We start from the raw sequence: 487,587 nt of genomic DNA, 5'->3' as shown, positions 1-487,587 counted from the left end.
AAAAATGTAAAACAATTCCACTCTTTTTACTAATTCTTTTTTTTGGAAAATATAGTTATTTCCCATAATCATATGTTATTTATGTTAGCACATCATAGATTTACTGTTCTTAATGTAAAATAAATTAATACATACATTTTAAATTCTCTATTTTAATTTTGAGTATGATAATTGTATTTTGTTAAGTCCCACACAAGTGAAGCTCTTTGTGGTCCTCAATAACTTTTAAGGGTGTAAAGACATCCCGAGACCAAAAGGTTTGAGAACCACTCTTGAAAGACTTTGGGTCTTAGGATATTGATGTGCCTGTTTTACACTTTATGGCTGTAACTCAAATATGTAGATTTGTACTTCATTTCATTTCTCTGTAATGGTGGTCTTCTGCTGTTGTGAGCTCTGAGATATGCAGTCTTTGGAGATAGCCTTTAAATTCCTAGCCAGGGTACTTGTCTTCTGGGTATCACTTAGGAGCTCTGGAAGTCTGGGGTTGAGTGAAGGACCGTCTCTCTGTCCTGACAGACAGTAGTCCTGTCTCACTGCTGTTTCCATGTTTCCATCACTGTCATGATGGCATGGAACATTCATTAGGAATTTACCTCCCTAAGATCTAGGCTGGAAGCCAGGCAGAAATGTGTTCTACCCTCAGATTCTCCAATCTATCTGGAGGATTCAGTTGTCCACTTTCCCCGCTCCCTCTTTCCCTACCAGCCCACCCCATAGTGGGTGATCAGGACATCTCAGGGATTCACATATCTTGCTTTCTTTCTGCCTTCTTTGATTCCACTTGAGGTTTTTCCCCAGTGCAGGAGGATATTTCTCTTTGCCTTGTATAGCAGGACATGCTCTTCCACCATATCCTATATGCTGTCTACTCTGTGGCTTATTGTAAAAACTCAAGCTTTCCAAGCTTGGCTCATTGATACTAAAAGGTCAGCTTTCATTGTCAGAGAAAACACTTTCTCTTTCTACTATAAGGCTCTTGCAATTACATGACAATTTTTGCCCTGTGGGCTTGAAAAAAAGTCTATTTTGAAAGTCAAGGTTGAACAAAGACTTCTTCCTCTGGTGTCTAACTACCTTTTCCCTGAGAGCAGAGTAGATGGAGGGTGACTGTTGTTTGGAGTAGTGAGGAAAAGAGTATGGCAAAAGGAAAGGGGGGTGGGTAGAAACCACCACAGTGTGAAATCGTTACATGTTGTAGGAGAATATCTTGATGCGATTCCACAGAATCTACTGTTAGCATTTCATATCCACTGTCCTGTCTGGAGCCCTGAGGTTGGAACTGAAGAACAGATGATCTGTTTATGGGATACTTTCTCAACACTTCATAGATGTCTTATCATAAAGAGGTTGTTCAGTGTACATGCTCTGAAACCACTGGCTTCATATATAATAAGTCGGCTGCAGAAATGTTTCACCTGCCTTAAAAAAGAACACTTTGATGGTTTTATCATGGTGATAGGGAAGGGGACCTTCCCAATCATAAATTCCCAATCTTTTGCTCTAAACTCAACATGGTGACTATGGTAGTCATTGGTGCTGCTCACTGGATATTTTCCATTATCCTGCAGTAAGGTAGAATCACACTTCTTGGATCCCCTTTGGTGGGGTAGGTCCGTGTGGCCAGATTCATACAAGAAGATGTGAGTAGAAGTGGTATGTGCCACTCTCTGCTGCCATTTAATTGTCCTTGTGGGGCCCCCTAGAGTTCTCTTTCTTCTCTGCCGTGGACGATGGTAACATTGCTGATAGAGGCTGCTTCCCTATTTCTGGGCTTTTGAGTAAGGATGGGGAAGTACCACAGAGGTCCTCGCTGATCTACAGCAGAGTGGGAGTGAAAAATAATCCTTTGGTGTCTTAAGGAGTTTGGGAGTTATTTATCACCATAGCAGAATCCACCTTATCCTGCCTGATTCAATGACTCCCTCTCATAGACTACCAAGAAGATTGGGACCCTCCAGGAAAACCACCCTGAGCAGCCCTTTCTCCTCATCTCTCATAGTGGCCGCCATTTTGCCTTCCCGAGAAGCTGCACTGGAGCAGCCCTGCCCACTCTGTCCTCCTGCTGTGCCTGAGGAAATGGATCTTGTTGTGTATTCCCATCCTTTCCTTGTTCTCCATTGACTTTAAATTTTGACACTCTGGTTTGGGGAATCCTTAGAGATTCATCTTTATGATGCTGTCCAATAGCCACATAATTTTTCTTCTATTAAACTTTTTTTTTTTTTTTTTTGAGATGGAGTCTCACTCTGTTGCCCAGGCTGGAGTGCATGCAGTGGCGAGATCTCAGCTCACTGCAACCTCTGCCTCCTGGGGTAAAGAGATTCTCCTGCCTCAGCCTCCCGAGTAGCTGGGACTACAGGCATGTGCCACCACACCCGGCTAATTTTTGTATTTTTATTAGAGATGGGGTTTCATCATGTTGGCCAGGATGGTCTCCATCTCATGACCTCATGATCCGCCCGCCTCGGCCTCCTAAAGTGCTGGGATTACAGGCGTGAGCCACCCGCGCCCGGCCTTCTATTAAACTTTTTGAGTTTATACACCCTACCTCAGCTTTCTCCTCATTTCCTAAATGCTTAATCCTCTGTACACCCATTTTTGTTCTAATCTTGTCACTGAAGCTGGTTGCCTAAAATCGTCAGGCTACATAGACCAAGGCTACTCTGATCCCCAGAGATCCAAGTCTTTATTTTTGTCATGGGGTTATAAAATTTCAAAACTGGAAAAAAAAAAAGGCAAAATGGTATGCTTCTCAAGCATTAATGTGCATAGAGTCACCTAAAGATCTTGTTAAAATGCAAATTCCAGGGCCCTACCCCCAGAGATTCTGATTAGGAAAGTCTGGGGTGGGCACTGGGAATCTGCATTGCAATGAGCTCCCAGGAAATGCTGATGTTTCTCCTCTAGCGACCGCACTTTGAGTAGCACTGGATTAGATGACAGTTTTTAGTTTTCTCTAAGTCTAAAATAAAGACAATGTACGGACCCCCTGCCTTATGTAGCAGAGGAGATCTTCTCCATGATTGCCGTGGTGAAACAGTAAGAGTAGCTCTTCTAAATGCTCCAGGAAAGAAGCATTAAGGTACACACACTTGGGAATAAGGGCAAAAGCCTTAGTATTCTACCTTTGCCACACATCTCCAGAACTTGGATAGAGGCTGGAGGCAAAAAAAAAAAAAAAATTCTCTCTTCTTTGTGGAGAGAGTGCTGGTCCTGCACACACATATGAGCTCTATTTCTAATGGCAAAACACTGTAAAATAATGAACTGCTGAGAACTTTCTGTGAAAATGTATTATTTGAAATTTCTTTGAAAGGCAGTTTGTAGATTTTGGGAAATCACAAAAAAGTCAAACAAAAGAGACAGTTTTCTGAGGACCTTGTTTTTCCTCTCATTCAATATTTTTGCTTCCTCTATAGCGATTTGTTGACACAAGGGTAGACCATGCTGACAACTGGGAAGATACTACCTCATACGTGATGGCTCCAGCTAAGGGTTTTCTCCTTCTCCACATCCACTCTACCCTTCTGCCATGATCCACACCAGCTAAGCTCCCCAATTCCTTGTCAAGTCTTGGCAAAGTCACCAAAGCCAAGACTAAAGAAGCTGAGACGCATTTTAAAGACTGCCTCGTCTGGACTACTCATTTTGTTTTAAATGATAATGTTGAGATTTGAAGAGGAGAAATAAGTTTTTCTAGATCACATAACAAAATTTTGGCAGAGCCAGTACAAGAAACAAGGTCTCCTCACTTCCAGTCCAGTACTCTTCAACGGCATCCTGTTTTGATAGGGATGGGAAAGTTAAGATGGACAGGGCTGAGGAAGACAGCAGGATGGGTGTTTCACAAGCCCTTTCAGCTACCTAGAAGCCCAGATACAATGTGAGTATTGTTTTGTGATAATTAAGTGATAAAATATCAGACACTGGAAGGATCTTGAGTCTATCAAATTCTCCGATGGTTACAGATGAGAAAACCAAGGCCCAGAGATGACATTGGTCAACACATCCAGCACATAAAAGTCATTGATTCCCTTATTCTGGTACTTTCAAGGCACCCCTTTTCCAGCCTCTGCTCCCAAACCCTTTCTCGGTTTTCCATTCCTAACATTTGTAGCCTAAATAGTGAGTGTCCGAGGTCTTCTTAGATCCTTGAAGGAAATCTTTCTTGCTACTCCCTAGAAGTTTTGAGCTTCATTCTCATGCTAAACCAGAGAGGAGAAAGAAGAAAATTAGTGTTCAAAGTGACACTGCAGGCGGAAAGCTGTCCAAAACTCCCAGAGTCTCAGCTTCCAACATGAGTTTTTTGTTGGCCTTGACTTGTTAATGATGGTGTATTAAAACCTCATTTATTCAGATCTCACGAATTTGGAATTAGTGACAGCTGTGGTCAGGGTCTGAATGGAGGTTTACCTTTGAGGACCAAAGAGAAAAAGTTGAACAAATTGTTAAAGTTAAGAATATTTAAAGGGAGATATTTAGCCTATTTAAGAAAATAGTCTTTTAAAGTATTTTAGAAGCACCATTAAGCATATTGAGAGCTCTCTGACCCATACCTCTTGACCGTTTTAATTTTAGTCACATATTATTCTTACATATTCAATAAGGAATATTTCCTGAGAGTTTCTATTAGGGAACATGTTTTAGTCTAATTTAGTCATTATATGTATGTTTAAGCATTATAATTAAATTACACTTCGCTAAAAAAAATTCCCCAATTCAGAATTTGGGTTTTTTTTGGGGGGAGGATGAGGGTTCTTTCCAATAATGGATATAGATTAATGAAGCTTTCCTGTACTTGTCATATATGTATGTGTGTGTGTGTGTGTGTGTACTAGCTATGAGTCATAATAGGTTAGAGACACTATAACTTAGATGTAATTGCACTGCTATAGTGATTGTTGTAATGAGTAAATACATTTCAGAGTATGTGTGGTTATGGGTTATAATGTACAATAATAAACAGGTTTGTAACTTTGTCCTAAGTAATGAATGCCAATGACAGGAGAAAATGAGAGGATTTTTGGAAATAAGTCCAATGCCTTCAATGAGAAGAGTTTTATTTACAAGGGAGTTGGGGAGTTGCTAAGAGAGTGTGACTGACTGTGGATTCTAGGAACTGTGGAGGTGCTGACGTTGGGTGTTTAGACAACTGTCCCATTTGGCAAAACTTTGTTTGCTGAACCTGAGCCCACTGGTATTGAGGTTCTGGTGAAAATTCAGAAACAGAAAACAGATGACTTTAACAGCAAAAGTGAACATGTGCCAAAGAAATAATATTAAAAACATGTCCAGAAAAAGAGAGTCTTGAACAAAACTCCAAATCTAAATCAATTTTCATGGTGCAATTTGATTCTCTGGGTTAAACGGCCTGGATACTTAACTGGCTGTCCTCCAATTATCCATGGTAACTACAAGAACTAACTCAAAGACCAGACTAAGACCTAATGTCCAAGAATATTAAATAGTTCTGGGCTAAATGAGGATGGATAAGGAGGCAGAACTTCTGTTAGGTCGGTGCAAAAGTAATTGAAGTTTCTGCCTTTACTTTTAATGGCAAAAACTTTTAATTATAAAATAAAGCCATTTCAACTTTTAATGGCAAAAACCTCAATTACTTTTGCACCAACCTAGTAATTCTACTTTGAATTAGTATACCTTGTCCATTGACACTTGTCCTAGGCTTGTCTTCCCACATTCCTCATAGTACCCATTGTAGAAAGCATTATTGTGGTTTAATTGGTATATCATAACAGTCACCCATTGCAAGTATAAACTTTTGTGATTTTTAGTAAATTTATGCAGTTGTACAACCATCAGCACAATCCAGTTTTAAAACACTCTTTTCACCCTCAAAGTTCTCTAGCTCCTATTTGCAGTTAATCTTTGTTTCTGCCCCCAACTCCAATGACCTTCTACATTCTTTCTTGCTTTTTAATTACTTTTGGTTTTGACTCTGTAAAAGTCAGCATGTGGCTACTTAAAGAGACACACGTTATGTTGAAACGGCTTTATTTTTTAATCCATAAATATCTGTTACTGACAAAAGTGGAAAAATCCTTAAGACTAAATCTTACTAAAGTGTATCTGTTTACAGTACATGTAGAATGTGCTTTGACAGGTAAGTAGAACGATGAGATTTGTACAGAGAAGCAGTTACTAGAGCACTGCTTACCATGAGGCTTACATATGAGTAACGAAGAAACTGCAAAGATACAGATAGAAAGGTACTTTTCATCAGTACTACCATATAATAAACATGGAATTCATAAATTGGGCTAATGCATAAAAATGTTCATTAATCCCCCCTTAGGAAATTGTGTCCCCAAACTAAAAATATTACAGTAAGAATTGCTTTTTATTAGAGAATTTCAAGAATTCTTTACTACAAAATGTCTAGTTGAGTTATAGAACTAGAGGAATATTTGCCACTACAAAGCCAATGAATGAGTCCTCCCATGGTGTGGCATTCAGGGGTCACTGCAGGGTGGGCAGCAAAGTTGAGCAGGGTCTTCTCCTCCCTCAGGAGGGAGAGCATTAAGGAAACACACAGCCACAACATTATTTCTCTGACTGATGGAAGGTTAATGTGTTTGCTGATTTACAAGATGGGTTTGAATATCACAAACTTGGACTCTCCATTCTTGCTTCACAAGCCTTCACCGGGAGGACGGTAGTGTCATGACGAAGGGCTACAAAGGTACTAGGATGGGATGAGTGCCCCTTCCTAGCAGCCCAGATGGAGATGCCTCCTCCTCCAGTTGGAATGGAGCCTCAGTGTCCAGACTTGGTCTTCAGGACACATATTCCAGAGTGGGTTATCATGACATTCATTGCCACACAACAGCCTGTGAACACGTTCCTCTGCAGCTTGAAATGAATTTCCCAGCTGCCCTCAAGTACAAACTTCATGCCCTTATGGGCCAACCTCCAGACCTTTCTCTCCAGCCAGCTCCCTCTCTGAAATTGGAACCGCCTCCCTCCAGCTATAAGGACCGTATCCAAATGGAAACTCCAAACTCAGAATTCCCCAGAATTCCACAGTCACTTAGGATGGTTTAGGTGTGTCTTTACAAGAGGGCTTCCATGGCACACAGTTGGTGACCTATTGAATGGTTAGGCCCTTAAACTTCAGGTACGAGGGCATCCCTGGGTGGCCGAGCCCATCAGGCCCACCCCAGGCTCTAGTGAGGAGTGCGGTGGCTGTCCAGGACATCTGAGGACATCGCTGTGGGGCAGGCATTGTGGGATGTGTGCAGCTCAGTGGAGGTGGGGAGGAACGGGGAGAGCAGGTGCTGGCAGGGAATGAAAGCCCTACAGTGTAAGAGCTGGATGAAACTTCAGAGCTCATCTAGTCAAAGCCCCTCATTTTACAGATGGGGAAACTGAGGCACTGAGTGGGGAACATGACTCCCCCTCGGAGACAAAGCCAGGGCTGGAAGCTGTGTCTTCAGAGCCTCAGCCCTATGCTTTTTTTCTCCTAGAGTATGCTGCCTTCCAAAATCAAATATAGAGCCCAGGAAGACATGTCCTTCATATTGAATCTGCCATTAAAATGCTGCATTTATAAAAAATAACATTGGAACCCTGAAAAATACTTCATTAAAACACAATGCGCTTTCTTGAAAATACTCCAGAGCAAAATTTCCCAGATTCGGACAGGATGACAGGAAATGTATGTGGGAGGTAACATGCCAGCTCTTCTCAGGGCAGGCACCTTCTGGAGTCCGAGTGATTGGCAGCCCTTTCATTTTACCTTGGGTCAAGTGCACAGTTGCCTGTGGAAGGAATATGAAGTTGGAGGCTGGTGACAGACAAGGTATCTCTGAAGAAAATGGATTGAGTTTGATGGCAGGGATGTTGGCATGGATATTCCTCCATGCTTGGAGACTCAGGAGGCCCTCAAGTCTTTGTGGACAAAGGAGGATAAGTGACATACACAAGCAGGAAGGGGGCAAGTGTGTTGGAGCAGTGGCTGAGAGCCCTCAAGGATAGGAGTCTTTGGCCAGAGCAGGAGCTTCTGGGCTAACATCAGGCTGGGTTGGGAGCTTCAGGGGACTTGCTAGTGGCAGGAACCAAACTGACTATCACAGGCCATGACATCTCAAACCCAGAGCTCCATTCCCTTCCCTCCCAGAGCTCAGAGGGGAAAAGCCCTTGGCTCCGTGCACTGGGGTATCAACTCACAGGGGCAGGAGATGAAGGATACACCAGTGAGGCAAACAGAAGACCGAAAGAATGTCTTATTCTTCCATTGTTTTCATTGAGAGCTCTGATTTTTAGAGCTGGAGATTATAGCAAGACCAGGGAAAAGAAATTAGGAATGGAGGAAGGTGAATGGAGGAAGGTAGATGGAGGAAGAGGGAGATGAGAGGAAGGAATGAGTGACCTGGCCTGGAAATCTGAGGTTTTCTGGAAATCAGGAGTTTCTGGGAGGGAGAGTGGAAAGAGGGGAGGAGAAATTTGAATTGGGGGCAAGGTTGGAACTTTCTAAGAGGCAGTCGTGTGGCCCAAGACACTCCCAAGACACTGGGGGAGCCCTGAGGGCAGAAGCCTGGTTAGGAGGTGAAGTAATTCTTGGCAAAGCCTTTTTGACACAGGAAGGCATGGAGCCAGGAGCCTGGAGCAAGACAGGGAAGGTGGAGATGCAGGAGGGATTGTGAAAGCTTCAATGCCATCAGAGGCCAAGGAAACCAGGCAGAACTTTCAGGGCAGGAGAGAACCTGTGCAGATTCCAGTTCATTTCTGTTAGAGCAACAGAGATGTGCAAAAATGAATAAAACAAGGAGAGGGAAATCTTGGGCTTTAGGCTTCCTTTGTGAGCAGGAGGGAGGCTTTTACTGTAAGGGTGGATGGTACTTCTATGTATGGTAGAGGCCACCAGCCTGGTTGGGCTAGAAATCATGGCATCTAGGTTCCAGCCCCAGAAGCCTCTTTTATCTGCTACGTGAACTTGCCTATTGATGTGGCTTTGCTTGTTCCATGAAGATGGATGGGACAGCTGAATAAATGGGATACCTCTCTGTCCCAGCTATGACATAGTTTTCTGGATTTTGAAATGTGGGACTGAATTGGAGCAAGTCTGTAGACCTATCTCTACTTCTTTTTTCTTCCCTCCTCCCCTCCCTCCCTCCCTCTCTCCCTCCCTTCATTCCTTGCTTCTAGACCCAAAGGTGAAGCAGAAGAAATCCTTGAAAAGAAGTAAGCATTGCAGTAGAATTTTCCAACCCAACTGACATCAGAGCCTTTCAGCCAGACAGTGGTAAGGCTGGGATGAGAAATGTCTTGGAATCAACTCATCAACAACCCCTGAGAGAGACAGAAACCCTGTCAGAGACAGGGCTTGGGGAGGACCCCTGGGGAAAAGTGTCACCCTGGGGGCTGGAGAACTTGGTGCTGAGAAGCTTTGACACTGGAGATGGGATCAGCTTTCTGGTTTGGTGTATACCTGCATGTAGACACCTGGGAAGGGCATTCTCAGCCACTCAGGTCCTTTCCCCTCACCACCAGCATCCTGCCTTCCAAGGGATGGCCACAGATTAGACGATTCAAAGGTGCTGGGCTCAGGGGCCCAGCTGGGAGCCACCTGCTCTATTCAGACTCACTTCTTCCTTTCCAACCCTCTTAGCCTCACCTTCTGGAACAAACTCTTATAAACCCCTGGGGACCAGCCCTTAAGAAGGTTTATGTGTCTGTTGGGAGGAAAGCAGAGAGGGTAGTCCCTGGCCTTCCAGCCGCACGACTCCAGGAATGCATCCCCAGTGTGGGGTCTGACAGTGGCTTTCACAACCCCCAGCCTCCATCCCCCTAAGATCCAGGGTGATGGTTTCCTGTTCCTGTTGGGAGGCACACCCTGCAGAGGGGAGAAGGAGATGAGAGCTTTGGAACTCTTGAAATCAGTGAAAGGACACAGTCCATTGCTTTCTCTGTGGTTTGTGGACTTGGTTAGATTAAAAATCTCCAGGGCTGACACCAATAAATTCTCCTTCTACACTCGCCTTTTTAAAGGGCCATGAGTGCAGAACTGAGGGCAGGTAAAACCCCATTTATAAGGGCACTGCTGTTGGATCTGACTGTTTTTAGGATCACACCTTCACCCAATAGCCTGGAGTTGATTCCCCCAGCCCCAACCCAGCGGGTGCCCTGGCCCTGAGAATGAGGGAACCCCTTCTTTCCCCCACCAGGCTCTCTGGTCTTGGGGGAGCGGATGCTGCTGAATTCACTGTCACCTCCCCAGGAGGCCGTCACACCATGCCAACCCCCAGGCTGGAGGCGGGGAAGAGGCTGAGGTGGGCGGGCAGTGGCGGTCCCCCAACAGAGCTGAGGACCATGGTCTACCAGGTACCCCAGTGCCTGCACAAAGGGATGATGCTGTGGGGACCTGCCCAGTTAGCCCCTAGGCCAGTCGCCTGGAGGACCTTTGTTTGCTTTTGCTAATAGGTCTTTGTCCCTTTGATCCAGAGGAGGCACGGATCTGAAGGATCAGCTAGGAGGAATAAAGTTGCAGGGAGGATGTGGGGGAAGGGGACACAGGCAGTAGGAGTGATCTCTGAACTGAGCAGGTAGACAGAGATGGGGAAGGAAGGATGAGCGGAGAGGATGCAGGACAACCACCTCTCATCCTCCTTGTCTGGGGGCTGAAAAGCTGCTCTCTAGAAACTTCTGTCTAGGTCCTGCCGGAGGTGCATGTGGGAACAGGTGGAGCCCTGCAGGATGCGAATGTTGAGCCCGAGACCCCGCACATCACAGTGGCCCTCCCCACCCTGGCTCTCTGGCCACCGCAGGTGCCTCCTGGGAGCAGAGCAGGGGTGGAGAAGGCAGCCTGAGTGGCAGTCATGGTCAGGTCTAGAGGCCTGGAGGGAGTGCGGAGATGATCGGGTGTCTGGGAGGGCCAGCACCCCATTGCTACTCCCCTCTGCGAAGGCTACAGCCAAAACCCCAGAAAACTCAAGGGTGAAATCCTCAGGGCCAGGGAAGGAGCACAGCCCGCTGAAAGGACAGGCCCAGGGTCCTTATGGGCGGGCAGTCAGCTGGAAGGGGGTGGAGTTCCCACCAATGGGGAGGCAGCTGAAGGAAGGGAACCCCTCCTGGTCCTGGAGTTGAGGGGAGGGGCACAGGGCCAGGGTTGGGCCCTCAGGGGTCAGCAAAGGAAGGGTCACTCAGTGGGGACCAGAGAGTTCCAGCAGGCAAGAAAAGAATCATTATTGTGCTTATGGACACAGCAGCTCCCTGGCTCTGAGAGAGCGAGCAGGCAGTTTTTAGGCACTAGGAGATTTCTGTGATGCGGTTCTAGATGAATGAATGAGACCGAGTAGCCTATCCGGTCAGCCCACTGATTGGACCCGCTGGCCCCTTCAAACCCAGGCAGCTTCAGACCACAGTCAAGCAAGGGTCTCTCTGCTGACAGAACCTGCAGCTGAGTCCCCCGGATGGGGAGAAGGAGGCGCGGGACGGAAAGGGAGTTGGTGAAGGTGGTCGGGGGTGAGAATGGGGCCTAGCCCCCTCCTCACTCCCCACTGATTCTTCTGGAGGAGCAAGAGCGATTGCTCTTGGTCCTGGGTCTAAGTGTATTGGACCAGGCCATCGGGGCTGTGTCCCCGGGGGTATGGCTTTTTGGGCAAAGGTGGCCCACCCCCACTTCCTACAGAGGGGACAAGGGAAGGGAGAGTGGCAAGGCTAGAAGCTCTGCTCCTGGCCCCTCCCGGCCCCCGCTCTGCTCTGCCACGCCCAGCAGCCCCGGCCCTGCCCCGCCGGTCACACGGTCACTTCGGTCTTGCTGGCTGTGTAGCAGGTGTGGTGGCCCGGGATGTAGTGCAGCTGCTCCACCGTGTTGTGTCTGCGTGAGGCAAAGGCATGACGCTTGGCTGCCGTCTGGCTCTGGCCCAGGGTGGCGTATGAGTTATTGGAGGCACTGGGATGAGAGTGCATCTTGCTCATGCGGTAGCGGTCCAGCACGGGTGTGGACACAAAGACGTCCGTGTGCGAGATGGCCCTGGACAGCGACTGCTCGGGAAAGGCCGTCCGCTCCGGGGACAGCAGCGGGTCCTGGGAGTGCAGGCGCTCCGTGGAGAGCAGCTGCTCGTCGGACAGGATGCGGTCGTAGGGCATGCTGAACTCATCTGGCAGGCCCCGATCCGGGGACAGGACCCTGTCCTGGGACATGGCCCGGATGGGCCGGCGGGGTCGTTCCCTTGGCAACGGCTTCTGTTGGGACATCTGGATGACATTGAGGGGGAGGGTGCCGCGGGCAGCCAGGTCGGGCAGGTGCCGCCGTCTCATGTAATACTCGTCAGCCTCCTTGTCGGCTGCAGGGGAGAGACAGAGTGAGAGAAGGCAACTGGGGTGACCCTGCAGCCAGGACTCAGATAGAACCCTGCCCCGCTCCTGCTCCATCACAGACCTGTCAACCTTAAGGGATAATACAGTCAAACTCCTTTAGTTATGGATTAGGACAGACGGGTGAAGGGTGTATTTTCCCATTGAATGTGCAAACCATTCTCTGGGGGCTTGTTAAATGCAGATTCTAATTCAGTGGGTCTGGGGTGGGCCCAAGAGTTTGCATCTCTAACAAGCTCCCAGGTAATGCTAAAAGCCTCTGGTACATAGACCACCTTGAGTAGGGATATGTTAAGGGACTTCCTCAGAATCCCCAGTGTGTTCAGGGCAGAGTTGATAGCAAGCCCAAGTCCCTGAACTCCGCCTGGTCCTGGGCCGTATCTACCACACCATGGTCCTGAAACAGAATGACTATCTGTCTTACTAAAACATCCAAATAGCAGCTCTTGAAGCTTCCTGATGAGGTCCAGAGCCAGCCTCCGGCTAGAATAAAGTAAGATGCTCAGACTAGGAAACACTTGTGAAAATGTTTAACTGGTAACTTAGGAACATCGTAACACCTTCTCTGTAGTAACAGGCAACGCATAGAAAGCCAATACATGGGCCTCCAGTCCCCACACAGCCACATAATCAGCCTACACACACTCCACCTGTGCCCATAACGCAAGCTGGTTGGAGTAATCTTACATGTGCGCCTCATTTAGATGCTCCACCTTTCTCTCTATCCAGCAGGCCCTCCTAAGCTCACACTGCTCTCTGTACCCTTGAATTTGCCTGGAACTTGCATGCTACAAGCCTACTTGGACTTGCATGCTACAAACCTACTTGAACTTGCAGGTTACACACAAACCTGCATTGCCCCAAATTTCAGAAATGAGGCCTCCTACACATGGCCTTCTAGATCTCTGCAAAAGTGTGGGAATTCTGTCTGCTCTTCAGTTGGTGCAGCGGGGTCGTTGATGGGTATCCTTCCTCCTGAGCCAAATTTCATCACCTCGGGATGATTCCTCAGGTTATGATAGTCCCGTCTCTAGCTAGAGACTCCACGTTTCACCATGGAGGTGGCTGATGTGGACTTGGGCTGCACTTCTGTCAGGGTAGGTTACCCTGAAGCTTTCAAGCAAATGCTCAGCCCTTGAGGCTCCAACTGCAGTTGGGTGGTCATCAAAAGAGACTCCTGGGAAAATGGGAGGAGAAGGTCCAAGGCCAGAAAGCCAGGGAGGAAGAGCTGTCCTTTAGGGAAATTTTTTGACATTTTTGTATCTTTAACCCATTGATGCCCAGAGTCTCCCCAGACTCAAGAGGCAGAGCTGGCATCACTGGATAAACTGGATTGAACTGGTGAAATGGGGTGTATGCATGGGAGGTGAAGGATCTCAGGTCCTCAAGACACTGTTGGCTGGGTTGGAGAAGGAGCTGGTTTGTGGGCCTCTGGGAGAGGTCTCAGAGAAAGTTCTGGCCATTGCTAGCCTCTATCCAGTATAGGGTATACAGCAAGGAAGGCCCATGGTTTGAAGAAGGCAGTTGCGTGCGGGACTGGGAGAAGGCTTTCTCCCGCAGTTAAACTGGTGCATGAATTGGAAGGCCGTCTCCTATAGGGATGTGAATCTGAGGATTCCATGGTCTTCTTTCTATGTATGGAAAGAATGGGCTCAGTCCATAAGGAACAAAAGCAAAGAGCTTGTCTATTCTCTTCTCTCATCCTGCAACTCCTTCTTTATTCTTGGGATTTGACAGCTGTCCTATGGGGTATGGAGCAAGAGAGTGTGACATAGGAAGATATCTTGGAGCCCCAGAGACAGACCCCAACTTGGGGGAAATTCAACTTACTTAGCCTCTTCAGAGATGAATACTTGCTGGGGTTGGTCTTTACTGCAGACTCGTAGGATGGGGGCAGGTGGGCCAAGTTCTGGAACGAGCGGGAGAAGGAGAGGTCATAGGGCTCGGTGGCTGATGTCAGGATGTTGTTCATCCGTGGCTTCTCTGCAAGAAAAGGGAGGGGTGTTTTGTATTAATGAGGACCATGTCTGTGGCAGGTGTGCTTTCTGCCTCACCCCTGATTCGAATCCCCATCCTCCTTTCCTGGACCTCTGTGCTTGGACATAGGTGATACTATTGACTCAGTTTCCCTCATGCTCAGTTCCAGTTGTCAATAAGCCTAGGGGCAGATGCTGTTTTAGCCACCACCAAGACAGTTCACCATTCTGTGAATGGGAGACTCGACTCTTGAGTCTGAGGAGCGAATTCTCTCTCTCAGTACATCTCTGGGTTATCTGCTGAAAACGTAAGCCTGATGGAGCTGAGGGGCATCATAAAAATCATCTACTTCTGTGTGAAAGTGCTGTCCTTTTCCTAATAGCTTTAGGCAAACCTAGCTCTCAGGCTCAGAAAAATCTTGAGTTGGAGGACATGGAGTGACTTATGTTATTTATGTACCCATAGAAGAACTGAGTCCAGGACCCAGCTCCACTGAGACCCAACCCATGCTCCGTCCATGGCATCCTTCCACAGCTCATGTAGCCCCTTTCTCCTCTCCAAGCTCTGCACCTGACAAGCCACAGTGAGCCACAGAGCTATTTTATCTTACTCTAATTCCTTTCTCTGAAGCCCCCTTAGCCATCTCTAAGCTGCTGGAGGAAAGAATCTAGACAAAAATGCATAGCACATCATCCCCACTTTCTCCTTCCTTCCCCTGAGATAGAGCATTGAGGTGCAAGAATCTGAAGAGATGGAAAGGAGTGTTGTTCATTGCCAGAGCTGGGGAAAAGAATGGAAGGAAAAGTGGGAGAAAAGGTGAAAGGGAGATGAGAGGATGGCTGATGGGAGCCCAGTGCAGTGTGCGCTGGGCTCAGGGCCAGATGAATGACATCTGGAGAGGGGGCATGCAGGGCCGGTGAGGGAGGCAGTGAGGATGAGGGGACAGAAAGAGCTGGAGATCCTGGGGAAGAAGACAAGCATGCCTCAGTGCTTCACAGACTTGAGGAGGAGAAGCCACAACAAGTCAATGAGTGGCTGCCATGGGAAATGGTGGTACCATTCCCAGAAGTGAGGCAGTTGGAAGGCTATAGTCTCGCTGTGTCATTCCTCCATCCTCTTTTTGTTTGGGACACCTCAAGGCCAAAGAATTTCTGAGAGGGGGCAGGCTCTAACTTCGGTCGAATGTGCAGGAGGACTGCCACACCTCTTGGCAAAAAGAGTGTGGAAACGTGGAAAGCAGGAATTCTGTGGACTGTGTGAGAGGTGGGAGACAGAGAAGCCCTCCTAGGCATTGTCCAAGGGCAGCCCCAAGCACCGGGGACTCCTGACTTTTCTACCCCTTCCTGCCTTCATTGTCACCCCCAACACTGGGGACTGAGCCAGGGAAGCTCAGCCAGTGAGCTGGTGTTCATGCCAGCTCAGGACATATGTGAGGGGGTGGAGGGTGCTCTACATCCCCATTAGAACATGCTGTACAGAAAGAGCCTCCTTGGCATGCATCAGGACAGATGCCAGGAAGTGGAGTGAGCAGGAACTTGGGAGTGCTGCTCCTCAGAGGGAGTAATAGCCACTCATCTCTCAGCACTTGTCTCTTCACTTTGGCTATGCTGGAGAAGAAGGAACCTCCTTCTGCCTGTTGGCATTATACTCTCAACAAGGCATCACTCAGCTCACCCACTTCCAAATGCAATCTTTCTGGATACTCTTGTTCCACCACTGTGTTACAGGACATACCCCTGAGCCAAGGCCAGCTCTCCCTTGCCTTCTGCCTTCATGGGATACTCTCCCTCCTATAGAAATGCCTCCTTTACTCTTCTGTATGAAATTCCCGCCTCACTCAAGACATTTTGCTGTGCCAATGTCCCATCTTTTTAGCCAACGACAATATCTGTTCTTTAAGCCTGTATTGCTCTTCTAGTCAGTTCCACCCACTTTAGTATCTAACATCTCTAATAATTTGACTTGAGTTGGGATTGTGGATCTCCAAATATTGCAATCTCCTTGACAGCAGGGCCTTGCTTTCCAATTTTTTTTGAATCCTTCATAGTGCTTGGCCCAGAATAAGGATCCAATTAATGCTCTTTGTGGAACACTAATTAAGTAGACTCAGGCCCCCTCCTCGCTTGATAGTCACTCTGCCAGCTCCTGGGAAAGAAGGGAACATCCAAGAAAGCAATGCAGAGAAAACTCTACTCTCACTACATTGTGAGCTGCTCAAGGGCAGGGACCAGGTCTCATCAACCCCCATCTCCTTGCACCAGTTGGAAAAAAGAAGACAGGAAGAGAAGGAGGGAAGAATGGCTCCTCCTGTTGTATTCAGGAGTCTGCTTGTGTTGGCTCCTTCTCAGGAAAATGAGCTGGGTAGTGTGACTGAGCAAGTGGGAGCTCTCCTTGCGTGCCTTTTCTGGCTCTTCCTGAGGCTGCTTCATCACTGTGGGCATCCCCCAGGCTCCCTGCCTCTGCCTTCTGCACTTCTCTTTCAGTGTAGAGTGCCCCCACTCCTGAGGCTTCTGTTACTGCCTCCAAAGCTTCACTCACATCTTCAGCTCTAACCTTCCTCCAGACTTCATGTCTGCATTCCTGCCTGTTGAATATTTTTTTCTTGCAAACTCCAGGTGTCCAGATCCAAACTCACTGACAACTCCATCCCCCATACATACTGACTGTTTTCCTGATTCCTTAGATTTTGTTAATAAAACCCTTCATTTTTCTAATCAGTGTCATCATTGGCTCTCATCAGCCACATTCAGTTAGTAAGGAACTTTCTCCAATTCTTTCTTCAAAAGGTTTCATATCTCAACCGTCCTTTCTTTTCCCACTGTCAACATCACCACTGGTATCAACCTCTTTTCACTGATCTCCCCAGTTTCTCCCAGTTCTAACTTTTTAGACCCCACAACCTGACAAATCTGATTATACTATTGCTTTCATCATTTATTTCCACCTGGAGCATAGCACATGAAAATATTCCAATCTCTTCCTCCTAATTATAATATCCCTCAACTTCAGTGCTGAGGCACACCATAATCTGACATAACAGTGGTAGGTCTCTCTACCAGGTAGCCTGTAGGATTTATCATTGTTTTGAGTTTCTCTCTCACTAAAATTTTAATGATGTTTTCACTCTTTCACAGCAAAGAGACAAAAATGACTGATAATTCGCAATTTATGTGGCTGTCTTATGTTCTATCAAGTCTTGAGCAGGTGCCAAAAATAGATTTTCTCTGTTCAGCTGTGATCTGGTGGGAGGATATTATAATCTAAGAGGGAAACATAGTTTTATAACCCTTGGGCACTATGCTAACACTCCTCCACTCAACAATTTTCAGCCTCTTTTTTCTGCCAAGAGGCTAAAGCCCAAATCAGTTTTGAGTTTTATCAAATCTTAATTAGCCTGGGGAGGATCATAAAGTTTAACCAAGTCTCATGTCTTTCGTAAATGATATCACAAATAGCTTTGAACAAAGGAGGGTGTTCCACTCCTTGCTGTGGACATATGGAATTTATGACTGTAAGAAGTGATACAGGTGGCAAGTAGAAATGGGTCTAGCCCCTTTCTGTTTATGTCAAGAGATCATTCTGATATCGGAGACAGAAACACCAAGGGGAAAATAGCCTACAAGTGAGATTAGAGCATTGTGGCCCTGGAGGAGGGCGAGCCTGTGGCTCCTTGGACCTCCTTAGCTTCAGTGAGTTTATGACCGTGTGTTTGATGCCCTGATAGGCATCCATCCTTAGAATGGTGCCACTCGAAATAAGGAGGAAATGCAGAGTGCTCTCAATCATCTCTCACCATGTGGCGGGATCTGGGTAACACTGCTCAAAATCGGATGGTTATATTGATGATCACCTGAAAATCATAGAAAAGAAATTTTTAAAGAAGAGTTCAGGCATTCCACTATCTCTCCAACATAACAGCATCTCTCTTTACCTCTAATGTGCTTCTCTGACTTAAAGGAAGCACTTCTAAGAAAGGCAGAGGTCATTGTATGAGGCTCCAAGAAACGTCCCCTGCTGTTTCTGTCTCTCTCCTTCTGCAACAGGGTTTCCTCTGTCACCATGGTGACCCACCCACATCTCGGGATGAGGCCAACTAGTTATAGAGGCTTCGTAGGGGTGGGTGGAAGAGGAGAAGGATGGAGAGTAGGGAGTGTTTGGCAGGTATGCATGCATGCGTGCATGGACAGGGTGGGGGAACTAAGCCGGGGAAGCAGATTTCATTGAGTGGTGGGTATTAGGGTGTGGTTAACCAAAATGAGGGTGCCCTGACTTAAGGCGCTTCCACTTTACAGGACTCTGATTTGTCCCTAAGCCTTTATACAGGAGGGTCTGGATGCATCCTGAGATGCAGCAAGATGACCTGAGCTGTCCACTGCCTGAGATCAGGAGTCCTGGATTCTAGGCTCTGTCCTGCCTTTAAATGACACAGTCTAATAGTTCAAAGGCATTTCCTTTATTAATAATATTCCACTTAGATGGAATAAGCCACACAATTAACACAGTTACAGTTGCCAAACCCTGAAGTTCAAGGCGTTCCAAAAGCTTTTAAAATTGTTTGAATGAAAATGTGGCTGACCACTACAGTGCACTCTGGCATTCTATGATTGCTTCAACTGAACATTATGTTCTTGTTTTTCATTGTTGCATGTATCTGATTTCAACTAAAGCAAAGGGAAGAGGAGGCATGAGGCCTTTGCTTTAGTTTACCTAAACCGCAGGTTACAGCCCTGTCCTTCTTGCAGTCTAGAATATCTGCTTTCATTTCTTTACATCTTGTGACTGAAGCCTTCTTTCCTGCCTTTGGCCTTATACTCTGGCTACTCATTCCATAGCTCCTTCACTATGTCCCATTTCCCCTTCTATTCTGTAAATACCAGGGCTTCATAATGCTCAGGCATCTTTGTGAAGACTTCAGCTCTACTCCAAGGTTTACATCCACTTGCCCAGATTAATAGTTCCCAAATCTACAACTCTAGCTCAAGGTCCATCTTGATCTGTAGGGTTAGATTTTATGCTTATGGACATGCCCTTGAAATTCCTACCCTCACCCCAAATCATTAAGTCCCAAAGTGAGCTCCTCATTTTATTCTGGTGTCCAGGCTTCTGTCCATGGTACTGTTGTTCCGTGGGCCTGGAATGTGAAACTTCAATCATCGTCACCATTTTCCTCCTGTCATTCTCCATATCCAGTGTATCCCAAAGTCCTCTTCCCTGTAGCCATCTCCTAAATCCAGGCCCATAATAGACCTTTTTGTCAAGATTTCTTTTAGCTCCACTCTCAATTTCCAAGACAAATCCTGTGAATTCCCACCAGACAAAATTTCCCAAACCAATGGAATCATCCAGCATTCCCTTGGTGAAGGCTGAACTCTAAATAGTCAAGCACAACAGGGCCGGGCGCAGTGGCTCACACCTGTAATCCCAGCACTTTGAGAGGCCAAGGCAGATGGATCACCATGTCAAGAGTTTGAGACCAGCCTGGCCAACATGGTGAAACCCCATCTCTACCAAGAATACAAAAATTATACAGACATGGGGTGGCATGTGCCTGTAATCCCAGCTACTTGGGAGGCTGAGGCAGGAGAATCACTTGAACCTGGGAGGCAGAGGTTGCAGTGAGCCGAGATCGCGCCACTGCACTCCAGCCTGGGGGATAGAGCAAAACTTCGTCTCGGAAAAAAAAAAAAATGTCAAGCACACTATCCAGTGGGGGTGGGTTTGGGAAGTAGGCCACAATTTCTCACATGAAGATACTGTCCCTTCGCAAGACAGATTAGGTTGAAGCCAGGGAAGAAACTGTTTGCCAAAGATTGAAACAGTTCTACACTGGACCTGAATTTAAGCAAGAAGAGAGAATCCAGAGAGATTAAAAAACATTTTTTCTTGCTTGTCCTCCAGAGGCAAGAAGAAAACTAGTTCCAATGAGGTTTTGTTGTTGTTGTTGTTTGGTTTATTTGTTCGTTTTTAAACAATATGGCAGGATCACAGAGAAATGGGAGAAACCCAGGTCATTCAGTCTGGAGTTTCTGGAGAGTGGCAGTCAGTAAGAAACACTTCTAGACTTCCATCTCAGAGTTGAGGTATCACCAGGAAAGGGTTATTTATGACTCAGATTCACTTAATAATTGCTGATAGCCAATTAGGCTTCTTGCTCTGTGCTGAACACTTTCATAGGCATTTTAAAAAAACTCGTCTTCACAATGATCTTCATTTAAATGAGGACTGAAGTAGAATGAATATATATTATTGGCCTACCATTTGCCAGACACTATGTAGAACTTTTTAAACACCTTAATTGAAATCTTTGTTGTATTTTTTTAACAGATGAAGTCACAAACAATATATGTCTTGATTTACAAGTACAGTGCTTTTCCTTTTGTTTGAATCTCACTTAAAATGTTTCATTAACAGCGGATTTTTTCCTACCTTGGCATTAAGGAGAACATTTTTAAGTTAAGTACAAGGATGAGAATAACCCTAAAATAACCGCTGTGACATTTTGTTGTATTTCCTTTTATTACCTTCCGCCTGTGGATGATTATATGAGTGCTTACATACACCCTCAACCCCAACTCCCCCACCTAAATAACATTGCAATGAATAATCTTGTATATGTGTCATTTTGTACAGACTGTAGTTTTTAAAATGAATTAAAATAGCATGATTTAATCTTTACATGTATGCAGAATGACAATTGTGTGAGACAATTGGCTGTGGCATTTTTATAGTAGTAAAAGCGATGAAACCACCTAAATGCTTATACATACATTTACTTATGCACACAGATAAAAATATCTAGTTTTTGCATAAGTAATCATGCTGCATATACTACTTTAATCTTCTTCATACCTAATGAATAAATGAAAGTGTCTTGAGTATATTTTTATGTTTTGAAATATTATTTGAAACACCTTATATGGTTTCACAATATTCTATCTATAGAATAGTCTATTCTGTATGTCTATATATCATTTAAGCATAATATATTTAAGCATATTTAAGCAGGTCCCCTATTTTTGGTATTTAAATTGTTCAAAAGTTTAATAATGTGACATCAAACAACCCTGAGCACACATCTTTAGCGATGTCTCATTTCCTTAGCCCAATAACTAAAATCAGCATTTCTAAGTCAACACACTGTCAGTTGCCTAGCAATGTGACAGGGTAGATTGATAGATTTCCTCATGTTGAACGATTCACTTGTCTATTACTGAGAAATATCTTATTTGATTCTGGTGTCTTATTATTTTATTACAACACTGGATTCTATTTTCTTGTGATATATGTATATATATATATATATATGAAATATGCATTCATAAATAACATTTGTATTTTTTGTGCTAACCCTGTCAAGCTTTTGTATTAAGATAATTTTGTAAAACCAAGTGAATAACTTTCCATCTTTTTGTATGCTTTGAAACAGTATAGCATGAAGCATCTGTTTTTTGGATGTTCGGAGGAATGCAACAATAAAAACGTGTAGTGTCTTTTCGGGGGGTCCTTCTATTGGCACAGGGCTAAAGGCTTGGCTTGTGTTATTTCATCAACTGCACAACACCAATTTTGGGAGGCAGATTGTGTTGTTATTGCCAGTTTAGAGATAAGGAAACTGAAGTTTGGAGAGTTTGAATATTTTGCCGAATGTTGCGTAGCTAACAGGTGAAGCTGGGATATGAACCCAGGCAGGCTGGCGCTAGGCCCACATTCTTAACTATGTAATGTTATGTATATTGCCTTCCCATACTTGGCAACACAATCCTTGCATAGTGATTCATTCAAGCTTTCCAATTTCTAAATTCAATTTGCAATTTCAATTTTTCTTTAAAAAAATCCATTGGACATTTTAAACTTCCTTAGCTTAAAACTAAAATATCACTCACAAAAATCTTCATATATGAACTTGGATCGCTTTTCTTCTTAATCTTCTGTGTCAGTGTTTTCTGGATTAGTAATTTATTCATATTAGTACTCTTTCACAGAATTACCTCTTATACATATCAGTTCTATAATTTTTTAACTCTTCCCATCATTATTTTACACTTTTGAATTTGCTAATTCCTGCCTCCTAATTTTCTTTGGTTTCATTTGTTATTGTTTTCTCATTTCCTGGCTTAAATCTTTGATGCATTTATTTTCACTCTTTTCTGTTAACAATATAAGGTCTTTAACTATGAATTTCTCTCTGGCACTATTCCATGAGCAACAATACACAGTGTTCTTATTGTTGTTATATCCTAAATGATCTGTAATTGCAGCCTTAGTTTTCTCTTTGACCCAAGAGTTATTTAGTAGAGTGTTAAAATTCAAAATGTTTGGGTTTGTTTGTTTGAACTTTTGCCATTAATTTTCTATTGTATTGTACTGTGGTCAGAGAGCAGAGCCTGTACAAGTTCTGCTTTTTGGAACTTACTGAGATTTCCTTTGTGGACTAATATACAATCAATTTTTGTAAATGTTTTATGAGTACTTAGAGAAAAGATATATTTTCTTTTGGTAGAGTACAAAATTGACATATATCTCTTAAAGCAGGTTCCTATTATATCTATGAAATCCATTATTCAATTCCTCTGCATCCTAATTCATCCTTTGCCTACTAAATCTCTCAAAGACTGAGGGTGATGTGTTAAGGTCTTCCACTACTCTTGTGTTCCCATCACTTCCTCTTTGTATTTGTTACAGAATTAGTTTTATATATTTCACAGCTACATTATTCAGCACAAAAAGCACATGACGCTATCTGTGTCTTGTTTATCGCATGTACCATTTATCGACATTAAATAACCCTTTCTGTCCTTTGTTTTTCTTTTTTTTTTTGAGATGGAGTCTTGCTCTATTGCCCAGGCTGGAGTACAGTGGCGCCGTGGCGCAATCTTGGCTCACTGCAACCTCTGCCTCCTGGGTTCAAATGATTCTCCTGCCTCAGCCTCCCGAGTAGCTGGGATTACAGGCTTCCACCACCACATCCAGCTAATTTTTTGTATTTTTAGCAGAGACATGGTTTCACCATGTTGGCCAGGCTGGTCTCAAACTCCTGACCTCAAGTGATCAACCCGCCCGGCCTCCCAAAGTGCTGGGATTCCAGGCATGAGCCACTGCGACTGGCCCCTTTCTGTCCTATTTAATGCCTTCTTTTTGCCTTTAAGTCCACTTGATCTGACATTTATATTGCCATCCCAGCTTCCTTTTTGTTTGCACTTGCCTGATAAACTTTGTCTAGCCTTTTATATCTAACCTTTCTGTGTCATTTTATTTTATGCTTATCTTTTGATGACACAGAAAGAGTATTCTATCTTATGTGGTACTTCATGGGTTGTCCAATTAGCTAAAAGGGATTCCTCATTCTCATAGAATGGTCCTTTCTTCATTGGAGTATCTTCTCCTCTCTGCTATAGTTGTGTAGTATGATCATGCCTTCTCCGCAAAGCCCAGACCCCAGGTGTCAGGGCTACTAGACCAAGTATGAGTGCTTGACTTAACCTAAGTCAATTCAAGTCCCTACTCCAGAAATTAGAAATCATTATAAGAGAGAGTTTTGGTGTCTCTGTATGACTGTACTCATGACACATAAACTAGGTTGCTATGGGCAGTCATGTGTGTTTGGAAGAGATAAAGTCAGTCTTTAGAGACCGGGGCATATTGTATTTTCCAAAAATGGCTACAGTTATATTTCTAGTCCCACAGGCTCTCCCATAACCTTGCCATCCACTCATTAGATAGGACTTATTTTCCTGCTGCTCCTTGTAACTGGAGGCCTGTGTGACTGTCTCAATGAATAGAATACAGCAGGAGTAACCTTGCACGACTTCCGAGGCTGGGTGCAAAAAGTGTTACGACTTTCACCTGGCTCTCTTTCTTTTGGCACACTCAACCTTAGATTCCAGCTGCCAAGTTGTAAGGAAATCCAGGCCACATGAGAAGGATACATGAAAGGGCTGATATTCCCAGCTGAGGTCTCAGTTGACAGCCAACATCCACTGCCAGCCCTGTGAGGGGACAAGACTTCAGATAGTTCTGACCCACAGCCTTCTAGCTGTCCTACCTGAAACAACTGGAATGGAGATGAGCCATCTCTATTGAACTTGGCCCAAGTCACAGACATATAAGCAAGCTAAATGTTGTCTTTATTGTACCATTTTTATTTTGGGAGAGTTATAGTCTCACATGCAACTATAATGAATAATACAGAAAGATCCTGTGTACTCATTGCTCAGTTTCTCCATTTTGTAAAAATATAGTACTATATCAAAATCAGAATATTGGCATTAACACAGTCAATGTACAGAACATTTCTGTCAACACAAGGATTCCTCTTGTTGCCCTTTTATAGCCGCACCCACTTCCTTCCTGCACCCACCCCTTCCTTAATGCCTGGCAACCAATAAATCGTTCATTCCTATAATTTTGCTATTTCGTGAATGTTATAGAAATGGAATCATACAGTATGTTAACTTTGGGATTGGGTTTTCTTTCAGCGAGTGTAATTCTCTGGAGATTGTTCCGGGTTGTTGCATATGTAAATGGTTCATTGCTTTTTATTGCTGAGTAGTGAATATTCCATGGTATGGATGTATCATACTTTTTTTTTTTTTAAACCATCGACCTGTTGAAAGGCATATGGGTTGTTTTCAGTTTGGGGATATTATGAATGGAGATGCTGTCAACATTCGTGTGCAGGTTGTCATGTCAACATACAGCTTCATATACCTGGAATAAATACCTAGGAATGCAATTACTGAGTTGTATGGTAGTTGCATATTTAATTTTTTTTTTTTTTTTTTTTTGGAGAGAGAGTCTTTCTCTGTTGCCCAGGCTGGAGTGCAGTGGCGTGATCTTGGCTCACTGCAAGCTCCGCCTCCTAGGTTCATGCCATTCTCCTGCCTCAGCCTCCCGAGTGGCTGGGACTACAGCTGTCTGCCACCACACTTGGCTAATTTTTTTGTATTTTTAGTAGAGACGGGGTTTCACCCTGTTAGCCAGGATGGTCGCAATCTCCTGACCTCGTGATCCACCCGCCTTGGCCTCCCAAAGTGCTGGGATTACAGGTGTGAGCCACCGCACCCGGCCTGCATATTTAATTTTTAAAAAATCTTCCAAACTGTTTTCCATAGTGACTGTACCATTTTACATTCCCACCAAAAATGAATGAGTGATCCAGTTTCTCTATGTCCTTGCCAGTATTTGGCGTTGTCACTATTCTTTTTTTTTAATTTTAGCTATTTATACCTTAGGTATGTAGCGATATCTCATTGTGGTTTTAATGTGCATTTCCCTTATGGCTAATGATGTTGGACATCTTTTCATTTGCTTGTTTTTCATCTATATATCTTCAGTATAATGTCTCGTCGTTACTTCTGCCCATTTTTAAATCAGATTGCATTTTCCTGTTTTGAGAATTATTTTTATATCCTAGATATTAGTCCATTATTAGATAGAAGGTTTGCAAATAGTTTTTCCAGTGCATACCCTGTCTTGTCATCCTTTTAATAGAGTCTTTTGCAGAGCAAATGTTTTAATTTTAAGTCTGATTTATCAATTTTTAAATTTTATACATTGTGCTTCTGGTATCAAGCTTAGGAACTCTCTTCTATCCCTGAAGCCTGAAAAAAATTCTCCTGTTTTTTTCTTCATGCTTTATAGTTTTATATTTTACATTTAAATACATGATCTATTTTGAGTTAATTTTTATATGAGGTAGGAGACTTAAATGTTGAAGTTCTTTTTTTTTTTGCTTATGAATATCCAATTGTAAATACCTGATCTATTTTGAGTTAATTTTTATATGAGGTAGGAGACTTACATTGAAGTTCTTTTTTTTGTTTTTTTTTTTTTTTTGCTTATAAATATCCAATTGCTCTAGAATCACTTCTTTAAAAAGATCACCTTTTTTCACTAAATTGCTTTTGCACCTTTTTCAAAAAATCAGTTGGGTATATTTGCATGGGCCTATTTCTGAGTTTTCTATTCTGTTCCATTTATCTATATGTATATCCCTCTGCCAATGCCACACAGTTTTGATTACTGTTGCTATATGATATTTCTTGAAATTGAGTAGACTTATCCTCCTACTTTATTTTTCTTTTTCAAAATTCTTTTAGCTATTCTACTTCCTTTGCCTTTTCTTATCAATTTTATAATAATATTGTCTATAGCCAGAAAAAAATTTTGCAGGGATGTTGGTAGGAATTACATTGAATCTGTACATTATTTTAAAGAGAACTGACATCTTTGCTGTCCAGTCTTCCAATCCCTAAACGTGGCATGTATCTCTATTTATATTGTACCATTTTAATTCCTTTGACATTTATACTTTAAAAATTGTTTTCTTAGTGGCTCTTCTAGGGATTGCATATGTGTCTCACCTCATCACAATCCTCAGAATTAACTAATTCCAGTAGAATGTAGAAACTTTGTTCCAACAGTGCATCAATGAATCCTCCTCCTTTGTCTTATCATTGTCATATATATTACATCTCTCTCTATATATATGTATACATACATTACACTCAACAATGCAGTATAAAAATTATTGCTTTATATACTTTTATGTCTTTTAAAAGTTAGGAGAAGACACAAGAAAAATATGTCTACGGAGCCTCTTGCATTAGCCACATATTTGTAATTTCTAATGTTTTAAATGTCTTCCTGTTTAAATTTCTTCTTTCTTGATAATGAAATTTTAAATTTATTACCAGTGGAACTGTTTCTTCTAATGAGATCTTAGGTAGAAGCCCAATTCAGAAGACAGATGGAAATCAAGCTGCTCTGGGAGAGGCAGGGGTTGATTGAGTAGGAAGAGTGCTCATACTCCATCCTAGACACTATTCTTTACACAGTGGCCCTTGAGGCACCTGCAAGCAACCCTCAGGTCTCTCTGAAGCCATTTTGGAAATGCTGTCCTAGAAGCACCCTTAAGTGACTGCTTTGATGTGAGAATAAGGTGGTCTTCACAGAGAATCATGTTGGCCCCCATCTGAAGGAGGTAGAGGAAGGCACTGAGCTTACACTTAGGCAAGAACTGCAAAAGGTTCCATGTGGAACCTTTCTTTTTTTAATTTCTGAAAATGTGTCAGTTTGAGGCAACAAATAACTCCCTTTATCTCGGGGTAAAAGAATTTTAGAACCTATTTCATCCTTCTATAAGATGTCTTGAATACTGAATGACTCATCCCCACCAATATTCTAACAATTAATATGTGTGAATTCAAATGCATGAACTCAAATGAGCTATGTCCTAATGTCTGTTTCCTTTCAGCCTGAACTTTCCTTAGTATTTCTTATAATTCAGATTTGCTAGCAAATAATTTTCTCAGTCTTTGTTTGTCTGAGAATGTTTTTATTTCACCTTCATTTTTGAAGATTATTTTTGCTGTATGTAGAATTCTTGGTTGACAGGCTTTTTTTTTTTTTTCTTGTAGCACTGTGAAAAGGTCTTCCCAACTGCCTCTGGCCATTGTTGTTTTGGTTGAGGAGTCAGCCATTTATTGTATTGCTGCTCCTCTATATGTGATGAGAAGGCAAGGGTATCTCACAGTGCCCCAAATCTGCTGAGTCTGTTTTGACCACAGTAGCAGTTGCCAGTACTCACAGGCTGTCCCACCCAGGTAGAACCTCTGTGCTGACCGATCAGCGGGGAGGGTGGAGCAGCTCTGGGCAAGAATGTCTAGAGCTAATAAACCCCTCACTGTTCTTACCTGAAGTTCAGCAGTTGTTCAACCATAAATGCTTCTCAGATTATTGTATACCTTTGGTCAATTTCCAGAGCACTGAAATGGCTGTTTTTATAAATTTTCTCTAGCTTCATAATTGCTTTATGAGGAAAGGATTTGCCAACCTTCTTACTGGGGCATGACCAGCTTCACTGGAGTTCTGGGCACAGTCTCCCCAATCATCCTCTAGCTTCCTAGTACCCTGGAGACCTCAGTGCTCAGCCAAAGAGATGTTAGAGGGAAGTGGAGATGAAGGGGAAGCTCTGGTTGTGTCCTCACTCCCTGGGTAGCTTAAAGGCATCTTAAGATCTTTTGGTATTAGTAAAATTCCAAATACATTTTAGGTTGAACATTTTGTATCCTGGGAGAATGATACCTGTGTCCAGATTTCAGACTCATTCATACATATTAATAGTTAGAATATTGTCTGGGATGAGTCATTTGGTATTAAAGACATCTCATAGAAGGGGAAAATAGGTTCTAAAGTTCCTTTGCCTCAAAATAAAGGGAGTTATTTGTTGTACCAGACTGACACATTTTCAGAAATGAAAAAAGAAAGATTCCACATGGGACTCTTTGCAGTTCTTGCTCTAAGTATAAGCTCAGTGGCTTCCTCTGCCTCCTTCAGGTGGGGGCCAACATGATTCCATATGAAGACCACCTTGTGCTCACATGAAACCAGTCACTGAAAGGTGCCTCTAGGATGCTGTTTCCCAAACTGGCTTCAGAGAGACCTGAGGGTTGTGTGGATGTGGCTCAAAAGCCACTGTTTAAAGCATAGTGTCTAAGGGATGGAGTGTCAGCATTCCTCCTACTCACCTGACCTCCGCCTCACCCAGAGCAGCTGGGTTTCCATCTGTCTTCTGTACTGGGCCTCTACCTAAGATTTCATTAGAAGAAACATTTCCTCTGGTAATAAACTTAAAATCTCTTGATCAAGTTCAGCTACTGCATTTTATAGGTGAGAAAAGAGGTTCAGAGAAGTGAAGTAACCTGTCCAAGATCAGAGAGTTGGTGGCAGAGACAGGACTTTCCCAAGCCTGTACTTTTATTCATTATGCGTCATTGTCTGAAAGCTTCCATGCTATTTACAAAGTCTCTCTGTGCTCCGCAGAAGACACTCCAAGAAGGTTTGTGTTTTCTGGTGGCTGTGCATCTCATTGCTTGTAGCCCTTGGGTGTTGGTATATATCTGGGTTCCATGAAATACTTTCTCTGAACTCTGTAAGAATGGGTGTGGTTTTGAGTTAAGTAAGTTTTGAATCCTGCATACTATATCCTTCCTCTCAGACATTTACCATGCATGTTAAAGGCACTGAGAAGTCCAACCATAAATAACCCATTTTATTAGTTATTTGACCATAGAGCAATTTTTTCACCTAACACAGAGTGTAGACAGGAAACATATACATCCATTGGGGTATTCTGGGGGGACTTTAACAAAAGGACTACATTCAAAAGTGTTAGCAGGATGTATGGAACCCCCAAGAGACACTGTAGTGCTCCAGGACTAGTAGAAGTGAGAGCTTTAGCCAAACTGGGCCTGAGTGATGAAGGAAAGGAGTGGCTTCTGGAACCCAAAGGCAGGGAGAACTGTGTACACAGGGTCCTCTGATCTTTAGTTGAGAGACATAGCCAGACTCCCATTAATGTACAGGAAGGTAGCCTGGGAATGAAGTGTCCCAACTTCACTCTCCTCCATCTCTCTGCTCTCTTTTGGGGATTCCCCATTTATCAAACCCAACCAGCAGCCACAGAATGAGAAACCTAGCAAAGTAATACCCACAGGTCAGCATCCAGGAGCACTGAGAAGGGTGGAGAGTCGATACAGAGGGTCAAATGGAAATTTCCAGCATAGGTTCATTAACCAGCTTTGACAAATGCTACGTTAGTGTACTCCAAAGATGTCCTGTGGGGGTTCGGGCAGATGGTTTTCTATGTAATGGGTGGAGGTCTGGAACGTGTGGGAAGATATGTGTTGATGTGGAAGGGAGGCCAGCAGAATTCATGACGTACACCGAATAGCAAAGCTAACAATTCTCTGATTTTGTCGAGGGCTCTTCTCTGCGGGGATATGCATGCAGTCTGTTAAGTTTGGCATCCTGTCTTTCTCTGGACTTATCAACTGATCATATCTCCTCTCCCTCAATTACCAGTCCCTCCTCCTTCTCTCTTCATGAGTCCTGGGCTTTGGCACAGTGCCCAGTCAGGGATATCAGCCTTCCTGATGGATTGAGCTGGATAACAACAATTAGCGCTCAGGACTCATTGATCGATATGCTGACAAGACCACAAAGTGACAAAACAATCTCCGTTTGAGCTCCAAGGCTGTTTGCAGGAAGCAGAGAAGCAAGCTGGGGCCCCTCTGCCCACTGAGAGCATGTGGACCACCAGCAGCAGTTAGCAGGTCTCCTAGAAGCAGCACATGCACCCTTGCCTCAGCAGCCAAGGCTGAAGAAGCTGACAGTGAGTTTCCTCACGTTTGGTAGCAGGTTTATCTGCTAAGGGAGGTGGGCAGTTGACTCTGTGGTACAAATACACTGTGTGGATATGTATGTGTTTGCATGTATTGATGTTTGCATGTGTTTGGTTATGTGTGTGTTTGGAGTGGGCAGTAGGTGAAACAGAGGAAGGGTGATTTGGTGTCTGCCATTCTTCATGATCATTCAATGGCAGATATAACAAAAGCAATTTCTGTTTAGTGAGTCAAAGGAAAGTTGGGGGGTACAAATAATGCCCAAAGGCATAAACAATGGCTGGATCAATGGGATCCTGAGAGTATAAAACAAAGAGGTGGGCCGGGTGTGGTGGCTCATGCCAGTAATCCCAGCACTTTGGGAGGCCAAGGCGGGTGGATCACCTGAGATTGGGAGTTCAAGACCAGCCTGGCCAACATGGTGAAACCCCGTCTCTATTAAAAGTAAAAAAATTAGCCGGGCATGGTGGCAGGCGCCTGTAGTCCCAGCTACTTGGTGAGGCTGAGACAGGAGAATTGTTTGAACCTAGGAGGTGGAGGTTGCAGTAAGTCAAGATCGTGCCACTGCATTCCAGCTTGGTTGACAGAGCGAGACTCCATCTCCAAACAAACAAACAAACAAAAACAACAACAACAAAAAAACAAAGAGGTGATATAGATATTGGCTATAACTCTCATGTCTGGGGCCTGATCACCACACTCCAGAATTGCTATGATAACCTGGTTTCTCCAATGCTGTGTCATCCTGGCCTTGAGCCTGCAAGTATTTTAACTACCACCAGGTTAAAGTTTAGATGCTTAAGGCCAACGAGTTTTAAACTCTAGTGTACTTAAGAATTACATGAGGAACTGATTAAAAAGATTCTGGGCCTTCGTTCCACCCCATAAATTATGATTTTGGAAGATTCGACACAGGCTCTAGGAATCAGCTTTTTAAAAGCATCTTAGGTGACTGCTGGAAACTGGCCCACACTTTGGGCAATGCTGCAGGTGGAACTTCATTTTCAAGGCTGCCCTATAGTCCAGGCCCATTTCATTTCACTCAACATGCCAGGGACTCACACGGACTGGTTTCCTTCTGCTGTCCCCAAAACCCCTATTCCTCGGTGCTTGCCTTGGGAAGAACATCTTCCACTTTGATTGTTCTTCTCCTTCTCACTTCTCCCAAACTCTTCCAATCCTTGAAGATAAAACTCAGGTAGGTCGGATGTGGTGGCTCACACCTGTAATCCCAGCCCTTTGGGAGGCCGAAGCGGGTGGATCACAAGGTCAGGAGTTGAGACCAGCCTGGCCAACATGGTGAAACCCCGCCTCTACTAAAAATACAAAAATTAGCTGGGCATGGTGGTGGGTGCCTGTAGTCCCAGCTACTTTGGAGGCTGAGGCAGGAGAATTGCTTGAACCCAAGAGGCAGAAGTTGCAGTGAGCCGAGATCATGCCACTGCACCACTCCAGCCTTGGTGACAGAGCCAGACTCCATCTCAAAAACAACAACAATAACAACAACAACAAACTCAGGTTCATCTCCATAAAGCCATACTCAGGTCCTCCAGTGCAAAATGGAGTTCTTTGCTCTTCTGATAATTGGAGAATTTGTCACCACTGTCATTCATTTTTGGTGCTTCATCATATATTGCTTCTTCTCTGTCTCATTCATTCACTCTTTCAAAGTTCATTAAATACTTCTGCATGTAAGGCTCTCTTCCTCAACTATTTATACATTGAATGTTTCTGGAGGTTGAGTTCAATGACAGTGCTTTTGTGTTTACCGTAGCACAATATTTCTTAGGCTCCTTGGAGGTACTTGTGCAGTTTTTTGAATGATTAATAAATAAGTAAATGAATCAACTCTTGAGGTAGCAGAAAATGAACAAGAGGCCATGGTGATAATACTGGATTGCTTATCTGAGCTTCCTTCTTCTTCTTCTCTTCTTCCTAAGGCCCAAAGTGGCAGATATTCTGGGCCTGTAGCCAGGTTTGTGGGTCATAGCATTTCACATATATCTGAGTATGAGCGTGTTGGGGGAAAGAAGGCACCCCTCCTTCCTAATCTCAAATCCAACCCACACTTGGCACTTCGGCTTGAAGATTAGTTATCATTCTAATTCATTCCAACACAGCTCTTTAGATCTTGGTGGCATGAAAAAGTCAATGCACAGAGGCAGGCCTTTGACTCTTGGTGTCAGAAAGTGGGATCCCCCCCGCCGCCACCCAGTAAGACAGGTTGGTTGCTGATGACATTATGAGGTCACTGATTCCTGTGCTTCTGTCCACTCTCTTGCTTTCCCTATTTCTCAGTCTTGTCCCTTTACCCCAGAAGCCCTGACTCAGGGTCCCCTTGGAGCTGAGTAGTGAGTGCTCTTTTTCTTGAGAGCCCAGGTCTGTGTGAACTCCTCTCCAGTGAGCCTGCTCTGCTTCCCTACTTCTGGCAAGGATGTTCATTTTCAATTCTGCTTGAAAAAAAAGTGGCATCACATTGGTTGTCATGCCCACACAGGGAAACAATGTGTCTTCTGCCAGATTCACTTAAAAAGACAAACTTTAGGTCTTCTTGGGAGAGCTGCCTGCCACCTGCTGTGATCCGCGTCTTCAGGACAGCTTTGGCTCGTGTGAGCCTGGAGATGCTGGAGCTGTGTTTGTTCTGCTTGAAGTTATTGTAATTACTACAAAAGACACATTTACCATACCCTGCTCAGCTCCAGGTGACTAATCCTCTTGCTGGTAATAGGGAAAACTCAGGAATATCCTGAGAGCTATTTAAATCATACCCATGGGAAGACAACCTTGAAATGCCCTGGAATTGCTTGGGAGTGGAATCAGGTGTGAGCACCAGATGTGTGATGAGGTGGATATGAGCAAGGGTGGGCTGGGCTTGGCTGCTGACACAGTGCCAAGCGGGCCTGCAGGTGGGCTCCCTATGGAGGCATAAGGCCTATGATATTCCCTCTGAAGTGGGATTGCTGTGAGATTCTTTTGCAAATTTCAGATTCTTTTCACCTCCACCCATGGGCAGGCACCCCATCTTACAATCTGTCAAGCTCCAATCTAGGCACCTGACATAGCTACTTAACATCACAAAACTCAACTCAAGTTGAAATATTGGAATGATAGAATGGTTGCTCTTTTGAGAATGTGCAACCTTTTGGGAAACCCCCAAATATCCCAAATACAAAGTAGATCACCACACCACCTGCATCTACCCAGTAATGCTATGCGTGTACCTGACATACTATCATAGCTCCCCCTGCATCTACCCAGTAATGCTATGAGTGTTCCTGGCATACTATCATAGCTATCCCTGCATCTACCCAGTAATGCTATGAGTGTACCTGACATACTATCATAGCTCCCTTAAGTAGTGAAATTTTCTGTGATCTAGGTCTGTGTTTAACTTTCACATTTGTTCTTCCCATTATAATACCAACTGGAAGAAATTCTGACTCTGGTGCCTGGCCCAAGAATCCACACATATTGCCATCCCTATCAGTGGAGCTTTATTTATCACGTTTGGGAAAAGACTCTGTCTCACTTTCTCTCTCTATATATATCTATCTATCTATCTGTATATATAGATATAAATATCTCTATATATCTATATATGTCTATATGTGTATATATATGTGTACATATGTATATAGATATATACACACACACCACACACACACACACACACACATTGTTTTCCCATCAGCTACTGTTGTTTTGTTGGACATTGTTTGAAGTAATTTGGAAATATCATGCCATTGAACCTCACAACAAGTCTGTGAGCTCATTTACATTTTATAGATGACATTGAGTTGCCCAAGGAGGTCACGCAAAAAATAAGTAGCTGAACCTGAATTCAAATTCACATCTAATAACTCCAAACACGATGCTCTTGATCTCTGCACTATAATGTGGTTTTGCCAGAACGTGCAAATACAGACTCATCTGTTGAGCTGGACAGGGTTTCTAGTGGGATCTAGGTTTGCACACTGGTAATAAATGGCTGATTCTTGGACAAAGGTTCACACTGCTTCTAATCTAGAAATCTGTTCTTACACTCACCCTAAAAACCCCCTAAGGAGTCTGCCTCTGACTCAGCCCGGAGCAATGTAGCTATTCTTTGTCCTTGCATCTCCCTGCTGACAGCATTCTTGTAGCTTCACATTGTAGCCCTTCTTTTCCTTCACCTAAAGGCCATCATCCTATTGGAACATGCAGCCTGGCAGAAACCAGCCACACTGCTGGGGAAGTTGGTTAGACACACAAGACCAGGAGTTGGGCAATGAGTGCTCTTTTTCTGGGAATCTCCATGCATAGCACTGCTTCCAGGTGATGACTCCTGGCCGTATGGACATGGATGAACATGCCAGGGGTCCTCTGCCATCTTATACCTGCTTTCCTGCACCATAGCCTTCTTTTATTTCTATTTTATTTTATTTTTTTTGAGATGGAGTCTCGCTTTGTTGCCAGGCTGGAGTGCAGTGGTGCGCTCTTGGCTCACCCTCACCGCAACCTCTGCCTCCTGGGTTCAAGCAATCCTCCTGCTTCAGCCTCCCGAGTAGCTGGGGTTACAGGTGCCTGCCACCACGCATGGCTAATTTTTGTATTTTTAGTAGAGATGGGGTTTCACCATGTTGGCCAGGATGGTCTCAATCTCTTGACCTCGTGATCCACCCTCCTTGGCCTCCCAAAGTGCTGGGATTACAGCCATGTGCCACCGCTCCTGGCCCGTAGCCTTCCTAGAATAGTCTCAGCACACAACCCCTTATTGATCTTTCCACTGAGTTCCTTTTTTATGCTGTCATCACTTTTCTGAATCTTGTTTCTGTCTCCCTGGAATGTCTTTTCCCACATTACCACTTGTTCAATTTTTATTCATCCTTCAAGGCCCTCTAAAACAACACCTTATCCATGGCAGCTTTCTCCAATTCCTTCAGCTGCAGGTAATCTTTCTTTACTGTGAACTCTCCTCTGCTCTGTCATTTCTTGGGGGTGCTTACCACTTTCTACATTGTGTTATAATTACATATGTACATGCCTTGTGTCTTCTAACACACTAATTTCTTGATGATGGCAGGTGATGAAAAATTCATCTTTTTGCTTCCCAAGGAGTCTAACATAGCCCTTCCACTCAACATGCATCCATTGAGTGGATAAATATGGCCATTATGCCGGGCACTTGGGGAGATATGAAGGCAGATCTGACACAGTGCAACTTGCTCATAGTAGGTGCTCAATTGCTCAATAAATATTTCAAAATGTTAGAATAGGCCGGGCGCAGTGACTCATGCCTGTATAATTCTAGCACTTTGGGAGGCCAAGGTGGGCGGATCACTTGAAGTCAGAAGTTCAAGACCAGCCTGGTCAACATGGTGAAAACCTGTCTCTACTAAAAATACAAAAAAAAAAAAAAAAAAAAGAAAAAAAAGATTAGCAAGGCATGGTGGCAGGCGCCTGTAATCCCAGCTATTTGGGAAGCTGAAGCAGGAGGAGAATCGCTTGAACCCGGGAGAGGAGGTTGTGGTGAGCTGAGATTGCACCATTGCACTCCAGCCAGGGCAACAAGAGTGAAACTCCATCTCAAAAAACAAAAACAAACAAAAAAAAGTTAGAATAAATACTAGTCTGTGTAATTGCAGAGAGTACATAAAATATTTTGAAGATTTTAATAGAGTAAGAATAATGAGGCTGGGCGCGGTGGCTCACGCCTGTAATCCCAGCACTTTGGGAGGCGAGGTAGGTGGATCACGAGGTCAGTAGATCGAGATCATCCTGGCTAACACAGTGAAACCCCGTCTCTACTAAAAATACAAAAAATTAGCCAGGCATGGTGGCAGGTGCCTGTAGTCCCAGCTACTTGGGAGGCTGAGGCAGGAGAATGGCGTGAACCCGGGAGGCAGAGCTGGCAGTCAGCCGAGATGGTGCCAGTGCACTCCAGGCTGGGAGACAGAGCGAGACTCCATCTCAAAAAAAAAAAAAAAAAAAAAAATAATGAAAGGGAAGCTTCAAAAAGAAAGTAAATCTTGAATGCAGCTATAAAGGAGACTTGATTTTGGACGGTGGGGAGAGAGGCCAGGGGAGGTGACTTCTTTCACAGAAAGAAAGGCCAAGAATAAAACGTGAGAGAATGGGGCCTGAGTCATAGAGGGTTGGTAGGAGTGCAGATGAGAGACGGTAGAATGAGGTTAGATTATGGCACTTTAACGCCAAATTGACTTTGACTTTATCCTGAAAGGCTGTTGACGGCATGGCAAGGGTCTTGTTTTCTAAGAATTAACCAGTAGGAAGAATTGGAGTGAAGAAGGGAAATGCGTTGACAAGCTACTATAGAAATGCAAGTGGGAGGTAACGGCAGCTGAATCAGCTCTGAGGTCTCCATAACTTATGGTGTTTGTGGCTAATGAGCAAAGGGCCAGGTAGAAGAAGCAAAGAGGGCTGATAATGAAGATTTGATTCCATTTCTTTTCATCAGAGGACTCATTCCTGCTGGTTGTTGGATACAGCATTTGTCTGAGGCATTTGGGCAGATTTCATAGCTAACAGGCACAGCTCAGCAGCAAAGGCAACACAACCCAAAGTGGCTGTTTACACTCACGCAGTCTGCCAGATCCCTGAGAAGTTCTCTGGGAGTGGAAAGGGAGGAAACTGGATGTGGTGTCTTGCACCAACACGCCTATTTCCAGGTAACCATATGCCCAGTGGAAAGGATGTGGAGCTCCCTTTGCTAATCCTCAGGGAGACCCTGGAGATCACTGTGTGCTGAGAGGTGGAATATGTGTCATGAGGAAGCCTGCAGGAGCTGGAATGAAATGAAAAAAAAAAAAAAAAAAAAAAAAAGCCCTGATAGAATGGGGAAAGGCATGGGCTCCTGCTTTGGGAGGCTTGGGCCTTAGACTGCATTCAATTCAGAACTCTAATTCCAAGACTATAGCAAAATCCCTGTCTGTAGCTAACTTGATCTGAGAATTGTGTATGCTTAAACTGAAACGCTCACTGGAGGGGAGGATGTGGGATCATAGGAAAATGTTCCAAAAAAGGAATCTGGGGGAAAGGCATTTACACACATACGCGCGTGCGCGCACACACACACACGCGCGCGCACAGCCTATTTTGCTTTCTCCCCTTTTGGTTGGACACTCTGAGAGAGATAAGGAAGGGAAAGAAACAAGGATCTATGCTCCCTGGGCACCAGGCACCAACGTCTCAGAGCTCACACATGCTCTTTCTGATACCCACTGTTAACACTTTGCTGCCTCATCAGACACTCCTTCTCCATGTCTTGGCTGGGAGTGGAATATGGTATACGTGGCTTGATCTGCCTGCTGTCCCCTAGGGAAGATCCCGGTGCCTATTTCTTCCCTAATTCTTGCACCACTTACACCGCAGTTCAGAGCCATCGGCTGGCGCTGGTCAAGTGACAACATGTGTCACTCCAAACTTCTCCTGCTTCAATTTTCTCTCCACCCTATGAAATTTTCTGTTCTACATCATTATCTTCTGTCATCTGACTTCTGACTGAATTTCTTCTCACATCTCCTAGTTTTTCATATTTCCTCTGCGTGGATTTCATGAGGCATTTTATTTTACAAATTTTATTTGTATTTGACAAATAATAAACTGGATATATTTATTTGGCACAAAGTGTTTTGATACATGTGTACATTGTGGAATGATTAAATCAAGCTAATTAACCTATCCATCACCTCATATATGCATCAATACTGTGTGTTGAGAACATTTAAAATCTAATCTTTAAGCAATTTTGAAATATACAATGCATGGCTGTTAATTATAGTCACGATTCTGTGCAGTGGATCACTAAAGCTTATTCCTCCCGTCTAAGGCATTGCTTCTGAATCCATGCATGGAGCCACTGATTACTGTCAATGTTATAAATGTGAAGGACTCGATAAACTTTAGGGGCCAACTAGGTTCTTTACATATATTGCTGTATTTAATCTTTATAGCAACTCTAAGAGGTAGAAACTAGTAGTAGCCCCATTTTATAGGTGAGAAAACTAAGGCATGGTGCAGTGGCCTGTCCAGGTCACACAGCTGTGGGTACTGGCTGTGCGTAATGATGAACCAGACAGACCAACAGAAGAGCTGCCATCCTAACCCTCACTAACCGTATCTGAGCTGTTTCTTTGTTTATCAGTACTAATTCCAAGACTGTGGAAAACCCCCATCTGTAGCTAACCTGCTCTGAGAATCGTGTGTTTAAACTGAAATGCTCATCAGGGGGAGGACAATGGCATCATAGAAAAATGTCCCAAAAAAGTAATTTGGGGGAAAGACATTTACACACTTACACACACACACACACACACACACACACACACACACACACACACACACACACACAGAGTAGTAACCTGTCCAGCTCACACAGCTATGGGTAATGGCACCAGCTGATGACCCAGACCGACTGGCCACAGAGCCACCATATTAACCCTCACTAACGGTATCTGAGCTGTTTCTTTGTTTATCAATACTGCACAGTTGACCTTGTCTTGGTGGCATTCTACTCAAATCAGTTTCAAAGACAACTGAAAAAACTTTATTGGTCCACTGGGAATCCTATCCCTACGAATACTGCAGTAACCTACCAAACATCAGCTGATACTGCCTATGGGGAAGAAAGAACAATTAAGAAGTTCACCATTTGCCGTGCAGTTCCATCCATGGTGAAGAAAGTTAGCTTGTTAGCGTGAGAAACGTCGGCCATCATTACAGAGGTCAGCTGCCTCGCTCTGAAACATATGCTAGCTTTGTTTGTGAAAAATTTACACACTGTGCCTTCTTTTCCTCATGAGTATGGAAAACCTTCCACAAAGAAGAACATCTTAAATAAACGACTAACCTTGACAACAGACATGTCAGGGATGCTGCTAGAACTTTATAACATGGTGTTCTGAGACATTCCTTCAACTGTGATCAAGCGGGGGATGTCTGAAGGAAGCATGCCATTTCTCTGCTCATGTGCTGGGCTTCTGGGAGCAGCTGAGTATCTCTGTGTCCTCGCTAAAAACAACTCTGGCTGTTGCTGGTTTTAATGTCTAAAAACTCTATAGTTAACATGTATAATTGTTGAAAAACCAGAAAGTAAAATTGAACAAAAAAGAAGTGTGTGTGTATTTTTTTCCACACAAAAAAGCAACAATGCCGAACAAACTGAGATGTGCTTTTTCAGTGACAAAATACTGTCACTGTTTTTCTAAGTCAATAATGCACACTTCCATGATGACTGTCAATGGTAGCTTAGCATTCAGCTACATCAATACATTGTAACTTGTGTGTGTGTGTGTGGTTTTTTAACCTATCCTTATTGTTAGATAACTAGGTTGTTTCCATTTCAATGGTGTTATCAATAAGGCTCGTAACAGGCAGAACTTAGTGTATGTCCTTAATTGTTTTCCCTAAGGAAGATTACTAGAATCAGAATGTAGAGGGGTTCTAATTTCAAGGTGTCAGAAATGTGCTGAATTAGAATTCTGATTCCGATTGACAGTACTGTGCCCATTTCCCCTCACCCTGAGCAGCACTAGGTGTTTTTTTTTGTTTGTTTTGGGGGAGGTCACTGCCAACTAGAAACGTATACACAAGTATACTTTGTGTTTCATCAGTAACTAGTGAAATTAATCATTTTTTCATTTCCTCTATGTTTGATAGGGGAACTAAGTTTGATATACGTTTGAATATTTGTTGAATATGTTTGATCATTTCTTTTGCCCATTTTTCCCCTATTAGGGTAATTAATTTTTCTTAGAGACTCCTATATATAAAGGATATTGATTTCCCATCTGTCACACATCATAACATTTTCCCCCAAAATCATTTGTCTTATCATTTAATTTTTTGACTCACAAATCTCTTACTTTCAAATATAGTCAACTTTATCAGTATTTTCCTCTATGGTTTGTCCTTTGGTAATTTATTAATTTATAATTCACAAAGCAATTTTTGAGCAGGGACTTTGGGCCTAGTGTAGGGATATGCTCAAAGAGATTATTCCCATCCCCAATTGGGACACATATTGTTTTTCTTATTCTTGTATGGTTTCGCTTTTGGCATCTTAGTATATGTGGAATTTGTTTTGTTTTACATCATGAGATAAGAATTTATTATAAAATAATACATATTGGTTCTAATGCAGCCTTTCCTCAGTTTTATGTCAATTTATCTTAATCCTATACCAAATATTGAGCCATTGAGGAAGACAGCATAGTTTGTTGGCTGAGCATCTAGGCTGCTTAGATTATAGCTGGTAAGACAGGGTTGCCCAAAGATAGGCCTATAGAGTTAACTACGAACTTATATCCAGAAACTATTCCATAGTTTTAAGGCTATTTTCTTTTTTTAATTTTTTTTAATTTTTTTTTTTGAGATGGAGTCTCACACTGTCACCCAGGCTGGAGTGCAATGGCGCAATCTTGGCTCACTGCAAACTCTGCCTCCTGGGTTCACGCGATTCTCCTGCCTCAGCCTCCTGAGTAGCTGGGACTACAGGCGCCCACCACCATGTCCGGCTAATTTTTTTGTATTTTTAGTAGAGATGGGGTTTCACTATGTTGGCCAGACTGGTCTCGAACTCCCGACCTCGTGATCTGCCTGCCTCGGCTTCCCAAAGTGCTGGGATTACAGGCATGAATCACCACGCCCGGCCATTTAAGACTATTTTCATAGTAGAGTAGCAGCTATGGGAATCAAGATTTTGACTGGAAAAGCATCTCAAAATAAGCAGCAGTTGACTATAAAAGGAGAATCGAGCTGGATCTGGTGATGTCTGTGTCATGCAGGCTTCTGTTATGGGAGTCTGTTGCCCAAAAGCATCTCCTTGGGTCTTGGACACCATCTGGGGTGCTTCTGAATGCCTGTGCTGCTGTCTCCTGGGTTGCCAAAATGTGCACATAAATATCAGCCAGTTCTTTGTTATTAAGTGAATATTTCCACCCAGTGTCTGTGTCTCAGTGCTTTCTCTGTGGACCATAATTCATTACACATACAATTCCATGCTGCCTATTCTATCTGTTTGGCACCACTGTTTTAATCATTACAATTGTATATTACCTTTCAATATCTAACTATCTAGCAGTGCAACTGTCCATCTGTATTTTTATACATGCGTGTATATACGTTTTAGCCTCATGCATTTATTCCTCTACATGTTTTTTACTATTATTTTGTCCAAAAGCAAATTAGAATTTCTGTTTGGAATTACATTTGCTGATGAATTTGGGGATAATTAAAATTTTCCCATTTCAGGGACACACAGTATATATCCCTCATTTAATTTAATCTTTTATTATGCACCTTAGAAAATATTAGCTGTCTTCTTTATATTGATCCTGCACATTTTTAATAATAAAATTTATTTGTAATTAGTTCATATTTTTTCTTTTACAATGGATACAACTGCTTAGTTTGGTAAATACTATTGAGTAGCCAAAAACAAATGAAGGCAGTTATAAAGTACCCCCAACCCCCCAAATTTGGAAGGAACTCTCTAGGATTTTATAACATTTAAAGTTTATTGTAAAGTTCTTTGCCTTAAAAACACAATTAATATACCAATGAGTACATAATTACCAGTAAACCTTGAGAGAACAGACTGGTTGATAGATATGGCAATTGGATCATACAAGGTGGTCTGATTCAGGGATATTAGGGAGATTTTGTGTAAGTGAATAAAAACTAGGGACTACCTACCAAAAACAATAACTTCAGATTTTTAGGTGTTCTGTATCAAGAGTTGACAATTTTTTTTGTGTGTAAAGAGGCAGTGAGTAAATATTTTAGGATTTGTAGGCTGTACGGTCTCTCTTGTAACTACTTAATTCTACCATTCTAGAATCGTAGATGATACATATACGAGTGAAGTGAAACTGTATTCCAATAAAACTTTATTTACAAAAACAGATAGCAGGCCAGATTTGACCCACTCTCATAGTGCCAACCCTTAAACTATGTCATTTTTTGTGGCAGTAATTACCCAGACAAACCAGTTTTTTCATGAGGTTATTTCTAATTTAATTATCTAATAAATAATACTAACTGAATATAAAAAGAATGATTATCCTTCTCATCCTTATATGGCTGGAAAGGCATACACATCATCCAGCAGTAGACTCAGTAAGAAAGCAACATTTTTACCAACTCTTATAGTAATACTAGACTCCAATTTCTATATTTCAATCCAAACAAAGAATCTATGTGGAATGATTATAGCTTAACCTTTGACTCCTGTCCATGAACCAAAGTTCAAGGAAACTCCCATCATATTTATGTGTGATCTACTATATTATTTAATGGTTCTCCTCACGGGGCAGGAGTACATATTACAGAGCTCTTTATGGAATAGCCAAGACTCATCCATCATTCTTCATATGAATGGTGAGGAATGTTCACCTGGGGAACCCAAACCCATGGTTAATCAAGCCAGAAGCTGGCCTATTCTTTGGGAAAAATGTCCAGGAAAGAAATAGGTCTGTATTCTTGGGTGGTAAAGGGTTTCCCTTTTGGAAGATGGGATTCACTTTCCACTTGGTCCAGGTAGGCAGGATCTCATCTGGAGTGCTTATTAAAGTCAAGAAGCTATCAAGGCGATGGATAGCCTAAATACCCTGATTTGATCATTATAATATATATATATATATATATATATATATATATATATATATATATATATATATATATGATGATAGATAGCTTGAGGCATCAAGATATCACATGTACCCCAGAAATATATACAAATATTGTATATGTATGAATACAAAATAATTATAAAAACAAAAAGCTAGTAAGGATCAGAGCCACCATGCAGAATGGTTCTTAAGCAACCCAAGAAGCAAAATGCTTCAGCAAAATGCTTAAATGCTCCATTCTGGTTTGTTTTTAAAACTCAGCTGTATAACGTGGAACTATCATTGGGTTCTAAGTAGAAAAGACCCCCAGATGAACCATCGGGGAAGTTAACAGGAGTTAGAGAGACAAGTCATACCTCCTGGTATCATTCAGAGTGTGGGCATGTGGCTGCATGTGCTCTACAAAGCTGTGCAGGGTAAAATGATTTTGTCTCTGCTACATAGAGTACAAGTGCGATGCTCTGGGGACCACCTGTACACGTGTGGAGCAGGTAGAAAATAGTAGTGTGTCTGTGGGGACAGTCTGCAGGCACAACTTTGACTCAGGTCTGCTGTCAAACTAGGCAAGGACTCTTGCCAGGCTTCTTAGTTTTCATAAGCAGATGAGACCTTCTTTCAGATTCATTGTTTATTACAAAACAGAGGATTTGCACTGCCCAGGAATGCAATCTCCAGCTCCCTCCCATGCAGTATTTACCAACAGTTTAGCTGAAAGAAATGATATCCAGAGAGAACTTTAGAAAAGGAATATAGGCCATTTACTCATCCTGATAATTGAAACCATATTTGGGCCACACCAAATCAGCAGAGAGCGGGGGGGGGTCCCCTTGGTAGGGTCATGCCACCATCATGTGTGCTTTTACTGACCTTCACTTCGGAGTGATACCCTTAGTTTATTGAAGACAGGTTTTTTTTTTTTCTTTTTAAGATAGGGTCTCGCTTGTTGCCCAGACTGGAGTGCAGTGACATGATCTCAGCTTACTGAAGCCTCAACCTCCTGGCCTCAAGCCATCCTCTCACCTTGGCCTCCCAAGTAACTGGGACTACAGGTGTGCACCACCATGCCCAGCCAATATTTTTTAATTAACTTTTTGTAGAGATGGGTTTTTGCCATGTTGCCCAGGCTAGTCTCAAACCCTTGAGCCCTCCTCAACCTCCCAAAGTGCTGGGATTACAGGTGCGAGCCACCAGACCCAGCCATAAAGACTGTTATATAAAACAACCCTTAAAATTTATCATTTGTGATAATCTTGTTTATTATAACACGTTTTTTTTTTTTTGTTTTTTTTTTTTTTTTTTTTGAGACGGAGTCTTGCTCTGTTGCCAGGCTGGAGTGCAGTGGCGCGATCTCGGCTCCCTGCAACTTCCACCTCCCGGGTTCAAGCGATTCTCCTGCCTCCGCCTCTGGAGTAGCTGGGACTACAGGCATGTGCCACCACGCCCAGCTAATTTTTGTATTTTTAGTAGAGATGGGGTTTCACCGTGTTTGCCAGGATGGTCTCAATCTCTTGACCTTGTCGTCTGCCCACCTTGGCCTCCCAAAGTGCTGGGATTACAGGCGTGAGCCACCAAGCCTGGCCTCACAATATCCTCTTTAAGAGGACTACTGGGAGAATGCCTCATCTTTGTACCAATAAGTGTACATCTCCCCTACGACTGGTTGTGTTCTTCTTGTGGGCATGATGAATCGTATAACTGAGAAGATTCCATTTCTCTGGCTGGCTGTTGGAATGGCCAGATCAAATATGCAGGTGAGTAGATGCCTGGGCCACATAATTCAGCTTAATTCTATCCCCTCCACGTGTTTCACTTACTCCACCTTTTAAATCCTCTTTTGCCTTTGAAAGGCTCTTTGAATTCCTTTCTGAAACAAGATAAAAGATATACAAACAAAAACAAAAATCAAACTTGTAACCACAAAACCCTGCTGGCCTTTCATTTGTTAGACATGAAAGGATCATCTACCCCCCCGTCATCTCAGGGTTTCAACTGTGTAGGAATTACTTTTCTAAAAAATACAGCGAGATAATCTCTAACTGCTTGATGTTTAAAATAGGACAGTTTTATTTATTTTCAAGTGTCAGATTATAGAAGTGACTGATGCTGCAAAACATTCAGAAATTATAGAGAAATAGACCGGGCGCAGTGGCTCACGCCTGTAATCCTAGCACTTTGGGAGGCCAAGGCGGGTGGATCACCTGAGGTCAGGAGTTTGAGACCAGCCTGGCCAACATGGCGAAACCCCGTCTTGACTAAAAATACAAAAAAATTAGCTGAGCATGATGGCAGGCACCTGTAATCCCAGCTCCTCGGGAGGCTGAGGCAGGAAAATCGCTTGAACCCGGGAGGCAGAGGTTGTGGTGAGCTGAGATCACACCATTTCACTCTAGCCTGGGCAAAAGAGCAAAACTCCATCTCAAAAAAAAAAAGAAAAAAGAAAAAAGAAAAAAAGAAAAGAAATTATGGAAAAATAAATAAAATTATCTATAAGCCCACTACCTAGATAAATACCTTGGTTTTTAAAAACATGCTGCTAATTTTTTATCTATGAGTTCAATCTACCTCTTCTGGGACACTTTCTTTCATAATTATGGACCATATTAACCTATAGAAGAAAAATAAAAGCAACTTGTCTTTCTAGAATACCTGTTTTCTGTCTCCCTTTGAAACAAGTTGCTCTCTTATGATTTTTGGTGTTATCTTTTCATAACTGAAGAAGTGGGGTGCAGTCCCTTTCTCAGTAGTTTCGGGGCCCTATTACCAGATGGCAGAAGTGTGACCTTGTCCTCTAATTCAAGCTGAAAAGTATGTGTATTATTTTCTTTCTTTCTCTTTCTTTCTTTCTTTCTTTTTCTTTCTTTCATCTTTCTTTCTTTCTTCTTTTTCTTTCTTTCTTTTCTTTTCTTTCTTTTTTCTTTTTTCTTTGAGACCGAGTTTCACTCTTGTTGCCTAGGCTGGAGTGCAATGGCGTGTTTCTCGGCTCACTGCAACCTCTGCCTCCTGGGTTCAAGCGATTCTCCTGCCTCAGCCTCCTGAGTAACTGGGATTACAGGCACGCGCCACCATGCCCGGCTAATTTTTGTATTTTTAGTAGAGACAGAGTTTCTCCATGTCGGTCAGGCTGGTCTCGAACTCCTGACCTCAGGTGATCTGCCCACCTCGGCCTCCCAAAGTGCTGGGATTACAGGCATGAGTCACTGCGCCCAGCCGTATTATTTTTAAAGAGTTCAAGATTATAGCTCTTTACTCCCCAGTAAATAGCTGTATGAAGTATCAGGGAGATAAACATGGATACATTTTAAATAAATATCAAAGCATGCCATTTTCACAGCCAGGCGCCCACACAGGCAGAGCCCTAGACTATCCTTGTTAGTCAGAATCAGCCCAACTCTTCAGTGGCCAAATCCCCCTCACATCTCAAGCTCCCACTTTGACTTCTGGCTCCAGCTTTGTACAAATGCTCTTTTCTCCTCTCTCAGGCATATCTATCTCCCTGGCTCACAGAGAGACATCTGCCTGCCTCTGCAGTGATATTTCAGCATTTTCATTCAGCTACACTTTTTGGTGTTTTGTCAGATTCCTTTTGCAGACTCTAATCCTCCCACAGACAAGGAGAGGAATAAATTGCTAGAAATGACTACAGTGAAACTACAGCAGCAAATCCGATCGGAGCCAACGGGGGGTTTTCTGCCTTTTATTTCTTTTGAGCAGGAGATCTCTCCAACTTCTCTGCTCAGCCCTAGAACGTGCCTTTACATAGTCCTTGCTTGTTAACCAAGAGGCTTAGTTGGTGGTTCCTAAAAACTTACCATGGGATTTTTTTAGAGGCTCAGAGAGAGCTCAGCATCCGTATCCTGGATGAAACAAGACTAAACATCTGCTAAGAAACCGGGCATAAACGTTGGCAAAAGAAGAAAAATCTTCAAAAACGTCTGCTTAAGCAATGGTACAAGTTGTTTTGGAAAAGCAGCTCTGGAGATAGTGACTCTAGAGGAAGCCTCAAGGCATGTCTGGAAACTTGGGAAGGCAAAGAAACTTCTGGAAGCCTACGTGTAAAGTATTATTGCATGCAAGTCAGTATAAAATATTTCTTGTTGAAAATGCTTCAGTGTGATAAGGAACAAATAATATGAAATACACTGTCTACTGAGATAGATCCTGGTCATGGGTTTGGGTTTCTTAAAACAATGTTGGACAAACACAGTGGCTCACACCAAGGCGGGAGGATCGCTTGAGGCCAGGACTTCAAGGCCAGCCTGGGCAACATAGAGAACCTTTAACTGATATTTACTTTACTTTCCAGTAAATAGCTACATGGAGAATAAAGGAGATGAACATAGGCACATTTTAAATAAATATCAAAGCACACCATTTTCATAGCAGGCATCCCCAACACACACCCTTAGACTATCCTAATTAGTCAGAAACAGCCTGACTCTTTGGTGTCCAAATCCCCCTGATATCCCAAACTACAACTTCTCTATACAAAATTAAAAAACCAAATACCCAGGCGTGCTGTTGCGTGTCTGTAGTCCCAGCTACTCAGGAGGCTGAGGCTGAACGATCACTGAAGCCCAGGAGGTTGAGGCTGTAGTGAGCCAAGATCATGCAACTGCACTCCAGTCTGGGCGACAAAGCGACCCTGTAACTAAATAATAATAATAATAGGGCCAGGCATGGTGACTCACGCCTGTAATCCCAGCACTTTGGGAGGCTGAGGCGGGTGGATCACTAGGTCAGGAGATTGAGACCATCGTGGCTAACACGGTGAAACCCCGTCTCTACTAAAAATACAAAAAATTAGCCGGGCGTGGTGGTGGGTGCCTGTAGTCCCAGCTACTCGGGAGGCTGAGGCAGGAGGATGGCATGAACCTGGGAGGCGGAGGTTGCAGTGAGCCAAGATCGTGCCACTGCACTCCAGCCTGGGTGACAGAGCGAGACTCTGTCTCAAAAAATAATAATAATAAATAAATAAAAATAATAATTTTAAAAATAGAAAAACACTCAATGTAAAAACTGTATATATCTCTAAGTAGAATTTTCCCTATTCACTACTCCTGTTTCTTCAAAGAGAGAAAAGATAAGCTGAGAGATAAGAGATATAGTCTAGCTAGTTTATCTTGTTTTTAAGAGACAGGGTCTTGCTCTGTCACCCAAGCTGGAATGCAGAGGCGTGATCCTAGCTCACTGCACTTTTGAACTCCTGGGTTCAAGAAATCCTCTCATCTCAGCCTCCTGGATAGCTGGGACTACAGGTGCGTGCCATTCTGCCTGGCTAATTTTTGTTTTTTGTAGAGATGGGGTCTCACTATGTTGCCCTGGGGTCTCACTATGTTGTCCAGGCTGGTCTCGAACTCCTGATCTCAAGCAGTCCTCCCAACTTGGCTTCCCAAAGTGCTGAGATTACAGGCGTGAACCACTGCGCCTGCCTTCAGTTTCTTCATCACTAGTATTTGATAGGTGGCCATCACAATGAAGAGTTTCTAAAACTTTATAGCCAGCAACCCTAAGATGAGCTGCAAGTATTTTTGAAGTCAGATTGACCTGAAGCCTCAAGTCCTAAGAGGATTTTGACCAAACTTAGAATAAGGATGAATTGATATTGGGAATTTATGAAAAAGATACCAAATACATACTACATTTTACTAAAATCTTGCTTTAATTGCAAAATATATATTTAATTATTGTCTTCAAAACCTTGCTTTAAAGAACAATATAATCCACTGGTTAATAGTGTTTAAGATCAGTTATCTTAATAAAGAAATTTTTGTTAGCAAATAAAAATGAGGGAACATTCAGAGTTATAAATTTCTAGAACATGACCAGAAAAGTCTATCTTAATTTGAACCCAAGCTTTAAATCCAAAGCACCATGTTCCATGATGACAATGTTCCCCATTCTGTCAAGCAAGTATTTATTGCGCGTCCATTGTCCCAGGTGAAAACTCTCTCAGGGGTTTCTACAAATACAGTGGTGAACCAAACAGACAGAGTTCTTGTACTCATGGTGTTAAGAATGTATTGGAAGAGATAGGCAATAATAAGTTAAATACACAGAAAGAATTGCTCATAGTGATAAGGCTGAAAAGATGACAATTAGACATAAGGAACAGATAAAAACAGGAGGTGGTGTCTATTAGGGTGATCGAGGTAGTTTTCTCTGAGGAAGTGATATTTATGCAGAGGTCTCATGGATGAGAAGGGGCCAGCCATGCAAATGGACATTGGGTTAGAGGAGCGAGAGAGGGAAATGTGTGCATGGGATGTGTGTGTGCACGTGTGCATACTGTATGTGCAAAGGCCCCTGACGTAGGAAAGAGATGAGCTAAGCTGAGCATAAGCATAGTTGCAACACTGAAATGATCAGTGTAGCTGGATGATCACAGCTTAGAGCAAGAAGGAGAGAGGCTTGAGATACCATTGAAGAAGAAGAATCATTCAAGACCCCGGGCCAGTAAGGAGGCTTCTCTAACAGTCTAAGGAAAGTTGGTGACTTAGACTAAATACAGAGTGGATGTGCAGAAAAGTGGATGGATCTAAGACATATTTTCAAGGTAGGACTGTCAGGATTTACTAATGCATTATATATGGGGTGTAAGGAAATTAGGGATGCTACTGAGATTCAAACAATTCATCCTTTGCTGAGATGGGGAAAAATTTGTTGGGCGCACAGTTGGTGGTGGTGAGACAGGTGGGGAATGTAAAGTCAGAAGTTCCATTTTGAACACATTAAGTGTGAGATGCTTGTGGAACATCTAAGTGTTGATGTCAAGTAGGCAGTAGAATTTATGATTCTGGAGTTCAGAGAAAAAGTCGAGGCTCGAGATGTAATTTTGAGAATCATCCACATGGAGACTGTATTTAAAACTGAGACTAGATGAATTACCCTAGATAAAAGAACAGTGTGTACACAGAGAGGAGAGAGAAAAGGTCTAGGAGAGAACAGAGGAAGCCCTTCAACCTAAAACCTAAAGCTTGGGGCCAATGACAGAGGAGAGCAGTTAGGAGTTAAAAATGAGAAAGCACGATGTCATGGAAACCAAGAGGGCACAGCATCTCAGGAGGACAGCTGAATGCTTCAGCTAGGTTAAATGAAGGAAAGAAAGAAGGTATTTACTGGATTTGCATACATGTGTGTCAAGGTGACCTCAGCTGGAGCAGGCTTGTTGGCGTGGGGGAGGTGGAAACCAGACTGGTTATGGGCTGAGAAACATATGGGAGTTTGGTGGGGGGCAGGTATTTACAGCTGTTATTATTGTTTTTAATCGTGAAAAAATATATATAACATAAAATTTACCACATTAACCATTTTTTATGTACAGGTCAGTGGCGTTAAGTACGTTCGTAGTTGTCCTACTATTACCACCCTCCGTCTCCAGAACTTTTTCACCTTCCCTAGCTGAAACTCTGTCCCCAATAAACAACAACTCTTCATTCCTCCCTCCTCACTGCAGCACTTGGTAACCTCTGTTTTATTTTCTCTCTCCACGAAGTTGCTTACTCTAGATACATCACATAAGTGAAACTGTTGAATTTTTGTTCTTTTGTGACTGGCTTATTTCATTCAGCATAATGTCCTCAGGGCCTGTCCATGTTGGATCATGGGTCAGTGTCCTTCCTTTTTCAGGCTGAATGATATCCCATTGTAGAGATGGACACACTTTATTTGTCCATTTGTCTGCTGACGGATGCTGGGGCCGCTTCTACCTCCTGGCTATTGTGAATAGTGTTTGTGTAGTCAAGGGAAAGGGTTTGCTTTTGTTACTGTTCTCCAAGCTAAGAGAAACTAGAGCACCTTTGGCAGCGGAGGAGAAGAGGCAAAGTCTGAGCAGAAAGAGGGACTGGTGAAGGAGGGAGAGGGGAAGAGGACAAGCTTTCCAATAACACGTGAGGAAGTGGGAGTTGGGGAAACACACTTCCTCTGTAGAGGAGAAGGGAGAGGCTATGGCTCCAGACAGAGATACTTCAATGGTTTTGACCATGGGTGGGTAGGGAAGTTTCCTTCAGACAGCTTCAATTTCCTCAGTGAAGCATGAGACAAGTTCATCAGCTGGGAGTTGAAAGGAGAAGGGAGAGTAGGAGGATTAGAGGAAACAGAAGGTACAAAATAATCCTCTTAAAGGAATGTTTCTCTGTCTTGGCTGCACGTCAGAATCACCTGAATGCAGAACTTTCAAAATATTCCAATGGGTGCCTCCTTTCCCCAGCATTCCTATAGTGATTCAATTGGTCTTGGATGGGGTCTGGGCATCTGTAGTTTTAAAAACTCTCTAGGTGATTCTACTGGCCACATGGGTTGAGGATGACTGTCTTACCACAGAAAAACAAACATGTTAGAGAAAAACAATAAGATACCTGGGAGTGTCAAACCCCAATCTGAGATTTGGAATCATAAATTTCAAGTGAAATAAGCCAGTACAGATCACAGGGTGTGGACATTTGTGTGTGTATGTGTGTATGTGTGTATGTGTTTGTGTGTGTGTGTGTGTTTCCTGGCCCAACATGTTAAAGTTCAGCAAATCTCTGTCCCCAGCCTTTTAAACAAAACAAAGCAAAAAAACTATCATTTGAGAGCCCATCTGTTTCTTATCACTGACCTCTATCAATTATAGTAAAAGCTAATGTCACTATGTGCCCAGCATAGTTCTAAGCATCTTACTTATCGATTCCTTCAGTCTGAACCATAGTCAACATGTTAATTTTACAAAGAAGAAAATAAGGCACAAAAATAAAACCAGGCAGCTGCCAACACTTACAGTTAATGCAAAATGGCAGTGGGACCTGAGACCAGGAAATCTAGACCTGTGCTCTCGACCACGGCACCACGCCACCTCTGCATGTGTGGCCTAAAATGTGTGTGTCCAGCCCTGCCCTTCCTAAGACACAAAGAACCATAGTTCTATTGGTGGTGGAGGATATTTGATGGGGTTGGAAGAAATACTTTGATAAACCCTCTGGCAAGCAGAAAACCCTACAGAGGTTCATAGAAACCAAGAGGGCACAGCATCTCAGGAGGACAGCTCTACCCTACAAATGAGTGGCCATTGATGGAGGTTGGGCCCAATTAATGCTGAGGGTGGGGTGGTGAGCAGTAAGCTGTGCAGGTGTGACAGGAAAATAAAAACTTGGGGCCAAGTGTGGTGGCTCAAGCCTGTAAATCCCAGTACTTTGGGAGGCTGAGGTGGGAGGACTGCTTGAGCCCAGGAGTTCAAGACCAGCCTGGGCAACACAGCAAGACCCCCGTCTCTACCAATAAAAAAAGAAACTAGCTGGGCATGGTGGCACATGCCTGTGGTCCAGCTACTAAGGAGGCTGAGGCAGGAGGATAGCTTGAGCCTGAGAGGTTGAGGCTGCACTGAGCTGTGACTGTACCACTGCACTCCAGCCTGGGTGACAGAGCAAGAACCCGATTCCATAACAAAGACTTGGGCCCTAATTTCATTATGCTAAAAGAAAAAAATTAATCTGAATTTGACTCATACAAGAAGCTGCCTTTGTTTTTGTTCCTAAGCAGATAGCTACAGATAAGAGGTTAAATATCTCCACAGGTAGCTACTCTATGTTCACCTTATCTTATGTAAAGTGCCAATTTACTGAGTGCAAGATGAATACATAATTCACTATTCCCCTACCTGCTCCTTTTCTCTTGCAACAAGTGGATTCAGTAATGTGAATATACCCCACCTCTTTCCCCTCCAGCCTGCTTTCCTCCTTTAAAGAATGAAACCCTCAAATCATCTTTAGAGAAAAGCATAGACCTGTCTCCCTGGTGTGCATCCTTAACCTTGGAAAACGAAACTTCTAAATTGACTGAGACCTGTCAGTTTAGAAGTTTAAAGTTTTGACAGTCTCCTGGATACTTACACCATTATGATCTATATGCTCATTAAACCCAGAATTATCTCCCTAATCCACTTTCTGATTTCTAGACTTCTACCAGGGGTACCAGGTCCCTCAGTCTCAAAGACTTGAATTCTCAGCATGATGTCTGCGCACAATACTTGTACCAGAAGGTGCTGAATTTGGGTTGGGCTTGGCTGCAGCAAGTGGTGTAGCTTTGGGGATTTTTTAATCCATGTGTGTGAAGATTTGGAATGAGTATTATACCAAGACTCTTTCAGAAGTCACTGCAGAGACTATCCATGGCCAGGAACAGTCCTAGTTGTCCCCTTTTCTAACCATTTATCTATCTGAGAAGGTACCAGTGACTACCACTTTGATGGATTTACTGGTAGTGTGCTGTAGCTGCCTTCTACTGGCTCCATTGAGCAGAGTTTCAAACATTCAGGGATTTCTTGAGCTGGTGTTAAACCATAGGTAGTTTGAAGTCTGCCACAGTGGGAATATTTACACCATGGGGATTGGAACATGCTATATATTGGGGTCCTCCTCCCTGAGATCCCCCTCCTTCAGCTTGTCTACCAGCACATCAGTGATTTAGTGTCTTTTCATAAGGTGCTGTTATGTTCATTTGGAATCTAATCTTTATTCTGCCCCTGTGAATGAGCTCACCAAGGTTGAAGGAAGTTAGGTGTGTTGTCAAGGGCCCCTACTCTGGTGAGCAGCAGGACTAGAATTGGACCTAGTGTTTTCAATGGAAGATCTGATGACTGTGGAATTAGACTCTGAGGTATTGCTGCAAGGAGTTGCCTTGGCATCTGCCCCCAACGGTTAGGCAGGGTGGATACCTCCTGAGCTTCCTGTCACCAATCCTTATGTAGCACTAGATGTTTCTCTTCTGAGGCAATGGAATGCTTGAGGAAATGCTCTGGTGTTCAGCTTATAAAAAAGATTCCTAATTATCAGCTTGCAACCCTGGAGGGAATGATGGAGATTTATGAGAATTTTCATGCTAATGACTAGGATGATGTCACAACATTAAAAAATCTGCCACATATCTTTATGTGGAGAGAATCCCTGGCACTCCCCTGAGCTCTCAGTTGGAATTTTGTTTTGGATGGAGAGAGAGATGCTTGTAAAGATTAAGCAGAGAACTGTGGGCGAGGGAAGCTTCAAAGCTCACAGCCAGAGCAGAAGTCTGCATTGTGACAACTTGAAGGAAAAGTGGTCTCTTTTGCTCCTTAGGAGCTCCTCACACAGGGAAACATAGGTGCTTGTGCCCTGCCCAGGTCTCCTTGGTTGAGTTGATGCATCTACCCTTGCGCTCCTGGGAAGAGTTCCCTGCTCAGAATCTGAGCCACCTTGCTAGGACAGTGTTGTGAGGAGGGAGGCAGGCTTTGGTCAGCGTCTGACCCACATGGAGGCACAAAGGGTACATTCTGCCTCAAAGTCTGATCAACATTGCTACACACTCTGTGCCCCAGAGCTCTTCGTAGGATCACGCAGGAGCCAGTCACCAGCTGAGACCACACCTTGCTTAGCTTTCTACCCTGCCCCACCCTTCTTTCTTTTCTCCCCATCTCCTGAGAAAACTCCCTCAATAACACAGTTGCCCAAGAATCTTGTCTCAGGCTCAACTTCTAAGAAACCCGACCCGAGACAGGAAATTCCTCTATTCAGGGGATCCAATAAGTAAAGTCTTAGTGGTTATTTGGAGCATTTTCTCTCCCTTCCTTCCTTCCTTCCTTCCTTCCTTCCTTCCTTCCTTCCTTCCTTCCTTTTTCTTTCTTCCTTCCTCTTTCTTCTTTTCTTTTCTTTCTCTATTTTCTTTTTTCTTTTTTTTTTTTTTTTGAGAAAGAGTCTTGCCCTGTCACCCAGACTGTAGTGCAGTTGTGCAATCCCAGCTATATGGAGCATTTTCTAAGGGTTCTTCTGGTATTGTCACCCTCCTTCCCAATGACACACTGATAGAAGGATTTAGGGGAATCCTGGGTCCTCCTGAAGAGACCACATGCTCCCTGACAGTGGCATCATCACCCACTGTGGTCTCTAAAGGAAGTCCACAGGGCTTCATGAGCTGCCTTTGCAGCCCCTTGTACCCCTGGGAAGACCACTGTTCCTGGCCTCCATGCCACCCCCTCAAAGGCACAGTTAGAGACAAGGATATGGGTGTGTATTATTTATTTGGGGCATGACCCCTGGAATGGAGATAAGAGAGGAAAAGAAGCCACTACAAGGATTTTTAGTTGAGGCTGCTGCTATACAATAGGACATGTGCCCTGTGCAAGAACCTCCTGAGAAATGAACAGGTGCCTCCTGGCATTGGTCACCCGAAGGAAGGGAGCCTAGAGCACCTCTGTGTTGGCTCCCATCCCACAAGGGCCAAGAGTTCCTCTGGGTGCATTAACTCTCTCGCCTTTCTGGGCTTCAGCCACATAAGACATTGCCCTTGAGCACAAAGCACAAAGATGTGCTTCACAGGGGGATGCTGCCCATGTGAGGAAGGCTGAGGTCATATGGAACCATCCACTGCAGATGAGGCTGAAAGCAGAGATGGATGCAATGCAGGCCACAGAGAGGTCTGCTGCAGTTACCTTCCCCATCATTTCAGAGCGGCTAAAATGGCAATTCTATGAAGAAGGATTGACTTAGAATTGCTTCCCCTGAAAAAACTTGATGACCAATACCATCATGCCTTACAAACATGCTATCTCGGGCACCAACAGAAGCCCAAGCCTTATGCCCAATACCAGCACAATACTTGAAACATAGGAAGTCCTCAGCATACATGCATTGAACATGGGAAGACAAAACAAAACAAAAATTTAAACATTAAGTCAGCATGTTAGGCAAGAGTCAAATCACCATTAAAAGACAGGACTGGCAGGACAGTCAAGCTAGATGGTGTTCTGCCTGGAACTGTGATCACAGCTAAGGTACAATAGGGCCGTCCACGAAGAGGAGAGGGTGCCAGTCGGCCACAAAGCAGAGTCAGAACTGCCTCTCCCTAGGCACTGTCTAGGGAAGAGCATGGGAAATGGAGCACCAGACTGTCAGAGCATGCTGCTAGCAAAGTTTCAAACCTATCACCTACTCCCCTCATCCTGCATCTCCCACTCATGAAGCACCCTTTTGAGATGTTGGGCTGCTTCTGTAGCTTGCCTGAGATAAATTGTACTGGAGAGTCCCGCAATTGTCTGGTCTGCCTGACAGTTATAATTCTCATCTCAAATAAATAAGTTGGCTCTCTGGTTTATATACTCGGTCTCCTGTGAGTTTGTTCACGGTGAGTTAGCCACTCAGGATCAGCTCCAGGGCACTAAAAGATTGAGTTTCTGGACATGGAAGACCAATGCTCGACTTGTGAAGGGAATGAGTTCAGATAGATTGCACAGCTAGCTGGCATCCTAGCTGGGATCTTGTCTGCAAGTTTCTATACTTATTTAGTGAAAAGGCAGGAGAAAAACAGGCTAGGAAGAGTCAATAACAAGTTCTCAAGCATATCATTCCGTGGAAGATGGGAAAGGATTTATGCAAGTCAGCTTCCAGAATCTGTTACCCAGAGATGTGACATAGGTTGAAAATGAAGAGACTTAAAAAGCAACTGCTCATTTAAAAGTTACATCTTTCTCCACAGAAATTCATAGAAGAAATATTCGAAGAGTTGACACTTAGGTGATAAATATTTATTGAATGAATGAAATATACTTGGCCAATGAACATATGAAAATAATCCAGCCTCAGTGATCAAAGAAATGCCTGTTAAAACAATGAGATACCACTTCACCCCTCTCAGACTGGAAAAGTATGTGTATATATATATGTATGTATCTTATGTGCATATATACGTATGTATATATACTATATATATATATAACACATACATATATACACACATATATATGTGTGTAATAAACATATATAAACTTACATGTGCTACTTTATATATGTAGATATCATAAATAAAGAAAATAGCACATGCTTCTTGGGAAACGGAAAGAAAAATAGGTACTCATACAATCACTATAAAATTTCTGAAAATAAATTAAGTAATATGTATTCAAAATCTTAAAAATACATAGACCATTTCACCCAGCCGTTTCATTAAAAGGCAATAGATCCTAAGGAAATAATTGAGAAAATTCACTGCAAAATTGTGGATAATACCAAAAAATTGAAAATAATCTGTGTTCAACAATAGTAGATGAGTTGAATAAAATATAGAATGCCAAGCAATAGACGATCCCTCAGCCTTTACAACTCATAATGTAGATCATTAACAAATTTATGCAAGTTAAGTGAAAAAAGGAAGCTGGAAACAGTATATTATACTATAACACTCTCTTAATTATATTAATTGTTTGGATGTACATAATCTAGAAGGATATATAATAAATGGTTATTTTTGAGTGATAGGATTATTGACATTTTTACTTGCTTTTTTGGCTAATTTACATTTTCTAATTTGTCTACAACCTACTTGTTTTGTTGCAATAATATAAAGTTACTTATAATTAAAAAATTAAAGTGACAACTTTTTTCAGTTTAAAAAAAATTCAATTTGAAATACAATTTCAAAAAAAAGAAGTTGACTTGTTTTGACTCAAGAGGTGTAAACATACAGTTACAAAGTGATATATGCAAGTTAACAAAGAACAGGATTCACCACAGAGAGTGGAAGAATGAGCTGTTTCTGGGTGTGTGAGTTGAACAGATTAATTAACAGTAACTAGGTGGTGTACTTGTCTATAAGTGTCCTGTACGGGGAGCTAAGGCAAAAAGGAACCACAGGAGGTGAGACTGTTTTCATTTTCCTGAAAGGAAAGGCAAACAGATTCACCTGCCCAGGCACATTCCTCCAGATATAAAGATGCTTTATGTGTAGATAATGCTGTTTAAAAAATTACATAGGTCATCAAAACCTCATTCAAGGAGGTGATTTTTGAATGGAACTTTCTTCAAAATCAAAGGGTGCCGACATGAAATTGTACTTAAGAAATCTCTTGAATGTTCAAATTGGAAGACAGGAACCTTGGGAATCCAATTCATTTACCAAAGGAGAAACTAAGGGTCACAGTGGTGAGGTAGTTTGCTCAGTGTGCTGAAAAAGTGGCACTAGAATCCGAGTCTCTTGAATCCTGGCCCAAGGCCCTTTGTACCACACGCCCAAGGTCTCCGTCCTGCATGCTTCTGGCTTGTGTACACATCCAGGGCTGGGCTGGCTGTTAGCAGCCATGTGTCAGATGTGTCTGACCCAGACTCCAGATTACTGTCTTCTCTAATGCAGGAACCTTGTTTATCTCCTTCACCAGCTGCATAGTGCTTTGCACACAGAAGGAACGTGGTGGAGTGGGTTTACTGATTTGCAATCAATAAGGGAGTGATGCAGAAGATGAAAGTGCTATGATAATTTTGCTTTTTTACAACTTCATTTTCTATAGCTTTGAAAATGTAGATAACATTAAAGATTGATAATAACAAGCATGATAGTACTAACTGAACCAGGCATTTTTTTGGGGGGTGGGGGCTATACCACATTTTCTCTATTCATCAATTGATGAACATTTTGATTTTTTTCTACTGTTTTTTTGTGGGGGGAAGCTTAAAGTTATTTATTCATTCAGTTTATTTATTTTTTAAAAATTTACTTTAAGTTCTGGGATACATGTGGAGAATGTGCAGGCTTGTTACACAGGTATACATGTGCCATGGTGGTTTGCTGCACCTTTAACCCATCATCTAGGTTTTAAGTCCCTCATGCGTTAGGTATTTGTCCTAATGCTCTCCCTCCCCTTGCCCCCTCACCCCTTGACAGGCCCCAGTGTGTGATGCTGCCCTCCCTGTGTCCATGTGTTCTCATCGTTCAACTCCCACTTATGAGTGAGAACATGGGGTGTTTGGTTTTCTGTTCCTGTGTTAGTTTGCTGAGAATGATGGCTTCCAGCTTCATCCATGTCCCTGTAAAGGACATGAATTCATTCTTTTTTATGGCTGCATAGCATTCCATGCGAACCAGGCATGTTTCTAAGCCCTGTTCATATGTCATCTCATTTCATAGTCACAAATTTATGAGGTGGGTGCTCTTCCTAGCTCCATTTAACAGAAGAGAACACTGAGCCACAGTGCAGGAAAATAACTTCATCTAATAGAAGATGGCAGAACTGGGGTCTGAACCCAGGCTGACCTCAGGGTTTTAGAGTCTGGATCCTTAGCTACAAACGATGCTGACTCTTCTGCACTAACAAGAACACTAATGCCTACCATTTAGTGAGACATTTTTATGGACCAGGCACTGAGCTCTGTTAATTGTAACATACTGCTCATTACATAGTACTGCTTGCATTTGATTTAGAGACTGATGTTATTTACCCAAATCCAAGACAGCTGGTAAGTGGTGAAACTTGGCTTGAAATTCATTCTCTCAAATGTCTGTGCTGTTTCTACCATGCCACAGACAGGAAAAAAGACTGCCACATTAGGGCATATTGTGAACCTTTGCATAGGAACCAGCTAGAACAAGGATTTTACTCACCTTTCAAACAGATCCCAGGGTTTGTGGCTTAAGCACTACCTAGACAGTCCTGGGGTGTGGATATTTTCTTTAATGTGGGACAACCCCATCACTTGGCAAGGTCCATTGGGTGGCTGTTCCTGCATTTTGCAACTGTGGAAATCCTTGTCCAACTTGGAAAGGCTTTAACTGAAGCAACGATACAGGCTAATGTTCTTCTCCCCCTACCCAGGACCCAGGACCACTCAGGCACTCAGTTTACTTGGCAGACAGGTAAGGACATGGTGGCTCTGCAGTGGAGCACTGTGGGAACACAGACCTTTTCGAGTGGTTAGGCATCAGAGGAGGCTCCCTGAAGAAAGTGACATATAATCTGTGACATCATGAAAATGAGAGGAGTGAGCTTCGGGAAGGGGTCAGTGAGTAATATAGCTGAGGGAAAGGACTCTCCAGCCTGGGACCACCAAGAGGAAGGGACAATACCAAGTTACTGGTATTGTCTCTCAAGAAGCCAGCTCTGTGCAAAGCTGCAGGCAGGAAAGTGTGTGCTTTCTTCTTCCTCGGTTTTCCCTTAGGTGCCTTTAGCTCCTTGCAGGTTTGCCTTCTTACCTCTCCCATCTCAGACCTTGAGTCTGCTTCTTTCTTTATGGACCTGTGTTTCCAAAGCCTCTCTTTCCCAAGATGCAAGTGGTCAATAAGACCATAGATGTTCCTCCTTGCAGGGCAGGGTGCACAAAGCACACTAGACAATAGAGTATTAAGAGGATGAGCATCTCTTTTCATCCTGCCCTCTGCCACCTTAGCTTGCTTTCTCTCTTCTATCCCAGAGTGGGACACTGCCGCCCAACTCACTCCATTTCCTCCGAGGAAAGTCTAGCCTTGTGTTTCTTGCTGTTGCAGAGGTTAATTCATTTGCTCTAGTCTGTCTTATAGGCAACTCAAAAGACCTTCAGTTAGGGCAGGAGTTTTGGAGAGACTGGGAGGCCAAGGTGGTTCGGAGGTCAAGGCTGCAGCTGCCAAAGTATATCTGTGAGTATCCAGTAAACAGCTCTCCACAGTTCATGGAAAGTGTTCGTGCTGGTTACACCACCAAGGAGGGAGGTGACCTCAGGCATTTCCTCCAGCTCTCTGAAGCTCAGTTTCCTTCCTGCATCATACAGTTGTGCTGAGCCTCAAATGAAATAATAGATGTTGAAAGTGCTTCATAAATGGTAAAGCCCTGCGTGCATAGAGGACCATGTGTGATGCTGTCGTTGACTATGCATAGGTACTTTTTGAGTGGATCTCCTCAGACTGTGTTCCCCAAGATTGTTCATGGACTTGCGAATACAATCTAAGGAGGGGGCTCCAATGGTAGCTAAGAAGCAACTTCTGCCCATGCCCAGGGTTGGCCTAAACCATGAGCTGGAGAGTTGGGCCTTCCGACACTTCTTTCACCTGGACTATCCAAGAGACTAAGGCTGTGCAGGCATGAAGTCTGAATTCCTTCTCCCTGATGATTCTGAGAGCCCATCCATGCTTTATGCAGTGAAACCTTCCAGGGAGGATTTTATAATCAGCTGGTGCTATTATGTCACTCAGATACAAGCTCTTGTCACAGGTTTTTCTTCCTCAGGAGGGTTTCTCTGACCCCCTGTCTCAAGTGTGTGCCATGTTCCTCTTTTGTATCCTATTGCTTTGTGGCCCCCATCACAACTTGCATCTGTCTTATTTGTGTGTTTGCTCATTGGTTGCCACTGGTAGATATCTTCTTGGACAGAGGGACCATACTTGTCTTGTTCACTGATTATAGCCCTAATACCTAAAGGAGTGCATGGTACAGAGTCACTAACTTCATAAATATTTGCTAGATGAATAAAAGGAAGCCACAAAATTGTATAGCCAAGGAAGAAGGCAGAGAAGGAGAAAGCCTTCTCACCTCTGTCTGCCATATTGCATGAAGCACCCACCTGTGGGCACCCCCAAGGAGAAATGACCTGGGAGCACTGGCAGGGGAGAGGTGGGAAAGGAAGGGGAGGGGAGGGGAGGGGAGAGGAGGGGAGGGGCTGATTCAACCATGAGTGAATTTGAGGATTTGGCCACTGGTTCCTGAGCTTTAGAGGTCCTCAGGATATGATGGTATGAAGTGGTAGGTCCTTTAAGAGGTGATTAGGCTATGAGGGCTCCTCTTTGGTGAATGGGGCTAGGTGCCTTTATAAAGGGGCTTGACATTGGAGTTGTCCCTTTTTACCCTTCTGTCTTCTGCCATGTGAGGTGTAGCCCTCACCAGACACCAGATGCTGGTGCTTTGATCTTGGACTTCCAAACTCCAGAACAGTGAGAAATAAATCTGTGTTCTGTGTCAGTTACCCAGACTGTGGTATTTTGTTACAGCAGCACGAATGACTAAGACAGTCACACAGCTAGTAGATTTCAAAGCAAGAGTTTGAATCAGACCTTGACTTCCAGTCCAGGGTTTTCTCACTGCATCAAGCTTGCTGCCTCCAAAACCTTGGAGTAGAGAAGAATAAAGCTGCTTTAGCAGAAGGCTTAGAGATGGTCCTTGGTGTGTCTGAAAGTAGTTTCCTCATCGTGGAAATGTAGGCAACTGGCTAGTGGTTAGCACTGGAGTCCTTGGGCTAGCTCACTCCCTTTGACCTCATGTCTCCTGTGTGTGGGAGGGGACATATGTCTTAAGCTCGCCAGTCTCACACTAAATGGAATTTGAACAGATGTTTCAATGAGAAATACACAAAGGATGAGGATGTTATGCAATCGGAGGGAGTGCTAAAGATTAGAAATGAAATAATCTTATTGTTTTAAAGGAGAGAGATACTTTCAAGTTAGTGGCAAGAGACACATTAAAACAATGATGTTGAAGTCAGGGTGTCAGTGAACAGCAGGCAGATTTGCACTACACTCACTTCCTCCAAATGCTCTTCTCAAGTAATAATGTTGGAGAGGTGGGAAGACCTCTTCTGGACTGTAGGAAAGCATCATTTCTCAGAGATCCAGGGAAAGAGGAAAGGGGGGAATACATCTGTTTAATGCAGGGTGGCAAAGTAAGAGAATGGGTTACTTTCCTCAGCGGGTGGGAAACATAAGACATCTCTTATTGCCCAAGGCAATGCAGACTGAGATCTGCCTGGGTGGTTCATGAAGGATGAGAAGGGATGCTCAGAGGCTGGGTGGAGAGGAAAGCTCTGAGCAGAAGGCAGGTAGGGCGGAGGGTGGGGAGGTGCTCTGCTCCATACATCATCGGGGCCAAGAAAGCCTGTGCTTGACGTAGGTGGCAGGTCTTATGTGCTCCTTGTAAGGAAAAGATAGACATTCTGTTCCCCAGCCTGCCTGTCCAATTCACCTTCCTTCAATAATACTGAAAATTTAAAAACCAATATTAATTGAGCAATTTATACTACAAGGCATTTTATACACATTAGTTTATTGGCTCTTTATGAGATACTAATGTGGTGGATGTCATTGTCTTCCTCATTTTGTAGATTAGGAAACTGAGGGTAGGACAGGCCGAGTAACTTTCTGAAGATGCAGTTAGTGGGTGGCAGGGTGAAGACTTAAACCTCCACACTGGACTGTTGAACTACATGGCCTCAACGTGCCTAGACTCTAAGATCATCTCTTCACTAGCAGACAGCCTTGACTATTACACTGTTTCTCCTCTCTACTCATGCCCAGCCTGATTCACACTGGTGTTCCTTCCTGTCAATCTCCCTACATAATAGCCTGGGAGTCAGTTGGGGCGACGGTGCTGTCCTAGGTCCTGAACTTTGTTTTGTAAAACTTGAAGTGTGAGTGGGCATAAAAGGAAGGGTCTGAGTCACGTTTTAAGCTCATTTATAAAAAGCTCACAGCAGTTACATGCTTTATGTGGCATGGAATCACTGCTTTTTCAGGTAGTAACCAGTCCAGAAGCTCCCAGATAAATGTTCCACCCCAACTTTGTACTCCTCTGGGCTAAAAATGGTCCCAGGGGACTAGTTGAGTGCAACTGCTAGACCTCATCATAATAGCGTGGGTCAACACACAGTTTAACTTCCTGGAGCTCAATCCTCTGTCAGTTCTCATATGATTGATTATAACTGATGGGTTTTGTGGGGTTAGGGCAAACAAGGAAAATATTTCTATTTTCCAGTGGAGAAAAAAGACCATGACAAAGGATTTGTCTGATGTTAAATTACTTGTGTGTGATACCCAGGGTCATTCAACCTGGATTGAAAACTCTTTTGCTCTTCTATGTCATCTCCCCAAAGTAATTGCAGACAGTAATTAAGGAAAGAGGAAGGGAGAGAGAAAAAGAGGAAGTAAAGAGAGACAGAAAGAGGCAAAAGAAGAAGAGATGCAGGGAGGCCAGAAAATAAAAGGAAGAAAGGTGCAGATATGTTGGGGTGAGGGAAGAGAATGCTCTGACCATCTCCTCAAGTGTCTGTCACTCAGAGAATGAATTTTCATCAGCTTCATGAATATCAACGTTTCACTTGAGAACATAATCCCGTGGATATGCATTGTTCCCTATCTCCTATTTCAGTGGAAATCTGCATTAGGAGTGGTCAGTTGCTGTATCTTAACTACAAATTAAGAACCAAACTCTCTTCCTAATTCCATCATCCCTCAAGGTCCATGAATACTCCCCCACCCTCTTCTTTCCTCATTCTACTGCTATTCCAATACGCATCGTGGACTGCCTTGTGGTATACAGTATATGCCTTTCTTCTCCATTTCCTCTTGCATTACCTTTGAATGGCAGGGTTTTATCCTATTGTTGTTGATTCTCTGGCTTCCCATAGCACAAAGCACATAGGTTCACAAAGAAGGTACTCAGTTTTGTTTAAATGAATAACCGTTTCTAGTTGAAAATATTTTTAGGATGCATCTGGGACTTAATTTTATAAAAGTGAGATAGCCATGAATGAACCCAGTTACCTTATCTGACTCCTGGTTCAGTCTTTGTTCATTCCACTGCTCTGCAATCCATGCCAAAGCTCTGGGAAGCCCCTTGAGCCTGGAAGTCACTGATCAGGGTCTTCATGAAGGAAAGGACGGGTTCCCAGAACAGTGTTTTCAGTGTATTCTAGACTATGTTTACAGTAGCCAGACTTAAGAGTAGGTAGGCTCTTAAGAAAGAACAGAGAGGCACTGTGGGATTTTCCTGCACTAAAGCATGATTCTGCAGTCCACACAGCTACATCCCACTCCATGTCTATCCCTACAAGGTTAACAGACAGGAAAATTCCCATTTCTGGAACCCATCCATGAACCCAAGAAAGTCCAAGAAGGATGCTGCTGGGAAGAACTTATCCAAATGACTATAGTGTGTGAACCCAGAATCCTGGGAGATAAGCCATACTTCCACCTCCTACTTAGAGGAGAGGTAATAATTATAAACTCCTTTTTGGAAAAGAAAGGAGAGAGACAGCGATCGCTGGACTTTCTAAAAGTACTGGAACTTTTCTCCCAACAAAATAAAAAGACAGTATCTGGACAATATCTGGTCCTGGCCAGGTAGTTCCAGCCTCTGAATAATGAGGCTTTGCTAAAACATTCAAGTCCCAGTTAAAGAAGAGATGTGGAAGTTCAGTCTCAGGAATTCCAGATGGGAACTGGCCAGTGAGGACAAGAACAGCTCCACAGCAGTGTCAGACACATAGTGACTGAACATCTTCATGAAACCCCAGTTGCCTCTTGGGACACAGGTGCTGTGCTTACCTCTTTTATCAGGGTTTTCTGGCCCATGGTAAGGGCTAATGGTATTACATACCTGAGACCTGAAGCTCCTTTTCAGTCCTAACATCTCCAGCTCCTTAGAATAAGTCCCCTTCCCATGAGGAATCTGAGGGAGTGTGTGTCCTTCCCCTTCTCCCATCAGTGTGTTATTCGTGGCATCCCTGCTGAGTTGACCCTGATGTTCCAGCTCACTGTAAGCTACAAGGTCCTTGGATTAAGTTGTAAATAAACTTTCCATTCCTTTTTCTTGCAATACCCCCCACTTCTTTTCTGCCTGGGCCGATGCATGTGATTTGATAGATACTTTCCTACTCTATGCCTTCTATTCTCTGGCCAAGGCTAGGAATGCTGGTTTCACTTCTTAACAATAGGATCATGTCAAAACCTTGAGACAAGTCTCTTCTAAATGAGTTCAGTTCCCTGGGCTCCTACGATCAGGACAGAGAGGGCAGCATGGGAGGGATGCTTCACCTCCTCCTCATGATGAAAGAGCATTTCTCAAGGTGAAATTTTGCAGAGTGCTTTAAAAGTTTAGCAAAGATTGGGGCCATGGAGCTTTCACGGATACTAACAAACAGTCCACTAAGAGCTGTTTGATTTCTGCTCTGCACTTTGAGATTTCACACAGGACACTCTGGATTGCAGTGATTCACCTGCAAAGCCCATGAAGCCAGCCTTCCCTCTTCCTCCTCATATACAAGCACTTTCTTACCTGCCTACCCTCAGCAGAGGGCCAAAGGACTCATGGACCCTTCCAAGGTCATCAAGAAGTCATTTTATATACAACCCACTGCTTTTTGGTAATAACTCATGCATCCATCCCAGATAAGTGAGCATCTCCCCTAGGTTTAAAAATCGCCAGAAGGCATTGTGTTATTTTAGTTCTGCTTTTATTACATTGTGAACATTGGTACAAGGTTAAATACACACAGAGACAGACAGCAGAAGGCTGCAGAGAGCATACACATTAACACACTTGTACATAGAGAAGGAGTACAGAGAGACTGACAGAGCATACAAATACACATACAATACAGACAACAGCCACAGTAGCGCCGGCTACATCTGGTATACATTCCTATATGAAACAGCATAGGATACAGACAGCAGATGTCAATTGATAAACATCATCCATGAAAATCCAGCCATTTGTGTTACATTTGACGACAACAATATACAAAGCCTTATTACATCTCCAAGGGGCAAAAGGTCTAGGGAACCTCCAAGAGCTTTTCAGAACGGTCTCTGAGGCTGGTCTCTGAGGGCAGGAAGAAGCCAGCAATGACCACAAAGATAAAGAGGGGAGGAAACCGACTGTCAGGCTGAGAAGTGGGAACAACCAGCAGGAGTCAGTATGGACAATGGGACAGCATTTTTCAAGAATCTTAGTGACATCAAGACAATCAAAAGTGCTTCTCTGTGGCTGGGCGGGGCTCTGTCCAGACCCTCAGCCCCACCCCCACCTCCACTCTCCAGCCTTGCTGGAAATATCCAGAGATTGCAAATGACCGAAGGGGAGCCTGTTTTTGCTTCGTTTAAGTTATATTTGGTGGCTAAGTTTTCGCAGGCAGATAATAGGCAAAGGACGTCACCTCTGCATGGTAAGAACTGCCTTCAAAGCCTCTGTGCTGTCAGCCATGGGTTCTATTCCTGGCTCTGCAATCAGCTAGCTCAGCGATCTCAGTCAAGTCACTTAACCTCTCTGGGCCTCAGTTTCTTCATCTGTTATATGAGGACTAGATGACCTCTAGATGACCTCTAGAACCCTTGCAGCTCTTACAGAGGGAAATTCAGGTGAGTTTTACTAGCATCTTTTTCTGAAGGAGAAATAAAAGAAAAAGTACATGGTTGATCAAAGGTAATCCAGTTTTCCAACCATCCTTCTACCCCTACCCCACAGTAATCTCCAAAGACCCGACCCTGAAATTAATCAAGGAATTAGACAGCTTGAGACCCAGCTCTGTGCCCAAACCCATCCAAAAAGGCTGCCTACTGTTCTGTTCATGGCAGACTTCTGAGAATCAAGAGTAAACTACTGCATACAAAGGTGAGCATGACATTGCATTTGCTTTGCCAACCCCGGAACCCCACCCAGTGCCTGCCAAACAGGATATTTTTTATTATTTATTTATTTTTTTGAGACGGAGTCTCGCTCTGTCATCCAGGCTGGAGTGCGATGGCACGATCTCAGCTCACTGCAACCTCTGCCTCCTGGGTTCAAGCGATTCTCCTGCCCCAGCCTCCCGAGTAGCTGGGATTACAGGCACACACCACCATGCGTGGCTAATTTTTTTACTTTTAGTAGAGAAGGGGTTTCACCTTGTTGGTCAGGCTGGTCTCAAACTCCTGATCTAAGTGATCCACCTGTCTCGGCCTCCCAAAGTGCTGGGATTACGGCTGTGAGCCACTGCACCTGGCCGATGTTTTTAGTCTTTTTTTTTTTTTTTTTTTTTTTTGAGACGGAGTCTCGCTCTGTCGCCCAGGCTGGAGTCCAGTGGCGCGATCTCAGCTCACTGCAAGCTCCGCCTCCCGGGTTCACGCCATTCTCCTGCCTCAGCCTCCCGAGTAGCTGGGACTACAGGCGCCCGCTACCACGCCCGGCTAATTTTTTGTATTTTTAGTAGAGACGGGGTTTCACCGTGTTAGCCAGGATGGTCTCGATCTCCTGACCTCGTGATCCGCCCGCCTCGGCCTCCCAAAGTGCTGGGATTACAGGCGTGAGCCACCGCGCCCGGCCTGTTTTTAGTCTTAACCCTCTGCAATGGTATATGGCAGTGTGGTTAGACTGAATTTCTGTGGGTATGAGTTTCAAACATTTCAGCCTTTCTCTTTGTTCCTAAAGCCCAGGTAGAGGAACCTCAAATAAACCCAAAGTTGAAAAAGGGAAAAACAAAGGAATTTGTTATCAAGGAATTGTCCCCTTCCTAGCAAAGCATTTGCCAGAGGATACAGTAATACCTCCACCATCTCTGTCCATCTCTCCTGCCCTTTTCTCTCCTTTTCCACTATATTAGGAGAGAGAACAAGAGCTCTCTTGTCCTTGTCTATCTGCAGGCAGGGTACCACTGGCACCCTGGGGAGTGTGTCACCGGAGGCTCTTTTTCTCTAAATATCTCTGGGTGGCAGCACTCATATCTCTCTTTCTCTCTCTGTCTCTCTCTCTCTCTGTCTTCTCTGTTGCCCATGCTCAAGAAGCACCACTTTGTGGCCATCTGAATTCTCATCGCTCCATGTCTTTTCTCATTGCTGGCCTCTAGCACCTATGGAGGCCCAACTGCCTGCCCAGCAGCCTCCCATTCCTAGAAATGGGATTAAGTCATGCCTTGGTCTTTTCTTCTAGTACTAAAAAAACCTCCTTAATTCCTGTAATTGGTTTTAGCCACTTCATAATCTTTGTTGTCTTGAAAATAGCATCTGTTTGCTTGGCTCTCCAGCAGCACTTTGGTCTATATACTTTTAAAAATTTGTTGGACACCTGTAATCCCAGCACTTTGGGAGGCTGAGGCGGGTGGATCACCTGAGGTCAGGAGTTCGTGACCAGCCTGACCAACATGGTGAAACCCCATCTCTACTAAAAATACAAAATTAGCTGGGCGTGGTGGCGGATACCTGTAATCCCAGCTACTCCGGAGGCTGAGGCAGGAGAATTGCTTGAACCTGGGAGGCGGAGGTTGCAGGGAGCTGAGATTGTGCCATTGCACTCCAGCCTCGGCAACAAGAGCAAAACTCCATCTCAAAAAAAAAAAAAATGTGTTGGAAGCATTAGAGATTAATAATTAAGCACCTGGCCTCTGAAGTCAAACAGATCTGAGTTCAAGTCCACTTACAGGCTATGTATTCATGGCAAGTTGCTTAGTTTTGCTGAGCTGCAGTTTCATGTGTAAGAAGGGACTCATGACACCACTTACAGCACTTGTAAAGACTGAATGGGGTCCTACATGCAAAGTGCTTACCACAGTACCTGGCACACTATGCTTTGGGAAAAAACAACCTTTCTGCCTTGCCTTCCAGTTTCCCTGTAGACCCAAGTATAATCCATAATCCATCTATGTCCAATAGCACTTTCTGAGATGATGGGAATTGCAACACACCAGCCACCAACCACAGGTAGCTACTGACTACTCAAAATGTGGCTGATGCAACTCAGAAAATGAATTTTTAATGGGATTTCATTTGAATTAATTTAAATTTAAACAGCCACATGTTCCTAGTGGCTACCGTATTTGTTAGCGGAGATTGCTTTCTCTATGGATGTATCTTGGCCTTTTGAACAAACCAGGAAAACTATGGTTTAAAACGTGGCCTGGACTGGAGGTCCCCACTTGACACTACCATGGAACCTTGAGCAAGTCAGTTCACTCCTGCGCCTCAGTTTCCTCACCTACAAAATTGAGAAGTTGACCAGTATTCCAAGACCTCTTCCATCCAGGGCAGCTTTATATGAGTACACAGGCCATGCACAGCACTTTTGCAGGCAGGTGGCACCATTTACAGAGACTGCAATGGGAAGGGCATCATTGGAGTTGTGCAACCTCATAATCTGGCTTCCATCTCTAAACATTCTGGGGCACCACGACGCTGCTTTTCCAAACTGCCTCTTCTGACACCTCCCGTAAGTGAGAAGGGGCTTCCAGGCCATATCAGAATGCAATCTGTGAGGAGACTGAGGATGGAGAGCAGCAGGGAAGGAGTGCATACATATGGCAGGAGGTCAGATTCCCTTGGCCAGGGTGTGCCCGTCTGAATTCTCTTCACTCCATGTCTTTTCTCATCTCTGGCCTCTGCCTGGGTCCCTGCCCAACTGTCTGCTTTGGTCTCAGGCTCCACAGGCTGATGCTCATAGCCATTATTTAAGAGGGACAAGGCCAGGCACGATGGCTCATACCTGTAATTCCAGCAGTTTGGGAGGCCAAGGCAGGTGGATCACTTGAGGCCAGGAATTTGAGATCAGCCTGGGTAATAAGGTGAAACCCCATCTTTACTAGGAATACAAAAATTAGCTGGGTGTGGTGGCACACACCTGTAATCTTAGCCACTCAGAAGGCTGAGGCAGGAGAATCACTTGAACCTGGAAGGCGGAGGTTGCAGTGAGCTGAGATTGCACCAGTGCATTCCAGCCTGGGCAACAGAGTGAGACTCTGTCTCAAACAACAACAACAACAACAAAAAAAAAAAAAAAAAGAAAGAAAAAGAATAGATTTCAAATTACTTAAAAGAAATAAAAAACAAAAAAGAGGGACTAATGTAAAGCATTGCTCCCCTATTAAAGTTCTGAATGAGTGAGTGTACATGAAGTCTTAGTATCCATTAACACTTTAGCATAAAGTAGCCTATTCTAAAGTGCTAACTAGCTGGGAGTTGTTTTGCTAAGGAAGAGAGATATTTGGAGCCTGTCACTGGCTTGAGATGGGAGACTTAGGTGGGACAGGTGGGGGAAGAAAGCAGAGGTTGTGTGTGTGTTTGTGAGGTTCCATGAAGAGGTGCTTCATAGAGGATAAAACGTCCTGAAAGGGGATAATGGTGCTTTATAGTCCACTCCCCAAGTGGCGTCATTCTGCTCAATGCTAGCCTTGCATGAGGAGGGAAGATGCTTCTTGGACAGCAATGCCACTGCCACCCCGTCATCTCAGTGTCAGATCTTGCCTCTCCCAATTCAGTGAGGCACTGAATTCTGGCCCTGGTGAACTTCCTGCCCCAGGGTAGTTCTAGGGCTTGCATCCTTGCCCTTCTTTTCAGAAGCTAAGCTTCAGTGGGCTGGGTGCTCATCATGCATCCTTAGAAGCCAGTCCACGTGCTGAGGGTGCAGCCCAGCCCAATCTCTGAAGGCTCATAAGGTGCCCTTGTCACAGCAAGGTGGTGTGACTGCAGCTTCCACCTCTGCCTCGCTCTTTCCCTTTTAATAATAATAATGACAATAAAGTAGCAAAAACAAACACTTACTGAGTGAGGACTCTATGCCAGGCACTGTGTGCTAAGCACTTTCTATCCATCACCTCACCAAATCATCAAGCAAATCCTTCGTTGTTATGGGGATACAGGCTCAGAGAAGGATAGTAGGTCCTACAAGTCCACAGCCTTTATTACACGTTTGAGCTGCTAGTCCAGCCCAGGTCTTTCTGGCTCCACAGTCCAAGCCCTTCCCTTCTCCTCCTATCCGCCCCCTTCTTCTCTTCTCTTTACTTCCCTTCTTTTTATTATTATTGTTTATTGATATATAACAGTTGCCCATATTTGAGGGTTACATGTGGTATTTGGATACATGGACATAATGTGTAATGATCAAACCAGGGCAATTGGGATGTCCATCCCCTTAAACATTCAGCCCCTTTTTATGTTGGGAACATTCCAATTCCTCTCCTCCAGTTATTTTGAACTGTACAACAAATTATTAACTATAGTCACCCCACTGTATTATTGAACACTAGTTCATATTCCTTCGATGTAACTCTTTACTTCCCTTCTCTCTTAAAGGACATCTTAGAAGACAGATTCAAGCTCTGTCCTCAGGAAGACAGATACTCATACCAATGATTCTGAGTGTGAGATCAGTAGGATATGGATGTGTCCAAGATGTTTGGGGATGGAGGAGGAGGAAGGACTAGCTCAGGGAAGGTGCAAGATACATCAGGAGTGAACACTCTACAAAGGACTTTCCCTTGAACTGAGTCTTAATCATGGAGACAACATCCCTGTTTATCCTGAGAGCCTCTGCTTCCCCAGTATCTCCCACCTGTGGATTCTATTGAGGTAGGAAGAAAACAGGAAGAGGAAGAGCAATGAGCTTCTAAGCTAGAACTAATTAACATTCCCCCAGTTCCCACTCCTTTCTTCTCTTTCTTCCAAAAACACTGTATTTATTAAGCACTTACTGGGAGCTGGGGGATGAATATATAAAGAAAGAGAACCCAATACCTGCTCTCAAGGTCTCACCTCCAAGCCAGGAGTAGGTATAGCCATGACTTGTACTGTCAATCAGCAAGAGAGGAATGGGCTTTAACAACTCAAATGGAGTGCTCTGCAAGCCTGGGGGGTGAGGAGGTGTCTGAGCCAGTATTGAGGAATGGATGTCGTAGGATGCGAGAGACAGAGAAGGCCAGGAGGAAGCCCTTAGAGGCAGAAGGAATGGAAATAAAGGTGGCTGCTGGAAAGATCTTATGAGGAGTGAGAAGCTTAACCCATGTATGGAGAGCCCAAGGTTGTGGGAAACAAGACTGGTGACAATTTATGGCCAGCTTTGGGGTCAAGGAAAAGATTTTGAACAAATGTTTGCTAGGGTATGATTGATCCCTGAAGTGGCATTTCTCATTGCTGTGTTCAAGAACATTCGTCTAAAGTGTCGAGGAGGGAGGCCTTTCTCATTCTCAACACGGTCTCAGACCCCATGACTGATGCCCTTTAACCACAGCCAGTGTCTTGTGCTTGGATGGTTGTAGTAGTCTATTCAGTGGTCCTCCCGTTTTCAACTGGATCCTGCCACAGCCCCTCTTTCTCCTCACAGCAGTCAGAGTGATTATTTTAACCCATAAATCAGATCACTTCCCTTCCCTCCCCCAGGTTTGATGAAAATCACGGCACTTGAAAATGATAGCGGAGACACCAGAATTTCTAGAAGCAATCTCAGAACACAAGCCAGGCTGGTCCCCCATGATTGCAGGTTCCTCATTCCTCATCCATTTATTTGGCCCATGACACTGTCTTGTCTTCTCCTTTCCCCAGGTCAAGGCTTCAGGGTGTCTCCTAGCAGAGCTGGTCCTCAGGAGAGAATCTACAGGGGCCCAGGACATGGTTCTGGGGGTCCCCCCACTACAGTGTGTAGCTCAGTGTCCAAACTTATGGGAGGCAGCATGCAAACTGAATCTGGTCTGCAAAGGGATTTCTTTGGCTGCCATTGTTTTAAAACTTGGGAAAATCTGTGTGAAATCTGGATTCCTATCTTCTCTTGAAAAATGAAAAAATGTAGTCACATAGGATCTGCATTCCCACATGGAAATGTTTGCAGGAATCTCAATAATTGGCTCCTTTAGCTGGGGCCGTGCTTTCCAGTTTGCCACAGTGCCCACCACTTCTCATTGTTTCCTACCTATCCCACTTCTATCCCATTCTTTTTTTTTTTTTTCTTTTTTTTTGAGATGGAGTCTCGCACTGTCACCTGGGCTAGATTGCAGTGGCGCGATCTTGGCTCACTGCAACCTCCGCCTCCCAGGTTCAAGTGATTCTCCTGCCTCAGCCTCCCGAGTAGCTGGGATTACAGGCGCCTGCCACCAGGCCCAGCTAATTTTTTGTATTTTTAGTAGAGATGGGGTTTCACCATGTTGGCCAGGCTGGTCTCGAACTCCTGACCTCGTGATTCACCCGCCTCAGCCTCCCAAAGTGTTGGGATTACAGGCGTGAGCCACCGTACCCGGCCCCCACTTCTATCCCGTTCTATGCCTAGCCCTTGTAGGCACTGTAAACCCTAAGCTTCACAGTTTCTAACATCTCTTTCAGCCCACCGTGTTATTTTTAGCCTACAGTAAATTTTAATCAAGATGGCAGCACTTGGAGAGTTTGCTTTGAAGTCTCACCTGTGGTGGATGGAAGGGTGTTAAAGAAGTTTTGGGAGGCAGAAAATTGGTTGGAGGAAAACCATGTGAGAGAATGAACACTCTCCTGTGGACCTGGAAATCTCACCAGGTTGGACACCCTTGTTTGACTAATGGGGAGGCCCCACTGGTTCCTAGGAGATTACACCTGGCAAATCTCAAGTGTAGTTGCAAGTAGACTCTGGGTACTAAGACAGCAGGCACCGTATTGTGTCTGGTACAGAGTAGGCCATCATTAATCTGTTGTGTGATGGATGGATGGATGGATGGATGGATGGATGGATGGATGAATGGATAAATAGAAGGATGGGCCAGACAAGAAAGAACTGCTCTGGGAGAGGTCATTTTGGGACTTCTCCAGATGCAGACAGCCTGGATAATTGACGCTTCTTTCCCTCAGCTTCTAACTGTGTGATTTAGAAGTCTGGCCTGCAGCCAAAACAGCACAACTGTTACACATTCCATAGATAAATCAACTCCCTGATGGTTTGAAACTAAGGGGACCTACAGAATGTTAGCCCATAATATATGAGCTAGCACGCCCACTTAGTTCTCAGAGGGATGGCAGGGTGGCCGGCCTGTTTCAGGAACAGCAGGAAGATGCCTTGCATCCTTGCAGTCTGACTGTTTTCATGTCACTGCCAGGCTGGGACATATCTAGGGGATGGACTGGTAGGCAGCCACCCTAAGAGGAACCTTGAAAGAAACCCTGGACACAGGGCTTGTCTTTGCAAAATTCTGCCAGCCAGCATTGCAACAAACAGAAGGAGCACATGTGTGCTCAGAGCACACCTGGGCCAGCCATGCCCCTCTGCATGGGCTGGCCTCCTCTTCCCTCCCTCTCCCCTGGTCACCTGTCCAGTGTCCCCAGTTCTTTTGGCTTCTGTGGACTTGTTTTCATCTGGCCCCCATGCTAGAGAACACAGCCCACAAATGCAGCTTAGTCTATGAACCCCAGGAAAGGTGAGAAGGAAGGAGAGAGGAAAAAACAGAGCAGTGCTAGGTGGAGCAGTCAGCTTGCCCAAAGTCACACAGCAGCTACGTAGTGGAGCCTGGGTCTCTCCAACTCTAGGGCTCAGGCTGTTTGATGAATAGACACCAAAGAGTTGGCAGTGGGCAAGATGCTTTCACCCCGAGGTTTGGGTCTATCCCAGATAGAGCTCTGAGAAATCTACTGGGGCAGGATGATCAGCTTATTCCACCTTGCTCAGGCCTTTCCTGGTTTTTGCCCTGGAAGTCCCATGTCTCAGGAAACCCCACATGACTGGGCGGATGTAGCCTGGTCGGCCATTGTCATCAGGAGGTAGGTCATCCTCAGGCTCGTGGTCCTGTTTGGCTGTACTGTGATGGGCAGTTTGAACAATATTAATGGCTGGCTCCCGACTCCAGACATTTTGATGTAATTGGTCCAGGATTCAACCTGGGAACTGAATTTTAAAAGCTTCCCAGGCGATTCTAATGCACAGCCAACATTGAGAACTGCTCCACCTGAGGAATCGAGCCTGGCACTGTCACCGGGTTAACCCATCACCTGGGTAGCTTTGTCCATGTCCCTCCAACAATTTCCTTCCAAAATAAGCAGAAACTCCTCAGCCTGGCAGCCAAGAGCTTTCCCCTGATGGCTCCAGCCTAATTTTAAAGCCCTATCTTTCCTCAGTTCTGTTATGTTTTCACTCTATTCCAGATAAACTCCCTGTTATTTTGGGGAATTAACCCTAGGAGTTCTAATGCAAGAGGTCCCTAGACTTGGTGCAACTGTTTTCACAATCCCTTTCTGAGGCTCCCTGTTCACTGGAAGTTCTGTGGGTGTGCAGAGGTGCACTGCGGAGGACATTCACTTTTAGCTAATATAATAGCACATTACACCTCTGAGCACCCTAGGTGATAAGTAACAAACAATTCAGAAAACAGAGACCAGGGAATGGAGGGCTAGGTTCGGGCAGCAAGCCACATGTGGGAAGAGGTCTGGGCCAAGGACATTAACAGCAGAGGAGAGCTGGGGCAGATGAGAGTCTTTAAGGCAGGGGATGCTAATGAAATAGGAAGAGAGTGGCAGGGATGAGGGGGCTATCAGGGAAGCTGGGGTGGGGAGGAAAACCCTCTGCTCCTATCCCTGTTTGGCTCTGCCTGAGATAAGTCCCTGAGTCCTGCTGAGCATATGGACTGGGAGCCTGCTGGGAAGACACAGAAGCCCCCTGCTAAGCCACAGTCTCAAATAACAATGTGAATGAGGACTGCCTTATGCTTGCAGAGCCTGACTTAATTGGTATTTCTCCTAATTATCAGATTTAATCACCACCTCTCCAGTGAAATAATTTTTGACTCAAATGAGAGATTAGTATAAAGAAAGAACAAGTCAAAAAAAAAATAGAAGGGAGAACAGAATTTAGTTAGAGTTTTCATTTTAAAATGACTTTGTGCGTGTACAAATTGTACACAAAACATTTCCTTTTCCATTCTATCCATCCGACAGGAGTCAAAATGCCAGGGTTTCCAAGGAGACCCCTACCCTTGTCAGCTCTGTAGAGTTGGAAGAGAAGCCCAGGGGCTCTGAGGTTGCTGAGGCTGGGAATCCCCAAATGGCTCTCGTTCTTTGATGCCTTGTATACGGTACCCCTTGGGCCTGGCAACTCTGCTGAAGGGTCCAGAGGAGACTCACAAAGGTTTTGGTAGATGGTGTGTGTATGTGTGTGTGTGTGTGCGCGCGCACGCGTGTATCCACATGGTACCAAAAAACAAGTAGGAGTTGCATTATTGGCCTGGCACAGTGGCTCATGCCTGTAATCCCAGAGCTTTGGGAGGTCGAGGTGGGCGGATTACTTGACATCAGGAGTTCGAGACCAGCCTGACCAACATAATGAAACCCTGTCTCTACTAAAAATACAAAAATTAGCTGAGCGTGGTGGCATGCACCTGTAATCCCAGCTACTCCAGAGACTGAGGCAGGAGAATTGCTTGAACTCCGTGGTGGATACTGCAGTGAGCTGAGATGGCACCACTGCACTCCAGCCTGGGTGACAGAGCGAGACTCTGTCTCAAACAGAAAAAAAGAAAAGAAAAAAAAAGGAGTTGCATTATTTCCTTTTAGGAGTCCTATTTGGCTAAGTGGTCACAGTTGTCAGGAGGTGGTCCTGCTATATAAATGAGGGAGGTCCTCTGGACTCACAGCAATCATTAGCCAAAACATTAGCCAGAACATTCCTTATCTCCATGGAAAAGTTGGATAAATGTTAGTGTTGAGGCGATCAGGGAATGGTTCCCCACCTGCAAGAAGACACCTAGTGACAAATGGCCAATCTCCAAGTTCCCTTGCTACTGACGCTGAGATTCTGTGATCCAGGCTGGCAGGACAGACAGACTGTGGGACAGGGGAGGGGAAGAGAGGAGCAGAAGCCTGTGAAGAAAGTGTACTGTGTGGGACAGTAAACAAGCAACATGATGAGAGGGAGGAGAAGTGGGGATTGGGGCTTGGGAACCCTAAGACTTCTTGAGCATGAAGAGAGCCTGTGCTAGGGTCTGAGTTCAGGAGTGGTGCATGCAGGGCACTGGGCTTCAGGGAGGAGGTTGCAGTTGCCTTAACCTACCATCAGGATGCCAACACTTGATGCACACAGTAGTGCGTGCAAGGAGGAAGGGGTAGAGAGGAGACATAAGTGTTCACTGAGCCCTCACCATGCACCATGATGTGTAAGACACTTTCATGCATTTACTCCCTACAACAACCTTGAGAAGAATCCATCATCATCCTAATTTTATGATTGACAACATTCATAAAATTGGGGGCTTAGAGAAATTAAATGATTTACACATAGTAAATATTGACTGCTGGTAAAAGGAGAGCTGAGACTTAAACTCAAGTCAGTATGATTTCTAAACCAGCCCATTCTCTACCGAATCACCAAGGCTTGGGTAGCTTGCTGGTCAATGCAATAGTGGTCTTTATGAGTCAGGGTTAGGGTTCATTCAGCTTAAAGCTGTTGTAACTACTGATGCTATTGAGCCTAGATTGAACACTAAGAGGCTGAATATTTTGGAGCCTGTACCCTCAACCCTCTGTGGCCTTTTAGCACTTCATCCTCCTCATCCTTCTTTGACTGGGTGTTCCTGGAAAGCTCAAGAGGAACATAAAGATCCAACAGGAGACTCCTCCCCCACCGCATTCCACCCAAGACTCTGCTCACATCACACTTCACTTTTCAAAAACCTTCACCAGCGGCTGGGCATGGTGGCTCACGCCTGTAATCCCAGCACTTTGGGAGGCCAAGGAGGGTGGATCATGAGGTCAAGAGATCGAGACCATCCTGACCAACATGGAGAAACCCTGTCTCTACTAAAAATACAAAACTTGCTGGGTGTGGTGGTGCATGCCTGTAATCCCAGCTACTCAGGAGGCTGAGGCAGGAGAATTGCTTGAACTCGGGAGGTGGAGGTTGTAGTTAGCAGAGATCGCACCATTGCACTCCAGCCTGGGCGACAGAGGGAGACTCTGTCTCAAAAAAAAAAAAAAAAAAACACTTCACCAGCTTCCCTTTCAGTACACAACACACTGGACCAAATTTTCTAATTTCTGAGTTGGTATTTAAGTCCCTATGCATATGGCCTCAATGGGCTCTTCCAGGCCTTTTGTCCATTACTCCTCCATAGTCCAACCTAAAGGGATACCTCTGGGGCTGCTTTCCTCCTAGTTCCATTTACTTGAAATTCTTTCCACAGATGCTTGGGTGGCTGAGGTGGGAGGATGGCTTGAGGCCAGGAGTTCGAGACCAGCCTGGGTAACAACATAGTGAGACCCCCGTCTCCACAAAAATTAAAAAAGTTAGCTGGCATGGTGACACTCGCTTGTAGTCCCAGCTACTTGGGAAGCTGAGGCAAGAGGATTGCTTGAACCTGTGAGTTGAAGGCTGCAGTGGGCCGTGATTGTCCCTCCCACCGCCCACTGCATTACAGCCTAGGTAACAGAGAGAAACCTTGTCTCTTAAAAAAAAATTCTTTCCCTCTCTAGACCCAACTCTTATTGGCAAAATCCCTGCTCGAGGCCATTATTTCCATGAATGCTTTCCTGGTCCGTTCTGTTGACAATATGACTCCCCTCCAGGTCATTCAGTGAGTTACAGAGCTGGGCCTGCCCTACAGAAACCCCACTTCCCTGGCCCCTAGTCCAGACTTCTTCTAGAGAATCTTGACGTTGGAGATGCCCCTAACCCGACACTGACACTGGGCTGAAGGGGCTCCAAAGGAACTCCGGCTATTGAAGGGTCTCATTTCCTCCTTCTGTGGTCAGGGAGGCTGAGATTGGGCAAGAGCCCTGAATTTGCCTCCTAGATCTGTGCTTGCCCTGTTGGCCCTGGGCATGGCCCAGATAGGGCTTGCTGCATTCCTCACAAAGCCCCTGGAAAGACCCTTTCTCTTCATTGAGTCATCAGTCAGATGGGCAAAAGGTCATTAAACTTCAACATCTCCTATAGATGAGCATTCCTCCCTGGGCCTCTTAGCCCCATACAGGGACTCCTTTCAACACACACCCCTCCCTTTACACACAATCTGGAGGAAACAAGACCAGAAACACCAAGGAAGGCCTCTGGCTCAGGTCTGACCACCACGGCTGGGAGCCAGCCTGCCCTTCCTCCTTCCTGCAGTGAATATGGATCCGAAGTCACCACCGGCTGCACTTCTCCAGAACGTAGTAGCGCATGTGGGCTCAGAGACCGCTGGAGCAGAGTGTGAATAATGGGAACTGCTTCTGACTTAATTAGACTCACATTAAAATCGCACTCCCTGAAGCTTGCAAAGGCATCAGGGAGGCCTCATTCCTCCCTGCTCGGTGACCTGGAATGCTCTTCTCATTCCAAACACCTCCTGTTTCATCGGCAGGAGAATTCTGTCCCCTTTGTCTCCATGTCCCTTCTTGCTCCCTGCTTCTCCTTCATTTTTCCTCTTCTCTTACTCCCTCTCAGTGTCTGCAATTGGACTTTATGTCACCGCCTCCACCGTTGTGATTATTCACCACTCTGCTCTGCTCCTCTCCCCAACTTTTGCCTCCACCTTCTCGGGTACTCTGCAGCCCCACGCTATGCATCTACAAGGTCTCTCTACCCAGGAACTATGAGCGCAGGCCAATGCCTTGGCATCCTCTGGTCATGGGAAGACCTGGAGAGGCTGGCAAGAAGGGATGTCCTTCTCCCCTGACTCTTGTATCCAGGCCTGTATATTTCTGACCTTTCTGACAAAGAGGAAATAATGGTAATGACTGATTTCATTTGCCTGTAGCTGAGGACAGAAAAAAAGGCCATTAGGAGCTATGGATGGAAACCCCTATTCTTTGAATGCTCCTAAGCCAGGATTTCTCAGCCTGGGCAGTACTGACATTTGGGGCTGCATAATTCTTTGCTGTGTGTGTGATGGTGGTTGGGGAAGGGGGGAATTGCTCTGTGCATTGTAGGATGTTTAGCAACATTCTTGACTTTTACCCACTAGTTGCCAGTAAACTGACATCATCCCCAAGTTGGGATGATCAAAAACATCTTCATACATTGCCAAAGGTTCTCTGGGGTGCAAAACTGGCCCCCGGTTGAAAACTGCTGTTTAAGTAAGCTTGGCTTCTCATTTGAGCATCTGTGTGGTTTCAACAGAAACATGCTGGCCTTGGTCTTCAGGTCCTGGATCTGCCACTTCCCTCTGCCTACCCTTCAGCTCTCCTACCCTTATGTTCTCTGAGTTGGGTTTTTTCATTCTGCAAATGGGGCAGTTGCCTACTTCACAGGATTAATGCAAAGGACATATGAGATACAAACTATAAAGCACCACATAATATTACATAAAATATATTTCAGCACTCTAATATAATTACTGGGTGCAAATAAGACTAAAGCTAGACACTCAAGGGAGAGTTAATGTTAAGTGTTGATGGAAAAGGTCATGTCAGATGCTCAGTGGACTAGATTGGGAGATTTGCAAAAAATAGATAAAAGGGAAGAAGGGACCCAGCAGTCAGGATGGCAAAAGGAGAACAACATGAAAGCAGAAGAGAAAGATTTTCATAAAATTGGGGCCCCGAGAAGCACTGTGGCTAAGATGCTGACCATTGGTCTGGGGTGGTCTTCTCCCTAAACAAAGGGAATAATTTGAGGAGTCAAATAAGGGCTCTGTAACCCAGAGTTAAAGAGGAAGGATGGCTAGACTGCGGTGAAGGGGATGACCAGAAAGATTTTGGAGACATCTTGCCTAGCCTAGAAGAGAGAATCTAGACAAGGAGGCTCCAAACTAGGAGTTGACATACCCCCAATTGAGAAAAGACAGCTTCAGAAACAGACTCATCAGGGAGCAGCGTGGACTCCCCAGCATTTCCCCAGCATCTCCCATTTTATCCCCTGGGCATAGTACCCTGATTTTTCTTTGAGGAACCATCCATTTGCCATTCTCTGGCCATGTGGCTTCAGAAGTGAATATGACTATCACATCCTCTAGGTTGCAGCAACAGATTCAGGGATGAGCATATAATTCAAGTGCGTCCATCAGAACCAATGAGCATTAGCCCTGGGGCTTCTGCCTGAATTACTGGAAAGGATGCACACTCTTTTTGTTAAGGTTGCTGATTTGGAAAGATGGATGTAGAGGAATCTGTCTGATAAGGACACCAACAGAGAACAAAGCAGAACAAGAGATGGACAGAAATAGATCAGTGATGACATCATCTGTGCACCTGGATCTAACCATGCCTGAAGCCCAGTACTCCAAGCATTTGTAGTAAAACGAGGCCATAAATTCCACGAAAAAATAATGTTTTTTCTGCTTAGTCCAGTTTGAGTTGATCTTGTGAAGCTGAAAGAGTCCTTAGTAATATAAGTAGGCAGAATAGTGAAACAGCAAAAAGCCTGGCCAAGAAACTAGTAATTCTAATCTTTACTGTGGGTAGCCATCTCACCTCTTTGGGTTTCAGCTTTTGCTCATCTATAATACAAGGATGTTGAACAATATGGTGTTAAAGGACCCTCCATACCAGTGAGTGTGATGATTCTGACCACTCTATGACCAATAATTCCTGCCTATAAATAGTGCACACCGAGATTTCTCAGGGCCAATTCGCAGACACTATTCAGCTATTCAGTGTGGCTTTTAGTTATCTATTTGTCCCGACAGCTGAGGGCTCACAGGGCTGGCCTTGGACAAAACTATCAAGTCAGGGAAGTTTGGCTCCGTTGGAAACGTAATGCTCCTTGGGTGTTATAACACTCTTGGTTCTTCATCCCACTGCTCCTGAACCCCATCCGACACAATAAAAACCCAGGATATCAGACTTTTGACCTTTAGTCTGAATGGGATTTAAATGGGTTTTTGCCTTTCAAGGCAACTTGGGCAAACATTTGGCCAGGCTCCTAATAATCTTCACTGAGAGGCACTTTACGGCCCTCACGGAAGCTGGCCTGAAGGTGAATTGTCACCAGTGACTTGCCTTCAAGAAGGGTCACATCCCTAAGACTTAGACTCCAGGTTCTCGGGAGGGGGCAATGCAAGCTAATTTCATTCCAAGCTGGAACTCAAAAGAGATTGACAGACTGGAGAGGATATTTACAAAAGGGTCCTGGCAGTAGCAAATTGCTAAATTGAAATGTTTCCAGTCTTCTAAAGAGTCAGGGGCATTAGTACACTTTAGCTGAGGCTAATCCTATTATTTGGAACTCTATCAGTACATTCCTCCGGCTTGAGCCTAATCTCAGGGGAGGATTACTGCAGGGGGCTGTTTTTCATGCTTTCAGGATGTTTCCTGGGTACATGGCTAGATAGGATAATACTGCAGCAGGTCTGACTCTTGTCCCCACTTTCCGCCCAACCAAACCCCACAACATTCTCTGGGAACAGTTTATGGCCAGTTATGACAAGCTAGTGTGAAAGTCTATTTTGCAAGTAATGAAAAATAACAATTGAGATATACTTTCCACCCTAACTTTCAGGCTTTAGGTGGCGCATTCAGTGGCCCATTCCCCTGGATGCCTGATGCAGGAGGAGAGAATCTTGCAACACCTAGGATACTTATTCAGTCTCTTTGGGGCTGTCAGGTGCCATGGCTCTTGATGCCCCTCGACGGTGGACATGGTGATGGTCTCCTGTGCTGAAGCAAGCCCATGCACGTGTGTGAACAGGGGTGCCTGTGTTTCCTCTAGATCAGGGGCTAGTAAATGTTTTTCTGTAAAGGGCCGGGGAGTAAATATCTTAGATTGTAAGTTCTCTGCTGCAACGATTCAACTTTGCCATGATAGCTTGAAAGTGACCATGGACAACACATACATGAATGACGTGGTTGTGTTCTAACAAAATGTTATTTATGAAAGCAGGTGGCACCGGATTTGGCCCCCAGGCCTCGCTGGCAGACCCCCGGGCTAGACACCAACTGTGCTGAGTGAGCTGGTTTACCAGTGTAAACTTAGTAGTGACAGTCTGCCTATTTCTTTCGCGCTCCTTCTGTAGTGGGTGTTGGATAGCTAGTCTCTTGGGAAAGTCTGAGGACAGCTGGTGACAACAAAGGGAGTGGATGAAATGGCTCCTTGAGATTATTCCTAGTGCCCAGATGCTGGGGTGCAGGAAAGATGAAGGATGACGGAAAACTCTTCCTCAGCATGTCTATTTATGGTCTCACCTTGGGTGGTGTCTCCACTGGTGAGGAAAGGCACTTAAGGATAACATGCACAGCCCAACGCAGGGCTGAAGTCTCTGACCGCCCATTTGTCAATTCTGCTGGTTGCGTCATTCTGTGGCCTATATTTCACTTATTCAACTCCTTGCTCTTCTCCTTAGCATAGTACTTTGCATATTTACGGTGGCTGTGTTTCATAACTATTTGTTGACTATCTGCCAACTATGTGCCAAGCCTTGTGCTAGCATTGTCATTCAGAGCAAAGAGACCCGGGTCCCTGGCCCCGGAGGGCTCACAGTGCAAAAAGAAAAACAAACCATTACAGTACAATGTGTTAAGTGTTGTGACAGTGGTGGGCAAATGGTGCTTTTGAATGACAAGCTCCAGGGCAGGCTGGGAAGGGGAGTAACCCCAAGGCCCCAACTCTTTCAGGGACAGAATTCCAGAGCACACAGCGCCACGTGGAAGAAATCACTCACCTCTTGGCAGCCACTTCAGCACAATTGAGGGCTGTTCACCTGCTTAGAATCACAGTGAGCTGCGGCAGAGGCCTCCAAAGCACATTTGTAGAAATGAAGAGCGGCCCATTCAAGGAAAAAACTCCCCCTGTTTGCTTCTTACAGCAGTTTTTGTTTATCTCATTATCTCCCAACCTGAAGAACAGGACCATCTGGCATGCGGGCATGTTAACAAGATCATAAATTAGGAGGAGAAATGAAGCCAGATTTCCATAATGGTCGCAAGACAGAAATCAACAGCGCTGGGATGGAATTTGCTTGGAAGGTGGGGTGGGAGGGAAATGGAGCAAAATAAAAATGCCTCAGCACATCCAGCCTGAATGAAAAACACAAATCCAGAGTCATTTAGAAGGAGTGATTTAAAAAAAAAAAAAAGTGCTGGCAAAGCATCTCTCCTCTCCATTTTTCTCCCCCTTTTCTCTCTCTTCCTGTTTGCTGGGTCTTCCCTTAGGAATGGGGCCAACTCCAATCCTCATGTTCTCGTAGGTCGTGATTGTAACAATTGTGTGAAAACTCGTTTTGCAGAGAAAGAGGCTCACTCAGTGCGCGTGGCCGTCTACGTTGGCCAGAGCTCTGGGGCAATGTTTAGCAACTTCTGCAGAGTGTTTCCTGGGATGTCCAGCATATCCTGGGATTCTGGGCTTTGGGTATGGCAAAGGCAGCAACTGTAGGTAGTTAATGTGAGACAGCATTGCCCACTAATCACCTGGAAGCTAGGCATCCCCGTTACATGAGCATGCAATCCCAGCTTTGCCCAGTGTTAGCCCTCATGAAATTGCTCTTGGCTTCTTGGCAGAGAGAACCGCCCCCCATTCCCCAGAGTGTTATTAAATGAGTATTAAATGCCCCATCTATGGTGGTTCTGGCCTCTTCCCCTCCTCTGCCGCAGCATCTCTCAGTCCTAACTCCTTCTCTGGCCTCCTTCTCTAGAGTCTCTTTCCCTTCTTTCCCATCTATCCCAATAATAAAAACACCTCATCTGTTTTAAAAATGAAGAGAGTAGGAGATAATTGTTTTCCAATGATTGTACTTTTAGAAGAACATCAAGGAAAAAGGTTGGTCCTTTTTAAAAATTAGGGGGATATTTGAAAAGAGCAAACTTGAAGAAACCAAATGCATGCCAGTTTTAAGCTACCTGATGGGCTGAGACTGTGAGGGTAAAATAACACGCTCTTTTATCAATTGGAAAAGCCACGTTATTATGGATTCACTTTGGTGATGTTTTGTAGCATGAGGCTCCAAATACTGCCTGAGAATTTACCTCTACTCAGACTCTTTTCAGAGGGCAATTCACTGACAATTTTTTCAATTTCTTCCAGGATTTTTCACCAATTTGGGCTTTTAAAGTTTTTATAATGTTGATTTTGATAATATACAATTTTGATGATAGTTTCCTAGAAATTTTCTCTTTTGTGGATATTAACAAGACCCTATTTTAGGCTGGGTGTGATGGCTCACACCTGTAATCCCAGCACTTTGGGAGGCCAAGGAGGGTGGATCACTTGAGGTCAGGAGTTCAAGACCAGCCTGGCCAACATGGTGAAATCGTCTTTACTAAAACTACAAAAATTAGCTGGGCGTGGTAGTGCATGCCTGTAATCCCAGCTACTTGAGAGGTTGAGGCAGGAGAATCATTTGAATCCAGGAGGCAGAGGTTGCAGTGAGCCAAGATCATGTCACTGCACTCCAGCCTGGGTGACAGAGCAAGACTCTGTCTCAAAACAACAACAACAAAAACCCTTTTTTATATCCACTGTGGTTTCTTACTTTATTTTGGTCTTATTTTGTGTGTGCAGATCTTTCTCTCTAGTTTGTTCTCATTGATGTGGATGCATGCTTTGCATATTTTATTTGTATTTATTTAAGCCACAATTTTTGAATGAACTAATCAATTCTGCTTTTATTTAATTAATTTTGGCTTTCATGATGATCAATTATGCTCTCCTACTTTTTCAGAATTTATTTAATTGTATCCTTTTACATTCTGAGATGAAGGGATAATTCATTGGATTTCATTCATTTTTGTCCCGTTAATTCATGTTGTTTTCTTTACAGCCTAATATATGGTTAATTTTTGTAAATATGTTTTTACTTCTCTGCATGTTAATGATGGAAATAATTATTGAATAGTCAATATTGACCGCTTTCTTTAGTCTTTCAATTCTGAATTGTTCAAGAAATATTCCCCTTTATCTTGCTGTCACCAATACTGGAGTGCTGTGGTGTGATCACGGTTCACTGCAGCCTCAACCTCTTGGACTCAAGCGATCCTCCTGCCTCAGCCTCCTGAATAGCTGGGATTACAGGCGCACACCACCACTCCTAGCAAATTTTTAATTTTTTTATAGAGACAGGGTCTCGCTATTGCTCAGGCTGGTCTTGAACTCCTGGCCTCAAGCAATCCTCCCACCTTGGCCTCCCAAAGTGCTGATATTACAGAAGTATTCTGATGTAACACTACTATGTGTGTAAATAGTTAGGACTGTTAGATTTTCATCATGGATTATAAACTTCATAAATAAAAAATGTGTACTCTAAGTGGTTTATCACTTGAATTCTGTGCAACACTGCTTTATATTATATTTGTGTCACCTGGTGTTTTTTTGTTCTTGTTGCTCAGCTCTAAACTTTTACATTTTTGGAGTAATTATGTTGTAAGTGTATATCTTGTAGATAACATAAAGCTATACTTTATTTCTTGAACCACTGTGAAAGTCTGTGTTTTAATGTAGGAGTTAGACCCACTTATCTTTGTCTATTACCTGACCTGTTTGTCCTTATGTCTGTATTATTATTATTATTCGTATTTTGGTTTGCTGCATTTTTTTTTTTTTTTAGACGGAGTTTCACTCTTGTTGCCCAGGCTGGAGTGCAATGGCACGATCTTGGCTTACTGCAACCTCCGCCTCCCAAGTTCAAGTGATTCTCCTGCCTCAGCCTTCCGAGTAGCTGGGATTACAGGCACGTGCCACCACACCCAGCTAATTTTGTATTATTAGTAGAGACGGGGTTTCTCCATGTTGTTCAGGCTGGTCTCGAACTCCTGACCTCAGATGATCTGTCTGCCTCGGCCTCCCAAAGTGCTAGAATTACAGGCATGAACCACCGTGCCTGGCCGGTTTTCTGCTTTTTATGTTTTTTTTGCTGTTTGCTTTATTTCATACCATTAGTTGTATGAGACCATGTTTTGTTTTGTTTTTTCCTCTATAGTGTTATATTTAACTCTATAAGTAGTTACTTTTGATTTTCAAAATATTATAAAACCTATATAGTTTTTATGATGATGACAGTCATTAATGAAGCAGTACCTAATGACTTATTTACATACAGGAGGAAAAACTTATTGCATCTTACTTCTTCTCCTCTCTTCCTCCCAGATTTACCTGCTGTCAAAGTTTTGGCCCCAATATTGATCAATTCTAATTATCTTTGTTTACATTGTGCTTTCTTTTGCTTCCAAGGACCATGATATTTGCATTCCATTTCATAACTACATTGACAATAATTATTTAGACCCGTAGTTTAAGTAGTTTCCATGTTCACTAGCAATGCGATAGTCTTGTGAGCTTTTTCATTCATCGTGGGGTCGTCAGATAAACATGTTAGTGTAATTTTTTTTCCTTGGCAGAAAAGCCGCAGGATACATTTTTAGATTTTTATGTATCTGAGAAAGTCTCTGTATTGCCTTGAAAAGTAAATGATACCTTGGTTGGCCGGTGTATTCTTAGATCAGAACCTTCCCCTCCACTGTGTAGCTGCCGTCTTCTGGAATTTACATAAACTTATGTTACGGAGAACATGGCAAATGTAACTTATGTTCCTTTGTAGATAACTTTATTTTCTTTTTAAATTTCTTGCCAGGACATTGTCAAATTCTTGATTTATTCTGAAATTAAAACAAACATCACCAATATATTTCTTTGTGTTGGTTACTTTTAATTAATTGTGCCTGGGGAGCTTATTCTATCTACCTATTCAAGTATCTCTAAATTCATCTAAGTTTTCTTCTACTGGATCCTATTTTATACTTTATATTGATTCAATTCCATTTTTCTGGTCTCCTATTCAAGAACTCCCATTATCTATGTTAGTTCTTACTCACTGAGCTCACACTTCAAAGTCTTTTCTCTGTCCATTCCCATCTTTTAGTCCTTTCGCTTCTGCATCTGGAGAGCATCTCCAGCTGTCCTTCACTTCCTTGTTGGTATTTTTTTATGGCATTTTTTATGGCATTTTTTTATGGCATCAATTTTGCTCTTTGCCACTCCCAGTGCCATTTCTCATGCTGTTATTTGCTTCCTTTCATTCCTTCCTTAACCTACCATGCTCTTAAATATATCTTCAGGGGCCAGGCGTGGTGGCTCACACCTGTAATCCCAGCACTTTGGGAGGCTGAGGTGGGTGGATCATGAGGTCAGGAGTTCGAGACCAGCCTGATCAACATGGTGAAACCCTGTGTCTACTAAAAATACAAAAATTAGCCAGGCGTTGTGGTGTGCGCCTGTAGTCCCAGCTACTCTGGAGGCTAAGGCAGAAGAATTACTTAAACCTGGGAAGCACAGGTTGTAGTCAGCCAAGATCGCGCCACTGCACTCCAGCCTGGGCGACGGAGCGAGACTCCATCTCCAAAAAAAAAAAACAAACTTCAGTTTGTCATTTTATTATTTCATTTTTCATATTATATTTTAATAAGCATATAGTCTCTTCTACTTCAAATAAATGCCATCTAATATTTACTTATGTTTCTAAATATATATATATATATATATACACACACACACACACACACACACACACACATATATATTTTTTGAGAGGGTGTCTCGCTCTGTTATATGTGTATATATATATATATTTTGAGAAGGTGTCTTGCTCTGTCGTCCAGGCTGGGGTGCAGTGGTGCGATCTTGGCTCACTGCAACCTCTGCCTCCCGGGTTCAAATAAGTCTCCTGCCTCAGTTTCCTGAGTAGCTGGGACTACAGGCACATGCCACCACACCTGGCTGATTTTCACATTTTTAGTAGAGATAGGGTTTTGCTGAGTTGGCCCGGCTGGTCTCGAACTCCTGGCCTCAAGTGATCCACCTGCCTTGGCCTCCCAAAGTGCTGGGATTATAGGCATAAGCCACCACACCTGGCCTCTAAATATCTTTAAGATTACTTGTATCTAGTTCTTGAATGCCATGTTCATGTTTTTATATACTCTATTTTTTTAATATACTCACTTCCCCCTGCCTTCAACTGATTTTTTAAATAAGACACCTGTCACAATTTAAAATAGCCCCAGAAGTAGTACCATTAGGTTCTCCTCGGGGACCTTCTATCTTCTATCCTGGATGGTGTCCCCTATTCAGATCATAAGTTGGTGTAAGTTTACACACAACTAGCTTAATCATCACAGAGCTCAGGAGCAGGTGGACAAGCACAGCATGGGACCATAATTGCTGTGTCATTTCTTTCCTGACAAGGCTTAGCTTTTTCTGTCTTGTAGGTATCAATGTGGGGGAGTCTAGTCTCTTCTTGGAACCCATGTGGGGAGCATAGTGATGGAAAACCCCATCACTGAAAACAGTACTCCATAGAGTCAGGGGAGAACCTACCAGAAAGGGGGGAACCTGTGATTTTGGGGTGAGCCTGGCCATACCTTCCTTCTCCTGGCAGCTGTCCGGTGTGGTGGCATATTAACTGGATAATACCTACTCATTCTTCAGATTTCCATTTTATTCATTCATTCACTCATTCACTCAATGAGTATTTATTGATTCACTCAACAAGTATTTAAGAATATATGATAGGTTCCCCAAATTAATAACAGGTATCAAACTACAGATCCAGAAAGCACAAATAATACAAAGTAGAATAAATGCAAAAAATACACCTAGGCACATCATTATCAAACAATAGAATGTCAAAGATAAAGAAAAAATTTTGAAAGAAGCTAGGACTGTGGGACTCTTACCTGTAGAGGAACAAAGGTAAGAATCACATCTGACTTCTCAGAAACCATGCAAGCAAGAAGAGCGTGAAGTGAAATACCTAAGGTATTAAAAGAATAAAACCACCAACCTAGAATCCTGTATCCTGTGAAATTATCCTTCAGAAGTGAAGGAGAAATAAAGACTTTCTTGGACAAACAAAAATTGAGGGAATTCGTTGCCAGTAGACCTGCCTTGTAAGAAATGTTAAAGGAAATTCTTTAGAGATAAGGAAAATGATATAGGTTAGAAACTCAGATCTACATAAAGAAAGGAAGAATAATGAAGAAAAAATAAGTGAAGATAAAATAAAAACTCTTATTTCTCATATTTTTACTTCAGCTAAAAGGTAATAGTTTGTTTAAAATAATAGCAACAATGTATTAAATTATATATGTGTATGTATATATATTATATATATATGCTTGTATATGCTTAGCCATAAGTGAAATGAATGATGCCAATGTTACAAGGGATGAAAGGGAGGAATTAAAATTATTTTATTATTATTTTTTCTTCTTTTTTTTCTTTTTTCTTTTACTTTAAGTTCTGGGGTACATGTGCAGAACATGCAGGTTTGTTACATAAGTATACATGTGCCATGGTGGTTTGCTGCACCTATCAACCCGTCATCTAGGTTTTAAGCCCTGCAGGCATTAGGTATTTGTCCTAATGCTCTCCCTCCTCTTGGCCCCCACCTCCTGACAGGCCCTGGTGTGTGATATTCCCCTCCCTGTGTCTATGTGTTCTCATTGTTCAACTCCCACTTATGAGTGAGAACATGTGGTGTTTGGTTTTCTGCTCCTGTGTTAGTTTGCTGAGAATGATGACTTCCAGCTTCATCCATGTCCTAACAAAGGACATGAACTCATTCTTTTTTATGGCTTCATAGTATTATAAGGTACTCAAATTATTATTTTTTTTAAGAAGGAGTCTCACTCTGTCACCCAGGCTGGAGTGCAATGGCGCTATTTCGGCTCACTGCATCAAACTATTTTTGAAGTGGTATAGTATTATTTAAAAGTGGACCTGGATTGGCTGTAGGTGTATATTGCAAACTCTAGGGCAACCATTAAAAAAAAGGTTTTTAAAAAAGTAGTTTAACTGGGGATGGCATTGAATCTGTAAATTACCTTGGGCAGTATGGCCATTTTCACGATATTGATTCTTCCTACCCATGAGCATGGAAGCTACCAATGACTTTCTTCACAGAATTGGGAAAAACTACTTTAAAGTTCATATGGAACCAAAAAAGAGCCCGCATCGCCAAGTCAATCCTAAGCCAAAAGAACAAAGCTGGAGGCATCACACTACCTGACTTCAAACTATACTACAAGGCTACAGTAACCAAAACAGCATGGTACTGGTACCAAAACAGAGATATAGATCAATGGAACAGAACAGAGCCCTCAGAAATAACGCCGCATATCTACAACTATCTGATCTTTGACAAACCTGAGAAAAACAAGCAATGGGGAAAGGATTCCCTATTTAATAAATGGTGCTGGGAAAACTGGCTAGCCATATGTAGAAAGCTGAAACTGGATCCCTTCCTTACACCTTATACAAAAATCAATTCAAGATGGATTAAAGACTTAAACGTTAGACCTAAAACCATAAAAACCCTAGAAGAAAACCTAGGCATTACCATTCAGGACATAGGCATGGGCAAGGACTTCATGTCTAAAACACCAAAAGCAATGGCAACAAAAGCCAAAATTGACAAATGGTATCTAATTAAACTAAAGAGCTTCTGCACAGCAAAAGAAACTACCATCAGAGTGAACAGGCAACCTACAAAATGGGAGAAAATTTTCACAACCTACTCATCTGACAAAGGGCTAATATCCAGAATCTACAATGAACTCAAACAAATTTACAAGAAAAAAACAAACAACCCCATCAAAAAGTGGGCGAAGGACATGAACAGACACTTCTCAAAAGAAGACATTTATGCAGCCAAAAAACACATGAAAAAATGCTCATCATCACTGGCCATCAGAGAAATGCAAATCAAAACCACAATGAGATACCATCTCACACCAGTTAGAATGGCAATCATTAAAAAGTCAGGAAACAACAGGTGCTGGAGAGGATGTGGAGAAATAGGAACACTTTTACACTGTTGGTGGGACTGTAAACTAGTTCAACCATTGTGGAAGTCAGTGTGGCGATTCCTCAGGGATCTAGAACTGGAAATACCATTTGACCCAGCCATCCCATTACTGGGTATATACCCAAAGGACTATGAATCATGCTGCTATAAAGACACACGCACACGTATGTTTATTGCAGCATTATTCACAATAGCAAAGACTTGGAACAAACCCAGATGTCCAACAATGATAGACTGGATTAAGAAAATGTGGCACATATACACCATGGAATACTATGCAGCCATAAAAAATGATGAGTTCATGTCCTTTGTAGGGACATGGATGAAACTGGAAATCATTATTCTCAGTAAACTATCGCAAGAACAAAAAACCAAACACCGCATATTCTCACTCATAGGTGGGAATTGAACAATGAGATCACATGGACACAGGAAGGGGAATATCACACTCTGGGGACTGCTGTGGGGTGGGGGGAGGGGGGAGGGATAGCATCGGGAGGTATACCTAATGCTAGATGACGAGTTAGTGGGTGCAGCACAGCAGCATGGCACATGTATACATATGTAACTAACCTGCACAATGTGCACATGTACCCTAAAACTTAAAATATAATAAAAAAAAGTAGTTTAACTGATAGGTTAAGAAATTAGAGAAAATAGAATCATGTAAAATGTTCAATTAAAACCACAAAAGACAGAAAGAAAATGGAAACAAAAACATAAAGAACAACACAGAAAACTGTAATAAATATGGTAGATACTAATCCAACTATATCAGTAATTGCTTTGTACATCAATGGTCTAAATGCACCAATCAACAGACAGAGATTTTCAGAGTGAATCAAAAGACAAACCTAATTATGCTGACTATAAGAAACCCACTTTAAATATAAAGACACATATAGATTGCAAGTAGAGGAATGGAGACAGATAAGCCATGTTAATACGAATGAAAAGAACATGAGAGTAGCTATATTAATTTTATGCAGAGCAGACTTCAGAGCAAGGAATGTTATCTGGAATAAAGAACAGGTATTACATAAAAATAAAAGGACCACTTCTCAAAGAAGACGTAACAGTTTTTAATGTTTATGTGCCTAACAAGAGAAGGCCAAACTTTGTGAGGCAAAAACTAACAGAACTACAAGAAGAAATAGATAAATCCACTGTTACAGTTGGAGACATTAGTACTTCTGTATCAGAAGTGGACAGATCCAACAGGCAGAAAATTATTAAGGACCTAGTTAAACTCAATAACACCATCAATTAAATGAATGTAATTGCATCTACAGATTACTTCATCTAACACTAGCAAAATACACATTTCTCTCAAGTTCACATGGAGCACTCACCAAGATAGACCATATTCTGGGCCAGGAAATATGCCTTAATGAATTTAACATAACATCTGTTCTCAGAACATAATGGAATTAAACTTGAAATCAATAACAGAAAGATGACAAAAAATTCCTCAAATACATAGACATTAAACAACACATTTCTAAATAACAGGAGTCAAACAAATCTCAAGAGAAATCAAAGATATTTTGAACTATGTGAAAATAAAAACACAACTTATCAAAATTTGTGGGATTCAGCAAAAGCAGTACTTAGAGGGAAGTGCATAGCATTGAATGCATATATTCAAAATATCTAAAATCAGTAATCTAGGTTTCCACCTTAAGGGACTATGTAAAGAAGAGCAAATTAACTCCAAAATGAACAGAAGTAAAGAAGCAATAAAAAATAGAGCAGAAATAATTGAAATTAAAAATAGGAAATAAATAGAAAATAATAAACTAAGATGAAAACTGGTTCTTTGAAAAGATACATGAAATTGATAAGCCTCTAGCTGAGCTAACTAAGAAAAAAAAGGGACAGCACAAATCACTAATACTAGAAAGTAAAGAGGGGACATCACTACAGATCCCACGAATGTTAACAGAATAATAAAGAAGTACTATGAAAAACTCTATGCCCACAAATTATATAACCTAGATGAAATGGACCAATTCTTAAAAAGATACAATCTGCCAAAACTCACACAAGAGGAAATACACAATCTGTATGGGCCTGTATATATTAAAGAAATTGAACCAATAATTAATAGCCTTCCAGAACTGAAGTCACCAGACCCAAATAGGTTTACTCATGAACTCTACCAAACATTTAAGGAAGAGATTATAGAAATTCCCTACAATCTGTCTCAGAGATGAATAAAGAATACTTCCTAACTCATTCTGTGAGGCCAGTATTACCCTACTACCCTAAAACACATAAACCAAAGACATTACAAAATAAGAAAATTAAAGACCAATATCTCTTATGAAGATAGATGCAAAAATCCTCAAAAAAAGAAACCTAAGCAAATCAAAACCCAAAATGTATAAAAAGGATTATACACCATGACCAAGTGGGATATACCCCAGGTATGCAAAGCTGGCTCAACTTTAAAAAACCAATTAACTAATCCATCACATCAACAGGCTAAAAAAGAAAAATCACATGGTCATATCAATAGATGCAGAAAAAGCATTTGACAAAATCAAAAACACATTCATGATAAAAAATTCTCACTAAACTAGGAATAGAAGGGAACTTCCTTAACTTGACAAATAATATTTCAAAAAACCTATAGCTAACATCACATTCAATGATAAGAAACTTAAAATTTCCCAGTAAGATCAGACACAAGGCAGCCATGCCCCCTCTCAACACTCCTTTTTAATATTAGACTGGAAATACAATTAATGGAATAAGACAAGAGAAGGAAACAAAGTATACAGATTGAGAAGGAAAAAATAAAATTGTCTTTGTTTGCAGATGACACAATCATCTACATAGAAAATTGAGAAGATTCAACAACAAAAAACTGGTACTAATATGTGATTATAACAAGGCTGCAGGATATGAGGTTAATATACAAATGTCAATGAACAAGTAAAATTTAAGTTAAAAACATGAAATACTTAGGTATAAATCTAACAAAATGTGTGTAAGATTTATCTGAGTGATACGAAACTCTGCTTAAAAAAATCACAGAAATAAATAAATGGAGGAATATTCCATGTTCATGGATAGATTCAATAATGTCAAAATACCAGTTCTTCCCAACTTGATCTATAGATTCAATGCAATCCTAATCAAAATCCCACCAAGTTATTTTGTGGATATTGTGGATATTAACAAACTGGTTCCAAAGTCAATATGGAGAAGCAAATGACCCAGAATTGCCAACACAGTACTGAAGTAGAACAAAGTTGGAGGGCTGACAGTACCCAACTTCAAGACTTTAACTATAAAGTTACAGTAATTAAGCCAGTGTGGTATTAATGAAAGGACAGACAAATTAAGCCTGTGTGGTATTAGTGAAAAAACAGACAAATAATTCAGTGGCACAAAATAGAGATCCTAGAAATATACCCATGTAAATATAGTTAACTGATCTTTGGCAAAGAAGCAAAGGTAATACAATGAAGCAAAGACAGTTCTCTCAACAAATGGTGCTGGAACAACTGGAAATCCACACACACAAAAATCAATCCAAACCTTACACTCTGCAATCTATCCATCTGACAAAAGTCTACTATCCAGAATCTACAAGGAACTTAAATAAATTTACAAGAAAAAAAAAAAAAAACCATCAAAAAGTGGGCAAAGGATATGAACAGACACTTCTCAAAAGAAGACATTTATGTGGCCAACAAACATGAAAAAAAAAGCTCATCATCACTGATCATTAGAGTAATGCAAATAAAAATCACAATGAGATACTATCTCATGCCAGTCAGAATGGCAATTATTAAGAAGTCAGGAAACAACAGATACTGCCAAGGCTGTGGAGAAATAGGAATGCTTCTACACTCTTGGTGGGAGTGTAAATTAATTCAACCATTGTGGAAGACAGTGTGGCCATATACATCATGGAATACTATGCAGCCATAAAAAGAAAGAATGAGATAATGTCCTTTGCAGGGACATGGATGAAGCTGGAAGCCATCATTCTCAACAAACTAACACAGGAACAGAAAACCAAACACTGCATGTTCTCACTCATAAGTGGGGGTTGAACAATGAGAACATATGGACAAAGGGAGGGGGACAACACACACTGGGGCCTGTTGGGGGATGACTGGCAAGGGGATGGAGAGCATTAGGACAAATACCTAATGTATGTGGGGCTTAAAACCTAGATGATGGGTTGATAGTTGCAGCAAACCACCATGGCACCTGTATACCTATGTAACAAACCTGCACAATCTGCACATGTATCCTGAAACTTAAAGTAAAATACAAAAAAAGGAGAAAATGGGGGAAGAAAAACAGAGGAGAGAGAGAAAGAGGTTATCCATTTGTCCATCTGTTTTTTCCATAACACCAAATGCTTCCATTCCTATGTGCTAAATTATATAAATATATGATATATATAAAAAATTAATTGCCATTGTAACAATATTAGGAGGTGGGATCTTGGAGAGGTAACTAGGCCATGAGGGCTCCACCCTCATGGATGAGATTGGTAGATTTTGGCCCCCTCTTGCCCTCTCTTACCCTCTCTTTGCCCTTCTACTCTTCTGCCATGTGAGGAACAGTGTTTCTCCCCTCTGAAGCATGCAGCATGCAAAGTGTCATCTTCGAGTCAGAATTGCCAAATCTGCTGGCACCTTGGACTTTCCAGCCTCCAGAACCATAACAAATAAATTTCTATTCTTTACTAATTAAAAAAAACCCAAAATGGATTTATAACCTAAATGTAAAGTCCAAACTATAAAACTCTTGGAAGATAATGTAGGAGAAAACCTAGATGACCTTGGGTATGGCAATGACTTTTTATATACAAAGGCATATTCATGAAAGAAATAATTGACAAGCTGGGCTCCATGGAAATGAAAAACTCTGCTCTGTCAAAGACAGTTTCAAGACAATGAGAAGATGAGTACAGCCTGGGAGGAAATATATGCCAAAGACACATTTTATTTTTTATTAAGAACTATTAACTAAAGTATACAAAGACCTCTTAAAACTCAACAACAAGAAAACAACCTGATTTTTAAAATGGGCTAAAGACCTTAACAGACACATCACCAAAGGAGATATATAGCTGGCAAATAACCACATAAAAAGATGGTCTAGATCATATGTCATCAAGAAAATGCAAATCAAGACAATGATAATGTAAAATTGGCTGAAATCTGGAACAGTGACAGCACCAAATGCTGGTGAAGATGTGGAGCACAGAAGCTCTCATTCATTGCTGGTGGGAATGCAAAATGGTATGACCACTTTGGGAGAGAGTTTGGTGGTTTTCTACAGAACTAAACATAGTCTTACCATATGATCCAAAAATTGCACTCCTTGTTATTTATTCAAAGGAGTTGAAAACTTATTTCCACACAAAGAAACCCTGCACATGATGTTTACAGCAGCCTTATTCTTAGTTACCAAAACTTAGAAGAAACTAAGATGTCCTTCAGTAGGTGAATGGATAAATAAACTGTGGTACATCCAGACAATGGAATATTATTTAGCACTAAAAAGAAATGACCTGATTGGGCACCATGGTTCATGCCTATAATCCCAGCACTTTGGGTGGCCAAGGTAGAAGGATCACTTGAGGCCAAGGGTTCCAGACCTACCTGGACACCATAGTGAGACCCTGTCTCTACAAAAAACTAAAGAAAATTAGCCAGGTGTGGTGGCATGAGCCTGTAGTCTCAGCTGCTCAGGAAGCTAAGCTGGAAAGACTGCTTGGACCCTGGAGATCGAGGCCGTGGTAAGCTATGATTGTGCTATGAAAAGACATGGAAGAAGCTTAAATGTATATTACCAAGTAAAAGAAGACAATCTGAAAAGACTGCATACTGATATGATTCCAACTATATGACATTCCAGAAAACAAAAAACCATGTAAATAGTAAAAAGATCAGTGGTTGCCAGGGGAAAACGGGGGATGAACAGGTGCGGCACAGAGGATTCTTAGGGCAGTAAGAATACTCAGATACTATAATAATGAATACACACCATTATACTTTTGTCAAAACCCACAGAATGTACAACACCAAAAGTGAACCCTCATGTAAATTATGGACTCTGGGTGATAATGGTCTATAAATGTAGGTGTATCAATTTTAATGAATGTACCACTACAGTGGGGGATGTTGGTAATGGGGGAAGCTATGCATGTGTGGGGGTAGAAGATATGTGGAACATCTTTGTGCCTTACTCTTAGTTTTGCTGTGAAACTAAAACTGCTCTAAAAAATATCTTTTAAGAAAGAATATGTGCCAGGCATGGTGCTCCCCTCACTACACTTTCATTCCAGTGGTTCAAGTAGACTCCACGGTCCCTAGTCTAAAGATGTACAGCAAAGGAGTACCACCCAATCAATAAGTTGATTACTGACTGTAGTAGATGACAGGAAGATGTCCTAAGAGTCAAGTGCATTCCTTCAAATTGAGAGGTCAGCAAAGGCTTCCTCTGAGCAGATGACATTTGATCTGACACATGAAAGATGAGAGGAAGCTGGGCATATCAGAGAACAGAAAGGAGACCAGCATGTTGGAGAGTAAGCGTGCTGATATCTTCCATCAGCACTGCAAATCCACCCTCACCTTCACTCTGTATCCCCCAAGTTTCCTGATGCTCTGGTTTCCAGTTGAGCTTGGTCAATAGGGAGGACCAGCAGGAGGCTGGAACAAGACTGACAAGGAAGTCAGTTGGGCTATGCATTTCTGCAGGTCCTGCCCATCTGAGTTGCTCCTGTACATGGCCTTTCTCTGCCTTCTCTGGGGTTCTAGCACCTTCCCCTCCTCTTTCCTTTTTTTTTTTTTTTTTTCTGAGATGGAGTCTCACTCTGTCGACCTGGCTGGAGTGCAGTGGCATGATCTTGGCTCACTGCAACCTCCGCCTCCCGGGTTCAAGCGATTCTCCTGCTTCAGCCTCCCGAGTAGCTGGGATAACAGGCATGCGCCACCACGCCCAGGTAATTTTGTATTTTTAGTAGAGACAGGGTTTTGCCATGTTGGCCAGACTGGTCTCGAACTCCTAACCTCAGGTGATCCACCTGCCTCAGCCTCCCAGAGTGCTGGGATTACAGATGTGAACCACCACACCCGGCCTCTTTCTTCTTTAGACCTAGGGATTGCAACAACTCTTCCATCACTGTCAGACCCTGGGGACTGCATTATCCCTTGTTAGTCCCCCTAACCTATGCTCACCCTTTCCTCAAGTACCTTCATTTCCTGCCAGGAGACAGTGATAGGAGATGATGCTGCACACATTTGTCAGGGCAAAATGAGAAGACTACTTACTCTCTGTCCCCACCCCCACCCCTCCTCAGAAGCTCAGTTATAACTTCAATGCCTACTGAATTGAATTACTGTCTCCCTCATGTCTGCCTTGTTGTCCCTTTTAATCTTGTTTCACCTGCTGTTGGTGGAGGCTGAGGACGGGAGGCCTGCTTGCCTGGAAGGCTTGGTCCTGGCTGTTCTCAAGGAGTATGTGTCATCATACTTGCAGACGAGAATCAAAACTGATGGAGTTTGGGGTGACCTTGGGGTCTTGTTGTGGGGGATGTTCTTCCTAAGCAAGGGAAGGCTAAAGAGCATCAGCAGCTTTCTGCATTTGTCTCTGGGGACTGATACCTGTTAGGAATTCTCCCTAGAGATGCTCCTGACCTCCTTCTACTGTGTGCATAATTGGCCATTTGAGTTGGGGAAGCTCAGAGGGGAAAACAGCAGAAATGCTCTGAGTTGGTCCAGCTGTGTGAACAGAGGGCAGTAGAGGCTTTGCTCTAAGTTGGAACCTTGACAGACCTGGGATGAGTGACTAGTCGGCTACAGTCTTCTAATAAACTACCACAGACTGGAGGCCTAAACAACAGATATTTATTCCCCCACGGTTCTAGATGCTGGAAGTTTCAGATCAACGTGCCACCAGGATTGGTTTCTGGTGAGGTCCCTCTCCTTGGGTTGCAGAAGGCAACTTCTTGCGGTGTCCTCACATGGCCTTTCCTCTGTGCATGCTCAGAGAAAGAGAGAGCCCTCTGGTGTCTCTTCTTCTCTTTGTATGGACACCAGTTCTATAGGATTAGGGCCTCATTCTTATGACCTCATTCAACCTTTACTACCTGCTTAAAGGCCCTGTTTCCAAATACAATTACATTGAAGGTAAGGGCTTCAACATGAATTTTCTGGGGACGCAAAGTAAGGATTTCTATCACAGTAAGAAAATCCAGATTTGGAAGGTCTGTTGCTGAGGCCAGCTGGGAAGCCAGAGAAGAGAAAACTGCTTCCTCATGATGCTCCAGTCTGGAGCTGGAGCTCTGTTGGGTATCAGGGAGAGGCAGGGAGAAGGGGGGAAAGCCCAGTGCTTCACAGAGGGATCCAAGGCAGAGGAGACTCTCAGGACACCTCCCACGAGGCTCATTTAGATCACGTGAACCTCACCCACAGGAACCCCCGCCAACCCCTGCTCTGCTTTCTTCCTTTAAGCAGAGTGCATTAATTTCCTATTGCTGTGGTCACAAGTTACCCCAAACTCAGTGGCATAAAACAACAGGAACTTATTACCTGACAGTTCTGGAGGTCAGAAGTCTGACATGGATCTCATGGGGCTAAAATCAAGGTGATACTGGGGCTGCATTCTTTCTGGAGGCTCTAGGGGAGACTATTCCTTTGCCCCTAGAAGCTCCCTGCCTTCTTGGCTCTTGGCCCCTTCCTCCATCTTCAGGCATCTTCCAATTTATTTCTCCGACTTGCATCTTGCTTCCTCCCTATTGTAAGGACCCTTGTGATGACATTGAGCCTGCCCAGATAATTCAGGACCATCTTCCAATATTATATCTCTTTTGCCAGGTGAGGCACCATATTCGCAGGTTCTGAGGATTAGGAAGTGGACATCTTTGGGGCCATTATTTTGCTACCACAGAGGGTTCATTTTGCTTGGGCCAGATGCTGTCTTCTGTCTTTGGAAAGTCACGGAGGCCCAAAGACTTATCTTTTTTTTTTTTTTTTTTTTTTTTTTTTTGAGACGGAGTCTCTTTCTGTTGCCCAGGCTGGAGTGCAGTGGCACGATCTTGGCGGCTCACTGCAACCTCTACCTCCTGGGTTCATTCTCCTGCCTCATCCTCCCGAGTAGCTGGGATTACAGGCTCGTGCCACCATGTCTGGCTAATTTTTGTATTTTTAGTAGAAATGGGGTTACACCATGTTGGCCAGGCTGGCCTCAAACTCCTGACCTCAAGTGATCCAGCCACCTTGGCCTCCCAAAGTGCTGGGATTACAGGTGTGAGCCACTGTGCCAGGCCCAAAAGACTTATCTTCTAAGGAAATGGTAGAAGCCGTTGCACCCAGGATCATCCAGATAGGAATGAAGTTATCCTTTTCTGTTTTGAAAGAAACAGTGGGCTTTGAGCTTCTCTCCAGTGAGAATCGGGCTTGGACTAGCCCTTGTGCTGACAAATCCAGGTCCTGTTCTGTGTTTTCTCCAGGAATAATCCCCAGGTACCAGAGCCCCCCTTCTCCTAAGATTAGTGTTCAGATGAAAACCAGCCTCCAGTCCTCCTGAGTTCTCACTGTACTAACAGAATCAGGCACAGTAGCCCACTTTTGTAGGAGCCCTAGAATGCAGGCTGCACCCCAGAGGATGTCCCTGGTTGATTCCGTCCCTGCTTGCTTACAAAATCTGGACCTTGGCTCTGTACAGCCATCTGTATCTCAGCTAAGATACCCAGAAAGCATCTTAGAGCATGGCTACAGTCATACTCTAACTTTAGGACGGGAGAGAGAATCAATAAAGCTCATATGGGCAGTGTTGCAAAAAAGCAAGGAAAATCAAAGAATGGTTTTCAAGGAGAAAGTTGGCCTGGGGGGTGGAATGGGCACCAGGAGGAAAGGGCAGCAATTGGGCAATGAATGGAAACAGGCCAGAGAACAGAGGGAAACAGAGCAAATAAACTCACCTCCCTGAAGTTGTTGAATTAGGAAAATTAAAAATATAAATTAAATAATATGGCTGTTCTCTGAGGTCCCTTCCAGCTTTGAAATTTTTTATGCTTCTGTAAGCTTTCAGGGAAAAGAATAAACCAACCACTAATATCAAGGACGTTATGAAAGCTTTAAGGGTTTTAGAAGCTGTACCTAACAAGAACAAGGATGTTTGCTGCACATACTGGAAGGCCTAGAGGGAGAAGTGGGTACTTGGTTCGCCATTATCTGAATGGAGGCTTATCCAAAGCAAACCCTGCTTTCAGGCACTTACCCTGGATCTGTTTGGCTGTGCTAAACTCTCAGAACAGGGATATTGTTTTCCTTTTACATCAACAGGAGCTACAAGAAGAGGCCCTTTAATCCCTTATGTATTCTCACTCCCCAAACAGGTGAGAACCAGTTAAGAGGAAGTGAAAGGCTTTCCTATTAGAGTGCCTGATGAGGGCTGGTCCTGCTGCAGGCTCAGAGGCTCTTAAGTGCATTAGATTTGGATATCACAATGAGGGAGATGGGTCCCTCTCTTGTCTCACTTTCCTCTAGCTTTTCTTCATTAATGAAGGAAGAAAATCTTCCTGACATGTCTTTTGTCATCTAAGAATTAACAGAAGAGAGAAAAATATGACATCATATGTCATACTGACACTGAAGGACCATTGTCATTCTATGATCAAGGTAACAGAAATTAGAGGTGATCTTTAAATCTACAACTTGAGGGTGGTGTTGGTGGTGGTGGTTTATCTTTGAATTAAACACGAACTATCTCTCAGATGGGGACCAGCGTGAGCTTGTTCATCATTATAACCCTGGAGCCAAGAGCAGTACGTGGACATGGTAGACGCTTACTAAATATTTGCCAAGTGAAGGCATGAATGAATACTTATGACGGAAATAGATCCTTGAACCCACAGGAACTAACTCTGGACAGCTTGTGAATAAATACATCTTGATAACGTTCCCCATAAGGTCATTGATGGTAGTGAGAGGGATAGTCCATGTTAAAGAAAAACCTGTCATTTTACAGCTTCTGATGTTTCCTTGTAGCTACTGAGAGGGGTGACAAAGAGCCACAGCACTCAGTTTAGGCACTTAATGACACTTGAGACATGCATGAAGGAGGCTGAGATGGGAGAGATGGGCCTGAGTAGAGAGCAGCCCTGATCTGCACAAAAGTGTCCTAAGCAGGCCGAATGGAGGAGGGCCAGGATGGGTTACAGGGGGTGGTCTCTGAAGAAAACACGGGCTGAGAACGGTCCCCGTGGGAGGCAATTGCCAATGAATTTCCAGGATCAATGATGTCTGACATCAATTTAAAAATTGTTTCCTGCTTTCTGCCTTTTAGAATAAAAGCCTCAAAGTTCAGAAAAAAGTGCCTACAAAATCTTATGTAAGTGGGTCTTTGAGGACGGATGGCATCTGGAATGGGGGTCTAGAGATGAGGGACATCAGATGAATTATGGACAGGCACATGGAGACGTAAACTGCAGTGTGACTTGGGAACAGAATGGGGCACACCCACTGGTGGCAGGCTGAACAGTAAGCCCTGAGGATGTCCCTGAAGTGTGTGAATAAGTTACCTTCCATGGCAAAAGGGACTTTGCAGATGTGATTAGGTTAAGGATTTCAAGGGCCCACTGGGGGACCTTGGGTGGGGGGCTGCTTGCCTCTTTCAGGACTATTCCCCTTCCTCAAGCTATCGCATCCTGCTTGACCCGTTTATCATCCTTGTATTCCTTCCTGACCACTCCACATGGATGGGCAGCTGTCAGTGGATCCTAAGCACAAGCAGCCTCAAGTTCAACCCAACATTCTTGACTTGACAACAGGTGTGTTCTCTTATTCTGTGGATATTTGCATTGATTTGTTTATGTGTCCAGCAGGCACTTTGAGCAGTGATTGTGTGCAGACACCCTTCCAGGACGGTGTGTGTGTCATTTTGAACCCTGGGCCCCACTCCTAGTTCAGGCCTGTAGACTGTGTGTGTAGATTGTGCTGCAGCAAGCTCTCAGCATCAATCTAGAAGAACAAGGTGCCACTGCATTCCTTCAGTTGTAGTCCCTTCCCCAGAACTCCGTTTTATAAGAACTTTCTTTGGGATGGTGGTAGAGGGAACGTTGCTGCTAGTAGTTGAATTGAGAGCAATACAGTCACTAAGTCTCTACTGAGTCTCTATTCTCAAAAAGGTGTGTCTTCCAGAGCCGGGGAGATAGGCCTGGAGACTGCGTTCGCCACGGCTCCCGGGACAGATGCAGTTGTGCAAACCATGTGTCCTTCTCAAGGGCACTGCAAAGTGACCATGTATGAAGCTCAGCCTTGAAGCAGCATCACCCCCACTGCTGCACCACAAAGCAGGGAGTGGATGGGAAGAGTGAGATCAGGCAGAGGAGGGCCAGGATGTGAGTGGAGGTGTGCGCCATGACTCCAACATTCTAGAGAAGCTGTCAGATCTCCTGGGGGCAGTAGCTAGGATATCCTACAAGGGAAGCTGCAGAAATAGCCTTCCAGGTCTAAGCAACCTGGTCCCAGCTACCTGGGAGGCTGAGGCAGGAGGATCTCTTGAGCCCAGAGGGTCAAGGCTACAGTCAGCTGTGTTCACACCACTGCACTCCAGACCAGCAGAGCCAGACACTATTTCAAACAAAAATGCTTCATGTGGCCTAATTCATGTCCTCCAAGATTTGATAATCTAGTATAGGACATAGGCTATATGGAAACAGTAGCAATGCAAGGCTGCATACGAGAGGCATGAGCATATTAAAATAATTTAAAAGACACAATTGCTATAGCCGATGCTTCCCCGAGTGGTGGCCTTGTAGGATTCAGTAGGCTGGAGGTGAGAACACAGAGGGGACAGAAAGCGCACCGAGGGGAGCAGGAAAGGACACTGCACGTTGAGAATGCAGCAAGTGGGTTGTTGGACCAGATCCTTTGGGACATAAAGCTGGGACAGTCAGTTGAGGCCAGGTGGCTGAAGACAGAGGTACTGGTACAAGGAGTTTAATCTTTTGGTAAGTAATGTGGAGCAACTGAAAATATATGAAAAAACTAGAAACATAATCAAGTGGCAGCTTTTTGAATAGCATGAACCTGGTGCTTATAAAAGGGTTTTTTTTTTTTTTTAATCAGTTTTGCTCTTGTCACCCAGGCTGGAGTGCAATGGCATGATCTTGGCTCACTGCAACCTCTGCCTCCTGGGTTCAAGCAATTCTTCTGCCTCAGCCTCCTGAGTAGCTGAGATTACAGGCACCCGCCACCACTCCCGGCTAATTTTTGTATTTTAGTAGAGACGGAGTTTCACCATGTTGGCCAGGCTGGTCTCGAACTCCTGGCCTCCGGTGATCCACCTGCCTTGGCCTCCCAAAGTGCTGGGATTACAGGCGTGAGCCACCGTGCCCGGCCAGGGATTTCTTTTGGCTTGATTATTTTCTTTGCCTGAGAACATGATAGGGTCTTCCTCTACCGTGGAACTCTGAGCTTGCTTGGCTCCCTTCTCCACAGAGTGTAATGCATTCATTTCATGGACGTGGGTGTGTATAGACAGGGGCCTGCATGGACAAGAAAGCTGTCACCAGGCAGAGGTGGCCAGTTTCACTTCGTGCAACTTCTTCCACAGGGTGACAAGACTGGAGGATCACTCAGGCAAGATGGAAAGTAGAGCCTCCTGCCTCCAGCCCCCAGAATCTATGTGAAAATCTCTGTTGGGTGATGGACTGGGACCCAGGTGGGCCTGGGAATTGAGCCAATTTTATGATGCAAACAATTATAGTTAATCCAAAAAGGAGGGAAAACCTGTTGATCATACAGCTAATGGTGTATTGTAAGTTTAGGCAAAATCTTTTCCATGGCTGTGTGCAGTGGCTCACGTCTGTAATCCCAGTACTTTGGGAGGCCGAGGCAGGAGGACAGTTTGAGCCCAGGAGTTCAAGACCAGCCTGGGCAACATAGCAAGACCCCATCTCTAAAAAAAATTTAAAAATTAGCCAGGCATAGTGGCACACACCTGTAGTCCCAGTTACTTGGGAGGCTGAGGTGAGTGGATCACTTGAGTCCAGGAGGCTGAGGCTGCAGTGAGTTGTGATTGGATCACTGCACTCCAGCCTGGGTGACAGAACAAGACCCTGTCTCAAAACAAACACACAAAAAAAACCTTCTGCACAATCTAAAATTCAACACTTCTTTTCCAAATACCTACAGGTGCTTTGCATGTATTTACAAAATGTATAAGCAAATGATTTTTCATATCAGATCACACTTAGGATCCGTGAGTATTATAACCTAAATATCCATCAACAGGAAAATGGATAAATAATTGACTGCGTACTTGTACCATAAAGTACGATGTAGCTGTTCAAATAAGAACCTAGTAGACATGAATGAACTGGTTAGGAACATTCTCCATGATGTATTGTCAAGTGAAATAAACAAGTTCCAGACCAATATGCATAGGGTAATCTCACTTTTATATAAAAAGAAATAGATACAGACCTACAGATATGTAATAAAGGACAGCAAAATGTTGGAAAAGATTCTGTTAAAAGCATTTAACTAACAGAGGGTGGGATTGGAGAAGAGGCTGTAATTTCCACTTCTTTCTTTAATCATTATAAATGTTAGAACTTGAGGCAACTTTTATTTTCTTGTTGTTCTTCAGTATTTTCTTTAAAAAAACCTTTTAAAAGATTCATAAAAGGTTTTTACTATTTACAGGAGTGGTGATCATTTAATAAAGTGAAGAATAGTAATAGCTATTATTTATTGAGCGCTGGCTATATGCCAAATCTGTGTCAAGAGCTCTACAAACATTATCTCCTTGATCCAATACCCTTTTGAAGTAGGTACCATTATTATCTCCACTTTATGGATAAGGAAACAAGCTTACGGAGCTTAGATGACCTGTTGAGGGTCCCGAGTTTTCCTTTGCAGCCTGTTGGCTCCACAGATTACTCTTGCCTGGTAAACTGTTCCTGGATAATCCTTTGAAAATGTGAATAACACTGTGCTCTGCATCTAGGTTTTTCATAAAGTAGATTTTTAAATCATGGGTATGTGATGCTGTGCTTCATGGTAGTGATCAGCTTCCCAAAGACAAAATTTGCATTTGTACGCTTCTTCGTTTTTTATCCTACCTCAATGGATAACACACTGGATAACACGCTATAATCCCAGCACTTTGGGAGGCCAAGGTGGGCAGATCACTTGAAGTCAGAAGTTCGAGACCAGCCTGGCCAAAATGGTGAAACCTCATCTCCACTAAAAATACAAAAATTAGCCAGGCATGGTGGCACATGCCTGTAATCCCAGCTACTCAGGAGGCTGAGGCAGGAAAATTGCTTGAACCTGGGAAGTGGAGGGTGCAGTGAGCCGAGATCGTGCCATTGCACTCTGGACTCCAGCCTGGGCAACAGAGTGAGACCCTGTCTCAAAAAAACAAAAACAAACAAACAAAAAAAACCCCACACTGTCAGCTGTGTTTATTATCTCTGGAAGGTAGGAAGTAGAGGAAGCTCTTATTGAGGGTTGCCCAACACTCCATATTGATGGTAGTAGTAGCCAGAGAGTAGACCCTGCTAATGACACCACTCATCAGCAAGAACACAGCCTGGCACTCTGTATTTGGTGTGAGGGAGGGGTCAGCTGTTGCCGGATCCATGACTAGTGGCTACATACACTTGGGAGACAGCTGGGATAAGATGAGAATCTGTGGTCTTTGAACACAGACAAGCATCTTTGCCCACCTTGGGGAGAAATGCTTGCTGATGGAGTCCTTAGCCTTAGAATGCATGGCATCCTGACTGGATAAAACATTCAGCCTTCAGGGCATACTTTACAGAACACAGTCTCACACTGACTTTGCCCTCTCTCCCAGAGAGGACAGAAGCAAGAGGGGGAGGGAAAGCAGGGGTGAGCTTTAATCTCTGCTACCTGTCACTTTGCCCTATTTTTCTAACTTGTTTTCTCTCATTATGATCCAGCTGATCTTTTCCCCTCTTATATGGCTTTGCCTGAAATTTCTTGCATTTCTCTAAGGCTTACTAAATCCAATTGTCCACCAATATCAACACAAAATGAACTGTGCCCATATTTGCCCTTGGAAAGGATTGTATTAACTATATTTTTAAATTTTCTGTATTCTTCATGCTCTGGTATCTGGGGTCTTGCTGACCTAGGAGGGAATACCCCTCCCAGAGTTAACTAATTCCTAGAGATAGTGAAGGACTTGCTGGAGAGCATGCTTTTCGTAAGCAAGCTGACCAATCCAGAGCCCACAGCTCCCCACCTCCTCTACTGGGCTCTCAAACTCTGAACTACTCTCTACCTGCCTTAGTAATCCCAGGGCCAGGAACCAGACAACTAGAGACAGCCCCTATGTCCCAGAGCCTGCTGAAATTATCCCAACTAGCCAATCCTAAGCCTGCTTACCCTGCTCTGCCTTACCTTCCTGTGGAAACCACAATAAAACTCTTACCCATGTTTTCCTGCTGCTCCCTCTGCCTCTTGTCCTATCCTGGTGCTTCCCCATGTAGCCCTATGTGCTGTGTCCCCTTGTTTATAGGCATCTGTGAGTAAAAACCTACTTCATGTCAGCCATTTCTATGTCTGTGTGTCTTACCATACCTGATTAAAACAAATCCCAGGTACCTTTTTTTTTTTTTTTTTTTTTTTGAGATGGAGTCTTGCTCTGTTGCCCAGGCTGGAGTGCAGTGGCACGATCTCAGCTCACTGCAAGCTTCGCCTCCCAGGTTCACACCATTCTTCTGCCTCAGCCTCCTGAGTAGCTGGGACTACAGGTGCCCGCCACCATGCCCAGCTAATTTTTTGCATTTTTAGTAGAGACAGCGTTTCACTGTGTTAGCCAGGATGATCTCAATCTCCTGACCTCGTGATCCGCCTGCCTCCGCCTCCTGAAGTGCTGGGATTACAGGCGTGAGCCTGCTATTCAACTGTATATCAAAGGATGATATTTATATTTATTATAAATACTTTTATTTTTAACAGATTCAACACACACTCTTTGTACATACTAGTAATTCCTCAGGAAGACAGAAACTAGTAGATAATCATTCATTAATTAATCAATAAAATCCTATGCTAAAAAAATCCCTCTATGTTGTAAGCACATTTGTGATCCCAGTTGCAATCCATTCATTATGGCATTCTGCTAGTGTTTTGCTGATTAAAACACATTCAGGGACTTGTCCATTCTCTGTAGGCTCAGCTAGGCCCTGGGGCCAGTGGCAGGACCCATGTTGAGGGATGTGGGCTTTGCTTAGTCAAAGTCTCAATGTCTCAGGCCCCAATGTCGCCTTGGCCTCACTTCCTTACCTACCCTATCCAGGAGTTCTGGATCTACTCAGAAGGGTGATGCATAAAAACTCATCACTGGCTCATGCCTGTAATCCCAGCACTTTGGGAGACTGAGGCAGGCAGATCACCTAAGGGCAGGAGTTCGAGACCAGCCTGACCAACATGGAGAAACCCTGTCTCTACTAAAAATACAAAATTAGCCAGGCATGGTGGTGGGTGCCTGTAATCCCAGCTACTCAGGAGGCTGAGGCAGGAGAATCGCTTGCACCCGGGAGGTGGAGGTTGTGGTGAGCTGAGATCATGCCATTGCACTCCAGCCTGGGCAATAAGAGTGAAACTGCATCTCAAAAAACAAACAAACAAACAAACTCATCACTTTTTCTTTTCCAACTCCTAGATATTTGTATCGTTGTTTTTTTTCTGCTGGACTCAGGTCTATCATTTTTACAAAGCTGCTTCTGGGAGACCATCCCGGCGCCTAGCCTAGCTGGTTGCCAGGCAGTAGGAAAGTTCTTCCTTCCTGCATCTGGACAAAATCCCTCATGTGGCAGTTCATGCCCTTCTTTCCTTGTTCCGGCCTCATTGAGCTGGACATTGCTATTCTTCTTGTAGAAAATTTCCACAGCCTTGCACACTGTTATTTGTTCTTCTTCACAATAAATCAAACAGATGGCTCCATCCTTTCCTCACAGGTCCTATTTTCTGGCCTTTAATCATGTTTGTTGCTTAACGTTGGCCAATCCACTCTGCAACCATTTGTCTGAGACCTCTGCAGCTGAGGCTGTCGACGGTCCCTCTTGAACGCATCAGGGTTCTGGGGTTTGATGAGCAATCGCTCCTATCAGTGGGCTGGATATTAAACAGCTGGGGCTCTCTGCAACCACTGCAGGGACTTGCCCAGAAGTCAGGGAAGCAATTTCAGAGACAAGAAGCAATTGCTTCAAAAACTCCAACTAGTTCCCGTGATGTGTTCTGTGACTGAATACAACCCAGTGATCGAGGGAAGGAACTGGGTTCTGTGTTTCATATACAGACTCCGTAAACTTCCCATTTTTTCCCACTTATATCACCAGCTTGCTCAACTGGGGACTGTCACGCAGGCTAGGGAGTGTGGACCTTCACAGAACCTTTCCTCTACCTGCAGATATTAAACAGCACATAAAACCTAACATGAAGGCTGGATCCAGGCAGAAAGAGGTCTTGATTATTTCATTAAACACTTACTGTACATGTGCCATGTGCCTGGCACTGTGCTGCCTGCAGAGGTGTACACAGAGATGCATAAGAGCCATACCCTGTACACCTGCCTCATACAGCTCATGGTCTAGCAGGCCAACAAATGCATGTGAATAACTCCTTATTATCCAGGGCAGACTCTGAGCAATGCTATAGCAGGGGCATATTATTAGTATTCAGGAGGCAGTCCAGAGCAATACAAGATTAATTCAGTGTAGGAGGGTAGGGGAGGGCTTCATGAAAGGATGAGATATTTGAAATTAGTCTTGTATTCATAATGTCTTTTTTTTTTTTTTTTTTGAGATGGAGTCTCGCTCTGTCGCCCGGGCTGGAGTGAAGTGGTGCGATTTTGGCTCACTGCAAGCTCCACCTCCCAGGTTCATGCCATTCTCCTGCCTCAGTCTCCCGAGTAGCTGGGACCACAGGTGCCTGCCACCACGCCCAGCTAATTTTTTTGCATTTTTTTTTTTTAGTAGAGACGGGGTTTCACCGTGTTAGCCAGGATGGTCTCGATCTCCTGATCCTGACCTCATGATCCGCCTGCCTCGGCCTCCCAAAGTGCTGGGATTACAGGCGTGAGCCACCATGCCCGGCCCATAATGTCTTTTACACCATAACTCCTTTTAATTCTCACAACTACCCAACGATGGGAACAGGCCGGGATTATGCCTGTTTGTCAAGTGAGACATCGGGACCCAGAGAGGTTAAGTGACCTTTCAAAGGCCACACAGGGAGTAAGCAGCAGATCCATGTGGAGCCTGTCTAAATCTGGGAGGAGCATTATGCTATCTTCTCAGGAGAGTAGCATGGGTCAGAAGATGCTGCACTGGAGGCTGGTTCTCCCAGAAGATAGAAAAGTGGGTTTGTGCACTGAATAAGGGGGCCTGGCTCAGCCTGAGAGTTTGCAGAGGGGCCCCTCATCCTGGCCATCAATTGTCTGCATCCATAGTTTGGTCTCCTCCAGGAGAGCAGATCCTTTCTACCAAACAGCCTCATCCATCCTCATTAGCACATGGTCTGCTACACTCAACAGCGTGGCGACAGAAATCATCACTCCTTCTTCGGCGTCTGCTTCTGTAGGGCTCAGAGCTCACTCCTTGGGATATTGAGCTTTCTTTATTCCCTGACAACACACCCAGGGGAGGGGAGAGTGAAGAACAAAGAGAGAGGAGGAACATTACTATCAGAGCCCACCAACTAGCTTTGCAAGGTTGACTTCTTTTCATCATTTCATTAAGGTAACATCACAATAGGCAGACATGTTCACCACCTACAGATGAGAAAACCGAAGCCTGAAGAAGTTGCATTATCACCCAGAAGATACTCACTGGTTGGACTTAAGATAAGTCTGGTGAAGTATTTAAGGCAATTCTTAACACATGGTAAGTGTAAGACCCTGTTTTTTCAGGCATTCTATTTTTTTTTTTTTTTTTTTAGACAGAGTCTCGCTATGTCATCCAGGCTGGAGTGCAGTGGCGTGATCTCGGCTCACTGCAACCTCTGCCTCCCAGGTTCACGCCATTCTCCTGCCTCAGCCTCCTAAGTAGCTGGGACTACAGGCACCCGCCACTAAGCCCGGCTAATTTTTTGTATTTTTAGTAGATACGGGGTTTTACCACGTTAGCCAGGATGGTCTCAATCTCCTGACCTCGTGATCCACCTGCCTCAGCTTCCCAAAGTGTTGGGATTACAGGCATAAGCCACCGTGCCCGGCCCAGGCATTCTCTATTTTTATGGAAGGCATCTATCTATCTCATCTGTCTTTTTTTTTTTTTTTTGAGACTGAGTCTCACTCTGTCACCCAGACTGGAGTGCAATGGCGTGGTCTCGGCTTACTGCAACCTCCACCACCCGGGTTCAAGCGATTCTCCTGCCTTAGCCTCCCAAGTAGCTGCGACTACAGGTACATGCCACCATACCCAACTAATTTTTTTTTTTTTTTTGCATTTTTAGTAGAGACAGGGTTTCACTATGTTGGGCAGGCTGGTCTCGAACTCCTGACTTCGTGATCTGCCTGCCTTGGCCTCCCAAAGTGCTGGGATTACAGGCATGAGCCACCGTGCCCGGCCTATCTCATCTACCTTTATGGAAGTTAATGAGAAACTGGCATTTCCCTGTGCAAGGAAAGCTTCTATTCCAAAAGACAGATTTTAACCTGTGTTGTAACTGTCGACTGCATGGGTGGTGGTGTAATTCAGAAAAGCTTCCTCGGGAAGACTGAGGATTGATGGATTAGGATCAACAGTAAAGGAGAAGGAGTGCAGGGTAGAGATGAGTGGCAGGGACACCACTGGGGAGCTACGGAATGGGTACCAGGGAGGGCTGCATGCATTCGAAACGCTGGGGCCCTTTGGAGACTTTGGGGCATCATAAATATTCAGTTGGTCACCATGCATATTCAATGAGGCAGAGATTTGCAGATAGGCTCTTGAGAGAGCTGGAACTGACAAGGGGGACTGACTTCTTTTAAGAATCTCCCAATATCAAGGGAGCATACGGCACAGCAGAGAACTGGATGAGATTGTAGGTAGTGGCAAAGAGCCAGAAGCTTCGATGAAGGGAAGTGGATGAGTGACAGCCTACAGGAGCTGAGGACCCTGCTAGAAAGACTTGAAAAGCATCCCCCAGTTGAATGGCCAGGGTACACAGTGGAATTGTGGGTCTTATTATTTCTATCTGTGTGTAACACTCTATAATCTCTGGGGAGTTTTTCTTGCTTGACAGGTTCTTATAAAATCCCAGAAATATAGCCCTAAAGAGAATATTTGAGACAGCCTCCAAGTCCTGCAGTTCTTCGTGTGCAGAGGGGGGCGGTCCAGCCCTGGTGAGGGCTAAGGGCTCAGGTCCCCTCCCACCTCCGACAGCGTGGCCTCAAGGTCATTTGCTTCACTTAGGAGGTTCAAAGAACTATTTCACTGGAGGACATGGCTCTGCAGCTACAAAACAAAATGTGTGAAAACCAACTATCTTGTCTGAATTCATCATCTTATGGATGTAGATGCCTGGAGCTAGAGGAGGGAAGAGTCTTAAGTTAGTGGCAGAATCCAGGCTAGAACTTAGCTGTGCTCATACCCAGGGTCCAGTTTCTGCTTATTTCTGTTTGTGAAGGAGACTGCTTATGGAACCAGGTGACTGTCGGCACACTGAGTGCCTCTGGAAGGCACTTAGGAAGAGGAGAACTCCCCTGGGAAGTCACAGCCCCAGTGAGCAAAATGGCTCCCTCCACCAGGTGCCTCGGTGCAGAGCACAACCGGTATGACCATCCATATCAAGTAACAGAGGTGGGTTTGGCAGGGCCCATGTGCTGTTGGTGTATCCTCCTCCCTCCCTCCGGTCCTCCGTCTCCCACCACTTTTTGAAAATGTGCATTTAGTAAATGCCTCCTGCATGCACAAGGATGCTTTCATGACTCATCTCATAAAGAATGCCCTTGGAAAGGTAAAGCGATGGGTTTACATTTACAAAGCGCCTTTCTAACCATGACAATTTTAAATTGTTGGGAGGACAGGTCTGGGTGCTGTTAAGACAATATGGACTTCCATATATTTGAACATCTACGGTCAAACCTCAATCCTTCACGCACCCTAGAAGAAAATGCACTCATTTTAGTATCAACAGGATTTGGAGAATATCTTAAAATGATGTGTATTGCTTTGAGTGCAAAGGTACTCCCAAGAGCTTTTCGATGACCAGAAGGGTTTTCGATGGCCAGTAGGTAGTGCACCCACTGCAGATACAAATAGTACCCAGCGTAGTGCCCTGCTGTGAGGATGTCGCCTTCTAAAATGGAATGTGACCCCTCTCCCATGGTTTCTGTGCAAATTGGGGGTGTCAGGGAAAAGGAAATGCTCAGCGGGGTGAGAACCTTTACTCCTGGGCTCTTCTGGGAGCAAAGTGTGAAGGGTCTGTGTTCTGTTCTTGTGAAGAGTGCCATTTGGGTGTGACGCTCTCCACGCTTGTACACACACTTCCACGCTTGTACACACACTTCCACGCTTGTACACACACTTCCATCTGTGCAGACTCAGTAAATATTTGTGAAAGGAATAAACAGTTTTGTTCTCCTAAGAAGGCTGGAACTCCTCTTCCATGAATTTGCTTCCATCATTATTATTTTTAGTCTCACATTTACATCACGTTTGCTGTGTGCCAGGCATTGTTGTAGGTGTTCAGCATATGTTGACTCATTTCAATTCTAACCTTATGAAGTAGGTGCTATTATCCCATATGAAATCTCCACAAACTCCCTCTCTTTTATTTTATTTTAAATAAGGAGTACAGGATGACATTGCATTGAGTCATTCATTCATTGAACTGTTTTTTTTGTTTGTTTGTTTGTTTTGTTTTTTTGAGACAGAGTCTTGCTCTGTCGCCCAGGCTGGAGTGCAGTGGCGTGATCTCGGCTCACTGCAAGCTCCACCTCCTGGGTTCACACCATTCTCCTGCCTCAGCCTCTGGAGTGGCTTGGACTACAGGTGCTCACCACCACGCCCAGCTATTTTTTTGTATTTTTAGTAGAGACAGGATTTCACCCTGTTAGCCAGAATGGTCTTGATCTCCTGACCTCGTGATCCACCCACCTTGGCCTCCCAAAGTGCTGAGATTATAGGCATGAGCTACCGTGCCCAGCCCATTGAACATTTTTAAAGCACACCTGCTATGTGTCAGGAACTGCTCCAAGTAGGAGTGACAACCAGGATGAGTTCTCTGCTCTGAAGGTTCTCCCATTTGAATCGGAAAGAAATAGATAACAAATGAGTGAACAAATGTCTATAAAAATAACCCATTTGGATAAGCGCCATGATGGACATGAAGGGCCTTTGAGAAAGTGGCATTTAGACTAGGGCATGAAGGAGCCACACGCCTGGAGCACAGAGAAAAGCATTTCACAGTGCGGGCAGGGTGTCCACAGGCCTGAGGTCTGGGATGGCTCAGCTTGGTCTGGGAACTCACAGGAGGCTAATTGACTGTGCAGGACAATGAAGAGGAAAGTGGAAAATTGGCTGAGTGTAGCCATGGGCCAGAATGCAGAGTCCTCTGAAGGCCAAGTACAATGGGATGTCAATGGGAGGCTTGAAGTAAGGAGTTATCTGATCAGATTAATGTCTGAAAAGGATCACTTTGCCCGCTCTGTGGAGAACAGGCTGTAGGAAGAGGGTGCAGAGAGGATGTCGGATGTGGGCAGAGAGGATGAACAGTAGCTCCTGAAGAAGCCCAGGCGAGAGATAACGGTGACTCACTTCAAGGAGGCTGCAGTGATGATGGAGGAGGAGGGAGCATTGGAAGCTATAGTTTGGAGGTAGAACCTTGAAGATGTGCAGAAATAGATTGAATATGGGGAGTAGGAAGAGACAGCGATAAAGAATGATTGCCAGGTTTTGACTTTAAAAATCGAATGAATGAGACGCACTCCAGAAAACAGTTTAGCTTATTGGTTTATATAAGCCAACACGGATTACTGATTTAACTTATAAAATTAAACATAAACATACCATAGGACCCAGCAATCCCTCTCCTAGATATTTACCCAAGAGAAGTGAAAATTTACATCCAAACAAAAGCTTGTACCCTAAATGTCCTTCAGTGGGTAAATCGATAAACAGAGTGTAGTACGTCCTAACCCTTAATCCCTGGCAACAACTGATCTGTTCTCTGTCCCTATAGTCTGACCTTTTCCAGAATGTCATATTAATGGAATCATAAGTTTGCAACCTTTTGAGACTGGCTTCTTGCATCTCGCATAATGCCTTTGGGATTCATCCATGCTATTGTATGCTTTGATAGTCTATTCCGTTTTTGTCGAGTAGTTTTCCAGCAACGTTCCCACCAAAAGCTAATTTTAATGTATGTAAGTTTAAAAATAAATTTCAAAAATATTTTTAAGTAGAAAAGAGAAAAGAAGTGAGAGGCAGAGATGAAAACTAATGGAGTGGATAATTTTGCTACTTTCTGTGATGGGTAAGATGGGAGAAGGCACAGATTGGTGAAATAGTGGGGGAAATGAAGAAGCTATATTTAAATTCCATTTATTCCAGTTTGGTAGGCTTGAATTATGCTTAAAAGCAGGTTGGGTTAGGCAGTAAGTAAGCACTGTCCCGCTGAGGGTCTCTGGAAGCAAGGACGATAAACTCCTTGAGTGAGGGGAATAGGGCAGGATGAGGGGTGGGAGACAGAAGAGCTCAGGTTTCCCGAAGCTGCTGTTGCTGCTGCCTGGACCTCAGGCTCTCTTCTACCAAGTGTCTGTTCTGTGGCCAATACTGTCTTGGAGTCAGCCTGGAAAAATGACCTTTTAGCATCCACAATGGATCATCTATGATAATCTCTTTGTAGGTCTCACCCTGTTTAGGGACTGCTTTCAACATCCCTGGGCCTCTTCCAAAATCATGAGCATTGATTAATGAGTCATTATAAGAGGGGAGGAAAGGCTGAAAGGAAATTAATGCCAATGCCTGTCTGTTCTCCAGTCCTGAGGAAAGCTGAGGAATGTTTCCAAAGACCTGGATCCGGATTGAGGGTGGGGAAAAGGGGAGAATATGGAGGAAGAAGAGGAGGAGAAGAGGATGAGAAGGAGAGGGAGGAAGAGGAGGGGGAGAAGGGGGAGGAGAAGAAGATAAAGTAGAGGAGGAGGAGAGGAGAAAGGGAACTCAGAGAAGTAGTCGTAGGAGAACAAGGAGTAGAGGAAGAGAGTAAGAGGAGAATAAGAGGAGGAAAAAAGAGAGGATGAAGGGAGAAGAGAAAGAGGAGGAGAAGGAAGAGTAAGAGAAGGAGGTAGAGTAGAGGAGGAGGAGGGGAAGAGAGGAAGAGGAGAAGGAGGGGAGGAGAAAGAGAGAGGAGAGGAAGAGGAGAAGGAGGGGAGGAGAAAGAGAGAGGAGAGGAAGAGGAGGAGAAAGAGGAAGATGAAAAGTGGACAAGAAGGAAGGAATGCTGTGAGATTCAGTGCCAACCTTTCAGGTTCTGGAGCAGAGATCTCATTTGCTCATGGGATTTTTGCCCCCACCTGTGTCTGCAGCATGAAACACAGAGGTGGTGATCCACTGAGTCACTCTAATTCCTTTTATCTGCTGATGAGGAAGCTGACCTTGAGTCACCTGCTGGACTCTATGTACAATCTACCATTGCCATTAAAGAGAGGAAACAGGACTGGGCTTACATGTATGGTGTTTGCATGGGATGTGAGCACATGGGGGACAAAGGTTTCCTGAAAATGCCAGAAACACAACCATGAGGATTGTGCATGTAGGGATACATACAGAACACATAAGCATCCCACAAAGAAATACTGAGAGGACATGCAACAGTGCTATGCACCGATATCCCCAGGAGACCTGGATTAATTGCTTTCTCTCTTGCAAGCTGGCCCTATCTCCACCTACCATGCCTGGCTCTACGTGAAGAGCCTCTGACCACTGCTGGAGATAAAGCTTATTCTCCATGTCCGTGGTCCTGTCTCCTACACAGAGCCAGGCATTGCTGCTCCCCACTGACCTTGTCAAGCAGTTGCACAGTGGATGAGCAGGACCTTGATGGTAAACCACAGACTTTCAGAGCTAAAGGACCTTTCTGTTGAGTTCAGCCTGCCACATCTAAGGATTTCTTCTGCAATCTTGAGTTCAACCTGCCACATCTAAGGATTTCTTCTGCAATCTTCCTCACCGATGGTCAACGTTCCTAAAGCTTGAACATCTCTGGAGATGGACAGCTCATGACAGCACAGGCAGCACACTGCAGAGATGGCAGCTTTGATGGTCTGGAAGTCTTTCTTATATTGTGCCTCACCCTGCCTCTGTGCAATTTCCACACACTGGGCCTGGCTCAGCTCCTGAGCCAACACGGAGCATACCCACCCTGGGATGTGGGAAATGTGCATTCGTGTTCATGTGGCAACTCCAATGTCGCCTCTGTGGACAGGAGAGGTCCTGTCCAACCACTCTATCAGTCCTTGTGTTCCTTCCCCTGACCGGTCATTCCTTATCACACTATCCTGTTTGATTTGCTCAGGCCACCTATCATATTTAACATTACCTAGTTACTTAATTACTTGACTATTTTCTGTCGCCCCCAACTAAATGTAACCCCCTTGAGAGTATCCACAGAACATATAAACGTTTCTGACACATAGTAGATGCTAAAAGCTTTTGTCGGATGAATGAATGAATGTACATTTCTTATCTCTAACCTCTTCCTCCTCCATAGGGCAAAGAGAATAAGAATTGAAAAGGCCAGTTGGATGTGGTGAAGTTTTAAGATAGCACTTTGTGTATTGTAGGGAAAAATATGGAGAGCCTATTGAAGGGGGCAGAGAATGGATGGAAAAGATGGGAGCAGGGGCTGTGGGTAAAACCACGCATTTGAGATGCCTGGAAGAGTGGGAGTGGGGAACTGGTAGCACAGTGACCAGCAGGGTCAGCTTCCTCATTTCCCAGCTTCTCCCGAAGCCCCACAGTCTGACCTCTTTCCTCTTGTCACACATAGTGAGCCTCATCATGGATAATCTGGCCAAATCTGTTTTTTTTTTTTTTTTTTAATTTTCTATTTTCCCTCCTGTCCTGGTCTACCTTGCTCCTTATCAGAGAATGAAAAAATAATGTTTTCAACATAAAATAATAAAGGCTGACAAGAAACCTGGACCCAGCGCTTGAGGGGCAAGGTTCATGGTGTCTCAAGAAGAAAGGCATGATGAACTGCAATAGGCTTCTGTAACCATCGACCAATTGGTTCTTCTTTCTCAAAATTCTTCCTTCCTTGGTGCGATTTCCTGGATTATTTATATTTTGGGTCTTGTCCTTCTCTCTTGGATTACTCTGATTTTTTTTTCTTTTCTTTTGGATGGAGTTTTGCTCTTGTTGCCCAGGCTGGAGTGCAATGGCGCAATCTTGGCTCACTGCAACCTCTGCCTCCTGGGCACAATATTGGCTCACTGCAACATCTGTCTCCTGGGTTCAAGTGATTCTCCTGCCTCAGTCTCCCGAGTACCCAGGATTACAGGTGCTTGCCACCACACCTGACTAATTTTTTGGTATATTTAGTAGTGATGGGGTTTCACCATGTTGGCCAGGCTGGTCTCAAACTCCTGACCTCAGGTGATCCGCCCACCTCGGCCTCCCAAAGTGCCCGGATTACAGGCGTGAGCCACTGCGCCCGACCTTGGATTACTCTTTGTTACGAATTGAATTCTGCCTCCAAGAAGATATGTTGAAGTCCTGACCCCCAGTAACTCAAAATGGGAACTTATTTGGAAAGAGGGTTCCTGCAGATGTAATTAAGATGAGGTCAAAGTGGAGTGGGGTGGGCCCCTAAATTCAATTTGATTCATGTCCTTATAGGAAGAGATCCGGCTGGGCATGGTGGCTCAACGCCTGTAATCCCAGCACTTCGGGAGGCCGAGGCGGGTGGATCACGAGGTCAGGAGATCGAGACCATCCTGGCTAACATGGTGAAACTCCGTCTCTACTAAAAATACAAAAAAATTAACCAGGCGTGGTGGCGGACGCCTGTAGTCCCAGCTACTTGGGAGGCTGACGCAGGAGAATGGCGTGAACCCAGGAGGCGGAGCTTGCAGTGAGCTGAGATCGCGCCACTGCACTCCAGCCTGGGCGACAGAGCGAGACTCCGTCTCAAAGAAAAGAAAAAGAAGAGATTCATAGGAGAAAACACCATGTGAAGACAGAGACACAGCCTTGTGTGAAACATCTATCGCCAAGGAAGAACGAGGGTTGCCAGCTGTCACCAGAAGCTGAGACAAAGACGCTAGGCAGATTTTCCCTTGGAGCCCTCAGAAGGAACCAGGTGTGGAGGTTTCTGGCCTCCAGAACCATGAGAAAATGAATGTATCTTTTTGTTAAGCCACCAAGTTTGTGGTGCTTTTGTACAGTAGGCTTAGCACACCAAGACACTATTTCTTTCCTTCCTTGGTTGATTTCTCTTCTTCCTCACATGTCCTGTCTTCATTCACCTGGGATTTTCCCACTCCATCCTTTCAAGAGACGCATCATTCATTCCTTCAGTGTCTCGCTCATCTCTCTAAGTCTTCCAAGCCTCAATTTTTTTCTTTTTTTTCTTTTTCTTTTTTTTTAATAGAGATGGAGTCTCGCTCTGTCACCTAGGCTGGAGTGCAGTAGCACGATCTCAGCTCAGTGCAACCTCCGCTTCTCAGAGTCAAGCAATTCTCCTGCCTTAGCCTCCTGAGTAGCTGGGACTACAGGCACATGCTACCACGCCCAGCTAATTTCTTTGTATTTTAGTAGAGACGAGGTTTCACCGTGTTGCCCAGGCTGGTCTCGAACTCCTGAGCTCGGGCAGTGTGCCTGCCTGGGCCTCTCAAAGTGCTAGGATTACAGGCATGAGCCACCACGCCCAGCCCCAAGCCTCAATTTCTATTGCTAACTTTGGCCCCGACTTCCTACATATCATTCATGTCAATGCTTCATGTACCTTTCAGACTCAATGTGTATCATACAAAAATCATCTTGTCCTTTCCCCACTTGTTATCACCTTAAGACTGCAGAACAAATATAAAAGTGGGGAAGTGACAAGCATAAAATATAAATATAAAACTTTTACTTAGGGAGTAGAACATAGAAGTCAAACATTTCAGATCTGGGAGAGGAAAAGAATGACAGTGGCCCATGGTAGAAAGTGGGACGTTTGGAAACAGAGCTGGGCTGAAGAGACAAGATGATTTTTTGCTCAGACAAGACGGAGTTTTGCTCTTGTCACCCAGGCTGGAGTGCTGTGGCATGATCTCAACTCACTGCAACCTCCACCTCTCGGGTTCAAGCGATTCTCCTGCCTCAGCCTCCTGAGTGGCTGGGATTACAGGCACTCACCACCACGCCCGGCTAATTTTTGTATTTTAGTAGAGATCAGGTTTCACTATGTTGGCCAGGCTGGTCTTCAACTCCTGACCTCATGATCCACCTGCCTCAGCCTCCCAAAGTGCTGGGATTATAGGTGTGAGACACCACGCCCAGCCTATTTTCTTTTTTCAGAGGCAGGGTGTTACTCTGTCACTCAGGCTAGAGTGCAGTGGTGTGATCACAGCTGACTGCAGCCTCGATCTCTTGGGCTCAAGCCATTCTCCCACTTCGGCCTCCTGATAGCTTGGACTACAGGCATGCATGCCACCACCACGCCCGGCTAATTTTTTATCTTTTTAGAGCCAGGGTCTCACTATGTTGCCCAGGCTGGTCTAGAACTCCTGGCACAGGAGATTCTCCTGCCTTGGCCTCGAAAAGTTCTGGGATTACAGACTTGAGCCACCACACCCAGCCTCTTTATCGTTTTAAAAGATTAAGCCCGCCCCAAAGAGCACTTGTGAGAACTAAATAAAATCATGTAGGGGAAGTTCCCAGAGCTTAGGAGATACTCCATAGATGTTAGCTCTTCCCTTTGCTTCCCCCTTTTCCCTTGTGCTCCCAGCTCCCAGGGAGATTATAACAAGGCAGTTATTATATTTTCATTGTGTGCCCTGACATGCCAGGTCCTGGGTGAGTCACGATCGACTGTCACATCAGAGAGTCCAGCTCGTCTCTACAAAGTGGAATGCACAGTTGGCGGCGAGGAACTCCACCACGGAGTGCCCGTACCCACTGCCCCTCCAGCCCTGCCCACTGCTGTCTGCAGGTTGGACAAGCTTCCACTGGCTTATAAGCCCCTGAGCTCTGTACCAAGCCCCCTCCCATACATGTGGGGTATTTCCTTCCATAGCAAAACATGCCAGCCACCAAACAGTTGGGTTTAGAATGGAAGGAAACGGGCAGAAACTTCATTGAGGAGATGATGACAAAGCTTATGAGAAGGCTTTAATGAGGCAGCTCTGCTGTCAATCCATCCGAGTGAACAAAGCAGGAATCTGTCAAATCAGCAAAGGTATTATACGTGGAGAAATAGAAAATGACTGCCTCCTCTCTGAAAACGTTTAGCTGGGTGTGGGGTAGAGGGTGGGACACAATAAAACCAAACCTGTGGAGGCTGAAGTAAGGCGAGCTGTTAATGAATCTGGCATTAAAAGATCTGTGTTAACTCAAGGAAGGTGGCTCCATTCCCAGGTTTGATTGAGCCAGTTCCGGGAAGCTGTGGGGGGTCTTCTCTGAGGTCAGCAGCAGTTAAGCTAAAATGTTCAACCACTCATTATTCCCATAGATTACACCATGTTCCCCATAGTATTTTGGGAACTCGACAATAGCCTCACATTGGGTGAATTAGTCCAGCCCTGAATTTCTGAGATCATCCTTAATTCAGAGACTACCTTCTTATTTCTTTCTTTCTTACCTTCCCTCCTCGGAAAACTGTGAAGACTGCAGGTTACTCTGGTTCTGAAAGTCATCCTGACACCATTTCTTGTGTTCTAATGTGTATCATTTGTTAAACACACCCATGGCTTTAATGACACCTGGAGATAGCTCATTGTTATTGAGGCAAAAGCAATGGTTCTGTCTTCTTTGGAAGAAACAAGAAGATGCCTGCTCTGAGAAAAGACAGGTTCAGGAGATACTCTTGAGAGTTTAGATAGGAGGAAAACCACAGAGAGAAGGTTCTTAGTGGGGCAAAAGTTGAGGAATAAAATTATACTTGTTTCTTGGGATGATTAGACTGAAAGAAATAGAATATTCCATAAGCCCTATCTTGCTGGCTTCTCCCATGTCTGTGGGAGATGAATAGGTACATATCACTCCTGTTTCCAGACAAAGAACCCACAGCTCAGAATTTAAGTGATGTGCACAAAACCACAAAGGCAAACACAAGATGAAAAATTTTCTGGGCTCCAACCTTGGAAGCTGGGCCAGGAAAAGCCAGATCAGGTGGCTGGTCAGAGATATCTGGGTAGAAAAAGAAGGATGAATGGTTTCCCAGGTTGGACATGGCAGGAGGAGACCATGTCTACCCACACACCTCTGCCCAAAGTCAGATTTCATCTTTTCATGTCTGCAGCAATTTCTTTTCACTCAATATTTGTCTAAGAGTATTTTGCTGACAGCTGCCTTTCTGGGGAGAAGTGTTGGGAAATTGGATTAGAAATGTTCTATTCTAAAGGTCAGAGCCACAGTAATTAGCACAAACAAGCTTGAAGAGGGGCAGCCAGAGGCGGCAGGGCCAGAGAGCTGCTGTGTCTTCGTAGTTCCTAAGGCTCTGAGTCTGTGTCTTTGAGGACGATTCCACCATAGATGAAGGTCTAGTGTGTGTGGTGTGTGTGTGCTTCGTTCTATGCATTTTGATCACATGTAGAGTCATGGGACTACCACCAAAGTCAAGAAACAACAGTTTCATCCAAGTATACTGCTTTGACCTACGCTCTTCCCTCTGCATGCAGAGTCCTCCTTCACTTGATCTTCCTTGGTTTGGATAACTTTTGTGCCTCTTTCAAGACTCAACCCACACATCATTGCCTTTAACAAGCATGCTGCGGTGGCTCAAGCCTGTAATCCCAGCGCTTTGGGAGGCCGAGGCGGGCGGATCACGAGGTCAGGAGTTCAAGACCAGCCTGACCAATATGGTGAAACCCCATCTCTACTAAAAATACAAAAATTAGCTGGGCGTGGTGGCACCTGCCTATAGTCCCAGCTACTCAGGACGCCGAGGCAGGAGAATCGCTTGAACCCAGGAGGCAGAGGTTGCAGTGAGCCAAGATTGCACCACTGCCCTCCAGCCTGGGCGACAGAAGGAGACTCTGTTTCAAAAAATAAAAGAAAGAAAGGAAAAGAAAAGCCTGCTCTGATCTCTTGCCCACTTGTGGAGGCCTTGCTCCCGGCCCCCGGGCTTCCAGTGATTACCTCCTTAGAGCTTTCCTTGTTTGTTTGTAGTTATTACCTCCCCTACCCTGTGACTGTCTTATGGTCAAGGACAGTGTCTTTCAGATCTCGGCATCACCAATACTTAGCATAGTGCTCGACACTTAGTAGGAGATCAACCATTGTTTACTGAATAAGATTGGATTTTATAGAGAATAATTGTCTCATGGCCTACAGCAAAACCATACACAAGAAAAGCTATCGTTTAATTAGGATTTAATATACTTGACTAATACTGATATAGTTGCATTGCTAAAATACATTAATATTTAATTAATCTGAGTTATTTTGCAAGGATATATGTGTGAGTGTGTACAGTGACGGTTTGCATGCAATTTCACCTCTTCTTTCAGAAGTACTAAGTATATGCTGCAGTGGACTAAAGGTTTGTGCTCTCTTGCCCCCAGTTCAGATGTCACCATTCTAAACCTCAAGGTGATGGTATTAGGCAGTGGGACCTTTGGAGGGTAATTAGGTCATGAGGGTAGATCCCTCATAAATGAATTACGGCCCTCATAAAAGAAGCCGAAAAGAGCTCTCTTGCTTTTTTCTGCCATGTAAGGATATGGAGATGTCAGTTGTCTACCACCGGGAAAAACGTCCCTGATCTTGAGATGCTTTCCTAAACATTTACACTAAATTTTGCTTTAGTGTCACATCCAGCTTCATCAAAGGCCATCTTTTAAAAGTCACATGAAAATCACCTCTCTACAGCTGCATTTTCTAGAAAACAGTCACTCAGTGCCTCTATATAACTTATCTGCATGGTACAATAACATTATTTTAGAATTTAGCATCAAGAAAATTGTGATCTCCTCTGTGGAACTTGTAAGCTTCTCTTTCTGATAGCCAGATGTATACAACTGACCATCTTTTTCTTTTTGAGATGGTTGCCAGGACGTTCAGAGTCCCATCTGAATCTTGTTTACCAATTGTCAATCATTCTGTTAACTGTTTGGTGACCTGTATATCTTGAGAGAATTATAAACCATTGTTAAGTAAATAAATCTCGGTTCCTTCTTTCCTTGGTGTAAGACTCAGGGAGTGGCCTATTTGAGAAGGAGCTCCATCCAGCTAGAAGCTTCTCCTTTAGTGATTTTAGATTTGGGGCTCAAATTATTATTATTGTTGTTGTTTTCATTTTTGTATTTTGTTTTTGTCCAAAGCATCTGGATTCACATAGCCCATCCCTCTGACCCCTGGTGAGTGACCTGTACTGGAGCTTACTTTGGACTGCTCTGGTGGACCCTGGTCTCATTGAAGGTTTCTCCATAATCCCTCAAAGGGAATTTCACATGTGCCATATAATGTGGGTGAAAATTCCTTATGGGTGTTTTCATAAAATATGGTAACAGCACAACAGACAAAAATTTAATTTTCTCCTTCCTTTCTTTCTTTTTTTTACTTTTATTTTTTATGGAGTCTCACTCTGTCACCTAGGCTAGAGTGCAGTGACACGATCTCAGCTCATTGCAACCTCTACCTCCCGGGCTCAAGTTATTCTTGTGCCTCAGCCTCCTGAGTAGTGGGGACTACAGGCGTGTGCCACCACGCCTAGCTAATTTTTGTATTTTTAGTAGCGATGGGGTTTCACCATGTTGGCCAGGCTGGTCTCCAACTCCTGACCTCAAGTGATCCACCTGCCTTGGCCTCCCAAAGTGTTGGGATTACAGGTGTGAGCCACCGCACCTGGCCTCTCCTTCCTTTCTTGATCTTGATCTTTCTATTCCTCTTTTATTTCTCTGACTTTATTTTATAAATATCACTTATGGTGAAATGCCTTAAATCCTTTACAGACAGAAAAAAAGATCTCTATGTCCAGCTCTGACCAGAGACATCAGATAGCATATTTTTACACATTCATTTTCTCAGTATTTATTCTGCAGATATTTATTGAGCCTTAAACTATGGACTAGACACTGCTAAGCACTAGGAATATCAGAAGTAATAGCACTACTTCTACTTCTATTTTTAATAATCTTAATACCACTACTATTACTACTACTACTAAGAGGTAATATAAGCAAATATTCATTGGGTGGTTACTCTGTGTGCCAGACTTTATATGACTTAATCTCTTTCAATCCTCACAATGATAGCACCATAAAGTAGATGCTATTATTATGTCTAGTTTTCAGATAAAGAAACTGACGCACAAAAAGTGTATCTAACTTGTCTACAACCATGCCTCTACTCAGCCCCAATGTCTCCAACCCTGTGAATCTTGCCTGATCTTAGCCTCCTTCCACTCCCTTCAATGGGCAAAATAGATAACTCCCTTCTCTTTGTTCTTGGAACCATTTTATCTTATTATTGTTTCTTTTGCAGCACAAATCATAATATATTGCAATTATGTGTTCAGATGGCTAAGAATTGCCTTGGCTTTCAGTCTTCTTGAAGACAGAGACACACTTCGTTATCTTCATGTTCCATGGGCCCACTCTTACAGAGGGATGGATGTGCAAATTCCTACTCATACACTTTATGTTGAGATGTGCAGCCTTTGACTGAAAGCTCAGGCAGCTGCGAGAAAAAAAGAAAGTCTTCAAATCCCAGGGGTGTCCTTCGAGACTCCTGAAGACAAGGCTTCTCAGGCCGGGTCAAGTACGTGTGTCACAACTGTCAAATGCAACCTCCACTCAAATACCTAAGACTGCCAGGGGGAGAGAGAGCAGCAGACAGCGTAATCGTTGGCCCTTCACCTTCAACTCAACTTTAATCTAGTTCTTGGCTTCCTTTTTCTGCTAAGAACTACCAGGATGGACAGGATTTAGCCCTATTTCATTTCCCTCCTTGCCTGAGCTCTGGAGGAAGTGCTAATGAGCAGTGGCTTGGCTAAAAGGAAGGCTGCAGAAGTCAGGTGAGACATCATTAAACTGGACGCCCAAGGCCAGCCCAGTCCCACATCACTGCACTGCCTATACTGTCCATCTACATGCCCAGGGCCCTGCAGCCTTATGGTCCACAGCCTTCCTCCCCCACTCCCACAGGTAGTGAGAGCTTTATCTATAGGAGCATCCTGTCCAAAGGCAAACTTAGATCACTGGAATCTATTAGCATAGATTCTACTAGCAAACAGTGCTGAGTCTTTACTGTGAGCCAGGCACTGAGCTAAACATTTCACATGCTATTTTGTTTAATCCCCACAACAGCCTTCTAAGGGAGGTACCATTATTAGTCCCATTTTCTGTTCAGGAAACTGAGGCTTAGAGGGGTTAAGTACTTTGTCTAAGCTTGTGAAGGCTGAGCTGGGACTGGAACCTGAGACCTGCTTTTCATAGCACAGTGCTTTCTCTGCCGGTCTCTCAGAAGCAGGGCTCTGATGGAGTGACAGGAAGGATAGATAGGTGTTTTGGAGGAAGTGAGGGATGTGAGGGAGAGGGAAAGGCCAGAAACCTAAGGGTCTCGATTGGCGGGTAGACCCAAAAGGATCAGGTGCTCACTGACTCCAGGCAGGGTGATTTGTTGCTGGCAGCCCAGCATTCACTTACATTCATGTGCCCATAAGTCTGAGACTCCACTTCTTTAGCTACAAAACAGGGACAACCATACTAAGACATGATAGTATTACAAGTGTCAAATGCCAAAATGTTGGTGAGCAACCTCAAAGCATGGCACCAGGTCTGTGAGGCTGATGACAGTGAAGAAGGCTCTATACACCCAGAAAAAGGATAATGGAAGACAGAAGGGCTCCACTAAAAGGAGAGGGGCAATGCTGCAGTTTTCCTGCTTCCTGGCTTTGCCCATGGCTACCTCTGAGGAGTTGCTCAGGACACTGTGCTTGTTAGGAACAAAGGGCCTCCAGCACTCTCTCATTTTGCAAAGGTGAAGTGTCTGCAGAGCTGCTCACTGCTCACAGAAGGCCCCCTTGGAAGTTTCAAATAAGTAGTTCGCAGCGCTGGGTCAGTGCCCTTCGTCATGGCACCAGACACAACTCAAGGTCCATCTGAATGAAGTTAGTGGGAAAAAGTGGCAGGATGCTGGATATTCCTCAACTTAATGCAGGCAAAAAGGTCTAACACTATGAGCCTCATAGTGGGTATAAATACATTTTGGGCTTCAATCTCAAATCTAGAACTATCTTTTCCTCCCCACTCACTACTAACAACATCTTGTAGTTCTCAGTAGAACTGCAAAATGGAGAGTAATTTTAGTCTTTCTTTTCCTGATTACAGATGTTTAAACTAAAAGTGACTCTTAAAATGTTTAATGCCATCTCTCACTGGGTTCTCACGAAGCATATGTTCTAGTGTGTCTACTGATGAGCATTTCATTCCTGATGGAGATGGCTCATTCCAACTGAGGACAGCTTAGATGGTTTCACACCTTCCTTATGCTAAGTCATCCAAGTAGATTCATGTTCCTGATGGTTCTAGAATGTCCAGTCTCACCTTAAAAATGAAGCAGATTCACACTTCTATCCCCAAAGCCTTATATTTTCAAACCTTCCCATTGCAGGTGGTTTGAAATCTGTTCTGTTTGCTCTCCTGATTTTGTTTACCATGTGTTGGCTGTTTCAGAGAAATCAGCCTTTGGACTGCCCCAGTCTACGCCTTTAGCCTGGCTTCCTGACAGCAGAAGAACTGAGAAGGGCTTGAGATGGGCCTGGAGTTGAAGTCATGGAGGGAAGAAGGTTTTTTTTGTTGTTGTTCCTCAGGAGAGGCTGATGCTCTGTGAGAAGGTGGCAGTGAGTGACTACCTTCTTTTTCTTCTTCCTTCCTTCCTCTCTCTTCTCATTTCCATGGATGTCCTCTCTACTTCACCAAGTCTTTACCTTCCTCCCTCCTTTCCTCTTGCTCAGCCATTTCTCTTGGTCCCAGGCTATCTTTATCCCACCTCCTCTCTCCCATCTCTCAATGGAACTGTAAGAAGAGCATGGCTGGGAGTGTCTGCAGTAGCAAGGGGCCATACCCACATCTCCTATTATTAACTCCATTTGAATGTTGGAAGCAGGCCAGTGATAGCAGCGGTCACAGAGGTTGTGGTGGTGGTTTTGGCAGTAAGACTAACAAGAGTCTCCATGCATTATGTAGCTATTACTTGTCCTAGATTATCCCCGATTTAATTTCTCTAAGCATCCGTTTGCTCATCTACATTGGATGATGGATCATCCAATGTAGATGAGCAAACGGATGCTTAGAGAAATGAGGGCTTGTCCAAACCTGTGGGACAGGCAAGTGATAGACTAAGAGTTAGCCCTAAGGCTATTTGGATCCAAACAGAGAATCCCCATTCTCTGTCCCATACTCCCCTGGTTCTTCATTCACTCCCGGGGCAAGGCCAGATGCAGCAAAAATGCATGGAGGAGCAAGGTCAAAGGTGAAAGCAGGAATTGAGGACTGGTATGTTCTCTGGTTACAAATTGGATTTTCCTCTATACTTCCTTTATATCCCCTCTACTCTCCAAGAAACTCTAAAAGTCACTGGATGGCTTTCATTGTTGGCTAAAGTTTGATGCAAATTATGAAGTAGCAAACATTTCCTTCTGATTCCTACCAATCTTCTATGTCTGCACTTTTTAACATTTCCCACAGCCTCTAACAGACAGGAAATACCTGTAGGGCAGCGTCCTCATCTTGGTCTTTCTTGTTTCTTGGGGACCTAGTACAGTGCTCAGCACTAAGCAGGTTCTAGATAAATATGGAATAAGTGAATGAATGAATGAATTGAATTAACTGTGTTAGCAGACCCAGGACCCTCAGGCTGCCTCCTGTTTATTTGGGGTGCACCCTACTATTCCCCACCTGGGTTGTCTTTCCCTTTCCTCCACCAAAGTGCAATTAGGGTCCATCCCCATAGTATGTTGCAAATTAAAATAGAGAGTGAATGTCCTCTCTTCTTAATAAAGGGACAAAAAACACGAAAAGAAAGCTGTCATCAAGACCGTAAAACTCTCTCCCCAAAGCGCTAAAAGCACTAGACCAAAAGAGAGACAGGAAGAGGCAGAGTTGCATTCAGAAGTTTTCAGGAGCAAGCATGTGATTACTTAGAAGAAAGGGAAGAAGAGGGTGGAAGGAAGGACTTATGTTTCTCAAGTTCTACTAAATGCAGGGTAATTTTTTTTACCTGCTTTATTTATTTGATGTCTCCGTCTTGTAGATGGCATTTAGAATTAGTTGGACTTAGTTACTTAACTTGAGTAACGGTGTCAGTTGCTTAAGGTCACACAATTAGTAAGTTGTAAATTCATGATTCAACTTGGAAATGCTGGACTCCACGCTACCCATTTTTCCCCCAGAAGTCTAAGAAGCCATTAGTTTTTGAAGTTTCCACGCTTGAAGTCTGTGACTCTTCACTGCTGCATGCTAAGGCTTTCCAATGTTACTATCTGAGCAGCATGGCTTGGGGGAAGGCTGAGTGCTACTCAGAAGGCTGGCCCCTGTGACAACTGCCCCCCACCCGTAGATGTACGTTATTCTAGCATTCTGAAGTGGACACTACTGATGACCCACCCAGAGTCCTCCGACCCCCTTGACCGCATCTATGCATTCCTCTTCGAGGTTACATGTGCTTTTTTCTCCAATGCACAAATGTGCCTTTCTTCTTTGAAGGATTTTCTTGGGTGTAAAAAACTGAAAATGCTTGGAAATTGATGTCCCTCAGGCATACCCTTAGCCAATGACTGAGGTACAGGAGTAGGAGAGCCCAGCCCCCAGGTCAGCACAACTCTGAGGTGTAATTAACTCCCCAGAACCCCCTGTAATATCAGTCCTTGGGGCCACTGCTTGAATCTTTATATTTACTTCCCGTCTCTTTCCCTGCCCTTCATCCTTGCTCTGCTTCCCCTATTCCCTTACCAGTCTCCCCTGAGACTTGCTATAAATCAGCTGCACATGAATCTTCGTCTTGGGGGAACCCAATCTTGCCATAACTCCTACCGCATCATCTGTGACTTAGATCCCTAAAGGTGAGTCATACTCTAGCCCATTGCTTTCCAACAGGATTAATTAACAATGTCTTTAAAATAGAGTGAGTTCACTCCATAAGGTTATTGTTATGGACTGAATTATGCCCCCTCAAAATTCACGTGTTGAAACCCTAACTCCCAGTGTAACTATATTTGGAGATAGGGCTTTTAAGGAGGTAATTAAGGTTAAATGATGTTATAAGGGTAGGAAAGTCTGATAGGACTGGTGTCCTTATAAGACACAGAGCTGGTGTGCTCTCTTTCTCTCTCTCTATCTGCCTCCCAGCACAAACAGAGGAAAGTCCAGGGGAGCACATAGCAAGAAGGTGGCTGTCTGCAGGTCAGGAAGAGAGACCTCCACAGACACCATCACTGCTGGCACAGTGATCTTGAACTTTCAGCCTCCAGAAGTGTGAGAAAATAAGTTTCTGTTGCTTAGCTCCCCCAGTCTGTGTTATTTTGTGCCCAGTCTGTGTTATTTTGTTATGGCAGCCCTGGCAAACCAATACAGTTACTAATGAAGCACTCTAGGTTTTTAAACATAATTTGATGTTTAATGTTTGGATAAAAGTGAGGATGCAAACATGGTCGAAATAGTTTAGTTTGTGAAAATAATGCTTGGGTCAAAACAAGTCATGAAATAATTAGGAATTAAACAAAATCCATGTACCAAGCATCTGTCCTGTACCAAGAAGGCAATGAGTAATATAGCAATGGGCAATGCAAAGTGCTGGCCCTCAGTTGGCAGGGTAGTATGAGACAATCTTGGAGAAGGAGTGGACAATAAGTCTGGCATAAATCCTTATCCACCCTGACTCAACCTGCCGAGGCTCAAAACATCACCATAAGCAGTGACATTATGGTTGGAGTCATCTGATCGCTATCTCCAACATCATCATCACCAGCCCCACCTTCATCAGCAGTGGCCCTAGCTGCAGCCCCAATGTCGAAGAGACTCTGGTGAATCTCCCCAGGGATGCCTAGGCTGTGTTGGTTGCTCTTCAAACCAAAACCACCACTACATCTGCTTACAAGAACCTTTTACGCATTGGGACACATGCAATGGAATAAGAAAATGAGTCAGAGAAACACATGGCATTAAAGAACCATGTAAGCACCAGAGTGCAATGTGCCTCAGGAGCTCTGTTTTGAGAACTTGGAAAAATAATGGATTGTTTTCTACTTATTTGGGGAATCTTCCTATCTGACTGCTAAAGAGCCCTACTTACTGTTCCATCCCTCCATGCCAAGCATGCTCATGGAACAGAGAACAAGTGTATCAACAACTTGAACCTGGGATAAAGAGCAAAGAAAATGTGTTACTGCAAAAACAAAAAATGCTGCACTGAAGTTCGTCACAGTAGCAGGCACTTGTGATATCCCACTTCTGATTTCAGACACTGTTATGAGGGGACAGTTCCCTGCAAGTGTAGGCTTATGCTGACCCGTGATCCACTTCGAGAATGTTCTGTGTTTATTTCCTGTTTATGCCTCACTCTCAAATCCCTGGGAGTCCTCTCAGTCCTCATCCAAAGGCAGCCTGGAAGTCTGAAAGTGAATGGTCCTGGGGCAATTCTCAGCAACAGGGAGGTGACCAGCCTCTCATCCTTCAGGGCATCAATTAGATTCTGCACACTTTCCAGAGGTCACGGCTCATTCAAGACCCTGTTGTCTACAGCAACAACCTTGGCAATGCAATCCTATATTATCTTTGTCTCTTTCCTTCTCACTCTTGCATCTCCCTGTCCCTCATTCCTTCCTTGGAATAAGCTTTCTGCACCCATGTCTCTCCCTCATCCTCTGCTTTCAAGGGAATGGGCTAAGACAGCCACTATTAAGCAACACGTGATATACACAGGAGCCTAATGATTTTTCTCCCAGGCCTTTTAGCTTTAGTTGGGTGGTAGCCATAATTTAGACAGCCATTGATGAGTTTTGCCTTTTGGTTGAAAAAGCCACATTTCCAATAAGGGTATCACTGAGTTAAAGATAGAATTTTACCACTCTATTAGGCTCTTCAAAAGTCTAAAATAGAATGCTTTACTAAAACAACGAAGTAAAGTAAGTTATGGATAAGTAATATTCACTAGCATTGGGATTCATCCATGTGTTTATACATTCAACAACTATTTCTCAGTGTCTACTGTGATCAGCCCTGAAGATATAGTGAAGTTCATGAGAGTGCCTCCCCTCATGGTGTTTAAAGTCGAGCAGAAAAAGCACATTAAACAAGTAGTTAAATCGATTAGTATGAGTACAATCAAGAAGAAATAAAGGGATGCTGTTAAAGTGAATAATAGAGATCTGATAAAGAATAGGGATGTGGTGGAGTCAGAAATCCATAAGTAGTTGTGAATTAATATTTCCAAGAGAATAATATAACTGTACAGCTGATAGAAAACCACAGGGATACATAAACAGAAAGGTACAAGCCAGTGTCTGTATTAGTTTGCTTGGGCAGTCATAATGAAGTACCAGACTGGGTAGCTGAAACAAAAGGAATTTATTTTCTCCTAGTTCTGGAAGCCTGGAAGTCCAAGATCAAGATACCAGCAAAGACAGGTTTCATTCTGAGGCATCTTCTCTTGGCCTGTATAGACTGCCATCTTGCTGCGTGCCCACATGACCTTCTCTTTGAAAGTGCAAGGGGAGAGGGAGAGACAGAGAAAGAAAGAGAGGGCCCAGACCCAAGAGGATTCTTTCCCCCTGGAAGAGCTCCCCAGGCATTCAGCCTATGGCCCTTGACATTCGGTTGCAGGTTACCCTCAGAATCAACATCTATCCTGAGAAGCTCTGGTGTTTCCCCAAGTCTGCCTATGTATTAGATACTCCAATCAATGCTAACACAGTTTGGTTTTTGAGGGAAATAGTTTTGTCATAATACTACATCCTTCTGTTGTTTTTAAATAAAAAGGAAAAACAAAAAGAAAGCCATCCATCAGGTAAAGCGATGGTGCATGTTGGCCTGATGCTTTATGAAGTTTTGGGAGGTAAGCATGGAGGCACCTTAACACCAGTTTTTGAGCAAAATTTCTAGAAGCTGGTTTAGAACTGCACAGCTATGGATACACTTGATGAAAACTGCAAAAGGCTATGACAGGCCCAGAAATATGACCAGCAACCCCATGAGCCTTTGGGGCATCCGAAGGAATTTGAAAATGATACCCCCTTCAGATGAACAGTAAAAACCAAGGTACTGGAATTCTCTTTGTTCTGTCTGGCATTTGGGGGTGTCCAAGGATCTGTGTTTTTTAACAAAGATGACTTTATGACTGTTCTAAGGATTGAACAGATTCCTGCACAGGGTGCCAGGTTTCAAGTTATGTCCTCTTAGTATAAGCTCTGTTTTCTGAATCTAAACCTATTTGCATTGTCATTTCTAAAAATCTAGTAGGCTTCTGGGTACTGTACAGATACTGAGGACAGATATAATTGTGTAAATTTCATAGTATTTTATTTTGAGGTGAGACTTTTGTTATAGTTTATAAAAGATATTTTCCTGTTCAGACCTCAGGGCTACTTAGGGACCTACAAGTAAATGTGATTCCTAGCAGCTTCAATTTTTGATATTCAAAAAGTTAATAATCTTTAAGTTAAATATAATGTGATATTATTCAGCAAAAAGAATGTTTTTCCCTTTTAACTTCTAACAAATTCTTATGGTTAAAAAAGAGAGAGAGAGAGAGGGAAACAGAGAGAGAGAGAAAGACAGAGACCACACTCATAAGCTCTCAAGCCTCTTTTTTTAAGACACTAATCCCATTATTAGGGCCCCACGCTTGTGACCTCATCTAACCCTAATTATCTCCCAAAGGTCTCATCTCTTAATACTATCACTTTTGGGGTTAGGACTTCAACATATGAATTTTGAGGGGATACATTTAGTCCATACCAGTGCTTCTTCCAACAACTTTTAACTGTTTGCCAATCTCTAAAACCCGTGAAATAGGCTAAGGTAGGAAGATTTAGAAATGTGGTCATACATTCTCCCTTCCCTGTCCTCCGCTTTGGATATTTCTTTGCATTTCAGATTCAAAGACCATTTAAATACACTAGATGATAGAGACTAGAACAGTGTGTTGGACAGAAACATCTTAAAACATAAAAGAAAATGGTAATAGGTACCAGTTAAATAACACATAAAACTTATATGTCTTATGTAAGTCTCTCTTGTACCTAGAGAAAAACTCTAAATGTGACACAAGGGACACCTGAAAAAACTAAAAAAGAATTTGTCTAAACTTAGTTGCACCTCTTGTTTTATGCTCAGAAACATGGGAATGCTATCTTTATAAATCTGTAAAAGTAATTGATTTTAGGGGCCGTCAAATGGCTGGGGAGATCATGCCAAGGACAGCGTGCACTGGTATTAGACACCACTCCAAATATGAAAATAACACAGATTTGTGAGAAAATTAGGGAGGAAAAATATTTAACCCAGGTGATTAGAAAAAGTGTTGCCAGCCAGGCGTGGTGGCTCACGCCTGTATTCTCAGCACTTTGGGAGACTGAGGTGGGCAGATCATGACATCAGGAGTTCAAGACCAGTCTCGGCCAACATAGTGAAAGCCCATCTCTACTAAAAATACAAAAACTAGCTGGGTGTGGTGGCACGCATCTGTAATCCCAGCTACTCAGGAGGCTGAGGTGGGAGAATCACTTGAATCCAAGAGGCAGAGGTTGCAATGAGCCAAAATTGTGCTACTGCACTCTGGCCTGGGTGACAGACCGAGACACAGTCTCAAAAAAAAAAAAAAAAAGAGAGAAAAAAGAAAAAATGTTTCCAAACAAGGAGTGTCCTGGGATATACCGCATGTGGTTCTGGGCATGCTGCGGGCAATGTGCACTGATTCTGACCTCTCACAACCATTTTTCCTTCTTTGAAAACAACCTCCTGATTTCATCTTGGGAAATTACCTATTTTTCCTTTGATGCAGTCTTGTTTGGATGGCAGATCCCCAGGTAAAGTCCCTAGGATGCTCTCCTGGGGCTTTGCATCTTGAGTGGAGTAAGCAAACAGCGGAACAAGGATGGGTGAATGTCATTCAATCCATCAGGTCTCTCTTACAAGTGGATTCTCTAGAGTATCCAGGGTCCTGAATGTTTCTAAGCCAGGATTTTAGATCATTTTTTGGAGGTTTTCTGAATGTAAACTTTTTAAAAAATATATAACAGCTGGGTATATACCCAGTAATGGGATTTCTGGGTCAAATGGCATTTCTAGTTCTAGATCCTTGAGGAAACGCCATGCTGTCTTCCACAATGGTTGAACACACACATGTATGTTTATTATGGCACTGTTCACAATAGCAAAGACTTGGAACCAAACCAAATGCCCATCAATGACAGCCTGGATAAAGAAAATGTGGCACAAATACACCATGGAATACTATGCAGCCATAAAAAAGGATGAGTTCATGTCCTTTGCAGGGACACGGATGGAGCTGGAAACCATCATTCTCAGCAAACTAACACAGGAACAAAAGACCAAACACTGCATGTCCTCACTCATAAGTGGGAGTTGAACAATGAGAACACATGGACACAGGGAGGGGAACATCACCCACCGGGGCCTGTCGGTGGGTGGGGGGCTAGGGGGAGGGATAGCATTAGAAGAACCATTTGATGTAGATGACGGGTTGATGGGTGCAGCAAACCACCATGGCACATGTATACCTATGTAACAAACCTGCACATTCTGCGCATGTACCCCAGAACTTTAAGTATACTAAAAAGATATATATAATAGCTGTATTGAGATACAATTCACATGCCATACAATTCACTCATTTGAAGTATATGATTCAATGGTTTTTTGTGTATTCACAGAGTTGTGCAACTGTTACCACAATCAAATTTAGAACATTTTCATCACCCACAAAGAAACTCTGTACCCATCAGCAGTCACTCTCCATTTCCTCCTGCTCTCCAGCCCCAGGCAACCAATAATCTACTTTCTGTTTCTATAGATTTGCCTATTCTGGATATTTCATATGAATGGAATCATACAATACGTGGGTTTTTTTTTTTAATACAACACTGGCTTCTTTCACTTTGCATAATGTGTTCAAGCTTTGTGTCTGTTGTAGCATGTGTTGGCACTTCATTCTTTTTATGGGTAGACATATGTTATTGTATGAATGTAGTATATTTTATTTGTCCATTAATCAGTAGATGGATTGACACAGATAAAGTGGTTTCTCCCCTTTGTTTTTATGAGTTATTCTATGTCCTCCCAATAAATTCCTTCTCTATTTAAGTTAGGCAGGGTCAGTTACCATTGCTTGAAGCTAAATAACTGTAACAGATCAAATTTTCTCTATAACTGCCCATATAGAACATATATTTCAGATGCAGTGGCCCTAGGGTTTAGGTGGCACGAAGCCCTGTGCCTCATTCAACTTCAGACTTTCTTTATAGGACTTTCAATGAAGTAGGCTGAGTGTAAACATCATGGCAGCAAAGCAGAACTTACAGATAATTGAGCGTTTTGACTGTTGATTCAACTGTCCCATTCTCACTGACTCAGAGGAGTCCACCCTACTGAGAGTTGCAAGAGAAAAGCTCATGGCCAACAGCAGAACCCATCCTATGCAGAAGCATGAAGTCACAGAAATCCATTTTTATTTTTAATCCTTGTGGCTTCCTCTCAATAAACCATTCTTCCACCACCATCTCAATGCTTTTATCCTTTCTTCTCTGATCTCTCAACTTCCATTTTCATGGAAGAACCCAATATTGGTTTTATAAACCTTCAGGGTGAGTTTGAATCTTTTTGTTCCCTCTTACAAGCAAATTTGCTTTTAGGATTCTAGTGTACCTGAAGAGCACTCTGCTAATGGCAAGGCATTTGGCCTCAGTTTGTTACATCTATATAATGGGAGTGTGGGGGTGGTTGGACAGGCCAGTGATGTTTCAACTTTTCTTAGCAACAGAACCAATTCTTCAAGTGCTATCATAGGTGGAAGCCAAAACACAGGTGAGCCCAAGGAAGAGCTACTCTGTTTTTGTTTTTGTTTTGTTTTTGTTGTGTTTTTAACTTAGAATACCTAAGTCTACCTTTCAAGGGTACCCCATGCCCGGGTGTGTTTGTAGACTGAATAACTTAGGTTTAAGGAAACCTGCTGTTGGAGAAACAGGGAACGGATAGCTCTTGGACAAGATCAATCGCTACAGTGGGGTTTTCTGAAACATGGGTACCAATTCACATGCTGGAAGTTTGAAGAAGGAATGGATCTGAAAAATATCTTGGACTTAAGAGATTAAAGAAACAAAATTAGCAGCTGGCAGTGTCCACAATATCATTTCCTCTAGAAGGATGCTTCCTCCTTGGACCATGGGAAAAGCTAGATTCGGTATGCAGTTGAAAATATTACATCTTTTACTCAGTTGGTATACCTTCATCTTTGAGCAAAGTCTAAGGCAGCCACACAAACCTGTGTGGTGGTGGGTGTGGGTAAGAGGGACAGAGCCATAAAGGGCAGCTCTTCCTGCTCCACACTCCCCTCTCTGCTGTTTCCTGTGTGGAGGGTGCAGCTGTCTACCAAGGGGACTGTATCCACCTAGGAATTCTGGACAGTCAGCAGCAGCGAGGAAGTACAATCCTCAGTGGCATGGAGGAGAGTGGGGAGACATGAACAACCAGAAGAACAAGCTGCTGGGCTGATGACTCAGGGGGGACATGAGAAGAGAATCCCGTCTTTCCGACGGAAGAAGATGTGGGAAACTCATGCCAGGTGGCATCATAATCTATGCTTCAGTCCCTCCCCAGATTATCCCAAACCTTGGCACCCCAGCCCTGTGTCAACCAGTCCCCAGCCCAGTGAGGGGAGACTAACTTAGCAAATGCCCATTCCAGCCACAAAGGCTCCTCCGTGACAAGCTGCTCTGATGTGAGGATGCTGCTTCCGTTAAGCCTCTTTCAAAAGCCTCGTGCTGTGCTATGTGTGTCAGAACAGGCTTGGGAAGGGATAACACTTCTCCTGCTCTCTTTGTGTTCTTTGCTGTTCCAAAGTAAGAAGCATTCAGAATGAATGAGGCAATGGGGTTCACACCCTACCTCTGAGTAATGCTGTAGGTGCCTCTGGTTCTTATTATGCCCAGGTGCATCCAGAAATAGAAGTCGGTTGGTAGGCAGACACCATGGAGCCCAGGTCAGCCAAGGTAAAGGTGAGCCCTCATGCTGCCATAAGACATAAATAGGGCTCTCTTGAGGCAGCCTCTACACTCCCTTACTCCCTTCTCCTTCGTCTTCAGTGATACATCAGTCAGGATAGGGTGGATTATGCTGGAGTAACAAACACCTCCAAACCCCCCATGACTCCAAACAACAAAAGTTGATTTCTTGTTCGTGCAACATGTTCATTGTGGATTTAGCAGAAGGCAGGATGGGAGCATCTGTTGATCATAGTCCCTCAGAGACTCAAACTTTGCTGGTGCCATGCCAGGGGCCTCTTAAGGGTCTTGCGGTAAAACACTTGATCCTGGAAGTAAGACTTCAATTCTACTCACAACACATGGGCCACAACCAGTCTCGTGGCCTCGTCCAATCACAAAAGGGCCAGAAACTGCAGTTCTCCTATGGACTCAAGAGTGGGGAGAACCAGAAACGTTCAACAAATGGCCCTAATGACTAAAATCGATGGAAAGAATGTAGTTTTAGGGTCAGAAAAACTCTGGCTTGTAATCTTAACTCTTCTTAGCTGTGTGACACTTAGCAAATTATTGAAGTCTGTGATCCTCAGTTTCCTCATCTCAAAAGTGAGGAGATAATACCTTCGTTGGGGCATCTACTAGTATTTACCACAGAAAATGGGTCATTGACAAATGTTAGTTCCCTTTCTTCCTTTTCCAATTCAAATACCTGATTGTAGGTAACTATCTTGATGGCCATGATGTAATAATCACTTTCAACCTGAAGGCTAAATGCAGATAAAGTTTAAAGTTTATTGTTTTTTTTTTTTTCAATTCCTATGAGGGATATTTGATTGACTGATTGATTGATTGATTGGATTTATTTATTTATTTATTTTTGAGACGGAGTTTCACTCTTGTCACCCAGGCTGGAGTGCAATGGCACAATCTCAGCTCACTGCAACCTCTGCCTCCCAGGTTCAAGCGATTCTCCTTCCTCAGCCTCCTGAGTAGGTGGGATTATAGGCATGCGCCACCATGCCTGGCTAATTTTTTTTTTTTTTTTTTTTTAAGTAGAGATGGGGTTTCTCCATTGTTGGTCAGGCTGGTCTTGAACTCCCAACCTCAGGAGATCCACCCGCCTTGGCCTCCCGAAGTGCTGGGACTACAGGTGAGAGCCAAGGCGCCTGGCCGGATATTTGAATTTTAATGGGTAAAAAGTTCAATTGGACAGATGGACTTTGAACACTATGGGATGAAACTTTCTGAACTGGCTCCTATGGTTCCCTCCCCCAACATTAACACCTGTGTGAAATGCCCTCCCACTGAATGTACCTTGTGACTTGCAAAAGTGATGGGATGGCACTTCTGAGATTAGGTAATAAAAGACCGTGACTTCCATCTTTTTTGTATTCTCTCTACCTGGCCCTCTCTCTTGACCACTCTGACGATGCAGCTGCCATGTTGGAGGGGCCCATGTGGCAAGGAACTGAGGGCAGTGTCCAGATAACAACTGGCAAGGAACTGAGATCCTCAGTCCAACAGCCCACAAGGAACTGGATCCTGCCAGCAAACACTGAGTGGATTTGAAAGTGGATCCCTTGGCCGGGCACGGTGGCTCACACCTGTAATCCTAGCACTTTGGGAGGCCGAGGCAGGCGGATCACGGGGTCAGGAGATCCAGATGAGACCATCCTGGCTAACATGGTGAAACACCGTTTCTACTAAAAATACAAAAAATTAACCGGGCGTGGTAGTGGGTGCCTGTAGTCCCAGCTACTTGGGAGGCTGAGGCAGGAGAATGGCATGAACCCGGCAGGCGGAGCTTGCAGTAAGCAGAGATCGTGCCACTGCACTCCAGCCTGGGCGACAGAGCAAAACTCTGTCTCAAAAAAAAAAAAAAAAAAAAAAAGAAAGTGGATCCTGCCCCAGCTGAGCCTTCAGAAGACTGTAGCCCCAGCAACTGTGTGATTGCAGCCCTGTGGGAAACCATGATCCAAAGGCACACAGCTAATCCATATCCAGATTCCTGACCCAGAGAAGCTGTGAAATCATAAATGTGTGTTGCTTTAAGCCACCAAGTTTTGAAATAATTTGTTATGCTGCAATAGATAACTAATACAAACACTACTGAATGCCAAGCATTCTGCTTAGCGCCGTAGCCACAGATGTGTAGAACATATCCCTGCCTTAAAGAGACAACCTTGCTATCACCACCCAGTCCTCATGCTCAGCCTCCCTCCTTCAAACAAGGACAGACCTTGCATTAAATCTGGTGTGGCCATGCTCAGAGTGGGCCTTTTCAGGACGTACGTGTTCCTCCTTTGACTGCAAATTTGCTCATGCCGAACTCTGCCTTCGCCGTTATAAAAGACTGAGCACATCCACATTTCTCATCTCCATTTCCAGTTCTTTGATCAGAGACAATTTGGTGTGGTGCTTAAAATCACAGATTCTGTCATCAAGCTTGGTCCCATCACTAATTAACTGCGTGTCTCTGGGAAAGTTAACTCACCTCTCTGTGTTCAGCGTTGCTGTGTGTAAAAGGGGATAAAATAGAACTTGAGATGTGAGAGGGTAAAATGGGCATAGTCTAGTGTAAAGAGTGTAGCCCAGTGGCTGGGAGATGGGTAAGTGCTTAATAGATGTCAGCTGTCACTAATCTCAGACTTCATGCTTCATTCTACATGCAGAGTGTTTGTCTGGTGAGTATCTATACTCTCTCGTTGCTATTCTAGTCCCAGCAATTACACTCCATCTAAATTAGTAGACTAGGGGCAGCTGGAGCCAAGAATGGTCACAATTCAGTTCAACTCTATTTATGAGCTGTCCCCTCGCCTCCACCCAAGAACAGGGTGCCATGAATCCATGCCAGGCATTGCATGTGAAATTTTTTTTTTTCTATTCATGTGGTGGATTTGGGTTTTCTGTCCTCTCCACCTCCTTTTGGCCCTTATACCACTCACCTTTTGCGGGAAGCAAGTCCTTTAGTACATTAATCCACCTAAGTAATGTCATAAACACAGCCCATGAGAGGCAAGTTGTGCAGAGGATATTTTAAGTTAATTAATTAACTAATTAGTTAATTAACTTGAGGATGTTTCACCCTGAGCAGTGAGGGTCTAAGGTGAGACAGGTCTGGCCAGTTCAGCACTGAGGGTGTCGGTATAATGGTTTGGGATGGAAACTGGCAGAATAAAGCTTAGGCTGGAAGGTGGAGGAGTGGACAAGGGAACAGGAAAAGATATGAAAGAGGAAGGGCCGGGCGCGGTGGCTCACGCCTGTAATCCCAGCACTTTGGGAGGCCAAGATGGGCGGATCACAAGGTCATGAGTTCAAGACCAGCCTGGACAACATGGTGAAACCCCGTCTCTACTAAAAATTCAAAAAATTAGACAGGTGGTGTGGTGGGTGCCTGTAGTTGCAGCTACTCTGGAGGCTAAGGCAGGAGAATCGCTTGAACCTGGGAGGCAGAGGTTGTAGTGAGCCGAGACTATGCCACTGCACTCCAGCCTGGGCAACAGAGCAAGACTCTGTCTCAAAACAACAACAACAACAACAACAAACATACGAAAGAGGGGTTGTTCTGGGTGTCTCTGACCGAAAGGCACCAGAGAGGAACTTTAGAAAAGTTTTGCATTACCCCCAGGGTTCTGGGGCACATTTCTAATTTATAAACATAACACTAAGTTATTTCTGGTTTTGTCTTTCCAGTACCTACAGGGGTGGAGACAGGATGGCAACGTGATGTTGTTATTGTTGTTTTCTGCAAAGAAGGGTTGTGGAAAAACAAGATGGAGAAGGTGAGAAAATGAAAGTGGAAGATCTGGAATATCTGGGTCAATGGATAAAGATGGAAGGATAGAGAAAGGCTTTCTAATCCTCCCCAACTTTCCATGTGGTACCCTCCCCGCAACTTCCAGAATTATTTAACACCGTGAGAGTCGCATCCAACAAATATTTGTTGCTCATTGATCATGTAAAAAATCTCTATTTACTCTAAATTTATTAAGATGTTTATCTAGACGTATTAAGTTTTGAGAGTGGTTCAAAAATAAATATAATATTTTCTTGCAGTGCTGTGACAATAAATGGTTTACACAATCTCATATTCTATTTCCAACAGAGGTGCTCTGGGCAAAGTTGTCTGCCTTACACAGCATCAATCTCTGTAGGTGTGTACTGCACCCATCATCTCTTGCTAAGACATCATGCTTTACCTTCTACAAATCTACTTAACTTCCTCTTAAAGCACTTACTTTTCATTTTTGCTATTGGGGAACATCACATGGTTCATACTTGCCATGATTATTCTCTGTCATTCCAATTAGAACTGCCTTTGACTGATTCTAAAACTACATCTTTCAAGCTACATAAGCTCCTGCCTAGCTCATGAATGCTAGAATTGTGGCTAATAGATATTTATTCTTACATGGCCCCTTTCTATGCTTAGAATGCTTGGCACTTTTAGGATTTCCCTTTCACCTTCTGTCACTATTTAAGAAAAAGACTGAAATTCTTAGACTGTCCTTCTTGGAGGGTCACTCATGTTTTTGCTGGTTGGTGAACATTTGTTTTTGCCATCTAATATCCATGCATCCTTTTTCTGGTAATCACTTCCTGGTTTCCTTGTGGGAGGTAACACTCACCCTTACTCTTAGCTTATATGGTTGAGGTGAATTTGTGCTCATTCCACAGTGGGAGCATGTTCAAGGCTCAAGTTGATCAGTGCATAGCTCTCCCCTGTCTACAATGAGTGGTTCAGTGTTGGGCTTAGGACTCTATAAAAGCTAAGGAGATACAATGGGTGTTGCACTGGGGCTGCAGGGGAAGAGATTTTTGCTTTTCTTGCAGTACAAAAAACTTAGGGGATTTAAGGTCTGGAGCTGCCATTGCCATCTGGCTACAACCACCATCTGGCTTATCACATGATGTCCGCGAAGAAAGCCAATGTAACTGAAGACACAGTACAAAATATTTTTAAAATTACCTGAGGTTCTTGATAGTATTTTTGAGGTCCAAATCTAGTGTTGCCTAAAACTGGATGTAGCCCTGAGGTTTTCATCTTATATAAACCAATAATTTTTCACTTTAATTAAGCCAATTTGGGCTGAATTCTCTGTCACTTGAAGCCAAAGGAATTCTTTATTAGTGAAAAGGCATTTTTAATGTCTGAAAATGTGGCTATCTGAAAAATTGGAGGCAGAGGAACAAAAGCTGGAAATGGAAATGATATGGTAGAATGACTACTGCCAACCCTATTAACTATAAGATGAGGAAGCTGAGGGCCAGGGAGGGGAAGTCTGTGCCTGTGCTCACATAGGCACTTAGTGGTAGAGGGGAGCATGATCTAGATTGGCCATCCAGTTCTCTTTGTCACCCCCTCCCACTAAAATTGAAATGGGCTCTCATTTTCTACAAGGGTTGGAAACAAACCTTTCTGGTTTGTTTCCAACCACCCTCAAGAGCTTACCATGTTGAGTTACCTCTTTTGTCCTTCTCTTGCTTCTCCTTGGTTTCTTCTCTCTCCTATTTGATGTAGATATATTTCTTTAAAAATTTTTATTTTGAAAGATTTCAGACACATAAAAAGAACAGAAAATCACAGATACCATGTGCCTACATCTAGATTTAACAAATGTTAATATTTTGTTATTTCCTCATTTTTTTTTTTTTTTTTTTTTTGAGACGGAGTATCACTCTGTCGCTCAGGCTGGAGTGCAGTGGCGCGATCTCTGCTGACTGCAAGCTCTGCCTCCTGGGTTCATGCCATTCTCCTGCCTCAGCCCCCAGTAGCTGCAACTACAGGCACCCGCCACCACGCCCATGCCCGGCTAATATTTTGTATTTTTAGTAGAGACGGGGTTTCACCATGTTAGCCAGGCTAGTTTCCATCTCCTGACCTCGTGATCCACCTGCCTCGGCCTCCCAAAGTGCTGGGATTACAGGCGTGAGCCACCCTGCCTGGCCTGTTTTTTTTTATTTTAAAAAAAGATAAGACATTTCAGTCACAGGTGAAGTCCCATTGCTTTTTCCTTCCCTTCTATCCTATCCAGCAATAACTACCATCTTAAGTGTGGTTGTATTTTTCTTAATTGTGCTTTGCACTTTAAATCACAAAGAGTTGATACTTCAGTATTGGGCTTTATAATTGCAGGCCAATAGTATTGTACATATCCTGTTGCAGCTTGCTTTTCTCGGTGTTACGTTTTGAGATTTATTTATGTTGATGGAGGTAGATGTCTCAGTCTTTATTTGTGTTATAATGTATCTATTTTGTCATCTCATGAATGATAGTTTAGCTGGTTATAAATTGATGGTTGATGATGATTTCATACACAAAATCCTATGTTGATGGTAATTTTGCCTCATCACAGCATCATCTGGCACTATCGTGTATGTTGAGAAGTCAGCTGCCAGTCTGAATTTATTTCTATGTAAGAAGCCTATCATTAATTTCTATCTGCTTTAAAATGTTACATGTGACATTGGATTTTGATTATTTCACTTCCTCCATGGTCATTCATCAATGTTGAAAACTACTCTACCATCATCTATTTAAAGACTGTTTCTTCCATATTCTTTTTGTGTCCTTTCATTCTGAAACTCTTATCAGATATATGTGGGATCTACACATTCTTCTAAACTATTTAGCCTAATCTTTTCTTTTATACTTGCTTGCTGCTTTGCAATCTAATTTCCTCACATATATTTTCTGACCTACTAATTCTTTCTCCAGGAGTGTTTAATCCATTCCTTAATCTATCCTTTGGGCTTTTAATTTTATTTACTACTTTTCCCATGTCTAGATGTTGTATTTGGTTCTTTTTCAGTTACCTGTTTTTTTTAATAGGATCTTCATTTTTTTATTAATAGCTTGAATCCCTTTCTTTACATTTTTATTGAATTACAATTCAACAATTTTAAATACACTTTTTATGTTCCTTTTCAGCTTCTTCTGTTCAAGTGCTAGAAGTCTTACTTATTTTGCAGTTTTGGCGGCTGTATGGTGAACTGATCTTTTGTGGAACGTTCTTTTTTCTTTCAGAGATTCTGTGGCTTGCCTTTCTAGTATATTTCTGCTTTTGCTTCTACTGAGCACCCTGGGAATATCACTGTCAGAGAATCAATTTTTTTATTATTTCTTTTATGATATATTTTCACTTTGACATTGATGGTTACCTGACAGTATAAAAATCAGACTTGAGACCTTTAAGAAATGCAGCCCTGGGTTTGATTTCCAGAAAAAAAAATTTTCCCCAAACAGTTGCAGTTAGCGAGAGCTCTTACTTGTCACTGCCTTGCACTGATAGGCATGCATATATCTATCTATCTATCTATCTATCTATCTATCTATCTATCTATATATATGTTACAGGCATATATAGATATATGTTACAGGCATATATATATGTTACTGCCATATATATATATATTATATATATATATATACACACACACACACACACACACACATACATATATGTTACACAGAAATGCAATCCTTTTAGGGTTCTTGTTTTATGCTTCCCACTTTGCTCAGGTCCAAAATTTTGTGTCTTTTCTCTATATGGGAGATAAATAAAATCTAATCCTGTAGGTTATTGGCATCAAAAGCACTCACTCCTTTTATAGCTACAAAACCCATGCAGACATTTACTGGTCTGGTTTTAATTCCCTCTGTTTTTTTTTTCCTGGAATCTAGGAATTTCCCCTTCTTTCTAGTGACTGTAGCCATGCGTTTTAATCTACCTAGCAATTTTTGGTGTGCATAGGTTAAGGGATTTCAAGCTATCTTGGTGTATCTAACCCAGCTCATGCTCCTTCCTGGATTCCCTTGGCCATGTTTTCCTGTTGAGGCTACTGACAAGTCTCTGTGAAGTCTGTGAAGATCTCCTGGCCTGGATGTACTTTTTTTTTTTTTTTTTGAGACAGAGTCTCACTCTGTTACCCCAGGCTGGAGTGCAGTGGCGGGATCTTGGATCACTGCAACTTTTGCCTCATGGGTTCCATCGATTCTCTGTGCCTTAGCCTCTTGCGTAGCTGGGACTACAGGCGTGCACCACCACGCCCTACTAATTTTTGTATTTTTTAGTAGAGATACACTACCATGAATTTCACTATGTTGGCCAGGCTGGTCTCAAACTCCTGACCTCAGGTGATCCGCCCGCCTTGGCCTCCCAAAGTGTTGGGATTACAGGCATAAGCCACTGCACCTGGCCTAGATGTACTCTTGTAGGTACAGGGGGAATGTCTCAATCTTGGTTGAGCTCTGAGCCCTCCTTCCTGGTATTCCACTGGCTTAGCTGACTGGGCTCGGTAGTGGCTTGTCCAGGTCCCTCAAGTCACTCACAGGTATGGTCTTGCACCTCCCTGTGCATCCCTCTTGCCTCTCATTTTTGTTGCTCCGGAGGCATGTGACAACTGTAAGGCTCTCTTGACTCATGCAGTTCATTGCCCCACCAGCCCAGTCAGGCTGCAGGTGGAGCGATGGGGAATGCCACTGCTTGCTTTCATCACATGCTCAGCCTGAGAGTGTGGCATATGTCACAGGTGCTAGCCTTACTATCCTGGGATCTGGCTTCCCAGGTGGCTGCCGGAGAGGCTAGCAGGTAAACCCAAAAGTGCAAGAGAGTTGACGTCACACAGAATAAATTTGGCCAAAGGGAGACAAGCGCTGACATAATAATTCTTCTCCCCTCCTCCCCTCAGATGGACTATTCAAAGATGCAGTGGTTTCAGACAGCCTCTTTGAAAACATCCTGAGAAACTGAGCAACCAACTGTGCTTATTACAAAAGCTGTGAGATAACCCTTTCAATTTGCTCCTCTGCCTTCCCTGACTCACTCCTATTTTTTCTACACTCTGGCTTTTCTGGAGTCATACTCTCCAATCTACTCTTAACACCTAAGAATCTGCCTCATGCTCCATTTGCAAAGAAACTCAGACTAGGATTTGCTATCTTACTGGAACCTGTAACTCCTCTTTGTTTCTAATCAGGCAGCAACTGAGGGAAGACAGAAGGCCTCTGAGGCAAAAGTATGTTTGTTCCATTTTTATTTTATATGGATGTCAGCCTTGAACAGACTCTCAAAGCTTGCACACTTCCCACCTCGTGGTGTATCATGTCTTCGTGCTGGATATGGGTAAAATGGAGACAGCGAATGGTAATGGCTAGGAGTACAAGACCTAGGCAGTGCTGCAGGGACCAGCCTCTAGATTCATGGTATGAGCTGTAAGCCCTTGAACTGTACAACCCCTTATTTGGTTTATATAATAAACTTTAACAGTAGACATTGATGGGGCCCAAGAAATCCCCCTGGTGCTGTTATTTCCTCTTTCTTTTTGTTGAACAAATTATCTTTTTCAGCCATGCCTCTGCTGAATCTGCAGGATTTGTCTGATAGTAATCTTTGTTTTAAATTTAAGGCTCTCTAAAATTTCATTGTGAAAACAATGTTCTTAACACAGTACTTTATCACCTGAAAATGTTATATGGAAATATTTAATCATAAAATCTCAGAATATGAGAGGTAGAGGAACGCTGCCATAGAACAGGGTATACAGGAGAGATTCAATATCCACTACAAGACTGAACAAATTGAAATGAAGGCACATAAAATGGTGAAAGGTCTAGGAGACTGGGATGAGGAGAAATGGGCTTCAGTCCCGCCAGCAATAATCTGTGTCTCCTGAATAGGCCATTTAGCCCATACAGTCCTGACATGGATATCTGAGTACCCTTTCTTTTCCTGTGAGGAGAAGTCCCAAGAAAGTTAAGAGACAGAATCCTACCTCCTGCTATGGAAGCTGGGAAGGGTCAAACATACCCTCTGTCAATATCCTGGTAACCAGAGTGTAGGCAGGTAATCTAATCTTAGCCAATTGACTGGTTCCCCCGGGGACTTTGAATCTAGAGCCAATGTCGCTATAAGGCAAGTGATCCTTTGGAGTTCATTTGGATGGTGGCAGTGTCATCTCCTCTTGGGGCCAGTGGCGGTGACAAAGGGGCCAGCTATTGGAACAGCGGTGCCCAACCTCACCCTTCCTGTGGCGTGTTACAGATTCAGTTCTGACCCCTTCCTTCTATTAATGCCTGCATCTTTTTTGAACCTGGAATTTCATTATTGCTGCGGAGGCTGTGACCTATGTGGTGTTATTCCAATATGTGCCTCTGCTGCTTAACTTAGTTTCTCTTGTAGGAACAAAAAACTCTACCACTGGAAGATCTAAAATTTCTCCTGTGTTCATAAAATCCTACAAACTGCTGTGTGACTCTTTGGAGATTGCAAAGTACTTTTATAGGCACGGTCTTATTTCATCCTCCACATAACCATGTGGGAATGCTTTATTCAATGTTTTACATGAATAGGGGCAAACGAAGATCACAGGGATTGATGGCCTCTTTAATGTTATACAACCAGTCCCGCGGGGGCAGGGCTTAAGCCCAGATGAATTCCTTGTACTTTTTGTTTGTTTGTTTGTTTTGAGATGGTGTCTCCCTCTATCGCCCAGGCTGGAGTGCAGTGGCGCAATCTTGGCTCACTGCAACCTCTGCCTTCTGGGTTCAAGTGATTCTCCTGCCTCAGCCTCCCAAGTAGCTGGAATCACAGGTGCCCACAACCACACCCGGCTAATTTTTGTATTTTTAGTAGAGACAGAGTTTCACCATGTTGGCCAGGCTGGTCTCGAACTCCTGACCTCAGCCCATCCACTTGCCTCAGCCTCCCAAAGTGCTGGGATTACAGGTGTGGGCCACCGCACCCAGCCCCTTGTACTTCTTCTATTTCACCTTTGGAACCATGGCTGGGTTCAGATGAGATCATGAACACAAAACTGCAAAATAATTTGAAGAGCACTATATGATTGTTATTACTGTTCAAGGTCATCCAGGGAAAAGGTGGTGGAAATGGAATGCAAAGGATGATCTTCCCAATCCTAGTTCATTGTCACTTCTATTATTCTGTACCCCCTCCCTACCAAGGAATGCTTTTATCTGATTACATGTACAGCTTACCTTTTTTGGGGTACTTATTTTTACAGTTGGTTTGGCATAGAAATAAGACATTCCTTGGCTATCTTTATTCAAGAAATCTTTGCATGCTGTTTTTAAGAGCCACACAAAAGCATTTCCACTGCCTGCCTAAACTCCTAACGGTTCACTCAACGTAATCTAACTACAGCAGAAATTTAACCACATCTCTTTAGTGAATTTATAACATTGAAGAATTTTTTCTAATTACCCCAACACCCTCCAAATTGTCCTAAAACTTTTCCCTTCTCAGTGCCTATCTCTCCTGTCCTTTCTTCTTGTTAAACCTAGTGACTTAATCACACATTTTTTTTTTAATTTTCTGTAATTTTATATTTATTAAAGGATATAATTTAAGAAAGGAACTATACATTGACAGTTGTTGGTATTTTTGTTTTGCTTTGTTTTCTTTTTTTCTTTTTTCTTTTTTAAATTTTATTATTATTATACTTTAAGTTTTAGGGTACATGTGCACAACATGCAGGTTTGTTACATATGTATACATGTGCCACGTTGGTGTGCTGCACCCATTAACTCTCGTCATTTTGCATTAGGTATATCTCCTAATGCTATCCCTCCCCGCTCCCCCCACCCCACAACAGTCCCCAGTGTGTGATGTTCCCCTTCCTGTGTCCATGTTAATCACATATTCTTGACCTTCCTGGAAGCCTCTCATCTTCCAGTGGAAAGAACAGACTAGATTAGTTTCTCAGTTAGCGCCAGGTAAGCAGAGGAATGGAAAGACAGGCAGCACCTCAATTAGTACAAACTGGTGAGCAGATGGAAATGGAATAGAAATAAAATGATCTCCACAGACCATACAAGACCCAAGTAACTAAGAAAGAAAAGAACAAATTCATTATAAATACAACAATGTGATGACAGCAGTAGGCAGGTGGGGTGGCAGGGAAAGGTGATTCCTTTCACATCAGCCTTTTCAACAAACCAAATGACGGACAGTCTTATCCAGGAATATGCTTACGCCAATGCAGGGAAGGTAGGGATAGGGCAATGATAGCCATGATACTAAACTTATATTTAGATAGCACTTTACAGTTTGCAAAGTGTGGTGGATAGAGTTACTGTTTCCCTTTTATGTATGAGAAAATAGTCTCCAAGGTGTTAGTTAAGAGGGTTGCCAAGCATCTCATCGCCATTAAGTGGTGAAGCTAGGAATCAAGCCAAGTGCTGTTGAGGGGCAGGGTGCAGAATGAAAACAGAAGGAAAAAAATAACAAAAAAGTAAGGAGAGATGATCAAGAAGGTAAGTGGGAAGAAATGTAACAAAGAAATCTCTCATGACAATGCAATGGAGTGAAAAAGAAGGATACTGATCAAATATCCACCATGATAACATGACTTACCCTGTATGGAGTGGAGACAGCACAGTTCCAGCCAAGTAGAGATGGGACAAATGATATACCATCAAAACTTGGACACCAAGATTTTTTTAAAAAAAATTCTCCATCATAACAATTAAAAATAAACCCACAGAGCATAAAGAACCATTACTTACTTTTCACATTTTTTGGTGCTACTTTTGACATATTCTGTTCTGATTCTAAAATTTGGAAGGCATTTGTTATGAAGTTTGAGGGTTAGGGAAGAACACATGTGAGGTGTATTCCACATGTACCTCTGCTCACAAGATACACTAATGTGTGTTTCTTCTTACTATCTTCTAACTGACCAAGTACCTTGAGTACTTCTTTTACCTTCTTTTAAAACTGACCAAGTACCTTCAGTACATCTCCTTATCAACTTCCCTTTAAAACGGACTAAGCATTTTCCTAGATCGACTAAGCATTTTCCTAGATCTCTTATCTGATAACAATGGGGACAGAATTTATTCAGTTGGACACATACATCCTGACCTCTGATATGTTAATCACTTTGCTTCAATAAGGCTCCAATGCTAGCTCCAATTCCAGAAGCTCTGTTCCTACCATGTCCGAACTACCAGCAATGGCTCTGCTGAGAAGATGGTCCAAAGCAGCCTTCTATGTTTGTTTTGTATGTTGTAAAGCAGAGCTGTTTTCAGGAGAAGAAGCCTGCATCAGAAGGCTGCATCTTAGCTAAATCTTAGTCCAAGTGAAGATTACATCTCTAAATTGTCCCCGATCTCCAAAAGGCCAGCGCTGTCCTGGAGAATGTCCACTGTGATTGTCAGAACCCCAGGGTGAGGCCACGTGCTCCCCATACAAAACACCATCTAGCTGGTTATCGGGTGGTAATAAAGGGTGCATTGCCAGTGAGGATGGTGTATTACATAATCTTGAATAAAAAATTCGAAACATAAATTACCCAGTAATGGATCCATTTACTTCTTCAACCTACTTGTGTTTTCGGAATCAACCATTTCTTGGTGGTAATTTGGTTAATAATTACTTGTTTTGTTCATTAATAATTTGATCTTTCTGAAAAAACCCAGTCAAACTTATATTCCCTCATTTTAGACTCTGGTGAACAGACTAGTTCCTCAGTCACCACTCATGGTTTAATATAAATGAACTGTTATCTCCTTTTAGCATTTTCTGTCTCATGGAAGTAATATAATTGTTGTTGTTGTTGTTGTCAGCTTGCCAGTCATATCTGTTTTCAAATGGCAGATTTCATATAATTTTATTTTAATTATTTCATTTGATTTTTAAAATAATAGAGTATGAGCTTTCGAGTCAGATGGTTTTGGGTTCAAATCCTGACTCTCACTTTACTATCTGTGTAAACTTAGTTTTGATTTCTCTGGGATGAAGATTTTGTGTTTGCATAGTGAATACTTACCTTAAAGGGTTGTGAAAGGGTTAAGTCAGACATAAAAATGACTTACATCAGGTAAACACTCCCAAAATGTTAGCTTTCTCCCCCAATTCAGTTTTACTATGTCTTTCCTGAATCTGACTTCAGACCAGAAGTCTGAAGTAATATTCAAGTGAGGATATGTTGTATTTTTTGACATAGTCAATATACATAAAGAATATAATGAATATTCTTTGGTGTTTAAAAGCCAACGCATAAATTATGTTTTATTTATTTTTCACTAAATACAGAAAGTCCTAAATCTTTAAAATCCAAGTAATTTTCATTCAAAATGACAATCATTTTTAGAAGGCTAAGAATAATTTTAAAATGCACTACACATTATTATATTCATAAGTGGATTTTGAGATCCATACAGTTCTGCAGACATTTGTGAATTTCGACCAACAACTATGAGATGAGATGGACCAGCCACTGAATAGTTCTGCAGTTCACATCATCCCAAGTAAGTATGGCCAACAATGAAAATAATACTGCCGTCTTGGAGATCCACCATGCAGATTATAATGTGTAAAAGGCTCTAATATGCCTTGCAGTAAACAAACAAATATACTTTAAATGTTAATGAATATTACATTATATATATTTACTTGACTCTGGGACCCTTTTTGTTCATGGGACATCTATGAGCAATGCTATGAACTCAATGCCTGGGTCCCCACCTCTCAAATTCCTATGTTGAAGCCTAAATGCCCAATGTGATGGCATCTGGAGGTGGGGCCTTTGAGACATAATTAAGTCATGAAGGTAGAGCCCACCCCCCAAATGGAATTAGTGGTCTTATAAGAAGAAACATGAGAGAAATAATATCTCCCTCTCTTTCTCTCTCTGCCACGTGAGGATATAAGGAGACGAAGCCTATCTGTAAACCAAGAAGCAATCCCTCGCCAGACAATGGATCTATCACCTCGATCCTGGGCTTTTAGCTTCCCAAACTGTGATAAATTAATGTCTTTTTTAAGCCATCAAGTCTACGGTATTTTGCTCTAGCAGCTCAAACTCACTAAGGCAAACATAACAGAGGTCATCTCCTAGGAAATACAGTTTGGAAAACACTAACCTGTTAGATAATACCAAAATCCTATAGCAAAAAAAAGAACAACAGCAACAACAAAACAATAAGGAAAAACAGCAAAATCCACAGCAAAGCCTCGACCTATCAATGTAGTTTAATAGACGTAAGTGTCATTGTGAATGAACAACCTCATTAATAAAGATCTTGTTTACACCTTTTAAAATTATCAATAATCGTCTGGCTTAAGTAATGTATTCTACTTCATTAAACAACACCATGGTCATTAGAGCTGGTGAGTAATTGTAAATTCATTTGGGTTTTAATTATTTTGGCTCTCACACAGGGACATAAGCCCAGTGAGTCAAGACTGTCAGCTGATACTTATGAACCATAAATTGTATTTTAGGTTCATTTATAATTACTTTCACACCATGGATTATAAATAAATAGAATGTGGTGTGTTCTAATGGTCAGAAGCAGGGGTTTGAAGTCAAATGGAGGTGAATTTGAGTACTGATTCTCCAAATGAAGATCCCTAACTTCAATTATCTGTGCCTCAGTTTTATCAGATATAAAATGGGGATATTTCTTACTTCATTGGACTGTTTGAGGATGAAATTAGATCACATACAAATACTTAGTACACCACCAGAACACATAATAATGCTGAATAAATGCTCCCTATTATCTTATGAACTTTGGATCATGAGTTTATTCATTGTTTTTTTCTTTCTTTCTTTTTTTTTTTTTAGATGGAGTTTTGCTCTTGTCGCCCCAGGCTGGAGTGCAATGGCACGATCTCAGCTCCTCCGCCTCCCAGGTTCAAGCGATTCTCCTGTCTCAGCCTCCCAAGTAGCTGGGACTACAGGCGTGTGCCACCACGCCCGGCTAATTTTTGTATTTTTAGTAGAGACGGGGTTTCACCATCTTGGCCAGGCTGGTCTCAAACTCCTGACCTCATGATTCACCCGCCTGGGCCTCCCAAAGTGCTGGGATTACAGGCGTGAGCCACCACACCCGGCCTGTTTTTTTCTTTTGAGAATAATAACCTTCTTTAGCCTCAGCATATATATAGTCACTGAAATACCAATGTGGCCAGCAAGTTTCTGCATCCAGACTGATATTTGCCTACATGTCATTTATAAATCGTTTCACTTTCAAGTAAAAATCCTAAGGGAGAGTATTATTATATGTGGGTTTTTGAAGGTCTCCTTTCATACCTTATCACAGAGTGTGTTTTTGAGGACAGCTACAAAAGCCACAGGGAAGCAAAGCAGCCACTTTGTACTCACGTGTACTTTGCAAGGTTTTGCCATGACTGACATTTCAATGGCAGGGAGGGGCAGGGAAAGAATAGAAGCATAGTTTCTGTATCATTTAAGCCCCTTTAATGCCTCAACAGGAACCCAGTGGCATTCTGAGGGCTGCCTGGGTCAAGATGAATGCCTCCCAGGATATGCCAATAAGAGTGAAGCAGGGTTGAGGTTTTTGAGAGTCTGGTAGGGATATCCATCCAATAACTTTCTTAGCAAAGTCAAGAATGAGATACTGCAAAGTGGTGTGTCCCAATACTGTTTTGCAGCATTTTCTTCCCTGGCCTGTCTTTATTTTAGGGTCTGGTAAAGATTTCAGAAGAAAAGAAGCAGGAGCAGGAGGAGAAGGAGGAGTACAGAAGAAAGATGAGGAAGGGATAAGGAGGAGGAGAAGGAGGAGAGGAGGGAAAGGAGGAGCAATGGGAGGGGAGAGGAGGAAGAAGAGGGGAGGAAGAGGAACTGGAGGAGAAGGAGAGAGGAGAAGAGGAAAAGGTAGAAGGGAAGGAAGGAAGAGAAAGGGAAAGAATAAAAGTCCCCAACCTCCCAGTTTTAGTTTTTGCTAATAAGTCCCTGGCAGATGGATGACCTCCATCTTCAGCCCTCCCTGGGTGCACATCTCTTTTCACTGTGACTGCGCAGCGCCTCCCATCAGGAGATGGGATCTATTTTTCCACCTCTTAAAAGCTGAGCTGGCTACGTGTCTTACTTTGGCCAACAGAAGGAGGCAACGCAATGTTCCAGTTCTGAGGCTGAGACTCAAGAAGCGGAACATGGCTCTGCCCTCCTTTGGAAACACGGCTGGAACACTTGGGCTTGGCCAGAACAAGCCCAAGTGAGCCTGTGGGGTGATGAGAGGCACGTGGTCCTGGTGCCCCATTCACAGAGGCTGATCCAGTCTGCCAACCTCCAAGAACCAAGCATAGCCACATGAGAGAAGAACCGGCCAGCTGAGCCAGCCAGATTGCCTCCTCAGGTAGATGGTGGTCGTTGCATGCCCCAGTTCTGGGGTGGTTTGGACACAGCAGTAAAGAAGGGACAGAGAAACAGAAGCCGGTGTCTGGTGGTATTGTCCTCCCTCTGTTCTGGCTTTTCCTTGAATGTCTGGGCAATGGCCTCTGAGCTTGAATGTCATAACTGGAGCTTCCCAGCCATCAAGCAACTATGAGGGTGAACACAGACATCTTGTTCTATAGGGCAGATAAACTCTGTTTGTTTATGCCTGGTTTTCTGTTACTTGCAGCTCAACACTACCCTGACACGAAATGACGTATCATCGAAAGTCTGACTGGAGTTAGGGTGATCTGTGATGGCAATCACAGAATGACATGCCGGAAGGAGATAGTGTCCTGGGATTTATGGAATCCAAGTACATGCTTTCACTCATTCCTGAGTGCCCATCCACAGATCTGTGTGTGGAGGAAGCCACGTGGGTAGGAATCACAGCCTATGGGCTCTTACAGTTGGGAAGTGTGTGAGGAGTAGCAAAGTCATGCCTTTCCCCCAGTAATCCCCTTGATGGCATCTCTGGCAGGATCCTCATTACAATGCAGCCTCTTCACTAATGTTAGAAAGTGACTTCCACTTAAGCCATAATCTACCTACTTATTGCATGCATGCCCTGGCCACAGCCCTACTTTCTAGTGCTTCCCAGATTGTTCCTTGGAAGCCTGCCAGCATGTAAAGGAAAGAAAGGCCACACCCGGGCCCAGGGGTGGTGGGGATGGTGGAATGCACGGAATACAAGCCTCTAACCAAGTTCATAGAAGTCTAAGTGTTCTTCCCCCGTCTCTACTAAAAATACAAAAAATTAGCCCGGCACGGTGGCCGGTGCCTGTAGTCCCAGCTACTTGGGAGGCTGAGGCAGGAGAATGGCGTGAACCTGGGAGGTGGAGCTTGCAGTGAGCCAAGATCGCGCCACTGCACTCCAGCCTGAGCGACAGAGTGAGACTCTGTCTCAGAAAAAAAAAAAAGAAGAAGTCTAAGTGTTCTTCACAACCATGCTTCATTTCAAGAATGCAAAAATGTAGGAGAGTAAACAGAATCTTGGTTGGTTTTAACATGAAAATCATATTTATGTTTCTTACCAAGAAATAAATGTGGTCCTTGAGGGACCTATGCCACATTTATTTGGTGGCTTCCATATCTTTACTCCAGAGTATGTAACACTGTGCCATTTTCCCCAATAATAATAGTTATTTGCTATTTACTTAACACTACAGTATGCCAGTGTGTGAGGTACTTCACTTTCACTATACTGCCATATAGTTCTCACAACAGCCCTAGTTGGTATTATTTTCTTCATATTAAAGATGAAAAAATTAAAGTTCAGAGATTTAAAATGATTTTTTCCAAGGACTCAAAGCCAGTAAAGTGGAAAGGATATTTAAACCCAGTTCACAAGATCTTCAAAGCTCATCTTTTACACTACAACTTGCCATTAATAAGCAACCACTTCACATTTTCAGAGACAACCTTATTTTTTTCAGAGACAACCTTTTTCTTATCTTCCCCAAATATCCTTGGGGGAAAAGGAAACTAAATGAAAACCACCTTGCCTTTTCTAAAAACAATCATACATTGGTAGGCATTTATGAATTAAGGAAAATAAAAGGAAGAGGCCCATTTGAACACACCTATTAGAATCCTGAATGCACGTGCGTGGTCAATAAAACTCCAGCTACCCAGACGAAAATCTTAATCACCTGCAAGGTCACATCAGCAAGTTAAGGAAACAGATGATGCTCCCTAACATGCAGAGGTTCTCCATGCCAGCCTTGGGCAATCTGTGATACCCTCAGTGAATTAGAAGTGATTTTGGAGGCCAGGCACGGTGGCTCATGCCTGTAATCCCAGCACTTTGGGAGGCCGAGGAGGGCGGATCATCTGAGATCAGGAGTTCAAGACCAGCCTGACCAACATGGTGAAATCCTGTCTCTACTAAAAATACAAAAATTAGCTGGATGTGGTGGCATGTGCCCATAGTCCCAGCTACTCAGGAGGCTGAGGCAGGAGAATCGCTTGAACCTGGGAGGCGGAGGTTGCAGTGAGCCGAGATCACGCCACTGCACTCCAGCCTGGGCTACAGAGTGAGACTCCATCTCAAACAAACAAACAAAAAAGTGATTTTGGAAAACAATAAAATAAATATGTGGGCCTTCAAAGCCAGCCTACATTTCTAAAATACCTGAGAAACAGAAAGTTAGTGAGAGAGAGATCAAGAGTGGGAGAGGCTGAATAGACAGAATTGAGGCCAGGCGCGGTGGCTCACACCTGTAATCCCAGCACTTTGGGAGGCCGAGGTGGGCAGATCACGAGGTCACGAGATCGAGACCAACCGGGCTAACAGGGTGAAACCCTGTCTCTACTAAGAATACAAAAAATTAGCCGGGCGTGGCGGCAGGCGCCTGTAGTCCCAGCTACTCAGGAGGCTGAGGCAGGAGAATGGCATGAACCTGGGAGGCGGAGTTTGCAGTGAGCCAAGATCGCGCCACTGCACTCCAGCATGGGCGATAGAGTGAGACTCTGTCTCAAAAAAATAAAAATAATAAAAAAATAAAAAAAATAGACAGAATTGAGTTTCTGTTTCACTGTTTCCATCTATACTAAGAAACAGGCTAGACCAGTGTTCTGAGCTCTTATGCAACAGAGCCGCCTGGATGAGCTGTTAAGACACATTTTCTGGGTCCCAACCCCAGATTTTCTGATTCAGTGGGCCTGGGGTGGTACTGGAAAATTTGCATTTCTAATTTGTTCATAGGTGACACTGGCACAGCAGGTCCAGGGACCACACTTTGACAACCTACTAAGTCTTGAACTATTCCTGGAGCCAGCCAGATTGGGGAGTGGATGCATGGGGCGTCCTGGACCTAAGGGATGAAGGGGGCGTCCAATATCCATAGTGACACTATCAGTCAGCGAGGTTATTGCAGGGCAGCTTATCAGTGTGATCCAATTTCATAACAAGGACCAAAGGAAGAAGTTAGATTTTAGGGTTCAACCTTACCCTAACCCTAACTCTAATTGGACCTGAATTCAAATACTAGTTCTGCCACTTAATAGCTGTGCATATTTGGGTAAGTCACTTCATCTCTCCAAGCTTCCTTTTCCTCATCTGCACCCAGAAGTTCATAGTACCTACTTTGTAGAATTATTATGAGAATTAAAGAAAACATAGGCGAAGGACCTGCTGGTACAAGATAGATGCTCAAGGATTGCTATTGCTTCAGTGAACTGGATAACTCATCCAACCTCCTCCGAGGGTTGTTGATTGAGGGCATTAATACTGGAAAGATGAGGTCGCAGCCAACTTGATTATTACTTCTAGCTTTAGTCTTACCCTAGCAACTGTAGCTTCAGTGAGTCAGGGCTGGCTCAAAGAGCAATCTGAGATTCAGGGATAATTATTAAGACTCCTGGAAGACTGGGAGGCATCTGGACTCACAACTTGTGGCTACTGCCAACAGAAAACGATGACAAGACCTGAACTCTTCCATTAACACAAATAATTCTGTGAGCCTATGACTCTTACCATTTTCTTTTCATCTCCATATAACCTTTCATCTTCATGCCACTGAACTCAGGCAATGGAAAATGACCAAAGATGCATGTATCAGAAGCAACATGTTAGGTCATACCAATGGTCTCACCAGGTAAATTTTGGTGGTGGCACTATTCCAGGTAAGTTCTTGCCCTGGAACACTGATCCTTTGTGATATTACCTGTATGTGGTTGAGATGATATCCCAAGAACTCCTAACTTTCTCCAACAGACATGACACTGTCATTTTCTTTTCCTTTTTTTTTTTTTTTTTTTGAGATGGAGTCTTGCTCTGTCCCCGAGGCTGGAGTGCGATGGCACGATCTCGGCTCACTGCAACCTCCATCTCCCTGGTTCAAGCAATTTTCCTGTCTCAGCCTCCTGAGTAGCTGGGACTACAGGCAAGCGCCACCACTCCTGGCTAATTTTTGTATTTTTAGTAGAGACAGGATTTCACCATATTGGCCAGGCTGGTCTGGAACTCCTGACTTCGTGATCCGCCCGCCTCAGCCTGGGATTACAGGCGTGAGCCACCACTCCTGGCCCGACACTGTCTTTTTCTAATACAGACAACACTGGACAAGAGCCCCATGAACTAGAATATTGCTTCCTTCTGAGTTTGATGACCTTCTATTTTATTGTTAATCTTGCATGTGAGTCCATACCCCAATTTTGGGGGGGAAAGTGGGGAAAAGATAATTATAACTAGTATTCTCTATAGAACAACATTGGAAAGTCAAGTTAGTTACTGTCTGACTTAATTAGGTATGTGTCTTTTAGAAATTGTACTGGCTTCTTCAAAAAGAAAAGCTAAGGTTATTTTAGACACTGCAGCTATAATGACACAACGATACATGGATCTAGTAAGTAATTTTATCAAATTAATTATTTCTGAGAGGATAAATTTTTATGCTTGAAAAAATCATTTCAGTTTTTTAACGTTTTGATCTTTGTAACTAATTTTAAAGATGACACTGTGCTGGTTCCATTTGCTCTGTGTGTCTTGCAACGTTCCCAGTCAAAAGCAATAACATTTGAATTTGACCAAAGCTCCAGTCTTTATAGTGTCTTGGTGTGTCCTATCACCCTGGTGATTAAAGTCAGTTGGTTGAATTAGCTTTCAGAAGTTTCACAGTTTTAATATCATCACGTCAATAAGGCAGCTGTGAGCAAGGGGAACAGCTGAGCTCTTCAAGTAAGAAACACCTGAATTAATCATCAACCTCCAACCACATCCCACCTGCCTTGATCAATGGGCAAAGGACAGTCAATACATTGTGGAGGCATTTTTCTGGAGTTGGCAATGAATAGATGGCTTCAATATCCCAGCAGTTTATGTCTAGCTTCTTACAATTTGGATGACACTTCATGCCCGCTACAGAACTACATTTCTAGGTAGCATTAGTTAAGATATCCCTTGAGGACAAGATACTTAAATGATGTATCCTCTGCATCAATTTTGGTACGGTCATATATTAGGAAGCATGTTTTGATTAAATGTCTTAATTCTTTATGACAGTGGTTCTCAAACTTTGGCACACATCAGAATCACCTGGAGGGCATATTAAAACACACACTGCTGATCCCACCCCCAGAGCTTCTGATTCAGTAAGTCTGGGATAGAGCCCAAGAATTTGCACTTCTAACAAGTTTCTAGGGAATGTTGATGCTGCTGGTGTGGGAGCCACACTTTGAGAACCACTGCTTTAGAGATACTGATACTACTTTTATTTTTTTTTAATTACATTCTAATAGTTTCCCATGTGGCATAAGGAGGAGTGAGAACATAGAAACTATTGTGAAGTTCTTTTCTTGCTAACTTTTTTTCGAAGAAGTACAGTCTGCTCTACTTCTCCTTAGCAATGTAGAGAACTTCATTAAAGACACAAGCTCCCAGCTTTTCCCTCTGGCTTCAGAGATGGGAAGAGGCAGTGTGTTTATCTGGTCCAGGCACATCAGATCATATTCATTTGATGGTGTCGGGGAAGAAATGACCATGCAGAAATATTGATTCTAACTCTTGGTTTTTCAAATGTGAGGTCACCAATGAAGCCACCTTATACAAAAGGTGAAAACTGCAGTGATGAGGACAGACGCATTTCACAGGCAGGTCCTCCAGTGTGACACAGGGAGCTCTCTAATTTTCCTCATAAAGCCAAGGGGTTGGACCACATCCCCAGAGAGCACAGGAGGGATCTTAGGTTTCTGGTAGATCCAAAAAAAGGAGCCGTCAAATAATGACTAACAGTGGTATCATTAATAGGAGTCTTAGACTCAGAAACCATCAACCGAACTCCTCATTCCAGCACCCCAGTCTTATCTCCAAAAGCAAGCAAAACTCGAGGAACACAACAGCATTGCTCTCATTCAGAATTACTTTGTTTTTATAAGTAAGTTAGCTATTGAAAGTCCCTGTGTCTATTTTCTAAGAGATGGGTATGGCTCTATGTGTGTATATTTAAGAGAGAGAAAAAGGAAAAAAAAAACAATATGCTAAACTTTGAGGACTGCTACTTCAATAAGATAGAGAACCCTGATGGTCCATTCTGCTTCCGGGGTCGAGTTAGGTCTGAGAAATTTGATTATGCTGGATCTTGAAAGAAGCCCATTCACTAGGGCAGCATAGACTAGAGCACAGTTCCCCACAGCGATGGGGAACACAGACCTGGAGCTCCTAATCTACCTGGTCCCAAAAGAGGCTCCACCACTTACCAGGTATATGTTGGCCAGGTTACCTAACCTCTTTGTACCTTAGTTTCCTCACCTATAAAATTCAGATACTAATAGTGGTTATCTTGTAAGACGGTTATGTTGTATAAATGAGTTAATATATGTAAAGTACTTAGAAGAGTGCCTGGCACATAGAAAACGCTCTATAAGTGCTAGCTATTATTATTTATGTCCAAATACTGTGCCATCCTTCTCCTTTTGTTCTATTTAAATTCCTCATGCTAATGCTATTTAGATTGGCTAACATCCAAAATTTAGACTTCTGCCATAATTATCTACATATGGCAGCAGGATCGTTCCAGAACCACCCTAATGACTTTGATTAGAACCAATCACCTGTGCCTATTTACACAGAAGAATGATTGACAGGGTTTTGGAAGGACTGGATATTCCAATTATACTCTCGTGGGGTGTGGACTAGTTTGAGCAAATATGCCAGTCAGAATCATGCTAAAACAGATCAGTTTCTGTACATTTTATACAATCTAATAGAGAAAGCAGGAAAAAAAGAGGAGAGGGACCATTGATTAATTCAATAAAATGTCATGTAACCTGCTGCTCTGTTCTGGGCATTGTGCTCAGAAAGTAGCATTGTGGTATAGATTGAGAGATTGGCAAGACACTCCCACCAGTAAGGAGCTCACAGTCTAGTGGGGAAAAGAGATTCAGAAATCAATAAATACTTCACAACGTGCTAAGGATTATAGTAGACATTTCCACGGAGCAAAGAGGAGTTGCCGAGAATTGTGGTGCCTGGGAAGGTGATGTCCAAAGGCAAGAAAGAAAGAGCTGAAAGACAAGTGGGAACCAGCCATTTCGCAGGGTGAGTTAGGATATTCTGGTGAGGACTGGCGAGTTAAGACAGTCTGAGCAATGCTGCACAGTGTGCAAGAGCTCAGAGGTACAGATGACTTGAAGAAGGTGGAAGAGGTGGAGAAGTATGATATTAATTCCCTAGTGTTCTTAGGGAAGGACCAGGGAGTATAAAATGACAAAAAGTGGAAGATAGAGGGGATGTGTGAGTGAGAGGTTAATCTCATGCATGTGGTGTGTCCACGTACCACTGCCTATGTGGTTGTGTAAATGTACCATGCAGGTTGCTCCAGGAGAGAGACAGAGAAGCCAAGAAGCCATTAACCAACAACTGAGAATTAATTTTCTGTGCAAAGGGAATAGGGTGGATGTATAGACTTTGCTAATACTGCTATTGGTTATCTCTAGAAAGGGATGTGTTTCAATGAGCTCTTCTATGATGAAAATATGTACTGTCTAGCTGTCTGGAAAAACATATGCAGTGCAGCTGCCTGGAAAACAGATTTTGGAGAGAAGGTAGCAGGCCTGTGGTTGGGTTTGGAGTTGAGCAGCTGAATCACAGACCGACTCTGGTGTAAAACAGCTCCCAAAACAATGGTTCTCAACTAGAGCTGCACAATTTTTTTTCTTTTCTTTTTTTTTTTGAGACAGAGCTTTGCTCTGTCACCCAGGCTAGAACGTGGTCTCGACTCACTGCAACCTCCGTCTCCTGAGTTAAAGCGATTCTCCTGCTCAGCCTCCCAAGTAGCTGGGATTACAGGCACCCGCCACCACGCCTGGCTAATTTTTGTATTTTTAGTGGAGACAGGGTTTCACCATGTTGGCCAGGCTGGTCTCGAACTGCTGACCTTGTGATCCACCCGCCTCGGCCTCCCAAAGTGCTGGGATCACAGGTGTGAGCCACTGCGCCTGGCCCAGAGCTGCATAATGTTATTACCTGGGAAGCTTTAGAAATTAGTGATGTCTGAGTCCCAGCCCCAGAAGTATGATTTAGTTAGCAGTGCAGCTGGAGCAAAGGGATTTTTTTTTAAGTTCCCCAGGTGATTCTAACATGTAGCTGGGATGGAGAACCATAGCTCTACACCTTGGCTACCTCAAATTTACTCCGGGACCAGAAGCAGCCCCAGGGGTTTGTTAGAAATGCTACATCTCAGGGGCACCCTAGACCTACTGGATCAAAATCTTCATGTTGACAACATCCCCTGGTGATTTAAATGCATGTGACATCTTCAGAAGCACTGATCACAGTTGTGTATCAGGATTATCTTGGAAGCTTATTGAAGTTACATAGCCTTACTTCTATAGATTATGATTCAGGAAGTCTTGGATAGGGCCTTCCTTTTGCATATTTTTTTTAAGTTTTGCTGAGTCAGATTTGCAACTGGGGTCAGAAACTACTGTCTCGCTCTGCAGATAAAGTTGAACAGAGGGCCCAAGATGAAGGGATTTTGGGTAAGATTGCTCTTGTGCAGAAATCAGGGAATGGAGGGAGGCAGACAGTACTTCTTTTCACATAAAGGGAGTTCCACACTGAGAAGGGGAATGCTATGTAATCGGCATCTGTTGGAGGGCTGCATTGCCTCTTGTAGTAGCAGAGTCAACAGATGAAGATAATATATGAGCCCAAAGGCGAGGTCATCCTTCTGTTGTAAAATGACTCACAACTTCAGTGTGGTCCTCCAGGAAGGAAAGTCAAGGCGCGGAGTTTAAATCTCCTTGCACTCGTCTGTACGTGGGGGTGTAGTGTACATTACTGTGTGTGCTTGGGCGTTCTTCCATTCTTACAGGAAAGTTTCACCTGTTCAGGAGTCCCTGTGAATCATGCCTCACACTGACTTCCTTCACCACCTGGCCTGCAGTCTATAATTGGTAGAGTGCCAGGCCCTTATAAACAGTGAGAGGGCAAATGGGGGTGGTCAGTCAAACAGAAGGAAATTGCCATGTGAGTCAGCCACAACCCACAGATATTTTCTTTCCTCTGTCTCCATTAAGAGGGAGCTGGGAACAATTTGGTGTCTAGACAAACAGTCTTGGGATATACAGGCATGAAGTCCCTAGACTGTCTCCCCCCTCACTCCAGTCTTCAGTGGGCCAGATAAGGACTTCCAGTTCACGTCTCCCGATGCCATTTTCTGCCCAGTCAGATTCTTGCCAATAGACTCTCTCAGTGCCTAGCACAGGATCAAGTCACAGATTGAACGAATGAATAAATAAAAATATGTTATTTTTCTTGCAATTATTCTTTTAATTCAAAAGAGCAAAGACAGGAGTTTCAGAATTGCCTGCATCACGAGCTTTTACTGAGTCTCTGGCTTTGATCTCCCTAAAAGCTGCCTGATATTTTTATTTTGACTGAACTTTAGTTGAAATGTGTAATTTCCTACCTAGTTCTTGAGCAGTACCTCAGCCCTCATGTGCAGGAATAAGACAGCAGGTGTGAGAGCTTCATGTGCTTGGGGTGTGGCCTCAGGGCCCTGGGCATGTCTGAGCCCTCTATTCCATGGGGCATCCAAGCAACTGTGTTCCTGAGTGGCCCCATGGGGACATGCCTGGGCTGACTGGCAGGAGGTCTCTGAGGAACACCACCCAGCCCTCTTTTCCCTCTGCCTCCAATTATCGAGGGAGGGAGGCGATTGAGAACATATTTGGAAAATGTGTTCATTGTTGCTTTTTTAAAAGTATCCTATGTAATTAGGTACTACAGGGGTAGTCAACCACGAAAAGCCACCACCAGTGCCGTCAAGTTCCATAAAACAAAAGAGAAACAAATTAATCAAAACAAAGAAGAGGCTGGCTAAGCGCCAGCACCTGTTTCCACCATGCCATGCTGACACCCACCCAGTGGCCAGTCTTGACTATTAGGCAAGCCCCACTTTGCCTGCATGTTTCCAGAGCCCGTGTTGATGTGGAGTCACTAAGTCTTCGACCTCCCTCCCAAGAACCCATCTCATCAATAATGGGGCCAGCAATTTTGTTGTGTTCCCCTAGAAAAACTTCCAGGGTGGGTCCCTGAATCTGACAATTGCAGAATAAAATACATCAACAAAGCAATCAGATTCCCAGCACTTTTTTGCAGTGTAGTGGCTCTGTGGTAGTATTTGCATCCATGCAAAGAGATGAAGGATACAAAGTCCTGCTCAGACTCCATCCTGTTCCCTGATGGCTTTTGAACCTCCCCCTATCAAATCTGAGTCTTGAGAGCAATTACTCCCTAAAAACTTGAGTGATTCTAATCATGTACATTTATTGGAAAGGATTCTCACTAAAGTAAGGGGAAATTAAAGTAGGCTACATTATGAAGTCTTAGGGATATCCCTTGGTACATTAGCATAATCTCCAAGAAATGTGGTCTTTCAAGGGGCTCTCTGGGATCCCAAGCCACATGGGGAAGAATTTTCCTTCAACCCTCCTCCATGACAAAGGTGCTTCAGGGTACCAAGGTCAAAGAATGAGAGGCTATGAGGCAGCCATTGCAGAAGGTTCCACGAAGAGCACCAGAATTATTTCCACAGTGTGCAATTACCATCGCTTCAGCTATTTGTCTGACCCTGGCCCAAAGGGAGAACCTACACCTTTTGGCATCTTCTGGTCCACACCATTGCTGGTTCCCTCGCTGAGGCCTGCCTCAGTGCCTCACAGTTTCCACAAGGAAGTGATGTATCTCATCATATCCACTAATTGTTTTGGCTTTCTTTCTATCCCAGTGCATGAAAGAATATGTTTCCTTGCTCTCTTGAAACTTGGCAGGTCCATGTGACTTGCTGTGGCCAATGACATACACATGGATGTCACATGCATCAAGTCAAAGTAAAAACATTTAAGAGCCATTTTCTATAATCCTCATCCTCTGCCACATTAGCTGAGAAGGTTAATAGTTAGATTGGACAAAGTGACTCAGAGCAAAGAGCCTAAGGGTGTATTCCCTTACAAAGGCTGATAGGCTGAGAATGCCTCTCATTAAGTGGAAAAGAGGTAAGGGACTGGAAAGCAAAGGAAACAGGAGTTTGGAGAACTATATTTCAAGAACTGTGTATGTTGATTAACATCTAGAATTATTATGGAATCAAATAAGAAACCTAATTTTTTACACAAACTGCCAAGGGAACAGAGACCCTGATATTCTCCAGGACTTTAAACAATCCCTGGGCCTCTGACTATGGCAGGTTGGTGGGCTGAGAAAGCCGTGTAGTTCCTAAGGAGGATATATTCCCCAACACCCATTTGAAGTATGGCCAGGAAGGATAATAAAAAATAAGGAACCTCCTAAATGGTGGAGCTAGGGGCCATGCTAAACAATGGACAAGGAAGCCCCTTCAGAGAGTAGAACTGCAGCCTAATCACAAACATTCTCCACCCCAAGTTAGGAGCCCCTTACAATGTCTGCCAAAAGAAATTTCAAAATTGCTAAGGACCAGTGCCTGCTGCGTGCCTCCCTTCTGTCCCTTTATGAAAGGGAGTGTTCATTGTGGTTTCCCTGTCCCTATTCTACTGCAATGCGTATGTGTGGAGGAAAGCATGACTTTTTACTTTATAGATTTGTAGTTTATAAATCTGGAGAAAGATTAAGAGCCCCTCTGTAGACCTGATGTAGAGACTACAGCATATCACTCCATGATTGTGTCAACAAGGGAGGTTGCATGTTCTGTGCAGCTACAGGATGGCAGAACCTCCGTTAGTATAAATTTCTGAGGTACCACATGGAGGATATTTGCTTTAAAGGATTGTCCATATCGGCTATAAACTTAGTGTGAGAAAAATAAATAAATCTTTGTTGGTATCCAGACACCAAATTTTTAAATTGCTCTCATTCCAGTGTAGCCTACTATTGTGATGACTATAGAACCCCATTACATGAAGTTGGGTCTAAGATGACTTCTTCCGAACTCTCTCATAAAAATTCCAAAAACTCCTTCTAAAATCAGAGTTAAATATATACATGTCTGAGGCTGGTGGCTCATGCCTATAATCTCAGCATTTTAGGAGGCCAAGGCAGGCAGACTGCTTGAGCTCAGGAGTTTGAGGCCAGCCTGGGCAACATGGTGAAACCCTGACTCTACCAAACAAAATACAAAAGTTAGCTGGGCATGATGGCATGTGTCTGTGGTCCCAGCTACTCAGGAGGCTGGTGTGGGAGGATCACTTGAGCCTGGGAGACAGAAGTTGCAGTGAGGGGAGATTGCACTGCTGCACTCCAACCTGGGTGACAGAGTGAGACCCCATTTCAAAAAACAAAAACACACAAACAAAACTTACATATCTGGAATAAGGCCAAGTGTCCAGGTATAGGAAGATGCCAATAATGTAAACAAGTATTAGGTATAGAGTTCCCAGGTAAGGCCTAGTCTCTGTGCTCCATAAAGCTAGTCTAGTCAGAGAGCCAACAATCCCACTAGAAACACATGACATATATGCAAAAATAACTAAACAACATTATAAAGCAACAAACAGTTTAAAGACTAGGAGACCACAGACAAGAACTGTTCCAGGATTCAGGTGTGGAGAAAACTCGTGGAGGGTGAAGTACACAGAAAAATGCAAGACTTGTATAGAACCATAAAGTATGAGTAGTATGTAAAGTAAGTGAGTGAAAAGTCAAGTCGGTGAAAAACATTTCAGTCCTTATGGATGCAGAAAAACTATTGTGCATTCTGTGAAAGATTAAGTACACCAGGCAGGCTACCCACATATGGACAATCAGAATGACTCTGAAGGTGGAACAACCTGAATGCCTAGAAAATGAAAGAAATATAGGAAATGGAAACCACTACAAGATTCTGATCAGAAGTATGATTTGATGAAAGTCATATTGAAGAAAGATTAATTTGACAATAGACAGTTGTCAAAGGGGTAGAGCAGAGAGGGTGGAGGCAGGGATTCCAGTGAGGCAGCTGCTATATTAAATTGGAAATGAGTTGACAGAAGCTCATACTGGGGGAATGGACAGATACAAAAAAGTCAAAGGATGTATTGAAGGAGAATCCATAGAACAAGGATGAGGGGCAAGGAGTGTGTATCAAAAGAATGAAGCAGAAGTTATGTTCAAGGTTTTAGCTTGAGCAACTAGAGAAAAACAATGTTAATGACTTTTCATCACAAAAAGAAGTTGGTTTTGGAGAGAAGATGCTGACTCACCTTAGGAGATGCTGGGTTTGAGAGATGGCAGAAAACGAACGTCAGTTTCTCCCTTTCCCACTCTCAGTGCCACTTCTCTGCTAAAAAGCTTTATTACTGGAGTTCAGCAAAAAGGTCAGGGCTGAGAGAGATGCCCAAGAGTCATGCAAGTAAGTACATTCTTTAAGGAAAAGTGTTAAGAAAGAGAATAGTAGAGGTTTAACAAGAGCTTGGAAAATGTGCATATTTGTGGAGTGATGGAAGGAAACTCTGTAGAAAAGAAGATACAGAAGGTACAGTAAAAAAGAAACTGTAATCTAGCAATATGAGAAATGACTTTCAAGCAAGAGTGGGAAGTGTATAGTATCACATTCTGAAGAAAAAATAGCAAGGAGAATGAAGACTAAAATAAAACCCTTAGTTATGGAGATTTAATTTTTCTCAGGGACCTTTGACAGTGGAGTTTAATTTATCTAGTTTTCTGCCTGGAGAGTTACATCATCATTTGCTAAAATCTCTTACCTTCTGCATGGCTCAACATTTCCATAAACGTTTTTCTGATTCCTGTCCTCCTGCATCTGCTACTCTAAAAAAATGGGGAATGGGCTGGGCGCAGTGCCTCATGCCTGTAATCCCAGCAGTTTGGGAGGCCGAGACAGGCAGATCACCTGAGGTGAGGAGCTCGAGACCAGCATGGGTAACATAGTGAAACCCTGTCTCTACTAAAAATACAAAAATTAGCTGGGTGTGGTGGCAGGCACCTCTAATCCCAGCTACTCAGGAGGCCGAGGCAGGAGAATCGTTTGAACCCAGGAGGCGGAGGTTGCAGTGAGCTGAGATTGTGCCACTGCACTCCAGCCTGGGTGACAGAGTGAGACTCCATCTCAAAAAAGAAACAAACAAACAAAAATTTTAAAAAATGGACAATGGATAGTCAAATAATTCCATACTTGTCAGTGACACAATATTGAGTCCTACACTCAATATTGATTAGTACAGTCAATTACTGGTTAGGGTTTCTCACACTTGGTGGCAATTCAGGGAGTAAATACAGCACTACACATAAGACCAGGCACTGTAGCCGGACAAGGCAGATTTCATTTCATATGAGCAGCTTCAACAGAGCTGCATTCCATTTCTCCTACTCTATCTTTCTGTTGTAAAATACAATCAAAACATTATAATCAGACAGCCCCAGCCTTAATTACCACTGTTATTCCTAGCTGTGTCTTTAGCATAACTGGAAAACAGAAAACTCCCAGATTTTAAATTACTTTTAATAAAATAAGAAAAAAATATACAGCAAGTGATCTTTCCACTCCTGCTACAATCCTTGTGGTGAGCAAGACAGTCTGGAAAAAAAAAAAATAACCTAGGTAGAAGATAGAAGAGGTGAAATAACAGCAGGCCCAAGAATGATCAAAAGTACTATTGGGACCCGGTGTGGTGGCTCATGCCTGTAATCCCAGGACTTTGGGAGGCCAAAGCAGGTAGACCACAAGGTCAAGAGATCGAGACCATCCTGGCCAACATGGTGAAACCCCATATCTACTAAAAATACAAAAATTAGCTGGGCGTGGTGGCACACACCTGTAGTCCCAGCTACTTGGGAGGCTGAGGCAGGAGATTTGCTTGAACCCGGGAGACGGAGGTTGCAGTGAGCTGAGATCGCGCTACTGTACTCCAGCCTGGCAACAGAGCGAGAGTCTGTCAAAAAAAAAACAACAAAAAAACAAGCAAACAAAAAAACCTACTGTCGGAATGCGGAAGTTCATCCTAAGTATGAAAATACTGGAAAAGTGTCCTGGTAGGTCAGAGTATTGATTACATGCAACTCAAAGTAACAGTCTTCTGAATGAGAAGAAAGTAAAATAGGGAAAGAAGCACTCTGGAGATTGTTCATTAAAGAAAAGGAGGCATAGAAGTGGGGAGTAGTGGCATCCTGTAAGACGAAAGAGGACCAAAAAAATCAGAGGACACATAACTACTTCCTCATCATCATCATCACCATCATATCCATTAATAAAATTGTATTTTTTGTACTAATAGAAGAGGATGCCTTTTTAAAATACGAATAGTATATACAGCTATAAATTTTTAAAGGGATAAAAATATGAATAAACATATACTAATCTATTGTTAAAAATGTAAAATGAGACTCCAAATCCAAACTCCTATACTGACAACAATTTTCTCCCAAAATTACGCAAAACTAACCATGAAGCAGGAGAAAATCTAACACAATACTTGGAAATGAATTAAACAGCCTTAAGGACACATTTGTAGTTATTAAGAAAAAAAAGTTTTAAAACAGAAATTCAAAAATTAAAAACAACCAGCAGAAAGGAAAAATTTAAAAAGAATTAATTGAACTTGAGAAAGAAATGAAAGAAAAAGACAAAATGAGGACTAATGTACAAGATGCCTAAGGGGGGGCTCTAATCTCCCTTGGATATGACACTAAGGTACGTATGAAAAAAGCCCACCAGGTACCTGGAAAATGTACTCGGAATCATCAACTCTGATGTCCTAGCAAAACCAAGACTTCAAAGAGAAAGAAAAAAATTCTCAAGCCTTTTAAACAAAAAGATCAAATAACTTATAAGATGAGAAGAATTTAACTGTCATCAGACGTCTCAAAAAAAAAAAAAGTAACATAGAAAGCAAGGCAACAATGGGACAGCATTTTCCAGGAAAAGAAGGTGTGAACCTAGAATTTCAAAACCAGGCAGATTGCCTTCAGGTGTCAAGTACGTAAAACAACAGTTTCAACACACAAGAACTCAGGGAATTATGCATCCACAAGCCCTACTTGAGCAATCTGTTGGAAGATAAACTCCAGCCAAGAGAGGACTGGGCAAACTTCAGAGAAAAAACAAAATTAAAAGGTAGTGAACACACACACACACACACACACACACACACACACAGAGGCAGGTAAGAGAGTAGACATTTAGCACCCAGATGCTGTATGTGACAAAGTAGAAATAATGCAACTAAAAACTGGAAAGAGAAAGGAGGCAGGAAAAAAAAGTAGAATAATCACATTGATTGTTGTATAGGCAGGAAGTGTAAGTTAAGAAATACCAATAAAATTGATAAACTAGTTTTACAAAGTTAAATACAAGCACTTGGAACTAAGTAGTATTTAAGAAGTAAGTACAAAGGTAACTACTAGGAAAAAAACATATGAAAATCTACCTAAAAGTCAACATTTTAAAATATAAATGAAACAGCTAAAAATGTACAGCTTGTAAAAAAATTTAAGTTAATAAACTACCCTACCTAAAAGTTCTAGGCCCCGATGGTTTCATAGGAGAACCGTTTCCAGCCTACAAAAACCAGAGAGCCACTATGTTGTACATATGGGTTCCAGAGCATTGAAAATGGAGGGGAATTTCTAATTCTTTTTTTAAAATTTTACTTTAAGTTCTGAGATACATGTGCAGAACGTGCAGGTTTGTTACATAGGTATCCACGTGCCAGGTTGGTTTGCCGCACCTGTCAACCATCATCTAGGTTTTAAGCCCCGCATGCATTAGGTATTTGTCCTAATGCTCTCCCTTCCCTTGCCCCCCAACCCCCAACAGGCCCTGGTGTGTGATGTTCCCTTCCCTGTGTCCATGTGTTCTCATTGTTCAGCTCCCACTTATGAGTGAGAATATGTGGTGTTTGGCTTTCTGTTCCTGTGTTAGTTTGTTGAGGAACGCTTTTACACTGTTGGTGGGAGAATAAATTAGTTCAACCGTCGTGGAAGACAGTGTGGCGATTCCTCAAGGATCTAGAACCAGAAATTCCATTTGACCCAGCAATCCCATTACTGGGTATACACTCAAAGGATTATAAATCATTCTACTATAAAGACACATGCACACGTACGTTTATTGCAGCACTGTTCACAGTAGCAAAGACTTGGAACCAACCCTAATTCTTTTAATAAAGCAAGTATAACATTGATACTAAACAGGATAAAGACAGTATGAGAAAGAAAACTATCAACCAGTATCATTCATGAATATTGACACAAAAATGCTAAATGAAATATTAGCAAACAGTATCCAATACTATATTAAGAAAATAAAACAACATGGGATTTATTCCAAGACTGCAAGATTAGGTCAATATTAGGAAATCCATTTAAATTATAAAACAAAAAAACAGATCTAAGGGGAAAGTCTATGATGATCTCTACAGATGCTGAAAAAGCTTTTGACAAAATTCAGTATCCATTCTTGATTAATAAAAAAACTCAAGACAATAGGAACTGAAGGATAATTTCTCAACATGAATTCTTGTGAATCAATCTGTATCTATCTATCTAGCATCTCTGTCTATCTACCTTAGTCATAAAGACAGGATCTTAATGGAAACGCTCTGGAGGGATTTCCACTAACATCAGAAACAAAGCAAAGATGCCCTTTATCTTCTCTACTATTCAACATTTTACTAGTGGCATTAATCCAATGCAATCAGACAATAGAGAAGCATAACTGTAAAGAAGTAAAACTGGCCGGGCACGGTGGTTCAGGCCTGTAATCCCAGCACTTTGGGAGGCCGAGGCTGGTAGATCACTTGAGATCAGGAGTTCGAGACCAGCGTGGCCAACATGGTGAAACCCTGTCTCTACTATAAATACAAAAATTAGCTGGGCGTGGTGGTGGGCGCCTGTAATCCCAGCTACTTGGGAAGCTGAGGCAGGAGAATCGCTTGAACCCGGGAGGCGGAGCTTGCAGTGAGCTGAGATCATGCCACTGCACTCCAGCCTGGGCAACAAGAGCAAAACTCCGTCTCAAAAAAAAAAAAAAAAAAAAAGTAAAACTGCCTGTATTTGCATATAATATGATAGCATACCTAGGATGCCAATAATAAAAATAAGCAATAAAAGAAATCAGTAAGGTAGCAGAATATAAAATTAACACAAGGAAATCGATAGCCTTCATATATTCAAGCATAAACAGTTAGAGGGCCTGTGGCAGAGAAACCTCATTTACAGACAGCAATGATGATCAGCTACTTAGAAATAAACCTAAACATGTGATCCCAGACCAGGAAAAACATTTTTCTTTTTACACTAGTGGTACGTTTGAATAAACACTTTAGATTATGTACTGGTATTGTATCAATGATAATTTTTCTGATTTTGATAAGCATACTGTGGCTGTGTAAAAGAATGTCCTTGAGTTTAAAAAAATACATATGTACTTAGAAATAAAGGGCCATCGTGTGAATCCAGGAGGCAGAGCTTGCAGTGAGCCGAGATCGCGCCACTGCACTCCAGCCTGGGCAACAGAGCGAGACTCTGTCTCAAAAAAAAAAAAAAAAAAAAAGAAAAGAAAAAAAAATAAAGGGCCACCATATCTGAAATTTACTCTCAAATATTTCAGAAAAACAATTATAAAACAATATATACATATAGTTGCAAAACTGTACATGTTTATAATGTATGTATGTGTATATTTGTGTATATATTATACGTAATGAAAAAGAGAGACAGAGACTAAAAGAAGCAAAAAGATAGAAAATGATAAACCAAATGTGTTAAAATGTTAAAATTTGGAAAATTCGAAGGGTATACAGGAATTATCTGCACCGTTATTCTTTTATATATGTCTGAAATTGTTTCTAAATAAAAACATTAAAAAATCAATAAAAATAAAGTTGTGGGCCTAAAACTGGCTATATAAATGATGGTATAATAGCATATACGATTAAGCAGTCATGGGGGAGGTGCAGAATTGAGCTAAAGCTGTAGGTGTAGATATCAAATGATCTACAAGGAATATTAAGCTGAAAAAGGCAATATGCAGACTTTTGTGTTCAAAAATGTATATGATTGAGTGGTAATAGGTTCATAAAAGGTACAGAGATGACTCAATTAAAGGGGCACCAACTTTGACAGAGGTGGAAGGGACTGTCTTAGCACAGATGCATTGTGTCTCAGCACATATGCAGGAGTCCTGGAATATTAGAAATGAAAAATATCTTCTCAAAAATTTACAGGTACGGAGGTGCAGACTCAGAAAGATGAAGCAATTTTCTAATACTACATTTACCTGGAAGTTCTCAGGTCTCTTGACTCCCAGGTTGGAGTTGTTTCAATTTATCCATCCATCCATCCACTCATTCTGTAGTGAATATCCACTGGGCATCAAATATGTGCCAGGCACTGTGCTAGCCATAGGGAACACAGTGGTCAACACTCCAGATATGGTCCTTGCTCACACAGGGGCAAAGACAGGCATTAGGCAAGACAGCATACAAGTTAAAAATAATTTTTTGAAGAGTATGATAAAGAAAATATTATGAAAGATATAATTTTCACTTAAGGGCCAAGGAAGACTTACTAGAGAAAGGAAAATTTAGGCAGAGACCTGGACGATGAGTATATTGGTTCAATAAGTACCAAAGTGGAAGAACATTCCAGACAGAAGAACAGCCTGTGCAAAGGCCCTAAAAAGGGAAGAGCAGAAAAGAAACCAATTTTGGCTAGAGTGCAGTGAGCAAGAAGGACAGCAGCAGAGCAAGATGCCTGGGTGTTAAGCAAGGGCTAGATGATGTAGAGCCTTGTTTGCTTTGATTCTGAGTCATGTTTTTTACCACAGAATAGAGGAATGAAAGAAGAGTAGGTGCATCTTGCCATTTCAGAGTTTTGAGCTCAGCATTTTTATGATGGGCAAGCACTGTTCCAAAGAGTTAGGGTTAATATATATATATAAGATTCTGGCTCAAATAAATAACCTAAGTAATAACAATAGAGCTGAGCTTTAGAAAGATTACACTGGAATACATTAGGTTAGGAAGGTACATTGGAGCAAATTTGGTTAAATGAGGTAGAATGAGTTAGATCAGTCTGGCTGCTCAGTAGAGGACAGGATGTGGGTGAAGGGTGGGCAGTGGAAATGGAACTGCATGGAGGAGACCTTTGCAACTCATCTGGATGGGAAGCAGAGGAGGTACAGACTAGGATCCTGGCTAAGAAGGGGGCAAATGGTGTGTAAGTTCAAGAGAATGAAATAGAATGGTAACGGACTTGGATGCAGGCAGTGAGAGAGAGAAAGATGTCAAGGATAGTGTGCAGTGTGTAGAGTGCTGCTTGAGCAACTGTATAGCTAGTGGAGCCATTTACCAAGGTGGGGAACACTAGGGGAAGAGGAATTTGGAGGAAAAGGACCAAGGCCCAATACCTCAATAAATGCCCAGATATCTTCTTAAAGGGGATCTCCTGAAGACTAGGAATGTCTCATATCTAAAGAAAAGGCTAAGATGACAGAATTTGTGTAGAACAATAGGCTTAGGGGCAAATGCTCAAGAGCGAGGCTTCCCCAGAACCTCTCAATTCGCACAAAAAGGGGGTTACTGATTCTACTCATTTGGTCCACTGGTACCCCACCTCCCACCTGATGCTGCCAAAGAACCTGCCTTATTCAGCCCCAGCCATGTAGGGCCTTCTTTGTGGATCCTGGCTTGGGGCTCCATTCCCTCACTGCCCACTTGTCTACATTTGTGGCTCTCTCCTTGGTTTTTCACTGTGGGAACAATGTCTTCATTGCATAAGCGTAAGCTTCTCTCTAATCTGCTACACCCCAATCTGGGCATAGCTCATGTCTTAGTCCATTTTGTGTTGCTGTATCAGAATACCTGAGGCTGGGTAATTTATAAAGAAATGAGGTTTATTTCGCTCACGATTCTGGTGGCTGCAAAGTCCAGGACTGGGCAGCTATATCTGCTGAGGGGCTCATGATGCTTCCATTCATGACAAAGCAAAGCGGGGTCTAGGTGTGTATGGAGATCACATGGCAACAGAGGAAGCAAGAGAGCATCTAGGAAGCAAACTCACTTTTATAATAACCCATTCTCAGGAAATTAATCCAGTTCTGTGAGAGAAAGAACTCACCCCGATGGGACAACAATAATCTATTCCTGAGGAATCCTCCCCCAAGAGCCAACACCCCTCTACTAGGCTCCACCTCCTAACACTGCCGCACTGAGAGTCAAATTTCAACATGAGTTTTGGCACAGCAGCTAATGACTATGCCATGGCCCTATCTATTTTGGTTAAATGGATTCAGGGCTCAGGCGTTCAACTGCTCTTAGTGAAAAACCAGAAAACCATTACATTTCCCCAGAATTACTCCCCCAGGACAGAAGAAAAAAAAAAGATTCACTGGGAAGCAGATGAAGAGAACAAGAGTCTGACATCAATCCTATTCAAGGAATGAATACTTTATGAGCTCTGGCCCCTCTGAACCCAAACTGCACATTTTTGAATTCCTTGTGGAAGGGCCTTCAGGTATGAACTACGAACAATCTGCTATTAACCTTAGAAAAAAGCCACTTCTTTTCAGTCCTATGTTCATATTGGGAGGGTCTTATTACTGGTAAACAAGGATATGAATGGTCCAAGACTCAGAGTGGCAGAAGAATAGACTGCTCTGAGAACACATGGGGTGTTCAAACTCAAAGACATCCTCTGGGGGAAAAGCTCCCCACCTTATTCGATGCAGTAGGCCGACATTTAGGAAGTGTCTTACCTTGAAACTATCCCAGAATGTCGGACAATAAAGGGTCTTATCAATCTTCAATGCTCTGATTTACATGAGGAAACTGAGGCCTGCAACAGTGAAACTATCCATGATTGGGGCCATGGTTGAGTCTCTGGGGAGCACGAAATCCATAAACCCACTCAACTCCCTTCAGCTCTGCAGTCTGAGCTGCACCACAATTCACACAAACGGGGACAGTCGTGCTGAGAAGAGTAGAGGTGAGGGGAGTTGAACATCAGTTTGTAGTCCATCTCTGTCCATGGAGTCAGCCACACACAGAGGTCTGCTTTTTGCGTGCTGCTTTGCTCCTTAGTTCTGTTCTTAAAGGCAGAAGTGTAACAAGGAGGAAGAGGGCATGGGCAGTGGTCATTAATTGTAATGTTTAACTCAGCTCACATTTTTGTGCCTCCAACCCGCCTTTCTAGCTCTGTTTCCTACTGCCCCCTACAGGTGTCCTACGGTGCCTTCACTTTTCCACTACCTCCCTACAGGTGTCCTATAGCCCCATCGCTTTCTCATTACCTTCTACAGGTGACTTATGGCCCCATCACCTTCCTGCCCACCCTCTACAGTTGGCTTATGGTCCCATGACTTTTCTGCTCTACCCTCTACAGGTGACTTATGGCCCCACACATCTGCATTTCCATGATCATGTCTTTGTTTAGGAGGCTCCCCCACCTGAAATACCTGCCCTGCCCTATTCTCAGCCCGTCACTTTCTTCTTTTCCTGCAAGGTAATTCTCTCAACCCCGTCTCCCATAGGAGGCCATTTAGGACCCGTCCATTCAGAGGCAACATTTTTCTCTTATAATATCCTCCACTGTTCATGGTATCTACTTCATGGCACTTCCCATTTACTCGGCAGGAGTTTTACTGCCTGGCTTCTCACAGGCAGAATCTGTCTTACTCATCTTTGCTCAACTGATACCTGAGTTTCACTGGAATGGGCAAATGTAACATGTCTCTGTTGCTGGTTTTGGTTCCCTATCTAGAACAGGTCACTGGAATCTTAAGAGGTCTCTGCATCCTCCCTCAGAGCTCTTCAAATTATTTTCTTCCTCAGCTATGGGACAACCTGGCTTCCAACATGCAGGATATAGAATGAGACTGTGTGGCATATGAATCTTAGAAGTGATCTTAAAGGCCATTGAGGGGACTTCACTGAAATTAAAAAAAAATATTTTTTATCAGTGCTTCTCAAATTTTAATGCATGTATGAATTACCTGGAGTTTTCGTTATAATAAAATGGTGATTCTGATTTAGTAGGTTTGGGGTGGGGCCTGGGAGTCTGCATTTCTCACTGGCTCCCAAGTGAAGCCCAATGGCTGGTCTGTGCATCATCCTTTGAGGGGTAAGATTCTACAGCGCTCTTAAACTCCAACAACATGAAGGGCTACCATTGCTTGAGTGCTCAGAGCTCTGGTGCAGGTGTTTCTCCTACAGTCTCCACAACAGCCCTGATAAGTAGGTAGTACTGTTACCCTATTATATAGATGAATGTCAAAGAGGTCAAAGTCACACAGCTAGCAAGGTTAGAGCCAGAAGTCCAGCATGTCTGACTCCATGACTCTCTTCACCAGTTTTCTTCTTCCAACAACCACTGAATGAAGAAAATTTACGTTACTATTTGGAGTGGAGTAAGACTGAGGCTGAGGCCATGATTCTAGGCAAGAGAGGCTGAAATGTCTTTACTCTGCCATGTTTATAATCTGCACAGAATATAGTTATGTTTCAAACAGTGATGCCCTGAGAACACCAGTCTTCTGCCCCACTTCTAGGCCACCATGGAATCCTGGCCACTGTTGATTGAGAGGCTGTTTTCTCCTGGCCACAAACCCAAGCTGGCATAGAGAAGCCATTCCTACCACCTTCCTGGGGTTTGACTTAGCCCCATAGCTTAGCTTTCAGGGTCTGTAAGACTCTTGGCAGTGAGCAGTAGAGAATGAGGGAAGCAAATGCCAAGGGCTGGCACATAAGAAGGGGAGATTCCCAACTTAGATGACCACTCAGTGCCAAGACCAGTGCCAGGAGGAGAGATTGTACTAGCCCAAGGGTCATGGCAAGAGAAAGCTCAGATTTGGCACCAGCGAGGGACTGGAAAACAAGAAGAGCAACAGCCCAGAGCTGCTAGACCTCTGGCTGAGCAAGCCAGCCTCTGGCAAAACAGAACTCCGCCCTCTCTCCTCTCCCAAAGAGATGGTAAAGAAAGCACCAAGATTAGGGTTATAACAGACTTCCCGTGAGCCTCCCCTTCTGCCTAATAGAAAGAAGACAAGCTGGTGAATGCTGAGGAATATGGGACACATTCATGACCCTCAGTGTCCTAAAGTCTCTCTTGCTCCCTACCGGGGGCCATGGGAGATCCAGCTATGCCTGAGTTATTCCCCTTTTGAAGAAAGCATACATGTACCCTACAGGTAAGAGCTGAAACTTCCGCAAGCAAGCAGCCTTGCAGTTTATCTGGCACTCCTCCTTTGCCGGGTACTATCTCTCCTCTCCTTACACCAGTCCAGAAGATTGTCCCAGTGGCTTCGCCTGCCACCTACATGGGCCAATGGTAGCAGGCCCACAAACAAGCATTAAACAGGGATATGAGTGAGTCTCCTGAGGGCAAATGTGGTGGTGCTACCTTAGAGGTGGACTCCGTGGGTGGCTCAGGAACTTGTCCCATGCTTGAGTGCTTAGTGCTCTCCTGCTCCTCATATCAACCTGACTGGCTTAATTGCTGTGAATCCAGCTGGAGACAGAGTCCTGGGCCATACTGAGGAGTCACAGCATCCTTTCTGCTTTCTGGAGGGTGGTGGGTATCCTTGTCAACAGAACCCATATGGGAAAGGGAGTTTTGCAGAATCATTGCCCTTAGGCAAAATGGCTGAACTTGCAAACAGAACTACCCGACTGAGAAACTCTCAAAGGTTTTTTTTTTTTACCTTTTTTAAAATATATATATATATATATATATATATATATATATATATATATATATATATAAACTTTTGTTTGAACAGTAGTTCTGTTGAAGATAAAACTTACCATTCCTACAGGCCCATCTTTACTTCTGATGCAATCATTTTTTTTACCAAGTAGCTATGGTGTGAGGTTGACTGGATTCTAACAACATATGGAATCACACCGATGCCGCAGATTTTCCTAAGGGTAAGACTTAGGGAGAGCCTGTGTGTGCTAACCAGGGTCATGGGAAACACTACTGAATAAAGCTGAGCACACCAAGGCAATGACAGGTTCTCCGTATCCAGACATTAATCAGGAGTGAGCAGACATGAAGTAAACAGGGGTGCCGTCCCACATATGCAGATCCGAATGACCAATAGTCAGCTGAGATCTTTGGTGCCCTCAGCCCAGAACCCGAGAGTTCCTCTCTGCTCTGCTCCCACTCCTACCCATCCTCCCTTCACCTATAGAGCCACACAAGAAAGACGGCTCCCAGGTGGTACTGGCTTCACAGAGTCCATTCCCAGATAAGCCTGTGCTTCCCTCTCAGGGTTGAAAAAGCTCACTGTTGCCATGGAGACTCGACGCCTTCTGAGTGCTGCGCTTTATCTAGAGTCCAGCATTCAAACACCTTGGTATACTCAAACCCACTCACTCCCCTGGCTCTCCGGACTGTGAAAATATCTAGGCAGGGTTCTATTAGTCAAATGCCTCAGACATCTCCTTGCCACAATCCACTGTTGGTCTGGGGTTCTTGCCCAAATCCTGGTGTGGGGGTGGCAGCCTGTGACTTTACAGAGGCCCACACATACACATCCATACTTTCTTCCTAGGAGAAAAGGCCTAATTTCAAATCTTGTATCACATGAGGCCATGAGCAGCACCCAGACAAATGGGCTGGTGGGAGTGGTGAGCACGGCCCCTGGATCAGATCAGCTGTGGGGCTGCAGAAAGGGCTGAGGAGATAAAGCAAGCTCAGCACCAGAAGGCAGTGCTGGGTAGGATGTCCACAGTCCACATAAAACCTGACTCAGCTGGAGGAGGTCCCTGACCTCAGCTTTGATTAACTTCTCTGCTTTGTTCAGCCTCCCACGTTAATGGTTAGTCCCTGGCCATTGTTATTTCCCAAAGTCACACTCCTCAAAAATCTTCTACTCTCACATCCCCCACCAATTCCAGGGACTAAGGCTCTTATCCTTGCTTCCCCTTGTCCTGCTCTCTTATGCTGGTTAGACTATTTACCCCCATCATCACTGACTAACATCTCTGCGTTTTCTGAATTTTATAAGCCAGGCCTGGCTTCATGCCCTTCTCAGAGTCAGATATAGCAGGTGCCATCAGCCTAGCGTCTAGAATCCCTCCAGCCCCACAGCTCCTCCTCCTCAGATCGGTGGGTTTGCACAGTCAAGGGGGCACCTCTGTGATTCCCTTGTTAGTGAGACCCCTAAATTGGCCTCAGGATGGTCACTTTTCCAGCCTTGAACTCATCACCTGCTCCAATGCACTCACCCCTTTTTTAGCATTTAGCCCCTGAACTTTCTGCCTTAGACCCCATGGAGTGCCTGTCTGGGCAGCAGGATGGCCATACCCAAACCAGTCCCCAACAGCATTATTTGGATGGGATGACGAGATCTGTTCAGGGTTGTTCTGTGGGGTCTGGAAAGGTGCTCGCAGGCCAACAGCTTCTTGCATTCTGGCCTTGTCTCCATCTCCCAGGTGACCTCAGAGCAGTCCCAATATTTCCTAGGGCCTTGGAGCTGTGCCGGTTCGAGCTCTGGGCAGAAGCACCCTTATGCTACTTCTCTGGGTTCTGCAGGTTATCGTGAAAAATGCTTTGAAGCCAGACTGGCAGAGCTTTCTCCCACACCATTAGGGTGACCAACTGTCCTCATTTGCCAGAAACTGAGGGTTTTCCTAGGACACAGGACTTTCAGTGTTAAAACTGGACAGTCCTGGGCAACCCGGGATGGTCGGTCACCCTAACCCCTCACTTACAGCTGATGGTTTGCTTTCCATTTCACTGAGCAAAGATCACATACACCCACTTGCCTGCACCTGTGGCCGTGTGGCCTATCTGTCATATGTGGCCTGGTGGGGTTTGCTCCTTGCCAAGGCCAGCGCCCCGCCTGAGCTGTAGATTCTATCTGCTTTCACTTACCAAGAATGTTACTTCTGAAATACACCCCCAGCATAATCAATTTTTCCCTTTTTTATTGGATCATTCCTATCTGCAGATAAATGGACTGTGATTTCTCTCCTCTTAAAAAAACAAAACAAAGCAAAACAAAACTCTCTTTTCACCATCCTCCCTTCTGGCTGACTACTGCTCTCATTCTCTATAATCCTTAACATTAAAACTCTAAAGAGTTGTCAGTACCTGTAGTCTGCATTTGTCTTCTCCCATTCTCTTATTTTAAAATCTTCTATTACTTTTTCTTTTTCTTTTTAATTTTTGAGATGGAGTTTCGCTCTTGTTGCCCAGGCTGGAGTGCAATGGCATGATCTCGGCTCACTGCAACTTCCACCTCCCGAGTTCAAGTGATTCTCCTGTCTCAGCCTCCCAAGTAGCTGCAATTACAGGTGTGCACCACCACACCCAGCTAATTTTGTATTTTTAGTAGAGACGGGGTTTCGCCATGTTGGTCAGACTGGTCTTGAACTCTTGACCTCAGGTGATCTGCCCTCCTTGGCCTCCCACTTGTAACTTTTTATTAGGAAACATTTCTGACATTTACTGAAATAATGCACCTTCCTCTTCCCATCACTTGGTTTGTCCAGGTAATGAGCACATCCCAGACGTCATCCATTCTCTCTTGCATCCACTGAGTAGATGTTCCCCCCTCCCACCCCCAAACTGTTCTTGCCAAGTTCATCAATGATCTCCACGAGCCTCGGTCTCGTGGTCACTTCTCACGCTTCAGCTCACTGGATTTCTCTACAGTCTATAATAGCTGATTGCTCCCTTTCTTGGGAACATTTATTTTTTTCCACTCTATTTCCAAGACAGCACACCACCCTGGTTTCCTGATGCCTGGCTACCTACTCTTGAGTTGTCTTTTCTGTAGGTCCCTCCTCATCCCCCCAGCCTCTCCCTGTTGGGGTGCCCTATGGCTCCATTCTCAGGCCTCATCACCTGAAGAGCACGACTCACTCCCTAGCTAATATCCTCCCAGCTTCAAAAGCCACTCACCTACTGGAAACTCCTACCCTTCTATCCCCAACCAAGAGTTTTCCCTTGAACTCAGCATTTTCACCTGGATGGTTAACAAGCATCTGAAACTTAACATGAAGACACACTGAATTCGTATGCGTCCTGATCTCTGCCTAAAATCTGGTCCTTCCACAGACTTCCACCTTGCCAATACCTCAGCCCCAAAACGTGTCTTTTCTCATTTCCCCAGAGTGGAAGCCAGATTCTTAAATGCCCCACAGGGCCCTGTGGGGTCAATTCCCTGCACCTTTCTGACCACACCTCCAACCACTACACTCTGGCTCCTTCTGTTCCAGCCTCATTGCTGCGCCCCACACAAGCCAGGTAGGCAAAGCACAGTTGTTCCTTCACCTGGAAGACCCTTCTCCCCGGGAATCCAGACGGCCTGATCCTTCACATCCGTCAGTCAGTCTTTGCTCAATGTCACTTCTTTTTTTATTTTTCCTAAGGCCTTCTGGACTCTCTTTTAAAAAGTGCAGCTCCCCACTCCATTCCCTGCCTTAATTGCTCCAAAGCTCCTAACTCCATTGGACCTACTTCATATATTTACTTGCATCTTGATTTATTTCTGTCTTCTCTGACTGACATGTAAGTTTGTCTGCTGTATCCTCAGTGCCCAGAACAGTGTCTGGTATTCAGCCAGTGCTCAGGAAATGTGATTTAGTGGAGGAATTAATGGAAAAACGGGCAATCGCTCCTACAACAGAGCGATCACTGTAGCTCCTTTCTTTTACCAAAGGCTTCAAAAATTTCTCTTTCTCTCTCCCTTGGTCTTTCTTCCTCTCTCTCTCTCTAACTCCCACCCTCGTCTATCTGGCTCCCAGCATGGCAGAAAGGACCTGGTGAGTGGTGAGAAATATCAGAGGAGGGCAGGCAGTAACTCGCATCATCACCTCCATGGGGACCTGTATGTCACATTCACTCTGCAGCTGCAGGGAGCACATCTGCCACTGCCGCTGCCACCACTGTAAGGACCCCTTACTTACCCTGGTGTGGCCAGGGATATCCCAGTGGAAACGACTGGAATTGACAATATTGAAATGTGGGGGTTCTGGAAAGAATTCTCTGGCTTTTTCAACCAGGCTCAAAAATCAACCAGCCGGACTGAGTTTTTAACCAAATTGCCAAAGTCGAATAGGGTTTCCATAGGGGTATTCATTTAGACAGATTCTGAAAATCTATCTGAAGGGGCTGAGCTTTCTCCCAGGAAGGGCAGTCCCTGCCAATCTAGTGTTCATGCTGTAACTCCTGGCTTATCTTTTTTATGACTTCCTGTCTTGCAAAATGTGTGCCTCTAATAAGAAGAGTCATCTTCCACTGAGCATCTACTTGTGGTTCCCATGGAAGCACAGCCCATCCACCACCTCAGCTGCTCCGCAGCTTGGAGAGGCAGGATAGCACAGTGAGCAGCAGCAGATCTTCAGAATCAGGCCTGGATTGGGAATAAAACAAGACTGACTGCTTGATGTTGACTTAGGCAAGTTGCTCAACTGCTCTGAGTTTCACTTTTTGCCTATGAAATGAAGGTAACGAGCTCTCCCACAGGGTGGTTGTAAAGGGGAAGATACTGGCACACAGTATGTATGTATTTATGTATGTATGTATGTATGTAAAGACCTGGTACATAGTAAATGCTCAGCAAATAGAAGTCTTCATCACTGAGTTTTCATGGTGGCAGCCTGGGAGGACTCTTTGCCTTGCTAAAGACCATTCTGGGTTCCAGTGTTGGGGGCTGAGTGATCTTGTCTAATTAACGAAGAAAATATTTCAGGGGGAACTTGGCCTAAACTCATGGTCATTCAGATCAGCATCTTAGACCTAGATTCTATTTATCATGAGGGATGAATGAACAGGAGGTCAAAGAAAGGAACCAAGAAAGGGAGACATGCAGAAGCAGGTACTTAGAAGGAGATAGTAAGAGGAAAAGTAAGAATCATAAGAGAAAGAATGAGTATGCCATTCAGTTAGAAAGTCCTGAAAACGGGTGTCAGAACTAATTCTAGTGCCTGGGAAGCCTAAGGTAGTGCTATGTAACCTGGGGGGTTGGCCAATCACTGTGGGACCTTCTAGACAAAAATGAAGGCTCTACCAACAGGTGGGAGAGACAGTAGAGGCCTTTGAGGGATATGGAGCTCCCACAGGCAGAATTCTATGTTTTATAAGATCTCACGTTCTCAATCCCACTAACAAAAGAATACGCGTTTATTGCAGGCTTCCTTTGAGACTATTTAATTACCCATGAACTATGGATCTTGTTACAAAGCAGACAGATCCATATGCATTCTTACCCCCAGGCCCTTGAAGTGGAAGAGCCCCCGCTGATGCTAGACGGTGCTTCTGTCTCCAAGCTGCCTCTAGAGCCTATAAAAAAGGGCTGACAGGGCTGGGCATGGTGGCTCATGCCTGTAATCCTAGCACTTTGAGAGGCTGAGATGGGCAGATCACCTGAGGTCAGGAGTTTGAGACCAGCCTGGCCAACATGGTGAAGCCCTGTCTCTACTAAAAATACAAAAATTAACCAGGCAAGGTGGCGCATGCCTGTAGTCCCAGCTACTTGGGAGGCTGAGGCAGAAGAATTGCTTGGACCCGGGAGACAGAGGTTGCAGTGAGCCACAATCGTGCCACTGCACTCCAGCCTTAGGTGGCAGAGTGAGACTCCGTCTCAAAAAAAAAAAAAAAAAAAAAAAAAAGGCTGACAGGACTGATGTCGACTAAGATTCCAATGAAGACTCCCATCTTCACTTAGAACAAGGACCATCCATTCTTGGCTCTTGGACAATCAGAGTCTGATTAGAAATACACATTAAATTAAGTGATCTGGGTTAGTAGGGCAATGGTATTACCTTGCAAAGCAGGTGTTGGCTACCCATTTAGTCCTGAGAGTCAAAATGGGGCAACGCAATGGCTAGATGCCACCAGGAGGCTGGAGGAAAATGTTGGATGAAGAGGGAAAAAGGAATAAAGGAAGAGGATCCAGAAAGAGAGTCACTGAAGTTGAAACAAAGGATAGAGAAATAAAACAAAGAGAATTAAACACATACAAATGAAAGTGACCCCACATTAGATGTTTCTGAATTGTTCCCTTCCATGGGATATTTACATGGGGCCAGTTGCTTACAGCTAGCACTTAGAGTTGAACTTAGTTTGCTCTGAAGGAAGAGAGGATGGTTCCTTGCCCTTTTCCAGAGATCCCAGCTGTCCAGAGGACTAAAGAGTCCCTGACATTAGAAGGGAAGTTCAAGCCAGATGTAGTGACTCAATCCCATAAACTCAGCACTTTGGGAGGGGAAGGTGGAAGGATCACTTGAGGCCAGGAGTTTGAGACCAGCCTGGGCAACATAGTGAGACCCTGTTTCTACAAAAATAAAAAAAAATTAAATTAGCTGAGCATGGGAGCATGCGCCTGTAGTCCCAGCTACTCAAGAGGCTGAAATGGAAGGATCACTTGAGCCCAGGAGTTCGAGGTTATAGTGAGCTATGATTGTGCCACTGTACTTCAGCCTGGGCAACAGAGTGAGACCCTGTCTCCCTCTCTCTCTCTCTCTAAAAAACGGAATCTCCATTTCCGAAGTCTGCCTGCACCCACTACCCCCAACCACCAACCTCAAACCCAGATTCTTTGTTCTTGAAACTTTAGCTGTTCTCTAAATAGGGAAATACACACAAGGTACATTCCTGGAAAGAGAAGGTGTCAGAAGCCTTGGTAGAGAAAGGAACGGGGAGAAAAATATGGCACAAATAGTGAATGGGGAGAACAAGCAATGCACGCACAGGAGGGGCAGGTGGTGCCACAGAACAAATTAAGATGGGAGATAAGGAGCATCAGACACAGCACAGCCCCACAGGCATGGGCAGGGGAGGGTCTCCTGGATGCCCCCAGCAGCAGTGACTGAAAGAACAGACAGGGATTGGGAATCACCTTCATGTGGCTCTGATGGAGTCCAGTTCATTTGGAAGCAGTTTAACGTCCACTATTGGATAAATGCATGATCTGGCTCACCTATGGCTTGGATCCTCTCTCTTTCCACTCTGGTCCTCTTTTATCCTGCTGTACTCAGACTGGCCTCCTTTCTACTTCCCCAATTCCCACCTTATTGGAGAGGCCTTCCCTGGGAAGACCAGCTTCCTGCCACTGCACTCCCTGCTGCCTGCTTTAATTTTTCTCCTTGCACTTATTGTCAATAATTTATTTTGTCTGTTTCTCCCAGTGGAATGTGAGTTCTGTAAGGAACTCCATAAACTCCATAACTTCTAAATATTGCTTAGCACATAGCAGGCCTCATTAAATATTTGTTGAAAGAAAGCATGAACCCAAAGCCATCATATTTATTATATGTATAAAGAGTTCTGTTGGTTGAAGTGTTGGGTGTTTTGGGTTGGACCACCTATAAGAGTAAGGGGTAGGGGAAAGGGTGGGGAACCACTGCAGTGGAGAAACCTCCCTAACAGTTGCCGTGTTCTGTTTGGAAATCCATATTTCCACCTCTGCTCCAAGGTTTGTAGGCTTGTGGTAGCTGGCCTCCGAATTGGCCCCCAACAATCCTCGGCTCCTGATATTCATAACTCAGTGTAGTTCCCACCCACTCAGAATAAGATATTGCAAAAGTAATGGCGTGCAACTGATAGGATTGGTCATCAAAGACGCTGTGTCTTCTGTCTTTCTCCTTCTCTGATTACCCACCCTGAGGAAATCCAGGCACCATGCAGTGAAGACACTCAGCTACCCAGGGAGAGAATGTCACGGGGAGGAACTGAAGCTTCTTGCCAACATCCAGCACCATGTGAGTGAAGCGTCTTGGAGGCAGATCCTCCAGCCCTAGTCAAGCCTTCAGAGGAGGCAGCCCTGCCTGACGTGGTGATGGCAACCTCATGAGACTCCAAGCCCAAAGCACTCAGGTTCCCAACCCACAGGAACTATGTGAGATAACGGATGTTTATTACTGTTTTAAAACGCTAAGTTTGAGAGTAAATTGTCTCACAGTGCTAGGTAATAATCACAAAGTGGATGATGTGGGGACCAGCAATCCCAGGTTTGAGTTAATAGACTATGGCCCAGAATGTATCTTTTAGTGAGTAAATGTGAAGTCCATTTCCCATTCTGGAGATAGCTGGTCTCAGTTTGATTCTGCAACTCTTAGTAGCCACAAATGCCACCTGTATCCTCGATAAACTTTATTTAGACACAAATAGACACAACAGAAAATACATACACAGATACAGATTTTTTTTTCTCTATAGGATGAACAAACATCACATAAGGAATTTAAAAAGTAGGTGCATGGAATGTAAGAAAATATTGCACAGTTCCTTGTTTACTCACACAAGACACGTATCTCAGGGGAAGACAGGGATACACTACCCCTACAACAGAATTCACATTTGATCTATAACAGCACACAGGTGTTGGGACGGTAATTAAAGGAGTTAGGGATCCAGTGACTCTTGATGTGACAGAATGCTCACAACACTCGTAGGACCTTGTTTAAACAAAAGACAGAATTGAGGAGGAGTCCATGCCCCCTGCACAGATGCTCTGCAAGCTGTCAGCTAGGTTGTAAAGCAGCTCAGCAGAAACTCTAGGTTAGCTTTCATCTTGAGGCTTGAAGGTCTGCATAACCTTCTACCTTTGTGTCCACATCATAGAGTGTTTATGGAGACACACTTAGGATGCTGAAACTCTCCACATGCACACCGGCTTAGATACCACAGTACAGAACATTGACATTGGTTTATAAAATGTAGCTTTCAAAAGGAAAAGGAATAATAGCCAAGAGGCGAACACACACATTGCAAATGCTGCTACATCCACCGGCAGTTTTCCACCACACTCCCTGTGGTCCCTTCCCACAAGGAGCCGCCGGCATCTGTGTCCCCGCCATGGGTGGAGTGGGATGGGTGTCTCTTGGAAGTCTATCGCCCTCTAAAGTCACACCTGTGACCTCCAGTAACTCCTGTCAGAAGCCACGCATGTCACCAGGACAAGCTGCCATGGAACCACCCCACTTATTCCTGTCCCAGACAAGCCTCTGGCCTCCACACCATCTTCTCATTTCAGATGGCGTTCCCTAGGCAACCTCTGTATTTTAGTAAAAAATGGTTTCCACTGTACCCTTGGTGTGTCCTCTTCCTAATGTGACAAATCCAGATGAGATGAAGTTATGGAGATCAGGTCCTCCACTTCGGTAAGCATCCTTCCCATAATGCCCTGCAAGAAGATGGGGCAGAATTACCTGGCGCATCCACGACACCAACATGGAAGACAAGCGCAGCTGCATCTCACCCAACAGTGATGGCGTGCATGTTTTCAAACCAGCAGCTAAGTCAGAAGGTGGAGGCAGCCAAGAATATATATACACATACATATAAAATATATATTATATATGAAAAATATATATATTACTGAATATATATACATATACACATATATAATTATATATACATATTATACATATATGTGTGTATATATTAGTATATATACTTATATATATATCTAGTATATTAGTATATATACACACATATATGTATATAAAACTGTGCAACAAAGAACAAAGTCCTGGGAACATTACATTACATTGAAAGTATAGGAGAACAAACGAGATACACGGCTTGATTTTGGCATTTCTGGCTGAGCGCAAGGTACACCAGAACCTTAGTCTATTTGTCCCACCACTCTTTCCTTTATCTCACCTTCCCTCTGTCTCTTTCATCCATTATTCATTTGTTTTTTCTTTCTAATGTTTATGAATCATACCACAACCTGTGGGACTACAGCTCGTGACTTCAGAGAAATCCGACAGCAGCTGAGGCTGACAAATAGAATGGTGGTTACAAAATACTGAGAAAATATATACGTGCTTCGCTTCTTTAACTTTATGCAGCAGACACTATCCCCTGCCTGCTTAATGCAGAGATCTACCTGTGGTTTTGTGGGGAGGAAAAGACAGAGGGCAGGTTAGGATTGTGGATAGAAATTCAAAGAGAACCGAGTTAATGTTCTACTTCTGACATTCAAAATAGGATTTTGCAGTACGCTTGAAATACAGGCATTGTAAAAAAAGAAAGGCCTCCCTAAATGCCCTCCTAAAGTATGTACATGTGAAAAAACCATTTCTTTCATGTTACCAAAAGAGTGTATTAAAAATCGTATGTATAACTATAACAATGCACAGGCCTACTTCAGATATAATGTTAAGTTTAAAAATGGACAGAAACGGTTCATTAAACAGAATCACAGTGCTGTAAAAATTCAAACCAGTGCGTGCATGTGCGCGCACACACACACACACACAAGATAGAAAAAAAGCACACAAACATATCAAAGACAAATGTCTTTGGATAGTAGGAACACGAGTGCTATTTCTTCTGTCTTTTCAGCTTTTCTATATTTTCCAAGTGTTTTTTCCGTATGAATATGTAATTTGTCTCATATAAATAGGTAAAATAAATGCCTAATGGAAAAATTTATGAAAATACAAAGACAACACAAAGCGTGATTTTTTGTAATGCCACTTTCTGGATCAGTAGATTGCAACCCTGGGTGCGTGCTGGAATCAGAGTTGGGGGACGAGGAGGAGAGCATTAGAACAGACAGCTAATGCATGTGGGGCTTAAAACCTAGACGACGGGTTGACCGGTACAGCAAACCACCTTAGCACATGTTTACCTATGTAACAAACCTGCACGTTCTGCACATGTATGCTGAAACTTAAAGTAAAATTTGTTTTTAAAAATGCAGACCCTCAGACTCAACTCCAGAGATTCTGATTCAATTGAGTGGGGTCCGGGCTTAGGCAGGTATATTTTTAAAGCACTCTCTAGTGATTCTAATGTGCCACCGGAAATGAGAACCACTGCCTTAGTGTAAATGGAGGAACAACTAAGCTCAGTTTATTCAGGTGACTTCAATGAAAACCTCTTAGGCGCCCAGCTCTACCCACAATTTATGTTCAGGGCTTCAGCATTCTTCCTCCGAAGAGTGGAGTCTAGCTCCATTCCCTCCCTCTTACCCCAGATCTCAAACCTGAGAGTGCCTCAGCATAGCCAGGAGAGCTTAAAACAGGTGCTGGGCCCCACTCCCAGAGTTTCTGATTCAGAAGATCCAGGACAGGGCTCAAGAGTCTGCACTTCTATCAAGTCTCCTGGTGATGCGGATGCCGCTGTTTTGGGGACCACACTCTGAGAAGTAATGCCTTCGTGCATCAGGAACAGGAGAATCTTGCCACTGTTTCCCTCACACCCTCCCTTCTGGAATAAGTTACCTCCTTCCTTAGGGCACACAGCTTTCCAGGAGGAGCATTCTTGCTGTAAAATACTGTGGCCACAACCCTCACTTTTATAGAACAGAATTATTAGGCTGGGGGTGGTGGTTCATGCCTGTAACCCCAGCACTTTGGGAAAAAAGAAAAAATGCTGGGGCATAATGAGGCAGCACCAAGAGCATTTGAAAGGAGTAAAGAATTCTTTAGTCAAATCAGTTTGGAAAATGTTGAGTTCAATGAAATGAAAAGCTACATAAAAACCAAGTCTAGGGACTTCTCACAAGGCAGTGATCACTGAACTGTCTATGAAGCTTTTATGTTTTTCAAAGCCATCCATTGGGACACTTTTTGGTAAAGCTGCTCATGAGACTGAGGTGGAAAAAGCACAATGACAGTTTCAGCTTTCATTTGAACTGTGGTTCTCAAAGTTGAGCGTGCACCACACTCTCTTGGATGGCACAGATCGCAGGGTCCCGGCTCCAGAATCCCGGATTTAGTAGGTCAGAGGAGAGGCCTGACAATTTCCATTCCTAACAAGTTCCCAGATGATGCTAATAATGCTCTTAGGTCCAAGGACAACTCTTCATGAACCACTATGTTTGGACCAGTGATAGGTCAGTCTTCTGCTGGACCCAGGGTCAAGGTCTAGAATGATCTGCATTCTCTGTAGCCTCCAAAGTTTAATATGAACCAGGGAGGCATGAAGAGAAGAAGGGCTGGTTAAAAGGGAAGCCCCAGGCCGGGCGCAGTGGCTCACGTCTGTAATCCCAGCACTTTGGAAGGCCGAGGTGGGTGGATCATGAGGTCAGGAGATCGAGACCATCCTGGCTAACATGGCAAAACCCCGTCTTTACTAAAAATACAAAAAATGAGCCAAGTGTGGTGGCACAGGCCTGTAGTCCCAGCTACTCGGGAAGCTGAGGCCTGAGGCAGGAGAACTGCTTGAACCTGGGAGGTGGAGGTTGCAGTGAGCTCAGATCGCGCCACTGTACTCCAGGCCGGGCAACAGAGCGAGACGTCTCAAAAAAAAAAAAACAAACAAAAAAAAACATGAAGCCCCATGCAGGCAGACAGAAGAGAGGGGAGTCAGTGCCTCTTCTTTTCCTTGGTGATGCATAGAGTTAATGGGTTGATGATATGAACTCATGATTATATGAGTGGGTATCATAGGATTTGTTAGCTGTAACACAAAGAACCACCCCCTTCCTTGTCCTGCAGTCTCTGCCCATCTGCCACTTATCAGGGTAAGAGGACAAAAGAGGGCAAACTTTGACCAAATTGCAGTTCAAGAGAAACAACCATGTATATCCAGCAGAGCTCTGAACAGAAGTTAAGCCAAAGTTCCGTGAAGCATAAGCACTTCCATGTCACAGGACGGACAGACACACAGTCCACAGCCAGGGACCAGGATGGTTTCAGGTTTCAGAGCATGCCTTCCACCACCTGCTGAACTGAATGGTGCAAATCAGCATCCTGGTGATGTCTATACCTCCAGTTCTGCCACTGCCCCCTCACCTTCACCACTGACAACCCTCCCTAAAGCAACAAAGATTTTATTTTAGCTCAGTCGCTGCTCAGGCTGCCTCGACCTCCCGTCAGAACTCCATGCCTTTCCCAAATCTCAGCACAATTCAGAAGTCCTAGAGACAGCACCAACGGACAACTGTCCCCAGGCAGGAGGCAGATTCAAGCTAAAGAGAGGACCATGGCTGGGCTCCTGGAGTGTGTGATACGGCTGACTCTGATAAGAAAGCAAGTGGAGGGAAAGTTTCTCTGTGAAACAGATTTGCTGTAAGGAAAGGAGGGAAAAAAATGAGATAATATCCAAATGGTGATCTCTGTAAAGACTTAACAGAATTTTGCATCTGTGAGATTAGACCAACAGCCATAAGGGGGAAACAAACTGATCAGGACAGTTTGCCTCGGGTTGCAGATCTGGACTAGAGAACGGATACACAAGGAAGCTGATAAAGGAGAGTCCAATGAGAGAAAGGCACTGGGTACTCAGAGGGGAAGGACAAAGAGATAAAAACTGTGGGAGAAAAGACAGGGCACAGAGGACAACTTCAGGAGTCATATCTATTTAAAATAAGACTCCCAGAGGAGAGACAAAAGGGAGAGTTCAGAAGCAATAATTACAAGTTAATAGTTTTTCTTTTTTTCTGAACAGATTGGAAGACTTTAGTCTTTCGATCAAAAGAAATAATCAAGTACCAGATTATGCATTAAAAGGGACCGATATCTAGATATACCCTGGTGAAATGCCATTTTAAAAAATAAAGGAGAACACTCAAGCCAACATCATAAAACACAAAACCTACAGAAAGTGCAGCAACGTTTTTAAGAATTTTGACCCCTTCATTTTTGTAGAGGTGGGACAGTATACTGGTGGAGGGACACTCTTATCTGGAAATGACTGACAAGATTCAAACCTCTGTGTGTCTGTGTCCTCAAATGCGAAATGAAAACAATGATGACGCCCATTTCATATTATATATGTTACATATAATATGAATTATATATGTGTTATATATAATATGAATACACAAAGCATTTAGAACAGTAGTACTAGTATTACTTAAGTACTACTATTACTACTATTTAAGTACTAGTATTAAGTGCTAGTACTATTACTATTTAAGGGCTACTAGTATTATTTAGGATAAGAGCTTGCTATTATTTTTGAATGAAGATGTTTTGATTCCATTCCTCTACCTAAAAATTCACTGAAAATAATGAAAAGAAAGGAGAATAGAAAAGCTTTCTTCACAAAAAAGTCCAGACTTTTCACTAAATAGGGGAAAAATATACAAACATAAACATACATGCAAATATACACAAAAACACATACACAGAAATCAAGTCAAGGACTAAGAAGCTAAATACAAAAAAAAATCACACACTAAAAACTGTCACATAAGAATCAGAGAGAATATGTTAATGATCTCAGAGTAAGAATTTTTAAACAAGACTCAAGTCAAAAACTAGAGAGAAAACAAAAAAAAATTTTAAACTGTGGTACATCAAAAGCAGTCATGAAACTACAAGTCAAAGACTAAAAATGTATATTTACATTACTTTCTAGAGCACGTAAATAACTTCACATTAATAAGAAAGTAAACAACCCAATTAAAAAAATAGGGAAAAGAAATGCATAGGCGACTCAAAGGAGAGAAAACCCAAAGGGCAAATACACATAAAGTAGTGTTCAATCTCACAAGTAATAGGGAAATTCAAATTAAAACCATAATGAGGTATCACTTCACACTCAATAGACTAGCAAAAATTAAAATGCCTGAGCCTACTGACATGAATAAGCAGAAACAAGAACTCATGTACCTTTCTGGGAGTGTAAATCGGTTCAACTCCTTTGAAAAGAACTTTGGCAATGGCTAATAAAGTTGAATGTGGATATAGCAGGAAACTGGCCACTCTACTTCTAGGTATATAACCTAGATAAATCCTCACACGTGCATAAGGAGATAGGCACCAGCATGTTCACTGCAATATTGTTTGTAATACCGACAATTAGGGAAAAGAATCTATCTTCCCAGCCAGAGAAAAGTCATAAATAGTGGTGTACTCACACAATGTATTCTTATACAGTACAAATGAAATGTAATGAAATTAAATGAACCAGAGCTCTAAATATCAGCATGGATGGTTCTCAGTCATAATGATGAATGCACAAAGCAAACAAGAAAAGCAGGATGACATGACACAGAGAGAGTTTTAAAATATGCAACATAACACATTATGTTGTTTGAGGATGCGTGCATATGTAGTATTATACAGATACAAAGAAATTCATTGAAATGATAGAGATTTTAATATAACAGATAATTCTGTAGGTAAGAAGAAAAATGTAATTGAGAAAAAGTATAAAAGGTACTTCTCTGTTTCATTTCCTATGCTGGGTAGCTGGAGACTTGCTTGACAATTAAACAATTTTTTGTTTTATTTGTTTATAATCTAGATAAATGATGGATGGATAGATGGATAGACAGATGGATAGACTGATTGGCGGCTTTTGGTTAAGTGGCTGTTACCTGAGGGTTTTATTCATTGCCAAATTATCCTTTAAGAATAAAGGCCACAAAGAGTGTCCAGTTTTAAGAACTCAGGGACTAAAATACCCACGAGTCACCATAGATGGGAGAATTAAAATAGACCTGATGAAAAAATCCACCAAGAAAGAAAAAAAAACTCTAGAATTTCTAAAAACATGAATGTATTTATCTGTAATCTTCAAGCAGTACACAAATCCCAAATTCATTAAGAAAAGATTGGCAAACTAGATTACACATTTTTAAGCATTTAACGAGTTATCTTTATTGACAGAAATAAAGTTAAATGATACTGGAGTTGCCCCAGAAAATCTGGTGTAAAAACAGGGTAATAAAAGTACACTGTGGTCATGAAATAAAACCGAAAGTAGCTTGAGGGGTGGGGGAGCAATTCTCCATCTTTAGAGCCTGCTTGAAATGCATTATGTGCCCTCAGAACAGGCACAGAGCTGGCCTCTGACAAGCTGAGAGGGAGCTTGAATGGTGCTTAGGCCCTTCTGTACAACCATGCACGGCTGAAACTCTCTATGGAAAAATATACCACAGACAAAAGATAAAACACATATTATACCCCAGTGACACACTTTCAATACATGAGATAAAGGCCTTTTCCCTTTGTTTACAAAAAACTCCAGCATGTCAATAATGAAAAGGCACACAGGTACAAACAAACGAACAAATAATAACTAGAAAAAACACATTAAAAATATACAAAAACTGAAAAAAAAAGAAAAGCAATAGGTAGTACCCCACTACACACGGAAAGAAAATGTTTTAAAAGGCTAATGGATATTTAAAAATATGATTAACCTTAACTCCCAATTAAGAAAACACAAAGCAAAATATAAGATACCTTTTTAGAAAACCAATCAGTTTGGCAAAACTGAAGAATCTGATGATACCCAGTGCCAGGAGAATGGGCACCTCATTCCCACTGGTGGGAGTGAAAATCAGTAGTGCCAATTTGAAGGGCATGCCTTTGACCTATTTTCCTGCTGCTAGAAATTTACCTTACATACATGCCCTCAAAATTTTCCATAATATCTCAACCAGGCTAGACAGTGCAGGATTCATTGCAAATAGTTTCTGCCAGTGAGGAACTTAATAAACTGGAATCCAACATCCATGATGGAATACTATGCAGCTGTTAAAAAGAAGGAGGCAGAGCTGTATGTGCTGGTAGGAAGGTTTCCAAGATACAGAAAGTTGAAAAAACAACAACAAAAAAGCAAGACCCAGAGCAATGCTTATGTATGACTTCTTTTATATAAATAACAATAAAAAGAAAACATACAAAGGAAATATCTATAGGTCCATTCCAGGTATGATGATTTATACCAACAATAATTTTTTTCTGGAAATAATCATGAACACAATCTATTAAAACTTTCTTTCCTTTGAGGAGAGGGGTGGGGCTGATGGGAGGGAGGCATTTGCCTTTGATTTTTATTATTTTCTTTAATTTTTGAATATTCTAAACGTGTTATTTTAATTTTTGTAATATTTAGAGTTTATCTGGGATTATAAAGTGGGCTCATGGGCCATTTTTTTTTGTTGTTTTTCTCTGTACTTTTTAATTTGAAAACAACAACAACAAAAACCTAATAACGTTATTTTATAAAAAGAAGTACAAGGGCCAGGAAACGAGAGGGGCCACTTTTCCATGTGTAAATGACAAGGCATTTATCAAACACAGATACTAATACCTAACCTCACAGGAGGGCAGTGAGGATTAAATGAGATTCTGTGTATAAAGTGCTTCGTCTAATACTCTGCACAAATAAGCCCTCAATAAATGGGAGTTGCTCTTTGCATTAAGACCACAGTTTTCCTCTTTCCCATGTACCTCCCTGGGGTCCTCTTACCTTGCATGTGCCTCAAGCTGACCTCAGGCCATAAAGAGTCAAGGGAAAAGGGAGCTGGAGAGAGCCCGGGGTTTGCTCTCTGGCCTGAGGGCTCCTTCCCTGAGGAAGCCCCAGGGCTCCTTCCAGTTCCCAAGAATACACAACCCTGACTATACAATGAGAAGGGGGCTGGGAGCCAGGAGACCTGTGCTCCTCTCTGCATTAACTTTTTGCTGAACTAACAAGGCAGCTTCTGAGCTTGCTCTTACCGAGGTAAACTGGGGCAGGCCAGGTCTAACTGGAGATTGCACTGACACTAGCTAGTGCAAAAATCTCCAGAGAGCAGCAACTGGGGATGTGTTATTTCATGTGACAATTCTAGTGCTTGCTCACATAAGCCCATGAAGACTGTGTCCTCCAGAGTCTGTGCAGAGTTAGAAGAGCTGTTGGCAAATACTCTGGGCACCCCAAAGATCTCCTCTCTGGTTGTCTTCCCTCTGCCTACACTGCTGCTGGCGGAAACAAAGGGGACCATTGCTAAGTGCCTAGCCCATCAGGTGAATGCAAGGTGTCCACAGATGGGAAGGCTCAGGATAAACCATCCCAGCTTGTCAGAACCATTCAGGGACCACCTTACCCGACACTCTCACTGGACTAAAGAAGTATAAACCCAAAGAGGGTGAGTAGTGGCATTCTCAAGGTCACAAAGGCAGATAGTCTTGGAAACAGAAACGCATACTCTTGACTTCCAAGATGGTGCTTTCATCCTGTCATCTGCCCTAAGAGAAAGCAGAAGATCTCATCAGATACGGAAGCTTGAGGAGCACAGGCAAGATGGGGTGGGGACTAAGAACCTAGAATGCAGCTTGATAGCCATCCAAAGAGTGGGTGGATCCTCCCGAAAGCAGTTCGTAAGCGAACCTCTTTCGATTCAACTAAATGTCCCCCAAATCATCATTTTGTTGGTTTGGATTTTGTTTTTAAACTGGTGCTTTGTGTTTGAAACCAAAAACAAAGAAACAAACAAAAACGTAAATATGGGATCCATGGACGTCTCCAGCTGAGACCAAGAGCAAAGAAGGGGAGGGTCAAGGGCAAACTGTAGGTCAACTCACCCGTTGTAATTGAGGAGCTCCACTATGGGGTCTCCTGTATATTATATAGGCTTTCAGGTAAGATATTATCTTAAGAAAGTTACATGGCTAAAAATACAGTGTTTGAAAACCATACCTCTCATGTATCCTAACTATTTGCCACAGGGATGAGGGAGAGGAGTGCTTGATGGTGGTGATCTTAAGAGGTTTTAGAGGGGCTAAACCCTCTGCTTACTCCCTGCCATCAAGATAAAGTCAGAGAATGTTGCAACAGAAAGAGTCTTCAAGGTCACCTTTTCTCGCCCCTCTATTTGCTAATGAGGAAACTGGAGCTAGGGAAGGATAGTAAACAGTGCAAGGTCATGGAGGTGTTGACTGTTAAGTGGGGACTAAAGTCAGTGTCTTTGATTTCCCAGCCCTGGGCACATTCAATGTGCCTAGCAGCCCACAGTCTGAGAAAACAACGCAAAAGGCTGAGTTCTATTTCAGGGGACCCCAGCGCGCCATTTATTTTCTCCTCAGATATGCTGGCTGTAATCCCCTTGGAAAGATGCCCAGAGCTTAACCAAATTCTTGTCTCTGACTGGTCAGCATCCCAGAGCTGTTGCATTGTCATAAGCAGGACCCTGGCCAAGACAAACCCTGAAAAGAGCCGGGCAGAAGAGGCAAACGATGTGGTGCTCTGCAGGGAGGAACAACTCTTTCTTTGCACCCAGCGTCTTATGAGAATACAGGTTAGACCTCATGGCTCTATTAAGAAATGAAGGAATTGTCAGTTTCCTCTTGTCACCCTGCAGATGCATGGTGTGTTAGCCCATGGGGCAACTGAGACCTGCTTTCCTCTCTGTTTCTTGACTTCTTCTCACATTCTGCAAAAACACTGAGCGTCCTATGAGTGAATCCAAATGAATGAGTTTTAACTAAATGATCCTGAGAAACTGCCACCGTCTTAGATAATTTTATCATGTGCCTTTGGACTGAGACATTGGTGATGAATGCCTTTTAACATCTAGAGGAAAATGTGTGAAGAAAATATTGACATTCTCTATTTGCCAAAAGAGTTAAGTCTCAGAGAGGTTAAATAATTACACAAAGTCACAAAGTGACTAAGCTGTGATTTAGGATGGACTCTAAATTCCCTGTCTTTCTATGCTGGGAGTTCCTTTCATTCCACCATACTTGCAAAAAAAGCTAAGCCTGAAGTGCCAAATGGCCCTAGGCATATCTCAGTAACATAGAGGCGATAAAAGCATAGACTTCCAATAAGTCTTTCTGGTTCTGGGACTAGCTGTGTGGCTCTGGATGAACCATTCATGCTTTCTAAATTATCTTCATCTGTAAAATGGGAATGGTGCCTCGCTCATGAGGAAGGGATGAAGACTAAATTAAGTACAATAATTCGGCCGGGTTCGGTGGCCCATGCCTGTAATCCCAGCACTTTGGGAGGCTGAGGTGGGCGGATCACGAAGTCAGGAGTTCGAGACCAGCCTGACCAACATAGTGAAACCCTGTCTCTACTAAAAATACAAAAATTAGCTGGGCATGGTGGCACGCACCTATAATCCCAGCTACTCAGGAGGCTGAGGCAGGAGAATCACTTGAACCTGGGAGGCAGAGGTTGCAGTGAGTCAAGACTGTGCCACTGCACTCCAGCCTGGGCGACAGAGCAAGACTCTGTCTCAAAAAATAAATAAATAAATAACCGAACAAACGAAAAACAAAAAACCCCAACAATTCATATAAAGCACAGTGCCCCTTACAGTTATTTGATAAATAGTTACTATCATTACTAGTACTACTACCATTACTACTAGAAGAGCAAAACTCAAGTATACTGAATATTTCAAAATATTCCAGGGAGAAAGTCAAGGAAGAGTCTTAAGTCCAAAATTATTCAAAGCTCCAGGAAGGACTCTTCTCTACCCCATACTTCTGGGAGAGTATCAGTTTTCATGCTGGTAATGTCATGGTTTAGGGCACTCACTGCGATTCTCCTGAATGTGCTTTGGAAAAAACAGACCCGCTAATTAAGATTAGTAGGAGAAAACACGTCAGCTCATCTCACCTCCAAAAGGAAGCGCTCCATCTCACACCTGCCTGCACTGGTTCCTCTGTGATTCTGTGATCCCTGTCTTGCTCCTGACATGCTGGGAAATTTCATGTTTGTGTGGGTTGGACCATGTCCTTGGCTCTGAGACAGAATTTGCTTGGACACACCGAGTCTTGTACTGTATTGTCCAAATGTAGTCACGTGTATAGAGCGTCTTGTGGGATTTTGTCATCTATTGTCTCTTGATTCTTTGGAAAAGTGGGTCATGTGAGTGACTTGGGGTTAGATTAATTCAACTTTGGGAAGATGATGGAACTATAAGCACTCTAGGTGGGGGAGCTGTCCGGCCAGCATCTGCTCAAGGGACCACACCTCTTCCCAAGCACCTAAGAGAGAACTTTCCAACCCAGAGCAAAATAAACAATTGGAGAGGGAGAAAATTTGAGGGGCTAAACTATTTTTCAGACTGTAATGCCCAGTAGGAAGGTGATTTCATTTGCAGACTGTTATACCCTGAGCCTTCCTTGCCTCCTTATCCAGTTGTGTTGGCATGGTCCATCCTCAGCATCCTCAGCCTCCATCTCATTCCATGCATTCACTCAGCAAAACCGCCAGTGGTGAGAGCCCACCAGCTACATCTAGTAGATGTGGGACTTTAGATGTAAAGGGCTTAGAACAGCACCTGGGGTGTGTTCACCAATATCACTGTGACTGCCCAGGGTCTCTTAGAATTGAGAACCACAAGTTTCAAAGGGCCCCTCACCTCTTGGGAATTGTGCTTTCCTTCCCTGGAATGTTGGTTCTTCCAATTCCCAAATGTTTTTTATAGTTTCTGCTGTTCCTGAAACCTCCAGTGTTCCCTGTTCTCTGTGCCCTTCAACTCATGACCTTGCCTCATCGGAAAGGAACTCTGTTGTTCACAGGGAATTTACAGCCATCCCCTTTCTCTGTCCTCCCTGCTATGAAAGTGAGTCCAATGTCCTTGTTCCAAGCATGGCCTATCCCTTTTCATCATCTCAAGGACTTAGCTCCTGAAATTCTCCCTCTCCTCCTCAGTCATCAATTTCTCTCCCTCAATGGGCTCATTCATACTGAAACTTCTCAACTCTTATGACTTTACATGTTCTATTCTCCCTTCACCCCATTCCCCCAGCCAAGTCACCGTCCCATTTCTCCACTGTCCTTCTCTATGAAATGTCAAAAGAGTTGCTGATAGTAACTTTCTTTGCCTCACAGTTTGTCCTCAATTCCCTCTTGCCCATCCTGTAGGTCTGTCTGTCCATCTCTCCTTTCCGTTCTTCTTATCACCATAAATCCTTATCATATGGATTAAAGTCCAACCTAATTCAGTATGACCTCATCTTAATTTGATTATATCTGCCAAAATCCTGATCTCAAGTAAGGTTCAGCAATTCGGACTTCAACATATCTTTTATGGGGGCAAAATTTAACCCATGACAATGGCCAAAAGAAAACTTTATTCCTGCAACCCTCCACATACACCATTTCTCCTCCAGTCTTTCTTGTCATTGCTTCCTCTGTTCTAGAGCCTTTATTCCTCTCTTCATCTTCTCCTCCCTATCATCAGCAAGGCCCATCAGGACGATTTGCAAGCTTCATTTCACATCCACCCACTCTTCTCCATCTGTCCTGCCACCTCCCAGGAGTGCTGCCACCATCCCTCATCTGACCTGCTACAGCAGGAGGACTGAGCTTCCTGCTTCCACTCCTTACCCACTTCCATCGACTCTCTAGATTCTCTGCATAACACACAGAAAAGTCTTCTCCTAAAAATAGACATCTGCTCATTCTATGCCTCTCCTTAAAATCTTCCAAGGCGTCATATTACACTTAACATACAAATGTAGCTGGGCACAGTGGCTCATGCCTGTAATCCCAGCACTTTCTGAGGCCAAGGCAAGCAGATCACTTGAGCTCAGGCACTTGAGACCTGCCTGGGCAACAAGGCGAAACCCCACCTCTACAAAAAATTAGCTGGGCATGGTGGCATGTGCCTGTAGTCCCAGCTACTCAGGAGGCTTAGGTGGGAGGATCACCTGAGCCCGGGAGGTGGAGGTTGCAGTGAGCCAAGATCCTGTCACTGCACTCCACCCTGGGTAACAGAATGAGATCTTGTCTCAAAAATATACATATATACAAATGTAAAATAATCTACAGGACATTACACACCATGGCCCTGCCAGCTTCCCTCCCTCACACCACTTTTCCCTTGGCTCCCTATAGCCATAGCAAATTCCTTCTGTTTTTCTAGCATTCCCAGCTTATGCCTGTCTTACATCCTTTGCACTTGCAGTTCCCTCTTCCTGGAACTCTCTGTCCTCAGATGTTTGTAAACCTAGATTCTTGTTAATCATTTAGATTTTTATTGTAAGGCTTGCCTCCTGAGAGAGACTTTCTCTAATCACCCAATCTATTGTAGGCTCCCCAACATTCTCTATCACATTACTGTATTTTCATCAAGGGCATGTATCATTCTATAAAACTATCTTGTTCACCTACTTGGTTATTGTTTATTGTCCATCTCCCTTCTTAAAGCTTCCACAAGAGGGATATCCTGTACCTAGAGCAGTGCTGGGCACATAGGATATATCTGTTGATAGTTGCCAATGGATTAACGGACTAAATGAACTTCTCTCAATATTATTAAATTCCTGTCAACTGTCTAAGAAAACTTTATAACATAAAAATATAACTTTAAAAATAATTTGGCTGAGTGCAGTGGCTCACGCCTGTAATCCTAGCATTTTGGGAGGCCAAGGCAGGTGGGTCACTTGAGGTCAGGAGCTTGAGACCAGCCTGGCCAACATGGTAAAACCCCATCTCTACTAAAAATACAAAAATTAGCTGGATGTGGTGGTGAGTGCCTGTGATCTCAGCTACTTGGGAGGCTGAGGCAAGAGAATCGCTTGAATCTGGGAGGCAGAGGTTGCAGTGAGCCAAGATTGTGCCACTGCACTCCAGCCTGGGTAACAGAGTGAGACTCCAACTCAAATAATAATAATAATAATAATTTCAACCAATAATATCCTTATATGTAGGACAACCTTAATAGAATAAGGGATTTCTTTACCTGAATAGTATCAATTGCAGTAGTAATAATAATAATGATAATAACAGTAGCTATAATAGTTATTATTTAATACTAAGTATTTATGAGCGAGAGCTTCTGCTTTGTAATCACTACCTCATTTAATCTTCAGAAAACTTCTTGAGGTGGTCAAGAATATCCTTTGTATTATAGGTGAGGAAACTTGAGTCTCAGAGTGTTTAGGTTTCTTGTTCCCCTTCACTTACCTCATGAATAGAAGACCTAGGGCTCAAATACAGATTTTTCATGGCTTCAAGAAAGTCTACACTTTTAACTGTAATGTAATACCACCTTACACTCACCAGAATGGCTAAAATTAAAAAGACTGGCAATACCAAATGTTGGTGAGGATGTGGAGCAACTGGAACTCTCATACACTGCTGGTGGGAATGCAAAATGATAAACCACTTTGAAAAGCTTGTTGGTAGTTTGTTCTGAAGATAAAATATTTCCATTCTATATTCCAGCAATTCCAAATCTAAAAATTTACCCAGGAGAAATGAATATATGTCCGTCAATTGACATGTGCAAGAATATTTATTGCAGCTTTATTTAAAATAGTAAAAGAATTGAAAATAGCCAGAATGTCCATCAAATGGTGATTGAATAAATAGGCTGTGGCATATTTACAATATACCACATAAATACTTATGTGAAATACTTATGTGAAAAATTATGTGAAATACTTCAAAAAGTGTGAACTGGTGACAGATGTAACAATATGGGTAACTCTCACTAATATAACGTTAAGTGAAAGCCAAACACACAAAAAAATGCATGTCACATGGCTTCATTTGTATGAAGACCAAGACCAAAGTTCTTTTGAAAGAAGCTCAAAAAACAAGCAAACAAAAATTAGGCCAAGCTATTTGATAATGACAGAAGTCAGAATAGTAGCTACCTCTGGGGGTTAAATTTAGACTGGAGAGGAACATGAAGGAAACTTATGGGGTGATGGAAACGTTCTTTATTTTTTTTCTAGGTGCTGGATAAGGGGGAGATGGATAGTTGAATAGATAGGAAAAATCCATTAAGTTATATACACAAGATTAATACACTTTATGTATTTTAGTATTTAGGTTTACCTGTTGCAGGGCAGGCAAGTCACCAAATTGGGGTTTAGCTGGGGAAGATTCTTAGCGTTGCTCAGGAAAGAATTCAAGAGCAAGCTGGTGGTAGAAGGAAACAGCTTTATTGAGGTGGCAGTGCTCCAGCTCTGTGACTGCTCCTGCAGAGCAGGGATACTCCTTAAGCAGTGCACTGAGAGTAGCACCTCAGGGGCAGTTCTGCAGTCAGATTTATATCCACTTTTAATTACATGCAAATTAAGGGGCAAGCTACTCAGAAATTTCTAGAAAAGGGGAGGTAACTTCCAGGTCATTGCCATGGAAAGGGGCAGTAACCTCCGGGTGTTGTCACGGCAATAGCAAACTGTCATGGCACTGGTGGGCGTGTCTTATGGAGAAGAGCTTTCAGTGCCTCTTCCCTGTTTCAGCCAGTCTTCAAGCTGGTCTGAAGTCGAGTCCCACCTCCTACCTCAATACCTCAATCTTAAAAATCCATCCTTTAAATCCTTGCATTAAACTTTTATTTGCACCCCAACTATAACAACAAGAGGAAGGCAACTGTTCTTATTTCTTTAAATGCTTGCACTCAATTAGGTTTATAATCCAGAGACCGCCAGAACTGAGAGGAAAATTAGAAACCACCAATATTTACTCTTTCAGTAGAAAACTGAGAAAACAAATCTGGAAAAAGAAAGTGCCTTGTAAAACAGACAGTGTTTATAAAGGGCAAGACTAGTCTAATCCCATCTATTTCCTACCTCCAAGTCTGGTTAATGTTCTTTCCTTTCCACAACACTGCTCAAAAATATAGTCTTTGTCACTCTTCTGCAAGCAAGACTATTCCCAGAGATTGGGAATGTGACACCAGGAGAGTTGACCCCATAAGAATAAACAGGCCAGCAGGTTTTCTTAGGAAAAAAAAAAAAAAGAAATGTACCCTGGAGCTGGCCAGGAAGGAATGGAGAAAGGATTCCTGGTGAAGAATGTTGAGTGGAAAGAGTTCAGAGCAGAGGCATTAGCTCTGCTTCTAATAAAGCTGTAGTTTCTGAGCTGGCTCACAAGGATGAGGAATGAGGGAAAGAGACTGCACCAGAAAGTGGACTGGACATGCTAGGAGGCAGAGGGTATCCATTTCAGCAGTGGGCCTGAAGACATTTATTCCACTAATAAACTCAGTGCAACAGTTGACAAGGAGTTTAAGGTTCAGAACTCCTTCTAACAGAGCAATTTAAGTAAAAAGAATTTGTTTCACGGAAAGGTAAAGAAAGTCAGGCTAAAACCAGAAGACGTGTGATAAATCTCTGGGTTTAGGAGGCCTCTGATCCAAAGGGAGGGCAAATATTAATAAAATGGTCACCACTTTGGATATGGCGCTAGACTGCAAGCTTTATATAAAATCTCATTTAATTGAACACTTAAAACAGTCTTACATAAGATGTATTAATTACCTTCATATGGCACATGAGAAAATTAAATCTTCCTCGTTTTAGAAATTTGGTCCAAAACCACACCGCCAGTAATATAAGCAGCAAGGATTTCAGCAAAGCTTAGTTTTACTCCAAAGGCTGTGGTCTTTCGGGAGCATCGGGCTGCCATTAGAAATCAAGATGTATTATATTTCAAGGAAGTGAAATTGGTAGAAGCATCAGAAAGCAGGTCGACAGAGATTACGTTCAAAAGAACTGGCCTGGCCAGGCACAGTGACTCAGGCCTGTTAATCTCAATGCTTTGGGAGGCTGAGGCATGTAGATCACTTGAGGCCAGGAGTTTGAGACCTGCTTGGACAACATAGTGAGCTCCTGTCTCTACAAAACTTAAAGAAATTAGCTGAGTGTTGTGATACGTGCCTGTAGTCCCAGCTACTCAGGAGGCTTGGGCAGGAGGATTGCTTGAGCCCAGGAATTTGAGACTGCAGTAAGCTATGATCATGCCTCTGTACTCCAGCCTGGGTGACAGAGTGAGACTGAGATTCTGTCTCTAAAAGAAAAACTAGGCCCAGGAATATGAACCCAGGAATGGAGATCTTAATGATGAGAAAGTGCATCATGCTTAATGATGAGAAAATGAAAAGAATAATATGTCAAAAAACACCTGATCCTGGGCCTGGAAAACCCCTCGGTTGATCAAATGGCTATGGCTTGTAGTCTGTTCCCTCCATGAAACAGAGAGGAAAAAGGTCCCCTGAATCTGGATGGCTGTGAGCTGACCCCATCTCTGAGTTTCCACAGCACAGTGCTTTATGGTACCGATAGAATTCCGCCTCTGTTGTTATTATTGGTGAGCACATGTAATACTACTTACTGTGCAGCAAGGACCAAGTCCCACCTTTATTGCCACCCTGCAGCGAGCACAGTGCCTGGCACATGGTGTGTGCTCATTAATTGTTCATTGAATTAATTAACAAATACCCATATTCACATTTTAATGAATTGAAGCTCTGAGCCCTGGAATGTTCATGTTTTATCCACACATAGGGAAGTGCTGAATGGTTGTTAACCAGCCACAAGGCCCCATCAACTGGGTAAGCAAAACATCTAAAACTGCTTTTGCCTCCAAGTCAATGCCTACCCCTAAGTTACCCACTTAATTACCTCAGCTTTTCACTCACTTGGAGTTACAGTCCACGGACATGCATGAGAGACAATATTCACTCACTCAGTAGGGAGCTGGGTGAGATTAACTTTATATTTCCATTGGTGACAAAGTGGATCAAGTTCCTAGGTTCCACGATGCCCTAAAAATTTTCTAAATTATTAAATGTAATTCAATTTATTTTTATTTAAAAATGCATGGCAATAGTACACACATTAGATATTGTGAAAGTGTAAATTCTCCTCAGACTAATTTACTAGCAGTTCTAAAACAAGTCTAATGAAAACAATGTATATATGAACTAAAAAGCAGAATAATTGAATCCAAAATCTATCTGGAAAAAAAAACTAACGTAGGGAAGAGACAAGACATTTTGAAAAAAGATTTAATAAAGGAGAACTTGTACTAGATATGACGTAAGGCTATGATAATTAAACCAGTATAGCACTGACATAAGAATAGATAAATGGAACACACACACAAAAAAAAAAACAGGAAAAAAGATCATAGTAAACTTAAGGAATGAGAATATGATAAAGACGACATTCAAATCAGTGGGGGAAAAAGAAAACAAAGAGAAAAAGGAGTACTGGTGTTCTGTTTGAGAAAAACAAGAGTGACCTCAACAGTTTCTTTTACAGACATGTTAGGGTGCCTGCCACCCCATATACCCTTTTGGAAGCTCCACATTAATTTCCTGGGAAAGGTGTGGGCCTGGAGATTCTTTTTTTTTTTTTTTAATTTTACTTTAAGTTCTAGGATACATGGGCAGAAAGTGAAGATTTGTTACACAGGTATACATGTGCCATGGTGATTTGCTGCACCTATCAACCTGTCATCTAGGTTTTAAGCCCCGCATACATAAGGTATTTGTCCTAATGCTCTCCCTTCCCTTGCCCCCTACCCCCGGACAGGCCCCGGTGTGTGATGTTCCCCTCCCTGTGTCCATGTGTTCTCTTTTTTTTTTTTTTCCTTCTTGAGACAGAGTCTTGCTCTGTCACCCAGGCTGGAGTGCAGTGGCACAGGCTCGGCTCACTGCAACCTCCACTTCCCGGGTTCAAGCAATTCTCCTGCCTCAGCCTACCAAGTAGCTGGGATTACAGATGCCTGCCACCACGCCCAGCTAATTTTTGTATTTTTGTAGTAGAGACAGGGTTTCACCATCTTGGCCAGGCTGGTCTTGAACTCCTGACCTCATGATCCACCCGCCTCAGCCTCACAAAGTGCTGGGATTACAGGCGTGAGCCACCATGCCCGGCCCATGTGTTCTCATTGTTCAACTCCCACTTATGAGTGAGAACATGCGGCATTTGGTTTTCTGTTCCCGTATTAGTTTGCTGAGAATGATGGCTTCCAGCTTCATCCATGTCCCTGCAAAGGACATGAACTCATCCTTTTTGTGGCTGCATAGTATTCCATGGTGTATATGTGCTAACATTTTCTTGATCCAGTCTATCACTGATGGGCATCTGGGTTGGTTCCAAGTCTTTGCTATGGTAAATTGTGCTGCAATAAACATACATGTGCATGTGTCTTTATAGTAGAATGATTTATAATCCTTTGGGTATATACCCAGTAATGGGATTGCTGGGTCAAATGGTATTTTTGGTTCTAGATCCTTGAGGAATCATCACACTGTCTTCCACAATGGTTGAACTAATTTACACTCCCACCAACAGTGTAAAAGCGTTCTTATTTCTGTAGGCCTGGAGATTCTTGTTTGTTTTTTGTTGCTGTTGCTTGTATCACATGACCCTCTCCCACTTCCCGGTGAGAACTGTTTGGGCCCAAAACAAACAGCAGACACAAAGAAAACCAATCCGTGGACAAGGGTGAACCAGTTTGTTTTTTCTTTCTCTCCCTCTCCAGATTATAAACTAAGAGTTTGAAATACTCTTGTCAGAGTATTTGCACCATTTAAAATCATGTAGAATTAGAGCTGGAGTCCCTGTCAAGACACTTCAAAGTCACACGCAATCCAGAGTTCTGTGAACTCCCAAACTGTGTGCAAGCCAAAAAACCTGGTCCAGAGAGAAGAGAGTTGATGCAGAGAGAGAGGCCAGAGAGGGACATAGCTTGCCCAATGGTATATTTGCTCCTGGAAGGCCCAGCTGACTCTGCAGCCATGAGATGTATTGTTGAAGAAGCTTCCTTTTGTCTGCAGTATTTTGACTGGGTTTGCATTCCTTGCAAACAAATATATTCTGAGTAAAGCACACACTATTTAAGAAAATATGGTTTAGTTATAGCCTTAAATTTAATAAGAAAAAATGAGATGATAGAAGACAATTTTAAAAAGTGCTTTTTCTAATTGTGGGTGAGCAAGACATGCTTAAACATGACAGCAAGGAAGCAAGCAACAAAAAAGAGGACACATAGGTCAGATTTCACAAAAATTTTTAGAAGCCTATATGTCAAAAATCACCATGAATGTACACCCATGTTCACAGAAGCATTATTCTCAATAGCCAAAATGGAGAAGAAAGCCAAGTGTCCATCAATGAATGAATGGATAAATAAAATGTGGTATGTACATCACATGGAATAATATTCTGCCTGAAAAAGAAAGAAAACTCTGGGCTGGGTGTGGTAGCTCACCCCTGTAATCCCAACACTTTGGGAGGCCAAGGTGGGCAGATTGCTTTGAGCTCAGGAGTTCGAGACCAGCCTAGGCAACATGGTGAAACCCTGTCTCTAGAAAAATACAAAAATTTGCCAGGCATCTGTAGTCCCAGCTACTTGGGATGCTGAAGCTGGAGAATCACCTGGGCCCGAGAAAGCAGAGGTTGCAGTGAGCCAAAATCATGCCCGCCGCCACTGCACTCCAGCCTGGACAACAGAGTGAGACGTATTCTTTAAAAAAAAAAAAAGGAAATTCTGGCCAGGTGCGGTGGCTCACGTCTGTAATCCCAGCACTTTGGGAGGCCGAGGTGGGTGGATCATGAGGTCAGGAGATCGAGACCATCCTGGCTAACATGGTGAAACCCTGTCTCTACTAAAAATACAAAAAATTAACCAGGCATAGTGGCGGGCGCCTGTAGTCCCAGCTACTCGGGAGGCTGAGGCAGGAGAATGGCGTGAACCCAAGAGGCGGAGCTTGCAGTGAGTGGCGATCGCACCACTGCACTCCAGCCTGGGCGACAGGAGAGCGACTCCATCTCAAAAAAAAAAGAATCCTGTCAAGTACTACAACATGGATGAAACTTAATGGCATTACTCTAAGTGAGAGAAGCCACAAAAAGACAAATACTGTATGGCTCCATTTATATGAGGTACCTAGACTAGTAGCTGAGTTCATAGAGAAAGAAAGCAGAAGAGTGGTTACCAGGAGCTGTGGGGAGAAGCGAATGGGGAGCTGTTGTCTAATGGGCACAGAGCGTTAGTTTTAAAAGATAAATAAGTTCTGGAGATTGTTTGCACAACAGTGTGGAGATACTTAACATCAGTAAACTGTATACTTAAAAATGGATAAAATGGTAAATTTTATGTTATGTATATTTTACCGTAATTAAAAATTTAAAAGTTAATATTTTTAGCATATATTTAAAAAGCTCTTCCAAATAAGAAGAGATGAACTTCCTTAGGGGAAGACAAACCAGGCCATGGACATTAACAGGCAATTCAGAAAAGAAGACATAAAGTGGGACAGTGTCTTTTCAGGACAATATAGTGATATATACTAAGAGTCTTCAAACACGCACACCCTTTGGCTTAGTAATTCGACTTGTAGCAATCTATCCAAGGGAAATAATTACAGACAGAGTAGATTTATGTGCAGCGATTATCATCCAGTATTAATTATAATAGTGTAAAACTAGAATCAAGCTAAATGTGATCAACAGAGGAAAGGCTGCATAAATTATGTTACATCCAAAGGGTAGATGCCACACAGTCACTTGATGCTATCTTTTGAAGAACAGTTTAATGCCATGGGAAATTCTCATGAAATAACGTTAAGTGAACAAAAGGTTTGTAATTACTCCATAATGTGATTCCATCTTTGTAGAATAAAGGAGGGGATACACCTGGGGAAGGGGAGGAGGAGACACATCGGTTGCTCTCTAGGCATTTTTTGGGATGTAATATGAGTCATTTTATACTCTTCTGTGTTTTCCAAAGTTTCCTTAATGGGCAGGTATTCTTTTCATAATTAGAAATATTCTATTTTAGAAATAGGGTACATTTTGATGGGAGGGGTAACTTAGAAATTAAATGACAAAAAGTCATAATTCCAGAAAATGAGAAGTTACACAAGGCACAGCCTCCTCTTACCACCACAGGCCTCTGAATCCCTGCAACCTCCCTGCTTCTTCTTCTTCTTCTTCTTCATTTTTTTTTTTTTTTTTTTTTGAGACGGAGTCTCGCTCTGTCGCCCAGGCTGGAGTGCAGTGGCGGGATCTCGGCTCACTGCAAGCTCCGCCTCCCGGGTTCACGCCATTCTCCTGCCTCAGCCTCCCTAGTAGCTGGGATTACAGGTGGTGCCTGCCACCACGCCCAGCTATTTTTGTTGTTGTTGTTGTTGTATTTTAAGTACAGACAGGATTTCACGATGTTGGCCAGGCTGGTCTCAAACTCCTGACCTCATGATCCGCCTGCCTCAGCCTTCCAATCTTGCCATCTTTGTTTCTTATAGGACAGCAGAGCAACAGCAAATGGGAGTGAGTGCTGGGTTGTTCACCCCTGACCTCGCCAATGCCCTTCTTTGGCTACCAGGTAGATCCTCACATGGCTTTAGAGGAAAGGAAAAATATTAACATCAGACCTCAACTCAGCCAGCAGAGACTTTGCTGTGCAACTTAAGGGGATACCACAGGCCCCTGGTTATAGAGGGGAGGGCTGGTGTGCCACACAGCTGAATGACAGGAGAGATGCTGTCCTGTTGGCGGCTCACCCACAGTGGTCCTCCACCCAGACACAGCATTAGGGCCAGCAGAGGCCAAGCAGATGGAGTGTGACTCCTCCACAGCTGTCAGTCAAGGGAGGAGGCTTCCCAGTTCTTGGGCTCATTTAGAGGAAATTAGTCATTAACACCCTCATCTCCTTGGGTGTGAACTTTAAATAAGATGTTCCAGCCAAAGTGCGTAGAGGGAACTATTTTGCTGTGACTGGGGAGAGAGTAATTGCATCTGCTAAACAGCAGCTCTGGGACCTGGTTTCATGCAAGTGAGAGAGACCAATGGAGAGTCTCTGGAGGGGACTACCTGAAGGCAGCTGCCTTCACATAGGCCAGTGGAGCCAGGGTTTGGGCAGCCTGCATGCTGCTTCTAACTTATGCTTTGTGGATTGCCTGGACTGGTGCTTGGTTCTCTAAGCACACTGACAGTGGAGTTTGCATCAACAGGGAAGATGGGAAATTGTCAATGGTTTGCTCATTAAGCTAATTCTACAATGCATGCCTCATTTGCTGGTCTTATCTTTGTACAGAAACTTCTCTACATACAACTAACTTTGCACCAGTGCCTCTCACACTTTGGTAAACACACAGATCACCTAAGAATCTTATTACAAGGCAGATTTGGACCATTCTTTCTGCCTACTACCAACAGATGGCATTAGCCATTTTGGTCTCATCCGCCATGTTGGTCCTTGATCTACATGGTTTATTGTATATCTGTGTTTTGATCTCAGATGTTCTTTGCTATTAAGTGCAAATGGCAGGGTGTCTTAATCATTAGGCAGATTATCATGGGAATAAAAGGATTATCTGTTGATGATTCTCGGCATTCCCCCTTCTGTCTAACTCATCAGACCCACCATCTGCCTTTCTATCCCAGATGGGGACCCCAAGAGGCTGGCCGATGTGGATTCAAGCTCATCCGTTCCCTTTCCAGCCAGTTTTCAATTGAGTTCTCCCAATAGAAGGTACCTGTAGGTAACTGAAGAATGAAGAAAAGCAGAGATCAGTGTGTTTTATCTTTATTTGATATATTTTTGGCAGTTGTTTTGTTCTGCCATGGCTTGAGCTCTAACTGAGCTCTGGAAATGCTATGACCTCCCCTTGTCCTTCCATCAGGCCTGGGGGTGGTAATGGCTTCCCACCTGGCTGGTTTCTAGAAACCACATCCTTCATTTATTCCCATAATCTCTTGAACCAAGTAAATTGTATTTTTTTCCCATCAGGACCCAATCGTCAAATGGTTCTGCTAGATAAAGAAAAAAGTACAAGTGAGGAAACAATGGAGACCTATGTACAAGGTAAAGGGAGGATTCTCAAGGAAGTAGCATGTGATACCACGAGGGGACAGTTTTCGGAATACGACTTCAGTTTGATGGAACAGCTTCTCAGGATAACAAACTTAAGCCCTGCTCAGTTACTTCGGGGCTGAGGATAGATGGACCTGCAAATAGCCCATTGGCTCTGTCCACTCACTCAAGTTTAGGTTGCAGAAGCCTGGAATAAAGTGCTCTCAGTTGGCCTCTCTGAGGTGGTTTTAATAAAGGGCTTCACTCTCATGTGAATAGTAAAGTGCTAATACATGACACCTCCAGTAATTACCTGCATTTATTGGGAGATAATGCCCTGCCTAAGAATCCCAATTTAAGGTGTTGGAGTAGAGGTACATATATTTTCATTTTGCTCCAAATCACGACCTTACTTGGCTTCCAAATACAGGTGGCTGCTAGGACCTTTAAAGAAAGTTCCATGATTCCACATAGGGACATCTAAAGCTCAATGGAACACAGACTGGGAAGAAAGAGAGCCTTCCGTCACATTTCATTTAAAAATGGCTATTCTGTTTCTGGAGGGAAGGAACAAATAAGGAAATCACTGACTGAGGATAGGGGGTGGGGGAGGCACGTGCCCACAAACAAGGCACAGACCATCTGGTCCCATTAGCTGCTGTACCCTCTGAACTGCACCCAGTGGACTGAGTCACAGCTGCCTTGGCTGATGTGTGAGCTCCTCCCAGCCTCTCCAATCTCTAGATGCCCAGGGCTTTCTTCGTGACCTTGGAGGCATTAACAATGAGGTTGAGATGCGTCTCATTAATTTACTCCCAACTGCTCTATGCCCCTCCAACTGAGAATGTGGAGAATGGAACATGAGGTCGGAGGGTCCCTGCTTGGTGGATGTCCATGTTGATACAACGGGAGGCCCTGGTAGCATCCCTGCCATCATCCGGCCTCCATCCTGTGTGGTGGCAGAGTGTGTAGAAGGGAGAAAAGGCAGGCAGTGTCAAAACCCAGCTACCCAGAATGTGCTCCTTGGAGCAGCAGCAATGGGCACAACTAGAGAGTTTTCTGGAAAGGCAAACTCTCAGGCCCCACCCTGGGCCTACTGAATCCGAATTCGCATTTGAACAAGGTCCCCAGATGATTCCTGTGCACATCAACATTTGAGAAACTTTAGTGCAGAGCAGCAGTGCTATACTGGGAGTGATTTTGCCCCAACAGAGGATATTTTTCAATGTCCGGAGACATTTTCATTTGTCACAACTAGGGGCTAGGGTGGATGATGCCCTGGGTGGAGGTCAGGGATACTGATAAACATCTGAAAATGCACAAGAACAGCCTCCCCTTCCCCAAAGATTTATCCAGCCTAAAATGCCACAGTGCTGAAGTCGGGAAACCCCTGGAGTAGGGGGTTCTCTTAGGAAAGAAAGACATATTGGGGCCTGTTCCTTTTCCCTGTCTTCCTCACAGTTCGCCTGAAATTATTATTTAAACATGAATTTATACAGCACGCCCAGGACAATTCTGTAAACAGATGTCTTCTTCCAGCATTTAGTCCCAGGAGGCAGGAATGATGTCTTCCATTTCACAGCAACATTAAAATCTAAATTATGAACAGATAAATTAACCTTCCCTTTCCTCAAAGCATCTTTTCTTCCTGTTTATCACAGTGTCCTCTGAGCACACACATCCATGATGATGCGAGGGTCCTTGTGGCTACGGGCAGACCTGTTCCCAGGGTTTTTCTAGAGCTGGGGGTGAGCCACACTGGGCTCAATTTATGCATCCTCCAATCAGAGCATTTGCCTTATCTGTTGGTTGAAGGGACCAACAGTAGCTTAAGCTATGAAGTTAGTTTATTGTTACACTGGTTGAGGACCCCCCGCCTCACCCTTTTTTTTTTTTTTTTAGACGGAGTCTTGCTCTGTTGCCAGGCTGGAGTGCGGTGGCGTGATCTCGGCTCACTGCAACCTCTGCCTCCTGGGTTCACGCGATTCTTTTGCCTCAGCCTCCCGAGTAGCTGGGACTACATGTGCGCACCACCACACCCAGCTAATTTTTGAATTTTTAGTAGAGACGGGGTTTCACCATCTTGGCCAGGCTGGCCTCGAACTCCTGACCTCGTGATCCGCCAGCCTCGGCCTCCCTAAGTGTTGGGATTACAGGTGTAAGCCACCGTGCCCGGCCCGTGTTCTCCTTTTTTATGACTATTATGCACCGGCAGCTGTAACATTCTGCATGACCCTGGCTACCACATATAAAGAAGGAAGATGTAACTTGAAAGAAACATGAAAAGTGGTAAAATGGAGGTTGGGGGCTGCCATATGGAAATGGAAACATGAGGATAGTGCCTTTCAGTTTGGCAAAGATAAAGGTTAGGGTGGAAGGCAATCATAATTTGAACATCATGAGCAGTGCGGATCAAGTGATTAAGAACTGTCCACTGTTTATAGAAGAATGCAAATATATGGAATTTGTTTCTCCCCCAAATAGTTAGTATTGGTTGGGAAATGGTCAGAACTGCTTTTTAGAAAGACCACTCCAATAAAAGGGGGGCCATTCTGTTTGCAACGGAGAAAGTAGCTGTAGGAACCACTGTTTGACCTACATCAGCCCACCCTACTGTTTCAACCCTACATGCACAAGGCGCACCAACCCTCTCTCCATCATGCTCAGCCCCAGGGAGACAGCTTTTCTTTTGCCTTCATCGCTGGAACGTTGGTGCTCTGGTCTCTTGGTTCCCCAATCGCCCCAACTTCAACTTCAGTGCTGCTCCCCCAACCATTACCCTGTGGGTATGATTAGCAGCAAGACTTACTCCACTGCTGAAAGCTCACACTGTAAAAGCACATGGTAGCTCACCACCCCTATTTTTCCCATCTTGCAGTCCACTTGAAGTCACTAATAAATAATATTTCTGCTTCTGCAATAATTCAGCTTTTAAGCACTAGTGACTGCCTAATTACCAAACGCAACAATTTTTCTTTGGTCCTTAATCTACTTGTCCTCTTGTATTTGCAGCTGTTAACCATCTTCATATTGTTCAGGGTTTTTTTTTTCCTCCTTTGATTTCTCAATATGAACACTATCTCCATTTTATGCTTGCCTTTCCAGAAGATCTCTCTCCTTCATGGGATTCCTTTGCTTTTTCCCACCATGTAAAATTACATATTCCATAAAGGCTCTTTTCTTTAATGTTTACCTACCCTCTCTCTCCTCCTTCCCTTATTAATGTACTCTGTTCTCATGGGTCCCACCTTCACCTCCAGGTAGGTCCTTTTCAAATCCACTTCTCAAGCTCTGATTTTGTGCACTTGTTCTGTCCCTACGTGTCCAACATCTTGAGGCATATCTCCATACCAATATCTCACCAAAAATTTAAAGTTATCCTTCTCCTAAAACCTATGTCTTTTCCATACTTACCTACTTTCTCCCCACTGCCCATCCCAATAGCACCACCATACTATGTTCAAAAACCTATAGGTCATCATTGGTTCCTTATAGTATATATTGTTGCAGTATGGCTTTGTTCTGTAACCACAGAACACACCTCTTTCATCCCCCTCTTTCATTTGACGGTGCCATTCCTGACTTCCTAAAATGCTTTCTTCATTCAAAAAGCATCCCTTGAGCTACAAATATGTGCTTAGGGCCTATGCCAGAGGATGAAGGTGCAGAAAAGAGTAAACATAGTTTCTTTTCTCACGGATCTCACAGACTAATACAAATAGAGATGTGCAAACAAAACAACTGTAATGAAATGTGATCACTGCTGTAATGAATACATGATTAAGAAATAATAGAAGCAACAAAATAGAATTTGTTGGGAGGATCAGGGTAGGCAACACAGAGGAGGTAATGCTTGAGTTGAAACTTGAAAGATGAGTAGAATTTTTACTAGGTAGGTACTTTGATGACTGGATATTAAAGGAAAATGGAAAAGCATGTAACAATATGTAGATAATTGTTTTCAGAGAACCATACATGACTAGGTAATTGGATATTCAGGTAGGCATGACAGGAGATAAAGACGGGATAGTATTTTTTGTTTATTTATTTTACTTTAAGTTCTGGGATACATGTGCAGAATGTGCAGGTTTGTTACACAGGTATACATGTGCCATGATGGTTTGCTGCACCTATGAAACCATCATCTAGGTATTAAGCCCCGCATGCCTTACACATTTCTCTTAATGCTCTCCTTCCCCTTGTTCCCCACCCCCCAACAGGCCCCAGTGTGTGATGTTCCCCTCCCTGTGTCCATGCATTCTCATTGTTCAACTCCCACTTATGAGTGAGAACATGTGGCATTTGGTTTTCTGTTCCTGTGTTAGCTTGCTGAGAATGATGGTTTCCAGCTTCATCCATGTCTCTGCAAGGACATGAACTCATTCTTTTTTATGGCTGCATAGTATTCCATGGTGTATATGTGCCACATTTTCTTTATCCAGTCTATAACTGATGGGCATTTGGGTTGGTTCCAAGTCTTCGCTATTGTAAACAGTGCTGCAATAAACATATGTGTGCATGTGTCTTCATAGTAGAATGATTTTATGCCATGCTATGGAGTTTTTAATCTTTTGGCCAGTATGAAACTAGTAAGGAATTTTGAGTGAGGGAATGGCATGACCAGATTTATATACTAGAAAAAATGCTCTGATCACTCTACAATAATTAAATAAAGATAAAGGTAAGATAAAAGGCAGAAAAATAGTAAGCAGAATAGTTAATGGTCCAGTGAGAGATGATTGACAGTGGACTGAGGGAAGAGGGGATAGAACTGAGATGTAAAGAGAAGGAATCAACTAGATATGATGTTTGATTAGATATCTGATGAGGCTCTTGGTTTGGTTTCTTCATAAGCTGACCCTTAAATGGGTCCTCGGCTGGGCACGGTGGCCCATGCCTGTAATCTCAGCACTTTGGGAGTCTGAGGTGGGTGGATCACAAGGTCAGGAGATCGAGACCATCCTTGCCAACACGGTGAAACCCCGTCTCTACTAAAATGACAAAAAAATTAGCCGGGCGTGGTGGCAGGCGCCTGTAGTCCCAGCTACTCGGGAGGCTGAGGCAGGAGAATGGCGTGAACCCGGGAGGCGGAGCTTGCAGTGAGCCGAGATCGCGCCACTGCACTCCAGCCTGGGCGACAGAGCGAGACTCCGTCTCAAAAAAAAAAAAAAATAAATAAATAAATAAATAAATAAATTAGCCGGGCATGGCGGTGCCTGCCTGTAATCCCAGCTACTTCGGAGGCTGAGGCAGGGGAATCACTTGAACCTGGGAGGCGGGTTCAACAAAAAAAAAGGTGGGGAGAACATGGTTTTCTATGGCTTTCAGAAAGCCACCCACAAAGAAAATGTGAAAGGAACCATTTATCCAGATAAGCAGAGGATGTTTCTGCACTCTCCTTTTGTCCCTCTTGGGTCTTGCATTTCCCCTTAACGTTTATTAACAGAAGGCCCAGTGCAGGGGCTTAACCCTGAGCCCACAATCTTCCACTTCTATTCATTTTGACTCTCCACGTGATTCATTTTTGCCTGTTTCCAACCTATTGCTTTGAAACTCTTAATCTGAATAATCTCTCTTTTTCAAGAGGCCTCATTTCATTCCTTCCTTCCCATCAGTTATCTGACTTAGCAGATAGTGGAGCTGACTGACAGGTAGAATACTGCAGACATTTGGAAAGTGCTGGAGCTTTGTAAACAAAGTGGTTGTCTTTAGCACTGACTTACACATTCACGCGTCCCCCATCCCCAACTGTGGCTGCTCAGCTACAGAACTCACAGCCCAAGGAGGCACAGTCCTGGCATTTACAGTTATCTTCAAAAGTGTTGACCCATAAAATCCATACCATAAATAACTTCCATTGTTACTATGTAGGTGGGTGACAAAAGCCTGACTCAATGGACTTCTGCTAACCAAGCACAGAAAACGATGTCAAATAATCCTAGGCTGATGTATTTACTCCCAAACCAACTCTGAAATCATAGAATCTGAGAGGGGTGTTAACCTAAGAGGTCTGAGTCACGAGCTGATAAATAGTTTCTTTCTGGCCCAATGTGAAAGCTGCACTATGAACAAAATAATACCTTTGGGGGATGAGGTCAGGCCCTCTTTTGTTGTGGATCCATGATGGGCAGAAACAATGGCGAAATGGAATGGTAAATTTATGTGGTGGGAACTCCAGCCAAATTTTTATGGCCAGGCAAGATTTTATACTTCTTTGCAAGGCACAAATAAATGAATCTCACTAACATGTTTATCCAGTGGCATAAAATTAAACCAAAGGATCCCAGACCAAACACAACCTTTAGCTTATTTTGTACCCTGGTGCAGAGCTCCTTTTTTATGAATCCCCCAAAGCTGTAGGAGCTACGCCTATGGTTTCCCCCACTAGTGAAAGCACAGCCAGATGAGTAGGAGAAGCAAAAGAATGGCCAAGTTTCATGATTTCTGTTCTGATACTTGTTTCTATGTTTGCTCAACTCTTCCTATCAGTGGGAAGAATATAAATGCTTCACAAGATAATTATGTGGTTTGAAAGTGAGCAATCTTGATACAAACATGAAATATTATTCCATTTTACTACTTAGGATCTCGAGTGTTAAAATATACAGATTGGGTAGACTGTTAAATATAGGCCCCAAATGAACTTGTTTCTTATGAAGGAAAAGAAAGAGGAAAAAAGGGAAGAAGAAAGAAAGAAAAAACTCAGGGTAGACACTGCTGAGGACCAATAGAATAAAAGGAATAAAACTTCACTCACTAACTCAGACCAAGATTGAGGAGGCCTATTGGGATCATAGAATATTTTTAAAGATGGTTCTATAATTATTAAATTATTTTATAACTATCAAATAATTACTAAATTATTGCATTAAATAATTATTTAATTCTTTTAAATATAGAGGGTGACAAGTGCCGTTAGCTCATCAAGAATTGCCAAGAAAGTCTTTAAAGCCTGCTTTAACAAGAGGCAAAAAATCATTTATAGTTGACATCACTCACGATCTGCAGGTGCATGGCTATTGTTCAGTTTTTGAGAATCATGTATGTTCTTAAGAAGATAGAACACACTGATCCCTGTTTACATAAACAAATAACTTACCAACTCTTTTTGGTCCCATAAATAGAGCAAAGCTAAGCTTCAGCTGAGCTCCTGACCAGACCTTCACAAATTTCAAAGCAATGGGGCCCAATTAAATGCAGTTTCACCATATGTACTCTCAACATATGGAGGACACAAGGCTGGTTGATTCAGCTAGGACATATTTCTGTTGATGCCATTATGCTTTGCCAAGCCACTATATTCTGTAAACAAAATAGAATTTTGCATCTTCTTATGGATGACCAATTAACTCTGGCAGTCCAAAAACAATCCTGTTCACTCTCAGAACATAACTCTGTGTTTCAGTTTCATACATCCCCAAGGATCTTTCTTTGTACAGAAAGTCAGCGCATGAAAGAGAAGCAGAGTGGGTTACGTGGGACAACCCATAAGCACCAGGCCAGATGCAGCTCTGAGTGACCTCAGCTGTCACCTCAGCAGGGCTCCCAGAGAAAAGGGCACCACTCTCACCCCTAGATACAGCTTCCAAGCTTCCTTCTCTGACACTTCCTTGTTCGTAGGTAGGTTCTGGGTCTCTCATGTGCCTACCCACACTGCTTTTGTTTTCTTCGTCACCTGCTCTCTCCTCCTTTCTCCTTTATAGTGAGGTTGCATTTGAAATCCAGCTTGCAATTGACTTTCTATTTGACCTTAGGCAAGTTGCTTAATACTTCTAAGCCACCGTTTCCTCATCTGTGAGATGCAAATAATATCTAGCTCATAATGTTAAGTATTAATAAGATAATACATGTGAAATATGTATTATAGGTTCTGATATATATTAAGTTCTCTATCAAAGGTATAATTGAAAAGGTTCTCTCTAAAGTTACCAGGTGACTTACTATCCTGTAATCTAGAGAATGATTCTCACATATTTAGCCTTTTCCATTGTTTCTCTCTGTTGACCACCCTGGTCTTTTCTACTCCCCTGGTTCTTCTCCCACTTCTGACTGCTCCCGTTTAATCACTTGTGCTGCTGCTGTTGTTGTTGTTTCTTTTCCTCTTGTCAATGTAGATATCCTTCTAGGCTCAGGCTTCTTTGTGGATATCCTTTTTTTTTTTCCCTCAAAAAATGATGCCCAACTCTAGTTCCAACCACAACCTCTTACCTTCAGTTAAGTTTCCATCTTCCTACCTTTCCTGTGAACATTTGTGCATGGAAGATGAATCATCACCATCCAAACTCTGTATGTTCATCAACAGGAACTTTGCAGCTACATAGCATGACTTAAGCTACAGACTCAACTCCGCAAACATGATACTGTGCCTATAAAAGTCATGCAATGGAAAGATGCCATTGTCCTTCAAAGAACAATTCATTACATCAAATGATACATATCAAGTAAGTATTCAGGAGAATATCATCAGTAGACTGACTATATGATGAGTATATTATTGAATATCATAGGACACATATCATGTGGGTATTTCATGAATATGTCATCATCAGTTTGTTGAGTATATCATTGAGTCTCAGATAAACATTTCTATTCAAGATATCAAATGCAACTCAAGTGAGCATGAGTGACAATTATTTCAACATAACAAAATAATATTATTCAAGACAACAAAAGATAAACATAGAATGATATATTATTGGGATAAATTATTTTCAATTTCCTTTAAGTATCTCCAGAAATACTCATGTACTGATTGATCCCAGATGATTCTGTCTCAGGAAAGACTGATGGATTTGCTTTATTATTTAGAATTTATAATTTTCTCAAACAGATTCAAATTTTCAAAGTAAAACTATTCTTCAGGCAATCACCTACCTCTGAAATCTCTGAGAGTTCACTTAAAATGGTTCTTTAGATCTAGAAACAATTTCAGAGAGGCAAAAGTTCTTAGACACTTATAACTACAGATGCAGATAATCTTAGCAGAGTACTAGCAAAACCAAATCCTGTAACATATACACCATAACCAAGTAGAATTTACCCCAAAATTCAAGGTTGGTTTAACATCTGAAAATAATGTAATGTACCATATTAATAAATTTTTCCTTTTTTAAGTTTTGTCTTTTCTTGAACAACAAAAAACCCATATGATTATCTCAAAAGATGCAGAAAAAGCACCTGACAAAATCCAACACCCTTTCATGATGAAAACACTCCACAAACTAGAGACAGATGGGAACATCCTCATCTTGCAAAGAGCATCTATGAAAAATCCATAGCTAACATTTATTTAATGGTAAAAAACTGAATGCTTTCTCCCAGGATGAGAAACAAGACAACTATGTTCGCTCACAACTTTTATTGTACTGGAGGTGCTAGCTGTGACACTTAGACAAGTAAAAGAAGTAAAAGATAAGCAAATTGGAAAGAAAGAGAGAAACTATCTGTATTCACAGATGACATAATCTTTTATATAGAAAATCCTAAGGAATCTACTAAAAGAACCTACTAGAACTAGTAAATGATTTTAGCAAGTTTCAGGATACAAGATCAAGACACAAAAATCAGTTCTACTTCTATTTAATAGCAATCAACAAACTGAAAATGAAATTAATAAGTCAAGTCTATAATAGCATCAGAAATAAAATATCTAGTAATAAATTTAAAGAGGTGTAAGATCTGTACCCTGAAAACTATAAACATTGCAGAAAGAAATTAAAGAAGATCTAAATAAATGGAAAGACATCCCACGTTCATGGATTGGAAGACAATATTGTTAAGATAGCAAAATTCCCCAAATTGATTTACAGCTACTACACAATCCCTATCAAAATGTCAGTTGTTTTTTCTTAAGAAATTGCATATGAAATGCATGTGATAAGGCAAAAAAATACAAAATAGTCAACACAATTTCAAGTAAAAGAATAAAGTTACAAGACTAATACTTTCCAATTTCAAAAGTTATTATGAGCTAAATTAAATAAGATAGTGTAGCAAAGACAGATCTAAAAGTAGAATTATCGTATGACTCAGCAATCCCACTACTGGGTATTTATCCAATGGAAAGGAAATTGTTATGTTGAGGAGATATCTACACCCTCATGTTTATTGCAGCACTACTCACAATAGCCAAGATACAGAATCAAACTAGATGTCTATCAGCAGATGAATGGATAAATAAAATGTGGTATATACAACATTCATTCATTCAAATGAAATACTATTTAGCCATAAAAAAAGAATGAATTCCTGTTATTCAGGGCAACATGGATAAGAATGGAGGATATTATGTTAAGTGAAATAACGCAGGTCAGAAAACTAAATACTGCATATTCTCACTCATATGTGGGAGCTAAATAGTTGAGCTCATAGAAGTAGAGAATAGAACTGTGGTTATTACATGGTAGGAAAGGTCGGAAAGAGGGGGAATAAGGAGAGGCTGGTTAATGGATATGAAATTACAGCTAGATAGGAGGAATAATTTCTAGCGTTCTATAGAACTACAGGGTGAATATAATTAACAATAATTTATTATATATTTTCAAATGACTAGAAGAGATTTTAACGGTTCCCAATGCAAATAAATATTAAATGTTTGAGTGGACAGATATGCTAATTACCCTGATTTGATCATTAGACACGTCGTATACAGGTATTGAAATATCACTCTGTACCCCACAAATATGTACAATTATTACATGCTAATTAAAACATTTTGAAAAGATAAACCTATAGATTAATGAAATAGGCAAGAGAGTCCAGAAATAAACCCTTACATTTACGGCCATTGATTTCTGACAATAAGAGACAAAACACTCTTTTTCATAAACGGTGGTGGTATGACTGGATATCCACATGCAAAATAATGAAGCTGACTCATAAATCAAAATATAAAAGCTAAAAATATAAACTCTTTGAATAAGATATAGGAGTAAATCTTAGTGAGCTTGGAGTAGTAGGCAAAGACTTCTTAGATACAACACCAAAAGCACAAGTAACAAAAGAAAAAATACATAAAATGTATTTCATCATATTTTTAAACGTTTTTGTTTCAAAGGACACCATCAGAAAAGTTAAAAGACAACTTACAGAACGAAGGAAAATATTTACAAATTCTATATGTGATAAAGGACTTGTATCCAGATTACATAAAATCTCTTTCAACTCAAAAATCAAATGACAGCCCAAATAAAAAATAGATGAAAGATTTAAATAGACGTTTCTCCAAATAAGATACACAAATGGACAAATAAGCATGTGAAGAGATGCCTAATGTCATTAGCCATCAGGAAAATGCAAACCAAAACCACTATAAGACACCACTTTACGCCCACTAGGATGACTATAATAAAAAAAGACAGATGATAGGCCAGGTGCAGTGGCTCATGCTTGTAATCCCAGCACTTTGAGAGGCCAAGATGGGTGGACCACTTGAAGTCAGGAGTTCGAGGCGAGCCTGGCCAACATGGTGAAACCCTGTCTGCAAAATGGAAGCAATACTCTTCTAATGCATGAGTGTACTGATCACTTTTTATGCTCCATCTCACATCCTCTTGTCCTTCATTTTTGCTTTGGACATGACTATAGCAGCTGGATGACTCCATATAGGTGTATCTGGAGAGCAACTCACCTCTCAGCTGCACCTGGTGCTTTCTGCCCTGCAGCTTTTTGCTCTGCTGTGGAGCCTGCTCCGCCATTCCATCACATAGGCTAATCTGGAGTGATGGATTTAACCACCTCCCATCCAAAGGGTAGGGGACTCAGGGGATCAACGCCCCCCAGTTCAGCATCCCAGGCAGACAACGTCAGGGTACCTTCACATGTTCCCAGCAGGATTGAGATCCCGTGTTCCATGGTTGTAACCAGCTCAATAGCCTTTGGACTGTCTTCCTCTCCTTCCTGGTACACTTTCTCAGTTCTCCACTCACTGGTATCACACCCCCAAATAAACTACCCTACACAAGCCTTTGTTTCAGGCTCTGCTTCCTGAAAGCACTCAAGGTAAGCCACTGATCCTTGTGAACATGGGCTAATAAAGTGCCCTGGAATTAAACCGATGACATCAGTTTCTCTCCTCTAAAAGAGGACCAGGGAAATTAACTGAGAAGCTTACCCTGGGTTGAGTTGGCAGCTCTTCTCTCCTTCCTCCAGAGGCTAACACTGAAATAATGCACAATTTTCAGTTACTATCCTAAATAAATTATTAATTTGTCTCAGAGCTAAAATCACATATAACTTATAGGGGGAAAGAAGGAACTGGAATGAGAATTAGGAGTTCCAGCTGTGTGTATCTTCAGGCTCTTTCACAAGCCACCACCCCAAGTCAGTCCCTGTGTTTCCACTTTCTGCCGCATGCACTGGTGGGTGTGGGTATGTTAACCTCCTCATCTGTGAAATGAGAGGCTTGAACAAGAAGTCCCAAGGTCCCCTCCCAGTCCAAACTGTCCCTGATTCTGTATCTGGAGAAATGTGCAATTCACACAGCTTGAAAAATCCACAGGAAGTGGGTAAGGATATCTCAGAACCAACATCACAACAGGACTGTCTCTGCCCCTACTTCTGACAAGTTGAACTTCTTAGTATGAGGACCTTGCCTGTGGTGTTCATGGACAGAAATGCCCACTTCTGCACAGAATCACCCTTCTAGAAATATTTGTGCAGTGAATATATCTCTTGCTATGCAAAAGGAGGGGTTGGTTGTTTATTTTGGGACAATCCTACAACTGTACCCACTGCTAGAAGGTTGTTACTGCTCTGCTAATGGGAAATGAGGTTTAAAAACTTTATCAGTGCATTTGGGAACATCTTTATCCTCTTACTATCCTTTTATCATAAGATGTGTTTTTTCACCCCTTTGGGAGCTCACGAAGACCCTTTGCAGGGTCTGGCTCCCCTAGACTGATGGGAAGAGTCCCTGTGCCTTCTCTCCATATCTCCACCGTCCCAGCTTGGGCCTGGTCTGGCTGCAGCCCCAGCCTCCAACACGCCCTCTCTCCTGCCTCCCTCTGCCTGCCACCTCCCCTCAGGTTGTCTGCTGCTAGGTAATGGATGTTTCTTCCTTCTCCCTGCTCACAGACTGCCCCTCCCAGAGGGCTTTGGCTCTTGGGTGATTTAATATTTATGTGGTTTTAGGCTGCAGCTCCATGGATCTCACTTTTATGTTAGACACCTTCACCTCTCTGGGTCCTCTGGGGGATCTGGGATCTGCAAGGAAAGAGCAAAGTGGGCGGAGGCTTCTCCCCCATCACCCCGCTCCATTTCAGCAGAGATACTGGCAGAGAAGTCATTCAAGAGGCCAGAGGAAAGTTTGCCAGAGAGACAAGATAGACTGGCCATGCACATTGGCCTCTGGGAGGATGGGGAGGTGCAGAGAGGGTGGGCTGCAGAGGGCTGTCATCTCTGGGCTGGCCCCAGACACCTCTTCTCCCACTGTTCAGAGGAAAACTCCATGTTGGAAGGAAACTGTGTAAAATTAATCAGTAGCTAAATATACAGTCTTCCTCCTGATAATCTGTTATAAATGACATCAAAGTGCAGTCTATGGGCAACAGCACTGATATCATAACATCAAGGAGAAAAATGAGCTTGGTGTTGGCAGGGTGGTGGGCAAGAGCACCCTGCAGCCAGGCTGTTGGCATTAAAATTGCAGCTCCAGCTCCACCTTGGGCAGATCAATGAGCTCCTCTGAGCCTCTCTTCTCTCACTTAGAGAATGGGATTCCTGGGCAGGCGCGGTGGCTCACACCTGTAATCCCGGCACTTTGGGAGGCTGAGGCGGGAGATCACTTGAGGCCAGGAGTTCAAGACCAGCCTGGCCAACATGGCGAAACCCCGTGTCTAATAAAAATACAAAAATTAGCCAGGCATGGTAGTGCACACCAGTAATCCCACCAACTCAGGAGGCTGAGGCAAGAGAATCACTTGAATCTGGGAGGCAGAGGTTGCAGTGAGCCAGTATCATGCCACTGCACTCCATCCTGGACAACAGAGCAGGATTCTGTCTCAAAAAAAAAAAAAAAAAAAAAAAAGAGAGAGAGAGAAAGAATGGGATTCCTATTTTACAGGGTTGTTTAGAGGATAATCAGTGAGTACAAGGCCCGTAACTGCTGCCATGATCCTTGTCATTTTTATTGTTGCTGTTGCATTAACACTGTAGAATGGTGGAACTGTGAGTCGTGAGACAAACTCAATCCTGGGTCCCCCAGAAGATGCTCCCATCCCTGTAACCAATATGAGAGTGGGTGCATCTCAGCCAGAGATTGACCAACAGAACTTTTCTTCAGAAGGTGGGGCAGGATTGGTGCCAACATTCGTCAATTATTATCCACATGAGAAACAGGAAAGGAGTCTTGGGGCTGCTTCCTGCTTGGCTGAGGGTCACCTCCAGACCTGCAGCTAACCAGCAGGGCTCCACAGGCCCCAGCCTTTGTAGCTTTCTCCCTCCCAGATCCAATCTGTATCCTTTCTTGTCTTCCTTTCTTGTACCTCTGGGAACTGCTTGGAACATACGGTCACTAGGTTTCTCCTTCCATGTGTCACTGCAGTGTCCACTATTCTAGTTCAGTGCTTCAAGAAACTGTCTGTGATCCCAGCCTTGTTAGGTAGCCTTCCTGTAATTGGGGAGTCATCTCTTTGGAGTGGAGGTGATGCAGCAGACTCTGAGCTGTGAATATAGCTGGATCCTTCCTGGGCCAGACTGTCTGCAAAGATGATTGCCAGTAATCCCTCCCATCCCTCTGTACAAGCACATGGCCACTCCATCAAGAGGTGAAGTCTGGTTTCTCTCCCATTAAATTCAGGGTAGTCTTGTGACTTGCTTGGGCCAACAGAATGGAGCAGAAGCAATGCTGTAGCAAGTCTGGGACCAGGCATTCCTGGGCCTGGAAGCTTCTGCTTTAAACCTCTTGGAACACTTAGGAAGCTTAGCCTAGCCTGCTGCATGATGAGGACCATGGGAGAGAAGCCCTGCCTTCCAGGGTCCAGATGAGCCCAGCCCCAGCTGTCCCCACAGCTAAATGCAACCACAGGCATGAGCTCAGGCAAGACCTGCAGAAGAATCATCTAGGCCACCCTCAGAATTGCAAGAAATAATAAAGTGTGGTTGTCTTAATTCATTAATTTGGGGGATAGTCTGTTACATAGTGACAGATAACTAATACATTTCTCAAATTCCCCAGAGCACCCATATTCAGTTCATTGGTGCTCAAGCTTACATGGTTATATTTATAGGATCACTGAGAATTCATGTGCTCTCAACTTTTGAAATGGTAGGGGGAATAACATACAGGAAGGCAAAAAACAGGTAGCCAGTTTCATTGCTTAAGCAGCTTGGCAAAATCACAATGGTAATTAGCTTTTAACAAGTGGTTCCTTTCTTTCTCTGCTGGGTCATCTAGGGTCCTCCTTTAGTACCAATTCTTGAATACCTGGTTCTTTTCTAGCAAGTCTTGGTCTTCCTTCTAGCTGAGCTTCTATTCGAGAGTCTTTCTCTACTTCCTTCACCCTCAGAAGCCTTGGAGTCTGGGTCGCAGGTCCACACTACCAGATCAGAGCTGCTCTTTCTTCACGGCTACCAAATATCAAAAGGGAATCCTCCCCTGGGCTCCCACAGGCTGAAATTTTCTGGCTTCACCTCATTTACACATGAACCCTTAATTCCTGTAGTCACACTTCTGCTGCAAGATAGAAGAAGGAAGCAATAGAGCTGTTGCTGCCAGTCTTTCTAAATGTGGCATGTCGAGGCAGCTTTTATGCTTTTATGTCTTACTTCAGGTGAGCAGAATATTCCTAAATCATACTGTTTAAACATCTAGAGTCCTGCTAATTTCCACAGTTATCCCTCAAAAAACGATTTCTTGTTATTCTATATGCAAATGAAACACGTTTCTTGTAGAAAAATTTAAAAATAACAGACCAAAAAGGAGGGGGGGTGTAGTGAATCCCTCATAATTCTACCACTTTGAAATAACCACAGTAAAGCCTGGAGATTACTATTTCAGATCTTTCGCTCATGTTTAAATAATTATAATGAAAACAATTTGACCAGGGTGTGTATACTAATTTTTAATTTGTTAATTTCATTTAGTATATTATGAACAGAGCTTCATATCAACAAAGACAAGTTGACAACATCACATATAACAGGCCAGGGGCAATTTAGTGGCCTCGTGGTTTTCTTTTTTTTTTTTTTTAATCATACTTTAAGTTCTAGGGTACATGTGCACAATGTGCAGGTTTGTTACATATGTATACATGTGCCATGCTGGTATGCTGCATTATATGAATGTACTACACACATTTTGGATTTTTTTTTTTCAATGAACTCTCTGTTGCTGGGCACATAGAACACTCCTTGTTTTTCCATATTTTAAACATTATGTATACAGTAAATATATAAGAATGTTTGCAATTTTATGCACATAATTTAATTAGTTCAGTAATCCCCCACTGTTGTACATTTAGGTTTTTCCCAGCTTTTCAACAATTTAAGCAGTGCAACATCTTTTTCATGTATCTTTGCAGTTTCAGTAGTAATCTGTGAGGAAGCAAGATTAACAGCAAAATTCAAAGTCACCTTGAGCTGTGAATCACAGGATGGCCAATGAAAAGACAGATAAATCTTTTGTTAAAAGTCTTCTGGTGGCCGGGTGTAGTGGCTCACGCCTGTAATGCCAGCACTTTGGGAGGCTGAGGACCAAGGCGGGCAGATCATGAGGTCAAGAGATTGAGACCATCCTGGCCAACACGGTGAAACCCCATCTCTACTAAAAAAAAAAAAAATACAAAAATTAGCTGGGTGTGGTGGCGCATGCCTGTAGTCCCAGCTACTCAGGAGGCTGAGGCAGGAGAACTGCTTGAACCCTGGAGGCAGAGGTTGCAGTGAGCCGAGATCATGCCACTGCACTCCAGCCTGGGTGACAGAGCGAGACTCCATCTCAAAAAACAAACAAACAAAAAAATAAACAAAAAAGGCTTCTGGTATGAAGAGGACTTGCTTAGCAGGATGTGGCTCTAGGATACAAATTCTAGGTGGCTTTCACTAGTAGTCGCTCCTTGGACTATCACTTTGGGGCTAGAAGCTCAAATTGTTATGTAAGTGGGTAGAGGGGAGAGAGGAGAGTGCTCCCAACATCTTCAAAGCAGATGCATGCCAAACTCCTATCTAGTCTGTGTGCAGCTGCTGAACATGAGGTTGCTGTGTGCTTTACCCACTGCTAAAGACCTCATCCAAATCAGATGCTGAGTCCAGCTGATTCTCCCCTGACAATGTGTTTTTCTACATTGTTCCTCCTACACCCTGGTTCCAGGCCTCAATCACTTCTTGGGCTATTGCAATGGCCCCTGATTGATACACATGCCCTCTACCACTCTTCTTCCAAGACTTCCTAAAGGTCAGAGTTTGCTAGCCCCTGCTCAATCAGCCACAGTGGTAACAAGTAACACATCTTCTGTAGTAGCGTTGCCAAATGCAGGAATGAAAAAATAATCATTTGACTAATAATTATTACACATCGGGTGGTTTTCTAGGTGCTCAGGAAACAAAAAGGAAGCAGCTATGTCTCCTTGTCCTCTAGAGACTCAGGTCTGATGGTGAAGACAGGCAAACAGTGAGAGGGGACTGTGACATGGACTCTCCTAGAGCCAGGTCATGAGAAGGATCTTAGTGCACCTGGCCAAGCAAAGCCATCTTGGAGCAGGTAACCTATAAGCTGATTCTCAAAGAAAAAGACAAGTCTGTCAGACAGGAAAAAGGAGTCCCTGCCTTTTTGTGCTTACATGAAGAAGCCCCACTTTCCAAGAACTCTGCCTCTTTGTAGCTAATCCAAATCATCCACGTCACATCCCCTGCACCGCTATCTGTGTAAGTTGCCAGCCTCCCACATCAAGTGTCTCAGGTATCTCTGCCTCAGTGTCTCTGAGTTTTGCCCAGCCTCGTGCAGGTGCAAGCCCGAAGTGCATGGCAAATCATGCACCAGGGGGATGGGAATGGGTGGCCCTATAACACACCCTCCAGTGGGACATGCTACATGGTACTGCAGAGGGTCTTCTGTGGGGCTGAATTCCAGATGCCCACAGCGATAATCAGCTCATTCATGTATCGCACGACTGGCTTTTCCTCCCAACCATTTGCGTTTTGCCCACTCTCTCACTTCTGCCCCCTGGATCCTCTCCCATATAAACTACCTGCAGCCAAATTCTTGTCTCAGACTCTGCTGTTGGGAAAACCTAAAATAAGGCACATTCTACACTGCCTGTGGTTCTGGGGTCCTAAGGAAGATGTAGGGCTCCATCTTAGATCAAAGGGGCCAAAGAAGAAAGAGGAAATGAGTCCATTTGGGTCTACATCCCACTCCTCCTTGTCTGACTTTGCACTCTCCTCATCTCATCTCACACAGATGCCAACTTCCTTGAACTTGAGGAATCCTAGTGTGTTCTCACCACCTCTGTGCTGCCTGCCCTGGAGGGAGTTTTCGGACGCTGGGGCAGCTCCCACACAGGTCTGCTTAATGACTTTCTGGAAGAAATCAGAGGTGACAGAGCACTGTAGAGTATCACAATGTGCCGGCTCCAAATCCCTGCGCCCTGGGCGACTGGAGAAGGACAGGACAGATGGCAACTGTCAGGCCTTTAATTGCACGATGTTTCTCAGAGGTGGCCAGGGAAAGGCTTTGCTGGTGGCTCAGTTTCTGTCCAATCACTGTTAGAGGGGAGGAGAGAAGGGAGCACTATGACTTCTTCCCTGCCCCCTCCTCATCTGCCTTCGCAAGCCCCAGGCGTGTGACGTTGAGAAGCTTTGTCACAGGGTCAGAGTGAGTGTGGACAGCCAGGGGCGGCAGGTGAGGAGCTGCAGCAGGAGGTGCCCCATGAGCCCAATATTGGGGTCTCTGGGGAAGGGTCCATCATGGGCCATGTTGATTCCATAAGCATCTAAACCTCTGCATGCCCACCCTCTCTTCTCTCTCTGCCCCCATAATAGCTTACCACGTTCCCCTTTAAGCTCCCAGCACCCCTCCTTTACCCCATACCCACATTAAGACTATTCTGACAAAAGTGTCTATAAAGATCAGAGCCATAAAATAAACAAACTTATGGACTTAGCTAACATTTCATAGCACTTTGAGATTATTATTATTATTACTATTATTTCTTTTTTGAGAGAGTGAGTCTTGCTCTGTCACACAGGCAGTGGCACGATCTCAGCTCACTGCAACCTCCACCTCCCAGGTTGAAGCAATTCTCCTGCCTCAGCCTCCCGAATAGCTGGGACTACAGGCATGCACCACCATGCCCAGCTAGTTTTTGGATTTTTTTTTTTTTTAAGTAGAGACGGGGTTTCACCATGTTTTAGCCAGGCTGATCTCAAACTCCTGACCTCAAACAATCCACCTGCCTTGGCCTCCCAAAGTGCTGGGACTACAGGTGTGAGCCACCACGCCTGGCCCACTTTGTGGTTTTGTAAGGCATAACTCGCATATGTCATTTGAACCACTAAGCGTGTTATGAAATAAACTTTATTGCAACCACCATTCTACAAATGAGGAAAATGAGGCTCAGACAGGTTCCATGGTATGCCCAAGGTCACCCGGCCAATGAGTAGTGGCACCAGAGAAGGAACTCAAGTCTGCCTTTCTTTCCTCCATGTTCGCTGGAACCTCGGGCTCCTGATAATTCGTGGGAAAATATTCCAGTTTCCTTGGGAGGGAAGTTCATTCAAACACTAGGTTTTTGCCACAAGAGCCCTTTTCATGGGGCTTGAGGAGCCAAGGAAAAAGAGATCCATGGATTCTGCACTACTCAAGAGGAACTTTAATTGAACAATGATTCTCAGGGGTGGCCAGGGAAAGGCTGTGCTGGTGCCTCAGTTTCTGTCCAATCAGAAATTCATTCCTCTCTTCCTGCCTTTGGAGGCCTTGGGCCTTGAGATCACCTATAGCAGCACGGCTTCCCTGCTCAGGGTCATGTCCTCACGTGTAAGCCTGGAGAAGGAGCATGTTCACGCATTGACTCAAGCTCCTCTGCTCATTCACCCATATTCATTTGTCAGTGACCCAATATGGCTGGCACTTGCAAGGCTCTGGAATAGAACCCAAAGGAAGCAGCGAGCATCTAAATAGAGGCCTGCGATATGGGATAAGTCTTCCAGCAGAGAGCTGGGCAGATCTGTGCAACCGCCAAGGCTATGGGTTGCGAGTATCTTTGTGACAGGAGAAAGCTCTGTATTCACCTCTGTATCCCTGAGTTATAAAACTGTCATTGTTTCTAAGAAGCAAAGGGCACATTCTTCCACGTGTCCTACGAAAAGATGTTGAAGTGCCACCTGTCAATAGCCACTGAATAAGTTGCCAGCCTCCCACATCAAGTGTCTCAGGTATCTCTGCCTCAGTGTCTCTGGGTTTTGCCCAGCCTCGTGCAGGTGCAAGCCAGAAGTGCCTGGCAAATCATGCACCACGGGGATGGGAATGGGTGGCCCTATAACACACCCTCCAGTGGGACAAGCTACATGATACTGCAGAGGGTCTTCCGTGGGGCTGAATTCCAGGTGTCCACAGTTTAAAGATCCTACAGGCAGCTGTGCCAAGGCCAGTATTCCATCCACACCTTCTCAGAGCACCAGGGGCTGAAATGATGCTTTCTGATCCGAAGGCAGGGCTTCCAGGGGAGCATGCTAGTGTCTTGTCACAGGTGATGTTGGCATCATGTGGCAGTCTCCCTCCCCCCGATAGGCATCCCACATCTTCAGGGAGAGGCCATTGTGGCCAGGACTCCAGCCTGGCTTTGGCATCAAACCTAAAACCTGGACATGCATGTCTAGCGCTCTCCTGGAGGGCAGAGCTAGATAAGTTGTGTTGCAGCCACCAGTATCCTGTTAGGGGCCCTGCTCCCTGCATGCCCAAGTTCATGAGAGATGGCCACCTGTGAGTCGAATGCAGACAGTGATTTTCAGGTCCAGGGGCTTGTTTCTCAAGCACTCTCAAAAAGCTGTTTTTACTCACAACGCTTCTGACACCAACTGGGTGAATTTTTTTTTTCCTTACATCAACCAGTTCTCCAACCTTTCAAACACCAGCTGGGTGTTCAAGAATTCAATTCAATTCTGATATTTACTACCTAGAGTTAGGGCAAACCTCAGCACTTACAGGCTCAGTCCCAAGAGACTGCTCCCTTCTTGGGACTCTGGTTGCAGTTGTCAGGCCTCCTGCACTTTGAACGAACTGGCTATAAACAGGGGATTTCCATGACCCCCATCTTCATGCTCAGTAATTTCTGGAATGGCTCACAGAACTCAGGAACACACTTTACTGACTGTTGCCAGTTTATCATAAAGGAGAAAACCCAGGAACAGCCAGATGGAATAGATGCACAGGGCAATGTATGGAGAGTGGGGAGCACGGAGCTTCTGTGCCCTCTCTGGATGGTGGTAGAAACTTAATTGCCAATGTACCATCCTCACAGCGCCTCCACATGCTCTCCAGACCAGAAGCTCTCTGAATACCACCCTCCATTGTTTAGGGGTTTTTGTAGAGTTTTCATGACCTCAGGTGATCCACCCTCCTTGGCCTCCTAAAGTGCTGGGACTACAGGCATGAGCCACCATGCCCAGCCACCTGAGGTCAGGAGTTTGAGACCAGCCTGGCCAACATGGTGAAACCCCATCTCTACTAAAAATACAAAAATTAGCCGGGAATGGTGGCATGCATCTGTAATCCCAGCTACTTGGGAGGCTGAGGCATGAGAATCACTTGACCTCGGGAGGCGGAGATTGCAGTGAGCCAAAATCACACCACTGCACTCCAGCCTGGGCGACAGAGTGAGACTCCATCTCAAAATAAAAATAAAAATAAATAAAAAAGAAGAAGAAGAAGAAGAACATAGAGTTTTCAACAGATTAGCCTGATGGATTATTAACTCAAGCTCCAGCTCCTGTCCTGTCCCTGGAGGCTGCAGGGGGTGGTAAAAGTTCCAGGCCTGTAATCAAGACTTTGCCTTTCTGGCAACTGCCCCACGCTGGAGCTATCTAAGGGCTCCTATCACTCAGAAAATTCCAAGGATTTAGGAGTTCCGTGTCAGGAACCAGGGACAAAGACCAAAAGTCTATTTCTTATAGTTCCACACTCTCAACCCGCTGGCTCTGGCAGGTTCCCTCTCCACATGGACCAGAGAAACCCACCTCTGTGCCACTCTGAACATTACAGAGTGGGGCCTAAATATTCCTTATAATGCACGATCAGTCCCAGCTCCTCAAGCCACACCATGAGGAAGTCATTGCTGCTGTGTTCTTGTCACAGTGATAAAGATGTGGCATGCACACCAAAAGGCAGGTCACCCCCTGGCAGCCACCGCACAGGGAGGCCCCCGCTGCTCTGCAGGCTCCTGGATCACCATCTCATCTGGACACAGACTTCTCTAGATGCCGCACTGGCAGTTTGACTTCTACCACCACCCGAGAGACAATGACACCAAACATCCCTGCAAGCTTTGGAGCCAGGGGTTCGGCAGGCTTCCAGTGGAATATCACATGACGGGTTGCTCTGTCAAAACCCCCCACTAATTTATTGGAATTGTTTCCTAAAGCAATGAGAGTGGGTTCACAACAGATCTGATCATCTAGATGCTCCCCAACCCCGGCATGGGCATAATCTATCCACTTGAATTTAAAGGCCTGGAAACCTGCAGGAGGTGGCTCCCAGCTGAATTTCCATGGAGCCTAGTCTGCACAAAAGGAGACAGAAAGCAAACCTGAGCCTGCGAAAGGGAGACAGGCTCACGGTTCTCTCCCTTTCATCAAATATGGCCCACGTCCTTCCCGTATCATGGGATGTGGGACACATCAGCGGTGTGTTTATTTTACGACTGACAAAGAACAAAGGAGCGTTTTCAAAAGTTTTGGGAGCCCATGGATTCAGGCCAACTCTGATTACAGTGCATGTTTATTCTTAAGTGTCCAGATGAAGAATTCATAATTTTACCCATAAGGACGGACAGAAAGCAAGTTGTCCCCAGTCTATGGTACGCAGGGTAGCAGAGAGCTGCTATAAAACCAGAAAAAGCCCACGGATGACTCACCCAGCTGAGGAAGGTAAACACATTATTGTCTTTCCATTTTTTTTTTTTCCCCAACGCTGGCGCTTCTGTCTCTTTGCGCCAATGAGACGGGTAACATTTTAATTAGGACGCTCACTTGTCTTCACTTTTCAAGAGAGGTGGGGGAGGATGGTGGTGCTTGGATAATTGAATCCATAACTCCTGTGGTTATAAGTGTGCACAACTAATCAAGGAGAGTGTGTGTGCTTTAGAGAGAGAGGGGGAGTCCGAGGGGGAGGGAGGGAGGGAGACAGAGTAAGATGGATGAGAACTGAAGGATACAGAGAAGAGAGGAAGTGATTCCGCTCCACCGGCAGTGTGAGCATCTGTGAATGGAAGGTACACAGAGCCACAGAGTGAGGAGAGCAGCCACTGAAGGCTCCTGTTTGTGTGCAGAGCTGGGAGGGTCAGAGGGAGGAGACCCAGAGGTGACAGCAAGACTAGAGGTTTGTGTATGAAAGAAGCAGCTGGAAAGAGAGGGAGATGCAAAGGAGGAAGTGACCAAGGGGGCTGTGTGTGTGTGTGTGTGTTTGAGAGAGCCCTGTCCATGTGAGCTGTGGATCAGAGAAAAAGATAGACAAGAAGAGAAGAAATAGGGAAAGCTCGTATGTGAGAGAGAGAGCAAAGGGAGTGTGGAGTTTCATTGTGAGTGCATGCATGGGGTGCTCCAAACCATGCATTTGGTTTAATGCATGCCATCTCGTCTATTTTAGCTGTGCATTGTTTTTATTTTTTTCATTCAAAAAGTCATTAAAAATAAGAATAGAAAACTGAAGGGAGGGAGAAATCACCCACAGACATACCTCTCAAAAACAAAGCAGGCTTTGCATTTTTTTCTCTAGACATAGCTGTAAATCCTATTTAATTGGACTTCAGAATTCAGTGGTGAAATTTACCTGTGAGAACTTACATTAAGCATTTAGCAAACGTTCCCACTGAGAGGAAGCAGGTGAGAAATGCTGTTTGTTGTCTCTTTTGGCCTGTACTTCTCTGAAGAAGAAGCTTTTCCAAAGGAATGTCTTATGTTCAGTTACAGAGTCAAGCCAATAAAGAAGGGTAATGCATTTTGAAATCCCTCCCTTTTAAGCTTCTTCTGGATGCCACTGGGACAGGAAAGCCACGCCTCCACATCCCGTGGAGAGGCCGATCACCCTGGGAGAGTTACTGCGCAGATGTTTCTCCTGCAGGCTCCCAGATGGGGGAATCTGACTCTCACCTCAAGGAATGCAGCCAGTTCTTATAAGCAAAACATCCACTCGCATTTCTAACTTCAGTTATCTTTGGCTGGCTAGAACTTCAAATCTGCTAGTTTCCAAGACTGTATATATCCAAGAATGACTTCATGTTGTCACTATACGTGAGATACTTTGTCTTGGCAAGAGGTTCCTGGCTCACGAGCACTCAGAAAAGTCAGGCGCTTCCCCACTGTCTCTGGTCCTTGATACCAGACCAAAGACGAAGGCCAACCTAATTTTATTCATCTGACTATACAATAATTTTTAAATTACCTTAAACATCTAGATACTTACATTTTTTTCTTTGCTCGTGTATGCTGTTCATTTGGCAAGGTGCTTCACGCATGGATCTTTTTACTTACGTTTTTTCTGTAATGAATAGCACCCTTTTAACTTGGACCCCAGGGAAGCTCAGGGAAGGTGATTTGTCTGCATCTTTGATTAGGACACCTCAAAAATTGTAGATTTTCTTTAGAAACAGGTTTAATTTTAGTCTTTTCCCTGTCTTTCCTATCTATAATCTTCTCTCTCTCTCTCTCTCTCTCTCTCCCTAGCATTACTCTCAGAATTTTAGAAAATAGTCTCAATTTGCCAACCTTATTGCTGACTAGCCTTTGCTTGATGTCAGTTCTACCCTTTCCTTGGCCTGCTATCACCTAGCACAGATGGAACAGATGTGAGCTTTTCATCTACCTGGAAGCCCTAACATTGGTAAATCACATCAGCCTCTTTCCACAAGAATGCTGTTCAGTCCAGGTGGTTCAGATGGATTGTCTCCCCCTCCTCCAGGTCCCTGGTGGCAACCACGTGACCATGGTCTGGTTAATCAGAGTACTCCATCCCACTGAAACCGGTTCAGATACGAGCCAATCCAAGACAGGTCAACCAGAACCCAGGAACATTTGCTAGAAATATAAGGAAAGGCTTTGCTTCCCTCTGGGATACTAAGCTGTAAGGATGATGCAAGTTGGGACTTGCTGGCGGCCATATTCTACTCATATGGAAAGCCTTATTCTACTCACATGGAAAGCCATATTCTGTTCATATGGCCGTATTCTACTCATATGAAAAGCCTTCCCAAGAATGAAATTAAGGCAAATAGAGAGACAGGAGGGAGAGGGAGGGAGGGAGGGAGAGAGAAAGAGAGAAAAGCATCACTGGAGCACCTTGATCCAGGTGCGCTTGAACACATTACACACAATGAGTCAATGCTTCCCTCTTTCACATAACCTATATTAAGTCGATTTTCTTTACCCTACAATGGCTAAAAATTCAGACCAGGACAACTGGTTCTGCTGGACCTTGCTGGGATCTTCTCCTGTCCCCTCCAACTGGTTCTTGCAGATCTTCTTTAAAAAAACCACATAAGGAAAGCTGTAATGCCCAGTATATTTGTTCCCAAGGCTCTTCCAAACTCTACCCTTACCTAAAATGTTTTACTCGCGTGGAGACTCTGCCCACCAAGATGCATTGTGCCGCCACCCATCTCTTCACCCCATCCCCTTCTTATTTTCTGGAGTTTGCAGGGAAGAGTTGGGAAGGGCAGGGCCAAAAATGTATTAATTGGAGAGAAGATGAATGCCCAGTTATCTGGAAACTATGCTTATCCACGGACAGTCTCCGAGATAACAGTAAATGGTAACCCTACCCCCATGCACATTATTTCCACAAATTTGGTGTCGATTTACATTTTTAAGATAGAGATGTAACGACGTTGGAATTAGTAAAAATTTCTCCAAGATCCTGATAGCAGCTTAACTCACGGTGTCCATGTTCAGCAGTCCATGAGCAGCTGTTCTTCTTTCTGTCTTCATAGGTCACTTGATGGGAAACTGGAAGAGGCTACACCAGGGCTACTAGCTAGGCAGACAGCATTTAAAGCAGGAAGCCCTGCCACCTTTTCTTTATTCCCTCTTTGAATACAGGCAATTGCAATCTTAACACCTGCTGACTGTAATAACTTACAGGCTAAGATGAGTCAATGTGCCTGCATGGATGTCCTGAACATCCACTGAGTACTATTTATTAAAGCATTGTTTTGATTTATTGTTATCATCATCACCATCGTTATTAGCAGCAGAAGCACATTCAAGCATGCAGCCTTTACATCAATGCACCCTCTGCCTCACAGCAGATGCGCCCACAGCACACTCCCTCCCTTCATTCAGCTCCTTATTGAAAACCTCACCTCCTTAGAGATGACTCCATCTAAGGGGCACCCTTTCCTCCCTCTCCATTTGCCCCTTCCCTGGTTTTCTTTGTTTCTTCTCCATCATACTTTCCTCTGCCTGACCTACTTCATACTTATTTTTTTCATTTGTGTGTTGTCTGTCATTCTCCTCAGAATGTAAGATCCACAAGAGAAACACTGTTTTGTTACTTGTAGTTTTTGTTGGGATATTTGTTAAAAGACTCTTGGTGACTGTATTAGACTTAACAACACACACACGCAATTTATTTATTGAGTGTTTCCTACATACCAGGCACTGTTCCAAGTACTTTAGATGTATTAACTCAGTTAATTCTCAAGAAAGCCCTGGAAGATAAGCACCATTCCCATTCCCATTTTTGGATGGAGAAACCAAGGCACAAGAAGGTTAATTAAGCTGCCTGTGGTTCTGCAACCAGTAAATGTCAGAATGAGGCTTGGAATGCTTCCAAGGCTAGCCCCAGAGCTGTGGCTCCGAATCACCCCACCACAAACAAAGCAACCATTAGGGAAAAGTTCTCTTATTGCCCCTGTTTACTGGTGGTGGGATCAAAGCCCACAGAGGTGGGAGGGAATTGCACTAAGGTCACAGAGCTGAGAACCTGCAGTCATGTGTGTGGCCCGAGTCCAGGACCCAATTTCCTACCCAATATGCTGTACTCATTTCTAGTTCATTTGTTGCCTTGACATAGTTTTTGTATCTCCATTTGATAGATGAAGAAATTGAGGGTTAAAAGATCATGCTGGGTTCCACAACTAGTAATTGCCGAAGAAATAAACTGTAAATGTCACAAAAAAGTGAATGAATTTGTATTTATTAAAAATATATACATTTTTTAATTTAACAAAACTGTGTGTGTGTATCTATGAGAGAGAGAGAGACAGAGAGACAGAGAGAGAGAGAGAGACAGAGAGAGAGAGAGAAAATGCTTCTGAATGGGGAAACTTTAACTTAAATTGCCTTTTGTCAGCAGTTTAAACCTCTTTCCTTCAGTGTTTTGTGTTTTTGTTTTGTTCTGTTTTGTTTTGTTTTGAGATGGAGCCTCACTCTGCTGCCCAGGCTGGAGTGCAGCGGCACGGTCTTGGCTCACCGCAACCTCTGCCTCCCAGGTTCAAGCGATTCTCCTGCCTCAGCCTCCCAAGTAGCTGGGATTACAGGCACCCACCACCACACCCGGCTAATTTTTTTATTTTTAGTGGAGACGGGGTTTTGCCCTGTTGGCCAGTCTGGAATAGAACTCCTGGCCTCAAGTGATCCACCCGCCTTGGCCTCCCAAAGTGCTGGGTCCTTCAGTATTACTGGATTTATATTGGATTTATCACTGCCACTACTAGAAAAGATTTTACCAATAAAGTAGATAGAGATGCTTTTCTTTCCTTTTCTTAGAAGGGTCCTAAGGCGTCTCTAAGCTAACCACAAGAGAATATTTTGGTTCCACCCTCTCATCTCTCTGATGATAAAACTAATCCTTGCGGAAGGGAAATGACTTGCCCAAGGTCATTTGGTTAGTGAGCAGTAGAAACCCCATCATGGTGATCTTTTGAAATCACACCAACTCAGAAGTCAGGTTTTTCCAGATTAATGTGTATTCATGGTATGCGACCTAGGAAGAATCCTTTTATCCTGGATGAATTTGGAAATGAGGAAATAGTTACTGTGGTCTCTGACTCTGCACCATAAATGTCAAACACCAGGTTTTTAGACTCATCTATCCTCAACAGCATTTATTTGGACATCAGTCTCTATCGGATGGTTCCCTTAAACTTTATAGGAGTATTCCAACCCTACGGCTCCTCCCACTCCACCCAGAGGGTTAACATGTCCACAGAGTTCAAGAGCAAGGTCGTAATGGACATTAAAGATGTCCTTTGTACTACCTCATTTGCTATTTCAGAATCGCATTGTCTTAGAAGTTTCCCTGAAGTCCTACGTTGCTGCGGATGTGGTAAGATAATGCAGGCTGATTTCTCCTTGAGAGGGGACTCCCTACTCTGGGACACTGGGAAAGGAAAGTGTGACCCAGGTTAAGAGGCCTGCCTATATCCTCAGCCTAAGTGGATCAGTGGACTGACTCGTGGTTCAATCTATGCCTCCAAGGACAGAGGATTTCACACAGAGGTCTGGATACAAAAACTTTGCATCATCCTCAATGTGCATGTGCTGAAATGTCCTCTGAGCACATCTCCCTCTGGAGCCAATTAACGGTGTTAGACAGATGGTCTAGGATTCGGAAGGTTGAGGCGCTGGCCAAATATGGTGCCATGTCATTATGAATGGTTGAGTAAATGAGCTTGGCCCCAACCCCAAGACTGCTCTGTTTCTGATAGACCATAGAATTCACTGCCTATTGGTTCCCTCTTCTCATTTACATCATTGAGAGTTTAGAACCTGCAATACTACAACACACACAAATGAATGCACACAGGGTTCTGAGTGCCCTGGAAGAAGGAGTGAACAAAGAGTGCATGTCTTTAGAGGGGAGTAGAGAAAGCAGCTGACCTCCACTACCTTCCTTGTCCTTGCCCTACATCCCCCTATTTAGGGCTTTTTTTTTTTTTTTGATGGAGTCTCACTCTGTCGCCCAGGCTGGAGTGCAGTGGTACGATCTCGGCTCACTGCAAGCTCCACCTCCTGGGTTCAAGTGATTCTCCTGCCTCAGCCTCTCGAGTAGCTGGGACTACAGGTGCATGCCACCACGCCTGGCTAATTTTTTGTATTTTTAGTAGAGACAGGGTTTCACCATGTTAGCCAGGATGGCTAACGATCTCCTGACCTCGTGATCCGCCGGCCTTGGCCTCCCAAACTGCTGGGATTACAGGCGTGAGCCACTGTGCCCGGCCTTTAGGGCCTTTAGTACTGCATTGCAGAGTCACCCAGTCACTGAATCAACAAGTCTTTTGGGGTCAAGGAGGAGCATATTAGACATCGGCTGTCCCCATTATTGTTTTTTGGCATTGTTAACTAGAGATTGCATATAATCATAGGCTTTCAAAGCAGGAAAGACTGAGAGATCAACTAAGCCAACCTCTTCATTGTACCACTGAGAAAGTTAAGCCCAGGGAGGAAGTAATTTTTCCCAGTTTAGCTACCCAAATCAATGTCTCTTGACATCAAGTCTTTTTTTTTTTTTTTAAACATGGCACACTTTCCTGCAATTATTTTGCTTCTCTAGACTATAAAACGTGAAAGTACATGGGGAAGATTTCTTGCCATTTCACTTCCTGATGCTGTCTTTTTTTTAAATGAGAAATGTTTCTTTCCCCCTATTGTTTTGGAATAGGCATCCTACACCAAAAATGGGCTTGATTCCATTTGGTGTTGTAAAGCTCGCTTTCACCTAAAGGTTGTCAGTGCCCCGGAATTAGGGGCTGGAATTCCAGATGGAGCTGGACAAGGAGATGGCCATTTCTGGGTCACCCAGCTGCCCAATGCCCTCGGGTAGCCGCAGCAGTGGGGAGGGTAACCTAGTTTGCTTAGGAAATATTGCAGATGTCCCAGTTTATCCGATGCAGTCCTAGAAAAGTATTGGCACTGTCCTGTTTCTAGAGCTCGTGCCATTCAACCTGCCAAAGCCCTGCTGCCCCTTCAGCCTGATGAACTGAAACACAGAGGCCAGCATCCCTGCTCCTGCTCCACTTTTGGGCCCGCCTGGATGTGCCCCCAAGTTTATCATTTCCATCTGGGGTGATCCTCGCCTGGATCCAGGCTGTCCTGACATGTCAAGGCTGCCATCTGAGAATGATGGCACATTTCTCAGAATGATTTTCACAGATATTTGACCCTTACCGGGTAAGAAATTGGAGCCAGAAGCTAGGATGTCAGGGTTTGCTTGGTTGTGAGGAGCAAAATTGGCAAAAGGAAGATCTGGGGCAGAACCAATGAGGTGGGGAGGGCTCCAGGGACCAGATAGGCAGGTGATTGGAGACCCGGCCCTCGCTGTGCTACTACTTAGTCAGGTCACTTTGAGTATCTTTGATCACCGCTCTGTGAGTTTCAGCTTCCTAATTGTGCACTAAGAAGACCAAAGCATAACAGGTCGGATGACATGGGATAGTAGTTTGAGATTTTAAAGTAAATCTAGATGCCATACCTCACAGATCTCCAACATATAGTTCCAGATTCTCCAGCTTGAACTTAGAGGCTTGAAGAAAAATCACAGAAGGGTCTTGAGGAGTTGAACGAAGGGGAGGATTATGGCTGGTGTGGCCTCTTCTCTCCACCCCCCAATCTGGAGCACAACTGTGTTCTCCAGCCCCAATACCCCGCCTACCACCCAAGGTCCATTTACAGATTTCCATGAAGGAAAAGAGCTTCTACTATCCAGGAAGCTATTGGTTCATTTCCCATGAGGTCCACGAGGTCAGGGGCCCTGTCTGTTTTGACCTGACAAGTAACCCCTGTGCCCAGCACAGGCCACAGCACTCAGGCAGTGCTCAAGAGTTACTGGATGAACAAATAAATACGAGTTCCTTCTTCTTCTGTTCATGCCAAAGACAGCTCACAGATAATTTTCCTTCTAAATGCTGTGTTACGGGGGAAAGGAAGAGTGTCATCGACAGGAAAAGGATTGGAAAGTCTTCCCTTGTGTATGGGCATCAGACTCGACAGCCTACGTGTGCCAGTCTGACACACTTGCATGAATCTTTGATAAGATGAAAACGCGGCACCAAAGCTGAGAAGAGCTGCAGATGGACGGGAAATATTCCCAAGAGATGTGGGGCCAGAAACTTAGAAATGTGGGCCTTTGTGGGTTGTCACTTCCGTGAAATAGGGGTGCATATACCGCTGGGTGTGCACGCTGAGATGTCAAGGGCTCCCTCAATCATTTTATTTGTTATAGCCCTCATTCTGTATTTGACATTTTGAGATCTGGGATCCAGATTTCAAGCTGCAGCAAAAAGTAAATGAAAAATAAGTGCTTTGGATCATATGTAAATTATATCTCAATAAAGCTGTTTACAAAAGCAAAGGAAGCTCAGGTAGAGCTGAGACTGTGGATGAGGGTACTATACCCATGCTGAGGCCCCTGGAGCGTAAGGGAAGGAAAGGGGTCATTGGCGTGCTGCAACCTGGACTGGGAGAGCAAAGCCTACAGGTTGAAGTCCCAGCTCGACCACAAAGTATCATGTATTATTATTATTATTATTATTATTATTATTTTATTTATTTATTTTTGAGACACAGTCTCACTCTGTTGCCCAGGATGGAGTGCAATGGCGCGATCTCGGCTCACTGCAACCTCTGCCTCCCGGGTTCAAGAGATTCTCCTGCCTCAGCCTCCTGAGTAGCTGGGATTACAGGCATGCGCCACCACGTCCGGTTAATTTTGTATTTTTAGTAGAGACGGGGTTTCTCCATGTTGGTCAGGCTGGGCTCGAACTCCCGACCTCAGGTGATCCACCCGCCTCGGCCTCCCAAAGTACTGGGATTACAGGTGTGAGCCACCGTGCCCGGCTCATGTGTTATTATTATATGTATTTGATTGTTATGAGGACAATGACCTTGAAAAATCCTTTCTCTCTGTCTCAGGTTCCTTATTTGTATCATAAAGGAAGTTGGATGAGATGAGAGCCAGCTTTCTATTATTCTTTGGTTTGGGAATTATTTTAAGACAAGCTAATGAAGTTTAGATAAAATTAGAACGGTTTGAGATTTAAAGAACTCACCCTGTTCTCAGTGATAGATTAAGGAACAGAATGGAATTCCAAGTTCTTTTGTGAACTTGCTTGCTGAAGGACTTGTGAAACATTTGGTCCTGTGGGCATAGGATGGGAAGACTGGTTAACCTGACCCGAAAAGAATTTTTCAAGAACACCAATGTCAGAGTGAATCACTCCTTTCTTCCCCTAGTTTAACTCTTTCTGCCTCTTTCTCTCAAACTTCAAACCTTTGGGAACCCTTAACTTCTAAAGAAAAATCTCAAAATTTTCTCCTCAACTAAGCACCCTACTGATACCCACTCTTCCATCCCCCACCCAATGTAGCCTTTAAAGAATGGATGTAGTTCCACATTTCTTTTGTAGGAGCCTGAAAATCTTTAGGTTAGATACTTGATAAATGCACTCAAATAGAAATTCAGCATTTCACATTCAGATCAACCCATGTATGCACATAAGAAATTCTCCAACAGGGATCAAATATACTGAATTGGTACCCCTAAGAGGAGAATGATTTTTTGCAAATTAATTAATACAAGTTAGGTTTTTGATTCTAGTATAACTAAATAGGAATTGTATGCCAGTATCTCAAGTCCTCAGCATGTCCTTCGCAACTTTTCTGTAAATCTCATACTGTTCTAAGTTAAGATTATTTTAAGAGAAAAATCATAGCAACTCAAAGATATAGATAAAATTTAAAAATTAAGGGCAAGGCAAAAGAGATGTTTTCAGATAAATACAAGTTAAGAGAATTTATCACCAGCAGATTCACTCTATAAGAAATTGTAAAGAAATTTCTTTCTACTAAATGGAAATAGAGCCAAGGGGAAACCTGAATATCTAGGTGAGGAAAACAAGTCCTGGAAATGGTAAATATATAGATAAATACAAAAAACTCTTTTTTTCTTTTTTACGTTCTTTGACTGAAAAAAAAGGTGAAACAATGTAGAGTGGGGCTTAGAACATATGTAAGAGTAAAACTTATGTCACCAATAGACAAAGGATGGAAGGGATATAAGTAGGATAATACTGCTGAAAAAACCTTACATTGCACATGAAAATAATGTTAACTCATAGTAATGGTAGATACTGATAAATTAAAGAGACATAATCCCTAGAGCAACCACAAAAAGAGTTGTTTAAACTTAAACAACTTAAGTTTTAAATTACTTTAAAAGCCTATAGAAGAAGGGTGTCCAATCTTTTGGCTTTCCTGGGCCACAATGGAAGAAGAAGAATTGTCTTGAGCCACACATAAAATACACTAACACTAACAATAGCTGATGAGCTGAAAAAAAAATTACAAAAAACTCTCAATGTTTTAAGACAGTTTAGGAATTTGTGTTGGGCCACATTCAAAGCCATCCTGGGCTTCATGCAGCCTGTGGGCCACAGGTTGGACAAGCTTGCTATAGAAGAAATGGAATCCAAGCAAAGAACAAAACAACAATAGCAGCAAAAACTTGATTAGCCTGAAAAGGATCAACAAAGAAACAAAAAACGGAGGGACCAGCTAGAAAATAAATAACAAGATAGTAGATTGAAACTCAACTATATAAATAATTACATTAGATACAAGTAAAACAGTGCAATTAAAAGGCAAGGATTGTGAGACTAGCTACAAAAACAAGACCTACCTATACGTTTTTGTAATTGATGCTTTTTAAAAATAAAGTCATAGACAAGCTACAAGTAGAAAGATGCAAATAATCTACCGTGCAAAATCTCAAATCCCTGACTAATATTGTTGGTTGCCAATCCAGAATTCATTCTCATTCCTTTTCTTGTTTGCCTACCTTTCCTAAAGAAGCTGGAAATGTTAACCATTCATGTTACTAGCCTCTCTTGCAGCTAAGAGTGGCCATATAATCTAGTTCTGAGGTAGAGGTATGAACAGAAACTTCCTGACACTGCATTAGCTTTCCTGATACATACGATACATATAGCTAAAATCCTATATCTCCATTAACCCTACCTCAACTATAAAAGTGATGCATGGCACTATAGTAGATAACTTGTGACTTGAGGATCAAGGCCAATACAATGACAAAGATGCTGGCTAGTATATCACTGAGCTGCTTCATAAATACTTCATCCCTCTTATTTGGTGAGAAAAATATACGCCACTTTGTTTATGTGATATTAAGTAGGTATTTAGTGTTTTAAAAAAGCAATCCAAATTTCTAAGTTTAATACAGACATGAAAGAGCATTTTCTGGAATCTACATCTGTATATGATCTGTCTGGTATCACATTTCCCACCCTGAATTACACTCAGATGATACATTTTCACAAAATGATGATTCTCTGGAAAACAAGGTATGTCACACCCATACATGAGTTCTCTGCCTCCTGAAGGCATTATTATGTCATGCAAAAGAAAAGGATGTAGGCTCTAAAAATGAGTGCTTCTCACAGATGTCCCTTTAGTTGCCTGTGTTTTGCTCCGGCTGCTGCTGCTCCTCCTCCTCCTTGGTTTCTTCTCTCTCTCTCTCTCTCTCTTTTTTTTTTTGGTGATGGAGTTTCGCTCTTGTTGCCCAGGCTGGAGTGCAATGGCACAATTTTGGCTCACTGAAGCCTCCACCTCCAGAGTTCAAATGATTCTCCTGCCACAGCCTCCTGAGTAGCTGGGATTACAGGTGCCCACCACCACACCCAGCTAATTTTTGTATTTTTAGTAGAGACGGGATTTCACCATGTTAGCCAGGCTGGTCTTGAACTCCTGACCTCATGATCCACCTGCCTCAGGCTCCTAAAGTGCTGGGATTACAGGCATGAGCCACAGCACCCAGCCTCTTCTCTCTCTCTCTTATACCAGCCCCACCCCCCATGCACAAACACCAGGGAATTACAGACTGGGGAATTAAGACCTATTGCTTCCCAATTTCTCTGAAACAGCTTATTTGTCACTTAATTGTTAAGCATCAAAGCTATCTACAATGTACCCAAAAGAGTCGAGATACAACTAAGGTTCAGAATAGTTTTCTTCACTATGTCCACATAAATGATTGAAAATATTTACTTAAGAAATAGAAGACTTCTGCTCCAACAGCCTACATTAATTTCCTCATTCCCTGAATGCCAGTTCATCTATTAAACATGAAGTATTTACTATCTTTCAGAACCCTAGGGACACAAAAAGGAAATAGCCACTGATTTTCAGAACCCTAGGGACACAAAAAGGAAATAGCCACTGATTTTCCCTTTCAAACGTTTTAGAACTTTTCCAAATTCTTGTCTTCTAGTTTTCTTTTTAGGCAATCCGCTGTCATAATTGTTTTTAACACTGCAGTATTGTGACCTGTTTACATGTACTTTCTGCCTTACTTAACCGAACTGATAAGGAAAAGAACAGAAACCTATTCATGTCTGTCTCCAATGACTAGCAATGTGGTTCTCACTTCATGTTAGCTAAACACTTTAAGGAATTGAATACATTTTGAACAGTGTTTATATCCTCAAAGAGGGAGAATTAGAAGAATTTGAATAATCATAAAGCTACTATGTTATCATTTTCTTTCAATTTGTAAAAGAAGGCTAGTCAAACATGACTTATTTAGATGGTTAGAGTATTAATTTTAAAAGTAAGAAGGCAATCCACATTTGCAACTCCTCAAGGAGAACAGCAGTATGAAAAAGATGTATCAGAGCGAACCAACTAAAGAATCCCTGAAGATAGAGTGAACTCAAGAAACAGAAAACAAGTTTAAAACAAGTAAAATCAGTATTCTCAGAGACCTTTGAGAGACTATTACACCAGACACAACCATACCCTCTTATTAATAAGAAATACAGTCTGGCTGTGGGGCTCACACCCATAATCCCGGCACTTTGGAAGGGCGAGGCGGGTGGATCACCTGAGGTCAGGAGTTCGAGACTAGCCTGGCCAACATGGTGAAACCCCGTCTCCACTAAAAATACAAAAATTAGCCAGGCGTGGTGGCACAGGCCTGTAATCCCAGCTACTTGGGAGGCTGAGGCAGGAGAATCGATTGAACCCGGGAGGCGGAGGTTGCAGTGAGCCAAGATCATGCCATTACACTCCAGCCTGGGTGACAGAGCGAGACTCCATCTCAAGGAAAAAAAAAAAAAAAAAACATAAGAAGAAATACAGGTCTTAGAAAATAAAATATAATAAAAACAAAAACCAATGAAGAGCTGAATACTAGAATAGACCAGGTTGAAGTACAAATTAGTAGACTCTAGCCAAAAGGATAACAGATCCAAATTATGAGAGAAAAGTTAAAAGCCACTGCAGATAGTTTGAGCAAAATCGAATATCCTTCTAATGAGAATTCTAGGAGCAGGGACAGAAAAGGACGGAATGAAAAAAAATCCAAAGTCATTTACATAATAAAGACACTGAATACCTTATGAGGATATTTGTCATTTATTCCTCCAAAAATTCAAGCATTTAATAAACGTTTATCAAATGTGAAGAACGATGGTAGATACTGCATATGCAACGAAGAGTAAAAACAGACACAGTCCCTACTCTCATGGAGCTTATGGTAGTAGGAAAAATAGATATTATACCTAAACACATACGTACATACATAAAATGCACATTTGCAGTTCTGATAAGAGCAACCAGGAACAGGTAAATGGTGTTATAGCAGTGCAAGCCAGGAGGGTGCCCAGGTAGCCAGTCAGGGAAGCAGGGGACAGGCTCACATTGAAAGAACCTCCTAGGGGGTGGCAGATGGTACATGTGAAGACAGCATTCTAAGAAGATGGAACAGCTTGTGCAAAGGCCCTGTGGCTTGGCACAGGACGAAGCCAAACGAGGCCTAGTGTGGTCGGAGCTCACAAGATAAGGAAATACATGAAATATGTAAATCCCAAGTAAAAAAAGCAAATATTGCCAGTTTCCGAAAAGCAAGACTAAAGGCAGTTACAAAGAGAGATTAGTATTATACTTCTCAGCTGCAAAACTAGGTGTCATAAAACAATGGAACGATGATTTCAAAGTGTTGAAGTTCAGATAATTTGAATCTAATTTCAATGTGCTAAGGAAGTAATGCTCCATTTTTTCCTGTGATAATGGCACTGTGATTATATTTTCAAAAAGTGCCTTTGTCTTTTTGTCTTTCAGAAATACATAAAAAAAATTTACTATTTATGGATTAAATTATGTGATGTCTGTGATTTGCTGCAAAATAATCCAATGCAGAAGTGTAATAATCCAGGTGGAATGAGTGGCAGGGACAGGTTAGATAAGCCAAGAATGGCTGAGGGATAAGTAAAAAGGGTTTACCTTACCACCCCCATATATTTGTATTTGTCTAAAATTTTGCTATAATAAAAAAAGTTAACAAAAAGAATTAAAATAATTATATCTAGAATAATAAAATAAAGAATTTTTTCAGAAATATAAACACTCATAGAATTTGCCAACCAAATATTCAATCTGTTTTTAAAACGGAAAGAAGACTACCAAAATAGAAACAAAAATAAAAGCAAAAGAAGGAAAGAACGGAGGGAGGGAAGAAAGGAAGAAAAACAGGCAGACAGGCACCCAAGTAAGTAAGCAAAACAAAAACAAAGTTTAAAAAAAACAAAATCGAAATAATTATTTAAACTGCGGTTGTGAAATGCAATTCAATTATTTTTCAAGGATTCCTAAGAAGTAAAAACAAACAACCACCAAATATACATATGTGTATTTATGTATATATATTCTATAAACAAAATGATACAGAAAAGCAGAAAAAGTGCTGAACAAAGATAAACTATATGTTTATGATCAATAAGAAATCAGGACTAGAAATATTAGGTAACAGATAATACAAGGCAAAAAAAAAGCATCAAAACAGATAAAAACAAATACTGCATTTTGGTAAAAACTATAAACCAAAGTAATAGCAATCATAAATTTTTTTGAACAAAAATAAAATACAATAGAGAAACATTTAAAGCAAAATTCAAAGAAATAAAAGAGAGTTTGACAAAACTACAATTATGACAAAAGACATAATAATTCACTAAGGTTTTTAAAATATAGAGCCAAATAGTAAATAAGATATATAAATTATACACAAAAACAGGTAGCCATATAAACATAAAATATGTATTTTCCAAACATCTATAAAACATTTAGAAAAATCAGTCATTAAGCCAGAAAAAAATATCAATAAGCCTCTCAATGTAGAAATGGTAACAGGAGCTCATTCTCAAATTAAAATACATATTAGTGAGTAACAGCCAAAATCATAACTGTCTGGAATATTTTCTAATGTAAACATAAAAACTCTTCCAAGTAATTTTTATGTAAAATAGGACATTAAGCTAAAATTACACATCATTTAAAAAATAATAAAACAAACTCCTGCTATATTTCAAAGTCTAGGAGATGTGGCCAAAGTCTAACTCAGAGGAAAAGTTATCAACTTAAATACATTTGTAAGAAAATAAGAATGAACGAAACTAAGTCTACATAAAAGAGAAGGATGGGCCGGGCGTGGTAGCTCACTCCTATAATCCCAACACTTTGGGAGGCCGAGGTGGGCGAGTCACTAGGTTAGGAGATCGAGACCATCCTGGCTAAGATGGTGAAACCCCATCTCTAGTAAAAATACAAAAAATTAGCCGGGCGTGGTGGCACGCACCTGTAATCCCCATTACTTGGGAGGCTGAGGCAGGAGAATCACTTGAACCCAGGAGGTAGAGGTTGCAGTGAGCCAAGATCACGCCACTGCATTCCAGCCTAGGCGACAGAGCAAGACTCCGTCTCAAAAAAAAAAAAAAAAAAAGAGAGAGAGAGAGAGAGAGAGACAGAGAGAAGGATGGAACTAATGGAAATGCAAGGAGATTCCCATTGAATACAAAAAAAAAAAAAAAAAGACCTGAAAATCAAACCCAAACCTTGTTTACTGAAAAGTCCAGTAAATAAAACAGAAAAACTGGTCTTAGCTAAAGAAAGTAAACTCACATGAGCCCACACAACATCAGAAATGGCAAAGCAAAAGTAACAAGAGTTACTGTGAAAACTTTACAACTAATTTTTTTTTTAAAAACACTATGTTCAACTTTATATCAATAAATTCCAAGCATTAGATAAACTAGACAAAATTAGCTCAGGATATAATGAAAATTAATGTGTCAGTAGCAATGAAGATAATGAGCAGATAGGCAAAGAGTGACTTTCCTCAAAATGCACCAGATCACTTGATGATGGAGTTTGATACAACTTTTAAATAATATATATCACTTTTGTTATTTAAACCACTTCAGAGCATAAAAAATGATTAACAAAAAATTCAGTGATTTTTAAGTCTAGATGATAAAATGTCTTGTAATAAATATAAGGGAAATCTCAGAACTCTATGTTTGGCTCTCATACCTAAACCAAACCAAATTTTGATGGGAAAATATCTGAATAAAATGTTGGCAAACAAATTATCAGTGTAGTAATACAATAAAGCATCAAGGCCAAGGTGAATTAATTCTAGGAATGCAGGGAAAGTTCAAGAATGGAAAATCAAAATATGTTATATAATTCATGACATAAAAAAGAAATATCGTATGATCATTCGAAGTGCAGAAAAAGTTATTTTTTAAAAAAATCTTTTTTAAATGTCAATATTGTAATCTGAAAAGTCACTTTTTAGTAAAAAGCCATTTTTTTGTAACCTGTAAAGATTAACTAAGTGATGTGTCCCAGAAGACATTTCTATAAGGGATGCCTGTTACCGCTATATTTCTCTTTTTTTAAAGAGGTCGGAATCAATGTAATAAGAAAAAAAAGAAGAGAAATAAATATTGAAATAGAAGAGGCATAGCTGTCATTCTTTGCAGGTGATACGACAGTTTACTTACAAAATCCAAGGCAGTCAACTGAACCACTATTAAAACTAGGAAGAAAATTCAATAAAGTTACAGAAAAACACAGAAAAATCAATAACTTTCCCCACATACTGGCAAAATCCAATGAAAAATAACTCCATTTATTTAATAAGAAAAATGATAAAATGCCTTGTAATAAACACAAGGGAAGTATCAGAACACTAGGATTAAAAACTGAAAATTTTGCCAAAGGGACAAGAAGGAAAGTCTGAACAACTGAAAAGACATATTTCTGGATATGAAAACTCAAGATGTTTAAAATGTCAATCTGCCCCACATTAAGCTATGAATTCCATTCATGTCCCCTTCTAAAATCTCACTGATTTATTTAAAAATAAAACTTGAACAAACTGATTCTAGAAGTCATAAAGAGAAGTGGATGCACATGAACAACCAGTAATATTTTGTAAAAGAATCTGATGAGGGGTGATTTACACTTCCAGACATCAAAATGGATTATAGAGCTCCAATTGAAAAAACGAGCATGGGCCAGGTGCAGTGGCTCACCCCTGTAGTCTCAGCACTTTGGGAGGCCGAGGCGGGTGGATCACCTGAGGTCAGGAGTTCGAGACCAGCCTGGCCAATATGGTGAAACCCCGTCTCTACTAAAAATAAAAAACAAAATTAGCCAGGCGTGGAGGTGGTCAGCTGTAATCCTAGCTACTTGGGAGGCTGAGGCAGGAGAATTGCTTGAATCCGGGAGACGGAGGTTGCAGTGAGCCGAGACTGTGCCATTGTACTCGAGCCTGGGGAACAAGAGCGGGACTCCATCTCAAAAAAAAAAAAAAACAAAAAAATGAAAAAACAGTATGGAATGACGTAAAAGTACACAGTGAACATGTATATATTCACAAATATATATATAATATATATCTTAGTTTCCTACCTTATTTATAGACCAAAGTAATTTACAGATTCATTTTAAAATCTAAAGTTTTTTCCCCCAATATAGACATTGAAAGAAAAAAACATGCAAGCATATTTTATAAATTTGCAGAGGGGAAGCTCTTCCTAATGTGACAAAAAAATACTCAGCACCAATAAAGGAAAAAATGAACAAACCCAACTTCATGAAAATTTAAAATGTTAATACTTTGAATCATGAAATAGGTTATAATCAACTATGGAAAAATATTTGCAACTTAAATAGTAACCAAAATGTATCTATTTTCTAAAATACTCCTAAAAACCAATAAAGAAACAAGGGCATAGTCTGTCAGTTTGGTCCACAGGGCTGTCAGTAACAGCAGAGCACAGAGTTCAGTTTGAATGGGACTCTCTGAGCTGTTCACTGGGATGATCACAGCACAGTCTCTTTTCACTGACTCCCAGATACCTCTTTTGCCTCTCTATAATCTATTCTATGCACAGTTGTAAAAGATATTAGTATATCTTTATTTTCAATAGCATTACATCATTCTCTACCTAAAAACCTTCAGTGGCCGGCCATCCAACCCTGGTCCTTCTCTCTCTCTCTCTCCGTCTTCATCTTACTCATCTCTCCTCCAGCATCACCAGGCTCTTGACTTGCTGGTCTTCCCTAATCTCCCTGAGTTCTCAGAAAGATTGCAGAGATTGTTGCTGCTGTTTGGAAGGCTTAGCAACACCACCTCAATTTCCCAGTTGTCAGCTCACCCTGTTGACCTGGCTGACTCCTCCATACCCTTCAAATCCCTGCTTAAATGCCGCCTCCCCAGGGAGGGCTTCCCAAAAGGTAACGGTTAAAAGAGATGCCCCTTTTAATTTCTAGTTTAGCTTCCATGTATAGCTCCCACCTTCATAGTTTGCTTCCAATTTGCAATAATTTTGTCTGTCTGATTACTCGTTTCTGGATATCATGTCCCTAGAATACCTTTACTAGAACAGAGAAAAGAATCCATCTTGTTCGCTTTTCTATCCTTAGCAGCTACAGGAATTCACAGTATGTAGAAAGGACTCAAAATGTTGTTGAATTTAAAAAAGAGGGTAGGAAAATAATATGAATAAGCTATTCATAGAAGACATATAAGTGGTATTTAAACACATGAAAAGAAAAGCAAACTAAACAACAGTGAAATACAATTTTTAAAACTCAGATTGGAAAAATAGAAAAATTCTTAACATTCAGGGTTACTGAAGTTATAGAGAGAGGTGCACTACCAGATACTGCATGAGTATATACTAACCCAATAATTTTAGAGGCAATTCAGCTTTTTGAAGTGGTGTGCTAGGATCAGATGGAATTGATTTGAACTGGCTTACACAAGTCTGTAGTTAAATATTTAAGAATATTTTTTAGAGGAGTTGGTAGCTTGAAGTTGCCCATGGTGGGAATTTTTACACCAGGGAAATTGGCAAATGGTACAAATCAAATCGTTGTTTTTGTTTGTTTGTTTGACAGAGTTTATAAGCACATCAACGCCTTTACCTATAAAAAGAAAAAATGGGAGTAATTTTGATCTAGCATTCTATACAAATTTTGCACAAGTGCACAAGGAGAATATATATTGTTTTTAAAAAACGACAACCTAGATGCCTATATGCTCACTGGTAGGGGAATGATTTGATACATTTATTCCATATTATAAAATGACCATTTAAAAAGAATGAAATAGAACTATGGATACTGCCATAGCTTATTCCTGAATAAATAAAGAAATTGGGAGGACATCTATGATATTACTTCATTTTGACAAAACCATATATGCTTATATTGTTTTATATGTGTTTGGACAAGGTCTCTTTGGATGCTTCCTCTTAAAGGTAGTGATCCCTTTGGACAACTAAGGAATCATTGATCTAGGAGTAAAAAAGGAGGTGAGTGGTATATTTTGCTTTTTAGCCTATTCATTTATAGATGAAGTGCGTTTTCAAAGCAACAGATATTATTTTCAGAAAAATACAATCTTAAGTAACTTTTGTATTAAAGAGGTAAACAAATTGACTAATTAAAAACCATAACAAACAGTGAGAATAATACATAGCAAAAATTACAAAATGTGAAAAGGGTTGTTATAAGAAGGAAATTCATAGTTTTTATAATTTAATAATTAAACAAAAACATGATAATAAATTAATTAAGCCCTCAACACAGTATATTAGATAATAAAACTCAGGGAAATGAAGAGAAAAGGATTAATGGATAAAAGTGGCAATTAATACATTTAGAAAACATGTAAGTAATAAATAAGTCCTAAACTTAGTTCAGTGACCAAAAAAAATAAGTAAAGCGTTATAATTTCTGACATATTTTATCAACAAAAGAAAAAATAACAGCTGGGTGTGGTGGCTCACACCTGTAATCTCAGCATTTTGGGAGGCCCAGGCAGGCGAATCATGAGGTCAGGAGTTCGAGACTAACCTGGACAACATGGCAAAACCCCATTTCTACTAAAAATACAAAAATTAGCCAGGCGTGGTGGCACATACCTGTAATCCCAGCTACTCGGGACACTGAGGCAGAAGAATCGCTTGAACCCGGCAGACGGAGTTTGCAGTGAGCCAAGATCGCCCCACTGCACTCCAGCCTGGGCAACAGAGTGAGACTCTGTCTCAAAAAAAAAGAAAAGAAAAGAAAAGAAAAGAAATCTAAATATCTAGCTAGCTATCTCTAGCAATAAGAAAGAAAATATAATTAACAATGGAGAGATTAAAACTCATCAGAGTAGTTATATGAAAATGCCAATAAAATGGGTGTGCTATTTTTTAAAGTATAATTTAAAAAACATAAAACACTGTTGATTATGAAAGAATTTTCCAAATTTGTTCCCCCACAAAAGAGGTTTTGAAGCTTCAAGGAATGCCTTATACTTATGCTGCTAAGGAAAAAAGAGGTAAGCATTCCAATTCATTGGACTAGTATTGTGTTACAACAGATTTGTAATACATTTTCCAATGCATTTTACTAGTATAGCCATGACTCCAAGACCTGCCACATCATATAGTAACAAACAAGAAAATCTCACCTGCATAAATGCAAAGATTCCAAAGAAAATACTTAGTTTCCTGTCCACACAACAGCCAGAGGTGATTTTTTTTGTTTGTCGGTTTTTTTTTTTTTTTTTTTTTGACGAAGTCTTGCTCTGCCTCCCAGGCTAGAGTGCAGTGGTGCGATATTGGCTCACTGCAACCTCTGCCTTCCAGGTTCAGGCGATTCTCCTGCCTCAGCCTCCTGAGTAGCTGGAACTACAGGCGCCTGCCACCACACCCGGCTAATTTTTTTTTTTTTTTTTTTTTTTTTTGAGATGGAGTCTCGCTCAGTCACCCAGGCTGGAGTACAGTGGCGCAATCTCAGCTCACTGCAAGCTCCGCCTCCTGGGTTCACGCCATTCTCCTGCCTTAGCCTCCTGAGTAGCTGGGACTACAGGCACCTGCCACCACACTGGCTAATTTTTTCTATTTTTAGTAGAGACAGGGTTTCACCACGTTAGCCAGGATGGTCTCGATCTCCTGACCTTGTGATGCGCCCACCTAGGCCCCCCAAAGTGCTGGGATTACAGGCGTGAGCCACAGCGCCCAGCCTAATTTTTGTATTTTTAGTAGAGACCAGGTTTCACCATGTCGGTCAGGTTGGTCTCGAACTCCTGACCTTGTGATCTGCCCACCTCGGCCTCCCAAAGTGCTGGGATTATAGGCATGAGCCACCGCGCCCAGCCCAGAGGTGATCTTTTTAAAGCATAAATATGATCTTGTCTGTTCCTTGCCCCTAACCCTCTAAGAGCTTCCCATCTCATTTAGAATAAAGTCCAGAGCTTTCCTCTGGCCCACGAGGTCTTTCATGATGGGCTCTAGTGACCTCATTTCTTCTGTCTCCTCATGCTCCTTCTGTTCCAGCCATTCAGGACTCCTTGATGTTCCTCAAACAACTCAACTGCAGGCCAGTCTCAGGGCATTGCATTCTCTGGCTTTGTCATTCTCGACCACCCTGAGCAGCAATTTTGATCATCTTATATCCCCTAACCTGCATTATTTCCCTTCATACAGTTTGCCATTATGTGAAGTTATACAATGGACTTAGTTGTCTATTGATTGTCAACAGCCTTGGGTTGACAGCAGTATTATGACACATATGTAAACAGATTTTGCTCATTCTGGTAGTCTCAACCCTAAAACAGTGCCTGGCACACAGAGTCATTATGAATTTGAATATTTGTTTACCTCCTCAAGTCAAGACAGTAAGAAAATAGCATGTATAATGGAGACTGTCCATCCCAATCCACTCTCCCCATCTTCTGTGGTATAACTGCAGCCTAACACACATGGCTAGCCAGACACACTCCACTCCCCAGCCTCCCTTGCTGTCAGATGTGGCCATGAGCCTAGGATCTCACCTAAGAAAGGTGATTAAGTACCATGAGCCACTTCTGGGCTGAAGCCTGAAAAGTGCTGGATGTCCTCATGCTGCAGTTCAGCTTTGGCCATGCAGCTGAGGACAATGCCTCAATAAGTGAGTGAATGAATGACCAAATCCCTTTTCTTGACACTTATATTCCAGATTTGAAAATGGGGAAAGGAAATCCAAAATCAAGATAAAGCACAGAAATCTCTCTGTACAGGAAGAACCTTAAAAGAGAAACAAGCACTTTTTCTAAAGTGAGCTGCCAAAGTTATCACACAAAGCCGGGGCAAAGCAAATGCTTGCATAGGGAACATCTATTCACTTGATTTAATAAAGAGCTAAAGTTATTGACAAACCACTCTGTAAATTATTGATGATGCCTTAGAGTATGGCCACTGCACAGAATTCAGTTATCACCCACAAGAGGGTAAAAATCTAACATCAGAAGTTAAAACATCAAAGCATCAGAAAGTAAGAGAACAAAAAAGGAAAAGCAGGGAATGGCCCAATCCAGGTTCTCAGGTTATCTTCCTGCTTCCAAAAGAAGAAACACAACAGATTGGTCACTGATAAGATGGATCTCCTACAGAATAGATACAGGTTCCACATGAGAAACAATCATATTCATCGACTGAAATTATTACAGAAAACAAGCTGCAATTAGGCCCAACTAGTAACTTATTCTCCCTAAATGATGAAGGCCAGTTCTGTATAACTTCTGCCAGCAAACACTTGCTTCATGTGGAGTGGGGCGTGTTGGCTTGAGCCTGTAATTCCAGCTACTTGGGAGGCTGAGGCAGAAGGATCCTTGGAGTCTAGGAGTTCAAGACCAGCCTGGGCAGCATAGCAAGACCCCATCTCTAAAATCATTTTTTAAATTGGCTAAGCATGGTGGCATGCACTTGTAGTCCCAGCTACTCGGGAGGCTGAGGGAGGAGGATTGCTTGAGCCTAGGAGTTTGGGGCTGCAGTGAGCTATAATGGTGCCACTGCATTCCAGCCTGGGTGACAGAGCAAGACCCTGTCTCAAAAAAAATTTAAAAAGCCACGTGGATGATTCGTGCTCCACTGGCAGTGCCCAATCTTTGGAAGTTTAGTATCTGGTGAAAGTATGAAACTGAGAGCCTACAGGTTTACCGAACTAATTTGCCACTGTGCCTTCCAGTCTGACTCTGAAAGGTTGCCTGTTCTTCCCTTTACATAACAAAGCATTTTCTTTACAGCTGTTGCCTGCATCGCAGCCACCGAGCATGGAGAGATTCCCCTGTGGATACTTACCCAACAGAACTCAAGTATTGGTTGCAGCCTGAGCCCTGGGCAAAGATCAGCTGTGAGATCGCAGAGTTTCTTTATTAAAGAACAAATCATGCTGGACAAACTTGATTGCTTTTTGGATCAGCTTGTGAAATGAGGAGGGCTTAGCGAACGTAGCCGATCACAGTATCTGGGGTGTTTAGTGAGTTATTTAATAAAGCACTCTGGAAATTGTACTGGGAAGTCTGAGATACTGTGGCCTTTGGTAGAGGGGAAAAGAGAAAGCTCCGTTGGTATCCTTGGATGCAGAAGGGAGAAAACCACGCTCCTGCCATTTCCAGGAGGTTAATTTGCTGCATTCCTGTGCACATATGAGGTTAGGAGGAAGGGTTGGGCAGAGGCAGATGTTTGTGTGTTTAGGGAGCTGGGATCACCCTGATGGAATTCTGGCAGTTTGCTTCTTTAGCTGTGCCTTCTCCACCCTGGCATTTCTGCCTGTTACATGGCCATCTTCCTGAACAGAAATTGTGAAAAAGCCAAAACACTAAGGAAATTCAGGGCAGATGGTTCGTCCCTCTGGACTGCAGGTTTCTCACCTATAAAATCAGAGATTGGGCCAGCATTTCTAAAGGCCCCCTAACCCTGCCCTTCCATGATAGATTTTGGTGACCTGGGCATCAACCTCCCTAGTGCCCACTTCCTTACCCCACCAAAGTCAGACCATCAGGACAACAGCTCAGACACCAAACTCCGCTGTATTATTTGGAGGCACCGGAAGAAACTGCCTTTTTTCTAGTACACTCCTTTCATTTGCTTGTTGATACTAAACACTTCTTAGTTATTCTACCTTCAACATTCTCATCTGTAAAATGAAAGGCTGGGCTGGCATTTCTAAGGGTCCTCCAATCCTATCTATGTAACAATTTTCGTTATTCAATATCCCTTTACTCACATTATTTTTCTCCATAGCATGTACCATTATGTGAAGTTATACTATGAATTGGAATATTTGTTTACCTCAAGTCAAGGTAAACTTCATGAGAGCATAGACTTTATGCAAACAGCATGAATGATGCACACTGCTCAATGTCCATCCCAATCCATTCTCCCCGTCTTCCATGGTAGGAGAACAATAACCTGACACACAGGTGGCCAGACACACACTCCATTCCCCAGCCTCCCTTGCTGTTAGGTGTGGCTATGTGCCTATGAGCTCAACTAAGAAAGATGAATAAGAGTACTGTGAGCCACGTCTGGGCTGAAAGCTGAGAGATGATGGACCTGCTTCCTTCCTCTTGCTTTCCTCTTCCGATAAGCTGGAGAATTGACACTGGAACCCAGCTTTGGCTATGCAGACACGGACAATGACTTAATGAAGGCAGGCGAACAATATGGAAGAAACCTAGCTCCCCAAGCTAATGCATGGAGCAGAGCTCATTGTCAACCTGAAACTCAGATAGTTGTGTAAGCAACAGTTATCTCAATAGAGCCACTGCATTTGGAGATCTCTTGAGTAGAGCAACTTAGACTCTAACTGGTACAGACAACAGAGTACTAAATATATCCCTAAAACTTAAAGTATAATAAAAAAAAAAGAAAAAAAGAAAAAAAAAGAAAACAAACAAACAAAAATAAATAAATAAATATATGGCACTGTCTTAAAGGTTATTTTGCAAAGAGATATAGAAGAAATAAAATTTTTCCACTGGGGGGTTGCGAGAAACAGGGCTTGAAATGCCATCTGCTTCCATATTCTGAACATCAGGAGATACACTGCTTTCTTCAAAGCCTTCTTTCAGAGGCATCTTTTAGGCAAAGATCAACTTAAGGATGTTGCCTTCCCTTTCCACCAACTCCTACGGCTGGTTTTGGATGGGACAAGTCACCATGGAAATAAAGGAGATGGGGATAGGTCAAAGAAGCAAAGGATAAAGCAGATTTAAGAGCGATGTCTAGGAAAGAATACTAAGTGCAGTTGCTGGAACATGGAACTGACAGGAAGCAAGTAGACCAGAAGCCTATTAAGTCATCTGTGGGAATTTATTGCCAAAGAAGGACTGGACTGGGCCTGAAAAAACCTGTGACTGTTCTGTGCCTAAAGCCACCACAGCCCTTATCACATCCAAAAAATAAGCAAGTAACGAAGTTTTCAGACTCCAAAGGGCGGGCTCACCAATGCCCACTCAGGTGCAGTCACAGAGGACACAAACGAAGACCCCAAGGATGAATACAGTGGACACAGTATATCATGGCCATAAACAAGGGCATGCTTCCCAGAGAGCGGAACCAGGGTCTCAATCAGAAACCTCCTCCACTCTCAAGGCAATTTCTACCCAGCAGAAGCCCATCATTGCTGTGGCCCAGCTCTGTGGCCCTCCTTCTCTTTTCTCAATGGAAACTGTTCTTGTGAATTGTTCGGCTCTGCTCCACCATTGCATCCTGTATGGGGAGGTCTTGGGGAGATGGATGAAGGCTTGTGGTGGGGGAAGGCTGAGATCACTTACTTTCCTTTTTCAACCTCTGGATCGGGAATCCAGACCTCATGAGAGGAGAATTGCTTAAGATCCAGGGATCCTGAACTCAGACCTAGGTAAGATCAACCTAATTAGTGGTATATGGTTTGCAGTGAATAAGCAACAATTTATAAAACACTTAGTACACTGTCAGCATTCAGTAAAATGAGCTATTTTTTCAGGTCTTCATAGCTGATGAGGTTTGGTGGGGTTGTTTGCTTTGGGGCACGGTGGCAGATGTCCTGTTTGTAAGAAGAAGGGTACGCACAGGCATCTGGTGTTCAGAGGCGCTGACTATGACAGTGAAGACCACTAACTGCCCACAAATAATGCCTTCTCCCTTTCTCTGTGGTAATAAAATCAGAGCCTGGCCATCAGCTGGACAGTCCACCCCATCTCCCAGCCTCCCTAGCTGTTGGCCTCCGCTCCGAGACATAAGCAGACGTGATGGTGCTACACGCAGGTGGAGGCTCGGGGCAGGGTGGGCCTGTCTCCTCCACTCTCTGTCATGCCCTGAGGGCTGAGCACAGACTGTTGTGGTCCAGCTTGGACCACAAAGAAAATGTTCCGGGTTCTGGGCCTAGGGAATGGCAGAGCCACCCGCAACACCAAACTCAAAGACTGTTACAAAAGAGAGAAACTTCCGATTTCTTGATGCATGTTTGAATCTCTGTCACAGCAGTTGAGTGTGTCATCCCAAGCGGGCTTCATCAGTCAATCCAGCCTGCTGTGCAGCAGTCTGTGAGGCGACACAGACAATGCAACCTGAACTCGGGCCCTTCTCCCGCCATTTCAGGGGCTCTCCAGGACACGTTGCAATTTGTTTCCATTAGCTTTGCTCCCCCTCTTCCTGTGCATTGCTTATTGATCTCAGAAATTTATTTAAATTCATTGAATCTTGGTTTTCTTACTTGTTGACTATAAAGATGACTTCATGGTTAAAAGGGTTGTACAAAGATCCATGAAGTAGCTAGTTTTATGGAATGCTGACAATGTCCTAGGTGCTTCATGAATGCTTGCTTATTCAGTGTAAACAGTATACCCCTAATGAGTTGATCTTAGGAGCCCTGCTTTTTGTAAGAGGAAAAGGAGGCACAAAAGTTGTTCCAGAACTCGCCCAAGGGCACACCACCAGCAGGTGCTATGCTTCACCAGGGATGAGATGTGACGCATGAAGAAGTGCCTCAAAAGCCCCAACACCACAGGTCAATGTGACATCTAGTCTTGTAACTGTGGAAGGACTCTTTGAACCACATAAAAATCGGAACAACAAAGCTGTGCATCGAAACATGCGGTCTGAGGAACTATCACAGCACTGCTTCTGCTTCTCTTTGGTCCTCTTTGACCAACCAGCCACCCAGAAGCCCAGCAGGAAGAGGTCTCTTACAAGTGGCCAAGCGCAGTGAGACCTGCCTGGCACCGAGCCCTCATCCCCAGCTCCTACCGGGAACAGTTCTGGCAAGTCTCAGGGCTGAGTTTCCCTACACTCCGGCTTGAAGTGTCCCTGGAAAGTTCCCAGAGTTATTTTGGGATCTTCTCTCTTCTCCTCCACACCTCACTGGCACTCCTTCCTTGGCATCATCACTGAAGCATAGCCCTAAAGGGTGCTGTGGTCCCCACTCATCTCGTCTTCTGATGCCTCCCCAACCTGTGCCCACTCCTCACTTCCTCTCCAATCAGCTCAAAATGCTGCTGGCAAAATACCCTTTCTCCTACCTCCCAGCACCCACCCGCCCTTTGCTTCTCTCTGCTGGCTTCTCCCCATTGCATCCCAGTACCAGGCATCCCAGGCATCATTCCTCCCCACCTCACAGAGCAAGGCTCAAGCAGGGGCCGTCATCTTTTGACTGCAGGTGTTGAGATCAAAGCTGTAGGAGGAAAAGGTAGATCTTGAGCCTAGGACGTGAGATGCTGTGTGATCATCCTCCCTCTGCTCGTGAAGCTCACATCTTCCTGTTCGCACCACTTCACACTGCCACCCGGCCACCTCCCCAGTGCCTTCGTCCAACTCCAGGCACTGACCCCTCCAGGGCCCCTCTCACTGGAGCAGGGCAGCTCCCCTAGAGCAAAGGGGCCTCTTGGCCAGTCAGGCCCTCGTTACCCACTGGGGACCCTATCGCTCACCAGGAAAGGTGCAAACTACCCAAAGCTTCCCAGGAAAGGGCTTCTATCCTAGAAGGCCTTCCTGATATGGCCTTCTGCTCCATTCGTCTGTGCAGAAACAGTGAGGCCTGGGGATCCTCACATCTGCTCCTGGATATGGAGCCGGTCAGGCCCTGCAGCTTTTGGCACGCTGGAAACATGGCCTCTTCTCGGGCACCTGCCCTTCCACTGCTGTACCCACCTCAGGCCCACCCTAGAAACACAACTGGAGGAAACACAGAAGCAGGGATGGCATGTCCCCATCCCCACATTTACCCCCAACTCAGCACACTCCTCTGAGGAGTCATCCTTACAACGAGCTTTTATTATGACCTTTTGTGCTGCAGGTATTGAGGGCAGAGAAGGGTCTTTGAGTGACACGCATGGCCAACTGGGACTGGGGGCTTGAGAGCACCAGGCCTGATGGCTCCCTTGTCCTCTGTATGCTGGAGATGGCTCCCCAGGCTCAGCCTTCTGCATGTGGCCTTTTTCTGTGTGGCTCTCCTACAGGTAAAAAATCCCGTCACCTCATGGCAGCATCAGAGAAGATCACACTCTCACATACACACAACCACACAATCACACACTCAACCATGCTCACAGTCACACACAAGTGATCACATATATTCACACACAACCACACATACAGCCATACAACTGCACACAAAACCACACACACATGCTCACAACCAGACACAATCACACACACAACCACACTCAGAATCATGCACAAAACACCACACACAACCATACTCACGACCACACATAACCAATCACATACATTCACAACTATACACACAACCATACAACTGCACATAAAACCACACACATACTCACAACCACAATCACACAACCACACTCACAATCACACTGAATCTTACACACACACACACACAAAACCACACAAGCACACACACTCAAACATAACTACACTGGTAATCACACACAAAATCACACACTGATACGTACACACACACAGGTAATCACAATTGTGTATGTATCACACAATCATACAAGCACATAGGCTGCTCACTGCACTGCACTGCACTGGGTTGGGGGCGTCATCACACTACTCAGTCAGACGTCTTTCTTTCCCAGGAGCCCTCCACACCCCATGCTACAGCCCAGCTTGATGGGAAATGACAAAGCCATCAGCCTTCAATGAAACTCCAGCAGAACCTGCAGGAAGTCTGTTTCATCTAGAAACCTCTCATTTCAAACGCCCCCCTCCTCTCCACCTGGATGACTCTCTGCTTTTTCCCCCACCCCCATATTGTTTCTATAGCAACCTCGGTCCCTGGGTAGGGCTGTTGCTGAGAGCTGCAACCCTTCGGGTCTGCCCTCTTGGCCCTATATGTGAAATGGTTGGATCACAAATCATCTTCCTGCTAGGACCTAAGCAGGACTTCCAATGTTGGAAGCAAAAGACGGCTTGGACTGGTCCAGATGTTCCAGAGGCCACCAATGCACTCAGGCTATTTCCTCAACATCTGCTTCTCTCCCTCTCTCTCTTGCTTTTCAAAAGCTTAGGCCTGGCAAGGAAATGCTTGCCTGTTTCTGGCACGTTCATGTACCAGATGTACCATCCCCTTATTGCAATAAAATACAGGCAGATGCATAGGTGACCACGTAAAAAATGAGCTGAGAAAAGATCTGGATGTCCTGGGACCTGGATTCTGGACACAGGTCAGCCACTTTCTGGCTGCTGGACCTAAGAGCAAATTCCTCATGTGCAGAATAAGAACTTTATACTGGACAAACTTAGGAGGTTCCTTCCAGCATAACATTTTGTGGTCTATTTCACTCTCTACAACTCCTCAAATTTTGCTGTCAGGAAACTGAGCCTGACAAAATTTGAATTCTTTCAGAAAACTCCAACAGAGGCCTAAAGTTAAGCTCTAGGCCTGATATGGTTTGGCTGTGCCCCCACCCAAATCTCAATTTGAATTGTGTCTCCAAGAATTCCCATGTGTTGTGGGAGGGGCCCGGAGGGGAGGTAACTGAATCATGGGGGCCGGTCTTTCCTGTGCTATTCTCATAATAGTGAATAAGTCTCACAAGATCTGGTGGGTTTATCAGGGGTTTCCGTTTTTGCTTTTTCCTCATTTTCTCTTGCCGCCGCCATGTAAGAAGTGCCTTTTGCCTCCCACCATGATTCTGAGGCCTTCCCAGCCATGTGGAACTGTAAGTCCAACTGAACCTCTTTCTCTTCCCAGTCTCTGGTATGTCTTTATCAGCAGTATGAAAACGGACGAATACAAGGCTCCTAAAGCCAAAACCATGCAAAGGGAGAGGACCCCTACAGCTGGCAGTTTCCCCTTATGAGAAATCTCTCCTTGAAGGAGTCACACCTGCATTCCCATCCTTTCTACCGGCATGACATTGACTTGGGGATCCACAAGGACACACCTAGATTGCAGGAACGTTCATAGGAAATGCAGTAAGAGTGGGAAGTTTTCTGGAAGCTGCCTCTGGCTGGAGGAGGCAGGAAGGAGGGGAACGGCAAGGAGGTTGACTGAAGGACGCCTGGAAGAGAAAGACTCATTCATGCACGGTGTGACCAGAGTGGGGAAAGCCTTTATCACAGTTCTCTGGTCAGCACCTTTGCAAAGGAGTGAATTTAGGAAGATACTGACCCAAAGTGCTGCAATCATTTGGACTAGAGCTCATTAGGCCCTAGCAAAGCCCGGAGCCCCCAAAGAAGTGGAAAATTAGAAAGACAAATAAAGGTCAATGTACCATCCCCTTATTGCAATGGAATTATTTACCCACCTGGGGAATTTGATGCCTGGAGAATGTGTAATTAATGGTCCTGGGGGCTGCAACGCACCCAGGAGATAAACAGTGCAACTTCAACTTGAGGGTCCAATGCTCCCCACCCCAGTACCCACCACTACATCATAGGCTGTTAGGGAGGAAGAAAACTAGTGAGGGTTCCAGCTGCATTAAAGGGGTCTGCTACCGGGCTCAGCACAGGCAGAGAGGCTCTGACAGCTAGACGTGGAAGGCCCACAGTGAAGCTGAGCACGGGACTCCACGCAGCTGTACTGGAGAAGTTCTTTTGCTTCAGGCCTTGCAAAAAAACTCTTTAAACGTGTTTCCCTTGACTGGTATTAAAGGCTGTTTGTTTTCTCTTCTGTGTGAACATGTTGTGATTTTCTCTCCCCCCACCCCATACAGGGCTGAACAATTACAGTATGTTCTTGAAGCACAAGCAGATGGGGCGGGAGGGTGGGGCTGTGTTCCCCCATGTGCTCCACCTCCCTTCCCTACCACCCAAACTGAAATTATCAACTAGCATTTCACAAAGAGCCAGGTTCCTGGCCAGTATGCCGGGGAATTGAAATAAGAAGCCTGTTTTTCCTAGAGCCATCTCTTATGAAGGGGTAATATTTAAACCCACAGTCACTGAATTACAAAAAAAAAAAAAAAGAAAAAGAAAAAAAAGTCCTAAACTGGCAAAAAGGGAATTCTCTCCCAAGAAGGGCACACAGGCTTGCCACAACTCACTCTCTAAAAGCTCACTGGTGCCACGGGTGTCTTGGATGTGACACCCAGATGAAAACTTAGAGATCAAAACTGAAAATGGCCCACAGGCTTCATCGTGCCTGACAGTTCGGGTCAACTGACAGGGCTGCCTGGAAAACAGTGTTGAGAAGGATTCTAAGATGCACTCGGATTCTGAAGGAAAGAGGGCTGCAGTCAGTTGCCAGTGCTCCATGGACACGAAGAGAAGGGCAGTGGCTTGCATGCCCCATGTTTGCCCATCCTAAGTCAGTACGGCACAGTGGTGCCCAGGGCCCAGGTCTACACTGGTTGGGAACTCATGCTTCGGGTATTGTGGTAAACAGAAAAATGCCTCCCAAAGATATCCACATCCCAGTCCTTAAACCTGTGAAGGTGTTGCCTTTCTTTTTTTCTTTTTTCTTGTTTTTCTTTTTTTTTTTTTTTTGTTTTAAGATGGAGTCTTGCTCTGTCGCACAAGCTGGAGTGCAGTGGCGTGATCTCAGCTCACTGCAACCTCCACCTCCCAGGTTCAAGCGATTCTCCTGCCTCAGCCTCCCAAGTAGCTGGGACTACAGGCACATGCCACCACGCCCAGCTAATATTTTGTATTTTTAGTAGAGATAGGGTTTCACTGTGTTAGCCAGGATGGTCTTGATCTCCTTACCTCGTGATCTGCCCACCTCAGCCTCCCAAAGTGCTGAGATTACAGACGTGAGCCACCGCACCTGACCTGAAGGTGTTGCTTTTCATGGCAAAAGGAACCTTGCAAGTGGGATCAAGTTAAGGTTCTTGAGATGAGGAGACCACCCTGGATTGTGTGGGTAGGCCCACACGGGATCCTTATAAGTGGACACAGGTTGGTCAGAGTCAGAGAGAGAAGGTGATGGGATGGGGAAAACAGAGATTGGAGTGATGCACTTTGAAGATGCAGGAAAGGACCGTAAGCCAATGAATGCATATGGCCTCTAGAAGCTGGAACAGGCAAGGAAATCGATTCTCCCCTAGAGCCTCCAGAAGGAACCAGCCCTAACATATCTTGACTTCAGCCCAGTGAAAGCTATTTTGGACTTCTGGCCCAGAAATGTAAAAGAATAAATGTGTGTTGTTTTAATCACAGGGAATAAATTTGTGTTGTTTAAATCTGCGGTAATTTGTTTTAGCAGTTAATAGGAAATGAATACAGCATGTTACTTATTCTCTGTGTCTCAGTTCCTGCATTGAAAAAAAAAACACCAGAAATAGTAATATCTACCTCTGATGGAGCTTTCAGGACAATTAAATGTAATATAATGTATGTAAATCACTTAGAATAGCATCTGGCACCCAGTAATTCTCAATAAATATTAGCTATGATTATTCCGATCCAACTGCTTTATTTTATGGGGGAGAACATTAAAATCCAGACAGAGAATAGAATGTACTAGAGGTCACAATGACACAATGAAGAAATGTGGTCCATCCTAATGCTTTATTACTGAAGAGTAGCTCTTTTATTTGTGAAAGGGACATGGGAGCTACAGAAGATTCAACCATTCTTGGTCATGGAAGGAAAGGGGATGTATTTTCGCCATGACTTTTAGTGGCAAAAACTGCAGTTACTTTTGCATCAACCTAATAGACTAGACCCAAAGCACATTCAGCAGCTGACTCTGATTTTCTACCATCCCTGAACAAATCTACCTCTAACATCAGTCCACCCTCAGAGAGCCACCTTGAGTAGCTGCAAAAGCTAGGCTCCTCACTCTCCCTTTAACCCAGCGATGAGGTCTGCCTCCTTGAGCTAGCTGCTGACAGTGAACTTGGAACATGGTTTGGCCACTGGGAGTCATTTGTTAGTGTTCTTGGTTCTCACTGTGCCTTCCCTCAGCCATCCACTCCAGACTCCTATGTTGGGTCTTACGTTACCAGAATCTGTACTGCTTTCAGAATCATCATGGCAAACACCCCACTGCAACACTGCCTAGCACATTCCCCAGCTGCCATGGCACTGACCCCACTGCTTTCTCACTGGCCATCACACCCTCCTTGTCATCACCTGTTGCCTGCTGGCCCAGCCTGAGTTCAGTAGTCTATCATGATAATATCTGCATGTCCAACAGGCTCCAGGCTCTAGCTGTGTTTCTCTTTGGTATACTCACCTGGAACACCCTAAACTACCATCTTCTCCTCACTTGCACTCAGCAGCTGAACCTTCCCAGAACTGTATGAGTGAGCTTATTGGTTTCACATTAAACTCACGAGCACAAATCTCCACTGGGCACTCAGTCTGGCCAGGCAGCCTCTCTTATTGTGTGTCCCACTCTTGAAGTGGTTGATCTCATATTTCTGGTTCCAGGCTAGAGGCAGTAGGCACAGAAGTAAAGTACATAGATGCTGGAATGAAGACGCTCAGGTTCAAGTCCAAGCTCTACCACTTACTAGCTGTGGGATCTTTATCAAGGAACTAACTTTCTTGGCTTCAGCTTCCTCATCTGTTCTTCAAAATATTACATAAATTAATTCATAGATGTAAAGGTTTTAGAGCAGAGATTGGCATAACATAAGCACACCATAACTAGAAACAATTATGATGATCTTTTCAACTCTTTGGCTTTCCATCCTCAACCTCTAATAACCTCACCTCAAGTATCATTCAGAAAACAGAAGGCATCAGATGGGAACTTTCTCGTCCTCCAACCACCAGATAAACAAACCCTCCAGCTCCGCCATCCATTTTCTCTTTCCTCCTGCTAACACCAAGGAATTAATTGCTCCTTCTTTCGCTGAAGGGCAATATCTCCCCACTTCATTTAGGGATTCCATTCCTATTTGACCATGACAGAAACCACAAGATACTGCTACACTTGGATGGGACAGGGTCCTAGCAGCTTCCCCTCCCTTCTTCTACGGTAAGAAAAACTGATTTCCAGCTAAGCACACAGATACTAAGAACAAAGGCTGTATTGCCCAGTCTCCTTTGTAGCTCAGCATGACCATGTGGCCAGATTCTGGTTAATATGACTTGAAAGAAAGGGATGTGAGTAACCTCTGGGGCACAGCCTCAGAAGGACAGCTTGCTCCTTTGTTGCCCTCGCTTCCATCCTGATGCTTGGAGTGTGGATGCAGGGTTATATTGTCCTGGACCCCCTAGACAAGGACCCTAGAGATGGAGGAACAAGCTGTATGAAGGGGCCAACTTCGTGAACAACCTCGTGTAGTAGAATGATCATTCCAGTTCTAGAACAATTATCTTGGGCTATTCATTGCAGAGGAAATAACCTTTCTTATTTAACCACTGCTACTCGAGGTCTCCCTTACATACAGCCAAACCTATATACTAATTAATACACTCAACTTCTCTTGGATTTCACTCCTCTGCATGCCCTCTCTCCATCTCCAAACTCTTACTCTCCACTAGATGGAGCTCTATGGCAAACACGCATGATCTGGTGTCTTCCATCTATAAGAGGTACGTTCTTGATTCCATATGCCCCCAGCACCATTTCTTTACTCCTTTTCCAAGCAAAACTTCCCAAAATGTCATCAGCACAGTTCTACTTCTCCTCATCCACCTCTTTGCTTCATCCAAATTGGCCTCTCGAGTCCCTGAAGCCCCAGTGGGACTGCTCTTTCTGAGGTTGCGGTTGACTTCCATGTTACAAGCCCAGTGGTATCCTCCGTTCTCTAATCATTTAGCCCCTCCATGGCTTTACACATGGTAAGTTATTTCCCCTTTCTTGATGCACTCTCTTCTCTAGCTTCTGGGACACCACAACCTCCTGGATTTCCTTCTACTCCCTTTCTGATCAGCTCCTACCTGGGGCTCTTCCCACGCTCCTGCTATGCAAATGACCTCAAGTTTTCGAGTCCCTCAGTACTTAGTCCTAGGGCCCCTTCTCCCCTAGCTCAATATTCTGTTCCTAGGAGACATCCCCCCATCACTTCCAATACTCCCTAGAGGAAGATACTCACATTTATATTTCAGCCCAGGCTGCTCCTGGGCTCTATAGGTAAGCAATGTCTCCTACGTAACATGTCCAAAACACAAGTCTTCATTTCCAGCATCCAGCACTGGCTACTGAGGACTCTTTTCTATTCCATTAAATGGCACCACTATAGTCAAACACCTGGGATCCATCTCAGTTACTCCCTTTCTAATCCATACAATCCCCACACCCAATCCATACACAAATCAAGCCCCACTGGTTTTGCCTTGAAATCTATTTGGTAGCCTTCCCATTCTCTGCACGCTCCTTTCCACCACCTACTCTAAGCCCCTATCTTCTTTCTTCCTTGGACTACTCTTATAATCTTAACTAGTCTCCTTTAAGTCACTCCTGTGCCCCTCAGCCCATTCTCCAAACAGCAGCCAGAAAGATCTTTCAAACATGTAAAGATGACCATGTCATTCCCAAGTGTCCACTCCATCAGGGCTTCCTATTGTCCCTTCCTGCAGCATGTATAATTCTGCATGCCCTGGCCTCCTCTCTAGAACCTTCCCTCACACCCCCTTCTTCCACTACGCAGGAGTCACACTGGTCTTCTGACAGTTCCTAGAGCAAACCAAGCTCTCTGGCTTATCAGCGCCCTTGCACTTGCTATTCCCATTGCCTGGAATGTTCTCCCCTGACTTTTTTTTTTTTTTTTTTTTTGAGATGGAGTCTCGCTCCATCACCCAGGCTGGAGTGCAGTGGCGTGATCTCAGCTCACTTGCAACCTCCACCTCCCGGGTTCAAGCGATTCTCCTGCCTCAGCCTCCTGAGTAGCTGGGACCACAGGCGCCCGCCACCACGCCCAGCTAATTTTTTGTATTTTTAGTAGAGACGGGGTTTCACTGTGTTAGCCAGGATGGTCTTAATCTCCTGACCTCATGACCTGCCTGCCTCAGCCTCCCAAAGTGCTGGGATTACAGGCATGAGCCACCGCACCCGGCCCCATGACTTCCTTTTAATCTTTTAGGTCTCAGCTCAAACGTCACCTCCTCAAAATGGCTTGCTAGGACTGTCCCTGTCATCCTTTATCATTTACAAAATCCTTTATGACTCATTTATTGCATCCACTTCTTTACTTCCAACATCACCTTCCCATCATTTATTGTGTCACCTTTATTTCCTTTATAGAGCTTACAATAATTTGTATTAATTTGGATTAAATACTGGAATGTGGGCATGTTTGTTATTTACTGTCTGTCTCCCCCACTGACTGTAAGTTGCCAAGAGCAGGGAATTCAGAGTCTTATTCACAGCTGTATCCTCAGAATCCATCATGGGCCTGAGACTTAGTAGGTGCTCAATAAACATTAGTAGAATGAATGAATACTCATTAGTTTGGATGGTACAATTGTGACTATGGTACTCCAAGAGAAGACTGATATGGTAGTCCCCTATTATCTGCCGTTTTGCTTTCTGCGGTTTCAATTACTTGCAGTCTGAAAATATTAAATAGAAATTTCCAGAAGTAAACAACTCATAAGTTTTAATTTGCTCACCTATTCTGAGTAGCTTGATGAAATCTCCCACCCACCCGGGACGTGAATCATCTCTTTGTCCAGTATTTTCACACTGTACCGGATACCTGCCTATTAGTCACTTTAGTAGCTGTCTTGGTTATCAGATCGACTGCCGCGCTATCCTAGTGTGCGGGCTTGAAAAAGCTTTATTTTGCTTCTTAATGGTTCCAAAGCACAGAGTAGCGATACTGGCAAGTCAGATATGCCAAAGAGAAGCTGTAAAGTGCTTCCTTAAAGTGAAAACACAAAAGTTCTCAACTTAATACAGAAAGAAAAAAGACTTATAGGCTGAGGTTGCTAATGTCTATTGTAAGAACCAATCTTTTAGTGGTGAAATTATGAAGAAGCAAAGAGAGATTTGTGCAGGGTATATATAAGGTTTGGTACCATCCTTGGTTTCAGGCATTCAGTCTTGGGGGTCTTGGAACGTACATAGCCCCTCAGATAGGGAGGAATACTGTATTTGACTTTCTTAGTTTCATCTGTTATCAACAGTAGAAAAATAAAGCTATGAAAAAAATATATATTGTCTCATTTGGGAACAAACTTTGCAAGACTGGCAGTGGGATTCTGTCTGTTAAATCAGCAAAAAGGAGCAGCCTCGCACGCGGGGAGCAACCTGCTCATGCCACTGTCTTCTTGGGTCCACAGCTGCTACCTTCTCCCTGCCCCTTATCCTGCCAAAGGCCTGGGGTGGACAGGACCCAACCCTCACACTGCTCAGAGCCTTAGGGACATGTCTAGAGCCTCTGGTTTAACTTAAAAACAAAAACAAGGCTGAAGTGAGAGCCAGTTGGTTACTAGGCTGGAGAAATGTATGGAAGAGTGAAGACTGTATGGGAGCCTTTGGGTATCTCTGAAGGTTTTGTTGGAGTCATTCGAGCTGATATCCCCTCAGTATTGAGGATATTAACAATAACACCAGCCGGGCATGGTGGCTCATGCCTGTAATCCCAGCACTCTGGGAGGCCGAGGTGAGTGGATCACGAGGTCAAGAGATCAAGACCATCCTGGTCAACATGGTGAAACTCTGTCTGTACTAAAAATACAAAAATTAGCCGGGCATGGTGGTGCGCACCTGTAGTCCCAGCTACTCGGGAGGCTGAGGCAGGAGAATCGCTTGAACCCAGGAGGCAGAGGTTGCAGTGAGCCGAGATTGTGCCACTGCATTCCAGCCCGATGAGAGAGTGAGACTCCATCTCAAAAAACAAAAACAAAACAAAAATAACACCAAGGATATTAATAATAGTACCAATAATAATTTATTCGAACTGCGCAGCGTGTGCCAGGACTTGCAACCATTTCACAAGTGTGACCCGGTTGAATCCTCAAGACAGATCTATGAGGTTGGTGTGCTTATCCCTACAGCACCAGAGACTGACTTCGCTGAGGCCAGATGCAGCAGATATCCATCGAGATCATACAGCTGGTGTGCTCAAAGCCCCACCAACCTCATCACCATGCTTGCGTTCCTACAGCATCATGCCTCCTCCCATTTGGGAATTTCTGTGCTCTGGGTCTGGGTGTCAGTGCTAAATGACCCAGCAGGAGGAGTGTGTCAGTACTTCCGAGGATGCCCAGGCTCCACCAAGTTTCCTGATCCATGCTCTCAGGGAAATACTAGGTTACTTTAATGTTCTCCCAAAGCCTGTTCTCTCATTCTTTCCTGTCTTAGTAAAGGGCACTGCCGAATCTCTGGAAATTATCCTAACTTGCTTTTAACATGTAGTAGTCGTCCTTGAAAATCCATTTCCCTTGCATATGACAAATCAACAGGTCCTATAGCCCCTGTAACCTTTTGCTAAAATGTATCCCCAATGCACCGACTTCACCCTGTCTAAGCCACTATCACTTTCAACTGACCTGCGAAAAAAAGCTCCTTGATTCCATATTGGCCATCTTTAGAATGCAACTGTGAAAAACTTATAAAAATATCAATCCATACAGCAACTGGAAAAACCTTTCAAAAATATCAATCTGGAGGCCGGGCGCAGTGGCTCACACCTGTAATCTTGGCACTTTGGGAGGCCAAGGCAGCTGGATCACCTGAGGTCGGGAGTTCAACACCAGCCTGATGAACATGGAGAAACCCCGTCTCTACTAAAAATACAAAAATTAGCCAGGTGTGGCGGTGGGCGCCTGTAATCCCCGCTACTCCGGAGGCTGAGGCAGGAGAATCGCTTGAACCCAGGAGGCAGAGGTTGCAATGAGCCAAGATCATGCCATTGCACTCCAGCCTGGGCAATAAGCGCAAAACTCCATCTCAAAAAAAAAAAAAAAAATCAATCTGATTGTGGCTCCTGCTTGAAACCCTCCAGTGACTTCTCACTGCTTGGGGAATTCAATCACAGTCAAGTTTATGTATCCCACCGGAAGGACGCAAGTTCATCTCGTCTCCTTGCTTTCTGCACCCCCTGCCCGCCACCACTGGTCTCCGGTTCCTCAAACTCACCCTGTTCACTCCCATTTCAGGACCGTTGCTCAATATAATCCTCCAACTGAAATTTTCTTCCCCAGGATCTTTGCATGTCATTCCCTGTGTTGCTAGGTTACTGAGATCTCAATGTAAATGTTACGTCCTGACAGAGGCTGCTGTGAGCTGAATTGTGTGCTCCCCCAAATTCGTATATTTTTAAAATTAATTATTATTATTTTACTTTATATTCTGGGATACATGTGCAGAATGTGCAGATTTGTTACATGGGTATACATGTGCCATGGTGTTTTCCTGCACCTATCAAGCCATAATTTGAACAATGAGAACACACGGACATAGGGAGCAGAACATCACACACCAGGGCCTGTTGCAGAGTAGGGGGAAAGGGGAGGGAGGGCATTATGACAAAATTCATATGTTAATGCCCTAACCACCAGAACCTAAGAATGTGACTATATTTGGAGAAAGGGTTATCAAAGAGGTAATTAAGTTAAAATGAGATCTTTGTGGGTGGAGGTGGGGGAGTGGGGAGATGGTCAAATTATACACAATTTCAGTTAGACAGGAAGAATAAGTGCAAGAGATCTATTGAATTATGGTTCTGTTCTTGAACGCTGCTAAGACAGTAGACTTTCAGTGTTCTCACAACAAAAGAATGATGGGTATGTGAGGTAACGCATATGTCCATTGGCTTGGGTTAGCCATTCCACAACGCATGCATATTTCAGAACAGTACCATAAATATAGAAAATTTTTATCAGTTACAATAAATAAATAGTTTTAAAATGAGGACCTCGGATGGGCCCTAATCTAGTCAAACTGATGTCTCCCTAAAAGAGGAGGTTAGGATACAGATGTGCACACACAGAGGGGTGACCACATGAGGACACAGGGAGAAGGCGGCCACCTACAAGTCCGGGAGAGAGGCCTCAGAAGAAACCCACCCTGCCCACATCTTGATCTTGGATTTCAACCTTCAGAACGGTAAGGAAATAAATCCATGGTGCTTTGTTGTTGTTGTTGTTGTTGTTGTTTTGAGACAGAGTCTCGCTCTGTCGCCCAGGCCGGAGTGTAGTGGCACAATCTTGGCTCACTGCAATCTCCGCCTCCCGGGTTAAAGTAATTCTCCTGCCTCAGCCTCCCGAGTAGCTGGGACTACAGGCGCCCGCCACCATGCCCGGCTAATTTTTGTATTTTCAGTAGAGACGGGGTTTCACCATGATGGCCAGGATGGTCTTAATCTCGTGATCTCATGATCTGCCCGCCTCAGCCTCCCAAAGTGCTGAGATTACAGGTGTAAGCCACCAAAATCCGTGTTGTTTAAGTCACCCAGTCTCTGGCAATTTTTTATGGCAGCCCTACCCAACTAATGCAGAGGCCGTCTCTGCCCATCCAGTCTCAAGAAGCCACCAGTAACTTATGATCGCATCCTCTATTTTAATTATATGCATGGGAGGTACCACTCTCATCCTTGTCCTGTGTTTTTATTCTCTCTCCCCGTCCCGAACTCTCACTCCCTAAGGGCAGATATCTGCTCACTACCCCTCGAATCGCCCACTACTGTGCATGTCACCTGGAAGTTTCTGAATACATAGCTACTGGATTATTTAGAATAAATAATTTATTATTAATAAATTAATGGAATTGAATTATTAATAAATTATTAAATTATTAATAAATTTATTATTAAATTAATAATAAATGGAACCTAGCAGAAAGTCAGGGCTGGCATCACCAGCGCTACAGCATGACACATTCAAGGCGAAGAGCATGGGGGATGAGAATGCATCCCCTGAAGCAGACACGAAAGTCCCATAAACCCTCACATATCAGTATCATAAACATAGGTTAGCCTGGATGTAACTGACAATATTTAATTGTTTTGACCTAGGAAACCAGCAATTTCCATGGCATAATGCAAGAAAATACAAAACACAATCACAGTGGAAGAAATTAACACATTCCTAACAACTTTAATCAAGAGAACAAAAATAAATATATAGAGAGAGAAAATATTTGAGGCCCGGCACAGTGGTTCACGCCTGTAATCCCAGCACTTTAGGAGGCCGAGGCAGGCATATCACGAGGTCAGGAGATCCAGACCATCCTGGCTAACACGGTGAAACCCCGTCTCTACTAAAAACACAAAAACTTAGCCAGGTGTGGTGGCGGGCGCCTGTAGTCCCAGCTACTTGGGAGGCTGAGGCAGGAGAATGGCATGAACCCAGGAGGCGGAGGTTGTGGTGAGCCGAGATTGCGCCACTGCACTCCAGCCTGGGCAACAGAGTGAGATTCCATCTCAAAAAAAAAAAAAAAGAAAGAAAATATTTGAATAACATCATAAACACACTTTCTCCTAATCATGATATATTAATTATACATTGTGAAGATACTCTTAAGTGCCCATATAATAGTTACAAAAATTAGTTGTACATATGCCATGCATACACACACAAAAACTACAAATTTCCAAAATTGGGTATAATTTAGGTCACAAAATCTACCTAAAATGCAATAAAATTAGACTTTAATAACAAAATATGAACAAAGAGCCAATCCAATTGAAATTTAAGAAACAGTCTTCACCGAGTAACCTTTGGGCAAAAGCATAATTCAAAACAACCACCACAGATATTTAGAACACACCAGTAACAAAAATATTACATATGAACACATCTAGGATTCAGTTATACCTACTGTTAGAGAAGAACTTACAGCTGCAAGTTCTTTTATATTTAAAAGGAAATAATAAATTAAAATAATTAGTAATCCAACACTAATTTGTACACTAACTGGTTCTATCAACTAATTAAATTTTTAGCAACTTCAGTCAGAAATAAGAGAGAGAGCACAAGCACTCAGTGATACAAAACAAAAAAGGTATATAATCACTGATCCAGAAGAGCTATTTCAGAATCAGAGGCTGTTTGCAGCTCTATGCCAATAAACTCAATGGAATCAGAATGATTTTCTTTGAAAGTACAATTGCCAAAATTAATTCAAACTGAGAAGAAAGTCTAAAAGTTGTACTAATTATAGAATAAATGGAAAATATTGTGTGTGTGTGTATATATATATACATATATATATATTTGTATGTATATTTATATTTTAAAAGATTCTTTTCCAGGGCAATTTCACATGTAAGCTCCTTCAAAATTTCTTGGAACAGAACATACTGGGGAAGGGGTGGTAAGGGAGATGGAGGATGGAAAAAGAAAACTTCCAATTCATTTTGCAAAGCTAGCATAACCTTGATTTCAAATCTTAACAAAGCTATCTCTGAAAAATCATGATAGAGGACAGTTTAACTCATGAAAATAGATGCACATACTCTAATAAAATACTAGAAAATAAAACCTAGCATTATTTCAAAAGGGTAACAAACTTTTGACAAAATTGGTTTTGCAGTCCAAGAAAGACAACTATATCAATGCTAATATATCATTCTATTAACAGTTTAAAGAAAAATATAAGTAATTATTTAAATAGATATCCCCTTAAGAAAGGCAGGAGTCAAAATTCAACATCCATTCTCAATTTAAAAATAAATCTTAATGACAGGAAATTAAAGTATACCTCTTTACCATGACAAAAATATAATAATAACAAAAACATTTGTTGTGTATTTATTATTTGAAAGATTCTGTGTTAAATGTTTTACCATGTTTGTTACTCCTCAGTTAAGATCAATTACAAACCAACAGTCACCATCAGGCAAAAATAAACCACACAAAGAACCATTTCCACTCTAGAAAGAAGTGAGACACTGATACCAACTGTCCTCAGTATCATTTAGCCTCATTTCGGGTCAGCCAGTGCAGTTAAACAAGAAAAAGAAATAAAAAGTAAGACTACTTAAAAGAAAGAGGCAAGATCATCCTCGTTATCAGATGATAAGAATATAGATCTAGAAAACTCAAGAGAATCAGTGGAAGAAAATGGAAACTAGTAAGAATCTTCAAGAAGGTTGGCAATGACAGAATTCACAACAGGAATACTGTGTAAAGTAGAATCTTATTCTAAAAATGTAGGTATATATGCAAATAAAGACCAAAATGTAAACTAGTCATTTTGAGTAAGATTATGAGTAGTTTTTAGTTTTGTTTTTAAACAGAGGCATAGCTTGCTATGTTGCCCAGGCTGGAGTGCAGTGGCTATTCACAGGCAGACTACAAGAATTAATCTTTTAATATCAGCAATAATTAGTGAGAGAAGGAGGAAAAAGAGAGAAAGAGAGAAGAAAATAGTGATCTTATTTACAATTATAAATGCTATATAAAATACCTGCTGTTTTAGGTGTGAAAAAAATTTTGTTATTTATTGAAACATTGTTTGCAATAGTGAAAAAGACTACTATCTTCCATGGCCAACAGCAGGGTACTCACTGAATAAATTATGCTTTAGACACATGAAAAGGTCCTATTGCAGCAATAAAAGAAGGTTTTGCAACTAGCTGGGTATTTGGTGAGATTAAGGAAGTATTGATCATTTATTTAAGTGAGACAATGGCATTGTGGATGGATTTTTTAAAGCATCCTTTTCTTTTCAGATTCATCCTTAAGATGTCACAGATGAAATGAAGTGATATCTGGAATTTGCTTCAAAATAATCAGGTGCTAGTGATGTGTGTATGATTGGGGAGTTATGGTGGGGCTATAGATGAGTAGGATTAGCTGAGTGGACAATTTTTGAAGTTGGGTGATGGGGCATGGAGATTCATTATACATACCATTCTTTCTACTTTTATATATGTTTGAAATTTTCCATAGCAAAGAAAAAGCTGTTACTAACAATGATCTACATGCATAGTTTATTTTTTATGTTCTTTTATGTTTGTTAATATGTAAATATATTTGTGATATATTATTAAGTGAGAATATCAATGGCCTTCCTTCTTTCCTTCCCTCCCCACTTCCCTTCCCTTCCCTTCCCAGCCCCTTCCTCCCTCCCTCCCTCCTTCCTTCCTTCCCCTTTCTCTCTCTCTCTCTCTCTTTCTGACAAGGTCTGTCTCTGTCACCTAGGCTAGAATGCAGTGGTGCAATCAATAGCTCACTGCAGCCTTGACCTTATGGACTCAAGTAATCCTCCTACCTCAGCCTCCCAACAGCTGGGACCTCAGGTGCATACCACCGCTCTGCTAATTTATAGAGATGGAGTCTCACCATTTTGCCTAAGATGGTCTCCAACTCCCGGGTTCAAGTGATCCTCCTGCCTCGCACTCCCAAAGTGCTGAGATTACAGGCATGAGCCACTGTGTCTGGCCAGGGAAGAGCAAATTTTGAAATATTGTATAAAGTACAATCTCATTCTAAAAATTTAGATATTTGGGATTTTGAGTAAAATTATGAGTAGCTTCCCTTCCTTCCTTCCTTCCTTCCTTTCCTTCCTTCCTTCCTTGCTTCCTTCCTTCCCTCCCTCCTTCCTTCCTTCCCTTCTTTCTTTCTTTCTTTCTTTTCATTACACACTACAGCCTCCAATTCCTGGTCTCCAGTGATCCTCCCACCTCAGCCTCCCAAGTAACTGGGACTACAAGCATATGCCACCATGCCCGGCTATTTTTTCTTTTACTCACTGCATTTTCACATGTTTCTAAAGTGAAAATATTTTAATTGAGTAATAAAAATTGTTAAAGTAAAAAACATGGGAAAAAACTGAATAGGAACCATATTCAACAAGAAAACAGAATAGTCATGTCTGCTGGTCAAGCTACTTCCTTCCTCATATCAATAAACTTAAACCAAAATATTCATATTCCCAGGCATTCAGGACATCACCTTTTCTTTTCTATCATTCTGATAAGAGCTGGAATTATTTCTCCTGAATCCTCCTTCCAAGGCTGGATGCAGTGTTCTGCCTCTAAGAGGTTCCCAATTCATGTCATTTAAACAAGTAAACGCATTTTGAGATTCTGGACAAAATATCCTGGGGTCCTATAAGGTCTGAATGGACATTTCACCCAATAAAAGAACCTTCCTCTGAACTGGGATCTGGTTCCTTTGGAGAGAAACTGAAGTTAGTCCTGACTCCCATGTGAGAAAATCTTTCCGTGATTCCCCAGAAACATTTCTTTCCTAGTAACAGCTACGATTTTCCTTACAAACATTCCAGCATCATTCAAATGCATAACTTGGGTCAAGGGCAGAATGAGTGGGAGTGCAACCGAGAGGTACAAGCCAAGAACTACAGGAGAAAGGGAGGGAGCAGAATGAAGGCGGTAGATGTACCACAGAGGGCTTCCCAGAGGAAGTAGCATTTCAGTAAGTCTTAGGGGATAAGGCTTCCGTAGGTGGTCAAAGGGGTATGGGAATTCCTAGGGCAGAGAATAGCAAAAACAAAAGCATAGAATTGTGTAAGCCCAGGATATGTGGATGTGTGCCCTTTGAATCTGTTCCTGAATCTTCAGTAGGGAAGGACACACAGATATGCTCTAGTCCCTCATATGGTCTGGTCTGTGGGGTAGATGTTAGATGGGCAGGGGTGAGGCCACTCTGAAAAACAAGGCCCCCCTTGTTGCAGGCACACTCATTCCTGCTGAGGTGGCCAGTGGTATAGTTCATGGTCTTGGATGCATTTCCTACACGGGGGTCTCACCTACGAGTTCAGGAGTTCGAGACCATCCTGGCTAACACAGTAAAACCTTGTCTCTACTAAAAATACAAAATATTAGCCAGGCGTGGTGGCACGTGCCTGTAATCCCAGCTATTCAGGAGGCTGAGGCAGGAAAATCGCTTGAACCCACGAGACTGACGTTGCAGTGAGCCAAGATCGCGCCATTGCACTCCTGCCTGGGCTACAGAGTGAGACTCCATCTCAAAAAAAAAAAAAAAAAGAGAGAGAGAGAGACACAGAGCCACACCACCAGCACCACCCTGCCTCTCATTCCAACCACTGTCACTGCAGCCACAAGCTTCTACAAAGTGCACAAGAGCCCTTTCCCAGCTACGCTAATCTGTGTCTTGACCACAGGTTTTCATAGTAAACACAGACCTCTGCAGCATGGGCGCATAGTCTGTACAAGCCCAGGGGCAAAAAGGGAAATTGATTCCTGTCCCATCAGTCCCTCGCTCAAAGTAAGCTCTCATTAAATGCATATTGGATCAAACTTGATTAATTCCACAAAGGCCTCCAAACTGTCAGTAGGATTCATTTTTTAAAAGGTGTCAAAATCATTATTTCAAACAATAAAATGACACCCCTTCTCCCCTTTTTAAGACAAAACTTTTCCCAACTGCAAGGCAAGATTTGCTCCTCTCAAGGATTGAGGGGTGGTGGGATATGTCCCCCAGATGTATCATTTGCAACAAGCTGAAGGGAAGAAAGCAAACGGCAGCAACTCCTGCAAAAATCATGCAACACCTCCAAGTCTCAGAATGAGGAATCCATCCCTGTCTGTCTGACACACCAAATGGGATGTGCAAACCTAATCCCAACTCAGACTTCTAACAACTCATTTGAAGTTCCTCAGATCAAACTGGAATAAGCAGACACCCTAACTGCAGAGCCTCATCCAGGAAGACTTACTTCTGGGGTGCATGTGTGTATAGAAGCACATATATCAATTAAACCTTGGAGTCAGTGAATATTTTCCAGGGTTTTGCCTTTGATGATTTCATATCAGCCAAAAGACACATGTGTTAGCAAGATGGCCCGTGTTTAGCATCCTGAGCTGAGTAGCAGGCCACAGGGCCAGCTGGAGAGGGCTCAGTTAAGAAACCAAAGAATTGAGTCATCCTGGGGAAACAGATCAACTGTGGTTAGAAGAAGTAGAGGTGGACAGAGGAATGGAGCCCTGGACAAGGAGGATCTGGGTTGAACATATCACTAAATTGCTTTGGTCCCAGCCATAAGAACTGTATCTCATGACTGCTGCAAAGTTTAAGTAGGATTCATGCCAGTGAAAATATAAAGTGCTATAGAAGTCTAATACAGCATCAATAGAATCATTAAAAAACAGGATGAATTCCAAGGGACATCTGAATTATTTTATTATAGAGAACTTTGTTCAAATGAGCACATAACCAGAAGCCATTCCTCAATGAGGAACTCCTATTTGAACCCATACAGAGAGAGAAGAAAATGCACTAAAAACATGGGGCAGACACTGTGAATTACCTACCTAGTAGTCAATTTGTCTCCCTCCTTCCCTGCCAATAAATTCCACATTATTTGGGGCAGCAATATATGTGCAGCTAAATGAGGGTCACTGACACTGCCCTTCTCCATTCCTGTTGCCTGGAATGTAGATAAAAAGCCTGGAGCTCGGGCAGCCATGTTGCAATCATGAGGTAACAAGCATAAAGATGGAAGCCAACCCTGTAAGGATGATGGAAGAGAAGATGGAAAACATCTGGTTCTCTGAAGGTGTTGCTGAGCAACTAAACCAACTCCAGAAATTGCCTACTTTGGGACTTTTGACTAGGTGAGAAAATCAACCTTTATTTGGTTAAGCCAAATAAAGTCTTCAGTTTTCTGTTACTTGAAGTTGAACATAATCCCAAATGATATGAATCATTTCCTTACTTTTTACTAGATGAGGTAGGGGGAGGATTGTGCATGCCTACGTGTTTGTACAAGTGCATGTAAATGTGTGTATGTCTGTGTGTGTGGTTTTGAGGTAGTAGTATTAGAGTCAGTTTTCTAATGGAGGCTTTCCTGTGAAGTGTAAGAATTTCCAAACAAGGAAAACTTAGGAGAACTAAAAAGGAACTGGGGAACAACAACCTACCAAAAAAACTATCAAGTCTGAAGCGCAAAGCACACAAAAAGCTTCAGCTAAACAATTCTATAGATTATTTTCCAATATGCCTCCTTAATAGCAATAGAAGCAATATAAGAGATAAGTTTCTCCACAGCACAGAACAGAACTGGAATTTTCCCATTAGTCACTAAAGTTTTCTGCTCTTGAAATCCAAAACTGCACCTTACTTTCATTATATGCTTCTTCCCTGTTCCAACAATAAAGGTGGCTGGCATCTGCAACGTTACATGACATCTATGCATTAGAAAATATTTACTGAGTTCATATGGCATGGTGCTAGGGTTATATATAAGCTTTGTGCAGTATCTGCTGACACCACTTTAATGTAATTGGCTTATTTTCCTTAATTCAGATTCAAAAGAACAGAAAAATTAGCACGTGCATGCATTTATTCAACATGAGGCTTTAGACCCACTTAATTTTAATTCTGTAGTAGACAAGTGGCTGTGCTTTAATAGAGGCAGGATGGAGAAATAGAAAGAAAATCAGACCTTGAATCAGAAAACTTGAGTTGAAGTTTTGGTTTTAATATCCACTGGTGTGCAATGGTAGACAAATTGCTTAAACCTCCTGAATCTCCTTACAGAATCACCTATTAAATGGAAACAATTACTTCTTCTTCAATAGATTCATATGATGATTAACTGATACATATATACATTTACAAACTATGTACATATATAGTTGCTTTCAAAGAGTGCTATATAAATGCAATTTATTGCATATTTTGTCTAAAAGAGCAGTAAGTATCAGTTAATATTCATGTGGGCACACTTAATAGAGTTGAATCCTGCGAAGTTAAGAGATTATGACTTCACTTATCAAATGAAAAACTTGAAGATTGGGTTGGGACAATATCTAGGTCTGGTGCTCCAAATTCAATGATCTTTACACTTCGCTAGATCAATGAAACTATCCTGGAGCAAATCATATACAAACAGCAGGACTGTTTTTTAATGTAAACCTATTTTGAGCTCTCCACTCTATAAACCTGAATGTGGAATGTGGTTTTGGGGAAAATTGGAGTGAATGATTCCATCTAAATCCCAGTTTGCAGGCTCAAGTCTAAGTGAGGGCTCCTCCTCCCACTTGCTGCTTGGCAGCTGCCCCTCTGGGTTGGGGCTGGACAGATGCTTATTCATTTGTCTCTCCGGGTTACAATGGTGAATATGCAGTGTGATAGCAGATGGAATACCATGTATCTGGATGAAGCTGGAAACCAGCATTCTCAGCAAACTATCACAAGGACAGAAAACCAAATACCGCATGTTCTCACTCATAGGTGGGAATTGAACAATGAGAACACTTGAACACAGGGCTGGGAACACCACACACTGGGGCCTGTCGGCAGGTGGGGGACTGGGGGAGGGATAGCATTAGGAGAAATACCTAATGTAAATGATGAGTTGATGGGTGCAGCAAACCAACATGGCACATGTATACCTATATATCAAACCTGCATGTTGTGCACAGGTACCCCAGAACTTAAAGTATTAAAAAAAAAAAAGAAGAAATACCACGTATCTAGTCCAAATCCTTTGCTCTCTTGCCCCTTCCCTACCTTCTATGGAGAAAGAACTTTCGATCTTGTTGAATCGCCTCTAGAACTCTACTCTGATGTTAAAAATCTGGGCAACAAGTGAATAAGAGAACTATGCAGAGCAAGAGTGTCTGCTGATTTACATAGTAAAGAGAGGTGGTAACACCTGCAGACGCACTTAGGTTAAGTTTGGGGACCTCTTTTGAAAAAGGAGTATTTGGGGAAGCAGCTTCTGTGGCTATGAAAGGCATTGAGAGTGAGGAAGATGAGGAAAGGTTTTGTAAAGATAATTTGGCCTATGCCACAAATGTATCATAGATCCCTTTGGATTTTCTTCCAAGAGACCAAGCAAAGATTGAAATTGCTCTTAAAAGAGAAAAAAAAACTTTTATGCATTTGACCATTGCTTACTTAAATGTCACATCAACGCAAGATAGCCAGCTGAAGTCACTCTTGCTTTGTGTGAGTTATATTTTGAGAATGTTCTAGGATCAGTGATGTTTTCAAGTACTTTTTAGTCATGCTTGGTTGTTCCTGAAAGAAACAGATACCCTGAATAGCTTTACACTTATTTTAAAAATTGAACTTGTAGTTTAAAATCTTCCTACAAAAAATAAACAAAAATTCTAGGCATTGATGCCTTCACTGGTAAAGTTCTATAAAAATTCTTCCACAAAATTGAGAGAAAAAAACATTTTTCGGCATATTTTATGAGGTCAGCATTACTCTGATACCAAACCAAAATGACAAGAAAACAGAACTATGGACCAATATGCTTTATGAACATAGACACAAAAAGTTCTTAACAAAATTTTAGCAAATAAAATATAATAATATATAAAAATGGTAAGATATTATGACCAAGTAAGATTTATCTTTGGAATGCAAGGTTAGTTTAACATTTGAAAACCAATCAATGTAATTTTCCATGTTAACAGGCTAAAAGGAAAAACTGTATCATCATCTCAACAGATACAAAAGATGCACTTGACCCAATCCAATATCCACTCCTCATAAAAACTCTCCACAAACTAGCTATTAATGAAAACTCTTCCTATTTGATAAAGGGCATCTCCAAAATACATAGAACTAACATCACAATGCAAAAGACTGCTTTCCCCCTAAGATTAGAAAATAAGTTGTCACCACTTTGACTGTATGTTATACATGATATATTATATACATCCTTGCTGGAGCAATAAGGCAAGAAAAAGAAAAAAAGGCATCTAAATAATAAGGGAAGAAGTAAAACTAGCTTTACTTGCAGATGGTATAATTGTTTGTAAAAATTCTAAAAATCTATGAAAAAGCTAATAAAACTGATAGGACTATGCAAGTTTGTAGGACAAGGTGTTTATATAAAAAGCAATTGTATTTTTATATACCACCAATAAACAATCAGAAATTGAAATGCTCAGTTCTTTAAGAAGGTGATTATGAATGCGAATGTAAACACCACTATCATGATGTTGTCTCAAGAATTCCCTTTGAACAAATCCTGCCATTCAAGGCCTCCATTTCTATTTCCAGCCCTCTTCTCTAACTTGCTCTCATGCCATTCAACCCATTGAGCACGCTGCTTCAAAAGGGGAGATCTATTCCCTCTCCTATGAGGCCTGATGTTTCTACCCTGATAGTTTTCCTTAAATCAACCCATTCCTATCTTGGTCTATTCCTCCACAGCTTTCTGACCATTCAAGTCTTATTTACCCTTAAAGGTCATAGTCAATATCCAACAGCTCTCAGGCTACCTTCTTGAACATTTGAACCTCTGGCACTAGGCCTGGTATGCAGCAGGCACTCAACAAAGCTCAAGAGAGTGAATGAACTTTCAGCATGCTCCTATTTATGTGGATGTCCATATACAATTCTCATCTGTACTCCTGAATTCATGCTAGTCTACCTGTTGTATTGCAACCTCTCTCGCCAGACGCCTACATGCAGCACCTTATTCTTAAGGATAATAAGTGAACATTTCCATAATCAGTCTTGTACATATTTTAAATCCTTACACAGCTATTATATTTAACTATTTATGCATATACATCTTGTTTACTCAGATGGTAAGTTCTCAGTGGGCAGAGAATCCCATCATTTGTTGCATTTGTTTGCACAGATTAATGACTCTCAATCTACCTGGAGTAAATTTCAATCACAGCCATCGTAGATCCTAAAAGTAGTTTCAAAACAGGACTTGCAAGGTGCTTTAGCAAACCTTTATGTAGCACCAACATAAACAGAAACGCCACCAAGGCTTGTTGATTCAGTGGCTCTTATTTAAGAATGTTTACATAGGAAAACATTTCGCTCCTTCTTAGAAAAAGACAAGGCTCAGAACGCCCAAGCAGCCCTTTTGACTCACTCGAGCCCACAGACCTGAGGGTGCTGGCCAGCCTCAGCTAAACCTTTATTACCCTCAAAGTCACCACAAGCTTCTTTTACAGGAAAATCTAAGGAGCCAGGTGTTTGCCCAGAGCAGCACTGAGAGCGTGAGCCTGCTAATGAAAACTGAAAATGCAGGTCATTTCCTTAGCCTCCTCTCTCTCTCTCCCTCTTTCTCTCTCTCTTTTTGCTCTTTGCTATTCTTGGTGACAGTGACCTTACGGCTATGGATAAAAAATAATAGAAGGGTGGGAGGCAATACCCAACCACGGGAGTTGGGAGAACCTATCTTATAAGCTCTTGTAACCACTGCAGGCACCACCACAAGAAACTGTTTGACCTTGAACAAGTGAGTCAGCCTTCCTAAGACTCTATTACCAAGGTGGTAATAGAAATAATAATATTACTGACCTTACAGGATTCCCATGTAACAGCCTCTTAGGAAGAGGGCTCACATGGACCACAGGGCATTGCAGAGTTTCCGGTCCTGAAAACTATGGAGGAAATGGCCTGAGATCACCTGGATTATTGTGTGACACTGATCCTAGCTCCCTAATAGTAATAATACAAAGGGCTACCATTTTGTGCACATCAAACATGTTCCAGGACTGTCTTTGTTGCTTTATGTTTATTGTCTCGTACCTCTACGAGGGTCTAACAAGTTGATATGAGTATTCTTAAGTAGAGAAAAGCAAGCAGAGACCCAGCAAGGTTAAGCAGTGTCTTTGCTCAAGGTTACATGCCTCACCCTCTCTTTCTACGATGACAGTGCTTCTCTGGTTGCCCTGGAGCTGAAGTTGTGGCCCGAGGAAGACCTGCAAGCCCTGAACTCTCACCCAGGACTCTTGCAAATAATTGCAGGAAGCATGCTTGTAGCTGCACCACAAGGAGTGAAGCCAGCAACCCCAAACTGGCCACTCAGGAGGGCTCCACAGCACTTACAAGACTTTGCTGTTTTAGCTTCTTTCTGTGGAAAACACGAGGCTGCTTCTCTGTGGCTCACTCTTAAATGGCCCCGAAGTGCACCCCAGCCTCTCCAAGGCTTGGCTGGCAGTGTCTCTGCCTGCCTCGGCCACCCAGCTCCACCTTCCTGCCCTGCCCCGCCTCCTCAGAGGCCCCATTTCCTTTAATCTAATTCTTATGGGGAAAGAAACGCCACGTGTATTAAAGTGCAGGCTTATCTATTTCATCACAGATCTAAGCCACGGTGATAAATCCCTAAGCTAAACACACACAAAGGGAAATACGAAGCTTGAATACAGAGCAGAATAAAGAAGCAGGGCAGGGATAAATGTGGCCTTCGCCCAGCTGCTAGCTGGCGGCCCACCCACAGCGGGGTCTTGATCTGGGAGAGGCTGCTCCTGCCTCCTCGCAGGGGTAGGCGGATGGAGCTGAGGCAACGTCCATATCAACATACTTTCTAGATAGCTCTGGCTAAACTTTCACAAATGTTCTAGTTAGGAAAAACTGGCTTTGTTGCATCTTGTAAAACTTCTGAATAATCTAAAGTGATTGCCTTATCTTCACTCAACACATATGGGCGAGGAGACACAGGACAGGAGAGTCCAGAGCTCCTGAGAGTGCAGGTGCAGGGACCCAAAGATGAATAGGACGCAGCCTCTGATTTCAGGAGGCTCAGTTGGGACACAGACTTAGGGACTCTCTGCAGGGATTTCCCCAATGCCTTGGCTTTGTTGTGGGGTAACATTCTGCAGCCTCCATATCAGAACCAAAAGTAGGGAAAAACAGCATCCTTAGAGCTTTCACTAATCTCTCCAGGAGTCTCCCAGTGACCCTCCCCATTCTAAGCACTCACAGTCCATCTAGCGACATAACTGCTCATATTTACAGTGGAAAGCACAGAGGACAGCCACAGCAGCTCACTTCACCTGATATTTTTTAATACCAACGGTTTGTGGTAGAAGCATTACACAGTCCCCTTGTGGGCCACACTGTGACACAAATCATTAATAGCCCCCAATAGCCATTCTTCTCTAGTCAAAGAACTCCCATATTTTAATTGATCACAAGGCCACTGAAAAGAAAAACCACATTAGTTAATGTGATGTAAGTAGGAGTGGTATGACAACTTCAAACAAGTGTTCTTAAAGAAACGAGGTATGATCTTCTTGGTCCTTTCTCCCTCCTGATGTCTGGAACGCAGACATGATGGCATGAGCTCAGGCAGCCATCTTGGGCTATGACATGGAAGGCACGTGCTTAGGAAGCCAGAGCAACCAGATAGAAGGAATCTGGTTGCCTGGACACTGTAGAGCCCATATTCTCCCTGAATCCCTGAACTGACTTCTTTCACAGAAGAGAGAAACTTCTCTTCTGTAGCAGTAACTTTTACTTTAGATAATTCAGTTATTTGTGAGCATACATAATTATAATCGTTGCACTCTGTATAACGTATTAAATAAGGGCATTCATTCTGTCACTTGTTTATTCAAGAAATAGTTATTGAATGCCTACTAAGTGCCAAGATCTGTGCAAAATGCACTGGCACTGTGAATAGAGTGAGCAAAGCAGACATATCCCTGTACTCAAGGCACTTACAGTCCAATGCATCATTATTGATTTGCTTATCATTCTGATGAGATATGCCCATGGCTACACTCAGGTCTAGATCTCTGGGAGAAGAAAGTCTGTATACGTACATGCGGGGTGTGTGTGTGTGTGTGTGTGTGTGTGTGTGTGTGTGTGAGAGAGAGAGAGAGAGAGAGAGAGAGAGAGAGAGAGAGAAAGAGAAACCGGGGATGGGGAGGGAGAGACCAGATTCTTTGACTTCCCTTGTAATTACTCTGGCAACGTCCACTGGAGAACTGAACACCCCAGCTCAGCTCATCTGCCAAAACTCAAACATTTCCAATTTTCCTTTGGGTAAGACCTCTCAGCTATTCATTTCAAGTCCTTGGATTGACCTGGTCATGCTCATCAACTGTTTGGTCTGGCCAAAAGTCCTTGGAATCATCTGTGACTCCTGTCTTCCCCTCGTACCCTCCATACAATCCATTAGCAAATACCTACAAATAAATCCTGAACTCTCCTTTAGATATTAGTATTAAAACAATGACAAATTTCATAAACCTGGTAATTGTATCATAGTTATGTAAGTGAACATCCTTGAACTGAGAAGATACCTATTGAAGTCGTCCTGAATGAAGAGTCATAATATTGGCAACTTGTTCTCACATGGTTCAAAAATGATGATGATGATGATGGTGATGATGGTCGTGGTGATGATGGTGTTGACAGCAGTGGTGATGATGATAATGGTGGTGATGGTGATGATGGTGGTGGTGATGTCAATGGCAGTGGTGATGGTCATGGTGAGGATGATGATGGTATTGGTGATGGTGAGGATGATGATGGTGGTGGTGGTGGTGACAACGATGATGATGATGTTAAGGAAAAGGAGAGGGAGGAAGACAGAGAGATAAAGAGAAGCAAATATGTTACAACGTTAACAACTAGTAAGGGGGTATGGGTGTTCACTGTATCATTCTTGCAAATATTCCATTGGTTTGAAATTGTTCAAAATAACAAGTTAAGAAAAATAAACCCTGAAGAAAGTCTTTCTCACATCTTCCATCACTGACATTCCAGTCCAAGTCCCATCTCCCTCCCATCACCCGGGTGATGCAATAGTTTCCACTTCCTAGGCCACCTCCCCTCCGCCACCTTTGCCCCTCCAGAATCTAGTCTCAGCCAGGTGCAACGGCTCACACCTGTAATCCCAGCATTTTAGGAGGCTGAGACGGGCGGATCACTTGAGGTCAGGAGTTTAAGACCAGCCTGGTCGACATGGTGAAACCCTGTCTCTACTAAAAATACAAAAATTAGCCAGGCATGGTGGCACGAGCCTGTAATTCCAGCTACTTGAGAGGCTTAGGCAGGAGAATTGCTTGAACCCCAGAGGCGGAGGTTGCAGTGAACAGAGATTGCACCACTGCACACTCCAACTTGGGTGACACAGCAAGACTGCATCTCAAAAAAAAAACAAAAACAAAAAACAGAATCTAGTCTCAAGATGGTGGCCAGAGTGATTATGAAAACCACATGTCAGATCATATCTCTACTCGCTATAAGCCCTACAAGAACTCCCATGACATCCAGAATGAAACTCAAGATGTAGTGTGACCCATAAGGCCCCTCATCTCTGACTTCTAGCCCTTAACATGTCTCTATCCTGGCTCTCTCTACTCCAACCACTCTGGTCTCTTCTTCATACCAAGCAGGATTTCACTTCTGCCCTAAACACCCTTTCTCCAGATGGTCACACATGGCTCAGTCATTTGGGTCTCGGCTTCAGTGGTCCTTCCTCAAATCAGGTTCCTTCATTTCACTTCTCATCACTTCCTACTTTCTTTTCCTGCTCTCTTTCTCTTCAAAGCCTTATTGCCTGATTTCAAGTATATGTCCGTGGGTTTATTTTCTGCCTCCTCCAGCTGAATGTAAACACCATGAGACTAGGGACTTTGTTTTGTTCACTGTATTGCTGACGCTTGACATCCAATAAAGGACCAAAATCACTTTTGAATGAACGAAGGAATCAATGAATCTGGAGTCCCATCTTGCCATCCTCCTTCTCTGGCTCTCAAGGTGCTGCTAATGAACTATGCTCCTCACATCTCCTCCTCTGTGGGTTTCTCACTGTAGGCCCCCAAAAGCCTCCTCTCCAAGCCCCTTTGGAGGGTCCAACCTTGCCCCATTCCCACGCCATTAGAACAACTGAGCCATTTGCCACCTCCACAGCAGCGACCCCTACCTGCTCCCACACATCTTCCACCCCACCAGGGACACAGTCCATATGTTTAATGAAAAAAAAAAAAAATTCCTCCTGCTCAGAGCAGCCTTCCACACTAGAACACAGAGTTCCAGTTCCTTCCTGGCTGTTGTCCCAAATCTTTAATCACTCCTGTCTGTTTACAGAAAAGCCACAACCAATCTTTCCAAAGGAATTGATCACTGTGCCCTTCTGCAAACCTTTAGTCCCTTATGCATCGCCGTTTTCCAGGCTCTTGTGGACCCCCGTTTTCCATCCTCCAGGAGTACCCTCCACTCTCCTCCTCGCCCATTCAATCTTACCTGCCCTTCAAGCACTTGGTGATGATCACTCCGACCACACAACCTCCCTCTGAGCGTTCTGAGCATGTGGCCTATAATTCTGGAGGGGCACCTGTAGAGTCAATTATTTTCTTGTATTGTCTCGTCTTTCTGCTCCTGGAGTTAAGCCCCTGAGGCCAGGACTGTGTCTAATCCACCTTTCAGCTCCTGTAGGCCCTAACGAAGTGTTCAGTACACAGTTGGTGTGGCACATCTAGCTACGGATGCCGTCTCCTCCTCCATCTTTGGTTTCCCAAATAGCCTTTACTCTGTAGGCAACGGACATTAAGCCCATGAGGAAAAGACCGCTAAAGGCCACTCAGATGGAGGCTGGGCTCTCCCTCCTGGTGAGAGCTCCACGCTCCACATCCCTGGGGGCCAGGAGCATATGGCTGCTCTCCCTCACTTCCTGCTGCTCAGGGCCGCCCTTGCCCAGCACCCTCTCGCTCCTGTCACTGCACCGCGCTCTGTTGCTTCCTTCGTTTTGCCAACTCATGGAGGTAATTGCGAATTCTAACCCTGTCCTCCGTGCTTTGGCTTTCCCTCTGACCGGCACCTCATTTTGGGAACAGCCCGGCCATATTCTAAATCCTCTGGCTCCCTGGGTGTAGGGGTGAGTGATTAGTGAGCCAGCTCCGTGGTTCTCCTTTCTCCCCCGGCCACGTGGGGAAAGTAGGCTCTCTCTGTCCCCAATTCGGGCTGCCTCCTTGATGGGAGGGGCAGGGGATGGGTCCTTTCTGGCCAAGCCTGTGCAGCCACCAGGCAGGACGAAGCCCTAAGGGTGGGACAAGTTGGGCACAGCTGGTCCCATCATCACAAGGGCAGCTCCTCTGGCTTCTGGAAAGCTTTGCTTCTGGGCACACCTGTCCTTAAGGCAATCCTATGCTGAGAAAAGCCACTTATGTCCCAGGAGAAGAACACAGGTGCTTAGCACTCCCTTCCTGAATGGCATAAAATGATGCGCTTCCTCGCAGGACAAGCCTGGCACTGAGAACAGAATGGTGATTTGGCCATAAGTTTCGCCTGGGCTCTGACCCTGGGTCACAGAATCCCAAGAGAAGTGCAGCCAGTGAGAGAGTGAGTCCTGGACACTGGGCTGCCTAGGTCAGACCACACCCTGACATCGACAAGCCCTGCGCCTGCGGGCAGGCTGCCCATCACTCCATGTCGCTGTAGCCTCCTATCTACTGGGAGGGGGACACTGCCTACACGAGGACTATGATAATGAAGGCTCCTAGCCCAGGGCGTGGACAGTCAGCCCTCAACAAATCCCAGCTACTGTTTCTATTATGACACACGAAAAGTAGGACCTTGGAAGTTGCTAGGCCAGCCTTCCTCTCAAGCTGGAAATGCCCAAGTTGCTCCTCTCCTTTGCTTAAAATCATCACGGAGTGAGCAGCTCGTTGCATGGCAAGGTGGTCCGACCTGGAGCAGAGGGGCTCACATCAGGAGAACGCCTGCCCTTGTGCTGAGCAAGCAGTGGCCTCCTCTGGTGTCCTCCCCACAGCCCTAGATCCATGCACTGGGACAAATGAGAAGTGTAGACACACGGCTTCAGAACAGGATTCACGTAGCTGGAGGGGGCTCCCGGGGCCCTGTCTGTACCTCTGGTCAATTTGACCTCAGGGCTTGAGCTCTAGGGTCTGTGTTTAGCGCCCAGATCAGTCAGCACCCCCTCCTGGCTGTGTGACCTTGGTTAAGCTTCTAATCCCCATTGAACCTGTTTCCTCATCTATGAAGTGGGCATTATAATGGTACCTGCCTCATGGGCTTGTTACAAGAATTAGATAGGTCAGTCCATGGAAAGCATTTTAAAAGTACTGTTAGTTGCTAATATGATTTGAAGAACAGCGTTCTCCAGCTTTCCTGGGAGCCGTATCACTCTCTCTGGCAGGCCAGGGGCACGAGTGTCTACAACAAGACACAGGAACTCAGGCATCACACTCCAGCCATGAAAACAGCTGGCATGCCACCACCTTGGATCTGGATTCCAGGTTGTTTCAAAGCAGTCTAAAGACATAGCTGTTTCCAGACATCTCAACTTGCTCTGTTCTTTCATCCTAAACCTTCGTGACTCTGCCATATGACCTACTGTTCCCCGTGGGACTTACTGGGACTTCTGACCCAAATATGGGGTTCACATCATTGCTAGTCACTTTGTGAGTACTTACTGGACAGCTTGAGTATGCCAGGCTCTGAGCCAGGGATTAGAGATTGTCAGGTGAGCTATGCTGATACCAGACACACCTTAGAGAAACCAGACAGCCCAGAGGTGGTTAAGTCAATCTTCACAACACAAGTAGGAGAGTTTATACCCAGTTTACAGATCAGGAAACTGAAGCACGGAAGGTTAAGTAAAGTGATCAAGCCCTACTTCCAGCTAGTGAAGGCAGAGCGGGGTTCCAAACTGGGGCCAACAGTCCTAGTCAGCCCGCTCCACTGCCTCTCTGCAAGGACGGAGGAGCCCAGGATGCCACCAAGGACCAGTGGAGAAAGGCCCCCGGGCAGGGAGCCAGGGAAGTGAGAGCCACGCGGGAGCCTGGGAGATAAGGAAGAGCAGGCTAGGCTGAGGGAAAGTGAACGAAAAGAGAACATTCCAGACCAAGCAAAGAGCAGAGCATGGCTGGGGAGCTATAGAAGACAGAGAGTGAGTCCCCATAAGGACCCAAATGTGTTTGAGTAGGCAGAGCTTTGGTGTCCATGGAAGGAGTGGCAGGGTTTCTGATGGCAGAGCCAAAAAAGAAGCTGTTCCCAGAACCCCCCAAAACTGTGGGAAGGAGGGTGCCTGGTAGTGGAGCGGAGGAGATGGGCTGAGGAGGAGGTAAGGGGAGCTGAAGGAGAGGCAGCAGGTGTAGATAAGTGTTTTGCAAAGTTTGGCTGTCGGGGAGAGAAGAGACAGGAAGAGTGTGAAAAGGAGGGTGGGCTCATCCTACGTGAGGGTGAAGAGGCTGAACATATCCCCAGGCTGGAGGAGCAGAGCTGCTAGAGAAGGGCGCAGGAGGGGAAGGGTGGAAGTCCAGAGAGCAAGATTCTGTGGACCAGGAACAGATGGGGTCCCAGGCACAGAAGGAAAGGTGAGCTTTGGCCAGCAGAGGGGGTCTTGTTAAATGGAAAATGGGGCTGGGCGTGGTGGCTCACGCCTGTAATCCCAGCACTTTGGGAGGCTGAAGCAGGCAGATCACCTGAGGTCAGGAGTTAGAAACCAGCCTGGCCAACATGGTGAAACCCCGTCTCTGCTAAAAATACAAAAAAAAAAAAAAAAAAAAAAAAAAAAAAGCCAGGCGTGGTGGTGTGCACCTGTAATTCCAGCTACTTGGGAGGCTGAGGCAGGAGAACCGCTTGAACCTGGGAGGCAGAGATAGCAGTTAGCTGAGATCACGCCACTGCACTCCAGCCTGGGTGACAAGAGTGAAACTCCATCTCGAAATAAAAAATAAATAAATAAAATGGAACTTGGTGTATCTGCGCCATGCAAGACATGTTGAATCCCGAGTTTGTCATCATCTGAGGGGTGCTGACCATCCCTCCCAGTGATGTGTCACTTATAAATTTAATAACCATGCTTTCAACCTCATCACCTAAGTGATAGAAAAAAGCCACTGAGAAGGTCATGGCTGAGGAGAACCAAGGCCTGCCCAGGTCCCTCCCTTCCTGCACCCCTCCCCTCTGTACCCTTCTCCACCAGCTCTCTTTCTCCAGCATGGGCATGTTTTCATATTTCCCCCCACCCTTCACCCCTCACATAGGATGAGCACACCCTGTTTCACACCCTTCCCGCCTCTTCTCTCCCTGACAGCCGAGCTTTGCAAAGAACAGTTGTCTACACCTGCTGCCTCTCCATTTGCACCCTAGAGACCCTGGGCCCTGCTGCAACATGATTCATTCATCAGGCCTCATGAACCCTGGTTCAACCAGCTATAAAATCAGAATCAAGCAATACCTTGGCTACAGCCTCAGGGAAGGAAAGAGGGGAATGGGACCTGACATTGGCAGGGCACCTCCTGGGCTCACAGCTCTGTGTTTGCCATCCATTCCCCTATGGGATCCCAGAGAAGGACGTGTCTCTAGTCACATTCCACGTGGAAGGAAATACCGCATGGAAGATGGCTGGGACTTTCAGAGAGGGGCTGACAAACTAGAGCCCACAGGCCAAACCCTGCCCGTTACCTGCTACTGTAAATGACATTTTATGGAAACATATGTCCAAATTTTATGAAAACACGCATCCATTCATTTACTTATCATCTATGGCTGCTCTTGTGCTTCAAGGGCAGAACTGGGTAGTTGCCACAGAGATCTTATGGCCTGCAGAGCCTAAAATATTGACGATCTGGCCCTTTCTGGAAAACGTTTGCCAACTCCTATTTAAGAGCCCTGGACTAAGGTCCAGGCTGTCCAAACCAAGGGGCAATTTGGTCTTTGGTTTGTCTTACTGTGAAACCTACAAGCTCTTTCTACATCACCTTGGCCCCTCTATAGGAGGGTGTCTTCCTGTGGAAAGAGAAGTCAGGGAAAGTCATAGAAAGTTCTCTCATTAACCTGTGCTGTCCACTACTTGGCAATCAGAAAACAGAAATCAGATCATCACACTTAAATACACTCCTCACCGAGCACGGCGGCTCACGCCTGTAATCCCAGCACTTTGGGAGGCGAAGGCGAGCAGCTCACGAGCTCAGGAGTTTGAGACTAGCCTGACCAACATGGTGAAACCCTGTCTCTATTAAAAATACAAAAATTAGCTGGGGGTGGTGATGCACACCTGTAATCCCAGCTACTCAGGAGACTGAGGCAGGAGAATCTCTTGAACCCGGGAGGTGGAGGTTGCAGTGAGCTGAGATTGCACCACTGCACTCCAGCCTGGATGACAGAGCAAGACTCTGTCTCTAAAAACATAAAAACTTACAAAATAAAAATAAATAGGTAAAATTAATTTTAACAATTAGTGCTCAACAGTCGCATGTGGCTAGGAACCAATATATTGGAGAGTGAAGACTTAAAATTGTCTCGCTTTTGTGTCAGATGCGCTTCGATTGCTTTATACCTACATTGATGTCACCTCCCACTTAAGTGACCCCTGTGTGCCTCAGTTTCCTCACAGGCCAAGCATAATTCTGGCCAGCTAATCTCACCATCTCCATAGGGCTCCAAAACCTTATGAGGCTATCATCTCAGACTCCTCCAGAACAACAGTTCTGTTTCTTTGGGGATGACTGAGAAAAGAAAAGTCCTACTTCCTGTGAGAAGCTGAGACTCACCAGAAGTTTCCCAGTTCAGCTGCACAGCCCAGGTTTTCTGGCTTCATGGGCAGCCCTAAACCTGTCCCTGGGAACAGGGACTCTCTGGGTTGCCTGGGCTTCCAAGCCACCCGTGCTTTCTTAGCAGGGTGGAAAGAACTGGAAGGGCACCCTGGGTAACAGTCCCTCTGAGCCCAGCCATGGAAGCGAAGCTCCCAGTCCCTGGCTGCGCTGACCCATGGAGTTCTGGGTCAGCCCCAGATAGGAGGAGAGGGGCCACAGGGCTCAGTAAGAAGCCTGGGCAGGCCAAGCACAGTGGTTCACGCCTGTAATCCCAGCACTTTGGGAGGCCACGGTGGGTGGGTCACGAGGTCAAGAGATCAAGACCATCCTGGCCAACATGGTGAAACTTCGTCTCTACTAAAAATGCAAAGATTAACTGGATCTGGTGGCGGGCTCCTGTAGTCCCAGCTACTTGGGAGGCTGAGGCAGGAGAATCACTTGAACCCAGGAGGTGGAGGTTGCAATGGGCTGAGATCGCGCCACTGCACTCCAGCCTGGGCGACAGGGCAAGACTCCATTAAAAAAAAAAAACAAAACAGACAAACAAAAAAAACTGGGCACCGGATACCAGGACCTTCTGGCTCAACCAGCTGGCTGGTGACCAGCCTATGGTTTATGCAAGTGACGGACACCATACTTACTTTACAGAGAGGGCTACTACATGGGATGCAGTCTTGAAGGGAGTTCTTCAGCATGCAGCAGCTGCATAACCAGCATCTGTGCTTGGATCCTACGCCCATCCAAGTAAAGGACTATGTCATCTTTCATCATTCCCTGAACAAACAGCTCTTGAGCAACTAGGATTTTCCAAGTGATGTTCTTGGTCCTAGGATACCACAATGATAGGAAGATAAAACCCTTGTGTACCTGGGGCTTAAATTCTGATGGTGACAGATAATAAACACATGAACCGACAAATGTATGATGTTAGATGATGTAAGTGCTCTGAGAAAAGTAAAGCCGGAGATGGTAACAGAGAAGGTTAGGAAAGGCCTCTCCAAAACAGTGCTGCTTGAGCAACAGATTCCACAAAACAAATACCTAGTGCTAGAAAATTTGGGGCTACAGAAACAGAAAGGGGGAAATATCTCAATGCAAGAATACAAACAGCATGAGAAGAAACAGTGTGTCTGGAGAAGACTAGTGTGTCTGCAGCCTAGGAGGGAAGCAGAAGGTAGTAGGGGTTGAGGTCAGAGAGGCGTGGGGGGATGGGAACCAGGGCATGCAGGACTGTGGCAGAGTGCTCCTCTGCCACCTGTGCAGCCTCCATTCTGGGTCTCCATGAAGCTTAGAGAGTCATGACCCTTGGCTCCCTTTGTCTGCCATTAATGGATATGGCTTTGACAACAGGCAGGATGACTGGCTGTTCTTTTATACAACTCACAGTGGTATGTAGATGGGCATGAATATTTATTGTCTCCAGATGATGTCACTCTTGATAAAGTGAAGTTGGACATCAACATTCTGTAACCTCAGCACATGATCTCATTGCTACTGCCAGGAATGGGCACCCCACTCTCCCCAGAGGCCCCAGGACAGGCTCTTTAGGAGGGGGTGAGGTCAGGCAAACATGCTGGGTCTCTCCTGCTCCCCATCTACGAAAAGCAAGCCCACAGCAAGCCTCTAAGGTGCTGGACTCAGGGAACTGCAACGCTAGGTACGGTGCATCTCTTCATGACTTCGCTTGGTCCCCTAAACAATCTTTTTATTTCTACTTGTGCCCGCTTTTGCCCAGGGGTCTCCTTTCAAAGCTCCATACTGACCTCCTCCCTCTCTCAGATAAGCCTGAGTCTTCCACTCCCTTCAGCCCCACCCATTAAGGAGAGGACTGGTTACGACAGCCACACTCACTCTGCCTAGCCAGTCTGCATCTTGCAGATCTTGATGTGAACCTACATTCAAAATCTTCAAAGAATCTTTTCCTTATTTGACAGCTTTCCTCCAGTTCCCTCAAAACTTTAAGAGCTCAGTTCTCAAAGTTTTCTGGACAGGAGAACCACGTGGAAGTTTGTTTTTGTTTGTTTCTTTTTTAATATCAATGCCAGGTCCTACTATAGACCAAGTAAATTAGAATCTTTGGGATGGGGGCAGGCATTGGTATTTTCAGAATTCCCCACACAACTCCAATGTGTGACAAGGGCTGATAATCACTGAGCTAAGAGAGGTCTTCTTCAACTTCATCATGTGTACAAATCCTCTGAGGATCTTGTTAAAATGCAGCTTCAGATTCAGTAGGTTTGAGGAAGAGCCCAAGATTCTGCATTTCTAACAAGTTCCAATGGAATGCAGTTGCTCCTGGTCCATGGACCACACTTTGGGTAGCAAGGGTCTGCAGGCAGCCAGATTTGAGGGGTAAGGGATTAAAGCAGGGTTCACTGGTTTTCTACATTCAAACCAAGTGTTCCTTATGGGGCAATCTTTAAAGTTGGAAAGCTGCTTCCTGGAAGAGTTGGGGTAAAAGGCTCTTATAGAAGGGGACAGGATTTTTCTGCTAATGTGGGATTAGAAACTTTCACATCTAAGAAATATTACAGGATCCATTCGCTATTACGCATAAAGTGCCTAGCAGAGTACCCAATACATAGTAAGTTCTCAATCTATGGTACTTGTGTTATTATTGTTTTCATTATTACTGCAGGACTCTCAACCCACATCCCAAACCAACAAAGCATGTGCTTTCAATGTCCAAAACCCTGACCAAGCTCCACAAATTCCTTTCATCCCCAGAGGATGTGCCTCAGACAGGAGCCAACCACAGGAAGGCTTGAGTCCAGGGACCTTCATCCCACACACAATCCCATGGGCCCTGCCTGGTCTAAGGACACCAATGCATTGCCTTTGGTTCTTTCATTCATTTGATTCATTTTCCATGAGCTGTGGATGTGCCTTCATAGCCTGGTCATGGCTAACAGTCAGTGTTTGCTATGTATGGGGACCTGTCTTAAGTGCTTTACTTGGTTTAACTGATTATACCATTAAAACAACTCTGACCTACAGGTATGATTGGCTTCAATAGCAGACAAAGAAACTTGGAAAGACAAAGAATCTTGCCCAAGATCACATACATAGTAAGAGACAGGGCCAAAAAGCAAACTGAGGAACATACTTCAATGCTCAAGCTTTCCCAGTGCTTCTCAAACTCTAATTGCCAAGTGATTTCACCAAATTACAGGTTCTCATTCAGCAGGAGAGGTAGAGTCTGGGATTCTGCATTTCCCACAAGCTCTCAGGTGATGCTGATGTGGCTGACCCACCAACACCATCTTGAGTAGCAAAGCTACTCATATGCTCTGATGCCTGTTGGTGTTGCTGGATATCTCCCTTAATAGCCCCCTAAAAACTTACTACCATACTCCTACAATTGATGGTTTGTTGATTTGATGAGTGGCAAAATTACAGTAAATTTCCACTTTGAACACTCATGCAAAGTTCTGTTCAACTTCTGCTCAAACTGCAATATTTTGTGGCAAAGGATATCAACTGCTTGGAAAAGCATTGTGTCCATTATAATCTGTAGAAGCTGCGGCTTGTGATGAAATTGCTTTTAAATTTAAGCATCACAACTGAGAATGCTTTCTGGGCCAGGATACTATTCCCATCTCTAAGCGCAAAGTGAAGAGTTCCAATTTGAGAAATTTGAGGAGAATTTCTTGAAACATAGAAGTGAATCATGTAACTGGAAGCTTTCCTTCTCAGCTCACTAGAAGAGACGAGGTATACAGAAACCAGAAGAAATGACAAATCTTCCTGCCCTGTGAAGGGTATTTAAGGGCAAATCCAGACTGTCCACCTAATCAGTCTGTGTTCAGCAGTGGGGAACCAGCTCGCTTGAGAATGAGACAAAGAAAACCCGAACAGAGAGAGGGGAAGATAAACAACCAGGGGTGCTTTTGATGCCAGAGTGACCTGAAGTTTCAGAGTCACAACAAGGTTCTGGTGGAGAATGACTTCAAAGGATGAATCCTTGGAAAAATCAAAATACACTACTCAAAGGTGGTGATAATACCAGAGTTGGGTTCAACAGTGATCAATGACAAAAAGGATTAGTTACAATGGTGCCTCTATGCAACTCCCACAGCCCAGTGACTCTCAAACTTAGCTCCACATTAGAATCACCTGGGAAGTGTTAGCCACCAGCCCCCACCCACCTCCATTCTCAGGCCACACTTCCACATCAATTCAGTCAGTCTCTGGGGATGGGGCCCAGACATCCTTAATTTTTAAAGATCCCCAGTTGATTCCAATGTGCAGCCAAGTTTAAGAACCATTGGGCTTAGGTTTTCAGTGTCTTCACTCATAAAATGAATGAATCCTTCAGAACCAGTGATTCTGACCACTAGACGCATGTTAGAATCACCTTGGGGAGATTGTTTAAAACACTAATGTGATGCCAGCACCATCCCTAGAAATTCTAGTGATTCTGTGGAGCCCAGGCATCAGCAATTTTAAGACCTCCTCAGGTGATTCTAAAACGCTGCCATGTAGATGACCACTGGTCCAGAAGTTTTTGCCAAGATTCCTTCTATTGCTTGTTTTAAGGACCTATGGTATTAAAGCTGAAAATGCATCTTAGACATTTTGCAAAGGTGGAGCCCTCATCTTTACCTTTACAGCAGAGGTTTTTAACTTTGGATGAATCTATTAATTCCCCTCAATCATATACAAACTGTTGATTGAATATGAATATGTATATGTATTTGTATTTTTCAGGAGGGAGTGTCATCTGCCTTTATTAGGTTCTCAAAAGATTTAAGAATGCTATTTTAAAAGCAAATATTAGGTTTCTGACGTAATAAATTTAAGAAAATTAAAGAATGAATGGAAAATAAATTTGGTCTCATCAGCACCTTTGCTATAGTTTGGATTTGATCACACCCACTGCCACCTAGTGGCTATATATCCTTATTGCAGGTTTAGTTCAGATCACATTGCCCATCCTCTGAAAACTGTTGAGCAATAGATGTGCAGATTTCAGATCCAAGCATCAAAGTAAAAGCTTTCTCTGGGACTAGGATTAGTACCAGTAAGAGGCTATCTGGAAACACTCACTACAAGAGATGACTTCCCAAGCTGTACTTGTTAAGGAGACTGTCCACTCAGATATTTTGGATTCATACCCTTAACTGGGTAAGGATATTACGGTTTCCTAGTTCTTACTGTTGTTAACTATTTGCCTTGGCTTGAATCTTGTTTTTCTCTCTTACTAATCATGTGACCTTGGGAAAGTTACTTAACCTTTCCATTCCTCACACAAAATGGGGATAATATAAGTACTTCTAAGATTGCTGTGGAGAATAAATAAGAAAATATATGTAAAAGGCTCAGCATGACTCTTGGCACAGAACAAGATTCCAATAAATATTTAGGTTATATTACTGTTATTACTGATTTTTAAATTATTATTAACATCTCAGTGACCTTGTTCAAGTTACTAAATTTCTTTGAGCTGCATATATTGACCCGTAAGACAAGGAAAATAAGCCCTGCCATTTTCTTCACAGTTATAGCTATGATAAGTACAAAAAGTAAAAGGCATATTGTTATTTTATGGCAACTCATCATACATCCAGGGAATCTACAGAGCACAGGAAAAGGTCACTCAAAAATACAGATGTTAATTCTCACCCTCAGGAAGGAGCTCTTTGAGATCCCAATAGTTGAGCAGGCTCTACATTGGGGTACAGTAATTTCTTGTCACATATCTAGCATCCTACTCAGCCTAAAGTTTCCCACCACGTGGGCGAATGGATGGCCATACCCTGCTATGGATGCTGCAAGCTCCTTTTCCGGTAAGAGAATTATACCAACCACTCACTAGGTCACAAGTGCCTGAAATTGTCAGTCCTCATCCAGCCCAGACACTGACCGGCAGCAGTCTTGCCCATTCCAAACTCACCCCAGGGAGAGAGTCCCAAAAATCTTTTGCCAGCCTGCCTGTCCATGAGAGTCCCTCATCACACCATCATGGTCCACAACCTGCCCCACCAGAGCAGAAACATCCTGAAACCTCTCACCAGCCTCAGCAAAGAATCAAGGTGCCCAGCTGTTACTTACCTGGAGTCTGCTTGGCCGTACGCACAGGAGTGTAGTGGTTTTTGGAGGACGATCTGACCGGCGTGTTCTCTTTGGGAGAGGTATCGATAGCCGAGATAGTTTCTCTTTCACAGTGTGCTATGGGGATTGGTCCCTGTTGTCTTAAGATGTCAGCCAGAGCCCTAAACAAGGAGGAGATCACATAATGAGATTCACTGAGCAGGTGTGCACAACCATGAGGGGAGTTGGCTTACTTTCATATGCCCTTTGATTTACAGAGATGCAGGAAGAGACAGAGACAGCATTCAGCTCTCAATAGTCAGCTACATCTGGTGTTGGTCTCAGGGGGGACACAGGGTAAAGGTTACCATGCCTGGAGGTACAGACTAAAAGGCTGGGACTACGGTTTCTTTCTTTAATTTATTTCACATCAGTAAACTCTGAGCCCTTTCAAAATACTGGCTCCCCAAATATCCACCTATGCCAGGCAGGTATCTATAGCAGCTGGCCAGTGGAATGCCACTATGGTGAAGGGCTGAAACCATCGGCCTCAAATTCAGCAGCAGGTCACTAATATCAGGGGACCACTTCATCATCCAAAACTACACACTGAGTATCATGTACTAGATACTGGAGACCCAAATAAGTACAACACACAGCTCCTGCTATCAAGGAAGGGTGTGATTGAGCTGCAAAGACAGGACATAGAGATGAAAAGATAAAAATCAAAACACGTGGATGGTGCAGACATTGAAGACAACTGGAGTTTAGAGGAGGGAGCAATCACAAACACAGGGGAAAAATACACAGGAAGAAAGAGAGACAGGCAGAGACTCTGCCATAGCAGGAGAGACCCGCCCCCCTGCAAGAGGTCCAGTTACTCAGAGAAAGCAGCTTTTGTTAACTCAGCGCCTAGCTTCAACAACCAAACATGCATTGACTGACGATTCAGCATGCATCAGTCATTGAAGAGACACAGATCAATGGGACCCAATTCCTGCCATCTAGGGGTTCATAATTTAGGGGGAATCGCTCTCCTATTTGCTTTCAAACAGGATGCCCTCTGTGGGTGTGACATGTGAGATACCCACTGGCAGTGGGAAACAGATGAGTGTGGACAGCCACAAGAAACTACACCTGGATACTGTCACTTCAGATCCAGGTCCCCAGTCCTCAATGCACTCCCGTTTTGCACATGCCAGGCAAAGACTATTCCATCTTCTCGAGGGGTGTCTCTGATGGGTGGGGCCCTGCCCACCCCAAGGCTTCCCTCTTACCAGGAGTCCAGCTCCAACACTCTGCCCCCATGAAAAGTGACAACTGCAGCAGTTTAAAAATGCATCTGAGTAAATTGTGGGGGAAAGAATAGTTTCTTCACAAAATGGTCCTGGGACAACTGACTGGATCGCCACATGAAAAAGAAGGGAGTTGGATCCTTACCTCACACCATATAAAAAACTAACTCAAAATGGATTATATACCTAGATATTAGTCCCAAAACTGTAAATCACACTGAGATACCTTTTCATACACACTAGGATAGCTATAACCAAAAAGCCACATAATACCAAGTATTGGCAAGGAGGTAGAGAAATTGGAGCCTTCATACACTACTGGTGGAAATGGAAAACCCTGCAATCCCTTTGGTAAACAGTTTAGCAGCTCCTCAAAACTGCAATGTTCCTTAAACGCAGAATTAACATATGGCCCAGCAAATCTACTCCTAGGTATTCCCAAGAACAATGAAAAATATATGTTGCATTAAACTTGTGTACAAAGGTTCATAGCAGCAGTATTAATAACAGCCAAAGGGTAGATACAACCCAAAAGTCCATCAACTGCTGAAAGGAAAAACAAAATGTGGTCTATTCACACAATGGAATATTATTCAGTCATTTAAAAAAGGCATACTGATACCTGCTATCACATGGATGGACCTTGAAAACATCATGCTAAGTGAAAGAAGCACACCATAAAAGACCATGCTTCTGTAACATACCCAGTTAGGTAAATCCGTAAAGACAGAAAGCAGAACTGTGGTTACCAGGGGCTGTCTCTAGGTCATGTGAGAAAAGAAGAAAGCAGCTTGCGCTATGCGATGTATCTTCTGGGAGAGGGCTCCTGATGCCCAGTGGGCTGCACTGAGCTGGTCAGCACAGCCAAGAGAGAGGGGTGTACAGCAAAAGGTGTTTCTCAAACAAGGGCTGCCTGACAGGCTACCTAAGGATGGGAACCCTGCCACATGTTGTAAAGTGCATGGCAGCTATGGAAATGCTCCTGGTCCCACACCCATGTGTGACCATTCTCCAGGATCCTTCCTTTCCCAGTACCCTCTGGCAACTAGGAAGGAAGCCCTCATTCCCAGACCACGTGGCCTTAAGAGTGAGTCCCTCTGCCTACTCCCCCTCCCCCTCCCTCCATTGGTGACCCCCCTCCTTGCTCTGGTTCCTCTCCATCTTCCATCCCCTTCTCTCCAGGGTGCTCAATAAATATTATTCTAGTTCTGAAATGTGCGATTCTGGTCTCACCTAATTAACTTGAATATGCCGGAGGAAATGGGTTAAGGCCTGAGCTACTTTCTAACCGTAGGAAAGAAAATTGGTCACTGAGGAACAGCACAGCAGATTTTGCAAAAGAGTGGGCAGCAGCTTCCAGCATCTGAGAGAACAACAGGGAGAGTGAGACAGTAGCAAACAGAGAGGGAGAGAAAGGGAGGGCTGGGGGCAGAGGTCCAGAGAGAAAGAGAGGAGAGAAAACAGGTGGAGAGAGGAGAGAAATGGGAGATGGAGCCAAGGAGACAGAAGGAGAGTGAGAGGGGGTCTGAAACCCCAAGCAAGAGAGAGCAGGGAAGGTTCAGAGAAGAGAGTTAGTGAAAGTGACAGGCACCAGGAGACAGAGAGAGGAGAGGAGGCAGAGTCTGAGGGACAGGCAAGCAGGTAGGAAGAGCAAGAGGGAGAGTAAGCCACAGAGAACCAAAGGGAAATCCAGAGATAAAATGCGATTCAGAAGAGACAGGGAAAGGGGGTCAGAGAGAGACATTCGGAGGGGAAGAGTCAGACGGAGAGAGACACAGAGACGGCCAAGTGAGGGACTCGGGACACGACAGGCTGTCAGCAGGGCCCTGTCACCCCCCATGTGGACGACAGATGTGTCTGATTTAGGAATCTGAAGTGAAGAGTCACCTTAGTAGTATGCTCCTTCCAACCATCCCCCACCCACAGCGAGCCCTTTTTGCTGCAATATCTGATATATCAAACAAAAGAATTCTTTTGCCTGAATTATCTGGATTATTGCCTAGGTTTGATGCTCCCTTCTGTCTATTTCTTGGCTTTCTCGGGTGTGTGGTGAGCAGGGGAGAGTAAATTAATCAGGCAGCAAATCTGATCAGGGAAAACAGTCATTGTGATCAGGCCAGGAAACTTAAGCTTTCTTCAGTACTTGGTATTGTGTATTAATCACCTTAATAGCAAAAGTATCATCTTACATTTGGATAGCACTTAATAATTTCTCGATGCATTCACCTGCCCTGTCTCATGTGATTCCCATCCTATCCCTGTGACCTTTGCAGCTATTATTACCACAATTTTTAACAAGGAACTGAGGTTCAGGCTAATTCCAGTACTAACACATATTGGAACAGGGATTTAACTTCAAGGCTTCTGACTTGAGCCCGGGCATCCTTCTGTTCACTGGGACTGCCTCTTACATACATTTCACTTCCTACAAATCATCAGCTTTAATGAGTCTTCCTGGTCCCTCCAGCTGGGTCAGCTAATTTAGCAAATGCCAGTTAATATTTGGGCATGGAGAAACAATTAGTAAATGAGTGATTCAGTTCAATACCAATTATGTATTTGCTTAAAACCTTGGTTATTGTTGTCAGTGGTCCTGAGGGAATGAAAGTGTATCTGAATTTCCGTAAGTGCTTAGTTATCTCAACACCTGCAGGGACCAAGCCCAGTCAACATTTTAACGTGTTACCACCTGCATTCAGGATATGAACTAGTGCTTAAAATGGCAAGTGATTTCCCTTAACAACAGAAAAATAAACAAAACCTTGTTCATAACTTTGCCTCACAGTCTTGTCTGCTCGAGATATTAAAGACTATCATTTATTGAGTGATTACTATGTCCCAGACACTGGCTCTTACATGCATTGGATCATATATTTCTCAGAATGCTCTTACAAGGGATGTGCCATCGGTAGCCCTATTTCGTTGTTAAGAAAATGAAAACTTTTAGAGGTTATGTATGTTACCCAAGGTCACACAGCTAGTAAGTGCTGAATTCACATTCCAAACATAGGTAGGTTAAACTACAGGGGCTGACTATATACCACTGGATTATCCATCCATCTAGCCACCCATCTCTCCCTCCCTCCATTCATCCTTCCCTCCCTCTTTCCATCCCATATCCCAACCATCCAGTCACCTCCTATCTATCCAAAATTATATCCATCTCCCCCAATTCATCCCCTCATCCATCCATCCAACACTCTATCCATCAATCCATAAAACACTCCATCCATCATTGAAGACTTCATCCTTCCATCCAACTCTCCATCCATTCATCCATTCCTCCATTCATCCCTCCACCCAACACTCCATCCATCCATCCACTTAGTCACATTTGTCTTCTTCACCTACTATGTCCCTGTAATGGTCCCTGAACACAAGATTTTAGAGAGTGTTTAATCGTTGGGGCAAAGACCTACCCAGACCTAAGAACTCAGCTGTGGCTGAACTGCTCAGTGCTATTCACCTTAGTGTGTCATTCACATCAACAGCTCTACAACCTTTTACACTATTTTAGCAGCCATCTTTTTTGCCAAATGAAATCCTGACTAGAACACCAATATACTTCACCAGACCCCTGCTGTGCATAAGGCCAGTGGGAAGTGAGGGCCCTGTTCCTCCAAGCATTTCCCAGTAGTCTGGCAGGATCTACCCAGCTGTCCCTGGACTTCATGGAGTTTTCAAATTTTAAAATAAATATGGTGAAAGAGCACCAAAATGAAAACTTGGATTATTTTTTGTCCCAATCTTCATTCGCTGAACAGATGGTCAAACTTAGTTCCCCCCAAATTAAGTGGGGGAACCTAGAGCCCCTTAGTTCACCTGGTAATTCTTTTAAATCTCAATCAACATGCCCTCCATGAGGACCCCATGAATACTGCTGCTCACTGAAGTGGTGCAATGGAAACAAACCTTCGGCCTCTGCCACGTCTCTGGATTTCTGAGCTGTCTAAATGCTGTGGAAAGGAGAAAACAAGCTCAGCTATTATTCAGTAAGTTATTCTGTGCCAAATGCAAGGCAAACTGGATAGTTTCGAGCCCTAATCATGCCCTTTCTCTTTTCGGGATGGTAGGAAGAAAATGATGCTGTTGGATAAGTATGATAAAAGGCCAAATAGATGAACTATTCCGTGAATAAGCTATTCTGGTTAATGTTCTTATTTCTAAGGACTAATGAGAACACTCTTGTTTTTGAAGAACTTTCTAAAAGCATTCCTGCCTAATTAAGTATACTGAATATAATTAATTTTTTTATAAAATTCAAGGTTCTTCACAAGAGGGCCATCAGTCTAATCTTTAGTTCTCTTCACAGATGAAAACCTAAGTAATATGTAGACAGTCTAGGAAATGGAACTGTTCATATAAAAACTACAAGACAGATGGTGGAAATTGCTTGTTTTTGTTTCCTTTAGGTAAGTCTCTGATAGCTAATTCTTTTGTATTTCTCTTGAAAGCAGAATGTAGATACTTTATTCCAGTTAAATAAAGGATATGGGTTATTTGAGTCCCAGATAACTGAGCTTTTCCTCTTTCTTCCCTTCCTGCCTTCCTTCTTTCCTTTCTTTTCTTTTCTTTTTTTCTTTTTTTTTTTTGAGACAGGATCTCACACGGTCGCCCAGGCTGCAGTGCAGTGGTGAGATCACGGCTCGCTGCAGCCTCGGCTTCCTGGGCTCAAGCGATCCTCCCACCTCAGCCTCCCCAGTAGCTGATACTATAGGCAAGCACCACCACACCCAGCTAATTTTTTAATTTTTTGTAGAGACAGAGTTTCACCATGTTGCTCAGGCTGGTCTCGGACTCCGAAACTCAGGCAATCTGCCTCCCTCAGCCTCCCAAAGTGCTGGAATGATAGGTTTAAGCCACTACATCCGCCCCTGTGCTTTTACTTGATAATGACCTCTTAAGAACTGTTGGTGTCCTCTTTAACCTCATCTCACACTTACCTACTGGACAGTCGGAGTGCTTCCATTGTCTAAAATATGTAGCCAGGACAATTGAAATGAATGTATTTTTAACAAACATGGACCAAGGAGAACGGCTTAATTTAGTTTTCCCTATTACCGGTTCTCTCGGAGTCCACTTGAAAAACACAGCTGCTGGCTTTGTGTGTGCACAAGACTGCTCTCCTCATACAGAGAGGCTCAGAACGGCTGTGGAGATCTCATTTGTTGTGTTAACAATGTCTGTGCATCTGCATTGAGCTGTTCTGCAGGTCTGAGTTGTCCCCAGCACAATTGAAATTCATCATGGCCAATAAACGTCGCAGGACTCAGTGAGGGAAGGCACGGCCTGCCTGTTTTGTTTTTCAGGCAAGCCGAGCGAGTTTCTCCATCCCAGTGGGTGCCTGTCCTGGCGCTGTCACTAGGCCAGCCGGGAGCCAGGTAGAGAGTAGATGTGCATCCCCTGGGGGCCCAATTCAATCCTAACAGCATCATCTTCACATACTCCGTTCCTTACATTAATCATATGAAAATTCCCCCAGGCCTGAGAAATGTGGTAGCGTCAATATCAAACCCAGACTTTTCAGAAATACTTGGATTGTCTGAGAATTCGTTGAAAACGTGGATGTGTCAGGTGCACCTATTATTATTGGAAGCTGGGAAACCAAAAAATGCTACCAAGATTTGGTAGCAGGGCCATATGGTCAACCAGGGGACAGATGAGTTCATAACTGTACCTGTGTACAAGGTGCAAATGGGCTGCTGCTGCCATTACGATTCTTGTGATTGTTGGCGTTGTTGTTTTGTTTTGTTTTTTGAGATAGAGTCTCGCTCTGTTACCCAGACTGGAGTGCAGCGGTGTGATCTCAGTTCACTGCAACCTCCGCCTCCTTGGTTCAAGTGATTCTCCTGCCTCAGCTTCCCGAGTAGCTGGGATTAAAGGCCCCTGTCACCACGCCCAGCTACTTTTTGTATGTTTAGTAGAGATGGGGTTTCACCATGTTGGCCAGGCTGGTCTCGAACTCCTGACCTCAGGTGATCCACCCAACCTTGGCCTCCCACAGCGCTGAGACTACAGGTGTGAGCCACCGTGCCCGGCCGGTGTTATTTTCTTTATTTGCAATGGGCTCAGACCTAAACCTGGAAGTGAGGCAACACGTAGGCAGCACAGCCTAATGGCCACACACTGAGATTCTCAAGCCAGAAAGCCTAAGTTGGAATGCTGGCCACTTGGCGGTTGTTAGCAAGCTACTTAAGTGTCCCGTAGCTCTGTGACCTTGTTGAAAAAATAAGACCAAAATAATGAGGCAAAAAATAATGTCTGCCTCTTAGGGTTATCATAAGGATTAAATGATGTAATAGTTGTAAAGTGCTTACGAGGCTTACAAGGAGCCTGGCACCTATTAAGCACTTACATAAATATTTGACTAATAAATAAATCCAAATGTCTACAACCTCCTAATATCTACATCGGCTCAGCCTATAGGACCACAACAAAAGCATAGGCAGAAGAGGAGAGTCTTAGAGGACTGGTGCAGTTATGCCAAACTGGCAACACTCTTGGTGTGGTGGGGGAGCCACACAGCACAGCTGTGGCCGTGGGTCATCCTGGAAGGGACCATCCACGCCCCATATTTCCCACTCCGGCTTAAGGATGGAAATCCATATGACCACACACCCGTTTCTGCTGAACCCTGAACTTGGACTTTGACAGCCAAAGGCAAAGAGAGCCTGTTCCTTCCCGTCAGGTCACCATGGATTTGCTTCCACTAGCCTGCAAAGAAGTATCCAGATGAAGCCCCGCTGCAAATGAAGGTATTCACAGCTTGAGCAAAAGAAATCAGGAGTCAAATGGGGCACAGAAGGGCAAACAGATCAAACTGGCCAGGGCAACACGTTCTGTAAAAGATTCAGTTATTTATTCTTTCTCCCTCCCTCTCTTTTTCTTTCTTCCTTTTCTTTCCTTCTTTCCTCCCTCCTCCCTTCATTTTTCTCTTCCTTCTTTAAAACAATTAGAAACATTATTGTCATTTCCCTACTCAAGGATCTTCACACTAATGCAAATATCAGAAGGGCAGGGTACACAAAAAAGACCACTTTAATTTCTACTGACTTTAACTCATGTATTCAGCCTGTCATTCAGTTATATTTCTTAAGCACCTACTCTGTGCCAGGCACTACTCTGGGCACTAGAATACAGGTGTAAACAAAACAGGCAAACACTCCTGTCCTGTTGACATAGTGGTATGGGAGATGGATCCCTGCCACAAAGCAAAGCTGCTGTGTAGGGCTGCAGACCAAAGAACTTCCCAGAAGAAACCAGATCTTTAAGTTGCATCTGAATTACTGAGATCCACATGTTGCTCTTAGAAATCTCCTTTGGGGTTTTACCATAGAATTATAACCCCATTTCTGGGTGGACAGCCTCTGCCCCAGTGTGAAGTTGAACCCACGTCCCATGAGGACAGACTCTTAACTAGGAGTGCCTATTTATTAGGGAGAAGGGAAGACTGAATGTGGGCCTTGAATGCCATCTTCAAACAGATGTTTTGCCATCCTGCAAAAGAAAGGATACACTCCTTCTGAGTTACTCCAGGAAGTGGATCTCAGGCCAAAGAAGTAATTTTGGCTCCCCATGAGAATCAACTAGAATTGCATCCTAACAATAGACCAACTGCCTCCAGAGGTAGGGGCAGCCCTGCCCTAGACGCATGGATGGCCACTTGCTGTGCATGAGAGGAGGGGCAGGTGGTGCCAAAAGAGAGAGTCACTAAAATGCCTCATAAGTCCTCTTCTACCAAGAGATCCTATGAGTCGAAGATGCTAAAAGCAGCATCCTCACAAGGCCACTTGCAGACAACATTCTTATCTGAGTGGCGTATGCAAGGAAAATACATCTCCTCCCACATCCCAGAGCTGTTGAACCTGTAAGTATAGATGTGGACTGTGTCAGCATGTATCTTTCAGGTGTGCTGAGGGCAGAATGGGCCAAAGAAGAACACACTTCCACAACACTACAGCTCACATCCCACAGCAGAGGGGCCAAGGGACTCACCCAAGGTCATCAAGACAGAAAGTGACAGAGTTGGGATTACTCTGTCTTGTAGCTCAGCTCCCAGGAAATGCTCTAAGGCAGGGAAAGATGGATGACAACCTCCAAAGGTGAAAGAAGGCTTTGCTAGATGTCCCTTGAGAGCCACATAAGCAGACTAAGAGAAGCAAGTCAAAGTTCTTTTCTATAAGGAGCAGGGCTGCTGGCTAAGGGCCTCCTACCACTTCCTACAGTAGGTGTGATGCTGTCTCCTCAATCCAAACAGTGGTGTTGGGAATGGTGATTCACAAGCAAGAGTCCTTAGGCCACTGAGAGAGAACCACAGAGAGAGCCAAGGCAGGGCTCGAAGTCCGGACAAGTTTTCCAAAGTCTGCCTCCAGATCCATAACCTCTCAGGCCCAGCTGGTTATGACTGTGGCAAGAAGCAGAAAAGCGAGCACAAGGATGTGGCGAAGTTTATAACATGAATTCTCAAAGCCGAAAGAGAGAGAGTTGGATTCTAAAAACTCAAGGAAATAGAAAAAGAAAAGAAACAAGAAGAGGGAAAATTAGCAGGAACCCCCAGAGGGAATTGCAAAGGAGATTTGAAGCAGCTTCCAGTCAAGCATCACCAATTCAGTAGAAATAAGGGCAGGCTAATCCCTATCAACGAAACAGACATAAAAATTCCAAAACACTTTAAAGGAAATGCATTTTTACTGCTTCCCGGGCCAATGCAGGATTTCAAACTCAACTAAAAAAATAAAATAAAATTGATCTTCGAAGAGCTACTTCAATGAATAGATAAGAATGATTTGGAATTAACATGCCAACTGTCTACTAAGAGCCCGCCTGTAAACAATCTAACCTTCTCCATGGTGTATGTCCCCTGTGAAATCTCTGCAGTCTTGTTTGAGCTATTAATCTGTTCATCACAGATTTTTATCAGACAAAGAAAAAAAAAAAAAAACTTTGCCCAGGTCCAATTTGGATAAATTTTGAATTAGTGGCATCTAAATCGATGCGGCTTAATGAAGTTGTGGCAGGACAAGTTCAGGAAGGCAAGTCGGACAGAGAGGGGAGAAGGAACACAGCTCGACAGAACTGAACAGGAATCAAAACAAGGACAGATGGAGAAGACACAGCAGTGGACAGAACACCGAAAGTGACACGAAGAAACATTTTAATGATGTGACTTAAAAGCAAGGGAGAGGTGTAAGAGATCCTCGGCTCAAAAGCCCGATATATTCTTCTTCGCGAATGCTTGAGGCTGGGTAAGAAGCTGGCTGTTGATTATCTGAGCACTGAAACGCATTGATATTTCCCATTGCATAAATAGTCTCCCAAGACTATGGGACACCATTCCTGGGAAACTTCAGGCAAGTTTCTCAAGATGCAGCAAAAAGTCAGAAACAGCTAACTATGAGTCCAACAGGGAAGGTGGAATCCAGATTCTTCCCCAAGTTCTGGAGCAGCCTCAGCTTTTGAGCCAGCCACATGCCCTGTCGCTGCAGGGAGATGGATTAAGAGGAGTCTCACCTTCAGTCAAAGCCGTCCAACAGCAGTGACTAAGGTCAGAATTCCCTAGTGATTGTATCTGAGCCTGATCCTAGGACTGAGTGGGGAAAACTCCCCTGGCGACTCCCTTCTTTGCTCCTATGGTGTTTGGCCACCAACCTGCCTGACTCCTAGCAAAGATCCATATTCTCAGGACCTTAGAAAGGAGTGGATGGATGGGCTCTTGAAGGGACTCTCAGATGCCACTTCAAATTAACAGCCACCCCCTCCCTCCGCCAAGCCTTTCAGAATTCATATTCCTCCCACTGAAACAGCAAGGGCGAAGGAAGAGAGAAGTGGCTGTTTGGGTGGAAAACACGCTTCCCAGAAGAGGACATTTGGCTAAGGGAACAACGAATATGTCCAGAGGACAGATGTCCTGAGTAATGAGACTTTAATGCCGAAGCTAATGGGAACAGTACACGAGACCAAATGCCAAAAAAGCAAGGAATAATGAGAGTGTTTGCGAAGACTGCAGAAAGCAGCGACTCTTCTCCCAAACACTGGGGAATGGGGCCAAGGTTCTAGCCGCCCAGAGGTCTCACTGGGGCTCCTGCGTCCGTGGGTCTGGAGAGAGGGACAGGGGCTTTCGGCAAGGAGGGGTCCAAGTGTTCTCTTGCTCTTCTAACAAGGAGTAGGCATGAGTCAAGCAGGGACAAGAAGGATGAAAACAGGGAGCGGGAACGCTGGGTTCCTGCGGAAGACTAGTGAGATACATTTTCACACACCCTCAGGCAGAGGTGAGTTTCCTGCTCAGGTGCCCCTGGCAAGAGCTGCACACCAGGGAATGTGAGTTCAGCTGCTGCTCACCGCCCTGTGACAACCGGACCTTGAGGCGTGTGGCAGGTTGGGAGCTGGAGAGTAAAACACAGGCTATTAAGAGTGTCCCAGGATTCCTTCCTTTCCACGTGCCCCTCAGGACAGGGGACTTGAGAGAACCGGAAACAGAGAATCACAGGGAAAGCGTGAGTCATTACGAAGCACAGCCACCAGGGTACAAACAGGGAAGGAATAAAACCAGAACAGGGAACAGCAGAAGCAAGCTGGCTAAAGTGCTGTGTCTTGCATGCACGATGCTAGATGTTAGACATGGGGCAGGGTGGGAGAGTTGTGATAAATGGAGCTGTTTGTGAGCTCTACATCTCAGTAATTAAAACTAGAAATATCCCTAGGTCCATACCGCCTCCCAAATCGCCTCTTTTCTCTCCTGTGCCCCTCACCCAAGCTCCCGTCACTGCTCTCCACTGACTCATGCAGAATTGCCCAGGGGTTCTTTCAATATTGTCAAGTTTTTTTTTTTTCTCAATTAAAATCAGGGTGTTTTGTTTTGTTTAATATTTTCTTTGCATTGCCTTTGCTATCCTCAGCCAATATCATATATTCCTGAAAGAGAGCTCTTTCACTGCCCTGAGGATCTTGCTGCCTGCATGCAATCTAAATGGGGGCCGCCGTTCTGGTTCCACAGAGCCCTCATAGGTAGGTCACTTATCTTCCCAGTCTTTCACTATGATAACCAGTCCCAGGGCATGGGAAGGTAGGTCTTTGCTTTCTTAAGTAATCTGAGTATCACTGACTCCATTACATTCAGGAAGGTGAGACCCAACTGTTCTACTGGACTTGAGAGAGAGAAGGGCACCAGCAATGTACTAGCTGTGTGACCTTGGGCAAGTTACTAAGCCTCTCTGAATCGGTTTCCTCATCTACAACATGGGCCCCTACACTCAGACGGGATGATGGGAGGATGCAGCGAGATAATGCAGGTTAGGTGCAAGCTGGATGCTGGTACAGAGTAAGCCCTCGAGACCCGGCACTCTTATGAGTATCTCTCTACCATCCTCTCCACTTCCTTGAGTCTTCATCTCACCGAGATCTCCAGTTCTCTCCAACTCTGGCTTGTGGGCTTGCATGAGTGATGGGGTTGTGTAAGCTCCTGGGACACAGAGCTCCCACTGTCCTGACACGTGAGCAGAGTTAAGAGGGACTCCCCAGGCTCACAGCAAGACTGACTCCTCCAGAATGCCCAACAATGGCCTTTAGAGGGTCATCAGGACCAGAGGCTCTGCCCCGGCCTATGCATGGGGGCAGTACAAATGCCCAGCCCTTTACCAACCCCTAAATCCTGACTGAGATGAAGGAATGCCATTCTACCCAGGTAGCACAGCCATGGCTTCCCTGCCTGCAGACACTGAGTCTGGTAACCCTTGTCACCTGCCTTTACACTCAGCCTGCCCCACCCTCGCTCCATTTCGGTGATCAATTCATCCACTGAATGGACATTTGGGGGTGGAGCGAGTGGTGATAAATGCACATTAGGAATTGATCAGCAGTGCTCACTGGCAGCCTTATCTTCCTGGGCTTGCAAATATTTCTACATCATCTAAGGCAGTCTGGCCCAGCTGGTGACCCCGTCTGAATGCAGAAGTACAGAGGCGACAGCCCTGGGATAGAAAGAAGGGAAGGCACAGTGAACACTCTGGCTCTGACCCCGAGCCTCACTGCATACATCCCGTAAAACTGGGTCCTTTTACCCTCAGTATCAAACTAGGAAGCTAAATTAAGCTAACTGTCTACTATCTCATGCAGAAATATGGGACGTGCACTTTTTCACCCTTTCTGAGCAGTTCCATGTGAAATGCTTGCTGCAGACTCAACTCCTTTTTCTCCCTCTCTCTTAGGACCTCCACCACCTGCCTGACACACGGATAAAGCATAAAACTGATTTTCTTAAGGCCAATAATTGTCGTTCCTCATGAGGAGTGTCCTCTTCAAAATGATCATCGTGGATTGCCAGGCACTCCTGTGCAGAGCTGCCATTCACTCCTTTCTGAAATGCCTCTTCTGGGCTCCTGCCTTCAGAGACAGCTGACACGGCTCCTAGGAGAGCAAGTCTCATTACTGGAGGCACTCTTGATTTCTGATCACCTATCTCATTCATCAGACTCAGCCCCATGACTTACCATTGCTTACAAGAATCAAATCAACCCTAGGAAAATTAAAATATGTTACCCTTATATAAAGTCAAAATGACATGCCATGGGCTCTCAATGTACTTTCAAGAGAGGGACCGTGGAAACATTTTCTGCAGAAAAATCAGCATGCGGCCTCCCAAGGTGACTGCTTGGAAGGGTGACACATTAAGGTATGTACAACCAGGTTCTTTCAAAGGAAGTATCAAGCACATTACAGGGAAAACCCCCAAACTGCATGCCACAGAGGTTATTTTCACATAATGATTAAGCCCAGATTTCCAGCTTGATTAGCCTGCAGTATCTGGGCCCAGAGCTGAGAAAGGGCAAAACTGGCGTCTATGAATGAGCTTCCGTGGCTTGCAGAGCTATATTCTATGCAGGGGGCCAACCCAGAAGATAACCCTGAAATCACACACACATATACACACGCACACACACGTCCACACACACGCACGCGCACACACACACACACGGCCACTGGATGGCGGGAGGTCTCTGGCCTCTCACAGAGCTGAACTGCATTGATCCGGTAGGTCTCAGCATTCAGCATTTCCACTCATCTCTGGGAGAGAGAGAGAAAGCATTCACAGTCTGAATTTTTTTTTTTTTTTTTTTTTTGAGACGGAGTCTCGCTCTGTTGCCCAGGCTGGAGTGCAGTGGCGCGATCTCGGCTCACTGCAAGCTCCACCTCCCAGGTTCACGCCATTCTCCTGCCTCAGTCTCCCAAGTAGCTGGGACTACAGGCGCCGCCACCAAGCCCGGCTAATTTTTTGTATTTTTAGTAGAGACGAGGTTTCACCGTGTTAGCCGGGATGGTCTCGATCTCCTGACCTCGTGATCTGCCCGCCTCGGCCTCCCAAAGTGCTGGGATTACAGGCGTGAGCCACTGTGCCTGGCCCTGAATTTTTAATGACAGATTTCTGCCCACAGTTTCATTCGGTGACTTTTTGCCCCAGTCCACAACTCTTTGGTTGTGCTGTTATTTTCCTTCTTCAATAGTCCGCATTACTCAGACCTTATAAAAGGATTATGCTTAGATTAGGTTATTGCCCTTAAGAAAGGAACGTGAAAAAACTGCAAAAGGAGCGGGGAAGATCGACAGAAATCATTTTAGTGGAGACATTCAGTGGAAACAGTGAACCAGGAGGGGTACAGAAACGTAGGAAAGAAAGAGAAAGGAGAAGGCTGTAACTCACATCTCTAAGGATCCCAAAGTTATTTGGTGATGACTAACCAAGGAACGTGCAAAGAGTAAAGAAGCAGAATATATTTTCATTGAATGAGATGAGTCTGAGCGCTAGAACACAGGCGCCCTGGCTTAACCTCCAAGCTCACCCACCCACTAGCTGGGCTCCTTGGCACTGTGACCTAGCCTCTCTGAATTTCAGTTGCCTCACTTGTAAAACTAGGTAACGAGATTAAATGAATTGCCTGCAATGAAAACGTTATAATTCTGTAATAGATGACAAAAGAATAGAATGTACTACCCTGCTTTTTCAGAAGTTCTGGTTTCACTTCGAGAGATTAAAAAAAATAGAGTTAGCAATGTATCCTGAATTGTTTTAAAATTAAGCTTGCTCAAGGGTTGAGTTCAAGGGACTGAGACCCTCTGAGGATTCACTGGTAACCCTTGTACCCAGGCCTCTTATCTCTCTACAATATCTGCAAAGAAAGACACTAGAGGCCAGGCTCCGTGTCTCACACCTGTAATCCCAGCACTTTGGGAGGCAGAGGTGGGCAGAGCATGAGGTCAGGAGATCGAGACCATTCTGGCTAACATGGTGAAACGCTGTCTCTACTAAAAATACAAAAAATTAGCCAGGTGTGGTGGCGGGCGCCTGTAGTCCTAGCTACTTGGGAGGCTGAGGCAGGAGAATAGCTCAAACCAGGGAGGCGGAAGTTGCAGTGAGCAGACATTGTGCCACTGCACTCCAGCTTGGGCCACCAAGCAAGACTCCATCTCAAAAAAAAAAAAAAAAAGAAAGACGCCAAAGAGGTGAGGTCATAAACGTAACTCAGGAAGAAATAATGGGGTGGAGTTTCCCAAGGTAAAGAAAAGAGGGGAAAAATCACAACAGAAACTACAAAACGTACTTAGTCTAAATCCTCATATATTCCACCCAAGCACAACCCCTCCCACCACCACCAACCAATCTGAGACATCTTACATGCTTGTAAATTGAAACCATCATTTTGTGGTTCCAGAGGTGATATATCATCAAGGGCTATGAGCAAAATTGTAAGACAAAATTCACCATAATTTCAAAAATGGATGGTACAGGTGTTTGAATGGGGAGAGGGCAGCAGGGAAGGAGGGTGGTGACCTCCCATAGCCAGGAGCACGGTGGCAGTTCCAGCATGTGGTAGGAATTCTTGCAGACTATAGAAATTGAACTAGAAAGGGAAGACCTAAATACAATCTGCCAGCCCCTGGAAAATCAGGCGATGGAACTGGAAGCATGAAGCTTCTTTTGTTGTGGTTCCCTTTTATTCCGGATCCGTAGGACTGTCCGTCTGGAGCTAGTGAATTAGCCTCTTTCAATCAGATCACTTTCTCAGCTGTCTTAACCACTGTTTCCTGCACAATTGATTTGAATCCACTGCACGGTCAATCCGATCTCTCATTAAAACCAGTTGAATACAATGAATTAGGCTTTTTTCTCTAGCTGTGTCTTGGCAGCCTAGAACAGTGGGTAAACTTGGTACCTTAGCAGTCGATTCCCAGAAATGAATGTGCTCCCCACCTCGGGTAGGGTAAGAGGGGAGAAAGGGATGGGTGTGAAGGCCTTCTGAGCTTGGGGAGGGGCAGGAAGGGACATGAAGACAGTGAGCAATGTGACCAAGGAGAATTGCACAGTGTAGGGAATTTGAAAAGTATTTGCATGGTTGCCCTGCTAAAGCAAGAAGGAACCCTGCTAACCTCATATATCAAAGGCAACATGTGTCTTATAAGCTTATATGGTGTAGTATGAAACACATCTTGCCCAGGGAAGGTGAGCAGGGCTCATTTGTTAAGTGAATGTCTGCGTGTGTCTGCAAGAGTCAGGACAAACCAAGCCTGTGGCACATGAAGGCAGGGCAACGTCACTTTGTCCCTTCAGTGGGAATAATCAACCTCTCACTGGATTGCTTTCCTCCTTTCGCTATTTTTGCTTCTTTCTGCCTTCCCAGCATCCTTCCCCTAGCCCTTCCTCCATAAGACTTCTCCAGTTCTTCCACAATTTTCCTCTTTCCCTACAAGCATTTATTTTTTCTTTTTATTTTTTGAGACTGAGTCTCGCTCTGGCCCCCAGGTTGGAGTGCAGTGGTGCGATCTTGGCTCACTACAACCTCTGCTTCCCAGGTTCAAGGGATTCTCCTGCCTCAGCCTCCCGAGTAGCTGGGACTACAGGCGCATGCCACCACACCCGGCTAACTTTTTGTGTTTTTCGTAGAGACGGGATTTCACCGTGTTAGCCAGGATGGTCTCAATCTCCTGACCTAATGATCCACCCACTCTGGCCTCCCAAAGTGCTGGGATTACAGGCGTGAGCCACCGCACCCGGCGAAGCATTTTTTTTTTAACTCAAAGAAAAAAGAAATAAAGGCAAGGCTAAAACTTTCAGTCCAAGGCAAGATGCTTTTTTGTTTCTTTCCTTCTATATTTGAAGTAGAAAAATAAGTCGACTCTCTATTTAGATCAATTCATTATAGTGAGCTCACAGTGCTTCAAAAAACGCAGTGACTTGACAATTTGTTGCCCAGGAGCCTAGGAAGAGAACTCACTAAATCAGCCAGCGAAGGGGCCCTGCCACTGCAGTTATGTGGCCTGTGAGGAAATAACAGAGCTCTTTGAGTTTCTAATTAATTTCTGGAGGGAGAAAGAGTAGAACAAAGTATTCCCTTGACTTCTTCTAGAAATAAGCAAGAGAACCAACCCAAGATGAAGGGGTCACCTCCTAATACTTTTTCCTGTTGATATCCACCTGGATTTTTCTTCCCACCCACCTAGATATCCACCCCCCCCACCCTGCCCACATTCTTTGATCCCCTCTGCTCCTGTGCAGGCAGTGGAAGGACCCAGGGCAGCTCTGATTTCACCAACTGCGTCTCCAGCATCCTAATAGCTTCCTGACCCATCTGTTAATTAGCCATTAAAAAAAGCCACACAGTTCCTCCCTCAGAATGATTCTCATCTCCAAGACACTAATGAATCAACTCAGGGTGAGGAGGAAGGAACAGGTTTGGATGTGAGACAGCTAGCACAAAAATGAATGTCAAAAAGGACCCAGGCTCCCAGGCGGTTTCCTGGGTGCAGCCCATGCCCTTGGCGGCCCTCCCAGAACAAAAAGCCCCTCAGGGGAGCTGTGCGGAAGTCAGTCAGGAAATAGCAAAATCTGTGGATGGCTGCAGCTTGAGCCTTAGCCCGGGCAGTTTGGAAGAAGGGAAAAGTGAAGTGGAGATCCTGGTAGGAATTGGGCTTCCGGTTGGGAAAGGCAGGCACGGCTGCCCTGGGGCTCTCTGGCCACATCCAGCACCCAGCTCTGCCTTTCAATCCTGTGCCCATCTCTTCCTCCTCCACGGAGTCCAGCTAGCTGAGTCGGACTTGGTACTCATCTATTAGAATCACAAGAGAGCTGACGGTTTCCCCCACAGACACTGATTTCTCACTCAGAAACACGATAGCAAGGTCTAATCACTTCTGGAAATGATGAAATATCTTCCTCCCTGAAGGAGTAGAGAGATGAAAGGAAGTCCTACCCTAAGGAATGTGTGTGCATGGGCAGGCGGAGGGCTGTCCAGCCTGGGAGCACTAAGGCAGATGCAGATGGCCCATCCGTTCCCTTCACCCCTGCTCACACTCCCATAAATGTCCCTCTCCAATGAGGCTGTTCTCACTGAAACTCCCTCAGACTCAGCCCCTGTCTGCCCACCTATCATCTTCAGGGGGAAGCACACACTGAAACCGGTTTGTCTTTCTTGTTCAGAAAGGAAACATCTTTGCTGAGCTATTTCAAGGAATATGTAACTGCATGCACATCCGCTTCCTCTCTTGACCTCTCGAGAGTGTACATTCTTTCTCCTCCCCACTTTCCCTAAGGAAAACTCATTACGGTGTGAATATTTCTCTGTCTCTATCACTCCCTCCTTTTCCCTACCTTGATTGCCCAACAAGACAGTCTACACAAAAATACTCCCCAGAATGGCAAACGGTGGTCTCTGAGGTGTGAGCAAAGTGAGAAGAGTGGTGTAGTCACACTCACCCCCAGGAGTCTGAGATCAACTTGCACACTCACCCTGACGTGCCCCGGAAGCAAGAAGCTGAGTTGGGACATTGTGCTTCAGTTACCCAGAACTGAAAAATAAGTTTCCCTGACCTGCCCAAGGTCATTCATGGAGTGTCGTAGATGGATCCCCCATGCCCTGTCCCCCTACCACACACAGACAGGCATTGTCCCCTACCCAACAGGCACGGATATGATGGTTTCCAAAGCACTGATCAGGCAAGACTGCAGCTGCTGGAAGAGAGGCTGTGAACTGAATAAAATCAGGTGGTGAACTTGAGGGGGAAACATCCCATATTTGCATAAAGCTCTGAGGCCTGAAATTCATCTCCCTTCCCGTGGTTACTCTGCTTCCCCAACCCCAGAGAGAAGCTGCCCCAATGCCGTAATCACCTTCACCCTAGTTTGGCGTAAGGGGCATCAGGGTGGTGGGAAGGGGAGAAAACACCAAGAGGGACAGTGACCTCTCCAGGGTCACGTGCCAATGCCAGCATCCAAAGATGCCTGCTGCCAGCATTTGAGGACACCGCCCTCTGTATCATCCCAGGCGATGACGAATAAACTGTGTGAGGTGGAAGGGTCAGGGCAGCAGGCAGTTTTCCCTGAGTACAGAGAACAATGGCTCAGAAAGAAAGTAACTTAAAGAAAGATGTGTAGGAATCAACGAGCAAGCGGCTGTGGTCAGAGCAGAAGGTTTAATGAGAGGCCAAGGCCACAGGGGAAGGGGAAGAGGAGACAAGCCTCCAAGTCTTGAGGCAGAGGTGTAAGGATGATAAGGACCAGCACATCTGCTTCAGGACAGCACCTGCCCACGGGCAATTCCTTCTTTTCTTTCCACACTGAGCCGAGACAGAAAATTCTTTGCCAGACAAGATGCAAAAGAAACTGTCTCTTGCCTTTATTTTGCTCACCGTCCCACTTGTCTTCTGCATTTGAGAGCCAAGACTGACCACAGGCTGTTTCTCACACAAGAGGATACTTACTGCACTATCTGAGACATGAGGTGCAAGTGGAAGACAGGGTGGAGGCACCTCAGGGTGACAGAGCCTTATAAAAGGGTCTCCTTTTGGAATCACTCCAATTCCAGCACGCGAGTTTGAGGTACCCACCCTTTGTGGATTTGACTCAATAAAACCTTCCAGGGAGTATCATTTCTCTCAACACCCACAGTATCAAGCAGAAAAAAAAAATCAGCTCTTTTAACATGCCTAGAAATTTCTATCTGCCTTTCTCTCTCTTCAGCAAGGCAGGGGTGATTAATGTGCACAGCAGCGAGGAAGGCGGTTTTCAGGTGGTAAGAATAACAAGCAGGACGCAGAGAAGAGCTCAAGGTGAATGGGTCAGTGTGGGGGCCTGCAGGACTGACTGACAAGCAGTGGTCTGGGGGGTGCTCATGGTGACTAGGGCAGTGCCCACACCATGCAACAGAAATGGAGGCATCTCCCGGGGCAGGGTTTGTTCCCTGAGAGGACTCTTGCACCATGTCCAGCCATCCATCAACATGAGGGGACAGGAAGCCGAGCTAACTCTGCATCCTCTGGGTGTGTCATTCCTAGAGTTCTAAGGGGAGGCTGGGTTTCTGTCATCCCCTTGGCTTTGACTTCCCCAAGGGCTCACTGGGGGGCAAGATGGTGCGTCGGGGCAGCATTCAGCGTGCAACCAGGGACTGCCATAGTTTGAGCTCTTGGCGTAAGTTTTGGTAGGAGGCAGCTCCCACTGTCTTTCGAACGTAAGCAGTGAAAGATGCCCCACCAGGTTTAACACAGGCGAGTACTGTTAACTCAGAGTTCTGCCTACAGGGTTTCAAAGAACGAGTCCTCTAGTCTCAGCAGGAAAGATAAACATCCCACTCCGCAGGATGCAATGAGGAGACACCATCTGTGCTTGGTCAACATGGAATGGAGAAATCTTTATCCCTACTTCCGGCAGGAGGCATCCTTTCTATAAAACCCCAATTCCTAATGTACGAGAACATCTCAGTTGACCCTAAGCCACTTGGTACCGCTTTCAGTAAGGTTCCAACATTGGTCAGTTTCCTATATTGAAGATGACACTCTGATTTGACTCAAAAAACTAAATGCCATTAAGAACCTACACCAAAGTGCCCTCATGCCAGGAAAGCAGAACCCTGGATCCTCATCCACGATTACAGAATTTGTAACATTCTTACACTTGGAACTTCATGCACTCAACCAATTCTTACTCTGCCTTGTAAATCCCCCTACCACCAAAGCATGCATTCCCGGTTCTGAAGAAATGGAGGAGGGGGCACAAGAAGACCCTGATTTATTGCATGCAAAAGGAGCGATGGTGGAAATGACTAGAGGGCCTGGGGAGGTGTGATGATGCCGAGAGTGAAGAGGACAGGGGAAGCAAGCTGAGAGGGTGAGGCCGCGGGGAGACCGGGGCGCGCGGCACGCGGCGCTCTCACCTGTGGATGTTCATCTCCCGTGGAGGGCGGTGGGCCTTGTCGTAGGAGACCTTGGCGAAGACGCCGGCCACGATGACGAAGGCGATCACCCCGCAGGTGATGTAGACGGTGAAGTTGGTCTTGTCCTTCTCCGGGTCGTACTTGTTCTCGGGCCCCGGCGACACCACCTTGGTGCTGGGCGTCTGTACCCACACCGGGCTCTGGTAGTTGGTGCACTGGCGCTGGTCCAGCTTCTCGTGGCGCTTCTTGCAGCAGAAGCGGTAGTAGCAGGTACCGCAGCAGTACAGGTAGCCGCTCTCGCTGTTGTTACACTCGAACTCCTTGTCGTACTGGCCGCTCACGTCGTAGTAGCCCCAGCACGTCTCGTAGGTGACGGCCGCGCTGGCCGCCGCCGCCACAGCCGCCGCGGGCTGCCCCCGCCGGCTTCCCGCCTCCGGGATTCCGGGCGCCCGGGCGGTGCCGTTCAGCTCGCGGCCGCCCCGTGCCAGGGCGCCCCCGGCCCTCCGGCCCCCGACGGCAGCGCCGCCTGCACTCAGGGTCCGGTTGGCGGCGCGGCCGCGGGCTCCGTGGACGCTGGGCAGCAGGTCCAGGGACTCCAGCGAGAGCAGCAGCAGCAGCAGGAGGCGCCGCAGCGCCATGGCGGGGCCGGGCGGGAGGGCGCGGGGAGGCTTCCGCGGCAGGCCGCTCCCCCGGCGGGCCGGGCTCGGAGGACCCGCCGCGCGGGCCGGGCTGGAGGCGCTGAGCGGTCAGCGGCTCCGGGGCGATGGCGCCATCGAGGCGCGGGCGGCAGTGGCGGCGGCGGCGCGCGGTGCGCACGGACCGGCCCGGCGCGGGCTGCTCGGGCTCTCAGGCTGCGCGCCGGCTCCGCGCTCCCCCTGCGGGCTCGGCGCGCCTCCTGGGCAGCCCCATCCCCCGCCGGCGGTGACTGCGGCCCCGCGCGCGGCTCGGCTCAGGCAGGACCCGAAGCGCGGCTCCGGGCGGCGGCGGCGGCGGCGGCGGCGTGGTCCCGTCCGGGCGGGTCCTGCGGGACAAGACGGGGAGCCGGTCACGGGGTGGGGCGACTGGCGCTCCGGGAGCAGGAGGAGAACCGCGGGCAGGCGGGCGGGGAGGGTGCGCGCAGCCCTCGAGGAGAGAGACTCGGAGCCGGGAGGGGCGTAGAGCCCGCTCCCAAGACGGGGTCCCGCGGCCCTGCGCGCCTGGAACCGAGAGCGCACGGGCCGCCCCTCCAGGCGCAGCTCGGCCGCCCGGGTCCCCCAGCCGCCCGGCCCCGCAGCGCGCTCCCGCCGCAGGCTGGCTCCCTGGGACGGAGCCGGTTGAGGCTGGGGTCCGGCGGCGAGCCGGGAGAGCGCGCGGCGGCTGGACCTCACTCACTCACCATGCCCGGCTGCGACTGCAGAGGCGGCGGCGGCGGCGGCGGCGGCGGCGGCGGGGCGAGGCGGGAACGCAGCTGCCGGAGCGAGCGAGCGGAGAGCCGCCGGCTCGCCGCCTGCACTAGTGCCGGAACGTGTGCGAGAGTGAGCGAGGGAGACACACGCACTCACACACCCGCACACACGGGAGCGCCGCGAGGGGAGGGGGGACAGGGGAGGGGAGGGCAGCCGCTCTCCGCCACCCACGTTTGCACGCCCGGGCGCTCAGGGTGCGGGGCGGGGGGGACTCCTTTTCGCTTCTTCCGGATCGCAGCAGTTGAAGCTCCGCGTCACGAAAGCTCCGGACAGCAGTTATTCGACACGGCGAACCCGGCGGGCGAAGAGGGGGCCGGGAGCAGGGCGGAACGTCCGCTCTGCAGCCGGCCCGCGGCAGGGACTGACCTCCCCTGCCATTGCCTTCTCTAGCCTTCGCGACCAGTCCCCACCCTACCGGAGCCCGGGGCAGCGCGCTGCCTGAGCGGGAGTTGGGGTTTCTGCAAGCCTTTGCCTCTCCCTAGTGGTGATACTCGCAGCCAGGAGAAGAGGTCAAACCCATTGCTACAGGTTCCCAAACTGAGTCCAGGGGTCAAGTGGCTTGTCTGAGGCTGTTGGGCGACCCGTGAGCTGAGCCTACACTCTCTTCCCCTTGGTCACTCTTTCCCCAACCCCGTACCCACTACGCATAAAGGCGCTAGACAGCCCCAGGACTGGATGGCAACTCTTTGCTATACTTTTTTTTTTCCCCGCGGAGCCTCGAGGCCATTAGAAAGCTATCTGAACCTCTGAGACTCAGCTTTGTAACCCCTGTGTTGAAATCTCTGTGCTGCAGCTCCTATGGGAGGTGAGGAGGATGGGGGTGCAGGGCGGGGGTGCTTTCCGGGGTAGTTGCGTGTCTGGGTCTGTGGAAAGGAGGCCTGAGTCTAACTTTCACAGCTACGAGGCCATCCCAAAAGAGAATCATAGTACCATCCTTGGCGTGTGTCCTTGGAGGAGGTAGGGGGAACTGAGAACAAAAAGCGATGGCCAAGGCCAAGATTCTGCCTGCGTGACCAGCGTGCTTTGGTTGAAGGCAGGGAACTGAAGGCAGGGAACAGGCTGTCAGAGCGAGGGCGGTAGAGAATTTTCCCTGAGACTTTCTGTTCAGTCCCACTCATGTGTGACCTAAACAAGGGATCCCTATCCAGGAACAGAAGAGTTCCTCTTTTGGGAACCGTGGAATGGATATATTAGAGCTCGAACTCAGACTCCAAGACACAAGAGGGAGATCCTGATATTGACTAGGGGGTGGGGTGGGGGGCGGTGCACAGACTATCCCCGCAGCTCCCCACTTGCTACTGTCTCCATTCCCTCCCTCTTCCTCTGCACTTCCTCCCGTTCCCTTAACTTCTCAGTTGCCACCTTCTTCTTAAAGATTCTGTCCAACAAACATTTGTTTAGTGCCTACTCCCTGCCAGCAGAATGAATAAGAGAGTCCCTTTCCTCAAGGAGGGGGACCTTGTAGACCATTAGGGAGACAGATAAACAAATGATTTCCACATGGCAAGGTTACGTCTCATGATAAAGGCGGGCAGGGTGCTCTGAGAGCAGAAGACAGGCACCCAGCCTAGGCCTGCAAGGGGACAGATGGGGGTCAAATGTAGCTTTCTCAATGAGGTAGAGCAGAATCTTGAAGAATGGATTACGAGTTAATACAGCAAGCAAGAGGGGAAGGAGGCTCCCAGCAGAGGGAACATCCTTAGCAGAACCAGAAAGACAGGAAGTGGTTAAGGTGTGTGAGCAGGGATGCAAGCAGTTTAGCGTGAACCCTGAGGGAGTCTTCCAAATAAGGCTAGCAGGAGGGTATTGAATCCTCCCTTGCAAAGAACTTGAATTTATTCTACAATTGCTGGGGAACTGTTGGTGGGTTTTAATCAGGAGAAGACACTGTCAGTTTTACATGTTTGCTGGATCTCTGAGTCAAATGGAGTAGGGAACACTGGACTGGACGCAGGAAAAGCAATTTGGAAGCTGTCCTGATAATACAGGTAAAAAATGATGAAGGGATGCAGTAGATTACTGGGAGTTGATGCCCACAGTGGAAATAAGCATGGCTGAAAAAGCAGGTTCAGGACAGAGTTAGCAATAGTCGTGTTGTGGTTCCTTTGAGAGAACTAAGTGGAGCTGTCCTGCACAAGAATTGCAAGCTCAGAAGAGAAGATAAGACAGGCATATACATTTGGGAATCATAAGAACATATTTGAAGACAACAGCCTTATATATTTACCTTTACACTCTGTGCAATTTCTAAGCTATTCCCTTCTTTGTCTCTTCCATGAGCCTTCACCATCCCTTCATTATTCCAGAATTTGCTTTTCCATGTCTGAGAGCCCCTTAATGATGGATAGGAGAAATGTGTCCTCCTCACATCAGACTCTAATGATTTGTTCAGCGGCATTAAGTAGGGGAAACTGATTTGGTTTCTCAGACCACCACCACCTATAAATGTATCCTGAACCCCTGTGCTCATAAGTGGTGGCATCAACACTCATGGAAATAATAGCATCTCAGGGTTGTGTAAGATCTTAGGGGTTATATATCCCAACTCTTGCTGCAGTACACTGTATTTCTTATTGACATTTCCAGCCCTCCTGGTTTGCCCTTTGTAGTAGAAAAGGTTGCTTGGTTACCACCATACATTTCTCTTTTCTCCTTCTAGTTTGAGCGCCTGAATTGTTGACAGTATTAAAGTGCTCTTTCTTTGTGGATTTGACTCAATAAAAAGTACCAGAGAAGAATCATCTCTTCCAACACCTCCACCAACTTCAGACAGTCCTGAGGTTCAGGGGAGAGTGACCCAGTCCCTGGTTGTAGAAGGCAAATGAAGGCAAATGCTGATTGGGTTGAGCTAGACATAATAAATCTTTTTCCCCTTCACAGGGATTAAGAAGGGACATATGATCCAGTTCTAGCCAATACTAAGTGAGAGAAGTTTGCAGGGGGTTTCTGGGGAAATTTTCTTGCTCTTAAAAATAGTGATAATTCCTTCTTCTTCTTCTTCTTCTTCTTCTTCTTCTTCTTCTTCTTCTTCTTCTTCTTCCTCTTCTTCTTCTTTTCTCTTCTTCTTTTCTTCTTCTTTCTTCTTCTTTCTTCTTCTTTCTTCTCCTCCTTCTCCTTCTCCTCCTTCTCCTTCTCTTCTTCTCCTTCTTCTCCTTCTCCTTCTCCTTCCTTCTTTCTTCTTTCTTCTTCTTTTTTTGGTGTTATTTCTCTGGATGTTGTTACCTTGGGGTTGGGGCACCAGCTAAGAGTTGAAGTTGATCTTCTTTTCTTTTTTTTCTTGAGACAAGGTCTTACTCTGTTGCTCAGGCTGGAATGCAGTGGCGTGATCTCAGCTCACTGCAACCTCCGTCTCCCAGGTTCAGGCGATTCTCTTGCCTCAGCCTCCCTAGTAGCTGGGATTACAGACACCAGCCACCGAGCCTGGCTAAGTTTTGCATTTTTAGTAGAGACTGGGTTTCACCATATTGGCTAGGCTGGTCTTGAACTCCTGATCTCAGGTGATCCACCCGCCTTGGCCTCCCAAAGTGTTGGGATTACAGGCTTGAGCCACCGCATCCGGCCTCAATTTTATAGTTGTTAGCACTGCTTACCAAATATCTCTGCCTCCCAGGCATGTAGTAGAATTGCAATTCCTAGCCCACTTGTGAGTAGGAGGGGAAAGTGACTAGTATCAGTCAATGAGTTGTGAGCAGAAATGATGTGTGTTATTTTTGAAACAGAGCATCTAATTGCTGCTGCAAGACACTCTAGAATTTTCATTTTCTTCTGGCATGGTGATCAGCGATGTTCTATATGGGAGTGGTTTTTGTCAGTGTGAGTACTTAGGTGACTATAGTGAGGAATGCCTGATAGCTAATAAAAATAGTGTCCCACGATGGGCATGTAGCATGAGTAAATATAGATCAATAGATAGATAGATAGTACATAGAGATATAAATATAAAAAAAATAAATATTTCTATCTATAAATATCTATCTATATCTCTATCTATTAATATCTATCCATCTCTCTATGTATCTGCTTTTTAAAGCCACTGGAATTGAGGCCTATTATTGCAGCGTATCCTAGCCCACCCTGACTGATACACTGAGGGTGCCAGCTGAAAAGATGGACAGAACATCATTGGGCCACTCAAAGAGGTATGCTCAGGGCCTTCCCATCTCTGGTCTTCCAGTAACGTGAGATAATTAAGTTTCCTTTTATTGAAGCCTGTCTGAATCCAAAGTTTCTCTTTCATGTAGCCAATGGCATCCTAATAAATACATCATGCATTGTCTGTCTCGGTTCTGAATTTCTCTAGGGCTTCTACCTAGCTATGCAATTTTGAACTAATCCTATAACTTCCATGGGGTTCAGTTCACTCCTCTATAAATGAGCAGCTAAGTGAAGGGAGTACCTCTAAGAAGTTACCTCTATTGCCACTTCACAGTGTGTCTTTACCATGAACCTCAAGTATGAACTTGGGCCATGGCCTGGCATGACCTGCTCGCCTGCTGTCCTTCTAAGCTCATCTCCTGCCACTCTCCGCATACTCCCTCCCCTCAGCTATGCTGGTGTCCTTGTGTTCCTCAAGGCCTTGGTATTTGCTGTGCTCTCTGTCTGGAGATCTTATCCCCAAATGTATGTAGAGTTATTTCTCTCACTTCTGTAGATTTCTACTTAAGAATCACTGATGAAAATAGCACAACCATCATACCACTACCCACCATTTCCTCTTCCATCGTGTTCTACCTTCACCTTATCATGATGAATTTTCCAGCATGGCATTTATCTCTAACTCATACACATTCATTCAGGCATTTAAAAATTCTATTCTGTTCTTCTACTAGAATGCTCAGTCTTGCTTGAATTTTGTGTCTGTTGTGTTGATTGCTGTATTCTGAATGCCTGGAACAGTGCTTTGGTGGACGTGGAAGGACTTGTCTCCAACTGTCAGCTCCTTTAGGGTCTGTCTCAGCTGCAGAAAGTTGCCTCCCCTGGAACCATAGTCTTCCTTCCCCAGGGGGCCCACATCCAGTGACTAATCAAATTCAAGGTATCAAGGTCCAGCCATTTCAGTCTAACACAATAATAAGATGGGCACTATTTCCTCTGAAGTTCTAGAGCACCCTAGGGTCAAGGCTTTGCTGGACCTGTATCGCATCTGTCCAATCTTGCTTCCTTCCCCATTTCCATTGGTGATGACCCTTAAAGAATAGTTTGCATGCTACATTTCGTCTCAGTATCTGCTGGGAGAGATCTGAGCCTGCACCATAGGCATTCAGTATATATATGTTGAATGAATAAGTGAATGAATGAATGAGTCCATGAGCCCCAGGTTCCCACCATGGCATCCCTATACATGATTATATGGCTTTTGGTTTATCATATCTAGTCACAGTTAGAAACTATCTCCTAAGGCCACTGAATCCAATATTAAATAATTCTAATAGATAGAAAATTAGAGTACATTAGCTTTTGTTAATGTTGCTGATAGGCAAATCAATTTAGTGGCTCATACTGAGCTTATAGTTGACTAGAGTATTTTTCATATTAGGATGACTTTTTGCATTCATGTGAAACACTTCATACATATTTTAGTTTATTTTACAAATTCAAGCCCATTAGTCCAGCCTTTTAAGCATTTTGGGAATGTGTCATCCAAGATGCTATTTCTATCAATATGGTAGACATGTATTCTACCCTGCTTCCCAACAGTCTTTCCCCTTCCTTCCAGCCACAGTCCCTGATCGTTGGTCAGAGATTTACCATCCATTCTCATTCCATGGGGTCTTCATGGGGTTTCATATGACCCAGATTTGAGCCAAACAACCATCTTAATTGTTTAACCTGGACATTCAGAGCAAACCAGTGGCAGAAACCCATCCAGTCAGATGAGCCCCAGGACTTGTGTGGACAGGACTGAGAAAGATGATAACTCTCTCCCCTGGGAAGAGGCAAGAATGGCACTGTGCCAGCTGTCTTACCCTATGAATGGTGGGCCCAGTGTTATTGGGAACCCCACAAAAAGCCCAAGAAAGGATCCAGGATGACACTAGGCTAAGGCAAGAGGAGAGAAACCCAGTCCTGTTAGCATCAGGGGAACCTTGAATCTAGCTTCATCTGAAGTCTGCCTATATCTCTACTTCTCTGTGATGTGAGCCAATACATCCATACTTTAATTAAGCTCCTATTCACCAGAGTTTCCATCTGTAGCCAAAAGTGTCCTAACTGAAACAATCAACCTCACGGTTAATAAAGTGCAAGAGTTTAAGCTAGAAGAAGTAGTTCCCCCCAACCCCCCGCATGACCCCACATGTCCCTTGCTCCTGTTCATAGCAGGTGAGGGCTGGAGCTGAGGATGGAAGGAGCAGCACAGGTCAACACGTGAGAGATGTGACAAGTGGCCATTCCTAGCTGATGTCATCAAGGTGCCTCTAAACATAGGATTTAGGCCAAGCACCTCTAGATCTCCAAAAGCAGTTGGGAGAAGATGCAGATATAGGTGAGTCCATTCTTGGCATGAAAACCCACATCAGGATGTGACAAAGTCGGAGAAATGACCAGCTGTTAAGATTATTCCAAAGGTACAATCAAGCATACCAGACACAGGGTCCAAAGAGCACATCAGTCTTAACCATAGTTTTGAAAATTATCAGAAACATAGTATCATTTCCAATGGGAAGAATACTATAGACAGAAAAGATTTGGAAATCTAGGCAATTATCAATAGAACCAGCACAGTGCATGGTTGTACTCTGGGCAGTTGTACTCTGCCACCAAGCACGGTCAGAGCAAGCCCCCAGTTGTGGTGGAGACATGGAGTGTTGGCAGTGTGATGACAGAGAGCTGAGATCTGGGACCTAGACAGAAGCCTTGTCCAAAAGATTAAGTCAATGTTGCAGAGGGGAGTGGAGAGCTTCAACTTGGACATTGGTTCCCTTGTGTGATTGACAGCAAAGGAGACTTGAAGAGTAACATGGGGCCAGAAGCCATAGTCAATTATATACCAAAGATTGAGAGCAGGACACCTCAAGCCACTGCCAGACTTTCTATCTCAGACAGATCCTGTAGATGTACTCAGTTGTATGGCATGGGGAAAACAGCTTTAGGAAGGGTGGGAGCACAGGTGAGGTCAGGGGAACAAACAGCATCCTTGTGGTGGATTAATCATGGTCTCCTCCCAACAAGAGGTGAAGGCTGTTTGTCTTCTCTTTGAGTCTAGGCTGGGCCTTGTGACTTGCTTGACTAATAGAATGTAGCAGAAGTGATGCTGTGCCAGATCCAGGTCTACCCCTTCTAGGAGTGGGCCTCTGCCCCTAGAGGCCTGGTGACTTCTGCTTTTGCATTCCTGGGTTCTAGCTACCCTATAAGGAGCTTGGGTTACCTAGAAAGACGAAGGTTGGCAGGCCTCATGAGAAGAGATCTTGGAAAAGGAGACATCATCTTGAGCATCTTGTTCCCAACCAAACTCCTGAGTAAAAGCAGCATGAGATTTAGGCCAGTGTGAGCAGAAGAACCATTCAGCTAAGCCCCAGCCAAATCACAGAATCATGAGAAGTAATAGATCATTGTCATTTTAGATGTTTTAAGCAATCAATGTGTTATAATGATTTGTTACAATACAATAGATAGCTGAAACAAACCACATATCATAGCATAGACTCTAGACAGAAATGTACCATATTGTATTGATGGCAACTTCTGACCACAAAGATGTCTGAGGCTATTTTTGGTTAACTATATTAACCAAGAACTGTAATATAGTTTTGGTTAACTATATTAGCTTCATAGCATTATCCAAACAAAGTACCACAAACTGAAAGCCTTAAACAACCGAACTTATTGTCTTACAGTTCTGGATACTGGTAGTCCAAAATTAGGGTGCTGGCACAGTTGGTTCCTTCTGAAGGCTGTGAGGGAGAATCTGTTCCAGGCGTCTCTTCTTGGCTTCTAGATGGCTGGCTTCATGTCCAAATGGCATTCTCCCTGTGTGTCTGTCTCCAAATTCCCTTCTTTTTATAAGAACATAGTCTTATTGGATTAGGGCCACCCTAATGGCTGCATTTTACCTCGATTACCTCGATGAATACCCTATCTTTAAATAAAATCACATTCTGGGGTGCTAGGGGTTAGGACTTCAACATATTAATTTTTTGTAGAGGGACACAATTCAACCCATAATGTCTGCTAAGTGGAGTGGTTGTGTGATCTCTATAAAATATTATGCAAACTTACATGCCAATCAAGAGGAAAGGAGGAGGGGTCACATTTGTCACTGTCTCTCACTGAGAAGAAGTTAGAGAATTCCAACTTAGGTTATCCCGGAGATGATCATTCTATTCCATGCCCTTTTCAAGACTCAACACACTTTGCTCTTGTGAGCTGAGAGAGATTCCAAATAGGAAGCCTAGGAAAGGGAATGTCTCTCCCTGGCATTCTCTACCTAGTGATGGAGTTACAGGAAGTTTGCATCATGCATAATTAGAACTCTGGAATTGTGGCATTTCAGAATTGGATGGGTGCAGAAAAATTCACATCCTCTGGACTCTTTTTCTGTAACTAGTCAGCCATACACGTGAAGGCAAGGATGACCTCAAATTATCTCTAGAACTAGCCTGGCCTAGAATTAACTCATCTCTTCATCAATGTATTCATTCCTTTTTATTTATTTTGTCAATCAGTTAGTCAGGCCCCCACTATGTGCTAGTCATTATGTAGATGCTAAAATGCAAACATAAACAAATTATGCTTTCTGATTTGCAATATGGAATACTATTTAGGGCCTCATGGAACTGTCTCCCTCTACCACACCCCAGAGATTGGGAGTAAAAAGCATCTCTCTTCAGAGAGAAATGTTTTTTCCCTCCTTGCTGAATGTCCAGCTGCTCCCTGGGATATGGATTCTTTCCATTAGGTCATGAACTACACTACCAGGAGGACAGGTTTGCAGATTCAATCCACTTCGGGAGACATTCTGGAAACTCAATTGAAGGTTCTAGTATGTGGGCCACGTGTTAACTCAATGTCTTAGCAACTTGTTGAAAAATATCACTCCTTAAAAGGGGCTGTTTTCCTATTGTGGTCACATAGGACTATCAAATGTGGTTTTCTTCACATCTGATGCAGCAGCATTAATAGCAATGATTGTTGAGTATCTGTGCACTTTTATACTTTTAACTTCAGAATTTATGATCCTACTGCTTGGAACTGATCTGGTTATCAACTGACTATCTTAAGAGTAAGATTGTATTACATCATCAAATGATTGAAAGTTTTGTGGGGTTTTCTTTTCCCTTCCTGACATATATAAAGCAGTTCTGCATCCCCAAACATGTGTTGAGTCACAAACAACTAATTTTAGTTGTGTGTTTCCTGGACAAGCTTGGACTGAATCACTTTCAACTGACACATTTAGCTGGGTCTACAGAATGTGATTTCTCTGCATAATATTGCAGTCATTCCTTGTGACTAGAACAATGTTAAATACTACAGCTCTCCCCTCCTGTGCCCATGCCAGACATCACTAATCAATTGTGGAACCCTTTCCCACTGAGACCAGTCGGAGCCCCAGAAAGCCCCTCAACACCCAAAGCTCCAAATAACCAGCAGGCCTTAACTATGGTTGAAATTAGCATAAGGAATAAATCCTATTTGCCTAACAGCCCTGTGAGAGGTGACAGTCAGAACAGTTCAAGCATAGTTCTATTACTTTATGTAGACATGGTTTTAGAATTCTGTTCCAATTATGCAGGTTTATTGCCCCAAACTGAAACATTTGTGAAATGAAGGTGAGACTACAAGGGGCACGAATATCACCGGTTATTACATGCTTTTTACCGAAAGACATCACTTCTTTACAACTAGAATAAATGCACACTGGGGTTAGCTTTTCCTGAGAAAGGTACTAATGAAGAGTGTGCAGATGAATGCCAAAGATAATCATGCAGCCACTCCCAGATATTCACGTGCAGATTATATACATCACCAATACATTTTCTCTTTGGTTGGAATTTATTGAAATTTTATTTAAAACCACCATGAATTAACCTATAAAAATACATTTCCCTATTAAAATAGGAGGCCTGTTGTGAGTGCATTACACATAGATGTGACATTTTCTTGGCTTATAGTTTATATTAACTAGTGTTCTATGTTAATATAAACTGTTTCTCATACCTCTGTTTCCTACCTTTCGATGATGGCTCTTGTGTCTAGTATCATTTAGATCACCTTGAATGCTCTTTCTGACTTTTACGAAGTTAAGCCCACCATAGACAGTAGTATCTTTGGGAGAATAGGTTGTATATGATTTTTTTTAATTTTTTTTTTTGTCCTTTAAAGGAAAAAGAAAATGAGTTGACTAATTAGATCTATCCCACTTATCTAATCCAATTGACTGGGCACAAATTGGTCATTAATACAGACAAATGCATGAACAGAAATTCTTGATTCTGTGTCAGGTAGACACGATCTAGATGGACCACCTGTTGGTTGAGTGCCAAGCTAAGTGCCAACCACTGGAACAGAAAAATGTCATCATTAAAATAGCCAAGGTAACGCTGCTGAAAAAGGCCAATTTTCTTATTGTTAAGCACCATCAAATTTCAAAATTACTAATTTGATCTTGGCATTACTGCAGTGGACAGACATCCAACCTGATATCCTGTACCCTGATCAAGACATTACATAACCACATGGGCAGACACAGCCAGTACTGAGGTGAGGCGTGTGAGAGACAGGTACCAATTAAAGGAGGGAGTATTGGCCCAAAGATGCTTGAAAATGGAATTTCTAGAGAACTTGAGAACCTTTTTTTTTACCTTTGCTTGAAGTTCTAGTTTTCCAATTTATTTTGCAAATCCTGCCTCAGCATCTGATAGTGCCTGCTCATTTCACACTGCTGTCCATTACACCCCAGCCCCCTGACCCAAGTCCACCTCCTAGAAGTTCAGTCTTAAGGACAGAAAAGGAATTCCCTGCAAACCCTCTATTCAGGAGGAATCCCCTACTGGCAAGTGCACACCAGGGGCTAAAGGGCAAGGTCATGGTGGCATTGGTGTGGCGGAGGCAGCTATGGGGTTGTGGACAGTCACAGGTCGCAGAGAGAAACTGGGACTGGGATAATCCTGAGCTTACATTAGAGTTGTACTCAGGCCATTTAGAATGGACGCAAACTCAGTGAAGCTCACACGTGGAGAATGAAGCAGAGAACTCATTTGCAGCCAGGCAGTCAGCCCAGACAGGTTACACAGGAGAAGGAGGTCAAGACAGGGCATTGAATTAAACCCGGCAGACTGGAAGCCTCAGGGCAGGAAAGGTGATGCCTCAATGTCCATCCAGCAGTTGGGAATAAGGATGCTCATGAGAACTGACAGGCAGGGCAAGGCATTATCTCTGGGTCCAGTCACAGTGACAGGAACCCTGGCCAAGAAATGGCTCACAAGCTCTCGGCATGAGCTGGTCTTTATTGTAAAGCATGGGTTCTCCAGGGCTTGCAGATACAAATAGCTACAGATGCCACTAATGTGTGGGACACATCCCACCAGGCCAAGTGTGAGAAGAGTCTGTGCCCACTTGGCATCTGTTTGCCTGTTTGGTAGGCCACGCTCTATTCCTCCACCTCTGCTTCTATCCCAAGCCCCTCGTTAGGCCCCCCACCCACCCCTGAACAGATTTCTTAAATCAGCACAGCGTGTTGGCTGCACAGGTGCCATGATTCAGATGGCTCATTGACCGTTATTTATATTCCCTTCACTACACACTTCCTCCCATCACTTTGGTTTGATATCTTCTTAGATTGTTGTTTTTTTTTTTCATCTACATTTTCCCATTTTTTTTTCATATTTCCCCCCAGGACATGTTTTAACACATTTAATTTCGGGATAAGCCATCCCTTCTGAGAGACCATATATTTCAGGAGAAGAAACAAAATTTGGAAAAGAACCAAAGGAACTTGGTTTTAATTCTCATCTTCTCAGTGCTTAATATTCCATCTTAGAATTTTTTTTTTTTTTTTTTTGGAGACAGGTTCTCACTCTGTTACTCCAGCTTGAGTGCAGTGACACAATCCTAGTTCACTGTAAGTAATCCTCCCAACTCAGCCTCCTGAGTAGCTAGGACTACAGGCATGTGTCACCCTGCCCAGCTAATTTTTTTGTATTTTTTGTAGAGACGGGCTTTCACCATGTTGCCCAGGCTGGTCTCGAACTCGTGGGCTCAAGTGAGCCACCCACCTTGGCCTGGCAAAGTGCTGGGATTACAGGGGTAAGCCACCGCACCCAGCCCATTTCAGAATTTCTTTATTTCTTGCCCTATTGCCGTTATAGAGATTGAATAGCATAGAACAGTGGTTCTTAGCCTGGGGCTGATGGTAAACCTCTTGAAATTATGAGCAAAATTGTGTGTCTCTCCGGGTGTACCTGCCATTTTCAGGAGACATTTCATCAGACAATCAAGTGAATTCAGATCCCAAAAGAAAATATGTAAACATTCATATCAGACAAAAACCTTAAGAATTAAATCTGGAAGACCTTTATTTCAGTCTTGAAGCTTAAAAAGTAGTCTTAAAGCTACTTTTTTTCTTTTTTTACCAGCTCAGGGATTAGTCCATGATATTCTGTACTGCAGTTTCCTTTCTTGTAAAATAGGGAATGTAACACTAGCCTTTCATACAACACTAGGTTGTGAAGATCTGATGACATCATGAATGTGAAAGCATTTTGGAAACCCACAAGTTTAATAAAAGGTGTTGTCATTCTTATTTTGCCAAATCTCTCATTTACATAAAAACAGAAGGGCTGGATCAAAAGTCAAACCAAACCCGTTCTAGCAGCAAGGGATGTGCTGTTATAGGAGCACAGTGCATGTCCTCTGTAATATTAAAATATGACCAAATATCTCATTAGCGTTGCATGCAAATACAAAGGGAACAGGGGCATAAAGGGCATGGTGGCAGTTATGCAATTTATTATCTCAATTATCTAGATATTTGGATAAATGCAGTTATAAATTCTTGCTTTATCATTTCCGTCTGGATATTACTCTCCCTTTTGGTGCATAAAAGTTAAGGAAGGTACAGCTCTCGTATGAACAGCTCTCTGGTGGAGAACAACTGTTCTAGGAGGTTTCAGCAATTAGCTCTCTGTGGCATTGACTTTGTTACTAGCTCCAGCGACAGCCAGCTCCAAGTAAAGGAAGGAATGGTTCAATATTTTTCCTCCAACAGAGAAGGGCTTCGACTTAAGTGGAGCTCCGGATGATTTTGGCAACTAAGTCCAGTGTGATTCAAGCTAGCAAATTAAACAACAAGACAAATCAAAAGAGGCTGGAGTAAAGAATCCAGAAGAGCAAGGTTACACTTTACTACCAAGAGAGTAACACCTTTTAATTGGTTAACACCACAAATAAAGAGGTGGTGGCCTTTCTAGCTGGCTTCTGATTTGCTCCCGCATTAAATGGGTTTAAGAAAACAAAATCCTTTCCTTGCTTACTTTAGAAGCTGTGATTTTAACTAGGAAACAAAGGGGCACACAGGAAAAAGTCAGAGACAAAACGGGAAACAGAAGGGAACTTCTAAGTGGGTCAGAACTGAATGTTTTAGAAAATCCCCTTAAAAGCAGATATAATTAAGTGAAAATAACTTTATGAATTCAACATTAAGAGGAAAACTTCAGTCTTATGGGAGGTCAAGAAAAGAAAAGCCACATTGTGTAGCATGCACATGGGGGGTTGTGGATTTCGGAGGATCATTTAATTTCAAATACTATGTCCCTCAACTTCACGGATCCTTCCCCCATAGTGGCTTTTTTCCTTCTTCGGCTCAGTCATCCCACTCTGTCAACAAGGCTGGAACAAATAAATTGGATAGCCAAAACTATTGCTTTCACTTCTAAAAGAGACTACCCGGCATTATAGGCATTTAGAACAGCATCAAATTTTAAAAGTGCAGCTGTGATCGTTATACATTTTTACAATGTCAGCATGGTGATCGAGGTGGTTTCTTGGCTCTGTGAGGGCAACTGTAAGGGTTTCCTTTTCTGTCTGGACCCAGTTTCATGTAGTAGTTCACATTTATGGTGGCAAGCAATGCTACTGATACACCGTTTGTTTGTTTTTTGTTTGTTTGTTTGTTTTTCTTGAGACGGAGTCTCGCTCTGTCGCCCAAGCTGGAGTGCCGTGGTGGAATTTCGGCTCACTGCAAGCTCTGCCTCCCGGGTTCACGCCATTCTCCTGCCTCAGCCTTCCAAGTAGCTGGGACTACAGGCGCCCACCACCACACCCGGCTAATTTTTTTTTTTTTTTTTTTTTTTTGTATTTTTAGTAGAGACGGGGTTTCACCGTGTTAGCCAGGATGGTCTCGATCTCCTGACCTCGTGATCCACCTGTCTCGGCCTCCCAAAGTGCTGGATTACAGGCGTGAGCCACCACGCCCGGCCGATACACCGTTATTAACTAGAGTCCACACTTCAGCCTGATGTCCTTAGTTTTGCCTAGTGTCCTTTTTCTGTTCCAAGACCCCCTCCAGGATCCCACGTTACATTTCATCATCATTTCCCCCCTTAGGCATCTCCAGACTGTGACAGTTTCAGACTTTTCTCGTTTTTGACGACCTTGACATTGTTGAAGGGTGCTCGTCAGATATTTCATAGAATGCCCTTCCATTTGCGTTTGTTTGATTTTTTTCTCATGGTTAGGCAGGAGTTATGGGTTTGGGGGTGGAACCACCACTGAGGTGAAATGCCACTCATATCAAGGATGCATGCTATTAACATGATTTATGCATAATACTGTTAGCCTGGATCACCCTGGGGAGGTCGTGTTTGTCAGATTTCTCCACTGCAAAGTTTCCTTTTGCTTCCTGTCTTCATGCCATCCTCTTTGTAGGGAGTCACCTTAAGGGGGTATAGCTACATCAAGTATTTAGAATTCTGTATAGGATATTTGTTTCTTCTTCCTTATTAATTTATACCTTCAATCATTTATTTATACCAGCATAGACTTATGGGTATTTATACTTCAGGTGTAATTCAATACTATATTGACTAAGCATGGTGGCTCACATCTGTAATCCCAGCACTTCAGGAGGCTGAGACGGGAAGATTGCTTGAGCCCAGGAGTTCAAGATCAGCCTAGACAACATAGTGAGACCCCATCTCTACATAAAAATTTAAAAAACTAGCCCGGTGTGGTGGCATGCATCTGTAGTCCCAGCTACTCAGGAGGCTGAGGCAGGAGGATGGCTTGAGACCAGGAGATGAGATTACAGTCAGCTATGATCGTGACACTGCACTCCAGCCTGGGCAACAGAGTGAGACTCTGTCTCTAAAACTAAAACTAAAATGCCACATTATTCATTGTCTTGCTCAAATCGTTCCCTCTTTGCCCATCGGGAGCTCTGTTAGTTGTCCCTTGTGTCCATTTGATTTCCCAGTTGGGAATTTTTGTTGTTTTGATTTATTTTTGAGCACTTCCTTACTTTTCAGCACTATAAGACCTTCTAGATTCTTCTTGTATGTTTCCTGCCCCAGCCCTGGACTCAGCCATTTCTCCAAGGACCCCACGTTCTTTTTATTGGAGAATAGTATTACTTCTCTTTTTTTTAAATTTTCCATTTATACCACTTCCCTCCAATCTCTCTATTGCCACCCTAACCTTAGGAACCCAATTATTTCACTCTGATTCTCTAGTATTCCTTTTAGTGTCTTAAAAGTCTGCTGCTAAGATTGAAGCTCTTCATCACATTTAGAGCCCTTTCTTTAATATCTCTCGCTTTTCTTTCATATGTCTACTGAAAGACACATTGTTCCTATAGTGTCCACAGTAAGTTGAAAAGAAGGGAACACAGAGGATACTAAGAGAAGAAGTGAGTTCAAGCTATCTCTTGTGTGGCGTATTATTTTTAATTAATGTTGCCGCCATTTTCTCACTTTCCCAGCCAAATCAATGCAACAAGAATTGTGTTGTCATCTGCAGCAGCAAATAGAGAGAAAAGGTAGCTTAAAGGGAGGGGGTGACTGCTCCCCACTCCCAATCTGGGTGCACTTTGGAGCAATTCACACTTCACATGCAGATCGTCAGAGTGTGGCAAGTCTATGAGTTGGAACCTGATTGCCACAGGAACATTTTTCCTCCATGGCTGGCAGAGATTCCTACTTTCCGCCATGCTCAGAGCCATGGAAGAAGATTCTTCTTGATGAGTTCCCTGCAGTTGCCCACAGGAGCACCTTAAGGGAAGCACTGGGGTAATAATATTGAGCAGAGCACCCAGTCCCAATATTTTGCTGTTCATTTCCAGAAAGAACAGGCATCCTGGCCGAGGGGCAGAGTCCACTCCGTTCTGTTTTTTGTAGTTTATTTGTTTGTTTGTGTTCGAGATGGAGTCTCGCTGCTCTGTCGCCCAGGCTGGAGTGCAGCGGCTCGATCTCTGCTCACTGCAAGCTCCGCCTCCCGGGTTCACGCCATTCTCCTGCATCAGCCTCCCAAGTAGCTGGGACTACAGGCACCAGCCAGCACGCCCAACTAATTTTTTGTATTTTTAGTAGAGACGGGGTTTCAGCGTATTAGCCAGGATAGTCTCGGTCTCCTGACCTCGTGATCTGCCCGCCTCAGCCTCCCAAAGTGCTGGGATTACAGGCGTGAGCCACCGCGCCTGGCCCACTCCCTTTGTTTTTACTTCTGCTCACTTGTTCCTTCCTCACCACCCACTTCTTGAATTTTTTTTACTTTCTCTGCTACCCCTTAAACAGTCAAATGGTTTCCTTTACAACAGTCCTAGAGAGCCAAATCCCTGCCAGTGTCCACGGTTGACACTAGAGATACAAAGAGGGACAAGATATGGCTCAGGGTCCAGTGCAGAGACAACATCAGGCTAGGCATTATTGGAGTATACAGAACAATGTTGATATCTTATGTATGTAGACTCTGGCTTTTATTCATTTTTATTTTGCAAAAATTTATCTTTTGTTTTTAGGCAAGTATACTTATTTTTTTTCTTTTGATCTTACAGATAATAATTCAAGGCATTCTTTTTTAAAAAATTGAAACACTAGGTATAAAGCCAAAGGTCTCTTGAATGGTCACATCCTTCCCCCACCCACCCCAAACTCATCTATAGCTCCTCCTTCCCAAATACTAAGGCAAGCACTGCTTTGAGCTTTTTGTCTTTCTTCCCAGATTAAAAAAAAAAAAAATTAAAAAACAGGTGCGCAGGACTGGGCTAATCTCAGCACTTTGGGAGGCCAATGCGGGCAGATCCCCTGAGGTCAGGAGTTCGAGACCAGCCTGGCCAACATGATGAAACCCTGTCTCTACTAAAAATACAAAACTTAGCCACGCATGGTGGTGGCGCCTGTAATCCCAGCTACTCGGGAGGCTGAGGCAGGAGAATCACTTGAACCCGGGAGGTGGAAGTTGCAGTGAGCAGAGATCGTGCCATTGCACTTCAGCCTGGGCAACAAGAGCTAAACTCCATCTCGAAAAAAAAAAAATAGATGCACAAATTCAGGATTGTCTAATTCAAAATAATACGGCTAACAATTACTGCCTTGTCTTTTCCCTCTCCTTCCACTCTCTTTCCCCTGTCACTTAGCCCTCATTGGTGATAAAATTCCACTCAATGCTTGGAATCTGGATGAGCCAACAGGGTTCTTGTCAGAACTGAATAATCAGAGCTGGGGAGAGAGGCTTGGACTGGGGGAGGCATGCAGATGCCCTCTTTAATTAAACCAGGCTAGACCAGGTCAAGGGGGCCTGCCCAGGAAAATGAGCAGGGAAGCAAAAATTACCAGGCAAAGCCATAAGGGAGAAGAGTGCAGAATTGAAGAAAGGAAGCCAAGCTGGGGTGGAGACGTGGACAAGGAGGATGGTGGTTCTCAGGCCCACATAAGACCAGAAAAACAGGGCCAAATAGGGAAAGCCAGAATTGAGCAGACCATGGTCATAGGCAAAAGATGGCATTTTGCCCAAAGGGGCCGTGTGCTTTGACCAGGACTTCCTGCCTTGGATGTGCTTTTGCACTTTTTTTTTTCTTTCTTTGAGACAAGTTCTTGCTCTGTCACCCAGGCTGGAGTGCAGTGGTACAATCAGCTCGCTGCAGCCTCGACCTCCTGGGCTTAAGACCCTGATCCTCCCATCTCAGCCTCCCGAGTAGCAGGACTGCAGTGGCGTGCCACCATGCCCAGCTATTTTTTTTATTTTTTGTACAGATGGGTTCTTGCTATGTTTCCCAGACTGGCCTCCAGCGGTCCTCTAGCCTCAGTCTCCCAAAGTGCTGGGATTACAGGCACAAGCCACTGCACTGGGTTGCACTTTTCATTAACAGTACCCAGGTCAAAAATGCACATTGCCAGCAGAACAGAAACCCCCTCCTTGTGTCCCTAAAACATGTGTAGTTCTCCTTGGCAATGTGGTTCTCCTCAAGGCTTTCTGTCCTGGTCTGGAAGAGCCCCAAAGGGCCCAGCAGGATGGAGAAGGGGTGTGTTTGTGTGTGTGTTGGCAGGAGGAAGCTCTGCTTTTCCAGGGAATAGGGACAATATTTTAAAAAAACATTGATGTGCTTTTTTCTTTTGTCCTTCTGTGTACATGACCTTCTCCCTAATAGACTCAAGGCATTAATATAGCTGGGGAACAGAGGGGACTGGTTTGATAAGGCAGGAATGCAAAAGGACTGTTTGGAAGGGGAGCAAAGAGAATGCTTCTGACCTCAAAATCGTGTGTGGTGTAAAGTAAACAACAGGGTGGAGAGCCAGGCCTTGTCCGGAAAGGAGTGATGTTTTACATTGTTTGGCTCCCGCTTAACACAGCCAAGGTAAGGCCAGCCGGCAAGCTCAAGGAGCTTTAAGTAAAGAAGGACTGAGTAGACAGGAACGACATTAGGAGGTCTTTCTGACCTCAGTTATTGTGGTGTGGTTGATGGCAGAGAGGAAAGTGGAAACAGAAGATGGGGAGAGAGACTAGAGACCATTAGACCTGCAGCCCTATTTCCCTTTCTAACATGTTAATATCTATCCATCTGCACACATACAATATGTACGTGTGTAATTATAACATACCAACGTGCAACATGAGGCATCCCTGCAGAGTTAGGAGGGAGAGGTCTTTGGTTGGGCAGTGTGTAGCTCACCCCCCTGAGCGGCCTTCGCATCCTGCATTGCATGGACACCATGCAAGTGCCTCAAGACCCACTGAGAGGAGGATGAGTTGAACACACAGTAGAGGTTGAGAGGTGAACAGCCTGGGCCAGGGGGCAGATGGAGGATGTAGACAAGACACAGTGGGAAGCATGGCACCAGCAAGAGGGAAGAGGAGGCCAAGCGGTGATAGACCCTTGCCCAGCCACAAAAGCAGAGACCACAGAGTTTCAGCCACAGGCATCAGCATCAACCAACCAGTGACAGGGCCATCCCTACTAAGCTGCAGTGTCCCTCATGCACACTGGAGAGGTAGCTTGAGATTGAAGCCCCACATCCTCACCCTAGAAGGTCTTGTAAGCCTCCATTTTCCAGGACACCTTTGGAGAGGGACAAGGGACAAGGGAACAAGGGGAGCATTTAAAAGACCAAGCAGTGATCTCTAAAAGTCTGCTCAAAATCTAAAGAAACCATGAATGGGGTGGACTACATTTTAAATTTTCTTGGATGAAGATATAATTCTGGCGCTTCCTTAGCAACCCTTAAGGTAGCTCAGGAGGGCGGACAGAGTCATTCTAGACAGCAAAGACAATACATTTGCTCGGCAGAGCCTGAGATGTAATATAAAGAGATTTGTGATCTCACCACACTGGCACTGAGATTGTCTTATGTAGCTTAAGAATACTCTGAGCCTGCCATGGAAGAGTGTCTTTTTCCCTTGAAATGAATGTAAGAGAAAGAGAATAAGAGGGAGAGGAAAAGAGGGAGAAGGGAGGGAAGGGAAGGAAGGAATGGTAGAGAGGGCAGGGCAGGAGGGAGGGAGCTCTGGTCTGAAGTGAGAGGGGAACAGATGCCCAAACCCCAGGAGTAGCTGTCTAATTTGACCTCCCGGGGTCATCTATAGAGTGCAGTATTTGCAGGAGTCTGTGATGTATTCCACCTTAATTTGTGGTGGCCCTGTCCTCACGTTCTGCAGGTGAGATGTCAGGCCCAGGGAAGTCAGCCTCACAGCAAGTGAGTGCAGGAGCAAGCCTACTTCCCTGTCAGTGCAGCGGTAGGCACTGCAGGGCCTCCCAGCACACAGGGCCAGGGAACAGCTGTGGGCTTCTGGGGTCAAACAGGAGTGCCTTCAGGTGCTCGGACCCTTCCCTTTATTACAAAAAGGGAAACGGTGACCAATGACCTTTTTTGTGTTTTCAGCCACCTATTACTGCAGCCTTGTGGGATACACTGGGCGTCATTCACTTCTCCCTTCAGCCATCCTCTTTTTGGAACAGGAAGCTGCTGATATCTCTGGCTCTGAGTGCCCTTCTCCTTGTGCCTTCCCCAGGACAGACATTTTGGACAGTTCAGCCTCACAGACCCTTGCCATACCAAGGCCCTGTGGTCTGGGCACCCCAGCTCTGCAGGGCAGCTCTGCCAGCAGCAGGGCCCTCAAAGTCTTCCCTTGGCATTGTAGGAGCAGGAAAGAGAGAGCATGTCCCACTTCTTAACAAGGCTCCCGCAGAGCTGCTCCTGATAATGGAGAGGAAACAAGCTTGAGATGGCTCACCAGGGGAAGCTGCTACTCTCCCAGCCTTCTTCTCAGGATTTGCCAGGTAGGCAGGATGCTTCTGCCTGAGCTAACTTGATAATCACAGGGCACGATGATGCAGAGAACTCCACTTGGAGAAACAACCCCCTTGAGAGCCTTCCCAGATCCCAGGCACGGAGAAGAAGGGACATTGAAGGTGCAGCTTCTTCCCAAGGCAAAAGCCATCTCAGACCAGTCTAGAAGCAAAATGGACACTCCTGGGCTTGGACTACAGCTCTCAGTTCTGGAGAACAGCAGGTAAGCTCAGGCATACCTCAGGCTGGCACAGCAGGCAAGCTCAGGCCGACCTCAGGCTGGGGGCTGTAGAGAGCATGAATGGTCCAAGACCATGATGATTCCATATAATATTCTCTCTTTAATCAAGACCCTTCTTTCAGTGTGTAATCAAATGCCATTTAATGTTCATGTCTCTGTAAGGCCTTTCATATCAATTAAAAATACTTTGTGTCCGATTTTTGGATCTCAAAATGTGGTCCCTGTCAGTATCCCTAGCTGCTGAAGCTGGATAGGTCACCTGGGTGTCTCCATACTTGCCACATCATATCATACATAAATAACTTTAATGGAAAATTTTGAGTGCCACAGAAAAGGAGGTTGGAAGTGACATATGAATTCAAAGGAAGGAAGGATGTCATTGGCTTGGGGAATGTCTTCTAAGTGGCAAAATGACTAGAAAAGTTATGTTGTACCAGCTTACATCACGCTGCCTAAATGCACAAAGAGGAATTCATTCACTCCAGGAGAGTAGGAGTATCCTTGAAATAAATCAAGGGGTTTTCCTCTGGATCCTTCACCTTATCAATCACTTAACTTTCCTGGTGCAAGTTTCCAGTTCCTTTGTCTGTAAAATGGGTAGAAAATTGTAGACCTGGCATTCTCTGTTCCTATTGACACTGTTCCAACAGGATATGGTAAAGGCGTACATTTCAACTGCCACGCTTGAGTAGTACATATGTCACATTTCTTGCTTTTTTTCCCTAAATTAAAAAACCTGATCAGACAGGAGGTGGAGCTCAGGCGCTAATGTGAGTGATGCGGAGCAGCTGTAAATACAGATGAAGCTTCACTCACTCGCCTGCTGCTCATCTCCTGCTGTGCGGCCCGGTTCCTAACAGGCCTCGGACCAGTACTGGTCCACGACCCTAGGATTGGGGACTCCCAGTCTAGGTGATATGCTACCATTTACATAGAAATGGGAACATGTGTATCCTCATCACTTTAAGCCAGTAAATGCTTAAAATATCACGGTAAGAATATAGAAAAGATGAATGGCATTGGTTTGCCTCTGAAAGGGGAATTTTCTTTTCCTTGGGTACAAGGTGGTAGAGAGGTTTTTTTTTTCTTTCTATGTATAATATGTCATGACTTACAGATGTTAAGCCACACACACTAATTTATATTCAAAAATAAATTACTTCAAATATATTTAAAGAAAAGAGGCACTAAAAAAATACCGTTTCCTGAATAGGAATCACCACCAGAGTTTTCCGAGGCCTCTTGCTCTTCGCTTTCTCGGCAAGGCTTTCTGAGTGACTGGCACTGCAGCCACACTGTCTCTACAGGAATAGGAGGAGTTTGAGCATTTGTGGGCAGCAGGGTATGAGGATGAGCTGGTGAAGGCGGCATCAGAGAAAGATACATTGGCCAGAGTGAAAAATTATTTTCACCTAAAGTGATACAATCAGGACACCTGGTGTCCAGTGATACTGGCTTTGCTCACCAGTCCTGTCCCCAAAATCATGTTGGCAAGGAAATAAAACAGAGATGTTTAAGTGTCCCTGCCTTGTTTTTCCCTCCTGTTTCATCTTGAATGCTGAAATGACTCCTACCTGACTTTATCTCCTTAAGTACATTCATGAGACACCTCCTGTTCCTTTCTCCTTTACCAATGGAGTGTCTAAGTAACCAGGAGGAATAGAAGAGGAGCACTTCTAAACTTACAGGAATGCTTTGTCTTTCCTGCAATCCTAGCCCAGCTCCAGCATTAACTCTGTAGCTTCTCTCTGGCTGGATGCAGGAGGTGCTGCAAGCCCAGAGACAAAATTTAGGTCCTTACCATGATATCCAGATATGGATAGCTACATTCCTAAGGTGAGCAAGAGCAATTCCAGGCCAACAGTTTACTGTTGCATATGCTCTCCATTTTCTCTCTTAGGTGTCTTCCTTTTATGCAAGACTCTGAAGCTACTTGTGCAGGAAAAGTGTGTCTCTAGTAACTTCTTCCTGAACTGTCTTCATAGAGCCTGCTATGTTTTCTGCTCTGAAGTGCAAATGAAATTCCTGAGGGTTGCACCCACTTCCAGTGTTCCTGAAAACACTAGCTGGGTAGACTCCTCCCTGAATCCCCCTCATATGTATAAATCTGTGATTCTGTTTCATTAGACTGTTTTATTCTTTCAGCAGCTATGCAGTTACTGTGGCAAAAACAGGAAGCTGCAATATTCACAGACGTATTCACAAAAGATGCAATAACATCTGGCCCTGGAGGTCAGGGGTTTCATATCCCATGGAAAATAATATGCGCATGGGTGACAGGATTAAATACACATATCATATCAGAGTTTCAGCTCATTTGTCTAATATATTTGAAAATCACTCAATTTATTGCAAACTAAGATTTACGAAGCTCAGTTTTCAGGTTGACAAATTACATTTGTCTGCACATATTTCACTATTTTGCATAATTAATTCCTCCCCATAGTACGCAAGCATTTTCTTCTACAACAAAACCACTCTATCTCTCATTCCCTTCCTGTTAGCAGCATGTAAATGGTATTGATTCAGAAGATGTATATTCTTTTCCAAAGTATCTCCTGGAACACGACTGAGATTTTCATCCCAATCATTATCAGCTGTTTATTACCCTGCTTCCAAAAACCTCATTCATAAAAGAAAATTAGAAAAGGAAAAGTTGAGTCATAGGAAACAAGTACAATGCTGATGAAATGGATTCTCCTAATTCAGATTAACTAAACGTATCAGCTAGTGCTGCAAAAAACAGAGAAGAAAGAAAGTAATTAAAACCGGGCTTAACAAGAGAAAAAATATACTGACTCATTTGCCTGAAAGATCCATAGGTAGTCTTGGCTTTAGTTTTGTTTATTTTATCAAGCAATTCAATAATGTCATCAAATACTAAGGGGTTTGTTTGTTTGTCTCCCAAGCATGCTTTTTTCAGTGTTGTCTGCCACTATGGTTGGCTGTACTCTTTATTCTAAGATGGCTTCCAGAAGCTTCGACAATAATTATACAACTCACAGTTCCAGCAAGAAAGAGACACCATCTTTGTCATCAGCAAATGTCCTAAGTGTTACTTTAATTGGATAGGCAGTCACATGCCCAAAATCGGGTCAATCACGGTGGCCAGGCAGATTGCAGTGATTTGTCATATGCTCTATCTCTAGGACTAAGATGGAATCAGCTTTCCTGGAGGAACATGCATCCCTAACCACGATTGGGAGCTCTCAGGAAGAGAGAACTGTCTGAGAAATGGGAGGATGGACAAGAAAGCTACCAAAAACATTGACTACAGTTGAGGAAGGTGAACTGGAGAAAAATCTGAATTATAGAAGACTTTCAACCTACACTTCTTTTAAAATATCCTATACTGCAGATTCTTTTTTCACATACTTGCAGTAATTCAAATTAGGCCAATGAAGTGCTGACAGGTGCTCCCTTGAATGAAAAGATTTGATTGATTGGCAATTAGCCTCTCAATTATATGTACACACACTGATCTTTTTTTTTAAGTAGGTACTTTAAAAGAGTTTGCTCTTTGAAGGCAAGTATATCGTAAAGCACATTTTGTAAAGTGCAGTTCATGTTTATGTGTTTGAAATCTTGAAATCACTGGGGTAGAAATGGGGAATGAATGGCAATGAAAGCCCTGAATTGAGCAGGAAATGGGGCAGGAAAGAGATGCACTGCTACAGCCCTTCCTTCTTCTTGGGAAAATTGAGCGGCGCAGGGAGCACAGAAGGGCTGGCTAAAAGAGTCTGTAATGGAGAATGGGCAAGTACAACAGGTCTGGATTTCCACCAGGTAAATATCTGAGATTTTCTTCACATGGCTCCATCTTTAGCAGAGGAAACATAATCTCAGGATGCATTTATATTGTTCACATGGCAAAGATTTCTCTGACTGGAAATAGCAAGAAAGAGATGGCGCTTATCAGGCATGACTGAGTCTACCTGCTACAGTGGAATTTGGATAACTTTACAATTACTGCCTAAGCAGAAATTGCAAGGATGCATTTGCTTCTCCCTATCCTATCCTGTGGCAGACATAACTAATCAATCATAACTAATCAATCAATCCCTTTCTGCTAAACCTAGAAATGACTCCACAATCTGTCTTGATAAAGTGCTCCAGGGAGCCACTACCAATTGATGAGACTTGAAAACAGAGATAAAACTTTCTGGGACAGAACACATTTTACACTTTCCCACTTTCCTTTCCTGTGATGTTTCTCCTGAGGACACAGTACATTTGGTGGTTCATTCATTCTCCAGGCTGTACTAAGACTTTTCTATGAATTCTCTTCTTCCTGAAGTAATCCTGTCTCCTCATGGCTCTCAGGGTGCCTCCTATGGGATCATTTTCTTCCAAGATTATTGTGTTAACTGTGATTGCCAGTGGTTGATTAATTTAACCTCCTTTTTGGTATCTGCCATTCATTCCTGTCTTCAGGGTTCTTGTCTCTGCTCTCCATTATGAACCAGGCTATGGATACACAATATTTCTTTTTTTTAGCCCCTCTACATCTTAAATAAATACACCCAGCTTTCCAGATTATGTAAGATTTACTTTGTTTAATGTGTGCCCATTACGGCTTAGCATTATTTCTTAGAATAAAGTCAATGTTCCCCACCTGATTCAAAATTTACTAGGGTGGAGTTCTTACTTAAAATGCTATTTGGGGGCCTCAGTCTGAAGCCAATAAATCAGAATTTCTAATCTGATTTTTAGCTGATACCCAAGGTAATTCATAAACCCCTTAAAGTTTGAAAATAACTGCTACAGGAAACAGACAGAGGATTGGGGGAAAATCGTGGTGAGCCTACCCAGACAGAAGGAGTCTTAAATGTCTTCAATAATGGTATCTCCTGAGCTGTATTGATTTTTAGGTGGAGCAATGTCTGATCCTTCTTAAGCCATCACTGACTCATATTTTGTGATCATTCTCTTCTGAAAGTCAGACCAGAACATACCTAGATTAAGAGGCAGGCCAATGGAATGTGTGTAGAGGCACCAGCCCAATAAGGCCACTAAAATATCACTGAAAATAAAACATGGTAGAGACTATTGTATTTACCAGAATGTCCTTAGGAAGAGACATGTAAGTGAGTTGGAGGGAATAATCTGATGGGTTGCTTGGGGGGCAAACGTCCACAAAATTTGTCCACATAATAATAACAACAATGTCAATCATTCTGATGATACTGTAAGGGCCAAGAGAAAATTTCCCCTTTGCCCTCTGAAGATTCACTGAAATGTCAACTCACAAAACGCAGATTAATAGGAGAAAAGGCATACAAAATGTATTAAAGTGTACATGAGAGACTTCAGAATGAAGACCCAAGCATATAGGGGAAATTGTCAGTGGTTATGCTTAGGTTCAACTTGTAGGGACAGCCATGCAGAAATATGACTGGACAAAATGAATAAGATCTAATGCTGATAGACTGAGTGGAGAAACCCAGCAGGGCCTGTCTGTCTAGATTCTACTTGGCATTCTTCCTTCTGGGTGTGGGGCAGGACCCTCTTTGGAATAGGGTCTTGTGACCTACAGTCAAACAAAATAGGCCGGGTTATTTTTTTATGGCCATGTTTTACACAGAAAGGCAGAGGGAAAGCTAAAGTAATATTTTTAGGTTTTATGGCTGGCTTTGGGGAAGAGGGATTCTAGTTTCCATTGCTAGCCTTAGAATAGGGAGAGAATGGGACTGAGACAGGAGAACAGGAGAAGGTCAGAGAAAAACTTTTACTTTTGAGGACTTCATTTTGGGGAATTGCTTTCTGAGTCCCACAATAACAATAATAGTATTAATCTACGGCCTTCTGAGGAGACTAGGTCTGGTAAATGGTAAGGCTTTGGTTTTGCTGCATGGAATGCTCAAGGCTCAGATTCAGAGCTGAATGTTCTGGATGAGAAAATAGGCTAGGCCCATGCGTGTGGCCTTCCCTCATGCTGTACCAACTGTACAATAAGCAGTGCTTATGAACAAATAGATCAGCAAATACTCCAATTATATCACAGTTTTAGGAGGCACCAAGTTTTTAACCTTCCCAGGAAACCTGGCTACTTCAATCTGACCTGTCAGAACTGCCCACTTCCTTCATTTTATATTTTCATTCTTGGAAATTTGTCTACTGGGACCCCACCCCTTCTTCTCAAACTCAGCCCCATAGACCTTAGAGACCACAGGATTCATGCATTAAAAATAGAAACAGAAGCCAATTAAACCTCTAATATGTTAAATAAGAGTTATTTGCATCTCTGAAGAAACTTCTGACAAGCATGACAAGCGATTACAGCTAATGCAATTCTTGCTTCACATAGAAAGTCATCTCAGGCTATTCCTTGGTACTTTGTCTCTCTCCTGCCCAGGGCCTTTGAACCTGGGCATACAACCCAAAGTGGGCACTTGCCCGATCTCTCTCCTTCTAAAGATGTATTTCATCTCCTCTTCCTATTCAGGCAAAAGATTGGATAATAGTTTGGTGCTCCCCTCCCCTCAACAGGAGGACCTGAATTATAAAATACAAACTCTTCACATTTGCAGAAAGATTGGGGGCTTGCCTGTAAAACTTTCATACTGGGCATAAAATCCTGTGTCATTTTCTCCCTCTCTGATGCTGCTCTTTATGCTGCTCAAGGCCAGCATTGGGCAACATCGGGAGAACTTAACACTCTCCCTCGGGAATATTCATTTAAGTGCCTTTCTGCATGAGGTAATGATTTTCATGGGACATTAGCATGTGACATACTCTTCACTTGCCCAATACTCCTAAACTGTCTAAAATACAGGAATAGCCCTTCTAACACAGTGTTCTATTTAGGAATTTAATAGGTCTCTGGTTCAAGATGGCAGCCTGAGCACAGAATTTGACTTCCATTTTCTCCCAAGTTTATATTAAAATTACACACACACAAACACACACCCTGTAACAGAGCAAAGGGAAAAAAATAGATACTATTACTAACTATTGAATTTGGAGGACTGCATGAAGGACACAGTGTAGACTTTATTTGATTGCCAGAGAAAAAGTAGAAAAATCACAGTTCAAGGTACTAGAGTTAAGCATCCGTCCTGTCAAAGGAGACAAGAGACTATCCAAGTTAGAGTCCCCAAATGCAAGAATGGACCGAGAGATCATCTTCAAGATATTTATTGAGGAATTGCATTTGAAAGGCCGTATCAGTGGGCCCTTGTCCCTTAAACAGAGTTTCTGAGAGCTACAAGTTTTATCCTTGGGCTGCAGCTTTAGAACTACTTTATAGAGAGAGTGATTGATCTGTTGCTACAAAAAATAAAAAACAAAAACAACCAAACAAACAAAAACAGATGATCTATTATTGTTGCTTTGTAGCAAACCACTCTAAAGTGAAACAGTTGAAAATGATTTCCTATCTCTCACCTTTCCGTGGCTTGACTGGTTCAGACTTTTTGTTCTCTCTCTCATGTGGGTTCAGGTACATGGGGCTGGGGCTGGTGGAGCCATCTGAATCTCTCTTCATTCATACCTCTGGTGCCTATGGTGCAAGCCGTCCAAGTGGCTAGGATATCCAAAGTCTACTCAGATGTCCATCTCTTCATACAGCCTTTCCATGTGGCTGCTTGGGCTTCCTTGCAGTATGGTGCTCTCAGGGTAGTTGGACTTTTTACATAATGACTGACTTTTCCCAGAGCAAGTGTTCCAAGAGACAGGAAGTGAGAGCTGGCCCAGGATCAGAACTGATAATGTCTCTTCAGCTGTACTCTCTGGATCAAACCAGTCATATAGCCCCCATAGACTCAAAGAAAGGGGGATCAAACTCCACCTTCTAATGGGAGAAGTAAACGAGTGATGTACATAGTCTTTAATCTACCCTATGTGAACTCCTGGTGATGGTTTTGGGGAATGCAAGAGAAACAGAGAGAACCAAAGCACCAGGTGCTCCACTCACAGGGGGCTTTGCATTGGCAATTATGCGGCTCCCTAGCCTGTTTCTTTGTTTCTGGACTCCAGGCATTACAAGGGAGCCTGCCTGTCACCCTGTTTGATGACTGAGAGCTCATATTTAGACTTTCTATTTAAGGAAGAGGCCTATTGTAAAAGAGACACACAACTGCTGAGGAAATGCACATCTATAATCTGCACATATCAAAGTAACTCTTCATTAAAAACCAAAAAGAAACCAATAGCAGCATGAAGCAGGGGAATAAAAGAATCTTTGGGGAGAAGATGAGAACTGTTTAAAATTATTCTGATTTCTGCCTATAGGCTTCAGAAGATACTGTTACCACAAATTAAGAGCAGTCTCTTTTGAAAATATATTAATCAGATTTTTAAAAATCATTTTTGAATTTAAGCTTTTCCTGCAATAATAAAGATTTCACTTTATACATTAAATAATAATATGGACAGAGATGAAGATCAAGTTGATGATCTGGAAGATAAGGTCAAGGAAATCTCTCAGAACTTGGGGCAAAAAGATAAGTGAAATGTAATAGAGAAAAGTTAAAAGTGGCAAATCTAGGAGGCCTAACAGCAACTAATAGATTTTCTAGGAGAGAACAGAGGCATAAAAAGGTAAAAATATTATAGAAATGTAGAAATTGAAGATAAAATAAAATCCCCTGAGTGGATAATAGACATACCTCTTAAAATTGAATGTCTAGTGAGTATGGAGAATGATGAATGGGAAAATCGCTCATGTATAGACCCATCCTGCTGAAGTTTCCTAACTTAAAGGATAAAGTGAATGTTCTTAAAGCTTCTGGAGAGAAAAAGAGAGGTCACTCACAGGGAAGATAAGCATACTGACATCCACTTCTGGTCAGCAATACTGGGTTTTAGGCAGAGGAACAATATATTCAAACTTCCAAGGAAAACTATTTTGAATATAGAATTCTATACCTAGCCAAGCTATCAAAAAAATACAGGGGCCAAAAATAAATGAAAGAAAGAGGAAATAAAATGAAAGAAGGAAAGAAAGAGAGAGAGAAAGAAAGAGAGAAAGAGAGAAAGAAAGAGAAAGAAAGAAAGAGAGAGAAAGAAAAGAAAAGGCAAGCAAAGATGTAGCAAGTATATCACCTGTATTTCCTATATATTGAAGGAACCACTTACCAAACTCCTCCCACAGAATGAAGAACAACTGCAGGAGGAAGGCTGGCATGAAACACACAGACTTGAGGCATTGAATGTAATTCAGAAGTAGAGGAAGCAAGCAAAACATCAAAAGAGAAAATCTTGGACTGGAGTGCTTGAAAACTAAAAAAAAAAATCATACACGTGATTACTTAAATTTGTAAAAGTTTACGACGACAAAAAGAAGATTGAAATATAAGTAGCAAAAAAGAAAAAACCATATTTGTGTCATGTACAACAAAGAACTAATGTTCTTCTCATATAAAATGTTTTGATAAGACAATTTGAAAAACAGAAATAGAAAAATGGGCAAATATCCTGAATGTGCAAGTCACAAAGGCAAGGAAGAAATTAATGCAGATGAACGGTGACATTCCCTTACACTTCCCATAGGCTGGTCCTCCCTGTAAATTCAGCCTGGGCAGAAAGGTTCAACCTTCCAGGGCTCATGTGGGCGTATGGATCAGCCAAACTGCCTTGGCTTTGCAAAGGAGGCCATGGGGGCAGTGGAGGGACCATGTGTAGGGAGAGGGGACATTTTTCAACAGCTGCAACATGTGTGAAACTTGGAAAGAGAAAGCTTCCCAAAGGGAATTTGGGAGAATTTTTAGGAAGTTTGATTCTGCTTAAGTGTGTGTGGTGTGTTTAATAATTGTCACATTTATTCCTTACCTCCCAGTGACATTATTATAATGACCTCCTGGAATTCAGTTAGCTTGGCAATCAGAGCTTGGCGGGTTCTCAACATCCATCAGCTTTGTTCTTCCTATAAGTGTTTTTAAGCACACTCTGTTGAATCTTTTTCCCGTCCCCTTGGCCACAACTTGAGCGAATTGCACAAATTTCTGGTTGCTTTTCTTTATGAAAAGTCCAATCTGGTGTAAGGCTTTAATCAAACATCCTATTTTAAATTCTTTGTCTCCACCATCATCAGCTTTGGGGCCCTATAACTGTCTAGTGGAAAGGAGACCTGTGCTTTCTTTCACTCCTTCCCTGCAGTGTGGGATGGGACCATGGTCTCATTCCGGATTCTCCTCCTCACCATGTTTCCAAGTTTGTTCCTCTATGAGGGCAGAGACGAGGGAGAGGGTCCTAGGAGATGTCCTTATCTAATCATCAGATTTCTGTAGCATCCTAGTCTCGTGGGGTCCATCTCATTCTGAGAGGTGAAGCCAGCTGGACTTCCTGGGTCGAGTGGGGACTTGAAGAGCTTTTCTGTAGCTAGCTAGAGGTTTGTAAAATGCACCAATCAGTGCTCTGTAAAAACGCACCAATCAGCACTCTGTAGCTAGCTAGAGGTTTGTAAAATTCACCAATCAGTGTTCTGTAAAAACGCATCAATCAGCGCTCTGTAGCTAGCTAGAGGTTTGTAAAATTCACCAATCAGTGTTCTGTAAAAACACATCAATCGGGGCTCTGTAGCTAGCTAGAGGTTTGTAAAATGGACCAATCAGCACACTGTAAAATGGACCAATCAGCACTCTGTAAAATGGACCAATCAGCAGGACATGGGCAGGGACAAATAAGGGAATAAAAGCTGGCCACCCCAGCCAGCAGCGGTAACACGTTTGGGTCCTCTTGCATGGTGTGGAAGCTTTGTTCTTTCGTTCTTCACAATAAATCTTGCTGCCACACACTCTTTGGGTCTGTGCCACCTTTAAGAGCTGTAATGCTCACCCCAAAGGTCCGCTGCCCCATTCTTGAAGTCAGTGAGACCACGAACCCACCAGAAGGAACCAACTCCAGACACAATTTTATCTGTTTCTATTTGGTCTCCAGAAATGTGGTGGCACCTGTGGAGATGTGAGCAAGGCCTTCCTGGGATAATGTGCAAGTTCACTACAGCCTCTTTTGTCACTAACATCCTGTTTGTTTCCCTTTGGACCTGTCGGTGGTCCATACCGTCAACCCTTCCTGAAGGGTATGGCTGTGCATGCCTGGCTCAGTCCCGAGCATATCCTCAGCATCTGCCTACTCTTCTAACTTAGATGATCCTCTACAGGATCGATAGGGTTTGGCTGTGTCCTCACTCAAATCTCATCTTGAGTTGTAGCTTCCATAATTCCCACATGTCCTGGGAGGGATCTGGTGGGAGGTAATTGAATCATGGGGGCGGGTCTTTTCCAAGCTGTTCTCATGATTGTGAATGAGTCTCACAAGATCTGCTGGTTTTATAAATGGGAGTTCCCCTGCACACACTCTCTTGCCTGCCATCATGTAAGATGTGACTTTGCTCCTCATTCACCTTCCGCTATGATTGTGAGGCCTCCCCAGCCATGTGGAACTGTGAGTCAACTAAACCTATTTCCTTTATAAATTACCCAGTCTCAGGTATGTCTTTATTAGTAGCATTAGAACAGATGAATACAGGGATGACTGGGGATGATTAGGTTCCTCCTCGAACTTTCAGAAAGCCTTGGAGACCCGGAATGCAGGTCTTTCATCCTCTGTTGGGCACTCTCTCCCAACCTGATGAGGGCTTCTCCTGCAAGTTTTGTCCCCTCAGACCTCACCAAAGGAAAAGCTATCTGTCACTGTGCCCTTATCATTCCCAAGGACATGGTCAGATCCTCCCAAGAAGCATCACTTGGTGCCTTGCTCTGAGGGCAGTTCGGAGTGGCCTGCACCTGAGCATCCAGCCCCAGGCTAGTCTCCCCCTCTAGTAGGCAGGAACTCTCTCCTAGTGATGCTCTTGGAATCCCCTTCTCAGCCTCTCACTTGTTTTGTTTGTTTGTTTGTTTGAAGGGTTGGGGAATAAGGTCTCTGTCCCTCTGAAAAAGAGGAGTAAAACTCGCCACAAACACTATACTTGAAAACTCTGGGCCGGGGGCGGTGGCTCACGCCTGTAATCCCAGCACTTTGGGAGGCTGAAGCAGGTGGATCACGAGGTCAGGAGATCACGACCATCCTGGCTAACATGGTAAAACCCCGTCTCTACTAAAAATACAAAAAATTATCTGGGCCTAGTGGTGGGCGCCTGTAGTCCCAGCTACTAGGGAGGCTGAGGCAGGAGAAAGGCGTGAACCCAGGAGGCGGAGCTTGCAGTGAGCCGAGATTGCGCCACTATACTCCAGCCTGGGAGACAGAGCGAGACTCCGTCTCAAAAGAAAAAAAAAACCTCTGAAGATTTTCCCACCCGTCACTTCTTTGCTACACTGCATGCTCATGGACTTCAGTAGAGGAGGGAGCTTTCCAGCTTCCATCTTTGCCTGACAAATCTCCAAACCAAAGGACCTAACTCAGCTCCCAGGCTGTGCCTCACTTCCTAATCCCACCTTGTAGCCCCCAAGCTGAATTTGTGGGGGCTTTCTAAGGCAGGCTGTGGTGCTGTCAACGAGAAAAGCCATATCCACATCCAAAATGTCAGAATACTTTCTTCACTATGGCCATTGATATATCAAAAATGGTTATTCCAGTTTTCTGCCTCTCTTTACATTTGAAAAGACAAGAGTATTTATTAACATATAACTTGATGTAAAAACATAAATAGAAATCATAACAAAAGTCTAACCTTTAAAGGATTCAAATTTAAAATCTCCGAGAAAGCCAGTGATTATTTTATTGATATGGTTTCTCTACCAACTCTCAAAATCTGCAGGTGTTAAATTAGCTGCACAAGAATTTCTCTCTGCTTCCGAGTCTGCAGTAGAAACATGCTAATGAGAATTAGAGGAAATTAATGAGAGAGGGTCTAGGAGGCCAGGAGAGAAGTTCAGCACAGCTTCCTGTGTGGTAAATTTTCAGAAAACCTGCTTTAATTTACCATGACCGAAGAGCTTCTAAGTTAAAAGAAAAAAAAAGAAAGAAAAAAAGAAAAACAAAAAAATATGCAAATCTACACCCTTAATCATTTCATTCTTCTAACACGGGTCTAAAAATGCTAAAGGTAACATCAATGTCAAAGAAGCTATTGCCAGAAAAACAAACAGACAAAACCCAGAAGCCAAAACAAAACAAACCCACAAAAAAGAGCAACAGTAAAGTACCCCCACACTTGAGTCCCCAAGACTAAGCAACAGTAAGAGTGATACTGATGCTGACGGTGATCCAATTATTATATACACTCTGACTTCAGCATGAAAGATGGTCCTAATTGTAGGTCTTTAGCAAGCAAAAGTCTCATTCTGCAGATAAATGAACCGAGGCACAGAGCAAAAAAGATGGAGCCAAGACAATTCCTAAGGTTTGTTACAACGTTGGGGCTTGAATGCAAGTCTAGACGCCAAATCTGCTAAGCCATATTAATGGTGACACACACATTGCCAAGCATGTTCATGTTAACACTGATTCTGGGTCCAGCGATGTTAATGACCAAGAGGTTCATGAATATGTTAATGCTGATCGTATTAGAGTAGGTAGATAGGCAGATATGAGCAGGTCAGGGTAGGACCCCAAAGAATGTTAGGTGACTGTCGGGCTGCTGGAAACAGAGAGGTGAAAATTTCCTAACAACCAGGAAACAGCTTGAGTTTGTGGGGAACAATGTACCTATAAGAACTTAAAAATTGAGTAGAGGTGTCTAGGCATGCTGGTAAGGGGCAAAATGGCAGAGTCTGGGCAGCATATGATCTTCATCTGGGGGCGCTAGAACTGATAAGGGAAAATTGCCATAAGAGAGCATGCACATAGCTCCAACCACCAAAGGGCACGTGCAGCCCCTCCCAGATACTGACAAGTCACTGCACATGTGGTGATTAGCCAACAGCCTGCCCAAGGCGAAGGATGAGGGAAAGAGACTGGGAAAGAAAACAGGAAATAGTAAATCTGTAAGAGCGCTGAACCAAAGATTAGGGGGCGCACTCAGTCTTTTGAGTAGCCTGCTTGGTCCCTTCAAGTGTACTTTTCTGTGCTTCAATAAGCTCTCGTTTCTGCCTTAAATCTACTTTTGTCTCTTGGTCAAATAATTTCTTCCAAAAAGACAAGGGCAAAGGACCAAGGACCCCAACCGGACGCACTGCCAGTAACAATCTGAAGTCCAACACTGAAGCCTTTACTAGTATTCCACTAAATTCGGTCTGGTGAATATTTATTGAACACCTGCTATGCTAGACACTGTTTCTGACCTCCAAGAATTCATGGTTGAGCAAGGAAAACAAATGACCAATATGCAAACAAATAAATATAAGCCAACGTGACAAACACGGAACAAAGTGTTATGCCAACAGAGATGAAGGAGGAATTAAGCCTAGCTTAGGCATAGGAGGTGGGGGAAGCGTTCAGGAAAGAGTAGAGAAAAGTGGCTGGGCTTTTTTTTTTTTTTTTTTTTTTTTAGAGGTGAGTGCCAATTTGAACTAGCTCTTCAAAGAAAAAATAATGAGAAGAGTAGGGAAGCATGAACAAAACTAGAGTCCTGAAAGTGCACAGCGAGTCTGGGGAATGGTGGGTGCACGTGAGTTACAGAGAGGCTGGAAACATCATCTGGAGCTTAGCTGGGTTTATATAACCTTCTGTGCCATGAGAAAGATTTTGTTCTTCCTCCTGAACTGATGGAGGGAATAGAGGATTTTTAGAATGGGTGACATTGGATACAATTTCTATTTTATAAAATGATGCTGCTGGTATTTCAGAAAGTGGATGGAAGGATAGTGAGCCTGAAGGCAGAAAGATTGACTAAACAGCAATAGGAGAAAGAAACAAATATAACAATGAAATAATAGGAGAGAGAAACAAATGCTTGACCAAAGCCAAGCTGGCGGGGACAGAGGACAGCCAGGTTATGAGTGAGATGTCATGGGTAGAATTGACAGGTATTTGTGCTGATTGCATGTGAGAGCTGAGCAGCTTGTACTTTTGGCCAGAGCATTGCTGCTGGCTATCCACAGTGATGATGGAGCTAGGCTGAAGCTCCTCATTCCTCTCCACATTCCAGTCTTTGATTTCTAGGCTGGTTCTTGACAGCATAACTCATTTCTCCTTCTGCTTTCCTATAGGCCCTGGACTATTGTATCATGGATCCTCATTCTTCAGGTCTTGTTAAAGGTTGAACTGGGTCCCCACCAAAATTCTTAGGTTGAACCCTAATCCCCAGTACCTCAGAATGTTATTTTATTTGAAAAACATAGCCTTTACAGAGATAGCCGAGCTAAAATGAGATCATTAGAGTGGACCCTAATCCTATATAAAAAGGAGAAATTGGGAAATAGATACCCATACAGGAAAAACTCATGTGAAAATGAAGGCAGGGGTCAGCATGATGCCTCTTCAAGCCAAAGAATGCCAGAGTTTGCTAGAAACCACAGAAGCTGAGTAAGAGGCATGGGACATATTCTCCCTCATAGCCTCAGAAGAAATCAACCCTGCCAACACTGTGATCTTGGATTTTTTTTTTTTGAGATGGAGTCTCCCTTTTGTCCCCCAGGCTAGAGTGCAGTGGTGCGATCTCAGTTCACTGCAACCTCCGCCTCTTAGGTTCAAGTGATTCTCCTGCCTCAGCCTCCCAAGTAGCTGGGAGGGATTACAGGTGCGAGCCACCACACCTGGCTAATTTTTGTATTTTTAGTAGAGACGGGGTTTCACCATGCTGGCCAGGCTTCAAGAAGCTCTCATTTCTGCTTTAAATCTACTTTGTCTCTTGGCCAAATTATTTCTTCCAAGAAGACAAAGACCAAGGACCAAGCACCCCAACCAGACGCACTGCCAGTAACAATCTGAAGTCCAACACTGAAGCTTTTACTAGTATTCCACTAAATTCAGTCTGGTGAATATTTATTGAACACACACTGTGCTAGACAGTGTTGCTGACCTCTAAGATTTCATGATTTAGCAAGGAAAACATGGTTTAGCAAGGCTTGTCTCGAACTCCTTACCTCAGGTGATCCACCCGCCTTGGCCTCCCAAAGTACTGGGATTATAGGCATAAGCCACCATGCCCAGCCTTGATCTTGGATTTCTGGCCTGCAGAACTGGGAGATGACACATTTGTGTTGTTTAAGCAGGCCAGTGGGTGGCACTTTGTTTCTACAGCCCTACTAAAGTAATACAGGTCTCAGCTCAAACAACTTTTGTGACCACACAATCTAAAGTAGTGCCTCCCCACCACATCACCTTGTTTTATTGTCTTCATAGTCGTTAACCTTACCTTATCATGTTAATGTGTTTATTTAGTTGTTTTGTCTGCCCTTCTCTGTCTCCTACCCAGCCACACACTGTCATGCTACACTTAGAATGTGTGCTCCAGGACTCTGAGGAATTTTCCATGATTTTTGCTATATCCACAGATTTTAGAACAACCTGGCAATAGTGGGCAATCAGTACCTATTTTATTGAATGAATGAAAACATAAGTGATTATCATTCTTGACACTAGGACGAACTCTAGCGTGAATTCCAACTAAAGTGTTATTGTTTGTCCTCATCAGCTAGGGTTGAGTTTGAGAGGCTTATCCTCTAGTGTGGAATCACCTGAAGGCTCCTTCCCTCAATGTCTGGGCTGGGATGACTTGAAGAGTAATGCGTGTCCACCAGAACACCTGGATAAGTCTCTCCATGTGGCCCAGCTGCCACACTGCAGAGCAGCTGCTGCTTAGTTGGACTTAGGTGCTGGTTTGGGACTCCAAGTAGGTGGGCTCCAGAGAACAAGGTGGAAGTAACATTACTTTTCATGACCCAGCTTTGGAAGTCATATGTTACTTCTACCATACTGTGTTGATCGAAGCAGCCATAACCCCATCGGCATTCAAGGAGTGACAGACACAGACCTACTTCTTGATGGTATAGTGGCAAGATCGTACTGCAGGGAGGATCTGGGATGAGAGATATTTTGTTGCAGCTATCTTTAGAAAATAGAGTTTCCATGGGTTCTTATTCAAAACCTGAGTTTTGGGTCTCTCTTCAAAAGATTCTGATTCCTGGGTCTCAGTTCAAACTTAGAGGACCTTTTGGGGGTCCTGAGAATACAATCTTTATAACAAGCACTTTAGGCATTTCTGATACTGAGATGCACAACCCCATTGTCTGAGAACTCCACTCTGGGGCCAGTTTAATGTCTCCTGGCAGCTGCCATTCTGCAATTTAAGTGCACAAGCCAGTTTTCTACTGCACTCTCCCCATGATGAGAAAACACTGAGATATAATAAGCCAAAATGATAGGGCTCCTAAATCTATAAAAACAAGCTATTAATATAACAATATATAGAGATAAAATGACTATATTTACATATAAAATTTTTAAATAGTATTGGAGAAATATTACAGAATAAAAAATCCTAGCCGAATTTTACGCTTCTATGAATGCAATAGTTCTCCATTTCTGCCTAATGACACTGCTAGTATTCACCTAGTCCTAAATTATGAATTCACTGTAACTCCTTTCCCAAAGTCAGACTTTCTCAGGCTATACTTGTGCTATCCGTAATCACTAGGTATGCTTTAAAAATGCCTCCAGTTGGCCGGGTGCGGTGGCTCATGCCTGTAATCCCAGCACTTTGGGAGGCCGAGGCGGGCGGATCACAAGGACAGGAGATCGAGACCATCCTGGCTAACACGATGAAACTCCGTCTCTGGTAAAAATACAAAAAATTAGCTGGGCGTGGTGGCAGGTGCCTGTAGTCCCAGCCACTCGGGAGGCTGAGGCAGGAGAATGGCATGAACCCGGGAGGCGGAGCTTGCGGTGAGCCGAGATCACGCCACTGCACTCCAGCCTGGGCGACAGAGCAAGACTCTGTCTCAAAAAAAAAAAAAAAAAAAAAAAAAATTCCTCCAGTTGGCATTTTTAAGAGATAGCCATCCCGCCTCTCCCCTTAGCTTTTGGGTAACACTGGTTTTTCTTGCTCATTGTTCTCTGATCCGTATTCACCCTCTTCCTTTCAGATAATGTCAAGACACCACAAACTGATATGATCTTATCATTACAGTTCCTAGGATTATCTTATTCTGTATTCGGGTTTTCTTTCAACATTTTTACAAACCAATCTCAAATCACTTGCAGGCCTTTGTGAGAAATTACAATAGCTTTCATCACTTAAACAAAAATTAAAGCCTGTCACTTCCCTGAAAAGATTTGAACCTAATTTATTTCCAGAAATTGTCCTTGAACTTATTCCTTCTACCTCTCATTCTCAATCCTGTAAACATAACCTAAATATAGCAAAGAAGTCCTTAAGTGAAGGCTTAGAGCGGTTTTCTTGCAGTTTGCTAGGGGCAGAGCATTCTGGGCTGTGCACAAGCAACTAAAGAAATTGCTTGTTCATTTTGGAAGGCCAAGGCAGGTGGGTCATTTGAGGTCAAGAGTTCAAGACCAGCGTGGCAAACACGGTGAAACCCCATTTCTACTAAAAATACAAAAAAATTAGTCAAGTGTTGTGGCGCGCACCTGTAATCCCAGCTACTCATGAGGCTGAGGCAGGAGAATTGCTTGAACCTGGAGGCGGAGGTTGCAGTGAGCCGAGGCCATTGCACTCCAGCATGAGGGACAGAGCAAGACTCCGTCTCAAAAGAAAAAAAAAAAGATAAGACCAGAGATCAGTACACCCCATAGGGGTCAGGCAAGGCAGAAGCTGAGCTAATGGCTGTTAGGAGAATGATAGTAAAACGAGGTAGCCAGGAACATCACAGGTGGCTCTTCCATGAATCAGAAGATTTTTAAGCCCAAGGCCTCGCCATTCTTAAGGAAGTACCTGGGAATCTCCTTGGATGATACAGAGTGACAATTATGCTGATACTAGTGGTGCCCACAGCCAGGGATGCTCAGAGTGGTGTGGGTGATGATGCTGGGGACCCTGTCTCTGGAGGGCAACCGCGACCTGGTGCTCAATTGAGCTGCCCTGGGCTCCTGGACACCAGCTGGCCAGACTCGCAGGGCAGGTGCTTCCTCTTTCTTTCCGTGGGCTCCCCAAAGTAAAGGTCATAGCAAAAGAAAGGAGGTATGAGCTCACAAGGGAGGGATCCCCCTGGGTTCCAGAGATTGGAGCATCAAGAGAGAGCATTCCTGAATCATCGCAGGATGCTGCCCTTTATGAAGTTAATTAGGACTTCGGTTGTTTATGATAATGATTGTAATCATGACTACTTTCGAAATTACTTATGGCTCTGCGAGGAATACTTTCTGCAAATCTGTGTTGTTTTCCTTTTTTATTGTTGCAGCCTTTCTCATCTTTCCTCCCCCTCCTTTTCTAACAAAGTCTCACCCACCTGCTATCCACCGTCTCTTCTTCCATTTCCTCCTTTTCTTCACCCTTTCTCATTTAGAATACTTGAGTCATAGAAAGAGTTGGAAGCCAACTCAAGACCACCTCATCCGACCTCTCCCTTTTACACCTGCATAAACTGCATCTGGAAAGAGGAAGTGACAAGTTATAGTCACACAGTCGGCTTGTGACAGATCTGAGACAAATACCCAGGACTCCTGGGGCCATCTGATATTCTATTTGTTGCTTCCAACAGCTGCATCTTCCACATTTTTTTTTCATTGCCTGGATTTCTCCATCCTCTTTCTGACTCCAAGAAAGATGAATAGGCTCCCTAGAGCTCCCCAAACGAGAAAAGCTAAGTGTTTGTGGTGTGAAGAGCTTGCAAGTGGCAAGAACTGCAGTCCAGAAACTGCCATCTGAAGCCCTTGTGGACTCCGTGCCCAAACTTGTCCCAACAGAGACCCATACCTCCCTTTCCCTCTAGCATGGAGAAGCGGAGGGGTCATTCTGACTTGCAAAGTGAAAATTGGTTGTTTGGTGTTGGCTCACGCCAGGAGCCACTGAATCCCAACTCTAAGTTACTGACATTATTGCAAATATCAACTTTTCTGCTGCAAATGAAGCTGCAAATGAAACACTGGTTTCCAGCTGGGTGCCTCCAACTGTGTGTGAATTGTTTGCAGGCATGCACACTGCAATGTTGGCCCTTTCCTAATCATTTATTTTTCTTGTCTTTGCATAGGTCATGGTTGATGCCTGGGAGCCTCCTGGAACTCACCCCTACAGACCAAAGTCACAGAAATCTCAGCTTCTGCTGTTTCTTCCCTGTGTGGGGCGTCTATTGTGATGATAGAATCCTAAAATGCTTGAACTGAAAGGAACCCCGGGGATCACCACTCGCCCTATTTCTTCGTGTTATAGATGATGAAACTGACGCCCAGATAAATTAGAGTCCAGCAAAAGTTAGTGACAAAATTACGAAGCAACCTAGCTTAGAATGCAGGCAGAAGATGGGAAGGAGGAGGTGGTATTTTTTGAACTCCTACTGTGTGCCAGGCTTAAAACTTGCAATCCCATTTAATTTTCAACTGAGGGCTTTTCAAAGCAAGGGCAGTGATGGTACAGGAAAGGGGTCCCGATCCAGACATCAAAAGAGGGTTCTTGGATCTCATGCAAGAAAGAATTCAGGATGAGTCCATAGAGTAAAGTGAAAGCAAGTTTATTAGGAAAGTGAAAGAATAAAAGAATGGGACTACTCCATAGACAGAGCAGCCCCAAGGGCTGCTGGTTGCTCATTTTTATGTTTTTTTTTTTTTGATGGTATGCTAAACAAGAGGTGGACTATTCATGCCTCCCCTTTTTAGACCATATAGGGTAACTTCCTGACCTTACCATGGCATTTGTAAACTGTCATCGTGCTGGTGGAAGTGTAGCAGTGAGGAGTGAGGACGGCCAGAGGTCACTCTTGTCACCATCTTGGTTTTGGTGGGTTTTAGCCGGCTTCTTTACTGCAACCTGTTTTATCAGCAAGGTCTTTATGACCTGTATGTGGTGCTGACCTCCTATCTCATCCTGTGACTTAGAATGCCTTAACCCTCTGGGAATGCAGCCCAGTAGGTCTCAGCCTCATTTTACCCAACTCCTATTCAAGATGGAGTTGCTCTGGTTCACACACCTCTGACAGTGAGTCTCTACGTGGTTGAAGGACTTGGCCAATGTCACAAAGTGCCCAGTGGAGGAGCCAGTAGGGAGGAGGCTGTGTGGCCTCCCTCTGAAGCCCCAGTTTGTTCTTTATTCTACAGCCTGGTGAAATCTTGAAAGTGGACTCTATCTGCTCTGAAAGCACTCAGAAATGGAAGAGAAAGTAAGGTCTTCCCTCAGTGACATGGCCTGCACCCTCTCACCTTGCCCAGCAACTGCTTCTGTTCTCTTGCTCTGAATTGTCCTTTGCAACCTACTAAGGCATGTTGCCTGCAAGGATCATTTAGAATGTTGGACAAGGCTCCTCGAGATCCCTAGCAGCTAGGCCCATAATCTCAGCACTGTGATTCAACTCAGGTTTAGCATATACATGCCTATTTTTGTTTCTTCACTAGAAAGCTGTGTTGCTAAAGGAGGTGGGAAATTCACTTGGGTTTACCAAATAGGAAATCAGTCTAGAACCATCTTTGTGGGCTGGGTCCCACCCCAGAGCCCTTTCCAAACACATGAGGATTGCAATAGTGGTATTTTCATTTCTGCCTCCACTTCTGTGGCAAATGGGATTTCAAGGTCACAAAAACAATCTCATTTTTTACGCTCCTTGACTCTTTGTATTCATGGTTCAGTATTAATTTTGTTTATTCTAGTTGGTATTACTCTTCAGCTTTCTATGTGTCTACATGTGTCTGGTACTTGTACAATTTGTTATAATCAACCCAGTAATGTGTATAAACATCATTTTGATAATATCTGTCTTCCCCCATCAAAATATAAGCAAAATTGATGCCAAAGGTTTTCACCATGATACTCCAAGCCTCTAATACAGTGCCTGGTATATGGCAGATGCTCAGTAAATATGAATGAATGAATGAATGAATGAATGAATGAATGAAAGAAATAACAATCCTTTTTAAAAATCTGCCAAAATGGAAAGACTAAGAAATTTTAAATTTTGCAATTGTTTAAGAATGATGAATAAAATGTTTAGAATAAAGCTCTCTTGTAATCACCTGATGGGCTCATCTTTCCTGCTGCTCAGAAAAGCTGATGCACAGAGAAAAGCAGATTTTTGCAACAGAGAAAGAGCTTAATAAATGCAGAGCCAGCTAAGTGAAAGGACAGGAGTTAATTATTACTCAAATCGGCCTCCCAAAAACTTCAGAAGCTAGGGTTTTTAAAGGATAGCTTGGCAGGCAGGGAGCTAGGGAATGGGGAATGCTGATTGGTTGGGTCAGGGATGCAAAACCACAGGGTGTCAAAACATGTCCTCTGGCACTGAGTCAGTCCTGGGTGGGGTCACAAGAAAGATAAGCCAGTTTACCAGTCTGGATGGTGCCACCTAGTCCATCAGAATGCAGAGTCTGAAAACTACTTTGAATACCAATCTTAGGTTTTACAATAGTGATGCTAGCTATAGGAGCAATTGGGGAGATTAGGAATCTTGTGACCTCTGGATGCATGACTCTTGAGGCATAATTTTTAATCTCGTGGCTAATGTGTTAGTTTTATAAAAATGGTCTGATCCCCAAGCAAGTAGGAGGTTTGTTTTGGGAAGGGGCTATTATCATCTTTGTTTCAAAGTTAAACTATAAACTAAATTCCTGCCATAGTTAGCTTAGCCTGTACCTGGGAATGAAGGAGGGGGTAGCTTGTAGGTTAGAAGCAAGATGGAGTTGGTTACATCAGATTTCTTTCACTGTCATAATTTTTCTACATTAGATTTATCTCACTGTCATAATTTTTGCAAAGATGGTTTTACTGTCATTTAGCTTTGCTCTTATTTGGTCTTTAACGCCACACTCGTATTTTTAAAAGTTCTATCCTGGGCATCTCAGTTTAGTGGGGGTAGCACTCAGTTCCAGACTCAGCACTGCTATTCCGTGTCCCCTATAACAAGCTGCTTTGCATCTGGGGTCCTCAGTTTCCCCAAATTGTAAATTAAGGGTGTTGGAGTCAATGAGCTCTTTATTCCCTCTAGTCTCATATTAATTGGATGTTATGGGAAACTATGAGCCACATCACATCGAGAAAATATCTGTATGATACAACTTTTTCATGAACAATACACTTTTGTTTCCTGGTTGTACTGCTAGGTGCATATAAAAATGAAGAAGGACTCAGGGCCTCACTTATGTCTGAGCCTCTTGAAATTGACTTGTAATTGAATGTGTTCCTTCTTTAATCCTCATTCTTTGCCATGGGTGGCAGGAAACACTCATGCCACAAATAAATCATATTTGCCATGTACAGCTGCTTCTCCTTACCCCTCCATGAGAGACTCTAGGTTTTTCTAGGGAGCCCCGTGAAGTTGGCGTGTTGTAACTAGCTGCCCTGTGACCCCCATGCCTTATCTGTATGGGCAGAGAAAGGCTCGAGTGAGAGAGAATGGGAGTTGTACAAAAGTAAAACAATGTTCTTCAAAGTATCTTCCAGGAAATGTCTGATCAATACGATGTTCCATCAACAGTTTATCACTGTCAATGAAGTCTGAGAAATGTTCCCTAATCAAGCCAGCCACTTCCTAGACATACACAATCCACTCAACATATTTGAGTGTCTGAATATTGACACAATAAACAAACCTCTTCAACTGTATTTCATCCTGTTTCCTAAGTATATTTGACCACAACAGCCTATTTTTCCTCATCACCCTTATTCATAGCCCACAGAATTCCTCCCTGTTACATATTCATGGCAAGCACAGAGATGCTGTACTGTACAAGGCGGGGGCCAATGCTAGCCCAGGGCAAATGTGCAAAGAAAATAAAATGTGCTTAAAATGCCTCCCATGTCACTTTCGGTGCCCTTCTCATCTCTTAGAGTACAGAGCCCTCCTCCTTATTGCTTTCTTTCAGCATCAAACCATTGGATTCTGCTCCACACTGATTCATTTCATTGGAATGAAAGTTGGATTAGGAGCTATACATGTTAATTTATGCTGATACATTTACATACATTAACATAATGCTGATCAGTTAACCTAACACTGATAAGTGAACAACATAGATCTAAGCAGGGGATTTTTCATCACCCCAGTGAACAGATACTGTCTCAAGGGGAATTTCACTACCAATTTGTGAAAAATACTGCTGAAGAATAGAAAGGTAATATCAATCCAGAGACAAATAAGAACTTATATCTGAAAAGGATATATTTCAGAATCAAGAATGAATCATTAGGACATGATTTAGCATTGTCAGTAGAGTAGAAATCATTATTTCCCTGACACATAATAAAAAATCTTTAAGGCAAGAGTAGGCTAAATGAAAAGACAACCGGGTAAGATGAAAAAAGAGATGGAAGAATATGGCAATGAAGCTGATATTTTAACAGCAATTGTAGAGACAAATAGAACTGAACCTGCAGACAATATCATATGGGTGACAGAGATGATAACAAATTGGAAAAGCTCTCCAAGAATATACAGGAAATGGGGAAAATTCCAATTAGAGAAATGATAGATAGTGAAAACAGAGAACGTAAAATTAGTGACCAGATAATTATTGTTCTAAAAGTAGGAAACAGAACTATTTAACTACAGAAATAATCAATGATATATTAGAAGAAGAGCTTCTTGAGATGAAGAGACTTCTGTCTGTGTAGTGAAAGATTCACTGCACAGTAAAAATGTATATGCCTTGTATATGCCTTATTTTAAAGAGCCTAGAAAAAATAATTAGTAAAAATAACATATAGGTGTACTTCCTCAATAAAACCACTGTTAACATTTTGGTGTATTGTTTTAGACTTTGCTCTTTTCATATTTTGTACAGCTATGCTATTATTTAGAAAGAACTTTTGAAAATTCTATTATGTAAAAAGAGATAAAATAAAGGGTTTTATTTATGCTTGAGCCATTAAAAAAGAATTGGTGTTTTCTTAGGAAACAGACAAAGAAACACAATCTGGAGACTGACATTTCATTGCTGCCTACAAATGATTCAATCCCACAGCTGGGCAAGTCACTACCTTATGTTTTTGTTTTCTTTTATAAACAATTTTTTCATTACATGGTGGTGATGGTGGCAGTGGGCATTAGGGTGGAAGACTGTTGAAAGACAAAGGGGCCTCAGGGCTGGAGACATTGGGCAACTCTTCTTCCTCATTTTAGATATTTCTTTCCAAGGGTAAACCTTGAAGTTTGGGGTTTTGTTTTTACAAAGTCCTGACCCACATCCATTGCTGAATTTTGTTTATAAAAGAAAACAAAAGCACAAGGTCGTGACTTGCCCAGTTGTGAGATTTAATTATTTGTAGGAAGCACTGGAATGCCAGTATCCAGATTGTGTTTCTTCGGTTGTCTTCAGGAAAATTACTGACAACTGTATGTGTAAAGTGATTCAGAAATCGACTTGTCTTAAGGTAGGAGGCAGGACAGAATAAAGCAAGACTCCTTTCTATTCTGTTGGCTTACCTCCATGGTGCCATTGGATCTACTTCTAGCCATTCATTCCAGGGTTTTATCACCATAATTAACATTGCTGTGTGGAAATAATAAGCCTGTAGGAAACCAGGGGAGAGAACTAAGGTACTAATGAGCACATCAATTACAATAATGATAAATTTGCTGTCATTCCAACCATTGATCTTCACATCACTCAGCTGTTGATTGCAAGTGAGCAGAAGGAAGGAAAAATCTCCTATAATCCCACCACCCATTTAATTACCATTAACTCTTAGGTGTATGTCTTTTGAGGCTTTATGCTGTGCATATTTTATACATAAATTTGATCATATGCTAGAGTTTAAATTGTAGACTTATTATTTTAAATTCCACTATTTTTTCTGATTTGAAAAGGAATAGATATTCACTGTAGACAATTTTGGAAAATAATTTTAAAACCATCCAAATTTCCATCACTTAGATATAACATTCCTAGCATTTGGAGTACATCTTGTAGTATTAAATATCTTTATTGTCTTTCCTGATTGTAGCAGTTTTAGAAACATATTATAAGAATTCAAACAATACAGAAATATAAAAAGCAGAAAGTGAAACCACTTGCTATCACACCCTCCCCAAAATGACCACTGATAAGAATTTTCATATTCATCCAGAATTTTTCTTAAGCATAGACATATGCATGTGTGTGTGTTTTTTAAAAAATGGATTATATACGGTTTTAAATATACAATAGTCTCTTCTCCCATCTTCTTTTTGCATTGAACAACTTGATATGGCAGTAGTATTAATTTTAAACTTTCCCATTCATTTTTAGATTTCTTGCAATTTTTCTATTACAAACACATGTGCAGAGAATATCATCTAATTGTGTCTTTCCACACTTGCATAAGCATCTCTGGAAGAACCACAGGTCAAAAGGCTTACAATTTTCTTTTTTTTCTTTCTTTTCTTTTTTTTCTCTTTTGAGATGGAGTCTCGCTCTGTCTCCCAGGCTAGAGTGCAGTGGCACGATTTCAGCTCACTGCAATCTCCACCTCCCGGCTTCAAGCGATTCTCCTGCCTCAGCCCCCCAAATAGCTGGAATTATAGGTGCCCACCGCCGTGTCCGGCTAATTTTTGTATTTTTTTAGTAGAGACAGGGTTTCACCATCTTGGCCAGGCTAGTCTCGAACTCTTGACCTCGTGATCCACCCGCCTTGGCCTCTCAAAGGGCTGGGATTACAGGCTTGAACCACTGTACCCGGCCTCAATTTTATAGTTATTAGCATTGCTTGCCAAATATCTCTGCTTCCCAGGCATATAGTAGAATTGCTGTGCCCTGCCAAGGCTTACAATTTTCAAATGTTGATGTACATTTTAAATCTTAAAGTTGATTGTCTTCTAAAGGGGATATTCTGGTCCTACTCTCACCAACAATGTATGAAATTCCCTATTAAGACAATATTGGAGATTTTCTTTTTTTTTTAAGTTTAAAAATCTCCATTTGAACTCACTGCCCCATTCATTATTATTGATCACTCTGTTATTCATGAAACCCTTTTTTCTTGACTTTTGTGATATAATTCTCTCCTGACTTTCTCTTCTATTTTGGATCACTTATTACATTTTTGTTTGTTTTTACACCTTTATAGGTACAATCGATAAACAAATAACCATATATATTCAATGTAGTGTAAAATTCACTCAGTTTAGAAACATATACATCCATGATACTGTCACCACAATCGAGGTAATAAACATATTCCTCACCTCTAAGTTTCCTTGTGCCCTTTTGATTCTGTATGTGTGTGTGGGTGTGTGGTAAGACTACAACATGAGATCTACTCTCTTAACAAAATTTTTTTTTTTTTTTGAGGCGGAGTCTCGCTCTGTCGCCCAGGCTGGAGTGCAGTGGCGCGATCTCGGCTCACTGCAAGCTCCGCCCCCCGGTTCACGCCATTCTCCTGCCTCAGCCTCCCGAGTAGCTGGGACTACAGGCACCTGCCAGCGCGCCCGGCTAATTTTTTTTTTTTTTTTTTTTGTATTTTTAGTAGAGACGGGGTTTCACCATGGTAGCCAGGATGGTCTCGATCTCCTGACCTTGTGATGCGCCCACCTAGGCCCCCCAAAGTGCTGGGATTACAGGCGTGAGTCACAGTGCCCAGCCTAATTTTTGTATTTTTAGTAGAGACCAGGTTTCACCATGTCGGTCAGGTTGGTCTCAAACTCCTGACCTTGTGATCCGCCCACCTCGGCCTCCCAAAGTGCTGGGATTACAGGCGTGAGCCACCGCGCCCGGCCCTCTTAACAAATTTTTAACTGCACTTTACTGCATTAGTAAGTGTAGGCATGGTGTTGTACAGCAGATCTCTAGAGCTTATTCGTCTTGTATCACTGAACCTTTATACCCGTTTAATAGCAACTCTCCATTTCCCCGTCTCTAGCTCTTGGCAGCCACCATTCTACTCTCTGCTTCTATGTATTTGACTGATTTAGATTCTACACGTAAGTGGTATCATGTAGTATTTGTCCTTTTGTGCCTGGCTTATTTCACTTAGCATAACTTCCTCCAGTTTTATCTAGGTTGTCACATACGACAGGATTTCCTTTTTTTTGAGATGGAGTCTCGCTCTGTTGCCAGGCTGGAGTGCAGTGGTGCGATCTCGGCTTACTGCAACCTCTGCCTCCTGGGTTCAAGCGATTCTCCTGCTTCAACCTCCCAAGTAACTGGGACTACAGGTGCGCACCACCATGCCCAGCTAATTGTTGTATTTTTAGTAGAGATGGGGTTTCACCATGTCGACCAGGATGGTCTCGATCTCTTGACCTCGTGATCTGCCCGCCTCGGCCTCCCAAAGTGCTGGAATTACAGGCGTGAGCCACTGCACCCAGCAAGAATTTCCAATTTTTTAAGGTGGAATCATATTCCATTGAATGTTTTTACCATGCTGTCTTTATCCATTCATCTGTCAATGGAAATCTGGGTTGTTTCCATGTCTGTTGTGAATAATGCTGCAGTGACCATGAGGGTGCAGACAGCTCTTCCAGATCCTTATTTCAATTTTTAAAATAAATACCCAGAGGCAAGGCATGGTGGCTCGCACCTGTAATCCCAGGACTTTGGGAGGCTGAGGCAGGTGGACCATTTGAGGTCAAGAGTTCAAGACCAGCCTGGCCAACATGGTGAAACCCCGTCTCTACTAAAAATACGAAAAAATTAGCCAGCTGTGGTGGTGGAAGACTGTAATCCCAGCTACTTGAGAGGCTGAGGCAGGAGAATGACTTGAACCTGGGAGGCAGAGGTTGCAGTGAGCTGAGATGGCGCCATTGAACTCCAGCCTCGGCACAAGAGCGAAACTCCATCTCAAAAAACAAAATAAAATAAAATAAAATAAAATAAAAATCCAGAAGTAGGATTGCTGGATTAAAAATCTGAAAACTGTAGCATCTCATTATTATTTAATTTGCATTTATTTCATGACTAAGAAGGCTATGCATATTTTTATGTTTATTGCCATTTTCACTGTAAATTCTGTAAATTGCTGTTGATACCCTTCCCCCATTTTCTTTTGGATTGTTTGTTACTTGTAGGAACACTTTACACATCATAGATATCAACTTCGATATAAGTTTTAAATAAACAAAATGTCCACTTAAGTTTTTTGACAATGAAAATATCAACATATTGCTTTAGGAAGAATTTTTTTTTCTGATAGCAAAAAACAGATATTTTTGATTTCATAGTTCTCTTGGTGCAGTGTGCCAAATGTGTAAATAACATAACTGTTGCTAACAAATGGTATAACAAAACAATACTAGATACCATTTTAATTGATAAACAAACCACAAATATTGTGAGCTAGACAATATGGCACAAGAAAACATATTTTCTGGAAAAATACATTTCCCAAGAATTAACATACTTTCTTGGAGGAAGTTCTGCCGAGCCATATTTTCCCCATCACTATAGGATCCACCTGAACATAGCTAAAAAACTGAATTCCTAATTTAGGAGACATACCAAGTAAAAGAGATACTTTCTTTCTTTTTTCTTTTCTTTTTTTTTTTTTTTTTTACAGAGTCTCACTGTGTTGCCCAGGCTGGATTGCAGTGACATGATCTCAGCTCACTGCAAACTTCACCTCCCAGGTTCAAGCGATTCTCCCACCTCAGCCTCCTGAGTAGCTGGGATTACAGGTGCCACCACCACACCACACCCGGCTAATTTTTGTATTTTTGGTAGAGACGGGGTTTCACCATGTTGGCCACTCTGGTCTCGAACTCCTAACCTCAGGTGATTCGCCCACCTCAGCCTCCCAAAGTCCTGGGATAACAGGACTGGCCATTTCAAGCTTCTTTTATATGATAACGAGGCTTGTAATGGCAAGAGGAGGGAGAGACCCCACCCTGCCTTGCCCTCAGTGTTAAAGCAAGGATGTGAGCTCAATTTTCCATTAGGTGCAGACTTCAAGTTTCTAAAGATACTGGAAAAGGAAGAAACGTATTTCTACCTATTTTCAAAAAGACAGGCTCACCCATGGCATCACAGGGTACTCTGTTTAGATTGTTTTCGGCTGGGCGTTGTGGCTTACGCCTGTAGTCCCAGCACTTTGGGAGGCCAAGACGGGCGGATCACGAGGTCAGGAGATCGAGACCGTCCTGGCTAACACGGGGAAACCCCGTCTCTACTAAAAATACAAAAAAATTAGCTGGGCGTGGTGGCGGGCGCCTGTAGTCCCAGCTTACTCTGGAGGCTGAGGCAGAAGAATGGCGTGAACCCGGGAGGCGGAGCTTGCAGTGAGTCGAGATCGCGCCACTGCACTCCAGCCTGGACCACAGAGCAAGACTCGTCTCAAAAAAAAAAAAAAAAAAAAAAAAAGATTGTTTTCAACCTTACATCAGCAGCCTGGAGGCAAACAAAAATTCCCTCCAGTGCTCCCAACAGGTTTGCCTGCCAGACTTCGAGCACTGCGAGTTTTTTTTTTTTATCTTTTACTTTGCTATCTTAATAGGCATGTTAATCAGGAAGTTAGAGAAATTTATAAGTGGCTGCTATACAGAAGCCATTTAAAGATACAGAGAGAATGAAGTTTGCATATGTATCTGTGCGTTGACTTTTAATTACAATATAATACATATTCAGCAAAGTACACAAGTAAACCAATTAACTTTCACAAACTTCATATAAGCATGTAACCGGCACTCAGCTCAAGAAACCATTATCTGCACACCGAAGTCTACCTTGTACCCCACTCTCCTGACCTCTCATACCATAGATTCGTTTTGCCTATTTTTGATCTTTATGTAAGTAAGATTATATATTATATATATATTTTTTATGGTCCGACTTCTTTAATTCAGTGTTAAGTTTGTGAGCTTCACCTATATTATTTATGAAGTTGTAGTTTGTTGTTGTTGTTGTTGTTTTTGAGATGGAGTCTCACTCTGTCGCCCAGGCTGGAGTGCAGTGGCGCAATCTCGGCTCACTGCAAGCTCCGCCTCCCGGATTCACGCCATTCTCCTGCCTCAGCCTCCCGAGTAGCTGGGACTACAAGCACCGCCACCGCGCCCGGCTAATTTTTTGTATTTTTAGTAGAGACGGGGTTTCACCGTGTTAGTAGGATGGTCTCTATCTCCTGACCTCGTGATCCACCCGCCTCAGCCTCCCAAAGTGCTGAGATTACAGGCATGAGCCACCAGGCCCGGCCAGTTTGTTCATTCTTATTGCAGTGTGGTATTCCATTGTGTGAATGTACCACAATTTACTTATCCATTATACTATTGTCGGTCATTTGTTTTTTCCAGTTGTGAACTGCTATGAATAGTGCTGCCGTGAACATTCCACTACATGTCTTTTGATGAGCAAATGTATAGCTAGCACTGGAATTACTAGGTCATAGGATATGCACATATTTACGTTTAGTAGGTATAGCCAAGGAATTTTCCAAAGTGATTGTATCATTTTACATTCTCACCAGCAGTATATGAGAGTTCCAGTTGCTCCACATTCTGTGTACTTTGCCTTTTTCTATGTTAGCAATTCTGGTGGGTATGGGGTAGTATCTCAATGTGACTTTGATTTGCACTTCCATCATAATTAATAAAATTGAGAAACTTAAAAAAAATTGGGCATTGGATATCCTTTTTATGAACTATTGTTTCAAATATTTTGCCCTAGAAGGCATAATTGAGGCCAAAGTTTTTCTACCTAGTTCTTGGTCCTTTACAGAGTTTATGTTGGTTCCTTAAACCAACCTCACAATAATCAAGCCATATGGAAGGAGGTTAAGATACCCATTTTACAGACAAGGAAAGTAAAGAGCAGCAAATGTAGATGAGTTTTCCAGGCCTTTATATCTGCTGAGTGAACCCGGGTTTTGTGGCCTTCATTCAGTTGACTCTTTCGTTCTACCATATTGCTAGCCATGGTCACTAATATTATTATGGGACACCAACTATAATTGCCAGGGTCTGTGTTGGATCCAGGGGATTTAATCGTAAACAAGATTGTGCCTCAAGGCAACTTTGCAAATGATTACTATTAGTATGGATTAACTAAATTCATGATTATAGCATGTGATAAATTGGACACAATATCTCATGTATTAATTTGTCATACCTAGAGAGAGAGTCATCTCAGAAAAATTAGGAGATGGCTTAACACCAATATATTGGGGCTGTGTCATCTCTGGCCCTGCTGTTTCAGTTCAAATTTCAGCTGCATCACAAAATAGCATGTGACTTGGGCTAGTAGCCTGACCTTTCTGTGCTTTCATTTTCTTTTTTGTAAAATGAGAATAATTATAGTTTTTAATTTATGGATGTCAGAATGATTCAATGAATTAATACATGAAAATGCTTAATAGAGTCTCTGACATATGCTAAGCACTCTATGGTATATATGTCAATAAATGTTAACTATAAAAATTTTATTATTGTGACCTGGGCTGTACCAGCCAAGAGACTGACCACATGGTTCTGGGATGAAAATTTGACTATCTGGATCACTCATTAATCTTTTTTCTAGTTCCTTATCCTCTTCTTTTTATTACTTCTTCCCAAATGCTTTAGGAAGCATTTTTTTTTTCTGGTAGCAAAAAATAGATATTTTTGATTTGGTAGTTTTCCTGGTGCAGTGTGCCAAGTGTGTAAATAATATAATGGTTGCTAACAAATGGCGTAACAAAACAATACCATATAACATTTTAAATGATAAATAAACTTGGCAAGAATTGTGAAGTGGACAGTGTGGCATAAGAAAACATATTTTTTGGAAAAATGTATTTCCAAGAATGAATGTACTTTCTTGGAGGAAGCTCTGCAGAGCCAAATTTTGGAAATACCCTCTACTTTTCATTACTTCTTTCCACCACTTCTACGTCTCTTCTCTTCAGGGCAACTTTTAATTTTGCCCCTCATCCCCTTATAAACCAGAGGGTAGCACATTTTAATGAGACATTCCTGGGGATGTGATACTTTATCTTAGCTTTTCCTATATTACCTTTGGCTTCATGGAGATGACTTAAAGTGGTAAATGGACAATACGTTGCAATATTAAATCACTTTGTGAAAACCTTATAACCTTTTTATTTCTACTCCAAATCTCTTGAGGATACCAAAGAAAACATCTCGAAGTAGTGTTAGCCTGTCTTAATGCATCTCCAAAATTTACTAATTTCATTTTCTTTTTTAACAACAACACAGCAGGTCTAACCTCAAAGTCTGCACCAGGAAGCAAATATTTAATGACATGATATCTGATAACATTGATATCTAATAACATTGTCTTGTATATGTGTAATTATCTTCTTTTTATATGTAACACTGGTTTTCACTTAAAGTAGTAAAATATTCATTCCTTCGTTTAAGCCAAATTTGTGAGCTGATTTAAGTAAAACTACTAAACATATTACAATATGACCAAAAATTATGTGGGTGTGACAACATTGCTTTAACTGGAAGAAATGTGTCTTTAGCAGTGACACATCAGTCTCCATGACCAATCTTTGGAGAATCTCTTCCCCTGCAAAAGAAGTTCTATCCCTTAGGAGATATAAGAACTTGGGTTTAAAAATTAAATAGACTTGGTTTCGAGTTGTCCTCCACTTGTTTGCTATTTAATCCTGAACAAATTATTAACCTCTTCAACTTCTACTTTATTATCTGTTAATTGAGGATAATTTCTCCTCTCTCATTAAATTAGGTAACACATGTAAAGCATGTAATTGAATGTCTGACTCACAGAAGTATTCAATAAATGCAGTCATTTCATTATAATTTCATACCATATGGGTAACTATCTTTCCTGCCTATTGTTACCTATTCTTCAAATTCTAATCTCAGTATCCAAAGTTACCAGTCTAATCTCAGTAACCAAAGATCTTTGGGTTCTAGCACAGCCAAGAGCAAGTAAACACAACACTCAGTTGATTTGGAGTACACTACTGTTAGGTAGCAGCTCTCTCAGCGCAGTGGCACAATTGCAGCTCACTGCAGCCTCAAATGCCTGGGCTCAAGCAATCCTCCTGCATTAGCCTTAGCCTCCTGGTAGCTGGGATTACAAAGTCAGTGCATTTTCACTGACTAGTTGATTAATTGACCAAGAGATGTAGAGCTGTGGTTGAAATTTCCAGTGGAAGCACTTAGCACATGTTTATTTATTCCAGAAAAGTATTTAAAGTTGTAGAAAGAGAAACCAAGCATGAAACTCTGTCTAGCTAGAGTTTTGTTTTGTTTCATTTTTTTTCCTTCTTCTTTTTCTTTTTTTGAGACAGAGTTTTGCTCTTGTTGCGTAGGCTGGAGTGCAATGGCATGATCTTGGCTCACTGTCCTTCTTCTTCTTTACTTACAACAGAGGGGTTTTGAGGTGGTGTTGAAACTTAACTCCATAGCATGAAAATAAGAGGTCTGGTCTACTTTATTCTGCCCTTTTCATACTTCCCACTTGAACTCCATATAGAAGTTCCTCTTCTGTATGGAGTTATAGCCTACCATTGCACCTCTATTCTAGTGATCCTCACTCTGTTGCTGAGTATGAAGGAAAGTTGGCACCCTTTTCCCACTGTTCAAGTTTCCATAGAAGAGGAAATTCTCACTTTGTTACACAGTGGCAAAAGTCATAGAAGGAACTTGTATAGGTTTTCTCCATGCTCCCAGTCTTCATCACAGAGAGGGAGGAATGACTGATTGATGTGTTTAGAAGAAAAGTGAGCATGCTTACCTCAGCCCCTTCCTTATTTTCCATTAAGAGCCTGTTTGCCTGCCAGAAGCACACATTCTCTGCCCCTTCCTGCTTTAAGCTTATGGCAGTCCCCCATGGGGGAGACCTCTGGTTGACAATCTGTGGCTGTGACTGGAAATTCTTGTGTCTAATTAGACAAGGGAAATATTACAGAGATCATTGCAAACACACATAGAAGCATCTCCCTCCAGCTTAGGCAACTAAACTTTAAGGAGAGTTTTCAAAGCAGAAACAGCAACAGAGCTAAATGTTTGACTTTTGGATTTTTAAAGCTAGCATCCAGGATATAAGACCAATATAGTTGGAAGAAGATGCAAAACAGTTTTCACACTCTCAGACTAGATAAAGATACCATGGGCTGGATGTGGAACCAAAGAGATGACAGCTGAGCTACTAATAAAGGACTGTCCACCCTATGCCAATGTGAGCTGCATCTGTCCCCAGTACCAGAGTGGCATATGAAAGTTGCATTATCTGAAGGTATTCCATTCCCATGCAAGTGAAAACTGAACATTCCGTATGCCAAGAAACTAAAAGAATGTTCATCTCTTCACCCTCCAGTGAGTAAATTTCACTGATAGCTGCCAGGACATTATTGATTAGGAGTGATGTGCACCTGCACTTTGACACTCTGTGCAGCCCTCCTCCACCTTGCCATGTGAAGAATCCTCCTAGAATGACCCAGAACACTTAGAAGCTCTTTGAGATAGAGATGATGGTGGTTTAGATAAATAAAATGATGGTGATGGTTTAGAAGCAAAATGCTGTATTCATAGTTGAAGTGGGGCTGAATTGGACTAACTCAAGATTCATCTCTACTTATCCTAGGAATAAAGCATCCAGCACACCTTGTTATATTCCTTTGCAGTTCTGGCATCAACTAATACAATCGTGCGTTTAGAAAGTCATTGTTAAAATATATCTTTGTTGGACTTAACAGAGTTTATTTAAAATTTATCCTCTCTGCCTATCTGGTCAGTGGGCTATGCCTCAGAACTGATCATTTCTGACACTCAGTTTCTAAGTCAATTCTGACCAAGGCTAGAAGCAACAGATGTCTCTGTATCTTTGGTTTCAGGTGGTGAGGTTTCCATATTAGAAAATGTAACTGTTTTTTGCATTATTATTATGCTTAAAGTTCTAGGGTACATGTGCACAACGCGCAGGTTTGTTACAGATGTATACATGTGCCATGTTGGTGTGCTGCACCCATTAACTCGTCATTTACATTAGGTATATCTCCTAGTGCTATCCCTCCCCACTCCTCCCCCCCCCAACTCAAATGTCCATCAATGATGGACTGGATTAAGAAAATGTGACACATATACACTATGGAATACTATGTGGCCATAAAAAAGGATGAGTTCATGTCCTTTGTAGGAACATGGATGAAGCTGGAAACCATCATTCTGAGCAAACTATTGCAATGACAGGAAAGTAACTTTTTTTTTTAAAGAAACCATACTTTAGGAAATCATCCTGTAACACAGCAGATGTATTGACAGGTAGTGGTGTGTACTTTCAACTCTCACATTAGGGAATATTTGGAGAGGTCAAAAGTTATGAACATGTCGGTCCGGGCATGGTGGCTCATGCCTGTAATCCCAGCACTTTGGGAGGCTGAGGCAGGCGGATCACGAGGTCAGGAGATCGAGACCATCCTGGCTAACACGGTGAAATCCCATCTCTACTAAAAATACAAAAAATCACCCGGGAGTGGTGGCGGGTGCCTCTAGTCCCAGCTACTCATGAGGCTGAGACAGGAGAATGGCCTGAACTGGGGAGGCAGAGCTTGCATTGAGCCGAGATCGCGCCACTGCACTCCAGCCTGGGCGACGGGGCAAGACTCCGTCTCAAAAATAAATAAATAAATAAATAATAATAAAAAAAGAAAGTCATGAACATGTCAACATAGCCCAATAGGTAAGCTACTAAAAACTCCAACTTTGAAATTTGACAGATATAAGCTATGCCATTTGCTGCCTATAAGGCTTTGAATAAGATATTAACTTCTCTACCCCTCAGTTCTTCATTTGTGCAATGGGGATAATAAAGTTCCTATGACCTAGAATTATTCTGAAATTCAATGAGATAATGTTTGTTAAAGGCTTAGAAAAGTCTCTGGCACAGAAAAAGTAATCAATATATGTTAGTTACTATTTGGGATGAGTAAGCCACATTATAACTTTCTAAGCCCAAACCATCATCACTGATTCCATTGAAGCTGTGAGGGTTTATTTGCTAGAAAGCGAGGAGAACCGTCAACAATTGAATCATGTGGCTTCTTTTCAAAGGCTAGGAAAAAAAGCAGGGTGTGATGAGCAGCAGCTGGAGACTGCCCTATGAATCAGAAACTCAAAGGGCAAATCCAGACTCCTCCCTTGAGGAGCACAGCCAGTTTGGGACATGCCTGAGAAGCTCCGGCCAGGAGCAGCAATCATTGACTTAAAACCACTGCCATCTTAGAAAACCTACCAGGCGAGGTGACATAGTCCAGTGAGCACCCTGGCACTTGACTGAGAAGAGATCAGTGACCTGTGGCCAAGAGGGAGCTGCTGGCAGACAGCAGACTGCAGGAATAGCTTGAGTCATTTCAGGCTCATTAACACCATCTGCTGCGGCCATCTAGGCTTGATCAGCTGGAGAGGACTCCTAGGTTATTGACACCATGGGGACCTTTCAGGAAGTTATTTTCCTGCTGTTCAGTGATCACTGCTCTGTGGAAAGGACCTCCATGAAGTGATACCCATTATCTTCCTTGGTTAGGAGTGGGCAGTCATTTATATCTGATAATTTGGGGCATAACACAAGGATTCCTCACCCCCGCCCCCACCAAACCCTCAATTTTCCCCCATTTCTTACTATCCAGCCAACATATCTGTTCCTATCTGACCTATATTTCCAACAATTCTATCACTACTTTGAGGGAAGGGATAAAAATAGGGGCATAGTTCTCAGAGGTCACAGTTAAATAAACCTCCATGCTATTTCCTTACCTAAAAGTAGTATACCTCTTATCTTCTTTATGCACACGTTCTCTCTCTCCAGATTTTTCTCATTTATTCAATCAAAAAAAAAATATTGCCTAGGTGCCTGCTATGGTTTCAATGTTTGTCCCCTCTGAAACTCATCTTAAAACTTAAGCCCCAATGTAGCAGTATTCAGAGGGCTTTAAGAGGTGATTGGATCATGAGGCCTCTGCATGAATGAATGAATGAAATCATTAATGGTTTAGTGGAAGAATGCGGTATCATAGAGTGGGTCAGTTTTCATGAAAATAGGTCTGTTTTAATAATCATTTGGGCTCTCAGTGTGCCTCTCTCACCCTGTGATGCCTCCCATCACAGGGTGATGCCTAAAAGAAGGGTGATGCCTTCTCTTAGCAAGACAGCACTAATTAAAAGCCAAGCAGATGAAGTCCCTTGGCTTTGGACTTCCCAGCCTCCAGAACTGAGGAATAAATTTTGTTTTAAAAAAGAAATTACCCGGCTGGGCATGGTGGCCCACGCCTGTAATCCCAGCACTTTGGGAGGCCGAGAGGGGTGGATCACGAGGTCAGCAGATGGAGACCATCCTGGCTAACACGGTGAAACCCAGTCTCTACTAAAAATACAAAAAAATTAGCTGGGTGTGGTGGCGGGCGCCTGTAGTCCCAGCTACTCAGGAGGCTGAGGCAGGAGAATGATGTGAACCCGGGAGATGGAGCTTGCAGTGAGCGGAGATCACGCCACTGCACTCCAGCCTGGGTCTGGGTGACAGAGCGAGACTCCGTCTCAAAAAAAAAAAAAAAATACCCAGTCCCAGGTATTCTATTATAGCAACAGAAAACAGACTAAGGCAGTGCCTATATGCTAGGCTCTGTGTTAGGTGCTGAGGATACAGCTGTGAACAAGAGAGACAAGGGCTCTGCATTCACAGAGAGTATATTCTAGTACAAAAAGACGGAGGCATGTAAATGTATAAATAAGATCAGTTCATAGAGTGAGAGAGGCAGTGTGAGACACTGGGTCTACACGCCAAAACTACCTGGGTTCAATTTTTGGCAACTTCATTTGCAAGTTGTATGGCCTTGGATAAGTTACTTAGCCATTACAGAATAGTTCCTGATTTGTACAGCGCCTCTGATTTATAATAGCGCCTCTCTCATACAAAGCATTTGAGCTGCAACTTAAATGCTGGTATTAAAGTAGCCATATGAATAACTTGAAGAAGAATGCTTTAATCATAGGGAACAGCAAGTACAAATGTCCTATGAGGGAAACAGGCTTCAAGGATTCTAGTTACTAAAAGAAGGCCTTTGTGTCTGCGTACACCGAAAAGGCACAAAAGTGATAAGGGATGGGATTGGATGAGTAGGCAGATAACTATAAGCCACATTGAGGACTTTGGACTTTATTCTTATTGATTCGATTTTAACCTCTGCCTGCAGTGATTTCTTCTCACTTGGCCTCTCACCTTTTACCTTCTAAAATCCTAGTCATATTTCAAACTCAGTTTTAATATCATTTTCTCTATAAAGTCTTAATTTTTCTACCTATCAGAAAAATTAGTTTCTGTCTTCTTGATGCTCCAATGATCATATTCGTTGCATAATTGCTTGTTTACTTTATTCATTGTGAGTGTGAGGTCAGGGATTAAACCCCATTCATTTTATTTATTTTATTGTTATGATTTTTTTTTTTTTTGAGACAGAGTCTTGCTCTGTTGCCCAGGCTGGAGTGCAGTGGCATGATCTCGGCTCACTGCAACCTCTGCCTCCCAGGTTCAAGCAATTCTCCTGCCTCAACCTCCCTAGTAGCTGGGACTACAGGTGCATGCCACCACATCCAGCTAATTTTTTTATTTTTAGTAGAGATGAGGTTTCACTATGTTGGCCAGGCCTGTCTCGAACTCCTGACTTTAGGTGATCCACCTGCCTTGGCCTCCCACAGTGCTGGGATTACAGGCGTGGGCCACTGCGCCCAGTCCCCATTCATTTTAGAATCACCTGGCAAAGTGTATGGTGCAAGAGCACAACAAATATTCTTTGAATGATTGATGTATGAATGCATGAGTGAATAGAGGATCTCAATTTGGGTCCTTTAGTCAGATTTGCTTATTGGAAATCTAGACCCAAAAGGAATCACATATAGCCCAAGTAGATTTCATATGGAGCACAAAGAGACCAAAAGTACCAGGGAAAATGGGAGGACATAAAAGGGAAGAGGATTGGAATGGAACTCCATATACTTGGGTGGAAGCCACATTTTTTTTTTCCTTTACTGCTAACCCTAGCTATTATTATGCGAGGTTGGGAAAATTAATCAAAAAGAATTACTCAATAAAATTCACAACTTTCCACTTATCCAGAAGTTAGACTTCTGAGAACTTCAAAATCTCTTTAACTTAGGCAAAACAAGAAACAAACAAACCTGAAAACTAAAATAAACAAAAAAATCCCAAAATCAAAAACCAGACATTAGAGAAAAATCTTAGGCTAAAGAAGTGACTATAAAACCCATAGACCTCAGAGCAAGAGTGCCTTCATATAACTGCCCATTTATTTCCTGTTATTCCTTCCTTCCCTTCTTGTCCTTCTCTCCCAATTATTTACTGAGCACCTACTATGTGTTAAACATAGAGTTAATGCTGGGCATAAAGCAGGAAAGAGGATGGGCATGTCCCATTTGTCAAGGAACTTACTTACTCCTTTGCTCCTGCCATCCTAATCTATCATCCTTCTTTATTGTAGTATAAAAAGTCAATACATTCTGAAATCAAAATTTCAGTATTCAAATATTGCCTCTCCCAATTAGTTACTTCTCTGTTCCTCAAATTGTGAAAGCCCTAAGTCAAAATCTGGCCCAGATGTAAGAAGTCATCATGAAAGCATGGAAGAGGATGGCATAGGAAGAGTGGAGTTCTGGGATGAAGTCTTGCTTCTGGCATTTTGACCCATCTGCCTTGAGCAGGTCACAGGACTTCTCTGGCCCTTGGACTCTCCACCTGTAAGGGACAGGGATTGTCCCTTTCATCAGTCTATGACTCTGGGCGCAAACTTTCAGAGTGATAACTCAGCTAATATCCCTGGCTCAAGTGCTGTGGTATTTGATACAACTAGCAGACACCACATCTGCCAGCCTGTTACAACACCTGCGGGGAAAGGGCTTTAAAGATGTTCAGGAAAAACAGGTCTTTCTCACTTCTCTGATGAAGAGATTGACTTTAAAGCCAGGAAGAGAGAACTATGTGCAATTTGATGGGATTCAGAACATCAAAGGCAGTTAAGTTGGTGTTTGGAACAATCTCTCAGGTCAAATCTAATTTTATCTAAGCTGATGTTTTTAAGCTCGGGTAATTGCTCCCAGCATAACCGCCACTTCCTTGTTATAAGGCAGTAAAGTGCAATTGCTGCAGGGGCCTGCAGCAGAGGGTCTAGCAGATGGCTTTTATCTTTGTTGCTGCTGGGGCTGGGGCACTGAGCTAGATTTAAATCTTGGGAGCTATAGATTGACACAGCAGAGAGGACACCAAACCTGGAACTAGGACCACTGTCTTCAAATCTTGGCTCTACTGCAGATCCTCAGAGATTCTCCTTCCCAAGGGCTTTCCCATTTGGACTTGGCAGTTTTGTGACAGAAGAGGGATGGACAGGAGATTGGGCTGTGGACAGCAGGGTTCTGTGTGGCTCTAGGGAAGGCAAAGTTGACAGATGGAAGCGCAATATGGTACAAGGACTCTACTTAGAGCCATTTTCCTGACTTGGAGAAAAGTATCAGCCTAAATATTAGGAGGCACTTAGAACTACAGGAGGGTCCTGTAGTTGGGACAATACAGTTGGGGAGTAAATGTCCTATGTCTGCAGCAGCCTCTTGCATTCAAACAAGGGAGGTTGAGTCAAGAAGTAAAAATAACACAGGCAGAGTCCAAGTCAACTCCTTGCTGATAATCTGTTTTGAATCTTCTAACCTCTTGCCAGACACACCAAAGAGCAAGTCGACTATTAGCCAAGCACAGCAGAGTGGCCTCTAAATTGTGGAAGAGATTTCCTAATTCTTTATTATATCTTTCTGCCTTTCCTAGGTGGTGATGGGTTTTGCGATCCCATCAGTATTCCCAGCTCACCCTCCTAACTTAGAAACAAACATGGCAGACACTCTTTGCAACATTTCCACTGGTGTGCTTTCCAGATTCCACTTGAGAAGCTCTGAAACTCTCACTTGGTGTCTGTCTTGCTGAAGTTGGGGCATCCACAAAGGATGTGGGAATGCCAAGGGGATATTTTCTGGGCCACAGCCTGAGCTAGCCTTGCGCTACAGGCAGAAGATATAGGCAGAAATAATTGTATTTGCAGTGAAAAGTATTTTGATATTATGTGTGTGATTACTTTGATCTCTTTTTCCCTACACCTTTCCCTTTATCACTGAAGAAAAGGCTTTTCATGTACACTGCCCTTAGGCTACAGATGGTACAAAGTTAACAAAAGAGTCAAGTTCCAGCATTTGAACTTTTAATTAGTCATTTGTTGTTCTGGTAAATCTATAGCAGATTCTGCAATCATGAATGCCATAGAGCTTTCTTCCAAGAATCAGGCGCTTGTAAAGAAAAAAAGTAAATATTTGAATTCCCAAAAGCTTGGCTAGAAGATCAGGAGGAAAATCCTGAAGAAAGAGGGCAAACATTGATTACAAAGAGGAATTTGAAGAACAAAATCCTGCCTCAAAGGGAGTGAGAGCAACTGAATTTTACTAGAGAGGGCAGAAACATCCAAGTTGCAGAGAGGTCTGCTTACCAGAAGCAGCCATGGTGTCAGAGGCGTTTGAACCAGAGTAACTCCATCTTGAATAGGAGCTGGGTAAAATGAGGCTGAGACCTACTGGGCTGTACTCCCAGACTGTTAACGCATTCTAAGTCACAGGGTGAGACAGGAGGTTGCCACAAGATACAGGTCATAAAGACCTTGCTGATAAAACAGTTTGCAGTAAAGAAGCCAGCTAAACCCCACCAAAACCAAGATGGCGACAAGAGTGACGTCTGGTCATCCTCGCTGATACACTCCCACCAGTGCCATGACGGTTTACAAATGCCATGGCAACATCAGAAAGTTACCCTATATGGTCTAAAAGGGGGAGGCATGAATAATCCACCCTTGTTTAGCATATCATCAAGAAATAACCATAAAAATGGGCAACCAGCAACCCACAGGGCTGTTCTGTCTATGGAGTAACTATTCTTTTACTCCTTTACTTTCTTAATAAACTTGCCTTTCACTTTACTTGATGGACTCGCCCTGATTTCTTTCTTGAATGAGATCCAAGAAACCGCCCTTGGGTTCTTTTGATTCCAGTAACACTGGGCTGGAGGGATGACAATCCAGTGGCTGTAGCATGGGGCCTAGAAGGTCAGGGGCAGATGTCGAAGGCGTGGGAATCCCAGCAACATCTCAGCCTCAGCCACCTCTAAGATGTGCTCTGCTCATGCCAGGCAAAGGATTTACCTAAATGAGAGTAAGTTTTAAACAGGAGTGAACAAATTGTTTTGAATTAGTAAGATTACATTTTCGGTCATCCGTGGGATCGGAGTTTTCAGACCTAAGCCAAGTCATTTCAAAGATAATTATTTGTCTTTCCACCTCTCATTTTTTTTTACTACAATATTTATTCCTGCCTTGATGCCATTGCTGAAAGCAGCCACATTTTGCTAGGCTGTATGGGTTTGTAGATCACAGTTCTGGGATGCTACGACCATCCTCATTCAGGAGAAAAGCTGGTTGAAGTGATCTGGCAGATTTGAGGCTGTCCTCCAGGAACCAGAGTTGTCCATTTGTCATTTTTTTCTTTATTACCACCTTTGTTCATGTTAACAGCATTATAAATAATAGTTACAATTATTTATTGGGAATTTGTTATATTTCCAGTCATTGCACAAAGTGCAACACATGGGTGATTTTACTTAAGCTGCATGACACCTGGTTGAAGCTGATGTAATCATCTCAAGTTTATAAATAATAAACTGAGGATCATAGAGGTTAAGTAATTTTTTTTTATTATACATCTAGTGGGTGACAAATGTGAAATTTAAGCTCAAGTCTTTCTGACTAAATCTGCTATTTAAAATGACCCAGTTATACTGCATTGAATAAACTTGGACACTGGCCAGAATTGTCCGATGGACCTTTCCCCAAATCCTTTTAATTGTTAGAAATATAATGAATGTTGCCAGTTACTTTGGCTGTTCATCAACTGCATTTCTTTCTGTGTTTAAGATGTTTCCCACTTTGGGGTTCTAGCGGAAGAACTATTTGCAGTGTTTAGGTGAACACCAGCACACAGTACTTGGTGCATGCTGATGTTCAAAGGCAAAAGGGTCAGCGGCATCACGGGTTGCCCTTTCTCTCCTGTCATGTTACAGAACAGTATTGAGATCTGTACAAGACCCCCTGGATGCACCATGAGGTTGTGCACCAGGAAAGAGACCTCGCCTCCCTTTCACTCTCTAATTTTACAGAGCAAGTATGAGAGTGATTTTGCAGGCAGCAAATAAACATTACGGACTTGGGAACAAAATCTAACCTTGGCTGGGCCAACTGTGCTGGAAAATGCCAACTGGCTAGCATCTGGAGACTTTGGAAGTTGAAATCATGTGCAAATTCTCTCCATAAGGAGAAGGGAGCCTCCCGTCTCAGCTAGCTTATTGCAAGACTACGTGACTTTCATGTGTTCTTCTTCTCTTTTTTTTTTTTTTTTTTTTTTTTGAGATGGAGTCTCGCTCTGTCACCCAGGCTGGAGTGCAGTGGCGCGATTTTGGCTCACTGCAGCCTCCACCTCCCAGGTTCACGCCATTCTCCTGCCTCAGCCTCCCAAGTAGCTGGGACTACAGGTGCTCGCCACCACGCCTGGCTAATTTTTTGTATTTTTAGTAGAGACTGAGTTTCACCATGTTAGCCAGCATGGTCTCGATCTCCTGACCTCGTGATCCGCCTGCCTTGGCTTCCCAAAGTGCTGGGATTATATCATGGGTTCTTCTTTAGGTAATCCTGCTTGCCTCTCCATAGTCTGCGGGCTCATCAGACACAAGTCTTTCTAGTAAGGAAATCATGGGTCCATATATAGAACATGAAGAAAGAAAGGATCATTCAACCTCCACTTCTATGCACTTCCTGGTACTAAAAAAATTTATATCCAGCCTTAGGCAAAATCTCTAACCCAATTCTTGTTCATTCAGGTGATTTCACTTTAAGTGGTGAGAACCGTTCATTTCCAGCTCATGGACAGCTCCGACTCAGGTAAAGCCTGTTGTCTACATGCTTCCAGCTGCCGAGCTCAACCTGGACAAGCAGAGGCATTCACTGATGAAGGGCAGATGGAGGATGAGGATTAAACCAGCCAAAAGGGAAGCCACGTGCCCTCCTTTCTCCACCCTCAAAATCCAGGGATCCCTGATGGGGACCTTAGCCCCTTGGCCCACACTCCACTCTCTGCCATGTTCCAGCAAGAGTACGAAAAGGCAGAATCCGTGCCATCTCAAACTCTGGTTTGTGTTATTTGTATCCCTCACTCCAGCCTCCTGAGTGCCTAGGAGCTTTGCCAGAACAGAGAAGCCTGGAATGGTGGTTATTCTTTCAGTAGAATCTTCTCATTCGAAGTCCCTGTGAAGTCACCAGGAGTTGTCTAATTGATATGTTAAGACATTTCCCTAGGATCAAAGGAAGAGCAGCCACATCCACTTGCAGCTGTTTGTGCCTCAGTGCCTGACAAGCTGAGTAATGCCTGGGTGTTTCCTGGCTTATCAGTGCCCTGGCGGCCACATTTCCATCACCCGAGGTCTTGCCTATTGGATTCTTCTGTGTCTGGCTTTCTTTGCTCAGCATCATGTTTTCAAGATTCATCCAAGTTGGTTTCTGTATCAGCAGCATGCCTCTTTTTCTTGCTGAGTAGTACTCCATTGTATGAACACACCGCAAATCATTAATCTGTTCTCCCAATAATGGATGGATGGTTTGTGTTCCAGTTTGGGGTAATTCTGAATAAGACTGAGGTGAGCATTCTAGCGTAAGTGTTTTTTGTGGACATATGCTTTTATTCCTCTCTCTCTCTCTCTTTTTTTTTTTCTTTTTTGAGACGGAGTCCCACTCTGTCGCCAGGCTGGAGTACAGTGGCGTGATCTCAGCTTACTGCAACCTCTGCCTGGCGGGTTCAAGCAATTCTCCTGCCTCAGCCTCCTGAGTAGCTGGGACTACAGGCATGCACCACCACACCCAGCAAGTTTTGTATTTTTAGTAGAGACGGGGTTTCACCATGTCGGACAGGATGGTCTCGATCTCTTGACCTCATCATCCGCCCAACTTGGCCTCCCAAAGTGCTGGGGTTACAGGCGTGGGCCACTGTGCCTGGCCTTATTTCTCATGAGCACATAACTGGGAGTGAAATTGCTGGGTCATCAGTTAGATGTATGTTTAATTTTAATAAGCTCCTTTTCTGCTAAATTTATGCAGAGTAGTAGTATTTCTGTGGCTTGTAATGAAGAGCTCTCATGCTACAAGCATTGCTGTTATTGTTGTTAATTATCCACTTTTACCGAGCACCATAAAATGTCAGGTATTCTGCTAAGTGTAGGGGATTCAGAGGTGAAAGGGACTTGGTTTTGTCTATGAGGCTATCAGTATCTAGGAAAGAGAGACAACACATCTGCATGTAGACACGTTAGGAAATACAAAGGGATATTTGCTGGGAGTCTGGCAAATGGAGACAGGATGCTCTCAATGTCAGAGGAGGGCATGTTCTCTGAGACCTGGTGCATCTGTGTAAGGCTTGCCAAAGACCTGGGGCTGGAGACGCAGCTTCCAGAATGACTTGGAGAATTTTTATTAAGTGGATGTTAAGTGGATTATTGAACATCAACTCCATGGAATACATGTTCATTAAAATTATAATTAGAAAAACTGTATAATAACTTGGAAAAAATAATGGTAGACTATTAAGTGAAAATGACAGAAAGAACCTATCTCTGTTATGGTTATGACTATGTAAATGATACTTATAAATGTGCGAAGGAAAGAAAGCTGGAAAATGAAAACAAATGATGTGTTTTCGTGGTGCAATTCTGGGTGAAGTTTTGTTTTAATTTTTAATTTTGTTTGAGGGTTTTTTTTTTTTTGGAACAATAACTTTTTTTTTTTTTTTTTGAGACAGAGTCTCCCTCTGTCCCCCAAGCTGGAATGCGGTGGCGCGATATTGGCTCACTGCAACCTCCACCTCCAGGGTTCAAGCTATTCTCTTGCCTCAGCCTCCCTAGTAGCTGGGATTCCAGGGGCCCGCCTCCACGCTCGACTAATTTTTTTGTATTTAGTAGAGACGGGGTTTCACCGTGTTAGCCAGGATGGTCTCCATCTCCTGACCTCAGTGATCTGCCGGCCTCAGCCTCCCGAAGTGCTGGGATTACAGGCGTGAGCCACCGCGCCTGGCCGACATTTTTAAAGCAATAAGAGTTGGGAAGGAGATGAGTATTCCTGGCCAGAAAAACAACCTTGTCACAGACTTAAGAATGTGAAAGTCGTTTGTTTGTGTGCTGGTATTTCTTTTTTTCTTTTTTTTTTTTTTTTCCTGAGACGGAGTCTCGCTTTGTCACCCAGGCTGGAGTGCAGTGGCGCGATCTCGGCTCACTGCAAGCTCCGCCTCCCGGGTTCACGCCATTCTCCTGCCTCAGCCTCCCGAGTAGCTTGGACTGCAGGCGCCCGCCACCACGCCCAGCTAATTTTTTTGTATTTTTGGTAGAGACCTGGTTTCACCGTGTTAGCCAGGATGGTCTCGATCTCCTGGCATCATGATCCGCCCGCCTCGGCCTCCCAAAGTGCTGGGATTACAGACGTGAGCCACCGAGCCAGGCCTGTGTGCTGGAATTTCTACACTTAAGTCTGTTGAACAGCTGTGCTCAGACAGTACTACTAAACCAGAAGCCAGAACCGCTTTGACCCTGCCACACAGGCATAACATAGGCAAGCAGCCTACCCATTAACTTAGAGGAAGAAATCCTAGCGGCTTACCATGTCCTTTAGACCTGAGGGACGCAGGAAGAGGAGAGAGACCTTTGGACTCATGGGTGGGAGGTGTTTGGTAGGTGGAAGAAGGCTTGATGAGAGGGTATTTAGGGCTGAAGGAAAAGCAACCAGAGGTGATGACACTCGCTCTGCTGGTTTTAGCAGCTACAGTCACACCTTTTGCCGATCAACGCCTACCCAGTACTGCTTTTTCCGGAAACACTGAGATATGGAAAGTTGCTGTAGGGATCAAAGGAAAAATCTCCCGTTTGCCTTCCGAATATTTGCTGAAAATCAAATGAAAAAGGCAAATTGATAGGAGAAAAGGCATACATATTTATTAACATGCATGGGAGGATATCAGAGTGATCTTCCCACCACACAGTAGGGTATGGGTGCTAAGATACCCTTCTTCTTAGGCGATAGGGAGGTGTGGAAGTATAAACAATTTTGGGGGGTAGTAATGATTTTTTGGGGAATTCAATGGCCTTGAAGAACATACAAAGGGCCTAGGACAAAGTCTGTACAGTCCGCAGACCAGATAATGGTTTGTAACAAAAGTCTGTCCAGGTATGTTGACAGATTTCAGTCTTTTTTCCTGCGATATCAGTTCAGTGAATGAAACTCAGGGAAAGAACCAGAGGTCATTGTTTTCTTTTTTGGCAGGTTTGGACTTCAGGCAGATAAAGGAACTTCAGAGAACAACTTCATCCTATGCTTGGAGAGAGACAGAGATGGGAGGGGAGGAGGAGAGGTCAGAGAGAATTAGAGGCTGCTTCAGTTCTGCATGTTCACAGCACCATATTTTGGGGTATCCACTTCTGAGCCCCAACATTGCTTATCCAGCAGCCTACCAAGTTGTTTTCAGTTTTACTTTAATTGACCCAAAGCTGGCTAATGCAGATATGGAAATGGTCCCTCCCCTAGCATCCCTCGGTGCAGTCAATGAGGCTTAGCGAGAGTACCCAGCATACAAGCAGCTCAGACAGGGGCACCCTCCGTGACCCAGATCAAAGAGATAAGCAACTTGTTTCCGAATGAATTATTGGCTAGAGCAGGTTGGGAGGCGCTCTCATTTTTCTTACAGAGAGCAACCTTGGAAAGGTCTCTCGAGGGGTAGGAGGCTAAGGAAATTCAAGAGATCTCAAGCACTTGAGCTGCGTTTAGTTTTCCTGGCTCACATATCTGATCAAGCCTTGGAATAGTTATCAGGGGCTTTCTCGATTCTTTGCTTCTGTCTCCAGGCCTCCCAACCTGTGGTTAAAAATGAGGTTGCGTCAGTGTGAATTGGATACTCAATGCTGCTGACTCCTGGTCTCTCTACTTGCTCCTTGTAACCTTCCCAAAGCCCCACTGGAAGTGCTCAGGTCCTCAGAGTGTTCACAGATAGCCCTCCTAAGTCCTTCTTCCCTGAGCTTCTTGTCGATGTCTGTGGCAATGTGGCAGCTTGAATGAAGTGCTACCCCACCACTGCTAAGGCTGCCGTGGATTTCCACACAGAATGCTGCTGCTGCTCCCAGCACGCTATCTCCCAGTTCAGCCAGGACTGCAGCGCCCTCAAGACAGTACAGCCAGGTTGTGTCACTGATCCCCGTGGCATTGATCTCAGCATGTGAGCTGGGCTGTCTCCTGTGGTTTTTGCCCAGCAATGGGGAGCATGCCTCCCACCAGCAACTCTCAGCTTTCCTTTTTGTCACTGGAGCCTCAAAGTCTATGCCCCGAATGACAGAAAAATGGTTACTTTGTTTTTTACATCCAGCTTTTCTCTTTTCAGGCAGGGCTAGGGAACAGACACCTGGACTGGTCCGTGGCATGCCTTCTGTCACATCCTTCCTTCCAGGAAGGTTCTTCTGCCTCCTAGACCCTTTCCATATACTTGACTCTATGCAAGGCTCAGCATAATTCCCTTCGATAGGCCCTCAAGTTTTCTGGAGACCTTCCCCAGATGTAGGTGCTGAATAAGAAGATGTGAGATACTATATCATACTCACCATCAAACCCATCCGTTAACTCTCTTCTCTTCTTGGTGCTTCACTGGGTACCACAGAGCATGGCATCCCTGACATGTGCTCTGACCTCACTTAGCATCAACTTCCAGCTCCTATTTGTCTAACACCAATAGCACTCTGAGTTTCCTTCCTGAGCCCCCAGTGGAGTATGAATGAACTCAGTTTATATTAGACTGGCGTGGTGGCCAGTGCCTGTAGTCCCAGCTACTCAGGAGGCTGAGGCAGGAGAATGGTGTGAACCCGGGAGGCAAAACTTGCAGTGAGCTGAGAACGCGCCACTGCACACCAGCCTGGGCGACAGAGCTAGACTCCGTCTCAAAAAAAAAAAAAAGACATGCTTACTGCAGGCTATCAGAAACGGTTTTATTTATTCAGTGTTGAGCAATCTTAAAGTCTACTTCTGCAGCTTGCAACTCACAGTTTCCAAGGGGGATCAAAACAAACAAGAAGGCAGAGATCCAAAGACTAAAGCCAGTCTCAAGCCATCATAGAACATCAGGGGCAACCTGAAAGGGGGAATTGGCCATGGAAGGGCAGCCTGGTCGGTGTGTGGAGAGAGGGGAAGGCCGGCAATACTGGCTGCAGAGTATGGACTAAAGGCCTGTGAAACAGCAGCCTCTTCCCCATTGCCCGAGCTGCTGAATTACCAACAAGAGTGAGTGAGCAACCCTTCAAAGGATGCTCACTCAGGCCCCGCCACACTTTTCCCTGAATCACTGGACCCACCATCATTTGCTGTCAGAGTTAATTCCTCCAAGACAAGGATTCCTTGATATAATGTTATTGAACAAAACAAGCTTGGATTGCCTTCTGGCTTTACAACTCACCTCCTGAATGTCTTTGGTGTTAAGTAACCTCTCTGTACCTGTGTTTCTTAAGCTGTAAAATGGGAATAATAATATCACTATTGCAGGGTTGTCATGAGAAATCAATATGATGAAGCATGTCAAGTGCCCGGCACAGAGCCTAACACAGGTAGGGGCTCCACAAACTTGGTTTCTTTCTCCTAGGTGGATATTACTGAGAGCATCTCTAAGGTAGCCCTTTTCCTACAAAGTATCACACTGCAGAAAGCAGAGTGTGGATTTGTGTGTGTGTGTTTTGCTTTTGTTTTTCTTTTTTTTTTTTTTTTTACAAGACTTATGGTCCTTGAAGCCACCACAACATTTAGACCAGAATCAAGAATTGCAGGAAACACTTTATGAAATCATTTTATCCTCTGAGGCTCCCATGATGAGACTCACAATGACTTGGACGTAGAAATTCAGGGTATTTGTTTGTGCTTCAAGTCTACTGAGGGAGCCTTTTGAAAACTGCCACATACCCTGGACACTAAGTGGAGAAGAGACTGGCACTTGCCCGTCTTTTCCCTGCCTGGGGAAGGATTCTGCTCCTTAGCTACAGAAAAACGCCAATGGGAAATAAATCAAAGAAGCTTTATTTTTTATTTTATTTTACTTTAAGTTCTGGGATACATGTGCAGAACATGCAGGTTTGTTACATAGGTATACATGTGCCATGGTGGTTTGCTGCACCTATCAAATTATCATGTAGTTTTTAAGCCCCGCATGGATTAGGTATTTGTCTTAATGCTCTCCCTACCCTTGCCCTCACCCCCTGACAGGTCCCGATGTGTGATGTTCCCCTCCCTGTGTCCATGTGTTCTCATTGTTCAACTCCCACTTATGAGTGAGAACATGCAGTGTTTGGTTTTCTGTTCCTGTGTTAATTTGCTGAGAATGATGGTTTCCAGCTTCATTCATGTCTCTGACAAAGACATGAACTCATTCTTTTCCATGGCTGCATAGTATTCCATGGTATATATGTGCCACATTTTCTTTGTCCAGTCTATTATTGATGGGCATTTGGGTTGGTTCCAAGTCTTTGCTATTGTAAATAGTGCTTCAATAAACACAGTGCACAGTTCAATAAACTGTGCATATGTCTTTATAGTAGAATGATTTATAATCCTCTGGGTACATACCCAGTAATGGGATTGCTGGGTCAAATGGTATTTCTGGTTCTAGATCCTTGAGGAATTGCCACACTGTCTTCCACAATTGTTGAACTAATTTACACTCCCATCAACAGTGTAAAAGCTTTCATATTTCTCCACAGCTTTGCCGGCATTTGTTGTTTCCTGACTTCTTAATAATTGCCATTCTAACTGGTGTGAGATGGTATCTCATTGTGGTTTTGATTTGCATTTCTCTAATGACCAGTGATGATGAGCTTTTTTTCATATGTTTCTTGGCCACCTAAATGTCTTCTTTTGAAAAATGTCTGTTCATATCCTTCACCCACTTTTTGATGGGGTTGTTTGTTTTTTTATTATAAACTTGTTTAAGTTCCTTGTAGATTCTGGATATTAGACCTTTGTCCGATAGGTAGATTAAAAAATTTTTCTCCTATTCTGTAGGTTGCCTGTTCACTCTGATGATAGCCTCTTTTGCTGTGCAGAAGCTCTTTAGTTTAATTAGATCCCATTTGTCAATCTTGGCTTTTGTTGCAGTTGCTTTTGGTGTTTTAGTCATGAAGTCTTTGCCCATGCCTATGTCCTGAATGGTATTGCCTAGGTTTTCTTCTAGGGTTTTTATGGTTTTGGGTTTTACATGTAAGTCTTTAGTCCATCTTAAGTTAATTTTTGTATAAGGTGTAAGGAAGGGATCAAGTTTCTGTTTTCTGCATATGGCTAGCCAGTTTTCCCAGCACCATTTATTAAATAGGGGATCCTTTCCCCATTGCTGATTTTTGTCAGGTTTGTCGAAGATCAGATGGTTGTAGACGTGTGGTGTTATTTCTGAGGTCTTTGTTCTGTTCCATTGGTCTATATATCTGTTTTGGTACCAGTACCATGCTGTTTTGGTTACTGTAGCCTTGTAGTATAGTTTGAAATCAGGTAGCATGATGCCTCCAGCTTTGTTCTTTTTGCTTAGGATTGTCTTGGCTATATGGGTTCTTTTTATATGGGTTTCATATGAAATTTAAAGTAGTTTTTCCCAATTCTGAGAAGAAAGTCAATGGTAGCTTAATGGGAACAGCATTGAATCTACACATTACTTTGGGCAGTATGGCCATTTTCACAATATTCATTCTTCCTATCCATGAGCATGGAATTATTTCCATTTGTTTGTGTCCTCTCTTATTTCCTTGAGCAGTGGTTTGTACTTCTCCTTGTCCTTCATGTCCCTTGTAAGTTGTATTCCTAGGTATTTTATTCTCTTTGTAGCAATTGTGAATGGGGGTTCACTCATGATTTGGTTCTCTGCTTGGCTGTTGTTGGTGCATAGGAATGCTTGTGATTTTTGCACATTGATTTTGTATCCTGAGACTTTGCTCAAGTTGCTTATCAGCTTAAGGTGTTTTTGGGCTGAGACAATGGCATTTTCTAAATATACAATCATGTCATCTGCAAACAGAGACAATTTGACTTCCTCTCTTCCTATTTGAATACCTTTATTTCTTTTGTTGCCTTATTGTCCTGGCCGGAACTTCCAATACAAGTTGAATAGGAGTGGTGACAGAGGGCATCATTGTCTTGTGCCAGTTTTCAAAGGGAATGCTTCCAGCTTTTGCCCATTCAGTATGATATTGGCTATTGGTTTGTCATAAAAAGCTCTCATTATTTTGAGATATATTCCATCAATACCTAGTTTATTGATAGTTTTTAGCATGAAGGAATGGCGAATTTTATTGAAGGCATTTTCTGCATCTATTGAGATAATCAGGCAGTTTTTGTCATTGATTCTGTTTATGTGATGGATTATGTTTATTGATTTGCATATGTTGAACCAGCCTTGCATCCCAGGGATGAAACCAACTTGATCATGGTGGATAAGCTTTTTGATGTGCTGCTGAATTCAGTTTGCCAGTATTTTACTGAGGATTTTTGCATCACTATTAATCAGGGATATTGGCCTGATATATATATATATATATATATATATATATATATATATATATATATATATATATATATATTTTTTTTTTTTAGTTGTGTGGTTTTAAGTGAGTTTCTTAATCCTGAGTTCTAATTTGATTGCACTGTTGTCTGAGAGACTGTTATGATTTCTGTTCTTTTGCATTTGCTGAGGAGTGTTTTACTTCCAATTATGTGGCTGATTTTAGAATAAGTGCTATGTGGTGCTGAGAAGAATGTATATTTTGTTGATTTGGGGTGGAGAGTTCTGTAGATGGCCATTAGGTCCACTCGGTCCAGAGCTGAATTCAAGTCCTGAATATCCTTGTTAATTTTCTGTCTCATTGATCTATCTAACATTGACAGTAGGGTGTTAAAGTCTCCCACTATCATTGTGTGGGAGTCTAAGTCTCTTTGTAGGTCTCTAAGAACTTGTTTTATGAATCTAGGTGCTCCTGTATTGGGTGCATATATATTTAGGATAGTTAGCTCTTCTTGGTGCATTGATCCCTTTACCATTATGTAGTGCTCTTCTTTTTATTTTTTGATCCTTGTTGGTTTAAAGTCTGTTTTATCAGAGACTAGGATTGCAGCCCTTGCTTTTTTTGCTTTCCATTTGCTTGGTAAATATTCCCCATCCCTTTATTTTGAGCCTATGTGTGTCTTTGCACGTGAGATGGGTCTCCTGAAAACAGCACACCAATGGGTCTTGACTCTTTATCCAATTTGCCAGTCTGTGTCTTTTAATTGGGGCATTTAGCCCATTTACATTTAAGGTTAATATTATCATGTGTGAATATGATCCTGTCATCATGATGCTAGGTACTTATTTTACACATTAGTTGATGCAGTTTCTTCATAGTGTCATTGGTCTTTATATTTTGGTGTGTTTTTGCAGTGGCTGGTACTGGTTTTACCTTTCCATATTTAGTGCTTCCTTCAGGACCTCTTGTAAGGCAGACCTGGTGGTGAGAAAATCCCTCAGCATTTGCTTGTCTGGAAAGGATTTTATTTCTCCTTTGCTTATGAAGCTTATGAACTTTGGCTGGAAATGAAATTCAGGGTTGAAAATTCTTTTCTTTAAGAATGTTGAATATTGACCCCCACTCTCTTATGGCTTGTAGGGTTTCTGCAGAGACACCCACTGTTAGTCTGATGGGCTTCCCTTTGTAGGTAACCTGACCTTTCTCTCTGGCTGCCCTTAACATTTTTTCCTTCATTTCAACCTTGGAGAACCTGATGATTATGTGTCTTGAGGTTGCTCTTCTCAAGGAGTATCTTTGTGGTGTTCTCTGTATTTCCTGAATTTGAATGTTGGCCTTTCTTTCTAGGTTGGGAAAGTTCTCCAGGGTAATATCCTGAAGTATGTTTTCCAACTTGGTTCCATACTCCCCGTCACTTTCATGTACACCAATCAATCATAGGTTTGGTCTTTTCACATAGTCCCATAGCTCTTGGAGGCTTTGTTTATTCCTTCTCATTCTTTTTTTCTCTAATTTTGTCTTCATGCCTTATTTCAGTAAGTTGATGTTTAATCTCTGATATCCTTTCTTCTGCTTGATCAATCCAGCTATTGATACTAATGTATGCTTCATGAAGTTCTCATGCTGTGTTTTTTAAGCTTCATCAGGTCATTTATGTTCCTCTCTATGCTGATTATTCTAGTTAGCAGTTTCTGTAACCTTTTATCAAGGTTCTTAGCTTCCTTGCATTGGGTTAGAACATGCTCTTTTAGCTCAGGGGAGTTTGTTATTACTCACCTTCTGAAGCCTACTTCTGTCAATTCAATCTCAATCGCTGTCCAGTTTTGTGCCCTTGCTAGAGATGAGTTGCAGTCATTTGGAGAAGAAGAGGTATTTTGGTATTTGGAATTTTCAGCATTTTTGTGCTGGTTTTTCCTCATCTTCGTGGATTTATCTACCTATGATCTTTGAGGCTGATGACCTTTGGATGGGGTTTTTTGGGGGGTTCCTTTACGTTGATATTGATGTTGTTGCTTTCTCTTTGTTAGTTTTTCTTCTAACTGTCTGGCCCCCTTTCTGCAAGTCTGCTGCAGTTTGCTGGAAGTCCACTCCAGACCCTATTCACCTGGGTATCACCAGGGGAAGCTATAGAACAGCAAAGATTGCTGCCTGCTCCTTCCTCTGGAAGCATCATCCCAGAGGGGCACCAGCCTGATGCCAGGCAGAACTCTCCTGTATGAGGTGCCTGTTGACCCCTGTTGGGAGGTCTCTCCCAGTCAGGAGGCACGGGGATCAGGGACTTACTTGAGGAGGCAGTCTGTCCCTTAGCAGAGCTGGTGTGCTGTGCTGGGAGAACCCCTCTTGTCAGGATCAGCTGCTCTCTTCAGAGCCAGCAGGCAGGAACAATTAAAAGCACTGAAGCTGCACCCACAGCCTCCCCTTCCTCCACTTGCTCTGTCCCAGGGAGATGGGCATTTTGTCTGTAAGGCCCTGACTGGGGCTGTTACCTTTTCTTCAGAGATGCCCTGCCCAGTAAGGAGGAATCGAGAGAAGAAGTCTGGCCATAGCCACTTTGCTGTGCTGTGGTGAATTTGCCCAGTCCACACCTCCCAGCCTCCTTAGCACTGTCAGGGGAAAACCGCCTACTAAAACCTCAGTAATGGCAAATGCCCCTCACCTCACCAAGCTCGATGGTCCCAGGATGACTTTAGACTGCTTTGCTGGCAGCAAGAATTTCAAGCCAGTGGTTCTTAGCTTGCTAGGCTCTGTTGGAATTGCAGAAATCACCTGCCTTCTGCATTGGTCTCACTGAGAGCTGCAGACTGGAGCTGTTTCTATTTGGCCATCTTTGCTTGAATTTTTTTGAAGCTCTTTTCCAGAACCATGAAAAATGTTTTCTATTTCTATTGTTGTTGTTTAAATAAACTTCATTTTTAAAGCAGTTTTAGGTTAAAGCAAAATTGGCAAGAACACATAGAGAGTTCTACTATACCCCTGTCCCCCACCACCCTGACAGTCTCCTCCATTATCACAGTGGTTCATTTGTTACAATCAATGAACCTACATTAATACATCACTATCATCCAAACTCCAGAGTTTACATTAGGGTTTACCATTGGTTTTGTACATTCTATGGGTTTTGATAAATGTACAATAGCAGGTACCCACCATTACAGTATCATACAAAATAGTTTCACTGCCCTAAAAATTCTCTGTTTTCCTCCTATTCATCTCTCCCTCCCTTTTAACCTCTGGTAACTGGTGAACTTTTTACCCTCTCCATAGTTTTGTCTTTTCCAGAATGTCGTATCATTGGAATCACGCAGTATGTAGCCTTTTCAGATTGGTTTCTTTCACTTATTAATATGCATGTTGGTAATATGAATTTCACTCAATGATATCCATGTCTTTTCATGGCTTGATAGATCATTTCTTTTTAGCACTGCATAATATTTCATTGTCAGGATTTGCCACAGTTTATCTATCCAGTCACCTACTGAAGGACATCTTGGTTGGTTCCAGGTTTCGGCGATTAAGAATAATGCCACCATAAACATCAGTGGATTGCTGGGTTTTGATAGAGCACACTGTCAGACAGAGAGAGCTTGGACTAGGAATCAGACCCTGGCACTGCTAGTAACTGGCTGTGCAAACTTGGGCAACCTTCAACTCTCCTGGCCTTTGGTTTCCTCAACCTGTGTTTCAAATGCCTTTGGTGCCTGCTGCCTACTGTGGCTGTGTTCTGGAATGATGAAGCTTTCCTTCATCTTCTTATCTTCTTCTGAGCCCTCCAAACTCTTCAAAACCTCTGTTGTTAGCCAGTTCCAAAGTCACTTTCATGTTTTCAGGTATCTTTATATCAATGCCTCACTCCCGGTACCAATTTTCTATATTAGGCCATTCTTGCATTGCTATAAAGAAATACCTGATACTAGATAATCTACAAGAAAAGAGGTTTAATTGGCTCACAGTTCTGCAGGCTTTACAGAAAGCATGGTGCTGGCATCTGCTCGCCTTCTAGGGAGGCTTCAGGAAGCTTACAATCATGGTAGAAAAAAAAGGGGGAGCTGACATGTCATGTGGCAAAAGCAGGAGCAAGTGAGAGTTGGAGGGGGAGTTGACACACACTTTTAAATGACTGGCTCTTGCAAGAACTCACTACCATAAAGGCAGCACCAAGCTATTGATATGGCTCCAATGAGTGGAGGAACACCAGGGTTCTTGGTCTTTGCGCCAGTTTGTATAATATGATGCAGAAACATGTGGAGTAGTTTTAAGGAGTGAAAAGTTTAATAGGCAAAAGAGAAGGAAGGAAGAAGAAAACAGCTTCCCCATACAGAGACAGAGGGAGGGGGGATCCAAAGCCCAGGGAGGAAACCCTGAGTGCTAAGGAAACATTGCTGCTTATATGAGGAGGCTGGAGGAGGCAGTGTCTGATTTGCATAGGGCTCAGGGGATTGTTTTGACCAGGCATGTCATTCACATAGCCCTTGAAAAAACTGGTCCTCCCACCTTAGCTTTTTAATATGCAAATACAGGGCACCATGATGTTCTATACATGCCCTCCCACCCTAGCCCTTTAATATGCAAATGCAGGGCACCATGATGTTCTACACATGTGGGAATATGTGGGGATGGCCATGTTGCCAGGAACATGTGGGGCAAGGGCAAGAAGAAGGTGGAGAGAATTGCCATGTTTGGGTGGACCCAGTCTAATGTTTGGCATTTGCATATCAAAATTTGCTGGCCTGGCTCTAGAGCCAGGGCTTTCTTGCTAGACAAGAAACATTTCTGGAGCTGCTTTAAAAGAAACAAAAACTTCCCAAGGACCTCTTTTCCTCTCTCTCTGCCTAAAATAATTTCTTAATAACTCCTATAACATTATGACGCATCCAACCACATGATCCACACATCTCCCACCAGGCCCGCCTCCAGCACTGGAGATTACAATTCAACATGAGATTTGGACGGGGACAATAAACAATCTCTCTGTGTGTGTACATGTGGTTATGCGTGTGTGTGTTATATACATAAAAGCAGGAAGTATATATGTATATAACACACACAAACACACACAGTATTAAAACATGTATACCTACGTGCTATATTTCAGTTTTAGCCATTTCTTAAACTTTATATAATGAATTATACCATATGTGTTTTATTGTTTCTGACTTCTTTCAATGATGTGTTTTCACATAGCTTTATATGTGTTTTCATTGTGATATTCATGTTGATAAGCTTTATTTTCATTGCTATATAATATATCAATATATGAATATACCACAATTTATTTATCTGTTTGTACTGTTGATGCGTGTTTGGGTTGTTTCCAGTTTGGGGCTTTACAAACAGTATTGCTATAAACACTCTTGAACATGATTCCTGATGCACAGGTGCATGCACTTTTGATAGGTGTATAATTAGAAATGGAATTACTGCATTATAGGGAATGCAGATCTTCAATTTTAGTAGGCAATGTCAGTTTTCCAAAGTGATCACATTAATTTATATTCTCACCAGGAATATATGAAGTATATGAATTTATTTTCATATATTTTCATATGAAAATATATGAAATGTATGAAACTTTTGGTTGCTGCATATCCTTACCTATGTGGTAAAATCAGCCTTTTACATTTTAGCCATAGTTCTTATGCATATGCAGTGACTTTACATTCTGTTTTTAATTCACATTTCTATGATTTCTAATGAGGCTGAACACTTTTTCATGTTTATTGGTCATTAGGATATCTTCTTTTGTTTAAGTTCCTCTTCAAGCCTCTTGCCCATTGTTCTTTAGACCACCTGCATTTTCTGATTGACTTATACAAGTTCTTTATATTCTAGACACAAGTCTTTCAATGGCTTTATATGTAGCAAGTATGTTCTTCTAGTCTTTGAGTTGCCTTTTCATGTTCTTAATGGTACTTTTCGATGAGCAGAAGTTTTTAATTTTCGAATATAGAGTTAACATTTTCCTTTACACTTAGCATTTGTATGCATGTGTGTCTGTGTGGGTGTGTGTGAAAGAGAGAAAGAAAGAGAGAGAGAGGTTTAAAAGTCAACTGGGAGTGGTGGCTTATCCCTGTAATTCCAACACTTTGGGAGGCCTAGACAAGCTGATCACTTGAGCCCAGGTGTTCAAGACCAGACTGGTCAACATGGCAGAACCCCTTCTCCACAAAAAAATACAAAAATTAGCTGGGCAAGATGGCGTGCACCTGTAGTCTCAGCTACTTGGGAGGGTGGGCAGGAGGATCACTTGAGCCCAGGAGGCAGAGGTTGCAGTGAGCCGAGACTGTGCCACTACACTTCAGCCTGGGTGATTACAGCACAACTCCATAATAAAAAATAAAAAATAAAAAAAATAGTTATTGAGAGGTATGTTAAAATCTTCCACCATGATCATGGATTTTTATCTATTTATCCTTTGGTTCTGTTAATTTATCTGTATATATTTTGAGACAATATAGTTAAGTGCATACAAACTTACAATTGTTATATTTACTGGTGAATTGAACCTTTTGGTCATTGTAAAGTATTCCTCTTTATCTTTGACTTAAAGCCTATTTTTTTCTCTTATTAATATAGTTACAATACTGTCTTAGTCCATGTATATTGCTGTAAAGGAATATCTGATGCTGGCAATTTATAAAGAACAGAGGTTTATTTGGCTCACAGTTCTACAGGCTGTACAAAGAGCATGGCACCAGCACCTGCTTCTGGTGAGGGACTCCGGCTCCTTCCACTCATGGTGGAAGGAGAAAGGGAGTCAGCATGCGGAAGTCACATGGCAAGCCAGCGGGGAGGTGCCAGGCACTTTCAAAAAATCAGTTCCTGGCCCAGAGCAGTGGCTTACACCTGTAGTCCCAGCACTTTGGGAGGCTGAGACAGGTGGATCATGAGGTCAGGAGTTTGAGACCAGCCTGACCAACAAGGTGAAACCCCGTCTCTACTAAAAATACAAAAATTAGCCAGGCATGGTGGCGCACACCTGTAATCCTAGCTACTGAGGAAGCTGAGGCAGGAGAATCACTTCAACATGAGAGGTGGAGGTTGCAGTGAGCCGAGATCGCACCCCTGCACTCCAGCCTGGCTGACAGAGCGAGACTCTGTCTCAAAAAAAAAAACAAAAAAAACAAAAAAACAGGTCCCGTGGGAACTAAATAGAGACAGAGCTCACTCATTATTGCAAGAAGAGCACCAAACCATTCATGGATTTGACCTGATGACACAAACACATCCCTTTACACTCCACCCCCAACACTGGGGACCAAATTTCAACACGAGGTTTGGAGGTTTGGAGGGGACAAATATCCAAACTATATCTACTACCTTTTTCAAATATTGGATTTTGCATAACATTTTTTTCCATCCTTTTATATTAATCCTTTTTGCATCCTTGTATTTAAAATACATCTCTTATACGAAGAATATCGTTTGACTATTTTAACCCAGTCTGACAACTCCTGTATTTTCACTGGTGTAATTAGCTTATTGTTTTTTATTATAACTACTAATATATTTTTTGTTTAAATATTTATACCATGTTTCTATTTGTTTTCAATTTTTCCCATCTTTATTGCATTTATTTTCTTCCCTTTCTGCTTTTGGATCTTATTACTGTGTTTTCACATACACAAGTTTTGATTATTCTTTTAGCATTTACCTAACTTTCACTTTTGAATTTTTAAAGCCTAATATTGATTAGTTTTTTGTATCTGTTCCAAGAAAATATAAGCAACTTGAACTCTGTAACTCAATTTCACCCTTTTCATCTTATAAACAATTTTCGTATATTTACATTACATAGATTTTATATATATATATATATAATCTAGATTACTATTATCCTGTTGTTATACAGTTGACTCTTGAATAATATGGGTTTGAACCGCAAGGGTCCACCTATACATGGACTTTTTTTCCCACTTCTGTCACTCCTGAGACAGCAAGGTCAACTCCTCTTCCTCCTCCTCTTCAGCTTACTCAACATGAAAATGTTAAGGATGAAGACTTTTATCATGATCCACTTCCTTTTAATTAATAGTAAATATATTTTATCTTCCTTATGATTTTTATTTGGTACTAATTTTTTAAGAGGTGAGGTCTCATTATGGCTATGATATTTTGCCTTATGATTTTCATTTTTTATTTTTTTTCTTTTTTGAGATGGAGTCTTGCTCTGTCACCCAGCCTGGAGTGCAGTGGTGCAATCTCGGCTCACTGCAAGCTCTGCCTCCCGGGTTCACACCATTCCCCTGCCTCAGCCTCCCCAGTAGCTGGGACTACAGGCACCCACCACCACGCCCAGCTAATTTTTTGTATTTTTAGTAGAGATGGGGTTTCACTGTGTTAGCCAGGATGGTCTTGATCTCCTGATCTCGTGATCCACCCATCTCGGCCTCCCAAAGTGCTGGGATTACAGGCGTGAGCCACCGCATATGGCCATGGTATTATTTTTTTAAGAGGTGAGGTCTCATTGTGACTACTCACAGGCATGATCCCACTCTAATCAGCATGGGAGTTTTAACCTGCTCTGTTTCCAACTTGGGCCAGCTTGCCCCTCCTTAGACAACCTAGTGGTCCTCTTCTCCCAGGAGGTCACCATATTAATGCCAAACTTAGTGTGGACACCCAGTTGGCAAAGTGCACAGCAGTCCAGAATGCCTGGACTCCAGTGATTCTTCTATCTCAGCTTCCCAATTAGCTGGGAATACTGGCGCATCCCACCATACCTGGCTTCCTCATGATTTTCTTAATAACGTTTTCTTTTCTCTAGCTTACCTTATTATAGGAAGGCAGTATACCATACATATAAGATGCAAAATATGTGTTAATCAACTATTTATGTTATTGGTAAGGCTTCCAGCCAAAAGAGGGCTGTTAGTAGTTAAGTTTGGAGGGAGTCAAAAGTTATACATACATTTTCCATTGTGTGGAGGGTTGGAGCCCCTAACCCCTGCAGTGTTCAAGAGTCAACTGTACATGTAATATTCACTTGCCCATAGATTTTAATTGTTTTTTATATTCTTGAGTTCTTGATGCATTTCTGAACTTTTATTTGTATTCATTCTCCTAAAGAACATCATTTTGTATTTCCTTTAGTGTAATTCCTCTGTTAATAAAATTATTTACCATTGTCTGAAAATATTTTTAATTCTTTATTCTGGAAAGCTATTTTTTCTGTACAGGATTCTAGGTTGGCTATCATTTGTTTTCTTTCATCTTGAATTTATCATCTATTATTTTCTAGTTTCTATTATTCGTCTTGAGAAGTCAGCTGTCAGCAAATTAGTGCTCCATTAGATGTAATTGCGGAATTTCTTAATGCTGTTCACCAACTATTTCTAGTTCCATGGTTTAGTCACACTTTTTACATACCTGAAGTTGGATGTGGACATGTGATTAATTCTGGCCTGTGAGTTGTGGATAGGAGTGAGGTGTGCCACTTTCAACTGAAGCATTTAATTGCTGATGCAAGGATCCCCCAAAACTCTCCTGTGGTTCTGGCATGGGGACCAGCAATGTTATTGCTGATGGCTGCCCCCGTTATGTCAGTTCTGGTCCTCCAGGAAGTAGAGGCTTTGACAGAGATGTGCAAGAGTTGTATGTATGGGTGTGTTAACAACTGTGCAAGATAAAGAAGGAAGAAACAGAACTGGGTAAAGAGGAGAAAATCAGAATCAGATGAGGCAGTCTCAGATATCATGCGAATGAGACAAAGCCTTGGCAAACCCAATGAGGACCTCTAGGACAAAATTGTTTGTTAGAAGAGTATCGGCTGGGGCATGGTGGCTCACGCCTGTAATCTCAGCACTTTGGGAGGCTAAGGCAGGCGGATCACAAGGTCAAGAGATCGAGACCATCCTGGTCAATATAGTGAAACCCTATCTCTACTAAAAATACAAAAAAAGTTAGCCGTGTGTGGTGGTGTGCGCCTGTAGTCCCAGCTACTCTGGAGGCTGAGGCAGAAGAATTGCTTGAACCTCGGAGGCAGAGGCTGCAGTGAGCCGAGATCGTGCCACTGCACTCCAGCCTGGTGACAGAGCAAGACTCCATCGAAAAAAAAAAAAAAAAAAAAAAGAGTATCATGTTGAGCAGAAGTGGTCATGCCTTTTACCCCCCACTTTGCTCAGTCATTAGCTGAAAGATGCTTGGGAGGCGTGTAGATCAGCTGCTGTAAATCTTGAAGGTGTTGCCGCTAGAGGCTCAGTTAGATGACTCCTTGCAGCTGAATGGCAAGTTCCTCCTTGAAGAGAAATCCGAGTGGTGTACTTTTACGGCTGCCACACACATCAGCCTGGATTTTTGAGTGATTTATGATGAGCAGTGTATCTTTGCATTCCTAAAGATATGCAATGGCTGTGTAATGTGAGCAACAAACTTACCTTTATTTTATTTTATTATTATGTTTTTTTTGGAGACGGTGTTTTGCTCTAGTCACCCAGGCTGGAGTGCAATGGCATGATCTTGGCTCACTGCAACCTTTGCCTCCCGGGTTCAAGCAATTCTCCTGGCCTCAGCCTCCTGAGTAGCAGGGATTACAGCCGCGGGTCACCATGACCAGCTAATTTTTCTATTTTTAGTAAAGACGGGGTTTCACCACGTTGGCCAGGCTGATCTTGAACTCCTGAGGTCAAGTGATTGGCCTGCCTCAGCCTCCCAAAGTGCTGCGATTACAGGTGTGAGTCACCGTACTCGGCCGCCTTTCTTAAAGTTACTGTAACTTTGAGTTGTTTATCTACCTTATTTGCTTTATAAGTACTATTTTTCCCTCTCTAACTTCTTTAAAAGTTCTCTGTCTTTGGTTTCTTACAGTTTTCATTATTATGTACTTAGATCTGAACTTCCTGTTGTTTTTCTTTCATGGACTTCACAGTGCTGTTTGAATCTTTGCCACTTTCTCTCATTAAGCATTGCTTCCTCATGCACCCCTTTCTCTCCTTGGGTGCCTCTCCTCATCAGTTTTATTTGTATATATCTTATCTTCTATTTTGTATTTTCTATCCTTTTGTTCTCCAAGGTTTATTCCGTATATTGTCTTCTGACTATATTTCAACTCACTCATTCTCTTTAGCTGTGCCTAATCTACTGTTAAATCTTGCCACTGAATCCTTAATGCCACTTCTTATTTTCATTCTAGAATTTTTACTTGAATCTCTTTTATTTCATAGTCAATTCTTTGCAAAAAGTCTCAATCTTGTCTTTGGTCATAAACATAATAATCATGTACATTTTAAGGTCTCTGCCTAATAACTTGCTATTTTTTTCATATTTTTTTCTCTTGTGCTGTTTTATTGTGTGGCATATTTGTATTTCAAAAATTCTTTGTAAAAATAATTTACATTTGCATCCTTACAGGGAATAAAGCGGACCTTTGAGTCATCTATATATCTGGTGACCCAGATATACAGTATGGGATCAACAGATATATAGATGACTCAAAGATACACTTTATTCCCTGTAAGGACTTGTCTACTTATAGTTAACTCTGATTTCTAGGATTCTGTCCCTTGACATTGCAGCTTAAGGTGAGAGAGGTCAAAAAAAACCGGCGGGGTGCAGTGGCTCACACCTGTAATCCCAGCACTTTGGGAGGCAGAGTGGGGCAGATCACCAGGTCAGGAGTTTGAGACCAGCCTGGCCAACATGGTGAAACCCTGTCTCTACTAAAAATACAAAAATTAGCCAGGTGTGGTGGCAGGCACCTGTAATCCCAGCTACTCGGGAGGCTGAGTCAGGAGAAACACTTGAAACCAGAAAGCGGAGGTTGTAGTGAGCCAAGATTGTGCCATTGCACTCCAGCCTGGGCGACAAGAGTGAGGCTCTTTTTTAAAAAAAGAAAAAAAAACACTGCTTAGTGGACCCTGAACTCCAATTTTTTGCCACTCTAACCTCTTCCAGCCATCCCCTAAGGAATCAAAAATTACCCAGAAGTAGTAAATGACCACAAATTCTAGGCTCGACTTCCTGGGATCTGTCCTTACCTGAATCATGGCCAGAAACTTTCTACTTCCTTGGTGGCCTTCCTTTGCAAATTAGTTTCTTGGGAGACTGATTTTTGAGATGGAAATTTTGTAATGTAGTTTTTGTTGTCTTGAGATGTCATAAGAACACAATTATACTATAATATGTGTATATGTGTATACATTTTATATGTATATTATATATATGCATATATAACTTCTTATTGTAAAGCTTTAAGTGGGAAACAAAAATTCAGTTGCATACAATGTAGGTTAATGGAAGATGATACTTTAAAATCAATCTATATTGTTACAGTACCCTAGTGTTATATACTGTACAGTACTGATTGTGCACCAAAATGAGAAAGTCTCAAATGTTGACAAGACTTTCACCTCTTACTGTATTCCTTCTCCATTAATTGATACTAACTTAATCTATCCCTGTTTCCAAATGAGGGCTGACCAGAGGATGGGAGCCTAAACATCAGTAGTTTCTTACAGATTCATGTAAGTGTAGAATGCGTTATTTCAGTGTGTGTGTGTGTCTGTGTGTGTGTCTTGAATTAAAATCTAAGGATTATTGTATTTGTAATCATGAGAATACAATCTTCTCTAGCTACTTTAAGCAGAAAGAAATTTATTAAAATATACTTAGTAACTTAGAAAATCTTTGGAAAGGCTGATGAACAGACTTTAGGTTAAGTCTGCAGCAACAATTATGAGTGAGAGCGAAGAAGCAGAACTAAGCCACCTCCAGTGTGTTCTGAAGGCTGTTGCTGTTACCTTTCTCCATTAAATGGATGAGCCACACCCACCTCTTAACTCAGCATTAAGTCAAAGTCTCACTTCGATTGGTGAAAGTTCAATTTAAGGTGCCTGCTATTATTGTGGTTGATTTTATACTATTGACCCTTGAAATTCAACACGTTTTTGTCAGCTGCTTTGGGAGCAATTTAAAGAGCCACCGCAGATTCTTGTACTTGGCCTTAAAATAAACTTGGGCTTCTGAATTACCCTAGGCTTCTTATTGATCTCATACTTTTCTTTTGTTGGCTCCCAGCACGGCCGATATTATTGGTATCTTACACTGTCTCTTCCTGTTATGTCCAACTCTGTTTGAATTGATGACCTCATTTGAAACTGCCTCTTTGGGTCTTCAGGCAGTTTCCAGTGATTTTGCCTAAGTTCCATGCACCAAAGCCCTGGGAAAATTTCCTCCATCACATACGCCCCACACAGGACTTTGAAGTACTCCTCAAAACAGTCCCACAATATCTTTAGCCCTTTGAGGGAGGGGGAGGAACTGTATTGACATTGTAATAAAAGAGAGCCCTCTGGCAAAAGAATGCTCACAAATTAAGTGACTGGCTTCCCCTAGATTTCTGCAACATGGTGGTACTCACACAGTATCCGCTGGTGAGAGAAAGAACCAGAGCTAAGAGGAAGCAAATGGATACAAAGAGGAAAGGGGAAGAATGAAACCTGAGATAATTTACAAAGACCAACATAGTGGCTTTTAGACATCCGAGGCCCCTAACAGAGTTTTCTTGCAAGCAGCAAATTAAAGGGCATTGTGATACGTTTCCCTGTGCCTGCAAACCATGGGTCATCTCAGTGAATATCTGGATGTGGGGGAAGGGATTGGCAGACACTTGTGTTCTTACTGTTGTACTTTGAAGCACCTTCTTTTGATTATTTCCTATTTCATGCGCTATGTTTAGCACTTTTACATTTCCACTTATGCCTATGATCTTTTGAAGATCTAAGTGCAACTCTGTAAAGGTCAAAGAGATCTCATTTAATATTATCTCCAATTTGTAGGTGATTTTTTTTCCATTCGATAATGAAGAAAAAATAAGAAAAACTGTCTTTGATTTCCTAACTTTGACAGCCCCTTTCAAATACATTTTTCACATGTGCACATGTATTTGTATATGTCAGACTCTGCAACTTTGAATGATTCATGTTTATGGAATTCAATATGTGCATTCAGCCATGGTGTGCTTGTGTATACACATATATGTAGATTATGAACTACTATTACAAAGTAAAGGTATTGTTTTTGGTAACAAGAATGCTAAAACGGCATAAGTAGCAAACATCTAGGGCAGCGAATCTCAACTGGGTGTGATACAGCTCCTCAGGGGACTTTTCACGATGTCTGCAGACATATTTGGTTGTCACAACTGGGACTGGAGTGTTACTGGTATGCAGTAAACAGAAACTAGGGATGCTGCCAAACACACCAGACAGCCCGCTACAGCAAAGAGTCCCACCCAGCCGAAGGTTTCAGTAGCCCCAAGGTTGATAAACTCTGTGCCAGAAATAGACAAGTAGGCATATCATTAAATAAATGGTTATCCGGCACCTATAATATACAAGACTCTCTTTTAGCCGTGGTCAGATATAGGCATAATGCAAGCATTTATTAATGTGCTCTCAATTTATTTATAGTATAGGAAGAGGATGTGCAAGGTAACATACCAATAATAAACATTTAGTATACACAGAGTAAGTTAAGCTGAAGATCTACTTGCAGAGGAATGAATATAGGTGAGGCTTAAGGAGCATTGTGGTTATCTGGGTAAGTAGTACTGAGGTATTATCATCCCTAGCCCCTTCAGAAGTAAGGTGGGTGGTAGATGCTGGAATTTGGAAAGGTGAGAGGTGAAGCCGGCTGGGCTTCTGGGTCGGGTGGGGCCTTGGAGAACTTTTCTGTCTAGCTGAAGGATTATAAATGCACCAATCAGCACTCTGTGTCTAGCTAAAGGTTTGTAAATGCACCAATCAGCACTCTGTAAAAACAGACCAATCAGCACTCTGTAAAATGGACCAATCAGCACTCTGTAAAACGGACCAATCAGTACTCTGTAAAATGGACCAATCAGCAGGATGTGGGTGGGGCCAAATAAGGTAATAAAAGCAGGCCACCAGAGACAGCAGTGGCAACGCACTCGGTCCTATTGCAGGTCGTGGGAGGTTTGTTCTTTCATTCTTTGCGATAAATCTTAGTGCTCACTCTGACTGCGCGCTGCGTTTGTGAGCTGTAATCTTCACCTTGAAAATCTGCCGCCTCACTCCTGACGTTAGGAAGACCACAAACCCACTGGGAAAAATAAACAACTCTGGACTCACCGCTTTTATGAGCTGTAACACTCATGCCGAAGGTCTGCAGCTTCACTGCGGAAGCCAGCAAGATCACAAACCCACTGGGAGGAACGAACAACTCCGGACGTGCCACTTTTATGAGCTGTAACACTCACTGCGAGGGTCTGCAGCTTCACTCTAGAAGCCAGTGAGACCACGAACCCGCTGGGAGAAATGATCAGCTCCAGACACGTTTCCTTTAAGAGCTGTAACACTAACTGCAAAGGTGTGGGGCTTTACCCCAGAAGTCAGTGACACCACAACCCCACCAGAAGGAAGAAACTCTGGACGCTTCTGAACACGTGAAGGAACAAACTCCGGACGTGCAATGTTTAAGAACTTTTTCACCGCGAGGGTCCTCGGCTTCATTCTTGAAGTTAGCAGGACCAAGGACCCACGGGAAGGAACCAATTCCAGACACAAAGGGATAGGGTCTTACCGTTTCAGGCACCTTGAAAGGAGTGACATTCAGTTGAAAGACGTATGTAGTCACCATGAGGTGACCTTTCAGGGAAAGCACTGAGGTATTACATATCCCGACCTCTTTTCTTCCCGCTGTGACAGCTCCTCCCAGGCCCATTCCCGCAGACGCTGGAGAGTATGTGGGTCTATTGGTGTTTTGCAGCCGCTCAGCTGAAAAAGGGATGGAGAGAATAAAAAGTGAAGTGGGGCTGGGGGGAGTGGGGGGCAAACCAAAGGTATCTGAACAAAGGAGTTGCTTTCCAAAATAACTTTTTTAAAGCAGAAATTGTTCAGTGCCATAAGGGAGGCCCAAATCAAGGGCTCTCAGCTTTCAGAGGTGTGAAGAATTTTTTCCAGCTTGGATGAGCTCAGGGAAAGCTTAGTAAAGGATGTGGCATTTGAGAAGATGGTCCCGAGGAGTGAGTAGAGTAACCTACACGTCAGCCTCTTCTCGTTTTGAAAGGTCAGCTGCTTTTCATGTATACGGGGAAGGAGAAAGGGCTTCATTTACAAGCCTTCCAAGACTCACCATTCTGCTTTGCTTCCCACGGCTCCCAGCTCTATCTTGGGCCTCTGACCGTTTATTTGGGAAGGAGGTTTTCTCTAGGATGCCTCTTCCTCTGCGTGGCACCCTCAGAAGGGCAAATTGGCCAGGCCCTACTTCCTTCATTATGCTGTTCTTCACAACACTGCTGGTAGGCATATGTGCATGTGTCTACCGCCATAACATGCAGAACGCCTCTGATCTCCTTTGATATATATGTATATGTCTGTATGCATGTCGACTGTTCTGCAGGATTGTAATAACAAAAGGAAACCATAATACAAGAGCACAGATATCTAAAATTTCCGTTGCCATAATACAAAGGAAAAACACAATATGAAATCCGTATAGGGATGCTCTTATGGGCTCCCCTAATTCCTAGCCATACACCCTTATTTTGGGGGTCTGCTCCTTATTGAGAAGCATCTCTCCCTATTCTCCTTCCTGTGATTCATTATTCATTTCAGCAAAATGTTCTTCCTCCCTGCAGAGACTGATCTCAAACCAGTAGCTGCCTCCTTCCCCACTAGCAGAACTTTTATCTAGCTCTCAGTCCATTTAAGACAGTATCCCAGAGAGAGTTGATGGTGGACTTGGCATCCCCAGTCCCACAGAATCGTCCCGAGCTGGCCTGGACACTCCTCATCCGGTCCCCTTGGGGTCTCCATACCACAGTGAGTTGGAGACAATCTTCATAGCCTATTGATTGCTCATTGGAAGCTGTGGGCTCTCCCTGCAACCTTGCACTCATCAACCACACTTTTCTCCACTGCACGTACACACAGCTCTCAAAGATAAATATTAACTATCAGATCTATTAGTCTAAGCCCATAAAATGGAAGAGAAATACTTTTTAAATATCCCCGTAGTTTTCAAAGCCTCTTCTCTCCATGTAGTTAACACCTTATGTAATTTACCTTTGAACAATGTAAGTACTCCCACCCTTTCAAACTGTGACTCCTAGGACCTGTTGAAAATAAGAAATGGGCCCATTTTCCAGCTTTATGCCGCTTAAGAACTGCTCTTATAACTACCCAAACGCCTCACAGAGGTTTTGTAATTAGTTCTGGAAAGAGCTAGATTAAATTCTTAGCCAAGGGACATTCTCTTCCCCATTCTCTTCCCCAGAGTCCCTGAAGGAAGAGAAAAAAAGATGGTTTTGTTTCTCTAGCAATATAAAATTATAAATTTTGAGATACAAATTGAACTGGGAGGACAGATATTCAAAGTGGAGAGATGTGAGTACGAGCCCAGTGGCTGAACGTAATGGACATAACCTAGTTTAAATTAACTTGTCTAAAAACGGGAAAGCAATTAATTGCATATATCTATAGGGGGGCATCAAATTAAAGGTAATGTTTTCTCATTTCTTTGAAAATGTTTTCGTAGTTTTATTTATTTACTTGTTTTTGAGACGGAGTTTCACTCTTGTCGCCCAGGCTGGAGTGCAGTGGCACGATCTCGGCTCACTGCAAGCTCTGCCTCCCGGGTTCACGCCATTCTCCTGCCTCAGCCTGCCGAGTAGCTGGGTTTACAGGCGCCCGCCACCATGTCCAGCTAATTTTTTGTATTTTAGTAAAGACGGGGTTTCCCCATGTTGGCCAGGCTGGTCTTGAACTCCTGACATCAGGTGATCCACCCGCCTCGGCCTCCCAAAGTGCTGGGATTACAGGTGTGAGCCACCACGCCTGGCCTGTAGTTTAAAAAATTAATTTAAAAAAGAGTGTCAGCTCACTAAAACGAAAACACGAAATCATTTTTTTTTCAATTTCTGCTGCGACTTGTGTTTCATTCAACGTTTCCCCCACGTGATAGTGGATTCTCCTCCCGATAGCACAGTTGAATTCCATTGTTCTTTGATCACTTTTAGTTATTAGATCCGTCTTACATCCTTTCTCTTAGATTCAGTGTTGTTTATTTTGATGGTTAATTTTATAATCATTTTAAGGTCCTCCTCACCAATCCCTGCCTATAGGGGTTACACTTGTGGCTCGTGGCTTGAATATAGAGGTGGCACATACCGCATCGATGTCATAGCCCAAAGGAAGGAGAGGAGTGCCACGGGGCCCTTATTGGCTGACCCGTAGCAAAGTCACCACTTCTTTCTGTTGGCTTTTGTCTGTTTTCCGACAGCCAGTAGCCATCGATTCTAACTGTGTATCAAGTCTCCAAGACACATAGCTGTCAGATTCCAAGAATACTGGTTATTTCAGAGAGGGTGTTGGCTGGTGTTTCTGAGAGCCCTGGGGGACCCACTGCCTGCACATTCCTTTGGATTTGTTTCTCAATTTCAATATATCCCCCTCCTCCCAAAACTCACTACAGGCCTATCCCATCTTGCTTCTTTGTCCCCCATACCATGCCTGCAGCCTTATAGGCTGAAATAGCTTCAAGATATCTGGAGCTATCTACCTTTATGTCTTAGAAAACTTACACATCTTTGCCACATGAAAATGTGAGGAGTTCTGGCTCCCCCACGGAAGTCTCCCCCCATTGCAGCCGTATCTTCTCTCTTCTACCTTTATTGACATGCCCTACTGGTAATTAGGTTTGCCAGTCCATTCGTTTGTCACCTTTCTGACAAGATGATCTTCTCATCCCAGAATTAGTGGAGGGAGAAAAGATTTAGGCACTTCCCACTGTGTGGTGGTTTGTCTTGGTGGCGCCTTCCCTCAGCCTTGGAGAGAAGAGAGAGCTACTTTTTGTAAACATGACATTTCTTCAAAATGCCACCTCCTCTCTCTCTCAGCCATCTTTTTATATTAGAGTGGTGCGTGGGGAGTAGGTGGGCAGTGCTAGATTTTCTGAATGGCATCATTTTACACACCCTGAAGGAAGAGGACTGACTGCATAGCTAGTGACCCCCTCAACTGAAAATGTAGGGTACGTTGCAAATTTTCTTTTTCGTAGTGGACCGGAGTAACTGTTATGGACTGAATGTTTGCATCCTTCCAAGTTCATCTGCTGAAGACTTAACCCCCAATGTTGTGGTGTGAGGAGGTGGAGCCTTTGGGAGGTAATTAGGTTTAGAAGAGGTCATGAGGATGGAGTTCCCATAGTGGGATTATAAATAGGACACTCCTACAGTGTCCTTATAAGGAGGGGAGGAGAGACCTCGCTGTCTCCATGTCCATGCCCAAAGAAAAGGTCTAGTGAGCACACAATGAGCTGAAGGCTACCTGCAAGCCAGGAAATGGGCTTTTGCCAAGAAACACATCTGCCACCAACACCTTGATCTTGGACTTCCCAGCCTCCAGAACTGCGAGATATAAATCTCTGGTGTTTAAGCCACCCAGTCTGTGGCATTTTGTTATAGTAGCCTGAGATGACTAAGACACTAACCACTTCCAATATTTGGTAACTAGCAACATTTTATTACTATTGTGGCCACCTTCCAAGAGGGATAGACCTCCCTCCCAAACTGGTTTAGATGTTGCAACCGATGATGCCACATGTTCATCAAGAGACTGTGAAAACTTTTATTACTTATATAATTGAGTTCTCTGGGAGATCAGGGCAGGCCTCCCAAGCAGGTCCAAACTAACCTGAGAGATTGAAGAAAGGAGATTGATCTGAGTTTTAATGGTGGTTGGGGAGTAGAGCCAAGGTGAAAGTTCCTGTGCTGGGGCAGGGGGTTATAGGGTTTGAATTTCCTGCTAGAGCTAAGGAGGAAGGGCCCAGGCTTTATTATCTCTCTTTCCAGATGTGGGGCACAAGGAGTAGAGGAAGGAAGGAGATATAAAAGCCGTCAACAATTAAACACAAGAAAATGGATCCAGATTCTTTGTTACAATTACGTAGATATCAGAGAGAACAAAGATGACGCCATTCTTCAAAGTGATTACTGTGGAAAGCTGGAAGTCTTGCAAGAAGCAAAAACCAAAACGAGATCAAATGTGCAAGGTCTTTTAAGAAAAATGCCTGCAGGAAGGAAATACCTGTGGGGTAGGATCAGAGGGAGGCAAGCTGGGAGAAACATCAGACCATGAGGCAAGTTTGACCTTGAGTGAAGGATGGAGAAAGAGAAGGTTTGATGGAAACATCCTAGATTTCTGTGTAGTCTACAAATGGTTCAGCAAAGTCTTGGGATGTCTTTGAGCCAAAGCTGGTCATCAAGAGGTGTCCCTGCTAGGGATGAGTCTTCCTTCAGTCCCTGCTACGTTCTTTTCTGAGCTGGGAGCAGCCCGGGGAGGCCTGGCCTCTGTGTGAACAGGTAAATGGATTTCACACTTCAGTGGCTGGGCCCCTGGTCAATTATCTTCATATAGTTGTAAGACCGTGTCACATTCTCGTGGGTACCATCTACATTCCGAATCCAAATGATTTTTTTTATTGCTAAAAATATGTTGGAGTTCCTTTTCAGAGAAGCTTGTTCACAGACTAGCACAGAAGCAATAAATGGGAAAAATAGTTTGATGGTTTATTTAAATGACTTTTTACTCTTGACCAAAAACAGCATATCCGGCCTAACTACCTATCTCAGTACTTACCAGAATAGGCTCTGTGTGGCCTTGGCTATTTCAAATAAAAATGAATCTGCACTGAAATGATAAAAGTTACCATGATTAATGGTATTTTGAGGAATATGTCACAGGATCTGAAGGCAATTCCTGTAATTCCAGATAAATTCTAAACAATGGTAACATCATAGAAATAAGTGTGCAGCTTTCCAAAGTGATTTTATTCTCACTAGCTATAGGACTTCAGGAATAGCATAAAAAATAAAAGTAACTCTACACTTTAATTTCCTCTTTGCGTGTGCACAAACATATGGGTACATGTGAAGTTTATTCACTATGAAGCTGATGAAGGAGACCCTTTCATGGCTCTGTATCTAATTTTGCATTTGTATTTTTATATTTCTTTTATCAAAGGGAGCTTCCCAAATTTCATAACCTTTAAGGCTCACAAAACCTTTAACCACCACAAGTATTTGTAGTTACGTGTGCATATCCCAGGATGTCTTTAGTGTGTGTGTGTTTCTGTGGCTTTCCCTCTCCCATCCTCAAGCTTAGGTACATATGGTTCTCCATATGGGTTAATGCTTTCCATCACTCACGTTTCTAAATGTCTTCAGATTGTTGAATAAAAATACATTAGAAAGTATATTTTGAGAAAAACACTGTTTAGACAAATCTCTGAACCAAAGAGAAGCATGGAGGAAGGACAGCTTCTTTCCCTCCCAGAGACTCAAGTTTGAAGTTTCTACTGTAGCTAAGTTTTGGGAAAAGGATCTCTTTCTTCAAACCACTAGAGGGCATTGCTGTGCAGACAATTGCCGGATTTGGGCAGGGTGCTGAACTCCAGGGAGTAACAAGGAAGGTGACTCACATTCCTACAGCCTCCAAGTCCCTTTTCCTTTTCAAAACACATCTTTCTCTAATCAGAATGCTGCTTCTTGGCTCTGAGTCTTCCTAGTATCACTTCCTTACCTCTCACTCTCTAATAAGGCCACCCACACCTGTCCTCCAGATTCTTTGCCGATGTGACTATCATCTCTGTGAACGAAGGTTAAAGGACTCTCATTGACTTTGGGATGGTGGACCAGGGTGACATATAAGACATGGAATGAATGCTGAACTCACTCAGGAGACCTGGATTTGGGCCCAAGACCTTTCTTCGGCTATGCAAAGTTAGAAAATCACTTTACCTGTCTGAACCTAGCTGTGCTCACCTGCAAAATGGGACACAGAGTCCTCTAAAGTTCTGTGTCGATAAGAAGAGAACTGGATCTCACTAAACATCCTCATATGAAGGCAAAAGCCTAGTTCTTCCCTGTCATTCACTAAGTAAGAATACAAGTGAGTGGTTAAAAACTTTCATTTTAAAATTCTAAAAGCAAATCCTTCAGTGCTGTTCATAAACTGGTGAATAGAATTCCAAATTAAAGACTTCTTTGGGCTTCCAGTCCAGCAGGTAAGGAGCTTGGAAGTTGTCTCTTCCATCCACACAACAAGAGAAAAAGCTGAATAAACTTAAAGTGAACAGCTCTTCTTAAAGCAATCAGAAAACCCAGCATAGGGCAAGCAGCTGCCCCCCAAATGGAAGGATGAACAGTCAGATACAGAGAATCAATTAGTGGAGCAAAGCCCAGGAGCAGAAAACTCTGTGGGAACCAGTACCAGATCCCTTTTACCCAGTACATCATGTTTAGCTTGCAACAAAACATGACAAGGCATAAAAGACAACCCCCCACTGCCAGTTTGAAGAGAGAGAGCAGATCTCAGAAGCAGACTCAAACATGGCGGAGATCTTGGAATTAGACTGGGAATTTAAAACAACTATGGTTAATATGCTAAGGGCTCTAATGGGAACGTGAGCAACATGCAAGAACAGATGGGTAATATGGGCAGAGAGATAGGCATTCTAACAAAGATCTAAAAAGAAATGCTAGAAATCAAAAACACCATAATAGAAATGAAGAATTCTTTTGATGAATTCAACTGAGGAAAGAATCAGTTAGCTTGAAGAGCTATCAACTGAAATTTGAAAACTGAAATGCAAAGAGAAAAAAGAATGGAAAAGAACAGAAAACCCAAGGACTTCAAGACGATTATAAAATGTGTAACATATATGGAATGGAAATACCAAATTAAGGACTTCCACCTTCATCTACCCATGTGCTATTCAGCCACCATCACCCACATCAGCCACACCACTCTTGATAGGGTCAAAGCCCTGGGATAAACTAAGAAACCATGATTTTGCCTGTAATTCCTAACATTGCCAAATCTTATTACACTATCTATGTATTAAAAATGAAAGACTTCACAAGGGACCAAAGAGAATTTGAAGAAGGGGAAAGAAGGTTTATCCAATCTCTTTGCAATCTCATAGTCCTCATTAAATTGTGTCTGAAGCCACTTCTACCTTCTCAGGGCTTCTGCCTGAATCCCGTACTCCTCAAAAGACAGCTCGCTCAAACCACTGGGCTGTGACAAGGAGTTCTTAGAGATGATGTTTCTTCATCATATTAACTGGAATGTCTTATTCCATTTTTAATGGGGCTTTTTTTTGTATTGAGCTACGGAGAGATTGGGCCAGTTTGGAGCAACACATGGAGAGATAGCCTCCTTCTGTCCCTCTAAGAAAATAGGCTTGAGGTCTCCTGACTGTACTCATTTCTTCCATTCTAAACCTTTCTCTTCATTGGAATCACCTTTATTGTAGATGTCCTAAATATCATGAAAAGGCCTGCTGCATTCCATTCTCATTCCTACCCTCCTCACTGTTCCATTTGCACCCTGCTTAAGGTTCTTCAGTAGCACCCCTCTTGAAAGTGACTTTCAAAGCCCTCTGTGACCTGCTGGAATGATCTGCTACCATTACTTTTATGGCAAAAATTGCAATTACGTTTCCACCAACCTAATACCACCTGCCAAGTTTCTGCAACACTAAGCTATTTGTAATTACCTAAAACCCAAGACATTCTCTTGCTTTCTTGTCTTTATACATTCTGTTCCCTATGCCTAGAAAAGATCTCTCTCCATTTTTTGGACTAAGTAATCAACATTATGTTTTAAGATTCAGCTCAACAGTCACCTCCACCAGGAAATCTTCCCTGAAAAGCCAGTCCAGGTTTTTGAAAATCCATAACTTTCCTAGGACTTCCTCCTTCATATGGGTATACCTTTGCTTTATCACTTGCCCTAGACTATAATGACTTCCTGGTAGCTCAGATGCCTGGAGGACAAGGATTATGTACATTTCTCTAAACCTATTTTCTAGTACAATACATGGAACAAGGTGTCTTATATGAATCAAAGAATAAACGAGTTGACAAAGTAAAATCTCAAAAATAAATTGTGAAAAAAATAAATGTGGGTCATGAAGCAAGAAAACCAAAGATAGAAGAAAAAAAAAAACAGGAAATAAAAAAGACAAGAAAATTCTATGTGCTGTTTTACACATAAAAACTGGATTAACGTTCCAGTCCTGATTCTGACAATTAAGGAAATGCAGCTTAAGAAATCCTTTTCAAAATGAATTTTTTAAAGAAAACTTACAGATAAAAGCAGTAGAATGGCAACAGAGTATGTCTTTCAAAATACTAAATCTGGGTGTGGTGGCTCACACCTGTAATCTCAGCACTTTGGGAGGCTGAAGCAGGTGGATCACCTGAGGTCAGGAGTTTGAGACCAGCCTGGCCAACATGGTGAAACCCCATCTCTACTAAAAATACAAAAATTAGCCAGGTGTGGTGGAAGATGTCTGTAATCCCAGCTACTCAGGAGGCTGAGGCAGGGGAATTGCTTGAACCTGGGAGGCAGAGGTTGCAGTGAGCAGAGATCGCACCACTACACTCCAGCCTGGGCAACAGAGTGAGACTCCGTCTTAAAAAACAAACAAACAATAAAAAACTTACAGATAAAAGCAGTAGAAGTGCAACTATGCACTGAATGTTTATTTAGTGCATAGCAGTCTTTGTCCCCCAAACTCATATGTTGAAGCTCTAACTTCCCAGTGTGATTGTATGTGGAGGTGGGGCCTTTAGGAGGTAATTAGGTTTAGATGAAGTCATGGGTGTATGACCCCTATGATGGTATTAATACCCTTATAAGAAGAGCAAGAGATCAGCATCCTCTCTCTGTCATGTGAGGCTACAGCAAGAAGGTGGCCACCTGCAAACCAGAAAGAGCGCCCACACAAGACATTAAATCCATTGGCACCATGATCTTGGACTTCCCAGCCTCCAGAACTGTGAAAAAATTAATGCCTGTTGTTTTAGCCACTCAGTGTATGATATTTTGTTATAGTAGCCTGAGAAGACTGAGACAAAGACACAACAAATATATCAGTTCCCTGCACCTCACCCTCTTTAATACCCTAGAAGCAACTTTGTTCAAATCTTTTAGCTGTTTCTTACACGTAGCTCCATGTTAAAATTGATGAACATAAGCTGATATCTCTTGATCAGTAGCTCTGGCTTCTTACAATGCCAGCAAATAATTGAGGTTTTGTTTATGTTTTTATTTTATATCCAGTTTATACTGATGTCATTCTTCTGATGTAGTTATATCACAATTTGGGGTTATGTCCACATCCAGTATTGTATTAGTTGCGAATGAGCTTGGTTGCAAATAACAGAAAACACTCTGAATAGTAGCTTTCAGGCAGTCAAGCGCTGATGTAGTTGCTTTGTGTTGTCATCAGAGACACAAGATCTTTTTGTTTTTCTATTTCTCATTTTTGCCGTGTGTGTGTGTGTGTGTGTGTGTGTGTATACGTGTGTGTGTTTTCTTATGATCATAAGGTAGCTGCTGCACCTCTGGCATTATATCCATGTTGCAGGAAGGAAAAAAGAAGAGGTACAAGAAGGAGAAAGGAAAATGAAAACTTCCCCAGGAACCCTTAGCACATGTCTCAGCAGGCACCGAGTCACATGGCTATCTCACACTGCAAGATAATCTAGCATTGCACAGATTTTCAGATAGACACATTGCTGCCTGAACAAAATTGATATTTTGATAGGAAAAAAGGGGTGTAGGAATTGGCAAAGTAGCTAACAGAATCAGTCACCAACGTTTTTATTACCATTACTATGTGAATAGTGCTAACTGCTTAACCAGTTATATATTATGAATATTTATGTTCTTGTACATATTTGCCCGGAATCAATGCTTGCTTCATTATTTGTATTTGCTTAGTTTCTTTTCCTTTCTTGAACTTGTGGCTAAGTTTTTCCATAAATACCAAAAGCTCTGTAAGATATTTCTCAATATAAGTTCCATGTGTTTAAATCTGGCATATATTCTATTATTTCAAGCCTTTTTCAGGAGACATCACCACTAGAGTCTCTACCCTTCTGCTCCCATGTAAATGAACTGCTTTCTAGGCTTGCTGCCAGACTGTCAGCCTGGGACTTAGCTTTGTCACATCCCTTTATTCCCTCCTCCAGTTTTCTGAGTCCTCTCTTTCTTTTTCTTGGATTACTACCAAAATTAGGTCCAAGCACATCCTTCAGTTGCCTTCTGGAAGGAAAAAAAAAAGAAAAAGAAAAAGATGTGCGGTAATTATTGCTTTCTTTAGGCTTTTGCATTTCTACCCAACACTTAATTGAAAACTTTGCCAGTCTGGTATTCTAGGTTAGAAAATACTTCTCTCAGATTTTTGAAGTCTTTGCCCCATTTCTTTCTAGTTCCTCTCTTCTGAAGTCTGGTGCTATTCTGACTCCTGATCCTTTGTTTGTGACCCATTTCTCAATCCATCTTCTATGTTTTTGGGTTTATAATAGTCAGGGCTCTTCAGGGAAACAAAACCATAGGATATCTAGATAGATATGAATAAAAGGAGATTTATTATGGGAATTGACTCACTCGATTATAAGGGCCAAGAAGTCCCACAGTATGCCATATGCAAGCTGGAGAGCCAAGAAAGCCAGTTATATAATTTGGACAAAACCGAATACCAGGAACTTTAGTGTCCTATGGCAAGAGAAGATGGATGTCCCAGATCAAGAAGAGAGAGTTTGCCTTTCCTCCACCTTTTTATTCCATCAGACCCTCGACATACTGAATAGTGCCTACCTACGCTGGTGAGCGTGGGTCTTTTTTACTCAGTCTACTGATTGAAATGTTAATCTTCTCCAGAAACACCCTTACAGGCATACCAAGAAATATTGTTTTACCAGCTATCTGGGCAGCCCTTAGCCCAGTTAATTTGATACATAAAACTAACAACCCCAGAATCCTCTCTTTATCTCATGGTCCTGAAATTTCACATCAGTTGTGTGAACTGATGTGAGCATCTTATCATGCATTATGCGAGGTACACTTTAAACTAGAATCTCTTATCTTTTAGTTATAAGAAGGTTAATTTTCATTAGTCCCCTGATATATTTTCTCCTACATTTCCTTAATTTTTTGCTTTCTAAAGCTAGGATTCCTCCCTCTTCTCTATTTCTTTATCATTTGTTCTAATTTCTTACAGACCCTTAAATTTTGTTTTCCAAACTCTATTGAGCTTTAAATTATAGTTATCATGTTTTTAATTTCCAAAAGTTGTTTTTGATCTCTAATTTCTCCCCCATTTTGTAAAGAGCATCCTATACTTATTATACAGATGTATTGTTTTATTATCTGTGAGAATATTAATTACAATTTCTTTAAAGTTTGTTTCCTGCATTGTTTCTACTATTGCTGATTTTCTTTCTTCCCTCTTTTTTTTTGCTTCGATTTTTTTTAATACCAGAAGCTTTCTTTAGAGATATGGTGATTCTCAGCTTATATGATTCCACTCATATTTAAGAGTAAGGCAATAACAATGGAAAGTTACATAGATGGAAGTGGTTGACTTCATTCTATGGCAAATAAAAAACCAGCTGGTTTTTCCTTTGGGAATCCAAATATCAGAGTAGTTAGGTCTTTTCTTTGGGTGTGTGTAGAAGGTTTAGTTCCTCTACCCCACCATGCAGAATTCTGAATCTGGTAGGTGTTCGTTTCATTCAGTATGCAGACTTTTACTTAACTCTTCTATTTTCAATTCTACCTCTCACCCTGGTGCCTCTCGATGTTTAACGTGGCTTAGTTTACAGGCTCTCTGGTTCCATGTTTTAAAATATTTGTCTCTTGCTTTATATTGGCAGTAACTGCCTGACTATGCAGGATAGTGGTAGGCAGAGCAGAGAATATTGGACATAACTGCTTTTTGTACAGACTTTCAAATAACCCCCTCGTTATCAGCTCTACCATACCTCTGACTTTGGCATTTGGAGCATCCAATTCCTAAAGCTTTCCAGGACCTGGCCAAGCATAATGATTTGTTTCTTATCAGTTTCCCCCTCCACTATAAGTAAGTTTGGCCTTTCTCCTATTGCTGAGTCATTTAATATTCGCCTATTGACTTTCCTTCTCCACTTACTGTAATGTGGGCTGGAGATGTCTACGGGTTTCACCAAAGATGGAATTTAGGTTTCAGTTTCTCTTTGTTGCTTTGGAACGATTTCGAGAAGAGGCAGAAACCAAAACACATTTTCTCTATGATTTTTTAAACTGGAAGCCTCATTTTGTTTTGATAAAAGTTATAATTTGCAGCTAATATATAACTGACACAAACTTTTATCTGGAGAATAATTTTACACCAAAATATGTAATAGCAAAATAGTTTATATTCACGGAGAAATTGACAGAATTAGAATCGTGGCAGGAAACATATTATACCTCTTTAAGTCTTTGACAGATCAATAGGCAAAATATAAAAGGTTAAAAAGCTAAAATGTGTAATTAATTAGTTTGATTTAAAAGATATATTTCAAACTCTGTACTTCACAGAAAATAAGGAGGAATAAACTAAGCCCAGTAATAGATCCAAGAACATATGAGAATGTGTTTCATGATGAAGGCGGCATTTCAGATTAGTAGGTACGTGGTAGATTATTTAACAAATGGTGTTGGGAACACTGACAAATGATTTGGAAATAAAGAGAAAAAAATAATAATTTCCATCTTTTACTTACTGCTGCTAATTCTTGGCAGAGAGTTTGACAACTGGGGCTTTTCTCAGAAAGTCCCTGTTCCCAGGCCTTTTACATACTACCAGAGGCTACTTTCTAGGAATTGCAAAGAATAATCACCATTAAGCTATCTGGCTTCACTTGATGATTTAAATGGCTGCATATTTCAAAAACCAAGAAGTCTTTATATTATAACCCTCTTAGTTCACTGCCCTGCATGCATTTGATAGCATGAAACTAGATATTGGATTCCCCCAGCATGGGAGCTGAAGGAGGGTGAGTATATAGGTTGACAAGGTCAGGAATAGCACCATCACTAAACAAGATGACTTTCTAGAATCACGCTTTCATAAAGGCCTTTAACACTCCCTGAGCATTCTCATGGTGCTCCTTTCAGCATTTCCATTGCCTCTGCACACCCTCTCCCCACATCCAGGAAGGATACTCAAAATACTTAACAACTGTTGTTTCCTTGTGTCATTGGCACGTACCAGTCAGATATTGCAACCAATGCAGTATCAGTCTATCAAGGAACTAAGTATAATTAACCAGCACACACCTGTATCTAGCAGGTGAACAACAGCCCTCCCTCTACTAAAGAGAGTGCCCCTACAATTCTCTTCAGAATCTTTCCCAAAAATTTCATTTTTCTTGAGGTGTTATATTCCTTCTGAATTTTTATCTTATCTCTCTTAACTTACTCCATTCTTTAGGACACTCTGGAGTTTTTTGGACAAACTGCATAAGGATTTCAAAGGTCACTGTCAGTTTTTCTGCAGCACAAAGACTTCCCTTCTCTGGCACGCTGTCTGCCTGATAAATAATTTTCCTGGTTTGATTTATTGTGAAAGTCTCTTGAGCAAGTACATTTCCTGAGTGGAACATAAGTGGGGACAGATGCATCCATTGGCAGACTAGAGAATGATATGATTAAGTGCCCCTGGTCTGAATGTTTGCGTCCTTCAAAATTTATAAGTTGAAATATAATCTCTAGTGTGTTGGTATTAAAAGGTGGGAACTTCAAGAGGTGACTAGGTCAAGGGTAGAGACTTCATGAATGGGAGTAGTTCCCTTATAAAAGAGGCCTGAGGGAGTTCATTTATCCTTCCTGCCATGTGAGGACACATAGAAGGCACCATCTAAGAGGAACAGGCCCTTACCGACATCGAATCTTCTGGCACTTTGATCTTGGATTTCCCAGCCTCCAGAACTGTGAGTAATACATTTTTGTTGTTTACAAATTATCCCATCTAAGGTATTTTGTTATAGAAACCTGAATGGACTAAGACCCTAAGCATGCCCAAATGGCATACCCCCTTTGAAAGTATCTTCTTTTTGCTTTTCATTTGGTGAAGCTCTTGGCAAATAGGATTTTTCTCTTCTCGACTACCCCATTTCATCTTCATTTATACTATAAACTAAGAAGCTGCCACATCTTCTGTTTTCTGAGGGCTAAAGAACAAAGAGGATAGATGTCTGCAGGATACCGAAGGAGATTGAGAATCCAACACTGGAAGTGGCCAATATCCTTTCTACCCACATTTCAGTGGCTAGTACTCAATAGCATATCCTCCTACCACTGCCAGGAAGGCTGGGAATGGAATTTGGCTTGTTGCCAGAAGAAGAAAATGGGTTTGGTGAACATATAACCAGTCTCTGCCTCACTTTATCATCCCTGTCCTGCAAGGTGTGTTACATGCTCTACATTAGTGACCAATATGTAATATTTCTTCTCTCTTTTTATGTAAAAGGGCATTTTATTGCTGTGTTTTTTTCTTAGGACAGTTGTTCTTAAACCTTGGTATGCATTGGAATCACCTGGAGGGGCTGGTAAAATGCAAATTTCTGGTACCACCTCTAGGAATACTAATTCACTTGCTCCAAGTGGAGTCAGGATATCCATGTTTTTAACAAGCAACCAAACTGATTCTGATGCAGGGCGTTTCACAGTTCATACTTTGAGAAACACTGCATCTTACTTTCAAAGTCATTAAAATAGGCCAGATGACATGGAGCCCTACAGAGAGAAATTTTTTTAAGGATAAGAAAAGTGGGAACAGGAAGCTGGATTTTACTTGAAGGCTAGAAGCCAAACGTGGAAAAAACTTACATCCTTAAGGAAAACAACATGTAAACATGCCTCGGTACAGACTAACACAGGCTCACTGTTATGATGTTTATAATTTCATTTTAGGTATATCCTCAATTCTAAGACACACAATTTTGTTTCACATTTTAACATTTCTGATACCTGGGTATATCTTACAGTCAATGGTGCAGTAAAATTATATTTGACAATGTTTTCCCTCCAGAGATGCAAAAAAAAAGTGTGTCTTAAAATCTTTGCATCTTAGATTCGTAAAATAAGAGTACTTCAGCATAAGGAATGTTAGTTATGTGTGTGATTGATGGTACCATAGTTGTGCTTAGTTGCTTAACTCAAGAATGCACACCATAGGAGTGGTAAGCTAGCATTGTAGTTGGAAAGCCCACCCACCAAAGAGGGCTATCAGAAGGCTTCAGTTGTCTTTGTTTCTGATCAATATCTTTGATCAATACTAGTTAGCATCACAAGTGCTAGAAATGGATCTTCATTGGTGAAATCATGGTGTTCCAAAAATATGAATTGGCTAAAATATTTTAGAAAGCCTTCCCAACTTTTCATAAATGGTATATAATATCTAGCAAGAATCTTAATGTGTACCTTTTTAATGCGTGCATCTGAAAAGTTCCATGAACAGCCATAATTTTGGAGGACTCTGGTTCCCTGATACCAGCTATAAAGTTAACTGAATTCTGCATCCAGATTGTTGGGTCTGCCTCAAGTGAGCCTTTTGTGGAAGGTCACCAGAGAGCAGGACTTCACTGAGCTGACCCAGCAGGTTATAAGAATTGCCTGTGTGCCCTCCTGTTAATAATTGTTTTTGTCTAATAAACACCTCATATGAGATTTTGGTTGGAGATTCTCTTTCGTTAGACCCTGGTGAACAAGACTGTGTAAGACTAGCTACTTGCCACCTACCTGAAACTATTGGAGGCCACGAAGAGCTACCTAGAATAACTCAATGTTTATGCATGACCACCTTCTTTTAGAACACTTCACAACATCTGGGGACACAGCTGCTTCAGTAGGAGTGGTAGTTACGGAGGCTCTGCCCTTGTCCATCCCTTTAGGCTTTAAAGGTCAGCGGATAGAAATGCTGGACTCTAGCTCCAGCTAGAGAGGAATGGGGAGCAGCGATCTTGAAGACAACTCTGGTGTGTGTGAGAGAGAGGGAGACAGACTTCCTCTGCAGTTTTAGGAGGGACTGGTGCCAGGCTTTTGTACTAACACACAGCTCTGGCATTGGAGGCACCAGCAGCACCCTGGCTTTCATCAATTGGCACTCAGCTCATGGCTATAGAGTTGCCCAACTCTATAACTGTGTGTGGACCGTGTTAAACCAACTCAAGACCAATTTGGTTGTTTGATGATCCTGTGGGGTGTGTGTTTGGGTGGGTGGGTGTGTGAATTGGGTAGCCTCTAGTAGTGAAAGGCAGGGAGCAGAGATACAGTCCTTACAGCCTCCCTAAGTGGTGACATAGTAATAAAACCAAGTCTTAGATCAAATTCCAACTAATGTACAGAGATTGTAAGAAGATGCACAGTTACAAACTTTCTTTGGTTGTTTGCTTTTTTTACACCTTTAACTACCCCTACCATCACTTTGTCTGAAAGGCTGACAATGCAATTATGTTCTTAAGGCTGTCCTTGGAGTAGAATTCAAGGCAGTAGGATCTTCCACAGTGGAAGCATAAACTGTTGAAACTAACTGTTTTATATTATATTCACAGAGGGCAGTGGGTCCTGTTAACCATTCCTACCCAGTCAAACCTTCAATACTACTGATCAAGTCTACTTAAATCAAAACATTCTTTTCTTTGTTTTTGTTTTGTTTTGTTTTGTTTTGTTTTGTTTTAGACGGAGTCTCACTCTGTCGCTCAGGCTGGAGTGCAGTGGCACGATCTTGGCTGACTGCAAGCTCCACCCCCTGGGTTCACGCCATTCTCTTGCCTCAGCTTCTCGAGTAGCTGGGACTACAGGTGCCCGCCACCACCACGCCTGGCTAATTTTTTGTATTTTTAGTCGAGTCGAGGTTTCACTGCATTAGCCAGGATGGTCTTGATCTGACCTCGTGATCTGCCCGCCTCGGCCTCCCGAAGTGCTGGGATTACAGGCGTGAGCCACTGCGCCTGGCCCAATCAAAACTTATTCTAACATTCCTTACCCAGTTTAGCCAACCTGAAGATATTTCATATCAGGACATCTCTTATGCTAATTGGCCAGGCCCAAGATGTGGGTTCATATTGGTTTGTTCTCACACATATCACACTGGTTGTATTGAAGAATTTAAAGTAAATTGCCACAAAAAGTACACTTTAATTATATGTTGATTATACATGCAATGGCTGACAGTGAACTATTAAAAACAATGTTATAGAAATATACATTTGTTGGCCGGGCATGGTGACTCACGCCTGTAATCCCAGCACTTTGGGAGGCCGAGGTGGGCGGATCATGAGGTCAGGAGTTGCAGACCAGCCTGGCCAATATGGTGAAACCCCGTCTCGACTAAAAGTACAAAAATTAGCCGGGTGTGGTGGTGGGCGCCTGTAGTCTCAGCTACTCAGAAGGCTGAGGCAGGAGAATTGCTTGAAACCAGGAGGCGGAGCTTGCAGTGAGCCGAGATCGCACCACTGCACTCCAGATTGGGTGACAGAGCGAGACACCATCTCAAAAAAAAAACAAAAAACAAAACAAAAAACAACAACAAAAAAAAAAAGAAACAAAAAAAAAGGAAAAGAAACACACATTTGTTGATAATGAGGAATGTTTACAATATGTGAATAAAAATCAAGGAAGGCTACAAAGTACAAAGCCCAGTAACAGATCCAGAGCATATGAGAATGTGTTTCATGATGAAGCTGGCATTTCAGATTAGTAGGTAAAGGGTAGGTTATTTAACAAGGTGGTGTTGGGAAAACTGACAAATGATTTGGAAATAAAGAGAAAGAAGCTAATCATTTCCATTGTTTACTTATTGTTGCCAATTCTTGGCAGATAGTTTGACAACGGGGGCTTTTCCCAAAGAGTTCCTGTTCCCAGGCCTTTTACATACTACCAGAGGCCACTTTATAGCATATATAATAAACATATATAACAAATATACATATATGTATATATATAGTTAGCCTCTATTCTCCTTTGTTGTAAGCATATATAGTATATATAATAAACATGTATATCCTTTATAGCATATATGATAAACATACAACAAATATATATATAAAAATATATACATGGTTAGCCTCTATTCTCCTTTTACATAAAAGTTTGACAATATAGTTAATAACCAGAATCTATAAGGAGCTCAAACTCAGTAAGCAAACAAACAAACAAAAAGTAATATTTTTTTAATGGGCAAAAGATCTAAATAGTCATTTCTCAAAACAAGACATACAAATGTCCAACAGATATTTGAAAAAATGCTCAACATCACTAATCATCAGGAAATGAAAATTAAGACCACAATGAGATATCCTCTCACCCCAGTTAAAATGGCTTTTATAAAAAATACAGGCAATAACAGATGCTGGCGAGGATGTGGAGAAAGGAGAACCCTTGTATACTGTTGGTGGGGATGTAAATTAGTACAGCCACTATGGAAAACAATATGGAGGGTCCTCAAAAAACTAAAACTAGAACTACCGTATGATCCAGCGATTTCCCTACTAGATATATATCCAAAAGAAAGTAAATCAGTATATCAGGAAGATACCTGCACTCCCAAGTTTATTGTAGCATTATTCGCAATAGCCAAAATACGGACTCAGTTTAAGTGCTCATGAATGGTTGAATGGAAAAGGAAAATGTATATATACATGATGGAACTTTTTTGCCATAAAGAAGAAGGAGACCATCCTGGCTAACATGGTGAAACCCCATCTCTACTAAAAATACAAAAAATTAGCCGGGTGTGGTGACACATGCCTATAGTCCCAGCTACTCAGGAGGTTGAGGCAGGAGAATCGCTTGAACTCGGGAGGCGGAGGTTGCAGTGAGCAGAGATCATGCCACTGCACTCCAGACTGGACGACAGAGCAAGGCTCCATCTCAAAAAAAAAAAAAAAGAAAAGAAAAGAAAAGGAGAAGGAGGAGGAGGAGAAGGAAACTGTCATTTGCAGCAACATGGATGGAACTGGAGATCATTATGTTACATGAAATAAGCCAGGCACAGAAAGACAAATATTGCACATTCTTACTCATATGTGGAAGCTGAAAAAGTGGCAGAGAAAACAGAGAGTAGATTGGTGGTTACTAGAGGCTGGGAAAGGTTGAGGGAAGACGGGATGAAGAGAGATTGATTATATGGGTGCAAATGTGCAAATATAGTTTGATAGAAATAAGACTGAATGTTAGATCAATAGGATGACTATAGTTTACAATAATCTATTGCATATTTAAACATAGTTAGAAATGAATAATTTGAAAGTTTCTATTAGGTTGGTGCAAAAGTAATTGCTGTTTTTTCCATTAGTTTAACAGTGGCAGAAATAGCAATTACTTTTGCACCAACCTAATAGCATAAAGACAAATATTTAAGGTGGTAGATATTCCAAATACACTGACTTGATCTTTACAAATTAGATGAATGTATTAAATATCACATATGCCCCTGAAAATATGTACGTTTATCATGAATCAACAAAATAAATTTCCAATTTAAAAAAGTTGAAAATGTATCAGCCAAAATGTTACAAAAGTTTGAAGGTGCATTGGCCAAAATGTTAGCAGGGTTTGTCTTTGCACTATGGGGGCTTTTATTGTAATTTCTTCATTTTTGAATGATCTGTACTTTCTAAGTGGTCAGATGTGAAGGATATGGTTTGGATTTGTGTCTCTGCCCAAATCTCATGTCAAATTGTAATCCCCAATATTGGAGAAAGGGCCTCGTGGGAGGTGATTGAACCACAGGAGTGGAATCCTCCCTTGCTGTTCTCATGATAGTGAGTTGTCACGTGATCTTGTTAAAAGTGTGTAGCGCCTCCCCCTTCACCCTCTTCCTCCTGTTTCAGCCATGTAAGACGTGCCTGCTTCCCCTTCACCTTCTGCCATGATTGTAAGTGTCCTGAGGCTTCCCCAACCATGCTTCATGTCCAGCCTGCAGAACCATGAGCCAATTACACCTCTCTTCTTTATAAATTACTCAGGCTCAGGTAGTTCTTTTTAGCAATGCAACAACAGACTAATACAGTGAACATGTGTTTATCAAGAAGGAAAGTTCATTTATTAATATTAAAAGTAACACTAATGACCTTCACATCCTCTTCTCAGCCCCCTTCCTATTTTGTCTCACAGTAGCATTTAATAAACAGTATTTTGTCTTTCAAAAATAAATTTTAACAGCTTTATTGAGGTATAATTTACCTACCACAAAAATACCTGTTGTAAAAGTACAAGTCAATGATTTTTAGTTATAGTGTGTAACCATCACCATAACTCAAATGTAGAACATTTTTATCCCCTAAAAAACTTCTCCATAACCATCTGTAGCTAATCCCTACTCCCACCTTGGCCCAGGAAACCACTGATTTTCAGTCTATATAGATGTTCTTTTTCTGGATATTTCATATAAATGGAGTCATTCAATAGGTGGCCTTTTGTATCTGACTTTTTTCACTTACCATCATGCTTTTGAGGTTCAACCATGTTGTAACCTGTATCGGTAGTTTGTTCCTTTTTATTATCAAATAGTATTTCATTATGTAAATATGTCACATTGTGTTTCTCTTTTCTCCAGTTGATGAACACTTGTATTGCTTCCACAGCTCTTATAAATAATGCTGCTATGAACATACTCCTACAAGTTTTTGTGTGGACATAACTTCATTTCTTTTGGGTGAATAGTTAGGAGTGGAATTGATGGGTCTATTGGTAAATTTATATTTAACTTTGAAGAAACTAACAAACTGTTTTCCAAGTGATTCTTCCACTATACATTCCCACCAGCACTGAATTAGGATTTCACCTTCTTCACAGCATTTCTGACACCTGATATGATCAATCCTTTCGACTTTAGCTATTCTAGGAGGTGTATAATAATTGCATCTCCATTGTACTCTTAACTGCATTACCCTAAGAACTACTTGTATCAAGCGTCTTTTTGATGTGTTTATTATTCATTTATCTTCTTTGATGAAATGTGTATTTAATTATCTTGCCCATTTTTAATTGGGTTGTTTGCCTTCTTATTATTGAGTTATAGGAGTTCTTTACATTCTGGATACAAATCCTTTTCAGATATGTTACTTGTAAATATTTTTTCATTCTGTGATTTAAAAAATTCTTAACAGTGTCTTTTCAAGAACAGAAGTTTCTAATTTTGACGTTAAATGTACTAAATTTTTCTCTTATGGATTGTTCTTTCGATGTTGTATTTAAGAAAACTTTGCTTCACTCAAAGTCATTAGATTTTCTCCTATGTTTTATTTCTAGGGCTTTAGCTCTTACAGTTAGGACTATAATCCATTTGAGTTGATTTTTGTGTATGGTATGAGATAAGAATCCAAGTTTATTTTTATTATTGATATCCAATTGTGCCAGCACATTTGTTGAAAGAACCACGCTGTTTTAATTGAAAATGTGATAAAAATATATGTAACATGAAATTTACACTTTTAGCCATTTTAAGTGTACAGTTTAGTGGTATTAAGGGCATTTGCATTGTGGTGCAACTATAAGCACCATCTATCTCTAGAAATTTTTTCTTCATCTTCTCTAACTAAAACACTTTAGCCATTAAATAATAACTCCCCATTCTCCCTTCTCCCAGGACCTGGATACAACCATTCAACTTTCTGTTTCTGTTGTGGGCTGAATTGTCTACTCTCTCAAATGCTTACCTTGAAGTCTCAACTCCCAGCATTTCAGACTATAACTGTATTTTGAAATAAAAACCTTTAGAGGAGGTGATTAAGTTAAAATGAGGCTTTTGGGGTGGGGTCCTAATCCAGTAGTACTGGTGTCCTCATAAGAAAGAGAAGGGACACCAAGGATGCTCATGCACAGAGGAAAAGACCAGTGAGGACACAACAGGAAAGGGCTTGCCCATCTGCAAGCCAAGGAGACAGGTCTCAGAAGAAACCAAACCTGCCAACACCTTGATCTTGGACTTCCAGCCTCTAGCAGGTGAGAAAATAACTTTTTGTTTTTTAACCACCCACTTTGTGCTATTTTGTCATGGCAGCCCTAACAAATTAGTACAGTCTCTATGAATTTGACTACTCTAGGTACCTCCTGTAAGTGGAACCTTACAGTATCTGTCCTTTTGTGACTGGCTCATTTCATTTAGCATAATGTCTTCAAGGTTCATGCATATTGTAGAATGTGTCAGAATTTCCTTTATTTTTAAAATTAAATAATATTCCATTTAATTTTTGACATTGGGAAATGTATATTTGATTTTCTTCTCTGTTTCCTGGCATACAGCTCCTAAAACCCTCGTAATCTCTGGAGTGTGTGATAAGAGTGTCTTTAGTGTGTTTGAGAGATAACTGGTGGCTGGGGGCCCCTATATGGCTTCAGGCTGGTCACTTGAAAGACCAAGGTATGATTACAAGGTTAGAACTTTTAGTGTCTCACCTCCCCCAACCACCACACACACACACATACATACATGAAAGGGAGAGAGGATGAAGATTAAATTAAATATCAATGGCCCATGATGTAATCAAACCTGCCTATATAATGAAACTTCCATAAAAACCCAAAGGGACAGGGTTTAGAGAGCTTCCAGATAGCTGAACATATGGAGGTTCCTGGGGGTGGTGCCCAGAAAGGGCATTAAAACTCTGCACCCCTTCCCATATCCCTTGCCCTCCACATGCTTTCCATCTGGCCGTTCATCTGTGTCCTTTGCAGTATCCTTCTTAATAAATGGGTAAACATAAGTGAAGTGTTTCCCTGAATTCTGTGAGCTGCTGTAGCACATTAAACAAATCAGAGGAGGGGGTTGTGGGAACCTTTGATATATAGATCAGAAGCATCAACCTACAAGAAGTGACAACGTACTACTTCAGACTGGCACCTGCAATGGTGGGAAGTCTTGTGGAAATGGGCCATCAACCCGTGAAACCTGACACTGTCACCAGGTAGATAGTGTCAGAATTGAATTGAATTAGAGGACACTCAACTGGTATCCACTGGAGAATTGCTTGGTGTGTTGGAAACAAACCCCCACACATCCAATGTCAGAGTGTTGTGTTAAGAGACTGTGTAAGAGATTAGAAAGAACACTTGGGTTTTTTCTATCTCATAAGATATGCATACATCCCATTTTGTTTAGCCATTCATCTCTTGATGGACCCTTGGGTTGCTTCCAACTTTGGGCTATTATGAACAATGCTGATATGAAATGGATGCACAAATATCTGTTCAAGTCCCTGCTTGCAATTTTTTGGGGGAATATACTCAAAAGTTTAATTTCTGGATCATATGGTAATTCTATTTTTAATTTTCTGAGGAAGCTTTTTGCTGTTTTCTATATTGACTGCACCATTTTACATTCCCACCAGCAGTGCACAAAGATCCCAATTTCTTCACATCTTTGTCAACACTTGTTATTTTTAAAATAATAGCCATCCTTATGGAGATGATGATAAAACCATTTTCCTTCCTTCTTTCCTTCCTTCCTTCTTCCTTCCTCTCTTTCTTTCTTTCTTTCTTTCTTTCTTTCTTTCTTTCTTTCTTTCTTTCTTTCTTCCTTCCTTCCTTCCTTCCTTCCTTCCTTCCTTCTTCCTTTCTCTCTCTCTCTTTCTTTCTTTCTTTCTTTCTTTCTTTCTTTCTTTCTTTCTTTCTTTCTTTCTTTCTTTCTCTCCTTCTTTCTCTGTTTCTCCCTTCCCTTCCCTTCGTTTCTTTTTTTTTTTTTTTGAGTCAGGATCTTGCTCTGTTGCCCAGGCTGGAATGCAGTGGCGTGATCATGCTTACTGCAGCCTTAACCTCCCAGGCTCAAGAGATTCTCCCAGCTCAGCCTCCCAAGTAGCTGAGACCACAGGTGCATGCCACCATGCCTGGTTCATTTATTTTTACTTTTTGTAGAGACAGGGTCTCCCTATGTTGCCCAGGCAGGTCTCAAACTCCTGGGCTCAAGTGATCCTCCCACCTCGGCTTCCCGAAGTGCTGAGATTACAAGCATGAGCCACCACGGCCAGCTCAAGCCATCCTTCTTGACTCTCTCCTCCATGAAACTTTTTTTTTCCCCACATGGCTTCCAGAGTTCCCCATGGCCATATATTTCCTCCTCCCATGCTTGCCATTTATTATCAGTCTCTTCTGCTGTATTATCTTCTTCTTCTCAATCTAACACTTTGGACCTCCTCTATTCTCTTAAAGAAAGTACCCTAAATATTTTAGAAATTAAAACCCATGATTTTCACTTTTTTTTTTTTTTTGAGACGGAGTCTCACTCTGTCACCCAGGCTGGAGTGCAGTGGACAGATCTCGGCTCAATGCCAAGTTCCGCCGCTCAGTGCAAGCTCCGCCTCCCGGGTTCACGCCATTCTCCTGTCTCAGCCTCCCGAGTAGTTGGGACTACAGGCGCCTGCCACCACACCTGGCTAATTTTTTGTATTTTTAGTGGAGACAGGGTTTCACCGTGTTAGCCAGGATGGTCTCGATCCCCTGACCTCGTGATCCGCCCACCTCGGCCTCCCAAAGTGCTGGGATTACACGCGTGAGCCACTGCACCCAATCGATTTTCATTTTATACATAGCCTAAATTCACTTGAATTAAAATCTCTAGTCCTAGTCTCTTTCTCAAACTCCAGATTTGAATATACAACTGCCCAGTCAACATTTCTATACTTATATCTAACAGCCTTCTGAGACTTAAAAGATCCAAAGTCTATTCTCAATTCTCACTCCAATTCTGTGAATCCTGTTGTGTTCCATATCTTGGATTATTTTTCACTCATTTCTTTCTCTCATGCCCTCATGCAATTCAACAGAACATCCTACCAGCAACCTACCTTCAAAATACATTCTGAATCAAACTATTCCTCATATTCTATGTCATTGGCATCCTGGTCCAACCTAAATTAAATGTCTTGCAGGACAATTGCAATATCTTCCCTACTGATGTCCTTGCTGGTACTCTCCTTCTCCCGACAGACAGTCAATTTTCCACACACAGTAGCCAGAACAATCCTTTGAAAATATCATTCTCCCTGCTCTCTATTCTCCAATGGCGTTCCTTGACCCAGTAGCATTCAAAGCCCTTACCAGGGTCCCTAAGGCCTGTGGGATCTCCACTCCGGCTTCTTCTCTATCTTGTGTTCTACATTTCTGCTCATGGCACTGTGGCCACCCTGACCTCCTCAATGTTCCTTGAGCATTTCAGGATCTTGGCACTTGCTCTTTCTTTTCCTAGTGTGCTTTTTTACTAAATATTTCATGGCTTCCTTCTTCACTTCAATCAGGCCTTTGCAAAAGCTTCATTTTTGCAAAGAGGCTTTTCTTGATCATCCCTTTTAAACAGGCACCCTGCCCCCTCACACAATGCCTTTTTACTTCTGCTTTATTTTCCATCCAGGCTCTTACCATGAACAGACTGGACATTGTATAATTTTTGTTCATATATTTATTTTCTCCCAGTCCTGTCTCATAACACAGAAACTGTCTCCTTCTGTTTACTTCTCTATTCCCAGCACCTAGAACAGAATTTTTCCCCAAAAGATTTTGTATTTGTCTTTTTAAAAATATTTACAAATTCGGCCAGGCACGGTGGCTCACACCTATAATACCAGCACTTTGGGAGGTGAGGAGGGCAGATCATTTGAGGTCAGGGGTTTGAGACCAGCCTGACCAACATGGTGAAACCCTGTCTTTGCTAAAAATACAAAAATTAGCCAGGCGCGGTGGCATGTGCCTGTAATCCCAGATACTGGGGAGGCTGAGGCATGAGAATCGCTTGAACCTGGGAGGCTGAGGTTGCAGTGAGTTGAGCTCTCACCACTGCACTCCCTCCTGGATGATGGAGTGAGACCCCATCTCAAAAATAATAGTAACACTAATAATTACAAATTTGTTGAGGCTCCCAAATAATTTTTCCTTTAAACCAATGAGTGGCTTTATTTAATGGAGAACTTTTACTTTCTGATTACATATTCAATCATAGTCAAATAAAATGTCAGTGTAAACCCAGTGTCTCAACATTCTGACTTCCTTTTTCTGGTAGTTCTTAAGTCTCCGTGAACACATCACTTTACCCTGGCCTTCCCCATCCCACTTTGAAGTAATCATCAAGACAGCCCTGGTTTCCAGGCCTCTACTTGGGTATCTGATCTCAGGCATAGCATCTGTACCCTGCAGTAAGAGATGGAGAAATCCCAGGAGCGTTGCTAAATTGGGAGACTGGCTTCATTGTTATGCGTCTCTAAGTGAATCCTAAGCATGACTTACAAGACTCCTTTTCGGATGATTAAAAGAAAGAAAGAAACTAATGAGAAGATCACTTCATTTGTAGCAAACATTTCAGGCAGTTTCCTTCCAAGATCTTTTAAAGAAAACCCAGAGGTGTGAAATGGGTCTCTCCACAATGGTATCTCCAAATCAGAAAATACAAGAGGCCACATATCTTAAAGAAGAGTGTGGGATGATCAGTAGAACCTAAACCTGGAGATCAATGGGATTGGGTGTAGTGGTTGAGTGTGTGTGGGGTGTGTGTGTGTGTGTGTTTGCTGGGTGGAGAGCTGATGCTGGAGAATGATGAGAATAAGGGTAGGTAGTAGCCAGACGGTAAAACATTTATAAGAATTTTGTACATTTCCTGATGGCAATGAAGAATGATTGAAGAGTTTTAAGCAAAGCCCTGACTCAATGGAACTTGCCATTTCAGAATGATCTCTCAAGTTACAGCATGGAAAAAGAGGTGGAGGGCACACCAGAGATGCCAAGACCAGTGACGAGGCTACTGTAACAATTCAGGATAGACATGACAGTGGAAATGTGGACAGAAAGAGAGATATTAAAGTGGTAGAAATGGCTTTATATCCATGAATTTGGAGGCAGAGAAAAATACCTTTAAAGGATTCTAACCTCCCAAGAGTAGCACATTGCTCTGTTTTGGGGAGACGAACGAAGGATGGAGCATTACATGCTTAGTGGCCTCTACAAATGCTGAGAACTTTTCCAGGAAGACTAAGGTCCTCTGTGTGCAAGTAAAATGAGCTTTGCCTTCTCCTTAGGTTCTGACAAAATGGACAAACTGGTGTGACCCCGTGAGGGACATGACCTATTTAAAGAGCTTTCCAGCATGAGAAGGAAAGTCAAGTGTTACCAACCTACTGAAAGTAACCTCTACTTTCAGTAGCTTTCCTCAACCCTAGTACCAAGGGCAGTGAGCCAGGCATAGATGCATGCCAGGAGAATCCTTTATGACTCTGCCAAGCAGGGCAGTGGACCAACGTGGAAATAACGACATGTTAGCTGTAGTAGATAGGTCATGTGTGATGTCAGAAGCCTGGCCACGAACCCTTTGTAGCACCTCCTCCACAAGCACCGTGCCAGCCCATGCTTCTGCAGGGTCAGACTAGGGTCCTCACATGGACCTCCTTCTGAGCTGCGATTTCCTACTGACTGATCTTTCCTAGCATATTTCTGCTGGAATAATTTGTCCCAAACCCACACATTAGAGATGACTGAGTTTTTCTTTTTAAAAGCAGAACTTCATATCAGATAGCAGCCCTGTGTTGTGATTTTTTCATCTGCCAATTCCTCCTCCAAACCTCCAGTAGATCCATTTTCTATCCTTCTGCACTCTGCCCTGTGTCCTCTATCACCCCAGGCTCTCTTTCCAGATGGTTTCTGGTTGGGTTCAGCCAATGGGACTATTGGCAGGAGATTGGAAAGGGAAGGAAAGAGACCAGGCCCATCTCCCTCTCTGCTTCCCAGCTTTGGTACTTTATCTTTGGCCTTTCTCCATGACTGTTGCTCTCACAGAGTGGTTCCTCCTCCACCAGGGGTCCAAGTCCTGAGAGTCCATGAACACCCTTTTCTCCCTATATTGCTCCAGCCCTAGGGGAAGTGACAGCTTCCCACTGTTGCTGGTCTCTGGACACCTCCTTATCCCTTATTTGCCCCCTGTACCCAGCCTACCCCTCTGGAAGTGGTCTTTTTATGTATTTATTTTAATTTAAACCATCTGCACTGAATTCTGTTTCCTGCTGGGACTCTGATGGGTGGAAATACAATTCCATAAATCCAGTGTGTCATCTGCATAGTTTGTGGTGCTTTGCCTCATGTTGAACATCGGTGACATGAAAATTATAGGATAGGATGCTAACTCCTATTAGGACTTACATGTTTTCTTGTATACACTCACCTTTGCAATGATTTGTTCTAATCTCTTAAGAATACTCACATGCATGCTTTGAGATTCCATGGCAATTTTTCACCTTTTCCAAAGCAAAAAGAGCTGGCCTCAGAGTAGCCGTTATAACTTCCCTTTTGAATCTGAGATACAGACCTCAATATCACATCTCAAGTTTAACAACCGTGGTCAGGCTGCAGTTCTGGTCTATTCTAGGGTGGGGATTTAATTTGAGATGGATGACATGGAGGCTGCACTTTAATCTCAACTGTTCAGAATACTTCCTATAAACATAACTCAAATCCCAACTCGGGATCCCCACTGCCTGAGCAAATGAGCAAGCTGTCTGTTTGACTCCTGGGCCAACAGGATACAAAACAGACACTTGGCCAGTTTTCACATAAAATCTAATCAGCCCTAACATTCACGAGCTCTATAGACTTAGCTAAAGGAGTGTTAAATCAAGTGTAGCCTCAAGCTGTCTCCTTACATATTTTAAGTTCTGCCTAAAGGTTTTTCTGTACATCGTGAACTATAACAAGTGAAGGTGTAAACAGACTGTAGCCTACACTTGTGCCAGTCAACAAGTTTTGGCCAATCAAATGTGACCAACTGCTCAAACCGTGTTCAAATAAGGCAAACGCCGACTTATAACCAATCCTGCTGTTTTTGTGCCTTACTTCCATTTTCTGCGTATCCCTGTCCTTTTTCTGTCCATAAATCTTCTTCCACCACGTGGCTGTGTGGGAGTCTCTGAGCCCATTCTGGCTCGGGAGGCTGCCCAATTCACGAATCATTCTTTGCTCAATTAAACTCTTTTAAATCTAATTCAGCTGAAGTTTTTCTTTTACCAGGGATAACATCCAATCAGGTGCAGCCTCCTACTTATTTAAAATAAGCAAACACACTTTACATATTTACCATCTGAGTCCTCACACCATATATTCCTAGTCACATGAAAGAGAAGCTGTAAATACACAACTGGAACACAGATCTCCTCTCCATAAACCACTCTTTCCAGGAGGCTAAACTCTTGGGTGGAAGCCAGTAACATCTTGTCTGGGATGCCCCTAGACATGCATTATGGTGCTTGGAATAAAAACAGGAGCTGTTATTCTCCCAGGTAGAGAATGTCTGTATCTTGTAAGCTCCAGATTAGATCGATAACAAACACACTTTCCTCATGGTTCTTTCTTCAGGGAGTGTCCAGTTTCCCCATCTGGAAGACCTTTTCCAAAACTGTTCAAAAAGCTTGTTCAATGCTTAGTTTACACAAGGAGTGTCTACTAGCTGTTTCTACTTCACAGTGATATTGCCTTCATTTTGAACCCCTAAGCATTCTATAATGCCACAATCACACTTAAACCTTGTGCCTCTGTCTCTTTATCCACAGACTGAATTGAGCTCCTCAACATCAATGTATTTTCCTTTTCTTTTTGCCCACTTTTGTTCCCAGTCACAAAATAGGTATGGTATAAATTATGGATCTGTGCAGTGATGTGATAATGCCTATATCCCAAAAGATGTGTATATGTGTGTGTATATATATATATATATATATATATATATATACACTTATGTATATATACACACATATATGTTATATGTATATATTTTTTAAATTGTCTATTTGATTTGTTATTATTATTATTATTATTATTATTATTATTATTATTGAGATGGAGTCTTGCTCTGTTGCCCAGGCTGGTGTGCAGTGGTGTGATTTTGGCTCACTGCAACCTCTGTCTCCCAGGTTCAAGCAATTCTCCTGCCTCAGCCTCCTGAGTAGCTCGGATTATAGGTGCTTGCCATTATGCCCGGCTAATGTTTGTATTTTTTTTTTCTTTGAGGCGGAATCTCACTCATCGCCCAGACTGGAGTACAGTGGCACGGTTTCGGCTCACTGCAACCTCCGCCTCCTGGGTTCAAGAGATTCTCCTGCCTCAGCCCCCCGAATAGCTGAGATTACAGGCACACGCCACCACGCCCAGCTGATTTTTGTATTTTTAGTAGAGACGGGGTTTCACCACATTGGCCAGGCTGGTCTTGAACTCCTGGCCTCATGTGATCTGGCTGCCTCGGCCTCCCAAAGTGCCAGGATTACAGGCATGAGCCACTGTGTCCGGCCTAATGTTTGTATTTTTAGTAGAGACAAAGTTTCACGATGTTGGCTAGGCTGGTCTCGAACTCCTGGCCTCATGTGATCCACCTGCCTTGGCCTCCCAAAGTGCTGGGATTACAGGCGTGAGCTACCGCACCCAGCCTGACTTATTATTAATAGCTAGTCTGGTGGGTAAAATAAATTCTTAGAAAAATAAAATATAAATGCTTTCCATTATCTGAAATAATATTGGCTCAAATGATAAAGTTGCATTTAACATTTAGGAATTAGTTGACAATCACCTTAAAATAATACTTTGATAAATGCATGCAATGACATAAATTTTTTATATTAAAAATTTATGTCGAGATTTATGTCTTCTCTACTGGGTTTTAATTTAGTCTGTGATTTAATTTAATGTCTAAGTTTTTGTAGTTATCACAGAATCTAGCATAATGCTTTGCACATAATAGATACGAAACCTGTTGTGTGAATAACAAATACACATTATTGAGATCCAATGTCCTGCCATGTCCCTGCTATTCTCTTACCAAGTTTTATTAATGCAATTTTTTTTTCTCCTTTCATCCACCGTCCCTCATACTATAGTGAATTCTTTTTTCTTTTTCTTTTTTTTTTTTTTTTTTTGAGACAGAGTCTTGCTCTTTCGCCCAGGCCAGACTGCAGCGGCACTGTCTCGGCTCACTGCAAGCTCCGCCTCCGGGTTCAGGCCATTCTCCTGCCTCAGCCTCCTGAGTAGCTGGGACTACAGGCGCCTGCCACTGCGCCCGGCTAATTTTTTTGTATTTTTAGTAAAGATGGGGTTTCACCGTGTTAGCCAGGATGATCTCGATCTCCTGACCTCGTGATCCACCCGCCTCGGCCTCCCAAAGTGCTGGGATTACAGGCGTGAGCCACCGCGCCCAGCCCTATAGTGAATTCTTATAATTTTATGTTGCCTTGGCGTCCATTTTTTGAATACAAGTTTAGCTTTCTCATACCAGAAGCAGGCTCAGTCACCCTGGACAGTTTCCAGTTCTACGCCACACCCAAATGGCTCGAGCTGGAGGCCAGCCTCAAGAACTTAGAGGGATCTCTGCTTCCTACCACACTGGGCTCCCTACTTTTCTGCTGCTTCACTTCCTTTAAAGGGACTATTCAGGCATTTGCCCACGAACTTAAAGTGACCCACATCCTATCCCCTTATCCATACTGCCAGTTGCCACGTTTTTCCTCTCTCCTTCTCTGCCTGACTCTTCATTCCTGCCCTCTGTAAGCTGGGGACACAGGACTGCCCTCCCGATTAATTATGCTCTCCCTGCCCAGAATCTGTAGGTAGAAATATTTGAATTTGTTTCCTATTGTGGTGATGTATTGAATTTGTGCCTTCCAACTCAAGAACTAGAGGCTGGCCCAGGCCAAGTTGTCCCCAAGACACTGGAGAGAACACGAGGTCGAGCTGCCATCACAGGACAATGGTCAGGCAGATGTAAACTGGACACAGGTCAGAGAAGACCTGCAAGGGTGCCCACCAGTACAAACAGTTTCCTATGTTTGGAGTCTCCTGATGGTAGGTTGGACAATTAGGCGTTAGGCTGCCTGCCAGTTGAAAGAAGTATCTGTGAAAGGCACACTTGTAGACACCCACATCCAGCTCCCCTTCATTTCCTCATAGGGCAGGTTTGCTAGCCACTCTTGTACTAGAACCCCAATTTAGCCATGGAATCTCAAAACATACAGCCATGGAAATGTATCTGAACTAGGCCTTGTTCTCATGGTTCTAGAAACAGTTAGCTGTGATGACAAATGTACGCCAGCTCGTATGGTCAATAAGTTAAGGTGATTTTAGGTCCCGTAGCAGATCAACCATTGAAGCTCTATGGCTTAACACAAAATAATTTTACTCTATACTCACATGAAATCCAATATGGGTGACTCTAACTGGCAGGTGACTCTTCTTGATGTAATGACACCCAGGTTTGTTCCATGTTGTGACTCACCTTTTTTCAACATGTGACTTCCGAGGTTACTTGCTTGTCTGCCTCAAGCCAATGGAAGAGCAAAAAACATTGAGATTCATGCGTTAAGAGATTTTTAGAGACCAGGCTTGGAAGTGGTGCTCATCACTTTAGCTCAAACAGCATTGGCGGGCCAGGCACGGTGGCTCATGCCTGTAATCCCAGCACTTTGGGAGGCCAAAGCAGGTGGATTACTTGAGGTCAAGAGTTCCAGACCAGCCTGTCAACGTGGTGAGACCCCGTCTCCAACTAAAAATACAAAAATTAGCCGGGCATGGTGGTGCACACTTGTGATCCCAGCTACTCGGGAGGCTGAGGCAGGAGAATCGCTTGAACCCTGGAGGTGGAGGTTGCAGTGAGCCGAGATTATGCCACGGCATTCCAGCCTGGGTGACAAGAGCGAAACTCCGTCAAAAAAAAAAAAAATCCTAGACATAAAGACTCCTTTAATGTTGGTATTACCTAACTGAGATTTGATAGAACTGAGATATCTAACAGAGGTTTTAAAGTTGCTTATTGTGGCATGAATGATATAAATCCTTCATCCATATGATATTCAATAATATTTTCCTTGCTCAGGAAAGTCTTTGTGAACATACATTATTTTATAAGTATTGAAGAGAATGTCCTAGTTCTCATGTTGTTCAACATGGTGAAGAGCAAAGACAATATTCAAGTTTAAAAAAAAAAAAAACTTGAGAATAGTGAAGAGTGTCCCTAAGAATCAGTGTAATTTGTAGGAAGCACTCCAGAGTTCCATAGGCTATAGAATTGCTAGAGATAAGAATAAATGATAAAATTAAGAGCATGAGTTAAGAGCATCTCGGACATCAGACAGGTGAACAGCACCACTTCATCCATAATGTTCTCCAAGCTAAAATTCTTAGTGTCATCTGTTTATTAATGTATCTATAACAGTTCTGACTGGGTCTCACTCTGTTGCCCAGGCTTGAGTGCAGTGGCAGGATCATAGCTCACTACAACCTCCATCTCCTGAGCTCAAGCAATTTTTGTGCCCCAACCTCCCAAGTAGCTGGGACTACAGGTGCACGCCACCATGCCTGACTAGTATTTTTAAAATTTTTTTAGAAACGGAGTCTCACTATGTTGCCCAAGCTGGTCTTGAACTCCTGGACTCAAGGAATCTGTCTGCCTCGGCTTTCCAAAGTGCTGGTATACAGGCGTGAGCCACTGCACCCTCCTATCAATCTATCTATAAAGAAATATTGGTCAGGCACAGTGGCTCACTCCTGTAATCTCAGCATTTTGAAAGGCCAAGGTGGGGGGATTCCTTGAGCTCAGGAGTTCGAGACCAGCCTGAGCAACATAGTGAAACCTCATCTCTACAAAAAATCAAGAAAATTAGCCAGGCAAGATGGCACACACCTGTGGTCCCAGCTACCCAGGAGGCTGAGGTGGGCAGGTCACTCGAGCCCAAGAGGTTGAGGCTGTCATGAGCTATGGTCATGCCACTGCACTCCAGCCTGGCTGACAGAGTAAAGCCTTGTCTCTCTCTCTTTCTCAAAAAAGAAATATTTATCAAGTGAATGAATCACTGTTTCCTGTCTTTGCCTTACCTGCTTCATCTAAATGATACCTAAATCCTGTTGTTTTTAACTTCTTTGTGTCCCTCAAACCTATTTTCTCTATCCCTACCTTATCCATGCTGAAGAGAGAAATGGAGGAACTCCCTATTCAGTCTCCCTGGCTCCAGTCATCCCTTCTTCCAATCCATCAAATCAGTCTTCCTAAAATGCAAATCCAATCAAGTCACTTCCTTGCTCAAAACTCTTCAGTGGCTCCCAATTGCCCTCAGTCTTCTTCTTATTATTATTATCCTTTTTTTTTTTTTTTTGAGACAGAGTCTCACTCTCTCGCCAGGCTGGAGTGCAGTGATGCGATCTCAGCTCACTGCAACCTCCGCCTCCCAGGTTCAAGTGATTCTCCTGCCTCAGCCTCCTGAGTAGCTGGGACTACAGGTGCGCGCCACACGCCCAGCTAATTTTTGGATTTTTAGTAGAGATGGGGTTTCACCATGTTGACCAGGATGGTCTCGATCTCTTGACCTCGTGATCTGCCCGCTTCGGCCTCCCAAAGTGCTGGGATTACAGGTGTGAGCACCGCAGCCAGCTCCTCAATCTTATTAAAATGACTTACAGGGAGATTACTCCTGATTTGGCATCATTTATTTTAACTTTCCAGACTTACCATCTGCCAGTCTCAACCTCAGTGTTCACACAGTGTGCTCCTGCACTACAGTAAAATAAATTCAATCACCCCATATGCTCTTTTACCTTTGGGTCTCAACTACTTCCTGATTTTCTTACCCATGGGACTCAAACATGTCCTGTTCTCTCTTGCTTGGGACTTTACCAAAGCACCCTTTCCTACTCTCTCCATTCCATAAGAAACTCCTACCTACCTGCAGGTATCAGCTAGATGCTATGTCACCCCTGAAGTAATTCTTGGCTCCCCTGAAGTGTAGGTTTCCCTCTTCTGTGCCTTCATTGCTTCCAAAGCACCTGTCATGTCATATTGCATTTGTTGGTTTATTGTCTGTATCCTTTACTGGACTGATACAGACACACTCTGTAAGGGCTTGCTCTATCTTTGCATCAGTCATGGTCTAGTAAGAAAAACAGCCAACACCAGTAATTTTAACAGAAGGAATTTAATACAAGGAATTGGATAAGTAGGCATTGGAGGACTGAAAAGACCAAGACGGCAACACTGAGATGGCACAGGTAGAGTAACCGTGGGAAGCAGCTACCACCCTAAGGCTAGAAAGAAGAAAAGAAGAAACTCGTAGTCTGTGGGAGGCGCCCTGCAGAGCTGGGACCAGATCGCCAGGCAGAGGATATTTCCTGGCTGGTGCTGGTGCCTCAGCAGCCTCCAAGAGCGGCCCATTCAGCTTGGAGGAGGGACCTAGAGCCATGGCCATGCTAGCTAGCTGGAGCTGTTATCTCCTAGTAGGAGGAAGGGAGGGAGGACAGGAGTGGAGAGCAAGATGAGGCTGGTTTGGGGAGTGTGTGGGCAAAGTTGGTACTAACTGTAGGGTAAAAACCATTGTTTGGCGATGCTAACAAAAACAGCAGCAACTTTGGGAGGCCGAGATGGGTGGATCTCGAGGTCAGGAGATCGAGACCATCCTGGCTAACACGGTGAAACCCCGTCTCTACTAAAAACACAAAAAAATAAAATTAGCCGGGTGTGGTGGTGGGCGCCTGTAGTCTCAGCTACTCGGGAGACTGAGGCAGGAGAATGGCGTGAACCTGGGAGGTGGAGCTTGCAGTGAGCCGAGATCGCACCACTGCACTCCAGCCTGGCGAGAGAGCGAGACTCCGTCTCAAAAAAAAAAAAAAAAAAAAGCAGAAGCAAACAGGAAGACATGGGCTTCCACTTCTTCTTCCAAGCTCCCCCTAGTCCTCCCTGTTGGCAGAGCCTAGTGGGAGCCCACTGTCAGGACTGTACATCCAGGGTCACAAAGAGTGGGTTTGTATCTGACAGCTAATAGCTTAAGATAATAGAGACCCGTTCACAGTGATTGGGACCTATTAAGCACTCTAAATACTTATGAAATAGGTGAGCGAATTGAAAATGGGCATTTAGGCCGGGGGTAGTGGCTCACGCCTGTAATCCCAGCACTGTGGGAGGCCAAGGCAGGCAGATCAAGAGGTCAGGAGTTCGAGACCAGCCTCACCAACATGGTGAAACCCTGTCTCTGCTAAAAACACAAAAAGTAGCTGGGCGTGGTGGCACACGCCTGTAATCCCAGCTACTCAGGAGGCCGAGGCAGGAGAATCGCTTGAACCTGGGAGGTGGAGGTTGCAGTGAGCCAAGATCGCACCACTGCACTCCAGCCTGGGCGACAGAGTGAGATTCCGTCTCAAAGAAAAAAAAAAAAAGAAAAGAAAAGAAAAAGAAAAGAAAAGAAAAGAAAAGAAAATGGGCATTTAAACCTCTGTCCCCAGAAACTGACCAAAATGATTAGAGAGAAGTATCAATAAAGGGAAAGCTCCAAAACTCTCAACAAATGGCAGAAACAAAGGAATGGTACTAACCACGCTTGGTGCCAGCCAACCACTGTGCATGCTTACTTCTGGGTAAAGAGCAGGCTCTGCCAAACTCAAGAAAGACACAAGGAATCAGTGGATAACTTCCCTGCCTGAGAAGGCTGTGCAACTTTCTGAGAAACAGAAAATTCTGACAAATCCAGCTGATATCCCTTAAATAAGGTCGTGGATAAGCTGTAGGAGAACTGTGTGCTGTGTTAACAGCATCCCCAGACCATGCTCATGGTTAGAAAGAAAGCTCGTGGGATGGCTTTTCTCTGACACAGTTTAGGCTTTCTCTGGAGTGCACAGATGGTGAGTGAGAGAGGAGGACATAGAGAACGTCCTCTACGGTGTTGGGTGAGGTCTGAAGAGAGGGCAAACCAGGAGACCTTTGGCAATTACTCTACTGAGAACTGTTTCTTCACCTCGAACTAGTGAGAACAACTATGGAAAGCAGAGCCTTTAGCTAACAAGTAACTGGATCACTTCGAACTGAGATTGTGTTTTCAGAATTGGGAGACAATAATCAGCTCCCAAGGAGGAGAAAGGAGACAAACCCACTTGGTGTTTACATAATGAAGTTCATCCAAACAGGAAAGCTTGCAGAGAAAGCTTGTTCCTAGTGCTGCTAATCCAATGAACACAAAGAAAATAAAGTATGCAAGTCAGTCCTTCTGATGGAAATGTCATGAACTCAGCTCCCATCTCTACCTCTCTAAGGACAGCGCCCAGGTAAATAGTGAGTGGTCCCCAAGAGCATCCGCCATTCAGTTCAGTGGAAATGATTTACCTGCATTGATCTGAATACATTAAAGGAACAGTAAACAGCAGAGCAAACACAAGCCATGCAAATTATAAATTAGAAATCATGGCAACATTTACCCTAAGGAATCAAAAAAAGGTTAAACGACAGCTACCCAGGATTTTTTTCAAGTGGATTCTGAAAATAAGATGGCAAGATGATTAGGTTAAGAAAAAAATTGTTACAGGAGATTTAAAGAAAAAGGTAGCACATGCCTGTAATCCCAGCACTATGGGAGGCTGAGGCAGGAAGATGTCTGAAGTGCAGGAGTTTGACACCAGCCTGGGCATCACAGAGAAACTCTGTCTCTACAAAAAAAAAAAAAAAAAAAAAATTAGCCGGGCGTGGTGATGCACACCTGTGGTGTGGACCCAGCTACTTGGGAGACTGAGATGGGAGGATCACTTAAGCCCAGGAGGTTGAGGCTGCAGTGAGCCAAGATTGTGCCACTGCACTCCAGCCTGGGTGACAGAGGGAGAACTTGTCTAAAAACAAAACAAGACAACAAAACAAAACAAACAAACAAACAAACAAACAAAACCTTTAGAATATATATAGATACACTTTAGAGTCAATAGCAGGAATTAGAAGCAAAAATGAAAATAACAAAGCTGCAAAAATTGAATTATATGATGTGAATAATCTTGAAAAAAATCTCCCATAATTCAGAGCAAGAGAACAGAGGTAGATGTAATCAGAAATTATATGACAGATAAAAGGTAGACAGTGGCAATTCAATAATATAGATAATCAGCATTCCTGAAGAAGAGGACAAAATAAAAGAAGCAAAAATATTTTCGGCTGGGCGCAGTGGCTCACACCTGTAATCTCAGCACTTTGGGAGGCTGAGGCAGGCGGATCACGAGGTCAGGAGATTGAGACCATCCTGGCTAACATGGTAAAACCCTGTCTCTACTAAAACTACAAAAAATTAGCCAGGCGTGGTGGCAGGCGCCTGTAGTCCCAGCTACTCGGGAGGCTGGGGCGGGAGAATGGCCTGAACCTGGAAGGCAGAGCTTGCAGTGAGCCGAGATGGCGCCAGTGCACTCCAGCCTGGGCGACAGAGCGAGACTCCGTCTCAAAAAATATATATTTTTTTTTCAAAGACCTATGGAAAGAAAACTCTCTAAAATTCAGGGAAAATCTGAACTTATGTATCAAAAGAATTCACCAATTCTTACCCAAAATTAACAAAAAGAAGCAAACTAGTTATAGTGTAGTCATATACTGTATTCATATGCTAGCATATTCATATACTAGTCATATTCTGGTGACAATGTTATTTCAACAATAAGAAAGCCTACCATCATCTAGATAGAATGAATGAGTTACCTGCAAAGAAAAAGAAATTGAGCCAACCTCAGATTTTTCTTCAATGTTAAGTGCCAGAAAATAATAAGAAATGTTTAGAAAATTTTGAGAGTAAAAGCTTGAGACACAAGAATGTCCTTCCTTGTGAAACTACTATTTCCAGGTGAAAGGAGATGATACACACCAACCGAGGGAGCATATGACCAACATACTCATCCATAAAAATCTGCTCAGGAAGGTAATAAGCCGGTGAGAGAGGAATAAGTATGCAAAGCTGATAAATAGAGTAGTGATAATATAAAGAACTTGCCAATGGGTACTTGTCTTAGTCTATTCATGCTGCTATAACAAGGTACCCTAGACTGGATGACTTATTTTTATTTTTTATTTTATTTTTTTCTTTTTCTTCTTTCTTTTTTTTTTTTTTTTAAATGGAGTCTTGCTCTGTTGCCCAGGCTGGAGTGCAGTAGCACGATCTCAGCTCACTGCAACTTCCATCTCCCGGGTTCAAGCAATTCTCCTACCTCAGCCTCCCAAATAGCTGGGACTACAGGCATGTGCCACTGTGCCTAGCTAATTTTTGTATTTTTAGTAGAGACGGGGTTTCCCCATATTGGCCAGGCTGGTCTCAAACTCCTGATCTCATGATCCACCTGCCTCAGTCTCCCAAAGTGCTGGGATTACAGGCCTGAGCCACCGTGCCTGGCCTTCTTTTAATTTTTTAAATTAATTAGTTAATTAATGAATTTAGTTTACTTTAACTTCTGGGGATAACTGTGCAGAATGTGCAGGTTTGTTGCATAGGCATACATATGCCATAGTGGTTTGCTGCACCTATCAACCCATCATTTAGGTTTTAAGCCTCACATGCATTAGGTATTTGTCCTAATGCTCTCCTTCCCCTTGTCCCCCACCCCTCAAAAAGTCCCAGTGTGTGATGTTCCCCTCCCTGTGTCCATGTGTTCTCATTGTTCAGCTCCCACTTATGAGTGAGAACATGCGGTGTGGTTTTCTGTTCCTGTGTTGTGTTGCTGAGAATGGTTTCCAGCTTCATCCATGTCCCTGCAAAGGACATGAGCTCATTCTTTTTTATGGCTGCATAGTATTCCATGGTGTTTATGTGCCACATTTTCTTTATCAGCTGGATGACTTATAAACAGCACAGAGTTACTTTTCAGTGTTCTGGAAAGGTGGGAAGTTCAAGATCAGAGTGACAGCAGATTCAGTGTCTGGTGAGGATTCACTACCTGGCTCACAGATGGCACCTTCTATCTGTGTCCTCCCATGGTGGAAGGTGAGAACTCTGGTCTCTTCAGTCCCTGAAAAAGGCACCAATCCCTAACCACCTTCCAAAGACCCCACCTCCTAAAACCATCACATTGAGGGTCAGGACTTAAATTTATGAATTGTTGGGGGAAACAACCATTTAGACCATAGCAGGACTAATTCATGTACATATAGAACCATGTCTAAATGACTGTAGCAAATGTGGTCATAAAAACAATGAAAATAATACAATTATTGAAAGAAAAAATAGAGAATGTAAAAGTAATGATAATACTAGAACTAGGCTGGGCGCGGCAGCTCACGCCTGTAATCCCAGCACTTTGGGAGGCCAAGGTGGGTGGATCACCTGAGGTCAGAGTTCGAGACCTGCCTGGAGAACATGGTGAAACTCCATCTCTACTAAAAAAAAAAAAAAAAAAGAAAGAAAGAAAAAAAAAATTAGCCGGACATGGTGGTGGGCGCCTGTAATCCCAGCTACGTGGGAGGCTGGGAGGCTAAGGCAGGAGAATCGCTTGAACCCGGCAGGCAGAGGTTGCAGTGAGCCGAGGTCATGCCACTGCACTCCAGTCTGGGTGACAGAGCAAGACTCCGTCTTAAAAAATAACAGCAACAACAATAATAATAATAGAACAAGACAGACAGTCCTAAAACTCTGAAAGATAAGACAGAGGAAGTAGGCCAGGGGAGGCTGAAAGAAAGGAAAAGTGCTCACTTCGTCTTTGCACCAGGAGGAGTCAATAATGACAATAATGACTGTTACATTATTAAAGTTGAAACTTCAGGAAATCCAGATTTTAAGTGCAATTTTTTTTTTTTTTTTTTTTTTTTTTTGAGACGGAGTCTCGCTCTGTTGCCCAGGCTGGAGCGCAGCGGCGCAATCTCAGCTCACTGCAAGCTCCGCCTCCCGGGAATCCTTCCATTCTCCTGCCTCAGCCTCCCTAGTAGCTGGGACTACAGGCGCCCGCCACCACGCCTGGCTAATTTTTTGTATTTTTAGTAGAGACGGGGTTTCACTGTGTTAGCCAGGATGGTCTCGATCTCCTGACCTCGTGATCCACCCGCCTGGCCTCCCAAAGTGCTGGGATTACAGGCGTGAGCCACTGTGCCCGGCCTTAAGTGCATTATTTAATGATTCGGAAGTGAGTACTGGTAGAACTTACAATAGATAAAGTGTGCTTGTCACATGACCAGAGAGATAATAAATGAGAGACAACACAGATGATATCTAAGGAAGTGCTTTTCAAGCTATAATGTGCATGCAAATCGCCTGGGATCTTGTTGAAATGAACATTTGGATTCACTTGGTGTGGGGGGGACCTGACGCTGCATTTCTAAGGAGCTCCCAAGTTATGCTGCTGCTGCTGGCCAGCAGCCACACTTGTAGAAGAACTTGATGACAGCAGTGGATCCACACAGTCCTAAGTTCTGCAAACCCTGTTCATAGATGCTTCCAAAACACTAGACTTCTTAGCGAGCTGGAACACACTCTGCAGCTTTCTACCTCCGTGCCTTTAGCCACATAGGCTCTCCTATCAGTAAATCCCCTCCAACAACCTCCACTGTCACCATTCTACTGAACAACCTAAGGCAAGTTCTATTCAAATCATACTCTCCCCAGAAGCCCTCCCCTGTACCCTGGGCTAATGACCTTTGCCACATGGAGCTACCCACATTCTACCACACTATCAATTCTGTGTACATGTTGTGTTTCCCTTATGGGAAACAAGTATTTTCTTTCTATTCCACACCATTTACTTGTAATACTGAAATCACGACCTTAGTTGCATTCATTGCTCAATTAAATTAAGTTGAATTAAGTTAATTGAGAAATAAGTGCATGGTTATTGGCTAGAGAATTATATGGAAGCAGAGAGAACTTGCAAATGCCATCTCAGGTAGCACCTTTTTCGGCAGATTGATCTGTCATTGTCTCTGGAGTCTCTGAGCAGTAATCAGGAGAGTCAGTCCAGACAGTTTGACCTATGTACCAAGCAAAACTCTTCAAGATTCAGAACATAGGAGAAAAAAGCATCTTGTTGATAACTTTTTCATCTTGTTTCAAACATTTCCTTTGGCTTGACATATATACCCAATAAATACGAGCCCACTAAGAATTAATTTCCTTAACATTTATAAGTAATTTCTTTCATTCCCTTAATAACACATTTTCATTTTTCTTTGTCCAATTTCTAACACCTATCTCAGCCTATATTTAAAAAGAGCTGGAAAACGAAAACAGAGAGCCAAAAATATAAAAGTCATTCAAATGAATTTCAAGTTTGTTTTAATCACATTTCATCAGACTACTTGGGGAGAAATGCTATTATATTAACAGATGACAGGAAAATGCTATTCAAAGTCTTTGTGTTCATTTCTTCTCCATTAGGAATATTATATCCAAAGAAGGAAGGCTAGGCTAACCATGAATATGAAACATGTAATGCCTCAGATGGGAAGAAATCTAGTAAGAGAGCTGCTTGCCAGTCTTAATGAATTTAAGGGACTTGGGCCTTATAAACTGCAGCCTGTAAAATGAAAGGTATGTGCAGATGTGACTGAAGACTCGAAGCCTTCTCTGAAAAGTTATGAAGGACGGGAAGCATGATTGACATCTCAGAATGGGGAAACACCGTCCTGATTTCCCAAATGGGGGAAATGTAGATTCTTCAAAATAAAGACTAGCTCACCCTGACAAAATTCCGGAATGGGTTAGTTAAAAGTAATTTATCCATTACATTGAAATTATTTGTAATAAATTCAGAAGAAATAAGACCAAATGTATCCCTGATTTACGCCTGAAAACCTCCAAGTGCGCTCCAGAAGACTCTTCACAATTCTCACAGTTCTGTGCGCACAACAGGCATTTAAGAAGTATTCTTGAAAGAAGATATGATTCGGTTTTGGCTATAGAAAATGTGGATCTGGAAAATCAAGGGACTAAGGTATCAAATGTTTATTATCCCAAGAAAAGATGTAGCATAGATTTTATGTTATTTTGATGGGATAGACTTAACCAAATGCACTGCAAGTTAATGGAAAAATGTCAGAATAGAAAGGCTGTTTTTTAGCTGCTTCCCATGAATTTGAGTGGCCTCCCACTCTCGTCCTAGCCTTTACCTTAATAACTTTGAGTCATCCTTTAGTCCCCAATATAAATATTCCTTCTCTGACTACGCCCCTCCTCATGATTGCTTTGGCCCCACCCGGGCTTTGCAAAAGTTTTCCAATATTGAAGATTTCTTTTCTTTGTCAAATACTTTCAATTAGACCTTAAAAATCCCTCTTTTATGTGAAGTAGGATGATCAACTGCTCTGATTTGCTCAGGACTAGAGGGTTTCCCAGGATGACAGATGAATGTTCAGTGCTAAAACCAGGTAAGTCTTGAGTGAATGGAGACACGTTTGTTACTCTAATATGAAAAATTCTTGCCTCCTTACTCACTTCCCCCAAAGCTTTGCTTCTCTCCTTCCTCTTTTGATTGAGCAAGCTCAAGTACCAAGAAAGCTAGATGGGAGAAACTCCACTTGTCAGCAGGGTCCACCTTTTGAGATACTATAGGCTGGAGGATGAATTTGTCTCAAGTGGGAGGTGTCCTGAAACAAGCCATCCCTTCTTTTGTTAAGTTTGTGCCATTGAGTTGAGTTATCGTGAAAGACACCTGTAAAGGACACAAAAAAGTGGGGGTGTGAGAGCCAGGGTAGATCTTGCTCTTGTTGTCATGCTGGTCCAAAAGAATGTTAATTTAAAGACATTCACTTGGATTAGCAGATTCAGAAAGTGGAAAGCATCGATTTCAAGTTTCTAAGAACTCAGTTCTCTCAAATCAGGACTCACTAGAATAGTATCTCATAAAAGCAATGGAAGAACACTCCTCATTGGCTGCTTATATCATGGAAAAGCTAAAGTCCCTATCCTCTGATAAGCTTGTAAAGTTCAAGTTCTCCTCTGGGAAAGTTTTGTGTTTGTATTTTTGTTTTTTATTCAGAGTCTCGCTCTGTTGCCCAGGCTGGAGTGCAGTGGCATGACCATGACTCACTGCCACCTGACGCTCCTGGGCTCAAGCAAACCTCCCATTTCAGGCTCTAGAGTAACAGCTGTGCACCATCATGCCTGGATAATTTTTGTATTTTTGTAGAGACAGGATCTCACTATATTTCCCAGGCTGGTCTTGAACTCCTGGCCTCCAGCAGTCTTCCTGCCTCAGCCCCACAAAGTACTGGGATTACAGGTATGGGAAAGCTTTATATTATGACCATGGCCAGGACAGGAGTTTTGAGAGTAGAGGTTGGGAGAAGAAGAGAGAACTAGAAGGTAAACCTCAAGTTAAGAATCAAAGAAGTATAGTGAAGTGTGAGCCCACTGTAGTCATAAGCCAGGAAGGAGGCAGAGGATAGCCCTGGAGACACCAGCCAGGTGTACTCAGGAAGGGGGCAGGATGTGGAAGGAGCTCCTGGAAGGTAGGGGTGTGGACTGTGAACAGGGCAACCATCGCAGTCATGACCTGGTCCTGACATTGTCACCCACCAGGTTCCCTTTCTTGAGTGAAACAGGATGAGGAGGGCTGGGTGGAAGGCCAGAACATGCTGAGCAGCAACCTGAGGCTGGGAAGCAGCCTTCCACATTGTTATTTCAAACCATGTCCTTCCCAAAGGACTACCCATGAAGGTTGGCTGCACACTGTTTCCAGGCATCTGATATATCACCTGAGACTTGCAAAATCCACGTCAGAAGGTGGCTGGGACCCAGGGAGAAAGGTGTGACCTTAATAGTTGGGGTGGTCATGCAAAATGTGGATTATCAAGCATAGAAGGAAACCAAGGGGATTGTATAGGCCAAGCAGCATCATTGCTTTAACTCTAGTAACCAAAGTATGTTTTGAAGACAGACTTCTACATGGCAGCTTCCTAAATATCAACAAAGTTTTAGAGGCACAGTTGGCCTAATTTTATAGAGGCACTCTCCACAAAATGCAAATTAAAACAATAAGGAGATAGGATTGTGTAGGGCTTTAGAGTATCTATAAAATTTTATTTTTAAAACATCCAAAGCCAATGGCAAAATGTCAACATTTGTCAAATATCAGCAATGAGTACATGGGTATATATTATTTTCTGCAATCTTTTGTGTGTTTGAAATAGGCTATGATGAAATATTTTTTTTTAATTAAAGACAAATGCTACATGTCCCATGGTGTTATCCCTGGCAGTTGAAATCAGAGAGATCAGGTAATGGCCACAGATGGCAACCACCTCCTCCTTCCTATTCAGAATTTTAAATCTTTATTGTGCCAGCTGTCAGAAAATGAACTGTGGAACTCTTGCAAAAATTAGGATAAATTTGCAAGTCTTATCTTTGTCAACCTTGGGGGTTTGCCTGGTTCAAAAGATATTTTTTTTTTGTTTTGTTGGTTTTGATTTAATTCCTGAAAAGCTTGATGGAGCTTATCTTTTCATGTACATTCCCTTGCCAATGCAAATTTGACATGACTGGGTATATGGTCTTGTCTCATGACCATTTAAACTTCATGTGTCCTAGTTATTCCTTGGAAGAAATTATTTGTTGGAGAGTGATTGTTAGGTTAAGAAGCAAGTCTAATGATACCTTTCTTGGCATCACTAAATAAAGGAGTGATTGCTTCCCTCCATGACAAATATGATTCCCAATATAACACATGTTTTGCATAGCAAATATAGACATAACTTTATTATTTAGAAAAAAATAACAAACAGTCTCTAGAAAGAGCCAAGTCCAGCTTTTAGACCTGGTATCAAGTTCTACAACACAGTTGCCCAGAGCATGAATCTGGAAAGTAGCATAAAAGAGGCTCTATCAGTTAGGAGTGGCTTTGGTTGCAAGTAACAGAATGCATGGTTTGGAAAGGCTTAAACATAATGACATTTAGTTATCTCACAGAGCACAGAGTCTGTAGGTGGGCAGCCTGGGACTGGTTCAGCTGTTCAAGAGTCTCATTGTTCAATTCCCACCTATGAGTGAGAACATGAGGTGTTTGGTTTTTTGTCCTTGCAATAGTTTGCTGAGAATGATGGTTTCCAGCTTCATCCCCTGTTGTGGGGTGGGGGGAGTGGGGAGGGATAGCATTAGGAGATATACCTAATGTTAAATGACGAGTTAATGGGTGCAGCACACCAGCATGGCACATGTATACATATGTAACAAACCTGCACGTTGTGCACATGTACCTAAAACTTAAAGTATTAAAAAAAAAAAAAAGAGTCTCAAGGCCCAGATTCTTTCCATTCTTCTGCTCCGTCAACCCAAATATGGTGGCTTGTTATGTTGTAAAATGATTGATGCAGCTATGAGCATCATAGCTGCTTTCAAAGGCAGAAGGCAGGAGCTGGGAAAGATTGAAAGAGATGGGGCTAGAGAAAAAAAAAAAAGACCCTTTTCTCTAATGGTTCTCTTCTTTCAACGACAAAGAAATAGGTTTTTTTCCAGGGTCTCCCAATTAGATTTGATTCAAGATCCGTTCCCTAGGCTTGATACGTTACAGCCTCAGGAACATTTCGTCTCTTTTAGCAAAAAATAAGTGTGGAAGAAGAGCTATTAAATTGGCAATAAAGAGTCTTTCATAGGGACACCTAGGATCCTCATTTTTGGAACTATAAACTAAATATACAGCCTGAAACATCGCATAGCACAGACGTTTTGATTTTCAAACCTAAAATGAGTGAAACACAATGATACTTTTGCTAACAGAGCTATTTAGAAACCTCACAAAATAACGATTTTCAATGTTTGCAGACTTGTTAACGTTTATTGGTTTTTCAAAGATGGCCGCATCTGACTGGAACCAGAGTATTATTTACTCCATTTGCAAAATAAGCAAAACTCTACGCCCCTTGAATTGTAAACCTATTGGTTTGTTGTTCAATCCATCAATATTGTGTTCTCATAATTTGCCTAACAAATTGAAAGTATGGGTTTCTTAGGTCAAAGTTTTACAAGAGCTACAGATAGGCTTAAGACAGAGCTGGTCTCTCATGGACAATTGTTATTATCGACCACCTCCTAGAATGAGAAACCAGGAAACTAGTGAGCGATTAATAGCTTTGATTGATCTTTCTTAGCCTCAGATCGTATAGACTGGAACCAGTTGTGTCTTCTTGACTAGGCTGAACCACGTTTCCTAGCACTCCTTTTCCTGCGTGTTTCTGGTTAGGACAGGCCACAGGAGGAGTCCTGCATGGAGCCCTGGCAAAGTTGACGGCAAACCTCAATTGTAACCTGCCAAGGGAATTGGAACTGAATCATGCATTCTTTTTCTGTTTGTTTAATTGACAAATGAAACATTATATACATTTATGGTATACAATGTGATGTTTTGATATAGTATGCATTGTGGAATAATTAACTCAAGCTAATTAACATAGCCATCACCTGTCACACTTCTCATTTTTTGTGATAAGAACATTTAAAATCTACTCTCTTAGCAATTTTCAAGTATACATTTATTATTAACTATAATTACCATGTTTTACAATATATTTCTGGAATTTATTCCTCCTTTCCAGCTGAAAGCTTGTACCCTTTGACCAATATCTCCCCTTTCCCCAAAATTTCCCCCAGCCCCTGATAACCACTATTCTACTCTCTGCTTTTATACATTTAACTTTTTTAGATTCCATGTATAAGTGAGAATGTGTGGTATTTGTCTTTCTGTGTCTGGCTTATTTCACTTAGCATAATGTCCTTCAGATTCATTGTGTTGCCAAAAATATCATAATTTCCTTTTTTAAAGGTTGAATAGTATTCCATTATGCATATATACCACATGTTTAAAATCCAGAACTGGATCATACATTCTTTAAAGAATACTTATTGAATGCCTGTTACATGCCCAGAACTGTGATGATTGTGAACTGTCTACTGAAGGGCACTTAGAGCTTTTCAGGTGTAAATTGGGGATGTATTTGGTCCTATTTCTTTTTTTTTTTTTTTTTTTTGAGATGGAGTCTCACTCTGTCACCCAGGCTGGAGCGCAGTGGTACAATCTCGGCTCACTGCAACCTCCGCCTCCCGGGTTCAAGCAATTCTCCTGCCTCAGCCTCCTGAGTAGCTGGGATTACAGGACGGCACCACCATGCCAGGCTAATTTTTGTATTTTTAATAGAGATGGGGCTTCACCATGTTGGTCAGGCTGGTCTCGAACTCCTGACCTCGTGATCTGCCCGCCTCGGCCTCCCAAAGTGCTAGGATTACAGGCGTGAGCCACCGCTCCCAGCCAGTCCTATTTCTTTTGAATATATTTCTTTAAATCAGCTACCATTCTTGTATCTATAAAGGAGTAATTGGAGAAACAGAACCACTGAGAGAGATAGATAAGGGATTTGGCCTTACCCAATTGTGGAAGCTGCTTATGTAGCCTCTACAAGGCTGTTATCTTCACATTTAATGCTGGAGCTTGAAGTGCAAAGGGCAGACAGTTGAGAAGAACAGATGGATGTAAAGTGGAGGAAAGTAGGAATGCATGGTAACCCACAAATATGAGCTGGGCCCGTGAGGATGGGCTGAAACCCACGTCAGTTCTTCCTGGTGGGAGTGACCTTCAGAAGCCAGGACACTGCATCCCATTGCTGAACACTCACGCCTGTCCGGGGGCTGAAGGAAGCTCCAGGGGAGCCTGGCCCAGCTGAGTACAGGCCCAGTCACTGCAGAACAGCAACAAGGATTGTGGGCTGCAAAACGGCCACTGCTTCCCTTCTACTCCCACATCTCCCATGGGAAGCTGTCTGTAACCCACGCTAATAGAACACACCCAGAAAAAAGAATTCTGGAAAACGTAGGTCAACCTAGGCAAGCTGACACTTCACAAAGCCTCCATACTTAGTGAGCTAGAAGAAAGTGTCTCTGTTACAGAGAACACGAAGACTTAATTTTCTCAAATAAAAGATGATCTGAATGAATTGTTGTCCTGATAGCTATTTTTTTTTCTAAAAAGTAGTTCAAAATAACTAATATTTAGTGAGTGCTTGTTAGGCCCCAGGCATCATACTGAGCACCTCCTAGGTGCATATGCATTAACTTCCTAGGTGGCCTGCCTTCCTCCACTCTTGTCCCTCTACAATCCATCATCCACACCATGGCCTAAAACACCCATTAGATCATGCCACTCCACTGCTTACATCCTCCAGTGGCCTCCCTTTATGCACGGAATAAAATCCAGGTCCCAGCTGGTTCCATGAGCTCTCGTTCCTGTCCACTTCTCTGATCTCTCTCCATCATCATCCTCATACCTGGTGCTCCAGCCACACTGGCCTTCTGGCTGCTTCTTAAAATGTGAGGCTCATTGTTGATGTTCCCTTTGCTTAAATGGCTCTCCCTAGTATCTTTCTTCTCATCTTTCAGATCCCTGTAAAAAATAGTACTTTTTCAGAGAGGAATTCTCTGATCAGTGCATCTTTAAAAGTGTACACACACACACACACATACACACATACATACCCATCATTTACTTGAGCCCTATAGCATGGATTATTTTCTTGATAGAAAGCATCAGAATCTGAAATGATCTTGCTTATTTTCTTGTCTTATGTCTCCACCCCCACTAAAAGGTGAGCGTCAAAATGTTAGAGATGATAGTCAACCTTTGCTGTGTGACTGGAACAGGGCCTGCCATGTAGTGTGTCTCAATAAATATTTGTCGAATGAATGACTCTGTGATAAGTCTTCACAACAGTACTATAAAGTGGACATTTATCACCCTCCAGTTTTATAAAGGAAGAAACAAAGAATCAGAAAGGTGAGGTCAGCTTCTCAAAATAACCGGCTGGGGAGCACCAGAGCTGGGAGGTGAACCCATTTCTCTGTCCTGCCTCTCAGCTACTTAAGATAAAAAGCAATTCTAAGCTATATCTCAAATTATGCAACTATTCCAAAACTAGAGTTATCAATATTGTAGCTATTCCTTAACTTGGGTGCAGTGGCTCACGCATGTAATCCCAGCACTTTGAGAGGCCGAGGCGGGCGGATCACGAGGTCAGGAGATCGAGACCATCCTGGCTAACACAATGAAACCCCGTCTCTACTAAAAAATACAAAAAATTAGCCAGGTGTGGTGGTGTGCGCCTGCAAAAGGGAGGCAGTGGCCGTTTTGCAGCCCACAATCCTTGTTGCTGCTCTGCAGTGACTGGGCTCTGCAGGAGGCTGAGGCAGGAGAATGGCATGAACCCGGGAGGCAGAGCTTGCAGTGAGCTGAGATAGCACCACTGCACTCCAGCCTGGGCGACAGAACGAGACTCCGTCTCAAAAAAAAAAAAAAAAAAAAGCTATTTCTCATAAAAGACTACTTTGTGTGGTAACCCTGTTATAAACCCTCTGGTTAATCTTTGAGTTTACCCCACTTCCACTTCAACCAATACACACACTGAAAATCATTACTCAAAGTTAGATGTGTGTGTTTTGTTAAGCTTTACCTTGGCAAAGAAGGGTGTTGGATTTTTCCTGCCTTAAAGATCCTTGATGAAACCCTGCCTTTAACCTTGTTTCTCTTTCTTTTGTATATTGTGTTTTAACTTTATTCTATTTTGTTGCACTTTATGTGTCTTTTCAGGCCACCTAAATCCCCCTTAGTATAAGGCGAGCATAAATAATTAAATGAGACTACCTGAGTAGCAGGTATTATTCTGAGTAGCACTAGCAATCAATGGAGGTAAAATAATGAGATAAAATTTGAGTTTCAGCATTAAGAAGCCAGAGGGGTGGCCATTAAAATTGATGATCACAAAGAATGTAAAACTGCAAAGATGCTTACAGTGTAATGTGAGTAGGAAAGCTGAGTGTAAAATTGCATATTCAGTACTGCTTAGAACAATTTAAAAAATAAGACTGGAAGGAAATACAAATATACTCGGTTTTGTATAAATTGGAACTATGCAAATTGGAAAGAGTGTGATATACAAATGCAGTATCTCATTTTATAAATCAAACTTCATCAACATTTCAATGTTTCACTCTTCACGGCGGAGAATTGAAAGCTCATACAACACAAACAGTATACGGCAATAAACTCCCACACACCCATCACTCAACTTCAACAACCGTACATATTTTGTCATTCTTGTTCCATCGCTACACCTACTCTCCACCTTCAGGATTGTTTATCTGTTTAATTTACATAGATTGAAATTCAAAAATCTTAAATGTACAATTTTGACATCCATGGAACCGACTCCTCTTATTCCAGAAAGTTCCCTAGGATCCCTTTCCAGTCCACGTCCCTTACTCTGTTGCCTTCAACAGAGGCAACCGCTGTTGAAGTTTTCCACAATAGATTAGCTTTGCTAATTTAGAATGTCATTTGAATAGAATCACAAAATCCACACTCCTTTGTGTCTGACTTCTTTTGCTCAACATAAAGTCTACGGGATTCACCCAGGCTGTTGCCTCTGTCAGGAGCTTGTTCCTCTAATTTCTGAAATATGTTGTGTTAATTTGGTATTTTTTTTCCTCCTTGAATATTTAATGAAATTCACTAATGAGACCACTTGGGCTTGAAGAGTTCTTTGTGGTAAGATTTTTGATAATAAATTTAATTCTTTGGTAGGGGTAAGTCTATTCCTGTATCAGTTTTGGTAATTTGAGTTTTATAATGAATTTTTCCATTTCATCTACCTGGTTATATTTATTGTCATAAAGTTAACCATAGTATTCTTCTTTTAATTATTTTGAAAATTACATAATCTGTAATAATAATCCCTCTTTCATTTCCAGTGTTGATAATTTCTCTCCCTTTTTTTCTTAGTCATGCTTGCTTGAGGTTTATCTGTTTTGTTGATCTTTTCAGATAACTGACTTTTGACTTTATTGATTTTTTATTACATTAACTTCCGCTCTTCTCTTAATTTTTTGTTTATAGTTAACTTTCTCCTAGTCTTTATCTAAATTCGAAAAGTGGACAGTTAGATAATTAATTTTAGGCCTTTCTTCATTTTCTAATACATGTAAGCATTTGAAGCTATAGGTTTCTCTTCAGAAAGACCTATGATGAGAAAGAAAAAAAGAAAAAACAAAGCATCAAAGTCCTTGAGCAAACAAAAGGGAAGGGCACTCAGGACAGCAGTGGAAAGATTAAGTTTGGGTTAGTGGTGAAATACTCTCTTCTTTACCAAAGGAGGGAAAGAGGAGAGGATGGATAAAAATGAATAAACGTGGCCAGGCGTGGTGGCTCACACCTGTAATCCCAGCACTTTGGGAGGCCGAGGCGGGTGGATCACGAGGTCAGGAGATCGAGACCATCCTGGCTAATATGGTGAAACTCCGTCTCTACTAAAAATACAGAAAATTAGCCGGGCGTGGTGGCAGGCGCCTGTGGTCCTAGCTACTCCGGAGGCTGAGGCAGGAGAATGGCGTGAACCCAGGAGGCGCAGCTTGCAGTGAGCGGAGATCACGCCACTGCATTCCAGCCTGGGTGACAGAGTGAGACTTCGTCTCAAAAAAAAAAAAAAAAAAAAAAAGAATAACACATTTGCTGATGGGAAGTTGAGCACATTCTTATCTCATGGTTTGCATGTTCTCAGCAGGTATGAGGAGAGATCACCAACTGAGAGTGTGGGAGAGGAGACAGTGGGGACGGAAGGAGCAGAAAGGAAATGCTGTAAAACAGTCATGTTAGGGTGTGGAGAAGGGGATTTGGCAATTAAGGAGGACCGATGCATCAGTGGTGTGGAGTGCTTATGTGAGAATAATGGCTGTGATGTCTAAAGCAAAGCAGTTAACCTGGATCTGTGATTGTTTTTACCCAAAACTCAGCTGCTCATGTGCAGGCAATTTAGAAGGCAGCTATATGGATTGAGCCAGGGCTGGAATTTACCAAGTGAGCAAGGCAGTGGGGTTGGGGGATGGGGGACAGGTTTCCAGGGGACTGAAGGTAATATTTATGAAGAGGTGATTAAACTGAGCCATGAATTTGTAGCTGGGCAAGTAGAGAAGTGGGGATGAAGTTTGGAAGTCTCAACAAAATCAAAGGATTGTAGCATTGGGAATGCTGGAGTTAAGGACCTAGAAGTGGCATATACAGGCTCAAACCTTTAAAGTTGGGGTTTTGAGTTGAGGGAGATCTGGTTACCAGAGATGACAAGGAACAGATGTGACCATGGAAGAGGATAGAGGATGTAGAGTTGAAAAATATATTTGGAGGGGGTGAATCAAGGGACTCAGAGGCTAGAGGACGCTTTATGGTTCATCAGCACAGGGGTAGCGTAGACAGGATAAGTGAACAGCTAACACCTTCAGTGAGTGGTGGAGTGACTGGCAGGATAACAGATGGCAGGAAGGAGAAGGGAGAGAGACTGACAGAGCTAAGTAGCATGAGTTGAAATAAGAAAGGATTTGCAGGAGACAGGTGGGGGTGGTGAATTAGGAAGATATGGAAAGTGACCCTGAGGTCTTGGGCTGCGAGAGAAAACTCAGCCTCAGCTTGAGTGGCTTTCAGAGACACTAGGGCCTTCAAGGGGTGTCCAGCATCAGATAAGGAATGTTCCAAGGAAAGACTGAAGTTAGAGGAGGAGGAAGTGATCATAGAGCCTGAGTTCCAGGGAACACGTAACAGGGTTTAGGCAAACAGATGTGCAAAACCAACTCAGATTTGGTAGTGCAAAAAAGGTAAGATAAGATTGGGAAAGGAAGGGATATGGGAAATTTGATGAAAGGGGTGGTTACGACCACAGCTGTGAGTGATAGCTATGCCCTTGAGTGTCTTTTATGGGGTTTTAATTTCCTATCACTGCTGTAACAAGTTACTGCAAACTTGATAACTCAAAACGAAGTTATTATCTTACAGTTCTGGAGGTCATTAGGTCAAAAATGGGTCTCAATGAACTAAAATAAAGGGATCAGCAGGGCGTGTTTATTCTGGAGGCTCTAGGGGAAAACCTGTTCCTTTGCTTTTTCAAACTTCTAGAGGCTGCCTGCATTCCTCTGCTTGTGTCTCTTTCCTCTGTCTTCAAAACTCGCCATCTCTCTAGTTCTGATTCTTCTCCCTCCCTCGTCCTCATTTTAGGACTCTTACAATTATGTTAGATCCACCTGGAAAATCCAGGAGAATCTCTTTACTTTAAGGTCAGCTGATTGCAAACCTTCATTCCTCCCTACCATGTAACATAAAATATTCACAGGTCTGGCCAGGCGCGGTGACTCACACCTGTAATCCCAGCACTTTGGGAAGCCTAGGGGGGGGCAGATCATGAGGTCAGGGGTTCGAGACCAGCCTGACCAACATGGTGAAACCCCGTCACTACTAAAAATACAAAATTAGCATGGCATTGTGGCGCGTCCCCCTGTAATCCCAGCTACTCAGAAGGGTGAGACAGGAGAATTGCTTGAACCCAGGAGGCGGAGGTTGCAGTGAGCCGAGATGGTGCCACTGCACTCCAGCCTGGGTGATAGAGTGAGACTCTGTCTCAAGAACAACAACAAAATATTCACAGGTCCGGAGAATTAGGATGGGGACATCTTTGGGTGGAGGGGGAGGGCATTGTTGTGCCTACCACATAGTGTCCTGCTTAAGATGAAAGGGTGTGCATAGCCACCTACAGGAGCCGTGCCAGGTAGAACAGGAGGTGATGGGACAGGGGAGGTGAAGGGAATCGCAAATCAGCTACTGATTCCTTTCCAGGGATAGATCCACAGTGGCCCCAAAACTGTTCCAGGACCTCAACATGCAAGGATGGAACCCTGTTCTATGACAGTGGTTCCCAAACTTTACTAAGTATCTGAATCACCAGGAGGGTGTGTGAAAACAGATTTCCTCCTCTCCCCTGCCCATTTGGCTTCAATATGTTAAGGAGTATAGGCTAAGATTTGCATTTTGAAGTTCCCAGGAGATGCTAATGCTGCTGGTTCAGGAGCCACGCTCTGAGAACCAGCACCCTAAATGCTCTTGCTTCAAAAATTCTGTGAATTGAGATATGTTTGTTTGTATGTTTTTTTTTTGTTGTTGTTTTTTGTTGTTGGTGTTGTTCAAAGCATGGCACTTGTGGCCCAGCTGGAATCCCAGCTCCACCATGAATGGACTGTGTGACCCACTCTATTGCTCAGTCTCCACGTCTGTAAAATGGGCACAATACTAATCCCTACCTCATGGGAAAGTCATGAGGATTCAATGAGTTAATAATGTAAAGCATTTCCTAATGCTGTACAAAGTGTTATCTACCATTATTATTTTTTGAGATGGAGTCTCACTCTTGTCACCCAGGCTGGAGTGCAGTGGCATGATCTCAGCTCACTGCAACCTCCACCTCTTGGGTTCAAACGATTCTCCTGCCTCAGCCTCCCAAGTAGCTGGGATTACAGGTGTGCACCACCATGCCCAGCTAACTTTTGTATTTTTAGTAGAGACGGGGTTTCACCATGTTGGCCAGGCTGGTCTCAAACTCCTGACCTCAGGGGATCCGCCGGCCTCAGCCTCCCAAAGTTCTGCGACTACAGGCGTGAGACACTACGCCCAGCCCTATTATCTATTATTTTAAAACTTTATCAGCATAGAAAAAGGAAGAACTAGAGGAAACAGGAGTTTTAAAACAGAGGGAATTTTATACAGGGAATCGGTTTCATAAGGGATGGAAGAACTGAGAAGCCGTGATTAACCACAATGGAAAATCACTGCCACCTTAGGGACAGGGACTACAGAAGGAGAGGGTAGTCCTCTCTCTTGTAGTCCCTGCCCCTAAGTCCAGACCATAGATGCTGAGGCCACACTGGCAACTGCCCAGTGGGAGCAGAGCAGGGGAGGAGTGGGACAGGGGCCTGCCAGCAAACAATAGCTGAGTGGTCCAATAACTAACCCATGGATCTTAGGGATAAAAAGAGCAGAAGAAAAATTCCTCCTGCAGAGTCCAATGATCCTGGCTGATTTGTCTCAGCTCAAGGGTGGCTCAGGCAATCCCCATTCATTTCCCTGTCTTGGAACGATTAACTCAGAAACAACATTTAGAGCAGACACTGAGAGAACATCTCCTCCCACGTGCAATCTGTGCATGTGCTCAGTTCTGCACAAGGAGAATTCATTAGTGCCTGAACGCTCGCTGGAATCCTCATGTGGCTCTGAGAGTGTGTGTGCGCCATCCACGGAGGGGCCCTTTTGGCACATGGAGGAGGCCAGAAGATGCTTGGTGAGATGTATCGCGCGGAACAAACCCGAAGCAAACGGAAAGAGGCGTAAACTGGATGTGTCTGGGAGCTCAGGGAATTGCAATGTCTGTCTTGTTGGCTCTCTTGAATATGCTTCAGGAAGATCGTTTCTCCCCAAGTGGCTTTGCCGTATTGCATGAGAAAAGTGCCTCCTTATGTCATCATGATGAGTAAAAACCACAGACTGTGCGGTGTCTTCCATGAAGGGTGTAAATTCCCTGATGCTGGAAGCTCCCGTTAGGAAACAGAACCATTTGAAGGGGGTTGGAGAAATAACGACATTGGCATTTAGAATGTTGTCCTTATGGTGCTGGTACACAGGGACCTGTCAAATGGACCTGAGTGAGCTGGCCGTGGAATCAAGCTAGAACTGAGGCTATGACCCAGGCCAGATGGGATGCAGGAGATCAGATAACGGAAGGTGTAGGGCTCCTTGGCACGCGTACACGTGGATGAACACACATAGGTGTGTGAAGCTGGAAGACCCTTTCCATGAGCAGCACCCCAAAGTTAAACAGGAAGGAAAAGTCAGCGAACCTCCATTGGCAGGAAAGCTGGGGATGGCATCTTAAGATTAACCAACAAGAGGATGAAATATCCTGTTTAGCATGCATCTTTTGGGATCTCTAAACTTTCAAATCTCCTCTATCCAGTGACCTGTTGTGAAACTCCATTCTTCTACTCCATCCATTCTTGAGTCAGACTTGTCCCTAAAAATGGGAAATTGAGGAATTCCTTGATACAGCATTTTATTTCTTTAAATCTCATCTACTTTTTTTTTTTTTTTGAAACGGAGTCTCTTTTTGTTGCCCAGGCTGGAGTGCAGTGGTGCGATCTCGGCTCACTGCAACCTCTGCCTCCTGAGTTCAAGCAATTCTCTTGCCTCAGCCTCCCGAGTAGCTGGGATTACAGGTGCCTGCCACCACGTCTGGCTAATTTTTTGTATTTTTAGTAGAGACTAGGTTTCGCCATGTTGAGCAGGCTGGTCTTGAACTCCTGACCTCAAGTGATGCGCCCACCTTGGCCTCCCAAAGTGCTGGGATTACAGGTGGGAGCCACCACGCCCGGCCTTTTGTATGTTCTATCACTAAACCATCTCCGCCTTCCCAGAGAGGTCCCACTTTCAATATGAGTCCAGTAGATTTCTGATTATTGATCCAAGGGATGAAGGCAGCTAGTTAATTTTTACTCGAATTGTATAAGTCTTTTCTGATGATGGAAAAAAGTGTGTCCAGCATATGCTAGAAGCAAGGCCACTACCCAAAATATAGCCATTAATAGTGCAGAAAGGTCAAGCTCATTATTATCAACCGTGGCTTCTCACTGTTCTCACCCAAAAGCTTTAATCAATACTCGTGCTTTGGTACCATTCCAGGGCAATCGAGATGCAATTCCAGCACCTCATCATATAGCTATGGCTAATGAGTTAGGCTTCCCCTTTCTTAAGGGTTCTGATTCATTAGACCTAGAGTAAGACCTAGAGTTATTATTATTATTATTATTTTTGAGATGGAGTCTCGCTCTGTTGCCCAGGCTGGAGTACAGAGGTGCAATCTTGGTTCACTGCAACCTCCGCCTCCCGGGTTCAAGCGATTCTCCTGCCTCAGCCTCCCAAGTAGCTGGGACTACAGGAATATGCCACCACGCTCAGCTAATTTTTTTGTATTTTTAGTAGAGACAGAGTTTCACTGTGCTAGCCAGGGTGGTCATGATCTCCTGACCCCGTGATTTGCCCGCCTTGGCCTCCCAAACTGCTGGGATTACAGGGGTGAGCCACTGCGCCCAGCCTGGAGTCAGTATTTTTAACTAGCGCCCAAAATGATTTTGACTGATAAGCTGTGGGGACTGACCCCAAAGCTTCTTGTACCCATGAAATGCCACCATGAAACAAGAAAGCTGCAAATGTTCCCAAGTGTCCTGTGTTCTAGACAGGGCTCAAACCAATTAGCGGTAAAGCATGGTAGGGAAAACCAAGATTTGATTAGCAAAGAAACATTACACTTAAAAATTAGTCAGAGGCTGAGGCAGGAGAATTGCTTGAACCCGGGAGGCGGAGGTTGTGGTGAGCTGAGATTGCGCTACTGCACTCCAGCCTAGGCGACAGAGGGAGACTCCGTCTCAAAAAAAAAAAAAAAAAAAAAAATTAGTCAGAAAGGTCTTAAATCAATACCTTCATTTTTGTATTTAAATCTTTTCCTGAATCTGGGTGTGGTGGCATGTGCGTGTAGTTCCAGCTATTTGAGAGGCTGAGGTAGGGGGATCACTTGAGGCCAGGAGTTCCAGGCCAGCCTGGGCAACATTTGGGTCCTCTTCTCTTAAATTTTTTTTAAATGAAATATTTTCCTGAGTTCATTTTTTCTTAATATTTTTTAAAGTTATGGTTGGTTAACACTTTGCATATTATTTTTATTACATCAGAGATTTTTGCTTTGAGAAAAATAGGCAATAGTTGAGATCGCATTCTATAGACATATATTCATCTTTATTAGTCATTCTTGTCCATGAAAAGCAAGAGAAATACCCCATGCGGTCATAACTTGAGGTTGCATGCGAAAAAGCATGAACTCTAAAGCCAATGGCCTGATTTCCTTCCACCTGCTTCAAGATCTGTAGGCAGACTGCTTAATCTCTGTTCTTCAATTTACTTATATCTAAAATATAAAATGGGAAGAATAACAAGCCTTACTTCCTAGGATTGTTGTGAGGACTTAAAAAGTTAACAATAATATGCATAAGACACTTACAAAAGGGTCTGGCATTTAGTAAGCACCTAGCTACAATTATTATCATTTCCACTATTCATCTTTTGGTAGATACTATGCTCATGGTACCATAGCAGAAGACAAGAACACAACTCCGAAGGGCTGATCTGGTAGACTCCAAGCCAACAAAGTGCCAAATGACCATTACAGGATTCAATCCTTTTTCTAGCATTTCTCTAGAAATGTCATATAGGACATAGTCACTAAGTTTCATTAGCTTCCAATTTGCTGGGCCGAATAATGGTGATTAGGGAAGAAAGCAATCAAAGGGGGTCCCATACATCTCTCCCTTCCACCAACTCTCAGGCACACCCTATACTTCTGTCCCTCCTCAGCCCCCAGCACCACCTCCCCATCCCTGCCTGAAATTGGCTTCAATATGGCTCATCCGGGATCAGAAAGAAGGACATTTTATTTCAGTTCCTTCCAATGGGTCTCTGCCTTGGGAGGTGGGATTTTATCAACCCATGAATTGTGGCCCTCAGGGGACCCGTAATATTTATAACCACAGCTTTTGGTGTGGAGTTGCTGAAGCCAGCAATTTGTTAGGAAGACATAACAGACATAACAGAACTGAAAGCTGCTAAATAACAGCTCTCCTGCCCTCTCGTCTAGGTGCCCAGGAACTTCAGGATCCAGGGGATGATTTTATTGCCTGTGTTTCTGCCTGCTAAAAGGTATTATTTCCTTTCCCCTGGTGATTCCTTCAAGCCAGAGCTGGCTGCTGGGTTGGTCCCGTAAAAGACAGGAGCAGCCCGTGAACCAGGACAGAAACTCAAGTCAGGAGTGGCATTATATTTTTAGGTGGCAAGTCCCTTGCATTATGTTTTTCAGGAAACTTAAGCAAGATAGTAAACTGACAGGATGCACGTGGAAACCACGGAAGATAGGGAATCCCTGTCTGCTACATGAATAACACCATGGCCTAAGGACTGGAAGATGTGCCACTACCACTGAGTGATTCTGTTCAAGATCTTGGTAAGAGCCTGGCATGGAGTGAATGCTCAGTGAACAGAAGTTTTTAATAACGCGATGAGCACTACCAAGTCTCTAGGGCACTATTCCTGGTCCAATCCTTTTCAGAGGACATGTGGAAATTGTAGCAATAATAAATAATAATAATAAAGTATCTATGGCCAGGTGCAGTGGCTCACGCCTGTAATCCCAGCACTTTGGGAGGCCGAGGCAGGTGGATCACGAGGTCAGGAGATCGAGACCATCCTGGCTAACACAGTGAAACCCTGTCTCTACTAAAAATACAAAAAATTAGCCAGGCGTGGTGGCGGGTGCCTGTAGTCCCAGCTACTTGGGAGGCTGAGGCAGGAGAATGGCTTGAACCTGGGAGGCGGAGCTTGCAGTGAGCCGAGATTGCGCCGCTGCACTCCAGCCTGGGCGACAGAGCGAGACTCTGTCTCAAAATAAATAAATAAATAAATAAATAAAATAATAATAATAATAAAGTATCTATAAGAACTTTCTGCTGTCTCTAGATGATGCAAGCTTTTACCAGGTTTGAGGAACTGAGCTAAATGTATTAAGTTTCAGATCAATTCCTGGCCCTTCTCTAGGAACATTACTTAGATACTATATTTCTTTGTATAAGCCTACTTGTTTGAAAAAGTTTGAAACTAAGGTGGAAGCAATGCGGTAGTGGGAAAAAAATCACTGGGCTGAAAATCTGACTTGGAATATGTAGGGAGTTTGAGGGATTTGGAGGCAGAGCAAGGAGACGGGGGTGATCATGAAAGGCAATAACATACAATAAGCTGTATTGGACAGTGCATGGACAGGGCTGGGACATCCCTTATGGCATGAGACTGTCTGCAAGTTCATGGATGGAGGCAGAGGCCACCATCCAGAAGGGGAGGCGGGCAAGGGAACTACTGGGGCTGGAGGAATTAGAAAGGGGGCTTAGTTTAGGTGACGTTGCTCAGCAGCAAGGTAGGAGGATCTGGGTCGGAGAGGGCCTAAGGCCAGGGTCGTAGCAGCTTGGAGGCTTTATGGCCAACGTATGTGGCCTGAGGTTTCCTGGAATATGCAAAGGAGACAGACTTGAAATGGCTACAAATCTGCTTGTTTGGGCTATTTTTAAAACAACTGGGTGCATGAAAATTTGAGTTTAGCCCCAGCTTTTGAAATAAGCAACAAAGAGGCTAATATACAGACACCACCTTTGGATAATTTATTTATTTATTTATTTATTTTTATTTTTTTGAGATGGACTCTCGCTCTGTCGCCCAGGCTGGAGTGCAGCGGCGCAATCTCGGCTCACTGCAAGCTCTGCCTCCTGGCTTCACGCCATTCTCCTGTCTCAGCCTCCTGAGTAGCTGGTACTACTTGGCCACCCGCCACCATGTCCGGCTAAGTTTTTGTATTTTTAGTAGAGACAGGGTTTCACCGTGTTAGCCAGGATGGTCTCGATCTCCTGACCTTGTGATCCGCCCGCCTCGGCCTCCCAAAGTGCTGGGATTACAGGCGTGAGCCACTGCGCCCGGTGGATAATTTCTATAACGGAGTGCTGAGACAATGATTTCCTGGCTGTGTTGCCTTGGAAGATTTCTTGACTGTCTTTGAGCCATGGCTTTTCCATCCATTAAATGGTGATAACTACTTTGCAAATTTGTTGAGACTTAAAATCAAAGATCCAAGCCCAAGGATTTCAAGCACTTTTCGGTTTGGTTCTGTTTTGATTTTGGCCACTTTATTTCAACTTGAGAAAGTGAAATGGTAGCTATTCCTTTCATGGAACGTCTTAAAATGGGAAGAATAGGCCCCGAAATTGAACTCTTTCCTCCCTCTCACCTCTTTAACCCTGACCTTGAATATGACATCCCTACCCACCTGATGCTTGAAATGTAGGAAAGTAGAGGATAGAAAAGAATAATCCAAGAAAGAAAGAGGAGAATGAGAGGAAAGCGGTGAATATAGAGAGGGTTGTGGGGCCGAGGGGGCCGGGGGGCAGCGGGGGGAGGCTCCTGGTACATAGACATAGGCAAGGAAGTAAAATAAACATACCAAAAGTAAAACCAGGGTGTGTCTCCTTTCTAGCCCTCCATCTCCGCCTGAAGTGTTCAGGCCCCCTCCTGCTCCAGCCTCATGGATGACATGCCTTGGCCCCAGAGTGTCGGTCCCCTTCACCTGACACAGCCTTGACCATCCATTACCTGCTCTGCAGGGGCAGAACTTAGCTTCAGAACCTGCTATGATCTGCCTCTCTCCTGGTCTCTGGGGGTATCAGTAGCGTGTTAGTGGAACTGTATTTCTCCTTGTGCCGGGATTTCTCAACCTCATCACTGTTGCCAGATAATTCTCTGTTATGGGGGACTATGTTGTGTATTGTAGGATGTTTAACAGCGTCCCTGGCCCCTACTCACTAAATGCCAGTAGCACCAGTCCCTAGTTGTGACAATCAAAATTTCTCCAGACATTATCAAACATCCTCTGGGTGTCAAGGAGGGGACAAAAATTGTCCCCAGTTCAGAACCACTGCCTCATTCTACCTTTTTTTTCTGATCATTTTCTTCTAAGATGAAATTAAACTAAAATACAAAAGACATAGTTTGGATGTGTGTCTCTGCCCAAATCTCCAGTGTCGGAGTTGAGGCCTGGTGGTAGGTGATTGGATCATGAGGGCGAATTTTGCATGAGCAATTTAGTACCATCCCCTTGGTACTATCTTCATAATAGTGAGCGAGTTCTTATGAAATCTGGTCATTTAGTAGTGTGTAGCACCTCCTTTCTCTCTCCCTTGATCCCGCTATGGCCATGTGAGGTGCTACTCCCACTTCACCTTCTGCCATGACTGTAAGTTTCCTGAGGCCTCCCCAGAAGCCAAGCAGATACCAGCATCATGATGCTTCCTTGTACAGCCTGCAGAATTGTGAACCAATTAAACCTCTTTGCTTTATAAATTACCCAGTCTCCAATATTTCTCTGTAGTAATGTGAGAACAGCCTAATACAACAAGAGATGAAGTCTCCTTCCAGTAAAATCATTTCGCAAGGTCTCCGACATATGTAAGCATGAGCTAAGGGCAATGTCCTCTTAGTACCTTCTTGGAGACCTCCGCTGGAGGTAAGTGCTCCTTCCTGAAAATTTTTACAGCACTTTGTACCTCTCATCACATTACCTTTCTGTTATAATGAAAGTTCCTATGTTATAAGCATCAATATCATCAATCTTTAAGTCCTTGGAGAACCTAGAACTAGGCCTGAAACATGATCACACAATGATGTACTGTTTGGCCAGCACAGATTCCATCCCCAATCCCCACTCCTGTTGGTTCTTGTTGGAAACAGGCTACTGGGGACAAGTGACCCTGGTGAGCATCTCATTTAGGCTGTGAGTACCTTGCATTCAGGTGCTCTGTTCCATTCATGTCTCTTATTCCCAGATCTCACACAGGCCTGGTCCAGATGTGTTTTCATCTGTCTTCCTTCCATTTCAGTTCAGTAGGTCAGGGGTGCGGGCTAAGGAGTAAAATTCCTCCACAATTATTTCTTGAATTAATGTGTCCCTCCGGTGTGCTAGCCCCTTTGACATCCCTTTTCTTCTTCGTTACTCCCTTAGAGCTCCATAAAACCTCCACCTGCCAGAAACAAGCAGCTGTATCTCCACGGAGCCAGAATCCAACCGTTTCTCAGAAGTTTGCTTTGCGTTGTGGGCCAGTCAGCACCAATTATTAAAAAAACATTTTTCAGCAAAATCTAGAGCAATGATGTTCCCAGCCCACTGTCAGGGTTGCCTCACAATAAAGCCTTCCTATTGGCAGGGGAGAGAAAATGAGAAACATGGAAATTTAATATCTTTGCATTATGCAGATCTGATTTAATCAGTGATGAGGGTGAAGTGCAATAAAAACTATAGTTTCATTATGTTTATGACTTTCAGACTGTATGTCAATTATTTTGTTACCATGGCCACCAGCGGTAACAGCCTCCATACGATTGTTTCCCCACAGAGGCTGAACAGGAGGAAAGGGATATGAAACAGGAATGAATTTCCCATTTTATGCCCTTTTCCTGTGTTGGAGGTTTTGGAAAGGAGTAAATCAAGTTTCAAGAGTCATGTAGAGTCCTCTTTGAAAAAGAGCCAGAGAGTGGGAAAAAAAAGGAGAGAGGCTGTCTGTCTTCTGGTTTTCACTTCTTTCAAGACAACTGTTAGAGACCCTTACCTTCCAGGGGCAGCCAGGAATATTACTACATGTTAAGCAGTTGAGCTACAGATGTGAACGAAAAGAGCCTTCTGTTGCCCAATCCTCTCTCCATGGTTTGCCAACATGATGATCAGCCAAAACTTTACTCTCTGCTCTTCTCAAGAACTGCCATGGAAAGCTAAATTTGTGGAAGAGGGTTGATGGCAGCTGCTTAAATGGTGTATTATATAGCTGCCACGTCTTCTGCACACTCCATGAGCCACGAGGGCATAGCAATCACCAAAGTACGTTGTTGACAATTTCATGGTAGGAAGATTGGCTGGTGGCTCCTAATATAACTTTGTCCCCATACTGCATGTTTTATAGATATTTGGGGGACAGGAGGAACAGCTCTACCTAGGAAGGAGAGAGTGGCTACTCTTAGACATGATGTTGAACAGAACCTGTTAGTTGCCTGCCTGACACCCATTCTTATTCTTCCTTACAGAATGTAAAATTCTGATTTTGTTCAGCATGGCTCTTACAAACTGTCTCTTACAAGCTGTCCCGCTAAAACTGCTCCATTCTCCAGATTCCTTTTCAGCTAGGGGTGGCCATAGGACCCATTTCTGGCCAATGACAATTGATTTGAGGGTACAGGAGGAGGTAGTTTTCACGTTCCTGATTGTAGCAGATGACTTCTTTGCCTTCTACCACATCTTATTCACCTACCTCTGATTTCACCACAGCTGTGGTAGGCAACTCCAGGCCCACTGTCAGTGTCGCCATTTCAAGGGCACGCTATGGCATGGCTTTATTTTTCTGCCTTAGGGCTTTCTTCAAAGTCACAGTAGTCTACTCAACTCACAGCCTGGCACAGTCAGAAGGGGAAAGGATGTTACCCTGGGGGTTAACCCTCAACCAGTGGAGTATGGCAGCCAGTGGCTTACTGCCCCCAGCTTCGTGTTCTTCAGAAAAAAAAAAAAAATTCTAGGAAGCATTCTGTATTAGTCTGTTCTTACACTGCTACCTGAGACTGGGTAATTTATGAAGAAAAGAGGTTTAGTTGACTCACAGTTCCACAAGCTTAACAGGAAGCATGACGGGGAGGCCTCAGGAAATTTATAATCAGGGCAGAAGGTGAAGGGGAAGCAAGTACCCTTCTTTACATGGCAGCAGGAAAGAGAGAGAGAGAGAGAGCACAGTGAGGGAGATGCCACACACTTTTAAATCACCAGATCTTGTGAGAACTCACTTGCTGTCACGAGAATAGCAAGGGGACAATCCATCCCCATGATCCAATCACCTCCCACCAGGCCCCTCCTACAATTCGAGATGAGATTTGGACAGGGGCACAAGTCCAAACCGTATCTCATTCTGTATGTTTCTCCAAGATTCCCTAGGAGCTGAACTCTCCTGCAGGAGTTGTAGTAATGAATCCTTTATTAGCTCCTCCTTCCCTGTCTCATTCTCAAAGAATCACTGGGTAGAGATTTTGCAGAGGGATCCTTATGTATGTCTTTTCTCTCCAAATAAATCTAAGTCTCTCTGGGACATGAATGATGCCTCATATTATACCTCTAAATATCTTCTACCACTTAGCACAGTGCTGACTAGAATGCCCACTGACACTCTATGATTAGTTCATGGCTTGGATTTGCAACGTTGTGTATCAGTTAGATCATGGTTAATAATTTTTAAATATAGAAATGGGTTTCATTTGAAGTGAAAAATGCATTTGATTTTCAAGAATTTTCTACTTACTCAAGTGGATATATCTAGTCTACAGAGAAGTTCAGAAGCCAAGTTCTCCCTCTCTCTCTCTTTTATCTCCTTGTCTTTAAGAAAACAAAACGATTTCTCTGAATAAGATAAATCCATGTAGCAGAACAGAACTAGATGATAAGGGCAATGTGATATTTGACAAACTGCAGTGTGTAATTCATGCCCTGACAGTTCTTTCACTTTATCTATTTCTTAGGTTTTACCCCCAATTTCAGCTCATTTGAGTGGTGATGTTCTTTTGACTGCATCAGCCTGATTTTCACCTCCAACTCTGCTTTCTCCTGCCTGTCCTTTCTCAATCACAGATCCATGCTCCCTGGGCTTCGTTTTCCCCTTCATGTAAGTATCCCCCATCCATACTTGTTCATTCATCTCACAAAGGCTTCACATTCAGAAAGACCATTTGGATTTCACTTCTGAGACTCTGAGAAAATCATTGAACTTCTCTGAACCTCATCATCAGGTATGATGAGAGGATGCTACTGATAACTTAGTATAATGCCTGGAACATAATGAGCATTCAGTACACTGTTGTTTTTCTTATGTCATCATTGTTTACTCTTTCATGACTGTCTAAGTATCTTAAATACTTAAGGGATTACTTTTATGAGGGAGGCAATATCATAGAGTGGTCAAGAGTACAGCTTTACAGAGAGTAGACTGAAGCTCAAACCCAAATTCTGCCAGCCCCCAAGAAATCCTCCAATGATTCTCTCCTCCTCATAGTTACACCCTTGTGTTGGAGCTTCCCCCACTGGATCATGGCAGTCCTGTGTACACAGAAGAACATGGTAGAAGTGCCAGTGTGCAATTTCTGGGGCTAGGTTATGAAGACACTGTCATTTCCACCTTGCCCTCTCTCTCGAATTGCTCACTCTGGACAAAGCCAGCTGAAATGTTGCAAAAACATTACAGCATCCTCTGGAGATACCCATGTTGACCCAGGAGAAACTGAGGTCTCCTTACAAAAGCCAGCACCCACTTGCCAGTCATATGAGTGAATTATCTTGACAATGGGTCCTCTGGCCCCAGTCAAGCCTTCATATGTTGCAGCCCCAGCTGACATCTTGACTGTAATCTCAGGAGGGATCCTCACCCCAAAAAACCCAATGAAACAATCCCTGAATTTCATACCTAGACATTTTATGAGATGATAAATGTCTATTACTGTCTTAAGCCTCTAAGTTGTGGGGTAATTTGTTATGAAAAATAGGTAGCTAATATACTATGTTGATAGTATGGGGGAGCTCCTTATAAGCCTTAATTTCCTTATATGCAAGATGAGAATAATTAATTGCACTTACTTCACTTACTTCAGAGTGTTGTTAAGAGGATGCACAGAGTTAATATATGCATAGCAATTATGAAATTTTCTTGCACAGTAAATGCTCAGTATATAGTAATACTGTTATTGATAATAAATATTTTTATCCTATTGTGCATATAACACTATTCTCCTGAAGTACTTTAAGGAGCCAACCTTCTGTTTATATCAAATTATGTCTATAATAGAAGGAACATGAATCACAAAGGACATGACACTGCCTGATTCAGTAATAATCTGGATCCTAAGGATCAGAGACCTCCTGGACCAAGGAACTCTGAGAAGAAGTAATTTAAGAGGCAAAATGCTCAACTCTTCTTTGACTTGTTAACGTACCTGTATAATTGATACCCTGTTTATTGCTTTCTATAAAAAGCTAGAGTTAAATTTTAGTTGTGCCCATTATTAAAGATAAAGACTGTCCTGTTTATTAAAAAATGAGTGAAGACTGTGGGGGTATTTCTGCTGTCTATAGTTCTTTAAATCAAAGCTCTCTGGATTAATCCCCAAGCAGATGAAGGTCTGGGGCAGCCCAGCCCAGGTGCTAAGTGTTCTTCAGGCTGAAAGAATTGTAGAGAGCAGAAATAGCCCACAGTCTTCACTTCCTTTTTAATGAAAAGGACAGTCTTTTTGTTTAACAATGGGCACAGCAAAAATTTAACCCTAGCTTTTTACACAGAGCAATAGCAAAGCACAACATTTAACTAGCATTCATTTGGAACTCCTCTCTGCAGGATAATCTGTAATTGAGCTGATTAGCAAGAAGTGTTTGAAGAGCTTTTTTTGTCAACTTAGCTTGTGCAGATACCCAGCTGGCTCCTAGGTGCAGTTTATCTGTGGCTGCCCTTCAGAAGTGCAGTGTTAATTATTTTATTAGCTCCTGCCCTTAGAATTCCTTGAGAATTTAAGAGCTATTAAGATATCTTTCACTGTTGAAGCTCTTACCTCTCCTACTTGGTGTGGACAAGTACTACAGAATGGAGAGATGGAAAAAAGATGTTAATTAATTAATTA

The 487,587-nt window shown here is 43.2% G+C and overlaps 1 protein-coding gene, 1 long non-coding RNA gene and 1 pseudogene across 4 annotated transcripts, besides 9 other annotated features; 1 reads left to right on the top strand and 2 right to left on the bottom strand.

Annotated features, from left to right (window-relative positions):
* Positions 1-5,998: 5,998 nt before the first annotated feature.
* On the bottom strand, positions 5,999-328,849 carry SHISA6 (shisa family member 6). 3 transcript variants are annotated; one of them, NM_207386.4, is made up of 6 exons: positions 328,002-328,849; positions 306,536-306,696; positions 190,553-190,648; positions 18,110-18,166; positions 14,170-14,322; positions 5,999-12,308 (listed from the first exon to the last, which is right to left on the bottom strand). In NM_207386.4, the coding sequence occupies exons 1-6, from the start codon at positions 328,637-328,639 to the stop codon at positions 11,758-11,760; spliced, it is 1,656 nt and encodes a 551-aa protein (NP_997269.2). In that variant the 5' UTR covers positions 328,640-328,849; the 3' UTR covers positions 5,999-11,757. The 3 variants fall into 3 exon arrangements, with proteins under 3 accessions (NP_997269.2, NP_001166933.1, NP_001166932.1); NM_001173462.2 differs by lacking the exon at positions 18,110-18,166; NM_001173461.2 differs by lacking the exons at positions 18,110-18,166; positions 190,553-190,648.
* Positions 63,143-63,343: a silencer, noted in NCBI's record as "peak2723 fragment used in MPRA reporter construct". NCBI's record gives its function as "represses an SCP1 promoter by STARR-seq MPRAs in K562 erythroleukemia cells {active_cell/tissue: K562}" and the evidence as "EXISTENCE:reporter gene assay evidence [ECO:0000049][PMID:32103011]".
* Positions 66,315-66,816: an enhancer, noted in NCBI's record as "NANOG hESC enhancer chr17:11406563-11407064 (GRCh37/hg19 assembly coordinates)". NCBI's record gives its function as "activates a minimal SCP1, AML or CMV promoter by ChIP-STARR-seq in primed H9 embryonic stem cells {active_cell/tissue: H9 hESC(primed)}" and the evidence as "EXISTENCE:reporter gene assay evidence [ECO:0000049][PMID:30033119]".
* Positions 75,699-76,236: an enhancer, noted in NCBI's record as "NANOG-H3K4me1 hESC enhancer chr17:11397143-11397680 (GRCh37/hg19 assembly coordinates)". NCBI's record gives its function as "activates a minimal SCP1, AML or CMV promoter by ChIP-STARR-seq in naive H9 embryonic stem cells {active_cell/tissue: H9 hESC(naive)}" and the evidence as "EXISTENCE:reporter gene assay evidence [ECO:0000049][PMID:30033119]".
* LOC124903929 (uncharacterized) lies at positions 257,436-261,541 on the top strand. The gene is made up of 2 exons (XR_007065623.1): positions 257,436-257,531; positions 261,275-261,541. It is a non-coding gene; the product is annotated as an uncharacterized LOC124903929 (long non-coding RNA).
* Positions 272,998-273,166: a silencer, noted in NCBI's record as "fragment chr17:11200213-11200381 (GRCh37/hg19 assembly coordinates)". NCBI's record gives its function as "represses an EF-1alpha promoter that drives an FKBP-Casp9 reporter gene in an ReSE screen in phorbol 12-myristate 13-acetate-treated (for megakaryocytic differentiation) K562 erythroleukemia cells {active_cell/tissue: K562(+PMA)}" and the evidence as "EXISTENCE:reporter gene assay evidence [ECO:0000049][PMID:32094911]".
* Positions 295,775-296,276: an enhancer, noted in NCBI's record as "H3K4me1 hESC enhancer chr17:11177103-11177604 (GRCh37/hg19 assembly coordinates)". NCBI's record gives its function as "activates a minimal SCP1, AML or CMV promoter by ChIP-STARR-seq in naive H9 embryonic stem cells {active_cell/tissue: H9 hESC(naive)}" and the evidence as "EXISTENCE:reporter gene assay evidence [ECO:0000049][PMID:30033119]".
* Positions 311,595-311,783: a silencer, noted in NCBI's record as "fragment chr17:11161596-11161784 (GRCh37/hg19 assembly coordinates)". NCBI's record gives its function as "represses an EF-1alpha promoter that drives an FKBP-Casp9 reporter gene in an ReSE screen in K562 erythroleukemia cells {active_cell/tissue: K562}" and the evidence as "EXISTENCE:reporter gene assay evidence [ECO:0000049][PMID:32094911]".
* Positions 324,723-325,224: an enhancer, noted in NCBI's record as "H3K4me1 hESC enhancer chr17:11148155-11148656 (GRCh37/hg19 assembly coordinates)". NCBI's record gives its function as "activates a minimal SCP1, AML or CMV promoter by ChIP-STARR-seq in primed H9 embryonic stem cells {active_cell/tissue: H9 hESC(primed)}" and the evidence as "EXISTENCE:reporter gene assay evidence [ECO:0000049][PMID:30033119]".
* Positions 369,326-370,525: an enhancer, noted in NCBI's record as "CDK7 strongly-dependent group 2 enhancer chr17:11102854-11104053 (GRCh37/hg19 assembly coordinates)". NCBI's record gives its function as "activates an origin of replication core promoter dependent on BRD2, BRD4, P300/CBP, MED14 and CDK7 cofactors, with strong dependence on CDK7, by STARR-seq in HCT116 cells {active_cell/tissue: HCT116}" and the evidence as "EXISTENCE:reporter gene assay evidence [ECO:0000049][PMID:35650434]".
* On the bottom strand, positions 412,315-412,607 carry RN7SL601P (RNA, 7SL, cytoplasmic 601, pseudogene; annotated as a pseudogene).
* Positions 418,714-419,913: an enhancer, noted in NCBI's record as "CDK7 strongly-dependent group 2 enhancer chr17:11053466-11054665 (GRCh37/hg19 assembly coordinates)". NCBI's record gives its function as "activates an origin of replication core promoter dependent on BRD2, BRD4, P300/CBP, MED14 and CDK7 cofactors, with strong dependence on CDK7, by STARR-seq in HCT116 cells {active_cell/tissue: HCT116}" and the evidence as "EXISTENCE:reporter gene assay evidence [ECO:0000049][PMID:35650434]".

The sequence above is a fragment of the Homo sapiens genome, chromosome 17, assembly GCF_000001405.40.
Source record: "Homo sapiens chromosome 17, GRCh38.p14 Primary Assembly".
Taxonomy (NCBI): Eukaryota; Metazoa; Chordata; class Mammalia; order Primates; family Hominidae; genus Homo; species Homo sapiens.
This window is presented reverse-complemented; position numbering and strand designations above follow the sequence as displayed.

Excerpts from the sequence above, each read along its gene's own strand:
- SHISA6 (NM_207386.4), bottom strand. The coding sequence starts at position 328,639 with ATGGCGCTGCGGCGCCTCCTGCTGCTGCTGCTGCTCTCGCTGGAGTCC. Across the intron at positions 306,697-328,001 it reads CGGGAGATGAACATCCACAG|GGCTCTGGCTGACATCTTAA; the intron begins GTGAGAGCGCCG and ends CTCCTTGTTTAG. Across the intron at positions 18,167-190,552 it reads AGGAAGAGGACACACCAAGG|GTGATCATCAATATAACCAT; the intron begins GTACAGTGGAAA and ends TATGATTTTCAG.